The 576,716-nt window shown below is 37.4% G+C and overlaps 3 protein-coding genes, 1 long non-coding RNA gene and 3 pseudogenes across 30 annotated transcripts; 3 read left to right on the top strand and 4 right to left on the bottom strand.

Annotated features, from left to right (window-relative positions):
- Positions 1 to 1,623: 1,623 nt before the first annotated feature.
- Positions 1,624 to 81,985, top strand: TTK (TTK protein kinase). 17 transcript variants are annotated; one of them, XR_010158076.1, is made up of 25 exons: positions 1,639 to 2,498; positions 3,627 to 3,767; positions 5,594 to 5,816; positions 6,171 to 6,277; positions 8,602 to 8,745; positions 9,223 to 9,337; positions 9,518 to 9,590; positions 9,675 to 9,769; positions 11,069 to 11,156; positions 12,253 to 12,376; positions 20,107 to 20,255; positions 24,164 to 24,297; positions 25,670 to 25,796; positions 29,237 to 29,329; positions 32,753 to 32,910; positions 33,034 to 33,185; positions 34,243 to 34,367; positions 35,726 to 35,806; positions 37,459 to 37,635; positions 37,959 to 38,043; positions 38,369 to 38,466; positions 44,504 to 45,266; positions 62,818 to 62,978; positions 79,002 to 79,086; positions 79,209 to 81,985. XR_010158076.1 is itself a non-coding variant. In XM_518603.8 (22 exons), exons 2-22 carry the CDS (start codon positions 3,629 to 3,631, stop codon positions 39,957 to 39,959), a joined length of 2,574 nt encoding a protein of 857 aa, XP_518603.2. In that variant the 5' UTR covers positions 1,624 to 2,498; positions 3,627 to 3,628; the 3' UTR covers positions 39,960 to 40,288. The 17 variants fall into 17 exon arrangements, 11 of the variants coding, with proteins under 11 accessions (XP_518603.2, XP_054542048.1, XP_016811397.1 ...); XR_010158075.1 differs by having other exon boundaries at positions 24,161 to 24,297; positions 79,175 to 81,981; XM_518603.8 differs by lacking the exons at positions 44,504 to 45,266; positions 62,818 to 62,978; positions 79,002 to 79,086; positions 79,209 to 81,985 and adding an exon at positions 39,876 to 40,288 and having other exon boundaries at positions 1,624 to 2,498; positions 24,161 to 24,297.
- LOC739951 (rho GTPase-activating protein 21-like) lies at positions 76,213 to 81,923 on the bottom strand. The gene is given in 2 exon segments (XM_063813220.1): positions 76,213 to 77,405; positions 77,407 to 81,923. Coding segments are annotated over 2 exon segments (5,676 nt in total). The 3' UTR covers positions 76,213 to 76,246.
- A 339-nt stretch (positions 81,986 to 82,324) lies between the features above and the next one.
- LOC100610548 (adenylate kinase 4, mitochondrial-like) lies at positions 82,325 to 90,262 on the bottom strand (annotated as a pseudogene).
- Positions 90,263 to 120,407: 30,145 nt separating this feature from the next.
- Positions 120,408 to 480,637, top strand: BCKDHB (branched chain keto acid dehydrogenase E1 subunit beta). 11 transcript variants are annotated; one of them, XR_010158080.1, is made up of 15 exons: positions 120,438 to 120,712; positions 141,448 to 141,525; positions 143,045 to 143,113; positions 181,607 to 181,740; positions 182,879 to 183,034; positions 185,285 to 185,393; positions 214,969 to 215,066; positions 217,449 to 217,559; positions 287,237 to 287,323; positions 295,586 to 295,653; positions 457,391 to 457,499; positions 467,123 to 467,227; positions 468,079 to 468,196; positions 476,830 to 477,030; positions 479,704 to 480,637. XR_010158080.1 is itself a non-coding variant. In XM_024357306.3 (11 exons), the coding sequence occupies exons 1-10, from the start codon at positions 120,517 to 120,519 to the stop codon at positions 357,905 to 357,907; spliced, it is 1,179 nt and encodes a 392-aa protein (XP_024213074.1). In that variant the 5' UTR covers positions 120,408 to 120,516; the 3' UTR covers positions 357,908 to 357,915; positions 360,063 to 360,359. The 11 variants fall into 11 exon arrangements, 7 of the variants coding, with proteins under 7 accessions (XP_024213074.1, XP_024213079.1, XP_054542053.1 ...); XR_010158079.1 differs by lacking the exons at positions 295,586 to 295,653; positions 479,704 to 480,637 and adding an exon at positions 432,312 to 432,365 and having other exon boundaries at positions 476,830 to 477,021; XR_010158078.1 differs by lacking the exons at positions 295,586 to 295,653; positions 457,391 to 457,499; positions 467,123 to 467,227; ... (1 more) ...; positions 476,830 to 477,030; positions 479,704 to 480,637 and adding exons at positions 333,291 to 333,419; positions 357,767 to 357,915; positions 360,063 to 360,359.
- Positions 274,692 to 276,951, top strand: LOC134810323 (uncharacterized). The gene is made up of 3 exons (XR_010158081.1): positions 274,692 to 274,864; positions 276,103 to 276,170; positions 276,843 to 276,951. It is a non-coding gene; the product is annotated as an uncharacterized LOC134810323 (long non-coding RNA).
- Positions 388,128 to 388,686, bottom strand: LOC740129 (large ribosomal subunit protein uL22-like; annotated as a pseudogene).
- Positions 480,638 to 569,685: 89,048 nt separating the features above from the next.
- On the bottom strand, positions 569,686 to 570,455 carry LOC100610807 (citrate synthase, mitochondrial-like; annotated as a pseudogene).
- Between the last annotated feature and the right edge of the window lie 6,261 nt (positions 570,456 to 576,716).

Consider the following 576,716-nt stretch of genomic DNA (forward strand, 5'->3'; position numbering starts at 1 on the left):
GCATTTTTCAAAACCAAGAAACCAACATTAGTGCATTTTCATTAACTAAACCTCAGACTTCATTTGAATTTTACTAATTTTTCCATTAATGTCATCCTCCTGTTTCAGGATCCAGTTTATGATATCACAGTGCATTTAGTTGTCATGTCTTCTTAGTCTCCTCTGTGATGGGGTGGTATTAATTTTAATAATATATTTTATTTAACTCAATATAGCAAAAATATCATTTTAACCTGTAATTGATATTTTTAAAATTATCAATGTTTATTACTTTTTCTTATTCAGTCTTCAAAATCCAGACTGTATTTTATACTTAACAGTACATCACATTTCATACTCAGACACTTTCATTGGAAATACTTCATCTGCATTTGGTTCTCACAAAATTTACAGTTGAAAAAGTAGGTTCATATACTTACGTTGTTCCAAGTATACTTAAAAGTCTTCCAATAAATTCATGACTAATGCAAGTTTAGAAAAAAGAGAGCAAAAAAATTACTTTAAATAGTTTAACAATAATCCCATTAGATATCAGTTTTCAAATTTAAATATAAATTTAATTAATCAATTAAGGTTAATTGATTTAAAAATTCAGTTCCCAGTTGCACTAGACATACGCAAGTGCTCAATAGTCACAGACCATCATAAGGACTTTTGATTTTATTCTGAGGTAGAAAGGGAGCACTGAAGGGTTTTGAGCAAAGTAGTGACATAATCTGATTTAAGATGACTTTGCTATGTCAGAGAATAAATTGAGGTGAGGCAAGGGCAGAAGCAGGGAGACCAGCCAGGAGGCTACTGCAGGTAACATCAGGTAAGTGATGCAGGTGCCTTGGACTGAAGTGGTGGCAGTGGAGGTGGGGAGAACTGGTAGGAGTCCAGGAATCTCTTGTGCCAGCCCTGACTCAATCTGCTTATGAGTTAGATAAGGGATCAGGGATGACACAAAGGTTTTGGGGCTAAAAAATTTAAGACAATGAATTTGTCTTTTATAGATTTTGTAAAAAAAACAGGTTTGGGTAGGAAGATCAGGGGCTTGGTTTTGGACATTTTGAGTTCAAGATGCATATGAGACATGTAAGTGAAGATGTTAATAAGTAGGCAGTGGATATCTCAGTATGGAGTTGAGAAGAGCTCAGCTAATGATACACATTTGGGAGCCATCAACATATAGATGGTATTTAAAGATAGAAGACTGAAGGAGACCACCAAACGAGAGTACAGAAAGAAGTGTTAGGGTGAGGTCATCCAGCAACAGTATTTTCAGGAAAATGCAAGCTTTGTGATCAGGCCGCAAACAGATCAACGAGAATTGGAGGAATAATAAACTCTTTCCAGGCAGAAGCATTAGATGCAATGGTGCAAAGGTAAGTGATTAGCCAACCATGGTATAGCAAGTCATTTTGCTCTGCTGAAGCAGAAATACTAGCTAGCTGACACAGAAAGATGCATTAAGTGATTGAGAAGGGCTCTCACGCTAGCTGGGTGGCTATCCAGAGCTGGGAATGTGAGGGTTCTAAGGATAGCTTTGGAGTTAACAAGTGACAGCTGCAGTTAGTTTACTATACATACACAAAACCAACCCGTCCTACCACAGAATATATGTCATAATGCTGGCACAACAGACACATCCCTTTTAGTTTTGCAGACGAGGAGTAACCGTTGCCCTGGACCACAAAGCCACTTAGCGGCAGAGCCTTGCACCCGCGAAGATTATTACTAGGGAGATGTTTTTACCCCTGAGGACACCTGAGCCCTTAAGTGGGGCAGGCTTCGAGGGAGGGGGGCCGATAAGGCGACTTCAGACAGGGCAATCACGATGGGCGCTTGACTTCTGCGCAGAATTTTGACAAGGGGGAGGGTCTTGGCTTGAAGACAGAGCGTGGAGTCATTTAAGGATAATGGAAGGGCATAAGCGGAAGCTCAAGGATAAAAAGCACTGAAATTCTTGAGCTGGCGGCAGGGCTGAACGTAGCTCAGTGAAAGATCCTTTCTTGCCACATCCTCTCTAAGCCAGGCTGTGAGAACCGCGGGAAACGAAGGAGAAGGGTGGCGGTGGGGTCAGTAAAGGGCCGGCCCAGGGTGCATCTTTTAGGTCCTGATGCTAGGAGCAGCCGTCCCCGCCCCTATATTCCTCTCACTGGGTAGGTTTGCTCGGGAGTGGCTATCTCCCAGGCAAAAATTCGGCCTGGTTAAACTGGAAAGACCAGGAAAGCCCGCCCACCGGCGTCCGGGGAACGCCTGCAAAGTGCCAGCACCCTACCAACCCAGGCGCCGCACGGGTGGGGTCGCGGCCGCAGGCTCTTCCGGGGCGGGCCTAGCCTGACGCAGGAGGAGGGGCGGTCCCCGTCGCACACGAACCAATCACGACTGTCGCTTCTACGTGGCTAGCATTGACCAATAGGAGACCGTAGTGATAGCGACGGGGAAATTCAAACGTGTTTGCGGAAAGGAGTTTGGGTTCCATCTTTTCATTTCCCCAGCGCAGCTTTCTGTAGGTAAGTTCTGTCTTACAGGTGCACCGGCGCACTGAGGAACAGCCGCAGCCGGTGTAGGGGCTCATTGTTAGCGCTGGTCGGTGAGGGGTGGGGCGAGGTGGGGGCAGCTCGGAGCCAGGTATGCGACGCGGCTAAACGAGCTGGAGGGGGAGGGGATGTCTCACTGCCTCAGCGGGTCTGGCCGGTGGGGTAATGCAGGAGGTTTTGTTGAGGAAGTAAGAAGTGGGTGTGGCCCACGCTGGAAAGAAGGGGTGGTGGGGTACCTGCGCACAAGATCGTTTTCCAAAGGACAGTCTCTCTTGTTTTGGGGGTTAGAACTGGGAAAGAAGCGGGTGGCCGTGATCTGACAGTTACCTTTCAAACCTGACTTAAGAGGTGGAGTGATACCTTGCTGCAACTTTATGACTTTTTTTCATTGTTAAACCTGAAGACGGGGCAGCATTGTTATCAGTGACACTGAGTTGGTGTTTGAGAGTCACAAAGATACGATTAACAATAAGACTGCAGACACTATATTGAACAAACACCACCACCATGCAGATAAGCAAGTGCTCAGTACCAGTACAATAGTTTCTTAGTGTTAGATTAAGGTAGCAAATCGTGATTCTGCTAGATATGCACAAGAATAAATCTGCGGATTTCCTAATTATCAGTAAAGCCCCATCATGTTTATATTCTGCTTTGAAAGCACGTGCACTGGAAGATTTACTCAAGTAAATCAGGCGAATAAAGGAATTGTTATTCCCATTGCCAAACGAATTCTTTATGTCTATGTCACTACCAGAATCCAAGCAATCTTTATGTGTATGTCGCTACCAAAATCCAAGCTAACACTCCATCATATTTTTTTTAAGTGACACTAAATTTGCAGATTTCTACAGTGTGACGTCATTGATGTTATATTGGGGGAAAAAGTGTACTTGGCCTATGAAACCTTGGTGAATAAATTACAAAGATGTGTACCTTGTTGTTGTGCACTTACCTCCATTAATACTAGCCTAATAATAGCTGCATTTAGATGTGTTCACAAAACGAATGCTTTAGTCGTCTGGGTTCTAAAAAGCTAGTGCATTTTTTTCTTTGATGCTAGTTAAAGTAGGAGTTATGACTGTTCAGTTTTTTTCTTAGAAATGGAGTCCGAGGATTTAAGTGGCAGAGAATTGACAATTGATTCCATAATGAACAAAGTGAGAGACATTAAAAATAAGTTTAAAAATGAAGACCTTACTGATGAACTAAGCTTGAATAAAATTTCTGCTGATACTACAGGTGAGTTTTTCTTTTCTTTTAAGTTAGTAGCTGTTTGTTGGGTATCCTCTAAGGTAAAGAAATAGTACTAATCACTTTATTTATAATTTACTCATGTGTTTATTGTCTTTCTCCTCCATTAGAATGCAGGCTACATGAGGGCAGGGTTTTTGTCTGTTATATCCACAGAACTTTGAATGGTGTCTGGCACATGGTAGGTAGGCACTTAAACATTTATTGAACAATGATTAATGGGTGAAAATGCCCAGAGTTTAATACTCTAGCTCTTCTAAAAGTATTAGCTCAGAAGCCTGATTCTTTACTGTATTTCAAATGGTTGGTCATTTGAATGGTGACCTTTGGATAATTTTGTTACATCTATACTAACCTTTAAATAGATGAGGAATTGAAAATAAATGGAAGAACCTGTGATCTAATCATGGTGGCTGACTGTTCACTTTGAAAAAACCTAGAAAATGATAGTTTTAGTGTTAAGCAAAATCTTAATGGAGTATAATTGTGCTTAATTATGTCACTAACAAAGGTTGTACATCAAGGCAATTGAGTATTTTAAGTACTGAGGAAGATTCAAAGATGCTTAAAACCATAGTTTCTTTCTAGACGAGAATTTATATATTCACTATGCTACATTGTAATGCATGCTGGGCATCATAGGAATACTAGCATGATAAAACACAAATGTTTTATTTGTTGATTAGAGGAAGAATAGGGTACTCAGGCATGAGGAATGCATCTGCAAAGCCACAGACGGCAATGTGTGTTTTTTAGACATTTCACAGACTAATTTCTTAGGAAAGCAATAGGAGGTAAAAATAGAAAATTAAGGTCAGACCAAATTAAATTTAAAACGACAAAGCAAAGTTATGCATGCACTATATTTTAGTAGAAAGTAGAAACAAATTTTATTTATAAAAGTAAAGATGTAGGCTTTGTTGAAAATGACTGAAGTTAATAGAAGGAATAATAGCTTCTCTGGAAATCTGAATTTAATATTGCTTAGTAATAACCAAAATATCCTGAACAGAAGACTGACATTCAAGTTATCTTTTTAAAAAACTAACACTGAAGAAAGTAAAAAGTACATTTCAGTGTGAACATTTTGTCTGAAGGTTATTCTTGCTGTTTCTGTTGGTTGGGGTTCCACAGAGAGAAACCTGACAGTCACGAGAGGTCCTATAAATTCCAAAGGTCTAGACCATGGTAACTATGAGTTTGTTGGACCAAGAAATTATCAGGGCCTCTAGCAGAAATTTAGGTTACTTGGAGAGAAGAAAATGATTATATCATTTGTTTATTTTTTGTAAAGCTGGTTTGGTTTTACAAGTAAGTATGAGGTATACAGAGATAATGTTGAATGGTTAAGGTTGTAAAGAAGGTTATGTTAGGACTGGAGCAGTAGGTTTAATGAATAAATCATTGATGGGGGAATTTTCTAAGTTAATTAGTACAAGTGGCAGTGGGAGAGATTTAGTTTTCTATGGATAGGTAGGATGCTAAAATTATAGTTATCCTGCAACAGCATAAAATTTTCTTAAACTACATACAATTTTTAAAGGCTACTTACAAAAAAACTCACTTATTTTCAAATTTTTTCTTTCCTTCAAAATATATAGCTTTTGGATAAAGTATACCTTCATAAAAGATAAATATACGATAAATAAGTTACTTGTATTTATATGAACTTTTACAATTTTAAAAAGTATTATAAGGACTTTATGTACATTGATACTGACAGTACAAATGTTTGACTATATTTTGAAGGAAAAATGCAATTTGGCATTTGTTTTATGTCTTTTCTTGTGATATATTTTGTTCCCCTTATTTAGATAACTCGGGAACTGTTAACCAAATTATGATGATGGCAAACAACCCAGAGGACTGGTTGAATTTGTTGCTCAAACTAGAGAAAAACAGTGTTCCGCTAAGTGATGCTCTTTTAAATAAATTGATTGGTCGTTACAGTCAAGCAATTGAAGCGCTTCCCCCAGATAAATATGGCCAAAATGAGAGTTTTGCTAGAATTCAAGTGAGATTTGCTGAATTAAAAGCGTAAGTATTAGCATTTTAACTATGTTCAACTATGTTACATAATATGTAACTACACTGCAAAGAGAGAAAATAAAAAACATGGCAGTATTGTGAGAAAATATTAATTTTTTTACCAAATACTTTTGCTTATAGTTAACAAGAGACTAATGTAAACTCTTTTCTATGCACGTTTCCACAACAGTTTACTTACTTTAAACTGCCTAAAAAGATTTTTTTTAAATAACTTATTAGTATTTAATTTTATCCACAGAAAAAAGCAATATCCCATGTTTTTTGGAAAATTGAATGAAGCATTATCAAATTTAAGTAGCTATGTTCTTTTTCTTAAATTTTGACTCAAATCTTTTATTACAGTATTCAAGAGCCAGATGATGCACGTGACTACTTTCAAATGGCCAGAGCAAACTGCAAGAAATTTGCTTTTGTTCATATATCTTTTGCACAATTTGAACTGTCACAAGGTAATCTGAAAATGTCAAATTCAAATTTTAAGTAAAGGATAACTTATTACAACTTACTTCCTAATATTAAATCATATATATGAAGTGGAAATTTGAGGCAAAAGACATTAAAGTTGATCAGATGAGAATATGGGGGAAAATGCCACCTAAACGTAAATTCAGAGAATATCTGTTATACTAGCTTTTCCATGTATAAAGAGTAATCCAGGGAAATGAGCATGAACATTGTGTATGTGCTACTAGTTAGATTCAGGAAACATCTAAAGGAAAGTAGCTGCTTCACTGAGTATTTGTAGGAAGAAGGATATCAGATATTTAAGCTAGAGCTTAAATATCTAGAGCTTACATAAACTTTTCTTATGCTATGGTTTCATAGCACCAAAATGTACATTAAAGTGTAGCTATGTAACTTGGTGGTCAAGTAAACTATATATCTGTGTGTGTGTGTGTGTGTGTGTGTGTGTGTGTGTGTGTGTGTAGCGTTAATTGGTAGTTCTTTAAAATAAAAAAAGTAAACTGCTGTAGAAACTATTTCTTGCTCACTTGGTTCTTCATAGTCTGGATTTTTTTGGGTAGGACCAAGACAATCTCTTCCTAAGACATTTTTAACCTGGCCATTCCTTAGTCTTTTCTCATTTTCCAGGGCCTTTGGATACACCCTCAGTCTGCCCTCTGGCCAGGTGTTTCCATTCTCCCACTGCCTTGTTTCTGCTACAACTGTGATCCAATTTACTGCCAGTGATAAACATATTAACACTATTGGAAGAATCCCCATGATGGTTTCCATAGCAGGTATTGGTCACTGGAGAGTATTCCCCAGGATTGAGCCTGGAGAAAATAATTATATGACTCAGAAATAATTTGAGAACCCTGAATTGTTACCCATTCAGACGATTTCTGAGTCCTAGTAATTGTCTTCTCCAATATGTCCTTTGCTCTATCAGGTTACTTTTTAGAACTATTATCCCTTTCTTCTCTAGAAAAATGGATTCCTCCTTGCTTGTTAGAGAAAATTTGGCAAGGCTTCTTTCTCTCCATTCTGCTTGAAAATTTCTTGAGGTATTGTGGCCTCTCAATAACAACCATAAATTTTACATGTTTAGAACACATAAATATTGAAACTCTTAAATTGAGTTATCTGTAAAAAAGACGAACTTTATCTGTACCACTTTATCTGCAATGTGGTAGTAATGCACAGTGATGCAATGTGGTCAAATGCATTGCACAGTAATGCAGTGTGGTCAAATTATGATTATTTTGAGCACAGTTGATGGCTTGGCTGTCAGGAAATAATGCAGCATCCCTGAAATCCTATGCAGAGTCTGGTGTGTGAGTATTTTTATAGGGATGGAGGACATCTCAGTTTTTACCAGATTCTTAAAGAAATCTCTGATCTCAATACTAAGCTATCTGATTAATTAAGCTTCTTAAGCCTTTCTCTCTTTTCTTGTGCTAAAATACACAATACATGAAATTCTACCACTACTTAGTAAATGTAGATATAACCACTATCAAAGATATTTTTAAAAATTTATAAACTACCAGAAGCTAGAGATCATCTCTTAAGCATTTTTATACCCTAAGTACCAAGTGCATAGCATAGCTCAATGGCTCCCATAAATGTTGATAATATTCTGTAAGATATGTGATGTATACATTTAATATTTATAAGTCAAATGCTAGGGGTAAGTTTACCAATTTTTTTGGTAATCTGTCCATACTCAGAAAGGTAATTATGATAGTTCCTCAGTTATTCTGCATTCTTTTTCAGGCTGGTATAGCTGAGTGTGACAGCTAAAGATTAATCTGTATTTATTATGTTTTTCCCCGAAAATCCTTTTGATGGAAGATGCTCTTTAACAAAAGATGTCATCCTTTCCTTAACTAAATGTCATTATGACTGACACTTATTATAGCATGTTGTAAGAGACTGATGCTCTTGGCACTTTTGTAACATCTAGAATGCCCTCCTGTTTCTAACTGTTGTGATTGGCCTTTGCTGTCCCCTGTTGATAACTGCTTTGGTACACTTCTGTTACTTCTGAAAGTGGACAGTGGTGATAAACTAATGCAAAATTACATCAGCTACATATTGCAAGGAAACTATTTGGTATGCATTGTTATCAGAAGAGAGTTGGTTATCTGCATAAAAAGTGAGATTGCTTACTTGCCTATGAAATAAAATACATGAGCCTTGGAATAAATATTTTTGCTTAAGTCTTTTTGATTTTTTTTTCTAGGTCCTGATGAATACGTATCTGGGTGGTCTGGGTGGTGGGTAAAGATTACTGCCTAAAAATGACAATTATCTTTTGCTTTGTTAGGTAATGTCAAAAAAAGTAAACAACTTCTTCAAAAAGCTGTAGAACGTGGAGCAGTACCACTAGAAATGCTGGAAATTGCCCTGCGGAATTTAAACCTCCAAAAAAAGCAGCTGCTTTCAGAGGAGGAAAAGAAGAATTTATCAGGTAACTATTAAGGTATACTAATACTTTCTGTGGTAGGTAGTACTTCAAATAAAGATTCGGGATAATATTTTATAGAAAAATATTATTTATGTAGAATGGTTAAAATCTAAGATTAAATTGTAAAGGAGGTAAGACTGAGAAGTAAAAAAGTCTCTACAACCCCATGCAAATTTGTCTTTTTTGCTAACTAAACTTTCGTTAACACATGAAAAACAACTCTAAGCAAGAGAATTTTTTTTTTTTTTGCTTTTGGAAATAGAGAATGTGCTTTTACCCTGGGGAAATAGTTATATAATTTAAAAGAATTTGAAGAAGTAGTTAGATAATTATCTTGGTATCATCTTCATGTCTGCATATCTTACTTGGGGACAAGTATTTCCTATGAATTGACTTTTAAAATATTCTTATTTGTAAGATCACTTTTTTGTACTTGTCTTATTTCTTATAAATTTAATCATAGTTTCAAAATTTTTACAGCATCTACGGTATTAACTGCCCAAGAATCATTTTCCGGTTCACTTGGGCATTTACAGAATAGGAACAACAGTTGTGATTCCAGAGGACAGACTACTAAAGCCAGGTTTTTATATGGGTAAGGAAACGGAAACAGTTTTTAAATGTTCATCTTCTATGTAAGTACATCTGTGTTTTTTAATGTAATTACATGTATCTGCATATATGTTTTCATGTGTGTGATAATGTTTAGCAGTAGAGTAGAAATACATATTAATATTGTTCTTTGAAAAATTGAGGATATTTTCTTTCTGTTTAGAGAGAACCTGCCACCACAAGATGCAGAAATAGGTTATCGGAATTCATTGAGACAAACTAACAAAACTAAACAGGTAAGTTACTTTCAATCTGCTTGATTAAGGTGGTGATAGTCTTTATTTCCTAGTTGGTTATTTAATCTTTCAAAATATTTTTAGTCATGCCCATTTGGAAGAGTCCCAGTTAACCTTCTAAATAGCCCAGATTGTGATGTGAAGACAGATGATTCAGTTGTACCTTGTTTTATGAAAAGGTATGTTGAGTTTTAATTTTTAAAATTTGTTGTCCATATGTGAAGATTAATGGCAGAATGGTCTTAAAGTCTTTTACTGAGTAATAGTAATTATGATTAAATTTTTATTCAGTTTTAGAAGATAGTCTCTAAATGTTGTCAGGAACAAAGGAATGAGTGGAGAAAATAACTTTGTTTTGCTTTTTCACTCATTAAAAATATTCATTAAAGGAGCTTTAAAAGGAAAAAATATTAAGTCAACATTAAGCTTAAAAGACTGATATTTGAGGATTTCTCACTTACGAGTAGGCTGTCTGCTAAGAATCTCTTCCTGTTTTGTTTGAGAGTCTCCATAACGGGTAGAAAGAGGTCTGGGAACAAATATTTGCTCCAGATAGTTCAAGGGGAGAATCGCTGTCAGTGGGATAGATGATTATTCTTTTGCTTGAGTCTAGTGCTTCAAGAAGTGGGACAGGTTAGGTACAGATGAATTACTGTTCATCACATCCAGTGTGTTCTCCTTCCCTCAATTTGCGTGTTTATTCCCTGTTAAGAAATGGGAATGTAGCCTCTAGCTCAGCTAAAGGAGAGTTATTTTGGCCTATTCTTAATTCTGACCAACATTTATAATATTTATATTGGAAAAGGCTCCTTACAGTCCAGAGAATCATTTTGCAAATAAACTTTAGAAATACGATTGTTTTTCATTAGTATCTTTTATAATTACATTTCTATTATATTTAGACTTGACTAAATATTGACATTAAAAGAACATTTTGATTGTCAAGGTTAAGCTTTAAAGTCTTATCACTATGATTTCATCTTGTTCATCTCTATTTCAAATACCTAGCTCAAGAATAAAGGAGATTTTCTTCCGCTCCAAAAAATTAAAAACAAAAACAGAAAAACTGCAGCCATTTTCTTGGTTCCTGTTATCGATAGACAATGCTAGGTACTGTGGAGGTCCACAGAAGTGCTATACCCTGGTTCTTATCCTTTAGCTATTTGTAATTGGAAATGTAGTTTCATCTGTATACTTTGCCTTTCCCACACTCTAACCCTAACTCCAATTGTTACTGATTAGATAATGAAGAAGTAGGTGATCACCTGTGTCACTTTTGTCATTGCCCAGCACGTAATTTTGTTAGCTAAGTCACTTTTGTATTGGAATTATGTCACTTTAAAAAATGTCTTTTTAAGAGATTTTTTTCAATAAAAAGTATGTATATTATTAAAAATCCAACTTGAGATGAAAAAATACATTGAAATTTTTTTTTTTTCAAATTTAATGTTAAAATTATTTTGTTTCATGGGTAAAAGACAAACCTCTAGATCAGAATGCCGAGATTTGGTTGTGCCCGGATCTAAACCAAGTGGAAATGATTCCTGTGAATTAAGAAATTTAAAGGTATTTTAATTCTATATCATTATATAAAGCAAGGGTTCCTGATCTGGGAGGATCAGGATTCATGGAGCTTTTTCTGGGGAAAGGGTTTATAAATAGTTCATGTATCTCCAACAGCGTTCCACATACCCCAAGAGCTGTGGGACTACGAGTGGGAAGTTGGTGCAGAAGTCCTAGACTATGTTTCTCCAAGATTAAGATGGTAGAGCAAGGATCAACAATCTCTTAAGAGAATCATGAAGTAATATTTATTATGCACGTGTTTAAGCACATAGTTGGCCTGGGTTTGGGAATACGTGACTGGGGGAACTGTTGCCCCCAAGTTTTGTTTTTTGTTATGTTTAATCATATGATTTTGGTAAGACATCTTAAAAAAAAATGAGAGAGTAAATTGAGTTAGGGCAGAGGTGAGGACATAAATAATACTGACCTCCTGACATGGCAGAGCAACTTTGTGTGGACTTAAAGGAAATAATTTTAGTTCCTGGTACACTGTGATTTTTAGTGGTTATACTATTATTATAATTGAGTTAAACCCCTGGCATCATGATGTGGGTCTTTTCAATTTTATGTTCTTTGTAATGCCTCCCTCTTTCATGACCTATGCTTTAAGTATTAATTTTTCCTAATCCTGGCTGTCCTAGAGAACAGTGCATAATTGTGTCAAAAAGATTGTTCTCTGGATTTAGAGTAACTACTGTCCTAACTTATGCAGTTATTAGTTTTGACTTATTTTTGGTGATAAAATAGCCATCACAGTAACAAAATACTTAAATCTTTTTTCTTGTCATGAGGAATACTCTATGTTGAATTCAAACTTTCTAACCCTTTCCATCTTTAAGTGAAATATATTTTAGCAATTGATTGATACATCCACTGAAAGCAAATTGGCCAGATTTATGGTTATGACCCTTCCCATTTCTCTAATTAATAATTCAGGCAGTTAACCTTTGCTGGGGGTTTGTGAGTCTACATGTAATTATAATAGAAAATTTTATGAGCAATCCATGTATAGATAAGACTTTAGTATATTGAACAGTAAGACAGATTAGTAGTACTACTATTTATGGGACTTTATTTGATTTTCTTTTTCATGTAGTCTGTTCAAAATAGTCATTTCAAGGAACCTCTGGTGTCAGATGAAAAGAGTTCTGAACTTATTATTACTGATTCAATAACCCTGAAGAATAAAACGGAATCAAGTCTTCTAGCTAAATTAGAAGGTAAGAGTGACAAAATCAGTAGACTTGTATGTTTAGTTAAGAAAACCACTTGATAGCTTAAGAAAGCAGACTAGCCACCTAAGAATTATGATGTGAAACTGTGTCTATGTTCTTTTATCTTGAATTTCAGTTCAGTTATATAGGGTATATGAAAATTATTGAATGCACAGCAAAGGAAATTTATTTACCTAAAAGGTGCATAAAAGAAAGTGGAGGGAAAATGCAATGGAACTGAGTTATTTTTCTCAGTTGGCTTGACAAATACTTTCTGGAAGGGATACAAAAGCTGTTTGTATATGACAGCTCTCATCTTTTATCAAGTGTTTGGTTTTCTACTGCATGGGTACTGTGATACATGTTCTAGGGATATATAAGTGGATAAATCAGTGTCCCAAGGAGGTTGCAGTTCAGTGTGGAAGATACACAGAGATATATAAATGCAATGCTGAATAGAATGTGGAGATTGTCATGAGAGCCACATAAATGAAATGCTATGAGAATTCAGAAGAGGGAGAAATTAAGGAACTAATTTGGTTCAGGAGAAATAAGGAAATATTTTGTGATGATGGTGAAGTTTGAAGAAACAAATTAGGATTTAAATGGGGGGAAATAATAGAGTATTTCAGATGAAGAGGATAACACAGACAACGAATAAAATGTTTCAGCAACAAGAGACTGTCTAGTTATGCTGCAGACTGTAACATGGGTAGTGTGCAAATAGGAAATAAGACTAGGCGGACTTTGAATGCCATTAGATTTTGTATTTATTTTTAGAATGCAGGGTACCATTAAAGATATTTAAACAGATCATTAATAGGGTGATCATTGTCCAGATAGAGGTTGCCAGATTGGATGTATTAATTTTTAATTTGTTTTAATAGGACTGAGGAGGGACTTTGGGACAAAGTGAGGCTTGCCTTTGCCAGGGACTTTGCTGAAAGTCCAATATCCCAAGAATGCCTCAGTCCCAGGCAAACAGGGAAACACACAAAAAAACATTATTTTGGTTGGGAACAGATTCTTATTCCTAGCGTTTGGTGGAAAGTGTTTACATTTCATATTTTCTTGGCATCTATTGTAACTGGTATGATTGAGAAAATCATCTTTATCAAATATGCTTGTTAATAGTACTCTCAATACCTAATTTAATGTTTTAAATGAATGCTTGTTGTCTACACTATACCAGTAATACTTTATTAATATAATAAAGCATATAGTCAGAAAACTGCCCAAATCACAAGAGTGCTGCACAATGAAATAACACAAGTGACTGCATACTTGTAACCAATAGCCAGATCAAAAAATAGAACATTACTAACACCTCAATAACCTCCTTGATCCTCCTCCTAAATACCTCTCTCCTTCCAGATGTAATCATTATTCTGATTTCTAACACCACAGAATGAAATAATACAGTGTGTATTCTTGTATTTGCTTACTCACTATTGTTTATGGAACTCATCCATGTTTTTATGATATATAGTCTGTTGATTTTTATTGCCATATACTATTTAGTGTAAATATAGTATAATTTGTTTATTCACATGTACATGGATAACAGTTTTTTGTCTAATGAATAATGCTGCTATGAATATTTTGGTGTCTTTTGATTCACATATGTACAAATTTCTATTGAGTGTATTCCAAGAGTGGGATTGTTGGGTTACAGGATATGCATGTGTTCAGCTTTGGAAGATGGTGCCAAACAGTCTGAAAAGTGGTTGTGCTAACCTTAGACCAGCAATTATGTTGTTCCTGCTCCTGTTCTTTGCAATCATTGTATTGGCTTTTAATTTTAGGCATTCTGATGCTATCTAGTGGTATCTATCTCATTGTGGTTTTAATTTGCATTTGGCATTTCCTTAATGTCTACTTTTGAACATCATTTCATATATTTATTGGCCATGTGGATACTCTCTTGTAACATACTGCAACTCTGTCACCCAGGTTGCAGTCTTGCTAATATTTCTGTTGGTTTTTCTTTCTTTTTCTCATTGATTTTTAAGAGGTATTTATATGATCTAGATATAAATCATTTGTTGGAATATGTGTTTGTAAGGGAAAACGCATAATTATTTTTCTTTCCCTTTTTAGTTTCTTAGTTGAGACACTCTCCTGAAAATGCAAGAACGATTAACAATAGAAAAACAAGCAGAAGTTTGTTAACATGTGCTCTACCCATCACCTGGGCGGGTTCAGTTCAGAAGTATTTCTTTCTCTCCAAGCAGTGGATTTGCTTAAATGGTATTTTAACAAAGAGCCATAAATCTTAAATATTGGCAAGACAAAGGAGAGAACAGTTCCAATCTTTAAAAGCAGGAAAATGTGGAAAACTAGTAAAATCTATTTCCAGATTCCTCTGGTGCCTGCTAGTGCTTTCTGGGCCCAAAAGCAAGTGTTGTCTCCAGTAAGGAAAGATTTATATCCTGCCATCAGGCAAGATATTTCCATATTTTTTAGATTTATCATTTTATTTTTCACCTTCTGATTTATATCTTTCCTGAGTTTAATGTTTACATATGTGTAAGATCAAGTGTCAGGGTTCATTATTTTTCCCCATAATGGATATCCAGGTGACCTGGCACCATTTATTGAAAAGATCCTCCTTTACCTCACTGACCTGTTGTAAATTAGGTGATTCTATGTAGTATGGTGTCTGGCTTTGGATTCTTTTCTGTTCTATATTCATTTTTGTCTTTTTCTTTTTTTGAGACAGGGTCTTGCTCTGTCACCCAGATTGCAGTGCAGTGGTGCAATCACAGCTCATTGCAACCTCCGCCTCCTGGGCACAAGTGATCCTTCTACCTCAGCCTCCTAAGTAGCTGGGACTTCTAGGCATGTGCCACCATGCCCGGCTAATTTTTAGTTTTTTTGTAGAGATGGGGTCTTGCTATGTTGCCCAGGCTGGTCTCAAACTCCTGAGCTCAAGCAATCTGCCCACCTCAGCTTCCCAAAGTGCTGGGATTACAAGCGTGAGCTATCACACCAGGCCTAATGCTCTCTTAGTAGCTGCACTAAGTCTTGATATCTGTCAGTGTAAATTTTTCAACTTTGTTCTTCACGACTATTTTGGCTATTCCTGGCCTTTGGATTTCCATATAAACACTAGAATCTATCTTTTGGTTACCACTTTTAAAACATGGGATTGTGATTGATATTTAACTGAACCTATAAAGAAATTTGGGAGAAATTGACATCTTTACAATTAAGTTTTACAGCTCAATAACCTAGCATATCTTTTCATTCATTTAAAGTAATGAGATAATTATTTTCTGTGTAGAGATCTAGTGTATCTTTTGCTAGGTTTTTTCTTGAATATTTTTTTAATGCTGATCAGATATTCTTGATATTTTTTGATGCTGTGATAATGAATGGTATCTTTTTAAAAACCTTTTCTAGCCTGAGCAACAAAGGGAAACCTTGTCTACAGAAAAGTTAGCTGGGTGTGGTGGTATGTACCTGTGGTCCCAGCTACGCAGGAGGCTGAGGTGAAAGGATCACTTGAGCCCAGGAGGTCGAGACTGCAATGAGCCATGATCACATGATCATGCCACTGCACTCCAGCCTGGGTGACAGAAGAAGACCTTGTCTCAAAAAAAAAAAAAAACTTTGTTGTTAGTTTATAAAAAATATAATTGATTTTTACTTATTCATGCATTGCTAAATTTACTGAGTAATTCTAATAGTTTTCCATGCATTTTTTGGATTTTTACAGGTACACAGTTATGTTTGAAAATAGTATAGCTGGCTGGGCACGGTGGCTCACACCTGTAATCCCAGCACTTTGGGAGGCTGAGGCAGGCAGATTGCCTGAGGTCAGGAGTTCGAAACTAGCCTGGCCAGTGTGGTGAAACCCCATCTCTGCTAAAAATACAAAAAAAAAAATTAGCCGGGTGTGGTGGCAGGTGCCTGTAATCCCAGCTAATCAGGAAGCTGAGGCAGGAGAATCGCTTGAACCTGGGAGGCGGAAGTTGCAGTGAGCTGAGATCCTGCCATTACACTCCAGCAGCCTGGGCAATAGAGCGAGACTCCGTCTCAAAAAAAAAAAAAAAGTATAGCTTTTTTCCTTTTGAATCCTTTTAACTTTCTTTTCTATGCCTTGTTATAATTGCTATGACCTCCAGTATAACAGTGAATAGAAAGGGATGATAGGTGCCATTCTTGTCTCATTCCTTATTTTAAGGGAAAGCTGTAAATATTTCATCCTTAGTATGATCATTACTGTAGAGTTTTGTCCCTACTTTTTGTCAGATTGAGTAAGTTCTGTTTTATACTGAGGCTACTAATAATAGTTTTTTTTGTGTGACTGGGTGTTGAATTTTATCAGATGTTTTTTCTGCATCTATTTACTTAATTATATATTTTCCGTCTCTATTCTGTTATTATGGCAAATTACATTGACTTTCAAATGTTAATCAAACTTTGCATTTAGGAATAAGCCCAATTTGGATATAATTTTTTATCTCCTTTGTCTATCAATTGCTAATATTTTGTTTAGGACTTTTGTATCCATTATAATGAAAGGAGTGGAACTGTGTATTTGTAGAATGTTAAATATATTGTTGAGGCGTTTTTGTTTATAGACCCTTTGAGAGAATAAATTACAAACTAGCATAAGGTGAAATTTTTATGTTAAAGTAGAGGTCTTGTAACTGACTTAAGTCCGGCTGCTTGCTACTCAGAGGCAAAAAAGACAAGAAATGAGGTGTGATGAAAGGAAAGCAATTTTATTAACCAAATGCTAGCAGTTGGAGAATGCCCAGGCTCTTACTTTCAAAAGACTATTCTGTAATTTCTGAAACATGCTTTCCCATAAGATAATTTTTTCTTAATTGGAAATGACCCAGACATCTCATAAGCATCAATTATTTAATTCAAAATAATTTGAAAGTCCACCACAGGCATTTATCTCATTTACATGCCCTGAGCTTTTTCCATTTTTAAGTTTTTCTGGATTACTTCTGAAAACTGAAATGTTATACAAAGCTAGTCATTATTTGAAGTTGTTTCCCTGTTAACCATTTTTAAAGTCTGAGTAACAGGTAAACAACCTAAGTAAGAACCTTAGAGTTAAATATATTTTGCCGATAACTCAGAAGATTGAGCTGTTTTCATTGAACCACCAATCTAAATTAAATTAGTCTTACTTGTCAAAAAAAATCACACAAAGATTAGTCTGTTTTTGACTGTGTTTATAGTCTTATAACCTTTATGTCAAACCCTGACATCTTAATATATAGACATAGACAAATATAAAACCATTTGGTCAATAAACTCAGACAAAAATGTATGCTGATAATTCTAAAGACATTTTATTTTTATTAATAATTTTAAAATCACTTTTATTTACCAAAGATTCATATGAACTTGAAAAGCATTAGGACTTACTTAATTTATGAGTACTCATTTACTTATAAGCCAATTTGGTAGCATGCTAGATTCAACATATACATGTATGTACATATAAACATGTCTAAACATGTATACATACAGGCACAAAGATCCAATAGCTTTTACCTCAGAATCTAGCCATAAGATAACAATACAAACTTACCACTTTATAAAAGACAGCTGATCCTAATTATTTTTCTGATGAAATTGGAACCTGTTCACATGGCTAAACCTCGTTTGCCCTGATAGGTAATCTAAGGAAAGCTGTCAACCAAAATTTGGGTAAAAAAGTCTCTATGGCAATTTTGTTTTAAAAACCTCTTTTATCCTTTTTTTCCCCTTTTTTCTTCAGTTTCAAATGAGTTACTAATGATTCTGTTATAATCATAACTGGCTGACCTGTATAAGAAAAATAAAAAAACAAAATCTCCAAGTGATGTTTAAACAGTGAGTTTTATCTCAACTCAACTAGCTTAATAACAGCACATTCAAAGCAGGCAGAAAAGAAAAGAGAATATAGAGAGCTAGCTTTAGAAGACTGTTTAATTTTGTAGTTAAAGGTTAACCATTTGAGCTCTGAATTTTTCTTACTGGAATTTGCCCATAGTTTTAAAATGTGCAGAAAAACGGGCCATAATGTGTAACCAGCTGGAGTCCCAGATAGTCCAGGAAAGAGCTCACATGCTTTCTCCCCTAACAAAGCTTGACGCAGATACAAGAAATATTCTGGAGTCCAAAAGAGGATGACAAAAATCAGAGGCCAGGTTGTTGGAAACCATTTCTTCCCTAGCGGGGAGAGGAGCAGCCTATCTTGCTGCTTTCTAGTCTTGCTGGGCAGGACGGAGACAGTTTCAAAGCACCCTTGGAGAGAGGGATAACGCTAAACAGAGACACAAATACAGGCGGATCCAATGCAGATGGAGCATTCCAAACCCATCCCCAAGAAGGGGAGACTGGAGAAAAGTCCTGAGATCTTGTCTCAAATCCAGACAGCACTGCAGAGTGACCTGCATTGGGTCCAGATGGCAAAGAGACCCAAATGGCACCACAGATGACCTATACTAGGTCCAGATAACTAGAAAGCGCAGATGGCTAAGATGGAGGATTTCCCAGTACACTCTGGTTAATTTATCCAACCCTTGAATTCTGTTGACCTCCAAGATGCCACTTCCCTTTCACTAACTGAGTGTTACAGCAGCTGATGCCACAAAGGGAAGGGAAGGAAAAATCCTTCAGACAAGGGTGGTCTCCCTAGCTGCTGGGAATTCCTTAAGGTCCCAGCTGCAGGGTCAGCTAGCCATGAGCAGCTGGCGTTTGCAAGTGGCCCCTGCGTTGGCCTGGTAGCCTGAGTGGGTGAGCCTTGGCCTGCTCCCACAGCCAATTGCTCCACTTGTTGGAAACCAGGCGTACAGGCTGAGCCCCTCAAAACACACAGTTCCTCACACAGGGCACCACATTTGTAACTGACTCAAGTCCGGCTGTTCACAACACAGAGGCCAAAAACATGAGAAGTGAGGTGTGGTGGAAGGAAAACAGTTTTATTAATCAAATGCTAGCAGCTGGGGACTGGCCAGGCTCATGCCCTCAAAAGACCATTTCAACTTTTTGGGCTGAGTGAAGGGGTTTAAAAAGGAAAAGGTGTGGAAGAGATGCAGGAGTGGTGCAGGTCTGAATGTCTTGTTGTGATAGTTATATTGAGTAATTGCCCATCTGGAGGTATGGTTTGTGTCATCTTGACTTCAGCTGGGTAATGCTAGGCTAACTGTTCGAAACTCCCCCCATGCAAGAGGAGTCTGCAACTCCATCTCTGCTTGGTTTGTTTCAAAACTGGCCCCTGAAATTTCTAAGCAAGTATGTAATTAGATAAGTGAACACTGTTCATGGACATGCCTGGTGGGAAAGGGAGAAACTAAGAGTTTCAAAGTATGCTTCCAGGCTGAAAGCAAAAAGGAAAAAAAAATGTTCTAAATTGCATTTTGAGGGTTGGATACTCGGTCTATGAAAAGTGATGAATTAGCTTTTCTATTAGTAAGACTTTATAACATCTATATGTTTTTAAATTTTTACTTATTTATTGGTAAAGAAGCATTTAAATGTGGCAAGGTCTCTGACAAAGTTCTTAGTAACAATGTAGGAAGATGACTATAGTGCAACTTTGTGAAATTGACTTGCTAAAAGCAAATTGTTAAGTAGCTGGCTTAAAGCTTTTAGTTTCTCTCCCTCCTTGATTGTTTTTAAGAACTAAATACTCATATAGTTTGTAATATGTTCTGTTGTTTAGGCTTAGTTTATTATGATCAAATATTCTTGCTTTTTAATGACAACAAATACAATTTCAGAAACTAAAGAGTATCAAGAACCAGAGGTTCCAGAGAGTAACCAGAAACAGTGGCAATCTAAGAGAAAGTCAGAGTGTATTAACCAGAATCCTGCTGCATCTTCAAATCACTGGCAGATTCCGGAGTTAGCCCGAAAAGTTAATACAGAGGTAACTTTTCCACTAAAGTACAACATTGCTTTTTTGTTCATAATGCATTTCCAAAGGTTGATGATCATATTAAATGTTTTCTTTTATTAAATGTGTATGATATTTAGTAGAATAGTTTATTTAAAGGTTTTTTAAATCATTTATAAAGTGGTGATCAGTAGCAGTCATACGTTCAGTAAGTCAGGCTAAATTATTTTCTATCTTCGATAGTGTTTCTAGATTGCCGATAGACTGGTGCTATGGGCCAAATCTAGTTCTTAGCCTGCTTGTGTAAATAAAGACTTACTGGAACACTGACACACTCATTCATTTAATGTCTATGGCTGCTTTTGCATTACAAGAGCAGAGTTGATTAGTTGTATTAGAGACCACTTGGCCTGCAAAGTTTAAAATGTTTACTATCTGGTCCTTTACAGAAAACTGTATGCTGATCTCTGAACTAGCGCAGTGCTGTCCCAAGCACTTAACAGTTTCCTGTGGTCATACTCATTGATAAAAATAGAAAAATATAGCCTAGACAATGTACATGAATTTGTAACTACTGAGTCATCATTCCTGGTGGCTTTTCGGAAGGAATGATCAAGTAGGATACTAAAGAGCTATAGCTGCAGTTCATGGCCATAGTTTCCTTACCATTTCTTTTCAGTGACTTGTAGTAAATATAGTAAAGGCTTTATTAATTCAGTGGTTCTCAAACATTTGGTCTTTTATACTCTTAATTATCAGTGCCCCTAAAGAGCTTTTGTTTATGTTGATTATATCTATCTCTATTTACTATATTAGGAAGTAAAGCCAAGAAACTTTAAAAATGTTTATTAATTTATTAAAAATAACTGAGGGCTGGGCACGGTGGCTCACGCCTGTAATCCCAGCACTTTGGGAGGCCAAGGCGGGCAGATCACGAGGTCAGGAGATCGAGACCATCTTGGCTAACATGGTGAAACCCTGTCTCTACTAAAAATACAAAAAATTAGCCGGGTGTGGTGGTGGGCGCCTGTAGTCCCAGCTACTTGGGAGGCTGAGGCAGGAGAATGGTGTGAACCCAGGAGGCGGAGCTTGCAGTGAGCAGATATCATGCCACTGCACTCCGGCCTGGGTGACAGAGCGAGACTCTGTCTCAAAAAAAATAAAATGAAATAAAATAACTGATAAACTCATGTGAATATAAATGTCCTTTTATGAAAAATATGTATTTTATGAAACAAAATAACTACAGTGGGAAGAGTAGCACTGTGTTAGAGTTTTTACAAATCTAACGGTTGGCTTAACAGAAGACTAGATTCTTATGTCTGCTTTTGCATTCAATGTATTTTATTATTACATGTCATACAGTCTCTGGAAAACTCCTTATATACTCATGAGAAAATAAAAGTGAGAAAGGTAAATATTGTCATAGTAAGATCTCTTAAGTAGTAGATGTAGATAACAAATGCTAGATGATAAGGATCCTGATAGGTTGAGTCATAGATTGTATCAAACCAGCATCTCCTCTTTTTTTTCTATTTGAAAATTGTACACTAATAGGATTGTAAGGGAACTGAAAACCATATGGATCATTAAAGAAATGCAAAGCAAAACCATAATTAGATACTACTTCACACCCACTAGGACGGCTGTAATTCAAGAGACAATAACAAGTGTTGGCGAGGATGTGGAGAATTTTAGAACCTTCATATGCTGCTAGTGGGAATGTAAAATGGTGCAGTCACTTTGGATAACAGTCTGGGAGTTCTTCAAAAGGTTAAACGTAGCTTTATATGATCCAATAATTCCACTCCTAGGTTTGTAGTTAAGAGAATTGAAAACATACATCCACACAAATATTTGTACATAAATATTCATAGCAGCATTTTCATAATTGCCAAAAAGTGGAAATAACAAAATATCCAACCGATGAATGGATAAAGAAAATGTGGTACATCCATACAATGGAATGTTAATCAACAATAAACAGTAATGAAGTACTAGTACATGTTACAACATAAGTGAACATTTACAACGTGCTAAGTGAAAGAAGCTCACCACGAAAGCCCATATATTTTATGATCCCATTTAGATAAAATGGTCAGAATAGGCAAATCCATAGAGGTGGAAAGTAGATTAGTGGTTGCCAGGGGCTGGGAGCAGTGGGGAGTGGGGAGTGATTGCTAATGGGTGTGAGTTTTCTTTTTAGAAGACGAAAATATTCTAAAATTGGATAGTGGTGATGGTTGCACAGCTGTGAACCACTGAGCAACTAAAAACCATTGAATAGTACACGTAGAAAGAAAAAGTATAGAATCTAGGCAGTTTCTTGTGGATACTGCTTGTCCAGCAGTCCCTTCAAGGGAGGATTGTTTTTGTCTCACATCTCACTTACCATATGGCTGTGTGCTCTCTGTTCTGTGTCCAGACCGTTTCTTCCTCTTTCTTGCAAAAGGCCTGTTCTTTTGATACTTCTGACTTACTCTCATCTCTGAATGTCCTGGTAACTCCCCATCATTCCTTGAAGATATAAGGCTCTGGATCAACCAGATCCCAACAACTGTCATTATTTTTGTTGGCTTCTACACCCCTGTGTATTACCAGTCCTACAGCTGGCCTTCATTTTTCTAACTTCTTCGTATCTCATGACCATTTCCTTAATTTTACTTTAGCCACCTACTCCTTATATCCTCAATTCTGACCTCCAAAATCGCAAATGCTAACATTCCACTCTATGATCGTGATCTTTTTCATTTTCCTTGTTCATTAATTTTATTACAGCAGTTCCTCAGTAACATCTTTACCACTAATCTTGAAATATGTGCGTGCTTGCACGTGAGCACAGACACACGAAGTCTTAAATGAGAGGGAAAATTTATCCTGGAAAAAAAATTTCTTGGCCAAGACTGAAATGTAGAAAGTAGGATAGATTTAGTCATTGTAATTCTCAAGTGCGTAATGAGGACCAGCGTGTTGAAATTATAATAGATAAACCAATATAATCCAAATTATCTGCAAATATTTTCTAATAACTGAAGCTGTCTTGAAATTGAAGTGAACCTCTGTAGACTAGTGAGTGCTTAGTTACTAAAAGTATTCAAGCAAAACTTGGTTCTCTATTTAATTGAGATGTGCTACAGCAGGGGTTAGCAAACTTTATATAAAGGGTTAGCAGGCTTTCCAGGCTAGATGGGCTCTGTTGTAGCTTTTCACCTCTGCCATTAGAGCATGAAAATAAAAGCCATAGACAATATGTAAACAAATTGGCATAGCCATATTCTAATAAAACTTTGTTTACAAAAATAGGCAGGCAGCAGGCCACATTCAGCCTGAGCCTGTAGGCTGTAATTTGCTAATTTCTGCTGCAGCGGATGTTCCTTCATCCTTGTTTGGGGTTTGTATAGGATGAATCCTATAGGTTCTTTTTTTTTTTTTTTTCCCCAACAATGCTTTTGGAAAAAGAATTTCTACAGGTTCTGTCTCTTCTTATGGAGGACACAAGATAGGCATTTGTCATTCCACATTTTGCTAAGTAATTAGTATTTGTCTACATTTGAGGAGAAGGGAATAGAGTTTTATTGATTAAAGAAAGGCTGATTTTCAGAAACACAGGATACTATTTTAGATGATAAGAATTTAATACTTGTTACAATAGCTCTGATGGAAGAGAATGTTAAATTCTGTTTTAAGTAATTTTGTGTGCCTTCCCTGTACTTGCCATCAGTTTGAGCAGAATGCACTAGGCTTAAGAATTTGGAGTAAAATAACTACACTAAAAAAATTATCGAAAGTCTAAAATGTATATATATGCCTATCTCTTTTAGTATGCCTTTGTATATCATATGTTATTATTTTATTTTAAAAGTTATAATATTTGTAAAAACTAGTGAACAGGCAACTAATTTAAAAACTAAATCATGGTGTTCTTTATTTTGTTTTAGCAGAAACATACCACTTTTGAGCAACCTGTCTTTTCAGTTTCAAAACAGTCACCACCAATATCAACATCTAAATGGTTTGACCCAAAATCTTTTTGTAAGACACCAAGCAGCAATACCTTGGATGATTACATGAGCTGGTAATTACTTTGGCCCCTTGCTTGATTGGCAGGGTGGTATGATAGAATTAACATGGGCTTCTGGGCCAAATAAATCTGGGATTAAATCCTGCTCTTTTACTTTAAAGACTTTCCATCTTCATATTATTTTTTCAGCATCAGTGTTTTCATCTATAAAATGGAAAGGGGGAAGTGGTTGCAATAATGCATATTTTTAAGGATTGTTGTGCATGTAGTTTCTGTCATATCGTAATCTGTACCTACAACCTATAAATATTCTAAGGATGTAAAACGTCTTGATAATCATGTATTGCCATACAGATATCTCTCTATTAAGAGAGAGATTTTAAAGGTTAGCATTCTTAGAGCAGATAAAGAGTAGATGAATTTTTTCACATAAGTGGTGTTAATTGGAAAGTGATAGCTTCTGGAAGAGATTGGTTTTTACAGTTCATGTAGTTCTGGAGGTATTCAAAGGTGTAGTATTTGAGTGAATAGGAATGATGGATAAGTGACGAAGTTCGATGATGAGTGTGCTGATAAGGGAACACAAGGGATACTACAAAAGAAAATGAATGACATTTCAGAGAAAGGAAATAAAGGGATGCGATACATTATAACCATCAGCCAGTGGCTATATCTTTAATGTCTTAGGGGATAGCTTAAATCCATGTTGTCTTTTGCGTTTCATTTTCATAATGTAATCCTTGATCTTAATTAGAACTGGTCTTAAAGATTTTATAACCCAGTCTCTTACCTACTTAATACAGTTTTACTATATATTGCCTCATTTTATTATATGTAGAATATTTTAAAGAATGATTGCTAACTAAAATAGCGATAATAGATATTTCTTGTGATACTAGGTTAATTATTGTTAACAAATATTTGTGGAGCTCTTTTGTGCCAAGCATTGTTCTAGGTGTTGAGGATATATTAATAGCAAAAAGGCAAACAAAGCACAAATGTATACTGGACAGATTGAAGCTCAAAGGCCAAACTCCTGTGATGTAACTGGCTTTCTGATATTTCTAGCAAGCCATTATAGAACATTATTGTTTAAAAAAACACTCAAAATCTATGGCCGGCCACAAGCTGATGTTTGCTAAATTCATATAAAATAACCCTAACCACTTTGTATTTTAAATGCCATCTTTTCAAACAAAGATTCTTGTCTGCGTACAAATATTTACTTTCAGAAAGAATTCCCCAAAATTAAATATCCGGTGGTGGCATATCTGGAATAAGTGTCAGCTATATCATGAAAACTAACTTGGGTTCTGTTTGATGTAACACTTTTAAGTTTATATCAGCCTAAAATACATGAAACTGAATCAGACTTATTTGTTAAATTGTAATGTTTTAAATAAAAATATATATATATATTTCCTAGTTTTAGAACTCCAGTTGTAAAGAATGACTTTCCACCTGCTTGTCAGTTGTCAACACCTTATGGCCAACCTGCCTGTTTCCAGCAGCAACAGCAGCAAATACTTGCCACTCCACTTCAAAATTTACAGGTTCGATAAGCTTTATATATGATGGTATATGTTAAGATACAGTCCGTTTTACAGCTTTTATTTTTATAGCATCTAGTTATCAAGAAAGGTCTTAAGAACTTGGCCATTCTTATTTCCACTAGACAAAACTTTTCTGATATTCTAATAAGAGTGTGCCTTGTGGCTTTGAGAGGTTGGTTATTGAAGAAGCTTATGAAGCTACTCTTAATAACTAGGCCAAAGGATCCAGTTTGAATAGCTGGACAAAATTTCTCTTATGAATCAAGGTTACCTTTTATTTTTTATTTTTATTTATTTATTTATTTATTTATTTATTTATTTATTTTTTGAGACAGAGTCTCGCTCTATTGCCCAAGCTGGAGTGCAGTGGCGCGATCTCGGGTCACTACAACCTCTGCTTCCCAGGTTCAAGCGATTCTCGTGCCTTAGCCTCCCGAGTAGCTGAGATTACAGGCACGCACCACAACACCTGGCTAATTTTTGTATTTTTACTAGAGACAGGGTTTCACCATGTTGCTCAGGCTGGTCTCAAACTCCTGGCCTCAAGCCATCCGCCCGCCTCAGCCCGCCAAAGTTCTGGGATTACAGGCATGAGCCACTGCGCCTGGCCAGCGTTACTTTTTGTTGTGTTTTGTCAGCTGCTAGTGAGCAGCTTCATTTTGTTTGTTAGTATACAATTCATTTGGAAATGTAAATTTTCAAAAATATCAGAATAGCAATATGAGGTACTGCTAGAATGTATTATACTAATAACTAAACTAAGAGGGAAGATTTTTTGCTGATGAGGCAAAAGTTGGTTTTTAGTAACTGTCCTAGAGGCAGCTTAATACTGGTAGACAACATGGGCCTTGGAGACACTGGGCATGAATCTTGGCCTCACTACTTACAGTCTGTGTGATCTTTTGCAAGTTACCTAAATTTTCAGTGCCCATTTCATCATCTATAAAATTAGTAAAGCTAACTACCTCCTAGGATGGTTGTGAAGATTAAATTAGTTAATATATACGTAACTCCTAATACAGAGCATGACACTTAGTAAATCAGAAATGTTAGCAGCAATTGTTATTTAAATAAAACAATAAAAAACCCATGAGTAATTAACTATAAAAATCAACTGATAAAAAAATTAGCTGACAGAATAAGAACAGTGGTTGTCAGGGAAGGGAGGAAGAATGGGGAGTTACTGTTTAATGGGTATAGAGTTTCAGTGGTATTTGCACCACCATCCATCACCAGAACTTTTTCATCATCACATACTGAATGTACTTAATGCCACTGAATTGTACCTAAAAATGGTTAAAGTGGTAAATTTTATTTGAAAGAATAATGGACAAAACAATGAGCTGACAGTAGATACTAACTGGAAAGAGGTGATAGTGTTTTGAGGATTGAAACAATATAATAAATTACAAAGGAAAAAGAAAAATGATCAAGTTTGTTCATGCATTGATTCAAAACACATTTATTTAGCTATTACTAGTGTCAGGCCCTGTTTGAGTTGCAATCCAGAAGACGAGTCACAGATGACAAGTGAAGGGGCTTGGTGGAGCCTTCTAGAAGAGGCCAGTGTCAGAAGAGAACTGAAACGAGGCCACAGTGTGGCTAGAGGTCAGGAAGGGGAAGGAGTGAGGCCCAAGGTTTGCTGGGCCCTTAAGTTTTACCCTAAGAGGGTGGGAAGCTTTGGAAGAGGTTGAAGCAGGGAAGTGAAATGATCCAATTTGCATTTTGGAAACTCTAACCACAGTGAGTAGGGCATACTAAGGGGGATGCGGGAAGTCCTGTGGAGGAAACCAGAGTTCACATTAGTGTTGAGTCAGAAATAAGAATTACTTTATTCTAAAAACTGTCAGCAGCCGTGGAGAAAGGACATTGAACTGCTTTCTTCCCTTGGCAATGTTCACAGTTTTAAATATGAAAGGAAGAAGACAGAGAAGGCACAAAAGGAAGGAGTAGGGAAACCTTGATGAAATTACAACACATACATGTTTAGAAGCCCAATACTTTGTTACAGGAAATATATATAGACAATGTATCTCAATCCTAGAGGTGAAAAAATTAGAATACTTATCTTTTTATTTAAATAGGAGATTACATGAGAGATTCTACCATTTGGAACCTAAAGCAGGCCTTAGTTAAATTGAGGTTTATTCAGACCTTGTTTAACTTGGTTAATCAGCTAATCAGGAGCTCTTTTTGTTTCACCTTCTTTATCAGCTCAGAATAAGTCCTCTCAGCACTCCATCTGTTCAAAGCATTTATGGGTACACAGAGAGATCCTCCAATATAAGGGAAGGAATGATGGGGCTGGTTGTATAGTACATCAACTGAAAGTTTGCTGGGGAAGACGCTGAGGTTCTGAAAAATTAAGTAACTTGTTGAACATCACTCAGGACAAAGTTGGGGGCTGTATTAATGAGTTCTTACACTGCTATAAAGAAAAGAGGTTTAATTGGCTAATGGTTCCACAGGCTGTACAGTAGGCATGATGCTGGCAATCTGGTTGGCTTCTGGGGAGGCCTCAGGAAACTTTCAATCATGGCAGAAGGTGAAAGGGAGCAAATGTCACATGGCTGGAGTGGGAGGGAGAGAGAGAGTTGGGGGCAGATGCCACATACTTTTAAATGACCAGATCTCTTGAGAACTCTCAGAGAAGCACTGAGGAGGAAATCTACCCCCATGATTCAGTCACCTCTCACCAGGCCCCGCCTCCAACACTGGGAATTACAATTTGACATGAAGTTTGACAGATCCAAACCATATCAGGGACATTGCTGAAATTTGCATTTGTCTCATTGACTTTGGAGCTCTTAGCACCTTAGCACATTGCTTCCTTTATAATATAACGCTAAATGAGAAAGAAGAATACAGATATAGCCGGATGGTAGTGGCATGCCTGTAATCCCAGCTACCTGGGAGGCTGAGGAGAAGAATCGCTTGAGCCTGGGAGGCAGAGGGTGCAGTGAGCTGAGATCATGCCACTGCAGTCCAGTCTGGGAGGCAGAGTGAGATGCTGTCTCAAAAAAAAAAAAAAAAAAGAAAAGAATGCAGCTATAATTATGTGTGTGTATATGTACATATGTAAGTAAAGAGGTATAAGGAAAAAATAGAAAAGAAAAATGAAAAATGTAATTTTATATTTTATTTTTATATATATTTTTAAGCTTATAAGTTTTCAGATTGCATATTAAGTGGTTTTTTTCTCCTTAAATTTTCTTTTTAAGTCAAAACTAGTTAAAGGGGGAGACCTTGGAAGTTTGTCTACATTATTTTTTAAGGTTTTTTTTCTTTGATTAAGTAGAGCAAGTCCTTTTAAAAATATTGTAACATTTCTAATTAAGATTTAAGATAATTTCAAAATGGGGAGCAGTTGACTGTACCAAATGTAAGCTAGTTTCTTAGGCATATTGATTAACTTTTATTTATATATTTTACTTATTTAGGTTTTAGCATCTTCTTCAGCAAACGAATGCATTTCGGTTAAAGGAAGAATTTATTCCATATTAAAGCAGATAGGAAGTGGAGGTTCAAGCAAGGTAAGTATCTTAAAATATTTAAGAAATAAATAAAAATATTTTAAACTTTCTATTTTTTTGTCTTTTTACCTGTGAGGGCTGCTTTTCCTTAACTCCTAGGGGCGATGCTGCCCTTGAGCCAAAAAGCCATCTTAACACCTGTCTTTCTCTTCCCACTGCCCCTCACATGTGACATATCCTCTTTAGATCTCTTATTCCCAGTCTTCTGCCTTTCCTTTCAATGTCCTGTGCTTCTAAACTTCTTCTTTAATAACAAAAACATTGACATGGGGTAGCGAATGACCACTATGTATTATCACAAAAGAATCAGAAATTTCTGAGTCAGAATGTGATGTAAATTGCTAATATGTTTAGAATCATTCAGCAAGGATTTTTACTAATGGATTTTGTTTTCTTTTGAGTTATTCATTTCAGAAACAGAATTCAGTAACAAATGAATTTCTGGAATTAGATTATTTTCTAAATTTACCTGAGTTCTAAATTTATATCGTTTTACATCTCTGGATAGAAGGCATCTTAAGCATTATCTAAATTTACCATCATTAATTGTCATTCAATTAAATCTACTTCCATTAGATTTTTGCCTTCATCACTCACCAGAATAACTGTAATCAAGAACACTAATGACCTCCATTTTTTTGCCAAATCTAATTCTTAGCTTAGATTTTGGATTACTTAGCATTTGGGACAACTGATTTTTTTTTTCTCAATGAAGCTTTTTTCCACACTTGGTTTGTGTTTTTCTCTTCTCAAACTGTCCATACCTATTGTCTTCTTCGTGTTACTGATCTCAGTGAAGCACTGCTCCGGGCTTAGTCCTCAACCCTCTTTCATCTTTTTCTTAAACTCATTCGTTGGTGTTCTCTTTCAATCTTGTGGTTTCAAATACCTTGTTTATGCTGACAATTCCCAAACTTGTATTTCCAGCTCATACCTCTCCTTTGAATTCCAGACTTGTATATTCAACGTCGCTTCTTAGTGTCTACCAGGCATTTAAAACAATATGTCCAAACACAACTCTTGCCCATAGCTTTTCCCATTTGAGTAAATGGCAGCTTCATTCTTCCAGTTGATTGACCAAAAAATTGGTGCCTCTTACTCTCATACACACATCTAGCCAATCAGCAAATCTTGTTAGTTCTACTTCAAAGTATCTCTAGAATCTATTTCTCACATCTCCAGCATTATTATTTTGGTCAAGGCAAATTTTGTATTTTCACCTAAATTACTTTAATAGCCTCCTAAAGGAATTCATTTACTCAGTCCTTGCCCTCCTGGTCTATTTTTTTAAATTGTATATTGACAAATTATAGTTGTATATTTTTATGGGGTACAAAGTGGTATTAGCTTTTTTAATACAATATGAAATGATTAAGCTAACTAACATCTATTACCTCAATTATTTGTGTGTAATGAGAACATTAGCAATTGACTCTCTGCAATATTGAAATGTATAATATCCAATTATTATTTTCAGCCTGCTATGCTAATCATCTAAAAAAAAATCAAACTTGTTTCTCCTATTTGAGGCTTTGTATCCCTTCACCAACATCTCCCCATTTCTCTCAACCTCCAGCCTTTGGTAACCACCATTGTCAAAGGTGGTATGAGCTCTGCTCTATGAGTTTAATTTTTAGATTTCGCATATAAGTGAGAACATGAGGTATTTGTTTTTCTGTATTTAGCCTATTTCAATTCCTCCTGGCTTATTTTAACATGACATCCTATTTTCCTCTAGATATCCTCATGTGTCTTCTCAGTTAGGCCTTCCTTGCCCACACTGTAAAACTTCAACTCCCACCTTTCAATCACCAGTGTTCTCCATTCCCCCCCGGTTTGTTTTTCTCTGTATCTTACCTTCTAACATGTTCTGTAATTTACTTATTTGGTTTGTTGTTTGTGTCCCCCTGCACTTGAATGTGAGCTCCATGAAGATAGGGATGTTTTTCTGATTTGCTCAGTGATATTAGCCCCTGCATCCAGAACAGTACCTAGAACAGATAGGGATTGAATTTATTAGTTGAATTGAGTAAACTGTCTGTCCTCAGCTCTTTTGCTATTGTAAGTTGTTAAGGATGACACATTAAACAGACATTGTTGGACTCATTTTAAGTTTTACTGTAATTTCCTAATCCCACTAACAATAATTAGACTTGCATAAGGCTGTCTTATTAACTTACCAAAAATAAGGTATGTGCATTACCATGTGTATCAACTCTTCAATAAATATTGGTTTCATTATACATTTCCTTTTATCAATCTATTTGAATTACCTAATTTAATTGCTTTCGTAGAAATTACTTGGTTAATATTTATTATTTATTTGTTTTTTGGCTATATTTTAGTAGTATCAAGGTATTGAGACTTAATAGAGGTATTTATTTACTTGTATGTTTTCAGAGAATGTAGAGTAGTCTTAATGGCATTTTAACATTTTTTTCCTTGGAGTATAATGAAGGTGTAAGCTTACTTAAGTCAAGGGCCAAGTGATAAAGCAATGGCTGGCCCATATTTTCTGAATTCAATTAAATTATCATTTAAGTTAATTATGATAGAGTTGAAAAAAATCAAATGCCTCAAAGAAAGTAACATGCTTTATGAAACTAATACCATTTATGCTTTGCCTGTTTCAGAGTTTAGGCAGTGACCAACTTTTAAGGAGGCTATTGAGAGTATCTAGAACAGTCATGGGGTAATGAGAATGGTCAAGACACTGGTAACTTCCCATAAAACTAACAAATCACAACTCTGACACTATCTCTATGAAATTGAAATAAGGCTTACCTAAACCAGATTGCAAGAGTTTTGCCAGAACAGAGACCGTGGGGGCAATAATAAACTCATTCATGCAAAAATTGCTAAATCTAGGCACAATAGAGAAAACAACATCTGTGAATTGAATTGACTCTATCATAGCCTTTAGTCATCCTTAACTTTTTTATTTTTCCTTGAGACCGTGTCTCACTATTTTGCCGAGGCTGGACTCAAACTCCTGGGCTCACGCAATTGTCCCACCTCAGCCTTCTGAGTAGTTGGGATTAAAGGAGCAAACTACTGCACCAGGCTTGTCCTTAACATTTTGGAAGGTCTTTTTCTTTATGCTGTTTCCCTGTTTAGGGCATCCAACAGATTGTTATATATATCTGAAGTTTAAACTTTTCTTACATGTTGATATAGAAACTTTAGATTTATACCTTTAAATTATTGAATGCCCATCATCATAGGTCATTGGGAATGGACTGTTACTCTGCTATCAGAATTATTTTTCTTCCTTCTACACTCAAAATAGGCCCAGAAACTTTTAATGTTCATGTCAGTATTTCCTTTAGAATTTTCTCAACCTAAAATCCTAATAAATTTAGAATCATTGTGTGATAGTGTATAAATAGTATATTCTAAACTTCTCTTTGTTCTACTCTGTAGGTATTTCAGGTGTTGAATGAAAAGAAACAGATATATGCCATAAAATATGTGAACTTAGAAGAAGCAGATAACCAAACTCTTGATAGTTACCGGAACGAAATAGCTTATTTGAATAAACTACAACAACACAGTGATAAGATCATCCGACTTTATGATTAGTAAGAATTCTTTTTAAATTTAAAAAGAAAACTTTTTGCCATAATTCTTCAGGTAAATATTTAGTAAACTTTAATATAACCTAGCCATTTATTGTTTTGTTGCTTTTATTTGTTTAATTGCAGTGAAATCACGGACCAGCACATCTACATGGTAATGGAGTGTGGAAATATTGATCTTAATAGTTGGCTTAAAAAGAAAAAATCCATTGATCCATGGGAACGCAAGAGTTACTGGAAAAATATGTTAGAGGCAGTTCACACAATCCATCAACATGGTATTTAACAGTTTTTTTATATTTGTAAGGTTAAAATCTTTGTTAATAGTGTCATCTTAGAGAAATATACCTATAATTTTAAGGCATTGGTTATTGGTGTCTTTAACGAGATCAACTAAATAATTAGAAGTTTATTTAAAGATAAAGGAACAAAACCATTTCTTAAAACACTGTTAACCCAAAGGATATAGGACATCAACTCAAGTTCCCACATCTGTAATACAAAATGTATTTTTCTCAGTATTAACGTAGTCTGTCATCCTTATCTCCAAATACTTGGATTATAGCAGGTCTAAGACTTTGGGGTTCAGGCATCCTGAAAATATGAGATGTTTACTTTACTCATTCTCCTAATCATTTTGTATTGTATGCCCTGTGTGAGAAGTTGGTTTTTTTGTTTGTTTTTTACTGTTAGGCCTACCTTCTGGGTTGGTTTTTACTTGTCCTTGGTTCTTTTTAGGGTTTTTCTCTGCCTTTACCTTATCCTATATATTTTTTTGTTCTTAATAACTGTTATCCTAGTTAATTGTAATTTATCTCCTCCTCATCTCTCTCTCTTAAATTATCTTAAAAGATAATTCACCAGTGATCAAGATCAGGGCTATAGGGGTGGAGATGTCAGGAGCATTAGGGTCTTACTGTCTGGCAGTATAATTTGTGATGCTCTCTAGTGGGCAGTGAATCACAGTGGTTAAGAGGATAGATTCTGAAGCCAGACTGTCTGGCTTCAATTCTAACTGTCACTTAGGCTGTGTGACCTTGTACAAGTTGCTTAAACTCTCATTGCCTTAGCTTCCTTGCCTTATAGTGGGGATGATGATAATACTTCAGCATTGATGTGAAGATTAAATGATGCAATACTGTATAAACAATGAACTTAGAACAGTGCCTGGCACATAACAAGTGCTATGTAAATATTTGCAGAATATATAAAAAAATTATTGAATTGGATTCACTAATTGAAGGAATAAATACAGCTTGACCTGTAGACTGTGAATTTTTTGGTCCTTAGAATGCTTTGCATTGTTTAATATTACAGTGGATTTTTATTTTAAAGGCATTGTTCACAGTGATCTTAAACCAGCTAACTTTCTGATAGTTGATGGAATGCTAAAGCTAATTGATTTTGGGATTGCAAACCAAATGCAACCAGATACAACAAGTATTGTTAAAGATTCTCAGGTAAGACTTAATGTTGGTTCTCTCACAGTAGAGTTCAATTCTTTTTTTACCTGTGAAGTATTATATTGCAAATGAGTGTTATATTTTTAATCACCTCATTCTTCAAAGGATTTGAAGTCTTTTAATAAGAATAGATTTAAAAATATAAACCATGATCATTATAATTTAGAATAGAAAGTCAAGATCAAATAGTAATATCTCCAGCAATTGTGAATGGTTTTCCTATAGCTGAAGTAGAGAAACAGTAATACCTTCCTTGGAAATCACTTGGTCATGATCAAAAATTGACCTGAAAATTTGGCTCAGAGTTTCCCTGTAGCAAAGAGGGAGTTGCAGTTATATGTTTTTCATTGTCTATGAGGTAAGATCATTTTTATTCTTCTAGAGAAGCCGACCTTTTCCTATCACTGAAATTGGAAAAAAAATTCTTAAGTGGGCCTTCATATTGTAAATACCATAAGTATTATAAGCAACATTTTTATAATAGATATTGCAACAGCAAACTAAAAGGCGTTGTTCTATAAAAACTAAAGCAATGGCACCAAAGTATATCTAAAAGATATTCTTGCTTGGAGCCAAGATGATATGTTCCATGTTTACAGATTTTTGATGTGAGTCCACCTTAATCCCAGGAGTAAAATAGACTTTGTTAGGAGGAATGATGGATGACATGCCCTATTTGACAGTCATGTCTCTTTGTATCAAAAGTATGGCAGATCAATGAGTTGTAAATCAGCTTGACAATATCTTCCATGTCAAGGCCCTAAAGTAGATATATTCTGTGTTTAAAGCAAACCATTTATTTTAGAAGAAAATGAGCTCATTGTAAGGTTGGCATATCCTACTGTAGAAACTCAGAGGACTACTGTGAGACAAAGCTAGATGGTATTTTTGTTTGTATATTGGTTGGCTTATTTAAAAAATATATTTTTTTAAAGTTGAGTATGTTACAACAGGAAACGAATGGTAAGTCCCTCAATGGCCTCAAAGTTTATGGCCATTAATAGGATTTTAGCCTGGAGAGTTTTTAGGGCAGACTTTACTAGTTGCCCAGTATAATCATAGAAAAAGCACAGCATTCTGAAAGGAGTCACTTTGCTGATTATGAACCCAACTCGTTTTGCTGCAGTTGTGAAGAAATTTGATATATATATCTTAACGTTGTCAGCAGTTATTTGAAATTTGCAAGGATATCATTGAAATTTATAATTACCCAAGTTTCCAAGGATCTGGCATTTGTATTTTTAAGAATCTAAAACTTAAAGTATAATAATAATAATAATAAAAATCTCAAAAAAAAATCTAAAGCAGAATGAAATATTTTCATTGATTTGTGTTTTCTCTGACTTGGCATATAGGTTGGCACAGTTAATTATATGCCACCAGAAGCAATCAAAGATATGTCTTCCTCCAGAGAGAACGGGAAATCTAAGTCAAAGGTACTGAAAAGATTATTTACATCACAATTATCTGGCAACAGTAGGGAATGCACTATTTTCTGAATAAACTTACCAGATAACAATTTCTTTAAGTTCTAAAACTTTTTAGGCCATTACAGAGACATTGCTGGTTTTTTTCGTTTCCAATTCTTATTATTTTTCACCACTTATTCGTTTGTGAATTCTACATTTCCAAGTACAGCTGGAGAATGTAATTGTTTTCTGGCCTGCCACTGGCTACTTTTCCACTGACTTTATCTCGCTACCTCGATGAGTTTGCGTTAGCCTCATGGGTGCCCTTTGTCCGGGGCTCCTTTTGCCTACCTTGATGCCTTGGGCTCCCAGGCTAACCCTTCTTTCTCTACATCAGTGTAACCAAGTGGGTGCAAGCACACATTGTCCCAGGGACCTGCATTCATTCAAGTCATAGATCTGCCTCTTCATTAACAACTGTCTTTGACCAAGTGACTTGCCTAGTTTCCCTGTCTCTAAATTGTGCCTATAGACAGTGTCTATTGTAAAATAAATTGAGGATTAAATGGGAAAGAATATATAAAGTACTTAGTACATTTATCCAGCTCAGAATCATTGCTTGATAAATGTGTTTTTATTTACTAAATTATATTTTCCTCCTTAGAAAATCTGGCTTTTAAGTGTTTTTCAAATAACTGGCATACAATTTTGCCAAATGTTTTCATAAAATTCTTTTTATATTTGTTTAGCCTCCACTCTTCTAAAACTTAAATTTCTTGTGTTTTTATTAGACTTTCTGTGGTTTTGTTCTTCTTAAATAAGCAGTTCCTGACTTCATTTATCAATTCTATTTTCATTTGCTTTACAACTTGAGTACTTACGATAACCAGAAGCTTTTCTCTATGATTAACCATATTTATGGTTTATCATTTAATGCCCATGACAATGTACTTTTATAATTTCTATATCAGAGTTGAGAAAACAGACACATAGCATTACCAGTTAGTAACACATCTTCAAGATATGTTAAAGGTAATATTAATTTCATATAACTAATTATTTACTTGAAATAGCTGAAATGATTGGAATTGTGTAATTGGCTTAGATATAACTATTCTATTTAAAAGAATTGCTAACTGAATTAGTTTTTTACTTTGAAGATGTTTTAAAGCTTGTAAATACTTGAGGATTTTGGACACAAGCTCCGCATAGTTCTATAGTATATGTGCTTGGGTTTAAAGTTGTATTGCTTATTTATTATTTCCAATGGTCTTGTCTGAAGGGTTGCATAATTTAAGCAACCTTTGAAACTGTATACATACTTTGTACTTATATAAAAATTTATTATAATCCAGTAATTCTGGGGAAAACAAGTAAACTTAAAACTTACATTTTTTAGTTTTATATTTTCACAAGTTGGGAAGAATTTAATATTTTGTCTTAATTGCAATATTTTAATTATGAGGTTATAGAAAGATTTAAAGTAAAGCTCATATCTTCTGATGGAATAACCAACTGAAATGAAAACTAGAAAAAGATGTTTTGTCATGTTAACATAATGTAGTACACATTCATTGAGATTTAATTATGATTTTAAATATGTATATTTAGGATATATGTTTTTTCATTTTATATGAAAATAACAGCAACTTTTTTGTGTTTGTTTGTTTTTTTCTTAGATAAGCCCCAAAAGTGATGTTTGGTCCTTAGGATGTATTTTGTACTATATGACTTACGGGAAGACACCATTTCAGCAGATAATTAATCAGATTTCTAAATTGCATGCCATAATTGATCCTAATCATGAAATTGAATTTCCTGATATTCCAGAGAAAGATCTTCAAGATGTGTTAAAGGTAATATTAATTTCATGTAACTAATTATTTACTTAAAAGAAATAGTTGAAATAATTGGAATTATGTAACTGGCTTAGATATAACTGTTCTATTCAAAAGAATTGCTAACTGAATTAGTTTTTTTACTTTGAAGATGTTTTAAAGCTTGTAAATACTTGGCGATTTTGCAAAAGTGCCTTGGGAGAAATAATCTTGTCATAATACTTTAGTGGGATATCTAAAAAGTAACTTTTATAATATAATGTAATCTGGAAAAATACTTTATCAATATCATATATGAAAACCTGCTTTGTTTTTCTTTTAAAATATCTTTGTTTTAATAGTGTTGTTTAAAAAGGGACCCAAAACAGAGGATATCCATTCCTGAGCTCCTGGCTCATCCATATGTTCAAATTCAAACTCATCCAGGTACTACTTCTTTAAAAATTAGTTTATTACTAGATTGGTAGTATAAACAGTCTGTTACCTATTAATATAACAAAGACAGAATCTAAATTGGCTACCCTTTGTCAGCCTGCCTTTTTCCTTAAGGAAGTTCCATTATTATAAATAGTAAAGTAAATAAACTTTTTTTTCTTTACTTCTGGTATTTATTTTTACTTATTCCAGATAACGGGTTATAATCAGTGATAAATTATAAGAATATCACTTTGTGCTGTTAAACAAAATGTGTATTTACAATGGACTTATATTTTTCTTATTGGTACTAGTGTATTATTGATTTATTTTATAGGTAACCAAATGGCCAAGGGAACCACTGAAGAAATGAAATATGTTCTGGGCCAACTTGTTGGTCTGAATTCTCCTAACTCCATTTTGAAAGCTGCTAAAGTAAGTATATCTATTCTTTACATTAATTTTTACTGTTTTATATAGTGAATTCGACACTTAAGGAAACAGGTAGTCTGAAGAAAAGTTGGTCCAATCATCAGATCAGTTATGAAACATGTTTCTACATTTAGATACTTAACATGTGCATTTTGACAAATATCGATTTACTTGATTTATATTCTTCTGCATACAGTACAGTTCAAAGTAGATCATCACATAAGGTGCATTCAAAAGGTTGCTGTCACGTCTCAACTGGAGTACATTTAATATAGGAATATAGTGTGTCTTTTAATTCAGCACCATTATTAACACAGCTTTTGAATTCATTCCTTTTAGCCAGTTTTTTCCTTAGAGACATTACATGTAATGGCTTTTTTGAAGCTGTACGCAGCAATCAACACAATTCTCAAAGCACAAGTCTCAAGCTTTTTAGCTTCCCAATGTCCATTTATATCTATACCATGATTTTTCAAACACCTAGTTATTTCTAGAACGCTGTGAATGCTTATTGACCAACTGATTTAGCCAACAAGCAGTTACTAATTATGTATTTCAGTTACAACATTATCATAAAATTATGGGAACCTAAACTATCAATACCCGTAGCTCTCTGGATACATATAAAATCCATCTAAGTTGCCAAGAACTTGAATACATTTTTTGAAGGAATTTACTATATATTCACTATATTTGCATTTATATGATATGAGGTACCTGTTTTCTTAAATTTTCTCAAATGCTAATGGCTAAATCAATGGATTTAGTAATTAAAAGTGGACCAAATTTGTTTTGTAATTGCTCTGTATTTTGTATCTCCATGTTTTAAGTTTATACTAATATATTATTCAAAGCCTCTTATAGCTATAGTTGAGGTGGATTATTTTTATAACTGAAGTATGTTCCTTGAGAGCAAAGATGTCTGCCATCTTCATAAGTTAGATGTTAGCTGAGTCTTAAATCATTTTTAAATACATGGATTTTAATATATATCTAATTATGATATTTATATAATTTGTAATGTCTTCTATTTATTAGCTTATTATCATCTGAGAATATAAAGTTTCCTAATAAATATATTTTGTATAGGAATTTACCTAAGACTGGCTTTATTTAAGAAAAAGTGAAGAGATAAAGAAGGCCTTGAAGGCTCATATGTATGTTTATTAGTAGCTCTGTTATATTTCTCTCATAGAAAGATTGAGTTATATCTCATGATAGGTAATGCTTAAGGCCAAGCTTCGTGTTTAAAATTCTTTATTATCTCTAATAGTTTATAAAATAATTTCCCAACTGTAAGAACTAGAGAGAAATAAATGTATTATATTTAGAATACATCAAAATACATCTACTGATGTGACAGTACATTTAACTAAAAAATTGCAAAACAGATTTGTGTTTTTTAATTTCAGACTTTATATGAACACTATAGTGGTGGTGAAAGTCATAATTCTTCATCATCCAAGACTTTTGAAAAAAAAAGGGGAAAAAAATGATTTGCAGTTATTCGTAATGTCAGATACCACCTATAAAATATATTGGACTGTTATACTCTTGAATCCCTGTGGAAATCTACATTTGAAGACAACATCACTCTGAAGTGTTATCAGCAAAAAAAATTCAGTAGATTATCTTTAAAAGAAAATGTAAAAATAGCAACCACTTATGGCACTGTATATATTGTAGACTTGTTTTCTCTGTTTTATGCTCTTGTGTAATCTACTTGACATCATTTTACTCTTGGAATAGTGGGTGGATAGCAAGTATATTCTAAAAAACTTTGTAAATAAAGTTTTGTGGCATAAAATGACACTAACATTTCAAAGTTGTAAGGTTGTTTTCTTTAAACAAATGTATTGTTGGCATGGCAGCAAAATTCTTAATTAGTAAAAAGTAGATTAGGGAAGATGTGAGACTAGACCTTAGTAAATGAACTTTGAAAAACAAATCCTGAAGGGTTTGAATTCCAAAATAGACTTCCTAATTATTTCTGGCACCGATAACAAGTCTATAATTTTAGGACTGAACTTGGCTCTTTCAGATATTCATAACGTCTGTTGTTTTTGGTATTTAGAATATCATGCTGGATTCTGTGTTGTAAGCTGTATAGGGCATGCCCTCACTGTATGACTTGCTAGGTAATGGATAATTGTAAATGTGGCCCCAGAGTCTCTTGACTGAATCTGATAGCTTAAAGTATCCTCACGTAGCATCCTTTTCTCAATTTTTAAAAAATTTTAAGAGATTTTATTTTTTATAGCAGTTTTAAGTTCACAGCAAAATTGACCAGAATGTACAGAGTTCCCATGTATCCTTTCCCCACCCCACCCCCACACATGTATAACTTCCCTTGCTATCAGCATCCACCATATCAACATTCCACACCACAATGGTACATTTATCACAGTCCGTAAACCTACCTTAACATATTATCACCCAAAGTCCATAGTTTATATTGGGGTTCACTGTTGGTATTATATATTCTTTAGGTTTTGACAAATATTTAATGACATTTATCTACCATTGTAACATGATACAGAATAGTTTCACTGTCTTGAAAGTCCTCTGTTCTTTGTCCCTTCATCCTTCCCTCTACCCTAATGCCTGGGAACCACTGATCTTTTTACTATCTCTGTAGTTTTACTTTTCCAGAATGTGACCGTCATGTAAGTGGAATCATACAGTCTATAGCCTCTTCAGATTGGCTTCTTTCACTTAGCAACATGTCTTTTTATGGCTTGCTAGCTTATTTCTTTTTAGCACTAGTTAATATTCTATTGTCTGGATGTTCCACAGTTTATCTCTTTATCTGCTGAAAGATACCGTGGTTGCTTCCAAATTTAGGGAATTGTGAATAAACTTGCTATGTGCATGTTTTTGTCTGGACCTAATTTTGTTTAGCTCTTTTGGCTAAATACTCCTTTGGGACCAAGGAGTTTAACTGCTAAAATCTATGTAAGAGTGTTTAGTTGTGTAAGAAAGCACCAAACTGTCTTCCAAAGTGGTTGTACTGTTTTGCGCTTTCACCAGCAATGTTTCAGAGTTCCTGTGGCTCCATATCCTTTCCGGCATTTGATGTCTGTGTTTTGGATATGGGGCATTCTAATAGGTTGGTAGGGGTATCTCATTTTAATTTGCATTTCCCTAATGACATGATTTTGAGCATCTCATTTTTATATGCTCATTTGCATCTGTATATCTTCTTTTACCCATTTTTAAATTGGTTCATTTTCTTATTAAGGTTTAAGAGTTTTGTGTATTTTAAATAACAGCCCTTTATCAGATGTCTTTTGCACATATTTTCTCCCACTTGGGGCATTTCTTCTCATTCTCTTCATTCCCAAATTTGTAACTATGGTTATTAGTTTTCAGAATGATTGGTTTTAAGTTAATGTAGTGTAATAGGTAAGTAGTAAGCTTAAACAGGAATTCTGCAAACCACACTCATAGAGAAAACATGGTAAAAATTCAACCTGGAAGTCAGGCATTTGTCTACATGTGTTCATTGAGAATACTGTTGATTTTTTTCTTTTTAAAATTATCTTGAAATTTAATGTGCATATAAACAATTTTTTTTAATACTTGTTTAGAGTTAGAAATTCTCTTATGGGGAAAAGCATCGTTTTGTCAATTGCTTCAATGGGTTCTTGATGAAAGTGTCTTGTTTGTTTTACAATTACTAACCTATAGTCAGAATCAGTTAATGTTTTGAAAATACATTTTTAGGAAAGCATTGGCTACTTTTTGCCCTTGGAGTTTTCATATCAATTTTATCAGTTCATTAAATTCCACACACAAAATAATCATGTTGTGATTATTTTGTGTGTGGAATATTATCTTTGTCTTTGTACTAGTCATGGTACTTGGGGGAAAAAAAGCAAGCATATGAGGTTTCCTATAATGGCGTCTTCCAAAGATGGATTTCCAAATGCAGAGAAGATTTTTGCTTGCTTATACCAGATCCCAGAGGCTTACCTAGGGCTAGAATATTCCAAGTTCAAAGCTTGAGGTTCTCAGAACCAGGTGATGCAAAATCAGGTTAAAATCCACTTGGTTTATTTCTAGAGGACACTTGTCCAGGGAGGTCAGCCCTTCTGGTTCCAGCTTAAAGCAAATGTCAGGTGTGTCTTTCCTCCTTAGGAAGTTCCTGGATTTTGAGTCATTTATCATACTCTACCAGGTTGCCAAACCTATACCTCAGTTTCACAGATGTTTCTTCTAAAGACAAATGCTCTGTTGTGCTTACCTCTCTGGGTTCTCATCTTCATTAATGTTTGGATTCCATAATTTCCCACTAATTTGAAAAACTAAAATTCATGCCAATTTATATTCCCACTATCAGTATTAAGAACTCATTGGTCTACATACAACATCTTTTATACTTATATTGTCAGAATTTAAAGGTTTTTGCTGTCTCATAGGTATAAAATTGTATTTTTGCAGTGTCTTTAATTTTTTGTTTAGCAATGAGGGTAGGCATTTTGCCATATGTTTATTGACCATTCTTTTTTGTTTTTTTTTTTTTTTCTTTCTATCACTGAAAAGCCAGGTTCTTACTCTCTGGTATTCATATGTTTCATGTCATATTTATTTTTGTATTACCTTTTTTTATTTCTTTATAAGTGTTCTTTGTATTACAATTACCTATAGTCAGAATCAGTTAATGTGTTGAATATACTTTTAGGAGAGTATTGGCTATTTTTGGCCCCTTGAGCATTCATATCAATTTTATCAGTTCATTAAATTCCATACACAAAATAATCATGTTGAGGCCAGGCATGGTGGTGGCTCATGCTAGTAATCCCAACAATTTGAGAGGCTGAGGCAGGGAGATTCCTTGAGGCCAGGAGTTTGAGACCAACATGGGCTACATAATCAGATCCATTAGTTGCAAAAAATGAAAATAAAAAACAATTAGCTGGGTGTGGTGGTGCAGCATATCTGTAGTCCTACCTTTTTGGGAGTCTGAGGCAGGAGGATCAATTGAGTCCAGGAGTTTGAGGCTGCAGTGAGCTACGATTATGCCACAGCACTCCAGCCTGGGTGACAGAGTGAGCTCCTGCCTCCAGGAGGTAAATACAAAAAATACAATACATAAAATAATTTTAAAAATCATATCGAGATTGTATTTATAGTTTCATAGAACATTTAGGTCATTTAGAGATAATTGCCATTTTATGATATGAGTCTTCCTATCAATGAACATGATATAGTTCTCAATTTATTTAGGTCTTATCATTCAATAAACTTTATACTTTTTTTCATACAGGTCTTTACATCTTTTGTTGGCTTTATTACAAAAGCTCTGTTGCTGTTGTAAATAGTATCTTTTAAAAATTACCTTTCTTAATTTTCTGTTCTTTTATACCACCATAATTGGTTTTATAATTTAATTTTATTTTTGCAATTAACTTCATCAGGGAGCGTAATTGGTTTTTGCGTATTGAACTTAACAGCTAGCCACCTTGCTAAGATTTTTATTTTCCTAATTAACCTAAAGCTTCCAGGGTTTTCTATATAAATAGTCATCACATGTAGGATCATCACATCAGACATAGGGGTGCTCTATTTGTTTATTACTAAATCATGTTCCTTTTTCTTCTTTCTTTTTTTGAGTGCACTAATATATTTTAATATTGAATGAAAATAGTGATAGTGCTAGTTGTTGATTTTAAAGGAGATGATTTTAGTGTTTCACTATTCAATTGGTTCTTCCTTGAGGTTTTTGGAATACACCCTTATTCATGTTAAGAAAGTGTCTTTCTATTTTACTGAAAGGTTTTTTCTAAGTAATAGAAGGTTATTATTTTTATCACTTAGTTTAATTCATCTATTGGGATAATATATTCTTCCCTCTTTTAAATTGTTAAGGTAGTGAATGGCATAGATTGTTCTAATGTCAACTCTCTTGTGAATTCTGGAGTAAGTCCAACTTTTGTATTATCTTTTTAATAGGCTGATGTACCAGCTTGCTCTTACTATGTAAAGAACCACTTCAAAACTTAGTATTTTAAAACAACAGGTATTTGTTATTTTTCAGGATTATCTGAGTTGGTTGTTTTTTATGTTGGAGCTGGCGCAGCTGGTCTGCTGATCCAGGATGGCCTCACTCACGAGTGGAACTTCAGCAGGAATAACTGAGATGACTGGGATCATCAGGGTCTTGGTATAGATAGGGTTCTCTGGAAGCAGATTCTGGGATGGAATTTGAGGTGCAAGATGTTTATTAGGAACCAATACCTGTGAAAGAAAAGGAGAAAAAGGATTGTTGCAGAGGGAGAAGTTGAACTGTGATGCAGGCTTCACGAAGACTTGGCACACTTTGTAGGGAGCTCTGGAGTGAACATTGCCCATGTGTGGTGTCCATTGTCAGGCTGAAATGGCCAGTCTTTATACACACACCTCATTCACAAGGGTGTGACCTCTGCTGCTGAGGTGGACCCTGAGGAACTGACAGCTGAAGACTGCTGACCACATTTCCTACAGCTGGACAACCAGACCTTCTTCGAAGGGAAATTGGGCAACAAATCTCCATGTCTACCACAGCCCTCTCTCCAGGAGGTTAACCCTGACTCGTTGTTCCTATGGTGGCAGAAGGGTTTGTAGCATAAAGATAGGGCAAGCATAATGTGCAAGTACATTCCAAACATCTACTAACCTTTTATTTGCTAATGTCTCATTGGCCAAAGCAAGTCAGATAGTCAATATCAGATTCAAAGCTTGGACAGACAGACTTCACCTCTTAATGGGAGAAGTGACAGTCATATTGTAAAGGAGTGTGCCTACATGGACAGGAAGAATTTGTAAGTATATTTTTGTAATTGCTAAACTCCTGGATTCATTTTTCTAATATATTGTTCGGAATTTTTGCATCTCTGTGAATGACACTGGCCTGTAATTTTTCTTTTACATATTGATTTTCAGACTAGTTTTATAGAATGATTTGAGTAATATTTCTACAAAAAGTATCCTCTAAGAGAGTTTTGTAAAATTAGAATCATCTCTTCTTTGCAAGGTTGGTAAGATTTACCTGTAGAACTATTTAGGCTTAATTTTTGTCTTTTGGAAATATTTTTACTGATATTATGGATTCAATTTCTTTAATAGCTATATAAAAACCAAGCTTTTGATTTCATTTTGAGATGTTTTTGCTGTTTTATAGAAATTTCTCCATTTTGTCAAAATTTTTAAGTTATGTGGGGCAAAAGTTATGCACATGTTCTCAAATTAACTTTTTTTTTTTTTTTAGTGGGAGAAGGAGGGTATTTATTTGCAGGCACCAAGCAGGGGGGCCCCGACGGCGCACACTTAGGTCCTGACCTCCCCGATGGCTGGCAGGTCAGGGTTTTGGTTTTTTTTTTTTTTCATTTTTATTACTATTTTTTAATATTATACTTTAAGTTCTATGGTACATGTGCACAACGTGCAGGTTTGATACATAGGTATACATGTGCCATGTTGGTTTGCACATCCATCAGCTCGTCATTTACATCAGGTATTTCTCCTAATGCTGTCCCTCCCCCAGCCCCCCAATCCCTGACACGCCCCAGTGCGTGATGATCTCCACCCTGTGTCCAAGTGATCAGTTCTCACCTATGAGTGAGAAAATGTGGTGTTTGGTTTTCTGTCCTTGTGATAGTTTGCTCAAAGTGATGGTTTCCAGCTTCATCCATGTCCCTGCAAAGGACATGAACTCACCCTTTTTATGGCTGCATAATACTCCATGGTGTATATGTGCCACATTTTCTTAATGCAGTCTATCATTGATGGACATTTGGGTTGGTTCCAAGTCTTTGCTATTGTGAATAGTGCCACAGTAAACATACATGTGTATGCGTCTTTATAGTAGCATGATTTATAATCTTTTGGGTATATACCCAGTAATGGGATTGCTGGATCAAATGGTATTTCTAGTTCTAGATCCTTGAGGAATCGCCAGATGGTCTTCCACAGTGGTTGAACTAATTTACACTCCCACCAACAGTGTAAAAGCGTTCCTATTTCTCCACATCCTCTCCAGTATCTGTTGTTTTCTGACTTTTTAATGATCGCCATTCTAACTGGTGTGAGATGGTATCTCATTGTGGTTTTGATTTGCATTTCGATGACCAGTGATGATGAGCATTTTGTCATGTGTCTGTTGGCTGCATAAATGTCTTCTTTTGAGAAGTGTCTGTTCATATCCTTTGCCCACTTTTTGATGGAGTTGTTTGTTTTTTTCTTGTAAATTTGTTTGAGTTCTTTGTAGATTCTGGATATTAGCCCTTTGTCAGATGGGTAGATTGCAAAAATTTTCTCGCATTCTGTAGATTGCCCGTTTACGCTGATGGTAGTTTCTTTTGCCGTGCAGAAGCTCTTTAGTTTAATTAGATCCCATTTTTCTATTTTGGCTTTTGTTGCCATTGCTTTTGGGGTTTTAGTCACGAAGTCCTTGCCCATGCCTATGTCCTGAATGGTATTGCCTAGGTTTTCTTCTAGGGTTTTTATGGTTTTAAGTCTAACATTTAAGGCTTAAATCCATCTTGAATTAATCTTTGTATAAGGTGTAAGGAAGGGATCTAGTTTCAGCTTTCTACATATGGCTAGCCAGTTTTCCCAGCACCATTTATTAAATAGGGAATCCTTTCCCCATTTCTTGTTCTTGTCAGGTTTGTTAAAGATCAAATGGATGTAGATGTGTGGTGTTATTTCTGAGGCCTCTGTTCTGTTCCATTAGTCTATATGTCTGTTTTGGTACCAGTACCATGCAGTTTTGGTTACTGTAGCCTTGTAGTATAGTTTGAAGTCAGGTAGCATGATGCCTCCAGTTTTGTTCTTTTTGCTTAGGATTGTCTTGGGAATGTGGGCTCTTTTTTGGTTCCATATGAACTTTAAAGTAGTTTTTTCCAATTCTGTGAAGAAAGTCATTGGTAGCTTGATGGGGATGGCATTGAATCTATAAATTACCTTGGGCAGTATAGCCGTTTTCATGATATTGATTGTTCCTATCCATGAGCATGGAATGTTCTTCCATTTGTTTGTATCCTCCTTTATTTCACTGAGCAGTGGTTTGTAGTTCTCCTTGAAGAGGTCCTTCACATCCCTTGTAAGTTGGATTCCTAGGTATTTTATTCTCTTTGAAGCAATTGTGAATGGGAGTTCACTCATGATTTGGTGCTGTTTGTCTGTTAATGGTGTATAGGAATGCTTGTGGTTTTTCCACATTGATTTTGTATCCTGAGACTTTGCTGAAGTTGCTTATCAGCTTAAGGAGATTTTGGGCTGAGATGATGGGGTTTTCTAAATATACAGTCATGTCATCTGCAAACAGGGACAAGTTGACTTCCTCATTTCCTAATTGAATACCCTTTATTTCTTTCTCCTGCCTGATTGCCCTGGCCAGAACTTCCAACACTATGTTGAATGAAAGAGGGCATCCATGACTTGTGCCGGTTTTCAAAGGGAATGCTTCCAGTTTTAACCCATTCAGTATGATATTGGCTGTGGGTTTGACATGAATGAATAGCTCTTATTATTTTGAGATACGTTCCATCAATACCGAGTTTATTGAGAGTTTTTAGCATGCAGGGCTGTTAAATTTTGTCAAAGGTCTTTTCTGCATCTATTGAGATAATCATGTGGTTTTTGTCATTGGTTCTGTTTATGTGATGGATTATGTTTATTGATTTGCATATGTTGAACCAGCCTTGCATCCCAGGGATGAAGCTGACTTGATCGTGGTGGATAAGCTTTTTGAGGTGCTGCTGGATTTAGATTGCCAGTATTTTATTGAGGATTTTCGCATCAGCATTCATCAGGGATATTGGTCTAAAATTCTCTTTTTTTGTTGTGTCTCTGCCAGGCTTTGGTATCAGGATGATGTTAGCCTCATAAAATTAGTTAGGGAGGATTCCTTGTTTTTCTATTGATTGGAATAGTTTCTGAAGGAATGGTACCAGCTCCTCTTTGTACCTCTGGCAGAATTCGGCTGTGAATCCGTCTGATCCTAGACTTTTTTTGGTGGGTAGGCTATTAATTATTGCCTCAATTTCAGAGCCTATTATTGGTCTATTCAGAGATTCAACTTCTTCCTGGTTTAGTCTTGGGAGGGTGTATGTGTCCAGGAATTTATCCATTTCTTCTAGATTTTCTAGTTTATTTGCGTAGAGGTGTTTATAGTATTCTCTGATGGTAGTTTGTATTTCTGTGGGATCAGTGGTGATATCCCCTTTATCATTTTTTATTGCATCTATTTGATTCTTCTCTCTTTCTTCTTTATTAGTCTTGCTAGTGGTCTGTCAACTTTGTTGATCTTTTCAAAAAACCAGCTCCTGGATTCATTGATTTTTTGAAGGGTTTTTTTTTTTTTTTAATTTTTTTTAGAGTCGGAGTCTCGCTTGGTTGCCCAGATTGGAGTGCAGTGGTGCAATCTCGGCTTACTGCAAGCTCTGCCTCCTGGGTTTACGCCATTCTCCTGCCTCAGCCTCCCGAGTAGCTGGGACTACAGGTGCCCGCCACCACGCCTGGCATATTTTTGTATTTTAATAGAGGCAGGGTTTCATGTATTAGCCAGGATGGTCTCGATCTCCTGACCCCGTGATCAGCCTGCCTCAGCCTCCCAAAGTTCTGGGATTACAGGCATGAGCCACTGAGCCCGGCCTTTGAAGGGTTTTTTGTGTCTCTATCTTCAGTTCTGCTCTGATCTTAGTTATTTCTTGCCTTCTGCTAGCTTTTGAATTTGTTTGCTCTTGCTTCTCTAATTCTTTTAATTATGATGTTAGGGTGTTGATTTTAGTTCTTTCATGCTTTCTCTTGTGGGCATTTAGTGCTATAAATTTCACTGTACACACTGCTTTCAATGTGTTCCAGAGATTCTGGTACATTGTATCTTTGTTCTCATTGGTTTATTTGTACCTTCATTTCGTTACATACCTAGTAGTCATTCAGGAGCAGGTTGTTCAGTTTCCATGTAGTTGAGCGGTTTTGAGTGAGTTTCTTAATCCTGAATTCTAGTTTGATTGCACTGTGGTGTGAGAGACAGTTTGTTATGATTTCTGTTCTTTTACATTTGCTGAGGAGTGCTTTACTTCCAACTATGTGGTCAGTTTTGGAGTAAGTGTGATGTGGTGCTGAGAAGAATGTATATTCTGTTGATTTGGGGTGGAGAGTTCTGTCAATGTCTATTAGGTCCGCTTGGTGCAGAGCTGAGTTCAATTCCTGGATATCCTTGTTAACTTTATCTCTTGTGGATCTGTGTAATGTTAACAGTGGGGTGTTAAAGTTTCCCATTATTATTGTGTGGGAGTCTTAAGTCTCTTTTTAGGTTTCTAAGGACTTGCTTTATGAATCTAGGTGTTCCTGTTTTGGGTGCATATATATTTATGATAGTTAGCTCTTCTTGTGGAATTGATCCCTTTACCATTATGTAATGGCCTTCTTTGTCTCTTTTGATCTTTGTTGGTTTAAAGTCTGTTTCATCAGAAACTAGGATTGCAACCCCGGCTTTTTTTTTGCTTTCCATTTGCTTGGTAGATCTTCCTCCATCTCTTTATTTTGAGCCTCTGTGTGTCTCTGCACATAAGATGGGTCTCCTGAATACAGCACATTGATGACTCTATCCAATTTGCCAGTCTGTGTCTTTTAACTGGGGCATTTAGCCAATTTACATTTAAGGTTAATATTGTTATGTGTGAATTTGATCCTGTCATTATGATGTTACCTGGTTATTTTGCCCATTAATTGATTCAGTTTCTTCATAGCATCAATGGTCTTTACAATCTGGCATGTTTTTGCCATGGCTGGTACCGGTTGTTTCTTTCCATGTTTAGTGCTTGCTTCAGGAGCTCTTGTAAGGCAGGCCTCGTGGTGACAGAATCTCTCAGCATTTGCTTGTCTGTAAAGGATTTTATTTCTCCTTCACTTATGAAGCTTAGTTTGGCTGGATATGAAATTCTGGGTTGAAAATTATTTTCTTCAAGAATGCTGAATATTGGCCCCCACTCTCTTCTGGCTTGTAAGGTTTCTGCCGAGAGATCTGCTGTTAGTCTGATGGGCTTCCCTTTGTGGGTAACCCGACCTTTCTCTCTGGCTCCCCTTAACATTTTTTCCTTCATTTCAACCTTGGTGAATCTGACAATTATATGTCTTAGGGTTGCTCTTCTCGAGGAGTATCTTTGTGGTGTTCCCTGTATTTCCCGAATTTGAATGTTGGCCTGGGCTTGCTAGGTTGGGGAAGTTCTCCTGGATAATATCATGAAGAGTGTTTTCCAGCTTGGTTCCGTTCTCCCTGTCACTTTCAGGTACACCAATCAAATGTAGATTTGGTCTTTTCACGTAGTCCCATATTTCTTGGAGGCTTTGTTCATTTCTTTTCACTCTGTTTTCTCTAAACTTGTGTTCTTGCTTTATTTCATTAATTTGATTTTCAATCACTGATATCCTTTCTTCTACTTGATTGAATCAGCTATTGAAGCTTGTTCATGTGTCACGAAGTTCTCATGCCATGGTTTTCAGCTCCATCAGGTCATTTAAGGTCTTCTCTACACTGTTTATTCTAGTTAGCCATTTATCTAACCTTTTTTCAAGGTTTTTAGCTTCCTTGCATTGGGTTAGAACATGCTCCTTTAGCTCGGAGAAGTTTGTTATTACTGACCTTCTGAAGCCTACTTTCTGTCAACTCATCAGAGTCATTCTCCATCCAGCTTTGTTCTGTTGCTGGCAAGGAGCTGCAATCATTTGAGGGAGAAGAGGCACTCTGGTTTTTACAATTTTCAGCTTTTCTGCTCTGGTTTCTCCCCATCTTTGTGGTTTTATCTACCTTTGGTCTTTGATGTTGGTAACCTACTGATGGGGTTTTGGTGTGGATGTCCTTTTTATTGATGTTGATGCTATTCCTTTCTGTTTGTTAGTTTTCCTTCTAACAGTCAGGTCCCTCAGCTGTAGGTCTGTTGGAGTTTGCTGGACTCCAGACCCTGTTTGCCTGAGTTTCACCAGCAGAGGCTGCAGAACAGCAAATATTGCTGCCTGGTCCTTCCTCTGGAAGCTTCGGCCCAGAGGGGCACCCACCTGTATTAGGTGTCTGTCAGCCCCTGCTGGGAGGTGTCTCCCAGTTAGCTACACAGGGGTCAGGGACCCTCTTGAGGAGGCAGTCTGTCAGTTCTTAGAGCTTAATTGCCATGCTGGGAGAACCACTGCTCTCTTCGGAGCTGTCAGACAGGGAAGTTTAAGTCTGCAGAAGTTTCTGCTGCCTTTTGTTCAGCTATGCCCTCCCCACAGAGGTCAAATCTATAGAGGCAGTAGGCCTATTTGAGCTGCAGTGGGCTCCACCTAGTTCGAGCTTCCTGGCCACTTTATTTACCTACTGAAGCCTCAGGAATGGTGGACGCCCCTCCCCCTGCCAAGCTTCAGCCTTGCTGGTCCATCTCAGACTGCTGCGCTAGCAGTGAACAAGTCTTTGTGGGCATGGGACCCAGCGAGTTAGGCATGGGAGAGAATCACCTGGTCTGCCAGTTGCTAAGACCATGGGAAAATCACAGTATTTGGGCAAGAGTGTCCTGTTTTTCCAAGTACACAGTCTGTCATGGCTTCCTTTGGCTAGGAAAGGGAAATCCCCCAACGCTTTACACTTTCTGGGCGAGGTGACGCCCCACCCTGCTTCAGCTCATTCTCCATGGGCTACACCCACTGTCCAACCAGTCCGAATGAGACCAACCAGGTACCTCAGTTGGAAATGCCAAAATCAACCGTCTTCTGCGTCGATCACACTGGGAGCTGCAGACCAGAGCCGTTCCTGTTTGGCCATCTTGGAATAGAAACTCAAATTAACTTTTTAACCTCTCTGCTATATATAGTTATTTCCCCTCTTTCTTTTTCTTTCCTTTTCCTTTTCCTTTCCCTTCCTTCCTTTCTTCCTTCCTTTTTTCCTTCCTTTCTTCCTTCCTTTCTTCCTTCCCCTCCCCTCCCCTCCCCTCCCCCTCCCCTCCCCTCCCCCTCCCCTCCCCTCCCCTTCCCTTCCCCTCCCCTCCCCTTCCCTTCCCCTCCCCTCCCCTCCCCTTCCCCTCCCCTCCCCTCCCCTCCCCTCCCCTCTCCCCCCTCTCCTCCCTTCCCCTGCCCTCCCTCTCCCCTCCCCTCCCTCTCCCCTTCCTTCCTTCCTTCCTTCTGGATTATTTTCTTCCTTCCTTTGGGATTATTTTGTTATTTTTCCTAGCCTCTTAATTTGGATGCTTAGCTAATTAATTTTCAGCCTTTTTTCCTTTCTCAAATAAGCTGTCAAAATTATACATTTGTCTTTAAATACAATTTTCTCTGCAACACATATAAATAATACTTGTCTTGCTATAAATTTGTTTCTCCCCTCATATATTTTATTCCTACTAATCTACTTTTCTCTTTCCTTGTTCTTTGCTTGCCTTTTGTTTTTGTTTGTTTAGTCTTTTGTTTGTTTTCCTATTCCATATTTTCACCTCTACTGGTTTGGAAGGTTCAGAGGCTATTTGTTTTTAGTGATTAATCTTAAAACTTACCATGCTTATAACCTAACAAAGACCTAAACAGCTCTCTTAGCCTCCCTACCAAACAATACAAAGACTTTGATTAATGTATATCTTAACTGCATTAGCGCAACTTGCATGATATTAGTGTTTTAGTTTTATCTTATTGTAATCCCACAGATTATTATCATTTTGTACATACAATATTTATTTAATTCACATAAACATTTCCATTTTATATACTCGTTGTATCTCAGTCTATTTTTTTGGGACAATTTCCTCTCTTTTTAAGTACTCTCTTTAGAAATTTCTTTAGCAATAATCTGTTGATAGTAAATTACCCATTTTTGTTTAAATTCATCCTTGTTTTTAGAAAGATTCTTTTCTTCAGGTTCTCAGTATCGGACTGACAGTTATTTTCTCTTTGCACTTCAAGGATATTATTGCAGTGACTTCTTGTTTCCATTATTGCTATTAAGATGTCATCTGTTCATCTGGTTATTATTCCCATGTAGGTTATCTTTTTTTCCTCTGGCTACTTTTTGAAAAGACTGCATTTTTTTAGAGCAGTTTGGGTTCACAGAAAATTTGACAGGAAGTTGTGGCAATAACTCATATATTCCCTACCTGCACACATATAGCCTCTCCCTTTATCAACATCCCTCACCAGAGTGGTATATTTGTTGTTGCAATTGATGAAGCCATATTGACACGTCATAATCCCCCAGTTTATAGTTGACATTAGAGTTGTTGGTATTGTCTATTCTATGGGTTTGGACAAATGTATAATGATATGTATCCACCATTATAGTATCACACAAAGTAGTTTCACTGCCCTAAAAATTCCCTCTGCTCTGCCTATTCATCCCTCTCTCTAACTCGTGGCAACCACTGATTCTTTTACTGTCTCTCCATAGTTTTGTCTTTTTTGGAATGTCATATAGTTGGAACCATACAGTGTGTAGCCTTTTCAGGTTGGCTTCTTTCAGTTAGTATTACACATTTACATTTCTTCCATGTCTTTTTATGGCTCATTTCTTTTTAGCACTGAATAATATTCCATTGTCTGGATAGTTAATTAATCCATTCACCTGCCGAAGTATATCTTAGTTACTTCCAAGTTTTGGCAATTCTGGATAAGCTGCTATAAAAGTACATGTGAAGATGTTTATGTAGACATAAGCTTTTAGCTCCCTTTTCTTGAAAAAGGAGCATGATCGCTGGATCGTATGGTTAGAGTATGTTTAGTTTTCTGAGCAACCACCTGACTGATTTTTAGATCTTCTATTTATCTTCTGTGATCTGAAGTTTCACTGCAATATGGCTAATCACTGATTTTCAAATTTTTAATCCTATTTGTAAGATATTTTGTTTTCAAGACTATGGAGTCACATATCTTCCTGATTCTGAAAAATTCTCAGCCATTTTCTCTTTGAACTTTTTTATTTTTAGAAATTCCATTTGATTCTTTTTAAAACCTGTCTGTTCTTCCTTTATGGTTTCTTGCTTTTTTCTCTAATGTGTGATTCCATCATTTATTTCTTTCACAATTTCCTACTGAACAATTTAAAAATTCTATATCTGACAATTCCAGTATTTTTAAAGTTTTTGAGTTGAAATCTGTTATTTTCTTTTTTCTTGTAACTCTGGCTCATAGTTTCTTATCACTGTAGGTTTGATGATTTACTAGAATACACAGGATTCAAAATATAGTTATGATTTATTATAGTGAAAGGATGCAAAGCAAAATTAGCAAAGGGAAAGGGTGCATGGGGCAAAGTCTGCAGGAAACGAGGCACAAACTTCAGAGTCCTCTCCCAGTTCGTATAGGATGTGCTTAATTCCCCCAACAATAAGTTGTGACAATAACTGTGAAATGTTGTCTACAAGGGAAGCTCATTAGAGACTTAGCATTCTGGATTTGTTTATTGGGAACTAATCGTGCAGGTACCATTTGCCTAGCATGTACCAAAATTCCAGACTTCCAGAAGGGACACAGGCATTTAGCATAAATCATATTGTTTAGGCACAGTGGGCCACTCAGCATTCAGATAAATGCGGGAAGCCTCTTGAAATTGTAAGTTCCCAGACACAAGCCAAGGGCCAACCTGCAAGCAGGTCTTTTTCAGGATGGCAGTCTCAGGCCTACTGTGTTAACTCTTTTCTACACACTTACTTTCTAGAGAATTTGTTGATCTTTGTGATCTCCTATTTGCTTGCTCTCAATTATTGGAAATCCCCGAGGGAACTAGGATTTGCTATTAACTGAAACCAGTATCAGTATCAATCCAGTTTATTTAGGTTTTGCCATGGTAACCAAAAATCTCAAAAATTATTAGTAGCTTTAGACTATTTCTCCTTAATGTCTACAGAAGAGGTGAACACTGCTATACTGCCATCACTCTTGTGCTAGGCTTCTATTACCCCACTGCCGGTTGGTATGGCAGACAGAAAGAGAAGGCACAACAAATCAAGCAGTGCCTTTTCAAATTATCACTTGAAAGTGACACCCTGAATGTCTGCCCATGATTCACTGGCCAAAGTGATTACATGGCTTCATGCAATGATCATTTGTCTAGAAAGAGAACAGCTAAAAATATTTGATGAAGAGCACAAATTAATATTCATAAATAGTCTTTCTTACTATGCTTCAATCAGGGGTTCCTAACCTATGATTTGTTGTCTCCTGGGGCTGTTAGATATTAAGATATGGACAATAAAAATATTCTATTTTTCTTGCCATATCATTTTGGGGGATTTTTATTTGATGCTACTTTCCCAAAGTAGTTACAAATAACTTCGTTGCTCTCTGTGATTCTTCCACCATCCTCTTCTTTTTTTCCTCTCTTTTCTTTCCTCCACTTTCAACCCCAGAAAGTGTATTTTATTGCAACAGGAAAATGTATTACTAATTACATTAATTGTTATTAAATATTTAAAATAAGTAAAATTTATTATGTTAAAATGTTGTAAGATTGCATGAAACATATTTGTATGCCATGATATTAGAAATATCCTAAATTAGCACATTTGAGAGAATAAGGTCAGAAAGGTCCCTGTACACACAGGTGAGGAAGGAAGAGGTGACTGGACAGCTGCTTAAATTTTTGTTACAAGACTGATTGTCAATGACACAGTTGGCATTCGAGCAAGTGGAGCAGTGGATTAGCTCAAACTCTACTGGCCCCAGTTACAAAGTCTCCACTTAGTTTAAGGATATAATAAAGAAAAAAGGCATATGCAAGTGATGAATAATCCAGAGCAACAAGAGGACTAGCTAGCTATCTCTATTCTGGAGAAAAATCTGATGGGAATTTGGTGGTGGAAGTGAGGATGGTGGAGGTGGAGATGGTGGTGGTGGAGGTGGAGATGATGGTAGTACTGGTGGTGAGGAGGGGGTGTTGACGGTGGAGGTGGAGATGGTGGTGGTACAGGTGGTAGTGGAGGAGGGAGGGTGTTGGTGGTGGAGATGGAGATGGTGGTGGTGGTGGAGGAGGTGTGTTGGTGGTGGTGGAGATAGTGGTTGTGGAGGTGATAGTGGTGGAGGTAGAGATGGTGGTAGTAGAGGTGGTGGTGGAGATGGAGATGGTGGTGGTGGTGGAGGAGGTGTGTTGGTGGTGGTGGAGATAGTGGTTGTGGAGGTGATAGTGGTGGAGGTAGAGATGGTGGTAGTAGAGGTGGTGGTGGAGATGGAGATGGTGGTGGTGGTGGAGGAGGTGTGTTGGTGGTGGTGGAGATAGTGGTTGTGGAGGTGATGGTGGAGGTAGAGATGGTGGAGGTAGAGATGGTGGTAGTAGAGGTGGTGGTGGAGGAGGGAGTGGTGATGGAGGTGGAGATGGTGGTGGTGGAAGAGGGGTGGGGTTGTTGAAAAGAGATTTTAAAAAGTAAGTATTTGTAGAAGGGCTACAGTTGTATATCAAATAGACACACTGTGACTGCATATTGGGAAAATCTTGAGCATGCTGCCTGTTTCTCTTCCCTTTGGTAGGACTCTAACCAGCCCAGATAAACCTCGTGAATTGCCTCCTCCATCTTGGATAAATGGAAAGTAACCATAGGTGGAGGCTTTGGTTTTGAATCTCTTGTTAATGGATTTTTTAAAGTGCTGGTATAAAAGGAAACAGTTTATTTTACTCTACTGGAAAAGTATAGTAGAAATAAGCATTAATAACTTTTAATCCCATAATTGTGAGTTAATAGCTTAACATTTGGCATATTTATACAATTGAAATAATGTATTTACAATTTTATATTCTTATTTTCCACCTAACTTTCTCATACGTATTTTCCTTCATAAATATCATTTTGAAAGCTATGAAATATTCTATCATAAGAATGTGCCAGAATATTTCTGTTTTTCATTTTTGTGTAAAATAATTTAGAATAAGTTTCCACTTTTAAAAGCTGTTACCTTTTTCCATTTTTGGAGAATGGAAGTTAATGTTTATCCTAAAACATAAGTAATAACATAAATCCACAAATAAAAACCATGACACCATAATGGATTTTTTGCATTTGCCTAATGGATTTACTGCATTTTGATATTAGCTTTGGAAACTGAGATTTGGTTTTACTTTAAGTCGTCCCTTGAAGCCATTCCTTGTGTGTGGTGGCCAGCTCAATACCATTGTCAGTAAATGTAATTAAATGATATTTTAAAGATGAGAAAAAGGCTATCCAACTAGAAAATCCTGTTGCTTTCATTTTCAAGTGATATCCAGAATTCTAACAGTTCTCACCACTTCCACCCCTATCAGTTCGAATCATTGCAGTAACTTCTTAACTTGTTCTTCTGGGCAATTCTTCCCAGGGCACCCAGAGGGAATTGTTGAAACCTGAGTCAGATCATGTTGCTCCTTTGCTCAATACGCTCCAACTGAATGTCCTCTGATATAGAGTAAGCGCCCAAGTTTGTATAGGATATGTCTCCCCTGCTCTAAGAAGCTGTATGAACGTGTCAGGCACATTCCTACCTTACGTGCCTTTGGCTTGCTGTTCCCTCTTCCTAAAATTCCTTTTTCCTAATAGTCTGCAGGCCTATTCCCTCACCTCCTTGTGTGTATCAAATGTCATTTTCTTAGTGAGGCCTTCTTTAAATAGCACACGTAATACAATTTCCCTACTCCCTATACTTCATAACCCCCTTCCTTGCATTACGACTTTTTATAATATCCTTCTAACATTCTCTATACATGAATTATTTAATTTACTTTTTTGTCTTCCCTCATTGTAATGCCAGTTCCCCAATGCCAGTTCCCAGAATGCACAACTTATTTATTTATTTATTGTACAGAGGGGGGTCTTTCTATGTTGCCCAAACTGATCTTGAACTCCTGGCCTCAAGTGTTCCTCCCACTTCGGCCTCCTAAAGTGCTTGAGAGTATTGCAGGCATGAGCCACAGCACCCAGCTTGCAAATTTTATATTGGTTTTGTTCAGTTCTATATTCCCAGTGACTAATGCAATGCCTGGTCCAGAGTTGACACTTATACATATTGTTTAAATATGTGAATAAAAACTATTTCTTTTTGGAAGGAAAGAACAAATTATAATGTTTTAAGAATGGAGAAGCATTATTAGCCTTATTAGCAAATCATGGGTAGCTCAACAGACTGATGTATCCTGTAAAGTGTTAGACAAGAAGAGACAGCCTTTATGGGTACCACCCTTTCTGAGTGACCTAGTTTGTAACACTGGGATATTAGGAATGAAGGATATTCCCAGGGGCAGACCTTTTCTCTAGAAATGCCCTTGGCTGACAGGGTGGATAACATACAGCATTAGAGGTCTGGCTTTCTACAGAGGCATCACACGAACCATGGTTCTAACTGAAGTATTTCCATGTTCAAATGAATTAAGTAAACTGAAATCCCTGCCCTCCCTCCCTCCCTTCCTTCCTTTCATTCTTTCTTTTTTCTTGACATGGAGTCTCCCTCTGTCACCCAGGCTGAAGTGTAGTGGCATGATCTCGGCTCACTGCAACCTCTGCCTCCCAGGTTCAAGCAATTCTCCTGCCTCAACCTCCCAAGTAGCTGGGACTACAGGTGCCCGCCACCACACCTGGCTAATTTTTTGTATTTTTAGTAGAGATGGTTTTTCACCATATTGGCCAGGCTGGTCTCGAACTCCAGACCTCAGGTGATCCGCCCGCCTTGGCCTCCCAAAGTGCTGGGATTACAGGCATGAGCCAGTGCGCCCGGCCCCACATGCTTATTTCTGTGTTTCTCCTCTTCCTGTGTTATGAAGGGAAGCAACTTTGTTTGTTTGCGGCTATAGTCCAGATGTCCTGGCATTGACTCTCTGGTCTTGCTCATACCATAATAGAGCACATTCGTGGAAATGTTAACAAGACACCACGGGGCAAATAGGGTACTGATGTGTGCTCACAGCTCTGGGAAGCCGCTGAGGGTGGGATGCAAGCAGTGCTGTCCTCCCTCTCCACCCTATTGCCATCTCTGAGGAAAATCCCTGGCTCCTCTCTCTGGTGGGGACTTGCCAAGGGCTCTTTGTAATAACCAGATATTCTCTCCACAACCTTAGGCTTGTTCCAATTCTTCATAGGGATGGAAAAAGCCCCCTTGTTGTAAGGGCCAGAGGTACTGAGAGTGCTACCCATCACAGAAGTCTGGAATCCCATCCAGTGGCCTAGGGAGTCAGAGTTCACAGCTTCCAGCCCCCATGATGGGTGTGGAGTGGCAGTGACAACAGCTGTGGTTTAGATCCTAAGCAGGAATTTCTGGTTTGGGTTGAGTCTGTGTAAATGACTGATTTGAAACCATGCTGCAAGGCTCAGACTATGACAGGCATGCTAAGTGGGTCAGGTCAGTATGGAGGACACTGTCAATCACAAGTTGCCCAATCTACCCTGTGAGTGCCCAGAACACACTCTTTGCAATCTTGCCAATCTGTCCTATTGTTTTGTCCTCACTAACTGTTCCTTGTTGCTTAATTTTCTGTGACCAGGAGCAATGTATAACAAGGTAGAAAGGATGTAATTCAAGCAGCAATTCATTAGGATAAAGATAGAATTTTTTTCATCTTCCTTTTATAATTAAGATGGCTCTGCATCCAGTCTCCTTTTTTTCTTGCCATTTTAATCCACAGATTTGGATTCTAAAACTGTTGTCTTCTTCTTTCCGTACTTCTACACCCATTCCAACTGCCCACTAGTTTCTTTCAATGATTCCTTCCTATTCCTTCACTTCCATTTTTCAAACCACCATCCTTGTCCTGGCACACAGCCATCCCACCTCACTCTTTGTAGTAGTCTTCAATCCATCATGTACAACTCTAGCTCTCACGATGTGATCCCTGGGCCAGCAGCATCAGCATCACTTGGGACCTTGCTAGAAATGCAGACTCTCAGCCGTCTTCCCAGACCTCCTGAATCCAAGCAATGTGTATTTTTTTTATTATACTTTAAGTTTCAGGGTACATGTACACAACGTGCAGGTTTGTTACATATGTATACATGTGCCATGCTGGTGTGCTGCACCCATTAACTCATCATTTAGCATTAGGTATATCTCCTAATGCTATCCCTCCCCTCTTCCCCCACCCCACAACAGTCCCCAGTGTGTGATGTTCCCCTTCCTGTGTCCATGTGTTCTCATTGTTCAATTCCCACCTATGAGTGAGAACATGCGGTGTTTGGTATTTTGTCCTTGTGATAGTTTGCTGAGAATGATGGTTTCCAGATTCATCCATGTCCCTACAAAAGGCATGAACTCATCACTTTTTATGGCTGCATAGCATTCCATGGTGTATGTGTGCCACATTTTCTTAATCCAGTCTATCATTGTTGGACATTTGGGTTGGTTCCAAGTCTTTGCTATTGTGAATAGTGCCACTATAAACATACGTGTGCATGTGTCTTTATAGCAGCATGATTTATAATCCTTTGGGTATATACCCAGCAATGGGATGGCTGGGTCAAATGGTATTTCTAGTTCTAGATCCCTGAAGAATTGCCACACTGACTTCCACAATGGTTGAACTAGTTTACAGTCCCAGCAACAGTGTAAAAGTGTTCCTATTTCTCCACATCCTCTCCAGCACCTGTTGTTTCCTGACTTTTTAATGATTGCCATTCTAACTGCTGTGAGATGGTATCTCATTGTGGTTTTGATTTGCATTTCTCTGATGGCCAGTGATGATGAGCATTTTTTCATGTGTTTTTTGGCTGCATAAATGTCTTCTTTTGAGAAGTGTATGTTCATATCTTTCACCCACTTTTTGATGGGGTTTTTTGTTTTTTTCTTGTAAATTTGTTTGAGTTCTTTGTAGATTCTGGATATTAGCCCTTTGTCAGATGAGTAGGTTGCAGAAATTTTCTCCCATTCTGTAGAGTGCCTGTTCACTCTGATGGTGGTTTCTTTTGCTGTGCAGAAGCTCTTTAGTTTAATTAGATCCCATTTGTCAGTTTTGGCTTTTGTTGCCATTGCTTTTGGTGTTTTAGACATGAAGTCCTTGCCCATGCCTGTGTCGTGAATGGGATTGCCTAGGTTTTCTTCTAGGGTTTTTAATGGTTTTAGGTCTAACGTTTAAGTCTTTAATGCATCTTGAATTAATTTTTGTATAAGGTGTAAGGAAGGGATCCAGTTTCAGCTTTCTGCATATGGCTAGCCAGTTTTCCCAGCACCATTTATTAAATAGGGAATCCTTTCCCCATTTCTTGTTTTTGTCAGGTTTGTCAAAGATCAGATAGTTGTAGATATGCGGCATTATTTCTGAGGGCTCTGTTCTGTTCCATTGGTCTATATCTCTGTTTTGGTAGCAGTACCATGCTGTTTTGGTTACTGTAGCCTTGTAGTATAGTTTGAAGTCAGGTAGCGTGATGCCTCCAGCTTTGTTCTTTTGGCTTAGGATTGACTTGGCAATGCGGGCTCTTTTTTGGTTCCTTATGAACTTTAAAGTAGTTTTTTCCAATTCTGTGAAGAAAGTCATTGGTAGCTTGATGGGGATGGCATTGAATCTATAAATTACCTTGGGCAGTATGGCCACTTTCACAATATTGATTCTTCCTACCCATGAGCATGGAATGTTCTTCCATTTGTTTGTATCCTCCTTTATTTCATTGAGCAGTGGTTTGTAGTTCTCCTTGAAGAGGTCCTTCACATCCCTTGTAAGTTGGATTCCTAGGTATTTTATTCTCTTTGAAGCAATTGTGAATGGGAGTTCACTCATGATTTGGCTCTCTGTTTGCCTGCTATTGGTGTATAAGAATGCTTGTGATTTTTGCACATTGATTTTGTATCCTGAGACTTTGCTGAAGTTGCTTATCAGCTTAAGGAGATTTTGGGCTGAGACGATGGGGTTTTCTAAATATACAATCATGTAATCTGCAAACAGGGACAATTTGACTTCCTCTTTTCCTAAGTGAATGCCCTTTATTTCCTTCTCCTGCCTCATTGCCCTGGCCAGAATTTCCAACACTATGTTGAATAGGAGTGGTGAGAGAGGGCATCCCTGTCTTGTGCCAGTTTTCAAAGGGAATGCTTCCAGTTTTTGTCCATTCAGTATGATATTGGCTGTGGGTTTGTCATAGATAGCTCTTATTATTTTGAGATACGTCCCATCAATACCTAATTTATTGAGAGTTTTTAGCATGAAGCGTTGTTGAATTTTGTCAGAGGCCTTTTCTGCATCTATTGAGATAATCATGTAGTTTTTGTCTTTGGTTCTGTTTATATGCTGGATTACGTTTATGGATTTTCGTACGTTGAGCCAGCCTTGCATCCCAGGGATGAAGCCGACTTGATCATGGTGGATAAGCTTTTTGATGTGCTGCTGGATTCGGTTTGCCAGTATTTTATTGAGGATTTTTGCAGCAATGTTCATCAAGGATATTGGTCTAAAATTCTCTTTTTTTGTTGTGTCTCTGCCAGGCTTTGGTATCAGGATGATGCTGGCCTCATAAAATGAGTTACAAAGGATTCCCTCTTTTTCTATTGATTGGAATAGTTTCAGAAGGAATGGTACCAGCTCCTCCTTGTACCTCTGGTAGAATTTGGCTGTGAATCCATCTGGTCCTGGACTTTTTTTGTTGGTAAGCTATTAATTATTGCCTCAATTTCAGAGCCTATTATTGGTCTATTCTGAGATTCAACTTCTTCCTGGTTTAGTCTTGGGAGATTGTATGTGTGGAGGAATTTATCCATTTCTTCTTGATTTTCTAGTTTATTTGCGTAGAGGTGTTTATAGTATTCTCTGATGGTAGTCTGTATTTCTGTGGGATTGGTGGTGATATCCCCTTTATCATTTTTTTATTGCATCTATTCGATTCTTCTCTCTTTTCTGCTTTATTAGTCTTGCTAGTGGTCTGTCCACTTTGTTGATCTTTTCAAAAAACCAGCTCCTGGATTCATTGATTTTTTGAAGGGTTTTTTGTGTCTCTATTTCCGTCAGTTCTGCTCTGATCTTAGTTATTTCTTGCCTTCTGCTAGCTTTTGAATGTGTTTGCTCTTGCTTCTCTAGTTCTTTTAATTGTGACGTTAGGGTGTCAATTTTAGATCTTTCCTGCTTTCTCTTGTGGCCATTTAGTGCTATAAATTTCCCTCTACACACTGCTTTCAATGTGTTCCAGAGATTCTGGTACATTGTATCTTTGTTCTCATTGGTTTATTTCTACCTTCATTTCATTACGTACCTAGTAGTCATTCAGGAGCAGGTTGTTCAGTTTCCATATAGTTGAGTGGCTTTGAGTGAGTTTCTTAATCCTGAGTTCTAGTTTGATTGCACTGTGGTGTGAGAGACAGTTTGTTATGATTTCTGTTCTTTTACATTTGCTGAGGAATGCTTTACTTCCAATTATGTGGTCAGTTTTGGAGTAAGTGTGATGTGGTGCTGTGAAGAATGTGTATTCTGTTGATTTGGGGTGGAGAGTTCTGTCGATGTCTACTAGGTCGGCTTGGTGCAGACCTGAGTTCAATTCCTGGATATCCTTGTTAACTTTCTGTCTCGTTGATCTGTCTAATGTTGACAGTGGGGTGTTAAAGTCTCCCATTATTATTGTGTGGGAGTCTAAGTCTCTTTGTGGGTCACTAAGGACTTGCTTTATGAATCTGGGTGCTCCTGTTTTGGGTGCATATATATTTAGGATAGCTAGTTCTTCTTGTTGAATTGATCCCTTTACCATTATGTAATGGCCTTCTTTGTCTCTTTTGATCTTTGTTGGTTTAAAGTCTGTTTTATCCAAGAGTAGGATTGCAACCCCTGCCTTTTTTTGTTTTCCATTTGCTTGGTAGATCTTCCTCCATCTCTTTATTTTGAGCCTATGTGTGTCTCTGCACGTGAGATGGGTTTCCTGAATACAGCACACTGATGGGTCTTGACTCTTTATCCAGTTTGCCAGTCTGTGCGTTTTAATTGGAGCATTTAGCCCATTTACATTTAAGGTTAGTATTGTTATGTGTGAATTTGATCCTGTCACTATGATGTTAGCTGGTTATTTTGCTCATCAGTTGATGCAGTTTCTTCCTAGCCTTGATGGTCTTTACAATTTGGCTTGTTTTTGCAGTGGCTGGTACCAGTTTTTCCTTTCCATGTTTAGTGCTTCCTTCAAGAACTCTTTTAGGGCAGGCCTGGTGGTGACAAAATCTCTCAGCATTTGCTTGTCTGTAAAGGATTTTATTTCTCCTTCACTTATGAAGCTTAGTTTGGCTGGATATGAAATTCTGGGTTGAAAATTCTTTTCTTTAAGAATGTTGAATATTGGCCCCCACTCTCTTCTGGCTTGTAGAGTTTCTGCTGAGAGATCAGCTGATGGGCTTCCCTTTGTGGGTAACCTGACCTTTCTCTCTGGCTCCCCTTAACATTTTTTCCTTCATTTCAACTTTGGTGAATCTGACAATTATGTGTCTTGGAGTTGCTCTTCTTGAGGAGTATCTTTGTGGCGTTCTCTGTATTTTCTGAATTTTAATGTTGGCCTGCCTTGCTAGATTGGGGAAGTTCTCCTGGATAATATCCTGCAGAGTGTTTTCCAACTTGGTTCCATTCTCCCTATCACTTTCAGGTACACCAATCTGATGTAGATTTGATCTTTTCACATAGTCGCATATTTCTTGGAGGCTTTGTTCATTTCTTTTTATTCTTTTTTCTCTAAACTTCTCTTCGTGCTTCATTTCATTCATTTTGCCTTCCATCACTAATACCCTTTCTTCCAGTTGATCTCATCTGTTACTGAGGCTTGTGCATTCATCACATAGTTCTTGTGCTGTGGTTTTCAGCTCCATCAGGTCCTTTAAGGACTTCTCTGCATTGTTTATTCTAGTTATCTATTTGTCTAATTTTTTTTCAAAGTTTTTAACTTCTTTGCCATTGGTTCGAACTTCCTCCTTTAGCTTGGAGTAGTTTGATCTTCTGAAGCCTTCCTCTCGCAACTCGTCAAAATCATTCTCCATCCAACTTTGTTCTGTTGCTGGTGAGGAGCTGCGTTCCTTTGGAGGAGGAGAAGCACTCTGATTTTTAGAGTTTCCAGTTTTTCTGCTGTTTTTTCCCCATCTTTGTGGTTTTATCTACCTTTGGTCTTTGATCATGGTGATGTACAGATGGATTTTTGGTGTGGATGTCCTTTCTGTTTGTTAGTTTTCCTTCTAACAGTCAGGACCCTCAGCTGCAGGTCTGTTGGAGTTTACTGGAGGTCCACTCCAGACCCTGTTTGCCTGGGTATCAGCAGCGGTGGCTGCAGAACAGCAGATATTGGTGAACCACAAATGCTGCTGCCTTATCGTTCCTCTGGAAGTTTTGTCTCAGAGGAGTACCTGGCCGTGTGAGGTGTCAGTCCACCCCTACTGGGGGGCGCCTCCCAGTTGGGCTACTCGGGGCTCAGGGACCGACTTGAGGGGGCAGTCTGCCCATTCTCAGATCTCAAGCTGTGTGCTGGGAGAACCACTACTCTCTTCAAAGCTGTCAGACAGGGACATGTAAGTCTGCAGTGGTTATTGCTGTCTTTTTTTTGTCTGTGCCCTGTCCCCAGAGGTGGAGCCTACGGGCCTCCTTGAACTGTGGTGGGCTCCACCCAGTTTGAGCTTCCCGGCCACTTTGTTTACCTACTCAAGCCTGAGCAATGGCGGGCGCCCCTCCCCCAGCCTCGCTGCCACTTTGCAGTTTGATCTCAGACTGCTGTGCTAGCAATGAGCGAGGCTCCGTGGGCATAGGACCCTCCAAGCCATGTGCGGGATATAATCTCCTGGTGTGTCATTTATTAAGCCCATTGGAAAAGCGCAGTATTAGGGTGGCAGCGACCCAATTTTGCAGGTGCTGTCTGTCACCCCTTTCTTTGACTAGGAAAGGGAATTCCCTGACCCCTTGTGCTTCCCAGGTGAGGCAATGCCTCGCCCTGCTTTGGCTCATGCACGGTGTGCTGCACCCACTGTCCTGCACCCACTATCCGGCACTCCCCAGTGAGATGAACCCGGTACCTCAGTTGGAAATGCAGAAATCACCCATCTTCTGTGTTGCTCACGCTGGGAGCTGTAGACTGGAGCTGTTCCTATTCGGCCATCTTGGCTCCACCTAGCAATTTGTATTTTAACAAGCCCTCTGAGGAGAAGCCTCTTAACCACTGAGGAATATTATAAGCGGATTCATCTGCTAAATATATATATATATATATAAATTTTTTTTTGAGACAGGGTCTCCCTCTGTCACTCAGGCTAGAGTGGCATGATCATTGCTCACTGTAGCCTGAGACTCTTGGGCTCAAGTGATCTTCCCGCCTCCCTCCTGAATAGCTGGGACTACAAGTGCACGCCACCATGCCTGACTAATTTTTAAATTTTTTTTTAGATACAAGGGTTCACTTTGTTGCCCAGGCTGGTATTGAACTGCTGGGTTCAAGCAATCCTCCTGCCTCACTTCCCAAAGTGCTGGAATTACAGGCATGAGCCACTACACCTGGCTCGGAAATCTTGAAGGGCTCCCCATTCTCTACAGGATTAAGTTCAAACATAATCCTGGACCTGCTGGAATTTTCAAGGCCCCCCAGAACTGTATTAGCTTTTGTTCTTCTGCATTTCCTTTGCACCAGTCGGATTCCTTGTTCTCTAATGTTCCTGCCCTCCCAGGACACCTCCTTCCATGCTCTTCATACTTACTCATATACTATACATCTGCAGCAGCATAAGCCAAGCCTTACTTCCAAGCCCAGCCCAGAGTTTTCTTCTTCTTCTGAACTTATTATTGTCTTATGCATTTATATGGTCTAATGCATCATTTAGCACCTATTCACTTTACCTTGCAATGAAAATCATTATTTTATGTCTGTGGATCTAGATTCCCCATAGGAATAGGGTGTCTAACAGATATTCTTTCCCTTTTGTTTGTTTCTTTTAATCAAAATGTCACCATTTTTAAAAAATCAACATGTTTGAGCATTTACTGTTTACAAAGATGTTTCCCAAACATGCCTGGTGATAGGAATACTTGGGTACTTGACCAAACCATGGATTCTCAGAGCCCTCCACTGATGATTCCAAATTTAGAAGGCCTATGGTAGGGCTTTGGGAATCTATATCTTCCACAAATGCACCAGGTATTCTTATTATCAGGCCAGTTTTGGAAACACTGATATAGGGTATAAGGAAGTAATCGGGTATTGTGAGTGTAATACAAAGAGATTTAATGTTATAAAACATCAAGAAGCATATAATCTTTATGGGGAATCTAGAATGAAAATCTTTTTTATCCTGTCTGACTCTGTGAGCTGAGAGGTTTTGACATTCATGAATCACTAAGAGCCAGGGAATTTTCTCCCTGAATCCTTCATTGCAGAATTCCCTAAGAGGGCAATCTTGTTTTTAAAATGGTGTCATTCAGACCAACCGGTGTCATTTTGTAGATAAAGAAACTGAGCCCAGAAAGTTTAACAATTTGACCAAGAATAGATTGCTGTTTATTGTCAGAGATGAGTATAAATCTGACTCAACATTCTATGCCTCTTAAAATATATATATATTTTATTATATATATTATAAATATTATATATATATATATAGGCTGGGAGCGTTGGCTCACGCCTATAATCCCAGCACTTTGGGAGGCCAAGGCAGGCAGATCATGAAGTCAGGAGATTGAGATCATCCTGGCTAACATGGTGAAACCCTGTCTCTACTAAAAATACAAAAAAGTAGCTGGGCATGGTGGCACACGCCTGTAGTCCCAGCTACTCAGGAAGCTGAGGCAGGAGAATCGCCTGAACCCGGGAGGTCGAGGTTGCAGTGAGCCGAGATCGCACCATCGCACTCCAGGCTGGGCAACAGAGCGAGACTCCGTCCCAAATAAAAAAAAATGTATATATGTGTATGTGTATATAAATTTTATATATATATATATAAAATATATAGCTTTTAAAAACAAATATATTTTTAAAAAGTCATGTCTTATGAATATTTTATGTAAAGACAAGAATAATACATAACTTGATCCCAAACTTTAAGAAGTGGTATCTAATTTTTTTAAAAAAGTGTTAATAACTGAGATAAATGGAAATAATGATGTAAAAGCAACTATCACAGTGACTGGAGTATACTTGGCATTAATATCTGTCTATTCTCCTGGTCTTTGAATTATGAATTCAGACCCTAACCTGAAAGTTCATTCATTTTCATTGTTTTAATAATTAAGCACATTCATTGGCTTTAGAATTATTCAGATTAGAGTTTGAATCCTGGTCCTGTTACACACTGTGTAATTTTGTTCATAATTATTTAATATCTAATATTAATACTTAATAAATATGTTCATAGTTATGTATTTATCTCTTTAAGCCTAGGTTTCCTTACCTCAAAGTGGTAATAATAATGCCTTGCATGATTGCCCTGAAGATTAAACGTAGTTTAGTGATGCTTGGAAAATGCTAAGCGCAACGTCAGACATTTAGTACGTACTCAATTAATGAATTACTGTATTATTGATTTTCAGCAACACTTTAGTCTGATGAGTACCTTCTTATAAAGAGGAAATAATGGAAAGAGTGATACCTGAGCCAGCTACCTGACTGAATCCTAGAACCACCACTTAATACTTGTGGGATCCTGGAAATGTTATTTAACTGCTCCATGCCTCAGTTATTACCTCTATTTTACAGATGAAGACCTTGTACCTAACTCATGGGGTCATTGTGGAAAGTGAATAAGTTAGTATATAAAAAGTGCTTAGCTCAGTGCCTGACACAACATAAATATTCAATAATATTTGTTATCGTTAATTATCTCTTTCTATGCACTTACTGGCCTTCATATTTTCTAACTCTGAAGAGATTATCTCTTTCTGTTGGCAAGACTGAACTGAGAACACTCTTTTCTTTTTGTCTGTCTATTTCTAGGACACTTTTAAGTTTGTCATTCATCTCTGCATTTCTGCCTCTTAAGGTTGTAGGACCCTTTGCTCAATGGTCAGAAAATAAACAATTAGGCATAAGAGAAATGGCCAACAGGAAGGGAACAGGAAGAACACTGTCAATATATTAGTTTAGAGCAATTTTGAAAATTAAAAAAAAAAACTAGAGAAAATAGTAGAAACTACCAAAAAAAGAGTTAATAATGATCTAGAAGACTAGAAACTATGCTAAAATCCCTTGAAACTAGTCCCCTTTTCCTAACATGAGAAGAAAGTAATGTAGCATCTTTCTACTAGCCCAGAGATAAATTCTTTTATCCTTCCTTTCTTCCTTCTGGATTTTCCATAGTTAGCTCTAGAAATTCTCATTCTGGTCTACTTACCTATTGATACAATCCTGTCCTCACTAGTCCTTTAGGTGAAGCTCTTGCTGCAATCATCTTTCCAGAGCATTGCACGTACTGCTTCCCATTTTTGTGTGCACTGCAGCAGACACTAACTGCCTTCCCAGTAGCCTTTCCCCATCTGTCCAGGGGCAGAGATCTGCTTCTGCAGGAGTATCCATCACTTCCCTGTGGGATTCAGACAAGGCTGGCTCTATTCCCAGTTCAAGCGGTCAGTCCTGATTGGCTTAAATGCATCGTGGTGGCCTCATTGTCCTGCCAGTGATTGGTTTAGGCACGGGCATATATCTTAATTCTAGCCAATGAAAGATGAAGAATAATATGCCAGGGGACTATAGGAAATAGATCTTTATTCTTAAAAATAAATTCATGGGAAGTAGTCCCTACTCGATGTAGTTATGCCTGCATTTGATATCATGAACTGCGGTAGCTTTCCTGCAACTATGAGGACAACTAAGAGTAGGAGGGCAAAGCAAAAGGATGCAAAAAAAAAAAAAAAAATATATATATATATATATATATGGATCCCTGGTGATGTAAAGCATGAAGTGATCCAATCCTGAAGCCATCTTACCTTGAGAGTTCTTGTTAGATAGGATAATAAATTTTCCTTATTATTTATGCCAAGTTGAATTGTATGTTATCTGTTATTTGTAGTTACAAGTACCCTAAATACATACAAACCCTTGTTCTGCACTGACGAAGGCATTTCTTCTCTAGGTCTCTAGAACTGCAAGTTCTACCATGTTTGTGAAGCAACCCAGAAAAGTCCCAGTTCAGAATAATTTTCCTCTCCGCTGAACTCCTTTATTGACTCAGTTTGGCATTTCCTTCCCTCCCTCTCTTTCTCTCTCTCCACTGTCACCACCTCTCTTTTTCATCCTGTAAATGTTAAGACCCTAGATTAGATCTTTTTGGTATTTGCAATTTATAAGCATACCACCCAAAAAGCAGAAACACTTGAACATATCTTCTATAGTACTAAAGTTGGAAGGAGAACAATTTTGGTCTTTCTAGTCTGCACATCGGTTTGTACTTATTTGTGTGATTGGCAATATATTTTAATGTAAAGAGTGTAGATTTGGGAGTTTATAAACCAGAGTTTGAATCCAGGCTTCTCATTTACTAACTGTAGGTTTCATGTAAATTGCTTAACCTTTATAGATGATTTCTCATATATAAAATATGGTTAATAATACATTGCAGCATTAAATAAGGATTAAATGGGGCAACACAAGTAAAATGCCTAGGATATAATGGACACTCAGTAACATCATATGTAATAACTACCCATGTGTATCTATATACACAAATTTTTCTTTATTTATGATTGCTGAAGAAGAAAATATATGCAAAGAGGACAGTGAGCAGTGGGCAGTGGAAGAAGTAGAGGGTCTGATCAGATCTGGAAGACATTTAGACACCATTTCCTTAATATTCTCATTGTACGGATGAGGAAACAGAGTCTCAGAAGTTTTCTAAGATTTGTCCAAAGTCCTATTTCTCCTTGCTCTATTGTTATGTATACAGATTAGCTTCTTTTCCCAGAACATGTGATTCTGATGATTAAGATATATCTACTTCGAAACTTTGTTTCTTCTACCAACATTAGAACTTGGGTCAGTTGGCAAAGAGAGAAGTGTCAATAGAAACACTTTCAAGACCAGGCCAAGTAGAATTAGGTTAAGAGAGTACTTGTCAGGGAGATTTGAAAAAAATCACATCATTCTTCCCAAGAGATACAGCGTGAAACTTGGGAATGTGAACTATTAACCAATGCAAAGAATAAGGAGTGATGGAGATAATCTCCATTCTAATTTTGATATTATCATAGATGTTATAATCTCAGAAATTCATTTAGTGTTGTGTTCTTCATCCATACATGGCTTTGTTATCTAAGTGATATTTTCTCCGTTATTTGAAAAGTCACAATAAATGAAAGAAGAAGAGTAGAAACAAGGAAAAGAAGAATGTTCAAAGCTTTGGTCACCATTAAATTTAAGTCAAACACCCCACAGGACCTTGACTTGCTCCAACTCATGACACTATTGAAATTTACTCAAAAGAATACTCAGTCTTTTTTTGTGTATGTGATCCAGGATTAGTAGGATTTGTAGATAAAACAGTGATTAGACTTTGTGTTCATTTGCCTGTGTATTCAGTACAGCAGGTGTGCCTGTGTTAGGAGACAGAATATATTCCTAAACTCAGAAGGCATGACATAAACATTATGTCCTGAGACCAATCACTGCTAAGGTAGAGAAGGGAAAGAAGCCCAAGTAGGTCTTGGGTCCCCAGAAGAGAAGTACAGGAGTCTTGGCAGCTGACATACCTAGTCACGGGGTGGCTGTTGCGAGAGTAAATCACAGTACGTGATTATGTAGGTGAGCCAAATACATGAGGGCAGGAGACAATATTCATGCTTAAGTTACAAAATCACCTCCAGGAGTCAGCCAGGAATCTTGCCAATCTTCATCTTCCTTCCTTCCCACTATGCACATCCCAGAAAGACTAAAAATCAAGAGAATTGGGCGTTCCTGTAATTCAGCCTCTTGTCTCCATACTCTTTCCTGTCTTGTACTCTCCAGACTCACGTATATACTGAACGTTCTTCTATTATCTTCCTTACTTGAAATACATATTTTTTCTTTTTAAACTCAACCATTTAAATTCTTTTACTTAAATTTTTTCTTTGCTTCCTTCTTCCTGTCTTACATTAGATTATAGAGGTCATATTTCAACTATTTTATTACAGTGAAATATTTTTGTTTAAATTGTTTTTCAATAATGGTAAGTAGAATTGTTAAGGTTGGCTTATGTGAGACTAAACAAATATTCACAGAGAAATGATCATCCAGTTTCATGAAGGGACACATTCAAGAATATTTATGACAACACATTTATAGGCTAGGACTTGGAGGTAATCTTTGTATCTGTCATGGTGGAAATGGGAAAGTAATGTGGGAAATGCTATCAACAATGGTCTAGATGTTCATGTGCGGCCATGCATAGATCTTAAAGATAGTGCTAAGGAAGTAAGAAACAGAACTCTATAGCACAATAAGACTTAAGTAAATTAAAATAAATGCACACAAGAAAATATGTGTTTTTCAGAGACATGCAAATAAAATGATATATGTCAAAAATTAAAATGCATGTATATTTAAGGGGAAGACAATGGTAGTGGAGACAGGAATAAATTGATGTCAAAATAAAGAGAAGGCATTTGCATGTGTCAGCAATAATGCTCCATTAATGTGATAATAATGTGATGAGTATGGATGAACTCAACTCTCTGTACTTGAGGTTTCAAATAAAAATATGAATACCTTTATTAAGGGGAATTATCTAAATGGGGTAGTTGAGAGATGTTTCTGACTAGGCTGGTTTGAATCAGAAATGCTGTTTCCATAAAGGGGCAGACTTGATGCATCCCAAGAATTGTCTTATCTAAAGTCAGATAAGTAACATCTCCTACAGCCAGTAACAACCTTCTTATCTGGCAAATAGATGTAAATATCAACATGATTGTCATCCTGGCAGGTATTGCTGAGGGCCATGCAGTTTGCATCATTGTACATAGATATCAAATGCTTGTCCAAAGTAATTTTTTCAGCATTCTATGGGGAGTAACACCTTACATTTGTACACTTTATATTATTCAAAGCACTTTATTTACAATCCCCTTTGATTCTCCTAAAGTTGACTGAGTCAGATATTATTATACACTTCACAGATAAAGACTGTGAAACACAGCATAGCTCAGTGATTGTCCCAATGTCACACAAGTTAGTAGATCTGGTCTAAAACCCATGTCTCTGGAGGAACTGGTATGTTTCTTTTCTCTCTCCTCATGAGAATATACAGCTAACTGGGTCATGTCTCTTTTTGCTCTATTTCCAGAAAGTTCAGAGCCAGATTTGAAGCTCTTGTGAAAGAATTACAACTTCTTACCATCTGCATATTTGTGTCCTTTTTGCATTGGTCTTAAACTTTTACTTTTTTCTGTTTTTCCTGGTCATAATTATTTATTTCTACTTATATTTCTACTCTTATATTATTCTAGAGCCACTATAGACTACACTGGACAATTTGTAGAAGAGACGGGAGTATAGATAAATGCATGAATGTAAAGAAAAGGAAAAAAAATCCTCACAACACTAAAATAAAGCATTGCTTCTTGGGAAGAAGATCAGATAATTAGCTGTAATGAGCCTGGCTACATTTAGAAAATCTCTGTGTTTGGATTATGTATGATTTAATTAGTATTTGGACAACTATGATTAATGAGAGGACAAATCTCTAGAACACTATTGAGTAAAAAGGATGATTTTAGATTTTAAAACTTAGCAAATCAAAATGACCCTAGTTCAGTATGCCTTATTGTGTTACAGGTAAAGAACAGCCATCCAGTGAAATCAACTACTCTGGAGTGGCCTGGTTTTTGAGCATGAAATTAAGACACTGAGTTTGTGACTTCTGTCCTCCATTTGTTATATGGATTGTCCTTCATATTGGATCATGTGTCCTCGACCCACCTGTCCAGCTTCATCCCTCTCCTGCCACTTCCCATCTGGCATCTGACATTCCACAGATTCACAAACTTCCTAGCTAATACCCACACTGAGTCCTCTGATTCCCTTTCACTACTTCCCCTTACATGCCTTCATGTCATCTCTCTTAAGAAACTTTCTTTGATTTCGGCTCTTTATTGATCAGATTACTCAATCAGAAGCCGTCTTCTCTATGCTTCATAAGATTTTGAAAATGCCACCATTATTATTGGCTTATTTGTCTCCCCTGATAGATTGTGAACTCCTTAAGTTTTTGGCTATTACTTGGTCATCTAGGCCCTGATGTGGCCTATTATAGTGCTTGGCTCATATGAGATACCCAGTTTATCTTTCACAATGAGCGAACACAGCTGGTTGAAAAGATGTCCAATGAGTTGCCACATGCACAGGTCAACAAGACATTTCACCAGGTCACAGTCACATGCTGTTCAGGAATGCTTTCTTTTGGTTTGATCTCTACTCCCTGGGTTCCCAATTATAACAACTTACTGCCTGTTGTTTTTGGCCTCACTTTGGTCCCTTTTTTAATTTTTTAATTTTTATTTTTTGAGACAGAGTCTGGCTCTGTCACCTAGGTTAGGGTGCAGTGGCGTGATCTTGGCTCACTGCAACCTCCACTTCCTGGGTTCAAGCGATTCTTCTGCCTCAGCCTCCTGAGTAGCTGAGACTACAGGTGCTCTTCATTGCTATGCTAATTTTTGTATTTTTCATAGAGACAGGGTTTCACCATGTTGGCCAGGATGGTCTCAAACTTGTAACCTCAAGTGATGCTCCCACCTCAGCCTCCCACCTTTATTTTTTATTTTCCTAATGATTAAGGTTATTTTTAATCTCGAAGCCTAGCTGCTTGCTTTAAGAGTTATTTTTTGATTGCCACTATTTAATAAAAGCATCTCATATTTTATCTGGCAAAAGATGCAGAGGTCAACCTGATAATCATGTTAAAGGATATATAGGTTTTTAGGATATATAAACATCTATATTATATGAAATATGTCTGAAAGTACATATGGTTGGCCTTCTATATTTATGGGTTCCACATCATGGATTCAACCAACCACATATTGAAAAAACTTGAAAAAATAAACTTATAAAAAATCACAATACAATAAAAATACGAAATTTTAAATACGATATAGTAATGACTTACATAGTCCTTACATTGTATTAGGTATTTTTTTTTCACCAAAACAATTTTTATTTCCAGTGTTTAATTGGGTATGCACACAGGCATGACACAGGTTTGGATTCATTAAGTCCTCATGTAGAATTATATTCTTCTCGATAAAGAAGCCAGTTCCATCCAGGATCCACTATCTACACACCTATGTTACAACATTTATATCAAATCTGGTATCTGAAGAAAAGATACACATTTAATATGTTCATTTAAGTTACGTATTTTACAGAAAGATTAAAAATTCAAGTCACACAAAACTCAAAAACTGTATTAAAAGTTTGAATATAAAACTCAGATCCACCTGGAATGACTAAAGAATGGAAGTTCTGTATCTACCTGTGTTAAAACTGGTAAATGTAATGAAATTTGTTACCAATAAAACGCATTCATTTATTCAATGTAAGTTATCTAATTTTAACAATATGGCACCCTAAAAACCAACTGTATTTTTATGCTGAGGCACTTTCGTTAGTGATGAAACCAAAAGAACAAATTTGCTGCACACTGATGCCAGCGATTTTCTTCAGTGATTTTGGGTATATGCTATGTAGTAAGTTGCAACAAATACCTTGCTCATTTGTATACAACTATCCGATATATTTTTAAATATATATATATATATATATATATATATATATATATATATATATGTACTTCTGGCTGTAGTAATGCACTGTAAAGCTATTTCACAGTGCAAAATGATGAAACCAGCCCAAATGAAGGCTGCATAATAACAATTCTGATACAAGAAAATATTGACAGAGTTACTGGAACGTGTGACAGTAGTTTTTTTACTTGCTAGAGTGGACATACCCCCAGTTTAAAGACAGGGATGAAACTCTGCTTTATTGCCTGGGGTTTCAGATAGTTTATGAGGTTGGGCATTCGCTGCAGAACTAGCATTTTTGCTCACGTTCTGGAAGCTTTCTCCATGTATTTGGTCAGGTGACTGTGGTGGTATGGAAAGAAGGGGCCTGTTTGTTGAAGTCAAGGTGCTGGAAGAACTGCCTGTGTCGCAATGAAGAGACAAAGGTGTGTCGGTCGTGGCTATTTCTCGTGTGCTTGGGTTCTCTGTCTGGGGATCTCCGATTTCTCCTCTGCTAAGGTCAGAGGTACTGGTGCGTAGGCGTTCCCTGGCCAGCCAGTCTGAGATGGAAAGGTCCTGGGCTGAGCATTTTGGTTTTAATTGGTTTACAGCTGAAAGTTCAGATTCTCTCTCCCCGCTCTGCTCATACACTTTCCAAAAATTCAAAACGCTGATTTCAGTAGCATCTCTGTGCCCTCCTAGTGTATGTCTGCGCCGGATGCTTTTCCTTTTAGCAGTCTCGGCATTCACTTTGTGATTCCCTACTCCAAACATGTCATCCGCAGGGGCTCTGGGTCTCAGTTTTAACCGATCTGCTGTTTTCGTTTTCCATGTGGGTTCCTGTTTTTCGGATTCGCCTCTGGTGGGTGTCAGTAAACTCCCAGTTGACTTTCCTTTTTTCATAACATCAAACACTTTAGTTAATGAAGGTGCTTCTTTCTCATTCTTGGCATCTCCTAGACTTCCACTATTTGACTTGAATCTAGCTGATTTTTTCCTGGAAAGAGTATCACATTCGATGAGTTTATGGGAACTGAAGAGCTGTCTCCGGCTATCTAAACTTGATGTTAAACTTCCCTCGGTGCAACTTAATTCACTTCCTTCAGAATTTCTCCGGCTGCTCTTAGTCACTTCTTGCAGTTTTCCTCGGAAAAGCCTCTCTGAAGTCAAGGCTGTGGGGAACACGGGAAACTCGCTCTCGCTGTCGGTTTCCACAGGCCGCCCTTTGCTGATGAGTTCGCTTCTCTCGTCATCTGCCTCGTCCCCCTTGCTCTCTGCCGCGGATTGCACCTCAGGGCTCAGTCGACTGGAGTCCAGGCTAGTCAAGTATGTAGCAGACGATGTGGTGGAATAATCTGAGGTGATGGTGCTGACGTTGGCCAAAAACTCGCTGTTTCGTTTCTGGACTGGTTGATTTCTTCATGGAAAACCTTGCCAGGGAGGCCTGGGAAGACGTGCTGAGCAAAGTGCCAGAGTCAGAGCCTGTCTCTTCAAGGTGGGAGGACTTCTGTGCCAGAAGTGACCTGGGGCTCTCTTTCAGGATGGCAAAGCGACAGCTGAGAGTTGGTGACTTGTTGTGTTTTGAGTTGTGTGGTGGTGAGGGTTCTTCGGAAGGCGTGCTCTCTTTTCCTAGTGATATCTTTTCATCTTTTGTCCTGCTGGGGTCTTTCCTAGTGCTGTTTTCTTTGGCAATGATGATCTTCTGTTTTCTGCCCAGTGTCTCACTTTCTTTTTTGGACTCCTCTTTAGTATCACTGTGACACTGTTCCACATTTTCTTTCTTAAAAAATACATTGTCCAGTTCATCTTCTGAGCTGCTAGGCTGTGCTTTTTCTTTTGGCTTCTTCCTCTTGTGACTAGCAGCTGCAAAGATGGAGGACACAAGCAGTTCCCTGCTATACTGACCCTTTCCAGATCCCCAAGAACCCTTAGATTTTGTTGAGTCACTAGTAGCTGAATCTGATACATCTCCTGGGGAGACTCCTGTCCTTCCAATGTTGGTGAGTAAATGATCTATGTTTGGCACTGGCTGAGAGTCTACTGTGCTTTCCTCCTGCACTGTTGTAAGAGGCTCTTCAGCACCTTCTTCTGTGAAAAACCAGTCATGGTGCTAGATGAACGTTTCTACGATCTTGTACTGGTCAGGCATGTGGGTGACCATGTGGGTGATGTTGTCTTCTGATGTTCGAACAAGGGTGGGACCAAACACTATTGCTAGGTTTCTTGGTTCCATCTTATTTTTTTCTGAATTTTCTGCCACTGTCTTCAGATGAGCTGAAAGGAACTTAAGTGTTTCATAATGATGTTCAGGCAAATCGTGAATTAGTCTTTTTAATGTTTTCAGACGATCTAGAGGATCTTCTTTACGATTGGCTTCAATAAAATCAGCATATTTATCATTTGTGAAGAGAGGCTCAGGGAGTTTTCTGAAGAAGGATTTTAGTAAACTGCTTATCACATTCAAATCTCACCATTTATCATCTTGTATATCAATATCAGCCATTCCCTTGTTGAGTTCTTCTTGCATACTTGAGATGGCTGCATTATTTCCAGGAGCTCTGTAAATACCTGTATATTCAAGACCTCTTTCTTCAACTAATTTGCAACATATGTCAACTATTAATGGAATATACCGATTAGTATGAGCTGGTGGGCAGTCATCTAGTCGGATGCCGAAAGTTCCTGTAGCAGTTGGCTTTTTCTCAAATGTCTTTCTCATGATACTTGGAATGCCTTTTCTCCATGTGCCTTTGTCTTTTGGGGGACTGGTATCATCTTTACTGAGAAGTTTCCTTTCCAATTCTTCCTTCGGAGAGTGTGGGCTTTGAGTCTTTGGCTCTGATTTAGCACCAAGCGAAGTTTGCCTGATGCTGAGACTCTGGCGAGGTGTTTTTGGCAACTGTTCTGCTTTGCTCATCAGATTGTTGTATTCTTTTATTGCTCGACTAATTAGATCCCTGTTAGTGACTCCAGTGTCCTCTTCGTTTAGGTTGCTGCTCTCCCGGATCGTCTTGATCCAAGCTAACATATCATCTATGTCTTCAGCCTGAAACAGGCATTCACAGTCAGACATGGTGAGTCGAAACACATTTTTCCTCTTGGTCTCACTGTAAAAGATGTCTATCAAGCAAGCATTAACACTGATGGGCTGCTCTTCCTCAGACGGAGTCGTCTGCTCTCTTTTATCTTTGTACAGGTAAAGTGAATGACCCCGAAGGACAACATACATCTGTTTCCATGGCTGAATACTTCCACCAACTCGCTTGCCCTTATCGGTGACAAGGGGTCGGAAATGGAGCCACCCTTCCTTGGCAGCATCACTGAAGACCTCTGAGGAAGAATCTTTTCTGGACCCAGAGTCTTCTGATGACTTTTGGCTGTCTGCGATCTTGATTCCCTTCAGACTAGATACGTGCTTAAAGGACAATTTTGCATCTTCTCTGTAATCATCCAGACCCTCATCATATGATTTTGATCTTTCTGTCTTTGAGTTGGGCTGAGCATCCAGGCTAGGAGGGCCAACAGATTCGTGGTCATGTGAGAGCTGACGGCGAATTAATGGAGCTGAAGTTGTGAGGCTAGGAGGAACTGTTGCTATGGAGGGGACCTGAAAGTTAGAGGCTGATAGAACAGCAGAAGCAAGGATATGTGCAATATCATGATCAATGCTAGGGCTAGTTGGTTCATCTATAAATGGTATGGAAGTCAAAGAATCGCCAGGCGGACTGGTACTCGAGGCTTTTCTTTCCTCCATTCTTTTTATGTGGACCTCTCGACGTGCATCATTGGGCAGCCAGCAGGTAGTGTCTGACCAGGTCTCCTGGTCGTTTACTGCCAAGATGTAAGACTGATGCCTTAAAGGCTGCGGTGTCTGGCGTCCAGATGGAGGTTTTTCCCTTAGGATGACAGCTTCTTTATTATCTAAAGTATCTGATTGCTCAATTTCAGCCTCTTGTAAACTTAAGTCTTGATTCCTTTGACTGACAGGTAGTTCTAAATCTGAAGTACCAGCGTTTTCACTCGACTGAGGGGCAGGTTTGGCAGAGGCTCCAGATAAAGAGGGGGATTTCCCAGTCTCCACTTGCTGATTGGGGGCACTGTCAGTCCTTACCCATGTCTGCTGATTCAACAGACTGTTCTGATGCAAGTGATTTACTGGTCTTTGGTCTTTGATAGAAACAAATGATTTCTGGCTAAATGATGGTTTTGTGACATGCGTGGAAGGAGCTTTCAGAGAATTACTTCGGACTTTCACAAGAGGTGACCTGTCTTGTGAAATACACTGAGGCAGTGACATTCCACAAGTAGTCTGAAAATTTCTGTTTGACTGCAGTGTTTTTAGATCTGGTGGAATTTTTTTAAACTGCGACACAGATCCCACTCCTCTACCACTCATTCGCCTGTTATCAGAATTAACAAAGCTTGGAGCCACAGCAAAATTGGAACCTCGAAAAGATTTATGAATTTCTTGCTGCCTAGGTCTTTCATAAATACCTCGTCTATCATCCTGTTCAGTAAACCCACTCCACTTGTAAGTCTGTTTTATCTCTCCATTGGAATCAGGTATTGGAGTTCCAGAATTGACATTTTCTAAGGTTTCATCCTGTTCCTCAATATAATCCCATGAACGAGTTCTATGATTACTAAAACTAACAGATGGAGACATCAGTGCTCCTTGAGATGCACTTCTTGGACAATACTTCATTAGCACAGAATCTTCCAGTCTTTCTTGGGACACACTGCGTTGCCGTATCTGGACAGACTGGGGCACTCGATCATGAGAGGTGCTTCGATGTTGTCCCTGCAAAGTAGTGCGGTTGGGGACGACCTGGTTATAATCCATCGTGCTTTGAGATGCTGCTCTTAAACTATCTAATCTTTCTTGTATTGTCTGACAACCTATGTGCAATCATCTGTTATCAATATACTCTTTGTAAGTTTTATAGTTTTTCCAGTCTATGTGCTGATGGGAATTTGGCGAATAGTGATTAACAGATACAGAGGAAGCCTCCACAGCTTGAGATCTGCTGCTTGAGATTCCATCAGAATGTCCACTGTAATTTCCAGATTTAAGTAAAATTCCAGAAGGTTCCAATGATCTGGAGCCTGCAGGCTGATGAATTAGATGAGTGGTGGGAATTGATAATGGTGGTGATGTGGTTCTGGACACTGTTTTTAAAGAGGTCTGCTCATTCACGCCATACCTCACTTCTTCAGTTCTATGTGAAGGACGTGTATGGTTGTTTCTATTGGATAACAAATCTACAACCTTCTCAGAAGGCACAATGACAGTCCTTACACTTTCATTGCAAACACACACTGCTGTGTTTGATTTTGCAACATCTGTTGGTGATGGAGGCACTTGTATTTCCATTCTATAGACCCTACCAGGTTGTGTCAGTACTGGTGTACTGGTTTGCTGTTTGCTCAATGATGAGTCAGGAGGAGATATTTCAACTGGCTGTGCCATGGCTGATGGGGCAGATGACAGCCAGGGATAGCAGATTGGTGGAGGTTCAGGTATATTGCGGGCATTGCCACTATAAGCTTCGTTGCCTTTCAGGTAGGCATCTTGAGAATATGCCACTTGGAGAATGTCTTCATATTTTGGCATAACACTAAGCTCAAATGTTGTATCACTGTTTTGAATTAAAGCAATTACTTGGGAATAGGTTTTGCCAATAACACTTTCTCCATTGACTTTTATAATTTGGTCACCTGTACATAATCCAGCTTCAAAAGCAGGTCCTCCTTCTTTAACTTGCTTAACAAAATGGTATCCATTGGGTCCAAGTGGTTTCTTTGTTTTCCTTGAGGCGTTTCCTGTTTCCAAAGTAATGGCTGAGAGACTGACCAGCTGCACAGAGCTTCCATCAATCTCAAAAGGCTCCTCTGTTTCCATTTTCTTCATCCTTATATGAAAATTGAATTGCAGACTCTGGGGGATAAAAAATAAAATGTCTTAATGTAAAACCAAAGTCTTGAGATGTTCTTTTCAACATAACTGTTTTGGGACCTGGCCAGGAGAATGTTTCATCTTTGGACAGTGATACAGTTTCACTTTGTTCTTTTCCATCTTTATTTTTTTAGACCTCGCAGGCCTTGAACTTGTCACCATCTCCCTCAGGCAGACCAGTCCAAGGCGTGGCCATCATTTTATTTCAAATGACAAAGAAGGGACAAATCCTTTGGAGTCCACATTGGAGGTGGGGGGGAATGCCACCACACACCCGAAGGGGAAGAATTCCACAAGCAGGCTCCGAGGAGGGGCAGGGCTGGTGAAACAGACAACGTACCAGGGAATAAATGTTTTCAGGAAGCGCCTTCAAATGCCTCGCTGATTTCTCGTGACTTCAACTGACTTCGCCTTCTTCTTCCATTTCTGGAGACTTCAAAACAAAGGCGACAGGTCTTCTTGGCAGCCAGTGTCGAGGCCAATTGCAGAAAGCGGTCCCCTTCTTCCCAGTGCCACTCCTGAGTCCTGGAAAAATCCGAATGGGTCGTGAAGGTTCGAGTGTCAGCTCCTAGAGAGATCCCTTCCCACCCGCTCGGGCCTGGCGGCCAAAGTGCAGTGGCGAGCTGAAGCAGGGACGCTGGCCGGGTGCCGGGCCCGGCCGGGACGCTCTAGGCCGCAGTGTATTAGGTATTAAAAGTAATCTAGACATGATTTAAAGTATGTGGGAGGATATGCATAGGTTATATGCAAATACGATGCCATTTTATATAAGGGACTTTAGCATCTTCAGATTCTATTTGTTAAAGTCCTGGAACCAATCTCCCATGGATACCAAGGAATGATTATACATATATATGTACTATATATGTGTGTATATGTACATATATGTATTATATATAATATATAATACATATATGTACATATACACATGTATATTATATGTATATGTACATATATGTATACATATATAATATATAATACATATATGTATATATGTTCACACAGTATACTGATATAGATGTATATGTATATATGTGTATTTTTATTATACAATATGATTTCTATGATAAGCTCTTAAGTGTCAAAATTGAGCTTTAGCTGAACCTTTAAGTTTCACTCTCTTAATATGAAATAAATTTGAATCCTTTACAGAAAACCTAGAGATAAATACCAGTTTTTAAAAAGTCATGCTTGTTATTATGCATGTGTGCATCCCTTCATTATACAAACATTTATTGACTCCAGAAGTAGAATAAATGCTGTGATACAAAAATAAGACAGACAATATCTGTGTCCAGAAAGATAACGGGAACACAGCAGGAGCTGATGGTAGAGTTGGGTGTAGAGTCCAGACATGAAGGACTGTGTATATCATGCTAAGGAGATGGTTCTTTTCCTGTCACCAATGGGGAATTTTTAAAGCCTTTGAAGCAGGATAGACACAAGATCTTGTCTCTATTTGTACTTTAAAATGTTCTAATTCTTTGAGAAAAATGGAATAGTGGAGATATAAACCAGTAGATTATTGCGAAAGGCCAGGAGGGAGGTAGTGAGAGCTTAAACTATGGCAGTGGATAAGGGATGGAGAGGAAAGGATAGATTAAGTAAATAAGTAAAATAAACAGAATGGTCACTGTAAGTGAAGAAGATGGAAAAGGGAAATGCCTAGGGCAGTTACTGGTTTCTAGCTGGGCATTGTGGGGGTGACATTTATGGGAAAAGGGAACACAGAAGACCAAAATGAAATAAGAATTCATATGTAAAAATAACTACCTCACATAAGTAGTTATGTGTGAAAGTAGAAATACTGTCACTTATCATCATTATTTAAAAGTCAAGGTCCTGAAAATAATACTTTAAACTACACTTAATTTGACTGTAAGAGAGTGTATAATGTTTCTTTAGTCAGGCTATGTGTTTTGCCTTTATATTCTTGGACACAAATATATTGTTGAAGTCAGAAGTTGAGGCTGAAAAATGGCTTGAGTCCAACTCTTCTGAATTTCAGCGTGCTATGCTGGTGTCTATGCTGGTTACTATCAATATGGTGATCACTGGGTCTGGTAATGCACCAAACTACTGAAAGTGCAACTGGTTAGTTAGAAGTAATAGAATTCCTCACTGCCCCCCGCTCCACCCACCCACACACAAACTTAATGATTTAAAGCTTTGCCAGTCAACCATTTTGCAAATGTAGGTTATACAAAAAATCCAAGTTGAATAAGTGTGTGAATGGCCAATACAAAAAAAGATAGTAATGGCTAAAATGTATTGAGCCCCTACTATATGCCAGGTGCTATTCTAAATATTCTCAATTAACCTTCACAAGTCATGGAGTTAATGACTACTATACTACTCATTTTGAAGATGGGGAAACTGAATCACAAGCTTACCCAAGGCCATCTGCAAGTAGGTTCAAGCTAGTATAATATAATACCAGATCCTGAACTCTTAACCATTATACTAAAATGTAGTGAATAATGACCTCCTAATAAAGAGTAAAAAGGGGTTGAAGTCCCCAGCTGTTATTGTTTTGGGGTCTATCTCTCTCTTTAGATCTGATAATATTTGCTTTATGTATCTAGGTGCTCTGATGTTGGGTGCATATATATTTACAATTGTTATATTCTCTTGCTGAATTTATCCCTTTATCATCTTTTAAACTTCATTGTCTCTTTTTAGAGTTTTTGACTTAAAATTATTTTATCTGAAATAAGTATAGCTACTCCTGCTTGTTTTTGGTTTCTGTTTGCATAGGCTATCCTTTTCCATCTCTTTCACGTTCGGTTTATATGTGTCTTTCCAGATGAAGTGAATTTCTTGTAGGCAGCACACAGTTGAGTCATTTTATATCTTTAAGGTGGGGAATGTAATTAATTTACATTCAAGGTCGTTATTGATAGGTGAAGATTCATGTCACTATATTAGTTGTTTTCCAGTTGTCTTGCATATCCTTTGTTCCTTTCTTCCTTGTTTATCATTGTGGTTTAGTGGTTTTCTGTAGTGATAGGGTTTCATTATTTTCTCTTTCTCTTTGTATATCTGCTCTACCACTGAGTTTTATACTTTTGCGTGGTTTCATGATAGCCATCTTTTCACTTTAAGATGTAGGACTCGCTTAAGGATTTTTGCAAGACTAGGATAGTGGTGATAAATTCCCTCAGTTTTCGCTTGTCTGGAAAAGGCTTTATTTCTCTCATGTCTGAAAGGTAGCTTTGCTGAGTATAGTGTTCTTGACTGGCAGGTTTTTCTCCTTTCAGCACTTCAAATAATTCATCAAATAATTCATTTTCTTCTAGTCTGTAAGGGTACTGCAAAGAAATATGCGTTAGTCTAATGGGGATTCCTTTATGTGTGACTCAATGCTTTTATCTTGATGTTTTTAGAATTCTCTTTGTCTTTGACTTTTGATAGTTTGACTATAAAGTGCCACAGGGAGTAGATTTTTAGACTGAATCTTTTTGGAGACGTTTGAACTCCTAGATCTGGATATCCATATCTCTCCCCAGCTTGGAACAATTTTAGCTATTATTTTATTAAATAGGTTTTTCTACACCATTTTCCTTCTCTTTTCCATCTGGAACTCCCATAAATGAGAACATTTGTTCACTTAATGGGGGGTCCTATAAGTCTTGTAGCCTTTCTTTACTCTCTTTCATTCTTATTTCCTTTATTTTTTCTGGCTGGGTAATTTCAGATAACCTATCTTCAAGTTCAGAGATCTTTTTTTTTTTTTTTTTTTTTTGAGACGGAATCTTGCTCTGTTGCCCAGGCTGGAGTGCAGTGGCACGATCTCGGCTCACTGCAACCTCTGCCTCCTGAGTTCAAGCGATTCTCCTGCCTCAGCCCCCTGAGCAGTTGGGACTACAGGCACATGCCACATGCCCACCTGATTTTTGTATTTTTAGTAGAGACAGGGTTTCACTATATTGGCCAGGATGGTCTTGAACTCCTGACCTTGTGATCCATCCACCTCAGCCTCCCAAAGTGCTGGGGTTACAGGCATAAGCCACTGCTCCAGGCCTAAGTTCAGAGATTCTTTTATTGGCTTGATCAAGGCTGCTGTTGAAGCTCTCTATTATTTCTTCGATTCATAGAAATCATTAGCTGCAGTATTTCTCTTGGCTTTTTCAATGATTTTTATCTCTTTGTTGAATTTATCATTTGTGTCATAATTTTTTTTCTGATTTTGTTGAATTGCCTGTCTGTATTTTCTTGTATCTCATTGAGTTTTCTTAAGATCACTATTTTGAATTTCTTTTCCAGCAGTTTGTTGATTTCACTTTCATTGGGTCTGTAACCAGATAGTTATTATATTTCTTTGGTGGTATCAGATTTTTCTTGCTTTTTAATGTTGTGTGTGTGTGCTCCTATGTTGATGTCTGTGCATCTGGTGGAAAAATCACCTCTTCCAAAACTTCTAGAGTGGATCTTGTAGAGAAAAACTTTCATCTGCAGTTGGGTTTTGGTGTGCCAGTTTGGAAGGATGTAGTGATTCTATTTTCAGACAGGTACAGTGCAGTCAAGAACACTATACCCAGCAAAGCTGCCCTTCAATAGCTTCTGCAGCTGTTCAAAGTCAACAGTAACTGTGAGCACCTCAGTAGCATAAGCTGTAGAAGTTTGTGGGATGGCGGTGGCAGTGTAGGTTGTTAATAGCTCCTCAGTGTCAAGGGCTTTTGAAGTCCTCCTTGTTTTCCCTACAATGAAGAGACTTAGAGGAGGGAATCCTTCTTGATATCAAGTGTGACATGGCTTACTATTAATAGCAGCTGCAGTGGCATTGGATTCCAGGTGCAGGTGCTTGAGGCAGCTGTGGGGTCAGGATCCTAGGTTCAGAGTCTCACAAACCTATAGTGATACCTGGGTCTTGGGGTGCAGATTCATTCTCTGTAGCAGGGTTGGAAGACCAGGTAGCCTACAGGACCAGAATCTGTGACTCTGAGGCACAACCTAGCACTGCTCACGGAACTGGATTGTAGCTACAATTCCTATCTTTTGGGGGCAGGGCACAGCACTGGCCCAACTCCAGGGAAGAAGGGGTGCTGTGGATGTTTGGGCCTTTGGAGCAGGGTATGGCTGCAATTTGGGTGTCTGTCCCAATAAGGCTCAGTGTGTCAACTTGGGTCCCAGGGGATGAGGCACCATATAGTGACTCTAGACTCTGGAATGGTGGGGCTCAGCAGTATCCTGACTCTATGAGGCTACATGCAGTGGCAGCAGGTACCCTAAAATGGGGGAGCACAGCTATCATTTGGGCCCTGGGGTATAGGGAAGAAATAGCACAGCAATGATTCTTCTTTCCAAGGAGAACAGTGTTTCAGCAGCTCAGACACTAGAGAACTAATTATGCTCCAGGGAAGCAGGGTCCTAGAGTTTGGGCAAGGTTTCTGAGTTCACTCATTGCTCTGTTTCCCTGGCATGTGGTGTGTGCTATGTCATCTCAGCCCTGAGATGTGCAGCTGCTAACAGCTTGGCAAGGCACCACTTCCCCAGGGGGCAACGTGCTGTTTCAGATCAGGCCCAGGTGGTGTGACTGTTTTGGGCAGCCCAAGCACCACTTCCCTGAGATGCATGGCACTGCTTTAGCTTAGATACTGGAGTGTGTGACTGCTCTGGGTGGCCAAGACACTGTTTCTTGGGATGCAAGGAGCTGCAACAACTTAGGCACTGGGGAGGTGGGGCTCCTTTGAGTGGCCAAGGTACTGCTTTCCCAGGAGAAGGAGTTCCGCTTTGGCTACAGCTCAAGGAGGAGGAAGGAGCAGGTGGAGCAGCTTCACATCTGCTTGGTCTCACAGGAAAAAGTGTAACAGCTGCTCACAGCTTGACATGGGGATGTCAGGCCACCGGCCTAGGGTGGTTCGGTGGTAGCTTAGTCTCAGGGGTGAGAAGAAGCCATGGCTATTTGTCTTTGGAGAAAGACACACTTCTGTAGTAGTTCCAGTTCCAAGATGGCACAACACAGGAGCCACTGGCCACAGGGGGCAGGGACAGGGTTAGCTCCTTCTCTGGAGACAGCGTAGGTATATAGACCCCAGGAAGCTCCCTCAGCTGGACTTAGTGCCGGTGAGGACTGTAGGGGACCAAGGTCTGTAGGTGTCCAAGGTGTTGATGGGTGTTCCTGGGATCATCTTCATCTCTAACTAATGAAGATGAGTCAAGTCCTGGTGAAATACTATGAAGTATTTGTCTGTAACCTTTGTGTTACGTTTAGTCCTCTTCACTGTCAAACTCTCCCTTTTCCCTCAGCTTCCTTAACTCTTCCTCATTTTCTAAGGCTCTCTCTCAATTCAATCAAAGATCTGAGATCATCATTTACATTTTAAAACTCATTTATATTAGCATATTAATTCTCCTAGATTTAATCCCTTTTTATATTTCAACAAACGATTTATTAATGTTACGTTACAATGAGTGACAAAATATTTGTATCTAATTCTAGACATTGAGAGTTAGATTCTAGAATGAATCGTTGGAATAGAAGAAAAATAACGATTTTGTTTTCTCATAATTGTAAAACTGTCGTGTTAGTCTAGGCACAGCTAGTGCAACATTTTCTTCAATCTCACAGGCTCCATTCCCTTTACTACTTGTAATACACTTGGGTCACTCACAGGAGAAAGACACTGTCAACATCAGTAGTTAGCATTTTCAAAATGCATTTTGTTGTCTTAAAAGTTATGCTGTTATTTCAGTAATCTCATACAGTCTTATTTACTTCTGTGCATAAGATATGAGTTCTCAACATTCATGTAGGTGAATATTTCCCATGTTTTTTGAGGATTCCCAAAAGACTTCAGGAAGTTCCCAAAATAATTTCAAGTGTTTAATTTTTTCACAATAAAAGAAAGGAGCAATGTCAATCCGTGAGAGTCAGACCAGCAGCTTAAGTAAGACCCTCTTCATAGCGCAGTTTCTGGTGCATGAAGAGACTAAATTAGCCTTCTTGCTCTCAGTTCTTAGAAGAATTTGAGAGGAATAAGAGCAATAACTACCTGTATCATTTCATAGCCTAAGAACAGAGAAAATAGATGTCAAAAAGATAGATGTTAAAAAAACCGAAGCCAATTCCTTTCATCCTAGGATGTCTGAAAAGGAGAGATTCTATGGAGCATGGGTGCAGAAAAGAAGGAGTTATGCCTATGAGAAAAAATGAACTCTGGACACAATCACTCAAGGCCAGAGAAACAACCACTAAGAGCAATTAGCATCAGTTTCATTGTCACCAGGAGGGCACATACCTGAGAACCTAGGACAAAGCCTGGGATAGAGCCTTTAGCATTCTTAGGCTTACTGGTGCTGTGGTTCAACAGTCTTTGACGGAATGGAGAGAACCAGAGACCACCACCATCATGTGTAAAAAGGATACTATTGCAACAACAAGGCTGCAAAAATCAGCTACAGTTTAGGTTGTACACCATTTGAAATCCACCCTGTACCCATTTGAATCCACTTGCTTTCTTGTGAAGGGCTTGAGAAGTGCAGAGACACCTTAAACATGTGAAGGTGACTCTTTTGAAAGGCAGAAGAGGAACTCTTCATGAACTCTTTCTACTCATTAGTTTTCCTATCACTTCACCATTAAAACTAGAAAAGAAGCTGCAAGCTATCTCAGCTAGCTTCTTATTTGGACACAATACCAATACTATAGACACAATTGAATGAATGACCAAATCTTCCTGATTCTTCCATTGCACAGGGTCAATATGTGTCTTCGACTAAATAGCTGTGATCTTGTTCAAAAAAAGCATGTAAACACAGGGCTTGATTTTGTTAGCCTCTATCCCAGAAAATTTGTCGATCACTCCTTGGCTTTTGTATAATTCAGTGACTGGCTTTGCCACATCTTTGTACTGTCTTAGCCTTGCAGCAACTGCTTTGGGTTTATCATCCTCATGCTGGGCTAATGGTTCACCAGCGATGTCATCAATTCCACATATACGACGTGGATTAAATTCCAGGTTATATACCCTTCCGCTAGGAGAGGATCTTTAAGTGTTTCAAATGGAATGTTTAACATGATCACTAGATTCACTTCACAGATTTTGTCCAGGACATCAGCTTGCCCTGATGTCCTAGGAAAGCCATCTAGGAGGCAGTGCTGCCACATCTATTCTCCAACTCCAACATCATTAGGCATGTGATCACAGGTCTAGAACCAAAAGACCTTTCTCTATGTACTGCTTGGCCATGTCACCAACTCCGGTGTTGGCCTTGATGTTCTCCCGCAAGCAGTGGCTACTAGAGAAATGTTGGAGGCCTAAGTTCTGGGCAGTCCTCTCGCACAAGGTGCCCTTGCCCTAGGCAAGCAGCAAGAGGATGACTGCACAGGAGTCTGGAAGCCATTGCCTTTGCTAGGAGGGGGTGGCCAAATGCACAGCCCAGATAGCAGTCCCAGAGGGAGCCCCGGAGAGTTTTGTTTCTTGGCTTCTACCTCTGGCACCTTTTGCTCACACTGGGACTTGCCAGCCTTCCGCCATTTGGCAGGAGGCAGAACTCCAGGAGGCCACCAACAGACCCTGCAGGGTGACCTTTTATTTTCAATTCTTAAAGAGATTTCAGAAAATTAGGGCAGGTATGGTAGGTAATTTTGTAAGAGTAGACATGCCTTTTTCTCAGGCATAAAATCACACTGTAGGAGCACCTGATACTCCAAGGATTCAAACCAAATCCTCTTTCTGCTCACAATAATGTAAGCAACAAGGCAAAATTAAATAGGCAGAGATTAATTTACTCTTGAAGGAGAAGAATAAAAGAGTCTCTTGCCTGATCCAGGCATATGTATACATACACACACACACACACACACACACACACACATATATGTTTCTATTGCTGAGTGCCTTTAAAACCTTAGTTATCGCCAACCCTCCGATTCTCAGAACTAGTAGTACGCAGGAGAAGGCAAGAACTGAGGACAAATGTCCCAAAATCCCAAAAAGAGTATGACCAAAGAGACTGACAAGATAGAAATGCAGAAATAAATTCAGGGGAGCCTGAACTAAGAAGAAGGTGGGGAAAGTGTCAAAAGCTTGTGAATCCTAGCTACTGGAGTACAGGCTGTTTGGCATTTAAAATAGGTGTTTGTGATGGATAATGATAAATATGGGGTATTAGAAAAACATTATTGATGTTTATTTGAGATATTGAAAATTAGTAAAATTAAATGAGCAAGATTGTAAATAAGGTTGAGCATATAAAGGAATTCTAATTACCTTTAGGGTTAGTCTATTTACCCTAACCTTAACCCTAACTGTTTTTGCGAGCTGCTTACAAAATCAGAAAATCATTTATGTGAGCTGCTTACAAAATTATTTATGTAAGCTGCTTACAGTTTTAGAAATAATGGTATATGGCTATACGGCATAATAATGCTTGCATGTATCAAGTTAACCTGTGTTTTTTGTGTGTGATTTCAACAGGAAATCCTATTTGTGCATGCTCTATGTAATTTATTACTCATGTAACATGGCTCTTTACTCACCAAATGAAGAAGCATAGCAGAAATTCCTGAGAACTTATTTAAACACAGAAGTAATATATCTGTAATGCTGGGCATTGTTCTGAACATTATATAAGTATTAGCTGATTTAGTCCTTACAACAACAATCTTCTGTTGTACTATTAATCCCATTTTATACCTAAGAAAATGAGGCATAAAGAGGTTAAATTACATAGACAAAGCAAAACAATGAGTTAATGGTGGTGAAAAGAGTATTTGAACCCAGGCAGCTTATCTTTGGTATCTTTGCACTGCTGTAAGGTTGAAGTGTCTCTGGATTGAACGAAGTATCTGGTTCCTTTGTCCTCAATGAGGTAGAATCAGCAATTGGAGGTAGGAAATGGGTTGCTCTAGAACTGAACATCAGCTGAACATCAGGGTGGCTCAACAGAAAGAAAGGAGACAAAAGTAATGTAATAAAAGCCAACAGATTTCAAAACAATCAAAGTATTCTAGAATCAATTTTTGTACATTTCTCTTCTGTAGAAAGAGTTAATTACTACTGGGAAATTTTGGGTGTTATTTAATAGTTACAAAGCTGTTTCTAAGAGAAAAGGCTTGAAATCCCATTAGGTAAGTCAATCCAAGTTATTCTTTAGCTGTCTTTAGTCCAAAAACACTTTATCACAAAATAAAACAGTAATAACCATGCATACTAATGACCCTGAGTCAACAAGAACCTTCCCCAACACACATATAAACAAACACACACACGAATATGTACACATTTATACAAGTTAAGACATGAAAGATGTATGTGATCCACTTTAAACTATTTCCGTTAATATCAAGTCAAAGAAATTGATGTTTTGATGTATCTTTGGGTAAACATAATGAATGTGAAATTCCTGATTCTTTCTATGTGACCCTCTGAACTGAATGTTTATAAAGCATAATATAAAATATTTTAGTCTAATAAATTCACCTGCACCAATCTATTCAACTTCAAAAACTATTGTCTACTATTCTTTCATCATCTGTACCTCTGTCCCCACTCTACCCCTCCTTGATTATTATTATTTATAGTTTTTCTTATATACATTGTATATATACATTCAATGAAATACATACATACACACACACACACACTGATAGAAATGTGCAAATCTTAGCAGCACAGTTTTGACTAATGCATATACACACGAAACCCACATACTTTTTTTTTTTTTTTGAAACAGGGTCTCACTCTGTCGTCCAGGCTGGAGTGCAGTGGCGTGATCTCGGCTCACTGCAGCCTCTGCCTCCTGGGTTCAAGGGATTCTCATGCCTCAGCCTTCTAAGTAGCTGGGACTACGGGCATGCACCACCACACCCGGCTAAGTTTTGTTTTTTTAGTAGAGACAGGGTTTCACCATGTTGCCCAGGCTGGTTTTGAACTCCTGACCTCAAGTGTTCTGCCTGCCTAGGCCTCCCAAAGTGCTGGGATTACAGGCCTGAGCCACCATGCCCAGCCCCACATACTTATTATAATATAGAAGATTTCACCAGAAAGTTCCTTTGTGTTATTTCCTCCATCTCTTGTGGTAGTCAGCCTCTAAGATGGCCTGCAATGATTACCACCTGTTAATATTATGGCCCTGTGTAATGTCTTTCCACATTAAATAATGTTGACCAGGGTAACAATAAGATACTGTGGAAATGATGGACTTTCTCTTTTGTGATTGGTTTATAAAGACATTGCAGATTTCTGGGTTGTTTTTTTTTTTTCTCCGTTGCCCAGGCTGGGGTGCAGTGGCATGATCTTGGCTCACTGCAACCTCCGACTCCCAGGTTCAAGCTATTCTCCTGCCTCAGCCTATGGAGTAGCTGGGATTACAGGCATGTGCAACCACACCCGGCTAATTTTTGTATTTGTGGTAGAGACGGGGTTTCGCCATGTTGACCGGGCTGGTCTCGAACTCCTTACCTCAGGTGATCCGCCTGCCTCAGCCTCCCAAAGTGCTGGGATTACAGGCACAAGCCACTGTGCCTGGCCACCATTGCAAATTTCTCTAGGGGAAGCCAGCTGCCAAATTGTGAGGGCACTCAAGTAGCTTTATGGAAAGACCCATGTGGCAAGAAACTGAGGCCTGCTGTCAACACTTAGCAGGGAACCAAGACCTTTTGCCAACAGCCATCTTGGAAGTGAATAAACCAGCCCAAATCAAGTCAAACCTTGAGATGAGTACAGCCCTGGCCAATATACTGACCTTAGTCTTCTGAGAGATCCTGAACCAGAACCACTGGGCTATACCAGTCTGAAATTTCTAACCCACAGAAATTATTTGATAATAAATTCTTGTTATTTCAAGCTGTTAAATTTGGGGTGTTTGTTATGTAACAACGGATACTACTAAATCCCTGCTATCTCTGCTCTGATATTTTCCTTATGATTAAATTTGCCTACTTTTGAATGTCATATAAATAGAATCATACTATGTTTTATTAAAAATAAAATTATGTAATTTAATTCTATTCTTAATAGTTTGAGCTTTTCCCTGAAATTTTTCTAATGAAATTTTTTGCTCACTGAATTGCAAAAGAGCAGCAACCAATGGAAAAGCACCTCTTAATTGCCCAGCAATTTCTTGTATCAGTGTGCATATATGTACACTCAAATGTGTATGTGTTTAATTATTTAGACTTTTAAACATATTTTCTCTTTCTTTAAGAGAAAAAATTTATTTAAATCTGTAGGAATGACTCTTTTGAGATGTCTCACATAACCTGGTTTCCATGAGGACCTATCTCAGGGCCTTGAACCTAGCAGGTGTTCAGTAAATATACAGTAAATAAATACGTAACTAAATCAATCAGTTATTGCCATCAATTCTGATTGCCTGAGTGAAAGAGGTTCAGACTGTGTGATCCTTCCTACTTGATCTGCATTTTGTCACTCACACTTCCTAAACTTTCACCTATGTTACAAATCCTACAGGTAGGTGTTCAACAGGGCCAGCCTGAGCCTTCTGTAGCAATGAAAAGCAGCTAGGACCGTGTCTTGCATCATTGTGGACTTAAAGCACATACCCTACTTAACACCTGCAGGCTTTGGCTGGTAATTCTGTCCCCAGGAATGTCAAGACTAAGTCACAAAGATGTACAGAAGACTGCCTCTTTTCTGAATACAATCTCTCTTTTACCACCCTCTCTGAATAATACTGTTACTCGTTTAGGAAAGAATATGTGATGTGTAATTCCAAACATAGAAAAATGTAGATGCATTTTATCTACAGCCAGTATACTGTGTGAAAACTATTCTATAATGAAAATTTTGAAAGAAGACTCTAGTCTGTTGCTTAGACGGTATGGAATTATAGAATCTGGCATTAGCAATGATAACTTCTTGGTAGTCCTTGGGCCATCTTTTCTCACACATTTGGGAGACTAGGTCAAATAGAAATGTTTATATTCGGTTACAGATGAATCATGAATTCAAAACATTGGGAAGATGGGCTTCCATAGTCATTCTTAGAAAGCCAAGTTCACCTTGTTCTCTTGTGCTGATTTTAAAAAATCTTTTTTTTTAAATGGTGTGTGTGTGTGTGTGTGTGTGTGTGTGTGTAGAGAGAGAGAGACAATGTTTTGCTATGTTGCCCAGGCTAATCTTGAACTCCAGGCCTCAAGTGATCCTTTCAGCCTCTAAAGTGCTTGGATTACAGGTATGAGCCACCACACCCAGCCCTATACCTTTTCAAAAATATGTTTATCTTTCTTTTATTAACAAAAATTTAGGCTTGTAATCTCAGCACTTTTGCAGGCCGAGGCCAGAGGATTGCTTGAGTTCGAGAACAGCCTGGGTGACATGGCGAAACCCGGTCTCTACCACAAATACAAAAAGTAGCCAGGCGCAGTGGTGCATGCCTGTAATCCCAGCTACTGGGCAGGCTGAGACATGAGAATTGCTTGAACCCAGAAGGCGGAGATTACAGTGGGCCAAGATTGTTCCACAGCACTCCAGCCTGGGCAGCAAAGTGAGACTGTCTCAGAAAAAAAAAAATTATATAGCTAAAAGTGGTTCATACTCACTGAAGCCGTTGCTAGGAGAGTGGAATGCCGAAAGCAGATAACCAAGATGTAAATTCTTAAGACTCCAAATATGATGGGACATGCCAAAAAGACAAAAGAGCCAACTTGAAGGGGCTCCCATTGACTAAATCTGGGACAATTGGAACAAAAAAAAATAATGATGATAGTTATAATCCATGAATAAAATAAGAATCCATGCTGATATAAATAAATCGTTGAACAAATACATAAATGAAAGATTATGAAAAGCCATGTTTTAAAGTAGAATTCTTAGTAACATGCACAGATTGATGGAAATAGAGAAATCATTATTTGGCAAACACCACAGTAATAATTGTTTTAAGATCAAGATTCATCAATGCGTGATAAAATTAGTTCCTGAAAGTATTTACATAGTGTCGAAGAATCTTCCTGCAAGACAATTAGTTACAAGGAGAAAAATAGTAACTTTACAGTAGAGAAACCAGGCAGATACCACTTTAACCAAATGATCAGTTAGTCTCAAAGCTGAAGAAACACATTGATACCATGTGTCTTCTAATAAGCCCCAAGGAAGAGGACACAAAATCATTTCTGTTGTATTCTTGCTAAAAAATGCATAACCTGAATTTAATCGTAAGCAAACATCAACAAGCCCAAGTGAGGGATATCCTACAAAACAACAGGCCTGTACTCCTCACAAATGTCAAGGTCTTGAAAAGCAAAGGTAGACACAGAAATTATCTGGATCAGTGCTTTAGAACTTTAGTATTATATCATAAACACCTGGGACAGCTTGTTAAAAACACAGATTGCTGGCTGGGCATGATGGCTCACACCTATAATCCTGGCACTTTGAGAGGCTGAGGTGGGAGGACTGCTTGAGTCCAGGAGTTCTAGACCAGCCTGGGTAACACAACATAGTGAGACCCCATCTCTAAAAAAAATTTTTTTTTTTTAGTTAGCAGGGTGTGGGGATGTGAGCATATAGTCCTAGCTACTCAGGAAGCTGAAGGTGGAGGATCCTTGAGCCCAGCAGTTTGAGACTGCAGTGAGCTAAGATCCCATTACTGCATTCCAGACTGGACAACAGTGCCAAACCCTGTCTCAAAAGACAAAACAAACAAAACACAGATTGCGAACCCCCCAATCCCCACTCAGAGTTTCTAATTAGTAGGTCTGAAAATCTGCATGTCTAACAAGTTCCTAGGTGACAACACATGCTGGTGAGCTGGGGATCCCCCTCTTTGAGAACCAGTGTTCTAGAATGTGCAAGCTATGGCCCATCAGCTACGTTCAACCTGTCAGTTGTTTTTCTAAATAGAATTGTACTGGAACATAGCTACGCCCGTTTATGTATACTCTATGGCTACTTTTAGCCAAGTTGAGTAGTTCTCGTAGAGACTGTCTGCCCTAAAGAACACACAAAAATATTTACTATCTGGCCCTTTATAGAACAAGTGTGCTGAACTGTGTTCTATAATCTAGATTAACTAAGCAACATGACAATGTATGTGTGATCCTGTCTTGAATTAGAACCTATATAAGAAAAAAGGATATTTAATGAGACAATTGTCAAAATTTGAATAAGGTCTGTAGACTAAATAATAAATTTTATCAATATTACTTTTCTGGTTTTGGTCATCATACTATGATTATATAAGAAATTAACATTTCGGCCGGGCGCGGTGGCTCACGCCGGTAATCCCAGCACTTTGGAAGGCCGAGGCGGGCGGATCACGAGGTCAGGAGATCGAGACCATCCTGGCTAACACGGTGAAACCCCATCTCTACTAAAAATACAAAGAATTAGCCGGGCGTGGTCGCGGGCGCCTGTAGTCCCAGCTACTACTCGGGAGGCTGAGGCAGGAGAATGGCCTGAACCCGGGAGGCGGAGCTTGCAGTGAGCCGAGATCGTGCCGCTGCACTACAGCCTGGGCGACAGCGAGACTCCGTCTCAAAAACAAAAAAAGAAAAAAGAAAAAAAAGAAATTAACATTTTTAGAACCTGGATGAAGAGTATATGGGAATTGTTTGTACAATTTTTATAATTTTGTGTAAGTATAAACTTATTCTGAAATGAACGTTTAGAAAAAAAACCTAAAACAGAAAAAAAAACACAATTTTTGTCCCTTATAAGATTATATTACATAGGTAATTGGGCTGAAACTGTGTTAACAAAGTGTACTTGAGCTATGAATGATTAGTTACCTCAATCTGAATTGCTCCCTGAATAGTGAGGAAAATTACACTAATCCCTCAGTTACAGAACAAGCTTCAACCTATGGCTAAGTAATTGATTTTGACTTTTACCCAGATGTAGGAGACATTCTGTCTGCATTTCAAAAAAAAGAAGCCGTTGACACCCAATTGACCTCTCAACCACAGCTCTTGGTCAGGAGATATTGCTTATCAGGAGCAATATATATATATATATATATATATTATATATATATATATTATATATATATATACACACACACACACACACACATATATATGCACTATATATATACACACACACATACATATATGTGTATATGTGTATATATGTGGTATGTGTGTGTATCACATATATATGTATACACACAGACATACATATATGCAGGAGGATAGAAAAGAAGTGGGTAGAATTCACATCTATTCTAAAATTAGCTCACAGAAATATGCAGAAATATGCAGGAGCAGAACTGTACCTGACTGGCTCATAGTAAACATTTTCTATTATCAATTGCTCTCATTGATACTATTATTGTGCTTGATTTTGTTGTAGTGAAACTCCCAGATTGTCAGCTAGTGTCTTTGTAAGGACCAAAGAGGTACTGTTTGGGACACATATCAAGGTGTGCCTACTTCAGGCAACTGAGCAACATGGAGATTCTGGAGTGGGGAAGAATTTCAGCTTCAAGTACACCTTGTTATCCACAGACTTCTCTGTAATCCATTCTTGTGTTCCTTTCCCACCTCCTCTAGCAGACAGATAGCAAAGAGGAATTCATTCTAATTTTCTTTTTTCCTCTAGCCCAGACCTTTTAAACTTGGTGCAGATTCTTTCTGGGAACCAAACAGATCTGTGATTTGTCTGGATTAAGTAAATAGCTTCAACAATTTCTAATCTCACATAATTTAAAAATAACAAATTTCTTTTAAAAGAAGCAGGGCAATGTGCAATTTTTCCCCTTTTACATGACTTTTTGCTTTTAGTTTGCACTAGCAATTTCTTCACTGAGGTCTCAGGCCTTGTACTTAGGCCTGCCATAGGCACTGAGCTCAAGGAAAAGCTCTTTTGAGGAATAATGGAGCTCCCACTGCTCCTGCACATGCTCCCTCCTCAGGAAACTCAGAGTTCTCTTTCCTCCTGATGAGGCTTGGTGGGTGACCTGGTGCTGAGTTTCTGCCCTCTTGAAATTTTATGACCAGTGATAGAAAAGAAGTGGGTAGAATTCACATCTATTCTAAAATTAGCTCACAGAAATAAGTTGGGGAAAGCTGGTGAAGTCTCTAGACGCATATTCCACCCGCTACAACCTTATTTCTCTTAGATGGATTCCTACTAATTCCCCTTTTGCACATTTTCTTTAGTCCTTACAATATTAATACTAATGTCAGGTAGGCATCAGTATCCTCATTTTCTAGGTAAGGAAATGAAAGCTTAGGGATAAATAATTTGCCTTGGAATATATAGCTTGTAATTCTCAGCTTGTTCATATCTAGCTTATTTTTGCTTCATTTATTTATCAAAGATTGCAGGTAATATAACAGGAGCACTCTTATGCTTACTGAACAAGGTCTATAAGGAAAGCCTTTCTAATCATCCAACTCTGTTTTCAAATTCCCTTTTCCACACGGATCAAAACTTATAACAATACACACACACACACACACACACACACACACACACACACACACCTCTTATGCAATAAATGATGCCAATACCAGCTCCTCCACACCCCAAAGATTTAGGGAAAGTCTAACTTTGAGCCTCAACAGCCCCTTCTTCCAAATTCACACTTTCTCCCATGACAGTCTCACTCATCTAAGCTTTTCTTTGGAAGAAAAAGCATCCTGCCATGTGGCTAAGGGCAGGGGCTGTGTTTTGGTAGAGAGGAGCAGAGATAACCTTTTATCCCAAGAGTGGGTGCTTTTGTTTGGTGGGAGAGTTGGCTGGCTGACTGCTCCATGTCCACTTTGACCTGATATGGAACTTGCAAGCCTTGGAAGCTGTCAAGGGTGCCAAACAGTTGCAACTTCTTTGTTGGATCAAGGGTATATCCACATTTCACAAGGGAGTACTATATTGCATTTCAAAATAATTTTCTCAACAAACTTACTTTTTTGTCTATTAATTTTAATTTTTAAAAGTAAATGTAGGGATTGAGGATGTTGTGGTGTGATAATGGCAGTGTGGTTATTTAAGAAAATATAAGTTTTGAAAGAGATGTATACTGAAATGTGTATGGATGAAATGTTGTATTAGCTTTAGCATACTCTAGCAACAATAACAATGAAAAAACCAGACAAAGCAAGTAGGAAAAAATCTTGATAATCACTGACTCTGGTTGTTGGATAAATTGGGGTTAATTTTACTGTTGGTTCTACTTCTGTCTATATTTTTGACATTTTTCATAATAATAATTTAAAAGAAAATGTGAAAGTGTGAGCCTGTAAGAAGATGTGTAGAGAAGGCAACAGTGTCATTTCCAACTTCTACTTTTTTGAGTATGTTTATTTTATTCTTTATAATAGAAATGTGAACTTACTCTCTGAGTCTCAGTTTTATTCATCACTTGTTTTACAGTCACCTATATTTTTAGGAAGTGGTAAATGGGTCGTGAAATCCAACAAACAATGAGAAGGAGTGTAATTTCTAAAAGATTGAAACCCTTTATTTGGGTCTCTGTCCTGTTGCTTAGAGCAGAAGTTAAAGTAGTTGTTTAAGCATTAAATAAAAAGCAGATGTTTACGTAAAAAAGAACAACTAAAAACAGGTATAAGAAACACTTTCGTGTTTATTATAAGTGATATAATAATAAATAATGACATGATACATAAGAGTATACAACATTAACAAAAATTATTTTAACAGAATATTATAAATATTGATGATAATCCTGTAGGTTATTATAATTTTCAATATAAAACATATAATAAATATTGATATCCCACCGTCATGTTGATAGCTCTGTGGACAATTAAGGAAGCAGAAGTAAGCCTTGTGATCCCCAGCCTTCTTTCAGGTGATGTATTAAGTCAGATTAAGCTGGGTTATGCTGTGGTAACAAATCTCGCTTGCTTACCCAAGATCTGTGTCTTTCATGTTACAAGAGCTTGTGAAATAGACATCAAAGCAAGTATGTTTCAGGTTGCCACTGCAGAGGAGGAGAGAACTGGAGGGTCATTTGTCCCGAAGTAGGATGTATTCCTTTTACGTATTTGCCCACGGCTATTCAGTGAGCAGTAAATGTCTCTGCCACAGGTGGGTATATGGCAAATGTAGCCCCACCCTAGATCTGAATCTGCTATCACTTCTGGCTGGGAAAATCCAAAAAGGCTTTGGAAAGAAGTATTGTTTTTGTTTTTTTGTTTTTGTTTTTTTTTGAAACGGAGTCTTGATCTGCCACCCAGGCTGGAGTACAGCAGCATGATCTTGGCTCTGTGCAACCTCCACCTCCCGGGTTCAAGTGATTCTCTTATCTCAGCCTTCCGAGTAGTTGGGATTATAGGCGCCCGCCACCACACCTGACTAATTTTTGTATTTTTAATAGAGACGGGGTTTCACCATGTTGGTCAGGCTGGTCTCGAACTCCTGACCTCAAGTGATCTGCCCTCCTTGGCCTCCCAAAGTGCTGGGATTACAGGCGTGAGCCACCTCGCCCAGACTGGGAAAGAAGAATTGTTTCTGTGGGATCTAGATTGAACAGTCCCTAGAGAAGCAGTGCTGGGAGTGACGAGTCACACTGCAGATAAAGGAAGAGCACAGAAATAATAAAGGACTAAATGTTTTAGAGATTTATTTTGCTAAAAAGGACAGGCTCTTTAGGAAGTTCTGTGAATAAAGACTGAAAATCTTTGTTAGTCAGTTTGTAGAGAGTCACACATACCATGCTAAGGGGTTTATACTATGGACAAACTTACTGAAAGTGTTTGAAACTTGAACTGATACTATGGAATAGGAAGGGATAGTCTAACCATGCCATGCTATGGATAAGGGTTCCCCAATCCTAGGAAAGTAAAGAGACTTGCCCACAGCCATATAGCTAATTAGTAAAAGAACCAAGTTTAACATCCATTCTCTGATTCTAAATTCAGATTTGTCCAGCTACCCTATGATTTGGGAAGATTAATGTGGAAGTGGTGCACAGCATGGATACCATGGTGGGGAGGCCAGAAATGAGGGGCCCAATTTAGAGGATATCCTTTTTTCTAAATGAAGGAGGAAGGACTCTGAATTAGATCAGTTATTAAGAGAAACAGATAATTATGTGATTGGTGTTAGAGGGTCCTTTCTCATTCCTTCATAATTCCATATACAAGGAATTCAGCTAAATTATACTCCTACCTCTGATGAGATTGGGAGGAAAAAATGAACATGTGTAGCTTCACATCACATTATCTCTCCTTATTTTCCTCCTCTGCTGTGCAGTGAGGAGGGACTGTGGTGGTCAAACTTAGCTTTGACTGCGTGGATGAGTTTGATTCTGTGTCAGGGAGGAGAGTGTTAGTTAGCATGCTCATGTGGCCATAAAACGAGCCACATTTTTAAACTCACTATTATCAGTAAGAAAGCTATTACCTAGTTACCATGTCTGTCTTTCATGAGTCTTATTTCTCAATTGGCTCTGAACTCAGGAGAAGAAAGACTGGTTATTTATTATCCCCTTCAAATAGTACTGAAAGAAGTAGAGGCTGTAAAAAGAGAATTATAGAATTTTAAAATGAAAAAAACAAAACAAAACAAAACTTCAGAAATCATCCAGGTCAACACCTTCTATTTAAACAAAGATGAACTGAGTTCCAGAAAGTTTGACATTCCTGCATTTAACTGTTGAATCGACCTCAGAGATCTTTCTCCTACTAGATTATGGATTAGATGGTAGTGGGAAAAGAACAAACTACAAATAGAAATAAGAAACTAGCAGCATGAGCAGCAGGAAAATGGAAATGTCAGCCCGGAGCTATTAAATTGTTTAAGAGATTTAGTTTTCTTCAGGAAATTTTTCTGTTTTGGTAACCAAATGTCTCGCTAATTCCTTTATGCTTTCCACCTTTAATGGTGTGTATTGAAAGTCCTTCCCCTCCTCCATGTCACATAAACATGTACTGAGAAAATACAAGTAAATACAGAGAATGCAAGTAAACTTACATGGCATGCATAGAGAATATAGATAAATACTTATGGCTTAATTTTTTAATAAAGATTTTAATCTAACTGGAATTTTGGTATATGGTTTGAATTAGGTGTTTAAATATTCATATCAAAATATTATTTACTGGAAAATCCATCCTTTTCTTATGATTTAAAGTGCCAGCTGTATCATATACCACCTCATATATGCCTGGGACTATTTCTGAACTGCCCTTTTTGTCCATCGATTTGTCTGGCTGCATCTTTGACAGTTCCACTCTATTGTAGGCAGTATTGGACTTCACATGAAAATCATCATAGTCAGCATGGGAAAAGGTAAGGCGTTGGATTCCAACCTACGTGGGTTTGAATCCTGGCTATATCACTTATAGAGGTATGTCCATAACTAAGTGAATGGACCCTCTTTGAGCCTCAGTTTATTCATCTGAAGAGTAATAAGAATTACTCCTAACTGTCAGAATTGCTCTGAAGACCAGAGAAAATACATATAAAGTGCTTGCTACTCTTTCCTGCACAAAGAGAAGAGCTACCATTATCATTGGCTTCTGAATGATGGGGAAAGAGATGAGGTTTATGAGGGACAGAGAGAAGAGGAAGCCCAAGAACAGTGCTTTGAAGGATACTTTATTTAGAAGAGAAGAGGGAGGCAGAGGAATCTGAAAGAAATAATGGAATGTTAGAAGAGGGGAAAAAGAAGTGTCAGGCTAAAGAAGGGGGAAAAAAAAGATTAGTCAATAGTGTCAAATGTCTTGCATCAGTCCAGAGAGATGAATGCTGAGAAGAGGCTAATGTTTAGAGTGTCACCTTTAACTTCCTTTAAGATGACATTTTCAGGGTTATGCCTGGGCTGAAGCCAGGAAAGTGTCATCATGGTTAACTCCATTTTCTTGTTCTTATTGGCCTGTTTATTTTAACTGACCTTATGTGTATCTGTATGTTATGACTGTTTGTGAGAAACCAAAGTCAATTCAACATCAGCCATCACCAACTTGAGAGTCTTCAGGACCACTGCTACAACTCATCCCCCAACCCAATAAAGCAAAGCCCAGGTTTCCTAAGATGACATTTATAACCCTCATGATCTGAGCCTAAGGACTGTCTCAACTTCATTCCCTGTCACTGTTTGTTATGTATCTTTTGCCCCATTCCAAAGGAACCTGTTCTTACACACTGCCCTGCCTTTTCTCAAGCTACTGTTTACCTATGTGGAATGTTAGCTCCCTATATTCAAGGCCCTGGTCCAATGCCACTGTTTTCACATGGCCCTTCTTTTCTTGGCTAAAAGAAATACTCAATGTTTCATTTTCAGTCTTTCGAGACCAGCCTGGCCAATGTGGTGAAACCCCATCTCTACTAAAAATACAAAAAAAAAAAAAAAAAAAAAAAACACACACACAAAAAATTATCCAGGAATCATGGCGCATGCCTGTAGTCCCAGCTACTCAGGAGGCTGAGACATGGAACCTGGGAGTCAGAGGTTGCAGTGAGCCGAGATCTAGCTACTGCACTCTAGCCTGGGCAACAGAGCAAGACTCCGTCTCAAAAAAAAGAAAAAAAAATGTAATGGGAATTCTCAGGCCCTATCCCTCCAGTGGTCTAGAGTAGAGTCTAGGACTTTGTATTTTGACCTGCATTCTAGCTGATAATGATGCAGTAGTAAGGGACTGCACTGAGAAACATTTTTGTATTTAATTTTTTTTTTTTTTTTTTTTTTTTAGAAACGGGTCTCACTCTCTTACCCAGGCTGGCTGGAGTGCACTGGCGTGATCATAGTTCACTGCAGCCTTGAACTCCCGGGCTCAAGATATTTCTCCTGCTGCAGGCTTCTGAGTAGGTAAGACTACACGCACATGCCACCACACCCATCTAAGTTATTTTATTTTTATTTTGTAGAGATGGAGTTTGCTATATTGCACAGACTGGTTTTGAACTCCTGGTCTTCAAGTTATCTTCTTGCCTTGGCCTCCCAAAGTGCTGGGATTACAACCCTGAGTAACCATGCCTGACCCATTTTTGTATTCTTTAAGGGAGTTATTTCTTTCTACTTTGTATTACACACTACATGTTTTGCAGAATGGTCTCTGGAACAACTTGTCTGTATCTGTCCTAGCTTACACATGTTTCCGATGAATTGACATTTCTGTGCACCAAGGGTTTTAAAGTTGGAAAGGGGCTCTATGTTGGTTGGTGAACCACATCCAAAGAGGGAAGCAGCATTAATTATCCATCTTCCTCTCCTCCCAGCTATGGCTCCAGGGCAGGATCTTAACAGGTGCAAGAATGCCTCTTGCTCAGCATGACAGACATTGGTGATGACTTGAGTCACAAAGATGGTCACATAATCATCTGAACAGGAAGGAAAATCCTGCTATAGTGTCAGTGGAATTGTGTAAGTGTAATTGTGTCAGTGGAATTGAGTTTGGGTGAGCCAGTCCAGAAACTATTCTACATAACTTTTTTACCTTGGAGATGAAGACTTTTGAGGGCAGGATTTGTGTCCGGTTTGTATTAGTCTTCACATAGTATTCAACACATTTCTGTTGAATGAAAAAGAGAGTAAATATATGCTACTTTGATCTGGGAAAACAAGCACATTAGTACTCTGAAGCCAATTCCAAGATGGGTTTGGAGGGAGTGACTTTGATTAAATGACTTATCCCCACATGTGCTCTGTTCTTTTTTTGTAAATGGAAACTTGTGATGCCTGTCTACTATATATTTTACTTTTAAAAAAAAACCATAAGGTATTTTAAGCCTCTTGGCTATGTGTATTTCATAAACATTTTGCATTATTAATAAGCTTTTACTTACAATTCAGTTATGTCTGCTAAATTCAGTACTGTAAATCCACATCCAAGTTTATAAAGAATAATAAATTTGATGATTGCTTCTTGCATTTTGCTTGAAAAGGGTTATTCTAGCTATTTCCTTAATCATACTTCTTTAGAGAAATTAAGGACCATGGGAGACCAGGTAACATAATTTTCAAAGAAATTTCTGTCAAGTCTTGTTTCGAACCCCATTTTCTGCCCTGAGCTTCAGCTTTCTTATCTGTAAACTGGAGTTAATACCTGCCTCTTAGGAGAGTGAAGATAAAATAAAATAATGTATGCAATGTATGGGGCTTGGCCTGTTATTATTTGGCAGATGCAAAGGCAGATACACTGAAAGGCTGAAATGGAATTGCTATTGGAAAGTGAACTAATCAAAAGGCACCTTGAAATCTGTACATTGATTTAGAAAATTTAAATTGCAACTTTTCTTAAATATGTAGTATGCAAATCATTGTACAATTGTATTCTGAAGAATAGTATCAAGTGGTAATAATTTTTATTATCTCATGCCACCTGGTGTCTTGACCAAGTTACTACAATCCGTAATTGTGACTTTTTTGGGCGGGTGGTGGGGTTTCTTTTCTTCTGTTTTCCAGAGAGGTAAGGCATCTTCCATAATTATGAATTCTTAATAAAAACAATCCTAGTTAATATTACTACACTTTTCTTCTGGAACTGGCACATATACATCTTTTACATGTGTTTACACATGTAAATTAATTCAACAAATACTTATTGAGCGATTGGTATGTACAAGTAACTTGTATGTATCATGTGATTTTGTCATCATGACATCCTTCTAGGTAGTTTTAATGTTCTCTCCATGAGACTTGACGGGTTAAATGATACACTCAAGGTCATTCAGCTAGAAACAGAGCTGGTATCTAAACCAATTACTTATCTCACTGTGTCTATTATAGCATATAACAGTTAATTTACACTAACTTATTTGTACAGCCAGTTTTCTTTTACAAGATGATCCTTTGAATATAGCAACCCTATCAAGAATCTTTAATAGAGTTGCTTTCTTTGGGGCTGAATGTTTATTCCATTTTAATTTCTCTTTTAAGTTTTATCTTTTTGTTATATCTTTTGGTTATATCTCTTTGAAAGACTTTTTAGTGGTTGCTGTAGGAATTGTAAGGGATTATTGCTCTAGGGGTCTCATTCTTAACATATCACTTCTACTTAGATTTAATATCATATTACTTCATGCAAACTGTAAGAACCTTGGAGAGTATAATTCCATTTATACTCCATCCTTTATCCTATTATTGTCTTATATTTTACATGTAAATACATTACAAACCCCACAACACAGTGTTATAATTTTTACTTCATTTATTTTATTTTTTATTTTTTTTAAAGATGGGGTCTTGCTGTGTTGCCCAGGCTGGTCTCGAACTCCTGGGCTTAAGCAATCCTTCCACCTCAGTCTCCCAAAGCACTAGGATCATAAGAGTGAACCACCACACCCACCTATAGTTTTTACTTTAAATACTCATTTGTCTTTTAATGGAATTAAGACATGAAAAAATATGATACCTTTTATATTTCCTCACCTACTTATGGCTTTTGATCCTTTTCACTCCTTTCATCTAAAAATCATTTCCTTTCTTTCATTTCTGGTCTGGTAATTTGATTCTTCTCTTTTTCTCTTGGTCAATCTAGCTTAAAGTTTGTTGATTTTTTTTGATGTTTTCAAAAAACCTAGCTTTTGTTTCCTTCCTTCTGATTGCTTTAGACTTAGTTTATTCTTTTTTCCCCCCAGTGTCTTAGGCCAGGAATTTGGGTTATTGGTTTGAGATCTTACTTCTTTTTAAATCAGGCATTTACAGCTGTAAATTTTCCTCTAAGCACTACTTTAGTTACATATGTTTTAATATGTTGTATCTTCATTTTTATCCATCTGTAAGTATTTTCTAATTTCTTGTATCAGTCTGTTGTCACACTCTTATGAAGAAATACCTGAGACTGGGTAATTCATAAAGAAAAGAGGTTTAATTGGCTCACAGTTCTGCGGGCTGTACAGGAAGCATGGCCGGGGAGGCCTCAAGAAACTTGCAATCATGGCAGAAGGTGAAGGGAAGCCAGCACATCTTATGTGGCTAGAGCAGGAGGAAGAGAGATGGGGGGAGGTGCTACACACTTTTTAAACAACCAGATCTTGTGATAACTCACTGTCGTGAAAGAACAGCACCATGGGGGGAAATCTGCCCCCACGATCCAATCACCTCCCACCAGGCCCCACCTCCAATATTTGGGATTACAATTTGGCAAGAGACTTGGGCTGGGACACAGACCCAAACCATATCATTTCCCTTTGATTTATTTTTTGACCCATTTGATTTTTAATTTAATTCTTTATTCCATTGTGGTCAGAGGACATACTTTGCATTATTTCTATTCTCTTTTTCCTTTTTATTTTAGAGATGGGGTCTCACAGTATTGCACAGGCTGGAGTGCAGTGGCTATTTACAGGTGTAATCATAGTGTACTACAGCCTGAAATCCTGGGCTCAAGTGATTCTCCTGTCTCAGCCTCTTGAGTAGCTAAGGCTATAGGTGGACACCACCATGCCCAACTCTTTCTATTATTTTAAATGTATTGAGGTTTACTTTATGGCCTAACACATACTGTATCTTGGAGAAGGTTCTACATACACCTGAGAAAAACATATAGTCTGGTGTTTTTAGGTGGAGTGTTCTATAAATACCTGTTAGGTCTAGTTGGTTTACAGTGTGTTTAAGTCTTCCATTTCCTTGCTGATTTTCTGCCTCGTTGTTCTACCCACTATTAAAGTGAGTTATTGTAGTTCCAACCATTGTTGTAGAATTGTCCATTTCTCCCATCATTTCTGTCAGTTTTTGCTCCGTGTATGTTGGTACTCTGTTGTTAGGTGCATATATGTTTAAAATTGCTTATATTTTCCTGATGAATTGACCCTTTTGTCTTCATAAAAATATCCTTCTTTATCTGTAGAAACCGTATTTTTGTTTTAAAGTCTATTTTTTTCTAATATTAGTATAGCCTCTCTACCTTTCTCATGGCTGGTGCTTGCAAGATATATCTTTCTATTCTTTTACGTTTAAGTATTTGAATCTAAAGTGTGTCTTCTGTAGACAGAATTTATTTGGATCTTGATTTTTCATCCAGTTTAACAATCTCTGCTTTTTATTGTCTATGTTCTTTTTTTACCTCTGTTAAAATGATTACTTTTTCCATTTACCTCTGTTAAAATGATTACTTTTTCCTTTTTCAGTCTGTTGATATGGTGAATTGCATTGCTTGATTTTCAAATGTTAAATCAACCTTACATTCCTATGAATTCTTATGTCCATTTGGCCTTGTTATACTGTTATTTTTATATATTGCTTTATTATATTTGCTTTTTTAAAGATTTTTGCATCTATCCTCATGAGGAATATTTATAGTTTTCTTATAGTGTCTTTATCTGATTTTAATATTAGGTTAATATTATCATAAAATGAGTTGGAAAATATTACCCTCTCTTCTATATATTGGAAGATTTTTTATATAATTGGCATTATTTCTTACTTAAATGTTTGGTAGAATTCACCAACGAAGCAATCTGGGCTTGAAGTTTTGTTTGTTGGGACATTTTAAGGTATAAATTTAGCTTCTTTTGTAGATTTAGGACTATTCGGATGATCTTTCTGCTCCAAATAAAGCTTTCTCTAGACTCCCTCTACCTGTGTGAGCCAAATGTTGTCTGTTTATTTTTCATTTTCCCATAAATTTTTAGTTTGTAGATGTCTCTGTCCTAACTATGCTGTATATGTAAAATGTGTGTGTTTAATTTGCTCCCCTTTACTCTTTCTTTTTAAAAGAGAGGATATAAGAATATTCAACTTTACCACCATTTTCTACAGAAATTCCTAAGTATATTTAGGTAGTCTTCTAGTGGCAATTTTCCAGTCTATGTTGAAGAATTCAGAGGAAGTACTTTCATAGTGGGTTTTTTTCTTTTCTTTTTTTTAATGACTAGAGGGACCACACGGGTACTTCCTGGGCAGGATAACTATATAGTCATTCGGTCTTTTTTTGGCTTCCAAGCATCAATTCTCCCTTTGGTTGGTAGCAGTCCCTTGAGTTATGTCTGGGAAATCTTTTTTACTTTGTATATAGTCTTGGTCAGTAGGATACCCTACTGTTCCTTAGTCAAGGGATAGTAATGAGCTAATCTAAGCTAGTCAGATTCTCTCTCCTAAAAACTGAATCTTGAGCAGAATCACATAAAGACATTGGAGCCAATTCATCCTATGAGTTTTAATATTCTCACACATTTCTAAATTAACTCCTGTTACCTGAATCTCTGGGGCCATCCTGGTTTCTGTTCTTTCTGAGGCTGTTTTTTTCTTCAATTTTTGTGGGCCATCCTGTATTTTGAAAAGTAATCATAATTCTGTGTAAGTTAGCAAGAAGTGATTTCAGTAGTTGTGACCTAATAACCCTACTTAATAAAAGAGTGAGTGGGGAAAGGTGGTAGCTGTTCTTTTCTGGACAGAGAACACAGTGTATATAAAGGCTGTTTGTTGTTTATAGGGTTTGTTTGTGTGATATGTGGACTATTTGTATCAAAGACACTGGATGGGGGAAAGCTTATTAGAAATGCAGATAGTCTACCCTAGGCCTACTGAATAAGAATTTCTCAGCGTGGGGCCTAGAGAATCTAAAATTTGAACAAGTTTCTCAGGGATTACCCTGAGAAATAAATTTGAGAAACACAGCATAAGGCCACACATTTTGAAATATGAAAAATGCAGACTGGAAAACTTTAAACTGCTTAAACTCAGCTTAGTCAGTTTAATCTCTTTGATCCTGTTTTCTCATCTGTAAAGTGACTGTAGCAAGACCTTGTCATCAAGTTGTTTTAAGAGATTAAAATGTGCATAGAAAATATTTTGGTGTTTCTTCAGCAGAGGAGAGTTGCATCAGTTTTAAGTGTTTAGTTTCCAAAACCTAAGTGCAAGATAAAACTTGTGACTAGCTAAAATTACAGTTGACAACAGTTTAAATCCACAATAATAATGTGTAGCTACATTTATGCATCATGTTGTAGAAAAATGCACTTTTAGTAACTATATTACTGAGAATGTTTCCTGAAGAGTTAGGATATGTTAGAATAGCTGAACACCATGTAAAGTAGGTTTGTGATTAGAAGCCATGTTCTATTTTTAAAAGATAAAAATATACACTGTTAAATTGTTTCTCAGTCATGCTCCAGGTGAAACAAGTATGGAAGAAGGACAGGTGATTCTCCATGTAGTGTCATTCCAGTAACAGCTTATGGATGCTCTAGTTTCTGAAATGTTACTACCTGATGAGGCACAGGAAGAGAACTAGAGAAATGGCTACCAGGTGCTAAATTCTTCCACCCAAGAATGCCCGTCTATACTTGTGGTCAAATTCATTGACTGGCAAATCAAGACACATTGCTATGCCTGATTTCAGGTGGCTAGGGAAGTTCAATCTACCTGAGTTCCTAAAAGCAGAGGGAATAGAAACATTTCTATCAACACTGTTTTCCACATGGGGTCTGGATATTAGTATGTTTGAAAGCTCCCTAGGTGATCCTAACGTGAAGTCAAGGCGGAGCACCACTGGTCCAGGGCTTACACTGTTTGAAAAAAAAAGGAAAGAATCAATTGCTCTACTTAAAGTCTCATGTGAATTTGGGTAGGTTAAATGTGTGCATCGTGTGACATAGGCTGACTTCTATTTTACCTGTGTTTAGGAGTGGCTTTACATGGTGAGGAAATCAAATTGTCAAGGGTCTTTTGTGGTGACCACTGCCTGTCTGCCCCTGTGCTCTTCTCTCTTTTTCCACACTGGTCACCACCTGGTGTTCCCAATAAAGTTTGTGATGGAGGTAAGGTAAGATATGGGTCTCAAATTTCTTTTGTCCCAATATTCAGAATTATGTAAGCCATAGTTTTAATTAAGCTTTGAGAAACCTAGCAATACTCATAAATTACCTGGGGAAGTTTTAAAAAATCACTACTGCAGGGCTGGTATGTATTTTTACAGATGAGTAGCTCTCTCTAAAACACTGTTATACATACAGGCAGATATTAACATTTGTAGCCGTTTTCTGAGCCATTGATTGTATCTAAATCCTTCCCCTGGGCTGAGCCCAAACTTCCAATAATGTCACTTTTTGATATCCTTTCTTCAGTGACTGGCTTACATGGCTTCTGTCTACATAGCATGGTTCAAAGTGCTTGAAAGACTGATCACAGCTTTGTTCCTTTGGCTTAGGATTGACTTGGCGATGCGGGCTCTTTTTTGGTTCCATGTGAACTTTAAAGTAGTTTTTTCCAATTCTGTGAAGAAAGTCATTGGTAGCTTGATGGCGATGGCATTGAATCTGTAAATTACCTTGGGCAGTATGGCCATTTTCACGATATTGATTCTTCCTACCCATGAGCATGGAATGTTCTTCCATTTGTTTGTATCCTCTTTTATTTCCTTGAGCAGTGGTTTGTAGTTCTCCTTGAAGAGGTCCGTCACATCCCTTGTAAGTTGGATTCCTAGGTATTTTATTCTCTTTGAAGCAATTGTGAATGGGAGTTCACTCATGATTTGGCTCTCTGTTTGTCTGTTGTTGGTGTATAAGAATGCTTGTGATTTTTGTACATTGATTTTGTATCCTGAGACTTTGCTGAAGTTGCTTATCAGCTTAAGGAGATTTTGGGCTGAGACAATGGGGTTTTCTAGATATACAATCATGTCGTCTGCAAACAGGGACAATTTGACTTCCTCTTTTCCTAATTGAATACCCTTTATTTCCTTCTCCTACCTAATTGCCCTGGCCAGAACTTCCAACACTATGTTGAATAGGAGTGGTGAGAGAGGGCATCCCTGTCTTGTGCCAGTTTTCAAAGGGAATGCTTCCAGTTTTTGCCCATTCAGTATGATATTGGCTGTGGGTTTGTCATAGATAGCTCTTATAAGCCAAAAGAACAAAGCTAGAGGCATCACCCTACCTGACTTCAAACTATACTACAAGGCTACAGTAACCAAAACAGCATGGTACTGCTACCAAAACAGAGATATAGATCAATGGAACAGAACAGAGCCCTCAGAAATAATGCCGCATATCTACAACTATCTGATCTTTGACAAACCTGAGAAAAACAAGCAATGGGGAAAGGATTCCCTATTTAATAAATGGTGCTGGGAAAACTGGCTAGCCATATGTAGAAAGCTGAAACTGGATCCCTTCCTTACACCTTATACAAAAATCAATTCAAGATGGATTAAAGACTTAAACGTTAGACCTAAAACCATAAAAACCCTAGAAGAAAACCTAGGCATTACCATTCAGGGCATAGGCATGGGCAAGGACTTCATGTCTAAAACACCAAAAGCAATGGCAACAAAAGCCAAAATTGACAAATGGGATCTAATTAAACTAAAGAGCTTCTGCACAGCAAAAGAAACTACCATCAGAGTGAACAGGCAACCTACAAAATGGGAGAAAATTTTCACAACATACTCATCTGACAAAGGGCTAATATCCAGAATCTACAATGAACTCAAACAAATTTACAAGAAAAAAACAAACAACCCCATCAAAAAGTGGGCGAAGGGCATGAACAGACACTTCTCAAAAGAAGACATTTATGCAGCCAAAAAACACATGAAAAAATGCCCATCATCACTGGCCATCAGAGAAATGCAAATCAAAACCACAATGAGATACCATCTCACACCAGTTAGAATGGCAATCATTAAAAAGTCAGGAAACAACAGGTGCTGGAGAGGATGTGGAGAAATAGGAACACTTTTACACTGTTGGTGGGACTATAAACTAGTTCAACCATTGTGGAAGTCAGTGTGGTGATTCCTCAGGGATCTAGAACTGGAAATACCATTTGACCCAGCCATCCCATTACTGGGTATATACCCAAAGGACTATAAATCATGCTGCTATAAAGACACATGCACCCGTATGTTTATTGCGGCATTATTCACAATAGCAAAGACTTGGAACCAACCCAAATGTCCAACAAGGATAGACTGGATTAAGAAAATGTGGCACATATACACCATGGAATACTATGCAGCCATAAAAAATGATGAGTTCATGTCCTTTGTAGGGACATGGATGAAATTGGAAATCATCATTCTCAGTAAACTATCACCAGGACAAAAAACCAAACACCGCACATTCTCACTCATAGGTGGGAACTGAACAATGAGATCACATGGACACAGGAAGGGGAATATCACACTCTGGGGACTGTTGTGGGGTGGTGGGAGGGGGGAGGGATAGCATTGGGAGATATACCTAATGCTAGATGATGAGTTAGTGGGTGCAGCACACCAGCATGGCACATGTATACCTATGTAACTAACCTGCACAATGTGTACATGTACCCTAAAACTTAAAAGTATAATAAAAAAAAAGAAAGAAAAAAAAAAAGAGTGATCACAGTGCATCTCAAGCCCCTGCAGGAGATAAGAAGCCAGAGAGAAGTTGCCAAGATGCCGAGGAAGGGGAAGAAGGAATAACTCACATGCTGGATGGGACAGCTGGCTTAGACCAGGGGTTGGCTTAAAATAATGTTGATTAAAACACTGTCTCTGGCACATGCAAGGCTCTCAGTACACACTAGTGAATAGTAGAATCAGAATTCTTAAAATTAGAAGTACTCTAAACCACCTGTAAATGAAGCATAAATCCTCCCAAGAGGCTCCCTCAATAGTGTTCATCCATTTTGTGCTTGACTATTTCAGTGATAGAGAATTCATTACTTCCCATGACAGTCTACTTAATAAGAAGCTCTTTATATTACACTAGAATTTGCTTCTTCCTGTTTCTTATCCTTCCCTCTGGAGCTAAATAGTAAATTTAACCCCTCTACAAGGGAGCCCATCAAACTTTGAGGGAGAGTTAATACATCACTTTTAAAATCTTATCTAGACCAAATATCTCTAGATTTTTAATCCTTCTCCAAATGACTTTAGGTCATATTTGAAGAAATCCACAAAACACTTTATAAAAACTCTTTAACCATGTAAACATCCTCCTAATAGTTTATCAAAAGCATCCATAGTTTATCAAAAGCATTCAACCAGTTAGCTTCTGTTCTTGCAACCAAGTCTCTGACTGTTATGCCCCTGTCCCCCAAAAGATATGTTGAGCTTGACACTCCCCTACCCCCAAACCCAGTACCTAACCCCTGGCCCTCAGAATTTAAGCTTATTTGGAAATAGGGTCATGGCAGATGTAATTGATTAAGTTAAGATGAGGTTAGATTGGAGCAGTTTGGGCTTCTAATCCAATATGACTGGTGTCCTTATAAAACGATACCTATGCAAAGATGTGGAGACGCCATGTGGTAACAAAGGCACATACTGGATTTATGCAACTGCAAGCCAAGGGATGACAAAGAATTCCAGAGAACCAACAAAAGGGAAAGGAAGAATTTCCCTACAGGTTTCAGATGGCACATGGTCCCACTGACACCTTGATCTTGGACTTGATCAGAATCGCAGACAATACGTTTCTGCAACCAGTTTGTGCTGCTTTGTGACAGCATCCCTAGGAAACAAATACACTGGCTTTGAGTATATTCTGGACTTTCTTTTGATTCCAACAGGATCATTCCACTTAGTAATTCAGTGAAGTAAGGAAAATCAGGGAGCCTTTCCATTATCCCAAGTCCTTAGTTGAAACCGATTTCATATAAACAGAGTCTGTGAACTAATACACTGGATGTTAAACATGCTGTAGGGGGAATGAATCTCTTAATCAAGATATTTAGATGGGCAAATATAACTTTATTTTTCTGTAATTTAATTTTTAAATAGTGCTACTGATATATAATTTACATATCATGAAATTCATCCTTTTAATGTACAATTCACTGGTTTTTAGCATATGAGCAAAGTTGTGCAACCATCAACATTACTTAATTTTAGAACATTTTCATCACTCAAAAAATAAACTTTATATCCATTAGCAGTCATTCCCCACCTCCTGTCTCTGTTGATTTGTCTATTCTGGACTTTTTATAAATGGAATTGTATAATATATAGTATTTTAAACTGGCTTCTTTCACTTAGCATAATGTTTTCAAAGTTCATCCATGTAACACTACTTAATTACTCTTTATTGACAGATAATATTCTATTTACAGATATATCAGTTTTGTTTAACCATTCATCATTTCATGGGTATTTTGATTGTTTCCACTTTTTTGCTATTATGAATAGTGCTGCTACGAATATTTGTGTACTAGCTTTGGTGTATACACCTTTTCATTTTTCTTTGTTATATACTTAGGAGTGGAATTGCTGGGTCATAAGATAACTATGTCTAAAAAAACAAAAAAGGAAGAGAAATAGAAGAACAAAATTAAAAAGATAACTGTGTTTAACATTTTGAGGAACTGTTTTCCATAGCAGCTGCATCATTTTACAGTCCCACCAGCGATGCACAATGGTTCCAGTTGCTATACAGCCTCACCAACACATGTTATAGATTTCTTTTTATTTTAATCATCCTAGTGGATATGAAGTGGTATCTCATTGTGGTTTTGATTTGTATTTCTTTAATGACTATTGATGTTGAGAATCTTTTCTTATGTTCATTGGCCACTTGCATATCTTCTTTGGAGAAATGTCATTCAAATCCTTTGTCCATTTCTTTAAATAGGCTATGTTTTTTAGAGCAGTGTTAGGTTCACAAAAAATTTGAGAGGAGGGTACAGAGAATGTCCATATGCTTTCCCCCAAATACAGAGCTTCCTTAATCATCAACATTTGCACTGCAGTGGCACATTTGTCACCATCAAGGAACCTACATTAACACACAGTTGTCAACCAAAGCCCATAGTTTACATTAGGGTTCACTCTTGGTGGTGTACATTCTATGCATTTGGATGAATGTATAATGACATATTTATATGTCCACCATTATAATATCATACAGAATATTTTTCCTACCCTAAGAATCCTCTGTGATTTTCCATTTATCCCTTCCTGCTCCCAACCCTTGCAACCCCTCATCTCTTTTATTCTCTCCATAATTTTGCCTTTTCCAGAATGTCATATAGATGGATTCATATAGTATGTAGCCTTTTTAGATTGGCTTCTTTCACTTAGTCATATAAATGTAAACTTCTTCCATGTCTTCTGATGGTTAAATATTTTTTTTTCTTTTTTTTCTTTTTTTTGAGACAGAGTCTCACTCTGTTGCCCAGGCTGGAGCGCAGTTGTGTGATCTGGGCCCACTGCAACCTCCGCCTTCTGGGTTCAAGCAATTCTTCTGCCTCAGCCTCCTGAATAGCTGGGACTACAGGTGCACACCACCACGCCCAGCTAATTTTTGTATTTTTAGTAGAGACGGGGTTTCACCATGTTGACCAGGCTAGTCTCAAATTCCTGACCTCAGGTGATCCGCCCGCCTCGGCCTCCCAAAGTGCTGGGGTTACAGGCATGAGCCACCACACCCAGCTTAATATTTCTTTTTAGTGCTGAATAATATTCCATTAAGTTTATTTGGTTGCTTCCAAGTTTGGGCAATTATGAATAAAGCTGCTATAAATATTCTGCACAGGTTTTAATGTGGACATTTTCAGCTTATTTGAGCAAATACCAAGCAGCACTACTGCTGGATTACATGGTGAGAATATGTTAGTTTTATAAAAAACTAAACTGTGTTGCAAAGCGGCTATACCATTTTGCATTGCCACCATCAATGAATGAGAATTCTTTGCCCATTTTCTAATTGGGTAATTTTTCTTTTCTATTGTTGCGTTTAAGACTTTTAATAAGTATATTCTAGACATAAGTCCCTTATCATTCTGATTGCTGGGTCTCCTCAAGTTCCCTGGATCTTGTTGCCATAGCTGCATCTCTCTTGGCCACATGGGAGAAGCATCCTGCTGTTTCAAATGCCATGACATGCTGGGTAGCCTGAGGATTTAGTGATACTTTTCTAGGTTCATCTACAAAGAAGGATACCTACAGGTCTTTGTAATCTATAGCTGTACCTCCATGGAAGGTGAGACAAACCATCTCTTATACTGGTATGTGATTTACAATCTTTTCTTTTAGCCCTAAGCTTCGTTTCCTAACTCATTCAGGTTTTTGAGGTTTAATACTCAGAAACCAGTCTGTAGAATTCAAACTTTTCTCTCAAATTATTGTCTCTGCTATCAAGTTTAAAATCTATTTTAAAATTCAAAAGCAATAATTTGATTTCTTTTTTTTCTGCCTCCATGTTACCTCTGTTTGAGTTTGAAAGGAGGCAGATGCCAGGATATAATACTGCAAAACTATCATCTTGCTATATAAAATGGTCGTCTAAAAGCAAGCTGAGACTAAACAGGTACAAGTTGCACAGGTAGTGAAGCTCAGTGAGAGCAAGTGATGCAAGAGTCATTCTGAAGGGTGAAGAGCAACTTTGCTTTGTATTCCAACTCCATAGTCATGGGTTCTGCAATTGGAAGTAGCTTAAGCAAAGAGGGGGATACATTTTAAGGATACGGTGATGTCTCATAGAACCCCAGGACCAGAAAGCAGTTAGGCCTTGGGAATAAATGGAATCAGGAACTCAAATATAATCACACTCTTCACCTTTTCTGGTTCACGAAATTACTGAAAACTCCCATTTTTTGCAGTTCCTAGTGGCATTTAAAGATAATCTGATCTTTCTTTCTAAACTACACTTCCAAAATTCCCAGAAAAGGACAGTTTCCCAAATTGAGTAAATGTGGCCAGGGCAAGGGGAATGGAGGAAAGTCCCACTGATTACATAGACATTTTCATGGTTACCAGGCAAATGGTGTGGTAGAGATGGGGAAAATTTAAAAAATCAGTTTGCAAAACAGGTGAATCTGGCAGGTGCTCTCTTTGTTTTTCCTGGCTGCATGTAGTTGAAAGTTCAAACCTCTTAGACCTTCAAAATCTCCCTTTAATCTGTTTTTCCTACTTTTTCTGTTAACCCTGTATCATTCCCTACACCCTGAATCTAGACGCACCAAGCTACTTTCTCTTCCTGGAATGCACTGTGCTCTTCACGCCTATCAGCCTTTATACAGGTTTCTTCTTAGTTTGGAATGCCATTTTCTCCCTAGTCTGCCTGGTAACTTCTAGTCATCTTTTAGGTCTAGCTCAGAGTTGTATCTGGAAACACTTGACTTTCAAATAAGAGTTTATTGCTCTTTTTGTGTTTCACTTTGTTTGCACTATTCTAGGACCCCTATCACATTGGATTGTAGTTGCCTAATCTGTCTCTTTTCTCTACCACCTTGGACATTTTAGAAGTAAAACTATGCCTTGATCTTATTTGTCTCAATGGTGGCTTGTCATTGGGTTGTACGTAGCAGAGGTTCAATAAAATTCTCATCAGTTGTTATTTTTCTCTTTTTCTCCCCTACCTAAATAATCTCAGTACCCCCAGCTCCCTAAACTATCAACAAATAGAAAAAAAGCTCTATTCATTTTTATCCTTGTTCTTTACTCTCCTTAGTTTAAACCCAAATTTGACTATGTAAATGTAATTTCATTTTGTTACCCCTTCCTTCATTAAAACAAAAATACCCTTCATGCACATGCAAAACACTCTACCCCACACTATTAAAACAGCAGAAATGAACACTAACAAAAGCCAAGGTAAAAAATTTCCCCAATGTTGAATTTTTGGACTTAGTGTGGGGGTAGGAAAAATGGAGACATCATTCTGGTTCTCCCTTTGGCAGTTTTCAATTGCTGTTTCTTAATCTCAGTCAGAAAACACATTTCTCTGCCTCTCCTTTTGCCCCATTTCTACCCTCTCCTCCCTTGCCCCTGTGCAAAACCAAAGATGGGTTGAGAGGCAAGGCATAATGGAAGAGGAATGTTCTTTTCCTCCACTCCCACTTTCTTCTTCAAATTCTGTTTTGGGACCATCCTTCCCCACCCTCCCATTTTCATCTGATGGACACACTGTCTCTGTTGTCTCTTGTCATATTTGATTTTATGATATTTCATGTTTTATGTGCTTTTTTTTTTTTAGTAAATTCATGGACAGAGAATGTATCCTGGTAAACACTTAGATTAAAACAAATTTACATAGTTGATTACTATAAATGAAAATTAGTGACTCAAATTCTCCAGGTTTCTAAGCTACTTAGACTAAGCCAATCAGGTAATTTTTGCTACTTCTGGGCAAAATGTATCTGAATTCCTATTCAGTGGATTTGCAGGATGAAATCTAAGTTTACCTCTTTCATCTCTCATTTAAATGTGGAAAAACGAAATCAATAAAAATCTCTATATGCTTATTAAGCATTTTAAGGAGGGTGTGAATAAGGAGTGAAAGCTTTGAGCAGTGACTACAGCAGTTTTTCGAAAGTCAAAACAATAACCAATGCCAATCAGTAGCTCTCTTCACCTCTCACACAATAATAGAGACAGGACAGGATAAAAAAGGGTTACATTTAAAAAAAAGTATGGATGTTAAAATGAAAAAAAAAAACCATTGGAAATGGCACTGTAAATGACACCGGAAAAGATCGCCTCCAGGCACTGTGTGGAACTTTGCAAACTCGGGTCCTCACCCGAGGCCCGCATGGCCGACCTCGGGGAGGCTCCACCCCAGAAACTATTTCATTGGCGCCACCTCTAGCCCACACTTCCCCTCTTCCGCATGCGCACAAGGAGCAGAAGCCGACCAGCTCGTCACGTCGCCTTCCCCGCCCCTAAATTTCCAGTTCCGATTGGTCCGTTTCATGGGACCGCCCCTCTGGCCCGACCAATGTGGAAGCCTCCTCGGGTGTTCCGCCCTCCCCGCAGGCGGCGTGCGGCTGCATAGCCTGAGAATCCCGGTGGTGAGCGGGGATGGCGGTTGTAGCGGCGGCTGCCGGCTGGCTACTCAGGCTCAGGGCGGCAGGGGCTGAGGGGCACTGGCGTCGGCTCCCTGGCGCGGGGCTGGCGCGGGGCTTTCTGCACCCCGCCGCGACTGTCGAGGATGCGGCCCAGAGGCGGCAGGTGGCTCATTTTACTTTCCAGCCAGATCCGGAGCCCCGGGAGTACGGTGAGCCCAGGGACTGCCCACTCGGTCCCGCTGCAGCCCGGACTCCCAGGCTCGCAGGCGCCCGCGAGGGGCAGGGGCCGGCAGGCTGCAATCCTTGCATCCCAGCTTATTAACTTCCTGACTCTCTGGAACCTACTTGCCCCAGGGTCTAACTGTGGTTCACTTCTTGCTCTATTTTTGTGACTGTTCGGCCCTCGAGACGCAGTCCCCCCTCCCCCGCAACTTTGAGATGGGTGAGAGGGCATACTGCCACCTGGAAGAGCCTGAGGGTGGAGGGGTGGTGCCCAGGGAACGCCTCCCTTTTCTCTGTCCTCCGTCCTTGCTTTCTCAACCCAGGCCTTAGGTGTTGTTCCAGCCTGCCCAGGACTGGGCCACTAGCTTAGGTAGAGGCATTTAAAAGATATATATATATCTTTATATATATATATATTTTAAATGTATATTATATATTATATATAAAAAATATATATGTATATTATATATATTATATATAAAATATATATGTATATTATATATATTATATATAAAATTTATATATGTATATTATATATATTATATATAAAATATATATGTATATAAAATCAATTCAGTTACTCAGTCCCTTGGTTTCTTCTTACATACAGAAATATGTGTGTGTATGTGTGTGTGTGTGTATATATCCACACACATATATATATGTGTGGATATAGTTATGCGCATATATATGCATATATATGCGCATATATATGCATATATATATATGCGCATATATATATATGTCCCTTGGTTTCTTCTTACCTACAGAATTCTGAGTAATTGAATTGATTTTCCCAAGGTCACAGAACAGGTCCTTCCTAGAGATGTGAAAGAATTCAGACTTTCTACTTGAGCTTAGTACTGAGCTTGTCCTGGGCTATGCTGCCACTTAGCCAAGGAGGTGAAGGTGATGGGAGGAGGAAGCCATAGGAAGGGCATATAGCAAACTCCTCATAGTATGACTGTTGCATGATTTTTACCATTTCTGCAAGTTTCATGTAATGTCTCTCATCAGAATATCAGATCCAGTGTCTCTCTTCAGAATATCAGGAAACTGTAGGGAAACATGTATTGCTTCCTTGTCTAATAACTTCTCATGTGCATGCTAGAGCTGACATTTTTGGAAGTGTGTCTTGTGGATAAGAATGAACAGTTATTGAGTTCTTACCAGGGTCAGGCGCTGTGTGTATGTTTCATCATCTCATTTGAGGGTTAGGACAACCTTAAAAGGTTAGTAAAGATTTTATTCCCATTTTGCAGTTAGGTTAATGGAGTCTTGAGACAGTTTGACCAAGATTACACAGGTAAGTTAGTGGTAGCTCCAAAGCTCCAGCTTTGGAATCTAATTGATCAGATTCCAGAGCTTCCATTCTAAACAATGTACTAAGATGCGTGTAGATATAATTTACTTGGAGGGCGTCCCAGTATTGTGAAACAGTAGGTACCATAAAGGTTAATAGTAGGTGTTTTTTTTTTTTTTTCCACCACCAAGATGAGCCCTCAATTCTGTCTTCAAAGCAAATTCTGTCTTCAAAGCAAAGAAATTTTGGTCTAATACTTGAGAAATAGTCCAACTTTCCATAGTTGTAAACTTACTAAAATCCAAGTAAAATGCTATCATGTTATCATGATATATATCATGATATATATAAACTTGTTCTTATTTTAAAAATAATACAAACATATTAACAGATAATTTGGATAATGGATAAAAAGTAAAAAAAAAAAAAAAAATCTGCTGGGCGCAGTGGCTCACGTCTGTAATCCCAGCACTTTGGGAGGCGGAGGCAGGTGGATCACCAGGTCAAGAGATCGAGACCATCCTGGCCAACATGGTGAAACCCGGTCTCTACCAAAAATACAAAAATTAGCTGGGCGTGGCAGCGCATGCCTGTAGTCCCAGCTACTCGGGAGGCTGAGGGAGGAGAATCGCTTGAACCTGGGAGGCAGAGGTTGCAGTGAGCTGATATCGTGCCACTGCACTCCAGCCTGGTGACAGAGCAAGACTCTGTCTCAAAAAAAACCCAAAAAAACCAAAAAACAAAAATCACCACCCACTGCAGTAAATATTGCTAACATTTTGGGTGTATCCTTACAGGTATTTCCTTTTAGTTTCGTGTTTTCCATACTTTTAGTTTTAATACAAATACAACTTATTTAGTCGGAAGAATTATCCTACAATTCACTGGAGTTTTTATAACCTTCTTGAGAATTTAGAAGAAATGTTCCATGGAGTAGAGATGCTACAAGTCTTTTACAAGTTAAATTCTTGACCCCGGAATCAGATTGTCCTAAGTTTGATCTTGCCTTGGCTGTCTATAACTTTGGAGTTACTACTTATCCTCTGTAAGCCTCAGTTTCTTTATATGTAAGGGGTTAATAATAATACCTACTTCAGAAGGTTGTTGTGAGGGCTACATAAAACAATGTCTATAATATACTTAACACTGTTTGACAACTGAGAATCAAGCATTCAGTCAATAAGTGGAACCTTTAAATAATTACCATTATGTTTTTGTTGTTAAAATTTTGCAATTTTGTAAATAATGCAGATACAAGCATTTCATGCATATGGGTTTTATGTATCTGAGATTATTTCTTTAGGATAGAGTCCTGAATACTTTAATGGATTTTAAGTGCATAGTTCAAATTTATACCCGTTTATACCCCATGATATGTATAATAGTGTGAGTATTGGATATTAATGCTAAAATTAGGTGTGTTCATGTACACTCTTGGATATTTTGTGCTAACTGTACTTTGTTTTAATTTTTGTTTCATTTCCGTTGAGGAATATTTTCTCATGTTTTTGTTAAATTGATTTATTTTTACTTAAGAATTGAATATTAGATGTATTTACATATTTTTAAAAGTATACTCAGTATTTTTCCTATCAATACTATCTACCATTATTGCATAGCTGCTCTTTTCCAGGTGTTGTGTTAGACATCAGTTTATAATCCTCACAGTAACCTTGTGAACTAGACAATATTATGCTCATTTTAAAGATGAGAAAATTGAGGCTCAGAAATGTTAGTACTTACCCAAGTCTGGTAAGTAGCAGAGCCAGAGTTTGAATCCTGATGTGTCTTACTCCAAAGCCTCCCACACTACTTATATACTAAGATTTTGTCTGTTAAAAAATATTGAAGAACATACTAACTTTCCGCTTTTCACATGTCCTGCAAATACTTTTCACTCTTTTATTTTGGTTGTTTTGACATATAAAAGGTACTGCTTAAAAGGAGGTAGTCAGATTAGACTCTGAGTTGGTGACACTTAGGCTGCTTTATGCTGGCATGTTTGCTCCCTTTATTACACTGTGTTGTTCTCTGAGAACAGTTCATCCTGGCTTCTCCATGCCCCTGATTCTTGGGCATTGTATGGATGTGAGTTTGTTTATTCAGTCATTCTCTGCATTTTTATTTTCTCCTGGATGCCATACTCTCTGCTAGCTGCTAAGGATGTGATCATGGACCTGTCGGAGGGTAATCTGAACCTTCGTTTTGGACACTTGGTATCCCCTATCTGCCAGGAAATTCAAACTTTTTGTAGTTTTTTCATCCAGGATTGGGCTATACACAAGGAGGTCATCCATATACTGGAGTATACTCCCATTTCTTAATTAATTGCAGACCCCTCAGATCCCTCTCTAAGGCCCAGGCAAAGCAATGGGGGCTATCCTGAAAACCCTGAGGGAGAACTGTCCAAGTGTATTGTTGTTTTTCTCTGGTATTAGGATTTTCCCATTCAAAGGCAAAAAGGTATTGGGATTCTGGGGCCAGAGGAATGGAAAAGGAAGCATCTTCTAGGTCTAGGACTGAGAACCATTTAGCATCCCTTGGCACCTGAGCCAGGAGGGTATATGGATCTGCCACCAATGGGTGGACCTACCAGTGGGTCTTAAGAGCCCATGGGTAAGTAATACCTTAGCTGTGGATGCTTGGCCTTTCCTTGCTTCCAGCTTAATTGGGTATTGTTTTTGATTGGGAAAATAAATAGCTAGGGGTCTTTAAGCTGTATTTTGGCTGGCACTGCTGTTTTAGCCTTCCTTGGTTTTCCAGTATACAATGCCAGTGTGTTAACCTGTTTATTAATGTGGTCTGGGACAGTGTCTGTATTTTTGACTATTAGCAATTTCACCAGATGATGCTTAAATTGTAGTAGTGCCCCTATTTTAACCATAATATCTCTTTTTAACAGGGGGCCTGGGCAGCTTGATACTACTAGAAATTACTGTTGGAAGATTTGTTTCTCAATTTGACAAATCAAAGGAGGAATAAAGGATCTTACTTGTGGCTTTCCTTCCATTCCCATAATGGTCGTGGACTGGGAGGAAAGTTTTCCTACATAAGTAGTAAGGAAAGAAACTGAATTTGTATTGAAAAGAAACTGAATTTGGGTGCCCATGACATCCAGAGTTACCTGGGGGCTCCTCAGTAGTAATTACGATGTTCCTGAACAGGGGCAGTGAGGAAGACCCTGGGTTGCTTCAGTCTTCATCTAATTTCTCTTTTGCACTGCTAGAGTTTTGCCTTATTGAACCCCTTGGTGGGAGCAGGGCCAGTCAATCTTCCAGTGCCAGGGGTTGTAACTGATGCTCTCGCATTTTTGGCAGGGGACTGGCAGGGGCTTAATATAGTCCTTTATCCAATTCTCGTTTTTCTTGCATTTGAAGCAAGAGTCTTTGCTGTGCAGATTATCAGAGGCAAGCCAAATCAACCAAATTCCAAGTGGCTGGTGGGCTCCATCAATTCCTGCAGGCCTGAAATAGGTAGCCTAGGAATTCCAAATAAATAGAACACATGATGACTTGCTGGAAATTCGCAGGAAACAAAATAACTATTCTCAGAACCAAATAAAAGCCTTCCACTAGAAACTAAAAAATGTCTATGGTTTTATATATATGCATACACAAGTAAAACCTAAAGGAGAACAAATAGCAAACAAATGAAAATTAGAAGCAAAAACAAATAGACAGGAAACCATCTCTAAATTTTTCCTACTTAGTCTACCCGGGGGGCTACAGTGTTACCCAGAGCCCCCCAGAAAACCACATAATGAATATTTTATTCCTGATACACAACTCAATATCCTTAATTCCACCAGTATCGCCATACATACTGTGCAATGAAGAAATTCACTCTAGGCACATGACCAGTAAGTACTCCAGTGCCAGCTTGTTTAGTAAAGTTATACTTAAGTCATGTGAACTTGAAAATTGCTTAGACTTATTTACTTAATTTATGAGTGCTCCTTTAATTATAAGCCAATCTGGTAGACACAACATATAACAGTAAGTGTACATACAAATAAACACATCTAGACATGTATACACAAACACAAATGAAGATCCAATAGCTTTTTACCTTGGAACTCTAGCCATGAGATAGCAATATAAGCCCACTGGTTTTACTGTTTGACCCAATGGGTAATCCAGTGAAGGCTGTGAACCAAAATTTCAGGTCAAGCAGTTTCCATGGTAGTTTGATTTTTAAAGGCCAAACCTCCCCAGACTCCAAACACTGGGGCCGAACAGCACCAAAGGAGAACACCACATGCTAACCAGGCCAACCCTAGTTAGAACAGCAGCACAAAAGCCTGGATACATGCACCTCCATCCCACCTTCCCATTCAACAGCAAACTCCAGAATTCCAAGCAATACTGGGCCAAACAGTATTGCAAAAGAATATCAAGTTTACTGAATCCTTATTTCCCATTACTATATCAAACACACACAAACAACGACTGCAGCACAGTCCAGCTGCTGCAGCAACAAACAAGCCCCAAGAGTGTCCAGACTGTCCCATTGTCACCTGTGAGAGAAAATTCCAAGGAGGCCTTTGTGCTAGACCTCAGAACCTCTGCCGAGGGCATCCCCTTTGGAGAGGTTCAGGTCTGGAGTTGGATCCCCCGGGGTGTTCCCGTTTGGGATCCAATCTTAGAGTGTCAGACGTCTCTGACCTTAGTTGGGCATGGGTGCTGCTTTGTATGTTTTCCCTCCAGAGGTGATGGCCTACTTTGAAATTTGTTTTGTCCCTGGATGAAAGCCTCAACTTCTAGCATACTTATGATTTGATAAGACCATGCTTTCCCTTGCTTCCCGTTCCACTAGAGTGTTAGCCATGAACTTTAATGTTAGGAACCGGAGGTGGGTGCATTTCTTTTGTCCTTAGCAAGTCAGATAGAATAGGAGAAAGGTCAAAACTCCTAAGAGACATTATTGTTTGCCATTACTGGTTAACCTATAGGATAATTTGGCATAAGAACCCTGTAGGAGAATTTAACATAAGAAAACAAAGTTTAAGTCACCTGAAACGTGTGAATTCACCCTGGATGAGCTGCCATGGCCAACTGCAACACACGTAAGGATCATGGACTATAGCTGGAAAAGATAGAAAAGAGTCCTCTCCTTCCCCCTCCTGGTATGGGCAGCTATCCCCCTTGGCCTTCAGGTAACACTGGAAAGTGGCCCCGGCCAGTTGCCCACAATTATCAGGGAGCTACTAGGAAATGGCCACTGAAAGACTGAAAAAGAAAAAAAGGAAAGGACTCAGGCCTCTCACCCAAACTGGGCGGTGGTGGTCAGGTGCTTCCACATAGAAAACTCTTGGTTTCACTGGAGTGTGGCCCCGGCCAGAAACCTGCAGTTGCCTCTGTGCTTAGGCATTGTGCGCTGAAGGGCCCAAGTTGGAAAGGGAAAAGAGAAAAAAGCATTCCCCTGTATGGAGCAGAGAGGAAAAGGAGAAGAAAAATAAATCTCCAATTTTGGGCTTACCTCCTGGCTGGCTTTCCAAAATACGTTACTGGTGGAGGATGTCCAGGTTCTTGGCATTTTGAACAAAGAATTGGACAAAAGGCACAAAGAAAGCAAGGAAGAAATGAAGCAACAAAAGCCGAGATTTATTGAAAATGAAAAATGCACTCCACAGAGTGGGAGCCGGCTGGAGCAAGTGGCTGAAGATTGCAGGTTACAGAATTTTCTGGGGTTGGTCACTTTCCGCAACCAATCAGAAGCTGAAGTTACAAATTTACACCCTATGCAAATGTCTGATTGGTCACAGAAAGCAACCATTCAGAGGCTGAAGTGAAGTTACAAAGTTATACTCCTATGCAAATGAAGACTTGGCCCATGACTAGCCTTATTGGTTGTGGGAGGGGATCAATCAAAGGTACTTCAAATTTTTCATCTGCCACGCAGAAAAGGGGCAGGAGGGTTGCAAAGGGAGTGGCTTCTGGTCCTTTTGTTACTTGGGCATGGGAAGTTGGGGTTGGGGTTTTCCTTTTGATTTAGTTCTAGGAAGTCAGCATGAGTTGGCCTTAGGTTCCCTGCCTCCAGACCCTATTCTGCCTCAAAGGAAAGAAATGGCAAGCTCTGGAATAGAATGTAGTAGTGCTAGATTTTTTTTTTTTTTTTAAATTAAATACAGGGTCTCACTCTCTTGTCTAGGCTGGAGTGCAGTGGCTCAATCATGGCTCACTGCAGTCTCTACTTCCCAGGCTCAGGTGATCCTCATACTCAGCCTCCAGGGTAGCTGGGACTACAGGCATGCACCACCATGCCTGGCTAATTTTTTGTAGTTTTTGTAGAGACAGGGTTTCACCATGTTGCCCAGGCTGGTTTTGAACTCCTGGGCTCAAGCAGTCCTCTTGCTTTGGCCCCCCAAAGTGCTGGGATAAAAGGCATGAGCCACCACGCCTGGCTAGTGCTGCTAGATTTAAGCTATATTTTGGAAGTAGGATTTGATAGGTTGGATGTGAAGGATGAAAAAAAGGAAGACATTGAAGATACCTCACTGGTTTGTGGCACGGGAACCTGGGTGGAGGGTAGTGCTGTTTGCTAAGATGGAAAAGATTAGTTTTGGGAGCCGACACAAGAATTCAGTTTGTGCTTGTTGAAAAGCTCAAGAAACTCAAGTGGAGAACTGATGACTGTTGGATATAAAAGTCAGGAGTTCAGAGGAGAGGCCTGGCTGGGTTGGAGATAACCATTTGGGAGTCACCAACATATAAAGGGGGTTTTAAAACCACTTAGAGATTGAGTAGAGGAACCAGCTTAAAGGAAGGGAAGCACCATTGTTTCTTGACAGAAGTTACCAGGTGCCCTGAGATGGGGCAACCCAGGGACTCTAGACCCAGTCTCTTCAACTTTACAGTTTTGTTCCTCTCACTTTTGTTGTCTTTAGTTGACCCTTCCTCATCCTCTGCCAATATCATTTACTTCCTTTCTTATCATGGATATGTGATACACACTGGTACCTTACAAAGGCAATTGCCTTTATGGATCTTTCATTTCATTTTTTTTAAGAGAAGGGGTCTTGCTATGTTGCCCAGGCTGAAGTGCAGTGGCTATTCACAGCCACAATCATCATGTAGTACAACCCTGAACTCTCCTGGGCTCAAGTGATCCTCCTGCCTCAGCCTCTTGAGTAGTTGGGACTATCGTCACGTACTACTGTGCCTGGCCCATTTACATTTTAATACAAAATGTTCTGTCCCTGACATTTTGGGTTCTCCCTCAGTCTTATTTTATGAAGTAGCTGCTGGCTAACTCTTAGTAGAGTTTAGAATAAGATAGAGGTACATACCTGGTCAATAGAAAGGGATTCCTGGAGAATAGGGTATCTGGATGGAGGGTAGAGGTTTTGTTGGGGAAAACAGGTAGTTTCTTAGTATCCTGTTATTTCATGATGTGAATTAGTGCCAGATTGTTTCATTGACATCATTCATCATACTTCACCAGGCATATACTGATTGTCACTTGTGTGTTACGCACTGTAATAAATGCTGGGGTTTCTTTTTTTTTTTTTTGAGACAGAGTCTCGCTCTGTCACCCAGGCTGGAGTGCAGTGGCGCGATCTTGGCCCACTGCAGGCTCTGCCTCCCAGATTCTCACCATTCTCCTGCCTCAGCCTCCCAAGTAGCTGGAACTACAGGCGCCTGCCACCATGCCTGGCTAATTTTTTGTATTTTTAGTAGAGACGGAGTTTTACCGTGTTAGCAAGGATGGTCTCAATCTCCTGACCTCATGATCCACCCCCTTCGGCCTCCCAATGCTGGAGTTTCTAAGAGGAATATGATGAGGATGTGCTGTAACACACAGGTCTATATCAATAACTAGGCAGTACAGAGGAAAGCCAGTGCCGAACGTATTGGCACAACCTTCACTTTCTGCAAGTAGTCCCTAATTTTCTGTATCATAGCTGTATATTTTTATGTGTTTGGGTCTAAGCTATAAATCCACTCACTGACCATGTGCTCTGCTCTTGGCCTTATTTATTTCTGGAGATTGCTGACATTTGCCCTTTTCCTCAGATGCTCTATCCCTGTGGGAGGCTTCTCTTTCCCTTTAACACTGCTGCATACTGCATAGTTATTAAAGACCTACCCCATCAGACTGTTGATGCAATAACACCTCTCATTTGCCCCCTTCCTGCAGTTTGTCTTTGAATGTGACATTGGTAGGTCTTTTTTCTTACACATTTCTTTCTCTTTAAGTTGTTGGTTAATATTTTTCTTTTAGTTTCCTTAAACCTTTATTGAAATAGTGTTTGCATGTGTTCATTCATTCATTCAACAAATATTTATTTAGCACCTATTACATGTCAGGCCCTGTTGTGAGCACTGAAGACACAGCTCTGATCAAAAGCATTTAAGGATACCAGTCCTCTTGGAACTTATGTTCCATTATGGTCTTTACATTCTGCCTATATGTCACCTCATTTTTTCAGCAGTGCTGATGACCTGCATATTCATGATTCTTTACTTAGTACAATTTCAATTAAACAACTCAATGCCAGCCACAGAGCCCTGTTTTAACAATAGGCAACCATTAACTTGCATCCTTGATATAGGAGAAAGTGTGCTGCTGTATTTTGTTGTTGTTTGTTTTGCTATACCTTTTTATCTTGAAAAAGAATTACCAGTCTGGTTTTAAAATGTAGCAGTCATTTATTAGTACTGTGTGATTGCATAATTAGGTAACTGTGCTTAATAAATTTTTAGTGATGTATATAGATTATTTTTTAACAGTCTTACCAGCAGTACAGCTTTGGTTAGCACATGCTATAAGTAGGTTTATCTTACTATGGCAGACATAAGCATAGTCTATGAATAGTCTTTGATGTAACCTCTAGGAGAATAAATAACTCTAAGGAAAATAAAAATTAAAAAAAATTACCTGTGAATAACTTGTGATTTCTTCTTGCCTTGTCCACAAATCATGCTGTAACTTTAAAAAAGAAATGAAAAGTAAATGCTGCTCCATTAAAATTTGTAATTTAAAACTTAGAAAAGTATCTGGTAGAATAGCAATTAATCCAAAACCCTAAAATTTTGAATCTGTTTGAAAAACTATTCAGGAGTGAAAGTTTAGGTATTCACATGGAAATAATTACCTTTAAATACCCTTACTGGTAAATTATTTTATACAAGACGAATAGATTCTTTGTGGTTATCAGACAATAATTGAAATGTTTACTTTGTATGATTTTTATTATTAAAGTCTTTGCTTCCTCCCTACTAATAACTTGCCGAGCATCAGTGCAATAAGATATCATGTCATTCAGTATTAATCTGAATGTTCAGCCGACTTGAAATAAATAGCAACTTAGATATTTAGACATTTTGTTGGGAATAGGCCCCCAAATCTGGCCATAAACTGGCCCCAAAACTGGCCATAAAGAGAATCTCTGCAGCACTGTGACATGTTCTTGATGACCATGATGCCCACGCTGCAGAGTTGTGGGTTTACGGGGATGAGGGCAAGGAACACCTGGCCCACCCAGGGCGGAAAACCGCTTAAAGACATTCTTAGACCACAAACAATAGCATGAGCGATCTGTGCCTAGGGACATGCTCCTGCTGCAGATAACTAGCCCAACCCATCCCTTTGTTTCCTGTAAGGAATACTTTTAGTTAATCTATAATCTATAGAAACAATGCTTATCACTGGCTTGCTGTCAATAAATATGTGGGTAAATCTCTGTTCGAGGCTCTCAGCTCTGAAGGCTGTGAGACCCCTGATTTCCCACTCCACAACTCTATATTTCTGTATGTGTGTGTCTTTAATTCCTCTAGCACCACTGGGTTAGTGTCTCCCCAACCAAGCTGGTCTCAGTACATTTTTATTCTGGCTAGGTTCTTAGCTATGGAAATCCTCATAGACAAGTCAAGATCTTACTTTATGAAATGTATACAATAGGAGAGTCAGTGGGATGTCACTGTGATTGGGAAAAATGTTTACCCAAGACTATTATCTTCTGAAGCTGGGCACCAATATACACTTGAAGAATATTTATAAAATCGAGAAGGATTTAAGGAAAGTACAGGCCTACCTCGGACATATTGTGGGTTTGGCTCCGGACCACTACAATAAAATGAATATTGCAATATAGTGAATATTACAATAAAGTGAGTCACACAAATGTATTGGTTTCCCAGTGCATATTAACATGTTTACATTGTACTGTAGTCTAGTAAGTGTGCAATAGCATTATATCTAAAAGATCAATGTACATACTTTAATTAAGAGATACTTTATCGATAAAAATTGCCAACAATCATCTGAAACTTTGGCAAGTCATAATCTTTTTGCTGGTGGAGGGTCTTGCCTTGATGTTGATAGCTACTGACTGATCAGGGTAGTGGTTGCTGAAGGTTGTGGTGGCTGTGGCAACTTCATTAAAAAAAAAAAGACAACAATGAAGTTTGCTGCATTGATAGAATCTTCCTTTCATGACAGATTTCTCTGTAGCATGAGATGCTGTTTGATAGCATTTTACCACAGTAGAACTTTTTTCAGAATTGAAATCAATTCTCCCAAACCCTGCCACTTCTTTATCAGCTAAGTTTGTGTAATATTGTAAGTCCTTTGTTGTCATTTCAAAGTGTTCATGGCATCTTCATCAGCAATGGATTTCATCTCAAGGATCCACTTTTTTTTTGAATTCATAGAAAGTAATAGATTCCATCTCAAGACTCCACTTTCTTTGAGTTCTTCAGGTTGCATCCGTAAAGAGCAACTCCTCATCCATTGAAGTTTTATCATGAGATTGTAGCAATTCAGTCACATCTTCAGGCTGCACTTCTAGTTCTCTTGCTATTTCTACCACGTCTGCAGTTACGTTCTTCTCTGAAGTTTTGAATCCCTCAAAGTCATCCATGAGGCTGGGCATGGTGGCTCATGCGTGTAATCCTACCACTTTGGGAGGCCAAGGCTGGCGGATCATCGGAGCTAAGGAGTTTGAGACCAGCCTGGGCAGCATGTGAGACCTGGGCTCTACTAAAAATACAAAAAAATTAGCAGGCATGCTAGCGCATGCCTGTAATCCCTGGGGTGGCTGTGGTGTGAGAATTGGTTGATCCTGGGAGGTGGAGGTTGCAAAAAAAATAAAATGAACGAATGAATGAATGAATAAATGAAGTCATCCATGAGGGTTGAAATCAATTTATTTCAAACTCCTATAAATGTTGACTTCTTTTTTACTGTTTTTTGAGACAGAGTCTCACTCTGTCACCCAGGCTGGAGTGCAGTGGCATAATCTTGGCTCGCTGCAACCTCCACCTCCTGGGTTCAAGTGATTCTTGTGCCTCAGCCTCCTGAGTAGCTGGGATTACAGGTGTGCACCACCATACTGGGCTAATTTTTTGTATTTTTGGTAGAGGATGGGGTTTCACCATGTTAGCCAGGCTGGTCTCGAACTCCTGGCCTCAAGTGATCCGCACCCCCCTTGGCCTCACAAAGTGCTGGGATTTCAAGTGTGAGCCATCACGCCTGGCCAATGTTGACATTTTGAAATTTCATGAACCATGAACATTCTAAATGGCATCTAGAATAGTCCTTCCCAGAATATTTTCAATTTACTTTGCCCAGATCCATCAGAGTAATCATTTATGGCAGATATAGCTTTACAAAATGTATTTCTTAAATAATAAGACTTGAAAGTAGAAATTATTCCTTGATCTGTGAGCCACAGAATTGATGTATTAGCAGGCATGAAAACAATGTTAATCTTTTTTTTCCTTTTTTTTTTCATTATACTTTAAGTTCTAGGGTACATGTACACAACGTGCAGGTTTGATACATAGGTATGTGCCATGTTGTTTTGCTGCACCCATCGACTCATCATTTACATTAGGTATTTCTTCTAATGCTATCCCTCCCCCAGCTTCCCAATCCCCGACAGGCCCTGGTGTGTGATGTTCCCCGCCCTGTGTCCAAGTGATCTCATTGTTCATTTCCCACTTATGAGTGAGAACATGTGGTGTTTGGTTTTCTGTCCTTGTGATAGTTTGCTGAGAATGATGGTTTCCAGCTTCATCCAAGTCCCTGCAAAGGACATGAACTCATCATTTTGTATGGCTGCATAGTATTCCATGGTGTATATGTGCCACATTTTCTTAATCTACTCTATCATTGATAGACATTTGGGTTGGTTCCAAGTCTTTGCTATTGTGAATAGTGCCACCATAAACATACATGTGCATGTGTCTTTATAGTAGCATGATTTATAATCCTTTAGATATATACCCAGTAATGGGATTGTTGGGTCTAATGGTAATTCTAGTTCTAGATCCTTGAGGAATTTCCACACTGTTTTCCACAATGGTTGAACCAATTTACACTCCCACCAAGAGTGTAAAAGTGTTCCTATTTCTCCACATCCTCTCCAGCATCTGTTGTTTCTTGACTTTTTAATGATTGCCATTCTAAATGGTGTGAGATGGTATCTCATTGTGATTTTGATTTGCATTTCTCTGATGACCGGTGATGATAAGCATTTTCTCATGTGTCTGTTGGCTGCGTAGATGTCTTCTTTTGAGCAGTATCTGTTCATATTCTTTGCCCACTTTTTGATGGGTTTGTTTGTCTTTTTCTTGTAAATTTGTTTGAGTTCTTTGTAGATTCTGGATATTAGCCCTTTGTCAGATGGGTAGATTGCGAAAATTTTCTCCCATTCTGTAGGTTGCCTGTTCACTCTGATGATAGTTTATTTTGCCGTGCAGAAGCTCTTTAGTTTAATTAGATCCCCTTTGTCTATTTTGTCTTTTGTTGCCATTGCTTTTGATGTTTTAGTCATGAAGTCCTTGCCTATACCTATGTCCTGAATGGTAATGCCTAGGTTTTCTTCTAGGGATTTTATGGTTTTAGGTCTAACATTTAAGTCTTTAATCCATCTTGAGTTAATTTTTGTATAAGGTGTAAGGAAGGGATCCAGTTTCAGCTTTCTACATATGGCTAGCCAGTTTTCCCAGCACCATTTATTAAATAGGGAATCCTTTCCCCATTTCTTATTTTTGTCAGGTTTATTAAAGATCAGATGGTTGTAGATTTGTGGCATTATTTCTGAGGCCTCTGTTCTGTTCCATTGATCTATATCTCTGTTTTGGTACCAGTACCATGCTGTTTTGGTTACTGTAGCCTTGTAGTATAGTTTGAAGTCAGGTAGTGTGATACCTTTAGCTTTGTTCTTTTTGTTTAGGATTATCTTGGCTATGTGTGCTCTTTTTTGGTTCCATATGAACTTTAAAGTAGTTTTTTCCAATTCTGTGAAGAAAGTCATTGGTAGCTTGATGGGGATGGCACTGAATCTATAAGTTACTTTGGACATTATGGCCATTTTCACAAACAGATTCTTCTTATCCATGAGCATGGAATATTCTTCCATTTGTTTGTGTCCTCTTTTATTTTGTTGAGCAGTGGTTTGTAGTTCTCCTTGAAGAGGTCCTTCACATTCCTTGTAAATTGGATTCCTAGGTATTTTATTTTGTTTGTAGCAATTGTGAATGGGAGTTCACTCATGATTTGGCTCTCTGTCTGTTAATGGTGTATAGGAATGCTTGTGATTTTTGCACATTGATTTTGTATCTTGAAACTTTGCAGAATTTGCTTATCAGCTTAAGGAGATTTTGGGCTGAGACGATGGGGTTTTCTAAATATACAATCATGTCATCTGCAAACAGGGACAATTTTACTTCCTCTTTTCCTAATTGAAAACCCTTTATTTCTTTCTCTTGCCTGATTGCGGCTAGAACTTCCAACACTATGTTGAATAGGAGTGGTGAGAGAGGGCATCCTTGTCTCGTGCCAGTTTTCAAAGGGAATGCTTCCAGTTTTTGCCCATTTAGTATGATATTGGCTGTGGGTTTGTCATAAATAGCTCTTATTATTTTGAGATATGTTCCATCAATACTTAGTTTATTGAGAGTTTTTATCATGAAGGGCTGTTGAATTTTGTCGAAGGCCTTTTCTGCATCTATTGAGATAATCATGTGGTTTTTGTCATTGGTTGTGTTTATGTGATGGATTATGTTTATTGATTTGCATATGTTGAACCAGCCTTGCATCCCAGGGATGAAGCTGACTTGATTGTGGTGGATAAGCTTTTTGATGTGCTGCTGGATTTGGTTTGCCAGTATTTTACTGAGAATTTTTGCATTGATGTTCATCAGGGATATTAGTCTAAAATTCTCTTTTTTTGTTGTGTCTGTCAGGCTTTGGTATCAGGATGATGTTAGCCTCATAAAATGAGTTAGGGAGGATTCCTTCTTTTTCTATTGATTGGAATATTTCCAGAAGGTTTCGGGGGAACCCGCCCCCAGTATTTTAACGTAGGTTCTTTCTATTTTCCATAAGTGTCGTCTGGCTGAGAAATAAAGAGAAAGAGTACAAAGTGAGGAATTTTACAGCTGGGCCGCCGGGGGTGACATCCCATATTGGTAGGACCATGATGCCCACCTGAGGCTCAAACCAACAAGTTTTTTATTAAGGGTTTCAAAATTGGAGGGGGTTTAAAACAGGGAGTAGGTACAAAGATCACATGCTTCAAAGGGCAAAAAGCAGAGCAAAGATCACATGCTTCTGACCTAACAGGACAAAAGGCAAAACAGAACTACTGATAAGGGTCTATCTTCAGCTTTGCACATATTGTCTTGATAAACATCTTAAACAACAGAAAACAGGGTTTGAGAGCAGAGAACCAGTCTGACCACAAATTTACCAGCTTGGAGTTTTTCCCCACCCTAATAAGCCTGAGGGTACTGCAGGAGACCAGGGCGTATCTCAGTCCTTATCTCAACCACATAAGACAGACACTCCCAGAGCGGATGTTTATAGGCCTTCCCCCCCTCCCCCCCCCCCCCAGGAATGCATTCCTTTCCCTGGGTATTAATATTAATATTCCTTGCTAGGAAAAGAATTTAGCAATATCTCTCCTACTTGCATGTCCGTTTATAGGCTCTCTGCAAGAAGAAAAATATGGCTCTTTTTGCCTGACCCCACAGGCAGGCAGACCTTATGGTTGTCTTCCCTTGTTCCCTAAAAATTGCTGTTATTCTGTTGTTTTTCAAGGTGCACTGATTTCATATTGTTCAAACACACATGTTTTACAATCAATTTGTACAGTTAACACAATTATCACAGTGGTCCTGAGGTGATGTACATCCTCAGCTTACGAAGATAACAGAATTAAGAGATTAAAGTAAAACAGGTGTAAGAAATTATAAAAGTATTGTTTGGGAACTGTTAAATGTCCATGAAATTTTCACAATTTATGTTCCTCTGTCATGGCTCCAGCCAGTCCCTCCATTTGGGATCCCTGACTTCCTGCAAGAAGAAGGAATGGTACCAGCTCCTGTTTGTATCTCTGGTAGAATTCAGCTGTGAATCCGTCTGGTCCTGGACTTTTTTTGGTTGGTAGGCTATTAATTATTGCCTCAATTTCAGAGCCTGTTATTGTTCTATTCAGAGATTCAACTTCTTCCTGGTTTAGTCTTGGGAGGGTGTATGTGTCCAGGAATTTATCCATTTCTTCTAGATTTTCTAGTTTATTTGCATAGAGGTGTTTATAGTATTCTCTGATGGTAGTTTGTATTTCTGTGGGATTGGTGGTGATATCTCCTTTATCATTTTTTATTGCATCTATTTGATTCTTCTCTGTTTTCTTCTTTATTAATCTTTCTAGTGGTCTATCAATTTTGTTGATCTTTTCAAAAAACCAGTTCCTGGATTCATTGATTTTTTTGAAGGGTTTTTTGTCTCTATCTCTTTCAGTTCTGCTCTGATCTTAGTTATTTCTTGCCTTCTGCTAGCTTTTGAATGTGTTTGCTCTTGCTTCTCTAGTTCTTTTAATTGTGATGTTAGGGTGTCAATTTTAGATCTTTCCTGTTTTCTCTTGTGGGCATTTAGAGCTATAAATTTCCCTCTCCACACTGCTTTAAATGTGTCCCAGAGATTCTAGTACGTTGTGTCTTTGCTCTCATTGATTTCAAAGAACTTCTTTATTTCTGCCTTCTTTTCCTTATTTACCCAGTAGTCATTCAGGAGCAGGTTGTTCAGTTTCCGTGTAGTTGTGCGGTTTTGAGTGAGTTTCTTAATCCTGAGTTCTAATTTGATTGCACTGTGGTTTGAGAGACAGTTTGTTGTTATTTCTGTTCTTTTACATTTGCTGAAAAGTGCTTTACTTCCAGTTATGTGGTCAATTTTAGAATAAGTGTGATGTAGTGCTGAGAAGAATGTGTATTCTGTTGATTTGGGGTGGAGAGTTCTGTAGATGTCTATTAGGTCCACTTGGTGCAGAGCTGAGTTCAGGTCCTGGATATCCTTGTTAACCTTGTTTCTCGTTGATCTGTCTAATATTGACATTGGGGTGTTAAAGTCTCCCATTATTATTGTATGGGAGTCTCTTTGTAGGTCTCTAAGGACTTGCTTTATGAATCTGGGTGCTCCTGTATTGGGTGCATATATTTAGGATAGTTTGCTCTTCTTTTTGAATTGATCCCTTTACCATTATGTAATGGCCTTCTTTGTCTCTTTTGATCTGTGGAAAACAATGTTAATCTTATACATCTCCGTCGGAGCACTTGGGTGACCAAGGCGCATTGTCAGTGAGCAGTAATATTTTGAAAGGAATCTTTTTTTTTCCTGAGCAGTAGGTTTCAACAGTGGGCTTAAAATATTCAGGAAACCCTGATATAAATAGATGTGCTATCATTCAGGGTTTGTTGTTTCATTGAAAGAGAACAGGCAGAGTGGATTTAGCATAATTCTCAAGGGTGCTAGGACTTTCAGAATGGTGAATGAACATTGGCTTCAACTTCAAATCACCAGCTACATTAGCCCCTTACAAAAGAGTCCACCTGTCCTTTGAAGCCAGGCATTGACTTCTCTTTAGCTATGAAAATCCAAGATAGCATCTTCCAATAGAAGCTGTTTTGTCTCCACTGAAAATCTTTTGTTTAGTATAGCCACCTTCATCAATGATCTTAGTGAGATCTTCTGGATAATTTACTGCAGCTTCTCCATCAGCACTTTATGCTTCACTTTGCCGTTTTATGTACTGAGATGGCTTCTCTTCTTAAACCTCATGAACCAAGCTCTGCTGTCTTCAGATTTTTCTTCGGCAGCTTCCTCACCTCTGTCAGCTTTCATAGAATTGAAAAGAGTTAGGGACTTGCCCTGGATTAGGCTTTGACTTAAGGGAATGTCGTGTGTGATTTGGTTTTCTATTCAGACCACTAAAATTTTCTTCATATCAGCAATAAGGCTATTTTGCTTTCTTATCATTTGTGTGCTTACTGGAATAACAGTTTACATTTTTCTTCAAGAACTTTTCCTTTGCATTCACAACTAGGCTATTTGGTGCAAGAAGCCTAGCTTTCAGACTCTCTGGACTTTCAGCATGCCTTCTGTACTTAGCTTAGTCATTTCTAACTTACGATTTAAAGTGAGAGATATGCAGCTCCTCCTTTCACTTGAAAACTTAGAGGTCACTGTAGGATTATTAATTGGTCTAATTTTCATATTATTATGTCTCAAGGAATAGGGAAGCCTGAAGAAAGGGAGAGATAAAGGAGAATGACTGGTCAGTGGATCAGTGAGAACACACACAACATTTATTGAGGTTACTAATGTAATTGTCTTGGGGTGCCATGGCAGAATGTCAGAAGGCTGTGGCACCCCAAGACACTAGTAACCTCAAAGATCATTGATCAGAGATCATGATAACAGATGTAATAGTAATGAAAAAGTTTGAAATATTGTGAGAATTATGAAAATGTGATTCTGATGCTGATAGACTTGCTAGATACAGGGTTGCTACAAAGTTTCCATTTGTAAAAATTGCAATATCTGTAGGGCAAAATAAAGTGAAGCACAGTAAGACAAAGTATGCCTGTATCTATTAAGCGATATAGCCCTAGCCTGAAGAAAAATAAATTTTTAAGTAATCATGGACATGTGGTATGATTGTATATCTTTTGCCATAAGTGATATAAAATAATATTTGAGTAAATTCCTATTATCTCCACCAAATATAAGAGTAGAAACAGGCTATGATTGTGGGCACAGAGGGCAGAGGACGTATCTGACTGGGGATTGCCAAGACCTGAACCCTGGGCATTCAGTACTGTTGAAAGGATCAGAGAGACATTAGATGCCAGAGTAGGCAGAATGTCAGAAGTCTGGAGTATCGGTGGATAATGGAAGGAGGAAAGATGTCATATGTCAGAACCTGCTGTGGAGCAATGCCAGGCTAGGGAAGAAAATGGGTCTCCAGGAAAAGGACAAGTGACCAATGTCCCATGGTCAGACAGTTGAAGGCAACAGCAGTAGCTGTTGTGACCCACACTGGGAATTAGATCTTGACTGTTGGGACACACTAGGCTAATGAATAGCATGGAGGTTAGGTGGGCAGTGATCAGGGTAAGCAACAGGTATCGAAAAGATTTGTTATCAGCATGCTGTGGGTTAAGGCGACTACCAGCGTGTAGATCAGGCACTAGGATAAAGAGTGGGCCTCTCGATCAGGGGAGATTTAGGCTGAAGCCGTTCTGTGCTCTGAATTGTAATTTTGCAGAGGAGTTGACTTAAAGTTTTGGGATGACTGTGGGCATTGGGCAGCACCTAAGCTTGAATCGAAGCTCTAATGTCATGATGTTTCTGAATTCTAACATTTAGAACTTTATCAAATGAAGCTTTCCTATACCATTCAGAAGAGTACTAAGGTGAAGATAGAAGGACATGGACAGAGTCCAGAATCTAACAATGAATAGCTAATATTTATTCAGCACTCACTGTGTCAGGTACTGTTCTGAGTGTATTACATGTACTGCTTCATTTATTCCTCCTAAAAAATCCATTTAGGGAATGGACACTGGCTCACAGATATTCTATTTAAGTAATAAGACAATAAGAAGGACTAAATATGATGTGGTTAGGCATAAGATTATGGTATGTTCCAAACTCCAGCAGTTCCGGGTACCAAAGTTTATCTTTACCCTTCCTTATTGTTTTATGGTCCATGACCATTTGCTGTTGACGTGTTTAACACATGCCACTGGTCATGCACATTCCTTATGGCTTAGGTTCCTAACACCTGTCTGTGCTTCTTCCCAGACCACTCACTTTGACGGGTCTCCCTTTCTGACTTTCCATAGGTCTTATTGTCTACACGCATTTAGTCACTTGGTTATATTCCTTCTTCCTGTTTTATACTTTTACAAAAAATTGTTTAATATGGGTAAATTTTGCCCCATTAACAAGCTTCTCCAGGTCTGTATTGCTTTTGTATCTTATAGTATTATTGTAAATAATTCAGCAATTTGCATAATACCTTTCTTTGTACCTTGATTTTAGTCAAGTTGTAATTAACTGTTAAGAAACTGGTTGTTTTTATGTATTTTACAACACACGAAATGATTTTTTTTTTGATTTTCACAGGGCAAACTCAGAAAATGAATCTTTTCCAGTCAGTAACAAGTGCCTTGGATAACTCATTGGCCAAAGATCCTACTGCAGGTAACCCTGATATGTGCCTGAATTGTGGTAGCTGTGTTAATTCCAGAATTGAAGATTTGCTTAAAATATTTATGTGGAGCTCAATGGTTAACATTGTATCTACCTGACATTTTCAAAGGTATGATTGGGGCTAAATAATCAAATTGCAATATTAGTCCACTTATTACCAGTTAGTTCTCATGTATATTTAACATCAAGTCAGCTTTCTCTTACAGTGTGTGTGGTCCTGATATTGTATTAATAACTTCTGGATTAAAACCTGCTGTGTACTCCTGTTTCTTTGGCACATAGAAACAAACAAAATATCTTTTCATTCAGCTATTTATTTATAAAATGAAGACTTGATTTTATGCTTCCCTTTGGAATACATTGTCATTCAACTTGTAATATGTTTTGGAAATAATTGTAATATTTATATATAATTTTATAAGTATCTTAATCTTCATCTTATTAAATCATTGATACAAAACCAATTGTTCTTCCACTGTATGTTTTCAAATTTGATTGGCTTTACTTCATATATGTATATACATATATATTTAACATATATCTATATATACAGTTTATATATGTGTGTGTGCATATATGTTTACTATACATTGGGCTTCCACCTGATAATCTGTAGTTTTAAGGTTAAATGAAAAACAGGTTATTTTTTAGGGAGAAGTGGGAGCTGGACTAAAGGATGATTAGATCTTGATTTGTTTTGAATGCTACTTGCGGATGATTGAACTAGAGAAGTAAATTCAAACATAGAGAAGGGTGAGTTTTTTCTTGGGGTCGATAAAAACTGGTTAGGTACATTTATGAGACTAGCATTCAGCTCTATGAATACCCCCTATTTTAAAGCTCCTGCCAATTTCCACCTACACCATTCTTTGCCTTGCTTACTGTGTCCTTCATGCTTGCCTCCTTTCTGCTTCACACAGTCTAAATCCCTTTCCTATTTGTGACTGTTCCCTTAGCTTGGAATGCTCTTCTGATGGCTTGCTTACTGTATACTGTGTCTCAGGAAAAACCACAGGCCTGGAAGTCTGGAGCATGAGTCATAGTTCTGCCTCTAGCTTTCTGACTTGGCCAGTCAATTTACTACTTCTCTGGTCTCGTTTTCTTCATGGATAAAACAAATGAGATTCTAGATCAGTGGTTCTTTCTCAACTGGGGATGATCTTAGTCTCCACTCCCACGACTCTGTTTACATTTAACAATGTAAGTGAAGACACTTTTTGTTGTCTCAACTGTGTGTGTGTGTGTGTGTGTGTGTGTGGTAACTGTCATCCAGTGGGTAGAGACCAGGGATGCTGCTATGCATCTACAGTGCACAGGACAGACCCTCACAACAAAAGAATCATCTAGTCTAAAATGTCAATAATGTAGAAGTTGAGAAACCTTGATAGAGATCTATGGTCCATTTATCTTTTGTGATTTAAAATGTAAACATTTAAATTACTTATTTCTCATTGTTAGTATTATTTAGGGATTATTAAATAAAATGTATTATTTAAATACTGTTTTTCAGTAATATTTGGTGAAGATGTTGCCTTTGGTGGAGTCTTTAGATGCACTGTTGGCTTGCGAGACAAATATGGTAAGTAAATACCTATATGAATAGTATTCTGATAGAACTTTTACTAAAAGATCTTAAAAATACAAAATATGCCTACTAAATTTTTTGTCATATCCCCATTGTATGGATGAATTCCTTTTCATTTCCAATGCCACCTGCAGAATCCTTTGGCCTATATTTTCTCAAATGTCTTCTAGTATCCCTCTGATCTAGTTCATATTACACATACAGTGTAAATGATTCCAAAATAATTGTCATTAAATGTATATTATTTCTTGTGTCATTCTTCTGTCCAAGAACCTTTGGTGTTTTATTGCTAGCTGCCTTAGCCAATTTCAATTCCATTGCCTCCAGTTGGAGATTCTGCCTGTTGGGTCTTTATTAGCAAATTTTATCTTTTCGGGAAGAGAGAGAGAGAGAGAGGGAGAGGGGTTTAGTTTTTAAGGAACTGGCTCATGTGATTGTGGGGCTGGCAAGTCCATAGGGCAAACTGGTTGACTTGAAACTCAGGCAGGGCTTCTGTTTTAGCCTTGAGGCTGAATTTCCTTTTGCTTGGGAATCTGCAGTCTTTTCTCTTAAGGCCTTAAATTGATTGTGTGAAGCCTACCCACATTATAAAAGGTAATCTGCTTTATTCAAAATCTACTGATTTAAACGCTAATCACATCTAAAAAATACCTTCACAACAACTTCTACACCTGTGTTTGACCAAATATTAATAATTGGGTGCCATAGCCTGGTCAAGTTGACATATAATGAACCATCACATTATCCTTCTTACATGTTTTATCCCAGCTGATGTCTTTAATTGGCATGTGATTGATTTCTGCCCATTGCTTTTATTAATTTCATTTGACTCAGTTAAAATAATCAGAATGCATTTTGGTCCATCTTTGAATTCCCACTCTTCTGACTTGCAGTGTAAGGAATGTGTTTTGACCTCCTATTGTTAGGGATACCTTTGAAATGCTTTTGACATTTTATTTTTTGTCTTAGTCTTACCTGATTTAGAATTCAGCAAAGCAGTTCACGTGAGGGCTGGCAGGAGCTTATATCTTCCTCTCTTCTTTCCTTTGGCATTGCTCTATATTGCTTGTGTGTTCATACGGGGCAAGAGGAGTGAGGGTCTTTAAAATTTTTTTTAAAATTGTTGTCTCTTCTTCTGTTCCACTCTTTCTGAGGTTATGTTATACTTAAATCCAAGAACCCATACATGTTCCATCTCACTTATTGGGAACTTCCAGCTTAGTCTTTTCTTTTCCATTTATAGCAGGTTGAGTTTCTGGATCCAGTCCCTCTGCTTTCTCCTACTTCTAATACCTGCTTAGAGCTTGAGGTAGTTGGGCAAAAGATTATTTTTCCTGATCATTTAGACTCCTGCTACAAACTTTTAGATCTTTAATAAACAGTTAAAAATCTTTACACATTTGATTTCAAAAGTAATGCATATATATTGTAGAAAATTTGGAAAATATAGAAAAGCATAAAGAAAATAAAAATTGCTCATGTTTTCAGAGATAACTTGGAGATAACCACTGTACACGTCTTGGTATATATACTTCTAGACTGTATTTGAATATGTTTGTATATATTAACTAATATTTCAAACACAGAATTATACTTCTGTAACTGAGTCTTCTCTGTATCCGGTATAACTATGCTGTGGAGCAGTGTCTAGACCTCACGATTCCATCTTGCCTGACTCAGTGTAGTAGCATGCCATGTGCTTTCTGAATAGCTAATATTTATTCAGCACTCACTGCGTCAGGTACTGTTCTGAGTGTATTACATGTACTGCTTCATTTATTCCTCCCAAAAAATCTAGGGGTTTGTGTAGGCTGTTGAGTCCTCTGCTGCCTGTCTGCCCAGGTTCTCATCCATAACACTCTGCTTACCCCTTCTGTCTGGGGCATTTTATCGATGCCATCTGCTGCTCATACACTGGCGACTCCTGAATTTCTGTCTCTAGTTCAGACGTCTGTTCTGAGCTTCAGATCTGTGTATTCAGTTTCTACTGCACATCTTCACCTCAGTGTTCCACAGTCACTTCAAACTCAGCATTTCCACACCTAAGGTTGCTACATGCACCCAGCAAATGTATGCCTCCTAGTGCATTTCCTATTTTGGTGAATATATCACCATCCATTTAGTTACCTAAGCCAGACACTGGGGAAGTTCTCAGTGTCTTCCTTCTTTCTAGTTCCCCACATCCAGTGAAGTTGTATAATTATATCTAATCTGGCCCCTCCTTTCCATTCTTACTGCCCTGATACTTAAGATCTTTCATTTTTCTCTGCCTGCAGAGTTTTATTTCTTTTCTTAGCAGTCACCACTCCTTTAGTCTTACCCTCCCTCCAATCCATTCCCTATCTTGTTGCCAGTGTGATGATTTTAACATGCATATTTCTTAGCAGGACATACAAAATACTTTTTTTTTTTTTGAGATGGAGTCTCGCTCTATCGCCCAGGCTGGAGTGCAGTGGTGCGATCTTGGCTCACTGCAGCCTCGGCTTCCTGGGTTCAAGTGATTCTCCTGCCTCAGCCTCCTGAGTAGCTGGGAGTACAGCCGCATACCACCATGCCCTGCTAATTTTTGTATTTTTAGTAGAGATGGAATTTCACTGTGTTGGTCAGGCTGGTCTCAAACTCCTGACCTTGTGATCCACCTGCCTCGGCCTCCCTAAGTGCTGGGATTACAGGCATGAGCCACTGCGCCTGGCTACCAAAGACTTTGAGAACTACCTAGGTAGCTACCTGACCTCATCTGCTTTTATTTTTATTTTATTTATTTTATCTATTTTTTAGTTTTTACTCTACAGACCTAGGAACTTGAGCTTTTTAAAATTTTTATTAAAACTAATGTTGAGTTACTGGTTGTTTCTCTTAAGCCCCCTGTTGTTTTTTCTTCTCTCTTCCTTTGCACTTGCCATCTGGGTCTCTCTACCCTGTCTGATTACCTGGTAGACTCCTGTTTCTTCTTCAGAAGATTCCCCTGTGAAACTCTTCCGGACCCTCCAAGCAGACTCAGGCAGTTCTTTATCACTATTCACGCTGCACCGTTTAAATCTTGAAAGTTGTACTGTAATCCATAACTCCCACCAGAAAGTTGTCAAAGGCAGCAGATCTTTAAGCTGTTACACAGAATGGATCCCTAGGACCTAATATTGTATCAGGCAGTATTTATGAAGTGCATGCTGTTGAGTGAATTTACCCTTTGCTCTCACTTAGACAGTGTCCTACTGTCTCAGGAAGGGGATTTCCCTCTCTCACATTAATTATTTAGGTTGGTCTGATTTTATTTTCCTTAAAAAATAGGTTAAAATGGGGAGAAACTAACTCTTAACTTGAAAAAGTCCAGTGCTCTTAGAGGGCACCTGCAAATTTATGTTTCCTGTCATGGCAGGAGGCTGAGCTAACTAATGGCTAAGTAACTCTTTTAGCTTTATTGTCAGCAGCTGCTGTGAATTTTTACAATAGTTTTAGGGCAGTGAAGTTACACTTTATTAATTTCAGGTTGAGGATGTTGATCAAGATGAAAAATTAAATCGCTGATACTTTCTAATGAGAGTGAGTGAGCTTCTGTTTTCAGAAGTGAAGAATAAAGGAAAGGGTGAAGAGAAATATATTAAAATACATTTTTCTTGCATATTTAAAAAGTAACACATACTTAAAAAATTATCTGCCCTTTTGAATATAGGGCAGGAATTTTTAGCTATACAGAAGCATAACTGTCTGCTTAGGATTTTTAAAGGATAATTTGTATTTAAAATAACTAAAAGATTATGTTGATATAGTTCAATATAACAATCAAGTCACACTGCATTAAATGACATAGCAAAGAAAACCCTTGTGCCAGATCAGTTCGCTTTCTGGGGAGAGCTGAATGTTGAGTGGGAAAGGATCAAGTCAGCAGGTGGCAGCCTACCCTTTGAAATGAGAACATCCCTGTTGGCATTGTGCCAGCACTTGAACTGCTGCAAAGCATTTTATATTCCATCAGAAGGCGGAATTTGAAGGATTGTGGGTTACTGACATACGTTGTAAAGCTGAATACTACTTGATATGACAAAGAAGGAATTGCATAATTAGAGGCAATGCTATAAGAAAAGGAAGAGAGGCATAGAGCATTTTGTATTCCAGACGATCCAGATGAGTGTGGATTTAGTACCACTAAACTGCTTCTCTTCCTTGTCCTTTGATAGAACAAAATAGTATGAGTGCTTTGAAAATTAGAAGAAAGAAAATAGTATGTCCTCATCAACATTGCATTCCAAATGGCAGCTTTAACCACTGTACGTAATGAGATGTATTGATGAGGAGCAACAGCTGGACCTCTGGGGAAGCAGGGAGTGGGAGAGGGCAGTTAAAGGTAGTTGATTTGTAGGGTATGTGTGATTTTATGTTGAATGCCACACATGCTTTCTTTCTTTCTTTTTTTTTTTTAAGACAGAGTCTTGCTCTGTCACCCAGGCTGGAGTGCAGTAATGCGATCACGGCTCACTGTAACCTCTCTCTCCCAGGTTCAAGCAATTCTCCTGCCTCAGCCTCCCAAGTAGCTGGGACTACAGGTGCCCACCACCACACCTGGCTAATTTTTGTATTTTTAGTAGAGACGGGGTTTCATCATGTTGGCTAGGCTGGTCTCGAACTCCTGACCTCAGGTGATCTGCCTCCCTTGGCCTCCCAAAGTGCTGGGATTACAGGCGTGAGCCACTGTTCCTGGTGTCACACATGCTTTCATTCATATAAGTAATGAGACAGATTCCTCATGGCATATACAAAATCCATTCGTATTGTCATTCTCTGAGAGAGAGAGAGAGAAAGAGAAAGAGTGTATGTGTGTGTGTGTGTTATTAAAATAAGATTTTGGTGTGTCAGGTTTAAGGTATGTTTGTAACATTATTCTATACTGATATAACTTGCCTGGTTGTGGTTCTTAGTGTATATTTGGCCCACTTATTGGAGGAAATTTAGGTGAGGAAAGGAATAGCTGAGGACCTCCTGAATTAGTCTACAGGCCTAAACATGTGCCTTTTCATGGGACTTGATGTTTTTCCATTACTGTATCCATTCCTTTACACCACAAGTGTGGCCTGTCATAGCAGCTTGGGAAAACTAATATAACCACTTACTTGTTTTCTTATGTAAACATCACTGAAATTGTATAACCAGATACTTTAATACACTGAAGTCAGGTTGGAAAACTAGGACAGGCATGCGGTGAAGGCAAGTTTTTGTCTATAATATACCAATATTTGGGAGTTGACTTTGGGCCTCAGTATCCTCATCAGTAAATTGAAGGGAAAGGACTAGGTGGTCCTCTGGGATTCTTCCAGAGCATACATTTAGGTAAGCTTTATGGTTTTATTTGTTTTTAAAAAGAGGAACACAGTTTTTTCATGCTTTGATTCCCTTTACATTTAGAGGTTTTTTTGAATATAGTTGTTATAGCATTTTGGAACCATGGGGTACCTTAGGCATTTAATTTAATTTTTTCTTAAGATGTCCCTTTTCCAGCATTTTGTTTTATTTTATTTATTTATTTATTTATTTGAGTTGGAGTCTCACTCTGTCACCCAGGCTGGAGTGCAGTGGCGAGATCTCAGCTCACTGCAACTTCCATTCCCCAGGTTCAAGTGATTCTCGTGCCTCAGCCTCTGAGTAGCTGGGATAATAGGCATACACCACTATGCCTGGCTGATTTTTGTATTTTTAGTAGAGATGGGGTTTCATCATGTTGGCCAGGCTGGTCTCGACCTCCTGACCTCAAGTGATCCGCCAGCCTTGGCCTCCCAAAGTGCTGGGATTATAGGTGTGAGCCACCACACTTGGCTGCTTTTCCAGCATACGTTTTAAATTTAGGGGTGTTAGCAAAATCTTTGCTCTCTTATATATTTTTTGTGAATTATGAAATTAATGTCTTTAACAGAGAAAGTGATCTTCCATTTTATGTTCTTCTTGCAAAGAATGGGTTATTTGGGTGATACTCATACTCTTGGATTTAGTGTCAGGGTTCCATTGTAGAATGGCAATCTGTGAGATGGGGGTTTGGTCTCTGGGTTGTTGAAACTAATTTTACGGAAGAAAAAAACAGGATAAAATTCAGGAAAATTCCTTAGGGAAATTGAATATGTAGAGGATTTATTTCCCCTATTGAAGTATACATATTTATGACATACAAGCAGATTGAATACCAGATATAGATTGTGAGATGTCTAACAGGAATTTGGAGTGAAAACAGGTATTAATAAGTTGGTGTAAATCTGGTTTTCTAATACATTTATTAAAAATATTTTTAAAGGATTGTTAGTAGCTTTAAATTGCTCTTGATATTACAAGAGCACATGTTGCTCTCGTATACAAGTGCACATGTTGGCAGAACTAGATGAACATGTTTAATATGCCTTTTTTCCCCCACAGTGCTTTTTTCACAAACATTAATTTATTTCTAAAAATTATGGTAAAATATATATAACATTTACTGTTTTAACCATTTTTACAGTTCAGTGTTATTAAGTACATTCACGTTGTGGTGCAATTATTACCACCATCCATCACCAGAACTTTTTTCATCTTACAAAACTGAAACACTATAACCATCTAACAATAACTCCCCATTTTCTCTCCAACAGTCCCTGGCAAGAACCCATTCTACTTTCTATCTCTATGAATTTGACTATTCCTTATGTGAGTGGAATCATATAGTATTTGTCCTTTTGTGACTGCCTTATTCATTTATAATAATGTCCTCAAGGTTTATTGATGTTTCAGCCTGTGTCAAAGTTTCCTCCCTTTTTAAGGCTGCATAATATTGTGTTGTATGCATATACCACATTTTGTTTATCCATTCATTTGTTGATGGATGTTTGGGTTGCTTCTGCCTTTTGCCTATTGTGTCCTAAGACTGCTATAAATACTGATGTGCAAATATTTGGTAGTGTCACTGCTTTTTTAATTCAGAAGAACAAAGTTGGAGGACTCACAGTTCCTTTTTTCAAAACTTACTGCAAAGCTGTAGTTATCAAAACGGTGTGACAATGGCAAAAAGACAAACATTGATGAATGGAATAGAATAGAGAACCCAGAAATAAACCCTTGAATATCTAGTCATTAATTTTTGACAATGATGCCAATACCATTCAACAGGGGAAAGGACAGTCTTTTCAACAAATGATGCTGGGAAAACTGGATATTCACATGCAAAAGAATGAATTTGGACCTTTATTTAACACCATATACAAAAATGAACTCAAAATAGATCAAAGACTTAAATGTAAAACTATAAAACTCTTAGAAGAAAATGTAGGGGAAAAGCTTCGTGAAATTGGATTTGATAATGACTTTTTAAATATGGCTCTAAAGGTATAGGCAACAATAAAAATAGATAAATTGGACTGCATCAAAATTAAAAACATGTACTTTGAAGGACACTATTAACAGGGAAAAAAGGCAGTTCACAGAATGGGAGAAAATACTTGCAAATCATGTATCAGATAAGAGATTAATATCCAGAATATATGGAGAACTTCTAAAACTCTACAAAAAAACCCCCAATCAATTAAAAAAATAAGCAAAGGACTTGCATAGACATTTCTCCCAAATTGATAATTTATATATAAATTACCAGTATATAAATTACCAGTGAAAAGATGCTCAACATCATCAATTATTAGGAAATTCAAGTCAGTATCACAGTGGAATACCACTTCATACTCATTAGGATGGCTGTTATCAAGAAAACAGGAAATAACAAGTGTTGCTGAGGATGAAATTGGAATCATTGTGCATTGTTGGTGGGAATGTAAAGTGACACAGCCACAGTGGAAAACAGTACGGTAGTTCCTCAAAAAATTAGAATTTCCATATGATGCAGCAATATGCCTTTCTTTTTATCTCATTTAAAAAATCCAGCTGAATGAGTTAGCATAGAAAATGGAACGGAAATATTGATGCATGCTTCATTTACTTTAGTTTTTCTTATTTATTACTTTGATGACCTTTTGTGATTTTTCCAAATAAAGATTTTAGACACTACTAAAATTAGAATGGGTACAAACGGTCACTGTATTTTACTTTCTCTAATTTATAACACTGACCTCTCAGAACTTTAGTTCTATATGACGTGGATATAGACTAGATAAGAATTTCTCAGCCTGTCAGCACTATTTATTTATTTCTCTGTTTATTTGTTTAAGAGTCAGGGTCTTGCTCTATTTCCTATACTGGAGTGTGGTGGTACAATCACACTTCACTGCAGCCTTGAACTCTTGGGCACAAGCAATCCTTCCGCCTCTCACAGTATTCTCACTGTTGGCTTGTTGACCAGTGGCTTAACAAATACCATTTAAGAAAATAAGATATTTAATATATTTTGTAGGATATCAGAGCTGGGGAGAAATGGAGGGTATATCTAGTCTAGTGGTTTTCAACTGCTGGTGATTTTGGCAATGTCTAGAGATATTTTTGGTTGTCATACCTTGGGGGGTACCACTAGAATCTGGTGGATGGAGACCTAGAATGCTGCTAAACATGCACAGGGCAACCCCACCAAATAACTGTCCGTACCAAAATGTCAATACTGTTGAAGCTGGCTGGGCATGATGGCTTACAGTTGTAATCCTAGTGCTTTGGGAGGCCAAGGTGGGAGGATTGCTTGAGGCCAAGAGTTTGAGACCAGCCTGGGCAACATAGCAAGATGACCCCACCCCTACAAAAAATTATAAAAAAAAATAGCTGAGCAGGGTGGCACACAGCTGCAGTCCACCTGCTTTGGAGGAAATATTGATGAAGCAGGAGAGCCCAGGAGTTTGAGGCTGCAGTGAGCTGTGATCATACCACTGCAGTCTAGCCTGGGTGATAGAAGGAGACCCAGACTCTAAAAAAAATAGTGCAGCGAGGCTGAGCGACTCTGATCTATTTCCATGTAATGTGGACACTGAAATTCTGAGAGGTGGAGTTGCTCAGTGGCAAGTGGTCTAGGGCTCACGCTTCCTAAAACCCAGTTCTAGGCTTTTTGTACTATATATTTTTCCCTCATTTATAAATGAGCAGCTAATTTATGTAAAAACATAAAAATAAGGAATTCTTTTTTTTTTATTATTATTATACTTTAAGTTTTAGGGTACATGTGCACAATGTGCAGGTTAGTTACATATGTATACATGTGCAATGCTGGTGCACTGCACCCACTAACTCGTCATCTAGCATTAGGTATATCTCCCAATGCTATCCCTCCCCCGTCCCCCAACCCCACAACAGTCCCCAGAGTGTGATGTTCCCCGTCCTGTGTCCATGTGTTCTCATTGTTCAGTTCCCACCTATGAGTGAGAATATGCGGTGTTTGGTTTTTTGTTCTTGCGATAGTTTACTGAGAATGATGATTTCCAATTTCATCCATGTCCCTACAAAGGACATGAACTCATCATTTTTTATGGCTGCATAGTATTCCATGGTGTATATGTGCCACATTTTCTTAATCCAGTCTATCATTGTTGGACATTTGGGTTGGTTCCAAGTCTTTGCTATTGTGAATAGTGCTGCATGTGTGTGAATAAACATACGTGTGCATGTGTCTTTATAGCAGCATGATTTGTAATCCTTTGGGTATATACCCAGTAATGGGATGGCTGGGTCAAATGGTATTTCTAGTTCTAGATCCCTGAGGAATCGCCACACTGACTTCCACAATGGTTGAACTAGTTTATAGTCCCAGCAACAGTGTAAAAGTGTTCCTATTTCTCCACATCCTCTCCAGCACCTGTTGTTTCCTGACTTTTTAATGATTGCCATTCTAACTGGTGTGAGATGATACCTCATTGTGGTTTTGATTTGCATTTCTCTGATGGCCAGTGATGGTGAGCATTTTTTCATGTGTTTTTTGGCTGCATAAATGTCTACTTTTGAGAAGTGTCTGTTCATGTCCTTAGCCCACTTTTTGATGGGGTTGTTTGTCTTTTTCTTGTAAATTTGTTTGAGTTCATTGTAGATTCTGGATATTAGCCCTTTGTCAGATGAGTAAGTTGTGAAAATTTTCTCCCATTTTGTAGGTTGCCTGTTCACTCTGATGGTAGTTTCTTTTGCTGTGCAGAAGCTCTTTAGTTTAATTAGATCCCATTTGTCAATTTTGGCTTTTGTTGCCATTGATTTTGGTGTTTTAGACATGAAGTCCTTGCCCATGCCTATGTCCTGAATGGTAATGCCTAGGTTTTCTTCTAGGGTTTTTATGGTTTTAGGTCTAACGTTTAAGTCTTTAATCCATCTTGAATTGATTTTTGTATAAGGTGTAAGGAAGGGATCCAGTTTCAGCTTTCTGCATATGGCTAGCCAATTTTCCCAGCACCATTTGTTAAATAGGGAATCCTTTCCCCATTGCTTGTTTTTCTCAGGTTTGTCAAAGATCAGATAGTTGTAGATATGCGGCATTATTTCTGAGGGCTCTGTTCTGTTCCATTGATCTATGTCTCTGTTTTGGTACCAGTACCATGCTGTTTTGGTTACTGTAGCCTTGTAGTATAGTTTGAAGTCAGGTAGGGTGATGCCTCCAGCTTTGTTCTTTTGGCTTAGGATTGACTTGGCAATGCGGGCTCTTTTTTGGTTCCACATGAACTTTAAAGTTGTTTTTTCCAATTCTGTGAAGAAAGTCATTGGTAGCTTGATGGGGATGGCATTGAATCTATAAATTACCTTGGGCAGTATGGCCATTTTCACGATATTGATTCTTCCTATCCATGAGCATGAAATGTTCTTCCATTTGTTTGTATCCTCTTTTATTTCATTGAGCAGTGGTTTGTAGTTCTCCTTGAAGAGGTCCCTCACTTCCCTTGTAAGTTGGATTCCTAGGTATTTTATTCTCTTTGAAGCAATTGTGAATGGGAGTTCACTCATGATTTGGCTCTCTGTTTGTCTTTTATTGGTGTATAAGAATGCTTGTGATTTTTGTACATTGATTTTGTATCCTGAGACTTTGCTGAAGTTGCTTATCAGCTTAAGGAGATTTTGGGCTGAGACAATGGGGTTTTCTAGATATACAATCATGTAATCTGCAAACAGGGACAATTTGACTTCCTCTTTTCCTAATTGAATACCCTTTATTTCCTTCTCCTGCCTAATTGCCCTGGCCAGAACTTCCAACACTATGTTGAATAGGAGTGGTGAGAGAGGACATCCCTGTCTTGTGCCAGTTTTCAAAGGGAATGCTTCCAGTTTTTGTCCATTCAGTATGATATTGGCTGTGGGTTTGTCATCGATAGCTCTTATTATTTTGAGATACGTCCCATGAATACCGAATTTATTGTGAGTTTTTAGCATGAAGGGTTGTTGAATTTTGTCAAAGGCCTTTTCTGCATCTATTGAGATAATCATGTGGTTTTTGTCTTTGGTTCTGTTTATATACTGGATTACATTTATTGATTTGCATATATTGAACCAGCCTTGCATCCCAGGGATGAAGCCCACTTGATCATGGTGGATAAGCTTTTTGATGTGCTGCTGGATTTGGTTTGTCAGTATTTTTTTGAGGATTTTCGCATCAATGTTCATCAAGGATATTGGTCTAAAATTCTCTTTTTTATTTGTGTCTCTGCCTGGCTTTGGTATCAGGATGATGCTGGCCTCATAAAATGAGTTAGAGAGGATTCCCTCTTTTTCTATTGATTGGAATAGTTTCAGAAGGAATGATACCAGTTCCTCCTTGTACCTCTGGTAGAATTCGGCTGTGAATCCATCTGGTCCTGGACTCTTTTTGGTTGATAAGCTATTGATTATTGCCACAATTTCAGCTCCTGTTATTGGTCTATTCAGAGATTCAACTTCTTCCTGGTTTAGTCTTGAGAGAGTGTACGTGTCGAGGAATTTATCCATTTCTTCTAGATTTTCTAGTTTATTTGCGTAGAGGTGTTAGTAGTAATCTCTGACGGTAGTTTGTATTTCTGTGGGATCGGTGGTGATATCCCCTTTATCATTTTTAATGCGTCTATTCGATTCTTCTCTCTTTTCTTCTTTATTAGTTTTGCTAGCGGTCTATCAATTTTGTTGATCCTTTCAAAAAACAAGCTCCTGGATTCATTAATTAAAAACCCTTCAAAAATAAGGAATTCTAATGAAACAAAGGTCATGGGTTTTGATTAGTCATGAAATAAGAGGCTAGCGATCAGAAACCTATATTAAAAAGTTTGAAAAAAATCTATTTCTGTGATTCTCTTGTGAACGAGATTTTCTGAGTGCATTAGGTTGTTCTGGGGTTGGAGCTACTGCTGTAACCATTGTTTTCAACTTAATTGATTACACAATAAATGTTAGAGCTGCCAACAGGTGTTCTCTTTGACATTTTAAGTATCAGTCAGAATGTAATGACCTTAAGCCAGTTTTTCTCAATCTTATTTGAGAATGGCATGCTTTTAAAAATGTTCAAATGTGAGCACCAATAGGGGCTTGGAAGGTAGGCTTGGATTAAAGTGAACAAGGAAAAATGGGATTATAGGTAATTATTGTCAGAAAGTATAAAATTGATTCATGTATCTTTTAAGCGTCACAAGAATTAGAAAATGAGACCATGTGTATTTTATTAAGAACAATATGTATTAGAAAAGTAAAAGATCTTTGTTTGATATTTTCATTATCAAATATGTCATCCACATCCTCAAGCCACACATCCACGTAATATGAAAGACATTGCTAAATTAGTTTCCCAAACCTGATTCTTAGTCTTCTGAAAATTCTCTTCTAGACTGGTGCCTTTAACAGGGGGAGGAACCCAGACATTTTTTTCCCTTCAGTATTTAGAATTTCTTGAATGAGTACACCCTAGATATTTTAATTGTTTTATTTTTGACAGCTCAGTTTCTAATTTTGGCACATCAAAACCAGTGAATTTTCTTTTCTTATGTATTTGGAATTGCTTATTTTTTGATTCAGATATAATTTTTGGATTACAAGCCTGTTCTTTTGCTTTAAACTTCCCATTTCAACCATAGATCTTGAGGAAATCTATGTACGTAGTTGAAATTTATTTTATTGAGTAATAAGTGTTAGATTATAAAATCAAATAAAATACAAATATATATTGAAATTTTAAGAGAGTTTAACATATAATGTTATCCACTAAAAAGATGAATTATGTTAATCCTAATATGAGTTATAAATACTGTCTATCTATTATTGCTCAGGTTGAATGTCAGGTAATGTGTGACTTGCTGCCATTCCTAGGTGTATAGCTGACCCATATGTAAAGGTAGAGTAGAACATAGAACTATTAAGTACTATAGCTATATATTTAGCACTTTTCTTTCAGATCTAATAATACCTTTTAGAAGGCCATAGGAGTCCCTTTGGGACACAGGAATGGGAATAAAAACATATAAAAATAATACAAAGTTGGGGATTTTTACACATTTGAAAAATACAGTAGTGCTTACTCTGACTCTCTCTATTCATGCTTTTGATTACCATGCTGCAATATTGGCTGTGTTGGGGGAGGAGGAGTATTGAAAAACATTTTGCTTTTGTGTTTCTTTAACCTAACTTTAAGACTATTAAGTTTATTTATCTTTTGTCAGAGTCATTTTTCTTTTTTAAAGAAAAACCACATGCAGTGAAGGAATTAAAAATGGGCCTGCTGCCACTGCTATTTTGGAGATTCTTAAATTAGCTTAGATCAGTCCAGTTATGAAAAAAATTTTTTCTCTTTCAAACATTGCCGCATATTCCTTGATTTCAATTTCTCAGAAGTCTGGGAGATTATCAGTGTAACATTTCTACCAAATTTCTCAAAGTTAAAAAGAAATCCAGTGAAGAGTATCAATAAATACAGACAATTTAGATTCCTAAAATTATCAGGGCTGAAAAAGGATCAGTATAACAATTTTATGGAGCAGTTTAGATTGGTCAATATCTGGGGTTGCTTGGATTTTCCCATCCTGTTTTGTTCATCTTAAAACAGATCACAAAGTCCGTTAAATTTCAACTGCTCCTCTTTCTAGGAGTTGCATGTGTGATAGCCATAGCAGCTGTATGGCAACTTCACGTTGACACTGTGCCCAGACATTGAGTTGATATTGTCACTTACCTGAAGTCACTTAACTGTCTCAGGAAGTTTGAATCTAAATGTGTAGATTATTACACAGCAATACATTCTGTGCCTCTAATTCTGTCTTGGAAATCCACTGTTATCACCTTTAATGCAGTTATAAAGTCACATAATCATAAAGTTCACTAGGAAAAATTATTTTCCAGTCAGACTAGGAGGAGCCAATAAAAACAGCTCTACGTGGAGGACAGTATTAATGTCATTTGCCAGATATTTGTTGAGTGAGACTGCCTATACAAAAGTCATAGAGAATTAGAGCACAGTGCTTTGTTTTCTGTTCCCATTTAACATAGATGAGATTTCTCAGTTGCTTTGATTGGCAGAGTTGATGAAGGATCAGTTAGGTAAAGGTTGGCAAATGTCATGTGCTAAGAAATCACTTGTGAAGCTTGTTGGACAAAAAGTTTTCAGTTTCCTGGTGAGCAGCTACACCCAAAGGCGGCTTTAGCAGTGAAATGCTTGACCTTCTCTTGTGGCATCCTGCCATCCTTCCCCTCTAGATCCTCTGGCCGCCAGCCAGAAGTGGTGGCATCTAGCCAATCATAAATTAGTCAGAGGATTCTTATTCTGTAATACTGGCTCTTGGAAACTCTAGTATCTTTAGTAATAAGGAATTTCTTCTCAGTTTCTGGGCACGCTGTTCATTTAACCCATCTTTTCTGTTTTCTGGTCTTTGCCAGCTTGGAGTCTAGCAGAAACAAAGAAACTTGTTTCTAAGCCAAAAGGAAACACACAAACCTAGTAGTATATCCTTAATCAATATCCTATAGACAATGAATTTGAGCATTTCTTTCTTTAAAAAAGTGGAGGTTCCTCAAAACTCCAAAGGAAACTCAAAATCACTTCAGGAACATCTTAATTCTGTATTCAAAGGCAGAAATACAGCATATTAAATGGCATAAGCCCACTGGATTTATTCAGATCTAAATTAAGCATTGATAGGATGGACCTGAAAAGGAAAACTTATCGTGTTCTTAACAAATTCATAAGTCCAGTAAGGCAACTTAGTTATTTGCATGAAGAAGGCACTTTTTCTTTTGTCAAATAAAGATTCTGCAAAGTTTCTGTCCAGGAACTTTTTAGCTTTTATAGTATACAATATGTCAGAGAAGGTTACAGCTCTGATTACAATGCATAACTCTTTACATGAAAAGAGAAAGTTTGATATCTTGACATACATTTAATGCACTAGTTGTGTTCTCTGTAATGACTGAATTCATCCTGCAGTTTGCTGAAGGTGAATCGGGAGGGGAACCTGGATCTTGGGAACTTCCAACCTACACAGCCTCTTCTGATTTCTCTTAGAACTTGTAAGCAGAATTTGAGCCAAATAGTCTCAATGAAGCATTCCCTTCATTCATTTCTGGCCAGATTAACTTAATTCGCGCTCATTTCTAGCTCACCCTCTTTCTTTCTTAAAGCATGAAGTAGAAGGTAGTTCATGGCTCAGCTTAAACTCCCATTACATTGAAAGATTTCAGTAAAGTAAAATTTCAGTAAAATTTGTTCCCAATTTTACCAGTCTGAGTGATCCCAAGCTGCACAGTTTTCATTTTACTAAGGGAGCAACAGCCAAGTTACTGCACAGTCTTTCACTGTTTAAATTGTCTTGTAGCAGTATAGTGCCACTGCTGTTGTTTTTTCCATCCCACCTTTCATTTTCCCTAGAATATCTCCATGTTCCAGGGAAGTACAGGATCACAGAATAGGCAGCGTTCTTTCTGAGAGTTGTACGTAGTTACATAACGTATCAGGATTTTCTTGTTCAGTTTTATCTTTGTAGATCCCCTTCTGCTATTGTTTGTGTCTGTTTTGGTTTCTAATTTCTGCCAAACTGCTAAGGGATTTGATCCAACTGTTAGCATTTGATGTGTTTTTTCCCTTCGAGACCACATGGACTCTATCTTTCTGTTGTGAATCTCTCTTGTGGAGGCTTTAGCAGTTAGTTGGGCAGGGTCTTGCCTTGCCTGTCCTCTTCTTTATTGTGCACAGCCATGAGTGGACTGTTGTCCATCCTCTGGAGCATACACACAAAAGCCTGTGTTGATGGTGCAGTAACAACATATGGATCAGTGGTCCTTGCCTTTGCTAACATTGTGGTATCAGGAGTGCTTGAGGGGACTTTCCCCCAAACCACCTCATCCATACATCAAATCTAAGTAAAAACAATGGGCTTGCTGTGAACATGTAAGTTTAACACAAGCCCACTGGCTTTTGTTTCCAACTAGAATGGTTCTTTAAGCTGCTCTTATAGATATTTTGGAGCTTCTGCTGCCTGGCAACTCAACTCTGTCAGTTTCATTTAGTTGGGTCAGTTTTATAGTTTCTGCAGAACTGGAAGCTGGCCATTTAAAATAGCCTTGGTTCCACTGACACATGTGATGTGATTGCTGGACCAACTGTTCACAAGTTGTGAAGAGATTACAAGACAGCAGTGGGCTGAAATATGCTCAGTAGAGAAAGGCTGGTGTTGACTGATACCATTACTACATTGACCAGTGGGTACAGGAAGTAGGTAGTTACTGTTGAAGTGTAATAAACACCACCAGGCTTTATCTAGGCTAAGGCACTTCTTTAGTATGCCCTGGGATCACTTGGGTTATTTTCCTGGTTACAGAGACCAATTTATTAGCTCTAAGAGCTTGTTGGAGATGCCATCCTAGGAAGGTAGATGCCTTCCAGTTGTGTGTATGTGTGTATATATGTGGAATAAATATTTGAAATGGGTTTCAGACAGCTACAACACTGTTTGCTTCACAGCACTGCTTCCCTACCTTGCCCATATGCTGCAATACTGACATGCCAGTCTCACCCCAGAGATTAGGAGTTACTGGTATGGAATGTGGCCAGGGTGTTGGAGTTTTAAAAGGTCCCCAAGTGATTCAAATGTGCAGCCAAGTTTGAGAACTACTGCTCTGGAAGGTACTAAAATTTTAAAGATGTGGTCCCTGCCTTTAAGGAAATCATAGTATACATAGGCCAAAGCAAAATTACATGGAAGTAAAATAACAGTGTAAGAATGAAATAACAATATAAAATGATAAAAATAATGCCTAGTAACTTCGTTTCTTTTATTTAGGCTAGAATTTAAATGACAGAATTAAATTGTGCATTGAGAGTTTTGATAGAAAATGGCAACTGAGACTTCTGGAAAAAGAAGCAATTGAACATAGGCATCTACTTTTGTTCCTCCCAAAACCCCACTAAAATATCAAGGGATCTTCTTTTGTCAAGGCCTAAATCCGCAGGGATGGGGAGAATGGGACTGGAGACAACCTGAAGAAAATGTTGGAAGCTGGAAGGTAAAGGACTTAGGAGGCTTGGAAAAACAGAATCTGGAGTGAGCAGTGGGGCAGCCAAGAACCAGCCTGGTTTACATTAAAGAATTGCCCAAAGGCTTAGGAATTGGCAACATCAAGTACTTCTGGGAATAGGGATGAATGGAGTGGGGCTTTAGAATAGGGAGAATTGGTTGAAAATCTTTTTAAGAGCCCCTCAGATCTCTAGCTTCCCTCTACCACCTGGAAGAATCTGGAGGTTAATTCTCCAAGGAGAATGTATTAATAAAATACATCTAGAGGGAAGGAAGGCTGGGAAATGTAGTCTTTGTTCTGTGTGGACATGTGCTCAGCTAAAGGTCTGGGGTTCTGTTACCACGGGAGAAGGGGAGAATAAATATTGAGGGACAATTAGCAGTTGGCACTATGCTTACATACACACATACTTGCTACATTAATATAATAATATTGATAATGATATTGATGGTGATAATAGTAGCAGCAAAGTCTTAGAGTGCTTTTTACATGCCCAGCACTGTTCTTAGAACTTTACATATATTAACTCACTTAATTCTCAACAATCCTGTAAAGTTAGTTCTATTCTTATCCCACTTTGCAGATACAGAAACTAATGTACAAAGAGGTAAAATAACTTCCCCAAGTTTCACAACTGAAACCAGGCCTGAGACCTCATCTTTCTGTGATTAAACCTGACATTGTGATTAAGTTTGAAGAAACTGATTGCTAATTAATGTTGTTCATTGTATTGGTTTTGTGTTCTCTTTGAAGAAAATAGTAGTGATATATGTGCTCAATAAATATAAGGAGTTATTGCTATTTTTATAAAATTATGTTTGTACAAATTCAAGTTGCATTAGATTACAAATAATTTAACCTTTGATGTCTATTAACTTTTTATGTTTAAAAAAGGTTCATACATTTTGAAGACAATCAGAGAAGGTGGTAAGTTGAGTGATTAAATTGTAATTTAAAACATAACTCTGGTCACAGTGTAGAGAAGCTGAGACTAAAAGCAGGGAGATGGGGGTGAGGTGATGCCTGAGTCCAGGGGTTGTGACCTTCGGTGTGCGTCAGAGGCCCCTGGAATGCTTCTTAGATCATAGAATGCTGGATTTCACCCTCAAGATTTCTGATTTAGTAGGTTTGAGATGGGGCCCAACAATCTTTACTGCTAAGAAGTTTCCAGAAGCAGCAGCTGCTGCAGGTCTGAGAACCACAGCACCTATCTGAGAGGTAATGAGAGTCTAAATTGTGGTAGTGGAGGGGAGGGATAGGTGATGAGGCATCAGTCAGGGAGAATTGACAGGATTGTGATTCTTTGAAGTTGAGGTGAATGGAGAGGCAAGGATCCAGAGCAGTGGTGAGGGGTTACACATTGAATGAAATTCCTGTTGGATGTTACAATTAGGAGGCCATTGGTACTTGCTGACCTTAATAAAAGCAATTTTCATGGAAAAGTAGGGTCAGACATAGATTAGAAAACTGAGATTTTGAGGAGATAGGTTAAATCCTGTAATATATTGTAGAATACATTTAGATTTCTTTAGTTCTGAAATGCTTGATTATACTCTGTATCCCAGCTTATTTTAGCAGGCCATCTGATACTGACCAAACTAATGCTTCCATTGTCTTCATGATACTTTCTGGCTTTCCACTCACTTTTTGCTTAAAAATGGTCCTGACATTTTTAAGAAGTGCCCATATCTACTTTATTTCAAGTGAAAGTATCCTTCTGCATATATGCTTATTAGTTTCAGATCAGTGTAGAAACCTTTCTGCTTGCATTTTCTTCTGTATGGTGACTTTTGAGCTCTTTCTCTTAGATCCTGCTTTTGGGTCCTCAAAACAGCTCAGATTTAAGACGTCAGAGCTGTCAAGCTCTGCTGGTTTTACTTTGGGGTTTCTTTCACTATTGTTCCCATTGCCACTATCATAGTTCATGCTCTCAGTACTTTTGATCTGAATGATTATAGCAATTATCATGAGTCTTTGTTCTCGCTCTCCTTCCTAGTCTTATTTAATTTAAAAATATCTGTGAGATTGATTTTCCAAAATAAAGCTCTGATCATAACACTTCTTTGCTTAAAATCTTCTCAATGTTTAATAGTAAAGTCCAAATAAGCAATGGGGAAACAATTCCCTATTTAATAAATGGTGCTGGGAAAACTGGCTAGCCATATGTAGAAAGCTGAAACTGGATCCCTTCCTTACATCTTATACAAAAATTAATTCAAGATGGATTAAAGACTTAAACGTTAGACCTAAAACCATAAAAACCCTAGAAGAAAACCTAGGCATTACCATTCAGTACATAGGCATGGGCAAGGACTTCATGTCTAAAACACCAAAATCAATGGCAACAAAAGCCAAAATTGACAAATGGGATCTAATTAGACTAAAGAGCTTCTGCACAGCAAAAGAAACTACCATCAGAGTGAACAGGCAACCTACAAAATGGGAGAAAATTTTTGCAACCTACTCATCTGACAAAGGGCTTATATCCAGAATCTACAAAGAACTCAAACAAATTTACAAGAGAAAAACAAATAACCCCATCAAACGTGGGCGAAGGACATGAACAGACACTTCTCAAAAGAAGACATTTATGCAGCCAAAAAACACATGAAAGAATGCTCACCATCACTGGCCATCAGAGGAATGCAAATCAAAACCACAATGAGATGCCATCTCACACCAGTTAGAATGGCAATCATTAAAAAGTCAGGAAACAACAGGTGCTGGAGAGGATGTGGAGAAATAGGAACACTTTTATACTGTTGCTGGGACCGTAAACTGGTTCAACCATTGTGGAAGACAGTGTGGCAATTCCTCAGGGATCTAGAACTAGAAATACCATTTGACCCAGCCATCCCATCGCTGGGTATATACCCAAAGGACTATAAATCATGCTGCTATAAAGACACATGCACACGTATGTTTATTCACACACATGCAGCACTATTCACAATAGCAAAGACTTGGAACCAACCCAAATGTCCAACAATGATAGACTGGATTAAGAAAATGTGGCACATATACACCATGGAATACCATGCAGCCATAAAAAATGATGAGTTCATGTCCTTTGTAGGGACATGGATGAAATTGGAAATCATCATTCTCAGTAAACTATCGCAAGAACAAAAAACCAAACACCGCATATTCTCACTCATAGGTGGGAATTGAACAATGAGAACACATGGACACAGGAAGGGGAACATTACATTCTGGGGACGGTTATGGGGTGGGGGGAGGGGGGAGGGATAGCATTAGGAGATATACCTAATGCTAAATGACGAGTTAATGGGTGCAGCATACCAGCATGGCACATATATACATATGTAACTAACCTGCACATTGTGCACATGTACCCTAAAACTTAAAGCATAATAATAATAAAAAAAATAGTAAAGTCCAGTTTTCATAGCTTAGTATAAGACTTTTGTTTCTAGCTTCAAGTTTTTTCCCCCATATTCTTGGCTGCACCCACACTACCCACCAGTTGTCCCCAGTCTTCTCTGCCTGTCTGCCTTCCTTATGCTGCTCTGTCCCTCAGAAGGCCCTCTCTTTCCACTTCATATCCAACCTCTATTCTGGACCCTGCTCATCTTCTTATAGCCCTTGCTATCTGGAATTCCTTTTAACTATTGTCTATTTCCATCTAGTACTGTACCTGTACCTCAGTATACTTATTTTCAACCATGTATTTACTTATATATAATATTCACCTTCTTGTCTCCCACGATGCTCATAATAGTGCCAAACACAAAGATTGGTTGAATGAATGAAGAATGGGAAACCAGTTAGGATATAGTGCAAATAAAGGAAATAAAATGATGATTCATTTAACTGATACAGTAAATATATTGCATATCAGTGAATGATGTCTAATGGAATTTTCTAAAGCTAATATGAGTGACAGTAGGAACCTCTTTTAAGTATAGTCAATCAAGTTTGTCATTTTTTTTTTTTTTTTTTTTTTTTTTTTTTTTTTTTTTGTGAGATGGAGCCTTGCTCTGTCACCCAGGCTGGAGTGCAGTGGTGCGATCTTGGCTCACTACAACCTCTGCTTTCCGGGTTCAAGTGATTCTCCTGCCTCAGCCTCCCAAGTAGCTGGGATTACAGGCATGCACCACCACACACAGCTAATTGTTGTATTTTTAGTAGAGATGGAGTTTCACCATGTTGGCCACACTGGTCTTGAACTCCTGACCTCAGGTGACCAGCCTGCCTTGGCCTCCCAAAGTGCTAGGATTACAGGCGTGAGCCACCACACCCAGCCTCATCTTTTTTGATTGTTCAGAAATCTTTTTTATTTAACTTCTTAGCTTTTAATTGAGTCCTAGATATTTCAGTGAGCTGAATACTGTCCTTAATATATGTGAAATGTCACTGTTATATTATGCCATTTTTAATAAGCTTGTTAAGCATCACTTGGATGATACATGTGCATATATGTGTACTTATTCACACATGAATTCACATGTATTTTACCTAAGATTAATATGGGCCAACTGTGTTTTCTATACAATGGAATATTATTAGATGGACTAATGGATTCACTAGCCTGATTAATGATCTGTACCAGTTAATTTCTGCTTTTTGATACATCTTATTGATGTGTTTTCTGATTCTATTTTTATTTACTCATTGGAGTGTGAACTAGAAAAATGCTGTACACAAGTAATTAGATTGTAGAAGTGATGTGTAAGATTTGTTTGTTATAATTGATTTTAGATGAAGAAACATTTAGAGCTAGCATAAGAAATGATGTTGTAAGTTATGAAAATTAGAAAACATTTCAGATTTAGAATATAATGATATTATTTAATTTTTAAAACTAACTTTTTTTTTGTTTTTTTTGTTTTTGGCCAAACATTAATCATTTGGGGCTTTTAAATTGTATTGCATTTGGGACCGCCTGTATGTGGGCCTTGAGTTAGTTCCAGTAGCAGTGAGACTCAGATATTTTGAAAGAACAATATCAGATATAGTTAGTGAATATTGCTTATTTTCTGGTTAAAACTGATTCTTCATTCTCTTGAGCTTTATTTTATTAATAGGTCCTCAGTTTGGACTTAGAATTCATTTAATGTCAACCTTCTCTTGTTTACAAAGGGGAAAGCTCATTTATTTTTCATGCTTTGTCATATTGTTCCCTTTGTTTCTGAGAAAAGGGCACCAGCCTATTTAGATAGAGCAGTTTAGGCTATTTATAAAGCTAGGCAGGTTAATTGAAATTGACAGCTTGGTAATGTCCTCCTTGGTGAATGACGCACAAGGGTTTTAGATGATGTTGGCATGCTGTTTTCACTTATAGTCAGGAATCAGCTGGAGGAATTTGTGTGCTTTGAGCTCTGGTGCTGACGTAGGTACTGGGTACAGATATGTTTTAGGAAACATCTCATTTCCATATAAATGAAGGAAGATTAAAAAGAAAAATTTCGATGGCTTGCCCTTAAATTGAAGCTGGTATCACAAGGATGATGAAAATACTTCTTTTGATTTTCTGGAAAAACAGCTTTGGTTGTATTCAAGCACTGTGGAGTTGTTACAGGTTTATTCAGAAATATTTTTGTATTTTTTTTTTTTGAATCTGTTTATTCAGCATCAGCTATGTGTATATTAATTTGAAAAACTGCATTTTTATTGTGTATTCCTCCAAACTCCAACTTTAATCTCTTAGCTTTTAGATTGCTCCATTTAAGAAATTTGTACAGGTACATAAATAAACTTGATTTTAATAAAAGATAGAAGACTGAAATAGTTTTTCTTTCTTACATGACAAGACTGTTATTCTTTCTTTTTTAAGGACATAGTAAATATCAGTTTGCCTGAAATGAGTTTTTGTGTTTTTCTCTTCGAGTGTCACTTAAAGGAGAGGCTAACAAGCTTAAATAGTCACTTAAAGGAGAGGCTAACAAGCTTAAAGAGTCACTTAAAGGAGAGTCTAATTTAAGCTTAACTAGTTATGTAGTCATATTCCCTGACATCCAAACATTCAGGTCATAATCATTTGTTTCATTCATGACAGGGTGATTTCCAAAGTACAGACATTTTATCTCTTAGAATCACATTGAGCATGCACAGAAGCAAATTTCAGCTTACATAAAGTTAAGAAACACTAGTAATTGATTTATTATTAGTTGTAATATATCTTCTATGGGCCCATAGCCTTATCAAAACTAGCACTGACAATTCCTGAAGATATCTGGGGCTCTTGGCATGCTGAGTTGGTCCTGTACTTCCAGGTTCATGCTGGTACCTTAGTGGATCATCATGTCTGTCATATGGACCTTACTCAAATGTTATGGCAAACAGCACACAGCATATAGCTCAGGGACCCTTGAGGGGGCTAGTGTAGAGTGAGGGCTTTTAAGTGGAGGCTTACTTGAAAAGAACTGTGATCTCTTAGGATCAGGTGCCCCTCATTTCCAAGCAGTGCTTGAAGGGTTTGGGCCCCCTTGGTTGGGCTCAATCCTTGACCTGTGTAGTCTGTAAGTTGCTGTAGATACACAGCTGCAGCAGTAACATTGTTCTTTAATCCAGGAGTTGCCTTTGATCTTCAGCCCTTCATTCTCACTCTTGGGGTCTCTTTTTTGCAGAAGGTGAGCTGTGGCCAGGCTTCCTGTTTATAGCCTCCCTCTGTTCAGTGGTAAACCTCAGGATTTTTGGATGAAGATCTTTGGATGTGTGCCTCCTTGGTGCCCATTCATGGTCTTGCTAATGGAACAGGATTTGGGTTCATAGTTTTGAATTGCCTGTCACAGCCCCGCTGTCATGGCTGAACTTCCTTCCCCACCCCACCCTTCATCCCAGATAGAGAGATAATGCTTATTGTTGAGTGATTCAAGGTACTGTAGACATCTTCCAGCTGGAGTGGATAGAGTTTGAGGATAGTGGATAGAGTTTGAGGATGAGCGCAGTACATGCCTAGTGAGATCTTCCAGCTGATGGTCTGGGATCCTTAAAGACCATGCAACGTCCTCAGTACTTCTCAGTGCCAATTGTCAGGGGATTTTCGGCTGCCACGTGCCTCTCAACTAACAACTATTAAGTCCTGTTGGTTCTATAGTGTTTCTCAAATTCTTTCTCCTTCTTATTTTCCTCAACACTATCCTGATAATAGCATTATACATCTTATACAATGCTTTATGGTTTGCAGAGCACTTGAATGTGCTTTATCTTATTTGATCCTCAGATCAGCTCTGATTGATAGACAGGTTAGTTATTTTTATCCTGATTTTGTGGATGAGGAAACTGAAGCACAATCCAAGACCACACAACTGGTAAATGGTGGAACCAGATTTAAACCCATGTATCGTGATGCCAGAGCCCATGCTTTTAAGCACTGTAGTAACTTGCTTATATACACCAAACTTTCTATCTTTATCTCCCACTACTGTTTTTAATCCTCTTATACTTCAGCCTTCTTGGTTTGCTTCCCAACTCAGAGTTTGCCCTTATTTCCTGCCTTTGGTCACACTTTTCCTTCTACCTGTGCCTGTCGAAATTCTGCCCATTCTTCAGTGCCTAATTCAGTGTCTTCTTTTTCATAAAACTTTGTATGAGTCCTCCAAGCCCAAAAGAATTCCCGTCTCCTCTAATAGCATTTTATTTGTATGTCATTTTCTTACATCATAATTATATTTGACTTATCGCATTGTAAGTTGTGTGAGGACAGGATGGTGTTTTATTTATCCCTTTATCATTTGTAGCAACTAACTACAGTGCTTTGTACATGGTCAAGTACGTATAGAACAAATTATATCAAGTGATATTTTTTACTGGGTCAGAATCAGAGCCTCTGATGGTGGCAAGAGGTGATTTGAGAGAGCTTGATACTATCTCTTACAACATCTATCTAATAAGATTAGGAAGGTATATTTGAGAGACTATATCTTCGGTTTGCTCCCTCTCCTAGGACACAACTAATTCATTAAAGATCTTATCTAAGTTGTGACAAACAGCACTTTGTTCATCTTAAGATAATTTCATTCCAGTGTTCCATATTTTTAGTAGTCTCTAATCTAGTAATTGATAATAGTAATTGAATTTCTTGGCAAACAAAAGAAGACCTAAATTTTAGGTATCAAAATTATTTTTATTTTATACTTTAAGATTTCTTTTATAATGTATTAAAAAGTAAAAGTACTTTTAAAAATTTGTGCCCAACTTCAAGAGCATTTTAATTTTTTTGATAACTATGATAATTCAGATAATTTGTTGAATTATAAGATTGATATAGTAAGTTTGAAATTTCACTTGAATCTGAACTGATTCGAGGGCTTCTATCTATTTAATTGTTTCCTTTCCCCATACCCATTTCTTTAATAAGTGGATTATGTAAAAACAGCTTGACACCTTGTTACCAGTAACATCTTAGTTTTATCCACAAGTTTGGAGATTTTACACTCCCTTTTTGAGATAGAAACAGGTATAAATTTCCACAGAGTAATAGTGGAACAGTGTTAACAGTGCTATCTTGATATGCAATTTATTATTAAATCAAAGTTTGAAGTAGCCCTTTTTAAAAGGCCTTTAAAAACGTATTCCTGATTAAGGAAGTTTTCCTGGTCATTTTTATTCCTGTTTTCTTAACATGCTTTTTATTTTATTTCATTGTTGGTAGCTAGGTCATGCACTGTGACAGTTTTATAGTAGCTATCTTATTTGCATAGGTTTTTGGAGAACATATGATGGAATTTTAGGACATTGTCCTCAAAGACTTATTACATTCAGATTAGCTATTTAAAACTATTTTGTATTTGTGGCTGTGGTGCCAGATAACAAGGTCTAATTTAATATATTTTAGCATTTGTGACTTGAGTAGTTTGCAAGAGACAATGTAGGGAAGAAATTTCTCTAGCAGAAAGAAAGGGAAGCAATTGTTGATTCGGGTGTCAAGCTGCCAGTTACTGGCTATTGACTTGGGGCTAACCACTTAAGTAACAATTCGATTTCCTTATTTGAAGACTATGGGGTTAGTGGGAAGGTTTTCAATAGCATTAGGATTTTGTCATTTTGTAATTAGTTTTTCTATGTGCTCTTTTCATACCCAACCATAGTTTTTACAGATCATTGAATTATCACATTGATTCTATCACATTAATTCTTTTGTTCTTAATTTACTTAAAGAACACATTTTTACCCCTTGTGGGATTACTGGTAAATATAACCTTGAATTTCTTTTTTTCCCCAATAGATACAATATAGGAATGTACTTATATTCTCCTTAATTTAGAAATTCATTTTAAAATAAAAGATTAATTTACCCCATAATAATGCAAAGTTTTTTTTTGTTTGTTTGTTTTTTTTTTAGGTTTTCTTTTTTTGAGTGCTTGGTTGTTTGGAGCTTAGTTGTTTTTTTGGTGGGATGCGTGAGAGATTTCTAAAATAGTGCTTTTAAACATTTGCCACAGCTCCATGGATAGTTTGTTTTAAAAAATACTTTTTCCCCCCCAACTTAGTCTTAAGTAGAATTTTTCCTCTAAAATTGAACAGTGGAGTCAATTATTTTATTTGTCCACCTTCTCCCTGCCTGGGGTACTGTTTCTTTAACTGGTGTTAACCAACCCTCTGTGTCCATGAATGTATTCTGAGAGTTCTTACATTTTCTGAGATTTAGAATTTGGGATTTTACTGTCAACGATAATCTTGAGAAGGTAATATAAGCTTTTTCTGGGTCATCTGAATCATTTGCCATGTAACTAGATACTACCACATGGTAAAATTAGTGTTGGTGTTTATTATTGTGTTCATGGTAATGTGAAGGCCAGCTACTTCATATTATCTGAAGTGTATGAGGCTTTCACTGAGATTCAAATAACAAACAGTGCTAGGAGCATCCCTGCTTGCCACACCCAAAAGAACCTGCATTATAGAGATAACATTCAAGTTGTAGGCAGATGACAGATTCCATTTTTTAATAGAGCAACTTGTAACAATCATTAGAAGTAAGTGTATCAGTAAATACAAAAAGAATTTTCTATACCTGCTTCTAGTGATAATTGAATAAGGCACACATATAATGCAGAATTCAATATGGTTGTGATACCAACCATATCTTTAAGTGACTTCCTTAAATTAGTGTTCAAGGACTGCTTGTTAGTGGTTTTGTTTGGAACGAGGTCTGATTATCCTTAACTGGTTAAGGAAGCCATGAGGTTATCAGTACTATTGTGTACAGTGCATTTAGGTGAATAGGTATTCTTTTCATTAGAATGATTAAAGTAAAAACAAAAACAGAAAGAGATTAAATATATTATCAAACTCAAAGCTTTGTTGGTGTTGACATTTCAGCAGAAAACCCGTTGTTCATTATGCCATATTTTTTACTGTTAATTTGAATTTAATTGGTTAGGTAGTTATTTTTGTATTTAATTTATAAATTTGTTTTGGCTTTGTCTTTTTATCAGGGTAATAAATGCTAAGTTTTGTTTTGTATGTATTAAAATAACATATTAAAAGTGGTTTAAGTTGGCATTAGGAGTGTAAGAACACATTTTTCCCTTAAAAGTTGTATATCTAGTACTTGGTTTGAGAAACCTCAGTCTATGATACTGAACATTATTGTATCATAATCATGATAGCTAACCTTCAACTAGATGTTTTCTATTTCATTTTCTATGGGTTGCTTAAAATTGTGACTTTTCTCCTTTTCTGTCATTAAAAAAATTAATTTCTCTAATACATGGCTACCTAAAATCATGACATAATCCACTGATCTGTGTGTGGGTAGTTGCATATTCAAAATATTGTTATCTGGCCTGATTTTTAGTTTCTGTGATTTTTGACTGTCATTTCTATTTTAATATTACTATTTTGGGTTCATTTTTCATTCATTCATACATTGAGCAAATGTTTTTAAAATTCCACTATGTACAAGGGATTGTTCTAGGCACTGGAGGTTATTGGGTGAGAATTTTTTTTTTTTTTTTTTTTGAGATGGAATTTTGCTCTTATTGCCCAGGCTGGAATGCAATGGCACGATCTTAGCTCACCGCAACCTCCGCCTCCCAGGTTCAAGCAATTCTCGTGCCTCAGCCTCCCAAGTAGCTGGGATTACAGACCTGTGCCACCACGCCTGGCTAATTTTTTCTGAATTTTTTTTTTTTTTTTTTTTTTTTAAATAGAGACAGGGTTTCTCCATGTTGGTCAGGCTGGTCTTGAACTCCTGACCTCAGGTGATCCGCCCACCTTGGCCTCCCAAAGTGCTGGGATTACAGGTGTGAGCCACTGCGCCCGGCTGAGAATCTTTATATTTGGGTGGGCCTATAGTCTCTGTTCACTGTCAGATTTTCTAATTGTTTAAATGAAAAATTTCATGTTTATATTACATAGTACATATCTATTTCAACTAAACTGAATCTGTCTTGCTGACATATCTAGACATCTTAGTACTTGGTGTTACCACGTCATGATTGCCATAGACATAAATGTCTCTTTAGTCCAAAATGATGGGTCTTTTAAGCTTGTTCATTCAAACGATATTACTGAAAGACTGGTAAATTCAAGAGGTTGTAGTAGGCACTATTGGACTACTGATGAAATGAATGAGACAGTCTGTGTTCTTAGCAGAGGAGCTTAGAAATTTTAATCCAGTCACTGAATCCTTGAAACTAATTTGGGCTTTGCTGTGTGTTGACATTGTTGTATCTATACCCAGAATTGCAGACTCATTGATTACAGAAGGGCTTTTGCATTTAATAAACATTCATTCAGTAAGCATTTACTAAGCACATACATTTGTTTCTGGTTGATTTTTGTCTTCTTTAATTTGTCTCTTAGCCATTACGATGACCCAGATATCTTGCCTTGGAGTGTTCAGAATAATAGGGTAGAATCTGTAGGACAAGGTTCACAAACAGCTATTTCTAAACAATGCTTCTTGGAGGTAACAATTTGAAGAATATTGTTGTAGGATAATTATAATTATAGGTAAACTTCTAAATCTGGAAACCTTGGAACCTGTCATATTCTAGAACCATAAAAATAGTGCTGCTTTAAAGCAAAAGCAGAATTAGATAGAGGGAGATGTCCAGAAGAGATGCAAGACCAGTGACAGCCTTTGCCAACCCTGTGGGATCTGTGCAATCAGAATGACTCTTTTGCCATCTAGTTGTCCCTAGTTGGGCTGAAATGACCAGGCCTTTGTACTCTCACACTGATCAATCAGTGGATGGGAGATGCCAAGCATGACCTCAGTCTAGGAAGTTCACTGCAGATAAAACAGACCCTAAAGGGTGTGATAGCTGAAGTGCTGATATCTGTCAGCCAACAGAATTCTTAGTAACCAAGGCAACATGTTGGGTGATCTTCACAAATGGGTGATCTGGGCTTCATGCATCATAGTGTTCACCCTAGGCAGTAAACTGTGACGATTACCTTGATGACAGGATTGCTTATTCAGTGTTCTTTTTCATTTTCTACCTCTGGATCATGAGTAGCCTAATTTACGATGCTAATATGTGGTGGATTAGGTATGAGTAAGGGGAACACCATTTTCCCCTTACTACTTTCAACTTAGGTGTTAATATTTGGTAACTCTAATAATAAGGTGACTATAACCCTTGGTTTACCCAGGTTAGTCCTGTTTGCCTAGAAATACCCAGTTTAAGCCTGTTGAAAATCAGTTAGCTTAGGAGAAATACCTAATGTAAATGATGAGTTAATGGGTGCAGCACACCAGCATGGCACATGAATACATATGTAACAAACTTGCACATTGTGCACATGTACCCTAGAACTTAAAGTATAAAAAAACCCAAAAAACAACAAAAAAACTATCTTCTCAACTAGTACAGAGACTAGATTAAAAAAAAATCAGTTAGCATCTAACATCTGTTAATTATTTTTAGTAACTCCTCACAGTCTCAGAAGTATCCCAGTTTGTATCCCAATACAAGATAAACTGTATTGTCATTCTACTTAGTAATTTTTTAAATTTGCGTGCATATTCATTCTTTAAGCATTTTTCTGGCCTGTCTAATGAATAGAATGTTCTGTTTTCCATTTTTTAAGAGGCAGAAATGGTCTTCTGGATTAGCTTTGTATTTTTGCTTTAGTTGACCCTAAAACAAATGCGTTTTATCTTTATCAAATTTTTCATCATCAAGCTTTAATATATTGTGAAATCACAACATATTCTATCAAGTATACTATGACTGAAATTACTGGATGTATTATTTATTTCTGTCTCCCACTGTTACAATTGTGTCTATAATGACTTTTATTTCCCTGGTTTATTTTGTAGCTTAGTCACAAATATTTATGTTCTTATTTATCTTTCTGCTCAGAGACTGGGACCTGAGCTGTTTCCCTGATGGAGTCGATCATTTTCCAGAAGGATATTCCGACCTATTCAAATCTAGGTCCTGAGGAAACACAACTTGCTTAGAAACAGACAGTTTTAAATCTGCTTTTACAGAAATCTTTTACAGAAATCCATAATGGAAAGAAGAAATTTAATTTTATCCCAGATAGATTTAATAACTTGCAGATCTACTTTGTTCACAGATAAACTCTAAAACTAATTAAAGCTTCTGAAAATTGTCTAGGGACACAAGAAACAGATTCTTAGTGATACCTTTAACCTACCAGGAGGTAATAGGCTGTCACCTTAAGTCATGCTTTTTCGTTTTCTTTTTTTTTTCTCATTCTGTCTCCCAGGCTGGAATGCAGTGGTGTGATCTCGGCTCACTGCAGCCTCTGCCTCCTGGGTTCAAGCGATTCTCCTGCCTCAGCCTCCCAAGTAGCTGGGTTTACAGGCATGCACCACCACACCTGGCAAATTTTTTGTATTTTTAGTAGAGATGGGGTTTTGCCATGTTGGCCAGGCTGGTTTCGAACTCCTGTCCTCAAGTGATCCGCCCACCTCAGCCTCTCGAAGTGCTGGGATTACAGGCCTGAACCATCACACCGGCTTCTTTTTCTTAATTGTTTCTCTGCCCTCTTTTCCCTATTTTTCTGGTCTATAGTTGTGGCTGAATGTTAGATAGGGAATAGGGTTCACTGGTGGACTCAATTTTACCCATTTCTAATTGCTTAGCAAGAGGAGTCACCTGCTGATTTTAATATGAAGTTTAGTATTATGTAATGGACAATATCTTTAACAGATGGTGTACTGCCAGTGATGTAGAACTTCTTAATCATGCTCCCTTTACAAAAGAAGGACACTATTAGAAAGCGATGGTATGATTTTATGCTTGATCTTCAACAAGTGAGAAATTGATAAGTCAAATATACAGTCAGCCATCTGGCATTCCACACATGTTTTCATTGACTTGGGAGATCATGGAGTTATACAAAGCAGGAGTAGCACAATATAAGAAAATGGCATGTTATAGAAATATTTATTTCTTTTATTTTAGTTATCTATACTATTGATCAGCAACAAGTTTATCAGAAATTTTCATTTTATTCAGCTATCTGAGTTTAGAAAGAAGTAATTCAGATGGTATTTACTTTTTTTTGCCCAATCAAAGCTGCTAGGCATTGAGGAACTGTTTCAGAGTAGGCATAGTTTTTTCCTTCACATGAGGTCAAAGCCACTAATCAGTGAATTAAACATTTGCTGAGTTTGGTTTGCAGCACTTTGATTGATATAGATTCCTTCTTGCAACTTCTTTGAGCCTCCGAAACTTACTGTGTCATTATAGACCCCAACTGCCTTTAAAAGATAGGAATTTCAACATCCTACAATTTAGTCATCATTTGGATGAATGACTTAAATTATTATATATTTTAGGAATATTAATTTTTTATGCTACCTGAGCTAAGCTGTGTGAAATTATCTTACGACATACACACTATTTAATATATTGAATTTGAGAAAGTTGGTTCCAAATATCAAATAGCTGAGTAGAAAGTAGAAAAAGACAATCCAGTTGCTGAGAATGGGGCAGAAAAAAAAATGTGATTTCTAAATCCAAAGAAACTAGCTCCACTTATCTAATTTATCCTTTCAAACTAAAAATATGTTAAATACTGTCAGTGTGCTGGGTAAGTAAGTGCTAAGCACTGACACTCCCCCTCCTTGTCCTTATGGACCTCAGGCTGATCCTCTTTGTTCCCAGCCTGGCTCACTGTCACTCTCTCCAGCATTCCTGTCAGTGTCCACATGGATGGTCTTTTCAATATTCTGGCTTCTCAGCTTCTTATCCTTTTCTTCTCTGGTGATCTTATCCTCCATCCTACATTAGCTTTTCATTCTTACAGCCATACTCTTGTCATTAGCAATAACAGTGGTCTCTCCATAATCTCAGTTTGAAGCATCCTCAACTCTGATTAGCATTTTGAATCTCACTGTAGCTCACTGCTTCTAGTACCTCCATTCCAACAGTCTTTTGACCTTATTGATTCTTAAAAGCCACGGATTTTACCACCTTGTTGCTGTCTTTCATTTCCCTGATTACCTTTCTTTCTTTTACATCCAGTTTAAATTTCATGTCAATATTTGCTTGGCAAAATCTAATTCTAGTTAAATCCATCTCTCTGTGTGAATCCTGAGCTGAATGTCACTGGAGCAAAACGTAATGATGCAACTGGTCTTTAAGTTCAAGGCTGGGAAGTTCCGGGGCACTCATGTTGCCTGCCATCATGCCGCATGTTCCGGGTCCATTTGGTCTTCCATTCTCCCAGATGACTATTTCATACTTTTTCCCCCCTCCTCAAAACAGCTTCTCCCATCCTTATTCTTAGGTAATAATTTAGTTTTGCATTTTACTGAAAGGATAGATGTGACTAATAAGAACTTGGATAAGCTCTTATCACTGCATATATCCATGTACCACCATCAATGCCCATATGCCTTCTTTCCTCCCGCACTCTGAAAGAATGTAAGGTTCCTATCAACCCCTCCACAGTAGATCCCTTCTTCTCTTGTCACCTTTTCAAAGACATGGTTCCAGTTATTATTCCTTCTCTCCATTTTATTAATTTTCTCAAAATAATCAATGTTCTCTTCTCTACTGATCATTCCCATCAGCCTGCAAATATGCTGTTATTTTTTTCCATCTTAAAAACCTGTCTTGCTGGGTGCAGTGGCTCACGCCTGTAATCCCAGCACTTTGGGAGGCTGGGGCGGGTGGATCACCTGAGGTCAGGAGTTTGAGACAAGCCTGGCCAACATGGTGAAACCCCATCTCTACTAAAAATACAAAAATTAGCTGGGCGTGGTCTTGGGTGCCTGTAATCCCAGCTACTCGGGAGGCTGAGGAAGGAGAATCACTTGAACCCAGGAGGTAGAGGTTGCAGTGAGTGGAGATTGTGCCACTGCATTCCAGCCGGGTGACAGAGCGAGACTCCATCTCAAAACAAAAAAACCCAAAACTCTCTTGACCCCATATTCCCCTCTAGTGACTGCTCCCTTTCTCTTCTCTTCTCTCTCTCTTTTTTTAAGACAGAATTTCACTCTGTTGCCCAGGGTGGAGTGCAGTGGTGCCATCTCAGCTCACTGCAGCCTTGACCTCCTGGGTTCAAATGATCCTCCCACCTTAGCCTCCTGAGTAGCTGGGACTACAGGCACGTGCCACCACACCCGGCTAATGTTTTTATTGTATTTTTTGTAGAGATGGGGTTTTGCCGTAAGGTCTTGAACTCCTGGGCTCAAGTGATTCTCCGAAAGTGGTGGGATTACAGGTGTGATCCATAGCGCCTGGCTTCTTCTCTCCTTTATAGCACCGTTTCTCCATATAATTGTCACTACTCATTGTCTTCAATTTCTCTGCTTCTATTCTCTATTCTCACTTGAAGTCAGTGCAATTAAGCTTTTTTTTTTCTCTCCTCTCCTACTTTGCAGAAACGGTCATGTTAAGGTCACCAGTGATAAAATCCTCAGTCCTCATCTCACTTTTTAATAGCAGTATAGACACAAGTTAATCACTCTTTTCTTGGAAACACTTCCTTTTGGGACAGCACATTCTCCTCCTGGTTTTCCTCCAAACTCTGGCTTGTTTTCCTTCTCAACTTGGCTGATTTATGTCTCACCTGTTTGTCTTGTTAACATTGGAGTATCCAGGCTACAATCTTAGATCTCTTCTTTTCTCTCCATTTAAATTTACTAGGTAATCTTATCCCATCCCTTGTTATTAAATGCTGTCTTTATGCTGAAGATTTCCAACTTATATCCAACAGTCTAATTGATAGCTCTACCTGAATATCTGAGGGCATCTCAAAGTAAACATCTCCAAACCTGAGCTGCTGATCTCTCACCCAACATGCTTCTTCACAGTTTTCCCTTTCTCAGTTACTGGGAACTCTGTCCTTCAGGTTACCCAGGCCAAAAGACTTTGAATCATCCTTAGTATTGCTGTGACTCATACTGCACATCCATTTCATCAGCAAATCCTTTTAGCTCTGTCTTTAGAATATATCCAGAGTCTCACACCATTTCTCCACCTTCTCTGCTATTATGCATTGTTATCTCTTACTGGGATTATTGCAGTATCAGATAATCAATCTTGCTGTGTCCACCCTTGCTATTGACAGGCTATTCACCAAATACCAGTCAGAGGGATCCTGTTGAAATGCAGCTCAGAGAATGGCATGACCTTACTCAAGAACTTCCTGTTTTTCTCACTCACCTGCTCTCTGACTCGCTCTCACAGTAAAAGAGGGTTTACAATGTCCTCCAGGGCCCTGCTTGATCATCTACCCATTCCATCCCGTAACTCCTTGACTTTATCTCCTACTACTCTTTCTTTTACTCTAGACCAGGCAATCTGGACTCCTTGCCCTTCCTCTGATATATTAAACATTTTCTTACCCCATGGTTTTTGTACTTGATGGTTGCTCTGCCCAGAATATTTATTCTCTCAGATACATGCATGGTACACATCCTCATTTATTTAAACCCTTTGCTTAACTGTCACCTCTCAGTGGGGTCTTCCCAATGTCCTTAAAAATCATAGTAGTTTCCCTCCCTCCATCACCTACTCCCCTGGTTCATCATCTAACAAACTAAATATTTCCTTCATTTATTTTGTTTTTATTGCATTTCTTGTGACTAGAATGTAAACATTCATGAGGAATGTTTTCGTTTTGTTTGCTGCTGTTAGGGAAGTGTCTGTATAATATTAAGTAGTTTAAAAACATTCGTTGAATAAATGTATGAATTATTATAGTCTTTTCAGTGTTATAATTTTTCTGTTACACATAAGAAATGGAGCCTTAGAGTGTTTAGTGATCCGTGGAGGTAACACTTAAATCCAGGTCTGTCTTGGCTCATAGCGCAGTCACTCATGTATTTTTTCATCTATCAGGACACTTACAGGGTACTACAGGAACTTTACATTGGATGAATTGCATTATAAGATAGAGGAAGTCATCAATATTGTGTGTCTTATTTGTGCTCTTCTCCTCAATCAGTATCTGGGAGAAAATAGAAACCGATTTTTAACAGTTCATGTTGAAGCACTTTTTGCTACATCGTAGAAACTTGTCAGAGAGACTTGTTAAACTATTTCCTCAAACCGAACATGTTTTGGGGTAAGAGAGTTTTGAGAAACTCATTTTTTTCTGCTTTCTATTGGCAACAAGGCTATATTTCTTACCGAGATGAAAAATATCTAAATCCCATGAACTAGCAAGGAATCAATAAGAATGCTGCTAGTTTGGTTAAGGTGGTTCAGATATTCCAGGGCTGTGAATTCCGTGGGAGACAGCTGGAATTTACGTTCATTTTCTACCACTGAGTTGATGGTTCACTGGAATCATAGATTTTCAAAGATTATCAAGCTACTCACAGTCAAATAGGGAATTGATGGGGAATAGAGGTCACAATTTCAGAAGATAGTCACAGATCATGATAAGTATGAATCATGCTTTCAGTTTTTGCAGCTGCTTATAGCCTGGCAAACTACAGGATGTGTCTGGTCGGCATTTCCCAACACCTGCCCCATGTTTCGTTCATATTCAAAGGAAATGATTAAGCTAAAAGTGAATTCTATATATGAAAAAGAACTGGTATCCTTGGATTATGGAAGTGAAATATGAATACCAGGTTTCTCCCAAAACATTTGGTTACATGGCCAGACTGTGGCTATTGTCTTTGTCCACCCAGAATCCTGAAATTATAATTTCTAATGAAATTCTGGCATGAGCTGAGAGGTGGTGAAACGTCAAGTGAGAATTGAATTATACGCTAATAAAATTGTACCTAGTGGTTCGAATGGATCGTCTAAAGGGTTTATCAAACTTCTCTAATTTGAAGAGTCTCAAACTCCAAAATCTGCCTCCTTGTTGGTGAGGCACAGCTCTTTTAACTGGGAGAGATTATTTGCTGCTGGGCTTTTGGAGTGTCCTGTGGGCACAGGTGTTGGCAAGGATTTGATCAGTTTTTGCACAGATTTTGGGGCTCCTCCATGCTGTGCCCTTCTTTTAGGGATTTAGTCTCTCAATTTTCAACCACCAGTAGCCACAGACTATTTTCTGACACCTCAGATCAACCAGACTGAGTCTATTTGTTTGAATTTTAGCTGTCCCGACTCATAGACTGGGGAGTCCTTTTGCAGGACAAGCCTTATGAACGCCATGGTCATCCACTGGGCTTAATTTCTTTCAAGAGTCAAGACTCCAGTTTATGCCTACTTTTGGCCCTTCAATGCCTTTAAATAGTTGTTTGTTTTATTTTGCCCAGAGTTTATAATCATTAAATATGGAAAGGATAGTCTGAAAAACGCAACTCTGACATTACGTTCAGAACCTCAATAAGATATTTTGTATAGTTTTTTCATTATTATTCAATTTAAAATACCACTTTCTAATTTTCATTATAGTTTCTTCTTTGAGCTGTGAGTTATTTAGCTATATATTAAAAAAAGTTTCTAGCCAGGCCCGGTAGCTCACGCCTGTAATCCCAGCACTGTGGGAGGCCGAGGCGGGTGGATCACCTGAGGTCAGGAGTTCGAGACCAGCCTGGCCAACATGGTGAAACCCCGTCTTTCCTAAAAATACAAAAATTAGCTGGGTGTAGTGGTGGGCGCCTATAATCCCAGCTACTCGGGTGGCTGAGGCAGGAGAATGGCTTGAACTCAGGAGTCAGAGGTTGCAGTGAGCTGAGATTGCGCCATTGCACTCTAGCCTGGGTGACAAGAGCAAAACTCCATCTCAAAAAAAAAAAAAAAATTCTAACATAATTTTTTGAATGATCTTTTTATTTCTAACTTAATTACACTATGGTCAGAGAATATATGTGATTTTCATCTTTTAAAATTTGTCGAGATTGGATTTGTAGTCCAGTATATGGTCAATTGATGTCAGTGTTTTCTGTTTACTTGAAAAGGGTTTGTATTCTTTGCTTTGGGGTGCAGTGTCCTTTGTATGTCAGTTAGGCCATGTTTGTTGAACATGTTTAAATCATCTCTATTTTTTACACTCCCTCCTTTTTTTTTGGTATGCCTTTTTTGTCAGTTATTAAGACTAGTACATTAAAAAATCATCTCCCACTATGTGGTGATTTTGTCCATTTGTCCTTTTAGTTGTCTTGCTTTTTTCCATTTATTTGGAGCCCATTGTTAGATAAGTATAGATTTAGAATTATTTATTTCTTGTGAATTGAACCCTTTAACAGTATGCGTTTTCCCTCTTTATCTCTGGTACGTTTTTTTCCTGAAAGTCTAGTTTGCCTGCTGTTAATATAGTGACATCAACTTTCTTTTGGTTAGGTTTTTTATTGTCTATTTTTTCCTTCTTTTTTCTTTTTTTTAACAACCTTTCTCTGTCTTCAGAGTTTGTGTTTCCTTTCAAATAGTTGGGTTTTCCTTTCTTTTAAATTAGTGTGACAGTTTTTATTTTCACTGAAACATTAGATTACTTACAATTAATACAATTATTAATTGGATTTAAGTAATTCACCTTATTATTATTATTTTTTTAATAGAGACAGGTTTTCACTATGTTGGCCATGTTGGTGTTGAACTCCTGGTCTCAAGTAATCCTCTTGCCTTGGCCTCCCAAACTGCTAGGATTACAGGTGTGAGCCACCGTGGCTAGCCATACTCTTTATTTTCTGTTTCCTCTACCTGTTCTATACTTCTCCATCCCATTATTAGTTTACTGAATTTTTAAATGTATTATGCATGACATTACTCTCATTTGCCACATTAACCTTTTTTTCTTTTCTATTTTAAGGAAAAGATAGAGTTTTTAATACCCCATTGTGTGAACAAGGAATTGTTGGATTTGGAATCGGAATTGCGGTCACTGGAGCTACTGCCATTGCGGAAATTCAGTTCGCAGATTATATTTTCCCTGCATTTGATCAGGTAAGTGAATGAATATTTCTAGGGTTGTTCAGTCATTGAAATATTCAAGTATTGCCGTTACCCTTCCACCCACCCTTACCTGCATTCTAACATTTTATTATCCTTTTACTAATGTATTACAATTATAATTTTGTTATGAGCATATATTTAAAGATCTAATAGAATAGTTTAAGCAGATAGATTGGGGTTGGGTGAAGTGGCTCACATCTGCAATCCCAGCACTTTGGGAGGCCAGGGTGGGAGGATCACTTGAGGCCAAGAGTTCAACACCATCCTGGGCAACATAATGATAATGAGAACCCATATCCACAAAAGCTACAAAAATTAGCCCACTGTGGTGGCACATACCTGTCATCCCAGTTACTCTGGAGGCTGAGGCAGGAGGATAACTTCAACCAGGAGTCTGAGGCTACATTGAACTGTGATCGCAGCACTGCACTCTCTGGATGACAGAATGAGACCCTGTCTCATAAAGAAAGGAAGAGAGAAAGAAAGAAAGAGTGAGACAGAGGGGAGAGGGGAGAGGGAAGAAGGGAGAGGGGAGAGAGGAGAGAAAAGAGGAAGGGAAAGACAAGACCCTGTCTCAAAAAGAAAGAAGGGAAGGAAGGAAGGAGAGAAGGAGGGAGGGAGGGAGGGAAGGAAGAAAAGGAAGGAAGGAAGGAAGGGAGGGAGGGAGGGAAGGAGGGAGGGAGGGAGTGACGGGATCCTGTCTCAAGAAAGAAAGGAAAGGAGGGAGGGAAAAGCTCATTGTGCTATGGGAAAGGAAGGCAGGAAGGAAGGGAGGGAGGGAGGGAGGAAGGGAAAGACTCATTGTGCCATGGGAAAGGAAGGAAGAAAGGAAGGAGGGAGGGAGGGAGGGAAGGAGAGAAGGAAGGGAGGGAGGGAGGGAGGGACGAGACCCTGTCTTAAGAAAGGAAGGAAGGGAGGGAAAGACTTATTGTGCTATGGGAAAGAAAGGCAGGCAGGCAGGCGGGAAGGAAGGAAGGAAGAGGGGGAGGGAGGCAGGGAGGGAGGGAAAGACTCATTGTGCCTTGGGAAGGGAAGGAAGGAAGGAAGGGAGGGAGGGAGGGAGGAAGAAAGGAAGGAGATTGGAAGGGAAGGACTCATTGTGCCATGCCCCTTTCTTTCTGCCCCTCAGATTGTTAATGAAGCTGCCAAGTATCGCTATCGCTCTGGGGATCTTTTTAACTGTGGAAGCCTCACTATCCGGTCCCCTTGGGGCTGTGTTGGTCATGGGGCTCTCTATCATTCTCAGAGTCCTGAAGCATTTTTTGCCCATTGCCCAGGAATCAAGGTATGTTCATTTATGTACTTTATTTGATTTCTATTTGATGTTTCCATTTTGATTCATTCTATTTAATATCTATGCTTATCTAGAGGAAAGAAAACAAACAGGATTCTTGGAATTTATGTGAACTTAACTGTATTTAAGAAGGGGAGTTTAGCAGTTCTTTTAAGTATGCTATCCAATGCCCAGTTTTACAGAAAGTTCTTTTTGAAGGAGGACTGGTTTTATAAACTCTGGCATTGATTAATTTTATAGACTTCAAAGAATAAGACCAAGAACATAGTTGGTTTACCTCCCCTCTCTTTCAAAGCTTTATATTTCTTTCCAACTTAAGTCTTTCTCACTTAACTGATGATGGGGTGATTTTAATAAATCTTTTGTTTAGTCTGTATTTACCTCAAAGTCACAGGGATAAGACTTTTGCTTTTAATCTATTTCTTACTTGTTAAAAAGACTGAGAGAAGACTGTTACCTAGATTTTTTTTTCTGTTTAAAGTTAGGTAATACTTGCTCAACCAATTAATTTTGAAGCATCTCCTTTTTATAACCTGTCTTTCACAAAAGCTTAGGTCTTTTGATGGTAAAAATATTTTGAGTATTTTATGTCTTAATTTTTTGTATTATCTTTTCTGTTTCTGTTTACTGAATAAGCTTTTCAGGGGATCATTGTAGAAACCCATAGATGTGTGAATCCAGAGATGTATATTTGTTTTTTGACCACATGAATTGATTGTGAGCGTGTGTCTATGTTTTATTCTTTTTTTCTTATTTGTTTTTTCTACCAGATCAAAGTTATAAGCTTATCTTAGTTGAGTAGATGTTGCCTGATTTTTGAATGTGAGCTAGAAGTTGTAGACTGGGAAAGAAGCCATGTGCGAGGCAAGTTATTTTTGTGCTTGAGCTAAACATTAATTCACATTTAATATTTATAACGTTATATTGTTTTTAAGAACAGATCTTTTCTGTCTGTCCCCTGCCTTCTCTTTTCCTCCTTCATTTTCTTTCTTCCTCTTCCTTTTTCCTTTTTTTTCAGCTGAAATGAAAATATACTTAAAGTACAAAAGGCTAATATGAAGAAAGCAGATGAAGGGAAATTAAAAAGTAGGAACATAAGATAAAGACATTGTGTGATATGGTTATTAATGTGTTGAGAGGTCCAGAACAGAAAATAAAATTTTTTATACAGAAAATAGTGACATTTTTGCTGCTCTTTTATTTTTAAAATAAAACCCTTCAATAAAAATGGCATAAAAATGGCTTTGAAAGCCAAATATAGTTTGCCTCAGGGAATCTTAAGTCTTTGCGATAAGTTCAGTTTTATTTTAATAACTCTTCCTATATAATATTTGTCTTTAAACAATTATTTTATAATCATTTAAAATTAGACAAAGTTTGTGATTTAAGTCAACATGAGATAGAAGTTAAGAGCTTGAGCTTTGGTATCAGTGGGAATTGGGTGAGATTCTTTGATCAAGCAAGTCGTGTGACCTTAGGCAAGCTACTTGTTCTCTCTAAACCTCAGTGTCTATTTCTAAAATGAGGAAAATTATAATAGCTACCTAGTGGGGTTGCTATGAACAGATGAGTTAATTCACAGAGTGCTTGGCCAAGTTTACACATGTACTTCCTACTGTCATTATCATCTTCCTTATCATCACCCTCATTCTTGAGAAGGTCCTGGAGCCCTTTCCTGTGAGTGGAAGTGTGGACTATCCACACTTTTGTTTTTGCTTTGCTATATAACTGGACACTGTGGTGCCTGGACCATAAAACTCAGTGGACTAATTTTTCACTTATGAAATGAAGACCATATTTATTTCATGGGAAAAGAAGATTTTGACATGTTAAAACTGGAGAAGAGAGTTGCATGTACTTTGAAAGTAGAAACAGATTATTAGTAGAAGAGATTTCTTCATAGATAAACACAGGTAGATATTAACAATATTACAGTTTTTTGCTTTGATGAATGATCTTTGCATATTCTTTTTTTTTTTATATAGGCAAGTTTAGCTTCTTAAGAGTAGTATCTTAGTTAACAGAACATGGTAGGCGTCTGATAAATATCTGTTGAATAAGAGGCATTTTTATTTTTATATAATATGTAAACTTAATAAGTGATCATTAGGCTTAAAATAAATAGCCAATATCTATTTTTAATTAGTAACAATTGATTATTTAAATATCAGCCCTTCTTAGAAGCGAGTTTACTGGGATATATTTTTACTAAAATTGTCTTAAAAAAATCTGTTTTTGCAGGTGGTTATACCCAGAAGCCCTTTCCAGGCCAAAGGACTTCTTTTGTCATGCATAGAGGATAAAAATCCTTGTATATTTTTTGAACCTAAAATACTTTACAGGGCAGCAGGTAAAGTTTTTCTTTATTTTATATTTGTGAATATCTTTATATACTTTGTTTTTTTATAGCTCTAAAAGTTATATCTTTTTTTTCCATATGGTTGATTTATATTTTCCTCGTAGAAAGAATCTTGATTTTTTTGGTATTTAGTTTGTCCTCAGGTGTAAATTTTATGTTTGGGAAAAATTCATCTAGCCATTTTATATTTTGATTGTGGAAACAAAGAGGAAATCTGAAGTGGTAGCAACAATAAAGGGACTATGTTTAACCACATAGTAGGTGCTTTGTAAATATGGATTGAACAGAAAAGTAAATGAGCTCATTTTACTAAATAGTATATGTTTCCTTTTAACTAAAGTGACCATAAAGGTCTTCCTTCATTTAAATCAGGATACCTTTGATTGTGAAGGAGGTGCTGTTAACAATTATGCTGTGCTGTCAGGTCTATGCTGGGATGACTGTGTAAAGCAAACTGAGGTGTTTGGTCATCCTCTTTTTAGCTCAAAATCCTGATTTTATAAACATACATCTGTGACTGCTAATTTCTTCACTGTAATGGAAATTTTAAATAGCAAATGATTTTTTTCTGTCTAAAGCATTTTAATCACTCCTGGAAGCTTCTTCCTCACTCTTCACAATGGATCCATTCTCCCTATGCCAAAAACAGCCACTTTCTGATTGCCATCAGATTAGGTGTACATGTGTTTGGGCTTCATATAAATCCATGCACACTGCATATGTTCTTTTGTGTTTGCTTTCTTTTACTCAACCTAATGCTTTTGAGATTCATTCATGTTGTTGCTTGTATCAGTAGTTTATTCACTTTTCTTTGCTGAGTAGTAGTCCATTGTATGAATATCTGTTGTTCATTTCTATTACAATAATATTACAATTTTGTACACTATTAGAACATTTCTACTTAGTAAGGAACATGGTCATTATATTGGATGAATATTCAGTGATCATTTCTATTACAATAATATCTTACAACTGTACAATATTAGAACATTACTACTAAATAATGAACATTGTCATTACATCATATGAATATTCATTGTTCATTGATAGTATTATTACTACTAAGTAATAATAATTTTTCTTGTTATTCTTATTTTTCTAAGTATTCTAGTTACTAAGGAAAGTAGCATGGCCCTCTTCATCAAGCTAATTTTTTTTGAATAGCATTAGCATATTACAACTATGTTTCTGGAGCCAGCCTGCCAATAAATGCTTCGTGGCTGTGGGGAAAAGAACACCCAAAAATCTGAGGCGTGTACAGTATTGTTTAATAAGTAGCATTTCATTGTATGAATAGATCACAGTTAATTCATGGCCCATGCAACTGGGCTTCTGTTTCAATGTATCCATTCCTCTGTGATGAGTTTTTCAAAGTGGATGTGTCATTTTACACTTTCATTGGAGATTTTTCAGAGTTCCTGTTGCTCTTAAGTTTAAAAACAGATTTTAAATTGACTCTAGATTTATATGGACTCTATTATAGTCTGTATCCCATTATGTAATAAAAATGAATGTAAGAATTTAAAATTTTGAAGTGAATAGGAAAATATCAATGATATATTGTGAATAGCTTTCTGATGAAAAGGATTTCTAATACTTTGGATATCCTGTGGCTATTATAATTGTAATGCCAGCCAGCTGTTATAGCCAATCAGTAAAGAAATTTTGCAGTATTTAATAAATGGCCACTGAGTAAGAAAGATTTGAAAAAGTAATATTTACTTTGCTGCAAATTTTGAAACCAGAATTGGTCAGGCAAATACATTTACAGGATTCTAGCTAAGAGAATGCACTTGAAAAATTTGTCCTAGGCTTGGCCCTGGGAGAGATTATGAAAGACCCTGATGAAGTTCAGTATTCAAAAGGTTTCCAGAAATTTCCCCATGCTTGATCATGTATCATTTCAAGGATTCTAACTCTGAATCCCTTCTTGACTCCTAGGGGCTCAATAGAGGTCACAGTGATATTGGCTCTTTCATAGCTAGAAAGCTTCTCTGCAGAAGAAATTAGGATAGGAAAAAAGGGCTAACCACCAAAGTCTTCATATTAGTCTTCTCTAGATGGTTGTCTAAGTTGTTCTCTGGGCCAGCAGAATAATCATCACTGCTAGCTTATTAGAAATGAAAATTGTCAGTTTTTATCCAAGACTTGCAGCATTAGAACCTCTGGGAGCAGAGCCCAGCTCGCTTTGTGTTAGTAGCCCTATAGATTATTCTGATCCATGCTCAAGTTTGCGAAACACTGCCTGAGGTCAGTTCTGAAACAATAACTGATGTTGCCTCTGTCCATTTATCTTATTTTATTCTTAGTTCTTATATAGAGAGGATGCTTTTGACCTATGGTTTTCTTAGACTTGACCTCTGGTTCAATATCACTATGACTATATTTTGGTTTCTACTTTTCCTTTTTTTTTTTTTTTTTGGATCTTCTGACCCTGATTCTGTAATTTAGCCCACCCTTTTCTAGCCCTGTGTCTCAGATGTACTTTACACTGGTGGTGTAGACTCCAAACATACAGTTGTTTGGAATGATATAAAAGGAATGGTGCATTGTGATTCAGCATTTGATTGAGGAGGCCTCTGGAAGACATTCTGTATTGAAGGAATCAAAGAGACAGTTAAAAGAAGGTGCTTTACATTCATTTCAAAGACCAGAGCAGCCTGACAATTTCTAAGTGGTAGTATACTTACAGTATCCATAAGTAAAAATTTAATAGATTGATTTTTTCCCCTACATCCCTTCTTTTTAAATTTCTTATGTACATTTGGGAATAGTTAAAATTGAGTGGATGAAAACACAAAATTTTACATTTAAAGTTTTTTAGAAGAGTTCATATTGGGACTCATAATGGTTCATGGATGGACTAATAAATACGGATGTAGAATTATTATAAATACTGGCTGACATTTATATAAAAATAATTGGGAGTTAATTGGGAGCTACATTTTTACATAATGGTCCATTAGGTTAATTATGCAGTACTATCGTTCCTCAGTATACTCAGGGGATTTGTTCCAGCCCCTCTACCCCAATACCAAAATCCAGAGCATACTCAAGTCCCATGGCTGGCCTGTGGAACGTGCATGTACAAAAAGTTGGCCCTCCATATATGTGCCTTTCATAGGCCATGAATGGTATATTTTCCACCCACATTTAGTTGAAAAAAATTTGCGTATAAGTGGACCCCTCCAGTTCAAACTGTGTTGTTCAAAGATCAACTGTAATCTTAACCAAATGGAACATAGTCAAGTATAAGTAAGGATACAAAAAGAGGTAAGTGAATGCCAAAGCTGGGCTTTTTCCCTAAAGTTATCTTCCAGGTCCTGGACACATTGATCTTCTGCTTTGATGATTCTATAGGGCACTGAGGATGGGAGATAAAGTACAGAGCTCACTTTAGGTAGAGACTTTGCTAGGAGCCCTTGATTAAAGCCTGTGGGACCACATCTGCAGTGTGAGGTGCAAACTTTGGAATAGTCTAAGGTAATATTTACAAAATCTATGCATTTAAGACCTTGTATTTTATTTATGGAATGGTATCTTAAACACATAAATACATTTATGAATTATGTAATTCCATAAAGTTAGATATGTTAAGTTATGCTAATATAAGGCCTCAAGTAATATGGAAATTTATTTCTCTCTAATATAAATGTCTAAGTTGGCAGTCCAGGGCTAGTGTGATAGTTCCTCAGTCATCAAGGTACCGGGCCTCTTCTCTCTGGTTGCTGTGCTGTCTTCAACATGTAGTTTTCAGTTCCTGGTCCTAGGTAGCTGCACCAGCTCCCAATATCACATATGTATTTCAGCTACCAGGAAGGGAGGAGGAGGAAAGGAAAAGGTATTCTCCTTCTCTTTAAAGAATAACTTGAAGATTGCACGCATTAAATTTCACTTCCCACGGGTCACATCTAATCATATGGCCATGACCACACCTAACCACAGAAGAGGCTGAGCTAGTCTTTGGCTTAAGTGCCTAACTAAAAATTTTATTATTACACAATGACAGGAAATGGATATTAAGGGACAACTACCAGTCTCTACCACAATTACTTGCATGGTTTCCAAAAGAAGCTATACATTTTAAGGAGGGAAGAGATCTGTTTGAAATAATTCAGCTGTTTACTCTTTGACTCATAGTCCTTCTAGGAATCCATTTTGGAGATACATTGGCAAAAATTTGAAGAAAATGTTACTGGTCATTGCAGTGCCCTTTAAACGAACAAGAACTGGAAACAACACATTTGCCCATCACTAGAGGATTTTAGGTTAGTTGAATAAGCTAAGCTCCATCCATCTGATGGGTTACACTGCATTGTTTAAAGGAAGGAGACAGATCTCTTTATATTGTGGTAATAGTCAGGGTTTGATTGGAGACCAAAACTAGAAGAAGCAAAACTGAAAGATATAAGAAATATATTCTAAGCATCTGACCATTTGCAGCTGTAAAAACTGGTTAAACAGTCTAAGAAAGATTGTTGCTTCTGTGTTTGATGCTATAACCTGAAGTCCACGGGGAAAACTGTGAGGAAGGGAAGATGGAAATAAAGTAGGGGGGAACAAGAACAAAATAGAACTTGCTACAGTGGATTGGAACTTAGGTCTATCTCTCACCACCTCCAAGGCTTAGTGTAGGAAAAACGTTGGCTGCTAGGAGACCGGGTAGGCGGCTGTTTGAATAGCCTGTTTATGTGATATCATGGAGAAGGCCTGGATTAGCAGAAGGAAATGGGTTAGAAATTTTTTTAGATTATATGAAATATTTGGTGCCTAAATGAATTTAAGGAGGGGAAAGGAGAAGGAGGTGTTAAGAGTAAGTGTAGCATAAGATTTTCTTTTCTGGTATTAATGGAGGAATAGTAGATTAGATCCCCTGAAATAAATGGTGTGTGATTGTGTGTGTGCTGATTTTAAATATATACTGAGCTGGCATGAAAATTAGAATGCTGCAGAGTTCAAAAGCAAAATGGAGCTCAGAATTCTGGGAGGTAAGTGAATGCCAAAGCTGGCTTTTTCTTTATAGTCATCTTCCAGGTCCTGGACACATTTAACTTTTCTTTGATGATTCCATGGGGGCACTGAGGACAGGAGATAAAGTACAGAGCTCACTTTAGGTAGAGACTTTGCTAGGAGCCCTTGATTAAAGCCTGTGGGACCCATTCACAGTGTGAGGTGCAAAGGTGGCAGGATGGAAACTTACCTGTCTTGCTCTATCCTCCTGGAGAAGAAAAGAAAAATCTCTTCTGAGAGTTTTTATCACAAGATGAACCTTACACAGGATTACAATTTGAGTATGTGCTAGTAGTGCGGTCTGAAAGCACTTAAGCAGATAATTAAAAGTGATTCTGTGTGGATGGTGTCCATGAAAACTGTTGGAAGGAAACAAAATCCTCTCTGGAGTCACTTCAACTTAGGTTAGCAACAACCCAGATACTCCCACAGATAAAGCTCCAAGTAAAACATAGAATCCCTTTGAGCAGAAACAAGAAAAGGCAGCTATAAACCCATGTAGACTTTAAATATTAAAACTATTTTATAAGAAATGCAAAATGAAGGCCACGTGTGGTAGCTCATGCCTGTGATCCTAGCACTTTGGGAGGCTGAGGTGGGAGGATCGCTTGAGCCCAGGAGTTTGAGACCAGCCTGAGCAATATGGTAAAACCCTGTCTCTACACAAAAAATGCAAAATGTAGCCAGGTGTCATGGCATGCGCCTGTGGTCCTAGCTACTTGGGAAGCTGAGGTGGGAGGATCACCTGTGCCTGGGGAGGCTGAGGCTGCAGTGAGCCATGGTGGCACCACTGCATTCCAGCCTGGATGACAGTGAGACCTTGTCTCAAAAAAAAAAAAAAAAAAAAAAAAAAAGGCAAAACATGGGTTTCATATTAAAAAAAAGGAGACACTTGAGAATACAAGAAGGTGACAAGCAAAGTTGAAGAAAAACAACAGAAGGTTTAAAAAGAAAAATATAATAAAAATCTCCAATGGTTTAAGCCCAGAAATTTATAAACAGATAACGGGGGAATTGATAAACTGGAAGATAAAACCAAAGCAATAACCAGAATATAATCTAGAGAGATAAAGAGAAAGGAAAGAGAGGTTGAATGTAGAGGGATACTGAGAAGGTCTAAATACATCTAAGGAAACACACATGAGTGTTTTTCCTAATAATATTTATCAGCAAAATTTTGCTGACAAAAAAGTGATTCCCTGGCATATTTTTGCCATTTTGCCTCATCAGAACTAAACCAGTGCAGTAGGAAATATTTCAGGGAAGCATCAACTACTGCCTGCTTTTCCCTCCTGTAGTACTATCAAGGTAGAGATGTTATTTTCTCAAGTCTGGAGTAGTAGTCCATATATAATCTCTAAAATAAAGTAGGTAAAGGATACTAGGTAAAGGGTTCCTTAGGCATCAACAAGTTAACTTGTCAACTTTAAAAATAATTTACCTGTAGTGTATAATTTTAATCTGTATCCATATCATTTATATTACTAAATCCTGTTTAAGAATGATTCACTTACAGAGGTAAATGCAAGGCTTTTGCTTATGGTTGCTGTGCAGAGCTCTCACTGGTTAACCTGGGCACCTCTGGGTTTCTTCTTTTCCTTGTAGAACATACTCTTTCCATGCTTACTGCCCTTATCTTACCCAATGTGGTTCTGAAGGGGCTGACAGTCATCTCATCTGACCTCCATGATCTCAGGACATGGCCATGTGCCTCTATCTCAGCCATTCTGATTTCTTTTCTGGGATTTTCTATCTGGAGTCAGAGTTTAACTTTCTATGGGTGGTTTGCCTGGGATGATGGGAGACTGGGGCTCCAAATTACTCTCACTCCTTTAATCTTCCTTTGATTAGTAAGCTTCTTTCACATCTCTCCATTTAATCTCATTTTAAGTTTAACATACTTTGAGTTACAGTCTCCTGTAGATGTTACTAATAGGTAATTTTGACGAATACATAATCTTGGTTAGAGAAGAGATGCCTCTTTTAAGATGAAAATATCCTTCGTTAATAGCACAATAAACTGCAGCTGTCATGATTTAACACAGATACTTCTTTTGTCTTAATAGGTGAAGTAGGAACCCCCTCTATTTACTCATAATCATATTTCATAAGGTTGCTGAGAGGATTTAAGTGAGATTATCCATGTGTGTACCTGCCTAGTCTTTAAGTACCATTAGAACACTTATGTGCTAGACGCTGGGCTATCTTGTGTAGACATGGGGACTATGTCATTTAATTCTCACAACCAGCATATCAGGTAAATTCTGTCATTATCGCCATTTTATAGATGAGGAACGTAAGGATTAGGGAAATTAGACAACTTGTCCAAAGTCACACAACCAGGATTGGGCATGTTTGGCACAGATGGTGACTTTAAGAAACTTGCTCAAGCTCACAGAAATAATGAGCGATGGATTTAAGTTTTAAACCAAGACATTTTGACACCAGAGTCTGCCGTCTTTCTAATAGTACCCTATTTTGCATCCCACCTAATTATTATTGAATGGAGGACATAAATGAAATATAACTTCTTCCAGTGTCCTAGTTTCATGTCAGGAAATAGCTGTCTAGTTTTTAAAAGTTTCCCACATAATTAAAATGATCTTATTTTTTATTTTTTCGAGACAGGGTCTCCCTCTGTTACCCAGGATGGAGTGCAGTGGTGTGATCACAGCTCATGGCATCCTCAACCTCCTGGGCTCAGGTGATTCTCCCATCTCAGCCTTTGAAGCAGCTGGGACCACAGGCATGTGCCACCATGCCTTGCTAATTTTCGTATTTCTCAATTTTTTTGAGTTTTTGAGAAACTCAATTTTTGAGTTTCTCCATGTTGCCCAGGCTGATAAAATGATCTACTTTTTAACTGAATGGAAATATATACAGTTGGCGCTTTTTATCTGTGGGTTCCAGAGCCATAAGTTTAACCAACCATAGATTGAAAATATTTGAAAAAATAATTACACTGAACATGTACAGGCCTTGTTTCTTGTCATTCTCTAAACAATACAGTATAGCAGCCATTTACATAGAATTTACATTGTATTAGGCATTATAAGTAATCTAGATATGATTTTAAGGATAAGGGAGGTTGTGCATAGGTTCTATGCAAATCCTGTGCCATTTAGATCAGGGTTCTGAGCAGCTACGGATTTTTGTATCTTCACGAAGTCCTGAACCAAACCCCCATGCATACCAAGGGATGACTGCACTATTCATAGCCATGACTTAAGGTAGTACATCCCTATGTAGTATATAGTCCAAGGTTTGAATATATATATTGCATTAATTTCTCCATTGGCATAGGATTAATTTGTTTCTTTGAAAGTTATAAAAACTACATGTCACAGTCTGGTCTGGTTACAGGTAGGGGGTTTGGGAACCTTTGCACCTTGTAATCATTAGTCATTAAGGGACCTAGTCATATGTCCCCAGATAGAGGCAAAGGCAGCTGGGAAATGTAGTCTTCCTGCATTTGGGCGAGAAGAGATGAGGTCGTTTGGCCCCTGTGCAGCATTGTGCCAGTCACAGCTCCTGTTGATCTCTCTGACTCCATCATTTCTGGGCCTGATCTCTCTGACTCCATCATTTCTGGGCCTGTGCTCATAAACTGCTCTCTGCGCAAACCTCTGGGCTGTGGTGACTCTCCCACATGTCCAGCCTTTAGAAATGATTTCTTTCAATTCAACCATTAACTTTATAAATCGTACAGATGAAAATAAGTCATATATTCTTTATGCAGCAATTTTCTTGAATTTTATTTCTCCTTATTTTGAATATGCAATCAATATATATAAAAATGTAGGTTTCCTGAACATAGAAGGAGAAAGCAACCTAATAATATTTTTGATTTCCTGATTATTTATTGTAATTATGACATTTGAGTGCAATGAATCTTTTTAGAAATGGAAGAAGGACGTTTAGAAAAGGTAGATAAGGCAGAAAAATCCAGCTGGTGTAAAAAATGTACAAAATAGTGATGATTCAAAAAGAGAGTGAGTCAGTGTGACATTATCACATATAGGCATCTTGTGAAGAAGATATTCTTTAATGTCTTTTGGTTTTACTTAATTGAATGACACATGACATCAGTGATATTGAATTAAATATGATTTTCATCTGCGATTCTTCTAGTGGGAAATCAAGACAGACTAAAAGACTAAAATCCTTGTATTGTTTGTCTTGTTTCTAGGATTTCTGGATAATCCAAAAATACGTAAAAATAGGACATAATGATATTGAGGAACTTTTTTAGCAGATGTACTAATTGTGTATGAATTCATATATTTTGAAGAGACGAACATTATTTAAAGTAGCTTTTTAATGGTAGAAGACTTAAAATATTTTTTGCCAAGTATCAGTGTACGTAAAGAGAGAAATTAATATTTTCTATTTTACATTAAGCAGATTAATTTGTGCGGGTTAGTATATTTAATACTAGGTACACTCACAAGAGTAAGTTGGATCCATTAGTGGGAGAAATTGAATTCATTTGTCAGATTTTTAAATTAGTTTCTAAATTGAAATAATACTTACACATAATTTAAAAAGTCAAATGATAGCTTCTAATAAAAAATAGCAGTTCCTTACCTTACCCTTCACCAAATCCAAGCATCTTTCCCCACAGGCAACAACTTTCAACTCTTTTAGTTGAAAGAGTTGAACTCCAGACTTTAAGAAATGCATTTTATTTATAAATCATCCAGTCTTAGGTATTCTGTCCTAGCAAAATGAAGTGGACTAAGACAATTAGGTTTGCTAAATGTCAGCTGGATCCTTAACTACAGTGAGGTAGTTCTGATACCCTCTTGAGTTTATTTAATTTCTTCTTTTTAAATTAAAAATGTATACAACTGCTGAAAATCAGATAATTTTATTTTGTTGTACACAATGTTATAATTAAGGCATTGGTTTACAATGGCTTACCTTATTTTCTTAAAAATATTTATTTTTCTCATTATAAAGGTAACACATACTCTGTCTGTCAGCCATCGCTGCTTAACAGGCCACTCCTGAAACTTAGTGGCTAAGTCAACAATGTTCTTTATATAGCTCATCTGCAGGTCAGCATTTAGGCCAGTCACAGCTCAGCAATTCTGGTCTTGTCTAGGCTTCCTCATAGGTCTATAGTCAGTTGCAGGTCAGGTGTGGGTTGGATTTGCTGATTTTAGTTGGGCTATTTCACCAGTTATGGCTGGTAGGCTTTGGTCTATCTGTCCCTTTATCACCCTGCGGGCTGGCTCAAGCTTGTTCACCTGATGGAAGCAGAGGTTGTAAGGCCCTTGAAGCATAGGCTTGGAGTTGACATACTGTCACTTCTGCTATAGTATGTTGGCCAAAATAAGTCACAAAGTCAGCCCAAGTTGAAGAGGAAGACAAATAGACACCATCTCTTCATGGGAAAAGATGCCTACTCATATTGCAGAAGGGTGTGAATACAGGGAGATTTGGATTGTGTCTATTGTTTAATCTTTTATATATGTTTGTACTGAAAAGTACAAACAAAGATAAAAGGAACTCATAAGTCCATCCTCTAACTACTGTTGACTTTTTGTTGTATATACTGTAAGACTGTTTTATCTATACTTTTAAACGTATATTATTAATTTATTTCAGTTTCCATTTGATTACAAGTCATGTTTGTTTATTTCATATTTATTCTTTTATGAAGTGGTCAAGTAGATTTCTATTTCGTTCTTAAAATTGCATGGTAGCATTTATTGTAAATCTACAGTTCCAGATATCTAAAGCAAGCAGGACTTCAGCTAATAGGCAATTATTCTATTTTGTGATGAGAAGGCCCTGACTTAGTATTGAGTAGCAAGAAGAATCAAAAGGTGTTCAGTCAACTAACAGTGCAATTGCCTTTGAATTTGTATATCTTCTGTGACTGAGTTAATAAACTGAACTATTCATGGAATAGGACCCAGTGGGATTTTCTTATGCTATGGTATATTTTTAATATTATTCACTTTTCAGGCTAAGTTTGACCATAAGCAGGTATCTATTTTTGATCATTAACTTTAAGGTATTTACATTCTCAATGACTAAGCTTAAGCTATGTGGTAGAGTGATTTATTTTTGTTCCTGAATAAAATTTTAATACCATGAGTCATGTGTTTTCTTTGTAAAAAGTTCCAGCATCACAGAACTATATGGCATAATATAGTGAAAGTTCCCTTTTCCTACTGGCTCACTTTGAACTCCTTTCCTTAAGCCTTTTTCTGTGCTTTTATATTTACATACATATGTGAATATATAGAATACATTTACTTCCATGTAAACAGATTTTGTCTGTGTAACATAAAAATATTATATTATAAACATTGTTTTGTAACTTGCTTTGCAAATTATTTTCTATCCATTTAGTCAAGTATGTGAGTGTATAAAATGTACACACACAAATAATACAAATAAGAGCATGTTACAAATATTGTATAACTTGCTTTTCTTACAAATATATTTTTGATATATTTCTGTATCTATTCACACAGGCTTAGCTGGTTTTTATATTCATAAAACCGTATTCATTTTATAGTCATAAAATTTCTTCACATGTACCTTCACATGTATCCTTTCCCTATTATGGAACAACGAATTGTTTCTAAATTCTGGTGATTTTAAACATTGTTGAAGAAAACATCTCTGCTTGTATATATATGTGTATGTAGAAGAAGAAAATTACGCCTGTGTTCTTTATTGTAAAAATTCTACAACCTGTATCTCTTAATCCCTTTCTTGCTTTCTCTAAGCCCCATATATTCAATTTAGCCCTGAGTAATGCATGATTGACGAAGCCAGATGCTGTGTGTCTAAACAGCAGTTAATGAAAAACTTTGGAAGGATAGGGAATCATTGCCACAGGTACTGTGGGGAGGCAAGACTCAATAAAGTAACTGTTACTAAAATCTAAAAATGAAAACAGGAAATATTTGTCAGACATTTAACTTGGCAATTGTGAGAGTGAAAACCTTGTGTTTTTATTCACTTGTGTATCAGAATTTGCCGTTTTTTAATTAAGAGTTTTTTTTAAGAGCAGTTTTAGATTCACAGCAAAATTGAGAGATAGACATGGAGATTTTCCACATACCCACTGACCTCAAACAAGCATAGCCTTCCCCATTGTCAACATCCCCATCAGAGTTGTACATTTTTTACAATTGATGACCTATGTTAACACATTGGCACCACTCAAAGTCCATGGTTTACATCAGTGTTCACTCTTAGTGTTGTACCTTCTGTGGGTTGTATGATGACATGTATCTACCACTGTAATATCTTGCAGAGTATTTCCACTGTCCTAGAAATTTTCTGTGCTTCATCTGTTTGTCTCCCCTCACTTCAACCCCTGGCAACCACTGATAGCTTTATTGTATCCATAGTTTTATCTTTTCCAGAATGTCATATAATTGGAATCATGCAGTATGAAACCTTTTCAGATTGGCTTCCTTCACTTAGTAATATGTATTTAAGATTCCTCCATGTCTTTTCATGGCTTGATAACTCATTTCTATTTAATGCTGAATAATACTCCATTGTTTGGAAGTAACACAGTTTATTTATTCATTCACCTGCAGAAAGGTATCTTGGTTGCTTCTAAGTTTTGACAGTTATGAATAAAGTTACTATAAACATCCATGTGCAGGTTTTGGTGTGCAAATAAGTTTCATCTTATTCATCTGGTAGTAATTGTTTTATAAATTTGGGAGCTCCAGTGTTAGGTGCATATTATTTAGGATTGTGATATTTTCCTGTTGGAGTAGTCCTTTTATCATTATGTAATATCCCTCTTTGACTTTTTAAATTGTTGTTGCTTTAAAGTCTGTTTTGTCTGAGAATACCTACTCCTGCTAGCTTTGGTTTCCATTTGCATGAAATATCTTTCTCCATCCCTTTACCTTAAGTTTACGTGAGTCCTTATGTGTTAAGTGAGTCTCATGAAGACAGACAGTAGATACTTGGTTGGTAGATTTTTATTTATTCTGTATCTCTTAAGTGGAGCATTTAAGCCATATACATTTAACATTAGCATTGAGATGTGAGGTACTGTTTTATTCATCATGTTGTTGCCTGAATACCTTTTTTTTTAAGTTGTCTTTTTTTAATAGGCCTTGTGAGATTTATAATTTATAGGGAGGTTCTATTTTGGTATATTTCAAGGTTTTGTTTCAAGATTTAGAACTCCTTTTAGAAGTTCTTGTAGTGCTAGCTTGGTAGTGGAGAATTCTTTCAGCATTTGTTTATCTGAAAAAGACTTTATCTCTCCTCTATTTATGAAGGTTAGTTTTGCGGCATACAAAATTCTTGGCTGATAATTATTTTGTTTAAGGAGGCTAAAGATAGGACCCCAGTCCCTCTTGGCTTGTAGGGTTTCTGCTGATAAATCTGCTGTTAATCTGAGAGGTTTTCCTTTATAGGTTACCTGATGCTTTTGCCTCACAACTCTGAAGATTCTTGCCTTTGTCTTGACTTTAGATAACTTGATGACCATGTGCCTAGGAGATGATCTTTTTGCAATAAATTTCCCAGGTGTTCTTTGAGCTTTTTGTATTTGAATGTCTAGATCTCTAGCAAGGACAGGGAAGTTTTTCTCTATTATCCCCTCTAATAAGTTTTCTGAACTTTCAGATTTTTCTTCTTCCTCAGGAACACCAATTATTCTTAGGTTTGGTCGTTTAACATAATCCCAAATTTCTTGGAGGCTTTGTTCATTTTTCTTTGTCTTTCGGTTAATTTGTAAGCCTTGTCTTTGAGCTCTGAAGTTCTTTCTTCTACTTGTTCTAGTCTATTGTTGAAACTTTGCAGTGTATTTTTTATTTCCCTAAGTGTGTCTTTCATTTCCAGAACTTGTGACTGTTTTTTTCTTTATGATATTTATTTCTCTGTATACCTTTTCATCCATATCCTGCACTGTTTTTTTTAAAATTTTCTTTAAGTTGTTTTTCTACCTTTTCTGGTTCCTCCTTGAGTACCTTAATAATCAACCTTCTGAATTCCTTATCTGGCAATCAGGGATTTTTTTCTTCGTTTGGATCTATTGTTGGAGAGCGAGTGTGATCTTTTGGGGGTGTTACAGAACCTTGTATTGCCATATTACCATAATTACTTTTCTGGTTCCTTCTCATTTTGGTAGTGTTTCAGTGGAAAGATCTGGAACTCAAGGGCTGCTGTTCAAATTCTTTTGTCCTGTGGGCTGATCCCTTGATGTGATGTTCTCCCCTTCACCTGGAGATGGGACTTCCTGAGAGAGCTGGACTGCAGTTCTTGTTATTGTCTTTCTTGCTTTAGCCACTCAGCGGGGCTGCTGGGCTCTGGGCTGATGCTGGGGAATGTCTGCAAAGAGTCCTGTGAGGTGATATGTCTTCATATCTCCTAGCTGTGGATGCCAGCACCTCTCCAGTATAGGTGGCAAGGGAGTTAAGTGTACTCTATGACAGTCCTTGGTTGTCGTTTTGTTTAGTGTGCTGGTTTTTTTGAATGCTGATTATGCCAGCAGTGAAGTTGTTATGTGGACAAACTTAGAATCTCTGGTTAGTCAGGATGTTGTAGATGGTAGAATTAGCTGTTTTCTCCTTTTTTAGAGCAGGGTTATTCTGTTATGTCTTGAGTTGGTTGGCCTCTAGCCAGGAGGTGGTGCTTTTAAAAGAGTGCCAGCTGTGGTAGTATAAGGGGGATACAAGTTTGTTCTTTGTTGGCCAGGATGAGTACTTGGGTTCTTCAGGCAATGGATGGGGCCCTAGAGTTCTCAAGGGTTTATGTATTTTGGCTCGGGCTACCAGGGTGGTAGTGAAAAACCATGAGGTGGGGGCAGGCCTAGGCAAGTCTGAGCTCAGACTCTCCTTGAGCAGGGCTTGCCGAGGCCACTGTGGGTGATGGGGTGTGGTTCTCAGGCCAATAGATTTATGTTCCGGGGCATTACGGCTGCCTCTGCTGTGTCATACTGGTCGCCAGGGAAGGGGGGAAAGCCGGCAGTGACAGGCCTCACCTAGCTTCCACGCAGCCAGCAAGGCCAATCTCACTCCTGCCATGCCCCACCAACAGCACACGTTTATATTCAGGCAGCTGGGGAGAGTGGATAGATCTTGCCCCAGACTACAAGCCTTCCTGCTAAGAAAACAAGCAGGGCTCTCAGGCCTTGCCCTTTTCTGTCTGCCTGCAGCATCAGCTGTGGCTTCTATGCTTGTATCTGCAAGTTATATGTGCACTTCCCATTTGCCCCCTGGACTCTGCTCAGGAAAATTTGTACTCAGTTGAAAGTATTATGAAGTTCAGCTAGAAGCTTCTTTCATCCTATGGCCCCTCCCTAATTCCACTGGCTGCCTTCCCCAAGGACCCCTGTGAGATAAGTCAGGGATGGCTTTCTCTGGTTTGAGCTGGGGACTGGGAGTGCCTACAGGGCGCCTATTTCACTTGGCTGCCTAAATCCATTTTAACTTCAGATGAGATTAAATTCTTCTCCTGTGATCTGGATTTTTAGGTTCCCCAGTGGGGATGTCTGTTCAGAGGCAGACTTTTCCCGCACTCACACTTTGGGAACTTACAGTTTTTCAGCTGTCTCATGGAGTTTGCAGTGTCAAGCTACTTCTTTCAAAGTAAGTAGCCTGTGAATTCTTTTGGTTTTCCTGGTAGGTTCCTGTGGTGGTTCTTGGAGGAAAAGTTTACAGTGTGAGTCTCCACACACTGTTCTGTCTGTCCAAATGGGAGCTACATGTTAGTCCTGTCTTATATCTACCATTTTCTCCATGTTGGTAATTTAGATCTTTGTATTTCCTCCAGCTTTTAAAATTTTAGTAGTATAAAATTTTCTTTGCAGTATCGTTTGATTAAATGTGTTAATACATGTATTTAGAATCATGCCTGACACATAGTAAATGCTTAATAAATTTTAATGGTGTTATTAAAAGTTGTTGCTATTATTATCATATAAAAATCTCATGATTTATTTTAATATTAACGCTTAAACCTAAGCTTTTATTTAGAATGTTGGGGGCATGAGAACTAATTAGAAGAAGTATTCTAACTCAGTACAGAGGGTAGGGGTAAGGGTCTGTGAAACATTAGCAAGTGGGGTCGGCTGATACTTAGCCAGTTTCAGAGTTAGTCTAAAACTACCAACAGAGTAAACAGGCAACCCATAGAAGGGGAGAAAATATTTGCAAACTATGCATCTAACAAAGGTCTAATATACAGAATCTGAGGAACTTGAACAAACTTACAACCCAAAAACAACCCCAAGCAAAAAAGTGGGCAAAGGACATGAACAGACACTTTTCAGAAGAAAGACAATCATGTAGCCAACAAGCATACGAGAAAATGCTCAACATCACCCATCATTAGAGAAATGCAAATCAAAACCACAGTGAGATACCATCTCACACCAGTCAGAATAGCTATTATTAAAAAGTCAGAAATTAAGAGATGCTGGCGAAGTTGTGGAGAAAAGGGAACATTTATACACTGCTGGTGGAAATGTCAACTGGTTTAGCCATTGTGGAAAGCAGTTTTGTGTTTTCTCAAAGAACTTAAAAAAGAATTACCATTCAACCCAGCAATCCCATTATTGAATATATGCCCAAAGGAATATGAGTCATTCTACCATAAAGACACATGCACGTTTATGTTCACTGCAGCACTATTCACAATAGCAAAGACATAAAATCAACCTAAATGCCCATCAATGATAGACTGGGTAAAGAAAATGTAGTATATATACACCATGGAAAACTCTACAGGCATAAAAAAGAATGAGATATGTCCTTTGCAGGACATATCTGGAGGCCATTATCCATAGCAAAACATTATCCACCATAGCTGGAGGCCATTATCCTTAGCAAACTAATGCATGAACACAAAACCAAATACCACATGTTCTCACTTATAAGTGGAAGGTAAACATTGAGTACACACAGAAAAGAGAACAACAGACACTGGGGATCTACTTGAGGGTGGAGGGTGGAAGGAGGGTGAGGATCAGAATAATACCTATCACTGAGGTTGGTGGATCGCTTGAGCCAAGGGTTTGAGACCAGCCTGGGCAACATGGTGAGACCCCCGTCCCTACAAAAAAAATAAAAAATTAGCCAGGTGTGGTGGTGTACTCCCGTAGTGCCAGATTCTTGCGAGGTTGAGATGGGAAGATCACTCGAGCCTGGGAGGTGGAGGTTGCAAGTGAGCCGAGATTGCGCCACTGCACTCCAGCCTGGGCGATAGGGTGACACCCTGTCTTAAAAAACCCTCCAAAACCCCAAAACCCAAAAAACAAACTACCAATTGCTTACTATGCTTATTACCTGGGTGATGAAATAATTTGTATACCAAGCCCCCCTGACATGCAGTTTACCTATATGGCAAACCTGCACATGTACCCTTGAACATAAAATAAAAATAAAAATAAAAAAAGGTTTTCTGAAAAGAGAGGAATTGTTTTTGCAGTTTAGTAGCCATTGATGGGGTGGTTCAGATTTAGCAAGAGAGGTGGATAGAAACAGTTGCTGGGTCTATGGTCATATGAGGGCCACTGTGGTACATTTTTAGTCTTTCTGAGACTCTTACAGATTATTTAGAATTATTTACAACATATTCTAACATATTTGGGAGTGTATTTTATCATTTTAAATCAAGCCATAATCTTCCACTTTTTGACTACAGGCCATTCCTAATGTGTTTCTCAGAATGTGTGCAAAGTCAAATATCTGGAAGTCAAATATTTACTTACATTTAATAAATAGATTTCTTTACCAAGAGAGCTAAAATAAAATTCTATTTAAACTTCACCTTTTATACACGGTTGTCAGTAATATAGTTTCCAACATTTTATATATACCTTTAATTTTTTTCTTTTTGAATTGATCAGTTCAAGTGACTTAAATGCACTGAGCATCCAGCTGAGGTTAAAAATTTACTGTGTGCAACATAGCAAATAATTTCTCACTTGACCCTTACTTATTCTCTTTGGTGATAAGAGTGTTTTCACTTTTCTGTTTTTTACTTATAAAGTATTAAGGGCAAATAAGAATTCTAATAGTATAGAAACATTGCTATACAGGCAGTGGCATTAACAGTGCCCAAACTGAACACTTGACTAGCAGAAAGGGTGTTGAGCTTCCATTCTTACAGCTAGCTTATCTTCAGAATTTCAAATTTAGAATAAAAGGCATATAATAAGCCCTTTAGGAGTTTTCATCTACGCTATATATATAACTGTGTGTTGAGCATAAGTTGAAAATATGAAAATTTAGGTCTGCCCATACTTAGAGGCAGATAGGTAGAAAACACTAAACTCTTAAGGCCATTAGGTATTTAGTAATTTTCATGTACAGTTACTTTGTAAAGCTAGAAATAAAGTTGTAGGCTTATAAAAATTACAGTTGAGAAAATTTTCTCAGTAATATATATTTTAGAACATTTATTAATTTTATTAATACCCTTTCAAGCATCTCTCAGTGTTGAACTTGAATTTATGAATTCTAGCTAATTTATATATCTCTAGCACTGAATATAGCTAGGGTGTGAAGTGATTAATATTGGACTACAAATAATAGTTTCTGGCTATGTAAATAAACTTGGAGTTCTTCATTTTTTGTAGTATTAATGCATGATTTAATATGAAGGAATTTATGTTCAAGAAAACTACAGATTTCTAATGGAGGAGTGATATATAGTAATGCACTGAGGCAGATGGTGGATGATAAGTATGTATAGATCACACCTGCTTTATGGAATGTAAAGCTTGATTCGTGTGTAAAAAATTAATTTGAGAAAATGGTAGGGAATGGCTGGGAGTCTGTGAGAGAATTCTAGATTTAACACTTTGATTAGTCTCAGGAAAAACAGCCATTATATAATCTTAGGTTATATTTTCTATTTTTAAACAAATATGGCAAGCATAACACCTCCCTTTTTAAAATACACAGTTTTTGCAATTTTTCAAGACTTAGGGAAAGGGTCAAGCTTGATATATGTTTATATTTAATACTTCTGAAACCCATTTTGGGCAGATTTCTATCTACTATAACAGTGGTTATGAGCTTGGACCGCTGAGTGGCCACACTATCTATAACCGAGTTCTTTAATATGTCTTTGCCTGTTTTCTCATCTGTAGCATTGGGATAAATCTAGTATCAGTCACATTGAGTTGTAAGGATAAAAGGTGATACTTTAAAGGTGCTTAAACGTGCCTAATATGTTGAAAGGGCTCACTAAATATTAGCTTTTCTCATTATTGTTAATATATTGGAGTTTTCTTTATTTCATAAAAGGTGACCTTTTCATCTAAGTGCTGTTTATAATTTAAATCTCTGTTAGGTCTTTGTTAGTTGTCTGTCATCCTCACACTTGCCCTTCTGTGTTTTCTTCTGTAATTCATGGGTTGGAAACAAGTAAACTGTATTTTCCTCACCCCTTTGCTAGCTGAGTTTCATTAGAGGGTGGGAGGAAGGTAGAAAGGACGCCACTGAGGTTTTTGAGGCACCTTTGGTAGTGGCAGTTGAGGAGACTTCGCTGTGTTGCAGTGACCGTTGTTCCACAGTGTAGATGGCAGCAATGTTGGTGGCAGGGCATTTAATAGGGATGGGTCTGCTCAGCAGCAGCCAATGGTGGTTCCAGCACTGACAGTGGCTCCTGTGGGCTGTTGGGTCCAGCTCAGAGATGGTAGCAGCTTCCTGATCCCTGGTTTGCATTGTTTAACCATTTGTTACTCTAGCCCTTCCAAAGTCTTTGTAACAGATTCCCTGAATTAAATTAAATTTTTCTGGAGAGGTTGCCCTCGAGAAGAGGGTGTTCATCAATAAAATCAACAGTTGTCATTTAATGTTAGATATGCAATAAGGAATTTTGCAGTCTAATAAATATAGCATGTATTCCCCGTATATCTTTCTTACCTGAAAATAATTGTGTTTTTCAGTGTGTCCCAGTGACTTTTTCTGTCTCCTCTGCATTTAGGAAGTCAGTGGACACAGCTAGTGCTTGGTGTCTAGGGGGAATTGTTGCTCCTCATGGGTAATATTGGATTTATGAAAACTGAGGGACTTACATTACCAAAAGCATGATGTGAAAAATTCATTACATATATACTAATATTTCAATGATTTAAAGTCATCTACCCAATAGAAGCCACTATATTTCATTGATTCTAAGCTACCCCTTCCCCCCCTCATGTTTTAATATCTCTGGTATTGGATTGTGACTTAAAAACAGTAGCATGTTGCAGTCATCTCATCCAGTGGCCAGTAGTTGCTGTTATCTGCTTATGTGCCAATATAAAAATCATAATACAGCTTAGAATAAAATTCCAGAGACACCAGAGAAGGTGTCTCTTTTGACAAGTTGAAGACTCTTTTGACAAGGAGATGCTAAATGGTTGTGGTGAGGTAGAAGGGTGGGGAAGTGGGAAATCACAGTAGTTTAACAACCCTTGGAAGCAGGAGTCTAAAGTAGGCTGTGCCTAATTACTGAGCTAGCTTGAGAGCTTAGCATCAATCTTTCAATTTTTTAATGAATTCATTTAAAAAAGTGCTGCATCACTGATGTGCTTGGTGACACAGAAAATGAGATTCTCTGGAGAAATGTGGACACTGATATATGTCAAAGAGTGAGGGAGAAGAATTACATTTGGATTTCTTCATGAATTTTAGGAATTGATTAAACCAACTTTTTTTGCTTATGTTTTGTTTTTATGTCTGTGTCAGTGTGATAGATAATAAAAACCCATATCTAATTAAGTCTACACTTTTTTCTTTCAATAAGAATAAAATAAAAGTTCTAAAAAGTGTATCAGTTTAATTAGCAGTTGTTTTTCTAATGGTTCATACAATAATGATGCCCTTTATTGAAATATTTTTTTCTATCTCTGTATAATTCTTTTTGTTAGGTAATATTTTTCCCCTTTTAAACTCTATGTGCTGATGTAGAATGGCTTTAAAATATCGCCCTTTTATTCAGTGTTCAGTTTTTTTTTTTGCGCCAGTTTTCCAATTTACCTTGTAAAATTGACACCCTATGAACAAAGTTTATTCTATATGTGTAGCTCCTTGCTATAGAAAATGCATTGGAAAATATTTACCAAAGGAATTCAAATACATTAAACATGAAAGACAAACAATTGCCAGTAAAACTGGTGATAGGAGAACTTTTGCTACACTATTAAATGCTGCATACCAGAGAGTACAGTATACAAACAAACAAAAAACCGTAAGGGTAATTGCAAAGATTGAACAAGTTGTGTTATAAATGTGGCCAAATTTTAATGTGTTGTGTGTTAAATATACTGATGCATATTATGGAATATCAGTCTCATCAAAGCTTCTTTTTTTGTTTACATTAAATGAGACAGGGAAATGTAATGAAGTTAATTTGGAAATTTTATAAGAAATATGAAGGTGCCTTATCATATCATTACTTTTGTGATTTATATTTGCCACCTTTTTTTTTTTTTGAAATGGAGTCTTGTTCTGTTGCCCAGGCTGGAGTGCAGTGGTGTGATCTCAGCTCACTGCAACCTCCATCTCCCAGGTTCAAGCGATTCTTATGCCTCAGTCTCCCGAGTAGCTGGGATTACAGGCACGTGCCACCATGCCCGGCTAATTTTTTTCTATTTTTAGTAGATATTGGATTTCACCATATTGCCCAGGCTGGTCTCGAACTCCTGACCCCAAGGTGATCTGCCCATCTCGGTCTCCAAAAGTGCTGGGATTACAGACATGACCCACTGCACCCAGCAAATATTTGGCAACTATTTTGAAAAGATTCCTAATTTATCTCATTATGCAAAAGAACTGGAAATGTGAGACTTACCAGTTAATTAATTATTGAAGAAAAAAATTAGACTGCATTTGAGTTTAAGTGGGTCCAAGACTTTCTGTTTCAAGTTAATATTGCTGTTCATTTAAAAATAACAGGTGATTTTTTTTTTTATTTTCAGTGTTACTCAGTGATAATAAGAAAACATTACCCTCTGAAACAATAACAGTATAAAACATTTACGACCTTAAAATCATGTTTTATATGTACAAGTATCTCAGTTTAAGAAGTCTCCTGGCCAGGCGTGATGGCTCACGCCTGTAATCCCAGCACTTTGGGAGGCCGAGGCTGACGAATCACCTGAGGTCAGGAGTTCAAGGCCAGCCTGGCCAACATGGCAAAACCCTGTATCTACTAAAAAATAAAAAAACTAGCTGGGTGTGGTGGCGGGCACCTGTAATCCCAGCTACTCAGGAGGCTGAGACAGGAGAATTGCATGAACCCAGGAGGTGGAGATTGCAGTGAGCCGGGACTGTGCCACTGCACTCTAGCCTGGTCAACAGAGCGAGACTCTGTCTCAAAAAAAAAAAAAAAAAAGTCTCCTGGTTACATGCAAGATATTAGCTGATTATGACTTGATATAATTATATTTAGACTGTTGATTGGTCATTGGTTTTCATTTAGTGGTCAAGAGTGTCTAGCAAAATGCTGACTGGCATATGCAGACACTGAATTTACATCTTCACATACTCATGTCTCTTAATATTCAGAACTCAGTTAAATTTATCCAGGAAGATAAGGAGGTCATAAATAGAATACCAAATATGGTTTTGCTTCTTTTACAGTTAGAGAGCTTTGTTAATATCCTCATTTTCTTCATTTGTACTAGCATTTCCAAACAGAATTTGTTTCACAAGGAAGTATCAATGTATAGTGTCTCTGTCAGGCCTTGCATTAAGCCCAGTTTCTCATAGTCGGTTTTCAATGACATTTCTAATTTGGTATACTTTCTGTTATATCACAACTTATTTTCCCAGCCATCTAAGGGAGACTTGTTAAGGTGGGTCAACCTCATTTTTGTTTTTGATTTTAATATTAAAAATTTTGTTAAAATTTTTATTTCGAAATAGTTCAAACAAAAAGATTGCAAAAATAGTATGAAGAATTCATATGTACCTTTCACTCAGCATTCCCCCATGTTAACCTCATACATAACCACGGTAATATTGATCAATACCAGGACATTAGCATGGATACAATACTATTAACTGCTCTATTCACTTAATTCCAATTTTGTTAATTGCCCCACTAATGTCCTTTCTTTGGACTGAGATTCTATCCAGAGTCTATTTATCGTTCTTTCTCCTTAGTCTCCTTTATTCTGGGGAAGACAGTTCCTTTGTCTTTTTTGTCTGTCATGGTCGCCACATTTGGTCAGCTCTTTTGTAGACTGCTCCTCAAGTTGGATTTGTCTGATGTTTCCTCATGATTAAACTCAAGTTATGTCTTTTTGGCAAGAATATTATAGAAGTGATACAAGTGACAGAGTGTCCATTTCAGTGCATCATATGAGATGATGTTTACTTGTTTTTACTTTTCTGTTATGAATATGTACCCCACTGCTAAGAATGCCAGCTTTTAGCCTTTGTGCAGCTAATTATATTTATTTTTCAAGATTTGCCTTTTTAAAATGGTTTTCTTTATTTGCTGCACTTCATTTGATCTCTCACTTCTTTGCCTTCCTTTTGCCATAATACTCAGTAAAACCTTGTCATGCTTATGGCTTGAAAGTCTATATTATGTTGTGGGAGCCTCACCCACTGTTGCTCCCAGGAGTCCTCTCTGGTTTATTCCCTTGGGACACTGAGACTTATTATACCAATTTATTTTGTCCAGTCATGCTCTCAATAATCACTGTGGGTTAAGTACTACCAAAGGTTGGCACTTAATTATTATTTTATTTATTGAAAGTTAATTTTATCTTCTAATTAGATGGTATCTTCTTGCCAGCATGGACAATTCTACAGATTTTTTTTTTGATTACTTGGAGACAGAAACAAATATTTTTAATAGTATCTTGATTTAGTCTTTCTAATATAGACTGTTAATCTTTAGATTTTTCGATAATTTAAGGTGAAGGGGGAGGAAAAGATTGGGTACAACTGTGTTTAGGGAATAATTTAAAAGTGATTACTAGAAGAAAGTGCACTTAGTTTTCTTGTTCATATATTCTTTCTTATCTCTAGCATCAGTGCTAAAAGTAACAGTTGGTATAGAAGTGAAAATTGTCAAAAAAAAGACTGATTAATAACCTCAAAGCTGAAAGGAGATTACTAATTCAGAAAATGACAGTTGTAATATAGAAATCCAATATTAGTTTATAGTTGATTATCAGTTTTATACAGAAAATAATAGTGAAAAGAATAACTCTTTTTTTAGCCTTAATGACTCTGTCATTGAATTACTTCAAATTGTGATGATATTTTCTTCCTAAGAGCTGATTAATTTAATGTGTTCACACTTTGTTCCAATAATGGTCCTAAGATTACAGGTGGAATACTGGGACACAAAAATAACACAATATTTTGTCAGAGATGACCAAACTCATTAGATACAGAGACAAAGCCAGAATTGGGTTTCTGGTTGGGTAGATTTACCCCCCTCCTACCTTTCCCCATTAGACTGAATTTTAACAAACCAGACAGGCTTTCTCAGGTATGGAGACTTCAAATATGCTGCTGTAATCAGACAGCATGAGCTAACATATTTTAGGAATATACTTGACTTCATTTTAAATAGAGAACATTTATGTTTTCTCACTATTTCATGTGTAATGCAATATGAATAAAGCCCTATCTGAGTTTCATGTTTGTGGGGGAAATTAGCATTACTGCAGATTAGTGACAGGGCAGAGAAATGACCTTATTATCTCTGTAATGGTAATAGTGTGCTTCACAGGGAAACTTGTGTTGTTAAGAGTGAGTTGTTATTTTGTTGCAGATGCTTTCTGCACAAGTTATTAATATATTGAATCAGAAGGATTGGAAAGTGCTATCTAGGGACTTAGGAATATAATTTATAAGTTTCAGTATTCACCTTTACTTGAAATATGTAAATCTGATTTCGTAGATGTATACACAGGCATAAACATGGTTTCACGCTTGTGTATACCTTTTCTTTCTTAATGGAATATCCTCTCTATTTTTCTTGTGTCAAGTACCTCTGTCTCTAAGACCCACAGCAGTTGTATCCTCTGTGATGAAACCTATCCCTGTAACCGAGTTGTTGCTTCCCTTTAGATTCCCAGAGCAATTTGTTCCCATTGCTATATTATGATTTTATTTGTTGGCTTATAAATCTATTTCCATCTTTGTAACTCACAGTTGAGCGTGTGCTTCTCAATGGCAATTCAGTTTTTCAATTCATATTCCAGCGTCTTGCATGATGCCTGCATATATTGAGTATGCAGCAACTATTCAATGAAAAATGTATATTAAACTTGGTATATATATATATATTATTTACACACCTCACCTCTTCCAAAAATGTGTTTAAGATGGATTATAAGCTATATAGCAAATTAGAAGAAAACTGGGAGAAAAAAGGAGGAGGATGGGAAATAGAATGGGGCCAAGGATGAGCAAATTCACAGCATGAATCTCTAAGTGAATGTGTAGTATGAATGAGTGCGTTTGCATGTACACGGAAGTGTATATGTGGAAACTTACAATATACATTAAAAAAATCTATCCTGTTTGATATTTGCATTTTTACAATTTTGACCTTGAAAATATTTCTTATTTTTCTGAGTTGTTCATTTTGTCACTATTTATCTGATGCTGAAGTGTTTCTCTGAGGAATGCTTATTAGTCCTAAGATTCTAATGTAATCAGCGTGTGGTGAAATGGAGCGGTGTCAGTTAGTCCCACTTCTGTGAAAATAGGAATCTGTAATATGACTGTGTGTGGTGCTCTTTAGCTTCTGAAGATTCGTGCTCTAACTCCTGTCACCTGCTCTCTTTTAGAAAGCACATAGCCGTGGGGTAGGAATGCAACAAAGCTAACTTGGAATAATAACCTTTTCCTGGAATAAATATGTTTTAAATTAAATTTAACTAAGAAGTATCTATGAATTCTAGCTTCTCTCAGGTGACTTGTTTGCCAAATTTAAATAAATGGACATATTAAAATTAATTCTTATTCTCCTGTTCTCAGGATAATGTTTAAGCAAATCTAAGAGGAGGTTTTTTTTTTTCTTATTGTAAGTATGGTGTTTTTAAAATAGAGAATAAAACTTCCTTTGCTTTGTTATTCCTTAGTTAATTGTTAAAATAATGAGGCCTTATTATTTCGGGTAATTTATTTAAGACAATAGAGCAATTAATTGCTCATTGGCAACCCGACAAAGGAAATGGGCCAAGATGCCAACCCATTTCTTGTGGTCTGCCAGCCCTTAGAATTGTGTGTTCCAGGGATTTGCTAATCACCAGCTGGTAACTGATTTACAAGGCGGGAAAGACAGGAGGACTCTTGAATCATGGCCACTTACAAGTAAGATGGAATGTGTACTGGCTTTAAGCCTTGTCTACTGGCATTCAGATGTTGCTGCCAGGGGAAAGACTTGATGATGGCAAAGAGCCTGTGTGCTATCTTTGGTGCGTTTTTCCGATGTCATCAGCATTGTTCTTGACCCTCACTTTGGTTTAACAATTAAGACCTGCTAAGTAGAATATACTACTTCAGTGATATGTGTGTGCCTCCCTGTCTATTTGTCCACCCGCCTGTCCATTGATCTATCCATCTGTCCATCCATCCATCCATCCATCCATCCATCCATCCATCCATCCATCCATCCGTCTATCCATCTATCCATGCAATGAATACTGGGGTTAAGCCATCAATGAATGGGCTAGAATTAACCTCTGAAAGCATTGTTTACAATTGGGACTGGCAATCTTTTTCTGTAAACGAACAGATGGTAAATATTTTAGGTTTGCAGACCGTACTGTCTTTGTTGGAACTAGTCAGTTCTGCTGTTGTAGGGTAGAAACAGCCGTAGACACTGTGTAAATCAATGGCATGGTTGTGAGCCAACGAAATGCTGTTTACAAAAAAATCAACTTGCAGCTATAGTTAGCCCACCCCTCATTTAGACAGTGGAAGTATCCGACTCAACATAGTTTGGGAGTTACACAAAAACTTTTAAAGAAGTGTATGAATGCTTATAAGTTTTCTAACACTGCTTTATGTTCCAGGTTTGTTAGCTTAATTATTGTCTATTTTGGGATTTATCTAAAAAAGTAGTTTTATAGATTTTACTGTTTTCTTTTTTATTTAAACATGTTAATCATTTAAATGATATTCAGCTCTCACTGACACTGATTATATAAATGTCATTGGATTGGAAATCTACAAAAAAACAAGGAATAAAATTCACCACTCTATCACCCATAAAGCACCCATTACATTTAATAGTTTTTACTTATAAACATGATTTTAAAAACTACTTTGACATGGAAATATGGTCAAGTATATTGATGAGTGAAAAAAATGCAGATTGTAGAAGAGTTCTGAACAGTGTGTACAATGTGATTCTATTTGTGAAAAGAAAAAATATTATATATGCATACACTAACATACGGTAAATATCTGAATAGATATGGAATCAGTTCTTAGTTTTCAAGCAAATGAAATCAACTCTCCAATATAAGCAGAAGAAATTTATTGAAGGATAATAAATAACTCACAGATTTCTGGAGTCCTTGAGAATCAGGTTTAGAGGCCATATATCTAGAAGCAATACCCCAAATAACTGGTTCTGCAAAGAGGCCCTGGCAACTGTCAGTCTGAATCCTTGATACTACTAAGCCTAGATGCCGGATTTGCCTCCACTGTTAGCAGTATTCCAGAATGAATTCTAGACAGTTTCTGCTCTTCTGTGTCATCAGCTTCCAATTCATAGTCTGCTGTGGGTGCATTGGATTGCCAGAGCCCAAGTTTTGTGCCCTGGCTGCAGAGGAACCTTAGCGGGGAAGCATGTGGAACTCACTTCTGTAGTGGACAAAGGGCCCTGCCTCCTAAGGTAGGGGATTTACCAAATGTAGGAAGAGGATTCAGAATCTTGGATGCCAGAAAGAGTGAGAGCTGTCCACAGCAGACTCCTGGGAAATTGTTAACATTGGTTACTTCTGCACGGTGGAGTTGGAAGGGCTAACTGGGAGCCTTCCAGAGGGAGGCTTTTACTTTAATTTTATTCTTCTGTCCTTTTTGAATATACATATATAATAAAAAAAGTCCATGGGGAAAATGAACAAAAGGGAACAATAGTTTTTTCCAGCATTTCCACTGATAGTATTTTCACATAAGAACTCAAGAATGGCTAGGCGCGATGGCTCACGCCTGTAATCCCAGCACTTTGGGAGCCTCGGGGGGCAGATCACCTGAGGTCAGGAGTTCGAGATCAGCCTGGACAACATGTTGAAACCCTGTTTCTACTAAAAATACAAAAATTAGCAGAGTGTGGTGGTGCGTGCCTGTAATCCCAGCTACTTGAGAGTCTGAAAATCACTTGAACCCAGGAGGCAGAGGTTGCAGTGAGCTATAAGATTGTGCCACTCCACTTCAGCCTGGGCGACAGAGTGAGACTCTGTCTCAAAAAAAAAAAAAAAAAAAAAAAGGCCGGGCACATGCCTGTAATCCCAGCATTTTGGGAGGCCAAGGTGGGTGGATCATTTGAGGTCAGGAGTTCAAGACCAGCCTGGCCAACATGGTGAAACCCCATCTCTACTAAAAATACAAAATTTAGCCTGGCAGTAGTGGTGTGCACCTGTAATCCCAGCTACTTGGGAGGCTGAGGCAGGAGAATCACTTGAGCCTGGGAGGCAGAGGTTGCAGATCACACCACTGCACTCCAGCCTGGGTGACAGAGTGAGACCCTGTCTCAAAAAAAAACAAAAACAAAAAACAAAAAACAAAAAACTAAAGAAGGCTTCTCAGCATAACTGGGCAGTTTTATCAACTTCGTACTCAATTTTATTTTGAAATTCAGTTTATAATTTTCTCCCAGATTCAGTCATTTCTATATAACTTGGTTGGGCAGAGAAGTTCATAAAATGGTTTTCTCTCAGATACCAGTGGCTTCCTTTTGGCTTGGTAGAGCTGATTTAGTTTATCTTTTTGAGGTCTACAGTATTCAGCTTTGAAAATTAAGGTGTTGTCAGTGACTCTGATTGATGAAGTGTTCATAGATCTAAGGTGAAAAAATACAATCTACTTTAAAATTTTTGGCCCTACTATTTTTTCCAAACCCCCATAAATTTGCTACTTTCTAGAAAATTGATCTGAGAACTTAATTCAGTTTAATAAAGTTTTATCACATGTAATAACAATTTTTAAGAACAATTTTAGATTTACAGAAAAAGTATGAACATAGTACAAAGTTCTTAGATACCACACACAGGGTTTGCCTTATTATTAACATCTTACATACATGTAGGATACAATTATTATAGTTAATAAACCAATATTGATACATTCTTATTGACTAATGTTCCTTCTTTATTACGATTTCTTTAGTTTCTAAAGTTTATTTTTTTGTTCCAAGATAGCTGATATATTTTATACATTTATATTGCATTTATTCATCTGTGCAGTAATGTCATGGAGCCATATCATAAATACTATTTCTGTTTTAAGTAATACAGAATTTAGAGAAACAAAAAATAAAATAAAGCTTTGCTACAATGAGCTTCTTAAATTATTTTATGCACAAGTGTCACCTCAGAAAAAATGTCCTTTTTTTTTTTTTCCTGTTCTGTATTTAGCGGAAGAAGTCCCTATAGAACCATACAACATCCCACTGTCCCAGGCCGAAGTCATACAGGAAGGGAGTGATGTTACTCTAGTTGCCTGGGGCACTCAGGTGAGTAGCATTGATCCCAACTGTTAAAACCTACGTTGTGCTTGGAAGCTCTCATTTTAAATCCTGATACATGAAAAATTGAAAACGATGTTTTCTTTATATCTCAGATTAAGTCTGGTGCTACTGATGCTAATTTCTTTTTTCCCTCAACTTTATTGGTGTGTAATTGACAAATGAAATTATATATCTTCAAGGTATATATGTGATGATTTGATATATGCATACATTGTGAAATGATTACCATAATCAAATTAATTAATGGATCCATCACCACACATAGTTACTATTTTGTGTGTGGGGGTGGGGGCGAGGACACTTCAGATCTATTATTTTCCCTAGTCACTGCTGTATATTAGATCCTGAGAACTTCCTCATCTTATAACTGAAAGTCTGTGGTACGGATTTCTGAGTGAAGGTGAGGTGTCTATATATATTAAAATGTATATGTATGTGGTGGCCATAAATATATTACAACAATGTATTAATTAGAAACACATATCTTTTGGAATACATGTGTACCCATGTTACTTTCACTGCAAATGGCTATAATCTTTTTCATCACATTTCCTGCCGTCTCTCATCATTACTTTGCTGCTCATGTGGACCCATCCACTGGTCCAGCCTCAAAATTCCATATCTTTCTTTTTTTCCAGTGACCCTCTCTGCTGATCCACTTCATTTTCCCCCCGACTTGCTGTCACTTTGCTCTACCTCCCAACTTTTTCTCTGGCCACGAACTCCTATCTCTTCTACTTTTCTCTCTCCTTCTTTTACAGATATGGTCAGTTTTTATTTTTCTGTATAAAGGAAATCCTTATTTTAGGAAATTTAGGGCAATGCAATATAAAGAAGATAACAAAAATAGTTTTCAATATCACAAGCTCCTACTCTCCTTTCCTTTTGATTTTTGGCATGGAGAGCTAGAGTCCTTATGGTTTCTCACCTTCAGTGGGGTAACTCTGCTGCTTGGGGAGTTGTATCCCATTGATATTGTCCTTGGTGGGTGTGGCAAACCTTTTTGCTATCCTTCTGTCCACTTTTTGATCCACATCTCTGTGGTCAGCTCATGACCTTACTTCTCTTTTTAATAGGGAAGTTAGAGTGTATTAGGTATTAATTCAGATAACTTGCTCTTCCTCTTGCTTCTAATTCTTTCCTTCTTCCCTTTGTCTTTGAAGAAGAGGTGTCTGGTTTACTTAGCAACCTCTGCAAATCAGTTTCAGACTGCGTTCCATTTTACCTTCTCCAGGACTGTAGTCTATTAGCTAGTCCCTCTCTCTCCTGCATCTTCAGTTTTCCATTTCTTGTTGCTCTTATTTAAAAAGTATGTTTCTCTTCACTATTTAAAGAATTCCTTTCTCCTTAAGTACGATTACGTCTCCCTTCTTTTAACACTGAACTTGAACAACTGTTTTCTAGTGTCTGTATTTAATTTCTTAAATTCATTATATTTTTGTAGCTGTGAGTTCTATTCCCGCTAATTTACTGTTTTTGTCAACATTACTGATCTTCTAGTTGTTTAAATTCAGCTGTTATTCCTGCTATGGTATGTGATACTGGCTGCTATCCCTATGAAATCTTTTCCTCTTAAGTTTCTGCAATACACTGTCTCCTGGTTTTCTTTCTAGCTCTTTAACTGTTCTTTTTATCTCCTTTTTTTCTTTCCTTCCCTCCATTTTTCCCTCCCTCCCTCCCTCCCTCTCTTTCTTCCTTCCTCTCATCTTGGTCCATTTTTTCCTTAAATGTTGGTGATTTTTACCCTTTACTTCTCCCTCTACATGCTTTCTACCTATTTGTGTGACTTCATTTACCTTCTACATGCCATCTTTGTAATCAGTATCTGTGGTACTGACTTCTCTCTCTAAGCACCTCTTTCCATCTGTTTTCTAGACATCTATACTTGTTATTTTCGCAGAATATGGGATTCAACATATTTAAAACAAATTTATAAATTCTCCATGCAGATCAGTTCCTGAGACCTTTTTTTTTTTTTTTGAGACGGAGTCTCGCTCTGTCGCCCAGGCTGGAGTGCAGTGGCGCGATCTCGGCTCACTGCAAGCTCCGCCTCCCGGGTTCACGCCATTCTCCTGCCTCAGCCTCCCGAGTAGCTGGGACTACAGGCGCCCGCTACCACGCCCGGCTAATTTTTTGTATTTTTAGTAGAGACGGGGTTTCACCGTGTTAGCCAGGATGGTCTCGATCTCCTGACCTCGTGATCCGCCCGCCTCGGCCTCCCAAAGTGCTGGGATTACAGGCGTGAGCCACCGCGCCCGGCCTCCTGAGACTTTAAATACTGTCTCTAATAGTGATGTCAGCATTCAACTAGTTTTTGAGGCTAGAACCTTTGTAGTCATTCTCTGCATATTTTTCTCTTTATTTCAGGTTCATGTGATCCGAGAGGTAGCTTCCATGGCAAAAGAAAAGCTTGGAGTGTCTTGTGAAGTCATTGATCTGAGGACTATAATACCTTGGGATGTGGACACAATTTGTAAGGTATGAATATAATGGTGATAGAATGTCGTTTCCCTGAAACCTTTGGCCAAATATGTTGTATATTTGCAAATAATTCTTTTGAAATTGTGAGCTACGTGAGCATTTTCAATTGATTTAAAACTTTTAAATTTGCAGCATGAAAGAAAGTTGTATAAACAGCTTCATGCTCAAGGAAACAAATCACTATAGAATTTATTTTTCCTCCTGTAGTTTCCTTTGTTTAAAATATTACAAAACGGGGTCCTTTATGCAGTCACCTTGGGTTGAATTGTGTGAGTCATAGAGCATATCAAGGATGCCGAAGGCACCTGTGTTTTTGACTTCTTATTAGTTATGGTTCAGTAAGCTAGGTTTAATTTAGTCAGGTAAATTAAGTGATTTGGCTGAATTTTCATTTATCTTCTCTCCGAAAGTAATGGGGATGGATTTTTTAAAAACATAACTCTGTATATAGTCTTAATACTGTGGATTACAGTCTGAGGGTTATGTGGAGATTCTGGCTGCTCTAATTTACAGTTTCTATCTAAGTAGCCTCATGACCTTTGGCCTGATTACATTGGTCTTGTTTTTACTATTAAGATTTACATAGCCAGTTCCCTCTTAAGAATATAGTTTAGCTCTCATTTACCTCTTTATATCCAGTATCTTTCACACCAATGCCAAGATAATTTAAGAAGCATCTATTTTCATATTGATACAAAGAAGGTTAAGCACTCTGTTTGTAATAGTCTTATCGATTAAGTCTAGCTACATGTATTGTAAATTATATGTACCTAGTCTTAATAGATAAGTACAATAGATATATGTACGATTAATAGATAGATGTACGATTACATGTAAAATTGTAGGAAACAATGACATGTATTATTTTTTCTTGATATACTGCTATAGTATAGGGCATTTTATATTTACCACTTTTAAGAGCTTTGGCATTCTCATAGCTTTTACAGGCTCTTTCTTGGGTTAGTTACATGAAAATAACCTGCAGATACTACTGTAAAAGTATAGCCTAGGATGTTTTTAGGTGAAGAGTGTTTTATAATTTAGTAGAAGATGTAAGATTTGTTATAGTAAATGTTTGTGAAGACTCACTTGACACCATCTAAACACTTGACATGCTTACAAGTGATCCCGAGCCATTCTATTTGTAGTTGCTGTAATTAAGAGCAATATTTCAGATTGAGTTATTCATAGCTTCATGAAAATAACGCCTTTTGCAGGCATTTTCAAATCAAGTCAGACACCGGGTTTTCTTTCAAATAGCCAAACGTTCCAAATTATAGTTAAACTAGAGTTGTCTTCTTGTTTGCAACACGTATCCACCACTTATCCTGGGGTTTGTATTTTTAATGTAGATGGTGCTTTTGTATGGGGATATGATGTTTTATGATGGCGCAGTGCGGAGGGCATTCACATATGGTCAGGGCAAGCACTTTTAGAACTTTATTTACGTATCTATCTATATATATATAAATAATACCTTAAACATTCAAAAAGCATTTGTAGCAGCTTATTGTAAAGCACAAGTATACTAATACTTCATTTTGGCAACCGTGGAAGCAAAGAGAGTAGAGTTAGGGGCAGAAAGAAGGGTGAAGTCGTTTATATTTACATCGATAGCAGTTTGCTTTTGCATCACTGTGTTAAATCTGTTGGTCGCATCTTTGTCTGATCCTAGAATGCAGATCCATTTTCCTTAGGGCTCTATCCTACTGGGAAAGATGAAAGAGGAGACAAGCGATCTCTACTGAATGAGAAAGTGATGCATCAGACCTCTTGACTTATTAGCGTCATTATTTTGTTTTGTTTTGTGATGCTTTCATCCGGTTGTGACAGTGAAAGCCAGCTTCTTGATTGCTTTGGGTCTATTTGAGACTCTCTTCATTGCTGATGATGGTACCTCTCCTGTTTTCTTTTGATGTATCAAAAGAGGTAAAATTTTGATACTTAGCTTTTTCCTGCTAGGATTTAGAGATGATTTTAAAGAAGAGGGCCCTATAACCAAATATTTATATGGAAAACGAGGGTTTTTTTCCCCCAGAGTGAGGCTTTTTTAATTCATCTTGATGAATTGTATAGTAACCAAAATTTATATTATAATCTCTTTTAATTAGCTGTGTTTTATCAGTTGTTTTTGTCTTATGACTCATTAGATCGCTGAGTTTTATTCATTATGTGTCAACTAAACCCCAATATATATCTTTTGGAATGCCTGATCAAGAAAAGAAAGCATATTAAAGGCAAAAACGATTCGTTGAACACACATTATCATACTCTACACACTAAAATGCCTCTGGGACACTTGAGGAATTCATACTTCTGGCTTAATCCTTGATACATGGTTTGGAAGTTATAAACCAAAATAAATATTTGCTCGGGGATAGAGAAAGGAGCAGAGTCTTTGACTGTTGCTCAAGGGAGTTAAAAAATTAGAGACTTAAATGGTCCTAGAAACCACAGCTAGTTTTTCTACTCAATTCTGAACTTGATATTAAAAAGCTAAGCTGGAGACTTCTGAAAAGCACAGTAGAAAATTCTTGAGTTTTGAAGTGCTTAAGAGACAGAGACCTACCCTGTGCCATGGGAGTGTGTGTGTGTGTGTGTGTGTGTGTGTGTGTCTGTGTGTCTGTGTGTGTGGAGGTGGATTGGCTTAAGAGAATCAGCTGTGTGAGTTCAAAGCCCTGAAATGAGTGGCATGTTGACACTGATGACCTATAGCTGCTTTTTAGTTGGCTACACTTGCTATTTGGTCTCAACCAGGTGTGTAGAATCCAGGTATATAGAACTCATATTTTGTGGGGCTGTAGTGACAAAATTGAAATTTTGAGGGGATTTAAACACATACTTGACCTTTTATTTGCCGAATTCTAAAGGTGTGAATGGTGAAAGGTAAGTAGAAAATATCTGGAAATTGAAGCTATCACTTGATAATGAAGTGACAAAGACCAATCATACTCTCAATTGAAAGCCATGGAGAGTTAGGTCTTACAATTAGAGGCAAACCAGATGTAGACCAGGTCATCTCAAACCCACAATACAGCCTCTACCCCTTTGAATTTTTTATTGAATTATGTACTTTTACTCTATCTGCACAGCAGAGCAAGGAGTCAATCTTCTCATTATCTGGAACTTCTATAAACCAGCATTCAATAAAAAACTAAGTAGATGAAGAGACAGGAGTATTTGATCAATAACAAAGGGGAAAGAAACAATAAAAAGCAGAAGCACAGCTGATCCAGATATTGGAGTTAGCAGACAAGAACATATTGATTGTTATGCTTAGGAACATAGAGAAAATAAGGAACAAAAGAGGTAAGAGGGTGGAGAATTACCCTAGAAAGTTTGTGTGTGTGTGTGTGTGTGTGTGTGTGTGTGTACACATGTATGTATATGGATCAAGTAAACTTTGTGGAGCCATCAAAAAAATATATATCTGACAATAAGAACTCAATGAATAGGCTTATAACATATCGGACTCAGTAGATGATAGCAATAATGAACTGGAAGGCTAGTTAATAGAAAATGTCCAAATTGAAGCACAAGTCAGAAAAGAGGATAAAACACATTTGGGATCTGGTCAAAAGATCTGTCTTATATACAATTTGAATTCCAGAAAAAGAAGAGAGAGAAAATCTCTAACAATATCTAAAAAAAAATTCTCATGAAGATTTCAGAACATCATTACACAAGCTTTGTTAACTTTTAAGATTATATTCAAAGAAAACCACACCTGTATGCACAATGGCATAAAATCTTAAATTGCTGACTGTGCTAGCCTACAATTCTATATTCAGTGAAAATATCTTTTTAAAATTAAGATGAAATAAAAATAGTTTAGGCAAACAGATATTGAGAGAATTTATCACTAGCAGGCTCTCACTAAAAGAAGGTGCTGCAAGGGAGCTCCCTTTGGCAGAAGGAAAATGATTCTAAAAGAAAATATGGAGGAGAGCATACACTATAGCTTAGTATTGATTATCCGAAACAGTAGTCATAATTTTCTGTGAAAGTTTAAGTTTAGTGAAGTTTAAGTTAAATATATGGAATTGAAATGTAAGACAATAAAAACACAAAAGCTAGGGGGTCTTACATGGAGTTAAAATATTCTGTTGTTCTAGGATTATTATGAAGTGTAATATTCTGATTAGGTTATAATCAAGGATACAAGTTATAATCTCCAGTGTAACAACTGAAATAACAGGGAAAGAATGCATATCTAGCAAGTTAATAAGAGAACTATAAATTAATAAAAATATTTGGTTAATCCAAAATAAATAAGTATGAAAAATGGATGGGTCAATAGATAACAGATGATAAGATGATATAAACCCAAATATAGAAGTAATTAAATTAAATACAAAAAGATTAAATAAACCTAGTAAAAGTCTAAGATCCTCAGACTTCATGAAAAACAACTACCACCACCACGTGTAGCTTAAAAAATGCATACTTTAAATATAAGGACATCAAAATGTTGAAAGGATGGAAAAAGAAAGCTGGTGTAGATACAGTAATTTCAAATAAAGCATTAAGGCAAAAAGGACTACTAGAAGTGAAAAGGAGCATTTCATAATGCCAAAGGGACCAGTCCACCTTAAATATATCATAATCCTAAGTCTATTTCATCCTTAATAACATAGTTTGAAAATAAATAAAGCCATAAACTAAACAAAGAAAACACAGAACTCAGAAGAGGTATGAACATATTCACAGTTACAGCAGGAGACTTTAAGACATCCCTCTTAAATCTTGCTTAATGAAGAAGACAAAATCTCATGAAGTGTATAGAAGATCTGAACAAAGCAATTTGTAAAGTTGTCCTAATTGTGCACCAAACTATCAATAGAATATGTAGCATTTGTCAAAATTGGCCAAATGCTGGGGCATAAATATAACCTTAAAAAATTCCAAAAGCTTGGAATCATTGAGATTATGTTCTCTAACAATAGTGGAATTCAGTTAGAAATCAAGTGAAAGAAAAGGACAACTAGAAAAGCCTCGACTTCCTACAAATTAAGTACCTTACTCTAAATAACCGTGGATTACAGAAGAAACTCAAAAATTAGAAAAGAAACTGGACTGAATGTTAATGAAGATAGAATATATCAAAAGTTTCAAGAACCAGCTTAAGCCATGCTCAGAGGAAACTTTATAGCTGTACATATATAAATTTAGGAAATAGGAATAAGAATTAAAAAAGTTAATGATCTGAATTTCCATCTCCAGAAAGAAAATCAAACCTAGAGAAAGTAGAAGAAATGAAGTAATTAAGAGCAGAAATTACTGAAATTGAATCTGTAGAGTAGAGAAATTTAATAAAGTAAAATTTAGATCTTTGAAGAGATTAATGTAATTGATAAACTTTTAACTAATGGAAAAAATAGGGTAGAAACAAAGGACAAATATTTGTTTGATGAAGAGCCCACAGACAATGGTAAGACAAAGAGGATGTTATGAATAATTTTACAAATAAGTTTTGAGTAAAGTTGACAATTTCCTGGAAAAATATAAGTCATTCAACATTGATACAAGAGGAATTAGAAAATCTGAATAGTCATGATCTATTAAAAAATTAAATTTAATGTTATTAACTCTCATACAGAGAAAACCCCAGGCCTAAATGGCTTTATTGGTGAATTCTCTAAAATATAGTCCTTATGCAAACCCTTACGGAGAGTGGAATCAAAGAGAAAACTTTCAAATTCTTTTTATAAGGCCAGCATAATCTTAATATCAAACGTATTTAGGACAGTATAAGAAAGGAAAATTATAGACGGCTTTTAAAATAAATGTAGAGCACATAATGTTCATAAATATTCACAAAGCAGATGATACAATTCCTCATGTTAACAGAAAACAGGAAAAAAAACCTGACTACCTTGGTAGTGCAAGAGAAGTATTTATTAAAATTCAATATTTATTCATGATTAAAATTTCATAGCAACCTAGAAATGGAAGGTAATTATCTTACTCTGGTGAAGATTAGTTGCAAAATGCCTGCAGCAAAAATTATAATTCCTAGTGAAATTTTGACAGCTTTCCTCTTGATATTAGGACTGTCTAGGGAAAAATTTCGTGATACATATGTCAGAACTTTACCCAGAAAATCACAGAATATTATTTAGGAAAATTAAAGGCCCATAAACTGAAGCATATAGCATGTTAGTGGATTGTAAGGCCAAGAAGAGCCAGAGCAATCTTGAAGAAGAACAAAACTGGAAGACTTAATTATCAAATGTTGAGATGTGTTATTAGTGCTGTAGTAATTATAACATTATATAGGTATAAAAATACACAAATAGACCAATGGAATAAAATAAGAGTTTAGAAACAGACCTGCTGGTTATCTGATTCAGGACAAAGGTGACTTTGCAATTTTGAGAGGAAGAGGTAGTTTTCTCAATAGAGGATGTTGATTCATTTGGGTACTATGAAAAATAATTATATTAACTCTTACCACACAAGCATCAGTTACAGCTGAGTTGCAGATCTAATTGTGAAAGGAAAAAATAATGCTCTTGGGAGAAAGCATAGGTGAATATGTTCATGTGATCTTGTGCACTAATAAAACACTAACGTTAAAAAAGGGCTGATAACATTGTGCTTCATTACATTTAAGAAAATTTGTTCATCAAAAGGGTGCCAATAAGAGAGTAAATAGGTAATCTACAGATTTGGAGAAACTCAAGGAAACTTATATCTGGAAATATAAAGTACTTATACAATCAAAAAGAAAAGACCAATATCCAATAGAAATATGGGTAACAGTATGAAAAGGTACACCAAGTGTTGGCAAGAATGTGGAGCAATTCAACTCTCATAGACTATTGTTGGTAACATAAATTTGTACAACCATTTTGGAAAATTGTTTGGCAGTATCTACCTGAACCCTATAACCTAGCAATTCCAATCCTGTATGTGTATATATGAAGAAATATACAAAAAAAAAAACCAGAAGCATTCATAGGAACATTACTTCTAGTAGCCCCACACTGTAAACTGCCAAAGTACTCATCAACTAGAGAATGGATCAATAATAAGTAAGTATAATATTGTTCAGCGATGAGAATAAATGAACTAAAAATGTAATGGAATAATGTGTATTCATCTCATAAACACAAAGAAGCCGGACTCAAGTAAGTACATACTGAATGATTTATTTTATATAGAGGTAAAAAATAGACAAAACTAATTGATGATGTTAGAAGTCAGGCTAGTGATTATCATGAGAGTGGTTAATAATTGGAAGAGTGTGTAAGGGCTATGAGTTGCTGGTAACAGTTTCTTGTTCTGAGTGCTGATTATTCAGGTTAAATTTTTGAAAACTGAGCAGAACACTCATTTGGTGCACCTTTTTTGTATATATGTTAAACTTGAACAAAAATTTTTAAAAAAGAAATAAAAAGAAGCACTATCTTCTGTTTAATTCATTTCCTTTACTTCACATTGTAGTGATGATCCCTTTTATGGACTCAGGGAGAGCCTTGGTGTCCTTAGCCAGGAAGAGTTTCCTTTTATCATGCAGCTCTGTCCACACCCTTCGTTCAGTTTCTCCCTGCAACTCAGCTCAGCTGTCATGCTGATGTGAAACAGGAGCTCATAAGTAGGGCTGTTCTCTCTCAAGCCTTCCCAGGAGTAAGAACAGTGGTTAAGGTTATGGACTTTAATGGACTTTCCTGCTGACATGCAGACCACATTCAAAATGAGTTAAAAAGTGAGCTGCAGTGTTAACAAAGCAGTGGCCAGGCCGAATAGCTGTTGAGGTGCTGTCAAGCTTGAAAGGAAGATTTTTCTTAAATAAGGAGAAATTCAGAGAAGCTGCCTTCAAAAATAAGAACTTGATTTTGGCAGGAGAATAAACAAAAGGCTTTGAAAGAAACTCAGATTCTCAAGCATCGTTGTCATTTAACCTAGAATCAACTACATAACAACACTGCAAAAAAAGAACTGAAGCACAATCATTTACAAGGTCTAGGTGATTTTCACATATCTATAGAGAAGAAAAAACTGACACTTATAATTCTGACATGTTTAAACTTTACCTGAAGATTAAATTATGCTAATTATTAAAATGTATAAGAATTTGCCTTTATACCGTACAGTCTTTTTAATTTATCTTTTTCTGGTGTGTCCTGCCTCCCAGATTAAATTCCAAAGCATATCCTGCTGGCTTTGCCTACATAATATGTCCAAAATCTGACCACTGCTTGATCCTGCTCTAGACTACTAGCATTTCTCTCCTGGGTTTTGGCCATAGCCACCTAACAACTGTCTTGCGCTTCTGACCTTTCCTTGCCATAGGCAGAGTTGATACTTTTAATCTGAGTCATATCATGTTCCTTCTAGTTTCAAAAGGCCTCAGTGATTTCCCATTGAGAGAGAAGTCAAATTCCTTACCATGGCCTACAAGAATTTACCTGATTTCATCGCTTTCCACCTCCTACCACCCATCCACCCTTTAGAAAATGTTCTTTCTCCAGCAAGCCCCTTCATTCACTCTGTTATTCTATCAGGGGAACCTGCCCCCAATATTTCAACATAGATTCTTTCTATTTTCCATAAATGTTGGCCGGCTGAGAAATGAAGAGAAAGAGTACAAAGAGAGGACTTTTACAGCTGGGCAGCCGGGGGTGAGATCACATATCAGTAGGACTGTGATGCCCACCTGAGCCTCAAATCAGCAAGTTTTTTATTTATTAAGGGTTTCAAAAGGGGAAGGGGTGTAAAACAGGGAGTAGATACAAAGATCACATGCTTCAAAAGGCAAAAAGCAGAACTACTAATAAGGGTCTAACAAAGAGCACATGCTTCTGAGGGAACAGGACAAAGGGAAAAAGCAGAACCACTGACAAGGGTCCAACAAAGATCACAAGGCAAAGGGCAAAAGCAGAACTACTGATAAGGGTCCAACAAAGATCACAAGGCAAAGGGCAAAAGCAGAACTACTGATAAGGGTCTATGTTCAGCAGTGCACCTGTTGTCTTGATAAGCATCTTAAACAACAGAAAACAGGGTTCAAGAGCAGAGAACCGGTCTGACCACAAATTTACCAGGGCGGAGTTTTTCCCCACCCTGATAAGCCTGAGGGTACTGCAGGAGACCAGGGCGTATCTCAGTCCTTATCTCAACTGCATAAGACAGACATTCCCAGAGTGGCTGTTTTAGACCTTCCCCCAGGAATGCATTCCTTTCCCAGGGTATTAATATTAATATTCCTTAAAAGAATTTAGCGATATCTCTCCTACTTGCATGTCCATTTATAGGCTCTCTGCAAGAAGAAAAATGTGACTCTTTTTGCCCGACCCCGCAGGTGGTCAGACCTTATGGTTGTCTTCCCTTGTTCCCTAAAAATTGCTGTTATTCTGTTCCTTTTCTGGTGCCCTGATTTCATATTGTTCAAACACACATGTTTTACAATCAATTTATACAGTTAACACAATTATCAGAGTGGTCCTGAGGTGACATATATCCTCAGTTTACGAAGATAACAGGATTAAGAGATTAAAGTAAAGACACGCGTAAGAAATTATAAAAGTATTATTTGGGAACTGATAAATGTCCATGAAATCTTCACAATTTATGTTCCTGTGCCACAGCTCCAGCTGGCCCCTCCATTCGGGGTCCCTGACTTCCTGCAACATCATTCTGTTAGGCACTACTCAAATACCATTAAGGCCTTCCTTGACCAGCTTATTTGATACTGAATCCTATCAAGACTTCCTTTCACCTTTTCCTTCTTTCCTCTTCTCTGTAGTGATTAGCATGAGCTAAAATGTTACGTACTCTTGTTATTTACATTGTTGATCTTTCTTCCAAGTACTGTGACAGCAGAAATTTTTGTCTTTTGGTTCAAAAATTCCCAGTACCTGCAACAATGACTGTGATAGGATTGGTGCTCAATAAATACTTGCTGAAAAGTAATAAATGTTAGCAAGAGAGAGTTTAACAATGCTATGAAAACTGTTGTAATATTAAAATGTTTTCAATTTGGTGCTTCTTCTTGGTGCTCATAAAAAAGTTTAAAAAGTAACTTTAGAACAGTATTCTATGAATAAATACATTAGTTTATTCTAAATTGAAATATTTATTTAAAAGTTTTAAGTTTTGCTTTGACCTTGCATTTGACTTTTCTTAATGGTTGTCTATGTTTCATAATGGCATATAGAAATTATTTATTTGAATTCTTATTAGAATAGGAACAATTTATCTACTTTGAAAGGCAAAGTGAAATTGACTGTACAGTAAACTTCAGTTATTCTTAATTTCTAAGAAATGAGTTTTATGGATAATTACATTTTCTGAATAGATGGGAGTTACTATTTGTATAGCAGCTTTTAAAACTGGGTCTGTCCTGAATTTTGTAGCCATCACAGCCACTGTGCACTGCTTTAGATGAGGGTTCTTCTCTGTTCAAATACACCCTGTTACAAGATACTGTCTCCCAGTCTTCCCTCCCCCTCACTCTCTGCCCAAAGCAATCTCCTACCTTTTTGAAGTTCTTGGGAAGTGTTTTTGTTTTTTTAATTTTAACAAAATTAGAAAATGATAGAGAAAATATCTTCATTTCTGTTCCCTCCATTTTTCTCTCCAGCTCTTTTTCCTGCTTTCCCTTTCTTTTCTCTTTTAAACATAGGTTATGTAGTAGAAGATGAAGACATACTCATAGAAATGAATAGTTGTTCTTTGGGTACATATTGGGCATCTCTAGTCTCAAGATATTTTAGGGGTAGTCTATCATAGGAGCAGGACAAGGCCTTAGGGGAAAGGAGCTAGAAGTAATTCAGCTGTGGCATGAGGGAGTGACAGTAGCTGGGAGGGAGGGCTCAGTGTTCTTAGATTTAGCATTCTTTCCTCCCATCCTTTCACCCCAATTATTTCCATTCTTGCTATAGAAGACTTCATTGGGGGAACTGGATAATAGCAGGACAGGCACTAAGGCTGGCAGAGTTAGTGGGAATGGAGACAATCAGGGAGCAGAGGTCTTCAGCAAAAAAGGAAAGGGAAATTGTAGAGCTGGAATGGGGAAGGAGTCAAACCTTAGTAATTGGATGAAGGACCAAGTTTGTTTACTCTTTGCATTTGCACCTGGGTATTAATCACCAAGTATTTGTGAATGGTGCAGAAGATGTTCTGAAGACCCATAGATTAAATTGGAAATTTAATTCTGATTTGTTAGACTGAATAGCTTTAAACTGGTTTTATGGAGAAGTTGAAGAATTTGTCTATAGAGAATCTCTAATATTTAAGTATTGCCAGTTAAAATATACATTTTAAAAATTGGTTACTTGAACTTAAGTGAATAATTCTGTGACTGAATACTAGCTATTTTGTTTGAGGCTATGTCTGTTTGAGGGGAGCAGAGGGGGACAGAGAGTGAGCTAATGAAATCAAGAACATTCTCAAACAGTTGAGGGGTTGGGATGGAAAGGGAGGTAGTAACTACCTTTAACCACTAGAGGCCTCTCTTAGGCCAAGTTTCATGGTTAATACCACTAGGTTTCCACAGCGGGGCCTGGCTCTGCCATTGTAAATTAAACGTATGTTATAATTCTGAATAAATAGTATGACAGTAGTTTTATTCTAGGGCATTATTATAATGTAACCTAAATGGTCTAGCTTACATATCAGAATAACTGATGATCTCGTGAATTGAAAACAACAAATCAGAATTATTTTCTCTCTTCTTTTTCTCTAAACCTTTAGTTAAAAATGTAATCAAAGACTATTGCTAGGTAAAATTATATGTCTTCTTGACCGTACAAGGATATATGGGTTTAAAATTATTCTTGTTACATGTTGTGTTTAATTGTTGAGAGTAGTTTATATTTCTGATAGTAGACTATAATAAAGTCATTTTAAGTCATATGTTAAAAATTATGTGTATTTCTTTCATGCTTATAATAAGCCTCTAATATAAAAAAAAAACTAAGAAATGATTCAAAGATCTGTTAGACTTAAATGCTTTTCCTTAGGCATAGGGAAAAATGGTCTCATTTTGTGTGAGTTTGGAATTATTTTGGATATGGTTTGACCTTGCAGAGAAAACAGGTAGGGCGGTGCCCTCCTCTCAGATGAGAATAGTTTGTTTTTCTGTTCCAAAACAGGATGGCTGACAATTTGAAAGTTGGTCCCTCCTGCCAAGTCATTCTTCCTGTAGGATTTTCTTTGTCATGATCACAACTAGTTAGTAGTTGTACTAATTGGAACAAGTTCTAGGCTGTTGGATGCTATATTGGGATGTGGCTACTACATTGATTGTCCTGCCTGACAGCCCTTGGCCACTTCCTTTAAGTCCCATGAGGGCAGGGAATTTTGTGTATTATGTTCATTGCTATATCTGCAAGAGTCTTGAAGAGTTTAGAATATAGTAGATGCTCAGTAAATATTTGTTGAACCATCTGAAAAATAACGTGGCATTTGGTTTTTCAGTGAAAGAAATTAAAGAACTGGTAAATTCTCTAGGAAGAAAATACACTGAGATTATCAGTTATGCCATGGGGTCTATTTTTATTATGATTTACATTTTAGGTACATTTTAAAGAAGATTAAAATAATAACTATGGGTTCTGACCTAATGTTATATATATATACTTTTTGTTTTTTTGAGATGGAGTCTCGCTCTGCCACCAGTCTGGAGTGCAGTGGCACGATCTCGACACTGCAATCTCCGCCTCTGGGGTTCAAGCCATTCTCCTGCCTCAGCCTCCTGAGTAGCTGGAACTACAGGCGTGCACCACCATGCCCGTGTAATTTTTTGTATTTTAGTACAGACAGAGTTTCACCATGTTGGCCAGGATGGTCTTGATCTCCTGACCTCGTGATCCGCCTGCCTCGGCCTCCCAAAGTGCTGGGATTACAGACGTGAGCCACCGCGCCCGGCCAATGTATCTTACATAATAGGACTTAGTTCCTGGTAAATGGTAAATTAAAAAAGTTAAAACTACATATGTTATGCATGTTTCCTTTTGTATTCAAGCAGTTCTTCTAATTAGACATCAGTGTCATTATTTTATAGGGAAGAAAACTGAGGTTTGGGGAAGGTGGAGCAGCTTACAGCCAGTGGGGGACAGCACTGGCTTCAACCCAGGTTGCTGGATAATAAAAATTGTCACTTGAGAGTTTTGCTGACCAAATGCTTCTAAATGTCAGCTTATAACATATTTTATCATATGTCAGGAATTTTCTTTCACATTTGCCCACCTTTATAATATAAAGATATGTGTTTTACAGGTGGGCAAATGTGACCTGTATACACCTTGTAAATCACACTACCATATTTTCTTTCATTTAGCATTTTTTTTCCTTCCACATGGAACTGGAGAAAGCAAGATTAAATTATATAATTATATTGTTCCATTTCACATCCCACCTGATGTGTTTTTGGTGTCCTCTTATACACTTAAATTATTTGAGTTTGACTCAAGTTTTCATTTTGTTTAAACTGTTTGCTTTCACTGTTACGAATAGCAGTGAAAAGAAAGAAATCCATTACCTCATTTCATAATGAAAAAAGATTATAGGTACATTATGTTCTTAGTTTAACATTTTAGGTGTAATATAAGAAATCTAAATGTGTTGACTTTCTGTTCTTTTCTTTGATGGCGTTTAACTCTCTCCCATTAAACTGGTGCTTTTTTTACGAAATTGTGTTTATTCTGTAATCGTTAAGAATTTCTTATCTTTTCTATTATAACACCCTGACTTTGCAGTGCTGAGCAGTGATAATTTAACTTAAAAATTTATTGAAACTGTGATGTACAAAGGTTTAACAAAAGGATATTACTTTTCTAGTTTATTCCAAAACTGGGGCCAGCTATGGTGGCTCACTCCTGTAATCCCAGCACTGAGCCTGAGGCGGGTGGATCACTTGAGGTCAGGAGTTTGAGACCAGCCTGACCAACATGGTGAAACCCCACCTCTACTAAAAATACAAAAATTGCTGGGCATGGTGGCTGGCACCTATAATCCCAGCTACTCGGGAGGCTGGGGCAGAGAAACTCTTGAACCCGGGAGGCAGAGGTTGCAGTGAGCCGAGACTGTGCCATTGTACTCCAGCCTGGGCAGCAAGAGTGAAACTCCATCTCAAAAAAAAAAAAGAAAAAGAAAAAAGAAAAAAACAAAACAAAACTGGGGCTACTCTTACCAGCCATGAATAGTCAATCTTTCCAAACACATATACTTTCTGTGCTTTCATTTTTTTCTTCTAGGAACTTGGTTTGTTTCTTTACGTGTTTATGTTTTCTTTTATGTGTTTAATTAAGGTATATAGTTTCTTACATAACTATTTCACATCTCAAGTTTATTTTTTAATATTCTATATTTGGCGTTGTGATCATATCATTACAGTTTTTTCTGTATTTCCCTTTCCTTTTTCTTTTTTGAATGTGGCAGAGGAGATTTAAAAATTCAAGCAATCCATTAACATAGCACTAAAACACACAGTACAATGGAGCTTATAATGCGAAGTATCATCTTCCCTCCCTGTCCCTACCCCCTAAACACAGCCACTTTTAACCATTTCTGTATTTTATTCTTCTGAAGGCCACTTCCATATCTCTAGCAATACATTGCACAGATATTTCTGCTATAATGGAGTATATACATTTCTGCAGAGTAAATTGGATTCTCCATGCATGCTCACTAAAAATAACAGGGTTTATGGAAAGAAAAAGTGCGTGTAGCAAACCACTTAAAACAGCTTGGTAACTAGAGCGAAGAAGGGTTTTTAACCAGAGTCAGGAAGGATTGAGCCTGTTGAGTTATGGAGTTCAGGGCAAATGCATCAAAGTTGGGGAGAAAGATGTAATAAACACTTCTAAATCAGAGCAGATGGGCCAGCCTGAGCCAAGAGACATAGTGCATGGTACTATATTTCTCTGAGGCTTGAGTCAGCGCTGTGGCTCTGCTTTGCGTTTTGCTTTGTTCCTAAGTGGCATAAAACAATGTGCTGGGGCAGATTGTACATATGCCAACACGACTAGGTTGGTTGCCGCCACTTCACACTGGAAACACATTTCATACTTGTGCCAGGAAAATGGACTTTTCCTTGCTCAGTCCATTCCCTCATGTGTTTCACTGCTGAGTTAGGTTTTGTCGGTGGAGCCTGGGTCACATCTTTATCTTGGCTATAATGGAGGCTGGAAAACATAGTTTTTTTATATTCTACCTTGGGAAAGTGGAATTCATAATTAGGAGAACTATCAAAATGTGGAGAATATGTTAAAAAGTTTTAGATTTTTCAGGAATCAGAAGCCTACCACACACACATGCACTCATGCACACACATGCATATAGGTGTATACACGCACACATATGTGTGTGTTTCAATGTCTGTAACTTTTGATTTATAAATTTTAACATAATTTATTCACCACTATGACACATAACAGTTTAGTGGGCTTGCATTCCCTGCTGTCTTCATCTCATATTTCCTCAGTTTTGAGTTATGATATTACCTGTATTTTATTTTTTCTACTGATTACCTCTTTATTGTAATTTATTTTAATTTCTATATCTTACTCCATTAACTTTGCTTAGAATCTTTTGACCTCTCACTATGTAAGAAGATGATGTTAATGCCCTCTACTCCTATATCCACTACTCTTTCCTCCCAATTCCCATTTTCTGTCAGCTGATTATTTTTACATTGCCAAGACTGAGAACATTACATTGTTTTATAACCGAAATGAAATAATTAAACCCTTGATTTTAAAAGTTGAAAAGCAGTACACACTGTTAATATTATTATGATAACAAATATTTTTCACCACTGTTGGGGGTAAGATTTTATTTTATTTTTCACTTGAGGTCCAGTGCTTGGTCTTTGGGACCCTAAAAGGAGATTCTCTTGGCATCTAGATCAAATGGTTTGCCTTTTAAATTAGTGCATTAACTGTTCAATGTCTTGCCACATTCTGAATGTTTCATATTTGGGCCGTGGCATTCTTTTAGATCCTTTTGGATTTTTTAGTTTTAATTACCTTTCATTTTCTCTTTGAAAAATCAAGACAAGCCTTTAAAATATCTTGAAGATCACTCATATTCTTTTTTGGAATTTACTCTTTTTTTTTTTTTTTTTTCTTTTTTTGGAGACAGGGTCTTGCTCTTGTCATGCAGGCTGGAGTGCATGGTGTGATCTCAGCTCACTACAACCTCTGCCTCCTGGATTCAAGCTATTCTCCTGCCTCAGACTCCCAAGTAGCTGCGATTGCAGGCATGCACCACGATGCACCACCAATTTTGTATTTTTTAGTAGAGACGGGATTTCACCATGTTGGTCAGTCTGGTCTCAAACTCCTGACTTCGGGTGATCCACACACCTCGGCCTCCCAAAGTGCTGGGATTACAGGCATAAGCCACCGCACCCAGGGTACTCTTAGTTCTCTAATTTCCTTTTCCAGTCTTGACTACCCTTCTCTATACCTGCTGCACAACAATCACCAGGGATGTTTCTCCACTTCACTCTTAAATGCACCATTTCCTGGGTCCTGCGATTTGCTCTTTCATGGTTATCTTTCTCATTTTGTTGGAGTACATTCATAATTAACTTTTTAAAGCAAAGGGCATATTGGGTGCAGGAGGTTTTCTGACACTTGTGTTAGGTAAAATGTTTTTATTTGGACTCAACATTTGCTTGATATTTGGCTGCGTATAGTATTCTAGGTTCACAGTAACTTTTACTTAGGACTTTGAAGATAATGCTTCATTATATACTAGTGTCACATTGGGGTAGAAAATTTTGATGCCACCCTGATTCTTATTCTTTTATACATGATCTCTTTGTGTGTTTGTTTTTCTGGAAGCTTTTGTGATTTTTTGATACATTTTATACTGAAATATTACAGGTGTGAATCTAAATGTGAGTCTGTTTGACTCATCTTGTTTTGCCTCTCATGACTTTCCTCTGGGAATGGCCTACATATTTAAGGATAATTATATTCTTTCTTTTTTGTATATTTTCTTTTCAAAAAACTCTTAGCAGTTGTATGATAGACCTGCTAGGTTGATTCTGTTTCTCATTTCTTCTCTCCTAGTTTTTGTCCTGTTGTGTTTTTACAGTGTTTTGCATATTTCCTTTATTGTATCATTTAATTTTTTTTGAATATTTCAATCTCATCAATCAAAATTTCCCCCTTGTACTCAGTTATTTTTGTATCATGCTATTTGTTTTTTTTTTTTTTTTGTCATGTATTTTCCTTCAATTGTTACGGGTATATACATTTTTTTCAAGTTATGTTCTATAGATTATCTCTGTTTCTTTAGTAGTGTTTTTTTTTTTTTTTTTTGGTCATAGTTCTTTTCTTCATTTGTGATTGTTGATTATTCTGGATACCTGACTGGTGCAGCTTTCCTTTATGTCTCTTTCTTCTCTAGGCTTTTCCACTATGGAAAAAGTTGCATAGATCTGTGCACATGGATGAGACATTGCTTTAGGGTAAATGAATGAGAAGTTCATCCTTAGGCAGAAGGGGTTGCCACTAGGTTAGCAAATGGGATACTCTTGATTCTTGGACATCAGTGCTCATAGGATAAGCCTGTCTTTGTAGGCAATTTGAATGATTTTTATCAGAGACTAGCTCTTTTTCTTTTCTTTTTTTTTTTTTTTGAGATGGAGTTTTGCTCTTGTCACTCAGGCTGGAGTGCAGTGGCACAATCTCCACTCACTGCAATCTCCTCCTCTTGGGTTCAAGCAATTCTCCTGCCTCAGCCTCCCAAGTAGCTGGGATTACAGGTGCCCACGACCATGCCTGGCTACTTTTTGTATTTTTAGTAGAGACAGGGTTTCACCATGTTGGTCAGGATGGTCTCGAACTCCTCACCTTGTGATCCACCCGCCTTGGCCTCCCAAAGTGCTGGGATTACAGGTGTGAGCCACCGCACCTGGCTATTTGCCTGATTATCTCTGGCATCATGCTTTTTATTTGGGTTTTATTTGGGGGAAGTGGAGCAATTGATACAACTGTGTTATTTAATTCTGTTGTTTTTATTCTCAATTCTTATACTCACCTCTCTACCTGCTCATGAGCTCATCTTCTCTCTGGGAGATTAGCTGTTTCTTCCACTGTACCTCCATTTATCTCCGCATTGGCTTCCTCTACTCTTTGTTTATATTTTCATCACACACCCACAAAAGACTTGTTCAGTCTCTCTTGTCTAATAATCACTACCCCTTCCCGACTTTGTTGTTTTTGCTGTTACAGGTTTTTCCTTTTGTATTCATGTCCTCTCTTGAGAGAAAAGGGACATGAAAGCATATACTCAGTCTGTCATCTTGAACTGGAAAGTTTTCTCTATTACGTTTTCTTATTTTTTAATAGGCAGCATAATTTGTGTATCTTAGTCTGTGTACTGTCATTTCACCAGAATCTTATTTATTCTAATAGTTTCTTTATTGGTTTTCTGAGATTTTCTAGGTGGGTAATCATATTCTGTAAGTAAAACCTATTTTCATCTCTTCTTTTCTAATCTATATTCTTATTTTTTCTCATTTGTCTAGAACGACTGAATGATGATGAATGAAAAAAATGATAGCAGACATTAAATGTGATATTTATAAGGCCCAATTTGAACTTATTGAATTATTAAGTAGAAAATTGAAAGTATCAACTTCATTGTATAGATTTCTGGCTTACTGAGAAACGTATCAGAAATTTTCTGCATAATTAGTGTTTTTGAGTAAAAGAATTCGGCACTTACAGCCAAATACCGAGTATCTTATATGTTTCTTTTTCCAATAGCCACAATTCAGAATTGGGCTTCCTAAAACAGTGTATCCTTCCAATGGCGTTTCCTAATTTTATTATTATTTTTTAAAATGTTTTATTTTATTTTAGATTCAGGGGGTACACATGCATGTTTGTTACCTGGGTACATTGTGTACTGTTGGGGATTGGGCTTCTAGTGTATGTACCCATTACCCAAATACTGAACATTGTACCCAGCGGGTAATTTTTTAACCCTTTCCCCACTCTCAGGTTCCCTCCTTTCGGAGTCCCCAGTGTCTATTATTTCCATCTTTGTGTCTGTGTGTACCTATTGTTTAGCTCCTACTTATAAGTCAGAACATCCAGTATTTGATTTTCTGTTACTGAGTTAGTTCACTTAAAAGTTTACCTAATTTTATATGACAAAGCTGGCAAATCACTGTTGGGCAACATGATTAATGTTATTGCAATAAGTCAGTTAAAAACAAGTCATTTAATTGGCAGCTATGAATCTTCAACTCTAAAGCCAATAAAGATCCAGTGAAACAACGATTACTAGAAAGATACCTGCATTTGAAAAATATGCCCCTCCTGATTGACAGCTAAAGAAAGACTCATTGCAAAAACAGACTCATTGCTTTTTCCTCTGTCCCTTCTTTCCCTGGATGGATCTAAGATCTGATAAGTCTTTCAACACTGAGTTTACAGGTTTTTTTCTTCATGGAGCTGTTCCTGATCTTTTTTTCCCATTGTCTTTTAAGTCTGCCTTGGAGTTGTCTTCTTAGTGTTCCCGTGGCATTTTCCATCCATCTGTTTCAGAGTAGATATCCCTTAGTGTTGTAATTTTTAATATCCTTGTCTATTTCTCTCTAAGAGATTGGGTTTCTTGGAATCTCAGTTTTTTAGGATGTGGCTAAGAATCTTGAAGTAGGTAGAAGAAGACTTCTAAGCAGCTTGAGGTGCTACCATAAACCCATGTATAAAAGCACATACATTTAGTCTATAAGAGTGGCTACTAGGCCCTTAATCATATCCCATCAACTGTTACTTTACATAGAATTCTAACAAACTTTTTACTTAGTTTCGTAGCCCACATTAGATTGGAAGCAACACATTAGAAGATGGGGAAAAGTTATGTTGATGAAGGTAGGGATGTTGGCAAGATCTAAAGATGATATATTGATAGCCTGAAAATAAGATAACTGATGGGAAAAGAAAAATCTGTTAAAAGTACAAAAGAATATAGTTTTAAAAATCACAGCCATTCATATTCATTTAATATAGAAACAAGGTAAACATCTACCTTGATAGCATAGTATTATAATTGATGTTCCAAATTATATCTATCATTGTGAAGAGATTAATTTCTGTTCTATATGCTGTGTTTGAAATACAATATTATTGCTTAAGGTATGAGTGGGGTGAACTCTCAAATGTGTTGAATAACTCAGCCCCCTACAGTGCTAGATAAATGAGTTCTTGTTGGTTTCTTTCTAAAAGCTGCAGGGTACTGGTGCTTTGCTTCTAATCATTAATTTTCCTTTGGTTACATTCACATTACTAATAATGTCATTAAGTCATCTTCTGTTAGGGCATTTTTCTATAAATTTCTAATTTCTTATGTCAGTTTTGGAAAATAATAAAATGACCCCTTTCTCTTGGCTCTTACTATTTTTTCTTTAATTATTTTAATCATGGAACTACTTATGAATTTTTCTGGTAGAAGCCTTAGTATACCATTAATTCTGATACTATTTTGCATTAACTCTTTGTGATATTTTCTAGACATTGCTTTAGCTGGATTGGTGGACAGGAAAAAAGGAGGCGATTAATCCTCCATTTCTGTAGATTGAGGTTTTGAGGTGTGACAGATACGATATGTAGTAACAGTACTGCAAATCCCTGTGCTGGGGCTTGAAACTATTAATCTTGGTGTGAATCATTTGAGACATGTTTCGTATGTCTCTCCGTGTGGTTAAACTCTTCCAGGGGAGCTTGGGCTGGTGGTGCCAAAGGGTGGAGGGGGATTGACTAATCTGTTAAATAGCCTTTTATCTGTGAGTCTAGTTTCTCATTAGTATTTCTGACCAGAAGAATAGATGGTTGGAAATGTGGACTTTTGTTTTTAATTAGTCCCTCTAGGGATGAGAGGCTTATTTTGAAGAATGGAATTTTAAGGAAGCCTGACAACCTCAGTTTCCATGTGATTGAAAATGTTTGGCAGCTGAAAAACGTTTCACAATTATGAGTTAGAGCCAGATTTTCCAGTGGCTAAGCTGTTCTTTGGGAGTTAGATACAGGGTAACTCATATTTCCACTTTCAGGTCTCAGTGGCTCCGTTTAGGGTGCTGTTCATGGGACTCTAATGCTCCTTCCTTCCCAATGGCCCAGAAGGCTCCCATGAGGTTTATTCTTCTATCATGTATAATAACCTGATGAAATAACCATATTTCATCTCATATTTATGCATTTTAATCAGGTTGGTTGATGTTTACCACAGACATATGTCTACAAGCATTTCATTATCTATAAAAGAGAGATTTTTTTCTTTCCTTTTTTTTTTAAAACAAGGTCTCACTGTGTTGCACAGGCCGCAGTACAATGGCACAATCTCAGCTCACTGCAACCTCTGCCTCCCAGGCTCAAGTGATCCCCCCACTTCAGCCTTCTGAGTAGCTGGTACTATAGGTGCACACCACCACACCCAGCTAATTTTGTATTTTTCTTTTGTAGAGATGGGCTTTCGCCATGTTGCCTAGGCTGGTCTTGAACTCCTGAGCTCAAGCAATCTGCCCACCTCAGCCTCCCAAGTTAAGTGCTGGGATTACAGGAGTGAGCCACTGTGCCTGACCCCCAAAAAGATATTTTCTTCCTCTTTTATACTACCATAAAATTATAATGCTACTGTATTGCCACAGTTTTACAACTGAGTCAGTTTTGCCCGAGATCCTTTGATCTAGCCAAAGTTTTGAAGTAGCCAAAAGTGCACAGACTTTGGAAGCCACGCAGTTCATCTCCCTGTGCACTTCAAGGTGACACCCTGACAGTTGGTTGCTGAGCACCCACTGGATTTTTCCCATAAAGTGAGGCAACCAGTTCTTTTGTTGTGCGGTTCTAGTTGTTACAGTTTTCCATTGTTGAACTGAAATTTGCCTTTCTCTAACTTCCACCTATTGATTCTTATTCTTCCCTCTTGTATGTAACTTGCCTTTGAATATTCGAAGGCAGCCTCCTCATAGTCCTCTTATATCTAGGTTAAGTATTCTATCCATTCCTTTCAGGTGTTATTTAAATCTCCTGGTTTGCAGATTCACCACTATTCTGACTACCATTTTTTGGACATAGTCTTTATCTCTCATGGCCTTTAACTTAAAATGGCATTAAAATGGTCCTTTAGATATGGCTTGAGTAGCTGAATGCCTAGTAGAGCTGTTTTCCTAGAAGGAGATATATACTTTCTATACTTCTGTTTTGGAATACCTGAAAAGATAGTTTCTTGGCATTGGATATGTTAAGCAGATGCACATATGTTAGGGATGTTGTAGACAAAAAGTGAATAAAAAGTATGTTGGGAGGGTGGTGTCCTTACAAGAATAAATTTAAATGGCTGTTAATTTTTAACAGCACTATTATGAAATATCAACTATAAAATATAGGGCATATTACAGTATATAATGTTGGTAATAATGTCTGAGTGAATATTCTTTTCTTAGAAGGTCACTTAGGTGCTTTTGTTTTTTGAACAATTCCTGAATAAACTTGTTAGAGTACTTTGTATCTGTGAAAGATTGCATCCTTTGTCAAAAACTTTCAATTTCACAAAAATTCCATCAACATTTTCCCTTCACAGCAACATGATAGTGCTTTAATTTTCTCAATGTTTGGCCACATTGTTTACTTATTTTTTTCCCCACTTTTCTTCATTCTGCTCCTTCCTTTGAGGCAGTGTTTACTTGTTCTTTATAGAGTTAACATTTGGTGCAATACAACTAGATTGTTAGAAACTTTTAAAAACCCTTACTCAGTATTGTTATTAGCATTGTTTTGTCCATTACCAACCATTCACCTGTTTCCTTTCCTAGGATAATGTTAACTGTGCTTTATTAGATGCTCTCAGATATTTACCAATGACATTTTTGTAAATGGAGTATTGTTTACTCTTAATCCTAAAGTTTACTCTTAATCCTTAATCCTTTGGAATGTCTGTTGACCTTACTGTAAATTTAAGGCTGTATAACTGATAGATTTCACCAAATTATGGCAGTGAGAGTTTTGATGGTATCTATTTTATGTCAAGTAATTCTTCAGTGACTATGTTAACATTTCACTGCATTGTGTAGAGTCTTATTTTGTTTTTCCATGAGGTAATTTTTAAAACTACAGGGCTATTGAGAGATATTTAGTCCAGTAATACATTCCATATAGGGGCATTCAACGAGAAGATTCTTGTGTTACAAGGAAAGGATGTTAAAAAACCAGAATCTCTCAGTAAATTGTGGTCTGTAACAATTCCATCCCTGGGGAAGGGCGGCGCATTGAAACTTCCATGACTATTAATCTTGAGAGAGAGCATACATTGTCTTGTTGGACTGAAGCCTCTAGCCATCTTATCAAGCCAGAGCTACAAAAGTAGGATAACTTTGCATCCCTTTTTGGCCCACTGGTGAAAATGAAAATGGTAGGAGTGGATGGACAATAGATTAGGTTCTTTGACAAGTAAGTGTTGAGTGACAGTCATGAATATTTCCCATTTCTTGATTTTACCAATTGTGTCTCTAAATTCACTCACCAGAAATATACAATAAGAAGCTGAATTTTCTTGGATTACTTAACTTGTTTTAGTGAATGGGTGAGAAAGGTTTCCAGCTGTAGCTGTCAGGTTTTTTTCTGCAGCAGGCGCCTGCCTTCAGCGTTTTTGAGGATAACGATACGCTCTTTCTTCTTTTGCTACCATTAAGCATATTATGCTGCCTTTTGTAGGCAGGCCACCAGGCTATAAGGCGGACTCCGTAGTCTGGTTATGAGCTCTGAGGCATGGAGAGGGATCTCTGGCCCTGGCTTTTCTACTGGTTGCTGGATGACCTTGGGCAAGTGAGTCAAATCAACCTCTTCTTTATCTTCTTTCCACTTTGTAAAACTGAGACTTTCTTTTTTTCTCTAGTCTTAAAAAAAAGTTTGCAACCATTAAACATAAAGGGTAAACAAGAGTTTCTTGAGTAAGTTAACACCTCTCTGGATACTTTAGTTAATATAGATAGGATTACTTCTTGGATTACTACAGTAAATTAAACAAAATACTCTATTTTGTTTAAATAGATTATTTTACATGCGTATTAAATGCGTATTAAACAAAATATGCATTTAACATGTATTACAGATTGTCTATATTAAATAAAAGATGTAAGTCGTGTCTAATTTGTAGAAGTTATTTCAGTTTCTTTTGGAGGAAAGCAATGTAGTTATTTATGTTGTCCCTGTAAGTTGTATTACAGCATTAGAGAACTTCTGGGGACACTGAAGAATTGTTTAGTCACTTAAACCCTTAAACTCCCTTTAGGGAGTCCAGTGGATTCATGTGGACCCTCCAAATTATCTCGTTTCCCAAATTTTAGAATTGCATTGGGATTATTTCATCTCTTTAGGGCTTTTTTACTTTTCAATTTAATTTTGCTATGTTTTAAAAAAACTAGTGGATGAATTATGCTCACTCTGAAAAGTATTTGGGTTCCAGTTTACATAAATTTAATTCCAGTTTTGTGTCCCAGAAGTATGCTATGTCTTTAAAATTCAGTTAGCTCATTAACACTCCAGTTCTCATATTTGAGTGCCCTATAAATCTGTATACTTGAGTAACCTGAGCTGCAATCTGAAGTTAATAATACAATCTGTTCTTAGGTATGTGACCATAAAACTCCTTAAAGGGAGTCCTGTGTTTATGAATCTGAAAGTGTTGAGCTTGAGGTAACAGTGGGGCTAACATCTTATGTGAGGGTTTAAAAATTATAATAATCTACTAATGGTAGAGATGTTTTCTAATAAGAGTAATTCTGTGACTCATTTTAGTTCCCTTGCTTTTTATTCCTGTGAGCCATAGAAAGAACCCACTGTAGGGGGTTAGAAATATTTTTTCTTATGATTGTGGGATGAAAGAGTGGTTGCTTTTTCCAACCACCATATGTGGTGATTAGGCTTTTCGGAATGACATTGGGGTACACACTGAGCATACAGCAACAGTCTTCCAAATAACTTATAATAAATAAAGTATGTAAGACGTTTCCCCCAGCCAGATGTAATCTTCAATAGTAGAGGAATAAATTTAAAGTGACTTCCCACAGGAAAATTTGGGAAATGCCTGGATGGACCAAGAAGGCAGTCATGCTGTTAGAAATAAGCAAACTCCTTTCCTCCTTTCAGGTGAGAATATATGATGGTTCATTTAAATTTTGTTTTTGTGATTTCTGGGATTTCTTAGAAAATGCATGGATAAAACCAAAAAACTCCAGTAAACTAAAAGTCTATTTGAACTGTTTGAACCTTGCTTTGCATTTTTGCTTCCAATATTCAAAAACATTTAAGCAGATGGTACTCAGATAAGTGTGGGGACATCTCCCTGAGTGTGTAGTAACAGATCTAATTTTTGTAAATTGAATTGTACTTTACATCTAATAGAGACAGCACCAGTTCCTGGGGTTTCTTGAAAGGTGGCAATCTAAATCACCTTTATTTTCTGAGCTTCCTCTCAGGTGCCTAAAACAGCAGCTTCAGAATTTCTGTGAGGATGAATGTGGGTGTTGAAGTGGGAGATAGCTAGAGAACTTGTCTTGAAATGGCATTTTGTTTTTCACAGACAGTGCTTTGAGATGGGTTTTATGTTTATTTAGGTGGGCTTGGGGTGGGGGGTTTTGTGATAGCCAGCCTGTGGTGCTTGTACTACTCTCAAACCATACCTGAGCCACATGTACAGGCATGTGTGTAGAGACTTGAGGTGTACTGACCCAACTTGTCACCAGCCTGGGCTCTCAGAAGGTTTCAGAAGTTTGTTCTTCTCTCTGCTCGATGGGAGTTAAAAAGTATAGCAGTGGAGAGATCCAGTGTGAGGGCCTGGACTTCCAACCTTCCAGGGAGAGCTGGGCTTGGGAGACTAAGAACTCCTCAGGTATGCCTGAACATGCCCAGTATTCTATAGCAAGGACTGGCCATTGAAACACAACAGAAGACATCCTGCCAAACTAGCATCTCCTGAAGGCATTCTCGTTAAAACTGTGTATTCCTTCCATTGTTTTTTTCATTTAACAGATACTCAGTGAGCACCTTCTAGGACCATGTGTTCTAGAAATGGAGAACAAAGTAAACAGAGTAGAAAATATTTTGCCCTCTTGGAGCTTAGATACTATTGCAGGAGGCAATCAGTAAACACATATACTAATACATATTTAAGTCAGATCCCACTAAATTTTATGAAGAAAAATGAAGCAGCTTACAGAAATAGCAGAGTGAAGGGAAGGGCTATGATAGATGGTTAGATGATAGTTGTCACTGACCACTGCTCTCAGGTGGTGCCTTTTGAGCAGACACTTGGTATCTGAGAAGAAGAGTTGGCAGCATGATAGCATGTGCAAAAGGCCTGAGGCAGGAATATGTTTGTCCTGTTGGAGGAACAGCAATAAGCTTGGTGTGGTTGTAGTCAGGTAAGCAAAGATTGTAAGAGATGAAGTCATGGAAGTAACCAGTGGAACAAAATAGGGATGTCCGTTCTTATCATTAGTAATCAACATTATGCTGGAGAGTCTAAATAATTAGACTAGAAAATTGAAGAGTTGTTATTAAAAAAAAAAGAAAAAGTAAAATTATTTGTATTTTAGTGAACATGAGTTTATGCTTTTGAAATCTAGACTTTCACTAAATAATTTAGAATCAATGAAATAATTGAGAGAAGAAGCTTGAAATACAATGACTGTTTATAAAATCTATAGGTTTTCCTCATATTATTAGTAAGAAATAGCCAGAAATGGAAAATGACAAAGATATCCTATTTATAATTGAAACTATAAAATACTTTAGAATAAATTTTACAAGAAAGACAGTGGATACATAAAGAAAAGAATAAAATCTTAGGAAGGGTGTTAAAATCAGACTAAAATATACTGTGTTCTTAGGTATTCTTAAACAGTAGCACATAACACCATTTAATACAACCCCAATTTGAATTCCAAAGGAGTTTTTAGGTTTTTTTTAAACTACCTAAAAATATTTAAAACTATATATAAAAAATACATGCCCCAAATAGCCAAGAAAAAAACAGTGAAGAAGATTTTCTATTGCCTGAAATTAAAATTTACTGCAGTGCCATGTAAACAAGCTATGACTGGGATTTGACATATGGAACAGGGGGTTAGCAATTTTTTTTCTATAAAGGGCCAGATAGTAAATATTTTCAACTTTGTGGGCTATATGGTCTGTCTTAATTATTCAACTCTGCCCTTAAAGCAGTGTTTTAGTCCATTTTGTGTTGCTGTAGCAGAATGCCACAGACTGGGTAGTTTACAAAGCATGAGATTTATTTCTTACGGTTCTGGAGGCTAGGATGTCTAAGGTTGAGGGGCCTGCATCTGGCAAGGACCTTCTTGCTGTGCCATGATGAAGGAAAAGAGAGCATGTGCAAGAGAGAGAAGGAAGGGGGCCAAATTCCTCCTTTTTCAAGAACCCACTCGTGATAAAGTCATTCTGTAGTGACATGAGGACTCTGTCATGAGAGCTTCATTCATGAGGGCTTTGTCTAATAACCTCTTAGTCCCACCAAACACTATTGCACTGAGAATTAAGTTTCCAACACATGTACTCCAGAGGACACATTCAAACCATTGCAAGCGCAAAAGCAGTTGTAAATAATAAATAAATCAGTGGATGTGACTGGATCTCTTCATTGCCAGTGGTTGGCCAATTCATGATGTAGATCTTAAAACAAAATAGTGCTCAGAAATAGATAATATATGGCAAGAGTGCTATTTCAAGTCACTTGGGAAGGATAGTTTACTGAATAAATGGTGCTGACAGTTTATGTAAATTCTACTTAATTATACATACTTAATGTGTGATGCTTTGAATATAAAAACCAAATAGTAAAACAATAGAAAAAAATTTAAGAGAATATTGTTATAACCTAGTGTTGAAGCAAAGTTTTTAAACAAAGCAGAAAATATAGAAGCTATAAAGAAAGGATAGATATTTGGCTACATAAAAAAGGAATGTTATTATGTATTATAAACATTTATAAACAAAAATAAACAAAAATAAAAATGGTATTCTGTGAAAAATATTTGCAACACATATAACAGAAAAAGGGCTATTTTCTTTAACATCCAGTGTGCCTCTAGAAATGACCTAGTAAAAACAGGGCAAAGAACAGTTTCTGAAAAGAAAAGCCAAGTGGGCAATGACTGTAGGAAAAGATGCTCAGTATCATAGAAGCTGTAACCTTTTGTAAAACGGGATAGTAATAGTACCCACCTCTTAGTGCTGTTGGAAGGATTAAATCAAATCATACAAATAAAGTATAAGAAAGTGGTTGGGGCCAGGCGCAGTGGCTTATCCCTGTAATCCCAACACTTTGGGAGGCCGAAGCAGGCGGATCATGAGGTCAGGAGTTTGAGACCAGCCTAACCAACATGGTGAAACCCCGTCTCTACTAAAGTTACAAAAATTAGCCGGGCCTGGTGGCACGCACCTGTAGTCCCAGCTACTTGGGAGGCTGAGGCAGGAGAATTGCTTGAACCCAGCGGGCAGAGGTTGCAATGAGCCGAGATTGCGCCACTGCACTCCAGCCAGGGTCACAGGGCGAGAGTCTGTCTCAAACAACAACAGCAACAAAATCACTGTACTGCTGCAAACTTTCTAAAAACAGAGTACATGTAGTTCACTGCCTTTTCCAATAAACCTTTTAAAATTTATTCTGTTTTTTCAACTTAGCGTCATTACAGCATAATCTTTTGGTGTAGGTTATAATACCAAAATGCTTTCAGAGAATTAAAATATAGGGATATTTCCTACAGCATCCCTGGATTTTGGATATATCCTACCTGCTTATTATAGTGGCTCTTTTCTCCTTTACTGGTAGACTGTCACCTGTCACTTCCCTGTGCTGGCTGTTTAGTCTAATGCACTATAGCACTTTCTTTAACCCTTTTTTTTTTTTTAATCTCTACTTCTGATTGGGAAACCAGAGAGCTAAAATCGATCAAGATCAACCATAGAACTGTTAACAGAGAGAGGGAAGTAGGCATTCCTTACAATTAATAAACTAATTATGATTTTGTAGTAGATCTATTTTATAAATCTAAATATGTATCAGTATTTTTCCAAACATCTCGTCTTTTTTCAGAGAAATTTACTGTGGGGCTCCTTTGAATAGTAGAATCCCCCTTTTCAGTTATATACATACATGTTTATATTCTCTCTATAGCACATATACATTTGTATATGTATGTGTATATATATACTGTATATATACTACATGTATTAAATTCTCCTTATGATATGGTTACTATGTAAATCACCTGTAAATAAAATTATTTTATAAATATAAATATTTATAAATGTAAATATTTAATATATTTAATATTATATTAAAGAGATATGTATTTTCTATATAGAGATATGATATATGTTATAGATATAACATATCTATATCTGTGTTATATATGTATGAGAGTGTGTGTATGTGTGTTTGTGTGTTCTCTTTCTTTATGGCAAGCATATTAAAAAAATAACAGAAATCCAAGACAAAAATTGCTTGAGTCTTTTAATCAAGCCATTATCTTCATTTTCATTCATGTCACTATGTGAATGCATAATTTGCATAGTAATATATAGGAATATCATGAGTAGATTTTAATACTTTATATTTTCATTTAATGCTTTTCTGCTGTCTTTTGTTTTTAAAGTTGTTTCTTCCTTTCTCTCAGTAGTACTCCCTGTGCACAATTGACATGTCCAATACTCATGCTTAATATGCTTGTTTTTATATTTTCAGGTATGAAAGACTTTTTTGGACTTAATCATTGTTTCCATTTTGGCACCATTTTTGTCCTTATCTCATTAGCATAGTAAGCCTAAAATGTCCTAATTCCAGGAACAGATAAAAATTCCATTCCATTTTATATTCAAAGGTTTGGATTTCTACCTTAATCCATTTCTTAAAGTGGCTAATGATTTTTATTACCCTAGTTGTCTCTAGGGCAGTAGCCTTTCTCAAATCATTTTAGTATAACTTTACAAAATGAATGCTGTAAATATACTATGAAACCTTCTTGAGATCATTCCCAACTAAGAATCAAAATTAGTGACTTATCTAAACATTCACATTCTTTTATATGTTGGGAAAGTTCACATCATTGCTCTTATCTGCCTCTAAATTCTTTCTCTCTGGATCGATAGTTTCCTGCTGGTTTTCAGAATCAAGTGCTTCTTATTTTTCTGAACCTTATTAATCTTAATTAGGCCTCCCTGGCTCTGGGGATTATTTAGAATTTCTTCAGGTAAAGGTCACACCTATTTGTAGTTCTTAATCTTTGCATTTTATCTACTTTGCATGTCAAATGTTCAATGAAATGGAGCTCTACTGTAGGGACTCAATTTGTTAGACTGAGTACTCTTTCACGATCATCTATATACATCAGGTTTTATTCAGAGACTTCTAAAAGGAGCTATGATTTTTAGTTTCTGAAATTCCAAACCCCAATAAGCCAAACAGAACATAAATAAAAATAGTCGTATAGAGCAGCACTTCCCAACCTTTTTGGCACCAGGGACTGGTTTCATAGAAGACAATTTTTCCACAGACTGGAGGGGTGGGAAATGGTTTTGGGATGAAACTGGTCTACCTCAGATCACCAGGCATTAGATTCTCATAAGGAGCGTGCAACCTAGATCCCTCGCATGCACAGTTCACAATAGTGTTTGCACTTCTCTGAGAATCGAATGCCACTGCTGCTGCTCTGACAGGAGGCAGAGCTCAGGCAGTAATGCCCCCTTGCCTGCTGCTCACCTCCTGCTGAGTGGCCAGGTTCCTAACAGGGCAGGGACCATACTGGTCCATGGCCTGGGGGTTGGGGACCCCTGGTATAATGGACGTAGTATCAGTCACCACAGTCTCCTGCCTTACTATTCCATGAAGAAACCAAGAAAATAGTTTTAAAAGAAGATTGCGACTATTTAGTTTAGAACAATGTGCTAGGTAGAGACTTAACTTTTTCTTGGCTATTATCACAGATAGAATAGGAATGTTTATGTGCTCAGCTGGAGGGGTGGCAGTTTATATTTGTACATAAATATAGATTGGGATAAAGGTTTTGAACTTAACAATAAATGGTGTCTTAAGCTTATATGTTTTAGTTTTCAGAGCAGATTATACTAACAGCAGTAACAATAGCTATGCTGAGAAGAATGCTGAGAAAGAGGAATGCTGATACATTGTTGATGGGAACATAAATTAGTACAGCTATTATGGAAGCAGTATGGAGACTCCCAGAAAACTAAAAATAGAACTGCCATGCGACCCAGCAATCCCACTGCTGGCTGTGTATACTAAAAAAAAGAAATCAACTTATGGAAGAGATATCTCCACTCCCATGTGTGTTGCAGCACAATTCATAATAGCCAAGATATGGAATCAACCTAAGGGCTCATCAGTGGATGAATGAATGAATGAAGACAATATTTTATATATATATATATATATATATATATATATATATAAAATAGACTATTATTCAGCCATAGAAAAGAATGAAATCCTGTCATTTGCAGTAACATGGCCGGAAAGTCAGGCCGAGGAAGACAAATACATGTTCTCATTCATATGTGAGAGCTGGAAAAATGATCTTATGGAGGTAGTGAGCAGAATAATGGTAACCAGAGTCAGCAAATAGTAGGGGGAGTGGAGAATGAAGAGAGGTTGGTTAATGGGTATCAAAATACAGTTAGAAGAAATAAGTTCTAGTGTCCAGTAACACAGTAGGGTGACTCTAGTTAACAAGAATTTATTGTATATTTCAAAATAGCTAGAAGATCTACAATGTTCCTAACACAAGGAAATGATCAGTGTTTGAGATGATAGATGTCCCAGTTACCCTGATTTGATCAGTATGCACTGTATGCATGTATCCAGATAGCATATGTGCCCCATAAATAGGTACAACTGTTATGTATCAATAAAAAACAAACAAAAATAGCTATTTCTTCTAATATCAGGCATTGGTCAAACAAATATACTTGCTCCTTTTTATAATCTCATAACCTAAAGGGATAGTTGCTGTTAATCATTTCCATTTTACTTTTGAGGAAACATGTATTTAGACAAGTTAAGTAACTAACCTTTGGATAATCACTGAAAACATAGAAGCCAGCTCCCAGAATAATATCTTCTACAAAGTAGAAGAGATTATTTTTGAATTAGTGTCTGAGCTGGGACTAAAAATCTAGGTTAATCTGATATTAAACCCATGTTCTTGATCTTTGAGGTACATTTCTTCTCACTTGATTGCCACATTAATTATGTCCAAAGGCCAGTGGCACTTAGGTTCTATAGAAATATTTGTGTGGAATAAAAATTGTGTTCCACCAATTCTCCTTGCAGTTGCTTGTGTAGTGGATAGGATAATTTAAAATCATGGCCTGGTTCTTGAACAATCTTATTTTGTCATCTTTGAGTTTTATGAACAGCAGATGGCAACAGGACAATGGTCAGTCAGCCTGACTGAGCAGTGAAACTTTGTTCAGTGAGCACCGGCACTGGGAACAACCGGTCAGTCATATCATTCAGATGGGAATGGCTCTCATTAGCTTTGAAACTCAGATATTAGTGACTAATTGCCAGTAAGATCAGGCAATGCTGGTCAACCAGGCAACTTAACCTGTGCTCCATGTGGAAAGGCTGCTTTTACAGCCTTTTAAGTTTGGTTGTAAAATGTAAAATTAATTTTTCAATCTCAAGTTTATTCAGAATTCTATTAAAAACAATTGTTCTTTAGCCATTTTGGTATGCTGTTATTCTTTAATAAAATATCAGACTGTGAATTATTGCCTCTTCTCTTTAACTTTGTGTTGCTGTGTTCCCAAAGTACTTTATCCATATAATGAATGCATTACATATATTATGGTTATTTGATTACATGCATATTCCCAGCTTAACCAAGGACTGTTTGAAGGCAGGGCTGTTTTATACAATTTTGTATTTAACAGGTAATAGACTTTTAGGTCATCAGTCAATGTTGAACTGATTTGAACTGTAAAATGAAAGTCCACTGTTTGGCTCTGTTGTTCATAATGTAAATATTCATTTTCTTAAATTTAACTCAACCTATAGTTTAGCTGGAAAAGTGAAAATTTTATCTAAGAAAATAAATGTAAGTTTAGGTTTCTGAGGCTGTCTATTGTTTACTGGGTAAAAAGCTAAAGCCCTCACTGTACAGCTATTTCAAATGTTTTACTTATATTTACTCATTTATTCCTTACATTAGCAGAGGTAGTTACATTGAAAATACTGAGTCATTGAGAGGTTGAGTAACTGGCCCCAAGACACATACTAACAAGGGTTGAGCTGGGATTTGAACCCAGGCAGTCCAATTCCAGAGTCTGTGCTCTTAACCAATATTCTTTGCAGCCTCATTTATCTGTTATGTGTATGTATGTAAGTCAATATGTACAGAGAGATTGAAAGAGACTTTATCTTATATTTTATAGTGAATGTTATTATCACTTCTTGGAAAAATACAGAATTTTGCAGAGGAATGTATAGTTTTCTAAGGTCAACTTTCAACATCAAGTAAAATAATTAAAAAAAAGTTTCATGTAGATATACTTTGAGAGACATTTAGATGCAGTGGAATGGGTTTGGAAAAGGACCAACAGAAGAATAAGGACATATAAATCATGCTATTGTAGAAGACATTGTAAACATTTCATTCTGAGAGCATTTTATAAGGGAATTGTAAGTGTTTTTCAGATATTTGAAGGTAGAAATTGAGAGAGTTTGGCTTTGTTCTTTATAGTTTTGGTGGACAAAATTAAAGTCTTTGGTAGATGCTTTAGAGCAATAGGATTTTACACCATTTAAGGAGGAAATTTTTGCATGGAAGGTGGCCTTAGGAAATAATGAGCATTTTTCTATCAGGATGCTTAGATAGAGGCTGAAAACAAGGATGTCACTGAGGATAATCAAGCATTCGGCTGATTGAGTAACTGAACTAGGTGATCACATTTAAGTTACCTTCTAAACCTGCAACTTAAAGATTCTAATAACTTAGAAGGGATTCTGTTTTATTAATTTACTATGTAGGTGATTTCTAGTGAAACTTATGATCATTAATACCAGTGGTTGTGAAAAAATAATGCCTGTTACAGAATTATTCATAAGCTCATGGAAATTCACTCATCATACTTAGTGTTTATTATGTGTCAGATACCTTGTTAAGCACTTTATCATTTATTACCTTTTTACTCTTCACAGTAAACTTCTGGAGTGAGAACTATTATTGTCTTCTAGATGAGAGGTTCAGAAATGCCCATGTTCACATTGACCAATAAGTTGGCATGGCCAGAGCTTGAACCCGAGGCTTTCTGACTCCAAAACCTATATGCCTAACTACTGCACAACCTTTCAACTTTCTAGTTCAGATCAGAAATTGAAAATCAAGGTAATTAACATGGCAAGGTTCTCAGAATATGATACTTTTGTTATTTACATAAGTAGAAAAGGTTCAGGCCATCCCTATCAGCTGGAGCAGACTGCTATAAAAAAAAGGAAGAATGAAATAGAAGAATGAGGGAAAGGAAAGAGAGCAAGGATGTTGTGTAGGAACTATTTCATGTCTAGTTGAAATGTGTTATAAAACTTAAATATGTGTTTTAAAGTTCTGTTTTGGGTGGCATAAATTTATAAAGCAAAATTCCTTCCTCCGTCCTTCGCTTCCTTCCTTCCAAAGAGTATTGAGGAGATTTTAATCTTTTTTAAATTTTTATTTTATTTTTTGAGAGTCTCGCTCTGTCACCCAGGCTGGAGCTCAGTGGCGCGATCTTGGCTTACAGCAACCTCCGCCTCCTGGGTTCAAGCAATTCTCCTGCCTCAGCCTCCTGAGTAGCTGGGGCTACAGGCGCATGCCACCACACCCGGCTAGTTTTTGTATTTTTTAGTATAGACTGGGTTTTGCCATGTTGGCCAGGCTTGTCTTGAACTCCTGACCTCAGGTCATCTGCTGGCCTTGGCCTCCCAAAGTGCTGGGATTACAGGCGTGAGCCATCGTGCCCAGCCTTATCTTTAAATTATTCAGTAAACAACAGTCAAAAGAAAAATCTTAGCCACATTAAGTTAATAGAGTTCAATTGAGCAAATAACAACTCGTGAATCTGGCAGCCTCGGAAACCAGAGTAGGCTCAGAGACTCCAGCGCAGCCAAGTGGTGGAAGATTTTGTTTTTTCACTCTTTTAATTTTATTTTTATTTATTTATATATTTTTTATTTTTTATTATACTTTAAGTTCTACGGTACATGTGCACAACATGCAAGTTTGTTACATATGTATACATGTACCATGTTGGTGTGCTGCACCCATTAACTCGTCATTTACATTAGGTGTATCTCCTAATGCTATCCCTCCCCCCTCCCCCCATCCCATGACAGGCCCCAGTGTGTGATGTTCCCCACCCTGTGTCCAAGTATTCTCATTGTTCAACTCCCACCTATGAGTGAGAACATGTGGTGTTTAGTTTTCTGTCCTTGTGATAGTTTGCTCAGAATGATGGTTTCCAGCTTCATCCATGGCCCCGCAAAGGACATGAACTCATCCTTTTTTATGGCTGCATAGTATTCCATAGTGTATATGTGCCACATTTTCTTAATCCATTCTATCATTGATAGACATTTGGGTTGGTTCCAAGTCTTTGCTATTGTGAATAATGCTGCAATGGACATACGTGTGCATGCGTCTTTATAGTAGAATGATTTTTAATCCTTTGGATATATACCCAGTAATGAGATCGCTAGGTCAAATGGTATTTCTAGTTCTAGATCTTTGAGAAATCACCACACTGTCTTCTACAGTGGTTGAACTAGTTTACACTCCCCCCAACAGTGTAAAAGTGTTCCTGTTTCTCCACATCCTCTCCAGCACCTGTTGTTTCCTGACTTTTTAATGATCACCATTCTAACTGGTGTGAGATGATATCTCAATGTGGTTTTGATTTGCATTTCTCTGATGGCCAGTGATGATGAGCATTTTTTCATGTGTCTGTTGACTGCATAAATGTCTTCTTTTGAGAAGTGTCTGTTCATATCCTTCGCCCACTTTTTGATGGGGTTGTTTGATTTTTTCTTGTAGATTTTTTTAAGTTCTTTGTAGATTCTGGATATTAGCCCTTTGTCAGATGAGTAGATTGCAAAATTTTTATCCCATTCTGTAGGTTGCCTATTCACTCTGATGGTAGTCTCCTTTGCTGTGCAGAAGCTCTTTAGTTTAATTAGATCCCATTTGACAATTTTGGCTTTTGTTACCATTGCTTTTGGTGTTTTAGACATGAAGTCCTTGCCCATGCCTATGTCCTGAATAGTATTGCCTAGGTTTTCTTCTAGGGTTTTTATGGTTTTAGGTTTAACATTTAAGTCTTTAATTCATCTTGAATTAATTTTTGTGTAAGGTGTAAGGAAGGGATCCAGTTTCAGCTTTCTACATATGGCTAGCCAGTGTTCCCAGCACCATTTATTAAATAGGGAATCCTTTCCCCATTTCTTGTTTTTGTCAGGTTTGTCAAAGATCAGATGGTTGTAGATGTGTGGTATTATTTCTGAGGGCTCTGTTCTGTTCCATTGGTCTATATCTGTTTTGGTACCAGTACCATGCTGTTTTGGTTACTGTAGCCTTGTAGTATAGTTTGAAATCAGGTAACATGATGCCTCCAGCTTTGTTCTTTTTGCTTAGAATTGTCTTGGGAATGTGGACTCTTTTTTGGTTCCATATGAAGTTTAAAGTAGATTTTTTCCAATGCTGTGAAGAAAGTCATTGTCAGCTTGATGGGGATGGCATTGAATCTATAAATTACCTTGGGCAGTATGGCCATTTTCATGATATTGATTCTTCCTATCCATGAGCATGGAATGTTCTTCCATTTGTTTGTGTACTCTTTTATTTTGTTGAGCAGTGGTTTGTAGTTCTCCTTGAAGAGTTCTCCTGTTCAAGGAGAATACAACTCACATGCCTTGTAAGTTGGATTCCTAGGTATTTTATTCTCTTTGAAGCAATTGTGAATGGGAGTTCACTCATGATTTGGCTCTCTGTTTGTCTGTTATTGTTGTATAGGAATGCTTGTGATTTTTGCACATTGATTTTTGTATCGGACTTTACTGAAGTTGCTTATCAGCTTAAGGAGATTTTGGGCTGAGACGATGGGGTTTTCTAAATATACAATCATGTCATCTGCAAACAGGGACAATTTGACTTCCTCATTTCCTAATTGAATACCCTTTATTTCTTTCTCTTGCCTGATTGCCCTGGCCAGAACTTCCAACCCTGTGTTGAATAGGAGTGGTGAGAGAGGGCATCCCTGTCTTGTGCCAGTTTTTAAAGGGAATGCTTCCAGTTTTCGCCCATTTAGTATGATATTGGCCTGTCTTGCTAGGTTGGGGAAGTTCTCCTGGATAATATCCTGAAGAGTGTTTTCCAGCTTGGTTCTTTTCTCCCTGTCACTTTCAGGTACACCAATCAGACATAGATTTGGTCTTTTCACATAGTCCCATATTTCTTAGAGGCTTTTTTCGTTTCTTTTTACTCTTTTTTCTCTAAACTTCTCTTCTCACTTCACTTCATTCATCTGATCTTCAATCACTGATACCCTTCTTCCACTTGATCAAATCGGCCACTGAAGTTTGTGCATGTGTCACGTTGTTCTCATGTCATGGTTTTCAGCTCCATCAGGTCATTTAAGGTCTTCTCTATGCTGTTTATTTTAGTTAGCCATTTGTCTAATCTTTTTTCAAGGTTTTAGCTTCCTTGCGATGGATTCGAACATCCTCCTTTAGCTCGGAGAAGTTTGTTATTACCGATCTTCTGAAGCCTACTTCTGTCAACTCGTCAAAGTCATTCTCCATCCAGCTTTGTTCCGTTGCTGGTGAGGAGCTGCGATCCTTTGAAGGAGAAGAAGCACTCTGATTTTTAGAATTTTCAGCCTTCTGCTCTGGTTTCTCCCCATCTTTGTGGTTTTATCTACCTTTCATCTTTGATGATGGTGACCTACAGATGGAGTTTTGGTATGAGTTGTCCTTTTTGTTGATGTTGCTGCTATTCCTTTGTGCTTGTTGGTTTTCCTTCTAACAGTCAGGACCCTCAGCTGCAGGTCTGTTGGAGTTTGCTGGAGGTCCACTCCAGACCCTGTTTGCCTGGATATCACCAGTGGAGGGTGCAGAGCAGCAAATATTGCAGAACAGCAATTTTTTATACATATTTCTTTATGTATATAGGCAATATTTCTGGTAAATTCCTGGGAATGAAACTTCTCATTCCTACATTATCAGCATTTTGAACTTTAGTAGGTATTGTCAATGATTTTGCAGTAGTTGTACCATTTACATGCTCACCAGCAGTATGTGAGATGTCCTGTTGTGATCAATCTGATTGTGTGAAATGGTATCCTACTGGGTTTAAATTTGCCTTTCTATAATTGCTAATGAGGTTGAACATCTTATCTGTAAATTTGCTTCCACTTTTCTATTGGGGGAAAATTTTTCTTACTGATTTGTGGATTTCTTTTTATTATTTGGCTAAGAAACCTTTATGAGTTATATATATATTGCAAGTATCCTTTCTCAGTCTGTTGCTTGTGTTTTCACTCTTTTAATGTTGTCTTTTGATGCACAGAAGTTTTAAATTTTTCTGTGGTCAAATTTATTCATCTTTTCATTTATGGATTCTACTTTCTCCGTCTCACTTAAATCCTTCCTTATCACAAGATCATGAAGATATTTTAAAATATTTTGAATAGTTTTAAAGTTTTACCTTTCAAACTTAGGTCTCTAGTCACCTTTAATCATACTTGATATATTTAGGGTGATTTAAGGTAAGAGCTCTGTTTTATTTTTGACCCTACACTGTGCATCTTTTAACAGTATCCACCGTTCATGTACACGTGGATTTGTTCATGGGCTGTCCATTTTATGTTTCTTTGTGTCTTTTTAGAGCCTTACAGTACCTCTCTATCTTAACAATATAGCTTTATAATAAATTTGAATATCTGATAGGGCAAATCTCCCGAACTTGCTCTTCTTCAGTTTTTTTTGGTGGGGTGGGAGCAGGGAGGAGAGGTGATATTTTTAGTCCTTTTATTTTCTTTAGGAATTTGAAGATTAATTGTTAAGTGACACACACACATACACATACACATGTACACACACACACACAGAGTTCAAATTTTTATGGGAATTGCATTTAATTTATAGATAATTTGAGGAATGTGACATCATGGCAATATTGATTATTTCTTTCCGTGAATATTGGATTGTCTTTATTTATTCAAGCCTTCCTGTATTCTTAATTAATCTTTGCATCATGGGGAGGAGTGTGGTGCTGGCTGTTAACCAGGGTGGGGACTATTGACTAACATCTTTGCTACATCTGGGGTATAATAGTCCACTGGTACTGGGGCATCAGGCTAAATAGATGAGAACAGATAAAGTATAAAAATTGGGTAGGTTTCCAGAGACCCAAATCTGTTTGGGTTAAAGGCAAATCTGTAGTTTGAGTGTTCAGATTGCCGTCAGTAGGCTGGTTTGGCAGGCAGAGAAGGTTGACATCTCTCGATCGGGCAAAGGATTCTATCTCTCAATTGGGGTTAATGGGGAAACGACTCAGGCATAGAGCATCAGGACTCTATAGTCATATCTCAGCCACAGACTAACTGGACAGTATGGCCAGAATCTAGTCACTGAAAGACTGGACAATAGGATAAAACAAGGTACAGAGAGACAAAGTAAAAGGGAGTACCACCTGGTACTGAGACTAGAAGTACAGGGATATCAAGAGAATGCTACTGAGCCAGCTCATTCCCAGGCAAAGGCTTATTATGTTTCATTCTTCAGCACCAGCACAAAGGCTGGAATATCAGTGGAGATAAACCCAAAGGTAGGAGAGTCCCAATCAGGGAGAAGAGGGAAGGAATGGGGAGCCCTGTGGTTCCTGACATGCTTTGCTCCCTGATGAGGTAATAGAAAGCTGAAGCAGTATATAGCTGATAGAAGAAGATTCAATGTAGATAGAAAGAATATCTTAAACTAATGTCTGGATAAAACTATATTAAATTAAGTATTGTTTGACAACAGCTAAGAATTAATGAGAAAAGTCCTTAAATATCTCTCTCTATATATTTTTTGAGTGAGGGTATCACTCTGTCATCCAGGCTGGAGTGCAGTGGTGTGATCTCAGTGCACTGAGGCCTTGACCTCCGGAGCTCAAGCAGTCTTCCCACCTCAGCCTCCCGAGTAACTGGGACCACAGGTGTGCACTTCTGTGCCCAGCTAATTTTTGTTTACCTTTTTGTAGGGATGGTGTCTCATGGTGTTGCCCAAACTGGTCTTGAACTCCTGAGCTCAAGTGATTTTCCTTCTTCAGCCTCCCAAAGTGCTGGGATTGTAGATATGAGCCACTGTGCCTGGCCAAGTATCTACATTTAAAGAAATCTCACTTTAAACGTGTTTCTATGTAAGTGTAGAGCTTAGAATTGTGAAGGCTATATTTATATTTGTCTATTTCAATAAATAACTTATCTAAAGATGAATCAACAGCTCACTTACCTTTTTATTTCAGTAAACTGAAAATAAGAAGTCGCAAGCTCTCAAAGTACCTAAGACAAAATACACTATTTCTTGAGGGCTGATCTATAATCCTGAGTCTATAAAATCACAGAAGAAGCCACTGGGTTTTTATGTTAGGAAACTGATTGGGAAACATGTTAAGTATTGATGTGTAGGAAAGACTGAGGTGTTTGATGACGGATGAAAGTGAAGAAAGGCTGGTGAAGCAGGAGATGGAAGGGCACAGTCTGGGGACTGTGTGTGTGTGTGTGCATGTATGTGTGTACACACGTGCGCATGTAGGTGGATGTCTTAAACCACAGCACAACCTGACTAGAAGTGTATGTGGTTGTAGAAGTAATAACTAGGCAATGAATGGTTTCAAAAACATGTTAGAAAATTAAGTTTCCTTTTGAGGTAATATTCCATAGAGATTCTAAAAGAGGTTGCTCATAAATCAAATTGTGAGGAGCTCCAACTTAATTATAAGAAAAAAATAACACAGTTAAAATTACCCTTAAAATAATTAGCATAATTTTTTTGTTTTGTTGTTATTTAAATAAAGAACAGAACTGTTGTTGCCCTGAGGGAAAAATGGATAACAGGCATTTTGCTCATGTGGCTTGTACTTTATGTATGTGTGCATCTATTATAATAGTAACAGATAATGTCTTCTAATAGCTCATGGAAGAAATTAGTTTCTTTTCGAGCAAAATGCTAGCCTTGTGGAAGCTGACAAAAGTCATATCATAATGATTTTTGGCTCAATAAAGTAATGATAGCTTGGAAAAAGTAAAGGAGTATGGCAGCAGAAGAAAGATGACTGTAACAAAACAAATTATTTGAACAAAAGATAACTGTTTCTTTAATTGGATTCTCATGGAATATTGGTTTAAAATATGCTGACCAAAGGCAGTATCTGAAAGACAGGAACTTAGGATTTCTGAATCATAGTTCTCCTAGCTTGGATTCATTTCAATTCAACAAACTTTTGTTGAGCATCTACTCTGGAGCCAGATGGCCTGAGTGTGGTTCTTGATTCTACTATTCTACCTCTCTATCAGTTTCCTCATCTATAAAACAGAGATGATAATAGTAGTCTTTATCTTCTGTGATTTTTTTTTTTTAGGATAAACAGAATTTTAATGTATGTAAAGTACTTAGAACACTGTTTGCCACTTTTTCACACACAGAAAGTCAACTGAATTAGAGACTGGAAACTGAAAGATGCTTATACTGTCTTAGTGGGAGAGACAGATAAGAAACCCAACAATTTCAGTAGTATTTTCTGATAATACCAATAACATGTTTATCAAAAGATTGCTATGGGAACCCAGAGATTGAAGAAAAAACGACCTTAGGGGGATAGTTTTCTGGAATAAAATTCAAAAAAGGCTTTCAACAGGAAAAAAAAAATCCCCCAAAAGCTCAGGAAACAAAAAGTAGACAAAGTGAGAGGCTGGAACACATTCATTTGTAGCTTTTTGAGCTTCCTTCCTTGCTGGACCTAACACTGCATCTGGTCACCTTTTAGATACTTGGTAAAAACACGATAGAGATCATTTTAAGTTCTGATACTATTTTCATGTGTACTCTCAGTCACAGCATCTAGTTGAGACTAATGGAATTAGAATAACCAGAATAGCAAACTGCTATTCCAAAGTGTAGTGCTCTGTGCTGTTAGACAAAATATTGACTTCTGGGTTGAGTTAGAACACCACGAAGGAGCAGCACTTTTATGTCATGGCCCTCCTTTTCTACTCTCTGTCAATTTGAATGAAGCAGAAGAGAGGCGAGTATTATCCAGTTAGAAATAAAAGAGAGGGCCGGGCACGGTGGTTCATATCTGCAATCCCAGCATGTTGGGAGGCCGAGGCAGGTGGATCACTTAAGCTTAGGCATGCAAGACCAGCCTGGGCAACATGATGAAACACCATCACTACAAAAAAATACAAAAATTAGCCAAACATGGTGGTATGTGCCTGTGGTCCAGCTACTCGGGAGGCTGCTGTGGGAGGATCACTTGAGCCTGGAAGGGGGAAGTTGCAGTAATCTGAGATGACTCCCCTGCACTCCAACGTGTGTGACAGAGTGAGACCCTATCTCACTAAATAAATAAATGAATGAATGAGAGAAAGACATTTTAAACCAATATGTTAAGAATCACACTTTAGGATAACCTTGATATTGTAATAATTTATGATTCTCTAACCTGTGAAAATTGTAAATTGTTAAGCAATAAAGAGAAAATACACTTGTGGATATGCAGAAATGTGAGTTTCTCAGTGCATGGGAAGCATTGAGAGAAGGAAGGTGTCCATCCAGTCTGTGGTCCCCTGGTCCTCCCTCGCCTCCCCTATGTATCTCGTCTTGCTTAGGTTTTGACCTTTGTCTTCATGTTATCCTGCATTGCTATACAACAATTGGGGCATCTTGTGGTTGATGTTTTAAGGTAAAATAAAACCATGGTTACTCCTTGCTGTTTCATTGGCTGGCCCTGCAGTTCTTCATGCTTACTAGCCCCCTTCCTGCCGTTGCTACTACAAAAGCCCTCCAGACCTCCTTTGGTGGGAGGAGACATGAGAATGTTTTTTGATCTCACTGACATCCTAGTGAAATCAGGGAAAGACAGGGCAGTGCAAAGCTTTCAGCTCATTCTAACCTGGCAGACTTCTTCACCATTGCAGCTGTATGCTGTCTACCCAACACTGGCTTACAGAATCCAAAATGGCTCTCCCAGAGGGCTTCAGAAGCTGGGCAGAAGCTCCTAATGTTGGTGGAGACACCCCCTTAGTCTTTCTGAATGTTTTACCATCTTACCACCCCATCTTCTGTCCAGCCCCATGCTGACACACGCTTGTACACACTTGCACACATACATACACACATACATAGACAAACTCACACATTCCCCCACCCCTCTCCCCTCACATACAGACACACCTTCAAGGGCCCAGACAATGTTTAATCTCTAGTTAGACACTTTGGTCCTTATCTCATCCTAGAAGGCAATCAAACTTATATTTCTTTTCTTTGAGCCAGGGAAACTGCTTTAATATTCTGCTTTTGCCATATCTATGAGTAACTTTCATATAAGCTCTCAATTCTACAGTTCTGCATGGTCCAAGCAAAGTCCTTTTGGACCATCAAAACACAACTGTTTCTCTCTCAAGCTCTTAGAGAATGTGGGTTGCAAAACAATTGCTTCTGCAAAGCTAATTTTTAAATTGCTATTTGGAAAATTATAACTGAACAATAATGCCTTTGTCCTTGGCTGTATCTGTCTGTCTCTCAAAGCCAAAGCTTTCAGCTTTGCTGGGTAAAGCAACAAGATTAGTAAGAATAAAAATAAATCACATAATATTTCAAAAATATTATCCTGTTAAATCTTATTACCTAGACCTGAGTTATTTCACACAAGAAGAATACTCAATCAGCTACATCCTTAAGGTTGTCATAACAAATCAGGCTGATTTCCACACATATTTATAACCAGAATTATTAGTTTTTCAAAGATATGTTACAGGTGAGCTAACGTTAGATGTAGAAGGGAAACTTTTGATCAAAGTTTAAATTCTGATTCCTCTGGTTCACTTGGATGTCTTTACAGTTCATTTAAACTTTCCAAAATCTTATTTCTAAAACAGGCATAACAATTCACTATGACAATGCAGCATATTGTCTGTACTTTTGGATGCTTTCTGGAAGGATGTCAGCAGCCAACTAAATTCATTATTAGAGACTTACAGTGAAGGGAAATGGTTCTTGAGGTGACCCCTGTTCAGTCCAGAAATAGCAGCTCTTTATTTAGGTAATTACCATTGTGAATTGCTGCTAATGGCCACGTTAGTGGAAGTCTATGTTGTGATGAGGACCACTTTAACATTGGGGTGGTTTTGATTCTTTCTGCTACTTAACATTCAGAATGATCCATAGCTGAAGCTTAGTTACTATTAAAAATCTACAGTGTTTTGCCAGTGGGAATTCCAATTATTATTGCCTGGTAATTAAAAGACCTGCTTGCCTCAGAGTTTTTGAAAGAACAAAATAATACATGTGATTGTTGCAAACTTCAACTCTATTTGAATGTTAGGTGGTTGTTATTAATTTTTACTAACTCTCTTACTGTACTCTTTTTCTCCCTTATCTAGTTTTCCTGCTCTCTTTTCAATGCTTTGGGAAATTCATCTTCATAAAGCTTGATTTTAAAATGAAGCAAATTTTTCTCAGAGTCAGCACCCCAGTGTCCAAGGTCATCTGTTGTCTTAGCATCTTTTCCACTGTTTAATCTGTGTCTTAAGGCTTCTTTGGTTCTTTTTGGATCTGTGATTGTTTCTGTTTTCTGAACATGGGATATAGTTCCAGATACACTGCTTTTTTATACTGAACTACATTCTGCGTTGCTTGGTTTTGTTTTACTTTGCTTTTCTCTAGTATTTTTTGAGCTTAGGGTTTATTTTTATCATTTATAAATTGGTTTGAAAAAAGATTAATTCACTCAGTGTTCAACATTTGAATCAAGTGACAATTATGTGCAAAATACAGTGGTATTGCTGGGATATGGTATGAGCCCAGAATGCCCAGGCTTCTGGCTTGACTACAGGATCAGTGGTGCTGTCATTCACCAGGGCTGGGACTGCTGGAGGTAGAACTGAAGTGGAAGGGAGAGTTGGGGCAGAATGAGTGGATGATGGACAATTGCTGTTAGCTTTGCATGTGGGAAAGTTTAAGGTATCCAGTGGCTGGTGTGGTACCTTAGAGAGGCTCTCACTCCAAGTTGCAGATCTAGGTATCATTAGTATAAATACAGTAATTGAAGCCAAGGGAGTGAATGAAAGAGAATGGAGATGAATTCTCTGTTGAATGATCACCAGACTTGCCATGTTTTTCTATAGATAGATACCCTGGTTGGAAGTTTGTGTGTGTGTGTGTGTATGTGTGTGTGTGTGTGTGTGTATGTGTATTGTGTGTGTGCATCCCAGAATAGCCATAGTGGTGTGGAGGTGTGTATGTCTTCAGTGTATTTGGTAGGCTTCCTGGAAACTACAGTTTTAAAAATGATTGACAACCATAGGCTAGAACTTCTTAACCATGTTAACATGAATTTATAGTTTGTTTATTGTGGGGCTGTTCTGTGCATTGTAGGATGTTTAGCAGCATTCCTGATTTCTACCTACTAGATGCTAATAAGTTCCTCCCACCCAATCCTCATCCCCAGTTGTGGCGACCAAAAATGTCTTTAAGCATTGCTAAATATTCCTTGGGCTAGATAATGCCACCTGAATAAGTTCTTCTCTGAATTTATTTACAGCATTTTGGGAGGAGCCACATTAACTTTTATGTTCCAGAATGCTTGAAAAACACATTCATGTCTGCAGTTATCCTGACTGATATTTAGGAAGCAGTTTACTCCTCCATCCTGGAGGATCAATTGAGTAATTTTACCATTAAAAAAAAAATCATTTGCTGCACATAAAAGTACAGATAGCTGCTAGATGCAAATTAAATTTTGTTTTACTTTATATGTATATGATATATAAATGAAAAGGGGTGACCAGGACGTGTTGTACTCCAAATAGTGAAATAGCCTGTAGTTATGACTCAGTCATTTCAAAGGAATTGCTGTCACTTCTTTATGTGTCAAATACATTTTAAGGCAGACCATCCCAAAGAGTACTCTTGGGGTGGAGGTAAGAGGGTGGAGTCCAAGTGCGGTGAACATGAATTTTGTAATAGTGATTTGAATGTAAAAAGTTTTAAAAGAGCTAGTGCTTAATATTTTTAAACTTCATTTATAAATTCCTTAAAGCAAAAGAATATAAAAGTAACTTAATTACCTGCCATGGAAGCTAAATTAACTTACACCTTGAAAACCTCCTCTTAAAATAACTCAGATTTTAAAGAGTCATTTGTAAGGTAAGTTGTGGCATTGTTGTAAGCACCTGCCTGTATGTGTGTTGCTCTGAAATAATGCTATTATTTATTCTATTATAGAATGTAGATTCTGTGAGGGGAAGGGTTTTGCCCATTTTCTTCACTTTTCTTTCTCCACCTCCCACACTTCCTTCATGTTACAGTACACAGAGGTGTAGAGTATGGGCTGGGTTGCAGCCTCAGAGAGTAGTTAGTATCCTGTTTTAGTTGGCTCTCCTTCTTCTCTGACCTCTGCCAGCCTCCCCAACAACCACTGCCACTACCTCACAGCCAATATTCTTGATATTCTGGTTGAGGAGATAACTGAAGCCTAGGAGTTTAGATCAGGGTGGTATCACTTCTCACAGATGAATCTTTACTTCTGGCATTTACTCCTAACTCTCAAAAAATTGTGGTATTAAATATTTTATATGACTCCTAGAATTGTGGCTGTAAAGTCCCAGCCTCTGTCTCAATCTTCTGTCAAATGAAGGAAGAAAAAAAAGATGAATTCTAGCTTTTGCAACATGTATTCAGTCCACGCTCAGAGGCCAATTCCTACCTTCCCAAACCGTGATCACAGCCCTTGATTGACAGAAATGGGAGGGAAAAGGGAGAGGGAGAGAAGAGAAGAGGTTTTTCATCTTGAAGACAGGAAGAGTCATATCTGGAGAGCTGAGGAAGGTGGGAGGCCTCCTCTGTGTACTTCTGTTGTCACTTGATTGGAATGACTAAGGACATTTTGAAACCAGAAACTGCATTTTATCACTGAATGCAGAATTGGGTTTAGGATCATCCAGGCTTATACAACATAGGGGGAAGATGGAGTGACTATCCTGTGGTAAGAATGAATCCATCTCATGAGAGTCCATGGTACAGTGGATATACAGCATGCTTATCTAAGCTTAATTACTGGTTCCATGTATGTACTTCGGCAAGTCACTTAACCTCTCTAGTCCTAACCCCTCATCTGTGAAGTCCACTTAGGGTTATGAAGATTTAATGTAATTATGATATAAAGTGCTTAGTAGTTATAGAAGCAATTGCTATGGTTTAAATGGTGAATAAACAGATTGTTTATTGGCTCAGGAATTATGTGATAACTATTTAAGAATTGTACTTCTGGTTGTCCCGGGAGATTAGGATTCTTGTTTGGCTTCACTACTGACTAGATAGTATTAATAGTTAAGTCATTTAACTTTGTAGACCCTGGTTTCCTTTTATTCACAACTGTTGAAGTTGAGGATCTTTCATTTGGTAAGCTTGGGAATTCTATTTTGTTTTGCTGTTTAAAAACCTAGGCCTCTTGTTGTTAACAATACCTCTATTAACTAATTTGAGTTCTGACTCATCTGCTAGATCTAAATAGCCGTGGGAATGTGAAGCTTTTCACAAATAATGCTATGATTTTTCAGATAAGTTTTTGCTCTCCATGCAAATGGAGCAAATTACTTAATTGACATTTTACAATTAGGTATTAAAGCATCCTGTTCAAGGTTGGAGGACAGTATAAACTTATTTAAAATGTCTAGTGAACACAGTCTGTCACAGGGATATGGGAAAAAGGCAAAATTGTATTAAGATATTATTTGTAAGCAAGTGCTCTTCATTTCCGAGCAGTCTGTCCCTGAAGGGGGTGTAAATCATGTGTCTGTTCTGTGCTTAGAATTCATCCCTTCTGCCATATGTTTATTGTATAAACCAAGAAGATCATGTATTATCAAGAGACAACTTCTACTCCCGGCCTAAACTTTCAAATATTATTCATACTCTGTTCTCATAAAAAATTATTCTTAGGGTCTGAAAGACCATCATTTTCTTTTAGGTATTTCTGTTTGTATATGGTATTTGCAGCAACCAACATCAACAGCTGGTTTGTTCTCTCATTTTTCAAGGTAATGGTAGGGATTCAAGTTATTAAGAATCAAATCTAACACGCAAAAATACTTTGAACATGAGCTGTGTACAAATTTTTTATTGAGTTATTAACCTATTGGACATTGCTGCTGCTGTGGGGACTTTATCACATAAATTTAAAAACTAATATAAACAAATGGAGAATATGAGTTGACACAGAAGAAAGGCTCAATTTTATGCCAAAGTAATAGCTAGCACTATAGCATGCTTACTGTAGGCATTACGTTAAGAGCTTTGTGTGCATTATTTCATTTAAGCATCCCAACTTTACTACTTGGTTGGGTGTTATTACTTCATCATTTTTATAGGCGAAGAAGCTGTCTCAGACAGGTTAAGTAAGTTGCCCATGTTCACACAACTAGTGAGCAGAAGTGCTAGGGGTTGAATCCAAGCCACCTGATTGCAAAGTCTATGCTGAAGTTGCATTTTAAAGTAACAGAAATTTCCTTCATACAACACTGGACTTATTTTTTTTCTATCAAATGATGTGGCAAATTGAGAGATTTCTGGAGAAATTCAGGCCCAAACAATGTTATCGCTCAGATCATTCAGATCATTTTCAACATTAGCATTTAATGAATAAGACTGTGTCTTGAACCGAACATATTTATAAAAGAATTAGAGGAAGGTAACTTAATTCTCCATTCACTGGTGTCTTAGTTGTAAAACCACATTTTGACAAGGTTATTGGTCATAAGTTATTTTAATAGCTTTTCCAAACTTAATTTTCTGAAGTTAATAAAATGCTGAGAAAAACTTAGATTATGTTTAAAAGCATTGAGTGAACTAAAACCTAAGTAAAGCTATTTACTTCGCATACATATGGCCACCATCTAAGATGGTTACTTATCCTTGAAAGGATAATGTTTAAAATAATATTTAAAATAATCTAAACCTAATTTCTTAACATTGAAATTTTTACAAAGTATAGTTATGTATAAATCTGATACTATCTTACTACAAGAGATACTAAATGAGTAACACAAATATTAAGCATAAAAGATTTAATTGGGCTGTTACAACCTACTCTCACACAGTTTAAACAAAAGTCAGTTAAATAGGTTGTTTGTAAAGTTCTGTATAGTCTAGATTTCTTTCTTCTTCCTTCTCTTTCTTCACCCCCTCCTCCTCTCAGCATCATAATGATTATCATCATCCCCATCACCACTGTCATCATAATCATCATGGCTATCTTTTACATTGTTTTCCTCACAACATCTGCATCAGTAATTTAATTGTAAGCAACAGAAATTAAGGAGCAGTTTATTTAGAAAGATATCTTGTAGTTTTTAGTTTGAGGACAACCTGAAGAATGAGGCCTTGTAGAGCTGTGCCAAGACAGGCTGCTAGGCTTAAGATGGGGAACAGATGTCAGCAGATATTCATCACTTAGGGCTAAGGTCAGTTGGTTGAGCTTTGGGGCAGAGAGACCAGTCTAGTCCTGTAACACCAGTGTGCCATGCAGAGGTAAATTTTTGTGTGTGCTAAGACCTACAAACATCTGGGAAGTACCTTAGAAGAGGAGGAAACAGCAGATCTAGAGAGGAAGGTTGCAGGAAGCAGTAGATGGTCTTTTCAGGTTTCACCATTTAGGCAAATGAGTTTTTGGACCTTGTGCACACATGCTGTTTAATCATGCGTCGGGCTTTCTGGAGAGAGTTTTATTTATAATTCTTGGGCTATGTATCCATTCCTTGGTCAAGGGAATGTGGTACTCTTTGATTGACTCTTTGATTGATAAGATAACATTTTATCTTATTAGGAAAGCATAAACTTCCAAAGGAAAAATTACGTAAAGGAGAAGACATGGATGATAGGGAAAAAAGCAACATATCATGTCATATCACTTTACCATGCATAGAAATCATAAATAAAAATATTTTTCCTTTGATATAGTAGTCACAGGAGATCTTTTGCCCCTCAAAGTCATAGCTATATTTATAGTGTTTTTCTGAATATTGTATAGTTTTTTTAATGAATCTTGGTAAAAGAAGATTTTTTAACCATAACTTGTTTTTAATCCTATAGGAGAGGATAATAAGTTTTAGCTTTTATAGGCCACTAATTTTTTTCATGGCTTTTGTATTTTAAATAAGTTATTATTAAAATAGAAATTAAAAAAATCTACAGAACTTGAATTAAGTTAATTAATTAAGCAACATTTCATAATAAATTCTGTGCTGAAATAATTATGATCATTACTTTATTACAAAATAACTATCTAGAATGTTGTATCAGTATTAGTGTTTATGTTTTATTGAGGCATGTGCAATGTGCCTCAGGTGTCATCAAGGATGGGCATCGAATCACCGTTTCCCTTTTCATAATCAACTCCCAAAAGGTGAAAATTTCCCCTCTGGCTTCCTAGTATCCTAATATATTATTAATTTATTTACTTTATTATTTTATTATTATTTACTTTATTTCTATTTTATCCTGATTGTATCTCTTAAGGTACATATTCTTCTTTTTTCACATGTTATAGTTTTTTAATAAGATTGTTTTTGAGAATTTAAATGTTTTCCCTCTAAATTCTATATTATGAAGTGTGATTGTAATGTGAGTGATTTTTAAAGTTGTCTGTACACTAATTTTTAAAGATAATTCCAGCAGCCTGGGTGCGATGGCTCATGCCTGTAATCCTAGCACTTTGAGAGGCCGAAGCAGGAGGATTGCTTGAGCCCTGGGGTTCAAGACCAGCCCAGGCAACATAGTGAGACCCCATCTCTACAAAAATAAAAATAAAAAAATTAACGAGGTTGATGAAGTCCACCTTTGGTCCCATCTACTCTGTAGGTTGAGGCTGGAAAATTACTTGAGCCCAGGAGTTCGAGGTTACAATGAGCTGTGTTCACACCACTGCACTCCAGGCAGACTGACAGAGTAAAATCCTGTCTCTTAAAAAAACACAACACAATAAAACGAAACAAAAAACTACAAGACAAAGAAGGCTAAGGAATGCCAGAAATCCCCAGAAACTGAGAGAGTCATAGATGATTTCCCTCTCAGAGTCTCTGATAAGGAAACAACTCTGTTGACAGCTTGATTTTGGACTTTTGGCCTCCTGAACTGCGAGAGAACACATTTCTGTTATCTTCAGCCAGATAGACAGACAGACAGACAGACAGATAAAATTATCTCTCTGTTTGTAACAAAAAGATCATTCCCCCTCAAATTTCCCAAAGTGTGTGAAACAACAGCTTCATTGTTAGAACAATGCTTTCTTTGGGTGTTTTGAAGAGGAGTGTTCATTGTTTAAAATGAGTCTGATTACATTGTCACCACATGTTATATCTGCTTTTTCTATATACTTTAGAAAATATCTTCTGGATTGTATACTCCTTGAAGACAGAGCTGAAGTCTTAGTTGTATTGGTTTTATACCTTATTGTACTTTTGCTAACAGTGCATTGCACCTCCATAAACTGTAATATGGAAAAGAGATAAGTACCATAATTATTTATGAGGACTGTAATATACAGATTGCTGTTAATATTTTCAAAACCTATTAGATGTAAGAATGTTTCTACTGTTTTTCAAAAATGAGTCATCCATGAAAGACTTTTCATAATTCATTCCTTTGTTTCTATTGATAGTGGCTTCTATTTTTCTCTGTTTAAGACCATTTTGATATTAAATTCTCAAATACTTCCATTTACAAAAAATAAAAGGACAAAAATTCATCAACACCTGTGAAAAGAAGGGAAAAAAAAGAAAAAAATTCAGATCACCACTAACAGCTGATTACTAAGGAACCTGCTCTTACCGAACAGCATGCAGTGGGAGAAACTAATGTGGAGAAAATAATCAGTTTTCCTTGTTATAGGGATCATACAACCAGAAGGATTTTACCACTGTCTTACAACATACAGGGATGCAAGCCATGGATTTGGGTCCATGTGTTTAGAGAACAATGGAAATTTAGTTTCCCAAATTGGAATTTCCTCTGGACTATATCTTAGCCTCCTGAGCATAAAGAATATACCTAATATAAAATGTGTTTAATGTTTCTTATTTTGTTATTAGAGAAAATGTGAAGGACATAAAGATGTCAGATGTACTATCCTAGTCACTAAAGTTCTTTTTGAACAACTGATAAGACAAAAAGCCAGCAGTAGAAATTTGACTACTGGTTCCTGGTGGCCTGACTGTACCATTAGCGAAGTGATTTGTGCCCTGAGGCTATTTACCTTTGGTTATTTCCCCCCAAAGGCTGAAAGTTCTACAATATGCTTGTCTCTGAATTGAGAAACTGTTCATTTCTCTTTGGATCGTCAAAGTAGCTGCAAATAATAAACTTAAGTCAATAAAATGCAGAGTTAGAAAGAAAATGATCCATGTTATTTAACTTCCTCTCTTAATGTCACATTTATATGTATTGGCGTGTTTCTTTGTATATACACAGTAATGCATCACTTAACGACAGGAGTACATTCTGAGAAACATGTTGTTAGGCAATTTTGTTGTGCAAATATTACAGAGTGTACTTACATGAATCTAGAACCTAGATAGCCTACTATACACCTAGGCTATATGGTATAGCCTACTGCTCCTAGACTATAAACCTGTGCGGCATGTTGCTGTACTGAATATTGTAGGCAGTTGTAACACAATGGTAAGTATTTGTGTATCAAAACATATCTAAACATAGAAAAGGTACAGTCAAAATACGGTTTATAATCTTATGAGGCTACTATGGTACATGTGGTCCACTGTTGACCAAAATTTAGTTATGGGCATGACTGTATATACACACACATATATAAAGTTGTTTGACTAAGGAAAATATCCAAATTCATAAAATCATCCATTTTTATAAAGCTTTTTTATACTTTCATTTTTTATTTGGAAAGTTAACAGTCTCAGGTAGCTCTTCTTTGGTTCAGTTGCATAGCACTTCTCTCTGTGCCGGTGAAATCTAGTAACTCCTTATTAGGCTAAGCTAAATATACTCTGGTTGACATCTTATGTTGGCTTAGCTGTTTAGTCAGGAGGTATAATTGTTAATAATATTTAGCCATAATAAATGAAGTTGTCTCACAGTATGTATTTTAAAAAATGGCAACATATGGTTCAAAACAGAGACTCCTAATTAGACAATTATTGAGCAACAGGAAAGGATGTTTTCAAATTTGTATACTTATGGTTGTACTCTAAAATCTAGTAGTTTCCTGATGCAGTTTTATAGTTTTCTATCATTAGTTACACATACCATATCCACATTATTAAGAATAAATTTGCTCACTGGAGTTACAGCTTCTTTAATATTATTTATGTGACTTCTTTAAAAAGGGAAGAAATAATAATGTTTAGCCTTTCAACAAGTTAGTCTATTGAGTGGCTGCTATGCACTGATGCCCTGAAGCACAGCAGTGAAAAAACAGTCTGTCCTGTCATAGGGCTTCTAGTCTGATATTGGGCTGATTCACCACTTTTGGTTTAAAATCCTAGTTTCTCTTGTCTTTAATGTCTGTCTGTCTCTCTTCATCTTTCTTTTTCTGTGAATACACACACGCTATGTGTGTATATGTATCTATATACACACACACACTTATGTTGTGTATGTGTATATATACATATATTTTTAATTAAAGATATATAATTCATATATATTCCTTAAAGATACATATATATATGAATATATATTCTAATAAATAATGTAACAGTATAAGTATCTTGTTTGGGATAATACATATTATGTGTTAGGCTTCTTCAGAGAGACAGAATCAAAAGGAGATAGATAGATGAGAGGGGATTTATTAAGGGGTTCGTTTTATGTGCTTATCGAGGCTGAGAAGTCCTGCAACAGGCTGTCTGTAAGCTAGAGATTCTGGGATGCTGGTAGACTAAGTCTAAAGGCCTCAGAACCAGAGAAGACAATAGTGTTACTCTGAGAACCCAGGGTGAGGGAGTAGGGAGGCGGTTCTGGTGTAAGTCCCGGAGTCCAAAGGGCTGGAGCCTAGAGTTGTTGCCCAAGGATTGGAGAGGAAGGATATATCCCAGCCCAGCAAATAGACGGGCACATTTACCTTTTCTCCTTTTTTCCTTCGGACTCCCAGCAGATTGGATGGTGCCTGACTGCAATAAGGACAGATCTTCAAGTTAACACCTCAACTTAACTATTTGACACCTCAAATTAACCATCACAACATATATATATATATATATTTATTATAAAATCTATAAATCAGGACATGAATTGTTTATATATAAGAATAATAGTTTAAGAATTTTAATTCTGCCTTTAAATACGCTGTACTATGTATCCTCAGTTTCCCACTTAATGTTCTGGTTCTGTATTATGTCTGCCATATTAATTTTTATCATAGAATTTTGCTTCTGTGTTGTTTAAAACAAAACAAAACACAGTGATTGACAAGGCACTGTTTCTGCTGAAAAGTTCAGAAGCATTCAAAGATCACTGACAGGTTCTGTTTTCACCTGTTCCTCATCAGCTTTTCATGGTTCAGGTGCCTGAGGAGAAACGGTCATCAAGCTGAGTCAGAGATTCACATTTTCAGGGGTTTGAAGGGGCAATGGGTTGAGACACTCCCCTTTCTGTTTAGAAGGTACCAGAGGAAATATTCAACAAAGTTTTGTTATTCTTCCTTAAAAAGCATCAACCTTATAAACATCTTTTCATCACTGGCCTGTAGTTCTGTTGAATAAAATGTTCTAAAGCAGCAAACACTGGGTCTGATGCATTGGGATTAAAGGTAAGGATCAGGGGAGCAGCCCAAGGGGGCAGGATGCCCAGATGGCTCTGAGGCTCCCCCAGGCACCGGGAGAGTGAGTACCTGCCTTTTCCCAGCCCCAGGTTGCTGATGTGGGGGCTAGTATGTAAGCAGTGATCCTGATGAGGGGAGTAGACAATGCAAGGTGTGTACATGTATTCCTTGATGTATTATTTGATGAGAGTTAGTAAAAAAAAAAAAAAAAAAGCATCCATTTTAGCAGCACTCATGCATTCTATCACTGATGCTCAAGTTAACAACATGAAGACATAAATTATAGTTTTCACCTTTACACTATAACTCTTGGGGTTATAATTTTCTTCCAGACTCCTCCCCAGTTCTTTCTTTCAAGCTGTAGTTAGAATGTAGGTCTTATGCTTCAAGTTACTGTTTGCTACTTTATTTGCAAATGTTTTTTCCTCAATATGAGGCCATTGCTGTAAGATGTCCTGGCATGGGGAGTGGTATCATATTGTTGTTTCTAAAAGTGGTCCTGAAACAGTTCAGTATTGAAGGCAGTGTAGATATACTTAATATTAATCTCCCCACTTGATTTTGTTAAAAAACCTGACCTTTGACATTTTCTAGATTAGATATTGGACTCTTTGATGGTTGCAGCTTATTGAGAATTTGGAGATTTGTCTTGAATGCCTTTCTTCAGCCATTCCTCCCTCCCCACTGTCTTGCTCACTGATCAGCAGCTTGCTGCTGCTCCAGGCCAGCTGCAATATTATGGTTTCAGTGTCACTGATGCAGTCAGTTGTGTTCCGATTTCAGAATTACGGTTGGCAGTCCCAGGGTAAAGTGATATGCTTTGGCATCATAAAGTTGTAGGACCGGGGAGCAATAACATTGAAAGCTATGTCAAGATTCCACCCTCATGGAGGTTTCCTGGTTACATTTGAGGCTATGGTTTAAAATACATGAACTTCACATAGTATAGGTAAAATGTTTGAAAAGGGTGCATTTATAAATACAACCACACATATTTATAGGTCATACAATTTTATAGTAGATGTGAGAAATGGTCATTTTTCTTTGAGACAGATTTATAAATGATTTCTTAAGTTATTTGGGACTCCAGGTAGCCAAAAGAATAATGATACCCTAACATGTTTCTTTTAATTTATTGGAAATAACGATGACATTAATCATCATCAGAACTAAAGGAATACTGTAAAGTAGATTCAAAAACACCAATTTATATGCTTAATAGAAATTAATTTATGATGAGTAAAGCCAAAAACCCAATACTGAATTTTATTTTTGAATGTAGTTAAGATGCACCAAGTGAAGGTGGAGATGTAGGTAACCTCAGGGACCATGACAGTAGTGATGATGAGGAGATAAATATCCACAACTCCAACCCCACACCATGACTCTATGAAAAGAACTTCCTATCTTATCCTCATCATTCAGGTCTTTGGATTTTCCAGCCCCTATTTTGTATTGGTCCTGAATTAAACCTGGTTACTTTCATGGTATCATCTTTATTTTCTTCTTTTGCTTTAAAACATTGGTTGTGGCTTTTTTACTTCCTCTTCATACCTATTGATATACTGGTTCTAGACACCACTCTCACCGCTAGTTGCCTGGCCCAGCTGCCAATACTGATGGCCAAAATAAGCAATTTAGTAAAAACTGGTGGTAATGGTGGGTGTGTGTGTGTGTGTGGTAATAAAATACAATCTTACCATTTATCTTTTATGTAATGTTTTGAGAAAACTGTATTTTGGGTAACTTACTAAAACTTCTTTTAGTCAGTAAAACTGCATCTCATCCATTGCGGATGTTCTTGGTACAAGATTTCTCCTATGAGGGACTACAAATTATTGGGTCTCTTGAAACTGGAAACGGACTCTCACTCTTCCAGTAGTATGTAAACACACTGGAGCGCTCCTGGTAAGGGCCCTAGGAGTGCTTCAGAAGTACGGTACATCACCAAGTACAATATGGGGAAGAGCTTCAGAGCCATAGAATCCTTTTTCCTGCATATTTAAAATTCCAAATGCCATAATTACCCATTTATGATGTCATTTTGGAACATATAGCAAGACTACTGAATGCTTAAATTTACACATTATCTTGACTAGTTCATTGTTTTTCTGGGTTTTAGAAACACGTGGTGAAGATATGGCTCAAATTTCTTTTGAACCACTGGGTCTGCTTTGCTAAATGTAACTTTACAACAAAATGGATGTTTATACTGGTAAATATCCACAAAATATTTGGGAAGGCCGGAATGGAAGTCTGCCTGATTCGGTATATAATTTTGTGGGCAAAGATAACATAACAGAAAGTACATCTTGATATTTGGAAAAAAAAGATCATTTTGCCAAAGATGTTTCCTTAAAGTATAGGTTGCAAACTCTTGGACAGAATCTGGCCTGGGGAGACATGTTTTGCTTGGCTTTCATAGTATTCAAAAAGAATAAAAAGGAAATGAGTTTGGCCCCCTAAGTCAGAGACTGTGTTCTCTGGTTGTCCACACCACCTTCCACTGCTTATTACCTTAGTTATTCCCATTACTTCTTGAGGTCATGAGATATTTGTTTCATGACTCTTGCTAAATGAAAGCTGTTTGCAGTCTGATTTGTGTACCTCATCCTTTAAGTTGTTGTCACACTGGGAAGATGAACCTCCTTTTCTTCCTTTTTCTTGTTACTCTTGGCTTCTTTTCCAATTCGGGCAATAGCAGGCCTCAAGTGGACTTTGGGAAAGGACAAATGGAAGGATAGGAGGAAAGCACATCCATGCTCTCTAGCAGTGGTCCTTGGCTGTCAGAAGGGATGGAGACAACCAGGGGAAAGCATCCTCACTGCCAGTCTGTGGCCAGGGGAGGAGGGGGAAAGAAAACTTGTTACTCAACTTGCCTTCCTGTCTGCTTGCTTCTTGTCCCTGTATTTTTCAGACATTTGCAGCTGAGGCCAATTTATCCCTACTCATTCACTCAGCAAATAGTTTTGAGGTCTGCTGAATGTGGAGCATCATACCCTGAGAGTGGTAGGCAGTAGGGGAAGATACCACGAGAATACACGAATCCACCACTATCATGGGTCTTCATTTCACGAGTGTGGTTTTAGCTTACTTATGAGACTTTCACGTTTCATCTGTATCCTTTCTTACCCAGCCTTATTATCTCCCTAGAATTATTATTCTTATTTCTTAAAGGTTAGCTCTTCAGTTGAGAGTACACAGTGGTTGCTTAACACTTTCTTCTGGATGTTAAGTAGATTATTCTTAGAGACCTGCTTTTCTTTTGAGTGATCAGGATAATTTTCAGCATTTTTTTTCAGTAGGCTCTGTTAGCTTTAGTCTATGTTTTGCTTCCTTTACTAATCTTTGAATAGGGCAGTATCAGTTTGTACAGGCTCATTTGCCCATAACCAGAGGGTGGGGTTCGCTTTGATTCTGCTCTCAATTTGTTTGCTGTGGGAATCTCCTCAGGTTTCCACCCAAAGGGTAGAGCGTGCAGTTCCCAGCTTGATCTCTGGTGTAGAAGCTCTGCTGTACAGGTAAGGTCTTCTCCTGTGCTGCCAGCTTTCCACTTGTTTTTCTGCCACTGAGCTAGGGTCACACACTGAAGGGCCTGCAGAGATTAGACAGATGAAACAAAATTAGTGAAGCAGTATGCAACCTATGGTAGCTGTGGAAGGGATTTAAAGGCAGTATTTCTAAAGTGCTTTGTCCTTTTAAGTGGAATTTGCCCATGACCAAATATGGTATTTGGGTATTTAGTATGATGCCCTGGCTCTAAAACAGTGTTTCTTAAATTTTTCTGAATTTTTTTGACCGTGGTAACACACAAACACACACGCACACACGTATGACTATTTTAAACCAGAAGTCCAGTATTTTACATCTTTTGGAGTCCTCTGAGAATCAACTCTCAGAACTGAGATTCCTTATTTCAGGGATTTGAACATTTAGTAGCTTTTGGCAAATATATTCCCAAAATATTTCTCAAAAGACTTAATGGCAGTTTACATTGCCTTTGGCAATGTAAGGAAGATTTTAACTATATTCCTTTGTCAGAATTTAAATTTAAATTACTTTGTGACATTAATGGGTGAAATGCCACTTTATCCTTACTTTTAAACTTATTTTTAAAAATTAATGGAGCAATAGAACATTTTCTTTGTTTAGCAGTGGTATTTTCTCTTTTATAATAACTATTTTATTCATAGACAATATAGCAAAGTGATCAACTTTTTATGATGAGGTGAGCCAAGCACAAAATCTTCTTGGATCACTCCTTAAAAAAATGAAATACTGTCATTCACAACCTAAGCTATTGTAAGTATATCTCACTTCTTCTGGTATAATAGACAGAAACATGTTACTGTTATAGTCCTTGTCAATGAAAGCATTGCAGAATAAAGAATTGTAAATCAAATAGGAATGGATTGTTGATATTTTTGTGCATTATGAGGAAAGAAAATTACTCAGCTCTTTCCCTGAACAAAAGGATTTAAACCTAGATAAAAATTGATTTTTAAATATTAAATTGTTATTTCTGGAGAACTATTATTATTGTATCTTCTCACTAATATCCTATTAGCAATAATGTAATTGTTGACCTTAAGATTTTTGTGCCTCTGTTGTGCCACTACTCTCCATTGGGAGTGACAGAGCGAGACCTTGTCTCAAAACAAACAAATGAATAAAACACAATAAATTTCTCCTCTGTATTCCTACCTTCTCTATTAAATAATCAATGAATATGTTACGGAAAAATAATACTATTTCTGCTAAAGAATTCTTTTCCTGAATCCATTTGTCACATTAATAACTTAAATACATAATTAAAACCCTCTTATCTTGGTTTTAATGAAAGCACGTAAGTTATATATTTTGTTTTTCTCTGTGCCATCTTAGTTATGTACACTAAAAAAGATATGTGTAATTTTTGCTGAAATATCCTTTGAGTTTTACTCCAGCACTTTTTTGAGTCATACCCAAAAACCCAAAAGATTTTAAGCCTTGCCCATGTATTATGAACTACACATAATTTTTGCTTCATAATGGGCCAAAAATTCATTTATTCCAGCAGAATTGGACCAGGTTTTAGAAAATAGGACCATTTATCCATGGTGATACAGAAGTGTAGCAGTGTTTATACTTTTGATCATTCCTTAGGGAAGCATGACCTTGGTAGACAACCAGCTGGCTTCAGGGAAAATTGTACCCTTGATACGTGCTTAAAACAGCAGTGTAAAATGTAACTGGCTGACAATCTTGGTTTTGGTTAGGGTCACTTTCTTCTTATTCACGGTATGCTGGGAGTACAAGGGATGATGTCAGTTTCTACCCTTTAGAACTCTTATGATGGCCAGACATAGTATTTCCCTCTGTTGTCAACACTTGAGAAAAGTTTGCCAAGTGGGGACTTACGAATTGAAAAGCAGAGGATATTAGTAATTGTTGTTTTAAGAAGAGAAAAATTCATTTTTCAATATTTTTTTAGAAAAGAACAAAGGAGTTGAAATTTAAAATTCTAGAAAAACTTGTTTCTAACAAAAATAAATTGATTTTTAATACCAGTATCATGCCTTTCCTTGTTACTTATCACTTAAAATAATCTTTAAATTAATTTCTTTCTTTCTTGGGTATGCTTTGCCCTAGGGCATTGTGGCAACATATATAGTACAACCCTTTAGGGACCTGAGTTAACTCGTCTTTGCTTCCCCAGTATTAGCACATGTGGTTCAAGAAATTGTTTTAATATGAACTGATGACCTTTGGAATTTATACAACATTAAAAGTTAATTGAGAGATTGTATGTAATAAATAAGATGATGAAAGTGATTTCCTGGTTTGTACTAATATAATGTTCAAATTTTCTTATTTGGCATTATTTATCTCCTAATTACTGGCACAATATGGAGCAAAGCTATGAGGCTCAGAGGTTTTCTAGTGTGTAACTTGTCTCTTTTGTTTCTGTAGCAGTGAATTATAGGTGCTGTTACCATGTATAAGTTTTCTCTAAGATTCTGATTAGCTGATTTACCATTGAAGATTTTTCAGGAGAGGAGTGCTGTCATGGATAAGCAGTCTGGCAGAGGATGTGTGACATTGATGATGTCAGGAAAATTTTTCCCTGTGTCTCTTTCAGAATGGAGGATGGTGAGGAAACCAGAACGTGATGCTTTTTAAGGAAAGAGGACATGGTAAACAATTGAGATTTGATTATATATTTTTCCATATGGAATATCATATTCTGAAAAGATTTTCTTTCCAATCCTCAAAGGGACCAGTTTAAGAAATTAGATGTATTAAGCACCTTTGAAACACTATATCAACAACAAAACATAAAACAAGAGGATTTAAAAATGGAGAAAGGACTCAAATAGACATTTGTCCAAGAAAGATATGCCAGTGGCCATTAAGCACCTGGAAATTGCTCAACACCACTAATTATTAGGGAAATACAAATCACAATCACAATGAGATACCACCTCGTTCCCATTGGGATGGCTACTGTCAAAACTACAGAAAATAAGTGTTGGTACAGATGTGGAGAAATTGCATCTCTTGTGCACTGTTGGTGGGAATGTAAAATGGTGTAGCCTCTGTGGAAATTACTATGACTGTTTCTGAAAATATTAAACAATTATGGCATGACCCAGCAATTCCACTTCTGGGTATATATACAAAAGAAGTGAAAGCAGGGACTCAAACAGATATTTGTACACCTATGCTCATTGCAGCAGTACTCACAGTAGCCAGAAGGTAAAAGGAACTTAAGCATCCATTGATAGATAAATGTATAAACAAAATGTGATATATACATACAGTGGGATATTACTGTTTCAAAGGAGGGAAATTTTGGCACATGATACAGCATAGATGAACCTTGAAAACATTATGTAATGTGAAATAAGGCAGTCACAAAATGACAAATATTGTATGAACCCATTTATATAAGGTTCCTAAACCAGTCAGATTCATAGAGAAAGTAGAATGACACCAAGGGCTTGGAAGAAGAGGGAATGAGGAGTTATTGTTTAATGGCTACAGAGTTTTGCTAGGGAAGATAGATAAGGACTAGAGACAGATGGTCGTGATGGTTGTGTAATAATGTGAATGTACTTAATGCCACAGAACTGTACAATTAAAAATGATTAAAAGGGGAAAACAAAACTATCTTTATGGAATTTTTCAGTCAGCTTGTAATTATCACCTGAATGCTAAACTTGGAACAATATAATACGTATTAACACCATGGTAACAACACTTGAATGAAGGTAAACTGCTGGAATTAATAAAGGATAAATATAGTGGAATGATAATGACAATGGTCTTTATGGTTGGTTCAGGTTCTAAATTTGCCAAATACTGTGCAGTAGCTCTTGAACTCTCACTTTTTTATTTATTAGAAGAGCATAAGCATATTTACAGTAAGGCTTTAGTTATGTGGTACTTCTAAATGCCTCCTGCCATTGCCAACTCCAAAGAAAAAGCCTGGAAGAGCCAGGAAGAGTCTTCTAAGGATAGAAGGTGTGGAAGATGCAGCACCCTGATTGTGTTTCAAAAGTACAACTTGGCTTTGTAGTAGACCTTTTCAACAGTTTTCTAAAATTCTATGACATGGAAGTCAACAGTATTAATAGCCAAATCACATGTTACAATTTCTTTTCTTCATAGAAACAGATTGAGTTGAGATGGAGATTAGGAATAAGTTTATGAAAATGTTTTTAAAAACTGATAGAAAAGAGTGAAGATACAAAAACAACCTGACAAGCAGCTAATTCAATCTTTGAAATATTGTTTTGGCAGAAATAATTATGTTGCTACCTACAGGTGGTTATGCTTTGTTTGATGTTTGAGCTGACAGGGAAATGGGGCAAAAAACTTTTGAAAGCATTTATTTACTATTTATCCATGTCTAACTACATCTCTAATAAATGTCCTCTAGTCCAGTACAATACCTTTGCCACCATTGTGACCTTTTTTCAATAGGAACAGGAAACTTGTGTTCAGTACTAACTCAGTGTTTGTGTATTTGTTACCATCATGCATGTTTAAAAAGGTACACAGAAGCATGTATTGTACTGCGAACTCGTTATTCTAAAACAAGTCTGGAGTAGGAAAAAAATAGGTGGAGAGAGTTGGCCCAGGGCAGTCCTCTATTACAATTAGAATGATTAGAGCTTAGGTTTTAGGACTTCTCTTTCAGCATCCTAATAACATTACTAGTCCCCTCTAAGATATGAAAGGCATCAGAAACTTCCAGTCTTGAAGAGTTATTCATGTAAATTACTGTGTCTGTGTGCTTTTTGGGGGGATCAATATAAGCAACATTTATTGAGCGGCCACATATACAATGTATTAGGTATTCTAGTTAGGTACAGAATATTTGTTAGTTCTGAATTCCATGCTCTTGAATGATTTGGAGTGCTGAAGCAGATAGTATAGAGACCACCACCACCCCCCGCCCATGAAAAAAAATTCCTCAAAACAAAGAAACAAAGATACTTACGTCCTTTTCTAAGCTGTTTATCTTTTACTAATATACAAAGGGCATAATTTGCTCAATGTAATATCTATTTGCCATGTGCTGTGTTCTTCAGTAGGCATTATAAGTAAGAGTTTCTGTCTTCAAACTTGTAATTTAGAGTGAGGTTGGAGGATTAGACATATCTATACAGTGCTGTGCTATGAGGTAAATTGTGTGTCTTCCTAAGAGAGAGAGTTGAAGCAGTGTGTGCTGCCTTCACCTTATTACTGTACTTGATTCTTGCCCTTGTAACCTGGTTTTAGGTTTCATATAATATTATGCATTGTCAGCTCCCTGAAATTCTACTGGGAAATGGTTACTAGTACATAGGCAATCTGACAAGAAAAAGGAGGAAAGGTACCATGGGGTTTAATATAAGGGAAAGCCCAGCTGGTTGCGGGGACCAGGGAGAAAGAGTTGTATGAGATGGGTCTTGAGGGAGGGATAGAATGTCTGCCAGTGTGGGGAAGGAAGTCTGAGGCGGAAAACCATCAATCACATTCAGAGTTGTGAGGGGACTGACATGCCTGGAGCATAGAGGGACTATTAGAAAGCAAGTTGGAAAGGTAAGGTCGATTAACTGACAGGAACATGTTTATCTGAAATATTTTGAAGTAGCTTTCAGAAAGATGTCCACTTTTAATTTTGCAAAAGCAGTTTTCTTAGGTTCTTCAGTATTTCAGTTCTGATTATACAAATCATTGAGGAAAAAATGAACCAGTGAGGATGTACAAAAATTTCCCAAATGTTTTATTTCTTTGTCAACATTATTTGCTTATTTTTCAGCTCTTCATGTAATTGTCTTTGTGCTCTGCTTGTTCCCTTTTGTACTTTTTCCACACGGGTGATAAAGCCCTGACAATTTAGTTTTTCTTGGTTTACACTTTCCTACAATACTAAAATATGTGTAACCCCCTCACTAACATCTTTGCCAAAATAGAGTTTTCAAAACTTTCTCTGAAGCTCAGGACTGTTTTTTTGTTGTTGTTTAGCATTGGCATTTCTCCAGCGGAATACTAGCCAGTGGTCCAGTCATGTGTGGAGGAGGTCATGCTGATTAACAAATTACTAGGCATATATTAATATGTTTGCTAACCTGTGATTAATTGTGAGGTTTTTCTGGCTAACTTGTTACATGCACTTGGCTACAAAACAAGAAAACATCTCAAAAAATGTATCTAATTCAGTTGCGTTGATATTTGAAGTTCATCAAAATTCTATCCTTAATGATTCTAAATTGTATAAATAATATGTTCTTGATTAATGAAGTATACGTGCTATGATTTTACCATTAGTTGTACTTATATGTATGCATTACATATATGAGGTTCTCTTGATTTCAGAAGGAACTGATACAGACCAGCTTTGGTGTTTCTTTTGCTTTTTATTAGCTTTATATTCGGATAGAAAATATTAAAAGGGCTATAAATTGCCTATCCAAAATATTGCTTTTTTTTTAACCTTATCAGCAGGCAGAATAGTTGCTGTACTTGGTGTAGGTAAGGTTCAGTTGTCTGTAAGAAAACAATCTTGCTATAGATTTTGAGGAATAAATAAAATAAAAAATATAGATAGATGATAAATATTTTGCTTTTCAAATGTCGATGTTGTACTTTCAGGAATATGGAAGCTTTATGGTTTGCCTATCTGTATCAGTTCTCCTAGAATGACAACTTAACAGTTTTCCTGGTTGGATTGTGTTAAAATCTTTAAAGGCTATATTCACTAAAACATATGTCTAATGTTTGGGCAGCCAAAGTCTGTGCAATCATTTTAACAGAGTATAACTTAGCAGCTCTCTTATTACCACAAATATCTTATTGTTAAAACTACATTAAAATACCATCAATTTGGAGCATGCTACTTCATAATTAAATCATTCTGGGATGTGATCAAGTATATACTTCTGAACTACCTTAAAAATGGATTGTGCTAAGAATGCAATAGCATAAATAAATTAAAAGAGAACATGCATAATAAAGTTAAACGGTTTGTTTTAATGGAGTTTTTATCTAGTTAACTTTTCTTGAGTGTCTACGATGTTCAGAGCACTGTGCTAGACATTCTGCATTGGTTAATTTATGGTCATTCATAAAGACATTTGGGTAGAAAGAAAATGGGTAATGGGGAAAAGTCATGGAGTGGCCAAACAAGAAACAAGTTTAGGGTTCCAGCAGAACAGGGATGCCTTGATATATCTGCCTTTGGCAATGCCGTGTGTACAGAGTTGGGATTCTGATTGCTCCTATTGTGATAGTATGCCACTAATGCTCTGTTGGACGGAATGACTAACTGAAGTGGTGAGAAAACTGCGAGCCTTTCAGGACTGTTTTTAATGCTTTTTTGACAAATCTTTTAGAACAAATCTTTTGTTCCTTTGCAGGGAACAAAGTCCTTTTGTTTTATGGTAGAGGAGTTATTCAGGGTCCTGATCTTCAATTGGCTTAGCTCTCCCTGATGCCATTTGTCACCCATAACTCATTGGTGCTCCATCTGCCATAGGCGGGAATCCAGGAACAGTACTCAGTGGTAAAAAGTTGGAGAAGTAGATATTTGCAAATCCAGCCTTACGTGATCTTTCCTGGCTTTGATAGGTTCAGCTTTCATCCTGAAAAGTTGTTTAAACACTTTTAATTTGTTTCAAGTGATGAAATGAATTTATCTCAGAAGAAAATTTAAAAACTTTAAAATTTATTTTCTTTGGAAGAAAATATTTTTTAAATGATTATTAGCATTGTATCTACAATTATTTATCTTAAAAAGGTTAATGGCCATCTCCATTGAAACATACTGCATTAATTTTTACTAAGGACATCAAAATGCTAAATATGGTTAGGGGAATTTCTTGACAGTTACATATTATTTTGCCTAGATATGTGAACATTAAAAGCCTATTAAAGGGGACAAAAATATGTACTTTAATCAGAATATCTAATTAAAATAGACAGAATAGAAAGAAGTAACATTCTCTTGTTTTGTAGATTTATAATGATCTCATTTTCACTATACTAACATTGTTAATAATTTCCAAAGTAGTATAGAAAAGCAGTCTTCAGGAATTTTATCAAGTTAAAATTGTGAATGATAAAAAGCATATAACAAATTTCTACTATACCTCACAAAATGATTGAACTGTTTTCAGACAGTTCAGTATATGCTAATTGAGTGTGACTGAAAGTATCAGTCTTCTAAATTTTTGCATTTTCAGAATTTTGACATAATACATTTTAATACTTTTAGACATTGGCAATGATTTTTAAGAAGCAGAAATGAATCATAAGTGCTTTCCAAATTAAGTGAAGTAATTGAATGTAAAATACTCAGCTCAGAGCCTAGCACATAGCAATTTTTGTGACAATCATTGTTTATGATTGTGATTGTTACTTCTGACTCCTCTCTTCTTGCTGCACTATTTTTGTTCCATTTGTTTGTAGACAAGTGGCAATTTCCACAAACTCAAAGTGTGATTACTTTTATTGTATTTTTCCTCTAGTTCTTGGTGTTTTAGAAATTTCTGGAATTATTTCCATATCTGTCAGCCTAACTCCTCATCTGAGAACACACAATTTTTGTAATGCACATACAGAGGTGTTGAAGAACTTGAACTTGTCTGATGCCAATAGTTTATTGCTCATTTTGTCAAGTATCTAACGGCTTTGAGAGCCAAGTGATGAGCTGGATATGGTCCTGACCTGGAGCAGATCACACAGAGTGGGATGGGAAGACTGGCTCCCTGCGTTGTTAGTGTGCCTGTTTGCCGCTGGAGTTTGGATCTCAGGATTCCCTTGTTTCTGAAGCTAGTCCTAAGATATCACAAAAACATTATTATGTTTTTTGAGAAGATTATAACTACAAAATAACATGTATTTTTAAATCTTTGGCACTAATTCAAGGGCTTTCCCTTTATTTTTATTTATTTTAGACTTACTAGAATACTTTCAGTGATCTAAACATACATAAAACAAAAAGTAAAAGTCTCTTTCCTACACTTCCTTCACTGCATTGCTTGGGAGAAACTATTTTTGATATTTTGGAATGAAAGTTTCTGGACTGTTTATACATGTTGGCTCGATGTACATGTTGAAAAGATACGTTGCTTGGTGTGCTCACTGCTGTGGTGGTTGTTTTTTTACAAAATATAAGATTATATCATCCTGCAACTTGCTCATTTTACCAGTTAATTTGTCGTGGCTGTCTTTACGTGTCCTCAGTCTTTTTCATGGCTGCATAATACTCTACTATGTTGATGCATATTGGTCTATTTAGTCATTCCTCTGCTGAGGAGTGCTCAGAAGGGCTCCAAATTTTATCTGCTTACAAATCATGTTGAATCAGCCTCAAATGTTGGAAGCTTTTGTCTTTGGTCATCTGTGCTTGATTTCGCCATCCACTCTGTGGCCATCTGCCTAGGCTATAGCATACATAGGCCACCTGCCCTGGTTGCTTGTTTGCTTTCAGGGATTATTCTAAAGGTTGTCATTTGATTTTGGATAGGCCTGAGCTCATACAAAAAGGACCAATTTGGTTGTGTAGGGTTTTAGGGTACCAGCATTTTTATAGAAGTTTCTTATTTCTACCTGCTCAAAATTTAAGATGCACCAGATAGCTTGGATGGATTTTGGCTGTCATCCTTAGATACTTTTATGTTGGCCAAGTTCTGAGTTTCAGAGCTATAAGAATGGTCTGATTCGGAGGTTGCAGTGAGCCGACATGGTGCCACTGCACTCCAGCCTGAGCAACAGAGTGAGACTCCATCTCAAAAAAAACAAAAAAAGAATGATCTGATTGTCAAATCTTTTTTTTTTTTCATTGTTTATTCTTAAAGTCAGGACATCTTTTAGAAAACACTTTGAAAATACATATGTTGTTTTGTGATTGTGGAATATTTTTGTCTTTTTATATTTTTGTACAGGTACATTGAAATTTAATTTGTGACTCTTACAAATGGCATAATTAATCACAGTCATAGAAAGCCAAATACAAATATCCTAAGGTTAGCGTTTCACTGGGGTTTGAGTGGTATTCATTAAGGTGTTCATAAAATTTTATGTTCTAAAGTCACTATTTACCTAGTAGATATGGTAACTTATTTTTATCATGGCTACTGGCCATATCTGGGAGTTTAACATATGCTAGCTGAAACTGCTGCATACTTTTTAAATTCTGAACTATAATTGCCTAGAATGAATGAAATCTTTTATTTCAATAGATATTTTTGCTTGAAAGATTTCATTTTATATTTATGAAATAGTAACAGATTTTATTAAAGGTGATGTTAAATTGTTAGAAATCTAAAGACAAAACTGCCATTTCTCTTTGGTACTATGATAATTTTTCAACGTATTTTAAGCAATAACCTGCTGTTGATTTTAATAGTTTTACCTGCCAACACAGCTGGCATCCTGCTATGATATCATTGCTATACTTTTTTATGTAATATTTTACAGAGTGTATCACGCACAGTGTGGACAACCACATTGAACAACCATTGAGAATACGTACTCATTGTTTGTGACATTTTACCCTTAAAATAGAGTGTGGTCATCAACCAGATTTTAGAGCACATTAACGAAGGAGGTTTACTTTTGCAGGGATTTCTTACTGCCAAATTTTTCCTTTGCTATAGCTTTCACATACTGTTTTTGTGTTTTCCTTTTCCATAAAACAGTATTTCTTAAAGCTATTGTTATTTATGTGCAAACAAATGAATAAAAAAAACTTTCGCTCTTTAACATGAAGAAAAATATTAACATTGAAATATGAAATACAGCAATTCAGTTTATAACACAAACGTATCTTACAATAATGGGTATGCATTTTTAATTGCATATATGGAATTACAAATCTTATTTTTCTTTTCTACTGGGATTATAAACCATATTGAAAAAAATTTTACAGTTCAAAAATCAGATGACTGACCTGTCGAAAGCGAATTGTAACTTATTGGCATACAATTGAATTACTGATTTTTACACTATTTATTGAATGTATATAATTAACTTTTATTACTGATTTAAAACTACCATCATATACATAAAATAGATATTCTTTTTAACATCAGGTTTTTCTTTTCTCTTTCAGTCTGTGATCAAAACAGGGCGACTGCTAATCAGTCACGAGGCTCCCTTGACAGGCGGCTTTGCATCGGAAATCAGCTCTACAGTTCAGGTAGAGTAATTTTTGGAACTGATTTCAATGCTTGTGCAATTCCACATGCCAATTCCAGAAGAAAATAAATTACTTATCACAATATGTGAAAGCATACACTTTGTGGAAATGTAGTGCATGCTTTCATATACTGTGATAAGTAATTTTTTTTTCATTTTTTATTCTGACTACACTTTCTGTTTGTTAGTTAATGGTCTAATTAATTTTCTAGAACAGATATCTTAAAATAGTAAAAGCTGAAAAATTTTTTATGGGAAGAAAGTTTGGAATGAGTCTACTAAATTAACTTTGCTTGTATTTGCTACGTTAACAGAAAGAAAAATCTTTTTAATTTGAATCTGTTCCCATTCCCTGTTTATATGACTTGAGGTTATGGAATTGGTTGATTGTGGAATTGATCTTAGATTTTCACAGCCTTCACGTTCTAAAAATGAATCTCTCAAAAGTCAATAATTTAAATTTAATAAGTAATTTTGAAAATTATTTATTTTAGTTATTCAAATTATGCTATGGTATTGGAAATGCTTTAGAATTGTTTAAAAACTTATGTTTTTTTTTAAAAAAATGCTCATTAAGATGCCACATATCAGGAAAAAATTTTATACACCTCTTTCTGGCAAGTTTTACCTAAAACCTGTATTCAAATTTATATCATAGACATATATAAGATAATTTAAGGTAGTTTCATTCTTCCTAATTTTTAAATTGAAAATTAAGTAGCCATATTTTAAATGGAAGGTGCATGTCTTTTAAATTCAGAATATCTTCGCAGTTTGCAAACACTTTACTTCTCTTTACTGGTGTGAAGATGCTTTAATTATTAAAATATATGAATAGGGAATTCCTTTAAGAGTATATGGCTTACTACATCGTTATAGAATTATGATATATGGATAATGGTAAGTTTTTATTTTTAGATGTTTAATCAGTAAACAATGATTTTTACCAATGAAATATCTTAAGTGCTAATTGCAAAATTAAAGTATTTGTAAATTAGATGAACCCAATTTAAACATAAATGTTTTAAAAACTAGATCAAAGTAATCCATAATTATAGTCAAAAACGAAATTATTTTTACAATTTATATGTAGTCACTGATAGTAAGAAAAGCAAATATTTGAGTTTTGTAGATTTATTGTTTTCCTAGTTACTGTATCAATTAAAATTTAAAATGTACTGATTATTATTATATAACATGAGTACCTAGTATTTATTATGTATTTTATACATTGAGTAGCATAATACAAAGATTAGGGCAGTCATTTCAAGCCAGAGGCAAAACTGGAAAAAGAAACTGGATTTTCTGACTTACAGTTAATATATAGTCTACTAAACCATTTGAAAGGATAGTGGCTGTTGCTAATTGAAACTTTGACAGCCTTGTTGTGTTTTGTTCACTGCTTATTGATATCTCAAAAGTTTCAATTGCATATAATTAAAAAAGGAAAACAAGTAGAACATAGTTGGAATTAGATACTATAACTCCTCTTGTGAAGTTTGCTTTCTCTAAGTGTGCTTTTAAAGTTTGATCTCTGTAAGTTATTGGTAGACTGCAATTGAATACAACATTTTTTTAGATTGGAATGGAATTAGAAAGATAATCTAATCCAGTGTCTCTTGGTCTTAAATAATATGTGGTCTTATGTTAATGGAAAAATGTCTCTCAGGCCCCAAGAATACATTAGTGAATCCTAGTTTGAGAAGTAGTATATTAAGAATTAAACATAGTCACTATAACTAACATAAAATATCATAAACATAATATCAAAATAAGATCCTGAAATTATGTGATAATTGTCAGTTGCAAAAATTGTCAATGAGAGTATCAGAATATAATCGTATTTATATAATAATATGAAGACACCAAAACAAAGCATCTTGTAGCACTCTCAGACTCCCAGGAATGTGTTCATAGGTCCTCAGGTGTCCCTAGTCTATATTTTGAGAAATATTGATCTAAACCAACTGCATTCTTTTTACAGATGAGTGTCATCCAGAGTGTTTGTGACTTACCCATTTTATAAAGACAGTGGAATATCTGGGATTAGACAGGAGTCTTGAATAAATGTTAAGTGTGTGCACATGCACTCTTTATTCAAAATCCCCTGCCTTCCACGAGGAAGATAATAGAAGTTTTGGACCCATTATAGAATGTTCTGTTGTTCATGGCAAAATTATTCACCAGCTAACCACAGAATGACTTGAGACAATAGTGTAATATTTGATGGAGGAATTATATTTAATATTTTGGATAATTTGAGTTTGGATTTATTAATATGAGAAATTTGAAAGGTACACAGTGTTTTTGCTTAATTCAGATTTTATTTGCACAAATAGAAAGTATAGAAAATGAATTTTAGTAAAATTTAGTGAGCATGATATCCATAAATGTTTGCCTGTTATGGCTTTTATCTACTGATAAAGAAGATTAGAAAAAAAACTAGACACTTGAAAAATTTTTTTCATTGATAATTTTCCCATATAATTTTGAGTAATCTGAGTAATAAAATATACCTTTCAGTAACTCTTTCATGCAGATATTCAACTATGCAATATGCTGTATTGAGCTTCCTCTCTATGGAAAGCCTTGTTCCATATTATAAGTGAAACCTGTATCAAATTACCAGTGCCTTGGGTTGTTTAAACTGAAAGAAATCACCTAAGTTTGAGGTACAACTGCTTTCACCACTTAGCATGATTCATATTTCTCTATTTCTTTTTTGGGGTATATTTTGTAAGGTTAAAAAAGATAAAACAGGGTTAAGATATTGAAAGCCAACTTTCTGGGACAGCAGAGAAAATGTACACGGACAACTCTTTCATTGTTATCTTGGAAAAGATGTTTTAAATCGTGGATGAGAATGATGTATAAATTTGAGTACTTTTGATTAAAATATGAAGTTATTGTTGTTTCAACAAATGCAAGTTTTATGTCAAAGGAAATGAAAAAAACGTTTGCTCCACAGGCGATTTTTGATAGAAGATATCTGGTAGCTTTTTAAAAGCTCACGGTTAATCCTACAAAATTGCTTTTAAAATATTTTAAGAGAATGAGTATTAATAGTAAAATTATTGTTTTTAAATACATTAAAATCTGAAAACACCTGAAAATATGAACTATGCTGTTTTATTCAAAAGTTTAAGTTACTACCTATATTAAAATAAAAAATATTGAAGAGAATACAGCACTATGGAGAGTATTCTTTTAAGTTTATAATTGGTATTTTTAGATAGAAAAATTATGCTATATAAAATTAAATATCAAATAAAGGAACATTTTTATAAGAAGTGGTATTGGCATTACTATTTAAAGCTTATTTTAGTATACAGATCAAATATGAAAGAAATGAATATACGATGGAGTCATAATTTATTTACAAAACTCTAGTTTATAGCAGATGGCTCTTTCATCGTGCAAGGAATTCAGTGCCCACATCTTAGGTTTGTTTCATTCCTGCTACTTTTTTTTTTTGTAAGCCTATTTATTTTACCATTTTACAGAAATTTATTGTTAACAGTCTTGGTTTGAAATAATGGTAAACTCACAAAAGTGATTAGAAGACTATTTTATATTGATTAGACATAATTTTTAAACTTATTTATTTAAAGTTTCTTCATAAAACATATATATAGAGAGAAATAAATGATTACAAAAATAAAAAACAGTGCATCTAATTTACGAAGTGCTTTATGTTTCTATTGGATTTAATTTGGAAATTAACTGGAAGGCAGAGCAAGCTGAGGTCTGGTATATTTGGCCCCACTCTGGGGAAGATTTCTTGGTCAGTCATCTAAAGCTTCACTCTCTCTTCTTATCTTACATTCCCATCTGTTCTCACTTTAGGGTATGGGAACTTTTTCATTCTTTTCTTTTACTTGACACATACTATAACTTAAAATGCTTCTTTTAGGGAGTCATGAATTGTGCACTGTAATTTGTGGAAAAGTGCAATGACTATAGAGTTTAGATAATTCATTGTTCTTTTTATTGTGTATTTTAAGCAAAGATTTTATTGTTTCAGAAAATTATATGAATGAATTTTATTTGATGCTTGTATTCTTCAGCTTTATGTAACCCCAGGTTTTTTTTAAGAAAGCCTTTAGTGTGCAAAAGTGTTAACCTCATCTATTTTAATATCCCCCAAATTAATGTACATATTCTAGAATGTAATGTTCAACATAGCTATTATTTATTTAAATATTAAGAACAAATAGTTTATGGTATTTTGGCTGGTTTAAATAGAGTAAATTTTTTTAAGGATTGTAAATCAGCCTTTATTATTAATTTCCAACACACCTGCATAATGAAAAAACAAATCCTGAGTCTGATAAGAGTTGTGTGATAATTTTTTTTAAAGTTATTGTTTTTTTCTCCTGCTTTGGATTCAGTGCTTAAAAAGAGTGCCAGAAATTTTAGGGATGTGGTTGGCTTAAGATTTGAATTTTTTTTTTTTTTAAATCACATGGAAGCAATAAGTCTGCAATAAAGAGTCCAATTGGAGAGGATGGTAAGTTTCCATACCATTGTTACATCCTTTCTGTGCGGTCTCTTTTCTTAGCATAATAACTCAGAAACTGTGGATACCAACATATATTTTTTAAGATTATCAGATTCTAATAGTTCAAAGGATTTTTATAGGGCCTATACAAGTCATTATGTAAAAGAAAACTTTTAATAACTTTCAAGTTAAAGGAATTTTTGCTTTTTTCAGTGTTTCATGTTAGAATAGTTTATGGAGAAGGATTTTTTCTTATAAACTTATTACTACTAAATTTCCAAGCACTTTGTTTAAAGATATCAATCTGAAAAGAGGGGAAAAGGTCCTATAGGGTCTTGAATTTTTACCATTCTGGAAAACATGTTTAATTAAAATTGCCATGCTGGTAAATTGTCATCAGAGAAAACTATCAGATTAGTAATTTGATGAGTAGTTTACTGCAATTTTATAATCTCAGTTAACAAAAAATTTACCAGTGATGCAAAACCTTTCCTAATAGCAACAGATAAAACAATCAGGAGAAGTATACTTCTGTACTAAAAGATGGAGCCAGAGCATCAGAAAAACAGTTTAATGTGGAGTGTTTGGATATAGGATGGCATTTTAAAACTTCCTGAAGTTTCTTCCTGAAGCCTGTTTAGTATTCTGTAAACAGCTTCTGTGACCACAGATAGGAACCAAAGTCTAAATCACTCTGGGGATATATTGTGGATTGGGCTGCTTCATTACTGTTTGTAGTTAAATCCATGTTATACTCTGTTGGTTCTTCTCCTTGCCCTAACCACACCTGGTCTGCTTCCATGTCATCTTCTCCTTTGCTTGTTTAGTTTCCACCTCCAACCCTTTCCCCATTCTTTTTTTTGAGAGGGAGTCTCGCTCTGTCGCCCAGGCTGGAGTGCAGTGGCGCAATCTCGGCTCACTGCAACCTCCGCCTGCCGGGTTCAAGCAATTCCCTGCCTCAGCCTCCTGAGTAGCTGGGATTACAGGCACCTGCCACCCTGCCCAGCTAATGTTTGTATTTTTAGTAGGCACGAGGTTTCACCATCTTGGCCAGGCTGGTCTTGAACTCCTGACCTTGTGATCCACCCACCTCGGCCTCCCAAAGTGCCTTTCCCCATTCTTTCCTGGGACGTCTCAACCATTTGCATGGTTACTCTTGAAACCTTCAAATTTGAAACTTTCAAGGTTTGACCTGTTGAGCTTTAGACCCAAAATTCCAACATTATGCTTATTTTGGTAGAGATAAAACATTTGTGTAATAGAATGATTATCTGGAAAAATTTGAATGTGAAACAATGAGAAAAGGTAGGCATATGCACATGGTTATTTGCTAGTTTATGGAAATCAGCTAATATAAAAATGAACTCTATTTCTCTTCAACTTTTTCTGGACCTTTTAAACTGTCTCCTTTTTGTTTGTTTGTTTGTTTGTTTTTTGTTTTGTTTTGTTTTTTTGAGACAGAGTCTTGCTCTGGCTCCATCACCCAGGCTGGAGTGCAGTGGTGCGATCTCGGCTCACTGCAACCTCTGCCTCCCGGGTTCAAGTGATTCTCCTGCCTCAGCCTCCCAAGTAGCTGTAATTACAGGTACCTGCTGCCACGCCCATCTAATTTTTTGTATTTCTAGTAGAGACAGGGGTTTCACCATGTTGGTCAGGCTGGTCTCGAACTCCTGACCTCAAGTGATCCTCCTGCCTCTTCCTCCCAAAGTGCTGGGATTACAGGCGTGAGCCGCCAGACCCATCCTAAACTGTCTCCTTATCTTTGTCTCCAGCTGTTCACCTCTCGTCTAATTACTATTTATTATTTTCTTAAAACACACATCAAATTTCGTCCATTGTCTGTTTGAAAGCATCCAATGGATCCTCATTGGGTCTAGCAAAAAAATCTTTATGTCGGCATTCAAGATCCTGATCTACTCAAACCAGTCTTCCAGTGTTATTTCTCACATCCCTTTTTGACTCCAGTATGCAGATCACACTGGCCTACTGGCTATTTCCTGAATGATAACTATTTCTTATAACCATCCTTTATTAAGTATTCTGGGGATAGCCTTAATATGGGCATTTCATCCAAGAATTGGTGTCCTTGTTTTAGAGACACTTAGAGTTTATTAGAAGAAGTCGATGATAAACAGGTAGTTATAGTACATGTTAGAATGGAATATTCAGAGAACTATAGGATTATAAAATACTTGCTCATTTAACCCATATGTGGCAGCTAAGTTGACTCATGAAGGATAAGTATTAACTTGGGAGTGAAGGTAGGTGGGTATTTCAGGCAGAATGAACTATATGAATAAGGAATTAGGCAAAGGATTTGCTATTGAAGGAATTAAAGTGGTTTTGTGTGTTTAAAGACTAGCATGTGAGGCTGTAGCGTAAGGTAAACGTTGACAAGTAGGTAAGAATTAGATCCTAAAGAATCTTAAATATTAAGGAATTTGTTTTTATGTGGAGGAAATAGATATGACAGAGTAAAGCCAGCTCACTTAGATGTAACTTCCAGTTTTCTCGTGTAATATATATAAAATATACTTTATGGAGTTCTTGGCAAATAGAAAGTAGTAGGAGCTGAAAATATTACTATAATTATTTAAGGCAAAAGAATATAAGTGAAGAATTTTAAGCAGGAGATTAATATAGATTTAAAAGTTAGAAAAACTCCTAGGTAGTTGCGTAGAGGATACACTGGGGAGGAGTGAGAGAGGAAGTGATGGAGAATTGCTAAAAAGCTAGTCACAGACTGCAAAACAACATTTTGGTCAACAATGGACCACATAGAAGATGTTGGTCCCATGAGATCATAGTGGAGCATAAATAGAAACCTAATAATATGGTGCTTGATGTGGGCATTGCAGATCAAGTATGGGAAATGATTGATATTTAATGCTGGTTCTGGGATATTTGGTTTTCCATGTGAAAAAATATGTATATAAATAAAAAATATATATCATCTAGGTTTGTGAAAGTATAGTCTGTGATGTTTGCACAACCACAAAATTGCTTAATGCATTTCTCAAAATGTATTCCTGTCCTTGTGACTCATTACTGTATGTGATTAAACTAGGTGAGATTTGACGGTCTTCTAAACCAAGGACATGGGAGTAGGTTAGAGAAAGGTGAATTTTTCAGATAGTAGGAGAGAGAATCTGAATGAAAGACTTGCTGACTCACAGGAGTGGGGTGGGGATTGAAGTGGATGAGGGAGAGGCAGACAGAAGTCAAGAATAAAGCATAGCTTGGTTTCTAGGTTGGATGATTTTTGAATAGAGGTGCAGTTTCACTGAGATGGAGAATATCATTGAAGAACAGGTGTATGCGTGTGTGTGTGTGTGTGTGTGTAAGATAATGAGTGCATTTTAGATTTGTATCTGAAATGGGGATGAAAATGTGTTTCTGGAGCTCAGGAGAGAATCTAAGGTGTAGGAAATGGGTAAGGATTCATTCTCTTATACTGATATACTGGTGGCTGAGTTCATGGGTATAGATAGGGTCACACAGGAAGAGATAATCTTAAGAAGGGAAAGTTTCTGAAGAAGAAGCTGCCTGGGTTGAAGAAGAAGCCACACCAACATTTAAGAGAAAGAAAGGAAGTTATGAAGCAGAGTGAGAGGGAGTGGCTTCAGAAAAGGAAGGGAGTAGGAGAGAGCCATTACATGAGACAAGTGCAGAAGAGTTTGACAATAGCATATATGGCCAAGAATATTAAATGCTTCCAGAATTTAAGACAGCTAAAGACTAATGGTCCTACCTTGCATGTAGCAACTGGAAGACACTGGTGACTGATGAAAACAGAAGGGTGGCCAGGAAGCCAGACAACATTTAGACTGGTGAGTGAGTAAGTAGTGAAGACTTGAACCGATGAATATAGACTACCATTTCAAGAAACTTGACTTTCAAGGAAAGGAGAGGAATGAAGTAGTTAGAGCTAGGTTTGATCTCTTAATGCTATTCACTTGGCATAGAATGCCATTTATTTCCTCAATTTGCAGTCCTCCCTGGCAGCCTGCCTGTCTTCTCCCTCTCCTCCCTGCGCCTCTCCCTGTCCTCATTCTCTCCCTTCCCCTCCAAACCATCTAGCAGTCGGTTTTTAAACATCTATCAAACCTGACCTCTTTTTTCCATTTTCCTAATAAACTCTAAATGAACTTAGAAAAAAAAAAGAAAACCACTAAATCTAAAAGGAAAAGGTAGAAAATAGCTTATATTGGGATGGGCAAGACATTTTTAGTCAGAAAATTAAAAGGCAGCAGACTCAATCATACTGTTACAGAGAAATATATTTGCATAAAATGGAAATTTTTGTATGGCAAAAACAAGCATGATTTTAAAAACAATGACAAATGAGAATATGTTGTAACACATGACAGAGAACTAACGTGTACTCTATTAAGCATTCTTAAATGTCAATACAGAAATTAATAGGGCCTTTATTTAAAGGGTCAGAAACAGATTAGTTTTATAACTATAGCCAGCAAACATGAAAAAATATGCCACTTACTATTGATAAAATGCTAATTTTAAAAATGTAATATCATTTGTTACTTATAAGAGTGGGACTGCTTAAAAATGAATTTTATTTTCTGCTGAGATGATGTAGAATGTGAATGTATTAATAGAAATTGATTCACGTTTCCAGGATATCAGATTGAGAATGTGTATCGAGACTCTTCAAAGTGTAGATTTCCTTTGATTAAAGAATTCTAGGAATCCTCACTTAGGAGTTAAACACAAAAATATGTATTCTTCTCAGTGTTGTTCGTTCGATAGGGGAATATCAGACACATTATTAATGACAACAACAGGAATATATTTTAATAAGTTATGATTTGTCCACTTGATGAATGTTATGGATTTATCAAAATCATTAAAAGAGTAGTTGATAACATTGTAATATTTGCATGAATAAAATAGTAAATGAAAACTCACCTCTATGCAAACCTACAGGTACTTTACTTGCTCAATGTTGTGAAAAGAAAAAAGAAAAAAACTTTATATATACATACATCTAGGCATAGGGAAAGAAACTTGCACTATAAGTCTTTTATTGATTTGTATTTTCTAATTGTTTCTTCATTTTTATGTACATACATGTCACTTTTTTAATAATTAAAAGCTTTATTATATGTAGATGTTTCTCTCACATGACATGGTTATTCTTTTAAATCTTCCTAGTTGTTTTAAATTAAAAAACCCATTTTGCTTATAAAGTTGTTTTGCAAAGATTTCATATTACTTATTTTGACATAATTCCTTTATCATGTACATTTGAGTTTTGGCATTTACCATTCATAGTGATGGTGGTTACTTACTCAGAATTGTCATGTGGGATGATTTTAAAACCAATGCCACCTCACCGCATAAGATTTGGTTTTTCCGCAGGTTAGTGTCTGTCTTCTACAGGTATGGCATATTTTGATTCATTGCTCTTATTACAGAAGTGAAAGCAGCATTGTATTGGGGTATTCAGATTATTTAATTTTTCTGTATTAATCAGTAATGATACTGAAACTGACATTACTAGAATGTAATTGATACTAACATTGGGTTCACTGCTTATTTTCCATCCCTCTTTTTGGTATTGAATTTATCATGAATTGTCATCATTCTTTTTGAAGTCTTTCTGGATTTAAGCCAGTCAGAAAAAAGATCATATTTCATCTCCCTGAGTAATAAGTGCCCCAGTTTCTCTCATGCAATTCTTGGTATTTCTGTAGTCATAAGTAGTCCCCCTTGAATTCAAAGGTGCATTCATACCAAGCTCCTCTACTCTTTCTCTGTTGTCACCCCAGTAAGCTAAGGAAGACATTTATATTTACATATTTACCAATGAAGTTTTGTAGACTGAATGGACTATTAATTAGTAAAATAGATTCTCTGAAGGAAAGCATTACTTTATTTAAAAAGTTAATGGTGATTTCTATGACTTGGTCCCTTTTCGTTGTTTTTTAATACCTTAAAAGTTGTAGTTTCCATTCATTGCATTGATCCTTGAAAATATGGCTGTATCTTCAAAGAAAATTATAGTGGATTTAAAATATTTTATTTTCTTATTTGGTATGAAATGATTGTATTTCAGTACGTATATTTTAAAATGTACAGCCTTATCTTCAAAATTTTCTAACTACAATAAGGTTATTTAAAATTTTATACATGAAAGACAGCAGATAATGTATCCATAACCTGGCTGATTCTCTTGGCCACCCTGTACAACATTTTAGGCAAAAATGAAGACACATATTCAATTTGCCAAGAAATGTTAGCCATGTTTTGTCAGCATTGCATTCACAATCAGTAACAGGATGGGTCTGCCTCCTGGAGACAGAACTAAATTTCTCATTTTGTCATGCCCTTTGTAGGCAATAATGTTGGTGATGTTGATAGCTCATTTTGGTTTGGTAATTTAGGGTAATTAAACTTACAGATCAACTCAGTTTGTGTTTTGTTATGAGGACCATTATCTATTTTCATGAATGAGTTCACAGCTCACTAAAATATAGTCGAGTTTAAAATAGACATTAAAATAGAGATTCACTACTGCTGATGCATTTTCTCCTCATTTTGAAGTTAAACACTTGTGAAAATTAAGACAAGTTAAAATCAGCACTTGCTGCAAAAACAAGAATTTGAAAATGAAGGTTAAAAGCAGAAATCATCTAGTTGATAATTGTTTTGATTTTTCAAATCTATCAATATTAATGTGAGTCTTTAAGATATCTGAAAATTTCCATTTGATTGGAAAATCTTGGATGTTTGATCATTTTCTTTCAAGTTAACTTAAAGAAGTGACTTTATTTTTGCTTCTTGATTCATTTGAAGAGACATAACTTTTTTGTTTTAATCCTTTAGAGGATCAGATAATGACATTTGCTGTTTAAGACAGTTTAGATTTCAGATGGCACAAAGAGTCTATTTGTCTTTATCAAAATTATTAGCTGAAAAGGATATAATTCATGACTGTTCTTTAAAGGGGATCTAAATATTTATGTTTTTAAAAATGCCTTAAGGTGACTAACATTTCTAAACCTATATTTGTATCATCCACATTTGTAATTGTGCCATTGCTTAAAACAAGTCCTCATTATTTCCTGTCTTTTGACAGGATTAGTTTGCTCTCTTAATTGTAACACATTTTCATTTCTTTTCTGGATTGATTTAAATTCTGGGCTTCAAAAAGCAATAGCATAAAATAGTCACCATGCCTGTATTATTAGGTGGTTTCAGAACCACTCAGACAATGTTTTCTCTGAGATGGCTTGTATTTTTAAGTGTTGCATTTTTCTTCTTGTTCTGCTAGTCTTTTTTCTAATAGCAATGGTTAACTCTAATTTATATTAGCAGTTAAAAAAATTGAAACTTAATCTTGCCTTTTCAGCTCATTACTGAAGAATCTCCTGCCTCTGCACTCTGACACAAAATTTATGCTTTATTTTTTAACCATGAACTTTTCTGGGCATAGAGTTCTACCTAAGTGTACATAGCTGAACAACTTGAGTGTATTTTGTGAGTAATATTCCAACATCGCACAATTCTAAATTTTATTAAAACCAGCTTTTCTGTGGCAGTCCCAATACACAGTTCAAGTACATTAAAATAATGAAGTACTGCATAAATGTTGATAAAATAGTCTTCTAATATGATGGAATGCCTAATTATGTATTCTGTTATCAATTTACCTAATAAATTAAATGCAGTTTCAATTTTAATAAAACCCATGTACTTTATAAAAATAGGACCTTTACTAACCTATATCTATACTGAGTCATGGGAGCCACAGTAGCATGGGTGAATCCTTCTGGTAGTAAGCATGGATACTCTTATATCTGTTCAGAGAACTACAGTATCTTTTCTCCTTTCTGCCTGCCCTCTTGCTGCTCTTTCTGCTTTAAAAAACAAACAAACAAACAAACAACTTTCCGGGCAGTGTCCTCCATGCCAGTCTTGTGAACATGTGGACCTTTGCAGCAAAACTATAATATTTTTTGTCACCATGGGTAAACTAAGCATTATTTTGGGTAATTTGTGCTTATGAAGGCTTTCTCCATCCTAGTAGACTAAAATAGAAGTATCCTGTAATATTAGATGAAAGTAAGGGAATGAGGTTTGATGCAGGCAAATCTTTTTTTCCCCCCTTGGGGTTGATCAAAGATGATACTCATTAAAAATACTATGAAATTGCTTAATACCATTCGAAAAGCATTTGTAAAGTGGATCTTCTGTCAGTATAAGGGATAAGTGTGTCTCTGTGTGTGTGTGTATATGTGTGTGTGTAGTAAGGGATGTTGATTCTCCCTACATTAACTTTTCAACCTGAAGAATATATGAATTAACTTTTTAAATTGATACTTTTTAAAACAGTGTAATTAAATGAGGTGTGATATATGAATTTTCTGCTTATGCTGTTAATTTTCTCCAAGGATATCATAGCTAACTGTAGCTTTACTGTTGCTACTAGAAGATATTTGGGCGATCAGCACAATACATAATTAAGAAAGAGATTCTTCAAATATAAACTAAGGAAAAAAACAAGTGGGAATTAGGAAAAACATTTAAAAACAATTTCTCCTTAGAGTAAACCCAATTTTAATTTTTCTTTTTAGAACAAATGTCTTATTTTGAAATGCTGGTTAGGCTATTTGAAGAGATTTGCTAAGTACTTAAACATTCATTTGTATGACTTTTCTTACTACTTGCCTTGTTACTCAAAATTGGGACAAAATATTTTGTTTATTGATGAAGACACATTTAGTTAATAATATAAAGCAGCATTATCTTTAACATCAACTTCACATTATATGTTAAAAGATTTCTTTAGAACCAGAGGCTTGGCTCACTGACTACCAGCTATTGAATTATTTTCCTTAGGGACAAACTCTTAGCCTTAAGTTAATGTCTTCTGAGAGGGTAGAATTCCTTATTATACACATATGGATAATTGCTTTGAGTTAATGGGGAGGATAGATGGGCTTCTCAGGTACTGGTTCATTGAAAGTTTTTTGCCTTTCAACTATGAAACCAGCAGTACAGCATTTTTAAATTGATAAGTGTTTCATAGACAGAGTCTGAAGCCCTTTGTTATTAATGAAGGTTTTCATTAGTAAAAGTTTATTTTTTGGTGTCACAGAAGTAGAGTATGATTACTTATATTTATCTTTTTATGACATATACAAGGCAAGCATTTAAGGGTGATTTTATTACATTTGCATTGGTGTTCATCAGTCTTTGGTCATCTGTCTATCAAGTAGAGCTGGCATCTATATTACAATAATTTTCTTTCAAGAAGAAGTGTTCAGAAATATACAGTAAGTGACCATAGTTTCAGCTTCTATGTCAGGCCAAAGGGAGGTGAACTGGTGGGGAGTGAGTAGATTAGACCCACTTGTTGTTGATCCAACTGTTAAAAACATTGTTCTCTTTCCCACCAAGCTCCTAAATTCTTATTTACTTGCCTAAACAGGAAGCTTGCATAGAGTCAGAGAGATCCCAAGCTGGTAATGGAATAATGATGACCATATACTTTGTCTTCTGTAGTGGGACAACAGACATAAAGTGAGGTTGTTTGATGTAAACCAGGGTGTTCACTTACATAGTTTTCATGCTACTTAATGGGAATATGTCAGCCACCATAGTATGCAATTAAAATTTAAGAGATTAGTGATAATGGAGTTAGGACTGTATAGCAATTTTTCTTAATCAAATTTAGGCCTCTTAATGTCTGAGAACTTTAAAAAAGATCAAGAACATAAATGCTATTCCTTGGTTCAGTGATTTTTTTTTTAAATGTAATGTTGATACAGGATTTTTGCTCTTTTAGCTCAGCTAGGTCCAGGTTCTTGTCTCCCAACCAGGAAAAATTAGGCGTGCAGACACCAGAGAGTGAGTGGAACAGAATTTATTAAGCAAAAGGAAAGTTCTCAGCAAAGAGACAGGTCCTGTAAAGCAGGTTCCTGGTTGTTCCCTTCCAGTTTTGAATACAAGGGCTTTTATATAAAAGCTTGATGGAGCTGGATTCCCTGTTTGTATAAGGTGGGAATTCCTGGTGGCTCCACCCCATTCCCCCTGGACGCATGTGGGCACTTAGTCTGCTGAGGGCATGTTTAGACAAGCCCCCTGTGCACGTTCCCTTATCTGCACAAAACATGGGTCAGAGGTTTGCCTGGGACCCTTCCCTTACTTTCTGCCTAAAGCAAGCTGGTTAACTCCTTTCAATGTCAAAGAAAAATTTGAGGTTTCTTCGCCAGTAGCTACTGCTTCTTGTTCACTTCTATAATTTATTCTTAGTGACAAACTACTCGAGAATCATTGAATGACTTACAATTTTTTGTGTTGGAAATTAAATATTCCTCAGTAGTTCGATAATATCAATGATTCCTAAATAACTTAAAAGCTTTTTTTTTTTCCAAATTGGGTGTTAGTAGTTAGTGTTACGCAAAAAATGAAGATAAAATATAATTATATGATTTAATATGCCTTTTACTTTTTAGCTGCTCGAGTAAGTGAAAAAATGATCCTTTCTATTAATAACAACTTTTAAAGTTTTACAAGCATGGTGTTTTCAAATAATTGCTAAAGGGGCAAATTACACTGTTATTTAATAGTGAATTAAGGATCTAGGGAGAATTGTTAAGCATTTCATTTTATTATTTCAGTAAACTTCACTTTCATTAAATCATATTGTTAAAGGCCTGAAATTCTATAAAAATTTGTTTAATGGCATACTGACATGTTGTTATTCATCAACCTTAGGGTCTACGTTTTTGAAAAATATGATGAGAAAAGCCCATTTGGCAAGATCAGGATCTCATAGAAAACAGGGATTTAGAAGCAAATAAATATGACAGTAAATATACTTAAAATATATATTTAAAATAAGGACATGACTTCCTAAAGAAACTGGAATAATGAGTATTTGCCAACTGTGTAGATACCCCTGCCCTGAGTGATCTTCTGTTCATAAAATAATGCTGCAATATGTGATTGCCTAAGCCGACTGTACTTTGTCTTAAGGTTTTTAAACTAACTTGTAATATAATAAAAGTTAGTCATATATGTATATATAAATATATACCATATATATGTGTATTTTTTTTTCTTAAATACTGTGAAAATGCCCAGCCTTTTCAGATATTACTCTGAGAGTTAAGGGTTGATTTTCATTGCCTGGTCTTTGTTCATGTGTGGAATGGCTGAGTAAGTAACACATAGTATTGGGAAGCTTAGGGGCAGGGATAGAGGGGTAGGAAGCATTAATGGTTAAGTGAGCATTTTGTTTAAGGGGACAGAACATATCTGTTTGTATATAAATAGATGTCACATTTTAAAATTCTAGTAAACACAGAGCTGTTTTCTGAAAACATAGATTTGCTAAGCCCTCATTGAGGGATTATTGAACGGCCAATTCATGTATATCTAGAACTTACTCATATATTTCCTTGCTTTTTGTGAGGAAAGAGTAGTTCTTCTAATTGTTCTTTTTATGGTTCTGGTAAGGCATTTTAGACAGTATGGTTGCATATAAAATTTCATTGCAGAATCTAAAATTCGAGCTAAAAATAGCCATTTTAAAATTGATTCCATGAGTACTTTACGGGTTATACATAGTACATTGTTGAACTTCTCCCTTCTTTGAAATAGTGAGACTGCCAAGTATATCAGGAGATGAAGTGATTATCAAACTGCACTGATTAATAGCAAAAATATCAAAGGAGACATAAGGTTAAGATGGCTGACTAGATGCAGCCAGGAAGTGCAGCTCCCACTGAGAGAGACCAAATTTTAGAGTAAACCACTGTAATCTGGGCAGATCTTCGGAGAGAAAATGCTCAGATTGGGTTGAGAGGCAATGTTAAAATGAAGGGTGAAGAGTAAGGAAGCTGGCAGCCCTGTGCTGGGTACCTGAATACCAGGGCTAGTTCCCAGCCCCGAATGGCTCTTGGGAAAGGGGTGAATGAGGAACTGAGGGAAGGCTCACTCTCACCGCCAGCCTCTGGGATCCTAGATCCTAGTTAGAGAACTCTGTGTCTCCCATGGATGTGTGAGCTGGCAGGGGCATCTCCCTGGGGAGCAGGCAGAGACAGGCCGTTGGACAGCATGGAGCCCAAGAGTTTTCGTGCACTGGGGAGCTCCAGCAGAGAGCAGCTCTGCTGCTCTGTGGGGAGGGCTCTTCATCCCTTTCTGGGAGGTGTGGACCCCAGCTGACCTTCAAGCTAGGAAAGAGTGAAACCAGCTTCCCTGTGGGACTAGAGCACATCTATTCTGCAAGCCTTCCTGCCCGCTGGCCCCACCCAGGGTCACGCTTAGCCACCCTGTAGGAGTGAGTGCACAGCACAGCCCCTGCGGCACAGCCTGAGTATGTTGCTCTACCTGAGTACTTTCCTAGTGACTTGGAAGCACATTGGATCCTCCCAGTACAGCTGGAATGCCAACCTAATCCACAGGCTGTCCCAGTGCCCCCAGGGCTGCTTCATGCAGCATTTTGGGAGTAGGTAGCCAAGATCTGTGGCCAGCACTCAAGTCAGGTAGAAGGGGGCAAGATCTTCAGGTTACTGGGCTGGGGTGGGAGGGGAGCAGGGTATGCCTACCTCCACAGAGTTGATCCAGAGATAGTGAGGCATATCTTCCTCCTGCAGCCCCTGATCAAGAAGGCCCCAGAACCTGAAACACCTAACAAAAGAAACATGGGCACAGCATCAGTGACTGGAAGGAGGCTCCCCCAAGGCCCAGGAGCAGACCTGGTGAGGGGGCCATGTCTCTCCCCCGCCCACTGCGGAGCATGCCTGGGAACATGAGGAAGAACAAAAGAGCCTCATGGTGGGGTATTAACTTACCTAATTAATGGCCATTGCTCCTAAGCACCATCTAATGGATTGCATTGAGACTACAGCACCAAAAATTTATCCCACTACTATATGCTCCTTTGAAATCCAGCACAAGAATTTGTTACCAGAAAGTGGTCCCAATTCAGACCCCAAGAGAGGGTTTTTGGATCTCTTGCAAGAAAGAATTCAAGATGAGTCCATAAATTGAAAAAGCAAGTTTATTAAGAAAGTAAAGGAATAAAAGAATGGCTACTCCATAGACAGAGCAGCCCCAAGGGCTGGTAGTTGCCCATTTTTATAGTTATTTCTTGATTATATGCTAAACAAGGGATGGATTATTTATGCCTCCCCTTTTTAGAACACATAGGGGTAACTTGTTGACATTGTATGGCACTTGTAAACTGTCATGGTGCTGGTGAGAGTGTAGCAGTCAGGATGACCTGAGGTCACTCTTATTGCCATCTTGGTTTTGGTGGGTCTTAGCCAGCTTCTTTACTGCAGCCTGTATAATCAGCAAGGTCTTTATAACCTGTACCTTGTGCCAACCTCCTTTCTCATCCTGTGAATTGGAATGCCTAACCATCTGGGAATGCAGTCCAGTAGGTCTCAGCCTTATTTTACCCAGCCTTTATTCAAGATGGAGTTGCTGTGGTTCAAACGCCTTTGACATTTCCCCCCTCCCTTAAAAGAACCCTTAATCTTAAGGGTTACAGAGGGATGAAGATCAATCTTCTGTAACTTCTTGATGCTGAAAAGAAGCGATGACATTCCTCCCTAATTGTCAGGGTGTCTTGCATTCAGGGTAGAGAGGAGCTCAGTCAGAAATCATTGGTATGTCAAGGGCCATTTATAATTCTTGAGTTCTGACAGAATGTGATATCTGGAATATTAATAAGTATTTAAGAAAACATTCAGTAAGACTATTCTGCATTCCTGCACAAAGAGTACAACAGCAATATATTTCACAATGGTAAAGCAAGATCAGCAAAATTATCCCAAGTAAACTAAATAAGAAGGTTTTCCATGAACTCGGCAACTGCTGGAACCAAGCTGATATGGGGTTACTAGCTGATTCCACTATGTGTCCAGAATTAGAATATTGATCTAATTTCTACATTATCCATCCCTTTTGTTTTTTTTTCTGAGTAGCAGCCAGAGATCACTGGTTGGTTCATAGGAGTAAGCAGGGTTAGTCTAAATTGTAGGAAAAACCTCAAAAACAACTGATGAGACTAGAATTTAATAACAAGTGTACCACAGTTCTTGAAACATAATTTTTTTCGTCTCTTCAGTTTTATATTTTTACTAAAGACATAGTGGTAAGACCAAGTTGTTTTATTATACTTGGCCTATTTGTATAAAGTGCAGCAAGAATAATTATTTTTCACATAAGCTGTTTTTAAATTGGCTTTGATGGAACTCTGTTCCATGAAAGGAATCTTAGATAAGACTTCTTAAAAGCTGAGCCCTGCCATGGGTTTGTACCCTCAAGGACCTAGGAGTTGGGTAAATTCCTCTCCTTTTATGGTCTGAAGATAACTTGGGGCTCCTGGGCCTGTCATACAGTGACATTTTGTTACTTACCACAGGTCAGGAACCCTGTACAGGAACTGTGTAGACAAGGTATGAGGCCAGTTTTCCCAAGGGTCTCTTATTGGCTCTATAAGTTAAGTTTGATTCCTCAAAGGAAAGCACACCATTTCAGTTAAAGCCTTGGTGTATTAGTCTATTCTCACACTGCTGATAAAGACATACCTGATATTGAGTAATTTATAAAGGAAAGGGGTTTAGTTGACTCACAGTTCCACATGGCTGGAGAGACCTCACAATCATGGTGGAAGAGCAGGGGAGGTCTTACAAGGCAGCAAGCAAAAGAGAACATGTGTAGGGGAACTCCTCTTTATAAAACCATCAGATCGCGTGAGACTTATTCACTGTCACATGAACAGCCTGGGGAAGACCCACCCCCATGATTCAGTTACCTCCCACCAGGTCCCTCCCATGATGTGGGAATTATGGAACCTACAATTCAAGATGAGATTTGAGTGGGGGCACAGCCAAACCATATCATTCCACCCCAGCCCCTCCCAAATACCATGTCCTCACATTTCAAAACCAATCATCCCTTCCCAGCAGCCCCCCAAAGTCTTAACTCATTTCAGCATTAACTAAAAAGTCCACAGTCCAAAGTCTCATCCAAGACAAGGCAAGTCCCTTACACCTGTGAGCCTGTAAAATCAAAAGCAAGTTAGTTACTTCCTAGATACAGTGGAGCTACAGGCATTGAGTAAATACACTCGTTCCAAACAGAAGAAATTGGCCAAAACAGAAGGGCTACAATGCCCATACAAGACTGAAATCTAGCGAGGCAGTCAAATCTTAAAGCTCCAAAATGATCTTCTTTGACTCCATGTCTCACATCCAGGTCAGGCTAATGCAAGAGGTGGGTTCCCATTGTCTTGGGCAGAGCTGCCCCTGTGGCTTTGCAGGGTACAGCCCTGCTCCTGGCCACTTTCTCAGGCTGGCATTGAGTGTCTGTGGCTTTTCCAGGTACACAGTGGAAGCTGTCAGTATATGTACCATTTTGGGGTCGAGAGGACGGTGGCCCTCTTCGCATGCTCCACTAGGGAGCACCCCAGTGGGGACTCTGTATGGGGACTCCCATGTTACATTTTCCTTCCACACTGACCTAGCACAGTTTCTCCAGGAGGGTTCTACCTCTGCAGCACACCTCTGCCTGGACATCCAGATATTTCCACACATCCTCTGAAATCTAAGCCTAGGTTCCCAAACTGCAATTCTTGATGTTTCTGCACCTGCAGGCTTAACACTATGTGGAAGCTGCCATGGCTTGAGGCTTGCACCCTCTAAAGCCACAGCCCAAGCTGTGCCTTGGTCCCTTTTAGCCATGGCTGGAGTGGCTAGAATGCAGGGCATCAGGTCCCTAGACTGCACACAGCAGGGGCTGGCCTGGCCCAGGAAACCTTTTTTGCTCCTAGGCCTCTAGGCCTGTGGTGGAAGGGGCCACCATGAAGGTCTCTGACATGCCCTGGAGACATTTTCCCATTGTCTTGGTGATTAACATCAGGCTCCTTATTATTCAAATTTCTGCAGCTGGCTTGAATTTCTCCCCAGGAAATGGGTTTTTTTTTTTCTGTTGCATTGTCAGTCTGCAAATTTTCCAAACTTTTATGCTCTGTTTCCCTTTTAAAACTGAATGCTTTTAACAGCACCCAAGTCACCTCTTGAATGCTTTGCTGCTTAGAAATTTCTTCCACCAGATACCCTAAATCATCTCCCTCATGTTCAAAATTCCACAAATCTCTAGGGCAGGAGCAAAATACCGCCAGTCTCCTTGTATAACAAGAGTAACGTTTACTCCATTTCCCAACAAGTTCTTCATCTCTATCTGAGACCACCTCAGCCTGGACCTTATTGTCCATATCACTATCCGCATTTTGGTCAAAGCCATTCAACAAGTCTCTAGGAAGTTTCAAACTTTCCCACATTTTCCTGTCTTCTGAGCCCTCCAAACTGTTCCAACCTCTGCCTATTACCCAATTCCAAAGTCAGTTCCACATTTTCACATAGCATCTCACTTTACTGGTGTTACAGGAAGTCAGGGACCCTGAACACCAGTAGGGAGGGACCGGCTGGAGCTGCGGCAGAGGAACATAAATTGTGAAGATTTCATGGACATTTATCGGTTCTCAAATAATACTTTTATAATTTCTTATGCCTATCTTTAATCTCTTAATCCTGTTATCTTCATAAGCTGAGGATATACTTCACCTCAGGACCATGGTGATAATTGTGTTAACTGTACAAATTGATTGTAAAACGTGTGTTTGAACAATATGAAATCAGTGCACCTTGAAAAAGAACAGAATAACAGTGACTTTTAGGGAACAAGGGAAGACAACCATTAGGTCTGACCGCCTGTGGGGTTGGTCAAAAAGAGCCATATTTTTTTCTTGCAGAGAGCCTATAAACGGATGTGCAAGTAGGAGACATATCGCTAAATCATTTTCCTAGCAAGGAATATTTATATCAATGCCCTGGGAAAGGAATGCATTCCTGGGGGGAGGTCTATAAACGGCCACTCTGGGAGTGTCTGTCTTACGTGCTTGAGATAAGGACTGAGATACGCCCTGGTCTCCTGCAGTACCCTCAGACTTATTAGGGTGGGGAAGAACTCCACTCTGGTAAATTTGTGGTCAGACCGGTTCTCTGCTCTCAAACCCTGTTTTCTGTTGTTTAAGATGTTTATCAAGACAATACATGCATCGCTGAACATAGACCCTTATCAGTAGTTCTCCTTTTGCCCTTTGGCTTGTGACCTTTATTGGACCCGTATCAGTGGTTCTGCTTTTTCCTTTTGTCCTGTTCCCTCAGAAGCATGTGATCTTTATTCTGCTTTTTGCCTTTTAAAGCCTGTGATCTTTGTACCTACTCCCAGTTTTACACCCCCTCCCCTTTTGAAACCCTTAATAAAACACTTGCTGGTTTGAGGCTCAGGTGGGCATCACAGTCCTACCGATATGTGATGTCACCCCCAGCAGCCCAGCTGTAAAATTCCTCTCTTTATACTGTCTCTCTTTATTTCTCAGCTGGCCAGAACTTAGGGAAAATAGAAAGAACTACATTGATATATTGGGGGTGGGTTCCCTCGATATACTGGTACCAATTTACTGTATTAGTGTGTTCTCATACTTCCGATAAAGACATACCTGAAACTGGGTAATTTATAAGGATAAAGGATTTAATGGACTTACACTTCCACATGGCTGGGGAGGCCTCATAATCATGGCAGAAGACAAAGGAGGAGCAAAGTCACATCTCGTGTGGTGGCAGACAAGAGAGAGTGTGTGCAGGGGATCTCCCCTTTATAAAACCGTCAGATCTCATGATACTTATTCACTATCACAGAACAGCATGGAAAAGACATGCCCCCATGATTCACTTACCTCCCACCGGGTCTCTCCCATGACATATGGGAATTACGGGAGCTACAGTTCAAGATGAGATTCGAGTGGTGACACAGCCAAATCGTATTACTTGGTAAAATAACCAGTTTCTCCAATTGTGTCCTGTTACCAGAAACAAACAAACAAAAAGATTCTTATTGCACTTACACTAATAAGTATATTGTCATAAGTTAAGAATACTCACAACTAGTTTGCAAATTTGGAGAAAGTAGGTAGAAACAAATACGCTCCAAATTTTGTTCAGGGGAACTCCTCTTTATAAAACTATCAGATCTTGTGAGACTTATTCACTATCATGTGAATGGTCCGGGGAAGACCCACCCCCATGATTCAGTTACCTCCCACCGGGTCCCTCCTATGACACATGGGAATTATGGAACCTACTGTTCAAGATGAGATTTGAGTGGGGGCACAGCCAAACCAGTAATGTAAAATACAGGAGTATACTTTACTCAATTGTTAAAAGCTATTAATACCTCAAAAGTTTCCTTGACGCTGCAAAACAAAACAAAGGATCAGCAATGTTTGAAGCAAAGTCAACAAGATTACTTTAGTGTTCTATTAGTTCAGTTCATGCAGTTAACTCCTGTTCTGCTTGATATTTATGAACATTTCACCTGTCTATGAGAGTCCTGAAAGTTTTTTACCTCTATTCTAATGTTACAATCACCATAGTTATCAGAAACCTGCATTTAAGTGCACCTGTCAAAGTCTTATAGCTGATTATAAACCACCTTTTGAAGAGGATTAAAACAAGGCAACAATTGTCTGTGAATGATAAAATGTCTTAGGAAAAAACCACAGTCAAAAACACAATTGACAAGGAAATTTGGTTACCTCTGTGGCATACAGTGATTTTATGTAGCCATTATAATTATTAATAACATACAGTTATTCATATTGGAATTGTAGGAGTTTCCCATAAGTTTGGAACACATATGAAACATATTTATACAAATACAGTCCAAAGACAACATCACTCCTGTATGATTTTAATGTATCAAATAAGCCAAATTTTACCTTTACATTAGTGTGCTATTATTGATAAACCAAATTTTTAATAAAACCTTATAAACAAATCTGTTTAACCTTAATTAATTTGACCATAAGGTAATAGTCTCATAAACCTTTTATAACCCTTTACATTTTTTTTTAATGAGCAGATCAGTGCTATGAAAAACCTGTTGTGCTTTTATTCCAATGTTTAATTTATGGAAAAACTGAATGATGCCCTTTTAACTTTAGCCAATATGTTCACACACAGAATCTCTTTTACAATTAATTTTTCACAAACCTTCCACAACTGGCTTAAACCTTCAGCTTTATTTTATCTAACTTAAAACAATTATTTAACCTTTTAATCTTAGGGAAAAAGATCCTTATTCCCCTGCCTTCTTATAATCTTTTACCAAAAAACACATTTCACTTTCTTTACACAGCTTGCATGTAAAACTGTTTTTAGTAGTCTCAATTATGTGTTATAGCGTTAACTCTTAGTGACTTTTACTTTTGATGAAAACCTTGGTAAGAGATTTTAATTAGGTACTAGGTGTGGAGTCTAGGACAATGGACAGAAGTGCAGATAAGGGCGACTGTTTCCAGCATAGCAAGGGGGCATGGCTTTCCACATGTCCCAGGTCTTATGTAATATACAATGATCCAATGTAGGTAAATTGAACAGTTTTCCAAAGTCAAAGAAGCAGTTTATGACCCTAAACTACTTAGAAAACCTAATATCTGACCTGCCTAATTTGGACCAAATGTTTAAATTTTGAAGATATCTTTATTTTGTCAATAATTTTGAAAACTGCCTTCATTTCCAAAAGATTACTAAAGTCATATGAAGTAAATGACATTACACATTTTACTTTTCTGACAAACTATTTGATTTAAGCACTTACTATTTTTAAACTAATCAAAGTTTTTTCATATATAAACATCGCACACACACACACCACGTACAAATACATAGAGAGACAGAAGGTCCAGTAGTTGTAAGATTTTTCATTTCCAGTTTTTAAGTTTCTCTTTAAAGCATGCGTTTTCCAGGGTCTAATAAGCAGACACAGCTGGAAAGCAAAACTGATTTCCAAAAATTAAGGGTCCCATTTTTATTACCAGATCCTGGATCTCAAAAAGATGGAATTAACCAGCCTCCCATGGGAATCTTACCTCTCAGTGGAGAGTGAGGACATTTCCATAACTTGTAGGTGGCCAAGACCATGTTTCTCTGTTCCATACTTGCAGAGATGAGTATCTCCCATAACTGCCATTAGCTAGCCCCAAAAGTATATTTCCTACCTAGTTATTACATACCAAAGCTCTCTCATAATGTGAAGTAATTTCTGATACCCCCAGTGTCAAAAATGTCACACAATGCAGTGCAAAACAGAACAGAGCCTTAAATTTTGAGAGGGATTTATCCACTTCCAATTCCTGGGCTTTTATGAGAAAAACAGAGGATTTTTTTTCCCCCCAAAATAGGGTCTGTGCTGCCTCCTCTGTTTTTTTCAAGGAGTCCCAGGCTGTTAGAGCTTGAATATATGCTTTTAATTAAGCTGATGTTTAACTATAGCACTCTTTAAAAAATGCCCTTTTAAATTTCTTTCTTTTTTTTTCCTAGACAGAGTCTCACTCTGTCACCCTGGCTGGAGTGCAGTGACACAATCTCTGCTCACTGCAACCTCTGCCTCCTGTGTTCAAGTGATTCTCATACCTCAACCTCTCAAGTAGCTGGGATTACATGCATGTACCACCATGCCTGGCTAACTTTAGTATTTGTGGTAGAGACAGGGTTTTGCCATGTTGGTCAGGCTGGTCACACCTGGCCTCAAGTGATCCACTTGCCTCGGCCTCCCAAAATGCTGGGATTACAGGCATTAGCCACCATGCCTGCCCCTTTTAAATTTCTTATTACCTGATTTTAGCCATACCAAGTGGCCAATATGTCTGGCTTTTGGGCTTTACCAAATGTAACCTCCAAGTGCTCAGAGAATGGAAAAATTCAAGTTTTGTGGAGGAGAGGAGAATTAACAAATGGTAAAGGTAGAACAGATATCAAATCAGAAAGGACTCATTCCCTAAGCCAGGCCACCATTGTGATGATGGAGACCAAAAGAAAGTACCGCCACATGGTTACAGGTTCATGTTCCCAAGGACATTTCTCAATGTGTGGTCTCTGGGCAAGATGGTCACCCTAAGTAACAGAGAAGATTGGAAAAGGAAAGGAGAGAGAGGAAAGCGTTGCCTGTGGCAGGGTGGGAAGATGAAGAGTTCAGTGAGGCCAAAGAAAGACCCACTCATTGCAGCCAACGCTGAATCAGAAGTTCAGTCTGCTGTTTGTCGGTCATGAAAGGATCTTTTCTGGCAGTCCCATCAGCTCTTAAGTTTCCCCCTTTAGGGAGAGAAAAAGCGCCACATGTCCTATGGTCCCGTATATGCCTAATTCTGTCACCCATAGCCGTCAACAAAGATTGCAAGGCAGATTAATCCAAAGAGAATACCAGTTAACATCCCATAGTGCCAAACCCATTCTTAACTGAGAGGTACTTTACTGAAAGGGTCTTCTAACTCCCTAAATTTTAGGAAGGACTCTAACCTTCCTAAGTTGAGCCTCAAACCAAGTTTGCTCAAGCATCCTTGCCTTTTATTAAGAGGGGCCTTTAACCCACTCTGTCTTAGGAGAGACTCTTAATTCCCCTAAATTGGGTCTTTAACCCAATCCTATTCTTTACCCAGGCAAATGCACCCCACTTACCCAAAAGTCAGCCAGTTGGTGTGTGTGTGCAGATGATTTTCCTTTGGGTCGGAGGGTCTCCTCAATATGGTCCCTTCTGTGTTTGGCCAGAAAGATGTTACCAGACGCCACCACTTACCTCAAGTTAGCCTTTGGGTCAGGGGTTTCCTCAGTATTTTTCCATCTGGGTCACCAGAAAGATGTTAATGGAAGGGGGTCCCAATCTAGACCCCAAGAGAGGGGTTCTTGGATCTCGTGCAAGAAAGAATTTGAGGTGAGTCCATAAAGTGAAAGTAAGTTTATTAAGAAAGTAAACTTTATAGAAAAGAAATTCCAACCAAGAATTTCATATCCTGCCAAACTAAGCTTTATAAGTGAAGGAGAAACAAAATCTTCCTCAGACAAGCAATTGTTGAGGGAATACATTTCATCTAGACCAGTCTTAAAGACATCCTTAAGGAGTGCTAAACACGGAATCAAAAGAACAAAACCTGCTACAATGAAAACATATAAGTATATAACCCACAGCCACTATAAATCAACTACACAATCAATTTTACATAACAGATAGCTAACAACATGGGGAAAAGGTTAAAATAATACATACCAACCTTGAATGTAAATGGGCTAAATTCCACACTTAAAAGAGACACAGTGGCAGGCTTGATATAAAGACAAGACCAAAGCATCTGTTGTCTTCAGTAGACCCATATCACATGTAATGACATAGACAGACTCAAAGAAAAGGATGGAGAAAGACCTATCATGCAAACGGAAAACAAAAGAGGAACAAGAGCCACTAGTCTTTTTTTTTTTTTTTAAAGACAGAACCATATTCCCACTGCCCAGATTGGAGCATAGTGCCATGATCTCAGCCCACTGCATCCTTGACTTCCAGAGCCCAGGTGATCCTCCCACCTCAGCCTCCCAAATAGCTGGGACCACAGGCCATGCCACCATGCCCAGTTAATTTTAGTTGTTTTTAGTAGAGTCAGGGCTTCACCATGTTGCCCAGGCTTGTCTCCAAATCCTGGGCTCAAGCGATCCACACATCTCAGCCTCTCAAAGTGCTGGGATTACAGATGTGAACCACCATACCTGGGCAGGAGCCACTATTCTTATATCAGTAAAACAGACTTTAAGTCATTAAAAGGAAGGACAAGGAAGGGCATTACATAATGATAAAGGGTATAATCCAATAAAAAGCCGTAACTGACCTAAATGTATACATACCCAACATTGAAGCAGCCAGTTTCATAAAACAGTTTCTTCTTGGCCTATGAAAAGACTTCGACAACCACACAGTAATAGTAGGAGACTTCAACAACCCACTGACAGTGTTAGAAATATCATTGAGGCAGAAAACTAATAAACTCTGGATGTTAACTCAACATGTGACCAACTGGACCAAATGGACATCTACAGAACACTCCATCCAACTACTGCAGAATATATATTATTTTCATGTGCATGTGGGACATAGATTCTAAGAGCAACCACATGCTCAGTCATAAGGCAAATCTTAATAAATTTAAAAACAAATGAAATCATACCAAGCATATTCTCAGACCACAGTGCAATAAAAATATAAATCAATATCAAGAGCTCTCAAAGCTACACAAATACAATTAAACAATTTGCTCCTGAATAACTACACAAAATAAATTAAACAATTTGCTCCTGAATAACTCCTGGGTGAACATAGAAATTGTCAGAAATAAAAAAAAAATTAGAAATTAATGAAAATAGGGACACAATTTACCAAAATCTCTAGGATGCAGCCAAAGCAGCGTTAAGAGAAAAGTTTATAGCCCTAAAAGGCTTTCATTAAGAAGTTAGAAAGGTTTCGAATTAACAATCTAACTTTTCACCTAAAGGAACTAGGAAGAAAAAAAAAGAACAACCCTAAAGCTAGCAGAAGAAAATAAATAACAAAAATTAGAGAACTTAATGAGATTGAGATGCAAAAATCCATACGAAAGATCAATGAAACCAAGAGGTCGTTCTTCAAAAAAACAATAAGATTGACAGAACACTAGCTAGATTAACAAAGAATAAAATCAGAGAAGATCCAAATAAGTACAATTCGAGTTTACAAAGATGACATAACAGCTGATCCCACAGAGATCCTCATAGAATACTGTGGACAACTCTGTGCACACAAACTAGAAAATCTACAGGAAATTGTCAAATCCCTGGAAACATACAACCTCCAAAGATTGAACCAAGAAGAGAGTGAACACTTGGAACAGACCAATAACAAGTTAGGAAATTGAATCATTAAGCGCCCTGAACCAGATAGATTCACAGTCGAATTCTACCAGACATACAAAGAACTGGTACCAATCCTACTGAAACTCTGCTTAAAAATCAAGGAGAAGGGGCTCCTCCCTAACTAATTCTACAAAGACAGCATCAGCCTGATACCAAAATCTCGCAGAGACACAACAACAAAAGAACACTTCAAGCCAATGAACATAGATGCAAAAATCCTCAACAAAATACTAGCAAACCGAATTCAGTAGCACATCAAAAAGTTAATACACTATGATCAAATAGGCTTTATTCCTGGGATACAAGGCTGGTTCAATATAAGCAAATCAATAAATGTCATTCACCACACAAACATAACTAAAAGAATTACTGGGATAATCTACTGATTACCTCAGTAGATGCAAAAAAAACTTTTGATAAAATTCATATCTCTTTATGATAACCCTCAATAGGCTAGGCATTGAAGGAACATACCTCAAAACAATAAAAGCCATCTATGACAAACCCACAGCTAACATCATACTGAATGAGCAAAAGCTGGAACCATTCCACTTGAGAACCGGAACAAGACAAGGATACCCACTCTCACCAATCCTATTCAAGATAGTACTGGAAGTCCTGGCCAGAGCAATCAGGCAAGAGAAAGAAATAAAAGGCATTCAAATAAGAAATGAAGAAATCAAACTGGCTCTCTTCATTAAAAATATGATTTTATACTTAGAAAACCCTACAGACTCTGCCAAAAGGCTACTAGAACTGATAAACAATTTTAGCAGGGTTTCAGGATACAAAATCAATGTACAAAAATCAGTAGCATTTCTATATACAGTAATGTCTAATTGAAATATATACTAAATTATTTTTAAAACAACTTTTAGATTTTTTCTTACAAATTTTTGCAATGATCTTATGAGGATGCTTTCCTTTTGCAAAAGGCTTATTATATACCTTTTCCTTTTGCAAAATGTTTAGTTCTGTAATCATGACATAATCAACATGAGACATGTTAGAGGATTGGATGTTCAAAATGCTGACTTTCCTGGCAAAACCTATGTTGTCAAGTAGGTGATAAAAGTGTTTTCTAATAAAACAAGCACAGTGCTTATTTGTTATATGTCAGTGCAAACCAAATGAGCTTGAGTTTTCTAGCTGGTCAAATTTTAAACACAACAACCAGTTATTTCTATCATTGATTACACTTATCCATTTGTTTAGCTTTAAACCATATTCTGGATTTGTTGTTTTGTCCCATTACACTGTTAAAGGAAAAAGAGAAAATATTCCATGAAGTTTTGCTGAAACAAAATTTTGGAATAAAATGAAATATGAGCTATGCTGTAAAACAAACATTGCAATATGAACATATGGAATGAAGCAGCTTTATTGGAAAACTCAGATCTGTGGAGGTGGCAGCACTCATGTTTGACATTCACAAATGTTAGTGTTAGCTTAAGTGGGATAATGATGCTTTAAAAAAGAGCAGAATTTCCAGTGTGCACAGAGAAAAATATTGATAAGACTTGATTTATTAAAAGTAGGAAGTAAAGTCAAGTCATATACAGAAAAGTCCTCACCTATTACCTGAACTCAAAGGGTAATTCTTTTGTATTGTATGGCTTCAGTTAGTTGGATTTACATAATCTTTTATTTTTTAATTTAGCATTAAATGCTTTATATATATATATATTTATTATGCCTTAAGTTCTAGGAAGCGGATTTGCATAATCTTATGTCAGTATCCACTGGCATCGAGGTGGAGCCACTCTAATAAATCCTGCAGGCTAGATGGAGAAAGAAAGTTTTTTTATTTATTTAACAAGTTAAGTTCACTTACATATTGTAACTGAATAAGTCTGGCAAAAATAGATGACAGACAAAAGAAACTAAAATTAGGGCACAGAATATAAAATTTAAAATAAATAGAACCTTAGAGAACATCCAACACAGTTTCCCATCTCATCTGCTTTGATCTCTCCTGATCTCCTTGCAACTTCTTCAAATGCCTGGGAACATGCCCACACCAACCTAAACATGGATGGACACAAGCTTCTGCATAAGAGCCAGAAAGGATACTGACACAATTGAAATTGAGCATTTGGTGTTCATCTATGTCAAGCAGAAATAGATTATGAATCCGTGTGAAATTAAAAATAGATAAGTACATAAAATCCGTGCGTGTGTGTGTGTGTGTGATCTGCTTCAGCAACTCATCATTTCTTCCTTTAAACTTCTGAAAAGAGAGGTAGGGCACAGCAAATAGACCTAAGGAACTTGAGTTAAAAATTTACAAAGCATCACTTTATAACACCTCTAATTAACTCCCTCTCCTTTGAAAGAATGGAGACCACTAGAGAGGTGGTCTGTTACCTTAAATGAGTCATTTCAATTCTGAGTGAGGCATGAATTTACTTAATGTCATAGCTTTAGGAAATTTGATCACCATATTCCTTTAAGTTATTAGTAATTTAATAGGGAAAAAGTAAGACATGGAATGAAATGAAAGATTATTTTATGTGAATTTTTGTGAACAGAGGAATATTAGAAAGAAATAGGGTTTAGGAAATAGTCTATAATTTGCTGAAGATAAGTCTATGGTAGTAAGTGATTAATTCAGAAGTAGTTACATCCTGATAAAATCAAATACTTTATGCTTGTGAAAATTTGAACACAGTATAAGAAAGTAGACATGTGAGCAATACTGTGGTATTTTTGTACATTCTTCAGTTGGAAGATTCTTCACTTGTAGTAGGCTTTTGGCAGATCTGGGTCATTGTTATCCTAGGCAGAGTTGGGGTGGGGTAGAGTTTGGTTAATACCTTTTGCCATTGCTACATTTTGGATTTTGAATTTCTGAATCTGGTTAAGTTTGCAATACATTTTTATTCTCTAATGTTTCCTAAAAATTCTGACTTTCCTAACAAAGTGAAAACTGTTAAAGGTGACTCAAGAAGAAAAAGAAAACTCAAATCTTCCTATAGCATGAGAGAAACTGAACCATTAGCTTATTTTTCCTTAATGATAGCACTAGGCTCAATTGATTTTATTGGTAAGTTTTACTGGAGCTCAATGTTTTATACACAGTGTTCTAGAAGATTGATGAGAAAACCTAGCCCATCTCATTTTATAAATTTTGTGTAACTTCAAAACCAGACAAGGATAATTAAAGAACACAAAACTGTAAATCAATCTCACTCAGAAACATAGGTGCAAAGTTTTTATAGCAAACTGAATCCAGAAGTTTTCCAGACCAAGTTGGGTTTATTCCAGGAATGGCAGATAGACCTAACATTAGACATTGTATTAATATAATTTATTACATTAATTGACTAAAAAGAAAACTACATCATTTCAGTGCATGCAGAAAGAGCATTTAGTAACATTAAGTACCAGCTTATCATTAAAAGAAGAAATTAGAAACTTCCTTTACCTGATAAAGGTTATCTACCAAAAACCTGTAACAACCACTATATTTAATGGTAAAATATTGGAAGCATTAGCTTTAATATCAGAAACCAGGAAACCCACTGAAACTAATTATATTTATTGTTGTACTCGATGTCCTAGGACAGGAGGTAAAAGAAATAAAAATGCCGTTCATTGACAGAATATGATTTTCTACATAGAAAATCTAATTTAGGCCATATATACTGCTTATTAGAATTAATTGGAGTTTAACAATGTTGCTATAGATAAACATCAATACAAATTGAAAATAAAAACTTTAAAAAACATCAGTATCTATGGTAGTGACTATAGGTATCTGGGGATAATCTTTAAAAAATCATTTGAGACCTTTATGGAAAAATTATGACTTAAAATAATTAACATTTTTTAAAAGACTTTTTTTAAAAAAAAGACTTCACAGATAGATTCATTGCAATATAAGTTGTTGCTTAATGGATCTCTAGAGTCAGTCCAATTTCTAAGAAAACCAAGTGGGTTTTTTTTTTTGAAAAATTATGACTTAAAATAATTAAAAAACAATTTAAAAATGTTTTTTAAAAGACTGTATTCATAGCTAGAGACATTTATTGCAATTTAAGTTGTTATTTAATGGCTCTCTAGGGTCTGTGCAAGTTATAACAAAATCAAGCTCTCTTTTTTTCTTGAAATGTGACAAATTGATTCTAAAATGTTGTAGATGAGTAAGAGCCCAAAATAACCAAGATACTCCAAAGAAGAACTGAGTGAGGGCTGATTTCTGCTACATGTTGAAGCAAAGGAGCCACCCACATGTAGATGATGTGGACATCACTTGTCTCTGTCCCTTAAGAGACCCCAAGACACACAGCACTGATGACACCTGTTCTGCCTCTCACCTACCATGGGACCAGATGAGGTTGATTTAACTTGACTTGTCCTCCTAGGATGTTCCTCCTATCTTACTGAACTGCTCTTGGGGATTAAATGACAAGGAATATAATAATGTCTAATACAGGGAGGACTTTGACAGTGATTCAGCAGTGACTCTAGAGCCAGCCTGCCTGAATTCAAATCTCAGCTCTACTTCTTATTTGCTGGGTGGTTAATCTTTCTCTGCTTCAGTTTTCTCATCTGGAAAATGGAAAAAATAGCAGTACTTCTTCCATATGGCTATCGTGGAGATTAAGTGAATTAATGCATGTAAAACTGGAACATCACCTGGCACATAGTGCTCAGCAAGTATTAGCTCTTGTTTTCATTTTCTTTACACCTTTATTCTTTTCATCAAAATGCTTTCATCCTTGTGTTACTCTTTGACAATACTTTGCATTAAGTTTAATTTAATTTTAAATTGTATTCAAATAGTACATACCTTAAGTGATAAAGACAATAACATATTTATTTAACATGTGAATAGTGAACACCTGGTATAGGCTGAGGTTTAAAGTGTCTAGGAGGTCAAATAACTATCAGTTTATTAGGGAGATATTTTTCAATGAACAGCATGATTACTGAGATCCACTACAATGGGGATGTAAATAGTACAGTCTAAACATAAAAAAAGGGTGCCTGAGTGAACCTAAGTAAATCAGTCCAGAAGACTTCGTAAAGAATATAGGATTTTCTCTGAGATTGATGAATGAGTAAGTGTCCTGGACACATAAACATATAAGCCAGCCATTCACAGAAATCAGTTAATTAAAAACCTTTGCAAGGTGTGGCAAGTGTGTGTTGATAGACACCAACAAATCAGATCAATAATTTCATTTCCTTAATGGCAAATGATACAGAAAATTATGGAAACAGATAAATCAGATGATGACACAGCATACTGTCACATGGAGATATATCTTTTCATTTTTTCATGGAGTCTTACAGCTGTGGATTCATAGCAGGCTTGAGTACTCTCATTTCCTTTATCCTGATCCCAGCTTCCTTGTGGAAGTTGGCTTAATGCCTCCTGGAGGCTCTTCTTCTGGAGACTTGATATGAGGCTACCTGGTAACTGAAAGCAAGTGACTGGTACATGTAAAGAACAATACAGTCCTAGATGGTGGTTACAGTGAGGTCAGAGTCAGTTTCCAGAAGTATTCATTGGACCAACCTCCAGCATATCCCAGATATGTTCCTCATATTGAGCCAGGGTCCTCAAGTCTCTCTCATCATTTAAGTTACATAACTAGTAGCTAAGTCTGAGACTCGCTCCCTAGTCCTTCAACTTGTCTTCACCACCAACTTTTCTTTCCCAAGAGGCATAATGGCCTTGGAGAAACAGCTTTATTTAATCATACAGACTGCAGTTAGAACCTACTACTTATTAATAGCTGTGTTTTCTTAAGAAACTTATTTTCATGTATAAATATAAATCTCAATTCCTTATTTGTAAACTGAGGATGATCATAGCTAACATATAGGGTTCCATGAGCTAACATATACAAAGTGGCTTGTGCATTGACAGATATTTAATAGGAATGTAATAAATTGTTTATATTCTTTTTTCCATATTCTAAAATTGAACTGTATCCAATATTAAATCCACCTACCCCCTCTGTCAATATTCTGTGCTTCACAGTGCTAATGATTTTCTATTACATTTTTTTCAGATATACCCCCATGAAAGAACCTCTGTTAAATTTTCAGTAAATTAAAACTTAAACGTCTCCAGATGGGTCCATGAATGACTAAAAAAAATCTTCTAGTGAAAAATAACAAGATCGTCACAGAAAAAGTGACAAACATAAAGTATATCTAGCCATTAAAGAAAATGTAAAAAAATTTATTTGTATTCACATTAGGCCTATTTTAACACAGAACACTGTGTAAATGTCCAAATTGACTTTTGTTAGACCATATTGTCAGATTTATTTTAGTAGAAGATGAAGCACACACTTCATAATGGAGTATAAAATTTACCAAAGTTGTAGATAATCCATTCAAATGGAATGTGGCTATATGTGTTTTGGACTACTTAACACTGCAAATGCAACTTCAAATAATTAAATTAAAAACATAAAAATTATTCCCAAAAGTAATATCATGGGCTACTTTACATTTTATTCAATTTAATCTAGCAAAAAATTTTGAATGCCAGATACTGCAAATAATTCTACAATCACAACTAAGGGGATGGTCACTGACCTTGGAAGAGCTGATAGTCTAGTGAGAAATAAAACAAATATATGAATTAATTATAATATAAAATAAAATAAGATGAACAAAATTGGAAGACTAAGCTATAAGGTCCACTGAGCAGTGGCTATTTTTTTTCATTTCCCCCCTATGTACACAAGTGTTTATTTGTATTATTTTTACAATTTGGGGATTGTGCTGTGTGTTTTGATTCCAGCTTATTTTCATTTTTCATTGTATCATGGACGTTGTTTCATATTAACTTGTTCAAAAGTCGTGTTTAATGGCCATAAGGTATTCCATCATATGATAGTACTTTAAATATTCTTCTATTGTTGACCATTTAGATTGCTTACTCACTGCTACAAGCCTCAGAAGAAATAAAAGAGCAAAAATATCCCTAAACATTTATTATTAATGTAAAGTGTGTTCAAACATGTTTTCTACTACATACGTTAAGCAAAGTTACTATCAGATCTTATTGTATATAATTTTGTAGATATAATTAAACAGTACTACTCAGATTAAATGGGGAAAAAAAACCAACACAGGTAGATTTTCTTCTTCTTCTTCTTCTTCTTTTTTTTTTTTTTTTGAGACGGAGTCTCGCTCTGTCGCCCAGGCTGGAATGCAGTGGCGTGATCCCGGCTCACTGCAAGCTCCACCTCCCAGGTTCACGCCATTCTCCTGCCTCAGCCTCCTGAGTAGCTGGGACTACAGGCACCCGCCACTACGCCCGGCTAATTTTTTTGTATTTTCAGTAGAGACGGAGTTTCACCGTGGTCTCGATCTCCTGACCTCGTCATCTGCCCGCCTTGGCCTCCCAAAGAGCTGGGATTACAGGTGTCAGCCACCGCGCCCGGCCGTAGATTTTCTTCTTAACTTGGCTTGCCATTCACATGTATATACCTACCACACATAGATGGTCATAATTGTACCCAAATGCTATAGTTTATTGTGTACTTGCTATTATTTGCTATAAAGTATTTCTTTATAATAAACCTATTGTGTTTTGGGGCGGTCTACTATTGAAAGTATAGTTTTTTTTGTTTTTTGGTTTTTTTTTAGATGGAGTCTCACTTTTGTCACCCACGCTGGAGTGCAGTGGCACGATCTCGGCTCACTGCAACCTCCGCCTCCCAGGTTCAAGTGATTCTCCTGCCTCAGCCTCCCGAATAGCTGGGATTACAGGCACTTGCCACCACACCTGGCTAATTTTTGTATTTTTAGTAGAGACAGGGGTTTCACCATGTTGGCCAGGCTGGTCTCGGACTCCTGACCTCAGGTGATCTGCCCACCTTGGCCTCCCAAAGTATTGGGATTACAGGAGTGAGCCACCATGCCCAGCCAAAAGTATAGATTATCAACAGTAAATTTTAATATTGGGAGCTATTCAAAGTGCATTCTGTGTACTTTTTCTGTCTCATACTTTCTATAGTCTCATCATTAATTTTATAAAAATATTTATCTTTGAAATATTTACTTGTGTAATAATGACTTTGTTATTTTAACAAAAGAGTAAGTATTCATGTATTTTGGCCTGTAGTTTTTGTTTTGTTTTGTTTTTTTTACTGAATAGCTTGTGGCTTGTCATCTTTATTTAACCATCTGGTGAAATGTTTCTCTTCCATACTAAAATGGCTTTATTCTTTACCATTTTACTTGTTAAAACTTTTATTTTAGGATCGGGGTACATGTGCAGGTTTGTTATATAGGTTGTGTGTCACAGGGATTTGGTGTACAGATTATTGGCCACACAGGTAATAAGCATAGTAACTGATAGGTAGCTTTTCCATCTTCACCCTCCTGCCAACCTTAGCCCTCAAGTAGGCCTCAGTGGTTTGCTGCCTTCTTTGTGTTCATGTGTACTCAATGTTTAACTCCCATTTATAAGTGAGAACATGTGGTATTCAGTTTTCTGTTCCTGAAATAATTAGCTTAGGCTAATGGCCTCCAGCTCCATCCATGTTGATGCAAGGACATGATCTCATTCCTTTTTATGACTACATGATATTGCATGGTGTATATATACAACATTTTCTTTTTTTTTAAATTTCCAACTTTTAAGTTCAGGGTACGTGTGCAGAATGTGCAGGTTTGTTACATAGGTAAACATCTGTCCTGGTGGTTTGCTACACAGATCATCCCATCACCCAAGTATTAAGCCCAGCATCTATTAGCTATTCTTCTTGATGCTCTTCCTCCTCCAACCCAAAGCCCTGCATCAGGCTGGTGTGTGTCATTGTCCCCAGTGTGTCCATGTGTTCTCATCATTTAGCTCCCACTTATAAGTGAGAACATGTGGTATTTAGTTTTCTGTTCCTGCATTAGTTTGCTAAGGATAATCGCTTCCAGCTCCATCCATGTCCCTGCAAAGGACATGATCTTGTTCTGTTTTATGACTGCATAGTATTCCATGGTTTATATGTACCACATTTTATTTGTCCAGTCTATCATTGACAGGCATTTAGGTTGATTCCATGTGTTTGCTATTGTGAATAGTACTGCATTGAATATATGTGTGCATGTATCTTTATAACAGAACCATTTATATTCCTTTGGGTATGTAATCAGTAATGGGATCGCTGGGTCAAATGGTATTTGTGTGTCTAGGTCTTTAAGGAATTGCCACATCATCTTCCACAGTGGTTGAATTTACACTCCCACCAACAATGTAAAAGTGTTCCCTTTTCTCCACAACCTCACCAGCATCTGTTGTTTTTTGACGTTTTAGCAGTAGCCATTCTGACTGGTGTCAGATGGTATTTCATTGGGGTTTTGATTTGCATTTCTCTAATGATAACAGTAATGTTGCACTTTTTTCATGTTTGATGGCCACATGTATGTCTTCTTTTGAGATGTGTCCTTCTCTTCATGTCCTTTGCCCACTTTTTAATGAGGTTCTTTTTTTTCTTGTAAATTTGTTTAAGTTCCTTATAAATGCTGGATATTAGACTTTTTTCAGATGGTGATATGGTTTGACTGTGACACCACCCAATCTCACGTTGTGGGTGGGACCCAGTGAGAGGTAATTGAATCATGGGGGCAGATATTTCCCGTGCTGTTCTCATGATAGTGAATAAGTCTCATGAGATCTGATGGTTTTAAAAAGGGGAGTTTCCCTACACAAGCTCTCTCTTTTTGTCTGCCATCATCTGTGTAAGATGACTTGCTCCTCCTTGCCTTCCCCCATGATTGTGAGCCCTCTCCAACCACGTGGAACTGCAAGTCCATTAAACCTCTTTGTTTTGTAAATTGCCCAGTCTCGGGTATGCCTTTATGAGCAATGGGAAAACGGACTAATACAGATGGATAGATCGCAAAAATTTTCTCCCATTCTATAGGTTGCCTGTTTACTCTGTTGATGGTTTCTTTTGCTGTGAAGAAGCTCTTGAGTTTAATTAGATTCATTTGTCAATTTTTGCTTTTGTTGCAATTGCTTTTGGCATCTTCGTCAAGAAATCTTTGCCTGTGCTTATGTCCTATTGCCTAGGTTTTCTTCTAGGGTTTTTATAGTTTTGGGTTTTACATGTAACTCTTTAATCCATCTTGAGTTGATTTTTGTATATTGTGTAAAGAAGGGGTCCAGCTTCAGTTTTCTGTATACGATTAGCCAGTTCTCCCAGCACCATATAAAACAGGGAATTTTTTCTCCATTGCTTGTTTTTGTCAGGTTCATCAAAGATCAAATGGTTATAGGTGTGTGGTTCTATTTCTGGGTTCTCTATTGTGTTTCATTGTTCTGTGTGTCTGTTCTTCTACCAGTAGCATGCTGTGTTGTTTACTGTAGCCTTGTAGTATAGTTTGAAGTCGAGTAATATTGATGCCTCCAGCTTTGTTCTTTTTGTTTAGGATTGTCTTGGCTATTTGGGCTCTTTTCAGGTTTCATATGAATTTCAAAATAGTATTTTCTAATTCTGTGAAGATCATCAATAGTAAGTTATTGGGAATAGCATTGAATCTATAAATTGCTTTGGGCAGAATGGCCATTTTAATGATATCAGTTCTTCCTATTAATGAGTCTGGAATGTTTTCCATGTCTTTGTGTCATCTCTGGATTTCTTTGAGCAGTGGTTTGTAGTTCTCCTTGAAGAGGTCCTTCACTTCCCTTATTAGCTATATTCCTAAGTGTTTTATTCTTTTTATGGCAATTGTGAATGGGAGTTCACATTCATAATTTGGCTCTTGGCTTGCCTGTTGTTAATGTATAGGAATGCTAGTAATTTTTGCGCATTGATTCTGTATCCTGAGACTTTGATGAAGCTGCTTATCAGCTTAAGAATCTTTGGGGCCAAGATGATGGATTTTCTAAATATAAGATTATGTCATCTTCAAACAGAGCTAGTTTGACTTCCTCTCTCTTTATTTGAATATGCTTTATTTCTTTGTCTTGCCTGATTGCGCTAGCCAGAACTTCCAGGACTATGTTGAATCGGAGTGGTGAGAGAGGGCAAACTTGTCTTGTGCTAGTTTTCAAGGGGAAGGCTTCCAGCTTTTGCCCATTCAGTATGATATTGGCTGTGGGTCTGTCATATATGGCTGTTAGTAGCTAGAGGTATGTTCCTTCAGTACCTTGTTTATTGAGCATTTTTAACATGAAGGGATGTTGAATTTTATTGAAGGCTTTTTCTGAATCTATTGAGATAATCATGTGGTTTTTGTTGTTAGTTCTGTTTTTGCGCTGAATCACATATATTGATTTGCATATGTTGAACCAACCTTGCATCCCACGGGTGAAGCCAGCTTGATTATGATCGATAAGCTTTGTGATGTGCTGCTGGACTTGGTTTGCCAGTATTTTATTGAGGATGTTTGCACTGATGTTCATTAAGGATATTGGCCTGAAGTTTTTTGTTGTTGTATCTCTTCCAGGTTTTGGTATCAGGATGATGCTGGCCTCATAGAATGAGTTAGAGAGGAGTCCATCCTTTTTGATTTTTTGGAATAGTTTCAGTAGGAATGGCACCAAGCTCTTCTTTGTAGCACTGGTAGAAATCAGCTGTGAATCCATCTGGTCATGGGCTTTTTTTGTGGTTAGGCTATTTATTACTGCCTCAATTTCAGAACTCGTTATTAGTCTATTCAGGGATTCAGTTTCTTCCTGGTTCAGTCTTGGGAGGGTGTATGTGTCCAGAAATTTATCCATTTCTTCTGTGTTTTCTAGTTAATGTGCATAGAAGTGTTCATAGTATTCTGTAATGGTTGTTTGTATTTCTGGCATCAGTGGTAATATCCTGATTATTTAATATCCCAGTATTTCTGATTGTGTTTATTTGAATCTTCTTTTTTTCTTTATTAGTGTAGCTAGTGGTTTTGTTTTGTTTTTTTTTTTCTTTGAGATGGAGTCTCGCTTTGTCACCCAGGCTGGAGTGTAGTGGCGCGATCTCAGCTCACTGCAACCTCTGCCTCCTGGGTTCAAGCGATTCTCCTGCCTCAGCCTCCCGAGTAGCTGGGATTACAGGCATCCGCCACCATGCCTGGCTAATTTTTGTATTTTTAGTAGAGACGTGGTTTCACCTTGTTGGCCAGGCTGGTCTCAAACTCCTGACCTCAGGTGATCTGCCCACCTCAGCCTCCCAAAGTGCTGGAATTACAGGTGTGAGCCACCACACCTGGCCTGAGCCACCGCGCCTGACCTATTTTATTAATTTTTTCAAAAAACCAGATCCTAGATTTGTTGATGTTTTGAAGGGTTTTTTGTGTTGCTGCGTTTTTCAGTTCATCTCTGATCTTGGTTATTTTTTGTCTTCTCCTAGCTTTGGGGTTTGTTTTATCTTGGTTTTCTGGTTCTTTTGATGTTCTAGTTCTTGTGATGTTAGCTTGTTAACTTGAGATCTTTCCTAGCTTTTTTACGTGGGCATTTAGTGCTATAAATTTCCTCCTCAACACTGCTTTAGCTGCATCCCAGAGATTGTGGTGCTTTGTATCTTTGTTCTCATTAGTTTCAAAGAACTTCTTGATTTCTGCCTTAATTTCATTATTTACCCAAAAGTCATTCAGAGCAGGTTGTTCAATTTCCATTTAGTTGTATGGTTTTGAGTGATTTTCTTAATCTTGAGTTCTAATTTGATTGCACTGTTTATTATGATTTCAGTACTTTTGCATTTACTGAGGACTGTTTTACTTCTGATTATGTGATCCATTTTAGAGTATGTGTTGTGTGACAATGAGAAGAATGTATATTCTCTTCTATTTGGGTAGAGAGTTCTGTAGATACCTATCAGGTCTGCTTGATCTGTCACTCAGTCAGGAGAACTGGGATCAGGGTCCCACTTAAAGGAGTAATCTGGCTGCGTTTTGGTGGAGCAGCTGTACTTTATTGAGGACCCCTTTAGTCCCTGATCCATTTGGGCTGTCCAAGTTCCACAGGCTGGACCAGCTGAGAAACCCAAACAGCAAAGGTGGTGGCCTGCTCCACCCACCATGCACGCTGTCTTAGAGAGAAATTAGAACTCTTGTCAGCTGTAGTACACAGAGAGAGGTGGCTGGAGACCCCAAGTGGGAGGACCCACCCTCGAGGGGGATTTGTAACTCGGGGTCTCATTTAAAGAAGCAGTCTGGCAATGCCTCAACAAAACAGCTGTGCCATGCTGTGGAACCACTTTTGCCCTGGTCAGCTTGGACTCTTCAAAGCCCGCAGGCTGGAACCGCTGAGTCGTCAAAACAACCAAGGTGGTGGCCTGCCCCTCCCCCAAGGCACTCTGTCCGAGGGAGAGACCAGACCTCTGTCCATAGAATATGGGCTGGTAGGGGGAGCTCAGGCCTCTGGTGGGAGGTCCCGCTTAGCGAGAAGGAATAGATCGGGGTCCTGCTTAAGGAAGCAGTCTGGCCACATTCTGGCAAAGCAGCTGTGCTGTGCCGCGGGACTCGCTCCTCATCCAGACCGTTTGTACTCTGCAAAGCCTATGGACTGGAATGGCTGAGTTGTTTAAACAGCAGAGATGGCGGCCCGCCTCTCCCCACTGGGGTTCCATCCCCTCTCAGGCAGCCTCCACACTGTTTCCAGCTGCCTGGAATTCCAAGCCACTGGGCCTTATCTTGTGAGGTGCCATGGAAATGGGGCCTGTAGAACTGACACTGCTCAGCTCCCTAGATTTAGCCGCCTTCCTAGGGGTATGTATGAACCTCCTGCCATGCTGGGGATCCCGGGGCCAGAGCATGTAAAGCTCTGGGTCTCTGTGCGTGCCTGAGCAACCGCTCTGTTGAGACTCCACAGAGTTCTGTGTGTTGGACCCAAGGCCCTGGTGGCATGGGCTCATGAGGGGATCTCCAGATCTGAGGGTTGCAAAGATCCGTGGTTTCTTAGGGTTGTACATTCGTTCACCGCTTCCCTTAACTGGGGGTGGGGGTTCCCTTGACTACATGTCACTCCCAGTTGGGCCATCGCCTCACCATGCTTTTCTTCATTCTCCCTGGGTTGAGTTGTTTTCCTGATCAGTCCCAGTGCAAGTACCTGGATATTTCAGTAGAAGGTGCTGTATTTACTCACCCACCTTTTGTTGCTCTCTGTGAGTGCCACACACTACAGCTGCTTCTGTTCCACCGTCTTGGCCCCCGATCCCTTGTTTTTTTTTTTTAAGTTATTTATTTTTATTTATTTTTAGAGACAGGATCTTGCCATGTCTCCCAGGTTTGAATGCAGTGGCACAATCATAGTTCACTGTATCTTCGAACTCCTGGGCTCAAGGAATCCTTCCACGTCGGCCTCCCAAAGTGATGGGACTACATGCATGAGCCACCGCAACTGGCCTGTTTCCTTCGTCTAGAAAATGAGGCTCTTAGTAGTTCACTGGCATAGTGTAAGGAGTAAATTATGGAAAATATGTAAAGAACCTACCACAATATCTGGCATATAGTAAGCACAGAATAAATAGCCAATTCCTTCTCTTTTCTTCCTGTTTACACCGCAATTTAGAGTATTAACTGGCCTGTAAAAGATTCTGTAAAGAAAAATGCTGTATCAGTTAGAGCCTTTTAAAAAGTGAAAATATCTTTCGGGGATCTTCCTCCCATCAGGCAAGTTGTTGGACTAGGGTCACTTCTAAGGTTTCATTCCTATGCTGTGATTTTAGGATTCCGAAACAGTGAAAATAACTGGTATGCTTCATTAGGCAGTACAGTGTCAAGTTTAGGATAATTTACTTTGACAGATCATAAAACAGATGTTAAAACATTTATAAACCTCAATGAGTTATTTTTTAATTCACAGTCCAATTATCTTAAGATTTTAAGCCATGCTTGTTTTAGATTTCCTTGAATCATAATGATTTTGTTTGCGTATGAAAAGTAATTCCAATTCTGTATCATTATGAGACAAAATATTCAGTGAAACTCAAACTGCTTTTTTATTTTTCAAAGCCTTTTTTTTCCTTTTGCATCGACTTTATTTCAGTTCTTCATAAGAATATAAAATATACTCCTTTTCATCAGAACTTTTCTTCCACAGCCACTAAGTTCATATCATATGACTATTTGGTGGGTAACAATATTAGCAAATATGTTTATGATATCCATTCTTTATTTAACCTTACTCTTAATAAATGGAGAAAATTATGAAATCAAGGTACTTCCCACAAGGAATTCTTAAAGGGCTTTATACCGATAACTTTTGTCTTGTGACTTCTGTTTTCTTTGCCTAGAAGCAGTGGAAGAAATGAGAGGAAACTGATCTCATTTGTTTTACTCTCTCAGTGGCTAGCTATTATTTCCCTGCAGCCTGAACATGGGTTTTGTTACAGAGCTTTGTGGACTGCCTTCTTGTTTCATGCATAGACTATGCCAACCTTGGATGGCAGTGGAGGGCAGAAGCTATTTAGAAGCACCCAACAGTGTGGCTTTTATTCTGATTGTTTTCAAATGTGCTTAGTTGGCTCAAACCAGGCTTCCCAGAACAGAATCTTAGGGTGGGGTTTAGAATTAGAGCAGCATTTCTCCAGAAAGATTTACGCTGTCAACCTTTTATAAATTAGGACTCTCACTGGGCTTGCTCTAATTCTTTAAAACATTTGTATTCCAATTGCTTTCATCTTTGGTTGAGCTGTCTGGATCAGATGTGGCCTTTCTCTGTGATTTTGCTTCTGATACACACTTAGGGCCTGTGCAGTTTCTCTCCTTTACCCTTAAGGGGCAGACTTGACTAAAATTCAAAGATATCTGTGTTTTCTATTGCTGCCAAAATACCCAAATACCGTTCCAAAATACCCAAAACTTAAAGGGTACACCCCCAACTTAAAGCAACACAGATTTAATGTCTTACAGTTCTGTAGGTTTAGAGTCCAACACACATATCAGTGGTCTAAAATCAAGGTGTCAACAGAGCCGCATTCCTTTCTGGAGAATTCTCTAGGGGACTATCTGTTTCCTAGCCCCATCTAACTTCTAGAGGCCTCTCACATTTTTTGGTTCATGGCTCTTCTTCTGTCTTCAAAGCCACAGAAATTGCATCTCGCGCATCTCGCTGACCCTTCTTCTATAGTCACAGCATCTGCTCAATGACCACAGCTAGGGGAAGTTCACCAATTTTAAGGGCATGTGATTAGGTTGGGCCCATCTGGGTAATCCAGGCTACTATTCCCATCTCAAGGTTTTTAATTACACCTGCAAAGTCCCTTTTGCCATGTAAGGTAACATATTCGTAGTTCGAAGGATTAGGACATGGACATTTTGGGGACAATTATTCTGCCTATCACAATCCCTTTCTCTTTTCCTTAGTAGACCACACTAGTCTGGTGACTTGAAGGAACCTAGCCATTTCTCTTCCACCTCACCACAGTGGGCCCAGGATATAGTCATTTTAAAAACATAAAACCCAGTGTATCAGGCTCCAGGCCAGGGCTTCTCAGCTGACTGTTTCTATTGGTGTAACAGACTGGATTTTGGCTGTCTCTCCCTCTACTTTCCTCCAGCAGTCTTTGGTCTTGTTTTGAGATGTTTTCCCTCCTGTGGTCCTCAGTCTGCCAGTGTTCTTCCTATAACTTTATCTCTGCGTGTCAGGATATACACTGTACTCTATAGAAATGGCAGTGGAACCCCAATAATTGTGGGTGTTTGGGTAATAATCCACAACCTTATCACTGCCAACACCCTTCCCATTGTAGCTTTCCTCTATAAAGAGAAGTTTGGAGCTCCTAAAACCAGATCTGAAATTTATTTATTCAATTAATCCTTCAAATGTGCAAGATGTGGGAAGAATTGGATATAGAGATATGGCTCCTGCCCTCAAGAAATTAATAGTCAAACAGGGAGAAGGACATGAAATACAAGCATTGCTGTATGTGGGATGGATGTCTGTATATACAGTTGGTCCTCTGTATGTATCCCTGTGTTCTTCATCTGTGGGTTCAACAAACCACAGATCAAAAAAATTGGGGGCTAGGCGTGGTGGCTCATGTCTGTAATCCCAGCACTTTGGGATGCCAAGGCAAGTGGATCACCTGAGGTCAGGAGTTCGAGACCAGTCTGACCAATATGGTGAAACCCCATCTACTAAAAATATAAAAATTAGCCGGGCATGGCGGCATGCGCCTGTAGTCCCAGCTACTCAGGAGACTGAGGCAGGAGAATTGCTTGAACCCGGGAGGTGGAGGTTGCAGTGAGCCAAGATTGTGCCACTGCACTCCAGCCTGGGTGACAGAGCGAGACTCTCTCTCTAAAAAAAAAAAAAAAAAAAAGGAAATTGGAAAAAAAAAATTGTACTGAACATGTACAGACTTTAAAATTGTCATTGTTTCCTAGGCAACACAGTGTAACAATCATTTCCATCATATTATGTACTGTAAATAATCTAGAGATGACTTAAAGTATACGGGAGGATATACATAGATTATATGCAAATATTACACTATTTTATAAAAGGGACTTGAGCATCTTCAGATTTTGGTATCTATGGAAGGTTCTCAAGCCAATCCTTTATGGATACCAAGGGTTGACATATGTGTATATTTATATATGTGTGTTAGTATCTGTTATAATGGGAGCACAGGAAAGATAAGCCCTTAAGTCTCCCTCAGGGATTCAGGGAAAGTTGTCCAGAGGCTGCTAGGGTTGAGCAGCAGATGTCATGACACTACTAACCAGATAACTCTTCCCCTTTCACTCAGGCCTTACGGAATAAGCTATGCTTGTGGAATTTTTTATGTGGAAAAGAATTACATGAAACAATCTGCATTGCTCTTCTCACTGTTTTTAGAGGGAATCAGTAGGAATCAGAATACTGGCTGACTCTTTAGGTATGTGGGCTTATATAAATTTTTTAGCTCTTTAATCCTTAGTTTTTCCATTAGTAGTACCCAACTTGCTGAATTGTGAGGTTTGACTGAATTATTAAGGTTAAGCTTTTAGAATGGGACCTACTACCCAGAAAATATTTAACAATATTATTGTAATGTATCACCATCACCATTTATTACTACAATCTCTCTTGAATTACTCATCACTTTTCTGACATCATCATATGAAACAAGTTTTTTAATTCATGCCAGCTTCTCCCCCTTACTTACGGTTTAGGAGTTGCCTCTAATGCCTAAGGAAACGTGTAGCCCTCTGGTCGTACTGCAAAAGTGGTTGCATTTTGAAGGCAGGCGTATACAACTTCCAGAGTAAGAATATGTGTATTCAGGTGTAGGCGTTGTCAGTTTCCAATAAGATAATTTATAATGCTTAATTTATATTAGGAAGATCTCACATTGTTCTCTTCTGTAAATTATGCATGTATTTGTAAATCTAAAAGAAACTTTGATTTTTCTCTCTGATTAAGGTGTATAATTATAATCTTAAATAAAAGTGAAGTTCAAAGTAGCTTCATTTAAAATATTAATAGACAAAACATAAGATCAGTTCTTTTCGGGATTGGTTTGTCAGCCACATGTTAGATCTGCTTAGAAATCTTCAGTGAAATAGGAAACATTGTATAAATGTTACCTAATGTAAATACTGCTAAATTTAAGATGCCCATAACTAAAATTTGAGTATTTTCCCTCTAGTCTCAAATAAGCAAAAGGAAATCTGAGTTATATGAAAATGAAAGTATGTATTCAGCTTTTATAAAACCATTATAAATAAGTTATTTTTCTTACCAAGTTAAATAGGATATGTTTACATGTTTTAAATTTTAGTTTTATTAGTTACAGTATCATATTGTGAATAGTAGCAAATATGTCCTTATATAGTTCTGGGTTCTTGCTTTATAATGTACATAGACAGATATCTTTTTAAAAAATTTTTTGTGTTCCACAGACGCAACAGGTTTTGATAATTTCTTATTTCACCTGTTGGTTACAGTCACAATAATATGTTCTTTCTTCTACCTTATGATTGACCATTTCTGACATAAAAGTTAAGAATTTGTATCATCTAAACAGCCTTTTGTGTCCTTTCTCTTTTTTCATACATCTTGATAATTGTAGTGTTTTTCATGTTTGCTTCTATTTTCTATCTTTCCAAGTTTGCAAAACATTATTAAAACTTCATTTCTAGTTCTTCACTAATAGGACCCAAATCTAAGTCTCTCAACTTCAGGCTCTACTTAAGTATCCAGAGTTCACAATTCAGCGACCGTTTTCCAGGGTAGAGGCCTGTAGAAGAATCAGGCCTATTTTTACAAAAACAGAGAAATTTGTGCTCCTAATATTTGCATAGTCATAAAATTGCAAAAGTTATATTGGTTTTACAATTTTAAATTGATAGGCAATTATGATATGATTTTTGTAAATGACATTCTAATAAAAATTATCAACATTTGGTTATGGTAGCGATGGTGAAGAAACACAGTGAAAGCAAATATTTTCTTATGTCACTTATACACGTACAACAATGGCCATATTTCTCAAATGTAAATGAAAGTATAATGCCTTCTTCGATTTTTATTTTGACCACTGAGTAAATTAAACCTTCAATAATCTCATAAAAATGAGATATTTTCTTGCTATACCTCTGATATCCCCTGTCCCCTGAAAAAATATGAAATTAGTACAGAGCCAGTAAAAAATACCAAGAACACCCAGGATAGATTCTATCCTGACCTAAACAAGCTTATATTATGAAAGTGGTGTTATTTTTTAACAGATCATAAATTAGACAATATAGTTCATCTAGGGCCGATAACTTCTCCCCATGCAGCTGTTTTCACTCTTGGGAGGTGCTTCCTAGAATGTGTGCTGAGAAGGATGCTATAATTAGTGATGTATGCCTTGGGTGCAGAATATCAGTAGTGGTTAGGAGCAGTACACATTTTCCATCCTTAAGTATCTGGATGGGAAGAGATCTAGAGAACAGAATATCTTATGTCTCCTGACTCATAACTTGGGATCTTTCCTCAATTCTACTGAATAACCTGTAGTGGAAAACCATGTTTCTATAGTCCTATCTCTTGTCCAGGTGGATTATCTGAACAGGACTCCTGTGGAATGGTTGTGGTAATGTAATTCACGTGGACATTGACAAATTGCCATCATGTGGTCATGAGGATGGTGTTGGATTCCTTATGTGTGAGGCTGATAAGGGCCCTATGTTCAATTCTTAGTGGTCCTTTTAAACCTACACCTGTTTATATTTTTTATTAACATGCCCATAACTTATTTTTCGTGAATCCACTGAAACTTCCAGAGACTTGAACTTTGCCTAAAGTTTAAAACAGGAATTTTTTAAATCCCTTAAATGAAAAATAGTTTTAAGTGTATCCCAACTAATATGAAACAGGAAACTAATGTCTAATATCCTTGGGAACTATAAAATATTCAATAGTAATCAAAACATAAAATGATTCTCTTCTGTCTTTCCGTTATTCTCTACTTCCAGTTACATTTTGTAAAATGTAAACAATTGCACCTGCAATTGATGGAAAAAATACCATCATGAAATCAAATGTGTTTTCTGACTTCATATATGTATTGTAGTATTTAATATTAAGTAAGCTCAGAAGATACTTACATGGAATCTACTGCCTTTTCTGAGCACAAGAGAAGCAATGATTAATAGAATGTGGTACTTGCTCCAAGGAGCATTCATTTAAGAGGAGGGATGCTCCTATTTGGGTCTTCACTGTATAAAGCATTTATATGTATATTACTTAACAACTAAAAGATATGTACTTATGCAGAATACTGCCATCATTGCTCTTTTCTTTACTGTACTGGTACCATTCATCAGGTCCATGGAAGCCAGCTTCTCACACATTCTCTCTTAGACATATGCGTTTTCTTTCTTTTTTTTTTTTTTGTGACGGAGTCTCGCTCTGTTGCCCAGGCTGGAGTGCAATGGCACAATCTCGGCTCACTGCAACCTCTACCTCCCAGGTTCAAGCGATTCTCCTGCCTCAGCCTCCCGAGTAGCTGGGAATACAGGCGTGCACCACTACGCCTGGCTAATTTTTGTATTTTTAGTAGAGACAGGGTTTCACCATGTTGGTCAGGCTGGTCTCGAACTCCTGACCTCGTGATCCACCCGCCTCGGCCTCCCAAAGTGCTGGGATTACAGGCATGAGCCCCCACACCCGGCAGACGTGTGTTTTCTAAAGTGGATTTATTAGAAATTGGGATTCCTTTAGCCATCTTTACTTAGAGGAGACTTTGGCTTAGTGACCTACAGTTGTGTGTAAATGAAAAGCAAAATTAATGGGAAGTATACTTACAAAAGTAGGACTTTAAAGTTGCAAAAATAGCGTGCATCAAGAATAGTATAAAATTTTAATTCCTCCATCGTCACCAATAAACATTTATGGAGAATCCCCAGAGTGACTGACTCTGGATTTTACATCTTATGTTAAACTTACTTTTGCATTCTGTTCTTGCTGTTTTATAATTACCCCAAATGTTCTCTGTTACTTCTCCTAATGATTCTTCTTTTTTTTTCTTTTTTCTTTTTCTTTTTTTTTTTGAATACAGCAGAGAATGCCTGTGGGTTTAAAAATTTTTAACTAATCTTGATGAATCAATTATAATTTATAAAAGTGGAGCATAACAGTTAAGAGCTCATGCTATGGAATTGGACAGAGCTGATTTAAAATACTGTTCTGCCACATGCAAAGTGCATAACTGGACTAGTCACTTACCTTTCTGAACCTCAGTTTCCTCATCTCTGAAGGGGATGATGAAGGTTCAGCCCTCTCATAGGGCTCATGACAATTAATGAGATAATGTCACATGCTTAATACCAGCATCTTGTATGCTCCATAGGTGTTAGCTGTCTGTTTGTAATAATATTTTTGTGTTTGGTTACACAAACCCACTTTCTTCATTTGTTTTCTGCTATTAATGCCTTTTGAAGTACTGTGTTGTTTGTGAACACATAGTACAAATTGACATGTTTTTTTAATTATCAATTTTGTTTCTGTAACTGCACAGAAAAGTGATAAATTGTGAGCTTATATTTTCTTTTAATACATAGATATCACCTCCCAACATACATGAATTTTAAGACACTAAAAACCCCTTAAAGATCTTTTCTTAATCAGTGTTTAGTAAATGGGCTTACATTCTAGCGTATAGACCAATTCAAACTGTTCTACAGTAGAGAGGAATTTGTATGTTGGCCAGTTTTTCATACAGTGATTTCTAACTCTTTCCCCTTCAGTATTTCCCTAACATACACTTTCTCATCCAGTATTTCTTTTAGAATTCTCACACTTTTGCCCTCATAACTCACTTTCATATTCCTAGAGCTCTTTTCTTCACACTGATTGTGCTGCTCCTTTTCAATTTTTCCAACCTTATGGAATTATTAGTGAGAAAAAGCAAAATTATTATTATTTGAGACGGAATCTCTCTCTGTCGCCCAGGCTGGAGTGCAGTGGCACGATCTTGGCTCACTGCAAGTTCCGCCCCCCGGGTTCACGCCATTCTCCCGTCTCAGCCTCCGGAGTAGCTGGGACTACAGGCGCCTGCCACTACGGCCGGCTAGTTTTTTGTATTTTTAGTAGAGACGGGGTTTCACCGTGTTAGCCAGGGTGGTCTCGATCTCCTGACCTCGTGATCCACCTGCCTCGGCCTCCCAAAGTGCTGGGGTTACAGGCGTGAGCCACCGTGCCCGGCCCAAAATTATTTTTTATATATGGTGACTTTCCCCCACCCTTTCATCTTACAGTAGAGGCAGCTCAGAAAAAAATCACTGAATTAAGTCATTCAGAGGTCGTTTATAATAGCTATTCAGCAGTGAGCTGGTTCTCAGTCCTGGTTATCCATTACAATTTCCCAGCATTTAAAATTCTGATACCGTGACCATACCCAAGAATAATTAAATAAGACTTTCTGTAGGTGGGACCTAGGCATCTGTTTTTAAAGCCCTTCAGGTGATCTTAATAGGCAGCTAAGTATGAGAGCTACTATAGGACAGTGTTGTATGGCCTGATTAGGTAGGAATGAGAAGGAGAGGAAGAAATCAGGACAGGAAATGTAGACTTATTTTGATAAGTTTTGGTAGTGAAAGGCAGAAAAGAGATGGGACTGTAACTTAAGGAATTAGCAGGAAACACAACATACCTGAGAAAGAACATTCTAGCATATATATATTAGCATATATAGGAGTGAGTCTCAGCTACTCCCCTAGGGCAGTGTACCAGCAATTTAGGAACCAGGGATGAACATGCATTTGGCAAAACTTCCTAATTTTGATACACCTTTCCCTTTCTCACTACCCCCCCTTCTCTCTTCTCTCCCCAGCCTCTGTCTACAATACTGCTATCCTGCTCCCTCTGCTGGTGGTTACCTCGTCCTTTTCTTTCTTAAACTGGGTGACAGAGCATCTCAAAGTTGACTTCCCTCATGGTGGCCATATGGCTCCAGCAGTTCTCAGCAAGAGTTCTGAATTCACCCTGATTAGACCATTAAGTTCGTATTTCAACTAGTAACTGAGGCTGGGGGAATGGAATATGCTCATTTGTGAAGTCAATCAAGAAAGTACATAGGAAGATGGGAAAGGATGCTGGTAGACAGCCAATACTACCCACTATATATGTAAAAGTCGCAGTGATTCAATGCAATCAGTTATTTTACATGTGCAAATTATGAGTGGTCTTGTATGGGAACAGTTTTGGATAACATATAGAAAGTACTATATAGTACTGATATTTTTCTGAGCATCAAATATTTAGAGAAAAAAAAATCTGGTATTTTAGAATATAATAAACATCAAATAATTTACTAGATCAAACATGGTTTATTAACTTAAACACTGTAGCATATAGCAGTCTGTAGCACATCTTACCCTTTTTTGAAAAAATCATTACTTCACATTGTTGATGTTGTGGCAGAATCTAGGACTTCTATAATTACATTTCTGGAGATTATCAGGCAAATGTGTGGCTTTACCTTTTCTGGTTACTATTTTATAGAAAAATGTAATTGCTAGATATGTCATTTAAGACCCTGCAATCTATTTGTCTGAAAAATGGAACAAATGCTAGTAAGAGTTTTAAGTGACTCTCAAAGCCTCCTGCAAAATGACATTAGCAGTTGAAATAAAATAGTTAACAGTCTAAAAACTGTTTAAGATAAAGCCCATAACTATTAATTTTAGGACTGTTTTGTGTACAATGTAAATGACACATGTTTGAGTTAAGCCATTTGATGGTGGTGATCACATTCTTAAGAAATGATTTGGTATCTCAAAGCAGTTCCTCAGCTAGACAATGAGCAGAAAACCTTTTGCTAGTTTTGGAAGTTTAAATTGTCAAACTTCAGTTACTTCTGTTCAATTTGGGATTAAAGTTTGGGATTAAAAACACATGAGCAAAAATCTCATAACCCCAGTTCAGTCATGAGAGAAACACCAGACAAATTTCAATTGAGGGATATTCTACAGAATATATGTCCAGTACTCCTCAAAACTGTCCAAGTCATCAAAAAACAACAAAAGTCTGAGAAACTGTCGCAGCCAAGGGATACTAAGGAAACAAGAGGACTGAATGTAATTTGGATTCTGGATGGGATCCCAGAGTGGAAAAAGGATATTAGGGCAAAACTGAGGAAATCTGAATACAGGTTGGGCTTTAGTTAATGTGTCAATACTGGTTCATTAATTGCGACAAATACACTATATTAGTGTAGGATGTTAATAATATTAACAATGGTGGAAACCGGTTGTGGGATATATGGGAAAACTGTGTACTGTTTTCATAGTTTTTATCTAAATTTTAAAATACCTGAAAATAAAACGTTATTTTTAAAGATGTGGGGATACATTTTTCAGGAAAGAGTCTCTGCCATAAGCTTACTATAGCAGAGCCTGAATGCTACTGTTTGATGAATGAAAGAAGTCCGGTATTCTTGGAGATCTTCTCTGTAATCCTCCAGGCTGAGGCATCACTTAGATTTGGCATTTGAGACCTTTATTGTTGACCTACGAAATTCTGTTTTATGTCTGTCTCTCACTTTGTTTCACCATAGTATAGTATAGGTTATAGGAGCAAGAAAACTGATTTTTCTTTCAAGATCCACCGTATGCCAAACATGTACTGGATTTCACTAAAATTAACACATCCAATTTTTAGAAACTTGTAGGATAGGACTACCCTTTCTACAAAAGAGGAAAACAGACTAAGAAGAGTAAGTTACTTGGCCAGGCACAGTGGCTCACACCTGTAGTCCCAGCACTTTGGGAGGCCGAGGTAGGTAGATCACTTGAGGTCAGTAGTTCGAGACCAGCCTGGGCAATATGGTGAAACTCCATCTCTACTAAAAATACAAAAGTTAGCAGGGCATTGTGGCTTGTGTCTGTAATCCCAGAGAATCGCTTGAACCCAGGAGGCAGAGGTTGCCGTGAGCTGAGATCGCACCACTGGACTCCAGCTTGGGCAACAGAGCGAGACTCAGTCTCAAAAGAAAAGAAAAAAAAAGAGAAGAGTAAGTAACTTGCCCAGAGTCACACAGATGTTTACTGACAGACTACATGAGAGCCTTGTTTATTACTTGACTCCAATTTCCAGCCTTTCTACCTTCTCATATATATGCCTTCTTTGTTATGGTAAGATTCAGATTAGCAAGATACTCTTTTTAACCTGTGCCTATGTTTTAAAAAAAATTTTTTTAAAGTTTGACATAAGTATAAGCCAGCAGGAAGTGGCAAAAACAGTACAGATGCTCCCCAACTTATGATGGGGTTACCTTCCAGTAGACACATTATTGAAAGTATCGTAGGTCAAAAATACATTTAATACACCTAACCTGTAACTTAGCCTTGTATGCTTTAAATGTGGTCATTAGCCTACAGTTGGGCAAAATCATCTAACACAAAGCCTATTTTATAATGAAGTGTTGAATATTTCATGTAATTTATTGAATACTGGAAGTGAAAAACAGAATGGTTGTATGAGTAAAGTACAGTTTCTACTGAATACATTTTGCTTTTGCACCATTGTAAAATCAAAAAATTTTTAAGTTGAACATTTCTTAAGTTGGGGACTGTATTAGTTCATTCTCACAATGTTATAACAACATACCTGAGACTGGGTAATTTATAAAGGAAAGAGGTTTAATTGACTCACAATCCCACAAGGCTGGGAAGGTCTCAGGAAACTTGCAGTCTTTTGCATTTCACCATGAAAGAGTTCGTCCAACTTTTTAGGTTTTTATTACAAAATAAATAGTGTTTTCTCTACCCTCTCTGCACCTCGTATTTGAGGAATTCTCATACTTCTCTTTCAGGATGTCTTTCCCCACCCATTTTGTTTATGGTGGTAATATTATACCAATATGGCCAGCTTTTATGTACTTTGTGATCTCGCTACTATGAAGTTAGCCCCCTTCAGCATTTATTCAGAATAATGCCTCTTAAAAAAGTGTTTAATGATTTCATAAGGTCCTTGGTGTTTCTTAATGTCTTCCTTTCTCTTTTTTCCCTCCCCTTTTCCCCTCCCCTCTTCTCCCCTCCCTTCTCCCCTCCCCTCCTTCCCTTCCTTCCTTCCTTTCATTTTTTCTCTGTGACCATCTGTATGTTCTTTTCTTTTTGTCTGCCTTTTAGTGTTAAAATGGTCACCTGACGACCATCTGAGTTGAGCTTTGTCAAGAACTAAGGGCTGAAGTTCTTTTTGTTCAGACTATGTTTCTGTTACCAGTATTGAGGGACTAAGGACTTTCAAGCCCTTCTCATTCTCCCAGCCTGAGAGATATTAAGATAAGGGAAAACTAGATTTTGCAGGTAAACTTTGATTTGTTGAATGCCTGCTTTGTGCCAGACATTGTGTGCTACGATATATTCTATTAAAAGGATTCAGGAAGGGCATTTACTCTTTTAGCTACTGGAGTTTGATTTTCTTTATTATCATGCTGATCAGTGTACACTGGCAGTGTGGCTGATTGAGTGGAAAAGGGAGAGCCACACTGTCTTGTCACTCACCTAGTTGATAACAGATTCAGGACAAGGACTCTTGTCTCCTTTCTAATACAATATTAGCCCTAAACCCAAAGAAGTTGAGATGTTTTGTCATTCTTTAGTTTTTCCCAAAGGGAACATTTTTCACAACATAAAAAGTTAGCTGATTAGAATTAACTTATACTTTATAAGAGATCAGTGCATATCTAGAGGCGACATAGTAGAATTTTCAAACAATCAGAAATCTCATAAATCGGAATCTAAGGGAAAACAAATATACCCTCCTGAACGTTGTATAATTGGGTATCCAGAAAACTTTCTAATTTTATTTTGCCTTCATTTTTAGACTAACTTGCAATTACTCCAAGTTGCTAGGTAGCAAAATTATTATGGTACTAGCTCAGAATTTGCTGTATTTTAATCAGCCTTGGTGACTGAAAACACAGAGAGAATGTCAATGAGGGAGAAAGGTTTTCCTTTACTGCCCCTAGATAAAGCAGATGAAAATCTGTTTTTCTCCACGGTAGATTCCTACTCCTTGCCAAAGATACAATAGACAACATTTATAAAAATACAATCTTTGTGCATGTTGCTAGATTACTCAATTTTGAGCCTTTTTCTTTACAATACATAATCATTTAAAAAATACTGAAAGAGGTAAGAAATAGGGAGTGGAAACCAGTAGTGTGAGTAAATGGGAAATTGATATCTTTAAGGCACTAGATATGGTAATAAATATATTAGATTACTAGAAGAGAAAAAATACTTGAATAGTAGCCAAGAAAGGATTCCAATTACTTACAAACTACAGTGACTAACTACTTTCAATTCTAAAATCCCCTATTTTAATTTTTCTAAGTTTCTGAGAAATGGGCATTTTAGTATTGCTCCTTAAAAACTTTTTTACTGAATAAAATAATTTTCATGAAATTACAAAAACATAGGATCTGCTCATATTGATAGTGTGTTTGACTTACCACTCACTGTATTGTGTCTCACTTAGATTACCAGCAAAAATATTACTCACATCTAATGATATTTCTGGGTATCCTATAAATGAACCCTGAGAGGTTACCTGGAGAGTCTTGTAATGCTCCCTAGCTACTCCTGTATATATTCTATAAAATATAGCCATGTAAAGTATGAAGACAATCTGTTACTGTCTTCCTGCCAGGGCTGGTCAACTGGCCATCAGACACTGTGGTTGCATCTGGTTGTCCCCTTCTTCCTACTGCTCCATTGTCCCCCTTTGGGTGTCTCCCCCTCCTCCCTGGGCTGGTGCTGCCCTTTCATAGGCCTTCTCTCAATAACTGGGTCTCACCAGGCTCCTTTCTGCATTCCTAGCTTTGTACTTGTTGTGTGACCTGGCAGGAGTGCTTCTCCTGGGTTCTTTGCAGATCTGGTTTCTCCTTCTCAAATGACACCACCTTAGAAAGCCCTTTCCTGAGCATACTGTGCAACTCAGAGCTCCCTGTTAGTCTCTATCACAGACCCCGTACTTACTTCCTTTTTAGCACTCCTCAAACACCTTCCCCCCACTAAAACATAAAACTCTATGAGGATAGGGACATTGTGGACACTCACATATTAATAAGTGATTGAAACATGAATGCATTTTAAAAAAGATCAGTACCAACATCCTAAAGGCTCCTGGAGAAGGGCATTTGAGCTGACTTTGAAAAGTAGAATGTGAAGATAGCCGGGTGTAGGAAAACAAGAGTTTGAGAAGAGAGAGGCTTGTGTCAAGGTGATTTTATAAAAAAAAAAAAAGCTTTGGTATGAAGGCAGGCATGTGCATGTCTTTACTGGGCTTTGTGGAGAAAATAGAGATAAAGAATAAACTTTGGGGAACCAGGAAAACCTTTTATCTAGGAAAGGGACATGATCAAAATGGCACCAGTGTGGCATCTAGTGGATGAGTTGAAGGTTCAGGAATTGCTAAGAAGTAAAAGCATCCACACCCTACTTCCTGTCTTTGCTGACATATATATATATTTGGCCTCATCAGTAACAAAGCTCATTAATACTCCAGGATGAAACAGAATAGAAATACAAACTGGAATTGTTTGTTTAATCTATATTTATGCATTCACAAATATTTACTGATGCCTGCTCCATGTCAGTCATTGTACCTCTGATCCATTTGGGCTTGTAAATCTGTGTATGTGATACTTGGCGATGTTTTTGCATACCTAAAATGAGACACCATTTAAGAGATTTAGCTGTTGATACTCGAACCAGTGAAGACAAAGCTGGCAAATATCTCCCTAAATAGGAAGGATATGTATTTAATTTGGAAAATGTCAATTTATTTGTTACCCTACACAGTAAGAATTAGATATCTAGAAACAACTACAGGTATGAAATATAACTGTTGAAATGTGTGCTTCTTTTAAGAAACTCCAAGAGCAACATGGAAGCATGTGTTGTTTTCTTGTCAGTTTTCCTTCTCATATGCCATTTGCTCCTGAAATACCCAATTTTTTTTCTGCCCAGACCTACACACCCAACCCACTTTAGCTGTACCATCCTTAGATTACTATGTCACAAATTTTACCTTGTTTTGAAACTGAAGTACAATGGCTGATTTTGCTATTTTTGCATTTATTTGCAAAGCTGAATTCTAGTAATTACCAGCAAAGATAATCGTTTTGCACAAAAAGAGGTATATTTCTATCTTGAAACTAGGTTATATTGTTAATGCCACAGAAAAGGAAATGGCTTTTTCAGAATATTAGCGTTTGTAGCTCTTGCTTATTGATAGGGAAAAGTTAGTTGCCATAGTGATCTAACAGCCTCTGGAGGGAATGCAGTCATGGCCTTAAGCATCCGGCAACCCACCCGGTTGAGAGAGCCCCTCTGAAAAGGATTTCCTTCCATGGAAATTGAGTTTCCAAAATAAAAAGAGTTTATTTTAGCTTAGATTTGCTTATAGGTTTGTTTTGCACTTTTACCTACTGGAATTAAAGGAAAAACATTTATAATAAAGACAGCATATATTTCTTCAGGGATGACATTAAATAATAGATTTTTGTGTTAACCATTCCATAAATGTGTTCTCAGACACACAAAATGACCTTTATACTTTTATTCTTGTGAGCTATGGAGCTTAAAAGCAAACCACTTCAACCAGATGTTGATCCAATAAATTTATCAATATTTGGGGTTTTTAGAGTTTCAGTATATATTCTTAGGTGGAGGGAACTTTCATGGCCCGTCAAAATCTGCTCAAGCTGTGCTGGGTGAAACAGCACTCATCTATAATACTCATGTAACATGAGCCAATCTGCAGTCGGTTGTTCTGAATTCTACATCACTCACAGCACAGGTTGATGTGTGAACACTGTATTTACAGGACCAAAACTCAACATTTGCTCTGCAGCTGTGTTTAACCGTTATCAGTTTGGCACACAGCATGACTGCTTTGGAGGGAGAATAGACACTTCTCATCCCTTTTGGCATTTATGAAGTAACCAAAGTACCTACTGCTGAAGTGATTCACTTGAGCTTAATTAGATTTGCTACATAATTAGCATTTGAAGAAACCTAAAGAAAATCCTTGGGGGTTGGTTATTTGTTATGTCAATTGTAAGCATGCTCATTTGGGGGGGACTAGGAATTGAAAATGATGAAATTTAATGCACCGTAAACCCAGATGTATTATATGCATATGTAATTTTTTAAAGAGTTTTTAAAAGCTATGCTTCGCAGGGATGACTGAAATGCTTGTCTCAGACAACTGAGACCTGTGCAAGGGGACTGATCCATCTGCATGTGCCCATGTCTGCTTGATGGCGCTTATGTGTGTACAACTAGCTTTACACCTCTCATGAGAGCCCACAGCTCTTTAATAAACACCCCAGTGCCAGCCGTGAGGGCTGTGCCAATAACCACCACTTGAAGCTGGAGAGTGCAGTCTGAGACAGTGAGATCCTATACTGCACTTGTATTTACATTTTAAGGTTAATTTAATTGCAATGGCTTGTTCTGGTATGTGTTGCTTTAATTGCAAAGAAAAAAATGAATTTAATTTTATACTCGAGACATTTCTTTAAATACTCCTGAAGTTTGTTCTTTAGTATTAGAGTTCTACAAAGTGAATTAACTGTGGAGAATAGCTGTAAAATACTGAGAGGAGAGGTTAAATTTTATATTCCAGTTTAAGTTAAGGCTAGGATAAAACTTGTAAACTATGTTTATGTAAAATATTTTCTAATCTGTCAAAAAGTTGTCACATTTTAATCAAATTACTTAGTTACCTAAATTTGTCTAGCCATAAATAAGGAAATAAATGAGAGGGAACAAGTTTAATTTATTGATGAAGCACTCTGATGATTTTTTTTACCCTTATAGTGAAAAAAAAAAAAAAAAACCTTCAAACTTACATCCTACCATAGGTTCACCATCAAATCTCAAGTCAGAATCAGGTTCAAATCAGAATTCAAAACCAGTTTTAGAACTCAAGTGGCAGCTCATGCCCTGCATGCAGGCAAACGGCTAGGAATTAATCAGAAAGTTCCACCCGTGTCCATCCTTCCTCTTATTTGCTCATCTTCCCAGCAAGCACTAAAAAGAAAAAAAAAAAAAATTACAAATTCGTACAGAACCTACTGTAACTCTGATTAAAGAGATCCTGTATTCCCCAATGACCGACCCCCTGGCTCCCCCAAAAAGGAATTAAACGGCTAAGCTTTTTATAAATGTTTTTAAAATCCTTATTGGACTTGACATAAACATGCAGATAATTCTACTAGTTTCTTTTTCATAGGTACAATAATAGCACTAAGTACAGAATTCCCCTTGTATCCAAGCAAGACTTTTACGAAAACTTAAATCTGAAGTCTTATGCAGTGCACCTAAAATTAACCAGGAGACTTGGTGCATATACCAACAAATGTTGTACACCTGTGTGATAGTGGTCACCTCACTTAACCTCTCCCAGCTTCAGTTTCTTGTCTTTACTACTACATAAAGTTGTTGAAAGGATTAAAGGAGACTATATAAATAGCTATTTTTATTTATAATTAAATAATATCTGTGTGGTTACTATTTAGTCTGGGTAACTAAATAGCTGGGTTTTTTTGTTCTTTGTACACATGCACATATTCCTTTTTTAAAACAGGCATATGAGCAAATACATTTTTTTCTATATGCCTCCATGTTGTTTCTCTGGATTTCCGCCAGGATGGGATGTGCCAATTATGCACGGAATTGTTTGCGTGTCCATGGGTGCTTATATAAGTCATTATCTTTGGTGTATGACAAATACACAAACTCCTGTATCTCTAGTAGCCTGTAATTCCTAATTGAGGGACATGATTGAATTTATGTAGTTTAGCCCCAAGTAAGTAGATAAAAATTATTAAGTAAATGCCCTGGTTCATCTAAACAAAATATGTGACTAATAGCTTTTTATATGAACTATATACATTTAGTTTACCTGTTTATTAATAAATAGTATCTCTGAGCATTTTTAATTTTATATTTTATACTTAACTATGAAAGTATCCAGAACCAGATTCCAGTCACTAACTACCTCTTCATTAATGGATCAATGGTTTTATCAGATTTATTAGAAATTTGTCTATACTGAGCATGTAATATGTACTTTGTGAAAATAGGTATAAAACTGGGCTCATCTTATCAGCATACCATTTACCCAATTATGGGAGTAAAAAAGGAGGCATGTGTATTTTTCCCCTAATTCTGAAATGTCTCCCAGTTCTTGAAATTTGAATGTGAAAATGTGTGCATGCAAATTAAGACATTCAGTCTGAAAAGCTTCTTTGTATAAAATACTAACCAAATTTAAAGTTGAACCATAGGGTAAATATAGTAGAAAAGTATATTTTGAATTCTGAATTTGATTTCCATTGGATACAAACAATAATTACAATTGCTAGATGTGTTTTAATGAATAGTTTGAACTCATCATGCTAGCAAAAATCATCTGCATATAAATAATAGAGCAATTTCAAGCAATTTTTTCTTACTTAGGTCAGATATTCCTGCCAGAAACTTGTTTGCTTTGTTAATTTGTTCAATTATTAAACTTTGAGAGTACAAAGATAAATTTACTAATGGGGTTCAATTAACAAATTTCTGATTACATTTCCCTAATGATGATAGTATAGAACATTTATTTCTGCTGTGCTTTATTAGTAAAATTGCAGTGATCTGGTGACTGGAATTAAACTGCTGAAAAATGACTTGGTCTGATTTATTCACTGAGCAAAACCAAGCTTTAAAGGCTGTGTTGCTATGGCACCCAAGATTAACTGTTAAAAAAAAAAAAGTTTAATTTTAGTAAAAACATTGGTACATCTCTTTTGGCATTGTGTTGATAAAAATAGATTCCCCCCTCCCCCTTTTCTTGTCTTTTTTATGTTTAGCAAGTCCTTTGCATTCTTTTAAACATACACTAAAATAAATTTAGCATATTTAAAGAGAAGGGAAAAAGCAGTAAAATAAAACTGTTTTATCAAAAGATTACAATTTGTAAAATAGCAAATATTTCAGTCATCATTTTTTATATGTATATATAATACTTTTTATTTTGTCTAATTTAATCCTTTCAAAAACTGTCTGGCTTCTCATACTTTTTAGAAAGATGGTGCCAGAGAGGGAGAAATCACTCTATTCTAGTAGTTTCGTTTTGTAATTAGTCTTCAAACTTAAAAACAGGTTGCAAAATTGGGACAGTGACAAGTTTTAGGAGAAATCTTAATGTAGCTCTAATATTTCAAATTCTAAAAGAATATGTTTTCTGTTTTGTGAGACAAAGAATTGTCTGGTTGCTTTAGCCAGGATTGATTTCTGTCTTCAGAACACCATTTGGTGGTGTTAGACTGCTAGATGAAGAATTTTGTGGGGGAAAAAAAAAAAAAAAAGAAGAAGAAAAATTGAATGCTTTGTATGATCATCAAAAGCCACTTTTCAGGAGTATTTTACATTTCTTGGTGCCAAGCAAATCAGAAATCCTACCTTACAGAGAGCGATTTGTTCATGAGATGACCCAGTGCTGCAAGTCGCTTATGTTTATCATTATGCCTCCACATTCTAAGGAAATTCCACTTTCAAACGTTGCCGTCAGTGCTTTCTTCTATAGGAAGAATTTGAACTATAAAATTTGAGAAGCTTCAGCGTCTGTGGAAATTTGAGAGCATTGCCTTTTTTCCTCTTTATTGAACGTAAAGTATTTTAACAAAAGCATGGTAGCCCAGTACATTTTAAATGTCAAAACTTGCACATAGTGTATCTCATAAAGAATTTAAATTTTAGACTTTGAACTTTTAAAGCCTCAAACATCTTTAGAGGCTGACTACAGCAAATAAACAGAATGTTTTGCAGAGAGATTTAGTGAAGAAATTTTTTTTTTGCCGTTGTTTCTCACAGTGCTCTGCAGGTGAAAATGGTGAGGAAACTTTGATAGTTCAAGACTATGCAGGGGAGAATTTGAAAGCAGAAACAAGCTTTTACAGATTTTACCTGGAAAAACAAAGTGGTTTATATGAGATGCTAGTTCTTATTACCTTTATGATTGCTAATTTAGATTTTATAAAAATTGAAATGAGTTAATATTTTAAAATATTTAAGTATGGTCTCTGGACCACAATAAGCACAGTGTACTTTTTTAAAAAGTGACTTTATGTAAGATTATAAATTACAGAAATGAGTTGTCACTTCCTTGTTGTTACTTATTTCTGATTTTAAAATAGCAAAATTTATAAAGCTATAGTTTTGAGAAAATAGTAATTCATATTCTAATTGTTATAATCTCTAAATTAATACATAAATTATTGATTTAATGTTAAATTTTGATTTTAAAATTTATTTCAGTTTCTATAGGTAATATATTGAGGTTCTGACAATTTTATATTAATGTATGATTTTATTCTGACACAGCTGTTGAATTTGAACCACTAATTATTTCTAAGAATTTGTTAATACCATTCTCCAACTTTGTTTTAGGTAGCTAGATTGTATCCAGGGAAACCCATTTAGATCAGAAATAACATTTCTTTCTAACTTCAAAAAATAAGCATCCACTTTAAAAATGGAATCTGAATTTAAATAAAAATCCTAATTTAGGATTCAGTTCCATTCTTTAACTAGCAGAAAGAAATCTTAGCAAAAAACACAAAAAAATAAAAAAAACCAAATTTACCAAATTGCCAGTAATTTGCATTAAGGAGGAAGAGATGGATTTTTTTTTAAGTCAGCAGACATTGAAGAAGTTAAGTAATAGAGATCTCAGATTTTAATTTAGTCAAGATTATGATTTTACATAGAAGCACTGTTGAAATAGGCTTGATAATAATGTTTTAAGTGTTATACAAATCTGGATGAAATTATATTATTTACTGTCTTACTCATTGGTTCAACTGTGTTTTAAAAGTGAGAGATCTTATATCAATGAGTGTTTGTTCTGTGCATCTCATGTGCATGGTGTTAACAAAATAAAATAAGCATACTTCTAACATTTGGGGGAGCATCCTATTAGTTTGGGGGTAGGTTAGGGACTCTGCTTTCCAAATAATTGATAGATCCATGCTCTTGAAAAATTGGGTACATACTATTTTTAAACTTTATTTTTCAAACATGATATGTATTGTTTAAAGCATTAGCTTAAATGAAAAATAATATTTTACATTCGTAAAGTTCTGTTTATTTAATTCAGTAATGAAATTAATTTGGAGTTGTTGGCATACTGCCTTCACAGGTTTCTGTGACTCATTTGCTGAGAAAGTGTGATTCAAGAGACCAGAATCATTTTTTTCTCATTTGCTGAAGCTCATGTTTTGACTATGGGCAAATGTTCATGGCAGATTTAAAACAAATTTAAAGTAAATATTCTGTGATAATATTTGGAAGCTGAGTGATGTCTAGCCTTACATAACTAGGACAAATATAAATCTGTGAGTTCACGGACTTTAAAAGTATCAACTATACATCATTTTAGAATACTGGTTTTGTTTTTCTCATATTCTTAGAGTTTAACTCTTATACTACTAATTATGACCTCTAGAAGGTAATTTTATTTAGAAGCAAAATATCTGCTGTTTTATTAATTTAATAATTAAGGACTAAATGGTGTTCCAATTTAGGTTTAAAAGTAAGCACATTCACACAGCATTTAAAACTATTTCTTAATGTTTTTTTCCTAGAGAAGAAGTGATAGCTCCATGATCGCTATATGTTCTGTTCAATACTCATTATATTTATAATTTATATTACATGTATATTTATCCATTATATTTATAATTTAGTCCTGTCCAAATAAAATATATTCTCATAGTTAAGTGTGTTGTGGTAGTATAATGATTACATGAAATAACCTGGACCTTGCTGTTTGCAAAGTAATTTAAATGTTCATTTTCTGAGTTGCTACTTGGAAATTAAGTTGTGGAGTGATGTTTCTCATTGGTTCAAGGAGCAACGTAAAATCCTGATTTATCAGATAATCCTACAGGAAACGTATGCCTGTTTTGACTTATGATATGTTTCTTAGTACAATGTCCTGCTTTTCTGGCTTTCCATTAAATGTTTAGAAAAATTAGTTAATAGTTTTGCAGGAAAAGAAAGGAAATTTATCAGTCTATACCAGCTATATAAGAAGTAGGAACATATATAAAAGACCTATAATTTTCCGATCTCACTTTGAACTTTTCTTCACAGTTTTCCAACTCAAGATGGTATATAGTCTTGCACAATGGGCTGTAGCCAACTTTCCGTCAGAAGAACTGAGTAAAAATTATTCCAAAATTGTTCTTAGAAATAAATCTGAGCCTGGAATTGTCTTGCATTAAAAAACAAAAAGCAAATGATTGCTTTAAAAGCACACCAAATGATATTGGATGGTCTTTATTCTTGACTCTGTTTTTTAAAGTGTGTATACGTTCATTACATCCAGTTGTCTATTGGGCTTTTTTACTCTAACTTTTCGGAAGTTGACTGACAGGCCACTTTTCTATAGTGGGAAATAGGCGCCTTGTGTGCGCGGAGGGATTTCCAGCCCCGCACTGCGGTACTAGCAATTAGCGTTTGGGCGTCCTGCACCCCACCAGGGGGCAGCACCGGACACTGCCTTTCCTAGAGGCCTGAGTGCATTTAAGGCTTTCTGGCAGTGCTCTCCACCCCTCTTCCTCATACAGCCCTTACGTATTTTTGGTATTTTCTTACACATTTTAGGCTTAGTAACTGTTTAATAAATGTTAGCTGTTTAGGCATTGTGCTATACGGATGCTACTTTTCAGGTTTGACCGTTCTGTGTACCTGAATTTTGTCTTTAATGATAATTTGTTCTATTATTTAAAATACCTTGTGTTTATTATAAATATGGGATTCCTTTAACTTGTAAAATCTAGCAATTATTGAGCACTATGACATGTCAGGCATGAAACCAGGTACTTTTTATATGCTACTGCAGAATCTAAGTAGACATAGAGGCAAGATAACAATAGAGTCATAAAACAATATGAAACTGCAATAATGGGGAATTGTAATACTTCTATTTTGATGTTGAATAAACGGTATAAACCTCGGGGAGGTTAAATCACAATGGAACAAAGATCCCTTCAGATAGAATTCCAAATTCCGTGCTGTATCAATTATATTATGAAACCGTGTCATAAAAATTGTTGAGGGTGAGTGAAGCCACGATGTGTAATGCCTGAGACAGAGGTTTCAGTGATGTAACTCCAGTGACACTGTGACAAGGAGAATTAGGGATTGACATACTTAAAACTTGAATGGAGAAATAGGGTTAGATATTGAGAGATCCCAAGGAAACCTGTGAAAACCTTAATGTATGTGTTTTTATGTACACGTAATATGTAACATATTACATTCATCAAAACATGGGAATAAATTGACGTACTCTTAATTTTTAAAAGCCCCATAAATATATTTTACTTAAAACCATAATGGGTCTTATTCTTTTAATTTGTGCTTGTCCTCTCTTACCTGCTAGAAAATTTAAAGGTTGTCTGTCCTTCCTAATTTTAACAAGATACTTCGTTTTCCAAAAATGAAACAAGACAAAAAGGTAAATTTGTTTTGTTTTGTTACAGAAAATAGTCAAATGAAGATATTTTGCCTGTGTCTGTGATTTTAATGATTTGGAATTGTTATTTCACATTGTTTGCTTTCTTTTCTGGCTATAATGTGCATAGCAATCCAGATGGCTAATATATAAACAATTGGAGTTATGCTTATTAGAATCATTTAGTGTGGCTTAGGAGGTTCCCACTACCCAGGACCATCTGTTCATTGCTCTGTGTATTACCTTCATGATCAAGTTTGTGTTTTCAGCTCCTTCACATATCTTAGCCTACACCTTTCTTTATATGTGAAAGAGGCTTCTAAGACTGAACTTAACTCACATGGCCCTCAAGGCTATATTGTCAAACCTTGATAATCCAAGCCTGCCTTCCACATTACCATTCTTCTTTATTCCTAATTCATTTTTTTCCCTTATCATTGCTATTCTCAATAGTAGGGTCTTAAAATTTGCAGAAGAGTGACTAAGACAATGGGCTTTGTAGTCAGGTTTGAATCTTACTTGGCTGTGTATGTAGCGATTTGATCTTGGGCAACCTCCTTTATCTTGGTTTCCTCACCTGTGAAATGGAGTATAATACTGACTTCACGGATTTGTTAAAATGGTTAAATGAGATAAAATATAACTCATTTAGCCCATGCCTGGTTTATTATTAACATAATTTAGAATGAAAATTCTCCTGTTGCAAAAAGGCATATTCAGAAGTAAATTCAAATACTATATTCTAAAATTTCACATGCGTCTTTTGGAAGAAATAGCTACTTTTCTTTAAGCACCTGTCATATGTGCTTTCACATTGCCAACAGAATATATGTAGGCGGTACTAAATTGTTGTTTTGGGGTTCATTTTCAGTCCTTCTTACTGGATCCTGGGTGCAACTTTAGACCCCAAGTAGCTAGAGAAAAGTTTCTCTAGGTGTCTGTCGCCTCTGGTTGCATGTTACACTATAATCTGCTTTGGAGCCTCACAGCCACATATGTTATTGTTCCACGTGAACTGAGCCAGCTTACATACACAGCTCTGTGGGGAGAAAGACCATAAACGAACACTCCCCGTTTCTAGCCCATATTCTGCATAATACATGTAAGTCTCTCAACAGCCCTGTAGGCTATGCCATTACTTAATTCCCAATTTATGTGGCTTACTTTTTCTGAATGAAAAGTCATCAAATATGGTTTTTAAGTTATGGAACAGAAGAATATGATTAATCTGAATTGTCATGAAAATTCAGGGCACATGGTTGCTATGGTTATGGCGTCATGTATTTATAATGGAGAGATACTTTGTCTTCGTTAATCTACAAACTTGCCAATGGGATTCGGTATTTTTTTTCTGTGTGTGTGTGTGTGTTTGTGTGTGTGTGTACATACGTACGTACGTACATGTATACAGCTTCTGCATGAAAACACTGAGGCTGAACAAGGTGTTCTGTTTTGGTGGTAGTGCAGAGAAACATACTCACACATAAATTATTTATATGTGAACCAATTCAGTGAGAAGTAAGTACAGCTGCTTAATTGACCTAAGGGTCTTATTTCCAACTGCTTAAAAATAAGTGTAAAGTGAAGTTCATGGAAGAAATAACTTAAGGCTCTTTAATATACTTTTGTTGGTGAAGAGAATTTCAAGCTGTTTCAGTCAGTTAGCATATATTCTTTAAAAAACTGATATCCTATTCATAGTCTTCTCTTATATATCCTTGAATTATCTTCCATGATTTTTATATTTTATATACTTATAATAGCGTATTATAACAACTTAATGCTACATAATTTACAGTAATCATTTCCAAATTAAGGAAGCCCTATGTGTAAAATCACAAATTTATGTAACATAACACAGGAACTTTTATTCATATAAGAAAATCATTATTCACTTTACTGTTTTCCTTTATTTCAGCATCATTTATTACAAAATTAATACTGTTTTCGAAAAACCAAAACAATATATTATAAAGCACAACGTGGAGTCTTCTCTCACCTCCTTGTCATTCCCAGCCTCAAAGGGTAACCACTGTTTACAGTTCAAGTGTGTCTTCACAGCAGATGTTTTTCTATGCTCATGCAGACATATAGATGTATTCCTGGAAAGAGTGATGCTTGCATTCTCGAGAAGTTAGGAGCATTGCTATTTGAAAAAATAAAAATCCAGTTTGATGATGTTAGTCATTATGCTGAAAGGAGTGATTTTAACAAATACCAACAGATCTTCTTGTGGTAGGCCAGCTTTCCAAGTTACTGGTTCAAGAGAACAGTCATTTTATAACAGGTATAAAATCAAAGATGTTTAGTAAAATATTTTGCCCTTAATTTTCCATGGATAGCTTGTTTATGAAGAGTTCAGTATTCAGGGAAGATGGAAAAACAGCCCTGTGTCAGCTAAAGTAATAAAACCGACTTAATCCCAAATTGACAATTTAAAGCCCTTTAAAATTACTTGTTGCAAACAAGAAACAATCCACCCAGTCTGTCATCTCTTTTCAGCTTATTAGTAGTGGAATCTCTTAGGTGGCTCTTTAAACCGTGTGTATTAAAAGTCCTAAAGTTGTTCATGGAGATTTCCAGTTGCTAGAGAATACCAACACTTATTTGGTGTTTGATATTGTAAATCATGATAGTTATTGGGGCCAAAGGGAGGTCTGTAAATGTCCAGTAGGTTCTCTTTGGAGCTAATTTGTGCTGTTTGCATTTTCTTTCTGCCCCAATACACTTGTCACTGGAAGAAATCACACAGGGGGTAGGGATAAAGCATGAGGTATCATGATTCCTTCATGTAAAAATTTTGCTCAAATTAAAATGTGAACATATTATAATATGTAAAAAAAACTGGACCTCCTTAAATCCTTTATAAAGCAAGGCAATGTGTAAACATATGAATAAATACCAAGGTTTTATTTTAAGTAATAGCTGTGAATGTTAAAAGTAATATTATTTTCCTTAGAATAGTTTAATCACATATCCCTTTTACATTTTTTAAGCCTTTAAACATTTTATTTTCAGTCTGGGCTTGGGGGCTCACACCTGTAATCCTAGTAGTTTGGGAGGCTGAGGCTGGGGGATCACTTGAGCCCAGGAGTTTGAGACCAGCCTGGGCAACATAAGAAGACCTCATTTCTGAAAAAAAAAAGAAAGGGAAGAAAGGGGAAGGAAGGGAAGGAAAGGGAAGAAAAAAAACAAAAAGAAAAGGAACAAAGGAAGGCGTCGGTGATATGCACAAGTGGTCACAGCTACTTGGTAGTCTGAGGTGGGATTGCTTGAGTCTGGAAGATCGAGGTTGCAGTGAGCCGTGTTTGCACCACTGCACTTCAGCCTGGGCGAGAGAGTGAGACCCTATTTCAAAATAAATTCAAATTTGAATATTTTACTTGAGTAACATTTTTTTTCTCCTGAAAATAATTTTCTACAGTGTTCTACTGTGGTTGAGGTTTTCATGTTTAAACCAGATCTCTAGCTTCATGGGACCCATAGTCTCTCATGGAAGACAGATAATTGGGCAACTACAATGGATTATGCCGAGTTCAGTGCTTTGGGAGCTCAGAGCACAAGCCCCTTCCTCATCTGCCCTGTAGGGCTGGGGAGGTGCTGTCAAGGAAGGCTTCCCAGCGGGAGTGATTCCTCGGGTAATAACCTGAGATTTGTACACACATCAGTCAGGCAAAGAGCTGTGGACTTGGGGTGTGAGTGGCCAGAGACCCAGCATTATCTGCAAAAGCCAGACTATGAGAGAGATGAGAACATAGTTAAGTAACTGATAGAAGTTCAGTCTGGCTGGGGCATGGAGGAATTACAAACATTTATTATGAAAATAATACATGTTCATTGTATAAAATGTGAGAAAAACAGAAAATGAGAAGGTATATATTATTGCCAGTTTCATGCTGCAGAGTTAACTACTGTGAACATTTGTTGCATTTTTATAATTCTTTCCATTTATATTCATAGAACAGCGTATTTGATATTATCCCAGTTTGGCTTAGACAATAGATATATATACAGGTATAAAATGCATATGCATACATGAAAACACATAATAAAACTGGGATCATGCTAACATGCGGTTACCTGCTTTTTTCATATTACAGTATACTTAAATATTTTTAATGTCCTTAGATGCAATTGTATTTTTAGTAAGTGAAATATTTTAAGTTGCACTATTTCATTTCTGTGAGTAAAAAAAATTCTTGAAGTTAAGCATCCTGACTCTGTCTGCAGGAGGAATGTTTCTTGAACCTAGAGGCTCCTATATCAAGAGTATGTGGTTATGACACACCATTTCCTCACATTTTTGAACCATTCTACATCCCAGACAAATGGAAGTGTTATGATGCCCTTCGAAAAATGATCAACTATTGACCATATAGGTAGGTATGCATCTTGAGAAAGCTACTATGTGCCCCTGACATTAACGTACTGTTAACCAAGACACAGCAATCATCAGTGTTTTGTATTTTGGTAAAAGGCAACTTTCAGAAGAAAATAATGTGCTTTAGAAAAAAAATTCAAATTTATAGTAGTATATTTACATTTTTGTTGTTGTTGTTGTTCTGAGATGGAGTCTCACTCTGTCGCCCAGGCTAGACTGCAGTGGTGCAATCTCAGCTCACTGCAACCTCCCCCCTACCCCCGAGTTCAAGCGATTCTCCTGCCTCAGCCTGCTGAGTAGTTGGGATTACAGGCGCCCACCACCATGCCCAGCTAATTTTTGTGTTTTTATTGGAGGTGGGGTTTCACTATGTTGGCTCAGCTGATTTCAAATTCCTGACCTCAAGTGATCCACCTGCCTTAGCCTCCCAAAGTGCTGAGATTACAGGCATGAGCCTCTGCACCTGGCTATATTTACATTTAATAGAAACATATCTAGCATATGTATATGTGAATTTTTTTTTTTTTTTTTTTTTGAGACCGAGTCTCACTCTGTCACCAGGCTGGAGTGCAGTGGTGCGATCTTGGCTCATGGCAACCTCCGCTTCCCAGGTTCAAGCGATTGTCCTGCCTCAGTCTCCTGAGTAGCTGGGACTACAGGTGTGCACCAACATGCCCAGCTAATTTTTTATATTTTTAGTAGAGGCGGGGTTTCACCATGTTGGCCAGGATGGTCTCGATCTCTTGACCTTGTGTTCCACCCGCCTTGGCCTCCCAAAGTGCTGGAATTACAGGCATGAGCCACCGCGCCTGGCCTGTATATGTGATTTCTAAAAAATAGATGCATGCATATGTTAACATTGAATAGTCAATCACTAGATGAAGATGCTCTCTACCATGGTTTAGATTGCAAGTATACTTTATACCATTGTTTCAACTTCAACCTTTATTTTTGTATATATTTTTTCAACTACTTAAACTGTTCATGAATAGGCATACTTTCTGTATTTAAAAATGGCCCCTCAAGCACCGTTAATTTACATTCCAGTTATTTACATGATAATTCATGACATTCTGAAACTTGCCTGTATATTATCTGAAAAATGGATTTCTTGAGCAAAAGATCTGTTTATTGTATGTAAGGAAAAATTTTACCTGAAAACAAACAAACAAACCCCAAAACCCAGCACCACTACCATTTCCAGAAGCTTTTCTAGCAAGTGAATATTTTTTACATAATGGATAATAAATGGTATTTATTCATTATGATTTTCTAAGTAATGCTTATCAGCCCCTTCAGTGGTGTTATTCTAACAAAATGAATACATTACAAATTATTAAGTTAGCTTTTCAGAGTTTTAATATAGAAGTTACTATCACTGACACACTGATTTTGAAATGTTTCAAAATGAGTAGATATGATTAGATCCTTTACCTTTTAATATCTAGTTTTTCCAAAAATGATAGTAATATCTTTTGAAGAACCATGCTTTTTCAAAAGCAAAATCAACTCTGTATAATAGCACATTCTCTACTTTTTAAAGATCAGAAATGCTAGAATTCTTGACTTTTGTGTATGGGTAGTAAATCTAGCTCACCGAAAATCAGAGTGAAACGCCTTTACATTTGTGCGGATAGAGAAGTTAACTCTCCCTCATATGTCACTGTGCTACCATAATCCCTACATTTTCTGTCTGTTCTAGTCTAAGAATATTGTTATAGATGGAAGTTAGGACCATTAGCCCACAGATGCGTGTATTCTCTCAGACATACCGGTGTAGATGCTATATTTCTGATGTCTTCTTAACGTCTGTGAAAGCAACTGGCATCTACAATAAATCACACTTAGAATTGGTTAGAGGACTCCCTCACTTTTGTTGTCCATGTGGTTCCCTTCCATGGACCAGCCGTAATAAAGAGCCAAGGTAATGATGGTGGCCACGTGCCTCGTTGCTATTTTTAAAGTAATATTCAGATGTGGTTTTAAATTTAGATTATGTATTCCTTTTGAAACATAAGAAAAACATTTAAACCTATGCTGAAAATACGATAAAAGAAAAACAACTCCAATATGCTAAAAGTTAAATATGGTATTTAAGAAAATAGTCATGTATGCAATTGAGAATGTCTATAATTTATTTTACAGAAAAGCTGGAAGATTTTGACTAGATATGGAAATATTTTTTTCTGAATTTTTTTTTATATTTCCTCCGACTTACCTCTTTTTGAAAAGAGAGTTTTTATTAAGTGAACCATCATGATATTGGCTGAAAAGTTCTACATTCTATTATTATATTGTAACACACATGTATTGATGATTTTCATTAAGAGTTTCAGATTAACTTTGAAAAATATTCCACATGGTAATCTTATAAATTCTGTTTAATTACATCCGTAAATATTATGTGTGTGATAGTATTCAATAAAGTAAAATCAAATTGTCTTTGGGTTGTATGTGTTCTTTTTTTTTCCTTTAGTAAAAAGTTTTTGTTTCAGAGTAATAGCTTGTGAATTGGTTAATTAAATCTGAATTAAAGTACAGTATTCACTATAGAAATGGTGACTTCTCAACTTTATTGTATTTGGTTCAGTTCTTTATGACCAGGATGGTTATATGTTGACAGAACTTCTAGAATGTTTTCCCTCATTCTTCCCTCTTGCCTGAACAAGGTGTCGTAATGAATGTACTCACCTCCCCAGTGTGTGGTGGGTGGTGGGGCAGAATTTTTCCTACTGCCTCTCTTCCGTGAGATGGACAGCCTAAGCCTGTCCATTACAAAACTGCCAAGTTTTAGCTGTAGCTGTAGTGTTTGTCATGATGTTGCAAAGCAATTTTTGCCCATGTTCTTTATATTATTACTTAGATAAAAAGAAAAAACAACAGTAGCAACAACAGATGACTCTGACAGGAGGAAACCTCCTTATTGGGGACATTGTCCAGTCCTCTTGTTTCTTACTCTGCCTCTTCTGCCCTTCACCACATTTTAGACAAGCCTTAGCCTTTCTAAATAACGAATCCTCCAGCAGAACCCCTCATCCCTGACACATCTCCCCTCCCATAGTTCCAGAAGATTTCCTCTCATGGGTTCCAGGAAAAAGGTCTCTACCCCCATAAAGCAAAGAATGAGGGTTGTCATGTTTTCCTTTCTCTAGAAACACTGGAAAAAAGCAAAAAAAAAAAAAAAAAGAACACTTTTCTATAACTACAATTGTATGTGTCCCTTTAAAACTGTAATTTAACAAGTTGTGTCCTATCTATTTTTACCAGCAATTTGAAGGAGGATACAGAAGGTCACTTCTGTAGATTACCAGAAACTTGGAGGCAAAGTAAAGGCACTTGATCACAGAGTCTGAATAGCTATGATCTGAAATAATGAACCCAATCATTTGTAAAAATAAAACCCTGTCCTTGGATTAAAAATAGAAAAACTTGTACAGCATAGGAAGGGAAAAGATGTAGTTTGTCAGCAACAAGTTTGGAAAAGATTTAGGGAGTTCAGTTGGCTTACCATACAGAACATTCTGAGTTTAAGATGCCAAAACTCAGTATGGACTTTGGCTTTGGTCTTTATTCTCCACTAATGGCTCAAAGCATCCTACAGGGAACTCTGCACTGACACCGTCAGTCCAGCAGAACAGGACATGTACGGTGGTCTGCCACCTTGGCCTACAGTGGGTTGTAGTTAAACATATTGATTTTAGTGGAATTAATTTGTTATGGCTGTTGTATCTTTCTAATGCTATATTTTCTATTCATTTGGTATTTTAAGGATTTACTCTTAGCTATTTTAATTTTACTTTCTTTAACTCTATTTTTGAAATAGCAAGTGTGAGAATAACTATGAGGATGATCTATGTACTAAATGCCTGTATTTGAAAGCCTCTTTTCACCTCTAGTTAGCCCTGCAGTCCCCACAAGTAAACACTCCCTTTTCTTCCAATAAACCTTTACAGTTAACACTAAACTCAATCTATGGCATAAGACATACATACACATTTAATTTATTGCCAAAATACATTTTTGCATGAAAGAAAGAGTCCATATTATGAAAATAAGAAAATAGTGGCAAGAAGGCACTTGAGAGATTTTAAATGAATGCCAGGTCCAAAATCCTCCACTGCTCCCGGCCTCACATAATAATGTCAGCTTCTTGTGACAACATGGATCTATAAACTAATTTAATTTCTGTGGTTTAATGTGTCTAATTCTTTCAGGAAAAAATATAATAACTGCATTCTATGCAACTAATAGAATAGCTAACTAAAAGACCTGTGTACATTTAAAAAAAAAATAAGATTCAGAACTTCTAGAATGTTTTCCCTCATTCTTCCCTCTTGCCTGAACAAGGTGTTATATAGCTAACTAAAAGTTCTGTGTATATTTAAAAAAAAAATGAGGTATAAGATTCAGAAAATTATCTCAATTCCTTAGGTTTAAATCTCATAATCTAAAAACTCTTGGTCAAAATGTTTAGAAGACCCACTTAGAAGGTCCACATTTGGTTTCATGTAATCCCTTTCTCATCAGCTTGCCTAGAGTGGATACATGTGGTTTCTGGCTGCCTAGCATCCCGGCCTCCAACTTCTAGAAACAGCACTGCTGTTTGTTTAGAGAACTCCCTCTCCCCACCACATGTGGTTCTGGAGAGGCTGCCAATCCCAACACTGTGCAGTGTTAGCCACAGAGATGGCCCTGACCCAGACCCAGCCAGGTACCTCAGAATAGAAAGTGAGGATACCCATGCAGAAACAAAAAGTATTAGACTCAGCCTTGTCGATGACACTGCAGTCTAAAAGACTGTGTCTCAAATTTTCACCTGCTCCAAGTACACCTGAATCTACAACTGATAGCTGCTAACCAGCTAGGCACACAGACTATGTTACTTTTAGCAGAAATCTTTGGCCTGATGGATGAGGAACATGACCCCAAAAAAGTCACATTGGAACCTCCAGGGCAACATGAGATTTAGAGATCCTGATATACTTTAAACTTGGGCCATCGGGTTTGGAAAGCAATAGAAAATATTCATATATGGTTAAAGATTTAGAAACCCTGGCACCTCTCTGAATATACTAATTAGAGATATTTACCAGAAAAGTTGGAAATAAAACAGTAACAAGAATGAAGGTGTCATAACTGGAAGGACTGGAACTGAAAATAGAAACAAGTAAAAAGGTGTATATCTAAATAATTGTCTTAAATACACTTTTATGTGAAGTGATGGCTCCATATTGCAAAAATAAGAAAATAGTGATGATCATAAATATGACTTAATTTGACAAAGACTGGAGTAGTAGATTTGCCAAAAGGAGTTCAAAACTTCTAAACTCTTCATCTTTAGGAAAGAAGAGTGTAACTGCATTATTCTGCTGTTAACCTTGAAAGTTTGATAATGGCTTTTAAATGCTTCAAAAACTTAACCACGAATAGAACTAAAAGCAGCATATGTGTCTTCCACATCATTGCACAAATGGTCTATACTAAATGTATTATTTCATTTCACAAACATTTAGTGAGTGCCTGTTATGGGCCGGGCACCGGGCTAGATTCTTAGGTACAAAGTTAACTAAGAAATGGCCCCTGCAACACAAATGAGGGGTGGGTAGTGGGGGGACAGCAAGGAAAGAAAAATAGGATAAAGCAAAGTCAAACACAAGACATCAATGTAATCAGGTGAATTCCCTAATTAATAAGAAAGAACTTAGGTTGGGTTAAAAAACAAAATCCAATTAAAAGCTGTTCACCAGGAAGTCTTGAAATAAATTGACCTAGAAAGGTGAAAATTTGAAAATGGAAAAATATGTTAGGCAAAAATGAAAATGAAAACAAATATGGCATAATTTATATCAGACAAAATAGAAGAAAATATGCATTCGAAATTGACAAAAGGAATACATCATAGTGAAGGAAAGTATGACAGTTAAATCCTTTATGTTACAAATGTGTAGTATTAAAATACAAGTGAAAACTTTACAGTTACAAAAGATATGGAGAGAACAGTTGTAGAAGATGACTTTATCACTTTACTTGCAATTTGATAGATGAAGTAGACTAGAGTAAAAGAATATAGGCTATTTTGGTTATATACATAGTAGAATAGAATCAATAGAAATATGTTTTAAACTTTTTTATTTCCACAAACAAACTATATCACCTTTTAAAGTATACATAAGTAGTTAAAACTACTGATCATGAATAAAGAAAAATAACAGTAAATTTCCCAAGGAAAAGAATATTATAAAAGCACCATGTTTTCTGACCACATCCTAGATCAATAGTAAATATTCCAACTACATGGAAATAAAAAAGTACCCCACTTAGAAACTGTGGAGCCAAGAAGGAAATGTAAAAGTAATGACAAAATATTTAGAATATGAGATCACTGATGTGCTTCAGCTAAGATTCTACTCAGAGGTAAATTCATAGACATTAAATATTTTAAAGAAGAAAACTGAAGATATAAGAATGCGAGAACAAAGAAGGAAAAGTGCAAGAAAAACGAAAAATAAAAGTAGTAAGTTCCACATGAGGAAAAACTAAAATTGAAGTTTTTTTAAATAAAAATAGTGGGTTTTTTTTTTCCATTTTACTGTATATGTCTGTATCCTATGAAGGTTAAGCTATGTTTTTATGTAATCATGGTATCTGCAAATACAGACCATGTATGGTTGTGTTTGCATTGGTTAATACTGCAAAGCTCCTTTCTTTGAGGGAGAAGAAATAATTTTGCAAAACCTAATAGTTGGCCCACAGTGTTGATAAACAAAAGTCTTCATTATTAGGATATTTTATTCCACCATTTATATAAAATAATTATCAGGGTCTTGATTTGCTAAAAGTCCTTTTGTTTCTTGCTGAGCCCTATTTGGCTGTTGTAAGTATTTTATTTACTATGAACCCTCATAAGATTCAGTGGGTATAAAGAATTAGAATAATTATTTCAAGAATGTTTTCTTGATCATTTGGAACATTTATCTACTTATTTATCATGGGTTTTTGTTGTTGTTGTTTACTTATTTATTTTTGCCTTCCATCCTCAATGTTTTATTGGTTCCAGGAAAAGGACCATTAGTCCATTTTGTTTACAACAAATTCCACAGAACCTAGAGTAACGCTTGGTCTACAGAAGGCTCTCAATATGTTGCTGAATGGACAGAAGAAAGGAAGCGAAGGCTTATCCCTGAGTTATACTTTGTACCTGAGAAACACTTTGTTAGAGGCCTGTTTGGTTAATGTGCACATTTAAAATGATATTATGTACATTTAACCTTGTATACTAGTTCTTATTTATTACATCAGACTCATGGGGTTGTACTTCATTTCTTAAAGAATTCCAGAAACAGAAAGAGTCCTTCATATAGGGCTAAATTCCAAGGATCCCCAATAGATAAGCTTTGTTTCTGTATTTTTAGGCCTATAGTCTTCAGATAGATTTCAAAACCATCTCTTTGTTAAGTAGCTCTAGGACAATATTGTGCATTAAGGTGTCTATGTGTGTGTGTATATATATAGACAAAGTAGAATACTCATTCAAAACTCAATTTAAGGGTGATGAGGGCAACTTTTCTTCATTTCTTTCATCTTTTCTGTTCTTGTAGTTAGAAATGGAGAGTTGGCCTGGGTCCAAGTTAATTCTTCCCATGGCCCTGTCTGTATTGTCCCCTTTTTTCAGTGGTTAAAGTCTGCAGACTTCAGACTGGGCAGTCGTAGGACACCATCTCCTTGGCCACTGTGACTGGTGAAGGAATAGGTGACCAAAATTGGGCCTATCAGAGCCCTTCTTAAAGATTTTTCATATCAATAGATCTGGAATTTTTTTTTTTTTTTTGAGACGGGGTGTCACTCTGTCACCCAGGCTGGAGTGCAGTGGTATGATCTCGGCTCACTTCAGCCTCGACCTCATGGGCTCAAGCAATTCTCCCACCTCAGCCTCCTGAGTAACTGGGACTACAAACGTGTGCTACCACACCCAGCTAATTTTTTCTTTCTTTCTTTCTTTTTTTTTTTTTTGAGACGGAGTTTTGCTCTTGTTGCCCAGGCTGGAGTGCAATGGTGCGATCTCAGCTCACTGCAACCTCTGCCTTCCGGGTTCAAGCGATTCTCCTGCCTCCACCTCCCAAGTCGCTGGGATTACAGGCATGTGCCACCACGCCCGACTAATTTTGTATTTTTAGTAGAGACGGGGTTTCTCCATGTTAATCAGGCTGGTCTCGAACTCCCGACCTCAGGTGATCTGCCCGCCTCGGCCTCCCAAAGTGGTGTTGGGATTACAGGCGTTAGCCACTGCGCCCGGCTTTTTGTTTTCTTTTTTCTTTTTTCTTTTTTTTTTTTTTGGAGATAGGGTTTGGCCATGTTGCCCAGGCTGGTCTTAAACTCCTGGGCTCAAGCCATCTGCCTGTCTCTGCCTCCAAAATGCTGGGACTACAGGTGTGAGCCACCACACTCAGCTGAAAGTTGTTATTTTGGAGGGATTTATGGCCACCTTCTCTATAAGAGGTGGCCATCTTTAACTGAAAAAGGGTGAAACCACTATATTGAGGAATGCTGCAATGCAATATGGAGTCAATCTTGCCAGGTCCTTGCCTCTAGAGAGTCAGTCAATCAACCCCCAGGCTAGCTCCATTTCTGCCACATGCAGCCTGAAGTGTTCCATTCTTTCTCTCATTCTGTAAGGAATCAGCCCAAGGTCCTTCCAATGAACCACCATTTTCTGTAATCAAGTTAGGTTTCTATTGCTTGCAACCAAAAGCATTCTAATTCAACCATTCTAATAGTTTGCAGTATATTATATTTGAAAGAGGAAAATCTACATGTTTTAATAAAGTATACTTTGGGAAAACCCTCCACCTTGGGATTAGTTTATATATTGTGCTCAATTTTTTAAAATATATGACATATATTTCATATATATGACATTAGCCACAGACTCTATGTTAATGTCAAGTGTTCTAACCACAAAATAAGTGAATGCAGACTCTCAGCCTGAAAGTTGAATGCTGGCAGCCTTCCCTTAGGCCAGAAAAATGAGCAGTTCCACAGCAGCTGTCCTTTAGAAACCATACTCCATGGAAGTTTATTTTGTTTTTAATTTTTATAAATTTATGGGGTACAAGTATAATTTTGTTACATGCATAGCTTGCATAGTCTTCAAGTCAAGACTTTAGAGTCTCCATCACCCAGATAACATACATTGTACCCATTAAGTGATTTCTCATCATTCACTGCCTTCCAACTCCCTCTCCTCTCTGAGTCTCCATTCTCTATTATTCCCCTCTCTATGTCCATGTGTACACATTTTTTATCACCTACTTATGAGTGAGAGCATGTGATATTTGACTTTCCGTGTCTGGCTTGTTTTACTTAAGATAATGACCTCCAGTTCCATCTATGTTCCTGAAAAAAATCTGATTTTACTCTTTTTAATCACTAAATAATATTTCATTGTGTATATAATCACCATCTGTTCTTTATCCAATCATTCGTTGGTTGACTCTATATAGTGCTATGATAAACACATGAGTGCAGGTATCTTTTTGATACACTGATTTCTTTTCATTTGCATAGATATCCAGTAGTGTGATGACTGGATGGAATGATAGTTGTATTTTTAATTCTTTGAGAAATTTCCATGTTTTCCTTAGAGACTGTACTAATTTATATTCCCATCAACGTGTATAGGATTCTTTTTTCTCTTCATTCTCACTAAAATGTGTTTTTTTTTTGTCTTTTAATAATAGCTATTCTGTGGCCAGGCACAGTGGCTCACGCCTGTAATCCCAGTACTTTGGGAGGCTGAGGTGGGTGGATCACAAGGTCAAGAGATCAAGACCATCCTGGCCAACATGGTGAAACCCCATCTCTACTAAAAATACAAAAATTAGCTGGGTGTGGTGACACGTGCCTGTAGTCCCAGCAACTTGGGAGGCTGAGGCAGGAGAATCGCTTGAACCCGGGAGGCAGAGGTTGCAGTGAGCTGAGATCACGCCACTGCGCTCCAGCCTGGGCGACAGAGTGAGACTCCATCTCAAAAAAAAATAAAAAGTAAAATAATAGTAGCCATTCTGACTAAGGTATGATGATGTCTCATTTTAATTTGCATTTCTATGATGAATAGTGATGTTGAGAATTTTCATACACCTGTAGGAAATTTGTATGTCTTCTTTTGAGAAATGTATATTCATATTTTTTGCCCATTTTTAATGAGATTATTTTTTGTATTTGTTGAATTAGTTTCTTGTAGACTCTGGATATTAGTCTCCTGTTGGATGAATAGTTTGCAAAAATGTTTTCTCATTATGCAGGTTTTCTATTCACCCTATTGATCATCTGTTATACTGTACAGAAGTTTTTTAGTTTAGTTTAATTATATCCCATTTGTCTTTATTTATTTATTTATTTATTTATACAGAGTCTCACTCTGTCACCCAGGCTGGAGTGCAATGGGGTGATCTCGGCTCACTACAACCTCTGCCTCACGGGTTCAAACAATTCTCCTGCCTCAGCCTCCCAAGTAACTGGGATTACAGGCACATGCCATCATGCCCAGCTAATTTTTTTGTATTTTAGTAGAGACGGGGTTTCACTGTGTTGCCCAGGCTGGTCTTGAACTCCTGAGCTCAGGCAGTCCACCCGCCTTGGCCTCCCAAAGTGCTAGGATTACAGGTGTGAGCCTCCATGCTTGGCCCTATTTTTTTGTTGTTATTGCTTACACTTTTGAGGTCTTAGTCATAAATAATTTGCCTAGACCAATGTGCAGAAGAGTTTTCCCTGGGTTTTCTTCTGGTGTTTTTATAGTTTCAGGTTTTACTTTTATGTTTTTAATTCATCTTGAGTTGATTTTTGTATACAGTGATAGGAGTTCAGTTCCATTCTTTTGCATATAGTGAATCTATTTTCTCAGCACCATTTATGGAAAGGGGTGTCCTTTGTGTATGTTTTTATTGGCTTTGTCAAAGATCAGTTAGCTGTAAATATGTGATCTTATGTCTGTGTTATCTATTCTGTTCCATTAATCTATGTGTCTGGTTTTATACCATTACTGTGCTGTTTTGATTACTATAGCCTTATAGTATAATTTGAAATCAAGCAATGTGATGCCTCCAGCTTTGTTCTTTTGCTTAGGACTGCTTTGGTTATTTGGACTCTTTTTTGTTCCATATGAGTTTTAGAATTGTTTTTTCTAATTCCGTGAAAAATGATGTTGGTATCTTGATAGGGATTTCATTGAATCTGTAGATTGTTTTGAGCAGTATGGTTATGTTAATGATATTAGTTATTCCAATTCATGGGATGTTTTTCCATTTGTTTGTGTCATCTACAATTAGGTAGGCAGATCACCTGAGGTCGGGAGTTCGAGACTAGCCTGGCCAACATGGTGAAACCCCATCTGTACTAAAAACACAAAAATTAACTGGGCATGGTGGTACACGCCTGTAATCCCAGCTACTTGTGAAGCTGAGGTGGGAGAATCTCTTGAACCCGGGAGGCAGAGGTTGCAGTGAGCCGAGATCGTGCCACTGCACTCCAGCCTGGGCAACAGAGTGAGACTCTGTCTCAAAAAAAAAAAAAAAAAAAAAAGGAAGAAAATACTTTGTGTAAATTTGCCATATTTACACTCCTTCTATTAAAGCATGTTTACTTGCACCGTGATTTTATCTTTTAAGTGAAATATTTTGGAGAACAGTATAGTAAATGTCTAGGTACCCTCCCTCCTAGCATAAAAATTATAAAGTTCAATTCATTTTTTCCTAGTCTTCCCTAACCCAGAGGGCAATTTAGACCCTATGTTAACAGTAACAAATAGTATTTTTTAAAAAAAATCTATCCCAAAGGCTAGACAACCCACAAGGGTTTCCCTAATTATTTTGGGGAATTGCATGAGGGTTGCTTTCAAACACAAGGAATTTGCACAACCACATGGAGTACATGGTTCTCTCTGGCTCTGGCTCCGTCTCCCAGCAGAAATATCTGCTGCCGGTAGCTATGGAAGGCACCTAAGGGCTGCTACTGCCACAGGTGCCGCCTGCAGCTGACACTCACTATTGAAGCTATACTTCTTTGGGTTGTTGGAGTGGTGACAGTGCTCTTATTCTCTCTGGAGGTAGAAAAATCCTTCTCCTCTTGTTGAGATACAGGGATCCCAAATTAATGTGACTGGTGATCACAACATCTCATCAATATTTGGTGAAACAGGCCTCACAGCTGTTCATCAGACAAGTGAATTAACTGACCGATTGTTGTACTTAGAACCTTTGTCCCTCTCCAGGACTCAAGCACTATCTGAGTCCCAAGCTCACTTTTCCCAGAGAATGGGCTTCTTGAAGGGGCTGCTTTGTTTCTCAGTACACATACACCATTGGCCAACTTGCCTGTCAATCCTACAGGCCACTCTAGATTCTAGAGCAAACACACTTTAAGTCCCAGCTTGGCTTACTCTTCTAAGGGAAGAATTCATGTCCATCAGATTTATTTGATGTTATTTTCTGAACAATGAAAGTGTTCAAATAGATTATAGGAACATTGCCTAGGATAATATGGTATAGCTGTGGTTTGTGATTTATGGTATATCCATATGATCAGGTACAATGTACAGTTTTCAAATGATGATTATGAAAATTATGTAGCAAGATAGTAACATGGTCATTACATACTTTTAAGTAGAAAAATCAGGATTCAAAATTATATGTGTATTGTGATTAAAACTAGTATTACTTGTGATTACAACTATTACTTATGATTTTACTTACAAAGGAGTAATTAGAGAACATAGCCATGTTAGGGTGAGGATCATAAGTTATATCATAATGAAAGAATTTATTTTTCAGAATGTTTATTACACAAAGTAATAAAATATTTACTATGTGCTAAAAATTGTTACCAAATATTAAGTATTGCATAATCTTTCTGTTTTGTAAAACACTGTCCAAGCACCAGTATTAAAGGATCTTTTATCTGTCTGATTACTGCAAGAACCTGGAATCAATAAAATATGGTATTTTTTTCTTCATCTCAAACTTTCTCTGTCTCTCTGTCACCCCCGACTCCTTCTGCCTCTGCCTCTTCCTGTCCTTTTCCCTCTCTCTCTCTCTCCCCCGCCCCCCCCCACACGATTTGTTAAACTCAAAAGGGAAGATTAAAAACAAATAATTCACCTACAATAATATACTAGTGCCCTTTTAAAGTTTGACTTTTTAAATTAAGCTTTAAAAAGTTTATTATTTAGGGTCATAGCAGAAAAAAAGATGTCATATTCAAAGGTTTGTCATTGAATACAGTTTAATAATGGGACTCTTTGCAAAGGTATGGGCGGATTAAGGGAACTGGGAAGGAAGGGTGAGGCACCCAGGAACTAGCAACTGTGGGAAGTCATTACCATTCCCTTGCCTGAAGGAGCAAGGAGGAGGGAATTGTCCTGGAACCTAGTGAGAGCTACAGCCATGGAAGAGGAGCTGCCAGATAAGAGATGCAGCCATAAAGGAAAAAGCACAGCTGTTGAAACAGAATGGAGAGGGGAGTATATCCTAGTCTCTCCTCCTGCCTTCTGATTGCCTGCCAGTGCTTCCCACTGGCTAAACCCAATTGCAAGATGGAGGCCAAGGGAGCCTGCTGATGCAGTCCCTAGGAGTCAGCCTCTCTTGACATAGAGAAGGCAAAGAAGGGTGGAGAATGAATTTGGAGGGGCAAATGGAGAATAAGCAGTACACAGCACCCAGCTTCTCCATATCATAGGAGACAGGTAAATATCTGTTTAACTACATACAAAACTTCGACCTTGAAGCTGCTGAAAAGTGCAGATAATTTTTAATTGTGCTATGTTTTCCTGGGCAGGCCTGGAGTTTGGATGGCTGTGTACTCTGCTGATGGAAATTTATGGCTGTGTCCATACGCTGTACTTTATTTGCAACAATGCTCTGAAAGTCTTCAGTTTTCTGCGCAATCCTGGACTGGTCATGTCTCAGCCTGTGACCCAGCTGTTGTTGAGCTGGAGCTCTTTCATCCTGTTTGCCAACTTACATCTCCTGTGTCCTGTATCCATGCTTTTTTCTTCTTGCACTTTGTTGGAGCACACAAATAGATTCCTTAGAAAGTATTCATGAGAAGCTAATTTTCTGAGACCATTCATGTCAGAAAATGTCCTTACTCTAACCCTTGACTAATAGTTTGGCTGAGTGTAGAATTTTAGACTAAGAAACATTTGTTTTTCAAAATAGGCCATTGCTTAATTTTCTTCTCACAATTGTATATGTCATTTTTTTTTCTCTCAAAATTTCTCTTGATCAGACTTTTTGGGATATTTCCTTATCTTCCTAACCTTCTATGTATTATTTTTATGTTGGCCAACTATTTCTTTTTAACCTTTGTTTTTCTCACAGCATCCTCTTATTATTTTAAGGATGCCATATAGCTGTAGATATGTGTATACAGTAAATATACACATATATACACAAATAGATACACATATGGGTGTGCATTTTTTAATCTTTCAGGATATGAGTTGTTACTTTTTTAAAAGTTTTACTGTGTTCTCTGATTTATATTGTTTTCTCCAGTTTTCATTTTTCTGTTTATTTTGGTTTCTCTCTTTTGCCTTATGTATGGTGATTGTCGATTGTTTTTATTCAACTGAGGCATCAAAAGCCGATCTGGATTGTAGTGTATTCACACAGTGGAATATTATTCTATCATAAAAATGAATGAAGTACTGATACATGTGGTAACGTGGATAAACCTCCAAAACATTACGCCAATTGAGAGAAGTCAATGCAAAAGGTCACATATTGTATGATTCCTTTCATATGAAATATCTAGAATAGATACATTCATGAAAACAGAATGGAGATTGGTGATTTCCAGGGATCATGGGAAGGGGAGAATGGAGAGAAAGTGCTTAATAAGAACAGAGTTTTACTTTGTAGCGATGGGGACTAAATAGAGGTGGTGGCTGCAAAACATTACAAGTTTACTAAATGTCACTGAATCCTTCACTTTAAAATAGTAAATTTTATGTGACTATCATAAAATAAATTGATTTTTTAAAAGAGCTGCCTAGGAGACCTGTGGATGTGTGGCATGACAAGCAGTGGCCTTCATTTCTGAATAATGAGGCAGCAAATCAATCACTCTGAGAGGGCCCCAACATTGTTAGTGTGTACATGAGAGGATTTACTCTGGGGCTTTTTCACACAAAAATAGTTCGAATCTCTCCCCTAATGGGCAGCAGCCCAGTTCACCAAGTTCTTCGTGGGTCTGAGGCCTGCACGTGACATTAGTTCCCATGTTTTGTTCCTTGCGCATCATTCTGCTCTTGCTCTGAACCTGGTTTCCTGCTCCCAAAGCCTCTCCCTCTCAGCCTCTCCGGAGGCAGAGCACTGGTCCCTCACTGAGCAGGTAGAGACCTTGTTCTCCTCGTAGGAGGGCAGGAAGGGAATCTTCGTGCTCTCTTCTCTTGCCTCCACCTACTGTGTGCCACGCCAAAAACCTCTAAAGGCCTTGGCACAGCCAGTCAACTCTCCCCATTGGCTGGCCCTCCCCTGCACCACCCTTCCCGTGGTGAACTGGGACTTTCTTCCTTGGAAACTCATTTCTATCATTCTTCTGATGTTGTGTTTGTGTCCTCCTGTTTTCTTTGTCACTAGGGTTTATACTTTTAAAAAAGCTTTTATTATCATTTTAATGCCACCTCAGGAGGGAGAAGAGATAAGCCAGTTTGTGGCTTAATACGCTTGTTTTTTATTGTTGTTTGTTTTTTGAGATAGAATCTCCCTCTGTCGCCAAGGCTGGAGTGCAGTGGCGCTATCTGGGCTCACTGCAACCTCTGCCTCCATGGTTCAAGCGATTCTCCTGCCTCAGCCTCCTGAGTAGCTGGGATTACAGGCGCATGCCACCACGCCTGGCTAATTTTTGTATTTTTAGTAGAGAGGGTTTCACCATGTTGGTCAGGCTGGTCTCAAACTCCTGACCTTGTGATCTGCCCACCTTGGCCTCCGAAGTGCTGGGATTACAGGTGTGAGCCACTGCGCCTGGCCAACACACGTGTTTAAATAGAAGACTGTATATTTCTTCTGACATCTTGCTGGGAAATTTTACCTCAGAGTGAAAAGAATGTTGTTCAGTTGTCAGCTCTAAATTAAGTTGTGTTCTCAGGCAAGTTGACAAATTGCCTAATCTTTTCTTATGCCTGATTTTTAACTGTTAAAATGGTGATTGGAGGTGGTTAGGGATGACAAGACATTGGGGAGGAGGCTCATATCTATTAAATGCCAATTATGTGCCAAGTGAACAATACTTTATTTCCTCAGGCTTCAAGTACAAATTACTGAAACTAAACTAATGGTTACCTGTCTTGTGTGACTGTTTTTGCCAAGTGTAGATTCTTGTAACTGTCTTTGAAGTAGGTGAAAAATCAAATAAGGTATTGTCTCCAAAGCCCTAGAACATCAGCCTATGCCTCTATGACAGACTTTTCACACATCATTGTCATTATTCGTTGACATCATTGATTCCCAGCCCCCAACAGGAAGGAATCCTGACTTATTCATCACCATGCACAGAAGTAGCTCAATGAATAATGGAATTTGTGGTACTCCTGTTATAAGTATAATAATTTAGATGGAAGAAAATAAGTGATAAGTATAAAGTGATCTCCAAATGTAATCTCTTTAATGTCAGCTATGACTAAAACTAAGACCCTTATGTTCACAGATTGCTACTTAGTGATGCCATTTTTTTATTAGAAGAAATCGACTGGTACATGTATATTTCATTGTGAGGACCCCAAATCTACTCGTTGGTTTAAGCAAGTTGAAATTTATTTAAGGAATCTAATTTCAGCAAGAACTCTAGGACTTATAAGAATTATTGGCCAGGTACAGTGGCTCAAGCCTGTAATCCCAGCACTTTGGGAGGCTGCGGTGGGCGACTCACTTGAGGTCAGGAGTTCGAGACCAGCCTGGCCAATATGGTGAAACCCGTCTCTACTAAAAATACAAAAATTTGCCAAGTGTGGTGGTACATGCCTGTAATCCCAGCTACTCAGGAGGCTGAGGCAGGAGAATCGCTTTAACCAGGGAGGCGGAGGTTGCAGTGAGCTGAGATCCACCACTGCACTCCAGCCTGGGTGACAGAGCAAGACTCCATCTCAAAAAAAAAAAAAAGAAAAAAAAGAAAAAAAATTAGAAAGTTATATAGCTTTTCATTTTATTTCCCCACCTTTATTTCTCCCTTCATGTCTTCCAGGGGCCTCCCGGTATCTCTCTATGCTGCATGCCAGCTTCATTCTTTTCTCTCTGCTGACTGCTGCTTAATTTACTCATCACCTTGTGCTGGGCTGCTTTAAAATGGTAGCCTCTTCCTGCTGGCTTTCCAGCTTGGCGTCACATGATTAACAAACTCAATACTTGTTCATTCTAATTCGAAGTTCCCAGGAGGGAGAATAATTGGCCCAGCTTGGGTCAGGTGTCTACTCCTGCTCTTCCATTGGGACAGAGTGTGCAGGTGCACTGCATGTGGAGGGCTGGGAAAAGATGGCATCTCTAGTAGAGTACATTTGACAGGTCCCTCTCTCTAAAGGAGTTATGACTGTTGTTATTATTTATTCATAAGTAAGGTATTTTATCCAGAACTTAGTAGAGGAAGGTTAAGGTGAAATGTGGATGGATGTGTTCTCCTTTAGTGTAGCAGGAAAGCCCCCTGGGGCCGGGAATGGTGAGTCCTTTTTAGACTGTCCTGTCTGATGCTGCTCTTACTATGATCAAATAGGAGCACTCACCCCCTCTAGAACTAGTGCTTTTCCTCTGCTTCAGCAAAATTCTTCAAGTGGTCATGTTGACACTGGTAGCTAACAAAGCAGTTGCAAGCAGAGTTTGGAAAAATGGAGCCTCTGTTACACCAAGGCTTGGAAGCCGCACATGAAAGAGGGATTGTCATGTTTCCATCTTTGTGATCTCTAAATGCTGTTTTGCACACAGAGGACACATTTTGTGGCTTGAAATGAGAATAGGAGAGGAGGCAGATTCTGAGAGAAAGAACATGCATGGGAGAGAGCTAGAGAGTTGCTCCAGAGAGTAAAGTCCACATTTTATATAGAAAGAGTGGTCCTGGGAGTTGTATAATTAAAGAATTATATTTATTTATTGTATTATTATTTAGATATGCCATCTGTGTATACCAACTCAGAGGCTTTCTCTGAGTTGCTTCAAAATGAGATTCTGACCTGAGCTTTAGAGAAAGGAAGAAGTAATGATTACTTGTAAGGACAAACATGGACTAGAACTGAAAGCCTGTCTGGGCTCTGAGGCAGCCCTGGGAAAGCGGCTGCTTATTTCTTCTCTGTGATCGTCAACTTGATCTTATTTTCATGGTATCTTTGGTTTTCTCTTCTCTGATCACATTTTGACTCAAAGCGACACTGTTGAGCCCCAAGTTCCTGGTTCAATGAATACCCTATAGCCAGGATAGTAGAACTTGTTTTACAGAGTGTACGCCAATGCTTTCTTCAGAAAGGGACTGTAGGAGCCAGGGGAAATAATGGGCATAATGATGCTTAATGAGCTGCTCAGTGTAGTCAGAAGTTGATAGCACTGATTTTTCAGTCCTCCGGCTAACCAGACAGCAAGCCACCCAGAGTGTCTTTTCTTGTGGGAATAGTGCTGGGTCACTCTTGTGGCTTCTCTGGGGTGACTCACAGATAAGGGCAACCAAGAATGGTCATAGGATCCGCAAAGGCCATGTATAGAGGGACACCATTTCTTAAAATGCTGCCTGGCTGGAAGAGAAAGTCTTGAGTAGACTCACTCTGTTACCTAAAATGAGATTTATTCTCTGCAAAAGAGCAGAAAAAAATTCATAGGTAGGGGCACATGAGAGATTTGATGTGAACAAAGGGGATCAAGTGGACCTCACAGTTTTAAATAATATTTTTTCTCAGAAAAGTGGCCCTATAACTTTCAAAATTGCAAGCATTACAATCTGCTTGAATTTTAAATTTAATAAATGTTCTGTCAACTCCTGGACTTGAAATGAAAGTTGCATTAACCAAAGACGTGCCTTTAGATGTAAGTTTAAATAAAGCACCTCTAAAGAAGACTAAAATTCTATGTAATTTTACATAATTAAATGTAGCTATTTTGTCATACTACAATTTTCCACTCTTCTCCTTATGTCTACAATTTTGATGTTCATCATGGATTTGGATGGTTTATTTCAGTGCAAGCTTACCCACATTTGTAGGGTGCAAATGGTAATTATTCCCTACCTAAAGTCAGACAAGATGCCCCAAGTTCTCAGTTTAATGACACTTGGAAGATTTTTAGCAAAACAAATAGTGAATACTCTTCAAATCTGAACACAAACAATGAAAGCAAAAGTAATTTCCAAAAGGTCACTTTTATTTCTGCTGCTATTCTACCTTTTCAACGTCCCTATTCTTTTCATTGATGAGAATTTGATTGAGCATATTGGCACTGGATTTCTGAAACGACCGAGATTACCATACAATTCCAAGGGTTAATATGTTTTTGGTTACAAGAAACTGTTTTTTCAAGAGCTTATCTTTAGAAAATATTATTTTCTTGTCTTTTCAAATAAAAGATCATCAGAATGTCAAAGTCTGAAATCCTGTGAGTCTTTGGGTGCAACTTTTTTCTCGTTCCTTTTCTATCACACAAGAAAATTAACATTTTGAATTTTCTATGATTTTGTATAGAAAATTATTCATGTACTAAGCTCATTGAAGTTAGAAAAGATGATCTCAATCTATGAACACTGTCATACATACTTTATTGTCATAATATATGAGCATAGCACAGGGCTGTGGGCCAAGGAGATTACAAAAGAAATGTCCATGCTACCCAGAATATGCAATCCAGTGAAGCACAAGGAGTACAGCAGTGTTTTACAGTTTTCTTTTAAAATAGACTTAACTCACTAAAAGTCTGAGGAGGTCTACATAAAAATATTGAGATTATGAGTACAAAGAATATGTTAATATGGCAAAAATTACGTAGGTGGCTTGTAGATGACTGACATTTGTATAACACCATGCTTACTTATAGTCTTAATGGCATTGCAGTGAACCCCGGGCTACTTCTAAGGAGAACCAAATCACTGTTATTTACTCCATTGATTTGCAGATATGCAAGGCAGTGGGGTAAAAGTTGCTAACAATTCACAAATACTTCCAACAAACACACAACACTTTCTTCTTTATAAAGTTTGAAATAACTAACAATACTCCTACAGTGATATCCTGCCTGTTTTTCTTCTTTTTAAATTCATGTGTGTATGAATCATGTGCAATAAGATTTACAGTGTGTATCACTTACATATTTTTATTTTTACTGTGAACTCAAACATGCAATTACCCCAAACCAGAAATGAATAGAACCAACTGAGGAAGAGAACAGCTAGTGAGCATCCTCAAGACACACCACAAATGACCAAGACTCTGAAGTGAGTTACTGGCAGCCAAGAGGCCTGCAGGGAGGCACAAATCATTCAATCAGGCATTGCTATTGACTCTGAAGAGGGCATTTGGCCGGGAGGGAGAGGGAGGAGATCCAGGTCTATTTGTGTCTTGATGCAGGCAGGGAGGTCATGAGCCATAAAGTACTGGTGAGAGGACAGCCCTACTTTCTGATGTTTCGAAGTAATTTTGAGACAAGTATTACTCCATAAGTAAAACGTATTCATTAGTCTATTTCAGAGATAAGTAGACTCTCACTTTTTTCTTCAAGACTCTTTGTTGTAGACACTGACACCAAAGAGTAAAACTACTCATTTATCAGGAGCCTTAAACTCAGTGGCTTTCAGTTGAGATTAAAATAAAAACTTGTTCAGACTGTAAAAACAGACTCATGATAACAGGAACAAATGTTGGCAATTCATAGAAACACAGATTTGCTCCTACTTTGGCTTTCCCCATACAATCAGTGAACCTGTTGAAAGCAAAGTTGGGTACTGGGGGAACCCACCCCCAATATTTCAATGGAGGTTCTTTATATTTTCCATAAGTGTTGGCCAGCTGAGAAATAGAGAGTATAAAGAGAAGAATTTTACAGCTGGGCTACTGGGGGTGACATCACATATCAGTACACCCGTGATGCCCGCCTGAGCCTCAAAACCAGTAAGTTTTTATTAAAGGTTTCAAAAGGGGAGGGGGTATAAGAACAGGGAGTAGGTATGAAGATCACATGCTTCAAAGGGCAAAAAGCAGAACTACTAATAAGGGTCTAACAAAGATCACATGCTTCTGAGGGAACAGGACAAAAGGCAAAAGCAGAACTACTGATAAGGGTCCAACAAAGATCACAAGGCAAAGGGCAAGAGCAGAACTACTGATAAGGGTCTATGTTCAGTGGTGCATGTATTGTCTTGATAAACATCTTAAACAACAGAAAACAGGGTTTGAGAGCAGAGAACCCGTCTGACCACAAATTTACCAGGGCAGAGTTTTTCCCCACCCTAGTAAGCCTGAGGGTACTGCAGGAGACCAGGGTGTAGCTCAGTCCTTATCTCAACTGCATAAGACAGACATTCCCAGAGGATCTCCCCCCAGGAATGCATTCCTTTCCCAGGGTATTAATATTAATATTCCTTGCTAGGAAAGAATTTAGTGATATCTCTCCTACTTGCATGTCCGTTTATAGGCTCTCTGCAAGAAGAAAAATATGGCTCTTTTTGCCCGACCCCTCAGGCAGTCAGACCTAATGGTTGTCTTCCCTTGTTCCCTAAAAATTGCTGTTATTCTATTCTTTTTCAAAGTGCACTGATTTCATAGTGTTCAAATACATGTTTTACAATCAATTTGTACAGTTAACACAATTATCACAGTGGTCCTGAGGTGACGTACATCCTCAGCTTATGAAGATAACAGGATTAAGAGATTAAAGTAAAGACAGACGTAAGAAATTATAAAAGTATTATTTGGGAACTGATAAATGTCCATGAATCTTCACAATTTATGTTCCTCTGCTGTGGCTCCAGCCGGTCCCTCCATTTGGGGTCCCTGACTTCCTGCAACAGTTGGGCCCAGGAATTAGTCCTGAATAGGAGGCTATAATATAACACATTTGGAAATAGTTGGAAAGCAAATGATCTCAGTACAACTGATATTAGTCTTTCAGGTATAATCACTCAAAGATGTCTTACAGTATATGCAGTTTGTGTTTTTATTAGTGTGGCATGTGTTGCAATTTTCTGCAGGCCAATTTTACTCTTTAGACCAATGCCATAGCCTTGAACCTGGAATAATAAAAGGAGGAATTTTCCTGTTGTTTGGCACTGAGCTCTACTCATTAGCTGCTAATGAAGCAGAAGTTGTAGAGTCGAGTTCCATGTGGGCCAGTTGGCTTCATGTTGAGAGGAATATCTTTCAAAGACGCAGATTGAATTTCCATCTCTCAGCAACATCAGCCAGATGCGTATCATGGGACACAATTTGATCTTGGGGAAAGAGTTTGAATGTTTAGTATACTGTATGCCACAACTATAACTGGAAAAAAAAAACACACCAAATATGGCTTACTGTCTAGTGCAACCCTAGCACATGCTCATAGACATAGTCAGCAACATCTCTCTTTAACGGTGAGAGAAAAAAATCCAAAAGGAAAAGAAGGATTAAAGAATCCAATTTAAACTTATAACCCAAGTGTGCTGTTGACCCTACAAGTGATAATGTGTTATGCATAAAGTGATTTACATAATATTTTCAGTGTTGTTCTCACTTTTATTATGCCATAAAAATCTCCCATTTTCTCATTTCATAGTGTAGTGCCCAACATACAGAGAGTAGAAAACAAGGTACACAAGCCAGTTCCTCTATCCATCCATTCATCCATCTAGACTTCCAACACACTTTCTGAGAGTGTAATTTATCCTTGCTGCATTAATATTCTTTTTTCACTCCTTACTCCTTTGGAATCTAGCCTACAGTCTAGCTACTTTCCCCACACTACTCTCTCAAAGGTTATCAGAAACCACTTAACCTTCATGCTTAGTGTCTATTCTCAACAGACATCTGGCAGAATTAGGAGGTGAGCCATGTTCCTGGAGCCCTGGCTCTATGCCAGCTGGGAAGGCAGCCATGAAAAGTCTTGCTGCTAACCCCCAGCCCAGCAACAGGACTGCATTTAAACAAATAACCAAAAATACTCTCTCTTAAACACTTATCCTGTGACTTTCATGACTCATATTATCCTGGTTCCGCTTCCATTTATTGATCCTCTCAGGCTTGGCTCCATAATTTGTGGGGCCCAAAGCAAAATGAAAATTTGAGTTCCCTTGTTCGAAAAGCAAGAAAAATTACTGTTAAAGTTACTCAGTATAATTCTGTTTCTTTTGCACTTTCTCTCTTGATTTGTCATGGAATTTTTTTATTTGCTATTTAACATAATTATAAGTAAAGAAAAAATAAAATTTTTAATTATTAGAATAAATTTTACCACTTTTCTTCATATTGTACAATGCCAATTTTAAATGCAAATTTAAAAGCATTTAACTTATACGTGTACTCACCAAAATTATACAGCTATTATTTTTATAGCTCATACATATATATGTATTTCATTCTTACCTGAACAGTGGAATCACTGCCAAAACAAACTCTACTATTTTTTTATTTCACTTACTGATATGCACACATTCTATCAACACTCTCTATGGTCAGTTTACTTGTATGTCATCATTTTCAGTATAAGTGCTTGACTAATTAACACAAGTAAGAAATTAACACAAGTAAGAAAATATGTGATGGGGTTTATTTGAACATCGTTGATTTCTTTCACACCAACAAGTTCTGGTTTGAACAGAAAGCATGGCCTCTCAAGGCTTATCAGCCTTCCCCTGCCCATGCTTACTCTAAGATGAAACATGTACCTGGTACTCATATTGAGTCTTGCTGAACTCCCATGCATTGTGAGTCCACTGGAATTCTGTGATCATGAGACATCATATGTGAGTGGGAAGGCCAGGAATGGTGGGCATGCACATTGCACATAGTGCTTCTCCTCATGCATGTGCTCCATTGCCCCATCCAACTTTGCTTACAAAACACAGTTCAAAGATACATTTTTTAAAAAATTATAAGACTGTGGCAATAGCATTACACTGAGCTTGGAGCCCTTCTGAGAGTGATGCTGTGTGAGATTGCATAGGCCACACACCCATGTCACTGGCCCTGGACTCTCACTGGTTTCTGTGTCATCCAGTCCATCTAATAAGTGTCATGTGTAGTTCTGTCATCATCTTCTCTTTGTACATTTCATTCACCTTTATAAATTCAATTAACACCTCCCTGTCTTGCTCCCAGTTTTTCCCAGGCTCTGAATATCCAACTGCCTGCTGAATACATCTCAACACATACCACATCTAAAATAAAATCCACCATTTTTCCCCTTAAAGCTGTTCTTCCTGGTTCAGTTAGCCAAAAATCTCAGTCATTTCGTCCGCAGTCTGTACAAAGCTGATCACATGGTAGTTGCTCAATATACACTGCTGGTTTATTGACCAAATTGAATATCTGCCTCCAGTTACAATTTGTAAGAGTCAGCCTAGATCATTCAGAGATAGTTGTTCTGGTTGTAGATTTCCCATATCCTTATTTCTTTTTAAAATTATTCTTATAATACAGCTTCAAGACATTGGACAGAGGCAGCAAATAAAAATAAAGTTTAGCCATCCACTTCTACCTAACATTAATTAAAAACTTTTAACAGGAACCGTGATGATATTAATAGTTAAATTGGATACCAAGATTTAGAGTAGATTTCATCTACATATGCTCACAACTTTGCTTTTCAGTTATTCCCAAATAAGCAGTTTCATTTCTTTTCCATTTCCAGATTTCTATATACATGAACTTAAAAAAAAAAATCCAGCCCTGGGCATGGTGGCTCACACCTGTAATCCCAGCATTTTGGGAGGCCGAGGCGGGCGGATCACTGGAGTTGAGGAGTTTGAGACTAGCCTGGGCCAATATGGCAAAACCTTTGTCTTTACTAAAATTACAAAAATTAGCCAGGTGTGGTGGCTCGTGCCTATAGTCCCAGCTACTTGGGAGGCTGAGGCAGGAGAATCGTTTGAACCCGGAAGGCAGAGGTTGCAGTGAGCCAAGATTGTGCCACTGCACTCCAGCTTGGGTGACAGAGTGAGACTCCATCTCAAAAAAAAAAAAAAAAAAAAAAAAAGAAAAGAAAAAAAATTCCATCGGTGGGCATTAGACTTAGTCCCTGTCAAAGTCACACTGGCTACTGTCTTATTATTTGTATTCTTTGTTACAGAAATTGTAATTTGATGAACTTTAATTATGGTGTCTTGATATTTCCAGTGCTTCCCACTCTGGGTAGGCCATGAAAATAATGGTAACATTTGTGTTGTTATTCGTTATTTGTATTCTTTGTTACAGAAATTGTAATTTGATGAACTTTAATTATAGTGTCTTGATATTTCCAGTGTTTCCCACTCTGGGTAGGCCATGAAAATAATGGCAGTATTTGTGTTGTTATTCTGGCATTTCCAGTTTAGATTGTAACCCAGAAGAGTTTGAAGGGTATTAAAAACAACAGCAATAACAAAAAAGAAAAACAGAACTAATAAAGAAAGATGGGGGTTTAGATTATTTCAAACCTCATGATGATGTTTGGTTTATATTTAAGTGAGGTTCAAGTTAGTTCCTGTTTTTATGAGACTCTCTAGGTCCATTTCTAGCCACCTTTGCTTTAGGTTTGGCATGTGGAAAGACTAAAACTGCCTTCTTGCCTGACTAGGGTTCATCTAGTCACTAACTGCCTGCAACGCCAAGGTAGAACTTCTTATTTCAGGCAGCCCAGACACTGGAAATAATGTGCTGCTTGTATTATAAATCCAAAGAAATGCCAAAATAACCTGTGGCTTTCAGGAGTGGTACAGTTAGCTTTTATGACCAAGGAATGGAAAGCCAACTTAGAACCCAGTATCAACCTTTCCATTCAAACCTGCATTCTGGTGGACATTAAAGTTCTAGTTATTTGTGAAGTTTAAAAATAATATTTTAAATGAGACTTGCTTCTAGGCTGTTGTAAGGTATATTTTATTTACGATATGTTATAGTAATCCTCTAATTTTGAGTTACTCTCTTTCTTACTATTGTTTTAAACATCATTTACAGTTCTGTGACATTTCTTATGCAATATCAAAGCCAATAAAGTAATATATTAGTCAAGGAAGACATTGAATTTTTGATGCACACAGCACTGTGGGTCATAAAATAGAAGTAAATGAGTAATTCCTACCTTCAGAAAATGAATCTTTTTGAGGCAATAATAATATAGGCCTATGAATAATTAGAGGACAATATAACATAGTACATAGTCCAGTTAAAAAAAGAGGTTAGAAGAGGAAAAAGACCAGATCTCTATGTGGAGGAGAAAATGATGCTTAAACTGTCTTTCTCTTTGGAAAATTAATGAGGACAAGAGAGGGCATCCATCTATTCAGAAGACTTGTGAAAATAAACTATCTAAAGGCCTTTACATATTGGTAGATGCTGCATGCTGTTTTTTGCTTATTTTATTTTATGTTTGTTTCAATAGGGTTTTGGGGAACAGGTGGTCTTTTGTTACATGAATAAGTTCTCTAGTGGTGATTTATGAGATTTTGGTGCACACATCACCAGAGCACCATACACTGTACCCAATGTGTAGTCTTTTATCCCTCACCTCTGCCATCCTTTCCCCTGAGTCCTCAAAGTCCATTATATCATTCTTATTCCTTTGCATCCTCATAGCTTAGCTCCCATTTATGAGTGAAAACATACAATGTTTGGCTTTCCATTCCTGAGTTACTTCACTTAGAATAATGGTCTCCAATTCATTCTGGGTTGCTGTGAAGTCATTATTTCGTTCCTTATTATGGCTGAGTAGTGTTCCATGGGGTGTGTATATATAGCATGTGTGTGTGTGTATATATATATATATGTGTGTGTGTGTGTGTGTATGTTTGTGGGTGTGTCTATATAGCGTGTGTGTGTATATATGTGTGTGTGTCTGTGTGTGTATGTTTGTGTGTGTATATATATATAGATCATATTTTCTTTATCCACTCATTGATTGATGGGGATTTGGGCTGGTTCCATATTTTTGCAATTGCAAATTGTGCTGCTATAAACATGCATGCTCAAATATCTTTTTCATATAATGACTTCTTTTCCTCTGGGTAGATACCCAGGAGTGGGATTGCTGGATCAAATGGTATATCTGCTTTTAGTTCTTTAAGGAATCCCCACACTATTTTCCATAGTGGTTGTACTAGTTTACATTCCCACCAACAATGTAAAAGTGTTCCCTTTTCACCACATCCATGCCAACTTCTATTATTTTTTGATTTTTTGATTATGGCCATTCTTGCAGGAGTAAGGTGGTATCACATTGTCATTTTGATATGCATTTACCTGATCATTAGTGAGGTTGAGCATATTTTCATGTTTGTTGGTCATGTGTATATCTTTTTTTGAGAACTGTCTATTCATGTCCTTAGCCCATTTTTTGATGGAATTGTTTGTTTTTTTCTTGCTGATTTGTTTGAGTTCCTTGTAGAGTCAGGATATTAATCTTTTGTCAGACATACAGATTGTGAAGATTTTCTCCCACTCTGTGGGTGGTCTGTTTACTCTGTTGATTGTTCCTTTTGCTGTGCAGAAGCATTTTAGTTTAATCAAGTCCCATCTATGTATCTTTGTTTTTGTTACATGTGCTTTTGGGTTCTTGATCAGGAAGTCTTTGTCTCAAAGTCTAGAAGGGTTTTTCCAATGTTAGCTTCTAGAATTTTTATGGCTTCAGGTCTTAGATTTAAGTATTTAATCCATCTTAAGTTGATTTTTGTATAAGATGAGAGATATGGATCCAGTTTCATTCTTCTACATGTGGCTTGTCAATTATCCCAGCACCAATTGTTAAATAGGGTATCTTTTCCCCCTTTATGTTTTTGTTTGCTTTGTTGAAGATAAGTTAACTGTAAGTATTTGGGTGGATTTCTAATTCTTTATTCTGTTCCATTGGTCTATATACCTATTTTTATACCAGTACCATGCTGTTTTGGTGACTGTGACCTTATAGTGTAGTTTGAAGTCAGGTAATGTGATGCCTCCAAATTTGTTATTTTTGCTTCATCTTGCTTTGGCTATGTGGGCTCTTTTTTTGGTTCCATATGAATTTTGGATTGTTTTTCCTAGATGTGTGAAGACTGATGATGGTATTTTGATGGGAATTGCATTGAATTTGTATATTTCTTTTGGCAGTATGGTCATTTTCACCATAATGATTCTACCCACCCATAAGTATGGCATGTGTTTCCATTTGTTTGTGTTGTCTATGATTTTTTTAAGCAGTGTTTTGTAGTTTTTTTTTGTAGAGGTCCTTGTTTAGGTATATTCCTAAGTATTTTTTAGCTATTGTAAAAGGTGTTGAGTTCTTGATTTGATTCTCAGCTTGGTCACTGTTGGTGTATAGCAGAGCTATTGATTTATGTACATTAATTTTGTATCCTGAAACTGCTGAATTTATTTGCCAGTTCTAGGAGCTTTTTGGATGAGTCTTTATATGATCATATCAGCAGCAAACAGCAACAGTTTGACCTTGTCTTTACCAATTTGGATGCCCTTTATTTCTTGTTCTTATCTGATTGCTCTGGCTAGGACTTTCAGTACTATGTTGAATAGAAGTGGTGAAAGCGGGCATCCTTATCTTGTTCTAGTTCTCAGGGGGAATGCTTTCAACTTTTCTCTTTTCTGTATAATGTTGGCTGTGGGTTTGTCATAGATGGCTTTTATTACCTCAATGTGTGTCCCTTCTATACCGATTTTGCTGAGGGTTTTAATCATAAAGGGATGCTGGATTTTGTCAAATGCTTTTTCTACCTCTATTGAGATGATCATGTGATTTTTGTTCTTGATTCTGTTTATGTTTATGTGGTGCATCACATTTATTGACTTGAGTATGTTAAACAATCCCTGCATCTCTGGAATGAAACAAACTTGATCATAGTGGATTCTCTTTTTGATTTGATGTTGGATTCAGTTAGCTAGTATTTTGTTGAGGATTTTTGTATCTATGTTCATCAGGGATCTTGGTCTGTATTTTTCTTTTTCTGTTATGTTCTTTCCTGGTTTTGGTATTAAGGTGATACTGGCTTCATAGAATGATTTAGGGAGGATTCCTTCTTTCTCTATCTGTGGAATAGTGTCAATAGGATTGGTACCAATTCTTCTTTGAATGTCTGATAAAATTCATCTGTGAATCCATCTGGTCCTGGAATTTTTTTGTTTGGTAACTCAAATCACCATTTCAATCTTACTGCTTGTTATTTGTCTGTTAAGAGTCTCTCTTTATTTCTGGTCTAATCTAGGGGGGTTATATGTTTCCAGGAATTTATCCATCTCCTCTAGGTGTTCTAGTTTGTGCACATAAAGGTGTTCATAGTAACCTTTAATTATCTTTTGTACTTCTGTGGTTTCGGTTGACATATCTCCTGTTTCATTTCTAATTGAGCTATTTGGATCTCTCTTCTTTTCTTGGTTAATCTCGCTAATGGTCTATCAGTTTTGTTTATCTTTTCAAAGAACCAGTTTTTGTTTTATTTACCTTCTGTATTGTCTTTTTTGTTGTTGTTGTTTAAATTTCATTTAGTTCTTCTAGGCTCTTTGTTATTTCTTTACTTTTGCTGGGTTTGGTTTGTTCTTGTTTCTCTGGTTCCTTGAGGTATGAGCTTAGATTGTCTTTTTGTGCTCTTTCAGACTTTTTGATGTAGGCATTTAACGCTATGTCAGTGGATAAAAGTCCCCCAATAGTATTGCATTGCTGTCTATCTCATCTCTTAGGTCTAATAATAATTGTTTTTATAAATTTGGGAGCTTCAGTATTGGATGCATATATATTTGGGATTGTGATACTTTCCTGTTGGACTAGGCCTTTTATCATTATATAATGTGCCTCTTTGTCTTTTTTAACTGCTGTTGCTTTTAAGTTTGTTTTGTCTGATACAAGAATAGCTACTCCTGCTTGCTTTTGGTGTCCATTTGCATGGAATATATTTTTCTACCCCTTTACCTTAAGTTTATGTGAATCCTTATGTGTTAGGTGAGTCTCTTGGAAACAGCAGATATTTGTTTGCTGAATTCTCAAACATTCTGCCATTCTGTGTCTTTTCTTTTTCCTTTTAATTGCATTTATTTTAATGCTGAATTTACTCCCATGCCGTATGTTTTTGTTTCATCAGTTTCTTCTGGGATATCTTTTTCTTCTGGGCAACTTCTTCTTCTGGTTTAGGAACAATCTGTTGCTTTTCAGTAAGGCTCATCTCAATGTGGCAGGGAGAGCTCATGTATGGGTTAATCCGACTGACTATGAGCTCTGTAGGTCTGGCAGCACATCTTAGATGCTTTATTCACTTGGATATGCTCAATGGCCAGAGAGTCTACATCTAAACCCTTAAGTTCACCATTACTGTCTGCATTTTTAAGCATGTGCAGCAAAAATTCAGCAGTCTTTTTGGGCCACCAACCTTGTGTCTAGCCTCACTGCTTGGCGTGGGCACACCTGCCAACTCCACCATTGTAACGTCGGAATGGTACGCACCGTTTCTGTAAAGTGACATCTTTCAGATATTTTGTGGCTTTTCATATATGCATACCCTTGATGGCCTGGGCAGTTTCACGAGTGTTCTTAAGGTGAATACAAAGATTGGAACCTCTTGATTTGCATGATTTTGTGGGGTTCTCCCGGTCAAGTGTATAGGGAACCATTTTCACAGATTACCTCAGGCTACTTAAGGAAAGAGCCATTCTGTATCTTTTAAGTGGAGCATTTAGGCCATTTACATTCAATGTTATTATTGAGATTTGAGGTACTATTCTATTCACCATGCTGTTTGTCACCTGAATATCTAGGTTTTTTCATTGTGTTATTGTTTCATAGATCCTGTGAGATGTACGCTTTAAGATTTTATTTTGTGTATTTCAAAGATTAGTTTTGAGATTTAGAACTTTTTTTTAGCAGTACTTGTAGTACTAGCTTGGTAATGGTGAATTCTCCCAGCATTTGTTTGTCTGGAAAAGACTGTATCTTTCCTTCATTTATGAAGCTTAGTTTCACTGGATTCAAAATTCTTGGCTGATAATTGTTTTGTTTAAGGAGGCTAAAGATAGAACCCGAATCCCTTCTAGCTTGTAGGGTTTCTGCTGAGAAATCTGCTGTTAATCTGATAGATTTCCCTTTATAAGTTACCTGATGCTTTTGCCTTATAGTTCTTAAAAGTCCTTTCCTTCATCTTTACTTTAGATAACCTGATGACTATGTGTCTAGGTGATGATCTTTTTGTGATGAATTTCCCAGGTGCTCTTTGAGCTTCTTGGATTTGGATGTTTAGATCTCCAGCAAGCCCAGGGAAGTTTTCTTGATTATTCCCTTCAATATGTTTTCCAAAATTTTAGATTTCTCTTCTTCCTTGGGAACACCAATTATTCTTAGGTTTGGTTGTTTAACATAATCCCAAACTTCTTGGAGGCTTTGTTCATTTTTAAAATTCTTTTTTTCTTTGTCTTTGTCAGATCGGGTTAATTTGAAAGCCTTGTCTTTGAGCTCTTAAAATCTTTCTTCTACTTGTTCAATTCTATTGCTGATACTTTCCAGTTCATTTTGCATTTCTCTAAATGTGTCCTTCATTTCCAGAAGTTATGATTGCCTTTTATTTATGCTATGTATTTCACTGAAGATTTTTTCATTTATATCCTGTATCATTTTTTTTTTCATTAAGTTGGACTTACCTTTTCTCTGGTGCCTCCTTGATTAGCTTAACAGTCAACCTTCTGAATTCTCTTTCTGGCAATTCAGGGATTTATTCTTGATTTGGATCTATTGCTGGTGAGCTAGTATGATCTCTTGGGTGTGTTAAAGAACTTGTTTTATCATATTGCCTGAATTATTTTTCTGGTTCCTTCTCATTTGGATAGACTATGACAGAGGGAAGATCTGGGACTCATGGGCTACTGTTCAGATTCTTTTTTCCCATGGGGAGCTTGCTTGATGTGGTGCTCTCCTTCTTCCCCTAAAGAAGGGGCTTCCTGAGAATTGGTTGTATTTTTATTACGTGTGTTGGTTTTGTGTTGGTTGGCCTCTAGCCAAGAGGTGGCACTTCCAAGAATGCAACAGCTGTGGTAATGTAGGGAGAATACAACCTTGCCCTAGGATTACCTTTGGATAAGTATTCAGATTTCTCAGGTGGTAGGCAGGGCCATAGAGCTCCAAAGAGATTATGTCCTTTGTCTTCAGCTACCAAGGTGGGAAGAGAAAGACCATCAGGATGGGGCAAGGCTAGGTGTGTCTGAGCTCAGACTCTCTGGGTGGGGCTTGCTGCGGCTGTTATGGGGGATGGGGTGTGGTTCCCAGGCCAATGGAGTTAAGTTCCTGGCAGGATCATGGTTGCCTCTACTTCATCGCACAGGTTGCCAGGGAAGTGGGGGAAAGCCGGCAGACACAGGCCTCACCCAGCTCCCATACAGCCCATACCCCAAAAGGCTGGTCTCGCTCCCGCTGTGCTCCCCCAGCAGCACCAAGTTTATTTCCAGGCAACTAGTAAGCAGGGCTGAGAACTTGGCCCAGGCTACATACAAGCCTCCCAGCAGAGAAAGCAAGCGGACTCACAGTTCCTCAGCTGTCCCATGGAACCTGCAATGGCCATCCACCTCCTTCAAAGGGTCTGTGAATTCTCTTGGCTTTTCTGGTATGTTCTTGTGGTAGTTCTTAGAGCAAAAGTTCACAATGTGAATTTCTACATACTGCTCTGTCTGAGTGGGAGTTGCAAGTTAGTCCTGTCTCCTGTCTGGCATTTTTCCCAAACTCCATTTTCTATTTTTCACTTGTTTAGCTGTAAAGAACATAGCATTTACAAAGACTAGGCTGTGTTCAATAATGAAGAGTTGGAGTATGGGCAGATTATAAGAAAACTTAAGAACTTGAAAGAGCAACTTGTCTTGATAGAGGAAGAAATGATTTCTTAAAGGGAGTGAAGTGGCAGAGGAATATGAGAAATATATATTCAGATCTTTTGTCTATTTTTAATTGTGTTATTTGTCTTTTCAATATTGAGTTGTAGTTCTTTGTATATTCTAGATACAAGTCCCTTATCAGATATATGATCTGAAAGTATTTTCTTATTCTGTGGATTGTCTTTTCACTTTTTTAATAGTGTCCTTTGAATTATAAAAGCTTTTAATTTTTTTTTTTTTTTGATGAAGTCTCACTCTGTCATGCCCAGGCTAGAGTTTAGTGGTACAATCTTGGCTCACTGCAACCTCTGTCTCCCAGGTTCAAGTGATTCTCCCACCTCAGTCTTTCAAGTAGCTGGGATTACAGGTGCCCACCACCATGCCTAGCTAATTTTTTGTATTTTTAGTAGAGACGAGGTTTCACCATATTGGCCAGGCTGGTCTCGAACTCCCAAATTCAAGTGATCTGCCCTCCTCGGCCTCCCAAAGTGCTGGGATTACAGGCATGAGCCACCACACCTGGCTTAATTTTTATGAAGTCCAATTTATCTAATTTTTTTGGTTGGTCATCCTTTTAGTGTCATATGTAAGTTTTTTTGCCAAAGCCGAGTTCATGCAAATGTTATCCCTATGTTTTCTTCTAAGAGTTTTACAGTTTTAGCTCTTAAATTTAGGTCTTTGACCCATTTTAAGTTAATTTCTTTATATGGTATGAAGTAAGGGTCTCATTTCATTCTTTTGCATGCAAATATCCAGTTATTTCACCACCATTTCTTTCCCTCAATGAATGGCCTGACACCCTTGTTGGAAATGAGTTGACCATAGATGTATGGATTTAATTCTGAATTGTCAAAGTTATTCCGTTAGTCTATATTTCTATTCTTATGCCAGTAATATAATGTTTTGATATTGTTGTTTTGCAGTAAATTTTGAAATACAGCAGTGTAATTTCTCCTACTATATTTTTCTGTATCAGGATTGCAACTAAAACAACATAAAAGTCCTTTGTAATAAGTGTGACTTTTAGAATCATCTTGTGAATTTCTGCAAAGAAGTCAGCTGCAATTCTGAGAGGGATTATAGATCAATTTGGAAAGTACTCCCATCATTACAATGTTAAGTCTTTAGATCTGTGAACACGGGATATTTTTCCATTTGTTTAGGTTTTCTTTAATTTCTTTCAACAATGTTTTATAGTTTTCAGAGTATAAGTCTTCTCCTTTGATAAATTTACTACAAAATTTTTTCTTTTTGATACTGTTGTAAATAAAACTGTTTTTTACATTTTTATTTTAGATTCAGAGGATACATGTGCTTGTTTGTTACATGGGTACTATGTGCATAATGGTTGAGATTGGGCTTCTAGTGTACTCATCGTCAAAATATTGAACATTTTTCAACACTCACCCTTCTCCCATGCTCCCTTCTTTTGTAGTCCCCAGTGTCTATTATCTCCACCTTTATGTCCATGTGCACTCATTGTTTAGCTCCCTCTTCTAAATGAGAACACGTGATACTTGATTTTCCACTTTTGAGTTAGTTTACTTAGGATAATGGCCTCCAGCTCCATCTAGGTTGCTGCAAAGACATGATTTTATTCTTTTTTATGGCTGAACAGTATTCCACTGTGTGTGTGTATGTGTGTGTGTGTATATATATCATATAAAGAAAACGTGGTAGGTATGTGTATAGAGAAAATGTGATGTGTCCACCAACCCTTGGTGAACACTTAGGTTGGTTCCATGACTTTGCTATTGTGAATAGTGCTGCGATGAACATATGAGTGCAGGTTATTTTGTATATAATGGATTATTTTTCTTTAGGTAGATACCCAGTAGTGGGATTGCTGAATCAAATGGTAGTTCTATTTTTACTTCTTTGGGATATCGCCATACTGTTTTCCATAGAGGTTGAACTAATTTACATTCCAACAGTGTATAAGCCTTCTCTTTACTCTGTATCCACAGTAACATATGTTGTTTTTTAACTTTGTAATAATAGCCACCCTGACTGATATAATATCTCATTGTGGTTTTAATTTGCATTTCTCTGATGATTAGTGATGTTCAGGATTTATTTTATATGTTTATTGGAATACTTGGTAATGAAATCAAATCAGTAATAAAAAATCTCCCAACAACAACAAAAAAGACCAGGACCAGACAGACACACAGCCAAATTTTACCAGACATGCAAAGAGCTACTACCAATCTTGCTGAAACTATTCCAAAAAATTAAGGAGTAGGGATGTCTCCCTAACTCATTCTATAAATCCAGTGTCAGCCTGATATGAAAAATCAGATAAGGACACAAGAAAAGAAACTACAAGCCAATATTCCTGACAAATGCAAAAGCAAATATCCTCAACAAAATATTATCAAACTGAATCCAACAGAACACACAAAAAAAAATCCATCAAAATCACGTGGGCTTTATTCCAGGGAGGCAAGGATGATTCAACATACGCAAATTAATAAACATGATTCCCCATATAAACAGAACAAAGAACAAAAACTTTCTGATCATCTCAGTAGATGTAAAATAAGTATTTGATTAAATGCAACATAACATCGCTTCATGATTTTAACAAACCCTCAACAAACTAGGCATAAATAGAACATATCTCAAAATAATAAGAGCCATATATGACAACCCCATAGTCAACATCATACTGAATGAGGAAAAGTTGAAAGCATTTCACTTCAGGTCTAGAACAAGATAAGGTTGTCCACTCTCATCACTCTTATTCAACATAGTACTGGTAGCCCAAGCCAGAACAATGAGGCAAGAAAAGAAATAAAAGACATTCAAATTAGAAAAGAGGATGTCCAATTATCTCTGTTTGCTGATGACACAACAATATACTTAGAAAACCCTAAAGGCTCCTCCAGAAGACTCCTAGAGTTAATAAGCAACTTCTGTAAAGTCTCCGGATACAAAATCAATTTACAAAAATTAGTAGCATTTATATACACCAATAATGTTCAAAGTGAGAACCAAATTAAGAACTCAATCTATTTACAGTAGTCACACAAAAAAGTTAAACGCTTAGGCATACATTTAACAAAGATCTCTACAATAGAAACTACAAAACACTGATGAAATAAATTGTAGCTGGCCCAATAAAATAGAAAAATACCCCATGCTCATGGATTAGAAGAATCAATATTATTAAAATGGCAATATTGCCCAAAGCAATCTACAGATTCAATGCAGTTCCTATCAAATGACCAATATGTTTTTTCACAGAATTAGAAAAACAATCCTAAAATTCATATGGAACAACAACAAAGAGCCCAAATAGCCAAAGCACTCCTAAGCAGAAAGAACAAATCTGGAGGCATCACATTGCCTAACTTCAAATTATATTACAAGGCCATACTAATAAAAACTGCATGGTACTGGCACAAAAATGGTACATGGATCAGTGAAGTGAAACAGAGAACCGAAAAATAAAGTCATATACCTATAACCAATGGATCTTTGATAAAGTTTACAAAAATAAACAATGGGGAAAGGACATCTTTTTCAATAAATGATGCTGGGAAAACTGGCTAGCTCTCTGTGGAAGGATAAAGCTGGATCCCTCTCTCTTACTATATAAAAAAATTAACTCAAGATGGATTGAAGACCTAAACATAAGACTAGAAACTATAAAAATTCTAGAAGAAAATCTAGAAAAAACTCTTCTGGATATTGTTCTAAGGAAAGAATTTATGATGAAACCCAAAAGCACAAACAACAAAAGCAAAAATAGACAGACAGACTTAATTAAACTAAAATGCTCCTGCACAGCAAGAGACATAATCAACAGAATAATCAGACAACCCACAGAGTGGGAGAAGATATTTGCAAATTATTCCTCTGACAAAGAACTTATATCCAGAATCTACAAGTAGCTCAAACAAGTAAACAAGAAAAAACAAACAACCCCACTAAAAACTGGGCAAAGGAGATGAACAGATGTTTCTCAAAAAAAGAAATACAAACAGCCAAGAACTGTTTTCTTAATTTCATGTTCAGATTTTTTGTTGCAAGAATATAGAAACACAATTTTTAAATATTAATCTTGTATCCTGCAAACTTGCTGAAGACATTTATTAGTTCTAATAATTTTTTAGTGGATTCCTTAGGATTGTCTATAGAAGATCATGTCATCTGTGAAGAGAGGGGATTTTAATTATTTCTTTCATATCTGTATCAGGGAAACAGTATTCATATCTTATGTCTGGAAGGTAGGTATATAATTCAGACATATAAAATGATCTGGTATTATTTTGCTGCCTTTCTTAGATGCTTTCTAATCTCCTTTTACCTTATTTGTATGGCCTGTTTAGAGATGCCTGCATTTGTGATATTCACTGTTATTCTCACTTTTTTTTTTTTGAACAAACGTATACTCTCCTATACCAGATAGGCCTCATTCCATCAAGCTCAATGACACCTCCGAGAATAGAACTGCCAAAAGTTCTATATGCTAACATGTTTTGAAACTTCTGACCCAGAATGTGGATCATGCCAGGTCTCAATATATTTAGTTCCTTCCTCCTTGTGTGGAGATTAAATATATTTTACCTTTTGTACACAATTGATAAAGCCATAAACAAGAAAATTTTACACCTTGCATTATTTCTCACTTTCTGTTATTTAACAGTGACACAGTTTTTGTTTTTCATTATTCTTCAAGTCCATCACATTTTAATATTAAAGTCAGGTGATGAGGTCAGCAGGTTTTCTAACAAAAATGTTTTCCTTTATCTGCATTGAGATGTTGTGTGTCATTTTTCAGTAGCATATTTGTTACTTTTGAAAGATATTTTATTAAATTATGCTTCTTGTGGTTATGTTTTATAACAAAATATTTTAAAATAAATTCTGCATTACTTTTCTGTGAAGGACATTTCTAACTACCAGCCACAGTGTTTCTTCTTTATTTCACAGGGATGCAAACTGGTGAGCTGTTAATTCCTATAGCATCTATTTTATTAACAACCCTAAAATATAATAGCTCTGTTCTTAAAAAGGGTGTTTGATGTTCTGAATATTCAGTGTAATCCTCTGAGGCATGAAGAAATTCCTAAAACCCGATTAAACTAGGTAAACTTGTTATATGAAAGTTTTCTACATGTCATTTGTTATATTTTTATTAAATACAATGTAATTTCTGGTAAATTGGAACCGAGGTAGTAAAGAGTCTATTTAATAGCCAATACATTGATTTTGATGATAATGATGACATATTCTGGGAAGAGGAAGCAGATGTTGAAAAATGTTTACCATCATTCTTGATGCATCCATCTTTGACAATTATGGACTCCAGATTGAACAATATCTCTTTTTCATTCCTCTCAACCATCAAATCAGTTTAATAAGATGTGGAAGACCTAGTATTAGTTTGTAATACTCATGGTTTTGGAAACTGCGAGACAAAAATTTTGGTTTATAAATTTTGGTCCTGATAGAGTTGTGTAAGAAAGTTACTAAAAGAGCATTGAAATAACAAATGACATTTGAAGCCCCTTCTCATTCAGAGAGCCTATGATTCTAATTGTATGGAGCCAAAGGTTATCTTCACTAGATTCTAGATATACTTTCTTGTCATTATTAACATCTAATTTATGCATAAATTTTACTGAAAACCCCTGTGTAAAACATGTTATGTGACATCAGTTAGATGTTCATTCCTTGGGTTTGCATTGGACCTCCATATATGCGTCAGTTCAGCATTCAACCTTTGTGCCCTAACCTGCACCTCCTATAACTACCCTAATGTTTATTGCACTCTGCAGGGGATTGATTATATTATTCCCAATTCTCTCTTGTCTCCCACACTTCCCTGGACGTCTTCCCTGTCTTGAAATATATATATATATATATTCATTTCCATTTGAAATAGTCCTTCACTTGAAATCCAAAGAACCAATGTGCCAATAAATGAAATATAATCAAATAATTCTTACTAATAAAATTGCATTATTACATTTTCTTTGTTCATGAGTTTATATTGCCTGTTTTTATTTGTAGCAGTTAGCAAATTCTTTTCTTCAATATTATAACTCATTTCAGTCATTTGTTATCTTTGCATTTATGGTTACTGCATTAGTAAGCTTTTGCTAAGTCATACTGTGAATATATATAACCACTGAAATCACAGTGGCCGGTAATAACCAGCCTTTATTTCTCTCTCATGTACATGTTGGCTGAAGACCAGCTTTGGCTCTGTTCCACGTGTTCTGCATTTTGGGGTCAGGCTGAAGGAAAAGCTCCTATTTTGGTCTTGTGGCAGGGGGAAAAGAGCAATGTAAAGGCAAGTTTTAGCCAACTTGACATACTAAAAATGTCATCTTTTTTACTTAGGGTTGCATATCTTCGATTTAATATGTGGTCAACTATTTCCCATATGTTCTGTTTTCTTTTTTCTGTAGTAAATTGTTTTTTTCTTGTTCTTTACCATATTATCTAAAGAATGTTAAATATTTATTTTACTGATTTATGAGTTCCTGACATATAAGAATAGTAGCACTGTTCTATAATTTTTAAAAACATTTTTCTAGTCTTTTTTGCCATTCAATTTATAATTTTTTAAATGCATAGAAAACAATTTTTAATGTAGACAATTACATATATAAAATTTTAAGACTTTTTCAAATGACTATAACTATATAGTTTAAATGATCCTGTGCATAACCAAATCAGTTAGCTTACCAATAATTTTCTAATATTTCCTAGCTTCAAATTTTACATTTAAATATTCAGTTTATTTAAAATGCGTCTTTATAGTGTGAGATAAAAATCCAAGTTCTTTTTTTTCAAAATATCCAATCTCTTGTCTCTTTAGAAAAATAATGTTTTTTTAATCGGTAGTACATTCATATGGTTCAAAATACAAAAAGCATAAAATTGCAGTATCTTTCCTACTGTGTCCCACATCACATAGCAATAAAAGGAGCTAGTCTTGTGGCATATTCTCTTCCCCATTCCCAGTTTTTCTAAATACAATATGGGTTTAACATACAGTTAATTGTGTTTTTTATATACATTCTATCTTATAATTATTTTTCTATATTTAGATGAATAAGAAAATAGATATTAAACAATTATTGAGAAAATGATATTTTATCTGCCAGTACTTTTAAACCACCATTACTCATGAGCTCTTAATTTTACTCTCAAATTAGTTAGAATAAATTTTCACACAGTTTTTTTCCCCCAAGAAGTTAACATAGAAGGAGTGATGGTTAATACTGAGTGTCAACTTGATCGTATTGAAGGATACAAACGATTGATCCTGGGTGTATCTGTGAGGGTGTTGTCAAAGGAGATTAACATTTGAGTCAGTGGGCTGGGAAAGGCAGACTCAACCTTAATTGGGTGGGTACCATCTAATCAGCTGCCAGCGAATATAAAGCAGGAAAAAACATGAAAAGGAGAGACTGGCCTAGCCTCCCAGCCCACGGGTTTCTCCCATGCTGGACGCTTTCTGCCCTTGAACATTGGACTCCCGATCTTCTTCTTCTTCTTTTTTTTTTTTTTTTTGTTGTTGTTGTTTTCTGAGATGGAGTCTCGCTCTGTCACCCAGGCTGGAGTGCAATGGCGCGATCTTGGCACAGTCCAACCTCTACCTCCCAGGTTCAAGCAATTCTCCTGACTCAGCCTCATGAGTAGGTGGGACTACAGGCCCCTGCCACAATGCCTGGCTAACTTTTGTATTTTTAATAGAGATGGAGTTTCACCATGTTGGCCAGGCTGGTCTTGAACTCCTGATCTTGTGATCTGCCTGCCTTGGCCTCCCAAAGTGCTGGGATTACAGGTATGAGCCACCGTGCCTGGCCCAGTTCTTCAGTTTTGAGACTTGGACTGGCTCTCCTTGCTCCTCAAGCTTGCAGACAGCCTATTGTGGGACCTTGTGATCATGTAAGTCAATACTCAATAAATTCCTCTTTATATATATCTTATTAGTTCTGTCCCTCTGGAGAACCCTGACTAATACAGATTTTGCTACCAGGAGTGGTTCTAGAGGAACAAAATATTAAGGACGGACTTCTTTTGTTGGTTTTGGGATTTCTGGAGTTGGCTACTTAATATGATTAGACTCCAAATTCTTAGGACTATATGTCTAATAGTATGGAGAACACTGATAGTCCTTGCTGTGAACAAGGAACTGATAGGCCTTGTTTAGAGAGTTACGTAAAATAAATGCATTTGACACTGCTGGTTCACTGCTCATGAGGGGCAAGGAGTTTAGTGATTTTATACATAATATCTTTGACCATATGAGGAGAACCAAGGACATAATGAAGCTGGTTGGTTGCTCCTAAGTTCAATGGACGAAGTGATGAAAGAAAGTGATGAACTCAGGGATTCTGTCCCCCAGCTTCAGAAGCAGATACTGAACATCAAATCTGCTAAGATTGCCCTGAGTGAGAGTCTTATCTCCCATGGAGAAAGAGCTGAAATTGTGAAAAAACAGACACAAGCTCTTATCATGTGAGTGGCTGACCTGCAACTAAAGGTGCTTGCACAGCCTCACCAGGTGTCTACTGTTAAAGTGAGAGCACTGATTGGAAAATAATGGGACCCTGCAACTTGGAATGCGGATGTGTGGGAGGACCCTGTTGAAGCTGGGGACACTGAGTTTGTAAACTTTAATGAACCTTTTTTGCCAGAAGAAACATCTTCCCCATTCCCAGTAGTGGCAACATCCCCTCCCCAGCCCATGATTCCATCAGCCTTTCCACCTTTGTCTGAGGAGATAAACCCTGCACTGCCTGAGGCAACAGTGATGGCCTCTCCTGAGGCAGTTGCCAGGCAAAATAATGTTGATTCTCCTCAGGAGCCACCCTCTACACCTCTATTTGCTTCTAGACCTATAATTAGACTAAAGTCCTGGTGGGACTCTAGAAGTGAGGTTGATAGTGTGACCCATGAGGAGGTGCACAACACTGGAAAAGAATTGTTTGAGTTTTCAAATTTATATAAACAGGAATCTGGAGAACAGGCATGGGAATGGATATTAAGGGTATGGGATAATGGTGGAAGCAACATAGAGTTGGATCAGGCTGAATTTATTGATTGGGGCCCACTAAGTAGGGAATCTGCATTTAATGTTGCAGCTTGGGGAGTTAAAAAAGTTCTAACAGTTTATTTGCTTGGTTAGCTGAAATGTGGATTAAAAGATGGCCCACTGTGAGTGAGCTAGAAATGCCTGATCTCCCTTGGTTTAATGTAGAGGAAGGGATCCAAAGGTTTAAGGGGATTGGGATGGTGGAGTGGATTAGTCACTTTAGACAGACTCATCCCAGCTGGAAGGGACCAATGCCTTGTGCAATAGATTTGTGAGAGCAGCACCTGCACCTTTGAAAAGCCCTGTAATTGCTTTTCTCTAGACGTCAGATCTAATGGTGGGAACTGCAGTCACTTAAATACAAAATTTAAATCCATGCCTATATTTGTTGCAGCACTATTTACAATAGCAAGGTATGAAATCAACCTAAGTGCCCATCAATGGTAGACTGGATAAAGAAAATGTAGTACATATATATCTTGGAATACTCTACAGGTATAAAAAGAATGAGATCATGTTCTTTGCAGCAATATAGATGGGGCTGGATGCCTTTATCCTTAGCCAACCGATGCCTTGCAAAATAGATTTGTGAGGGCAGCACCTGCACCTTTGAAGAGCCCTGTAATTGCTCTTCTCTGGATGTCAGATCTAATGGTGGGAACTGTAGTCACTCAACTACAAAATTTAAATGCAATGGGAATAATTGAATCCTGATGTGGCAGGAGCCAAGTGGTGGCACTCAACCATCAAAGGCAATGTGGGCATAGCTACTGTGATTGACAGCAGAGGTAAAGTGGCAATCAGAATAGTAGGACTTGTGTAGAGCTCTGGCAGGCTAATTAATCATGGTGTTCCTAGAAGTGAAATTGATAGGAAGCCTATTGCATTCCTACTTAATTTATAGAAGCAGAAAACTTCTAGGTTGAATGGACAAAAGACTAATTTGAATTATAAAAACAGAAAATCACAGCCCCTTAATCAATTTCCAGACTTGAGACAGTTTACAGACCCAGAACCCCTTGAATGAATGGGAGGAGGGGTCCACTAAAGGACCCCACTATGTTACCGACAATTTATGCAGTGAATCTTTCTCCCATCCCCCCCCGCAAGGAGACCTCCCGCCTTTTACCAGGGTAACTGTGCATTGGGTAAAGGGAAATGATTAGACATTTCAGGGACCACTGGACATGCTCTGAGCTGACATTGATTCCAGGGGACCCAAAACCTCATTGTGGTCCTCCAGTTAAAGTAGAAGCTTATGGAGGTCAGGTAATTAATGGGGTTTTAGCTCAGCTCTGACTTACAGTGGGTCCAGTGGGTTCCTGGACTCATCCTGTGGTCGTTTCCCCAGTGTCAGAATGCATAAATGGCATAGACATACTTAACAGCTGGCAGAACCTCCACATTGGCTCCCTGACTGGCAGAGTAAGGGTTATTGTGGTGGGAAAGGCTAAATAGAAGCCATTAGAGTTGCCTCTACCTAGAAAAAATAGTAAATCAAAAACAATATCACATCCCTGGAGGGATTGCAGAGATTAGTGCCACCATCAAGGACTTGAAAGATGCAGGGGTGGTGATTCCCACCACATCCCTGTTCTACTCTCCTATTTGGCCTGTGCAGAAGACAGATGGATTTTGGAGAATGACAGTGGATTATCATAAGCTTAACCAAGTGGTGACTGCAATTGCAGCTGCTGTACCAGATGTGGTTTCATTGCTTGAGCAAATTAACATATCCCCTGTTACCTGGTATGCAGCCATTGACTTGGCAAATGCCTTTTTCTCCACTCCTGTCCATTAGGCCCACCAGAAGCAATTTGCCTTTAGCTGGCAAGGCCAGCAATATACCGTTACTGTCCTACCTCAAGGGTATATCAACTCTCTGACTTTGTGTCATAATCTTATTTGGAGAGACCTTGGTCGCTTTTCACTTCTGCAAGATATCACACTGGTCCATTACATTGATGACATTGTGCTGATTGGATCCAGTGAGCAAGAAGTAGCAAACACACTGGACTTATTGGTGAGACATTTGCATGCCAGAGGATGGGAAATAAATCCAAGTAAAATTCAGGGACCTTCTACCTCAGTAAAATTTCTAAGGGGTCCAGTGGTGTGGGGTTTGTCAAGATATTCCTTCTAAGGTGAAGCATAAGTTGCTGCATTAGGCCCCTCTTACAACCAAGAGAGAGGCACAATGCCTAGTGGGCCTATTTGGATTTGGGAGGCAACACATTTCTCATTTGAGTGTGTTACTCTGGCCCATTTATTGAGTGACCTGAAAGGCTGCCAGTTTTGAGTGGGGTCCAGAACTGGAGGAGGCTCTGAAACAGGTCCAGGCTGCTGTGAAAGCTTCTCTGCCACTTGGGCCATATGATCCAGTGGATCGAATGATGTTTGAGGTGTCAGTGGCAGATAGGGATGCTGTTTGGGGCCTTTGGCAGGCCTCCATAGGTCACAGAGGAGACCTCTAGGATTGTGGACCTAGACCCTGCCATTATCTGCAGATAACTACTCTCCTTTTGAGAGACAGCTCCTGGCCTGTTACTGAGCTTTGGTAGAAATGAGAAACTGAACATTTGACTATGGGTCATCAAGTCTCCATGTGACCTGAACTGCCTATCATGAACTGGGTGCTTTCTGACCCTTCTAGCCATAAAGTGGGGTATGCACAGCAGGATTTCATTATCAAATGCAAGTAGTATATACGTGACTGGGATCAAGCAGCTCCTGAAGGCACAAGTAAGTTACATGAGGAAGTGGCTCAAATGCCCATGATCTCTTCTCCTGCCACCCTGCCTTCTCTCTCTCAGCCTGCACCAGTGACCTCATGGGGAGTTCCCTATAAGTTGACAGAGGAATAGAATACTAGGTCCTGGTTCACAGATGATTCTGCACGATATGCAGGCACCAGCTGAAAGTGGACAGCTGCAGCACTACAGCCCCTTTTTAGGACATCCCTGAAGGACAGCAGTGAAGAGAAATCTTCCCAGTGGGCAGAACTTCGAGCAGTGAACCCAGTGGTAGACTTTGCATGGAAGGAGAAATGGCCAGATGTGTGATTATATACTGATTCATGGGCTGTAGCCAATGGTTTCACTGGCTGGTCAGGGACTTGGAAGAAGCATGATTGGAAAATTGGTGACAAAGAAATTTGGGGAAGAGATATGTGGATGGAAACCTCTCTGAGTGGCCAAAAACTGTGAAGATATTTGTATCCCATGTGAGTGCTCACCAATAAGTGACCTCAGCAGAGGAAGATTTTAATAATCAAGTAGATAGGATGACCCATTCTGTGGACACCACTCAGCTCTTTCCCCAGCCACCCCTGTTATCACCTAATGGGCCCACGAACAAAATGCCCATGGTGGCAGGGATGGAGGTTACACATGGGCTCAGCAACATTGACTTCCACTCACCAAGGCTGACCTGGCTATGGCCACTGCTGAGTGCCCAATTTGCCAGCAGCAGAGACCAACACTGAGCCCTTGATATGGCACCATTCCTCAGGGTGATCAGTCAGCTACCTGGTGGCAAGTTGATTGTTTTGGACCTTGTCCGTCATGGAAAGGGCAGAGGTTTGTCCTCCCTGGAATAGACACTTACTTCAGATATGGGTTTGCCTATTCTGCATACAGTGCTTCTGCCAAGACTACCGTCTATGGACTCATGAAATGCTTTATCCACCATCATGGTGTTCCATACAGCATTGCCTTTGACCAAGGCACTCACTTTATGGCTAAAGAAGTGCAGCAGTGGGCTTATGCTTATGAAATTCACTGGTTTTACCATGTCCCCATTATCCAAAAGTAGCTGGATTTATAGAATGGTAGAATGGCCTTTTGAAGTCACAATTACAATGCCAACTAGGTGACAATACTATGCAGGGCTGGAGCAGAGTTCTCCAGAAGGTCGTGTATGCTCTGAATCAGCAACCAATATATAGTAGTTTCTCCTATAACCAGGATTTATGGGTCCAGGAATCAAGGGGTGGAAGTAGCACCACTCACCATCACCCCTAGTGATCCAGTAGCAAAATTTTTGCTTCCTGTTCCCATGACATTGTGTTCTGCTGGCCTAGAGGTCTTAGTTCCAGAGGGAGGAATGCTACCACCAGGAGACACAACAATCCCATTAAAATGGAAGTTAAGATTGCAACCTGGACACTTTGGGGTCCTCTTACTTTTAAGTCAACAGACTAACAAAGGAGTTACAGTGTTGGCTGGGGTGATTGACCCAGACTAACAAGATGAAATCAGTCTATTACTCCACAACAGAGGTAAGGAAGAGTATGCGTGGAATACAGGAGATCCATTAGGGCATCTCTTACTATTACCATGCCCTGTGATTAAAGTCAATGGGAAGCTACAACAGCCCAATCCAGGCAGGACTACAAATGGCCCAGATCCTTTAGGAATGAAGGTTTGGGTCACTCCGCCAGGAAAAAAAACTCGACCTACTGAGGTGCTTGCTGAAGGCAAAGGGAATACAGAATGGGTAGTAGAAAAAGGTAGTCATCAATACCAGCTATGACCATGTGACCAGTTGCAGAAACAGGAACTGTAATTGTCATGAGTATTTCCTCCTTCTTTTGTTAAAAACATGTTTGTGCATGTATACACTTGTGCTAAGAAAATATCTTCATTTTACTTCCTTTTTCCTTTATCATGTGACATAAGATTTATTGACTTCATTTCAGCATTTGAGTATTAACTTTATGTAATAGCATTTGGGTTGGGGATTGGTGCATGTCCGGTTGTACGGAGGATAGTGGTATTATGTTAGGCACAATTATGACCTTACTATTGTCTTTCTTTGAAGATTATGTTATGATCTCAGGAGATGTGTATAGGTTCAAGTTGAAAAGGGGTGGACTTATGATGGTTAATACTAAGTGTCAATGTGATTGGATTAAAGGATACAAAGTATTAATCCTGGGTGTGTCTATGAGGGTGTTGCCAAAGGAGATTAACATTTGAGTCAGTGGACTGGGAAAGGTAGACCCACCCTTAATCGGGTGGGCGCCAACCAATCAGCTGGCAGCAAATATAAAGCAGGCAGAAAAACGTGAAAAGGAGAGAGTGGCCTAGCCTCCCAGCCCACAGATTTCTCCCATGCTGGATGCTTCCTGCCCTTGAACATCGGACTCCAAGTTCTTCAATTTTGAGACTCAGACTGACTTCTTGCTCAAGTTTGCCAACAGCCAAGCAGCCTCAAGCTTGCAGGCAGCATTCCTCCCTCTGGAACCTTGTGATTGTGTAAGTTAACACTTAATAAATGCATATATATATGTGTGTGTATGTGTGTGTCTCCTATTAGTTCTGTTCCTCTAGAGAACCCTGACTAATACAGATGGTGTAGTGGGTTGAATGGTGTCTCCAAAGATATGCCCACGTCATAATCCCCAGAACCTGTCACTCTCACCTTATATGACAAAAGATGTGATTCAGTTGAGGATCTTGAGAGGTGAAGCAAATACTGGATTTTCCAGACAAACCCTAAATGCAGTCATGCAAGAGAGAGGCAGAGGGAATTTGGGCACAGCCATGAAGAGAAGCTGGTGATGGGAAGAGAGCATCAGAGATTGGAGTGATGCAACTATAAACCAAGGAGCACCGAGGATTGCCAATAGTCACCAGAAACTAGGAAGAGGCAACGAATAGATTATTCCCTAGAGCCTCTAGAGGAAATGCAGCCAAGCTGACACCTTAATTTTGGACTTATGGTCCCTTTAACTATAAGAGAACAAATTTCTTTTGTTGTAAGCCTCCAAAGTTATGGTAATTTGTTACAGCGTTCCTAGATACCTAGTACAGGTGGTGCTTAATGAACCTGGCAGGAAAGAATAAGAATGCTTTTCTCCGCCTTAATATACAAACTACAAATTGGCAAGGCATAAAATTTCGGGTTTACAATTTTATTCCTTAAATATTCTCTGCACATTGCTGTATTGATTATTACTTGCAACTGTTCCCTTTTTAAGGGAACATACATTTTCTTCGTGATAGCAGGATCCTTTTTTTTCTTTGTCCTTTTTAAAAAACCATTTCAAAGATTTACCCCTCTTTATTGATCACTTTCTGGAATACAGTTAGCCTTTTATTTTTATTATTATTGTTATTATTGAGATGGAGTCCCACTCTGTTGCCCAGGCTGGAGTGCAGTGGCATGATCTCAGCTCACTGCAACCTCCACCTCCCAGGTTCAAGCAATTATCCTGCCTCAGCCTCCTGGGTAGCTGGGACCACAGGTGTATGCCACCACATCCAGCTAATTTTTGTAATTTTTGGTAGAGGCAGGGCTTCACTATGTTGTCCAGGCTGGTCTCTAACTCCTGACTTCAAGTGATCCACCCACCTCGGCCTCCCAAAGTGCTGGGAGTATAGGAGTGAGTCACTGCGCCTGGGCAAGCATTTTTAAATAACATACAGAGATTGTTTTCTTCAGCTCAGAATATTTTGTTCTATTAGGGCTGTATTTTTTTTATTTATTTTGAATTTTCCTTTATTAACACCGCATGTATATATGGTCCTCTTCTCTGACATCAATTTTTATTATTTTTTCTCTTATTATTTTCATCCCATTGTCCCTTTCCTAGTTTATTATGGTTTAAATTTGTCCTCAATCATATTGTTTCTATTTTCTGCAAGAGTTTGTATGCTCCTTATTGTTCTTAATGTTTATTTTTATTTTTCTATTATGTTGTTAGCTGTTTCAGTCCATTTTAATTTCATGTTGCCTTTTATAAATTGATTTTCTTGTAATTTTTTTGATGCTATAGCAAATCATTTTCAGAGATATACTTTTTCTGTCACCAAAACTGTATTTTCTTATATAATTACATTTTTAAATTAAATTATATTTAATAGTCTAGTTAAAGTGGCAGCCTATAACAAAGAATAGGAGTCCTCTGCTTCATCATAGCTTAACCTGGGTCATTCTAATTCCCACTCTCCAAAGGCAAACCCTTTTAACATTTTTTTTTTTTTTTTTTGGCTAATTACCTACTTAGTCTAAATAACATACTTATGCTGGCTTAAATAACATGCAATTTCTTGATTTTATAATTTTGATTTATTATTATGCTTTGGAATATGAAGATTTTCTCTCTAATATTGACTCTCTAATACATGTCTCCCCCAATACCCTGAAAGAGTTTTTTCATAATTTTTTCATCAATCGGTATTTAATATTTACATTATTATAACTAGCTAGAGTTCCCTCATGAGCTATGTAGTCTTTCAGAAACAGAACTCTTTTGCTTTCTCTGTAGCCTTGAATTGCCTATTTATTATTTGATTTATTTTGATATAACTATCACTAATTCATACCCAAATTCTCCCACGGAAGATTAATTCTCCTCAATATATTAGTTTCACTTTTCTTTGGTGACCTCTACTATGATATGAATGTGTCCCTCCAAAATTCATATCTTTAAATATAATCCTCACTGTGTTATTACAGTGTTAGGAAGTGGGGCCTTTAGGAGATGACTAGTTCAGGAGGGTAGAGCCCTGGGAATGATTAGCACCCTTGTAAAAGAGGTCTGAGAGAGCATGTGTGCCCTTTCCACATGTGAGCATACAGCAAGAAGATACCATTTATGAAGCAGAGAGAGATGTTTCACCAGACACTCAATCTGCTGGAGCCTTGATCTTGGACTGCTCAGCCTCCAGAACCATGAGCAACAAATCTTACAGTTGTTTATAAGTTATCCAGTCTAACTTATTTTGTTATAGCAGCCCAAATGGGCTATGACAACACCCCATCAGCAAGCCTTCAACCACATACTCTGATCAGGACTGATTCCTTATTGGACCTGCAGCACAGCTATCGTCTTGGATTTTGATTCACTAATATGCTTGACTTCGTTTTGTCAATATCCTGAGATTTCATTTATTTCCTACGTTGAACCACTTCTTTCCTGGACCTCATGTATTCCTCTTTCTTGGTTTGTTTTAGTAGAGCTTATTTTCCAGGCGCTTCCTGAGAAAAGGTGTAAGTGAAGTAAAATTTTGAAAACTTGAGTTTCTAAAACATATTTTTTAAAATTCCACCTTCACACATGTTTGTTCTTTGAAGGACATAGAATTATAGCTTACAATATTTTTCTTTTATAATTTGACATCCTTACTCCATTTACTTATAGAATCCAGTGTTATTTTTGAGAAATCCTCTATTCATTTACTTTGTCTGTAAATTGATTCTGTTCCTCCAAGTTGGGAAACTTTTTAGAATATTTATCTCTAAGATTCTTGCATGTCACTAACAAGTAACTTGGAAAGTGTCTGTTCATTATCATCCTTATTTGTATTTCTAATTTTCTTATGTTTTCTCTACTGTTTCAATCTCTTTATTTGTTCTACTTTCTGGCAGATTTTCTCAAGTTTCTCTTTCATCATTTTGACTGAGTTTTAAATTTATTTTATCAAATCTTTAATATCCAAAAGCTCCTTTATATTCTGAATATGTCTATTAAAATAGAGTTCTATTCTTGTTCTTTTGGATGCAATATTTATCTCACCATTTTTGACAATCTGAGTTATTGTTTTTTTTTTTTGTTTCAAGTTTACTTCTGCTCCCTGTGCTGTCTCTGCATCTCCTGTGCTCCATTGTTTCTGTTTGTATGCTTTGGTCTCTTTTATGTTTAGGATTCTCATCAACCTCTCATGATCCTAGGCCACTTAAGACTGATTGGGAACTCTGTGTGTGGTGTGGGAGAGGTTTGTCAAGTAACAGCATTAACTAAAGTTTAATTGGACAGAAACCAAGCCATTTTTACTAGGAGGATTTCCAGCTGTCAGTAGCTACAGGTCTGCTTTTGGGCCAGTGTATTTCCTCAGTAAGGGGGTAGTCTAATCCCTGCCTGATATGGTTTGGCTGTATTCACACCAAAATCTCATCTTGTATTGTAGTTCCCATAATCCCCATGTGTCATGAGAGGGACCCAGTGGGAGGTAATTGAATTATGGCGTTGGTTACCCTATGCTGCTGTTCTTGTGATAGTGAGTTCTCAGGTGATCTGATGGTTTTATAAGGAGCTTTTCCCTGTTTGTTTGGCATATCTCTCCTGCTGCCTTGTGAAGGAGGACATGTTTGTTTCCACTTTTGCCATGATTGTAAGTTTTCTGAGGCCCTCCCAGCCATGTGGAACTGTGAATCAATTAAACCACTTTTCATCATAAATTACCCAGTCTTAAATATTTCTTCATAGCAGGGTGAGAATGGCCTAATACAGTAAATTGGCACCAGGTGTGGGGTGCTGCTGTAAAGATACCCAAAAATGTGGAAGCAAGTTTGGAACTGGATAACAGAGCTTGGAACAGCTTGGAGGGCTCAGAAGAAGACAAGAAAATGTAGGAAAGTTTGGAACTTCCTAAAGACTTGGAGGGCTCAGAAGACAGGAAGATGTGGGAAAGTTTGGAACTTGCTAGAGACTTCTTGAATGGCTTTGACTGAAATGCTGATAGTAAGATGGACAATGAAGTCCAGGCTGAGGTGATGTCAGATGGAGAAGGGAACTTGTTGGGAACTGGAGTAAAGATGAGTCTTGCTATGCAAAAAGACTGGCATTTTGCCCCTACCAGAGAGATGTGTGGAACTTTGAATTTGAGAAAGATGATTTAGGGTGTCTGGTGGAATAAATTTCTAAGTGGCAAAGCATTCAAGAGGAAGCAAAGCATAAAAGTTTGGAAAATTTGTAGCCTGAAGATTTGATAGGAAAGAAAACCCCATTTCTGGGGAGAAATTCAAGGTCTTCTGCAGAAATTTGCATAAGTAACAAGGAGCTGAATGTTAATTACCAAGGCCATGGGGAAAATATCTCCTGGGCATATCAGAGAACCTCAATGCAGCCCCTCTCATCACATGCCTAGAGGCCAAGGAGGGAAAAATGGTTTCATGGGCCAGGCTCAGGACCCTCCTGCTGTGTGCAGCCTTAGAACGTGGTGCCCTGCATTCCAGCTGCTTCAGCTCCAGCTCTGGATAAAAGGGGCCAGCATACAGCTCAGGCCATTGCTTCAGAGAGTACAAACCTCAAGCCTTGGTGGTTTACACGTGGGTGCAAAGAAGTCAAAAACTGAGGTTTGAGAACCTCCTCCTAGATTTCAGAGGATGTATGGAAATGCCTGGATGTCCAGGCAGAAGTTTGCTGTAGAGGCAGAGCCCTTATGGAGAACCACTACCAGGGCAGTGCAGATGGGAAATGTGTGGTTGGAGCTCCCACACAGAGTGCCCACTGGGGTATTGACTAGTGGAGCTGTGAGAAGAGGGCCATCATCCCTAGAATGGTAGATCCACTGACAGCTTGCACTTTGTGCCTGGAAAAGCCACAGACACTCAATGCCAGCCCAAGAAAGCAGCCAGGAAGGGTGCTGTTCCCTGCAAAGCCACAGGGCTGGCCACTTTCTCCCATTTAAAATGGATGTATTTACCCAATACCTCTATCCTCATTATATCTGGAAAGTAACTAACTTGCTTTTGATTTTACAGGCTCATAGACAGAAGAGACTTCTTGCCTTGTCCCAGATGACACTTTGGACTTGGACTTTTGGGTTAATGTGGGAATGAGTTAAGACTTTGCAGGACTGTTGGGAAGGCATGATTGTGCTTTGAAATGTGAGAAAATGAGATTTGGGAGGGATTGGGGTTGAATAATATGGTTTGGCAGTGTCCCCATCCAAATCTCATCTTGAATTTTAGTTTCCATAATTCCCACATTTCTGAGGGACCTCATGGGAGATAATTGAATCACGGGGGCAGTTATGCCCATGCAGCTGTTCTTGTGATAGTCAGTGAATTCTCAAGAGATCTGATTGTTTTATAAGGGGTTTTTCCCTCTTTGCTTGGCATTTCTTTCTCCTGCTGCCTTGTGAAGAAGGTTGTGTTTACTTCCCCTTTTGTCATGATTGTAAGTTTCCTGAGGCATTCCAAGCCATGTGGAACTGTAAATCAATTAAACCTCTTTTCATTTTAAATCACCCTGTCTTGGGTATGTCTTCATAACATTGTGAGAAAAGATTAATACACTGCCTATGATTGCTCATATTTCAGAGCCAAGTTAGAAGAAAAGGGGGCCCAAGTCTCACAGTTGTGTATGTTGTATCCTCTAGTTTAATCTTCCCAATTCTTACACTTCAGAACTGCACCCCCCGCTTACCTGTGCCCAGGCAAGTCCTGATTCTAGAATTTTTTGATTTAGCCAATTTAAATATTATAATTTACCTGAGTTTTTTGTTAGTTAGGGGTGGGTATTTGCCAGCCTTCAGAATTCAGTGGGAAATATACTGGTCTATCTGCTTCCTTTATAAACACTTAGCAGAATTTCTGCTCTTCATTTTAACTTTTTAAGGGTATTTGGAGGCTTTTATAGTTTCTCTTGTGACAATCACTTATATACCCACCAGCTCTGTTTTTTAGTTTTGGAAATTTTGTTGATATCTTTTGTCTACTCATATTGCTACTCTTGTTTCCTTTGAACCCTTGAATTTAAGTTAAAGGCAATTGTGTGTGTGTATGTGTGTGTGTGTTTCAAATCCTTCAAATTATTTAACAGAGATATCAAGAGAAAGCAGAGGTAATATCTTTTCAATCCACCATAAAGTCATAAATGTGTCTATTCATTTCTGTCACACTTTTTCATAAGCTATTTGCTGTTACTTTCTGCTTTTTAAAAAAATTAACTTCAAGAATAAAAAGCTTACTCAAGGCTGAGTGTGGAGGTTCACACCTGTAATACCAGCACTTTGGGAGGCCAAGACAGGCAGATCACTTAGGTCAGGAGTTTGAGACCAGCTTGTCCAACATGGTGTAACCCCATCTCTACTAAAAATACAAAAATTGGCCAGGCATGGTGGCGTGTGCCTAGTCCCAGTTACTCAGGAGGCTGAGGCAGGAGAATCCTTGAACCTGGAAGGCAGAGTTTGCAGTGAGCTGAGATCACACCACTGCACTCCAACCTGGAGACAGAGCAAGACTCTGTCTCAAAAACAAACCAACAAACCAACAAACAACAAACAAACAAAATAAACCTTACTGAAAACCATGCAAGTACATGGAAGTTAAACAAGTTGCTTCTGGATTACTTGTGGGTAAATATTAGAATTAATGCAGAAATCAAGAAGTTATTTGATACTACTGAGAACAAAGAATCATCATATCAGTAGCTCTGGGACACAGTTAAGAGAGTGCTAAGAGAAAACTTTATAGCACTAAATGCCTGCATCAGAAAGTTAGAAACATCTTAAATTAACAATCTAACATCACAACTAAAAAAAATTAGGGAAGCCAGAGCAAACAAATCCCAAATATAACAGAAGACAGGAAATATCAAAACCAGAGCTAAACTGAAGGAGATTGAGAAACAAAAAATCACACAAAAGTACAATGAATCCTAGATTGGTTTATTAAAAAAAAAATAAGAGAGATAGACTGCTAGCTAGACTACTAAAGAAGAAAAGAGAGAAGATTCAAGTAAATACAATTAGAAACTACAAAGTGAATGTTACCACTGACCACACAGAAATACAAATAACCATCAGAGAATACTATGAGCACCTGTGTGCAGACAAACTAGAAAACAAGAAGATATGGATAAATTGCTGGACATATACAACCTCCCAAGACGGAACCAGGAAGATACTAATTCCATGAACAGACCAACAGCGAGCTCCAAAAATGAATCAGCAATAAAATCAGCAATAAATAGCCTACAAACAAAAGACAGCTCAGGAAAAGACAGATTCACAGTCAAATTCTACCAGATGTACAACAAAGAGCTGGTACTATTCCTACTAAAACTTTTGAAAAAAAAAAATAGGGAGGGATGACTCCTACCCAACTCATTCTATGAGGCCAGAATTATCTTGATACCAAAACCTGGCGGAGATACAAAAACAACAACAAAAAAACTTCAGGCAAATATTCTTGATAAACATTGATGCAAAAATCTTGAGCAAAATACTTCCAAAATGAATCCAGTAGCACATCCAAAGGCTTATCCACCACGATCAAGTAGGCTTTATCCCTGGGATGGATGCATGGTTGGTTCAACATCCACAAACCAATAAATCAATAAATGTAATTCATCACATAAACAGAACTAGAGGCAAAACCATATGATTATTTCAATAGGGCAGAAAAGGCTTTTGATAAAATTCAACACCTCATCCTGTTAAAAACTCTAAATAAACTAGATATTGAAGGAACATACCTGAAAATAATAAAGGCCATCTATGAAAACCCACAGCCAACATCATACTCAATGGACAAAAGCTAGAAGCATTCCCTTGAAAACTGGCAAAAGAAAATGATGCTTTCTTTCACTACTATTATTAACATAGTATTAGAAGTCCTGACCAGAGCAATCAGGCAAGAGAAAGAAAGAAAGAGCATCCAGATGGAAAGAGAGGAAGTCAAACTGTCCGTTTGCAAACAACATAATTCTTATCTAGAAAACCCCATAGTCTTGGCCCCAAAGCACCTTTAGCTGATAAAAAACTTCAGCAGTTTCAGGATACAAAAGCAATGTGCAAAAATAACTAACATTTCTAAACAAACACAAGAATCAAGCTGGAAGCCAAATCAGAAATGCAATCCTATTCACAATTGCCATAAAAAATAAACTACCTAAGAGCACAACTACTGATGGTGGTGAAAGATCTCTACAAGGAGAACTACAAAACATTGCTCAAAGAAATCACAGAAGACACAACAAAGTATAAAACATTCCATGCTCATGAACAGGAAGAATCATTATCATTATAATGGCAATACTGTCCAAAACAATTTACATATTTAACACTATTCCTATAAAATTACCAATGACAGTCTTCACAGAACCAGAAAAAACTATTTTAAAATTCATAGGGAACCAAAAATTAGCCTCAATAGCGAAGGCAATCCTAGCAAAAAGAACAAAGCTGGAGGCATCATGCAACTATTCTACAGGGCTACAGTAACCAAAACAACATGGTATTGGTACAAAACCAGACATATTGACTAATGGAATAGAATAGAGAGCCTATAAATAAAGCCATATACCTACAACTATTTGATCCTTGGCAAGCCTGACAAAAACAAGCAATGGGAAAGATTCCTTATTCAATAAATGGTGCTGGGATAACTGGCTAGCCACATGCAGAAGATTGAAACTGTACTCCTTCCTTATACCATAAATAAAAATAAACTCAAGATAGATTAAAGACTTAAAAATAAAACCTAAAACAATAAAAACCCTGGAAGACAACATAAGCAATAAGATTCTGAACACAGGAATGGGCAAAAATTTCATTATGAAGATGTGAAAAGCAATTGCGACAAAACCCAAAATTCACAAATGGGATCTTATCAAACTGAAGAGCTTCTACCAGCAAAAGAAGCGTAAACAGACAACCTACAGAATGGGAGAAAATTTTTGCGTACTATGCATCTGACAAAGGTCTAATAGCCAGCATCTATGAAAAACTTAAATTTACAAAAAACACCGAAAAAACCACCCCATTACAAAGTGGGCAACAGATATGAAGAGACACTTTTTAAGATAAGACATACATACCACCAAAAAATCATATAAAAATGCTCAACATCACTGATCATTAGAAAAATGCAAATCAAAACCACAATGAGAATCCATATCACTCTAGTCAGAATGGCTATTAGTAAAAAGTCAAAAAATAATAGATGCTGGTGAGGTTGTGCAGAAAAGGGAACACATATACTGTTGGTGGGAGTTTAAACTAGTTCAACCATTGTGGAAAGCAGTTTGGCAATTCCTCAAAGAGCTAAAAACAGTACTTCAACCCAGCAATCCTATAACTGGGTACATATCCCCAAGGAATATAAACTTTTCTACCGTAAAGACACATGCATGCATATGTTGATTGCAGCGCTATTCACAATGGCAAACATATGGAATCAACCTAAGTGCCCATCAGTGGTAGGCTGGATAAAGAAAATGTAGTACATATACACCACAGAATACTATGAAGCCATAAGAAAGAATGAGATCATGTTCCTGGCAGCAACATGGATGGAGCTGGAGGTCATTATCCTTAGCAAACTAATGCAGGAACACAAATCCACATACCATATGTTCTCATTTATAAGTGGAGTTAAATTAGGAGAACATATAGACACAAAAAGGGAACAACAGACAGTGGGGCCTATTGAAGGGTGAAGGGTGAGAAGAGGGAGAAGATAAGAAAAAATAGTCAATGGATACTAGAATTAGTATCTTGATGACAAAATACCCCGTACAACAAACCCCTGTAACATGAGTTTACCTATATAGCAAACCTGCAAATGTACACCTGAAACTAATATAAAAGATTTTTAAAAATTAAAAATAAATTAACTTTATTGGGGTATGATTAACATATAAATAGCAGTTCATACTTAATATATGCCTCTCAATGAGTCCACATCTGTGAAATTTTCACCACCATCAAAGCCAGGTACATATTAATCACCTTCTGTAGATCCCCCCGACCCCTTTTTAAATTATTTTTTTCTTTGTGTTTAGAACATTTAACATAAGATATACCCTCTTAGCAAATGTTAAGTTATATGGTTTCGCTCTGTGTCCTCACTGAAATCTCATGTCAAATTGTAATCCTCAATGTTGGAGAAGGGTCCTGGTGGGGTGTGATCTAATTAAACCTCCTTTTTTATGTATATAAAGTACTCAGTCTCAGGTAGTTCTTTATAGCAATGTGAAAATGGACTAATGCATTAAGTATACAACATGGTATTCTTAGCTATAGGCACTAAGCTTTATATTATTAGAGCTACAGAATTTATCTTATATAACTAAAATTTTGTACCCTTTAACTGTCATCTCCCAATTGCCCCCTTCCCCAAATCTTTGGCAACCACCATTTTATGCTCTACTTCTGTGAGTTTGAATATTTTAGATTTCACATATAAATTATATTATACAGTAATTGTTTTTCTATGTCTGGCTTATTTCACTTAACATCATGTTCTCTAGATCTATTCATATTTTTACAAATGTCACAAAAGTCAGGATTTCCTTTTTCTTTTTAAAAGCTAAATAATATTCTATTGCATATTGTGTCTACATATTGTATATTGTGTGTTCTACAGTGTCTTTATCTATTTATCCACTGATCGATATTTAAGCTGTTTCCATATCTTGATTATTGTGAATAATGCTGCAATAAGCATGGGGGAGCAGATTTCTCTTCAAGATAGTAATTTTATTTTTATTTTTGGGTAAGTACCTGAAAGTAAGATTACTGAATCATATAGTAGTTCTACTTTTAATTTTTTAAGGAACTCCATACTTTTTTGCATGACGCTTATACCAATTTACATTCCTGCCAACAGTGTACAAGGGTTCCCTTTTTCCACATCCTCGTCAATACTTTTTATCTTTTGTCTTTTTATAATAACCAATCTAATAGCCATGAGATGATATCTTATTGTGGTTTTGATTGCATCTTTCTGATGATTAGTGATGTCGAGCAACTAGTGATGTTGATCTTTTGCATGTCTTCTTTAGATAAGTTTCTATTCAGATTCTTTGTTCATTTTAAAATCAGGTTATTTGGTATGTTTGCTATTGGGTTGTATGACTTCCATATATATTTTTAATATTAACTCATCAGATGTGTGGTTTGTGAACACTTTATCCCATTCTGTAGGTTGTCTCTTCACTCTGTTGATTCCTTTGCTGTGAAGAAGCTTTTTAGATGGATGTAATCACATTTGTTTATTTTTTGCTTTTATTGCCTGTACTTTTGGTGTTGAATCCAGAAAATCATTTGCTAGGAATGTCAAGGAGTGTTTTTTCTATGTATTCTTCTAGAAGTTTATGATTTTATGTCTTACAATTAAGTCTTTAATCCATTTTGAGTTGACTTTTGTGTATGGTGTAAAATATGAATTCAATTTTATTTTTTTGCATGCACATAACCAGGTTTCTCAGCACCATTTACTGAAGAGATTATCCTTGCTCCATTGCATATTCTTAGTGCCCTTGTCAAAGATTAGTTGATCAGATATGTGAAGGTTTATGTCTGGGCTCTCTATTCTGTTTCATTCATCTATGTCCATGTTTTTATAACAGTATCACACTGTTTTCATTATCATAGCTTTGTAACATAATTTGGAATCAGAAAGTGAGGTGCCTATAGCTTCGTTTTTTCTCGATAATACTGCTTTTGCTATTCTGTATCTTTTGTGATTCCATATGAAGGTTAACATTATTTTTACTATTTCTGTGAAAAAGGCCATTGTAATTTTGATAGGAATTGCATTGACTCTCTAGATCACTTTGTGTGGCCATTTTAACAATATCAATTCTTCCAATCTATGAACATGGGATATCTTTCCATGTATTTTTGTTTAATTTCTTTCATCAGTGCTTTATAGTTTTTCAGCATACAGATCTTACACTTCTTTGGTTAAATTTATACCTAAGTAGTTTATTTTTATACCATTGTAAAAAATTGTTTTCTTAATTTCTTTTTCAGATAGTTCATTAGCATATAGAATCATAACTGATTTTTGTATGTTGATTTTGTATTCTGCAAGTTTACTAAATTCACTCATTTTAAATATTTTTTGGTGGAGTCTTTAGGGTTTTCTTTATATAAGATCATGTCATCTACAAACAGAGGGAGTTTCACTTCTTCTATTCTAATGTTGGTGGCTTTTGTTTCCTTTTTTGGGATACTTGCTCTGACTAAAACTTCCAGTACCATGTTGAATAGAAGTGGTGAGATTGGGCATCATTATCTTATTCTTGAACTTAGAGGAAAGCTTTCAAATTTTCACCATTGGGTATAATGTTAGCTGTGGATTTCCCATACATTAACTTTATTATATTGAGGCACATTCTTTCTATATCTAATTGGTTGAGAGTTTTTGTCATGAAAGTTGTTGAATTTTGTTGCATGCCTTTTCTGCATATATTAAGATAATCATATGTTTCTTATCCTTCATTCTGTTGTTGCAGTCTATGACATTTATTAATTTGTGTATGTTGAATAATCTTTGCATCTGGGGGATAAATGCCACCTGATCATGGTGTATGATCCTTTTAATGTGCTACTGAATTTGGTTTGTCAGTGGTTAGTTGAGAATTTTTGCATCTATGCTCATCAGGGGTATTGGCTTGTAGTTTTCTTTTCTTGTAATGTGCTTATCTGGGTTTGGTATCAGGGCAATGCTGGCCTTGTGTTATCAGTTTCAAAGTCTTCTCACTTCTAATTTTTTTTAAGAGTTTGAGCAGCATTGACACTAAGTCTTTAAATGTTGTTAGAACTCAACTGTGAAGCCAACACATCCTAGTTTTTCTTTTCAAAGGGAATTTTTTTTTAAATGACTGATTTAGTCTCCTTACTTGTTATTGGTCCATTCAGGTTTTCTATTTCTTCATAGTTCAGTCTTAGGAACTTGGATGTTTCTAAGAATTATCCATCTCTTCTAGATTGTGTACCTTTTTGATGTATAATTATAATCTCTCATATTCCTTTGTGTTTCTATGGCATCGGTTGTAATACCTCCTCTCTTATTTATAATTTTATTTATTTGAGTCTTCTGTTTTTTCCCTTAGTTTAGCTAAGAATTTGTCTATTTTGCTCACCTTTTCAAAAAACAAAGTATTAGTTTCATTGATCATTTCTGTTTTTCTAGCCTCTATCTCGTTTCTTTCTGCTTTTAACTTTATTATTTCCTTCTTTTTGCTAATTGTGAGCTTAGTTTGTTCTTCTTTATCTACCTCCATAAGGTATAACAGGTTGTTTATTTGTTATCATTCTTTTTTCTTAATGTATGTTGTTATTGCTATAAACTTCTTAGAACTGCTTTTGCTGTATCCCATAAGTTTTGGTATATGTGTTGCCATTTTTATTTGTCTCAAGATATTTTTTGATTTTTTCTTTCACTGTTTGTTTAGTAGAGTGTTGCTTAATTTCTACATATTTGTGAAATTTTCCAGTTTGTCTCCTGTTATTGATTTCTAGTTTCATAACACTGTGGTCAGAAAAGATACTTGGTATAATTTTGACCTTAAATTTGTTAGGACTGATTTTGTGGCCTGCCGTATGATCTATTCCAGAGAATATTCCATGTGTTCTTGAGAAGAATGTGTACTCTGCTGTTGGATGGACTGTTCTGTGTATGTTCTTTGGGTCCATTTCCTCTATAGTGCTGCTCATGTTTACTGCTTTCTTATTGATTTTCTGTCTGGATGATCTACCTATTGTTGAAAGTGGGGTATTTAAGTCCCCTACTATTATTGTATTGCTGTCTATCTTTCCCTTCAGTTTGGTTAATATTTACTTTATATATTTAGGTGCTCCAATATTGGCTGCCTATTTATTTACAATTGTTATGCCTTCTTGATAAATTGCTTTATCATTATTTAATGACTTTCTTTGTTCCTTATGACAGTTTTCACTTAAAGTCTATTTTGTCTTATATAAGTATAGTCACCCCTGCTCTCCTTTGGTTTCTATTTGATTTACTATCTTTATTCATCTTTTCACTTTCAGTCTATGCATGTTCTTAAATATAAAGTGAGTCTATTATGGGTTATATATGTTGGATCTTGTTTTTATTCATTCGGTCGCTATGCCTTTTGATTGGAGAATTTAATACACTTACATTTAAATTAATTATTCATAGGTAAGGCCTTACTATTGCCATTTTGTTCTTTTCTGGCTATTTTGTAGTTCCTTTGTTTTATTTCTTCTTTTCTTGCTGTCTTGATGATTTAATAATTTTTTGCAGTGCAGTGGTATGCTTTGATTACTTTCTTTTTATTTTTTGTGTGTCTACTAAAACTTTTTTCTTTGTGACTATTAGGAAGTTTACATAAAACATCTATAGTTACAGCAGCTTATTTTAGGTTGATAACAATTTAATACTGATAGCATATAAAACATAAAACTCTACACTTCCTTGCTCTCCATGTCCACCACATGATACTTTAAGTTCTAGGGTACATGTGGACAACGAGCAGGTTTGTTACACAGGTATACATGTGCCATGTTGGCTTGCTGCGCCCATCAACTTGTCATTTACATTAGGTATTTCTCCTAATGCTATCCCTCCTCCAGGCCCCCGCCCCCACCAGGCCCCAGGGTGTGATGTTCCCTGCCTAGTGTCCATGTGTTCTCATTGTTCAATTCCCACCTATGAATGAGAATGTGCGGTGTTTTGTTTTCTATCCTCTTGTTAGTTTGCTGAGAATGATGGTTTCCAGCTTCATCCATGTCCCTGCAAAGGAAATGAATTCATGCTTTTTTATGGCTGCGTAGTATTCCATGGTGTATATATGCCACATTTTCTTAATCCAGTCTATCATTGATGGACATTTGGGTTTGTTCCAAGTCTTTGCTATTGTGAATAGTGCCGCAATAAACATATGTGTGCATGTGTCTTTATAGTAGCATGATTTATAATCCTTTGGGTATATACCCAGTAATGGGATTGCTGTCTCAAATGGTATTTCTAGTTCTAGATCCTTGAGGAATCACCACACTGTCTTCCACAATGGTTGAGCTAATTTACACTCCCACCAACAGTGTAAAAGCATTCCTATTTCTCCACATCCTCTCCAGCATCTGTTATTTTCTAACTTTTTAGTGATCACCATTCTAACTGGTGTGAGATGGTATCTCACTGTGGTTTTGATTTGCATTTCTCTGATGACCAGTGATGATGAGCATTTTTTCATGTGTCTGTTGGCTGCATAAATGTCTTCTTTTGAGAAATGTCTGTTCATATCCTTTGCCTACTTTTTGATGGGGTTGTTTGATTTTTTCTTGTAAATTTGTTTAAGTTCTTTGTAGATTCTGGATATTAGCTATTTGTCAAATGGGTAGATTGCAAAAATTTTCTCCCATTCTGTAGGTTGCCTGTTCACTCTGATGATGGTTTCTTTTACTGTGCAGAAGCTCTTTAGTTTAATTAGATCCCATTTGTCTATTTTGGCTTTTGTTGCTATTGCTTTTGTGTTTTAGTCATGAAGTCCTTGCCCATGCCTATGTCCTGAATAGTACTGCCTACGTTTTCTTCTAGGGTTTTTATGGTTTTAGGTCTTACATTTAAGTCTTTAATCCATCTTGAGTTAATTTTTGTGTAAGGTGTAAGGAACGGATCTAGTTTTAGCTTTCTACATATGGCTAGCCAGTTTTCCCAGTACCATTTATTAAATAGGGAATCCTTTTCCCATTTTTTGTTTTTGTCAGGTTTGTCAAAGATTAGATGGATATAGATGTGTGGAGTTATTTCTGAGGCCTCTGTTCTGTTTCATTTGTCTATATATCTGCTTAGATAACAATACCATGCTGTTTTGGTTACTGTAGCCTTGTAGCATAGTTTGAAGTCAGGTAGCATGATACCTCCAGGTTTGTTCTTTTAGCTTATGATTGTCCTTGCTATGCAGGCTCTTTTTTGGTTCCATATGAACTTTAGTTTTTTTCCAATTCTGGGAAGAAAGTCATCGGTAGCTTGATGGGGATGGCATTGAATCTACAAGTTACCTTGGGCAGTATGGCCATTTTCACGACATTGATTCTTCCTATCCATGAGCATGAAATGTTCTTCCATTTGTTTGTGTCTTCTTTTATTTCACTGAGCAGTGGTTTGTAGTTCTTGAAGACGTCCTTCACAATTCTTGTAAGTTGGATTCCTGGGTATTTTATTCCCTTTGTAGCAATTGTGAATGGGAGCTCACTCATGCTTTGGCTGTCTGTTTGTCTGTTATTGGTGTATAGGAATGCTTGTGATTTTTGCACATTGATTTTGTATCCTGAGACTTTGCTGAAGTTGTTATCAGCTTAAGGAGATTTTGGGCTGAGATGATGGGGTTTTCTAAATATACAGTCATGTCATCTGCAAACAGGGACAATTTGACTTCCTCTTTTTCTAATTGAATACCCTTTATTTCTTTCTTTTGCCTGATTGCCCTGGCTGGAACTTCCAACACTGTGTTGAATAGGAGTGTTGAGAGAGGGCATCCTTGTCTTGTGCCAGTTTTGAAAGGTAATGCTTCCAGTTTTTCCCATTCAGTATGATATTGGCTGTGGGTTTCTCATAAGTAGCTCTTATTATTTTGAGCTACATTCCATGGATACCTAGTTTATTGAGAGTTTTTAGCATGAAGGGGTGTTGAATTTTGTTGAAGGCCTTTTCTGCATCTGTCGAGATAATCATGTGGTTTTTGTGGTTTGTTCTGTTTGTGTGATGTATTACTTTTATTGATTTGCATATGTTGAACTAGCCTTGCATCCCAGGTATGAAGCTGAGTTGATTGTGGTGGATAAGCTTTTTGATCTGTTGCTGGATTTGGTTTGCCAGTATTTTCTTGAGGATTTTTGTATCAATGTTCATCAGGGATATTGGTCTAAAATTCTCTTTTTTTGTTGTGTGTCTGCCAGGCTTTGGTAGAAGGATGATGCTGGCCTCATAAAATGAGTAAGGGAGGATTCCTTCTTTTTCTTTTGATTGGAATAGCTTCAGAAGAAATGTTACCAGCTCCTTTTTTTTTACCTCTGGTAGAATTCGGCTGTGAATCTATCTGGTCCTGGACTTTTTTTGGTTGTTAGGCTATTAATTATTGCCTCAATTTCAGAAACTGTTATTGGTCTATACAGAGATTCAACTTCTTCCTGGTTTAGTCTTGGGAGGTTGTATGTGTCCCAGAATTTATTCATGTTTCCTAGATTTTCTAGGTTATTTGCGTAGAAGTGTTTATGGTATTCTCTGATGGTAGTTTGTGTTTCTGTGGGATTGGTGGTGATATTCCCCTTATCATTTTTTATTGCATCTATTTGAGTCTTCTCTCTTTTCTTCTTTATTAGTGTTGCTAGCGGTCTATCTATTTTGTTGATCTTTTTTAAAAAAAAAAAAAAACAAACAGCTCCTGGATTCATTGATTTTTTTGAAGGGTTTTTTGTGTCTCTGTCTCCTTCAGTGCTGCTCTGATCTTAGTTATTTCTTGCCTCCTGCTAGCTTTTGAATTTGTTTGCTCTTGCTTCTCCAGTTCTTTTAATTGTGATGTTAAGGTGTCAATTTTAGATCTTTCTTGCTTTCTTTTGCGGGCATTTAGTGCTATAAATTTCCCTCTACACACTGCTTTAAATGTGTCCCAGAGATCCTGGTATGTTGTGTCTTTCTTCTTATTGGTTTCAAAGAACATCTTTATTTCTGCTTTCATTTCATTATTTACCCGTTAGTCATTCAGGAGCAGGTTGTTCAGTTTCCATGTAGTTGTAGTTGTGTGGTTTTGAGTGGGATTCTTAATCCTGAGTTCTAGTTTGATTGCACTGTGGTCTGAGAGAGAGTTTGTTGTGATTTCTGTTCTGTTACATTTGCTGAGGAGTGTTTTACTCTCAATTATGTGGTCAATTTTAGAATAAGTTCGATGAGGTGCTGAGAAGAATGTATATTCTGTTGATTTGGGATGGAGAGTTCTGTAGATGTCTATTAGGTCCACTTGGTGCAGAGCTGAGTTCAAATCTTGGATATCTTTGTTAACCTTCTGTCTCATTGATCTGTCTAATATTGACAGTGGGGTGTTGAAGTCTCCCGTCATTATTTTGTGGGAGTCTAAGTCTCTTTGTAGGTCTCTAAGGACTTGCTTTATAAATCTGGGTGCTCTTGTATTGGGTATATATATATATATTAGTTAGTTCTTCTTGTTGAATTGCTTCCTTTACCATTATGTAATGGCCTTCTTTGTCTCTTTTGACTTTTGTTGGTTTAAAGTCTGTTTTATCAGAGACTAGTATTGCAACCCCTGCTGCTTTTTGCTTTCCATTTACTTCATAGATTTTCCTCTATCCCTTTATTTTGAGCCTATGTGTGTCTCTGCACATGAAATGGGTCTCCTGAATACAGCACTCTGGTGGCTCTTGATTCTTTATCCAATTTGCCAGTCTGTATCTTTTAATTGGGGCATTTAGCCCATTTACATTTAATCCTATGTGTGAATTTGATCCTCTCATTATGATGTTATGTGTGAATTTGATCCTCTCACTATGATGTTAGCTGGTTATTTTGCCCATTAATTGATGCAGTTTCTTCCTAGCATCAATGGTCTTTACAATTTGGCATGTTTTTGCAGTTGCTGGTACTGGTTGTTCTTTTCCATGTTTAGTGCTTCCTTCAGGAGCTCTTGTAAGGCAGGCCTGGTGGTGACAAAATCTCTCAGCAATTGCATGTCTCTAAAGGATTTTATTTCTCTTTCACTTACGAAGCTTTGTTTGGCTGGATATGAGATTCTGGGTTGAAAATTATTTTCTTTAAGAATGTTGAATACTGGCCCCCACATTCTTCTTGCTTATCGGGTTTCTGCTGAGAGATCCACTGTTAGTCTGATGGGCTTCCCTTTGTGGGTAACCCGAACTTTCTCTCTGGCTGCCCTTAACATTGTTTCCTTCATTTCAACCTTGGTGAATCTGACGATTATGTGTGTTCGAGTTGCTCTTCTCAAGGAGTATCTTTGTGGTGTTCTCTATATTTCCTGAATTTGAATGTTGGCCTGCCCTGCTAGTTTGGAGTTCTGCTGTATAATATCCTGAAAAATGTTTTCTAACTTGGTTCCATTCTCCCTGTCACTTTCAGGTACACCAATCAAATGTAGATTTGGTCTTTTCACATAGTCCCATATTTCTTGGAGGCTTTGTTCATTTCTTTCTACTCTTTAATCTTGTCTTCTCACTTTATTTCATTAATTTGATCTTCAATCACTGATATTCTTTCTTCCACTTGATCGAATCAGCTATCGAAGCTTGTGCATGCATCATGAAGTTCTCTTGCTGTGATTTTCAGCTCCATCAGGTCATTTAAGTTCTTCTCTACACTGTTTATTCTAGTTAGCCATTCGTCTAACCTTTTTTCAAGGTTTTTAGCTTCCTTGCAATGGGTTTAGAACATGCCCCTTTAGCTTGGAGAAGTTTGTTATTACTGACCTTCTGAAGCCTACTTCTGTCAACTTGTCACAGTCATTCTCCATCCAGTTTTGTTCCATTGCTGGTGAGGAGTTGTGATCCTTTGCAGGAGAAGAGGTGCTCTGGTTTTTGGAATTTTCTGCTTTTCTGCTATGGTTTCTTCCCATCTTTGTGGTTTTATCTACCTTTGGTCTTTGATGTTGGTGACCTACAGATGGGTTTTTTGTGTGGATGTCCCTTTTGTTGATGTTGATGCTGGTCCTTTCTGTTTGTTAGTTTTCCTTCTAACAGGCCCCTCAGCTGCAGGTCTGTTGGAGTTTGCTGGAGGTCCACTCCAGACCCTGTTTGCCTAGGTATCACCAGCAGAGGCTGCAGAACAGCAAATATTGCAGAAGAGAAAATATTGCTGCCTGATCCTTCCTCTGGAAGCTTCGTCCCAGAGGGGGACCTGCCTGTATGAGGTGTCTATCAGCCCCTACTGGGAGGTGTCTCCCAGTCAGGCTACATGGGGTCAGGGACCCACTTGAGGAGGCATTCTGTCTGTTCTCAGAGCTCAAACGCTGTGCTGGGAGAACCACTACTCTCTTCAGAGCTGTCAGACAGGGACGTTAAAGTCTGCAGAAGTAGTCTGCTGGCTTTTGCTCAGCTATACCCTGCCCACAGAAGTGGAGTCTATAGAGGCAGTAGGCCTTGCTGAGATGTGGTGGGCTCTGCCCAGTTCGATCTTCCTGGCCGCCTTGTTTACCTACTCAAGTCTCAGAAATGGTGGACGCCCCTCCCCCCATCAGGCTGCAGCCTCGCAGGTTGATCTCAGACTGCTGCACTAGCAGTGAGCAAGGCTCTGTGGGCGTGTGACCCACTAAGCCAGGCACGGGAGGGAATCTCCTGGTTTGCCGGTTGCTAAGACCATTGAAAAGCACAGTGTTTAGGCAGAAGTGTACCGGTTTTCCAGGTACAGTCTGTCACAGCTTCCTTGGTTAGGAAAGGGAAATCCCCCAACCCCTTGAACTTCCCGGGTGAGGTGAGGCCCTGCCCTGCTTTGGCTCAGCCTCTGTGGGCTGCACCCACTGTCCAGCCAGTCCCAGTGAGATGAACAAGGTACCTCAGTTGGAAATGCAGAAATCGCCTGTCTTCTGCATCAATCTCACTGGAAGCTGCAGACTGGAGCTCTTCCTATTTGGCCATCTTGGAAGCAACAACCAAGAATCCATGTCCACCACATTTTATACTATTGGTCACAGTTTACATTTTTTTTTTTTTTAGACAGAATCTCACTATCACCCAGGCTGGAGTGCAATGGCACAATCTCAGCTCACTGCAACCTCTGCCTCTTGGGTTCAAGTGATTCTGCTGCCTCAGCCTCTTGAGTAGCTGGGACTACAGTCATGCACCACCACACCTGGCTAATTTTTGTATTTTTTTTAGTAGAGATGGGGCTTCACCATGTTGGCCAGTCTGGTCTTGAACTCCTGACCTCAAATGATCCACCTGTCTCGGCCTCCCAGAGTGCTAGGATTACAGATGTAAGCCATCACACCCAGGCTATAGTTTATATTTTTTACACTATTTATCTATTAACAAATTATTGTAGTTATAATTAGTTTCAACACTTTTGTCTTTTAACTTTTATTCTAGAGTTAAAAGTGATTTACATACTATCATTACAGTATTAGAGTTTTTTGAATTTGACAATATACTTACCTTCATCCATGAGTTGTATACCTTCAAATATTTTTATGTTGCTAATTAATGTTCTTTAGCTTTAACTTGAATAATTCCCTTTAATATTGTTTTGTATGGCAGGCCTGGTGTGACCAACTCCTTCAGCTTTTGTCTGGCAAAGTCTTTATTTCTTCTTAATTTCTGATCAACAGTTTTGCTAGATATAGTTATTTGGGTTGGCAGGTTTTTACTTTCAATTTTTTGAGTATGTAATCTAACTTTCTCCTGACCTGCAGGGTAATCTGCTGACAGTCTTATGAAAGTTCCCTTGAATGTGGCAAATAGCTTTTTACTCACTGCTTTCAAAATTTTCTGTTTTTGATTTTTGACAGTTTGATTATAATGTGACTCAGTGAAGACCTCTTTATTCTCAACCTATTTGGAGTTCTTTGGACTTCATGCATCTGGATGTTCATTTCCCTACCCAGATTTTGGATATTTTCTGTCATTATTTCTTTAAATTAGTTTTCTACCCCATCTTCCTTCTCTGCTCCTCTGCAACTCTTATAATGATATATAATTACTTGATGGTGCCCTATAAATCCCGAGGGCTTTCTTTACTCCTTTTTAAAAAGATAGTATATCAAAGACTTATCAATCTCTCACAAACATTAGCAAAAAAAAGTTAATAAATTTAAGCTCACCGTAAGTATGTATTCCACTCTCAACATCTTTTTTTAAACTATTAAGTTCAGGCATACATGTGCGAGTTTGTTATATAGGTAAACTTACGTCATGGAGGTTTGTTTTACATATTATTTCATCATTCACATATTAAGTCCAGAACCCATTAGTTATTTTTCTTAGTCCTATTCCTTTTCCCACCCTCCACTCTTTGATAGGCTCCAGTGTGTGTTGTTCTCCTCTATGTGTCCATATGTTTTTATCATTTAGCTCTTAATTGTAAGTGAGAATATATGGTATTTGGATTTGTGTACCTGCATTAGTTTGCTAAGGATAATGGCATCCAACTACATTCATGTTTCTGCAAAGAACATGATATCATTCTCGTTATGCCTGCATAGTATTCCATGATGCATATATACTACATTTTCTTTATCCAGTCTACCATTGATGGGCACTTAGATTGATTCCATATCTTTGCTATTGTGAATGGTGCTGCAATAAACATATTCATGCATGTTTCTCTATGGTAGAACAGTTTATATTCCTTGAGAGTATATACCCAGTAATGGGGTTGCTGGGTCATATAGAATTTCTGTTTTTATGTCTTTGAGAAATTGCAACACTGTCTTCCACAATGGTTGAACTAATTTACACTCCTACGAATGGTGCCTAGGCATTCATTTTTCTCCGCAACCTTGTCAGCATCTGTTACTTTTTGATTTTTTAATAACAGCCATTCTGACTGATGTGAGATGGTATCTCGTTGTAGTTTGATTTGCATTTCTTTAATAATCAGTGATGTTGAGTTTTTCTTCATATGATGATTGGCCACATGTATGTCTTTTTTTTAAAAAAGTGTCTGTGTATAATATTTGCCCACTTTTTAATGGGGTTATTTGTTTTTTCTTGTAAATTTGTTTAAGTTTCTCATTGATGTTAGTTATTAGACGATTGTCAGATGCTTTGCAATTTTTTCTCCCATTCTGTAGGTTGTCCCTTCACTCTATTGATAGCTTCCTTTGCTGTGCAGAAGCTCTTTAGTTTAATTAGATCCCATTTGTCAATTTTGGCTTTTTTTGCCATTGCTTTGAAATCTTCAGGAAATATTTTTCAGTTCCTATTTCCAGGATGGTATTTTCTAGGTTGCCTTCCAAGGTTTTCACAGTGTTCAGTTTTACATTGAAGTCCTTAATCTATCTTAATTTTTGTATGTGGTATAAGGAAGAGATCCAGTTTTAATCTTCTGCATATGGGTAGGCTGTTATCCCAGAATCTTTTGCCTATTGCTTGTATTTGTCAAAGATCAGATAGTTGTAAGGGTGCAGCCATACTTCTGGATTCTCTATTCTGTTCTATTGGTCTACATGACTGCTTTTATACCAGCACCACGTTGTTTTATTTACTGTAGCCTTGTACAATTTTAAGTCAGGTAACTTGATTTCCAGCCGTGTTCTTTTTGATTAGGATTGACTTGGCTATTGGGGCTCTTTATGGTTCCATATAAATTTTAAAATAGCTTTTTCCTAGTTCTGTAAAAAATGCCAATTGTAGTTTAATAGGAGTAGCATTGAACCTTTAAATTGCTTTGGGCTGTTTGGACATTACAAGGATATTGAAGCTTCCTATTCAGGAGCATGGAATGTTTTTTCATTGGTTTGTGTCATTCCTGATTTCTTTGAACAATGTTTTGTAGTTCTCCTTGTGGATATCTTTCACCACCATCAGTAGTTGTGTTCTTAGGTATTTCTGTGTGTGTGTGTGTGTGTGGCAATTGTGAATAGAATTGCATTTCTCATTTGGCTCTCAGTTTGATTCTTGTGTTTGTTTAGAAATGTTAGTGACTTTTGCACATTGCTTTTTTATCCTGAAACTTCAGCAAAGTTTATCAGCTGAAGGCGCTTTTGGGCCAAGACTATGGGGTTTTCTAGATATCAGGTCATGTTGTTTGCAAACAGGGATGGTTTGACTTGCTCTTTTACTATTTGGATGACCTTCATTTCTTTCTTTTGCCTGATTGTCCTAGTCAGAACTTCCAATACTATGTTGAATAGGAGTAGTGAGAGGGCGTCCTCATCTTACCTTGAAAGTCCTCCCAGTTTTCAAGGGAAATGCTTCCAGATTTTGCCCATTGAGTATGATGTTGGCTGTGGTTTTGTCATAGATGGTCCTTATTATTTTGAGATGTTTGTTAAATACCTAGTAAATTCAGAGCTTTTAACATGAAGGGGTGTTGAATTTTATCAAAAGCCTTTTCTGAATCTATTGAAATAATTGTGTGGTTTTTGTTTTTAGTTCTATTCATGTGATGAATCACATTTATCAATTTGAGTATGTTGAACCAACCTTGCATCCCAGGGATAAAGCCTACTTGATAAGGCTTGATAAGCTTTTTGGTGTGTTGCTGGATTCGCCATGCCAGTATTTGATTGAGGATTTTTGCATCAATGTTCATTAAGGGTATTGGCCTGAACGTTTCTTTTTTTATTGTGTCTCTGCCAGGTTTTGGTATCCAGATAATTCTGACCTCATAGAATGAGTTGGGTAGGAGTCTTTCTTTCTCAATTTTTTGGTCTAGTTTCCATAGGAATGATACCAGCTCTTCTTTGTAAATGTTGTAGAATTCACCTGTGAATCTATGTGGTCCTGGGCTTTTCTTGGTGGGTAGTATAATTGTTATTGACTAAATTTCAGAGCTTGTTATTGATCTGTTCAGAGATTCAATTTCTTCCTGGTTCTGTTTTGGGAGGGTGTATTTCTTCAGGATTTTTTTTTTTATTTCTTCTAGATTTTACAGTTTATCTGCGTAGAGGTGTTCATGATATTCTCTGAGATGATTTGTATTTCTGTGGGGTCAGTGGGAATATCCCTCTTGTCATTTCTGATGGTGTGTATTTGTCTTCTCTCTTTTCTTCTTAGTCTAGCTAGGGGTCTACCTATTTTATTAGTTCTTCCAGAAAACCAGTCTCTGGATTTATTGATCTTTTGAATAGGTTTTTTTTTTTTTTCTTTGTATGTCAATCTTCTTCAGTTCAGCTCTGATTTTGGTTATTTCTTGTCTCCTGCTAGCTTTGGGACTTATTTGCTCTTGGTTTTTTAGTTCTTTTTATTGTGATGTTAGCTTGATTACTTGAGGTCTTTTTAACATTTTGATGTGGTCATATAGTATTATAAATTTCCCTCTCAACACTACTTTAGCTGCATCCCAGAGATTCTGGTACTTTGTAACTTTGTTCTCATTAGCTTCAAAGAGCTTCTTGATTTCTGCTTTAATTTCATTAATTATCCAAAAGTCATTCCGGAGCAGGTTATTCAACTTCCATGTCATTGTATGGTTTTGAGTAAATTTCTTAGTCTTGATTTCTAATTTGATCGTGCTATTGTCCTAGAAATTGTTTCTTATGATTTCCATTCTTTTGCATTTGCTGAGGAGTATTTTACTTCTGATTATGTGATCAATTTACAGTTGTCCCATGTGGTGGTGAGAATAATGTATATTCTGGGTTTTTTATTTTTATTTTTATTTTTTTTAATTTTATTATTATACTTTAAGTTTTAGGTATTCTGGGTTTTTATTTGCTTTTTTTGTTTGTTTGTTTGGTGGAGAGTTCTGTAAATGCCTATCAGGTCTATTTGATGCTGTACTATGTTCCGGCCCTAAATATTCTGTCTCAATTATCTGTCCAGTATTGTGAGTGGGGTGTTAAAATCTCCCGCTGTCATTGTGTAGGAGTCTAAGTCTCTTTAAAGGTTTCTAAGAACTTGCTTTATGAATCTGGGTGCTCCTGTGTTGGGTGCATATATATTTAAGATACTTAGATGATTTTGTTGAATTGAACTCTTCACCATTATGTAATGCTCTTTTTTGTCTTTTTTGATTGTTGTTGGTGTAAAGACTGTTTTGTCTGAAATTAGGATTGCAACTCCTTTTTTTCTGTTTTCCATTTGCTGGGTAGATTTTTCTCTATCTGTTTATTTTCAGCCTATGTGTGTCACTGCATATGAGATGGGTCTCTCAGAGACATTATATCAGTGGGTCTTGGTTCTTTATCTAGCTTGCCACTCTGTGTCTTTTAATTGGGGAATTTAGCCCATTTACCTCAAGATTAGTATGATATGTGTGGATTTGATTCTGTCACCATGATGTTAGCTGGTTATTTTGCACACTTGTTTATGCGGTTGTTTTATAGTGTCAGTGTGTACCTCAGTGTTTTTGTAGTGGCTTGTAATGGTCCTTCCTTTCCATATTTATTGCTTCCTTCAGGACTTCTTGTAAGGCAAGTCTGGGGGTAACGAATTTCCTCAGCATTTGCTTGTCTGAAAAAGATCTTATTTCTCCTTCACTTATGATGTTTAGTTCGGCCAGATATAAAATTCTGGGTTGAAGTTTCTTTAAGAATGTTGAATATTGTCTCCCAACCTCTTCTGGTTTGTAGGGTTTCTGCTGAGAGGTCTGCTGTTAGTCTGATGATCTTCCTTTTGTAGGTGACCTGGCATTTCTCTCTAGTTGCCTTTAACATTTTTTCTTTATTTCAACTATGGGGAATCTGATAATTATGTCTTGAGGATAATCTTCTTTTGGAGTATCTTACTGAGGTTCCCTGTATTTTCTGAATTTGAATGTTGGCCACTCTAGCTAGGTTGGGAAAGTTCTCCTTGATAATATTCTGAAGTATGTTTTCCATGTTGGTTCCATTCTCCTCATCTCTTTCAGGGACACCAATGAGTCTTATATTCCATCTCTTTACATAATCCCATATATCTTGGAGGTTTTGTTTATTCCTTTTCATTCATTTTTCTTTTTTTGTCTCACTGTCTTGTTTCAGAGAGCTCATCTTCAAGCTCTTAGATTCTTTTCTCCACTTGATGTATTCTGCTATTAATATTTGTGATTGCATTATGAAATTCTTGTATTGTGTTTTTCACCTCTATCAGGTCGTTTGTTTTAACATGATTTTTAGCTTCCTTGGATCTGGTTTCAACATACTTCGGTAGCTCAATGATCTTTGTTCCTATCCATATTCTAAATTCTATTTCTGTCATTTCAGCTATTTCTGCCTGGTTCAGAACCCCTGCTAGAGAGGTGATGCAGTTGTTTGGAGGTAAGAAGGCACTCTGGCTTTTCGAGTTGTCAGGGTTCTTGTGCTGATTCTTTCTCACCTTTGTGGGTTTATCTACCTTCAATCTTTTAGGTTGCTTACCTTAGGATGGATTTTTTTTCTTTTATCCTATTTTTGACCTTGAGGGTTTGATTATGGTAAAAGGTGGATTCGGCCAACTGGCTTTGTTTTTGGAAGAATTTAGGGAGCCAACACTCAGCTTCCAACTGCTGAACTGTGTGCTCTAACTCTGTGTTCTTGTATTGGGCCCTGCCTTTCTTTTCTGGCTCCTTGAGGTTAGGAATCCACTATGCTGGGGAAAGGCCCAAAATGCTTCTGGATCACTAATCACTACACTGTGATAGGTGGTGTTAACCAAAGTGCTTCATAGTGTGGTGACAGCGGAATCCATCCTTGTTTGCATGGGCCAGCTGCAGTGGTAGGGCAGCTGCAGCAGAGTGCTAGTGGGTGCCGGGGTTCCTGCCTCTCTGTGGGTGTTCATCACGGTAGCAGAGGCAATACAGCTTGGGGGCCACTTCTGGTGATTGTGTGCGCAGTTTTGCTGGAGGCGATGTTGGCTCCAGTTGGGTGTGGCACTGGCAGGTGCAGGTCCGAGTGCCTTCTCTGTGCCTCACAAGCAAGAGTGGTCACTCAGGTCAGGGCAGAATCTGCTGTTCTCTGTGCAGAATTAGCATGAGAGCGCGATGCTCATGGCAGCAGGGCTGGCTGGCTCTTTGCCTGCCAAGACTTCATCTGCAATGGAGATCATTTGGGGGAGGTGGGACAGGCTGCACTCTCACGTGCTGACAGGGCAAGGAAAGCAAAACCCACAGGCACAGATACACACCAGCAAAGTGATGTGGGGAGTTGCCATGGGTCTGGGGGAAGCTGCAATATGAAGAAAGAATGTGTGGGCTGTTGCGTGGCTTTAGGGGCCACCATGCTGTAGTTCTCTGCTGGTCAAGCATAATTCACCAGCACAGAAGCTATGGTGTGGGATCCCAGAGCACCTGAGACTGATCTGCAAGCAGGGATGGCCAGGCTGGGGCCCCAGGAGAGACCGGCAGACCAAGAGCTGCTTGTGTCAGACTGACCCTCTCTCATGGGTAAGGCCACCCTGCAGAGTTCAGGTCTGGAAGTTTTCCTATGGCTAAAGTCTTCTATGGGAGCAAGTTGAGCTTAGGGGGATGGTTTTCCCTGGCCATGCTTTATTACAGGCACTCCTATACCAAACCCTCTGGGATCCATATCAATTGGCTTGCTACCCCTGCCATTTGTTTAAGCAGCCTCAACCACCCCATCAACTGATGTGTCTGTGGTGGTTGAGGGGTCTCTTCCTGCTGATTTCCAGAGTCCATGGTGAGATAGGATTGCTCCTTACCAGTTCAACTCACCTCTTCCCCCAGAACCACTGATGGCCAGGAATGAGTTCTGGTGCACTGTAGTCCCATGAACGGTTCCCAGCTTTCCTTTTTCACTCTTTTAATTATTTTTTTTCTTTTTGTTCCTTTGAATGGATAATTTCAAATGATCTATCTTTGAATATGCTAATTCTTTCCTCTACTTGATTAAGTCTTCTATCAAAGCTCTCTAATAAAATTTTTATTTCAGACATTGTATTCTTCTGCTCCAAGATTTCTATTTGGTTCTTTTTTATAGCTTCTATAAGCTTGTTGAATTTCTCATTTTATTCATGTATTATTTTCCTGATGTTGTTTAATTGTCTATTTGTGTTCTCTTGTAGCTCACTGAGCTTCTTTAAGGTGACTACTTTGTATTCTTTGGCAGACAATTTTTGATCTCCAATTTTTTAAGGTCAGCCACTACCCACTGGAACTTTATTTTGTTCCTTTGGTCCTGTCACATTTCCTTGATTCTTCTTGTTCCTTGAAGCTCTGCATTGCCATGTTTGCATTTGAAAAAGTATTCACCTCCTCCAGTCTTTATTGACTGGCTTTGGGAGAAAAAGTCCTTCTACATATTCTGGTAGACACGCAGACTTTTTCTATGGATTTTCCTGCTTCACTCCTTTTGTTCCTTCTCAGAAGGAAAGTTTTAGGATTGTGTGCCTTCTCCAGTTTTATAAAGCCAGGCCTGGTGCTAAGAGCATCCTGTTTAGCTTCCCTAGAGCAGTGCCCTGAAATGTTAAAGTTTGTACCTTCTTTCAAACCAGCAGAATCATGCCAGCTACTAAGATCTGTACCTGCTGTTGAGATCCAAATGCTCTTTGCTGGAACTCATGTGTGTTGTGTGTGGAAACACATGAGGTGCTGTCTACAGAGGAATGCCACATGTCTGTGAGCTGCTTAGCAAGATTCATGGCCAGCTGTTGAGCATTGTGCAGGTTGCTATGTACTTCTGTCCATTCTCCTTGCTTTCAGTGGTCCCAGACTATTCAGCTGTGCTGCCAATGCCCTCAGTGTTCTGGGTGGGATGAGGCCTAAGTGGGCCTTTTGGGCAGTGTCCCATAAGGTTAAGGAGCCAAATGCTCAGTTAATTTTCATTTTCCCCTGTGGAAGCAATTATGAACCAAAGTGATCTCTCTTAGAATAAAGCTAGGCTTCCTTGGGGGATGAGTGACATGTAGAGTGAAACTGTTCTTCTCACCTCTTTCAACAAGTCTGCTCTCGTATTTTTTGTTTTACTGGAATACTGGAACCTCTCAGCTAAACTCTGGGGCTCTGATATGGTTTGGCTCTGTGTCTCCACCCAAATTTCATCTTGAATTGTAATTCCCACAAGTTGAGGGAGGGACCTGGTGGGAGGTGATTGAATCATGGGGTTGGTTTCCCCCATTCTGTTCTCATGATAGAGAGTTCTCATGGATCTGATGGTTTAAAGGTGGCAGTTTCCCTTGTGTGCTCTCTCTCTCCCCTTCTGCCTTGTGAAAAAGGGGCCTACTTCCCCTTTGCCTTCCACTATGATTGTATGTTTCCTGAGGCCTCCCCAGCCATGCAGAACTGTGAATTAATTAAACCTCTTTTGTTTATAAATTACCCAGTCTCTGGTAGTATTTTTATAGGATTGTGGAAACAGACTAATACAGAGAATTAGCACTGGGAGTGGGGCACTGCTATAAAGATAACCTGAAAAGGTGGAAGCAACTTTGAAACTGGGTAATAGGCAGAGGTTGGAACAATCTTGACGGCTCAGAAAAAGACAGAAAGATGAGGGAAAGATTGGAACTTCCTAAAGACTTGTTGAATGGTTTTGATCAAAACCCTGATAATGACATGGATGGCCAATGAAGTCAAGCTTGAGGTGGTCTCAGATGGAACTTATTGGGAAATGGAGCAAATGTTACTCTTACCATGCTTTAGCAAAGAGACTGGTGGCATTTTGCTCCTGCCCTAGAGATCTGGGGAAGTTTGAACTTGAGAGAGATGATTAGGGTATCTGGTGGAAGAAATTTCTAAAGAGCAGAGCATTCAAGAAGTGACCTGGCTGATTCTGAAAGTGTTTGGTCATATGCATTCACAAAGAGAATACCTGAAACTGGAAATTTATTTTAAAGGAAAACAGAACATAAATGTTTAGAAAATCTGCAGCATGACCATGAGGTAGAAAAGAAAAACCCATTTTCTTGGGAGAAATTGAAGGCTGCTGCAGAAATTTGCCTAAGTAATAAGGAGCAATAAGTTAGTAGCCAAGATCATGAGAAAAATGTCTCCAGAGCATGCCAGAGATCTTTGTGGCAGCCCCTCCCATCACAGGTCTAGAAGTCTAGGAGGTAAAAATGGTTTTGGGGCTGGGCCCAGGACCCCACTGCTCTGTTCAGCCTGTGGACCTGGTACCCTGCATCCCAGCTGCTCCATCCCCAGTCCTGGCTAAAAGGGACCAAAGTACCACTGGAGCCATGGCTTCAGAGGGTACAAACCCAAAGCCTTGTTGGCTTCTATGTGGTGTTGGGTCTGCAGTGTGCAGAAGAGTTGAGCTTTGGGAATCTCTGCCTAGATTTTAGAGGATGTATGGAAACACTTAGATGTCCAGGCAGAAGTCTGTTGCAGGAGTGTGGCCCTAATGGAGAACCTCTAGGGCAATGCAGAGGGAAAAGATGGGGTTGGTGCACCCACACAGAGTCCCCAATGGGGCACTGCCTAGTGGAGCTGTGAGAAGGCCACCATCCTCCAGACCCCAAAAAGGTAGATACATTGAAAGCTTGCACTGTACACCTGGAAAAAACACAGACACTCAATGTCAGCCCATGAAAGCATCTGTGGGGTCTGCAGAGACACAGTAGTGTAGCTGCCCAAGGCCTTAGGAGTGCACTTCTTGCATCAGTGTGCCATGGATGTGAGACATGGAGTCAAAGGAGGTTATTTTAAAATGTTAAGATTTAATGAGTGCCCTGCCAGGTTTTGAACTTGCATAGGGATGGTGGCCTCTTTGTTTTGGCCAATTTCTCCAATTTGGAATGGGAACATTTACCCAATGCCTCTACCCCAGTTGTATCTAGGAAGTAAAAAACTTGTCTTTGATTTTACAGGCTCATAGGTGGAAGGGACTTTGCTTGTCTCAGATGAGACTTTGGACTTCAACATTTGAGTTACTGCTGAAATGAGTTAAGACTTTGGGGGACTGTTGGGAAGGCATGATTGACTTTGAAATGTGAAAGGGACATGAAATTTTTGAGGGGTTAGGTGTGGAATAATATGATTTGGCTCTGTGTCCCCACCCAAAATTATAATCCAATTGTAATCCCCACATGTCGAGGGAGAGACCTGGTGGGTGATGATTGTATCATGGGCGTGGCTTCTGCCATGCTATTCTTATGATAGCAAGGAGTTCTCACAAGATCTACTGGTTTAAAAGTGGTAGTGTTCCCTATGCTCTCTCTCTCTATCCTGCCACCTTGCGAAGAAAGTGCCTTGCTTTCCCTTAACCTTACACCATGATTGTAAGTTTCCTGAGGCCTCCTCAGCCATGTGAAACTGTGAGTCAATTAAACCTGTTTTGTTCATAAATTACCCAGTCTCAGGTAGTATTTTTATAGCAGTGTGAAAACAGACTAATACAGGCTCTAACAAAGATATTCTAGTCTGTGATTGGTTGAGAAATTTGGTGTTTCTCTTGAAGGCGATATGGGTTGGAACCTCTTATTCCACCGTCTTGCTAACATCCTATGTTGCTTTCTTCTTAGTCTTCCCCCTTCCCCACCCATTGTGTAACTTGGTGGAACCATTTGGGTTACATAGTTATCCCACTGTATTCTCACCACTGTTCAAATCTATAGCTTTAAGCCATATTTAATCTCCACATCTCTTGAATTAGTCACCAATTACTATATAGGTTGATTTTGTAGAATATATCTCTGCTCTATTCTTGCTGAGTCTTTTTCTTTATCCTTTCACCTACTAATTAGTTTCTTGTTCATCTGAACTTATAACAGTGTCTGACAAATTATATTATAGTGATGCATTGCACCTCCATTCTTTCTTACCCAAGCTCTTTATGTATGGGTACTGCTTGCCTCAGAAGATGTGCTGCATTCAGAAATTTTCTTTGATTTCATGCCTGATTGTTTTCCAGGAGTTTTCAGTATCTGGAGTTGGGCAAAGTATACTCTGGTTTAGAAAGCATCTTTAAATGGTAGGGAGAGATACTTGCAGTGTCCCAGTTGCTATCAGTTCTGGAATGCTGAGATGTGAATGTATGGTGATAGAGGCATGAAACATCTATCTATTAATTTTTAGAAATTTTGTTGCATAAAGTGAGAGTGTGTCAGAAACTATAGTTCTACCAACTGTCTTTTAGCTAATACTAAATCCTCCCAGATTCTGACTGTCTTTCAGCCTTTGTTTTCAGTGTTATCAAGAATTTTTATTTATTTTTGTTTTCAGAAGCTATTTAGTGAGAAGTTGAGAGGATGATTTTGGAATTACTACCCAGAGTCCTCTTGAGCCAGAATTCTTATTGCATTTGAAACTGTTCTTGTGATGCCTTTAAACTTTAAAGCACGCTTTTAAGTTAAAGATCTCTAAAGTTCTTTCTGATGTCAAGACTGAAAGGAGTGTTTTAAAGAATACTGCATATTTTTATTCTTTCCCTAACCCATTTCTCATTCTTATAATTGCTTCCTAGTTTTTGGTAATATAACCCAGACTAATGCAACTACATCATTTGATATTATATAATTTCATTACATAATTAATTTGGCTATTTGCATCCAATTTTATAAACATTCAAAATTTTAAAAATCTAAGTTTATGTTTCATGTGTTAATGTTTATTTTTAATACTATTTTTAACCATAAGACCCCCATTCTTGAAATATTTAATTTGATTTATTCACATTAGTGATACATTGACACCTCATATAGAATTCTTTCATTGAGTTTCCTTCTTTCAGCCTCAAAAGATATTGCAACATGGTCTCCTGGCATGTCAAATTGTGTATTGGACTACAGAAAGCAATTAGAATTTTTTAGCAAAGGGTACTTTTGGGTAATTTCTCAGGTTGACAGGAGGACTTTTCCTTTCAGGAGTTAATGGTGCCATTGCTAGGTTCCTAGCATGGAAAGCCATGGGATCTGGAATAGAGAGTGGAAAAGAGTCCAAGGAAAGCTTGTCATAGTCTTTCTGGCTTTGAAGCTGCTTAGTGTGGATGTACCCCTCTGTGGTGTTTCATGACTTATTGAATTGTACTAATGCAAAGAAAAGGAATGGCCAAAATTATAGATGACTGTCTGAAAAAGACTTTTCCCAGACTGAAGAAGTGGAACAGCTCACTGATAGAGAATTTAATGAATTACAGCTTGGAAGAAACCAAACAAAGATGACTTTACACTAATTTGCCACACACAAAACATTCTCCAAATATACAGGGGATAATGACTAAGCCCTGTGTAAGGGACTTAACTAGGTTGTATGTATACCACAGTTTTGGAAAAAAAGACAACTAACATTCCTTAGGCCACACTGGAATTCAAGACTAAAATACTTAATTTATCCAATGGTTAAGTATGAATTGTGCAACCACTGAGCTGCCAAATTTTCCTTTGGTTATGAACTGTTACAGATGCAACCACCACACATCACTGAGAAATTGTAACAGCTTGGTTTTTTCAACTGAAGAAATATAGATTCAATGAATTTGCTCTTTACAGCATTTTTCAGAGTAAACTATGTGTGGTCAGGAAAGGAATTACATCTGGAGTATCTGATAATAAGTCATTTCACAAGCAGTATTTAATGGAAAGATCTAAAATAGCATGTGTGAAAAAAGGTTATTTTGTTCTAGAGGAGGACCAACAGTTTTGAACACTTAGTCACCACAGCAGCTGATGACAATGAAACCTAAGACATCTGATCACTTTACCATGATCAACTGCAAGGTTCTTACAACTACAACATCAGTTGTTCTCATGATAGTATACTTTTCTTAATGTTTATCATGCTGTGTTTTGTATTTGGAAAGGGGGATAATGTTGTGAAATGAAAACTTTCTCTCAGTTTTAAAAAATAAATGAGACAAATGTAACATCTCTCTAAGTTGTTTTCAAAGCAAGAAGCTTTCTTTGCACAGAGGCTGAGGGTAATATTTTTTTCAACTTTGTGTCTAAGATAAAAAACCAAAACTGACTTTTATGTTTCATTTCAAATTTTACTGGCAAAGACTTATTGCTGACATGGGTCTGGTGCAGACCGAGCTTTTCCTCTCAACTCATACTTAGCAGAGTAGTGTTCTAAATACAGCTTCATTTGCCTAATCACCACACTTTGCTGTCAGGCTAGGTAGAGAGAGTCTCCTTATATCTGCCAGGTTTTCTGTAAACAGGAAGAAAAATGTTTTCTAGTAAGAATGTTGTCTCCCTATGACCGAGGATGTTTTTGTAATTAATAATAATGCTCGTATGAAGATGATTTGATACTGCACTCTATAGGATGTTGAATTCATTTGGCTATCTTGGGCTGGGAATAGTTGTTTCTAAAAACTGGGACTTAGCTTCATTTATTTTATTGTTTTTCTGTTTTCCTTTGCTCTTACCTTTATTATTGTCTTCTTCTCTTTTATTTGGGTTTAACTTGCATTCTCCTTCTAGCATATTAAGGTGGAAGCTTAGATCATTGATTCAGAACTTCTTTTCTAATATAATCATACAATGCTATAAATTTTCCTGTAAGCACTGCTTTAGCTGCCTCCCATAAATGTTAATATTATGTATCTTCATTTCCATTAAGTTAAAAATGCTTGTAAAATTTCCATGTGATGTCTTCTTTGACCCATGGGTTATTTGGAAGCAGCTTTTTAAATTTCTAAAGATGTGGGGATTAAAAAATATCTTTCTGTTATTAATTTCCAGTTTAATTATCTTGTGGTCAGAGAACACACTTTATACAAATTTAATCTTTAAAAAATGTACTGAGACATGTTTATGGCCCAGAATATAGTTTATTTTGTAAATGCTAAGTGTTTACCTGAAAAATTGTGTATTCTACTGTTGTGTGAGAAAGTATACTATAAATATCTGTTAGATTAAGTTAGTTGATAGTGTTGTCCACATCTTGTATAACCTATTGATTTTCTGTATGATCATTCTACCATCAGTTGCTGAGAGAAAACTTCTAAAATCTTTAAACTATAATTTTGGATTTTTATATTTCTTTTCTCAGTTCCATTAATATTTGCTTCATATACTTTAGAATTCTAATGTATTTGTATATTTATTAGATATGCAAACATTTAGGATTACATTCTCTAGATGAATAAATACCTTTATGATTATAAAATGTCCATCTTTATTCCCGGTAACATTTTTCATTCATTCTAAAAATCACCTTCATCTGAAATTAATATAGCTATTTTAGCTTTCTTCTGCTTAGGCCTAAATGGTATATTTTACTTTGTTCTTTCACTTTTAAGGTTTATTAGTGCTAATTCTTGGATTTGTTTTTTGTTTTTTAATGGCTGTTTTAAGGTTTGGAGTACCCATATTCAACTTACTCTAGTCTATCTTCCAACAATAATACTATAACACTTCATATATAGTGTAAGAATATTATAGTAGTGTATTTTCATTTTCCCCATTCCAACCTTTTTGCTATTATAGTCATACATTTTACTTGTACGTGTTATAAACCCCAAGATACATTGCTATTATTTTTGCTTGAACAATTATATTTTAAAGAAATTGGCAAATGAGAAAAATAATTTTAAAAGACTTTACATTTATCCACATGTTTACTCTTTGCAGCATTTTTCATTCTTTCCTATAGATTTTAGTTTCTAATTTTCATTCTGCCTGAATATTTCCTTTAATATTTCTTTTTGTGCCTGACTGATGACAATAAATTCTTTTCAGCTTTTAATTTTTGTTCTTTTGGTCTGAAAATATCTTTATTAAATCTTCATTTGCTAAGATAATTTTACATACTATAGAATTCTAGGCTTACAATTTTCTTCAAATCTTTGAAGATGTTATACCACTGTGTTCTGCTTGCCTACTTCTTGACAAAAAGTCTGCAGTTGTTCATATCTTTTTCCCTTTGTACATAATGTGTTTTCCCCTTCCTCTGGCTGATTTATTTTTATTTTTTATTATACTTTAAGTTCTGGGATACACGTGCAGAATGTGCAGTTTTTGTTAGATAGGTATACACGTGCCAGGGTGGTTTGCTGCACCATCACCTACATTAGGTATTTCTCCTAACGCTATCCCTCCCCTAACCCCCCACCCCCTCACAGGCCTTGGTGTGTGATGTTCCCCTCCCTGTGTCCATGTGTTCTCATTGTTCAACTCCCACTTATGAGTGAGAACATGCGGTGTTTGGTTTTCTGTTCTTGTATTAGTTTGCTGAGAATGATGGTTACCAGCTTTAACCATGTCCCTGCAAAGGACATGAATTCATCCTTTTCTATGGCTGCATAGTATTCCTTGGTGTATATGTACCACATTTTCTTAATCCAGTCTATCACTGATGGACATTTGGGTTGGTTCCAAGACTTGCTATTCTGAATAGTGTTGCAGTAAACATACGTGTGCATGTGTCCTTATAGTAGCATGATTTATAATCCTTGGGGTATATATCTAGTAATGGGATCGCTGGGTCAAATGGTATTTCTAGTTCTTGATCCTTGAGGAGTTGCCATGCTGTCTTCCACAATGGTTGAACTAATTTACACTCCCACCAACAGTGTGAAAGTGTTCCTATTTCTCCACATCCTCTCCAGCATCTGTTGTTTCCTGACTTTTTAATGAACACCATTCTAAGTGGTGTGAAATGGTATCTCATTGTGATTTTGATTAGCATTTCTCTAATGACCAGTGATGATGAGCATTTTTTCATGTTTGTTGGCTGCATAAATGTCTTCTTTTGAGAAGGGTCTATTCATATCTTCTGCCCACTTTTTGATGGGGTTGTTTGTTTTTTTTTCTTGTAAATTTGTTTAAGTTCTTTGTAGATTCTGGATATTAGCCCTTTGTCAGATGGACAGATTGCGCAAATTTTCTCCCATGCTGTGGGTTGCCTGTTCACTCTGATGATAGTTTCTTTTGCTGTGCAGAAGCTCATTAGTTCAATTAGATCCCATTTGTCAATTTTGGCTTTTGTTGCCATTGGTTTTGGTGTTTTAGACATGAAGTCTTTGCCCATGCCTATGTCCTGAATGGTATTGCCTATGTTTTCTTCTAGGGTTTTTATGGTTTTACATCTTACATTTAAGTAGTTAATCCATCTTGAGATAATTTTTGTATAAGGTGTAAGGGAGGGGTCCAGTTTCAGTTTTCTGTATATGGCTAGCCAGTTTACCCAACACCACTTATTAAGTAGGGAATCCTTTCCCCGTTGCTTGTTTGTGTCAGGTTTGTCAAAGATCAGATGGTTGTAGATGTGTGGTGTTATTTCTGAGGCTTCTGTTCAGTTCTGTTGGTCTATATATCTGTTTTGGTACCAATACCATGCTGTTTTTGTTACTGTAGACTTGTAGTATAGTTTGAATTCAGGTAGCATGATGCCTCCAGCTTTGTTCTTTTTGCTTAAGATTGTCTTGGCTATGCGAGCTGTTTTTTTGGTTCCATATGAAATTTATAATAGTTTTTTCCAATTCTGTGAAGAAAGTCAATGGTAGCTTGATTGGAATAGCATTGAATCTATAAACTACTTTGGGCAGTATGGCCATTTTCACAATATTGATTCTTCCTATCCATGAGCATGGAATGCTTTTCCATTTGTTTGTGTCCTCTCTTATTTCCTTAAGCAGTGGTTTGTAGTTCTCCTTGAAGAGGTCCTTCACATCCCTTGTAAGTTGGATTCCTAGGTATTTTATTCTCTTAGCGGCAATTGTGAATGGGAGCTCACTCATGACTTGGCTCTCTGTTTGTCTGTTATTGGTGTATAGGAATGCTTGTGATTTTTGCACATTGATTTTGTATCCTGAAACGTTGCTGAAGTTGCTTATCAGCTTAAGGAGATTTTGGGCTGAGTGGTGGGGAAATATATGATCATGTCATCTACAAACAGAGACAATTTGACTTCCTCTTTTCCTATTTGAATACCCTTTATTTCTTTCTCTTACCTGATTGCCCTGGCCAGAACTTCCAGTACTATGTTGAATAGGATTGTTGAGAGAGGGCATCCTTGTCTCGTGCCGGTTTTCAAAGGGAATGCTTCCAGTTTTTACCCATTCGGTATGCTATTGGCTGTGGGTTTGTCATAAATAGCTCTTACTATTTTGAGATACGTTCCAACGATACCTAGTTTATTGAGAGTTTTTAGCATGAAGGGCTGTTGAATTTTGTCAAAGGCCTTTTCTGCATCTGTTGAGATAATCATGTGGTTTTTGTCATTTGTTTTGTTTACACGATAGATTACGGTTATTGATTTGCATATGTTGAACCAGCCTTGCGTCCCAGGTATGAAGCTGACTTGATCATGGTGGATAAGCTTTTTGATCTGCTGCGGGGTTCAGTTTCCCAGTATTTTATTGAGGATTTCTGCGTTGATGTTCATTAGGGATATTGGCCTAAAATTTTCTTTTTTGTTGTGTGTCTGCCAGGCTTGGTATCAGGATGATGCTGGCTTCAGAAAATGAGTTATGGAGGATTTGCTTTTTTTATGTTGTTTGGAATAGTTTCAGAAGGAATGGTACCAACTCCTCTTTGTACCTCTGGTAGAATTCAGCTGTGAATCCTTCTGGTCCTGGACTTTTTTTGGTTGGTATGCTATTAATTACTGCCTCAATTTCAGGACTTGTTATTGGTCTATTCAGGGATTCAATTTTCCATTTCTTCTAGATTTTCTAGTTTATTTGTGTAGAGGTGTTTATTGTATTCTGTGATGGTAGTTTGTATTGCTGTGGGATCAGCAGTGATATCCCCTTTATCATTTTTTATTGCATCATTTGATTCTTCTCCCTTTTCTTCTTTATGAGTCTTGCTAGCAGTCTATCTATTTTGTTGATCTTTTCCAAAAACCATCTCCTAGATTCATTTATTATTTGAAGGGTTTTTCGTGTCTCTATCTCCTTCAATTCTGCTCTGATCTTAGTTATTTCTTGTCTTCTGCTAGCTTTAGAATTTGTTTGCTCTTGCTCTGCTAGTTCTTTCAATTTTGGTGTTAGGGTGTAGATTTTATATCTTTCCTGTCTTCTCTTGTGGGCTTCTAGTGCTATAAATTTCCCTATACACTCTGCTTTAAATGTGGCCCAGAGATTCTGGTCCGTTGTGTCTTTGTTCTCATTAGTTTCAAATAACATCTTTATTTCTGCCTTCATTTCATTATTTACCCAGTAGTCATTCAGGAGCAGGTTGTTCAGTTTCCATATAGTTGTGTGGTTTTGAGGGAGTTTCTTAATCCTGAGTTCTAATTTGATTGCACTGTGGACTGAGAGACTGTTTATTATTATTTCAGTTCTTTTGCATTTGCTGAGGAGTGTTTTACTTCCAATTATGTGGTCAATTTTAGAATAAGTGCAATAAGTTGCTGAGAAGAATGTATATTCTGTTGATTTGGGGTGGAGAGTTCTGTAGATGTCTATTAGGCCTGCTTGGTCCAGAGCTGAGTCCAAGTCCTGAATATCCTTGTTAATTTTCTGTCTCATTGATCTGTCTAATATTGCCAGAGGGGTGTTAAAGTCTCCAACCATTATTGTGTGGGAGTCTAAGTCTCTTTGTAGGTCTCTAAGAACTTGCTTTATGAATCTGGCTGCTCCTGTATTGGGTGCATGTATATTTAGGAAAGTTACCTCTTCTTGTTAAATTGCTCCCTTTACCATTATGTAATGCCCTTCTTTGTCTCTCTTGATGTTTGTTGGTTTAAAGTCTGTTTCATCAGAGATTAGGATTGCAATTCCTGCTTTTTTTCTGCTTTCCATTTGCTTGGTAAATATTACTCCATCCCTTTATTTTGAGCCTATGTGCATCTTTGCAGGTGAGATGTGTCTCTTGAATACAGCACACTGATGGGTCTTGACTCTATCCAATTTGCCAGTCTGTGTCTTTTAATTGGGACATTTTGTCCATTTACATTTAAGATTAATCTATTGTCCTATCCATGTTTAGTGCTTCCTTCAGGAGCTCTTGTAAGGCAGGACTGATGGTGACAAAATCTCTCAGCATTTGCTTGTCTGTAAAGGATTTTATTTCTCCTTCACTTATGAAGCTTAGTTTGGCTTGATATGAAATTCTGGGTTGAAAATTCTATTCTTTAAGAATGTTGAATATTGGCCCCCATGCTCTTCTGGCTTGCAGGGTTTCTGCAGAGAGATCCACTGTTAGTCTGATGGGCTTCCCTTTGTGGGTAACCTGACCTTTCTCTCTGGCTGCCCTTAATATTTTTTCCTTCATTTCAATCCTGGTGAATCTGATGATTATGTGTCTTGGGGTTGCTCTTCTTGAGGAGTATCTTTGTGGTGTTCTCTGTATTTCCTGAATTTGAATGTTGGCCTGCCTTGCTAGGTTGGGGAAGTTCTCCTGGATAATATCCTGAAGAATGTTTTCCAACTTGGTTACATTCTGCCCATCAATTTCAGGTACACCAACCAAATGTAGATTTGGTCTTTTCACATAGTCCCATATTTCTTGGAGGCTTTGCTCATTCCTTTTTATTCTTTTTTCTCTAATCTTGTCTTCTTGCTTTATTTCATTAAGTTGGTCTTCAATCACTGATATCCTTTCTTCTGCTTGTTCGATTTGGCTACTGATACTTGCGTATGCTTCACGAAGTTCTCATGCTGTGTTTTTCAGCTCCATCAGGTCATTTATGTTCTCTAAACTGGTTATTCTAGTTAGCAATTGGTCTAACCTTTTTTCAAGGTTCTTCTTTTCTTTGCATTGGGTTAGAACATGCTCCTTTAGCTTGGAGGAGTTTGTTATTACCCACCTTCTGAAGCCTACTTCTGTCAATTCATCCAACTCATTCTCAGTCCAGTTTTGTTTCCTTGCTGGTGAGGAGTTGTGATCCTTTGGAGGAGAAGAGGCGTTCTGGTTTTTGGAATTTTTAGCCGTTTTGCTCTGGTTTCTTCCCATCTTTGTGGATTTATCTACCTTTCATCTTCGATGTTAGTGACCTATGGATGGGGACTCTGAGTGGATGTGCTCTTCCTTTCTGTTTGTTAGTTTTCTTTCTAACAGTTAGCCCCTCTGCTGTAGGTCTGCTGGAGTTTGCTGGAGGTCCACTCCAGACCCTGTTTGCCTGGGTATCACCAGTGGAGGCTGCAGAACAGCAAAGACTGCTTCCTGTTCTTTCCTCTGGAATCTTCGTCTCAGAGGGGCACCTGCCAGATGCCAGCCAGAGCTCTCCTGTATGAGGTGTCTGTTGGCCCATACTGGGAGATTCCTCCCAGTCAGGATACAAGGGGGTCAGGGACCTACTTGAGGAGGCAGTCTGAACCTTAGCAGAGGTTGAACGCTGTGCTAGGAGGTCCTCTGCTCTTTTCAGAGCTGTCAGGCAGGGACGTATAAGTCTGCTGAATCTGTGTCCACAGCCACCCCTTCCCCCAGGTGCTCTGTCCCACGGAGATGGGGGTTTTATTTTTAAGTCCCCAACTGGGGCTGCTGCCTTTTTTTCAGAGATGCCCTGCCCAGAGAGGAGAAATCTGGCAGTCTGGCCTCAGAGGCCTTGCTGAGCTGCCGTTGGCTCCACCCAGTTCAAACTTCCCAAGGGGCTTTGTTTATACTGTAAGGGGAAAACCGCCTACTTGAGCCTCAGCAATGGCAGACACCCCTCCCCGCGCCAAGCTCAAGTGTCCCAGGTTGATCTCAGACTGCTGCTGTGCTGGCAGTGAGAATTTCAAGCCAGTGGATCTTAGTTTGCTGTGCTCTGTGGGGGTGGGACCCATTGAACCAGACTACTCGGTTCCCTGGCTTCAGCCCCCTTTCCAGGGGAGTGAAGGGTTCTGTCTCATTGGCATTCGAGGAGTCACTGGTGTATGGAAAAAAAAAAGAACTCCTGAAGCTAGTTCGATGTCTGTCCTCTGGCTGATTTTAAGATTTTTTTAAAAACACTGATTTTCAGTACTTTGTGTGTGATGCATGGTTGTGCAATTTTCTTTCTGTTTGTTTTGATTTGGAATCATTATGTTTTTTGAATCTTTGGGTTTGTAGGCTTTATCATATTTGGAAATTTTTTTGGCCATTATTTCTTTAAATATTTTGTGTCTTTCTCTTAACTTTTCACTTCTGTGACTCCAGTTGGACAAATGCTTGACCACTTAATATTGTTTCACAGGTCACTGATACTCTGCTGTTTATTTGGGAGGCATCTTTTTAGTTAGTTAATTGTTCTACTCTTTTGAGCTCACTTTGGATAGTTTATATATGTATATATGTCAACTGTTTTGGGTTAACAATTTTTTTTTCTGCCATTATATTCTGCCATTATATTCATACATAATCACACTTGATATATTTTATTAAATTTCAAATATTGCTTTTCTTCATCTCGTTTGAGCCATTTTGATTTTTTATATCTTCCATTTCTCTCTATATCATTTAATATTTTTCTGCTTCTTAAAAACATACAACAGATTATGAGTATTATTTTAATAATAGTTTTCAGTCTACAAAGTAGACTGAAATAATACTCTACAAAGTAGAGTATTATTTTAATAATACTCATAATACTGTTTTAATGTACCTGTCTGCTAATTTTATCACCTCTGTCCTATGTAGGTCTATTTCTTTTTATTGATTTTTCTGTTTATTAATTAAATATTTTCCTGGGTTTTGCATGATGGTAATTTTTCATAGGATGTTAGATATTGTGAATTTTTTTATTAAATACTGTTTTTTATTTCATTAAAGGTTGTTAAATTTTGTTTTGATGTCTAATTAATTTACTTGAAACCAGTTTAATCCCTTTGTAGAATTCTTTTTCAGCTTTCTTAGGGCTTTGTTTTCAACAGAAGCTGCTTGTCTTGAGCTAATTTCATTCTGCTACTAAGGCAGTACCTTCGGGAACTCTACCCAATTTCCTATATATTATGAAATCTCTCTACTCTGGCTGGTGGAAATATGTTCATGCCCAGCTCTATTTGAGCTCCATGACTTGTTCAGCCTACTGCTTTTCAGGGATTATTTCCCTGGCTTTGGGCAGTTTCCTTTTATGCAGTCATAGATCTGTGATCAGCCAGAAACTCAATGGTATTTTTCCATAGATCTTTGGAGTTTTTTTCTTTGTGCAGCTTCTCTTCTTCAGCACTCTTTTCTGCAAATTCTTGCTATCTTGGCTTTCTTTAATTCTAATCTCGAACTTAGGAAGACTGCCAGGCTCTGTTTGGATTTCTCCAATTAGCTTTGTAGACTGAAAACTATTTCTAGGCAGCAAACTGGAGCAATTGTAGAGTTTATCTCATTTATTTATCTATCCCTATCCTAGGGATCATGGTCCTGTGCTGTCTGTTAGCCAATGTCTTAAAACAATTACGTCACATGAACCTCTATCATGGGCAGCAACAGGAGTCTACAGCTGGGCACAATTTGATTTTACTGAAATTTGTCATGTTATTTGTTAACTCTTATTTGTTGTTTAAATTTATATTTAGGAGCCAATGTAAAGTAATGGGAAAGAATCAGGACATGGAGACAGACAATCCAGGACCAAATCATAGCTCTATCTATATATGTACTAATTAAATCATTCAATTCATTCATAACTTTATTATTTTATTTTATAATGTTTATTGAATGTCTACTTTGTTCTAGTCACTGTGCAACATTCTAGTCTTAGTTTGTCATGTATAAAATAGGGAGAAATAACACTACTTCATTGTGGTAGATTGTGAAAATTACCACAAATTATTCCACTTTTTTTCAAGATCTTGCAATGCAAACTTGCAGCCTCTTCCATTAAGACATAAAGTTCATTTCTTCACTCATTAAATCTGGGCTGACACTGTGACTCATTTTGGTATATATACTGCAGCTGAAGTGAAACGTGTGTGAGTTCTGAACCTAGGTCATAAGAGACTTTTCAGCCAGGCACAGTGGCTCATGCCTGTAATCCCAGCACTTTGGAAGGCCGAGGTGGGTGGATCACGAGGTCCAGAGTTCGAGACCAGCCTGACCAACGTGGTAAAAACCCGTCTCTACTAAAAATACAAAAGATTAGCTGGCTGTAGTGGCACATGCCTGTAATCCCAGCTGCTCAGGAGGCTGAGGTGGGAGAATCGCTTGAAGCCAGGAGGCGGAGGTTGACATTGTGAGAAAAAACTACAACATCTCTCAGGCCCAGCGCTTGATGTTAAATGAAAATTAAAAGAAGTTATAGTTTTTATTCTCTCAAATCTATTGTCTGTTGGCAAGATCCTATTTTATATGCCCAAAACCTTTGTTTGTTATATGCCCAAAAACTTTGTTTGTATTCTTTCTGAAAAATTCTTTTTTTTTTTTTTTTTTGGCGAAGTCTCGCTCTGCCGCCCAGGCTGGAGTGGAGTGCAGTGGCGCGATCTTGGCTCACTGCAAGCTCTGCCCCCCGGGTTCACGCCATTCTCCCGTCTCAGCCTCCGGAGTAGCTGGGACTACAGGCGCCCGCCACCACACCTGGCTAATTTTGCTTTTGTATTTTTAGTAGAGATGGGGTTTCACCGTGTTAGCCAGGATGGTCTCCATCTCCTGACCTCGTGATCCACCCGCCTTGGCCTCCCACTTGGCCCGGCCAAAATTCTTATTTTCAAAATATTATCCTGTTATAATCTCATGTTTTTACCCTATGGCATTTACCCATGTATTTAAGCATGTTAGATGCATGTACTGTTGTTTTTACTTCACCTGTCCCTTTCCATGTTTAGAAATCATCCTAGACATTCCTAAAAACGGTTTAAGTGTCACCTCCTCTGTGAAACCACTGCGAACTTAGAGGAATTTTTAAGCCTTTTCTTTGTGATTCCAAGGCATTTTGATAGTATTACTTATAGTGCTTTTCATATTATAAATATTTGATTAATACTCTTTCCCTTTTGAAGAAGATCTACAGTTTATTTCACTTCTTTCCGTAAATCCATGTAGAGATCCATGATTATATGTTGAATATATGCCTGACAGCATGATTGCTTTTTCTAAGAATATGTTTTCCTTTTAAGTACTGGTACATTCCAAACTACAGGTTGATTGTCACTACTCAACTGAATGCTTTGGGAGAACAGAATCATTCACGCCAAGCACTGATATTTTCCAAATTAGTCTGTGGAATAATCACTAGGTATAAGCTTTATTTTAGTTTTTTAGAATTGTTTTAATATACTCACCCATAATATTATTAGATGAGAAAAAGAAGATTTAGGCATTATTTTAATTAACTTAGTGTTTAAGACTATTTAAAATAGTATTTAATTTAATATAACTGATTATGAATTTCCAAACTTTTGAATTCTGCTCTCAGAAGTGTTCATCTTATAGACTTCCCAGAATAAAATCTTTAAAACCACCACAAAGTTCAGTAAAGAAAAAAAAATTCTTACATGGTTAAAACAATAGTTTAAGATATAATTACACTTTAACTTTTATTTCTGGAAAACAATCTTCAGAGCATTATCATTCATCTTAAGATTACTCATATATGCATTCTTTGAAAATCTAACATCTTAACATGTATCCGCTGCCTTTTTTTTGCAAAGAGCCTCATTTTTCAAAAGTCACAATTAGAGGGCTTGCCAGCTTTTTAACCTTGTGTTGGCTTCAATTCTCTTTGGAACAATAATCTCCCAGCCATAGTTACTACTTTCATCCTAGAAGCTCTCACTCATCCCATGAGGCTTTCTTCGTTATTCCCAAGTTTACCAACAGGGAAGCTGCAGTGTTCTCACAAAAAAAGTCCAAAAGTTGCTTAAAGAGTATAAGTAATATTTTCTATTTTTATTTAAATTTCTTTCTGATCCAGAGCCTTCCTTTTAGATTAAGACTAATTTCTTTGATGCTCATGGTTTTCAGATGATAAATCCGACAGCAACATTAGCATCTGACACTCTTAAAAAGCTCCTATGGTGCATAAATTTTCCTCAAACACTCTAAATATTTTGTGGTTCTTAATGTTATGCTATATTTGAGTCAAGGAGTCATGGGATATATTTAAAAATCCAAATGACAGAGAAGTATATTGAATTGAAAAGTGATAGTTCTGCTGTACGTTCCAATCTATGCTGCAAATCCCCTTTTCCTTGCCAGAGATAACCTTGGTGCACTGTCTTCCTATGCCTGTCCTGTGTATCTCACAGATGTATTTATTCATGTGGATGTCGCTTATTACACACTGGATAATAGAAAGGATGAAACTCTTTATATCTGGGTCAACATCTGGCTTCCATTATATGTTGGATACTGAAGAAAATGAAGGAATACAAAGGCAAATTGCACTATTATCTCAGCCTCGGTTTCTTTCTCAGATCACATACACACTAGGAAACACAGTGCATACACACAGGCAGTTGTACTTAAATGATGTCATAATTTGCACACTGTTCTGCAACGTATTTTTGTTCTTACTACATCCTAGTTATTTTCTCATATCAGAACATTCCTCATCTTTCTTAACAAGGATCTCATAGCATAGATTTTTCATAATTTATGTATCCATCACTGTATTGATAGGTGTTTACATTGCTTCTATTTTTTCTATTACAAAAATGTATTTGAAATTCATGTATTTTTACATGCATGTTTTTACATGTGTACAAATATTTCTGTAAGACAGATTTCACTAAGTAGAACCAAAAAGTGATACAATTTTTTGTTTTCAAAAGATACCACTAAATAACTCCAAAAAGACCACAACAATTACATTTCACACTATGAAATTCCAAGATTCCTCATACCCTCATCAGCACTTGATAGTAAATGAGAAATATTTATATTACATATAAATGAAAAAAATTAAAATATACACTCGTGTTTCTAGCTCCAATTAGAGAAGTAACATTTTCAAAGCCTATTTGCTACTGAAAATTTAAAAGCACACATGAACTTTAACATAACAAACACATATCATTTTCTGATTAAATGGGGTTACAACTGTGTTTGTTGTATTTGAGGATGAGCTCCTGTAACAAAAAGGATCCAAAATACAGTGGCTTAACAAATGCAGAAATGAGTGTCTTTCTTGTGTAACAGAGTGGAAGTAAATAGCTCAGATGGGTGGGACAGATCAGCTATATGCAGTCATTCAGAGATAGATTCCTGCAACCTAATTGCTCCCTCATCCTCTGGGATACAAATGAAGCTGGACCCCTGCCACATACAGAAAACGTCTTAATGAGTTTTGCTGAATGTTTTAATTTCCAGACCCAGACACATCACTTCTGCTCACATTCTATTAACCAGAACTTGTCCATCTAACTGCTAGAGAGGCTGAGAAATACAACCTAGTTCAGAGGTTTCGACTCAATCACAATTTTATTTTCATGGCAAAAGGGAAGAACAGATTTTGGTGGAACTCAGTCTCATTTACTACTGCCCCCAATGTCATAGTAATATTCAAATAACTGAACTAAATAAAAAAGATGGCATTTCATAAAGGCAAATCCAGGAGGAGATAGAAATTGACATATTCAAAAGGCAATGTTTATATATATGAGCTTTAAATTACATAGAAATTTTCTTCCAATAATATTTTTTAAAGTGTTTACAACTATTTCGTCCATCCTAGGTCATCTGAAGTAACTAAGCATTTCTTCTTATCTGTGGAAATATTCTATAAATATTGCAATGACTTAAAACGAAGTTCCCAAGATACCTCAAATTGTCATATCTCCTTCAGTTTGTATTAGTTTCATCTCATTACTTTAATCCTGGGCTACTTTTTAAAGGGCTAAACAAAAACAAATTTGTAACTACTTAACATTTTGAAAGTATACACAAGTAAGCCTAAGAAGAATTTAATGTCTAGAAATAAAATTCACCAAATGTATGCTCTATAGCAGGGGAAATCAATTCTAAAACTGGGCCTGGGATAGAGAATAGAGGAGGCCAAAACTCTCTCTAGTTAGACTTAAGTCTGTACTAGAAGACATGCCTAACTCCTGTCTTGCTGGCACAATGAACACATTTAACTAAAGGCATACAACAAAGCCATTATTGTTTTCTGGAAGATGATAAGACCAACAGAATAGTATAATGCCTTTTTTGGCACTGAGAGATGAAGTCAGAGAACTTTGGCAACTCAAAAGGAGCAATAAAATGGCCATGTGAAAAGGACACTTTAGAAACACAGTAATGACAGAAATATAAGATGCATAAATGTGATCAAGATTTACTGGTAGAGATGTGCTTCTGAGGTGCCGTCACTCTCTGCCACACCTGGCAGCAGGATGTTAGATGAGATGGGAGCCCACAATTAAATACCAATAAAGGTAACTTCAGGACTTCAGCCTGTGGCCTGCTTCATTCTGACCTCATAAAGAAGGTAGTCTGTGAAATGTATGCATGAGCCAAGGACTGTGTAAAAGGTAATACAATGACTAAGTACTCAACAAAAAAACAGAGAGGAGCAGGTAGTTTATGACTAACTTTACCAGATGGCTTCCTTAAGCACAGTCATAAATAATAAGTGAATGTCACATAAAAAGAATCACAGGAAGAGAGTGGCTGGACAGCTTCTTTACCATATGCCTTTTGCAAGATCCCTGATGGATTTAAATTCTATTGGTTTTTTAGAGAAGTTGTTCATACCTCAATCCTGTGCCGTTCTTAGATTACACTGATCAGTCTCTTCTCTGCTCATAAACACCCCACACGCCCATGTTTGCTAACTAAAGATGTAATTTACTTCTGTTTTTAGCTTGGTACATTTTTTTTTTTTTTTCTGAACGTGTGTCTCTACAACTCCCTTTCACTTATCATTGTTCTGTTTTCAGTTGAGTCACTCAGTCATCGCTAAGGACTCATTAGCTGGTTAATGAGAAGCACTGTATAGAGAGAAAACTGTGCGCCTGCCAACTGCCTGCCGAAGGACCTGGGCTTTAATTTTCTTGCCATTTCAATCCCAATCTTTCTTTAGGAGACTGATGATAAGGTTCAGAGTGGACTGTTTGTTTGATGGCTTTCTAATATGGAGGCAGTTCCAAGAGAGCCAGGATTAAATTGGCCAACTTCATGCACATGTGTGACCCAACCCAAATTACAGTCCAGGTGGCTGGTGGTGAAAGCCAAATCATTAACCTACAGTGACACCTGTTCATCTGACACACCTTTCCTGAACTCAAAAGGTCTATTTCTTTTGAAATATTTATGGCTCTGAAACTAAAGGTCATTCCATTCTTGTCTTTAACTTCACATGATGGTTAAAACAGACACTTAAAATAATAAAATCACCTTTAAAGGCAGAGAAGAAACATACAAAGAAGTGTCCTTTCTGTCAGGACAGAAAGAAAATAAAATGTGCATATAGCATCCTGAAAGAAAAATCTTAACCCAATTTTAAGTGGGAGTTTTATTCAAATATCCAAATGACAGTTTCTATGGCACATCTTCAATTTGTTCATAGTAACCAAATTGAACATATTAACTTATTCTGTTATGTGTATGTATGTCCTTTTAGCTGCCAAACTCTGGAGAGCTCAAAACAAGTGTGCAAGCAAAACTGAAAGAGGTTAATATCACAAGAGAATCTGCCACTTATAAAGGTCTTCTCTGTGTTGATTCTCAGAGATGTGTTAATGGTCAATTTAATAAAAATAATTTAGTAATTTTTTGCCTGATACTTTAGATTTAATTTTTTAATTAAAATAACATATAATAAACAGACAAAGATTTTGTCATTTTAGATAAAGTTAGTAACTTTGGCTTTGGTTTTCCTTCTGGTTCCTCAGTGCTTTTTTGCAGTGTTTACCTATCTGTGGTCTCATGTCTTTCCCATTACTTCATTGAAATTGCTATCATCATGTTTGTTATTAAATTCAAGTGACATTTCTCATTTCTTAACCTATTTGACCTCTTATTTATCCAGCCAAAAAATATATACCAAATAGCTACTAAGTGCCAGGCACTGCATTTAGATGATAGGAATAAATGCTGAAGTAGACATATAAAGTCCCTACAGTTGTGGCATTTACAGTGGAATAGGAGAGCTTAATATTAAACAGTTACATAAACAATTATTCAATTACAATATGATTAATGATACAAAGAACAAATATAGCGTGCAATAAGAGCATATAAATGAAAAATATAATTTAGTTGGATATGTCAGGGAAATGTCCCTGAGAAAAAGACAGCTAACCTTAATATTAAAACTTATTTACTAAAAAATAAGTGTGCAAAACTGTATAGTTAACTTATCTTCAATTCGGTCAATCTAAAACATCAACTAAATAATGTATTCACAGATATACCACACAATGACAGTTAGTGTTCGTAATGATAATCTTGGATGAGAAAAGAGCCTACAGGGTCTTTTAGATCATCACAGTTAAATTATACTTGGCTAATATAGTTTGAATATTTAGTACAATTTCATGTTCAAAACTTCTGAAACACTTTTATTCACATGTAGACCATATAATACTTATATTATAGTAGACCATCCTATTTCACAATCAAATTATACAACAGTATACTCAATTATCGTATCAGTTTTTTGTTTCTTTAATAGTTGCTAATATATGTGTATAGTTGTGAACATACCTGTATATATGTATGTGATATGTATATATATCAACTGTATAGTTAAAACACCATATGTATAGAAGAGACCATCTGACTAGTATTTAAGCTTAGCCATGAGAATGGAATTTGGAAGATGAAGAATGTGACCTGGAGGAAAGAAGAAAATGATTACAGAGGGGCATTTGAGAGTGAGAGGATAGAGAAGAGAGAAAGAGGTTGAGGAAAGAAGATATCAGAGTCCCCTCACTGCCCTCCCCATTAACACACTCAAGGCTAAGCTAGTGAGGGGAGAGTATCTTTGGGATACTGGACAAAATATGGAATTCCAAGAACCAGGAAGCTTTTGTCTTATTCTAAAAGGACATAACTTGCAGGCTGTCTCCAGATCAATTGAGTGGTAGATCCATATTACAAATAAACATGATAGCAGAGTGTGATTAGGCAGAAGAAGGTGCATCTCAGCACCTCCTTCTGTGTAATGTGGAAATGAGCAGCTATTGTAGTGGGAATGAGCAACTCCACAGTAAAGGCATTAGGCTGTGCCATCTGGGCAGTGGATGACACAGATATCAGTGTGTGGCTGGGGTCTGAAGCCTGTTCAGTGTCAAGATGAGCCTAAGTCATCCAGAAAGGCTGATGAAGTCAGCAAAAGTCAGCCAGACAAAGGGCACTGTCAAGGCCATCATATGGATCTAAGCATCCCTTTTCCCACCTCCTCAAGAGCACCAAGAAAGACACAAACATCCATTGCCAATTTCCTTCTCCTTGCCAGTAGGGAGGCTGAAAAAAAAAACACATACTCTCTTTCTATTAATATATCTTCCTTATAGAGTAGGATGGATATTTGGCTAAGTATTGATCAATAAGATAAAGTGGAATTTGCTGGGTGGCAGGCGGGGGTCCTTTGTGTAATAATTTTGTGTCTTGATAAGGTAGGAATATGGCTGGGACCATCCCTGACTCTCTTTTTTCCTTGAATGTGAACACATGAGTGAAGCATACATCCATTGTCCATGGAGCAAGAAACATGAGGATGAAAAGCCAATATGTTAAGGACATGAAGTGAAAAGTGGGAAGAGCTTCTTATTCATGTTATCACTGAGCAGGTAAGTTAACAGTAACAGCTGCTTATATTTGGATTTTTTTGGTAATGCAAAACAAACTCTTATTTGTTTAGGTCACTAAGCAAGTTTTCTATATTTTAGCCTTTTACTTTTTCACCACAAATTTCATTTATTTATTTATATATTTTTTAACTGTAGGGATGGGGTCTCATCATGTTGCCCAGGCTAGTTTCAAACTCCCGGCTTAAGGAATCCTCCTGCTGCATCCTCCCAAAATGCTGGGATTACAGGCTATTCACCACAAACTGCATTGAGTGTCCATGTGATAGTTAATGTGAGTTTATTGAGGGTCCATCTAACAGATAGTTGTATAAGATCCCATATGTTCAGATATCTGAAAGATGAACGTGTCTACTGGAGTCATCTAAGCCAAGACTTAGTTACATAAGACTGATTGAACCAAGTTTAAAATTTAAAACTTATTTTTCCCCTCTATCTAGTATTAGAAGTCAAAGTAAAGAAATTACATATTTCACTACTCTCTAGATTATGATATGGGTAAATTGGTGACCTAATTACAAAATCTTTAAAAGCTACAATTTTTAGTTAGCTAGAAAATAGTGTTTTTGTGGGGAGAGGAGTTGAAATGGAGGAAAATGATTTCAGGAAGGTTAAGTGGCAGCCAGATTGTGAAGAAACTTGTATGCCAGGATTTAAAAACGGACTTTGACTTGTAGATGTTTGGAAGTCACGGAAGAGTTTAAAATAGGAGATTAATATAAAATTAATATTTAAGAAAATTGCTTTGGAATCTATGGGGAAGGAAGAATGGAAGAGAAATAGAAAGATAAAAATGAAACTTTTAAGAGGCTAATGTAAACATGTTATGCCATGCCAGGAATATAATTCTTGATACTTATTAAAAGAATTTAACCTGTAGTTCTGGTTTGCCTAACATTATCAACATAATAATAGCAGACACAGATGACAAAAAATAAAGATTTAAGTCTATTTAAAATGATTTTAATATAGTCAAAGTATTTTCTAATAACTCATCTCTTATATTAGTCAAAAGCACGCAACTGTTAAATTCGTGTGAAATTGCATATAGTGTCTTCATCCCAGTAGGTGCACAATAACTGCTTACTGACTGATGAGCTGAATTGAATTCAACAACGTATTACTAAATGCCTACTGCATATGTGCATTTACAAACAATTTTTAAAATGTCTTGCATATAGATATGGCCACCATAATACCTAGTTTTTCTGAGAGTAAATAATATCTTCAAATTTTGTGTTTTATTATTTACATAAACACAGTTATACTTGTCAAATCATGTCTCAATTTTTGTTTCAGAAATGTTAGTGCATATTCTTATGTTGGAATATAACCTAACAAATATGAACAATTATTAACACTACGTACATTTTTCTTTCCTTCCTGATACAGAATTTTTTAAGAGAATGAGATGGACTCAAATTCTCAAGGTTGTGGCTGTCTATAGAAATGAATTGCCTAAAACAATCTTTTGAGTCTTCTAAACTGTAAGGTACATTTGAAAGTATTATCCATCCTTAGTATGAGGCAAACACTTCCCTGCCTCTTGTGTATATCTACCTTGGCACTAAAAATGATTCTTATCCTGTTTGGCTCTATCTTTCTGACTGGGCTACAGTGTTCACCCCTTTGCCTGGCATATCCCATTGACTTTGCAGTTAGTAGGACAAGGAACTCTTGTGCTTTCAGTATACAGGACTGAAGAAATTTTGTACTCATTTTTTATCCTCTATGTGCCAAGGTTAAATATTTAACTACCTGTACATCATCAAAAAATATATCAAACCATTGCTTCAGATAGATCTGGGTTTGTTTTTGCTATCAGTTTTCTTTTCTAAAGGAAAAGACCCACAAGGATTCACTTACAAGCCAGGGTAAGACTGTTGGTGAGTGCTGGTTCCCACAGCTGAGTGAGACTCAATTGAAAGAAGCCAGGAAGAATGACTTACAAGGCAGAGGTCAGGAGAACTAATCACAACTGTAAATATATCTGTATCTATAATTATTTTAAGGATATTTCAACACTCCATAGTATGCATAACCTGGTGTGGCTGATTTTAAGGAGAATATACCTAAAGTATCATAAGATGCAGAGACTTGTAGCAGACACATCTTAATAGCAGAGACTATAGAATGAGCCTTGAACCTACCCCTACCTGCTCCTGGCAACATTTAGAGATGTCGAGAGGAGGTCCACAAAATGAAACATATTAATATTTCATTTTCCTTTGACAAAATATACTCTTTAAAATTTTATACACATTCATTTTATTATTCCCCCAGCAAACCTGCCATGTTAAACTGTTATGTTTAACTGTTAGGACCTAGTAGGTGCACATAAGTGAATAAATAAATACCATAGGTCATCTCTGTGCTGGATTATTCAAGGGAGCAAAGGTCTGGAAAATCAAATGCTCAGGAGAATGTTCAGGAAACAGGGAGCAGTACAACACAGCTGATGTGTAAGGTATACAGAGAGCCAAGGAATGAGATTTGTTTGGAAAAATGGATTATGTAAAATTTCATTGGCTATAGGCCTTATTGGCTGTAATTACAACAAAAAGCTAAGGTGCTCTAGGAGTGAAAATAATTTCCGGAATTAGTGGCATGATAAGTGATTGTCAAATCCAGTGTAAGTTAAAGGATCACTATCCATAGAGATTAAAGCAGTTTAGATGGATCATTAGTTATACAACTGCCAGAGAAGTTGACTTAACTGCTCAGCTTTGAAACTGTGTATGCATGAGAGTGGTTAGTTCTACAGCCAGGCACGTGGGCATTGTCTGATGTAGTGGGATAATTGGACTGCTACAGCACATCCCTTCTTCAGAAGGTTCAGAACACATTTTACATGGTTTCACATGTTTATAAAGCTGCATGTTGGCACAAAGACAGCAGACCTGCTCCACTTAGGAGAACTGCTCAGTCCAATAGTCAGGACTCAGCTGGGCCCTTGGAGCATGGAGCATGAACTCGGTAATGAGGGGCAGCCCGCCCAGTCTCAGAAGGCCCATCACCTCCTACTCCAGGAATAAGCAGGTACAGAGTGGGAGGAAGGGGCAAGTGTAAGAGTTAAAGAAAGAGGAAAGAAACACGAAAAGTGGTTCAACAGTCAAAGACAGGTTTATTTTGGAGAATAAACCTCAGAGGGGCTTCTGGACAATTTTTTTTTTTTTTTTTTTTTTTTTTTGGTCAGGAGCATTCTCTCTTACAGGCTAAGAGTATTTAGGGGATCTGGGTGGGAAAATTTATCACAGGCTTGGAATGTTTCTGTGTGGAAGTGAAGTTTATTGCATGGTTGGAATGTCTGTGGTCGAGGAGGGGTTTATCTTATGGTTGGAATGTTTCTGGTTGGAGATGTCATTTGTGCTTTATAGTCAAGCTGACCTTAGACATTAGGCTGATGCCCTCTGGATTTAGGCAGTTTTTAGGCAGTTTTTAATCAAGGTGAACTTTAAAATGGCAGTGCTTGTCCAAGATGGCAATGCTCCTGCTCTATCAGCAAGAGTGATGAAGCTTGGGACCTTGGGCGAGGATAATTTTAAGTGCTAAATAATAAAAACTAGTTTTTTTCTCGGTGTGATGAACTGTGTAGTACAGTTGAAAGTCCAATCCAGAATCATCTTCCTGGCCTTTTTGTGCCACCATTTTCTTATCTGCCAAATGAGGGCAATAATTCCTGCCCTATTATATACTGTTACTGTGAGGATCAGATGCATGATGTATGTGAAAGAAGTGGATACTATTTATTTTATTTTTTGCTACCTTTTTTTGTATTTTGCCTTTTTAAAAACAGCTTTGAGTATACAAGCATGCAATAAATGCAATAATGCATGATAAGCATGCAATAAACTGTACATGTTAGAGGTGTACAATTTGAAATTCTTGACAAATATATACAGTTATATATATACAGTTTATATATACTATTTATATATATATATAACCACAATGTAGATATATACACATTATAGTTAACAAAGCATCACCACAATTAAGATAATGAGCATATTCATCATGTCCCTAAATTTCTTATGCCTAGCTCTCCTACCTAACCCTTTCGTCCCAAGGAATCCATGGATTACTTTCTGTCACATTGGATTATCTTACATTTTCTAGAATTTGTGTAAATAGAATTATACACTATGTATTCTTTTTTGGGAGTGGGGGATGTCTGACTTCTTTTGCTCAGCCATAAATAGATGCCATTTATTAAACATCTTCAGTGTAACAAGAACTGGACTAGGCACTCTCTGTTCAATACCTCATTTAACCCTCTCAGGCAAGTATTGTCATGCCATTTTATAGACATGGAAACAAGTTTGGTGAGTTAAAATAACTTGTTCATTTATTTATTCATTTAACACATTTGTTTTGAACCCTTACTATGTGCCAAACATGGTAATAGATGGATAGTAAAAATAAATAAACATAGAAGTAAAATTAATAAAAATAAGACAAAAATAGATCATATCATGGTAGGTACTATGCAGAGAGTTAAATGGAGGTGCTGGGATTATGTGACTGGGTGGTATATCTGAAGAGATACCTTTAAGTAGATGACTGAGTGGTACAGACACACCAGCATCAAGCCAGGAAGGAAGGATGATAGCAAAGTCCCTGCGACTGGAAGACTTTGGTATGTTGGAGAAATGCAATTTAGGCTAGTGTAGCTGGAATGATGTGGACACAGGAAAAGTGGTGGAAGATGAAGTAAGGCAGGGACCAGATCTTATAAACCAGAGATAGGTTTTAGGTTTTTTATACTGAGTGAAGCCTTTGAAAGATTTTTAAGAAGGAAGTGACATTGTCTGATTAAGTTTTTGGTTGCTATGTGAAGAATATATTTTAGGGAAGAGGAGAGAAAGCAAGGGGACCAATCAGGAGGTTGCTCAGTACATCAGGAGAGAGCTAACGGTGGTTGGGGCCAGGATGGCAATGACAGAGATAGAGCAAATTGGAAGGATCCAAGACTCAGGTAGGAGGTGAGGGTCAACAGAATCACTTGTGGGACAAGGGGGAAAAAAGGATAATTCACAGATAATTTTTTATTGTATTAATAAATTTATATCCTGTAAAAATTTCAACACACACAAAAGTGGAAGAAATAAAATGAATCCCAAATATCTTTCATCATATTGAATAATTATCAACATGTTTCTGTATTTGCTTCACCTATCACATCTGTCTGTGCTGAAGTATTTTAAAGAGATATCCTTGATGCCATGAAATTTCACACCAAAATACACAGGGCTGAAAAACTACCTATTGGGTACTATGCTCGTTACCTGCATGATGGGATCATTTGTACCCCAAACCTCAATGTCATGCAAAATACCCATGTAACAAACCTGCACATGTACCCCCTGAATTTAAAATAAAAGTGGAAACTAGGAAACAAAATGTGAGAACATTTTCTTTCATACTTGCAACCTGATTATTATTCCTAACAAATCAGTAGTAATTTCTTGTATCAATTAGTACCTAATCCTCAGATTTCCCCAGTTATCACAGAAAAATGCCTTTCTAATGTTTGCTTGAATCAGGATCCCATAATCAATACTTTGCATTTGACTGTTAAGTTGCTTCAGATTCTTTTAATCTAGAACAGATTCCTCCTCTCTTTCTTTTTCCCATGCTATGTGCTGGTTGAAGAAACGAAATTGATTTTACTATAGAATGCCCTAAATTTTGAAGACAGATGATTACTTCCTAACTTGTAAACAAGTTTGGTGAGGTTAAAATAACTTGTTATTCATTTGTTCATTTAATACATTTGTGTTGAAAACCTAGTATGTTCCAAACGTGATAATAGACTGGGAGAAAGGAGTGTTGGCTAATCAGTACAAGGCCTTGTGCTGTTGGAGCTTATATTCCACAGAGAACATGGATAATAAAAATAAATTCTCAAGTAAGTAAAAATAAATAAGAATAGTAATTAATACATAAAAATGAGGCAAGGTTATGTCGAGGAGACATTAACTTGTTCTCTATTCTCCATATTTCCTATAAATTTAAAGTTAGATCTAAAGACTTGATTAGACTCAAGTTAATCTTTTCTGACAAAAATCCTTTATAGATGTTGTGTGAACTTCAAATTACATCATATCGAGGGTCATCATGTCTGGTTGTCCCACTCTTAGAGATGGTGATGTGGACAGCCTGATCTTCCAGTGTCAAGATGTATTTCCCCTTTTATAACTAGCCATTAATCCATATGATCATATGACAATAATGTTCTGTCATCAACAAGTTCTATTTGTTTTTTACTAAAAAACAGTTCATAGAGTTCATATTGAAATATTTAAGCATTTAGCTTTTTTTTCTTCTTTTTTTTTTAACGTTAGTTTCCAATAGGAAGTAGCTGCCAGAGCAATCTCAATGGTGACTAATGAGTTTATTTTTGGATTTCCTTTTTGTGGAATATTATAATGAACTCATGGACTTTCATAGGATATTATATTCAAATAATTGCAGTCAATAGTCTTCTTGGTCCCAAGTTGGTTAACAGGGTTCTGAGTGGAGTATGAAGAAAAAATGGCCTCTGATAGAGCTGCAGAGGAAAAAGTGCTATTGGGAGGGTGTTTTATGTTTGTCAAGATGAAGCAGCTCATAAAGAGACAGGTCTACTTGATGCCAAAGCTCATGCTTCCATTACTCCCAGCCCTTCCTAAAATGAAGTGTAAAAGTAGAAGTACTTTCAAAAATAAGAATATTGCTTTTTAGTGATATCCTGCTTTGAGTGTATTAATCAGCTTTTCTTTTCTTTACTTTTTTTCTTAGAAAGAAACATTTAATGGGGGCTTATGAACAGAAGCTATGTCTGTGTCTTGGCCAGTAGTGAGACAAGATCGTGGATCCTAGCGCCATTACCCACCAGACCCCAGATTATATACTTTAGGGGAGGGGCGCTTGTGCTTCAGAGGAAGGGGATAGGAATTTGCATTTAAGGGCAAGAGTTTTGGTATATAGGTGCTCTTACACAAAGGACAATAGATGAACTAGAAATCTCAGAGGCACTCCCGTAATTTGGGTTAATCAGAAGCCAATATGGCGGATTAGCACCCAAGTTGAAATTTTTTTGGTCTTCACACTTCACCCTTCTAATCCAGCTGTTACAATCTCATGCACCTTCCTCTTCCATGATGGTCCCTGAGCTTTTAGGAACGGTGTTTAATATGTTGTAGCTTTAGCAGCAACACACTGGCAATGAAAAACAACAGGCCCAGTGGGATTCCAAACGGGGTAGATTCACAAGCTTTTGAATCATCTCTAGTCTTCAGAATACAATGACTTCCATTTTCTCAGAAAAAGTAAAACAATGAGATACATAACATTAATAATTTAAATAGTAGAAATATAATGCACACAAATATTACAGTCAAAAGAGAATTTGTATGCCACAACAATAATAAAAATAATCTATTCCATAAGAAGTCAACTAAAGGCGTCATGAGGAAAAATAAAACCTGGTTATTTTTTAGAGACTTCTTGTAGCCAGGAAATAATTCAGGATTAGCCCAAATTGTAGGCAAATAACAAAAATTCAAAACAATGCTCAGGGCTAGAAACTAAAGTTTTCTTTCCCCAGTTTCCTCATTTCTACCAAGAATAAATCATAGTAGGACCAATTTATTTGCAAAATAAATTTTGGTCTCATTATATTTGGCCTGGTTATTTGCATAAAGCGTATAAAAAGTGGTGATCAGCGTTATAGGCTCTTTTTAAATTGGTTTTACTGGAACTTTTATAAGGAATTTCTAATTCAACTTTTTAAAAGCTTTGAGGCCAGAAGCCAAGCCAAGCATTCACCATTAGACTGTGCTTGTAATATCTATACAAATTTTGCTCTTCTTGAGGTCCCAAAATATCTTGAGGTTTCTGGGCCCACTAGAAAGTGGCATTCTTGGCTGGGCAAAGAGGCTGTAACCCCAGCACTTTGGGAGGCCTAGGCGGGTGGACCACTTGAGGCCGAGAGTTCGAAACCAGCCTGGCCAACATGGCAAAACCCATTTCTACTAAAAAATACAAAAATTAGTTGGGCATGGTGGCAGGTGCCTGTAATCCCAGCTACTGAGGCATGAGAATCGCTTCAACCTGGGAAGTGGAGGTTGCAATGAGCGGAGATCACACCACTATACTCCAGCCTGGGTGACAGAGTGAGACTCTGTCTCAAAAAAAAAAAAAAAAAAAAAAAAAGTGACATTATTTATCACAGTATCACAGGTCAGAAACCTTGTAAGGAAACCATTTAGACGAGGTCCTGGGCCAGTCTTTTCAAGGGGCTTTTCATTGGCTCTATACAGTCAATCTCAACCCCTCAATCTGGTCATATCTGAAAATATGCCATTCCAGTCAAAGCCTTGGTAAAATAACCAATATCTGTGATGTCAAATAATCCCCAAATCTCAGTGAATTGAAACAAACATCTATTCCTTTCTTATATTACAGTCTTTAGCTATGAATTGGCTATGACTGCTGGCTCCTTTTCAGTTCTGCTCCATGTGTCTTCTTCTGAACCCCAGGTTGCTGGAGTGGTCACAATATGGTACAGTCTGGTGGCAGAGGGGAGAGAGCAAGAGAGAGGTGGAATATGATGATGTCACTTAGATCTTGTATACATGGTTTACATCACATCTGCCCATGTTCCATTGGCTATAGTGTGTCATAGGACCAAGCCCGATTTCAGTGGGGTAGAGATGTATATTCCAATAGGAGGCCCTGCAAATCACATGGCAAAGGCAGGGAATCAATGTTTTCTTACAGGGAAGGGAAGAACAAATACTTGAGAAAAATTATGCAAGCTATCACGATTGCCATTATCTAGTAACCTTCATAATAGAAATGGAGACATGAGTATAGCATTATGCAAACATAATATCTAAACAGTCAACGTAGATGCAGGGGATATAAGAATAAAAAATGATCACTATCAAGTCCCACAGAACTTAAAGGAGAAAAAAAATCACTAATGTAAAAATGCATAATATTCCAGAAAGGATTATGAAATGTTTATTTTATTATTATTTTTAAGAGTCTGTGTGTGTGACAGTTTAACTTTTGTACTCACAGAGGCATTCTTTAGTTCTTCATTCAAAATTTAATTGCTCTTAATTTACTCACAATTCTAAGAGGCAGATTAGAAGCAGAATGTTGTAGGTTGTGGTGGGCATGGAGCACACTGGAGGCAAACAGTAACAAAATGAAGGAAGAAGAGTCAACAGCAAAAGAAGTCTTAAGAATAACTAAATCAAGGATAAATAAAATCTCAGGAAACAGAGCTATCTGGGAGGATTTAGGAACAAATGACTTTGTACAACCTAATACTTCTTAGCATGCAACAAACTATCTTTTCTTCTACAGTTAGTGCCCTGTCTTCTTGTCTGCCACAAATTACATTCCTTCCCACAAGAGAAACATGCATAGATAAAAATCACATGCATTTAGTTGCTGTTTTCAGAAAATCACTATTATAATGCATATGAATATATATCAGTATGGACAGGCCAAGTTATCCTGTAGGAACAAATAACTCCCCAAATTTTGGTGGATGAAAATAATAAAGGTTTATTTCTTTTTCATGCTTCATTTCCAACGTGGTTAAGCGGGAACTGGGGGCTCTGCTCATTATAGTTGCCCACGGCCTCCAGTCAATGAAATTTCCGGCCAATGAAATGCTCTACTGTGACTGAAGCAGCAAAGGGAAGATGGTAAGTTATCCACAGGCACTTAAAGCCCCTGCCTGGAAGTGCTACATGTCACTTCTCACATTTCATAGTCAAAGCAAATCACAAAGCCACTTCAAGGGGCAGGGAAAAACACAGGACCTTTCAAGGAGAGGGAAATGCAATTTCCCTTCTGCCCAAGGGGAAAAATTAGAGATATTTAGGGCATGGCATTAATGACCAGACATATAGGACCACAATGTGAAAAACAGTTCATACACATACCACAGTGTGGTCCTATGTGTCTGGGCCTCCTGAAAATATAGAACAATTTTGTTGGATAGCCTGCCTGACTCTGAGCAAGGAGATATTCTTATGTCCCCTATATCTATTTTGACTGTTTATGATATTATATTTGCATAAAGCCCTGAGGAAATGAGACACTGTGTTGGTGAGGTTTGATGGGGCATGATAGATAAAAAGGAGTAGTGTGGGGTGTGCGATGGGGGAATCCTGTGAACATCCTCAGCTCTGGGGAGGTTGTAAGTTCCCAAAGTGCTGAGGATTGTAGTGCATTATTTTCCTGATCTCTTCCTGTTCTTCCTGCTTTATTTAGAGAGTTAGGTATTCGGCAAGTTTCTTGTATTTCCTTCTCCCCTCCATTTTCATTCTCTTCTTCTAATACTGCCTAGAATAAGTGGTTCTTCACTCTGCTTCACACTGCTGCCTTGTTTTTCCACAAGCAGAACCCTGAGAAAGGCTCTGCTTATATTTCTTCTTCTTTTAATGTTGCGCCCTGTGACATGAGCATTTGGGTTCACATGCTATGGTATGGATTCTTAAAGGAATATGCTCATACACTCTACCTGACCCAATTTCACTTTAACTTTTTGAAGGGTGGCTTTGAAATCAGAATTGGATGCAGAGGGAGTCCCAGAGGCCAACACTGTGAACATAAGAAGGGAAAGACCAGTTCTGCAAGCACAGATGAAATTTTGAGAAGCAGAGCTACAGGTAATTAGCACATGGTCCCTAGAAAAATAGGCACAATGAGTCGACTAGAAATACACACTGTCTCTTGAGAGCAAAACTTCACAATCAGCACTGGTTCTTCCACAAAGGGTGTTTCTGGGTCATTGTTCTTTCCAACCACAATTAGTCACACTTGTTTTTTACTTGGTGGCTTGACAGAAGATTGGCCACACACTACTGAGGTATGTGAACTTGCTGAGCTGGAAAGTGCTGCTGCTCATATGCATGACCCACTACACTCTTGAGGATCTACACTTTCTGAGTAATGAAGCTGTGGGATTCTCAGGCATGAAATATTGTGGAGGTAATGAGCTGAGTCTTGATACATCTCTTAAATAGTCAGAGCTGCAGACCTCATGGCCTCTGATCTTCCATAGAGATCTGGATAGAGCTGAGTATTGTTTGCAAGGCATTAGATGCTATAACTATCTTTCCAGATGGGTCCCAAGGAGATGAAGGCCCAGAAGATCTGAAAAATATGTGTATGAATTTGTAGGCAAGACCACACAGAATCAGGAGCCCCTCCCTACACTGTCAGACTAGGTCCTCCAAAGTTGACTTTTACGTTCTGCAGTCTAGCCCTGGCTTGTCCTTTCTTATGCCCAACTTGTCCTTCTTAATGACTCTCCATTGTGGTTTGAACTTTCCTGCCCATACATTTGCCTATCAATTTCAACACACTATTCTGATTCTATTTATTCTTTAGAATTGAGCTTTGACCTCATGTTGTCTATGAATCCTGTCTAATCACTTCTGCTGGAAAATGTCTTGCCTCATATTTCCTATTTTACACAGAGACCATTCCGGCCTCCCCTCCCATTTATTTCCTGCATATAGAAGCATCCTGCATTTAACATTGTGAATGTATCTCATGCTCCCATGAGTAATATCCTTAAAGACCAAGACATATGTGTGGGAAGTGAGAGAGGAAGTGTAGAGATGTAAAGATATTTTACATTCTTTTGTGTATTTAAGTTGTCAGCCTAGGTTACCACACCTACTGAAACATAAATAAAATCTCACATCTTCTGGGAAATTCGGGGCCTCCCTCCAAGATTTCTACAAATTCTGGAAGGTTTACAGTCTCCTTTTCATAGCTACCCTCATTACCATTTCCTGTTGGTCCTGAATCTCACACATGTCTCATCTCCTCAAGACTTTACCTTATCTCAGCTTTGAACCTACCTGACTTGGAAACTACTACTGTTCTTGGATTTCCCTGATAATATGGCTCATGTAAGGCATTCATAGTAGCAGACTATGCTGAAATCTTGTAGGGCTTAGACTCCTTTATACCACGCAGTAAAAATAGCATACTAGATATTTCTTTTCTTCACTGTTATTTCAGTACCCGTCAACGGAGAAATTTCTCACTAGCTAACTCCACAAGACATGCACCTATGCAATGGGATATGCCCTACAGGACCGGATCCCTTCCCTGTCTGCATGTTTTCAATCCCACATAAATCTCCCCTTCTGCAATTCTTAAAATCCTTAATTTTTAACAAACGTTTAGCTATCTCTTATCACATTTCCAACGACATTTTAGGTGTCTTGTCTTTCACACCCCAAACAAAGTAGCAGGTCAAGAAGGCAAGCTAAAAAGAAGACCATTGACATTGGAGAGCAGGCATGCTGAGTACTACCTCAGGGGCAGCTGGGACTCAGTAACTGTTCTTTTAAATAACAAACCTTCGCTGGGCGCGGTGGCTCATGCCTGTAATCCCAGCACTTTGGGAGGCTGAGGTGGGTGGATCAGGAGTTTGAGACCAGCCTAGCCAATATGGTGAAACCCCATCTCCACTAAAAATACAAAAATTAGCCTGGGGTGGTGATGGGTGCCTGTAGTCCCAGCTACTCGGGAGGCTGAGGTGGAAGAATCTCTTGAACCCTGGAGGCGGAGGTTGCAGTGAGCCGAGATTGCACCACTGCACTCCAGCCAGGGCAACAAGAGCGAAACTCCATCTCAAAAAAAGAAAAAAAAAAAAACCACCACCAACAAAAACCCTAAAACAACAACACATAGTGCTTTTCACAAAGTAGATATTGGATGTCTATATGTTGAATAAAACAATTGCAACAATAAAATCCAAGGTACTTCCCTGCTCAGGTAAGAGGCTGTGGCTCTGACAAAGCTTTGGGGGTGTCTCTCACCTGCCCCATAATTCCCACTTCCTTTCCTAGCTCCCAGATTTCTGTCTATTGTTGTTAGCTGGTTGCCACTTAATCCCCAGTAAAAGTTTATCTTACAAAGGTGTAAAGCATGTGTAGCACTCCTTTCCGCTTCTCCATCACCTACCAGAAACAAAATAGCCTTCAAGATTCAAAGTAAAGCAGCTAAGCATTTAAGTATGAAGATAATATTTAGCCTGAAGGTCCTGCCAGTTGTCCCTTAAATGCCACTTGCTAAGTGGCTTAATGTACTGTAAGACAGCATCACTTTGGGTACTTGTTAAAAGTGCAGAATCTTACTAGATCACAATCTATGAGGATTCTTACTGCATTCTTAATAAGCTCCTTGAGGGATTCTTATGCTTAAAAGCGTGAAAGCTATAGTGTAAATGCATTCTCATACATGTGTTTCAGAGAAAAAAAGGATTCTTCCCTTCTTAGGACTAGTACATCTTCCGTCTTGATCCTTCTGCCTTCTCATGAAGGAAAATATGAGTTCATTATGCTGTATTGACAGCCAAACACATTTCTGTTTTGTTTTCATGTTGGCCACAATAAACTGTTTTTTTAAATAATAAATCAATTAGACTTATTCATCATAAACAGATTTCTGAACACAACCACTTATATTGTAAACTTATGTGACACACCCCTTTTTCCGATAAGTAGCTAGAGAGTAAACAAGAAGCATACAGATAAATTTGGTGGCATTTTAAATTACATAAGAAAATGAAATAGGAAGTAACCTCAGCTGGAATGTGACTTGCAACTAGAACTACTGAACATGGCATACCTGGTGCGAGCTTGGGACACGTGAGTAGGACTTTCAATGGTCAGCCACCTCTGCTGCCTTTCAGACTTATGCTTTCTTTAGAGGCAAGTCCCTGGACCCTTGAAGTATGGGAATTTAATGCTGACACCAGCAGAAAAATGCCACCCTTCTAGTCCCCTGCAGCTATTGCTTGACTTTCTTGGATTGCAGCAGAACTCACCTCCTCTGCAAATCCTGACCCTGCTGAGTGTGTGAGCTCTGGCAGTGTGTCCAGGCTAAATTGGCACACACTCCCTCCTGTCTGTTTGGGTGAGTCACTGAGTGTTCAGAGCACATTTTCCCTTCATTGGCTGCCAGCTATAGCTATTGGCTCACTCATTCTCTTTGGAACAGCTCAGCACTCCTGTGCTAATGCAATTGCTTGAACTGATGTACAATTGTGTAGAGTCCTGCAGGAAAGCATAAAACTGCTGAAGGCTGAGACCTGTCTCATCTACCGGGAAGTCAGACAAAGATGCTTACCTTGGTTTACTTGTTGCTAACATACTCATCCTATTTGTGGCCCTCTTATGGCTTCCCAGTGTATAGAAACCTCACAAATTGCAAAGACTCAAAAGTGCCAGTGGCCAGGAAATCAAAGACAAATGTTTCCCCTTTCGTCTGTGTCTTAAGATGAGAAACAAAGGGTTTGTATATCTGGAAATATGGGCAATTTTTCTCCTTTTTCTGCTATTCTCAGCACTTGTGTATTTTGGAGTGCATTAGCTGAAGCTTGTATATAGACATAGATTTCACGTAAGTTAACTGTCTTCCTATATAAGCTACTACCTTCATTAAAAGCAGGGAACTATTCTCTTTTGTGTCTATCACAGAACCCAGTTATAGGTTGAGTTCAATGAAGCCTTAGAAAGGCTTGTTGAAAAACTGAATGGGGCAAACTCTCGTAGAAAAGCCAGGAGTGTTGAAGGAAGGACTATTTTGCCAGTCATCTTATTTTTTTCCGCACAATTTCTGCAGATCAAAGGAAGGCTTCACTTATTCTTGGAGAGAAGAAATGCATAATAAATCAGTCTGCAGTAACCTAATTTCACCTCCTGGGTCAAACAAATAGCCAGAATCAAGTTTTAAAGAAAAAGTGTTTGTGGGAATCTGGGCACATGACAGAGGATGGGCATTTTATGTGAATTTGTCCACGTGTATGAATGTCTTAATTTTTCCAGTTATTGTTTAGTGGATGGAAGAAGCAGCAGGAGCTCTGTGAAGGCAGACAGTGTGTATGGTGGTTTAGATCTTGGACTCTGAAGTCAGAGATTCGAAATGGATTCCTGTCTAGGCCACATAAAAACTGAGTGAATACGTGTGACACCACTTAACCTCTTTAAGCCTCAGGTGCTTCATGTATCAAGCATGTGTAATAGAAATCCCTCATGGAGTTGTGGTTAGAGTTAAATGAGATAATTAATGTCAAGTGCTTAGCCAGGTAACTATAGTAATCAATAAATGATAGTTATTATTACTAATAGTGTTTGATTACATGTGGACATTGAGGGATGGGGTGACTGAGACTTATATTCATATATTAATTTGTTTCTAATGTTGACCTGAATTTCTATGTAGTTCACTGTGAGAAAAAAAGAAAAAAAATCACCTGTCATGAACAAAACTAAGCTAAATTTCAATGTCACTAATCATCAGGAAAATGCAAATTATAATTATAATGAGATATTAGTCACACTTGTCAGGATGACTATTATTTAAAAAAACCCACAAAATATAATAAGTGTTGTTGAGGATGTGGAGAAATTGGAACCGTTGTGCAATGTTGATGGGAATGCAAAGTGGTGCAGCCACTATAGAAAACAGTATGGAGGATTCTCAAAAAATAAAAAATAGAACTACCATAGGAGCCAGTGATCTTACTTCTGGGTATTTATCCAAAAGAATTGAAATTAGGATTTCAAAGAGATATTAGCACTCCTGTGTTCACTGCAGCACCATTCACAGTAGCCAAGATGTGGAAACTATCCAAAAGTCCATTGACAAATGAGTAGATAAAGAAAATGTGGTATATACACATAATATAATACCATTCAGCCTTTAACAAGAAGGAAATTCTTTAAGATGCAATAATATGCATGAACCTTGAGAACATTTAGCAAAATAAATAAACCAGCCACCGAAATACAAAGACTGCATGATTCCACTCATATGAAGTATCTAAAATAGTCAAATCCATAGAATCAAAGAAAGCAATGGTGGTTACCAAGGACTGGTGGTGGAGGTAAATAGGGAATTACTAATTATCAGGCATAAAGCTTCAGGCAAGCAAGATGAATCTAGAGATCTGCTGTACAACGTCGTACTTATCATCAACAATGTACTGTATGCTTAAAATTGTGTTGAGGGTAGATATTATATTAAATGTTTTTACCACATTAATAATTTTTTAAAACCTTAAATTAAAATTAAATAGAAGTATTTGGTACACTCTCATTGGCCTATTGTTAATGCTTCACCTTGTGGAAAGTTGGCAACCTGAGAATTTTATGGAAATAGAATTGTTCCATCACTTTTATTTCCAAATATGTAACTGAGGTTCTTACTGACTCTTCCAAAGGTTGAATGTCAAGCTTATGTAACTGCATGGAATTACTCGATGATCTGAGTTATTCCAATTCATTATGACATCTTGGATCCATAAGCCATTTCCAAAGCCATCCCAAATAGATAAAGATCATCTACTGTCAATGGAACTGGAATTTCAGTAAAAAAGGTTGGCAGAAGATACTTTCTTCATGTACTTCCATAGTTTTTGAGGATTGTTCCATATTGAGCTATGAGAGTATTGATTTTACCCCAATGGCTTCCATATTAGAAAAGATGTAAGAAATATCCTTACTAAATATACATTTTTAAGTCTTCAAGATATATCTAAATCATGAAGCAATATTTAACAGCAAGAACCTTTGAACTTTCTGGAAAAAACAAATTTTATTTTTCCAATTGAGATATCACAAGTAATACTGAGCATGTCTTGCACAACTCCAAATCAAAGATAATGTATTTAAGACAATAATAAAATTGTCCATGATATCCTTTAGGAGTAAACGTGGAGAAAACTTTTCTTAATTATAAATGGATATTGCTGAACAAAACAAATACTAATGCAGAGGCACTTGCTTTACATTTCTCAGTGAACTCTATTTGACCTTCACTTTAAGGACACACAGCAGGAAAGCTGTCTGGAATACCCCACCCTAAACAGTGAATAAATTTATTACATCTCTGAGTAAAGAATGCCCAAGCATTGGCTCACAACTTGATAAAGGAAGCAAAACAAAAATAGCCCAAGCCGTTTTTGTTCAGGAAAAGTTCAGTTTTTAGGTTTATCCTCAAAACATTGAAGTTGAAGAGACTTGGAGCTCCCTGACTTAGTGGTATATTTCAGTTATGAATAATAAGAGACATGAAGCATTTGTTACTATTGTAAAAACCTGATGAGTTCTATCCCACAGTGACTCAAAACTCTGCTGAGTTAATACTTTTGGAATAAGACTGATCTTGGCTTGAAATTACACTGAGTTAAGTGGACACTTTTTAGACCTTATCTTTCTCGACTGCTCTGCAAACTTTGACATTGTTGACTGAACTCTTCTCTGTGAAAGTCTTCCTTCTCTGTGAAACTCTTCAGCAGAGCTGAACTCTTCCTTGGCATCTGAGATTCCTCACTCTCAAAGAGATTCTCCACTCTACCTTATGATGGCTCTTGACCAATCTCTTAATAGTTGGTCTTGCTGAGATTTTGTTGTGATCTTGTTAGAATTAAACACTAAACGCATAGTCCCTTGGTGACGTAGTCTATTTATGAGATCAACTGCTACATATGGGATAAAGAATTTAAAAATCAATTATATTCTGAGATCAAAATCTCTATTTCCAACACCTCACTAGATTTTTTTACTTGGATGTTCTTCTGGTATCCCACATTTAATGTGTCCAAACTGAACCCATTATGTTCTGCCCTGCTTCTCCTATTCTTCCTGTTTCCATAAATGCTACCACCTAGTTGCCTCATTCAAAAACCATTCTTGAGTCCACCTTCATTTTTTCCCACAAATAATCAATATCCAAGACTGTGTCTATATTCTAATCCTCTCTCATCTTATCCATATCTGGTCATATTCATTGTCAGTGTCTCAGTTCAGGCTCCCATTGTCTGTTTCTTGATCACTGCCTTAGACTCCTAACTGGTTTTCCCTGACTCTTTTCTCTATGCTTCAGAGTTTTACAAAGTGTTACAAAATAGACATCTGATCATTTCTTTCACCTGATGAAAACTCTCCCCAAATTTGCTATCATCCTAATCATAAAGTCAAACTTGTAAGCAAGTAAAGAAGTCCTGGATGCTCTGATTTCTTTTTATTTTTTAATCTCTCTAGCTTTAGTGTTTTCCATCTTTCCTCTTGTACTCTACCCTATGGCCATATTAAAATACTTGAAGTTGTTCAATGAGCCATTTTCTGTTTTTCCTCTGGGTCTTTGCCTATGCCCTTCCTTCTTCCTGGAATAATCTCTTTGTTGGTCTCATTGTTTGTCTGGCTTCTAATACACAAACAGTTGTCCTTATGATGTAAATGTGGAGAAAACCAACAGATGACAGCAAAATTTACCTGAAAATGAAGCAAAGAAATGAGGAGTTTAAAAGACAGAGAAGAACTGCCTTTAATCAAATGCTTGGAGATTTTGAACTTCTTATATTTTGATTACCAATGTACTTTTTTTTTTTCAAATTTATAAAGGTACTGGATTTTCCTAGCCCTTTCTGTTTATTTCATGTTCCTATCCATAAAAAATAAAAAGTGGTTTGACTATTTTCAAGGCATAAAAGAAAAACAACTATTACCTTTAAGCATATACTATAGCATTAAACACATATTGTCTCTTTTCAATTCTAGGCCTAAGTTAGGAGTTCTTTCTTGTTACTTCTATGAGATCTGATGCATTTATATTTCATGATACTTATGAAAAAATAGTTTCAATGCCTATTTACTTATCTTTCTCCTTCAAGAGTTATTTGAGGGCATGAGCTATATCTTTTCAACATCGTATCCCTAATGTCTTTCTCAATAGTTGGTACATGGTAGGCACTCAACAGATATGTTTTAGAATTAACTAATTAATTGTGGAATTATAACCCAAGAAGAAGAAGATGCTTCAAATATCGTGCATTATTTCAGAGTCACTAAGCATCAGATGAGGATTTCTAGGCAACTTTTCTTAGCTGATGTACCTTCAGCTCATATCCAGACATGGGAATGATAGAGAGATAATAGACAATTAATTTTAGGTTACAGTAGCCACAAACTGGGCCCTGAAAGCACATAGCCAGTGTTTCAGGAGTCTTCTCCGTGCCCTTCTAAGTGAGTATGAGAGAGAACTTTTATGGTTCTTGAAGGCATTATGGCCCCCATAATCTCTGAAGCCAGGGAAATACTTAACTCCACATTCATGGCTTTTGGGAATTCAAGTAGAATCCAGAATGTTGGACCTGATGCTCCATGAATTTGTGGGAATCAAATCAAGGTTGTCAGTGGTTACAGAGTGCCAAGAGGACTTGATATTTCCATAGATTTTCTTCTTCCAAATGAAGCTTGAAATTATTTGTCTATAGTTCTGCCGGAGGCCTCTCCAGATTGTGATGCACTGGGAGCAAGCCACCGTGAACATATCCTCAGGTCTCCAGTCTTCTGCCATCGCATGAAAAATGGAGCTTGTCAAACACGGAGCAGAGCTGAACTTTCTGAATTCCACGGGACAGTTCAGAGTGCTTGGAATGACACCCACCCGCAATTAAAACAAAAAAGAAGGATGAGTAAGTGAGGAACTAAAAATTGCATGTTTCCCTAAATTAGATTTATTTGTAAGCTTTAAGTAAGTGCAAACATATTTCGAATTATCTGTTATGAATTGTGGTTTTGTTATTAAACAGACATTTTGTTTAATTCTTATGTGCAAAGTGAAAAGAGACTTGTTTTGCTGGATTTTTCTTTTTGGTAAGTATTGAATTTTGAAGGGGTACTAGTTTTTCTAGCCAAATTGAAAAATTTCTCAGAATTTAAAGGATACTCCATGTGAGTTCAAGCTGTGTTAGGGTTTGGCTACATATTTTTCTTTGGCAATGAAAAGTATGTTTGATTCTTATGACTTGGTAGACTTCAAACAGGCTCACACACAAACTGTTGTCCTTATAAGGTAGATGTGGAGGAAACCAACAGATGAGAGTGAAATTCATCTCAAAGCAAAGAAGTGAGGAGTTTAAAAGATAGAGAAATGCCTTTGATTAGATTCTCTGAGGTTTTGAGCTTCTAATATTTTGATTTTCAATATACTTTTTTTTTTCCAAAATTTGAAAGGTTCTGGGATTTCTTAGCCCTTGTTGTTTGTTTAAAGTTCCTATCCATAACTAACAGAAAGAAAGTGGTTTGGCTATGTTCAAGGCTTAAAAGAAAAACAGCTACCACCCATAAGCATCTATTATATGCCATAACATTGAACACATATTGTCTCATTTAATTTTCATGGCCTCGTCACACTATAGTATTATCTTCCTCACTTTACATATGGGAATAATGAAACTCAGACAGGTAAAGTGATGTACACAAAGGCATGCAGTTAGTAAGTTTTGGGCCTTGTCCATCTGCTGTTCCCTATGTCTGAAATATTGTGTCCAGCATTCCCTTGGGCTCATTCCTCCTACCTTCCCTACTTTCTTTGAATAACTCCTATATCCTTCAAAGCACAGTCTCTGGTTTTCCACCACCACTCCAGTCTTAGTTAGGTGCCCTCCCACTTTCTACCAGACCGAGTCTGCCTGCATCAAACACAGATTACAAGTACATTGAGTCTCTCTCATCTTTAAATCTTTATTATTCTTCTTCTTCTTTTGAAGTGGAGTCTCACTCTGTCACCCAGGCTGGAGTGCAGTGGCGCGATCTTGGCTCACTGCAACCTCTGCCTCCTGGGTTCAAGTGATTCTCCTGCCTCAGCCTCCTGAGTACTGGGACCACAGGCACGTGTCACCACGCCCAGCTAATTTTTTTGTATTTTTAGTAGAGATGGGGTTTCACCATATTGGTCGGGCTGGTGTTGAACTCCTTAGCTCATGATCCACCCACCTCGGCCTCCCAAAGTGCTGGGATTGCAGGTGTGAGCCACTGCACCCAGCCTCATCTTTAAATCTTTAGTGATTCACTTAGCTCTATTAATTATTATTTGTGAAATAAAATTTTAAATTAGTAACTTCCTTAGAATTTCTATGAATAATTGCTCCATTGCCTTATCTGAAAAGAAAACCTTAATATCTAATAAAAATTCCTCTCCTCAGTCTTGCCCAATGGAGGCCATTCACTGAACAGTTGAAAGGAGACTGCTTGCCCTTTATTCCTCACACTTCTTTCATACTATTCTTCCAACATAACCATTAAATTTCACCTCAGAAGAAAGGCCACAATATTCATTATACTACTCTTCCACATTTGCAGTACATCTTAGTTTCTGTATTCTAGGATAGTGAAGATAGAGCCTCAGGTAAGAATTAAGGGCTAGTGCTTTATTGGGAGTTAAATCCCAGGAGAGTGAGAACAAGAGAAAAGGTAAGTCGTGCAGCCAAGAAAGGTGAAGCATTACCCCTCCGTTGGCTTCTTCACAAAGCAGGGCAAAGAGCACCTACTGTTATTTGGTAGGTGCCTACACTCAGTCATACAGGACTTCTTTATGCAGGCTGATTGGAGAAAGTAAGACAGAGGAAATTGAGCTGCCCAGTTTTTTTCCCTGCCTCTCTTTGGCCAAGATAGCACCAGAGAGTGTTAACTACCTTGCATTCCAGTTTGGGTCATTCAGCTCCTTTAGCAGCCTCCTGGGAAGCCAGATGCACTCCCTGTGGTGGCATTTCCCCAAATCTAGAAGAGATGAGAGGAGTCAGAGGCTGTGGGCTTAAAGTGGTTAGTTTTAAAAGGCTGACTGCATAGCCCTGCATTGGTAGTGGAAGTGAAGTAAGCTGCTGAAAATTGAAACAGGTAAACCTGAGAAACTCAGAAGGGGCATATGAATCCATACAGACATACTTCCACCTCGTACATCTGATTTATTTCTCTTTTTACACCATTTTCTGTCACAAATCTCACAGCTTTCCAAACTATAGTACAACTGGTCAAAATGTCTGAATGTTGTATACCAGGAAAATATGCTGGCAACTCAACCACAGCACAAGTCTAAAATCAAATTTTCTAATACTGTTCTGTCAAAACATTTTCCTTCTCTGATTTTTGTCATTTCTCTTCATGGAGACATGAATGCTTGTATTAACTTAGGTTGAAACATCAGAACTTCAGAGTTATCTCTGATTCCATCCCTCCTTCCACCCATAGGCAAAGCCCATCATGTAAACATATTAGCAATCTCTCAGTAGTGATGAGGATACTCTCTGGCACAAATTGCACATTTAGCAAGAGTTTGAATAAAATAAATAAATCTGTTTGCTTTTCAGTTTGCTGCTACATTTGTGTGGGAAGTGCTGCTTGCCGATAGGGAAGTAGGAGAGGAAATAAGGAAAACAATAAACCAAGTACAGTTTTGCAAATACCCAGACACATTGGATGGACACAGAAGCTTTCACTGGGAGATTATGAAGGGTAGATGCTTTGTGTCTCCATTGCCTCCTGTGATGTGACCTCACATTACAAGCCACTGTGGTTGGAACTGCTGGCAAAATGGAACGAACCAGGAAGAACATCAAAGGAGAGTTTTAAAAGGATATGAAATGTATTAATTTGTCATAATTATCTACTTTTGATAGAAGAATCTCAGAGGTACTTAAGTTGATGTCTTGGACCTTCAGTCCAGTGCTGACATCTTGTAAAATGTCTTAAGTTCCTACCAGGTAATTTCTGCTTTCTGTCACAAAGCAGGAGAGAAGTTCCAGGAGGAAGTCATGTATTTTTCTCATCTTTAGGTATATTATATGTATACCCCATATTTCCCTATATTATACTTACACATATATTTATGTTACACTTTCTATTTCTCTTATTTACGTACATTATTAACAAAAAATTTTTGGAAGATTGTAGAAATAAGACATGTAGGCATTTGAAATTTTATGAGAAAGAGCATGTCAGATTTGGGAGTTAGGGATTTTTAGACATTGCCATAAGAGGTAAGTAAATGCTGACACCTTGCCTATAGTTAATAAAAATATATTATACATTTGAAGTTTTCTAAGAGAATAGATTTAAAATTTTCTCACTATACACACATACAATATATATATAACTATGTTAGGTGATTAACGTTAATTAGCTTGATTATGGTAATCATTTCACAACATAGACATATATCAAAACATCACATTGTATGCTTTGAATACATACGATTTTTATTTGTCAACCATTCCCCAATAAAGCCGGAAAAAACAAGACTTCATTCCAACTGTCAAAATCTACTTCTCAGGGACCTACTCCAAGGGAGTCGCCATTCCTTCATTTTATTATTAAATTGCTTCTTCATAGAAAACCTATCTTTGGTGAAAAAATTAGACTCCAGAAATGATATTTTGCCAGAAACATCTCTAAAAGCCTTTTTATCTCCCTGATGAACTCAATGTAGCTATGGAAATTCGAATTCCCTATCTGGGGTCAGTTTCAGAAATGTGTTTATTTATGTGCTTCGAATTGACTTATCAACTAATGAACCAAGAAACAATTTTTCTTTTGGCTGTGTTTTAAAAGGGTCTTGCTCAAATTTTAAAGGTTAGGGCATTTTAGAGTCAGATTTGTTTCATAATTTTTCTATGTAACATATTCACTTCCCATTAAAATGTAATTTTCCCTACCAATAAGGTGTTAGGCTTCTGATCCCTCAGGGGAACTGTGGTTGACATGAGCATTACCTCATCCAAATGTATGTTCCCAGTGAACCTGTCATCGAGTGGACTTGATGCCTTAATTTTTTCCTTTTGTAGCAAGATGCCTAACTGGTTACTTATGCAAGCATTGTTAGTGAAATTAGGGGGAGTAAGGGTAATAAAAAATGTATGGAAATTATGAGTGTTAGAACTGAGCACAATCATTGCAGCATCTGATGCAGACATTTCAGGGTAAGCCAAGTAGTCTCTTCAGAATAAAAATGAGGGTAATTAGACTCAATTCATTTATTCAACACTTGGGTCAAGTCCATGAACTCTACAAAGATAACTGTGCCATGGATTTTGCTCTCTAGAGTGGTAAGACACGTATATGGTTTGTCTACTCATTCAACAAACACTTTCTGAGCGTGTTTTGTCTCCTGAGATCAGCTCTGGAGATACAATGGTACATGGCACAAATCTTTGCAAGTGCTAAATATAATACCTGATATTAATAGGCTGTGAGTGAAGAGCACAAAATGTGTAGTGGGTGTTCCTGGGATACAGTAGCTCTGTGCATGTAGAAGGGATTAGTAAGGGCCTCGTGAAGGAGACAGCATTTGTTCTGGGACTTGAAGGAAAGACAGGATTGGAAATGTAGAGATGCTAAGGAAGGTTGTCCTCAATAGAGAAAATGCCATAGCTGAAGGCCCCTCATATGCTATTCTTATCTAACTATGTGATTCTAAGCTCAGGTGATCCAAAGAGGCTCCTCAGAGTTGTGGCAAACTGAAGCCAGTGGTGTAGGTTGAAAGGAATATGAGAGAAGATCAACACCCAGGAGAATCTAAGGTGCCATTGTGGGTGAATCATTTTGGGCCATGTTTCAGAACAAAATTTCCACAGACTCACTACCAAATACTCATGGACTTATATTTTTGGTTCAGAGGTTTGATGAAAAACTCTGGAAGCCTATTGCAGAGAACTGAATAAGGTAAAAATCTACCTTTTACTGGACACATCGTTTAGGAAGCAAATTAGTCTCCGTTATCAGAAAGTTCCAAGGGAGTATCTAAAATGTGATACTTTGCTCAGCAGCTGACAGTATTTTTGCTACATTTTCAACTTGCCTTCAATTCTGTTTATTTCGCTTGTCTAATTTACTATCTAGGTAATTTAAACAATGAGAATACAGTGACCTGCAATTTTCCTAATTTAAAGGTATCTCTTCTGCAATATTAAATTTGCATCTACATTGCCTGCCTAACAAGACTGTCACCTCCTTGAGGTCAATGTGATGTTATCTAATTTTTTAGATAACATCTATGTCTCTAATAGATCTATCTGTGCAATAGAACCATACAGTCCTTCGTAGATAGGGGAAGCACAAATGTTGGTTAATATTTAACAGAGTATCAGACCTACAGCCTTCTCTCTAAGAGCTCAAACTTCAGAGAGTAGATTCAGAGAGTAAATGTTTTCCCAGGCTCAGGCAAGAGGGGTGGTTTGTATGTTATTTCTTTCTTATTTTCCAGTTAGACTTTTGGAAATCTGCCAGATGCAATTGAAAAACCCTGCTCAGCTTTGTCCAATGTCTCATTTGAGGATCAGCATGAGTTTGTTTACTTGAGATTAATAGGAGTCAAGGATATACAAATTCAGCAATGTATGGATAACTTTCCCCTTTTTAATGCTGGCCTCGCACAAAACTACCACCATATTGTTGAATTTTGGAAGTTTATTATGCTTTATTTTTTCCTATTAAAAAAAAGTCATCACATTGTAATAGTTTTATAACCTGTTTTATCGTATTTTAAAATACATCTTGAATATTCTTTCATATAATTAATCTTCTACAGCATAATTTTAATATCTCTGAAGATTCCATTATGTGCTTGTATTATACATTTTTACTCTGAATACATTATTGTTGTAAACAATGCTTACAATTATGAAAATAAATATATATGGCTCATTTACACATTATTCTAAATCTCATTGTACTCTCCGGTTAGTCATCATTAATGTCTTGAAGTTCACTGGTTTGGCATTTTATGTATATTTATATCTGTATGCATTAACAAAGTTTATTTATTATTATTACTATTATTATTAGTATTATTATTATTATTTTGGAGACAGAGTCTTGCTCTGTCACCCAGACTGGAGTGCAGTGGCATAATCTTGGCTCACTGCCACCTCCGCCTCCTGGGTTCAAGTGATATTCCTGCCTCAGCCTCCTGAGTAGCTGGGATTACAGGCATGCGCCACCACGCCTGACTAATTATTTTTATCTTTAGTAGAGAGACAGGATTTCACCATGTTGGTCAAGTTGGTCTTCAACTCCTGACCTCATGATCCACCTGCTTCAGCCTCCCAAAGTGTTGGGATTTCAGGCGTGAGCCACCGCACCCAGCCAACAAAGTTAATTTTTTAAAAATAAAAAATAAACAATTAATATTTGTTGGAGATAGATAGGTATATTTCTAAATATATATATGTGTATAGTATAAAACAATAATCTCATTAAATCCTATACAAATAATAATCCTGCTTCTGAAGCCTGTAGACCCAACCAGCTAGCTTCAGAAATAGAACATTACTGGTAACTTAAAAACCAGTTTCTAGTCGTTCCCCACTGCCTTCTCCTCTCTAGGCCCCAATGATTACCACTATCTGGAATTTTCTGTATGTTATCTTTAAGCTTTACTTTATAATTTTAAAACATACACTTACAACCCTGAGAAAGTATTTTTAAATTTTATATGGTTTCATTACTATAGAGGTGGAAACATGTTTTCTAAATGTTGTCAATTAGAATATTGCCTTTCACACTTCAATCTTTAATCTGCCTGGAATTTATTTTTGTGTGTATGAAGCAGAGATTAAATTTTATTTCTGCTAACTGCATATCAAATTAGCATCATTGATTGAAAAGTTATCTCATTAACCAGAAGATGTATCTCCAGGAAAGCTGCCTGGATCTGGTTGGTGAAGGTTCCAGAAGTGAAGCATCCAGCAATTGGAGTGGCTCCAGTGGCAGCAGCCCGCTTCAGCACAGCTGCTGGCTGATATTCTTGGAAGATTTGACACTGACATCAGCTGGGTTTTCAATGGCATGAGCCACCAGCAGAACTCTTCCCAGGTCCTCTTCAGAGTTATAATTTAAATGCCATCACTTTTCCTCTTGCAGAGGTACTGTTCCATTTGCAAGTCAAGGCTGATACCACCTAAGTAAGTTCCTGATGTAAGGAATTTGAGAACATTCTCCTCCTTCATCTACAGAGCATCAAGCGCTTCACACATTGTGAAAGTTTCCCTTTGTGTTATGACAGGAACCCAAGATAAGTTGGTATGAGTTGCTCTCTGGTTAGCACAAACAGGCTATACCTTTTTTGTGTCTTTCCTTTCTTCATCAGTCATGTTAGAAACTTACTGGTCTTATTAGTCTTTTTGAAGTGCCAACTTTTGGCTTTGTTAAATCTTTACATGGTACATATATTTGTTAATGTATTAATTTCTATACTTTATGCTTTCCTTCACTTTTTGGAAATTTCTGTCCTTTTTCTAATATATAATGCTTAATGCTTCGCTGGTTCATTTTCAAATTCTTTTTTTTTTTTTACTATAAGTATTTAAGATTACAAATTTATTTCTAGAAACATTATTGTGTGTATTGTACTAATATTTGGTTGCTGTTTCATTCTAAATATTTTTATTTCCATTAGCGTTATTTTAACTTATAGGTTATTTACATTTCTTAGTTTCAAAAGCTTGGAGTGTTTTAGTTGTGTTTTTGTTATTAATTCTAATTTATTTAAATTGAAGTCTTAATGTATAATCTATATGATACTGTGTTTTGGAATTTTTTGAGTTACTTTATGGTCAAGTATGAGATCAAATCTCCTAAATGCTTTATGTGTCCTTGAAAGAATGCGTGTTCTCTACCTTGATGAAATGTTCTGTGTTTTTCCATTACATCAAACTTATCAATTGTGTTTGTAGCAAAGACTGGTTAAAGGTTCAACAATCCTATCTCTTTTTCTTGGATGCAAAGGAAGACTGCAGTTCTAAGTCTTCCTTCAGTTGAGTTAGGATTCTATGACAGCATTCTGTCCATGAGAATAACGGGCAGAAGTAACATAAGGCACTTTTGTCTTTGTCTTTACAATGTCATGAAAGTTCTTCCTTCTTTCTCATTTCTTTTTGGCCAGTTTAATGCAGAGGACCTAGTAGGCTCAATAGAATTCCAATGGGGCCTAGAAGATGACAGTGCCATAAAATGGAAGAAATCACAATTTCTTAATTCTTGATGACTAATATGAGGAGAAACAAACTTCTATTGTTAAGTCACTGAGGCTTCAAGATTTACCTGTTTCTGCACTGTTTCTACACTGTAACCTATCATAGCCTGATTAATACAGTGTTGTTCAAGTGTTTTATGTCCTCAGTGACATTTTATCTGTTAAATCTAGAAATTACTAAAAAAATGCTAAATATTCCACTCTGTTAGTAAATTTTCCAAATTTCTCCTTGTATTTCTGGTGCTTACAAATATTTTCAATTCCTATTTTTTATATTTTTAGGTGCATATAAGTTTAGAATGATTCTATTTCCCTGGTAAATCTAGTCTCCTCTCATTGTATAGTGACTTTATATTTCAAATAATGTCTTTGCCTTATAGTTTATTTTGTTTGATTGAAATATAATTATTCCCACTTTATTTTGGCTAGTATTGAAATATATCTTTTTCTGTGCTTTAACTTTCATCCACTCTATCTTTTAGGTGTATACCTTCAGCATATAGATATATTTTAAAAATCTGTCAACTATTTGTGTCTAAATGGTGTTAAATTTATTTATATTTACTGTGGTTTAGATAAATTTGGATTTATTTATGTCATCTTAGTTTTTCTTTTCATGTATTTCTCTTTTTCTTAGTTTCTAAAATCCTCTACTACCCTTAAAAATAGATAAATCAAAAGTTTTCTTTTATTTATATTCTTTTAATTTCTATGAGTTTGGAAGAAATAGCATCTTTTTTCTGCCTATAACACATTCTTTAGAATTTTCTTTAATGAAGTTCTCTTAGATTAAATGCTCTCAGGCTTTGCTTGTTTATAACTTTCTTATTCTTATTATTGTTTTAAAAGTATATTCTTGTTAGGTATCAAATTATATATTGAAGTCTCTATTTCTAGGAATTATGGATTGGGTTGTATAAACCCAATCTTCCCTCTGAGAGTAACTAAAAAAGCTGGGTAAAATATAAAACATGTGTTTGAAGGCATTAAAGAGGTACTGAAGCAGCCAAAATGTGAGTGGTCAAGATCCAGAAGAGAAGGGAATTGAATTGAGGTGAGCCAAACGTTACTCACTACTGTTCTCAAAGCATTTGATGAACCAAAGCTGAGAAGTTGAGCAAAGCTTTTGTTAGTCTCACAGTTCAGGGCTATGAAAATCATATACTTTAGAGTATTCATTAAAAGAATAGTAAATAAATGTGCCACAAAAAACAATAGAGGAAAGAAAGTGGAAAAATTTTTTTAACACAAAGAAGGCAAGAAAGAAGTAAAACAGGAAGACAGAACAAGAGGAATAAATAAAAATAAACAGTAATATGATAGATTTAAAATAAAATGTCAGTGTTTGTATTAAATGTTAAGTGGACTAAATATTCTAATAAATGAGTAATATGCTGTAGAGAAAAACAGAATTCAATTATTGGCTGTTTTTAAAAAGATATGCCTTAAATATGAATACACAAAAAGGTTGAAGATGAAAGAATTTAAAACAGATGTAACACATAAACACTAATGATTCTAGTTTGACATTAATTTTTTATTAACATAGTGAAGTTATTTTATTTTCTTCTAACTTCCACTGCTGCTGTTGAGGAATCAGTTGTCATAATTGTTGTTCATTTGAAGATGATCTGTATTTCTTCTCTGGCTGGTCATAAGATTTTTTTATGGCATGCCTAGACGTGCTTTTCATTTCATTTATCTTACTTGATATCCATTACCCTTTCTGTAACTATTAACCAATTTTTAGTTTTGTAATTATTTTCCCCATGATCCCTTTAAATGTTTCTTCCATTTAATTTTCTGTCTCTTTTTTCTACAAATATTTAAGTGGATATTGAACTTTCCTACTTTATTTTCCATGTCTATTAGCTCTTTATCATATTTTCTATTTGTATATTTAGATGTGCTACATCATGGAAAATTTAAGATAATTATTTGGTTAATTTTATTTTTAGCTATAGCAATTGCGTTGTGCATTGAGTATTTTACATGTTGTTATAGTTGTTATTTTTAAAGTTTTATGTTTTTCATTGTATGTTCTCATAAGTCGGAGCTAACCTGTGAGGACTGAAAGGCATAGTAATTATACAATGGACTTTGGGAACTTCAGGTAAAGGATAGGATGAGGATGAGGGATAAAAGACTATGCACTGGGTATGGTGTACACTGTTCAGGTGATGGGTGCACCGAAATGTTAGAAATCACCACTAAAGAACTTATTTGTGTAACCAAACACCACCTGTTCTCTAAAAACCTATTGAAATAAAAAATATAAGGCTGGGCGCGGCGGCTCATGGCTGTAATCCTAGCACTTTGGGAGTCTGAGGCGGGTGGATCATGAGGTCAGAAGTTCGAGACCAGCCTGGCCAATATGGTGAAACCCATCTCTACTAAAAATACAAAAAGTAGCTGTGCGTGGTGGCGCACACCTGTAGTCCCAGCTGCTCAGAAGGCTGAAGGAAGAGAATCGCTTTAACCTGGGAGGTGAAGGTTTCAGTGAGCTGAGATCGTGCCACTGCACTCCAGCCAGGGCAACAGAGTGAGACTTTGTCTCAAAAAATAAATAAATAAATAAATAAAATTAAAAATTAAAAAGTTTTATGTTTTTATTTTCAAGACTTGTTTTTAATAATCTCTTTTTCTCTAGTCCATATGTTAAATTTCAGATTTTGTTTCTTTAAACATATAAACCGTGTTTAGGTGATTCTGTTACCTGAGTACTAAGGTAACAGAATTATCAGTTCTGAGTCTCAGTAACCTTGCATTGAAATGACAAATTTCCACCATTCCCACAACATTCATGTGCTTCCTGGAACCTCAGAATATAATCTTTTTGGCAATAAGGTGTTTGCAGATGTAATTAATTAACTCAAAATGAGGTCCTACTGAAGTAGAGTGGGCCATAAATACAAAGTGATTGTTATCTTTATAAGAAGACAAGAGAAACACACACAGAGAAGAAGTTGTGGAGACAAACACGTGAGGAGAATGCTGAGTAAAAATGGAGGCAGAGATTGTATTCTTCTACAAGCCAAGGAATGCCAAGCCTTGCTGGCAACTACCAGAAGCTAGGAGAGATCCTCCCCAATAATCTTCAGAGAGACATGACCCTGCTGATACTTTGATTTCAGACTTGTGGCCTCCAGAACCACAAAAACAAATTTCTGTTATTTTAAGGCAAGTTTGTGGTACTTCATTATAGCAGCCCATGGAAACTAATGCAAACCTCATTTGTAAAATGATTAATACCAATTCATTCAAAAGAGCTAATATGAGGATTAAATGAAATAATATATTACATATAAAGTACTCTGTCTTGTCTGTCCAGAAAAAGTGCTCAATAAATGTTAATTTTTTTAAAATTTGATTTTCAAACACCTCATCCCTGTGACGGTCTTGGATCTTTTTCGTTTCTTTTCTTTTCCTTGTCTTTCCTTTTTGTTTTTGTTTTTGTTTTTTGTTTTTTGTTTTGAGATGGCGTCTCGCTCTGTTGCCCAGGCTGGAGTGCAGTGGCATAATCTTGGCTCACTGCAACCTCCGCCTCCCAGGTTCAAGCCATTCTTCTCCTGCCTCAGCCTCCTGAGTAGCTGGGATTACAGGTGTGCACCACCCCATCTGGCTAATTTTTGTATTTTTAGTACAGACGGAGTTTCACCATGTTGGTCAGGCTGGTCTGGAACTCCTGACCTCAGGTGATCTGCCCGCCTCAGCCTCCCAAAGTACTGGGATTACAGGCATGAGCCACTGCGCCCAGTCGCATCATTTTCTTTATAGTGCAAAAACATACACAAATGCACAACACACACACGTCTAAATATCTGCATATATACATCATACATATTCACATGCAACTTACTCTAATTGCCCTTCATTCATACCTTGCTCGATCCTCTCCACATGATCTCAGCATCTCAGCTATGCACCCATTGAAGCTTTCCATATTTTTTGAAACTATATATCTGAGAGTTTCTCAATTTCAAATCAGTTTTCATGAAATGGAATATTGATATTTTTCCTTCAAATAAAAGAAAAAATACTTTTTGTAATAAAGCTACAGAAATAATAAGTTCTGGTGGAGGAAAAAGGTTTCATATATAGTTAGTGCCCTCTTGGCTATTTTTATTACTCAGAGAAATCTTGTCACAGATATTTTTTTTCAGAATTAAAAAAAAAAAAAAAAACCTTGAAGCAAGGAGCGGAGTATTATGAGAAAAGTTAATTTTAATTTTCTAAGTCCCAACATATTGAAGTTCCTGTAAATCTAAAATAAAAGTGTGCTTTGAAATAAATTGTAACATGAATAAAGAAAATGAATGGACATTTGGATTGAATTATGTTATTTTTAGAAAGTGGCTTTTTTCTTCCTTCCTGTTATTTCACTGTGGATTTTAGTGGGCAAAGCATGAAGAAAACCCTGTGTGCTGTCATGGAGCATAAGTACTTCTTCACATCCCACCTCTTCAAAGATATTTTGATACTTTGAAGATAATTCTAGGTTTAGTATATAAAATGAAGAGTAAAGTCCTAAGCTGGGCAATAGCATCTTAGTTTGAAGACAGATTAACTCTAGACTGAAATCAAATAGGAAAAGAACCAGAAAAATTGTCATTTTAGTTATGTATTTTCTATCAAGAGCATATTTTTTTTTCTTTTCTTTAAGGGCTCAATATCATCATGTAATTACATAGTATAGTCATGTAGTATAGCTCAATCTACAGAGTAATATTGCTTTAATGACACCAATCTAGAAAAAATGACTCCGTTTAAATAATCAGATCAACTAATATTCACAAAGAATCTTTAGAAGAATGGTAGAATCAAATACTCTTTACTTGTAAACATATGACTCTTAGAAATTAATTAATTAATTAACTCATGTATTTATCAAAAACATATTTGTTGCATGCTCACAAAAGAAACTGTACTAGGTGCAGGAATATAGGTGGGGAGAAAGACAATATATAAAAGAAGTAAGTAAAATATAAAATGTGTTAGATGGTGATCAGTGATTTGGAGGAAAATAAATGTGAGAAGGCGGGTGGGGATTCTAGGAGTATGTTGCAATTTTTGAAAGGAGGGTCAGAGAAGGTTTTACTGAGAGATGTCCATTGAGTTACCATCTGAAAGAGGGGAGGACATTTTCACATGAAGTTGTTGATGAGGAATTTGAATTTCTAAATGTGAGTTACAGAAGAGAAGCCTGAATTGGAGATAATGCACATACATATATTTAGACAAACTTATTAGAGTGCCCTCTGTTGTTAAGCATTTTGTATTTATTTGCAGAAGATACTGAAACTCTAGACCAGCAATATAATTCCAGTTTATTCTGAAGGTTTTTCTTTACCAACCTATAGTTGTTCAAGAACTGGTTATAATAATTTAACCAAAGGCTTCAATCACAAGCCATTTAGATATATTAGGGTAAGTATGCCCTCAGATAGCAAGTATATAGTTGTGTTGTGGCTTCAGGTGTAGTCTACGCTTCATAGTCCTGGAAACTTTGTGACGTGTCCTGGTTCACTCAAAATGACAGGAACCTTAAGCAAGGCACTGTATTACCATTGCTACTGAGGGACTCCATCTGCAACATAAAAGGATTAGACTAAATGTTTTTTACAAAGTCACTTTTGGTTCTAATATCCCATGAATATATGATATTTGCTTTAATTCCTTTGTGAAGTGTTTTAAATTGTTAGCACATTGCCTAATTCAGCAGATTTCTCATGAAGAATTTTCTTTGCTCTTGTTAGTAATGGATCTTCTTTATATACTTTGGTTACAGGGCTTCTCTTATTGAAAGAATAGTTACTTACAAATTTAAGTCTGGACTCAGCAAAAAATAATGCTATATTGGACGACCTCAGAATATTTTATAGAGTGCTTATGAGATTTTCTGTCTTGTTCTGTCTTGTTTAAACCAGAATTAATGCAGACCTAACCCATTTTTAGATCGTAGACGTTCATTAAATTTAGAAAGATTTGAGGCTTTTAGGGCCTTGAAGATAAGTATTATTTTCTGGTTCATTCTAGTTGTTATCATTGTTAAAGTAGTCTCCACTTTGTCAACTTCTTAAATTCCATAAGGCAGACTATAATCTTTCTGCTTTGTTTGTTTCTACTTCTCATCACCACTTTGCAAGTGTATTTCTGTCATTTGAAAGTAAAGACACGTACACTTGCTGAGCTTTAGAAGTACAGGATTTTTTTTTTAGTTATCTCTGGTTATTGCTTTTCTTCGATGTGCTATCAACAATTCAACTGAATGGTGATATTCTTCTCTAACAAGTGATACATATCACTGGTTGAATCAGGAGAAGCTACGTTTAGGAAAACATGTGTCCCAAGTAGTATTGTGGTGGCCAGTCACATGCTTTAAATCCTCCCAGGAAGTTTACATTCCAGGAATTATTGAGAACAAGAAAACCATGTCTCTTAAAACATTAATGAAGTCAGGAAGCTCCTTTAACAGGTTGGCAAATGGTAAGTGCTTAATAAATACTAGCTGAATTTATTATTGAATGAAATAAATAGCATACTTTGTATACTTTTATCCACTGTTAATAAACGTGTCAGGGCAAACTCTTTTTTACATTAGATGTATTCCTTGTCACTCTATTGAATACATTTTGGTAGAATGGGTGACTTTAATTTGCTTGAAACTTTGTATTCACATAGCAATTGTGGTGGTGGCCACAGAATATTTTTCATCCAGAATGAATTCCTGAGATGTCGAATAAATCAAGTGACCTTCCATTTTACTCAAAGCCTGGAAAACTGAGATGGAGAGGTGTAGACACTTCAGGCTTAAAGGCTACAAACCTATCTTCTTGGACTTTGCAACCAAAATAGACTTGAAACAGAATAAAAATTGAAACAGTATAGAATCACTGTGTTGTATTATAAACTCAAGCAGAAATGGGAGGAGAAAACCTTACAGAGAGAATACACTGACATGTGAAGATACGATGACATAACAATAATGATGATTACAATAATCAGCAGTAGTATTTGCTGTTTATTAACTGCCTGGCACTATATTAAGCATTTTCAGAGATTATTTCACTTAATCCTCACAACAAACTTTTTAGGGAGGTACTATTGTTATCCTCTTCAAAGAAGGTTTAGAGAAAACTTGTATCATCTCTAACAACTTTTCCTATGGTTACATAGCTAGGAAGTAGTAAAGCTGAATTCAGAAACCTATGCAGTTATCCACTATAGATTTGTGACTTAAGGAAGAGTTCTAAAAAACTAGAAATCAAGAATAGAATTAATTATATGAATGAACACATTTATTGGAAGAAACAACAGAATTGATAGTGTTAAAAAATTTGAATCACTGATGTGGAGGACCCCTTGAAACTATTACTATAAAACAAAAAGGTAAAATATGAAGGGACATGCTGATGCAGAGGTCAGTTAATGGAGATCCAGCCTAAGAATTACATATACTTCTGAAGAAGTCACAATTGAGACAGAGGATAAAGAAAGATATTTGAGGTGGAATGTTTTAAGGGTAAAAAGACCTAGAAATACAAATCAAAAGGACCAGTTAAATTCCAAAAAAAAAAAAAAAAAAATTAATGAAAATACACCTTATCTCATCCTGTAACATTTTGGATTTACAGAGTTTATTTTATTTTATATTTTACAAAAGGCTTTTACAAGCATCTTTGTATAAAACTCAGGCTGACATCAAACTTCACCACCCTGACACTAAATATCAGAAAACTATGAAGTAATCTCTATAGAGTCATCTATGAATGAAGACAAGAGAGAAACATCATTTTCCCATAGGTTCAAAAAACTGTATAAACTATATACCCTCTTTAAAAATTACTTGAAGCTGTACACTAACTCATCAATACAGAATTTTAAGATGAATGAACTCAATGAGCATTTTCTCCCCTCTATACATCTATTTGAATAAAACAAATCACAATGCTGGAAATAATATATGTGAAAATATGCTCACCATCGTATTATATGTTACAGTCAAAAATTGAAAATAACCAAATATTTCCTATTAAAATAACGAGATATCATTCAGTCATTAGACAATGTCAGAAAATACTTTTTCAGTTTTCATAGTGTGTGATCTCAATTATGCATGGACAAATGCATTGAGCAATAATTGAAATAGTTAATATTAATTATATCTGGGGTGGAGAATATTTGTCTGGTTTTTAACTTTTTTTATTTTTCACATATAAGACAATACATAACAATGAAAAAATAGAAGAAAGGAGTAGGGATTGGTACTCTCAAAATTAGTTTGGGATTTATTTAATAAAAAGAAAACCCAGACATCTATATACTGACCAGGATTGACATTGCACTGAAACTTTTTCAAACAACCTGCAAAAGTGTAAGTAATATAAATCTTTCACAGGCCACAGGTCACATGTCTCAGAGATCTCTGGAGCAAAGTTAGCTTTGGCTACCAAGCTTGGAAGAAAATGTTCTTCTTTTGAAATATTTGCTATATTCTTTCCTCTACGCTTCATTGTTTTTCCTTCTAACTGAATTGGAACTTTCACTGTAGTTTCCTTCAACCTTGCAATTTCTTCAAACCGTTTGGAGGCTAACATCTCAAATAACAGTGAGATTCCCAATAGTTAACTTCATAGTAACTTTCTCAAAGGTAAAATGTGCTTTCATCCAAAGTCATCGGGATTGCTCCACTTTCAGCAGAAATCTTTCCTTTCAGTGATATTTATATAACATAAAAATTTGCTGTTTTATGCAGAAATATTTTTCAAATGGACCAGTTTATATTCCTTTTTCTAAACTACTTATGCAAAAAATGTATCATTTGAATGAAGTATGCCAAAGTATCTGCTCTTCCCAGAAATATTGCAAAGGATTTGTTGAAATGATGCACTGTCATTCCAATCCTACTTCACATCCCACACATTCATAAAAGGTAACGACTGGGTGGAGGTCAGAGGCAGAGGAAACCAGACAATGCTTAGCCTTTATGTTGATCTATAGGGCCTTAAAGACATATGTGACTAAACAGAACGAATTCTGCAACAACAACAACAACAACAACAAAAAACCTCAGTATTTTCTGAGTATCTTTAAAAAATTTCTCAGTTTCTGTTATTTCAGTGAACTGTTTATATTTCTTCCCTAATAATATTTTTTGCCATGAATAGGTTTTTCTCCTTTTTATATCTTAAGTGTCTGGTTTTGTACTTTGCTGGTAAATGTCACATTTCACTTCTGTTGTATTCCTCTCAGTTTCACATCTTCTTTCTTTTCCTCTCTAACCTAGCAATCCTATATACTAGCAGCTAACAAAAACACTGAAATAGTGACTTGATGCTCTTAATAAACTCTGCCAAACTATCCCAAGGCAATGAATTTATGGTACTATGTAATTTCTTTACACTTATGCCATGTTAAAAACAAAAAGCAAAACTGAAGCCACATGTGAAGGTCTTTTTGAAGGACTAGAGGCATTTATTTTTAAATACTTGCTTTATTGTCCATGAAAGTAATAAATTGATATCTGTTTTCTTTGGAGTCTTCAGACGAAAATATCAATATTGCTACCAGTTGTAAAAGTCCTATGATTTGTATAACACTAAGACTTGAAGTTGATATTGAAGTAATTTGCTTTTTTAAGGCAGAATAGTATAGGGGCTAGATTCATCGACTCAGGACCCAAATTACTTAGATTTCAATCTGTCTCCCTTTCACTGCTTTCTAGGCATGTAAACTTCATACAGTTATTTACCATTCTGTGCCTGTTTGCTTGGTTATACAATGAAGATAACAATAGTTTCCACATGATGGTTAATTAATATAAGGCACTTAGAAGGTTGCCTGGTACATGGTAAGTTACATGTGTCCAATACAAAATTATTATTAAAATTAGGATTTTCTTAGAATGCTCTAGGAATTAAAAGTGAATTAATTAATTAAATGAAATTAATAAAATCTATAGAAGAGTTGTTGCTATTTTTTTTCTTTTTTGAGACAGAGTCTCACTCTATGGCCCAGGCTGGAGCACAGTGGTGTGGTCTCAGCTCAGTGTAACCTCTGCCTCCTGGTTTCAAGTGATTCTTGTGCCTCAGCCTCCTAAGTAGCTGGAATTACAGGTGCGTGTCACTATACCCAGCTAATTTTTGTATTTTTAGTAAAGATAGGGTTTCGCCATATTGACCAGGCTGGTCTTGAACTCCTGACCTCAAGTGATCCACCTGCCTTGGCCTGCCAAAGTGCTGGGATTACATGTGTGAGCCCCCTACAGAAGAGTTGTTGAGAGTAATACTACTCAAACTTTACGTTGAGAATTATGTAAAATGTAATACTACAATCATAACAGCTTACACTTTATTGTGTACTACTTATGACTTTAAAAAAATTTTCTTCTTTACAAAAGTGTTTTGATTTTTTTACATTGCACTGATTGATGCACCCCCTTCAAATACACAATTTCTAACAGTCAGAATTAAAGGAGGCAGTGTCATGAACAATGGTTTAATAATATGCAGGCACTGTACTCGTGTATCTAACTATACTGAAATTTGCTGACACTGCAAGTCAGCTATACTTAGGGCAATTCTGGGGGCATCTAGATAGTCTCTATCCTGATGAGAACAACTGGTTGTTCTAGAGCAAGTTTGTCCAACCCATGGCCCACCAGCCACATGAGGCCGACGACTGCTTTGAATGCAGCCCAATGCAAATTCCTAAACTTTTTAAAAACATTATGAGATTTTGTTGAAAAAATTTTTTTTAAGTTCATCAGCTATTGTTAGTGTTAGTGTATTCTATGTGTGGCCCAAGACAATTCTTCTTCCAATGTGGCCGAGGGAAGCCAAAAGACTGGACATCCCTCTTCTAGAGTATAGATAGGATGTTTAGGTTATCCCTTTGGTCAGCTGAATGGTGCAAGAAAAGAGTATACATAGCCTGTATCTAACTACAGTAGGTATTCAAGCTTATTATCCTGTCACAAGTCCATAAAGATGAAGAATGGATCATTTGAGAGTCATAGGGTCAAAATGGCCAGAATGCAACTGTGATGTTGCACTGTGTAAAATCAGGTCAACTGTCCTGCAGGTCCTTGGGTGTCTATAAAATGAGACAATTCTTTTTTTTTTTTTTTTTTTTTTTTGTGAGCAACATGGCTGTTTATTTCACCTGGATGCAGGTGGGCTGAGTCTGAAAAGAGAGTCAGCGAAGGGAGATGGGGTGGGGCCGTTTTATAGGATTTGGGAAAGTAATGGAAAATTAGTCAAAGGGGGTTGTTCTCTGGTGGGCAGGGGCAGGGGTCACAAGGTGCTCAGTGGGGGAGCTTCTGAGCCAGGAGAAGGAAATTCATGGGTTAATCACTCAGTTAAGGTCGGGCAGGAACAAATCACAATGGTGGAATGTCATCAGTTAAGGCAGGGCAGGGCCTTTTCACTTCTTTTGTGATTCTTCAGTTACTTCAGGCCATCTGGGCGTATACGTGCAAGTCACAGGGGATGCGATGGCTTGGCTTGGGCTCAGAGGCCTGACATTCCTGCCTTCTTATATTAATAAGAAAAATAAAACAAAATAGTGTTGAAGTGTTAGGCGGCAAAAATTTTAAGGGGTGGTATGGAGAGAGAATGGGCAATGTTTCTCAGGGCTGCTTCAAGCGGGATTAGGGGCGGTGTGGGAACCTAGAGTGGGACAGATTAAGCTGAAGGGAGATCTTGTGGTAAGGGGTGATATTGTGGGGTGGTTAGAAGAAACAGTTGTCACGTAGAATGATTAGTGATGGCCTGGATACGGTTTGTATGAATTGAAAAACTAAATGGAATAAGAGAAGGAGAAAAACAGGTATAAAAGGACTAAGAATTGGGAGGACCTAGGACATCTAATTAGAGAGTGCCTACAGAGGTTCAGCATAGTCCTGCCAGCAAAGATTATTTATTTACTTCAAGAGTTAAGAGTGGCAGTTTGAGGATAGCATGAGGAGATATCAGCTGTGATGGCTTGGAGAAACAGTGTAAACCGGCAGTATAAACAAGAGCAGGGCATATATGAGTAGTTGAGAACAGTGAATAGGAGTATGACTAGACAGAAGATAGTAGGGATGACAAGTTATTTGGGGGCACAGTCGAAGTTGGTCTGGTGTCTGGAATGAGACTGGGGCCTAATAAAAAGGAGCGTCTATACAGGAGCTCAAATGGGCTGTACCTTGTAGCATTCTGAGGACAGGTCTGACTTCTGAGAAGGGAAAGTGGTAAAAGTATTGTCCAGTCGTTTTTAAGTTGGTGGCTGAGCTTGGTGAGGTGTGTCTTTAATAGACCATTAGTCTGTCACTGAATACTAAGAGCCTGAAAAAATGCTTGGCTGATTTGACTAATAAAGGCTGGTCTGTTATCAGACTGTATAGAGGTGGGAAGGCTAAACTGAGGAATTATGTCTGACAGAAGGGAATAAATGACTGCGGTGGCCTTCTCAGACCTTGTAGGAAAGGCCTCTAAAAGTATTAAAGCAGCGGCAGCCGCTGCATGCAGACATGAGGGCTAGGCTAAAACAGTAAGGTCAAGTTGTTTGGACAGAAAGGCTACAGGGTGTGGTCCTGGCTCTTGTGTAAGAATTCTGACTGCACTAACCATGCCTAGGAAGGAAAAGAGTTGTTGTTTTGTAAGGGATTGAGGTTTGGGAGATCAGCTGGACACGATCAGCAGGGACAGCACGTGTGTTTTTACGAGAATTATGTTGAGATAGGTAACAGATGAGGATGAAATTTGGGCTTGACTGAAGTAATGGGGGTTGTCTGTGAAGCCTTGCAGCAGTGCAGCCCAGGTAATTTGCTGAGCCTGATGGGTGTCAGGGTCAGTGCAAGTGAAAGCGAAGAGAGGCTGGGATGACAGGTGCAAAGGAATAGTAAAGAAAGCACGTTTGAGATCCAGAACAGAATAATGGATTGTGGAGGGAGGTATTGAGGATAGGAGAGTATATGGGTTTGGCACCATGGGGTGGATAGGCAAAACCATTTGGTTGATAAGGCATAGATCCTGAACTAACTTGTAAGGCTTGTCTGGTTTTAAGACAGGTAAAATGGGGGAATTGTAAGGAGAGTTTATAGGCTTTAAAAGGCCATGCTTTAGCAGGCGAGTGATAACAGGCTTTAATCCTTTCAAGGCATGCTGTGGGATGGGATATTGGCATTCAGCGGGGTAAGGGTGATTAGGTTTTAATGAGATGGTAAGGGTGCATGATCAGTCGCCAAGGAGGGAGTAGAGGTATCTTATACTTGTGGGTTAAGGTGGGAGAATACAAGAGGAGGACGCAAAGGAGGCTTTGGATTGGGAAGAAGGGCATCAATGAGATGCGGCTATAGTCCAGGAATAGTCAGGTAAGCAGATAATTTGGTTAAAATATCTTGGTCTAATAAGGGAACTGGGCAGGTGGAGATAACTAAAAAAGAGTGCATAAAAGAGTGTTGTCTAAGTTGGCACCAGAGTTGGGGAGTTTTAAGAGGTTTAGAAGCCTGGCTGTCAATACCCACAACTGTTATGGAGGCAAGGGAAACAGGCCCTTGAAAAGAAGGTAATGTGGAGTGAGTAGCCTCCGTATTCATTAAGAAGGGGACGGACTTACCTTCCACTGTGAGAGTTACCCAAAGCTCGGCGTCCGTGGTGGTCTACGGGGCTTCCGAGGTGATCGGGCAGTGTCAGTCTTCAGCCGCTAAGCCCAGAAGGAGTCAGTCAGAGAGCCTTGGGCCAGAGTTCCAGGAGCTCTGGGAGTGGCTGCCAGGTGAGTCGAACAGTCCGATTTCCAGTGGGGTCCCGCACAGATGGGACACGGCTTAGGAGGAATCCTGGGCTGCAGGCATTCCTTGGCCTGGTGGTCAGATTTCTGGCACTTGTAGCAAACTCCTGGGGGAGGAGGTTCTAGAGGAACGCCTGGCCACTGCGGTTCAGGCGTTTGGAAGTTCTTGTGTGCTGGAGATGTGGCTGGGGTTTGTCTCACAGTGGAGGCAAGGAATTGCAACTTTTTTCTATTATTGTACACCTTGAAGGCGAGGTTAATTAAATACTGTTGTGGGGTTTGAGGGCCGGAATTTAATTTTTGGAGTTTTATTTAATGTTGGGAGCAGATTGGGTAATGAAATGTATATTGAGAAAAAGATGGCCTTTTGACCTTTTAGGGTCTAGGGCTGTAAAGTGTCTCAGGGTTGCTGCTGAACGAGCCATGAACTGGGCTGGGTTTTTATATTTGATGAAAAAGAGCCTAAATGCTATCTGATTTGGGATAAAGAAAAAGGAGCATTAACCCTGACTATGCCTTTGGCTCCAGCCACCTTTTTAAGAGTAAATTGCTGGGCAGTTGGGGGAGGGCTAGTCAGAGAATGAAACTGTAAGCCAGACCAGGTGTGAGGAGGGGGGCGATAAAAAGATTACAGGGTGGAGGAGCGGAGGCTGAGGAAGAATTGGGACCTAGCTCGGCCTGGCGAGGAGGGGAGAGGTCAGATGGGTCTGCAGAAAAGGAAGATTAGAAAGACTCAGCGACGCTTGGGGTTGGGACTGAGGGGACAGGCGGGAGGGAAAGAAGGAAGATTTGGGACGAGTTGCACTGGGCACAGAGACTAGGAAGGGACTGATGTGTAAAAGAATGCCTGGACGTCAGGCACCTCAGATCATTTGCCCATTTTATGACAAGAATTATTTAGATCTTGTAGGATGGAAAAATTGAAAGTGCCATTTTCCGGCTATTTGGAACTACTGTCGAGTTTGTATTGGGGTCAAGCGGCATTGAAGAAAATAAGGCATTTAGGTTTTAGGTCAGGTGTGAGTTGAAGAGGTTTTAAGTTTTTGAGAACACAGGCTAAGGGAGAAGAAGGAGGAATGGAAGGTGGAATCTTACCCATAGTGAAGGAGGCAAGCCCAGAGAAAAGAGTAGAGACACGGAGAAGGAGTTGGGGGTTCTTGCCCTCCAGAAAAGCAGAGAAGGGGTTGGGGCATGGAAATAAGGGATTGGGGCACAGAGATAAGAGGTCAGGGTGTGGAAATAAGGGATTGGGGTGCAGAGATAAGAGGTTGGGGTGTGGAAATAAGCGATTGGGGGGTTCTTGCCCCCTAGGGAAGTGGGACTTGCCGCTAAGGGTGAAGGAGAAGGGGTTGAGGGGTACTTGCCCCTGCCCCAGGAAAGGCAGAGAAGGGGTAGAGACAAGGAGAGAAGGGGTTGGGGTGCTTGCCTCTTCCCCAGAAAAGCAGGACTTGCCGCTAAGGGTGAAGGACAAAGGCAGGCGTCCCTGTGTGGTCTGACACCCTTGAAATGTGGATGTATAATCACAGAGGCGTCCCTGCAATGATTAAACACCAAGGGAAGGCTGCTTTCCCAGTCCGTGACTGGCGCCAGAGTTTTAGGTCCACGGATAAAACGTGTCTCTTTTGTCTCTACCAGAAAATGAAAGGAATTGAAATTAAGAGAAGGGAGAGACTGAAGTGTAGCGCCAAGATTGAAAGGAGAAAGAGGTTGAGGGATAGTGAGGGAAGTTGGAGAAGAGAGTAAAAAGAGGCCGCTTACCGGATTTGAAATTGGTGAGATGTTTCTTGGGCTGGTCGGTCTGAGGACCTGAGGTCGTAGGCGGATCTTTCTCACGGAGCAAAGAGCAGGAGGATGGGGGATTGATCTCCCAAGGGAGGTCCCCCGATCCGAGTCACGACACCAAACTTCATGCGCGTCTGTATGAAGAGACCACCAAACAGGCTTTGTGTGAGCAACATGGCTGTTTATTTCACCTGGGTGCAGGCGGGCTCAGTCTGAAAAGAGAGTCAGCCAAAATGAGACAATTCTAATAACAATTCTATAGATTTAGTTCATCTTATAATTATTTATCCTCATTTCATATACAGATATATAGAATGCCTTACCTAGTGGATTACTCTCGATAAAAATGGGATTAAAATTTTAAGTCTTCTACTCTTGAATTGTATTTATGTAATATTTTTTACACTTTTTGATGTCTTTCCTTTAATGATCACACTGCACCTTAGTTGGAAGTACCTGGAAACTCTTAGTAAATATGTGTGTTTTGTTACTGAAGCCTTTTTTGGAAAGATTAGATATTACAATTATTTTGTCTCCTTTGGAATAGAGTCTATTTCACCTGCAAGATCTAGCAAAGGAGGAAGAGAATAGAGAGAAAAAGAGAAAATTAGAGGGGAATGGAGGTGGATCTTAAAGAAAATATAGCAGGAAATTTCTCTTGTCTGTGGTTCCTTCTTTGTTCATTCAACCAACATTAAAAAAAAAAAAAAAGACCTGTTCAAGAAATGAGTTGTAAACCCTATGGACTGTCCCCAAGGGGGCTGTCATGCATTGAATAACTTGTGATAAACGTTACCATGGCATCTAACACTTTGTCAGAAATCAGTCTTGTTGGCTGGGTGCGGTGGCTCATGCCTGTAATCCCAGCACTTTAGGAGGCTAAGGTGGGTGGATCACCTGAGGTCAAGAGTTCCAGACCAGCCTGACTAACATGGTGAAACCCCTGTCTCTACTAAAAATACAAAACATTAGCTAGTGTGGTGGCAGATGCTTGTAATCCCAGCTACTCAGGAGGCTGAGGCAGGAGAATTACTTGAACCCAGGAGGCAGAGGTGGCAGTGAGTGGAGATCATGCCACTGCACTCCAGCCTGGGTGACAGAGCAAGACTCTGTCTCAAAAAAAAAAAAAAAAAGAGAAAAGAAAAAGAAATCAGTCTTGTTAAATGTAAAGATAGAATTATTGATTTAGTCCAGAGAGGAATTTTTCAGACTTGAACTTTATGAAATCCACAGAAGAGGTTGTTGGGAGTGATGATATCCAAACTTTACATTGAGAATTATATAAAATTTAATACTGTAATCATAATAGACAATACTTTATTGTGTGCTACTTGCCCCTGATTGTGTGCTAACAATTCTATAAGTTTATTTCATCTTATAGTTACTTAAATAGAAACACAGGAAAGAGAGGAGCTTACCTGGTGTCAGGTAGCCAGTCAGTGGAGTCAGGGAGGTAGGTCTTCCTAACCATGATATCTAAAGCATGTCTCAACAGGAACCCTCCCTCTCTGGAACTTGGCCTTGTTCTATATCCTTAATTTAAAACTCATTTATTGATTTATTTACGTATTTACTTTTGTCTCCATGATACTATTTTGTAAGTCACACAAGAGCAGAACAGTGCTTAGTATCTAATAGGTTCTCAGTAAAATTTTATTAAGTGAAAGAGCATTTAATAGTTCTTTATATGATCCTTAAAGTATTATATAATACACATGGGTTATATCCATTGTGATTGTCAATTAATGTGTCAACTTGACTGGACTAAGAGATGCCCAGATAGCCAGTTAAACATTATTTCTGGGTGTGTCTGTGAGGGTATATCTGGAAGAGATTAGCATTTGAGTTAGTAGACTGGGTAAAGAAGATGCCCTCACCTAAACAGCTGGACATCATCCAATCCATTGAGGACCTAAAAAGAATGAAAAGCAGAGCAAGGGCAAATTGTCCCTTTTTTCAAGATAGGATATTCATCTTCTCCTGCCTTTGGACATTGGACCTCTTGGTTCTTGGGCCTTCTGACTTCAGAACTTACACCAGTGTTGCTATCTCTCCCTTTCTGGCTTAACTGATCGGATAATTTCTTGGCTTCCATAATCTGTAAGCCAATTCTCCTATTGTTTCTCAAGAACCCTGACTAATACACTCATGATTTTAGTATTATTCTTTCAAATAGGGAAAAAGAAACGGATGAGAGTAAAGAAGAGACCCAAGGACCTAGTATAAACTTTGAATTCAAAGCTAGATTTATTTTTCCTGAAAGCCCATTCACTTCCCTCCATTTATGCCAATAATCTCTCCCAGGAAACATCCTTGGAGCTATGCTAGTAAAATATAGTAATAACAATTGAGGAAGATGAAACCAAAAGTTTAATCATCAATTAAAACATGTAAATAACTGGAAGGAACTGATATATTTTTGAAAAGTGTCATTTTTGTCTGGGTATTAGATCAGTCTTGTTCCTTTGGACTGCCAAACCAGTGATTGACACCATCCTGTGATTTATGCCTCTCAGCTGTGCTTCTGAGACACCAATCATACAAAAACCACAAAACCCACATTTCTCATGCACACAGGTTGTGACCAGTTATTTGAATCAAATGACAGATTTATATTTAGTGGATTGCTCCTTATGCATTTCATACAGTTTGCCTGATATAGAATAAAAGGTGAAAAGTGTTGTATATTTTTTTATTACCTTTTCTTTAAACTTTAACTTCTTGACCTTTATTTTCTAGGAGAAGAAATAATTATTTACTATAATAAAGTGGCAATTTTCTCCCAGCCCCGCCACAAAAATAGGACATTTGGCAGTGTCTGGAGACATTTTTGGTTGTCAAAACTAAAGGAAATGCTACTGGCATCTAGTGGGTAGAGGCCAGGGATGCTGCTAAGCATCCTACAACGCACAGGACAGCCCATCTAACAAAGAATTATCTGTCTCAAATGTCAGTAGTGCCGAGATTGAGAAATCTTGATATATTACAGTGATTCTGAATCCATCTTCTATTTTGTCACCTTCTCAACTTTCATATATAGAAATTTGGAAGTTATTTTTATTAGTACATTAGAAAATAAAGCATAAAATGATTCTGGATTCTGATTTTTCTCCTGCTGTTTATTTTCTTCCTGTTTCTTAACTGATTTTGGACATAGAATTCAATTCTATGTAACTTCAATTTCTGTATTTAGAACCCAGATTATTATTTTTCAAGTTTGTGCTATGATTGCTGAATTATATTTTAAAAAACCCTTACAATCATTTATATCTTGTTGAGAAAGAATGATACAAAGTGGATGGAAAGGGTTATTATATGGTAATACCTATTCAGCATTCAATGAATAACTCTTTGATTAGTGAAAACTTAGTTTGAGAAATTTATAGCATTGAGGAAGTATAGATGTTATTTATTTTTACCTGAAGATTTTTGAAGTAATATTCAAGCTGTATTAAAATATGGAACATTTAGTGTGATTCTATAGTCTCGTTTAAATGGCATTCAAAGAGGGATTAAAAATAAAACCATGAATAAACAACCTAATTAAAAAATGGGCAAAAGATTGGAATAAACACCTCACCAAAGAATATATAGGGATGTCAAACAATCATTTGCAAAGATACTCAACATCATATGCCCAAAGGGATTGCAAGTGAAAACAATAAGATACAACTACACACTTATTAGAATGGCCAAAATTCAAAACACCAACAACATCAAATGCTGGTGAGGACGTAGAACAGGAACCCTCATTCATTACTGGTGGAAATGCAAAATGGTGTGATCACTTTGGAAGACGGTGCAGCAGTTTCTTATAAAACAAAACATACCCTTATCATATGATCCAGCAATAATGCTCCATGATATTTATCCAAATAAGTCAAACATTTACATGTATGTATTAACTAGTACATGAATGTTTATAGCAGCCTTATTCATAATTACCAAAACTTGGAAGCATCCAACATGTCCTTTGGTAAATGAATGGATGAATAAACTATGGTACATTCAGACAATAGAAAACTATACAGAGCTAATAAGAAATGAGCTATCAGGCTAGAGAAAAACATGAAGGCATCTTAAATGTGTATTACTAAGTGAAAGAAGCCAATATGAGAAGGCTGTATGCTATATGTCTACCTATATGACATTCAGGAATAGGCAAATCAATGAAGACAGTAAAAAGATCAGTGTTTTTCAGAGGTTAGGGAGAGGGAGGAATGAACAGGTAGAGCACAGAAGATTGTTTGGGCAGTGAGCTGCCATGTAGAATATTATAATGGCAGATATGTGTTATTATGCAGTTAACCCTTGAACAACATGGGTTTGAAATGCACAGATCCACTTACATAGGAACTATTTTTTCAATAAATATATTGAAAACATTTTGGAGTTTTGTGACAATGTGAAAAAAACTCACAGGGGAACTGTGTAGCCTAAAATAAAACAATTAAGAAAACATTATTTTATGAATGTTTAAAATATATATGTAGATACCACTCTGTTTTATCATTTACAATCATTAAATATACACAAACATATTATAAAAAGTTAAAATTTATCAAAACGTATGGATACAAACACTTATAGACCATACATGGTGCCATTCTAAGAGATAACAGAAGTAAAGATGCAGTATTAAATTATAACTGCATAAAATTAACTGTAATAATTTTATTTTATTTTATTTTATTTTTTTATTAATATACTTTAAGTTTTAGGGTACATGTGCACATTGTGCAGGTTAGTTACATATGTATACATGTGCCATGCTGGTGCGCTGCACCCACTAACTCGTCATCCAGCATTAGGTATATCTCCCAATGCTATTCCTCCCCCCTCCCCGCACCCCAAAACAGTCCCCAGAGTGCGATGTTCCCCTTCCTGTGTCCATGTGTTCTCATTGTTCAATTCCCACCTATGAGTGAGAATATGCAGTGTTTGGTTTTCTGTTCTTGCGATAGTTTACTGAGAATGATGATTTCCAATTTCATCCATGTCCCTACAAAGGACATGAACTCATCATTTTTTATGGCTGCATAGTATTCCATGGTGTATATGTGCCACATTTTCTTAATCCAGTCTACCCTTGTTGGACATTTGGGTTGGCTCAAAGTCTTTGCTATTGTGAATAATGCTGCAATAAACATACGTGTGCATGTGTCTTTATAGCGGCATGATTTATAGTCTTTGGGTATATACCCAGTAATGGGATGGCTGGGTCAAATGGTATTTCTAGTTCTAGATCCCTGAGGAATCGCCACACTGACTTCCACAATGGTTGAACTAGTTTACAGTCCCACCAACAGTGTAAAAGTGTTCCTATTTCTCCACATCCTCTCCAGCACCTGTTGTTTCCTGACTTTTTAATGATTGCCATTCTAACTGGTGTGAGATGGTATCTCATTGTGGTTTTGATTTGCATTTCTCTGATGGCCAGTGATGGTGAGCATTTTTTCATGTGTTTTTTGGCTGCATAAATGTCTTCTTTTGAGAAGTGTCTGTTCATGTCCTTCGCCCACTTTTTGATGGGGTTGTTTGTTTCTTTCTTGTAAATTTGTTTGAGTTCATTGTAGATTCTGGATATTAGCCCTTGGTCAGATGGGTAGGTTTCAAAAATTTTCTCCCATTTTGTAGGTTGCCTGTTCACTCTGATGGTAGTTTCTTTTGCTGTGCAGAAGCTCTTTAGTTTAATTAGATCCCATTTGTCAATTTTGTCTTTTGTTGCCATTGCTTTTGGTGTTTTAGACATGAAGTCCTTGCCTGTGCCTATGTCCTGAATGGTAATGCCTAGGTTTTCTTCTAGGGTTTTTATGGTTTTAGGTCTAACGTTTAAGTCTTCAATCCATCTTGAATTGATTTTTGTATAAGGTGTAAGGAAGGGATCCAGTTTCAGCTTTCTACATATGGCTAGCCAGTTTTCCCAGTACCATTGATTAAATAGGGAATCCTTTCCCCATGGCTTGTTTTTCTCAGGTTTGTCAAAGATCAGATAGTTGTAGATATGCGGCGTTATTTCTGAGGGCTCTGTTCTGTTCCATTGATCTATATTTCTGCTTTGGTACCAGTACCATGCTGTTTTGGTTACTGTAGCCTTGTAGTATAGTTTGAAGTCAGGTAGCGTGATGCCTCCAGCTTTGTTCTTTTGGCTTAGGATTCACTTGGCGATGTGGGCTCTTTTTGGTTCCATATGAACTTTAAAGTAGTTTTTTCCAATTCTGTGAAGAAAGTCATTGGTAGCTTGATGGGGATGGCATTGAATCTGTAAATTACCTTGGGCAGTATGGCCATTTTCACGATATTGATTCTTCCTATCCATGAGCATGGAAAGTTCTTCCATTTGTTTGTATCCTCTTTTATTTCATTGAGCAGTGGTTTGTAGTTCTCCTTGAAGAGGTCCCTCATGTCCCTTGTAAGTTGGATTCCTAGGTATTTTATTCTCTTTGAAGCAATTGTGAATGGGAGTTCACTCATGATTTGGCTCTCTGTTTGTCTGTTGTTGGTGTATAAGAATGCTTGTGATTTTTGTACATTGATTTTGTATCCTGAGACTTTGCTGAAGTTGCTTATCAGCTTAAGGAGATTTTGGGCTGAGACAATGGGGTTTTCTAGATATACAATCACGTCATCTGCAAACAGGGACAATTTGACTTCCTCTTTTCCTAATTGAACACCCTTTATTTCCTTCTCCTGCCTAATTGCCCTGGCCAGAACTTCCAACACTATGTTGAATAGGAGTGGTGAGAGAGGGCATCCCTGTCTTGTGCCAGTTTTCAAAGGGAATGCTTCCAGTTTTTGCCCATTCAGTATGATATTGGCTGTGAGTTTGTCATAGATAGCTCTTATTATTTTGAAATACATCCCATCAATACCTAATTTATTGAGAGTTTTTAGCATGAAGGGTTGTTGAATTTTGTCGAAGGCCTTTTCTGCATCTATTGAGATAATCATGTGGTTTTTGTCTTTGGTTCTGTTTTTATGCTGGATTACATTTATTGATTTGCGTATATTGAACCAGCCTTGCATCCCAGGGATGAAGCCCACTTGATCATGATGGATAAGCTTTGTGATGTGCTGCTGGATTTGGTTTGCCAGTATTTTATTGAGGATTTTTTCATCAATGTTCATCAAGGATATTGGTCTAAAATTCTCTTTTTTGGTTGTGTCTCTGCCCGGCTTTGGTATCAGGATGATGCTGGCCTCATAAAATGAGTTAGGGAGGATTCCCTCTTTTTCTATTGATTGGAATAGTTTCAGAAGGAATGATACCATTTCCTCCTTGTACCTCTGGTAGAATTCGGCTGTGAATCCATCTGGTCCTGGACTCCTTTTGGTTGGTAAGCTATTGATTATTGCCACAATTTCAGCTCCTGTTATTGTTCTATTCAGAGATTCAACTTGTTCCTGGTTTAGTCTTGGGAGAGTGTATGTGTCGAGGAATTTATCCATTTCTTCTAGATTTTCTAGTTTATTTGCGTAGAGGTGTTTGTAGTATTCTCTGACCATAGTTTGTATTTCTGTGGGATCAGTGGTGATATCCCCTTTATCATTTTTTATTGCATCTATTTGTTTCTTCTCTCTTTTTTTCTTTATTAGTCTTGCTAGTGGTCTATCAATTTTGTTGATCCTTTCAAAAAACCAGCTCCTGGATTCATTAATTTTTTGAAGGGTTTTTTGTGTCTCTATTTCCTTCAGTTCTGCTCTGATTTTAGTTATTTCTTGCCTTCTGCTAGCTTTTGAATGTGTTTGCTCTTGCTTTTCTAGTTCTTTTAATTGTGATGTTAGGGTGTCAATTTTGGATCTTTCCTGCTTTCTCTTGTGGGCATTTAGTGCTATAAATTTCCCTCTACACACTGCTTTGAAGGCATCCCAGAGATTCTGGTATGTTGTGTCTTTGTTCTCAAAGAACATCCTTATTTCTGCCTTCATTTCGTTATGTACCCAGTAGTCCTTCAGGAGCAGGTTGTTCAGTTGCCATGTAGTTGAGCGGTTTTGAGTGAGATTCTGAATCCTGAGTTCTAGTTTGATTGCACTGTGGTCTGAGAGATAGCTTGTTATAATTTCTGTTCTTTTACGTTTGCTGAGGAGAGCTTTACTTGCAAGTATGTGGTCAATTTTGGAATAGGTGTGGTGTGGTGCTGAAAAAAATGTATATTCTGTTGATTTGGGGTGGAGAGTTCTGTAGATGTCTATTAGGTCTGCTTGGTGCAGAGCTGAGTTCAATTCCTGGGTATCCTTGTTGACTTTCTGTCTCATTGATCTGTCTAATGTTGATAGTGGGGTGTTAAAGTCTCCCATTATTAATGTGTGGGAGTCTAAGTCTCTTTGTAGGTCACTCAGGACTTGCTTTATGAACCTGGGTGCTCCTGTATTGGGTGCATATATATTTAGGATAGTTAGCTCTTCTTGTTGAATTGATCCCTTTACCATTAAGTAATGGCCTTCTTTGTCTCTTTTGATCTTTGTTGGTTTAAAGTCTGTTTTATCAGAGACTAGTATTGCAACCCCTGCCTTTTTTTGTTTTCCATTTGCTTGGTAGATCTTCCTCCATCCTTTTATTTTGAGCCTATGTGTGTCTCTTAATGTGAGATGGGTTTCCTGAATACAGCACACTGATGGGTCTTGACTCTTTATCCAATTTGCCAGTCTGTGTCTTTTAATTGGAGCATTTAGTCCATTTACATTTAAAGTTAATATTTTTATATGTGAATTTGATCCTGTCATTATGATGTTAGCTGGTTATTTTGCGCATTAGTTGATGCAGTTTCTTCCTAGTCCCAATGGTCTTTACATTTTGGCATGATTTTGCAGTGGCTGATACTGATTGTTCCTTTCCATGTTTAGCGCTTCCTTCAGGAGCTCTTTTAGGGCAGGCCTGGTGGTGACAATATCTCTCAGCATTTGCTTGTGTGTAAAGTATTTTATTTCTCCTTCACTTATGAAGCTTAGTTTGGGTGGATATGAAATTCTGGGTTGAAAATTCTTTTCTTTAAGAATGTTGAATATTGGCCCCCACTCTCTTGTGGCTTGTAGAATTTCTGCCGTGAGATCCGCTGTTAGTCTGATGGCTTACCTTTGAGGATAACCCGACCTTTCTCTCTGGCTGCCCTTAACATTTTTTCCTTCATTTCAACTTTGGTGAATCTGACAATTATGTGTCTTGGAGTTGCTCTTCTCGAGGAGTATCTTTGTGGCATTCTCTGTATTTCCTGAATCTGAATGTTGGCCTGCCTTGCTAGATTGGGGAAGTTCTCCTGGATAATATCCTGCAGAGTGTTTTCCAACTTGGTTCCATTCTCCCTGTCTCTTTCAGGTACACCGATCAGACGTAGATTTGGTCTTTTCACACAGTCCCATATTTCTTGTAGGCTTTGCTCATTTCTTTTTATTCTTTTTTCTCTAAACTTCCCTTCTCACTTCATTTCATTCATTTCATCTTCCATTGCTGATACCCTTTCTTCCAATTGATTGCATCGGCTCCTGAGGCTTCTGCATTCTTCACGTAGTTCTCGAGCCTTGGTTTTCATCTCCATCAGCTCCTTTAAGAACTTCTCTGTATTGGTTATTCTAGTTATACATTCTTCTAAATTTTTTTCAAAGTTTTCAACTTCTTTGCCTTTGGTTTGAATGTCCTCCCATAGCTCGGAGTAATTTGATCGTCTGAAGCCTTCTTCTCTCAGCTCGTCAAAGTCATTCTCCATCCAGCTTTGTTTCATTGCTGGTGAGGAACTGCGTTCCTTTGGAGGAGGAGAGGTGCTCTGCTTTTTAGAGTTTCCAGTTTTTCTGCTCTGTTTTTTCCCCATCTTTGTGGTTTTATCTACTTTTGGTCTTTGATGGTGGTGATGTACAGATGGGTTTTTGGTGTGGATGTCCTTTCTGTTTGTTAGTTTTCCTTCTAACAGAGAGGACCCTCAGCTGCAGGTCTGTTGGAGTACCTGGTCGTGTGAGGTGTCATTCTGCCCCTGCTGGGGGGTGCCTCCCAGTTAGGCTGCTCGGGGGTCAGGGGTCAGGGACCCACTTGAGGAGGCAGTCTGCCCGTTCTCAGATCTCCAGCTGCGTGCTGGGAGAACGACTGCTCTCTTCAAAGCAGTCAGACAGGGACATTTAAGTCTGCAGAGGTTACTGCTGTCTTTTTGTTTGTCTGTGCCCTGCCCCCAGAGGTGGAGCCTACAGAGGCAGGCAGGCCTCCTTGAGCTGTGGTGGGCTCCACCCAGTTCGAGCTTCCCCGTTGCTTTGTTTACCTAAGTAAGCCTGGGCAATGGTGGGTGACCCTCCCCCAGCCTCGCTGCTGCCGCTTTGCAGTTTGATCTCAGATTGCTGTGCTAGCAATCAGCGGGACTCGATGGGTGTAGGACCCTCAGAGCCAGGTGTGGGATATAATCTCGTGGTGGGCCGTTTTTTAAGCCCATCGGAAAAGCGCAGTATTTGGTTGGGAGTGACCTGATTTTCCAGGTGCCGTCTGTCACCCCCTTTCTTTGACTAGGAAAGGGAACTCCCTGACCCCTTGTGCTTCCCTAGTGAGGCAATGCCTCGCCCTGCTTCGGTTCGTGCATGGTGCGCGCACCCACTGACCTGTGCCCACTGTCTGGCCCTCCCTAGTGAGATGAACCCGGTACCTCAGATGGAAATGCAGAAATCTCCCATCTTCTGCGTCTCTCATGCTGGGAGCTGTAGACTGAAGCTGTTCCTATTCTGCCATCTTGGCTCCTCCCAACTGTAATAATTTTATACTTGCTACATTCATCTTGTGTGGCCTCCATGATCTCCTCATTTTCCGTAGTGTTCAGCAGCTCCTCAGGCAGCACCATATTAATGAGGCATAGGATTTTGTTGGGTGGCTGCCTATCTGCACCTGGGAGCACATCTGGCATGGCACTTAAAAAAAATGTTTAATGAGCAAATTCATCTAAAAAAATATGAAACTGCCACAGACAGTAAGAGAGCGATGGGGCCATGAGGCTGGAAATGGGTCAGGGGAAGACTACAGAAGAAAGAATCAACTACATGAAGTAAACATGGAGAAGATCAGAGAGGTCCAGGGGCAAGAGAAATGGAACCATGATCCTGGTAAGGATAAGGATAAGGCACTGAGGGCCGGACAACGAAATTCAAAATAGTTTGGCCGTAAAATATAAACACACTATGTTTCTAGTGTGCAGAAGGAGAGAAGAAAGGGGATATAAGGGAGAAGGAGAGGCTGTTTTAGAAGATATGGGGGTCCTATTCTGTCCTTCTGTGCACCCTATCCTTATCCCAACCCTTTCCTTCTGTGCCTGTGTGGGTGCATGTGTCTGTGTGTTCCTGTGTGTACACTTCCCCAGTTCCCTCCCTTCCCTAACCCTCCCCAAATCCCTTCCTTTCACTTTTTTTTTTTTTTTCTGAGACAGTTTTGATCTGTCACCCAGTCTGGAGTACAGTGGCACAATCTCTGCTCACTGCAACCTCCGCCTCCTGGGTTCAAGCGATTCTCCTGCTTCAGCCTCCCAAGTAGTTGGGACTACAGGTGCACACCACCACATCCCCACCAACTTTTAATTGTTTTTATTTTTTTCTGTTAAAGAAATGCTTTATTAACACAAACACACACACGACAAACTATAAAGAACTAAAATATTTAAATATCTGTGTCATAGTAAACAGGTGCTAATTCAACATCCAGGGTTGGTGAAATGCTTGAAAGAGACTACAGTGGATTGGACTCTCATGGTGGAGACAGCATCTTCACAGGTGAAGGGCAACCCAGCTACAACAGCTTTTAAATTCCCTCTCCTCTTCAAGGATCATAAGAGGCATTCCATTCAAAGGAATGTGCAATCTGGTGCTCTTCAACAAGGTGAAAACTCTCAAAATCCAATTATTCCTGTTCTCTGATGATATGATCTTATAACTAGAAAAATCTAAAGACTCCACCACAAAACTCTTAGATTTGATAAATGAATTCAGTCAATATCAGAATATAAAATCAATGTACAAAAATCATTAGAATTTCTGTACACTAATAATGATCTAGCTGACAACCAAATGAAGAAACTAATCCCATTTAGAATAGCTACAAAAAATTAAAATACCTATAAATATATTTAACCAAGGAGGTGAATCTCTACAAGGAAAACTGCACAACACTGATGAGAGAAATTGTAGTTGACAGAGAAAAATGAAGAAACATTCCATGCTCAGGGATTAGAAGAATAAAAATCATAAAAATGACCATGCCTCCCAAAGTAATCTATGGATTCAATGCAATTCCTAGCAAAATATCAATGTCATTTTTCACAGAATTAGAAAAAACTATTCTAAAATTCATACGGAATCAGAAATAAAAAAGCTGGAGACCTCACACTGCCTAAGTTCAAATTATACTATAAGGCTATAGTAATCAAAACAGCATGATACTATAACAACAGACTCATAGATCAATGTAATAGAATAGAGAATCCAGCAATAAAGCCACACATTTACAGCCAACTGATCTTTCACAAAGCCAACAAAAACATACACTGGGGAAAGGACACGTTTTTCAATAAAGTGCTGGGAAAGAAAAATTGAATCACCATATGCAAAAGAATGAAACTAGACCCACATTTGTCACCATATATACAAGAATCCACTCAAGGTGGATTACATATTTAATTGTAAGACATGGAACTATGAAAATACTAGGACACTAAGAATAAACTCTTGTAAACGTTAGTCTAAGCAAATAATTTATTACTAAGACCTCAAAAGCACAGGCAAAAGAACAAAAATGGACAAATGGGAGTTAATTAAATGACAAAGCATCTGCACAACAAAAGAAATAATCAACAGAGTAAACAGAGAATCTGCGAAAAAAATAAAATATTTGCAAACTATGCATCTGACAAGGGACTAATATCCAGACTTTAAAAGGAACTCAAGAACAGCAACAAAAACCAAATAATCCCATTAAAAATGGAGAAATGACATGAATAGACATTTTTAAAAAGAAGACAAAGAAATAGCCAACAGGCATACTCAGAAAACTAATCATCAGAGAAATGCAAATTGAAACCACAATGAGGCCTCAACTTATATCAGTGAGAATGGTTATCAATAAAAAGACAAAAAGTAAAAGATGTTGGCAAGGATGTGGAGAATAGGAAACTCATATGTCATTGTTGGGAATGTAAACTGATACAACCTCTATGGAAAAATCTACAAAGATTTCTCAAAGAACTAAAAATAGAACTACCATAGCCAGCATAGATAGCCAGCAATCTTACTACTGGCTATATCCCCAAAGGAAAATAAATCCTTATATCAAAAAGACATCCTAATCTGTATGTTTATTATAGTGCTATTCACAATTGCAAAGATATGGATTCAACCTAAGTGTCTATCAACATATGATTAGATTAAGAAAATGTTATATATACATATATATACATATATACATATACATATGTATATGTATACATGTATAGATCATGAATATGCATGTGATTTATATGTATATATACATATAGATACACATCTATATACATATATACACAGATATATATATATATCATATATTCTCACTCATAAGTGAGATTAAATAATGTGTACACATGGATGTAGAGTGTGGAGTGACAGATAATAGAGACTCCGAAGGATGAGGGAGAGGAGAGAGAGTGGATAATGAGTAATTACTAAATGGGCATAATGTACATTAATCAAGTGATGGATATACTAAAAACCCTGACTTCACCACTACACAATGTATGCATGTAACAAAATTACACTTGTATCCCCAAGTTTATACTAAATAAATAAATAAAAATTTGGGGCCAGTCACAATAACTTACACCTGTAATCCCGACACTTTAGGAGGCTGAGGCAGGTGGATCGCTGGAGCACAGGAGTTTGAGACCAGCTTGGGCAACACGGTGAAATCCTGTGTCTACTAAAAATACAAAAAATTAGCTGGACATGATGGTACGCATGCAGTCCTAGCTATTCGAGAGGCTGAAGTGGGAAAATCACCTGAGCCTAGGAAGTTAATGCTGCAGAGAACTGTGATCACTCCACTACACTCCAGCCTGGTCAACGGGAGTGAGACCCAGTGTAAAAAAAAAAAAAAAAAAATTACCTACCGACTATTGCTATTTTGGTGAGCTCAAGTGTTGAGAGAATCCACTTAAAAAAAATGTTTGTCACTAATCGTCTTTGCTTGGGCAGTTCGTGTCTCCAGTAAATTGTGTATTGTAGTAAAAAGTACCTTCTAGTCATTCTCATGTATTTTTCATCATGTTTAGTGCAATACTGTAAACTTTGACCAGCACCATGGGACCCATAGAAAGTGCCAGTAGTAATGCTGGAAGTGCTCTCAAGAAGCAAAGCCATGACATTACAATAAACAGTTGAATTGCTTGATACATACTGTAGATTGAGGTCTGTGACTGCGTTTGCCCACCATTTCAAGATAAATGAGTCCAGCTTAAGGGCCACTGTAAAAAAAAAGAAAAGAAAATTTGCTGCACTGTGCCATAGGCATAAAAACCTTGCACTTTTTGCAAAATACCTTTTTATTTCATATTCAAAATGCAGCTATTATGTGGGTGCAGGAAAGAAAGGCATACCTGGAGACCCTAATATAATATGAAAAATGAAGTCATTGTATGGCAACTTAAAGCAAAAGAAAGGTGAAGGATCTAAAGTTGGAGAATTGAATGCCAGTGAAGGATGGTTTCATAATTTTAGAAAAAGGCAGCTTTAAAAGTGTTAAGACAAAAGAAGCAGCAGCTTCTTCTGACCAAGAGGCAGCAGAGTTTTCAGACACCATTAAGAAAATCATGGAGGAGAAAGGATATCTGCCTGAACAGGTTTTTAATAAAAACAACATTGCCCTATTCTGCAAAAATAAATGCCAAGAAGGACATTTATTACTAAGGAAGGGAAGTGAACACCAGGATTTAAGACAGTCTGGGATAGGCTAAGTCTACTCTTTTAAGCAAATGCATTTGTGTTTATAATCAGGACTACTCTTATCTATAAAGCTACTACATCATGAGCCTCAGAGGGAAAAGATAAACACCATCCTCCAGTCCTTTGGTTGTACCTTGAAAAGGCCTGGACAATGAGAACCCTTTTTATGGATTGATTCTCTCCCAGAAGTCAGAAAATACCTTGCCAGTAAGAGGCTGCTTGTTAAAGTTCTTTTGATATTGGACAATGCCCCTGACCATTAAGAACCACATGAGCTTAATGCCGAAGTCATCGAAGTGGTCTACTTGCTCCCAAATGTGTCTAATTTAGCCTCTAGATCAGGGAGTCATAAGGATCTCTGAAGCTCATTACACATGGTCCTCTATGGAAAGGATTGCCACTGCTATAGAGGAGAACCCCGAGAGAGAGAATATAATGAAAGTTTGAAAGGATACACCTTTGAAGTTGCCATTGTTGTTGTAGAAAAATCCATAAAAGCCATCAAGCCCCAAACAATAAACTCCTGCTGGGAAAAACTGTGTCCAGATGTTGTGCATGACTTAACAGGATTTATAACAGAGCCAATAAAGGAAATTGTGAAAGAGATTGTGGAGACAGCAAAAGAGGTTGGGGGACGGGGTGAAGAGTTTCAAGATATGAATCTTGGAGAAAATCAAGAGTGAACAGACATCACACCAGAAAAATAAACAGATGATGCCCTGATAGAGATGAATACTTCCAAACCAGTGCAGATGATGTGAAAGAAGATGTAAAAAAAAGAAGCAGCACTATAAAACAAATTGACATTAGACAATCTAGCAGAAGGGTTCTGATTATTCAAAACTGCCTTTGACGTCTTTTACAGCACAGACCCTTCTATGACACTGGCACTAAATCTAAAGCAAATGGTAAAAGGATTGGTGCCATACAGAAACATTTTTAGAAAAATGTCAGAGAGAAATTATATGTTTTCATAAAGTGACACCATGTACCTGCCTCTACTGCCTCCCCTTTCACCTCCTCCACATCTTCTACCCCTGCACCTCCTTTGTCCTCTGCCTTCTCCTCAGCCTACTCAATGTGGAGGCAATGAGGATGAAGATCTTTATGATGATCCACTTTCACTAAATGAATAGTAACTGTATTTTCTCTTTCTTATAACTTTCCTCAATAATATTTTATTTTCCCTAGCTTACTTTATTGTAAGAATACAGCATATAATACATACAGTATTCAAAATATAGGTTGACTGTTCATGTTATTGGTAAGGTTTTGGGTCAACAGTAGACTATTAGTAGTTAGGTTTTTGAGGAGTCAAAAGTTACACGTGGATTCTTCACTGTGCAGGGGCCCCGTACCCCTAATGCATTGTTGTTCAAGGGTCAACTGTATATTTGGCAAACTCATGGAATGTACAGCACTATGGACTTTGGGTGCTGATGGGCTAATGTAGGGTTATTGGTGATAACAAATATACCACTCTGGTGCAGGATGTTGATAGCAGGTGAAGCTGTGCATGTGTGGGAGTATAGGATATGGGGGAACTCTGTACTTCCTACTTGATTTTTCTGTAAACCTAAAACTGCTCTAAAAAATAAAATCTATTTTATTAAAAAAGAGTAAAACATAGAGATCATTAAGGTCAAGAGAAAATCATATTAATTGAAAGAAATTGAGACTGTTGAAAGAGGAGGGAATCTAGAATTTGGAAACTCTAGCACAACAAAATGCCAGCTAGGCAGGTCTTCATCTTTCAGGTGATATATAAGCACTAAGTGACCATAGTGCCCAGCAGGCTCTGACACTGGCTAAAGGGCTTTCAACCTGATCCTTTGAAGAATTTTCTACTGTTTAATAGGTCTGTATCTCCAAATTTATAAGTGAAATCAATGAGTAAATTCTACATGTGTGTAATATAATTTTAAAATTGATTTTAAAAATTGTATAAAATCAGATAAATTCAATGTATTAGTTCTTACATTTATTAAATGATAAAAATCCACACATATTTTATGTTTTTATAATTGAACTATTATTATTTCCTCACATATGGTTTCACCATGATAAAAATGACAAGATATATATTTTTGGAAAAGCAATGGTTCTTACACATGGAGGGCTATTTCAAACAGATTGCTGGGCCCCATCCCCACAGTTTCTGATTCAGTAGGTCTAAGGGTGGGACCTAAGAAGTTGCATTTCTAATAACATGTTGCTGAAACTACTGGTGCAAGATCTCACTTCAAACACTACTGACATGTAATTTTAGTGTTGAATAAAGTGATTTCTCATTCATGAGTTATTTAGTCTTTGTCACAACCCTGATCAATGCACATTATTATTCTCATTTTATACAAGTAGACTCTGAGCCTCAGAGGATTAAACAGATTTCCCAAGATCACTCAAATGATGTGTCAAAAAGAACAAGAGGGAAGTCTTTCTTGTACCTACAGTTTTCTGGTATCCTTCCTTTGATATCTAGGATTATCTCTAATATGGCATTTGATTGTGCTTTATTTCAGAAGGCGGAGTTTTGGTTTACATATTGTTTCCTCCATTATTTACAGCAAGTGCTATATTTATGCCTGAGTCGGCATTTTTACTACTTTTTCACTCATGTGTAAAACATTGTCTATGAATGGAATAAAAGCCTTTATGATAATAGAATATAAATTTCAGAGAGGGTGTGGGTAAAATTTTTATTACTTGTTTTAGACACAGCGGCACTTGGCCCTGTGTCACATGTTCAATTATTACTAAGCTCTCTTTATAACTATGAACTTGAATGTCAGAGGTTGAAGCAAAAGAAATTTGGAGAATGAAAGTGAATTAACATTTATTCAGGACCTACCTGAGCTAGATACTTTATTAAGCCTATTCTCTCACTTTTAATAAGGATGGAGGGAAATTAGAATAGAGGAAGATATGAATATGCAGGTAAAATTAAAGTATTATTTGTGACAAACTAAACAAATTTTAAGTTTCAATATATAAAATATTGTCTATGAATGGAATAAAAGCCTTTACAAAAATAGACAGATCCAAATTTCTAATATACTATAATTCTGATTCAAATTAAATACTGATGGATCCACACTTTCTGCAATATCACTTTGCAAAGCAAAATTATGCCAGTTGACTCCTGTCTTCAGAGTTTGAGAGTTCTATTTCTTCAAGTCTATAGTTTTAAATTTTTAAAATTATATGTATATTCATATTTATTTCCAGGCACTCTGCCTACTTTTGTTCTGGTCTTTCCATGTTTTCTTCTTTTTCTTTTTCCCTTCTTCACTGCTTGAGTCCAACACAAACGATTCCTTTTCAACGCACGGTTCTGCTCATTATTTAAGATGGAAATATGGCTAAAAAGGCATTTTTCTCATGCTATTTCTAGGATACCTCAAATTCAGCCTTGCTTCTAGTCCAATTCTTATGGAAAACCCAACCAACAGCTTCTGGAAAACCTAACCAGCATCTCCAGCAAAACAAGTTTATATTCCGTGGCCCATTTACCATCTACTCCAGTGAAAAACAAATTGGTTGGACTGTATTGCCATTATAAGACTATTGTAGCAGCAAATTTTATGGAATAACTCAACCATAATTACAAAGAAAAACCAACATAGCAATAAAGCAATTTTAAAGAGTATTTCTTATTTAGCCCAAATTTTCTATTCTCGGAAAATGGTCATCCTAAACCCAAGAAGGGTCAGCACTGGCAGGAGACAAGCAACAGACTGCTGATGTGTTTCTTAAAAAGTCACTGTCTTCACAGGAAGACTTGACTCTAGGCTGTAAAAATGTATTCTCAAATTTTACAAGAAAAAATGTCTCTCCATAGTGGTGAGAATGTAGAATATGTTCTCACAAGATGGATCTTCCAGGAGTATAAATGGGTGATTGCCCTTTATATGCAAGGTTGCCACTTGCCTTAGGCAGGCTTGTAGTTTACATATAGACACTGGAAGCACAGAGCTCACTATTAAAACAAGAACTTTAGTCTACAAATAGCATAACTTCACCCCCATTTGGTCTGGTGGGGCAGTGAGTGTGTTGGCACCTTTTTCTTTCATCATTGGCTCATCTGAAGTTCATGACTAATTGCTTAAAAAAATGCAATCACATTTTTAATGTATTTAACTAATTTTCTTCTTTATTATTCTGATAACCTTTTATTAAATGCCTTTTTTGTGTACAGTTGACATTATAAAAAATTTTTTCATCATGATACCATTGAAGCTTATGGTTGAAATTTCCTGGTCTATGTTAGCTTTAAAATAAACTCACACTGCCTTCTCAATGAAATAGCTTTTTTTTGGTTTTGACTTGGCATTCATCATATATTCACGGTTTTCATATCCATTTTTTAAAATTTTTGCCTTTTAAAAAGTTTTAGCACAGAATTAACTATGCTGAGATGTAAGGATGTGTTTGTTCTAGCAGTATGAAAAATACAACTAGACCTGTCTTTTAAAAGGAATACCAGTCTCAGATATTTCTTTATAGCAATGCAAAAACAAACTGTTATGAGTCAGTCGTGGAATTGCTGGATTGTCTGGCTTTGAATTCCTAGTTAGCCTCAGTTGCTTATTTTTTAAAAAATGGGATTATATAAATTGCTATTCAAAGCATCATTTTGAATATTAAATGTGAAAATATTTGTTTTGAGCAAGACCTCAACAAAGAATAACTCCGTCGTATACAAGTTACTTGGTTCAGTGGTGGTATTGTTTTAATTTATATTTTAAAATTCTATGGCAATCAGAACCACTCTAGTATTGCCCTATTTTTCTCTTTATTTCTTTATTTCTCCAGACTTCTGATGTATTTCTGTCATGATGCAATTTGACAAGTAATTAATTTGTTGATGCCTAGGGAGGAAGGCAGTTTCCGAGCCCTCCCAGGACACATGGGTCTTCAGCAGAATTGGTCCCCACTTTGCTTTAAAGGGACAATAAAGGGAAATCTGGGTCTTCACAATCAGGTATGAAAATGTTAGGAGATGGATTAGTTTTGGTTCATGAATGTTAGTATGTAAGTGACATTGCCTATCCTCTCAGGGCACAGGATCCACCTATATAGAAATAATTGAGCAGTCCACCCAGTTTGTTGACCTAGCTAGACTTTGAGAACAGGACTGAATTTTGTCCAATTTAGGGGACAATGAGATTGCAGGCCATGAGAAAATTTCAGGGTACAAAAATGTTAAGGGAACTTTGCCATTATTCTGAGTCAATGTCCCATAAATGTATGGGCAATGTATTAGGAGGACAAAAGGGCAGTGTGGTGATTGGAAAAGTGGAAAGAAGATGTGTCTCTGTTTTTTTCCTCAGACCTCTTTGACTCTGCTGGCCCATCTCCTGTAGAGTCCTGTTCCTCTCCCAGAACATTAAACATGGGGATTTCCAGGATTCCTTTCTTACACCACTGCTCTTCTCACTAAACACACTCTGGAATGATCTCATTTACTCTCAGAATCTTCATTACCACCTATATCTCCCTTTCAGATATTTCCCCTGACAAACACATTCTTCATTCCAACTGCTGGTTGTATTATTTCTGTCAATGAGTTTCATGGGCTGTTCAGTCTCAGTGCATGTCACATTAAAATCTTCATGGTACCAACTCAGCAAACTCCCATCTCTGTAGATTCTGTGTTATCACTGTGCATCTATTCCTCAACTTAGAATTATCTGTGGCTCCCTCCTCCCCTTCAGCTTCCACATCCATTAGGACCTGACAATTTTACTTTTTATTTCTTGAATCTGTGCCTTCTAGTATATGTCCAACTTCCATGCATTATCCTTTTTTTTTTTTTCCAGTAGCCTTCTAACTAGATCCATTCTCCACACAGCCACCAGAATGGTGGATCTGAAATGTAAATCTTATTATGTTTCTCTCAGCCATAAGGTAAAGTTCAAATCCTTAGGGTGACACAAAAAGCCTTCCATGATCTGCTACTGACTGAACACTCATGGTCCATCCTGGGTGCTCCAGTTTTATGCAGCAGCTTCTGGGCCTCTGCACATAGCAAACTACTTTTCTGTATTGTTTTTTGTTGTTGTTATCTCCTTGGACTTTTGTGCCTTTTCTTACCTTTCCACCTACCTAAATCCTACAGCTTTTAAAAATCTTAGTTGAGATGATCACTTCCCCCGGGAGCCTTCATTGTATTGATTTGCCATTTAAGTTCTGTTATTATTTGTCAATAATTTGGGTTCTTCAGAAGCAATCTATCAGAGGAGAATTCATGGAAAAGTGTTAAGAAGCATTCCCTGGAAAAACCAACTGAGAAATGAGGAAGCTGGACTAATAGGGAAAAGGAAGCAGACAGATAAAATTGTGTTATCGAGCAAAATTCTACAGACGGTAACTTTGGCTCAGTCTCACAGGGAAGCTCTGAAAAGAAAAAAGTGTAGGTCACACCTCAGAGTTGTCTTGATTGGCATGAAGGAGATGAAGTAGTTATAGTTCTGCTTCCTGCAGTTATTGTTAAGGGCTACCCTCCAGTACAATGTAAATTCTCAGCCATTTGTGTAAACAGGCAAATGTGTACTGGCTTGTGTGAGTGAAAGCACATTTCACAAGAGTTGCACAATAATGGTAAAGAGGTCAAGGGAGTAAGACTGGAGCATCTGTTCCTGGATTCAATTCTTGATGGTTCCATAATATTGCCATATCAAAAAAGTGAGGCTTATTTGACTTGTCACAGCCTGGGAACACATACTGCAAAAGGGACTGTGGGGTATTTCAATAAGAGAGGATGGGAAGGGGCTTTTTATAGGGTTCAGGCTTGTGCTGAATGAGTCTCAGGAGGGCTTAGGGAAGTGGTCATCAGGTTTCTATTGATGCTGTTGAGGAGCAACAGCAGTTCAGCAATTGGATACCTCAATGATCTTTGTTTGAGAGGCAAAAGAATGCAGTAGGGCTGAGATGTCATTGGTGGGAAAGCAACAGTTGACTCAGAAGATGTAGGTATAAAATGACTAACATTTGTGGACTTGGAGCTATAATGAAAAGATTGTGTTCTATTGACCTTGCTCAGGTATAATTGAAAACATTCTATTAGGAGAAGCACAGTTTAATTATCAGCAATGTTTATTTTCACTTTCTTATCAATCATCACCATCATGAGTTAGTCCATAAATCCTACTATACAGGGAAGATTAAACAACTAACATACTACTTAACTTCGGGGGTTTATGGTTTAAAGTAATTTCCTCTCAAACAGAAATTCAGACAAGCTTGTAATATGTCACAATTGCTTTACCGGGTGCTAAAACACTCCAGTTTATATTAGGTGGTTACTTTCATGCGCGTCCATGTGAAGAGACCACCAAACAGGATTTGTGTGAGCAACGAGGCTGTTTATTTCACCTGGGTGCAGGCGGGCTGAGTCTGAAAAGAGTCAGGGAAGGGAGATAGGGGTGGGGCCGTTTTATAGGATTTGGGTAGGTAAAGGAAAATTACAGTCAAAGGGGGTTGTTCTCTGGTTGGTAGGTGTGGGGGTCACAAGGTGCTCAGTAAGGGAGTTTTTGAGCCAGAATGAGCCAGGAGAAGGAATTTCACAAGATAATGTCATCAGTTAAGGTAGGAACAGGCCATTTTTACTTCTTTTGTGGTGGAATGTCATCAGTTAAGGCAGGAACTGGCCATCTGGATGTGTACATGCAGGTCACAGGGGATATGATGGCTTAGCTCGAGCTCAGAGGCCTGACATTCTTGTCTTCTTATATTAATAAGAAAAATAAAACAAAATAGTGGTAAAGTGTTGGGGCAGCGAAAATTTTTGGGGGTGGTATGGAGAGATAATGGGCGATGTTTCTCAGGGCTGCTTCGAGTGGGATTAGGGGTGGCGTGGGAACCTAGAGTGGGAGAGATTAAGCTGAAGGAAGATTTTGTGGTAAGGGTTGATATTGTGGGGTTGTTAGAAGAAACATTTGTCTTGTAGAATTATTGGTGATGGCCTGGATACGGTTTTGTATGAATTGAAAAACTAAACGGAATAAGAGAAGGAGAAAAACAAGTATTAAAGGTCTAAGAATTGGGAGGACCCAGGACATCTAATTAGAGAGTGCCCAAGGAGATTCAGCATAGTTCTGCCAGCAAAGATTATTTATTTACTTTAAGAGTTAAGAGTGGCAGTTTGGGGATAGCACCAGGAGATATCAGCTGTGATGGCTTGGAGAAACAGCGTAAACAGGCAGGGTAAACAAGAGCAGGGCATGTATGAGTAGTTGAGAATGGTGAATAGGAGTATGACTAGACAGAAGATAGGAGTTTTTTGAGGCACAGTCCAAGTTGGTCTGGTGTCTGGAATGAGACTGGGCCCTAATAAAAAGGAGCGTCTATACAGGAGCTCAAATGGGCTGTACCTTGTAGCATTCTGAGGACAGGCCTGTATTCTGAGAAGGGAAAGTGGTAAAAGTATTGTCTAGTCCTTTTTAAGTTGGTGGCTGAGCTTGGTGAGGTGTGTTTTTAAAAGACCATTAGTCCATTCTACCTTTCCTGAACACTGAGGACGGTAAGGGATATAAAGGTTTCACTGAATACCAAGAGCCTGAAAAACTGCTTGGGTGATTTGACTAATAAAGGCCGGTCTGCTATCAGACTGTATAGAGGTGGGAAGGCCAAACTGAGGAATTATGTCTGACGGAAGGGAAGAAATGACCACGGTGGCCTTCTTAGACCTTGTAGGAAAGGCCTCTACTTATCCAGTGAAAGTCTCTACCTAGACTAAGAGGTATTTTAGTTTTCTGACTCAGGGCATGTAAGTAAAGTCAATTTGCCAGTCCTGGGCAGAGGCAAATCTCCGAGCTTGATGTGTAGGAATGGGAGGAGGCCTGAACAATCCTTGAGGGGTAGTAGAATAGCAGATGGAACACTGAGAATTGATTTCCTTGAGGATAGATTTCTATGATGGAAAGGAAATGAGAGGTTCTAAGAGATGGGCTAGCGGCTTGTAAGCTACATGGAAGAGGTTATGAAATGATGACACAATAGAATGGGCCTGTGAGGCTGGAAGGAGATATTTTCCTTGGTCTAAGAACCATTTGCCTTGTGTGGGAAGAGATTGATATGTGGAAGTTTCAGTGGGGGAGTAGGTGGGAGTGACCGATGTAAAGGAGAGAAACTGGCTGTGAGGGACAGAAGTTGGAAAGCTAGCTGCTTGTCTAGCCACCTTATCAGCATAAGCATTGCCTAGAGCAATGGGATCTGATGCCTTTTGATGGCCTTTGCAGTGAATGACTTCAGCTTCCTTTGGAAGTAAAGTGGCCTTAAGCAGAGTTTTTAATTAAAGAGGCATTAATGATGGAGGACCTTTGCGTAGTGAGGAAACCTCTTTCAGCCTATATAACAGCATGGTGGTCCAGAATATGAAAGGCATACTTAGAGTCAGTATAAATATTAATGCATAGTCCTTTTGCAAGAGTGAGGGCTTGAGTTAAGGCAACTGGTTCAGCTTGATGAGAAGTAGTGGAGGGAGGCAGAGAGGTAGCCTCAATGATACATGTGAAAGACACTATAGCATAGCCTGCCTTTGCTGGTGAGTGGCGATTAGGCCTGGTGGAACTGCCATCAATAAACTAAATGTGATCAGGCTGAGGAACAGGAAATAAGGAAATATGGGGAAATGGGGTGAATGTCAGGTGGATCAGAGAGATAGAGTCATGAGGGTCAGGTGTGGTAACTAGAATAATGTGGGAGGCCAGATTGAAGTCCGTGGCAGGAACAATGGTAATTGTGGGAGACTCAACAAAGAGTGAGTATAGCTGAAGGAGCCAGGAAGCAGAAAGTATATGCGTCAGGTATGAGGAAGAAAATAGATTTTGGAAGTTATGAGAACTATAGAGAGTGAGTTGAGCATAGTTTGTGATTTTGAGGGCCTCTAAAAGTATTAAGGCAGCGGCAGCTGCTGCACGCAGACATGAGGGCTAGGCTAAAACAGTAAGGTCAAATTGTTTGGACAGAAAGGCTACAGGGTGGGGTCCAGGCTCTTGTGTAAGAATTCTGACTGCACTAACCATGCCTAGGAAGGAAAGGAGTTGTTGTTTCGTAGAAGGGATTGAGGTTTGGGAGATTAGTCGGACACGATCAGCAGGGAGAGCATGTATGGTTTATGAGAATTATGCCGAGACAGGTAACAGATGAGGATGAAATTTGGGCTTGACTGAAGTAATGGGGGCTATCTGTGAAGCCTTGTGGCAGTACAGCCTACATAATTTGCTGAGCCTGATGGGTGTCAGGGTCAGTCCAAGTGAAAGCGAAGAGTGGCTGCAAAGGAATAGTAAAGAAAGCATGTTTGAGATCCAGAACAGAATAATGGATTGTGGAGGGAGGTATTGAGGATAGGAGAGTATATGGGTTTGGCACCATGGGGAGGATAGGCAAAACAATTTGGTTGATAAGGCGCAGATCCTGAACTAATTTGTAAGGCTTATCTGGTTTTAGGACAGGTAAAATAGGGGAATTGTAAGGAGAGTTTATAGGCTTTAAAAGGCCATGCTGTAGCAGGCGAGTGACAACAGGCTTTAATCTTTTTAAAGCACGCTGCAGGATGGGATATTGGCATTGATCAGGGGAAGGGTGATTAGGTTTTAATGAGATGGTAAGGGGTGCATGATCAGTCGCCAAGGAGGGAGTAGAGGTGTCCTATACTTATGGGTTAAGGTGGGGGGATAGAAGGGGAAGACGCAAAGGAGGCTTTGGATTGGGAAGAAGGGTGGCAATGAGATGTGGCTGTAGCCCAGGAATAGTCAGGGAAGCAGATAATTTAGTTAAAGTGTCTCAGCCTAATAAGGGAACTGGGCAGTGGGGATAACTAAAAAAGAGGGCTTTAAAAAGTGTTGTCTAAGTTGGCACCAGAGTTGGGGAGTTTTAAGAGGTTTAGAAGCCTGGCCATCAATACCTACAATAGTTATGGAGGCAAGGGAAACAGGCCCTTGAAAAGAAGGTAATGGGGAGTGGGTAGCCTCCATATTGATTAAGAAGGGGACGGACTTACTTTCCACTGTGAGAGTTACCTGAAGCTCGGCATCTGTGATGGTCTAGGGGGCTTCTGAGGCGATTAGGCAGTGTCAGTCTTCAGCTGCTAAGCCAAGAAGATCTAGGAAGGAGTCAGTCAGAGAGCCTTGGGCCAGAGTTCCAGGGGCTCTGGGAGTGGCTGCCAGGTGAGTTGAACAGTCCGATTTTCAGTGGGGGTCTGCACAGATGGGACGCGGCTTAGGAGGAATCCTGGGCTGCGGGCATTCCTTGGCCCAGTGGCCAGATTTCTGGCACTTGTAGCAAGCTCCTGGGGGAGGCGGGCCTGGAGGAATGCCTGGCCACTGCGGTTTAGGCGTTTGGAAGTTCTTGTGTGCTGGAAATATGGCTGGGGTTTGTCTCACAGTGGAGGCAAGGAATTGCAACTTGGAAATACGTTGCTACTTGGCTGCCTCTACTCTATTATTGTACACTTTGAAGGTGAGGTTAATTAAGTCCTGTTGTGGGGTTTGAGGGCCGGAATTTAATTTTTGGAGTTTTATTTAATGTCAGGAGCAGATTGGGTAATAAAATGTATATTGAGAATAAGACAGCCTTTTGACCTTTTAGGGTCTAGGACTGTAAAGCATCTCAGGGTTGCTGCCAAATGAGCCATGAACCAGGCTGGGTTGTTATATTTGATGAAAAAGAGCCTAAACACTGTCTGGTTTGGGATAAAGAAAAAGGAGCATTAACCTTGACTATGCCTTTAGCTCCAGCCAACTTTTTAAGAGGAAATTGCTGGGCAGGTGGGGTAGGGCTAGTTGAGGAACGAAACTGTAAGCTGGACTGGGTGTGAGGAGGGAGGTGATTAAAACATTATAGGATAGAGGAGTGGAGGCTGAGGAAGAATTTGGACCTAGCTCGGCCTGGCGAGGAGCAGCCTTGGGAGGAGGGGAGAAGTCAGATGGGTCTGTAGAAAAGGAAGATTAGAAAGACTCAGCGACTCTTGGGGTTGGGACTGAGGGGACAGGCAGACAGGAAAGAAGGAAGATTTGGGAAGAGTTGCACCGGGCACAGAGACTAGGAAGGGACTGATGTGTAAAAGAATGCCTGGACGTCAGGCACCTCAGACTGTTTGCTTATTTTACGACAAGAATTATTTAGATCTTGTAGGATGGAAAAATTGAAAGTGCCATTTTCTGGCTATTTGGAACTACTGTCGAGTTTGTATTGGGGTCAAGGGGTGTTGCAGAAGAAAATAAGACACTTAGATTTTAGGTCAGGCAAGGGTTGAAGAGGTTTTAAGTTCTTAAGAACACAGGCTAAGGGAGAAGAAGGAGGAATGGAGGGTGGAAGTTTGCCCATAGTGAAGGGGGCAAGTTTAAAGAGAAGGGTAGAGACACGGAGAAGGGGATGGGGAGCAGCCCTGGGCTGCAACATGGGTGAGCAGCCAAAGCAGGCGTCCCTGCAATTGACTTGCCACCAAGGGAACATGGGTGAATGATCAAGGCAGGCATCCCCGCAGAGATCAGATACCAATGAAACATGGGTGAATAATCAGAGAGGTGTCCCCGCAATGATTAAACACCAAGGGAAGGCTGCCTTCCCGAGTCCGTGACTGGCGCCTGAGTTTTGGGTCCACGGATAAAATGTGTCTCCTTTGTCTCTACCAGAAAATGAAAGGAATTGAAATTAAGAGAAGGGAGAGATTGAAGTGTGGCACCAAGATTGAAAGGAGAAAGAGGTTGAGGGATAGTGAGGGAGGTTGGAGAAGAGAGTAAAAAGAGGCTGCTTACCGAATTTGAAATTGGTGAGATGTTCCTTGGGCTGGTTGTTCTGAGGACCTGAGGTCGTAGGTGGATCTTTCTCATGGAGCAAAGAGCAGGAGGACAGGGGATTGATCTCCCAAGGGAGGTCCCCCGATCCGAGTCACAGCACCAAATTTCATGCGCGTCCATGTGAAGAGACCACCAAACAGGCTTTGTGTGAGCAACAAGGCTGTTTATTTCACGTGGGTGCAGATGGGCTGAGTCCGAAAAGAGAGTCAGGGAAGGGAGATAGGGGTGGGGCCATTTTATAGGATTTGGGTAGGTAAAGGAAAATTACAGTTAAAGGGGGTTATTCTCTGGTGGGCAGGTGTGGGGGTCACAAGGTGCTCAGTAGGGGAGCTTTTGAGCCAGGATGAGCCAGGAGAAGGAATTTCACAAGATAATGTCATCAGTTAAGGCAGGAATAGGCCATTTTCACTTCTTTTGTGGTGGAATGTCATCAGTTAAGGCAGGAACTGGCCATCTGGATGTGTACATGCAGGTCACGGGGGATATGATGGCTTAGCTTGGGCTCAGAGGCCTGACAGTTACTATCAGGAGACTTTAGGCAGAAGGTTGGGGCTGACAATCAGGTTGATGTGGCAGTCTGGTGCTCACTTAATACTCCACTACTCTGCGTGCTTGGAGGTGGAAAGAAAGCAAACAAAACATTTCTTTTTTCCAGATGGGCCACATTTCCAAAGTTATTTTCACTGGCTTATTGGAGATAAATTATCATTAAGTTCCCTGCACAAAACAGTTACACTCAAATTGAGTAATTGGAAGGAAGTATAATAAAGGAGTCAGTTGAAAAGATGTGGGCAAGGAAAACCATATGGGAAGTCAGGAACCCAGAACTAGTGGAGACTGTTATTCCTAGGCCCAAAGGAGTAAGGGAAGGAAGTGGTGATAGAATCTAGAGACAGAGCAGAATGTCTGGAAAAGCCAGGCTAACAGAAAAATGACCTTCATTCATGGGATAGAGCAAGCTGAGGTGATCCTCCCTCCAAGAAGCCAGGTGAAAAAATGCTCAGCTTTCTCTATCCCATGAATGAAGATCATTTTTCTGTTAGGCTGCCTTCTATGAAGAGCTGCCTCCTATGTTTTACTGGTGCTCTCCACTGGCCAATACAACAGGAAGCCAGAAGGCAAGGGGACTCTTTGAAAAGGTCCCTTCAAATCAGCCTCCTGGAACACAGAGCAGGATGGATCAGGGTGGAAGTGGATCTGAAATGGTAGATGGAAGAAATCTGGCACAGCCCATCTAGAGTGATGATAGAATTTTCTCGGCTGTTATGGATCAGAGGTCTTTGAATCTGCCTTCATCTGAATTGTCATATTTATGTCCACAAAGAAGAATATGAACCAAGTTGGCCCATGGAAAGTTTGGCAGTGAATAACAAAGTTCTGGGATCTGTTGCCTTTGACTATAAACTGTTCTGAAGATTGTTGGAATAGCTTAAAGCTTACCAGATTGCTATATCTCTAATTATAGGTAAAATAGTAGACTTGCAAAAAAAAAAAAAAAAAAAAAAGAAACTTAGATTGTACTCATCTGTGAATATGATGACAACAAATGTACCTATGCATTGCATCTAGTTATTTCAGCAATATTTGTATTTGGGCCATTTACAGTTGTTTATTAATATGCCAAGGGATTGCTCTGCAGGTAATTCAATTATGTCATGGCATGTGAATTTGCCTAAAGTTTTTCAACAAACCTTGACATATCTAAGTAATGTCAAGATCTCTACAAAAAAGACATTTGTGCCCCACACAAAATTTAGAGAATGCTGTTTTGAGTTGAGAGCTACATGAATGAAAAACACACAAAGAAAAAGCACTTAGCAGTTTTCTCATAGGCAAATTTCATTGTTGAAGTCTCAGAAGCAGTTGAGAATAACAAGAGGATGGTTGTTGGGGGGAGGGTAGGGTGCCATTGTGAACAGCTATTCTGGAGATCAGCGGTAGGTAAATTAGGCAAAAGGATCTGGGAGAACACATCTACCTGGAGCAATGTTGTCTGCATCAATATCAACATCACCGGTTTCTCTACCTATAGAGCAAAGGAGCAAAGACTATGCACATGAAAGAATGCTGATAAGCACAAAATGACTCAGGTGAAAGTCTCCTCAGTAATGGAGGGAATTTTTTTGAAGTCTCAGGACAAATACAGTTGCCAAATTTCTATAAAATGAATAAAATTCAATTTCAAGGAAAGATTGAAATAATTCAGTTTAGAGAGGTCAAGAATAAGGAGGAAAAATAAGTGTGACCAAAGCAAGCGATAATATGGAAACTGGAAAATAAATATTACTAAGAATTCAACAGTGTATCAGGCTTCTTTTTAGAAATATGTGGTGCATGAAATATATTATGGAGGCATGACCAAAGGATAGAAAAGGTTTCAACAATGTTAATCCATGTTAGCCTTTGAATGTCATGTGACCCAGGGCAACTCTTTGCATCTATTTGGTGCCAGTTTTCTTATCTGTGAAGGCCAGAGTTGGAATTGTTAACCTTGAGAGATTTTTTTTAATTCTTATTTTCATTTTTTACCGTGTAGTCCATATGGTCAGTAAAGATTTTTCCAATGTTAAATGTATATTATACTAAATAACCCTGTTTCCTGCTGAAGACTCTAATCTTTATTGATTTACTTAATTAGGTATAACTCACAAAGAGGAAGTTTGTAAGTGCACAAATCTCAAGTGGAGAGGTTAGTGAATTTTTACTTGCATCTCTCTAATCACCACCCGAATCAAGACGGAATATTTCTAGCACCTCAGAAGGTTTTCCTGTGCCCCTTCCCAGTCAATACCCTCTTGTCTAGTAGTCACCTAGTCTGACTTCTATTTTATTTTATTTATTTATTTTTGAGACAGAGTTTTGCTCTGTTGCCCAGGCTGGAGTGCAGTGGTGATCTCAACTCACTGCAACATCTGCTTCCCAGATTCGAGCGATTCTCCTGCCTCAGCCTCCTGAGTAGCTGGGACTACAGGCATGTACCACCATGCATGGCTAATTTTTGTATTTTTAGTAGAGACAGGGTTTCACCATATTGGCCAGCCTGGTCTCAAACTCCTGACCCTCAAGTGATATGCCAGCCTGGGCCTCTCAAAGTGCTGGGCTTACAGGTGTGAGCCACCCTGCCTGGCCTGACTTCTATTTTAGTAGTTGATTAATTATTTGCCTGTTCTTGAATTTTATATTCATAAATCACAAAGTATTCAAACACACTATTCTTTAACTTAGTTGTTAGTGTTATTCAAAGTAGATAACCTTTAGATGTAATTGGTATTAATAATCTTATCATGATGCTGTGTAACTTTATGGGCTCTTTACATTTTATACAACTAAGGTGATCCTCTCTAACTTTTATTTATTGTACAGCTAATTGTGTGGTTTTCTTTCAGATGAGAATAGTATCCATTCTCAAATACGACTGTCCAATTATCACTCAAATGTCAAAATCCATTTCAAGTCTACTGCCTCTGGAAAATCTTCTTCTAACTATTTCAGTCCACATCACTGCCCCATTTTCTTATCTCTATGTTGTTCTTAGTCTATACTATTTACCATGGATATTAATTATATAGTACTTTATATTTTATTTATCTGTTCCACATATTTGTGGTATCTTCTGTCAAAAAAATTGCATGTGCCAATGAAAAGGCAGTTTCTTCTGTTATTTTTTTAAAATCCTGGAATAATAAAAATACCACAGAATAGAAATGGTTGACAGTGTGTGTGTGTGTGTGTGTGTGTGTGTGTGTGTGTGTGTGTGTGTGTTTCTCTCCATTGTATAGCCACAGTATGAAAATGTGAGCACTGGAGTCAAACGGCCTGAGTTTTGATTGAAGCTACCATTTATAAGCAGTGGATTTATGGGTAAGTTACCTAACTCTTCTAAGCTTTGATTTACCATCTGTAAAGTGGAGGTCATGGCAAAATTTAACAAACAGGTAAAGTGCTCAGGACTTTTTGTCTTAATGAGGCATTTAGTCTTATCATACTCTATTCCAAAATCACCTTTTATATGTGGTTCTGTCACATTTTCATGAACATCGCTCTGGTCTTAGAACTGAGCTAGTGAACTGTGTTTAAGTGCTTGTCTCTCAAAAAATTGTTTTAGAGTGACACATTTCAGATGATCAGTTAAAGAAATAACTCTTTTTCCTACTTTTAGGCCTGTATCAATTGGTTTTAATATAAGCTACTAGCAGGAATTGCCACTACCTTCTGATGTAACATTTACTAACCTCCTGTTAGGTTCCAGATTGGCGTGTGTGCATATGTGTGTGTTTTGGGGAACGGCATTAGGTTTTTAGTAGATGAAATATGTAATGTGTAACTAGTTAATGGAAATGACATGAAATATTACTACTTGAATTTCTAGAATAGCTTTTTCTAAAAGGATTCTTCAGTGAAATCTTTGAAACAAAATTAGAAGTAAAATATTATTAAAATAGTGTAAAATATGTCTTTTTTTAAGTGACTTTTAGGCATAGACTCAAGGAAATGAGATATTTATTTGTATTCAAAACTGTAGTGCGACTATAATTTGGTTAAAGAACTCCTAGAGGAGTATTAGTCCAACATATGTTAGAAAATAAGGGAAAGCCATTCTTTTGAGGACTGTGATTCAAATGATTTACAGTCTTGTCTTCATGTATTCTATGTAAGTATTGACCATTTAAAGTTAAGCCTTGAAATGCAGGGAGGATGGAGCACACGCCATCACATACTGTTGTGGTTACAGTAGTGGGTAACAAGCCTGTGCCATAGATCTTCTCCTGCATCAGCCTTCTGTTCAAGTCAACATATCATTAAAAAGAAGATCCCCCAAAACAGCAAAAAATTTTTCATGGACTCCAAGATGAATGTAGCTTTCTTACCATATTAGAACTAATTGAATTCTAACATAATACCCTGTTTCTCTCATCTGTTCCAATTCTTGGGTATTCACATAGCAATTTTGGTCATATTTTGGTAATGATGTAGATTTATGGAGGCTCATAATAGATGACTCATACAAAATCTTTTTTTTTCATTTCTGGAATCCTCTTGGCATGACTGCCAAAACTCAGCCACTAATAGAACATAAATATAGAGTGGCTATGTTTCTATTTCTAGAAAAAAGTGTAGTAAACTATAGTACTTAAGACATGGGGGTGGTTGGATTTGAGTATTTCCAAATCAGCAAAACATACTCATTTGCAACTTTTTAGGGTCATTTTCATTCTGAGTTTATCTTGGTGTTTTGTAATAACATGGCTGGCTTTGGCAATTCCATTTATATACACATTCTATATTTTTTCTTTAATTTTTTTCCTACTTATTCTTGGAGAAACTCAATTGGGTTCTAAGAACATTTTGAGAAATTTGGAAGTGTAGAGCAAATATATAAAACTTTAAAATATCCTTTTTGTTAAAAGGATTTATTTATTTACCCTGCTGACAAAATTTTAATAGCTCTTTCTCCAAAACATTTAGCACTTGCTGTTTAGTATGTTTGCTAGGCAATATGATATTAAAATTGGAATTAGGTCTCATTTTGATATCTTGCAATGAAAATAAATCTTTTGTTTTAAGTAAAAGGCGGATCTGTTTCAATCTGTGAAATAATACAGAAAGCAAGGAACGTATTAACCTAAATATGTAAGTTCAAATTTGCCATTAAAATGTTTATTCTTAACTTTTTATCTAAACCTGAAAACAACCATGAACCAGATTCCTTCATTTTTGGAAATGGAAGAAAACTTGCTTTTTTAAAAACTGAGATTTATAATCCCTTCATTATTCACCAAATGCTTAAAACTGAGAGCCCGCTATGTGCCATACGCTGTAAGACCCACGGATGCAGTGGTAAGCAAAACAGATGCAGACGCTGCCCCGGCCTCCTGGAGCTTACAAAAGAGTCACACATTTTCTTCATGTCTTTTTTTATCTTGCAATGCAATGTATACATTAATTACATGTAATCGACTATTTGATACAATACTATGTAATGCATTCTTAATCATATCACGTACATGATGATGATTCAAGTATACAGTTAATGAAAATATTATGCTTAGTCCTTATCAAATGCTATTTACAGAAAAAAATCTGTATAGAAACTCCCAGTGTTCTTGAATGCTTACATTTTATTGCTATCAAATAAAGATACAAATAATTGCTAAAAATGACATCTATAAATATTTATAAGTGAGACATTATGTTTGTGTATCCTAATTGTATTTTAAGCATACACAGTTTAATCAAAAGCAGACTCTAAAATGATAATTAATATAACTGACATTGCACTAATGCAAGACATTTATAGAAGGTACATTTATCAAGTTAAGCACATTTATAACACATGTGGATGCTGGATAATTAAAATAACCTCTGCATGGAAATTTACTTTAGAAACCAACACAGGAAATCTTTTAATTTTCATGTTTTGAATAATTGTATTGGAATATTCTTTTCTTCCCAGAAGTGGTTATTTCATTTATTTTTCATGGGAATTTAATGGGTTTAAATTTCTTCTTTTTCCAGATATGTTAAGGAAATAACAGGTACTGTAACTCTGATCAAGTGCTTTATTCCCAGCTCCAAAATGTTTAATAATTTTTGAATAATATTGATTGTGTTTAGTTTTTGTGTTATATTCCCTAATTTCTATGACTTTTATTAAAAAGATGAGTGTTAGATTTTATACATATATACTATGGTGGACTAGTGACATACCACCCCAATCTGTCTTCTGGATTACAGGAATTATTCTTTTAGCTGCTGATAGTGCTGCTGGAAGAAGGTCATCAGCTATCAATCCTCTTTGGGGATGGTATCACATCCCCTGTCTGAAGCAGCCCACATTCAAACATTGATCACTGTAGAGTAGGAAGACCTAGCCAGTCTCTGAAGGGCTTTTTAGCTTCAGAGCAACCTGTGGGGTCTGCTGAGGCTGTTGCTGTTGTTGGTATTTCAGGGCCACTGTTAAACTCTGCTCCTTACCTCTGCTTTCCACAGGTATTGATACTAAGAGCCCTCTCAAATAAACACTCCATTTCAGAGTGCGCTGTCTGAAGAACTCAAGCTTGGAATGTGCCCACTGACTCAGAAGTCAAATGTCATTGTGTATTGACAGTAAATTCAAGCAGCTATTATTGCATTGAAATGTATTCTGGTCAGTTAATCGATGTAAATATTAATGAAGATATAGAATTTTTATTTTACTAATATTTTTTGATTTTTAAAAACAATCAGCTTCTTCACTTAATCATGGTTAGCTAATGATTAATTAAAAGCAGATGAACAATATGGCAAATAATTGATCTCAACAGAAAAATAAAACAAATCCATAGAAGTCACGTTTTTCTTTTGTGAAAGCCTTTGTACTATTTTGACCTGCTGATTTAGCAGGCTGCAGTCTGATTTTAAACAAAGGAAAAAAAGATGAAACAGACGCTTGTTAATCATGCCGGAACTTCTAAAACAGCTGTTGCTATGGGAGATATTGTCCCAGTATTTCTTTTGAATTTTACATGAGGACATTTACTCCGTTTTCCTCATTGCAAATTACAGGAGTGATTTAGGTAGTTCTAAGACACACAACCCCCTTATCCTCTTTGAATGTACAACATTGCTATTTGGCATCCATTTGAAGGTAATGCCTTTTCAGCAAAGCAAGGAAAAGTCTATGAACTATAATTGTTCACTGCAAACGTGCTTTATTATTAACACAATTTCTCAAGAAAGCTGTAAAGAATGGAGACTGTGCTAAGGGAGTTAATAGAGAAATACCACTATTTCCCTAGCCAGTTTTTCCAGGTGCTGCCCCTGTCAAACAAAATCTATAGTTTCAGAATAGCATAACCCCTACACATGTATCAGTGGTCAAAACCAGAGCGGTGAAGCTCATCCAAGAGAAACAAGATTAAAAATTCAGCAAGAGACAGAAATCTGGACGTATACCAAGCAACTTTTCATCAGCATGTCTGCCTGAGAGGAAACATTTTCCAGTGTCCTCCTTCCTTTTTCTTTGAAAATGAGCTCAACGGCCGTGTTCCCAGGCACTGTAACAAATGAGCTGCTTCAGGCACAGAGAGGCATTAATAAATGATGTTATTTGTTAAAAGTAGCTTAGATGTCCCGCTCCCTCAAGTTGATGTCAAACCCAGTGAAACAACAGCTCTAACAAATTTCTCTGTGGTCCACATTGGGTCTTGGGTGTGTTTTCTTTTATGGCGCAGGAGGGTCAGGTGGACAGGGCAGATGTGGTGGGGTGCAGGAGCTCTATTATTTATGCGGACCTCTGTTAAGGAAATGGCAGAATTTCCGGAACTCTTTAGCTACTTCCTCTTAGTATTTGCCACTTTCTCTCCAGCTGTGGATGCCAAAGCCCTTGAACAAAGGCGCAGAAGGCCCAGAGCCAGGAGAGGGCGCATCCCTGAGCCCGAAGCCGAGGCGGCTTCCACCTGTCTACAGGAAACACAACACCGCTTGCAGTTGGAAGGCTTGTTCTCAACCTACTGTTATATGGCTTGAGCCGTTAATCCGCCCCTATCACGCAGGAACATTCAGAAGTTAGGGACATTAAAAAGACACAGGGCTCAAGTGTTTTGCACTAAGCTTGTTTACAGGAAAAGGAGAGCCTGGTGAGTCATCCTTCTATTTTCAAATGGAAACTACCAAGAATTTGTGAGTGCACTTTGCAACTCTATGCATTTAAATTGATCAAACATTAAATATTAATGTGAATGACGTGGGAGCAGAATGCCGTTTACCAAGTAACTACGATAGAATGATTTTAAAGGTATTATGAGAAGGTGGGGAATTAGAAAGATACTTTGCCTTAGCTGTTTTTATTTTTATCCACCTGGGTATAGGAGGACTATTCAGTATTTGGTAGGGAGCAGGGTAACAGAAAGGTTACCATCATCAGTGATTCTAAATTACAGCAAACCCATTGCAAGTGGCAATTCGCCAACAGACCATGATACAGGCTGTAGCTTAAAACAGGAAAAGGAAGTGGGGCTGAAGGAGGAGAGAGGAAAAGAAGAGCATTAACACTGGTGGAGGATTCAAGAGAAGCCTTGCTGCCCTTCTCTGAACACTCTGTCACTCTCCTTCCAGTGAGGGTGCTACACAGTTATTTTAAAGCTATGCCATTCTACACCTTTGCAGAACCTTGCAGGTTGCTGTCATCAGCTAACTGGGTGAGCTTGTCTTCTGTATATCCATTCAAGTGATGTAAATACTGAACAGAATGGACCTTGTGGTATGTGTCTAGGAACCTTCCTCTAAGGTGACACTGTTTAATTAATCAGTATTGCTTAACATAATTTGCTTAATAAAATATAAACCCTGCTAATTTGCTTTAATTCAATCCACACATCTTCTGTTGTCTTCAAGATCAAGACTTGCCAAGTGGCTTGCTGAATAAAGACACTTTGCCATTTTCAAGTCAAGAGAGTAGAGAGCTAAAGCACAGACTTCCAAGCTAGCCTGCCTCAGTTTTAATCTTGGCTTAACTATGTACAGTTACTGTATGTCTTTGAGCAAGTTACTTTTCTGTGCCTTAGTTTTCTTATCGGTAAAGTGGGGATAATAATAGTTTACACTTCGGAGGGTTTCTGTGTGGATGAGATGAGTTAGTGACAACTGTATATGCTTAGAAAGCACGGAGTCCATAGTCAGTACTGCCCAAGTGTTTGTTCTTATTGTCATTGTCATAATCATCATCGAGTGATCCTCCCCAAACAGTGATCACATCATGGTCTGTTGGTATTTAACCTATGTTTACACCCAGTGATTACTATTCTATATCTATATGTCCTTGGGTAGATTACCTAATCTCTCTGATCCTCAGGGTTTTTTTTTCTGTATAAAATATAAATGAGAATATGTGCACACAAAATGATGTGTACACAAAATGAAGGTCTAAAAATCATTGTAGAGTTTTCCTGCAAATCTTCCCTTTTGAGGCATCTCTCTTTTAAAAGCATAGAATATATATATGTATATATATGCATAGAATATATATGCATAGAATATATATATGCATAGAATATATATATGCATAGAATATATATATAAAAGCATAGTGTATATACATATAGATAGATAGATATATATGGGCTACAAAATGCTCAGCAAATATAATACATGCAGTGAATATGAGATATCTAAACTATGTGTTCTTCCAAATACAGCATTAATTTGCCGAAAGCTTTTTTCTCCAAGTAGCTAAAGTTGTCAACACTTTGGAAAAAGCAAGTGAATCTGCCACATCGTTATCTACATCTATATGTCCTTGGGTAGATTACTTAATCTCTCTGAGCCTCAGGTTTTTTTTTTTCTTATAAAATAGGAATGAGAATATGAATTTGATATGCACAGCATATCGAGTAATTATGTTTCTTCCACAATCTAAGCACTAGAGATGTTTTATTCAACGTGAATAAAACAAAGTCTTTGCTGTGATGATAAACATATGTAAAAAGTACGTAGTATGTTAAGTGATTTAAAAATGTGCCATACGAATGTAAAGCAGAAAAGAGGCCGAAGAGTGATATGGAGCAGGAGCAGCAGATATGATAGCTTTTCTAATAGTGGATGTTGGCATGTTTGAAAATACTTGGTGTCACAGCTCTAACACTATGAATTTTTTCATCAAAACTGGAAGGTGAAGAAATCTCTTTAAAAACTGTTCACTGGCACATGAGGCTTTTCTCCAAGCAAAAAGCTTCTTTTTGAAGCTACCACAGAATGGCTTCTGACATTCTGGAAACCAGAGCACGGGCTTTTGCAGGACAATTGTTCCAATATGCCCCCATGTAAGGAGCATGACTGGCCGTATCCTCAGGAAAAAGATATTTTCCCATGTGTTCATGGCTTCAGTATCTCTTCAAGACAAAAGAAGATAATTACATTTGTATTTTTTTCAGTAATTAATTGTTTGCTCTGAAATCACTCAAACTTGTTTTGTTTTTTCTTTTTGAGATGGAGTCTCCCTCTGTTGTCCAGGCTGGAGTGCAGTGGCACCATCTTGGCTCACTGAAACCTCTGTCTCCTGGGTTCAAGCGATTCTCCTGCCTCAGCGTCCCAAGTAGCTGGGACTACAGGTGTGTGCCACCATGCCTGGCTAATTTTGTTGTTTTTAGTAGAGAGGGGATTTTGCCATATTGGCTAGGCTGGTCTCGAACTCCTGACCTCAAGTGATCTGCCCTCCTTTGCCTCCCAAAGTGCTGGGATTATAGGGATGAGACACTGAGCCTGGAAAATCACTCAAATTGAACACTAGAATTAGAATTACCAGTATTTTTTATGTAGATACCTTCATTCTCATCTGGAAACTCTTGTAGCTTGAACATCAACAATGCACTGAATTACCTGTATTTCTCCCCTTTAGAACTTTTCCCAGAGAAGTCTAAATGTCCTTGGACCTTTTCAGTTATCATAGCTTAGAAAAAAGTACAGTCCTTAAGAGACTGGTAACTGAAAATTATTTCTGGGCTATCAGATATGCTTAATAAAAGCTTCAGTAAAGTCAACGACTTCTTTACAGCACATGTGATCTTAATGTGGAAGACATTTTACATTTTTCATCTGGCAAACCCTATGCAACACAGTTGGAATTATTCTTCAAGAAGTGTCAGCAAGTTGCTGAAATGAATTAGGGCTAAGCTTTGGTCACAACTTGTCCATTTTTAGGTTCTCTGGGAACCAAGTTATCTATGACTGTATAGAAGAGCCATGAGTGACTCTTCCCTCAGTATTCTTGCTATTTCACCTTTTGCTCCGTCCTTACTCTTTTCCAGTTGAAGAGCTTTCCATGTATAAATCAAAAGTGGAGGTTGGTCCCAGAGATTGGACCGGAATTGAAATCTGTTTTCTATATTTTCCTTGTCAAATGGGATTGTCTGAATTTCAAATCATGTTAGTTTGCTTACTCTGGCTAAATTTCTTATTTCTTTTGTTGATTAATTTTTGATATTCGATCATAGTTGTACAAATATTTTCAATTATTTCCAAATATTTGATTTAGTTTTTGGGCAATACACTGGGTTTCCCCTCCAAATTTATGAGCCTTGTCAATATTATCCAGAACTTTGATGTCTGAACAGGCCTCCCATGAAGAATGTTCTCCTTGGCTTTACTTTTGAATGCACTCTATGAAATAGCATGCTGCGTTTTTAGATTTGTCACTCATACTAAACTCCACATCCACATACTAGTTAAGCATATATTTGGACAGTTGAATTATATACAATAATTGTTGTGAGCCTTATCAAGGTTAAAGTTCACTTGTGTAGAGGAAACATTTTAAAACACTCTAAGGTCTTCTTAAGTTTGAGCAACACGTGAATAAGTCATTACCACCAATAGCCTATCTATTCAGGTTCAGTGCTGTTTTTATAAGTACTTTCTATTTGGGCTTTCAAAAACGTAAGTAGGATGAGAGAGAGTAAACAGTCGTTGTTTGTTCTCTTCCAGGATCAGATTACATGATAGTTGCTTAGTTACTGCTCTACACAGTGTACGTACCTTTATGTGTAAATACAGATTTCAAAATCTCTACAGATGTACCCTGGGTCAGAGAGGTTTTTAGCAGATCCAGAAAATGCGTGGTCTTGGTTTCTCACAAAAAGGTACCGCCAAACATGTTTGGTAATAGGAATGTAAATAGTGAAACAAATCTACCGAGAGTAATCAGAAAAGAAAAGAACTTACTTGATTCCTAGAACCCAACGTACAAAAAGGCAAAGCTAACTGGAAAATGCCTCAGGTGGTGCATCATGTCTACCAGGTGCATTGTGTGACACTGTTTGCTTCTCTTTAGTACTTTTTCCATTAACTCCATGAAATATTTATAAACAACCGTCTCCCTTTTCAGTACTGCCAATTCATTCCGTTCAAAACTAAGTCATTTGGTGCTAAGTACCCAATTCTTGCCATGGTGCTCCAGGGGCCAAGAATGACTGAGTTTGGTCTCAATAATGCCTCTCTTAGTATTCCATTCCTACCAGTGATGTTGAGAGCTAGAGAATTGGGAGACAGAGCTTGCAGGGGATTTCCTTTCTGTTCTTGTTCCAGAGTGGCTACAATGAAGATAAGATAAACAAGCAACTTCTGTGCAAGGCACTGCCCACTAGTGTCTTGGTGAAAAGTGCTTCTGAAAGTCAGGGACAAGGGGGAGAACTGATGACTACATGTGTTCCTGGTTAATTTCCCTTAATTACCACCAGATCAGCCTTGTACCCTGTCCCTTGTTTGCACTCAGAAAAAAGTTTCTTTTACAAATGTTTAACCTGAAAACTTTTCAGGTATAAAAAATACCTACAGCACACCACAAAGGCTCAACTCTGCCAGCACCCACCGCCCAAGGGCTTTAGGGACTGCTTATAGATGTTTATTTTAAAAGTTTAACCAAATGGCTGAGAAACAACTATTTTGAACCTCACCTATTCTTAAACAGATTGTAACTAGATTACAAGTAAAAACCCCAAGAAGCTGTCTTTAAATTAGTTAAAACTTGTATAATATCCAAGAAATTTATAGAAGTTAATTCTCCATTTCTCTCTCAAATTCATTCATTTAATTTATTTTCATAATTGGAGAAATCAGCAATTTTCCTATTCTGTTAGAATGTCTATGAGATAATGATAAAGAGAAAAAAGTTAATCAAGTGGAAGAATTTGCAGAGGGATATTAGGTTCAGAAATAAATTATTTCAACCTGTGAGGTTTTTACTGGGCTGCCAAAGAAAATCTATGGAGTAGGTCACAAGAATAGAAGCAGTAGCTAGTAGGCTTAAGTTTCTTGGTTTAGAAAAAGTTAAGATGGGTGTTCAGATATTACATTTTCTAAGAAGTTGGGTGGTTTGGAGAAGAATATGTACTTACAAGTTTAATTTCAAGAAACAGATTTTGGAAAACTTGATTAGAAGTAAATTTAACAATTACTAATCTTTGTCATTAATAATGGCTCACATTATCTTTCACTATATTTTATTCCAATATTTTAAATTATAAGTACTGGGTTAGAAGGAAGAAAATTGGGTTATAGTTCGATTTTTGACACTAACAAACAATGCAACTTTGGGAAAATTCATTTAACTTTTAGAGGACTCAGTTTTCACTAAATGTGAACATTGCAATGTCTAATTTATGTACTTTCTGGCCTTCCAGCTCTAAAATTTACTCAAAGAAAAGTGAAGATATTTTCACCATCACTTCAGGTGTGTCCTCTAATTATATTTGGTTAGAAATTGTACCAACTTCTCTGAATGCTCTGTAGTTATTGCAAATTTGTGCTATTCAGATAGTAAACTTTCGCTCCTTAAACAAAAGTTTGAGGGCCACTGGTTCTATGAACAAGATGCATGAATTTGCATGCTTCAAACTCGAGTGATTTCTCAAGGATAGCAAGGTTTTACAGCAAAATTTACATTTATTTCTTCTGTAGCCAGGAAATCCTTTCTGCAAGAGTCTGATTTAAGTGATATTTTTGTTGTTGTATATTTTCTAAAATTAAGTTTTGAAAATACAATAGGCTTAGAGGACAACTAGTAAAACAAAATGAAAAACTTCAGTACATTCGTCCTGGAAATCAAGTACCAAAAAAGAAGGCACTAAAACCTTGGGGATAAATAATAAGTAGTAGTTTTTAATTATTTTTAAACTAATGAACTTAGAGACTAAGAAAAGCTTTTGAAATGTTGTATAGGCTCACCTACCGACAGGCATTTGCACACACATATTTACATACAATCTGAAGAGGTCCAAAAGGGAAAAGAACTCTATTAGGGTATCAGAAAACCAAATAGGCCATCTCTAAATTTCAGTTTTTGAAGTAATTTTTGTTATCTGCATTCGACATTAGAGAGAAAAAACAAAGCAAAACAATGACAACTCTTAATTGTCCAAATAAGGGAAGAGTTTACCGGCATAGATAAATACAATCAATGGATAATTCTCAAATCATTTTTCTTTGATTTTGTAAAACTCATTTTAGCTTCTTTTGCCTTATGCTGATGTTGAAATCTGGGCGTCTTGAGAACACACCAGTTGTTGGTTAGCCATATCTGTGGTAAGTTGCTGGAGCAAAGCCAGCCTGAATATTCTGTGAATGGTCTACAAAGTGTGAGCAATATATGTGGATAATTACGAGCTTTCAACAGGTTTTTATGTATTAATAAACATTTACTCCGAGGAGAAATCTGAGCACATTAATAAAGGCTGCAGTCAGTCCCACAGAGATACATATATTTTACCACAGCATGTGAATAGACTTTGAAAGGTGGCTGCCATTTCTCCTTCCAGATTTTACAGATGAGAATAATCTACAGTTAGAGGCATAGTATTCTGCTCTGAAATGGCACAGGATAGAACACAAGAAAATGTCTGGCCTTTCTCTCTCTCACTCACCTTTTACTTTTCTCTCCATTTTGATGTGGTCACTTTCTCATCTCCGATTCTGAAAACAATTTTAGTGTGGGTCTTACTCAGTGTGTTGTTCTGGAGAAATCACGGGGGCACTAAAATGTAATGCTGAGTCTGATTCTTGTTAGGCTCATAGTCAAGCATAGTTTTTAAATAGATGAAACCATTTTTGAGGGTTTGTTTTGATAATACTTATATCAATAATTTCACCCTTACAACAACACTCCTTAGTAGGTATTATTAACAGTGTTTATGAAGTGCAAATCAGGTCCCCAAGAAGCTAAATTATCTGAGGCCACTAGGATTGTAAGTGACAGAGCCAGTCCCAACTAACTGAAAATTTACATTCCCCATATATATATATTTAGTTTCAGCTTATTTCAGTCTTTGGGATATAGTAGATGCTCAGTTACTATTTAGTGAATGTTGTTTGAAGGATATAGGTAACTTCAAAACTACACTAGCTTCCTGATGTGGCATCTAGCCAAACACATTGCTGTTCATCCTCCTCCATTCCCAATTAGATATTGAGCTTCTGTGCTCTTTGAAGCAGTGTGATGGACTAGACAACTCTAGCTGGAAACTTCATGTCTTAGGATGTATACAATTAAATGACTTCTTCAGTAATAAACATCTTATTCTTTGAAGTTGTAGATACAATGATTTAAGACCTCTACATGTGACTTTTAGATAATAACATGTCTTTTAATCAAACAATGGGAGATAGGTTTAAAATACACCAAAGAGTAGCTGAACCATTTATATCCTGGCATTGCATAATCCTACTTGCTACTGATGTCTTAAATAATTAAGAAATATTAAATGTTGACATTTTATAAGCACATGTAGTTTTTTTTTGTACTAGTAATTATTTTTTAATCCTGGAAAACATTAAAGTAATTGCAACCAGCTTTCACGTATTGAGTTTTCAGTGAAAATTTAAAGCAGCGATCTTATGTCTGAGCTTTACAATGGTATCTATGTTAGAAAGTTCTAGAATGACTTCCTGTTATGTTTTTAGGTAAAAACTTCAATAATGTTATAACTATTTTTAATTTAATAGGCATATTTAACAATGGTCATTTTTACTATTGCTTCAAATCTTTAATCTTCTGAATTTATTGATGTTTATGTAAATAATGGTGTACACTAAGGAAGTTACCAGGCTTGGGGTTCTTGAACATACTGAATCCTTTTTCACATTCTTCTTGCCTTGGTTGTTGGCATTCTGCCTGGATTAAAAGGAAAAAGCAAAACCAGAAACCATAAGTGAGAGACTCTTCATAATTCTATAACTAGTTAAGTGTGTGTGTGTGTGTGTGTGTGTGTGTGTTTGTGTGTTTGGTTTGAATTTCTGCTCCTTAGTGAACTGGGTATAATCTTTGACTGCAGACTGAGTCTATACATTTCAAGCCTTTCTTCTCCCTATATGACTCACATAATTCCTGTGTTGTGTGACATGGGAATGCTTATATCCTATAAGCCTGCACGTTTGTGTCAGAATCATAATTGACTTGGCACAATGGATGAGAGGAGTATTTAGGGGAGCCATTTCTATGCTATGAAGGAGAGCAGTATTCTCAACAATATGTAGAAGTGACTGTGAATCACATAAATATAGCCTAGTAAGCCCAATAAATGCACCCCCAACTTCTTAACTGAACTGAACCACAAATACTCATGGCCACTACCATGAGGAGGGGAAGTTAGCCAGCGGGGAAACTAAGCAGAAAGAGGTAGAAGGCCTACTGATTGAGGTTAAAATATGCCATGTTTGCAAATTTTATTAAAAAATATGACTATGTGAACACACTGTTAATCCCCCCTGCCAGGGCCTTGGAGGGATCCTGTGTGTGTGTGAGGAACCCTGAGGTTTTGGTTTCATTAGCTTCACAGTAAATCCACTTATCTACCCCCAGACCCACCCTTTTCTCTAATGATGTGGTCTTTTTTCTCCATAAAGACTTTCGTAGTATGTTGTTTGCACCTGTCTTACAGAGGAAATTAACTTACACTGCTTTCTTTATAATACTTAAGTGTGTGACTATACATACACACATACATATATACATCAATTAACTATTTATATACCTCTTTTTCTAGTATTGATCTTTTTGAGCATAGCTACTGTGAAATGCTTATTTTTGCATTCTATGCAATAGTAGGCTTTTTGAATAAATCTTTCTTCATACATATAAATTTATCCATCATTGATGGGCAAAGACGTGGACATTTAAAAAGGCCTTTTGATATAAATTTCACTATCATCTTCCAAAAAGATTATTTCTATGTACACTTCTACCAGCGGTATATAAGAATTATTGTTTAATCACATTCTACAAAATGACTGATATTACTTAGGTTCCAAAATAACCCCATTGTATACATTTATTTGGGATAATTTTTATTTTTGCTACATTGAGTTTTGCTATTGGGCATCATACTACATTTTTTATGACTTAAGTAATCTTTACATCTCTCAGGGAAGTTTAATAGTTTTATTTATGTTTTAAACATTCATATTAAAATTTTCTGGCTATTTTATATTTTGTTGCTATTGTGAAAAACATCTTTTTTCTCTTGAATTTTTTATATCATCATTGAGGACATATAAAAAATTATTAATTTTGTGTATTTACTTAGTAGTTACTTATTAGTTATTTTCACTTGTTAATTTTAATAGTTACTCAGTTAAGAGATATTATTCCAGGAAAAGATTATTCTTTTGGTTAAGGGCATTTGGATATTAAGCTTGACCAAAGCTTTTTTACCTTATATAATTGTAATATGATTATTCTTTAAATCTCTTATATGATAAATTATATTAATATATTTATTCATATTGAGTCATTATTACATTTCTTAATAAATCTTTTTTGGCCATAGTTTTTTATTTGTTTAATATTCTGCTGAACTAGCTCCTAAATATAATGTAGGCAGGGATGTAGCTACAAGAATGTTTGTTTATTGCAGAAGTGTATATTAAAGCAAAGATTTATAAACAACTTGAATGTCCCAAACTAGATATTACTTAAATAAATTAAGGCACATATCCCCAATGGAGAATAAGCAGACAAAATGATGTTATAAAGCTATATTTCCTAATATGTTTACATTATTTGGTAAAATAGTAGTAAATATTGAATGAACTCATTAAAAGCACATTTGTATGTGTGTATGTAAGTGTTTGAGGTCTGTGAACACATTTGTGTGTGAATAAGTGGGTCTGTGTGTGTGTGTATGCATGTGTATATGTACACTTGGAAAGATCTGTGCTATAACTACAGCATGAGGTTTCTCCAGATAAATAAAGATTATATTATGTTTTCATATTATTTTTTAGAAAAACTGATGTTATAGATTTTTTGCTAAAAATTGCATATACTCAATATGAGAAGTTCTTCTAATATCTCAACCCAGAAGTGAACATTGCTAACAATAAGTTAACATCATTCCATATATCTCTTCTGTATAGTAAACATATAATTAGAAAGATATATTAGCAGATACTATGGCTATATTGTATATGTCCCTCCAAAATTCATACATTGGAACTTAATCTCCAAGGCTGTATTATTAAGAGGTGAGGCCCTGGGAGGTGATTATGTGGAGCCTCATGGATGGAATTAATGCCCTTATAAAAGAGGCTTGAGGGAGCCACCTATCACCTTCCATCCCTTTTACCATGTGAAGACAAAGCTTTTGGCCCCTTGTTCAAGGTGCTGCCTTGGAAGCAGAGCCTGAACCTTCACCAGATACTGAATTTGCTGGTGGCTTGATCTTGGACTTCCCAGCCTCCACAACTGTGGAGCAATAAATTTGTTTATAAATCACTCAGTCTGAAGTGTTCTGTAATAGTATCAGGAATAGAGTAAGAGAGTAGAAATACCTTTAAAATTTTGATCATATTCTATATGCTATTTAATTTTATTTGTTCTTTGCATTTAAGAAATGATGATAAATTAAGTAAAATTGAATGGATTGCTCAACATCAGACTGTGGTTCTGCATTAGGACTTCCAGGAAAAAATCCATGGACTGGGTGGCTTAAACAACAGAAATTTAATTTACTTTCCCACAGTTCTGGAGGCTGGAAGTCTAAGCTCAAAGTGTTGGCAGTTTTGGTTTCTCCTGAGGCCTCTGTCTTTGGTTTGCAGATGGCTGCCTTCTTGTTGTGTTCTCACGTGGTCATCTGTCTGTGTTGTATGTGCCCTAATCTTCTCCTTTTATAAGGACACCAGTCATACTGTACTGGGGCCTACCCTAATTACTCCATTGTAACTTAATTACTTATTTAAAGACCCTACCATCAAAACAGTCACATTCTGAGATTAGGAGGAGAGGAAGGATACACAATTCAGCCCGTAACAGGTTCTTTACCAAAATATATTATAATCCCTTAACCTTTGAGTTTCTTTCAAGGGTTAAGAAAAAATGATTGTGTAAACATTAGGATGTGGGAATATCTTTCTAAAAATTATATATTAGTCTTGTATGCTTACACTTCTTCCTACCACCTGTTAGTCATGTATATATGTGTATATATATATATATTGCTTTTACACTGTCAATATTTATATTATTTTGCAGTAAGTATAATTCCTATAGTCATTTAAGTTTAGTTCTATATTTGGATTGATTTAGTGCTCACCAACAGTCTTATCATAGTTTCTCCATTTCATGTATTGCCCACTTTCTATCATCAAGTAGAATTTTCAAGGCAGGTCCATAAGTACTGCTATCTTTTGAATTATTTCACATTGGTGGCTATGGGTCTACTGTCTCTCTCCAAAGTTAGACTGACTGGGAACACCATTTTGGGGTCTTATTTTATTTTCCACAGGTGACAAACTGGTTACTTACCAGTTTCTCCAGCCAACAGAGAAATTTTTTCCTCAATAAAATTGAATAATGTTAATTTTGTTGCTGGAATTCAAAAGTTGGGAGAATTAATACAAAAGTTTGGATTTCTGAATTTTCTTGAAAAAATCAATGATGTAGTAATATGACATCCTGTTAACTACATTTTTCATTTACTCAACAGAAAATTGGCTGTGGCTACCTTGTTTTGATAGCACATGTATGCTCTCCACTTCACTGAATCCAATCTGTTTCAATTACTTTTATATCTTGTCTCATCCTTATAGGCATTAGAGTTGGCAACTCCAAGCTTAGAATTTTTTTGACATTGCACTATCATTTCATGGCACTGAGTACTGGACTAGTCATTTTGCTGTGGCTTTTCCAGTCATTTCTTGGTGGGCTTTATTTGTTTGCATTTTTTTTTCCTCAGGAAGTTCTCATGCATAATGTTTCCTAAGTTCTCTTATATTTCAGAATGTCTGAGTGTTGCCCTTATTCCTAAACTAACATGTCTGGCTACAATATATCTTGAAAATTTTTTTTTTCTTCAGGATATTCTGTTAGAAATAGATAATTGGTGCTGTTAAGAAAAGTCAGCAGGGAGACAAAGGATCTCTCAGCAAGGCCATTTTTACTTTCTGCAGAAAGGGTGCTCCTTGCAGATTGAACAATGGCAAGAGCACACTTCAACAAAGGGACCCAAATGTGTAAGGGATACACATTTGGGTCATCCTCACTGCTGTGTCCTGCATCCATTGGCTGGAGCTGGACCTCACAGTCTTAAGCTGATACCCAATTTTCTAATAACCTAAAACTTTCCTAAATAGGTAAGTGCAAGGGAGAACAAGGAAGGAGAGGAAGTTGCTTATGAAAGGTTTAAGGAAGCAATAACATTTCCAAAAAAGGAAGGGACATAAGCTATGAGCCAGGACTTGCCTGGGCCTGTCCAGACATGCCTGAGTGAGGCAAAGCAACTAACTGGGCTAAAGTGTAAGAACTAATACTTGATAGGAGGCTTTAGAGTAAGAAGCTATTATTTCTAGTGTCTATTATTTTATTTTTAAACCAAGACGAGCTTTGAAGAGGAACTTTTCTACTTTCTACATATTCTATATATTTGTTCTACGATTTTCTGGGTTAATTTCTTGCTGTGGGGAGGTCAGCAACCAACCTGGTTTCCTCTTTTTATTTGACTTGTTCTTTCTGTCTGGATGGCTGAAAAAAAATTTCCTTGTCCTTGAATCTTAATAACTTAATCAGATAGTCTGCAGTGTTGATGCTTCTGTATATATTTTTTTCCTAGGTGACAAGGTCTGTCCTCTACTGTGCTTCTCTTTAATTTCAGAGATTTTTCTTTTTAATATTTTTATTTCTTGTTTCATTTTCTTGGGTTACAATGATAAGGACATAAAATATCCTGTTACTTTGCCCTCTATAAGCTTAGTTCTAATTTGTTAATATTATCTCAGGCCTTTCCTCAATCCCATTAATATGACATTCAGCTTGTCTTTTTTCTTGCTATTTCTAATTTATCAAATAGACATGTAATGGTTCTAATGATGTTGTTGGACTCTCAATTTATCTCTGTCATCTTCCTTTGTATCTACTCCTGTTGTTTTATGAGCTTTCATATTTTTGGCTTCCTATTCTAAGTTTTGCACACTGTGAAGCAAGTTCGAGGAGTTTATTCTGCTCTTAAATACAGTTTCTTTCCATCTAGAATTTTGCTGTCTCTTTTGTATGCCATGTCACTTTTCCTCTCTGCATTTTTGTTGCAGTTATGCATAACTGCAATGCCATTTCTTTTAGTCTTGCTCATGCTTACTGGGGGCAGCTCCCAAACTCTCTCTTCGCTCTGTAAGTGTGTCTGAGTGAATTCTCTAGGATACTTTTGCCACTAGGTCTCTCCAGTTTGGCCTCTCTCAGAGCTGTACTCTGACGCCTGAGTATTGCTATTACTCAATTTTTCTCTAGCCTCAAGTCATGAGAGTGGAGAAGGCAGAAAGCTTAGGCTCTGCTTTTTCTTCAAGTTGAGTAAATTTTCTGTATTACAATCAACTCCATCAAACTAGGAATGTGTTCTCTTCCTACTCACTTCAGTTCAATCTTCTGATTTGTGCGTGATGCCCTGAAGCGTATGCTTCCAGCAAGGAGAGTTTGTTTAGGTTATTCATTTTCCTTGTTTTACTTACACATTCTTCCAGCAGCCTTTTGTGTATACACCTTAGTTCCCAGTCAGAACAGGAAAAGATAATGATTCCTATGGGGTTTACCCCCATTACAGTTAATTGGGGTAGAGGTGACATCACCTTCTGTTTAATTTGTCAGCTTTTGGTGCTCACAGGTTTTTTGTTTGTTTGTTCCTATTTATCTACTCTTTTGTTTTCATGTCTGCAACTTACTGCTGGTGTTTTTTAGAACCCTCTCTTTTCCCCTCCCTTGCTAGTAGAGCGTAGAATGACACTCACTGAAATTTTTTCTCTTCCTCTATTGAGTACCTTTGGTAGGGGTGCTTGCATAGCTGTTTTCCTGACTCTTTCTCCAACAGCCTACTTCTTCAGCTTCTCCTCATTTTTAGGAATACCATTAAGACTTTTGAGGTGTTGATTAATCATCTACTTTTCCTATCATTTCTTCTGAAAGATGCAGATAAGTTTAAAAACTTCCTGAACCAAAAAAGCAATTTTTATTCATTCGTTTGGCACTTCTTTTCAAAATTTGTGTTTTGTGTTTCTTGTTCCTTTCATCAAGTGTTGGGCTAGGAACATTCTCTTATCAGGCTTATCTCTACTGTCTCACCTTGGAAATCTAAACTATCTTTCCATTTGTTTTTCTTTTTATCTTTTTTTATGAGACAGGCAGATATGTGTTTATTTGTTTAAAATTTTTTTCTACTGTGGATATATACTGCTTTGGTTAAATTGTTTAAAAATTTAAAACAATCTACCTTGAAATAGTTTTTATATCATTTATTTAGACTTGTGTAACTACTTTAATATTTTATATCATTTAGGTTTATATAAGTATGTTTATAACACATTATATTATAATTTCTATTTGAACTATTTATAACAATTTTGCCACCAGAGTTATGCTAGTTTTATATAAAGATGTGGGAAGTTGAAATAATTTTATGTATTCTGAAAATATTTAAACAGCATGATACTTATTTATTAAATTTTATATTGAATTTACTGGTCTCAGTGGTTATTTCAGAGGTACATTTTGATAACTGTTTCATTATTTTTCATGGTTCTTAGCATATTTTTGCTCCTTGAAATAATTTTGATAATGTCTTAGATAATCTTATATTTAACCTAGATTTTTCCATTTTTCCACTGTAGTAATCTTATTTCCATCACAGTAATTACATATTTCCTTTATAGTAATTTTCTTTTTTATTATTTGATTTCCATAAGTGCATATCAGAATACTTTTCCCCATATTTTTAGCTGGGTAAATGTTGTATTTGATTATATCTTTATAGCCTTTAGAAAACTACATTTTCACCATAGCTTTTTAGCTTTTTGTATTTTAGAGGGGAAATTTGAGGCAAGTATCATTTTTGTGCTTGTGTGTATTACGTATATACATTTTGTACCTAGACTTTTATACATTGCTTTTTTAAAAATAAAAATAGGTATGATATATCATTATTTCTCTTCTTGATGGCCCTTTTTTAAAATTCAGGAAACTTTTCTTTTGTAATATCTTTGATTATTGTTTTTGTCCAATTTATTTACTTTTTCTCTGAGTAACAATTATTTGAATGTTGGTTCCATAGTCTCTGTCTGCCATATCAATTCTCTTTCCTCCATCATTTTCCTCTTTTTTCCTCATATTCTACATATTAAGAGTGCTTCTTAAATGTGTTATTATATTATTATTATATCATTATTTTCAATTTCCAACGTATATATTACTATTTGCCACTATCAATGTGCCTGACAGTTTTCTACTACTTTTAAAGTTTTGTGAACCCTACTGTTTTAAAGTTTTTTGAAACTCTCATATTATATTTATTTTAAATCTCATTCTAAAGTTTTTACAGCTTAACTTTCGCACTTTTGATAGCTTTCTGCTCCTGTGTCAGAGACTACCTTTTTTGTATCTTTTGGGGGATGACAGTCAGAAAAACAATAGTATCACAACAAGAACAAAAACAACAACAGTAGCAACAACAATAAAACTAACACAAAAAACCCCCACAACAACAAAAAACCCAGCAAAGACAGAAAAACAATTTGGTTAATTTTTCAGATATTTTTCTGTGCATTATAGTAAGTAGTTGTCAGAGGTGAACTTTTCTTTCCTGTCTTCAGACTCTGTATTAATAAGGGTTCTCTAGAGTGTCAGAACTAATAGGATAGATGTATATATGAAGGGGAGTTTATTAAGGAGAATTGACCTACACAGTCACGAAGTGAAGTCCCATAATAGGCTGTCTGCAAGTTGAGGAGCAAGGAAGCCAGTCCAAATCCTTAAAACCTCAAAAGCAGGGAAGCCAATGGTGCAGCCTTCAGTATATGGCCAAAGGCCCGAGAGCCCCGGAAAACCACTGGTGTAAGTTCAAGAGTCCAAAAGCTGAAGAATTTGGAGGCTGATGTTCAAGGGCAGGAAGCGTCCAGCACGGGAGAAAGATGAAGTCTGGAAGACTTAGCAAGTCAGCTCCTACCACCTTCTTCTGCCTGCTTTATTCTAGCCACTCTGGCAGCTGATTAGATGGTGCCCACCCAGATTGAGGGTGGGCATGCCTCTCCCAGTCCACTGACACAAATGTTAATCTCCTTTGGACATACCCTCACTGACACACCCAGGAACAATACTTCGCATCCTTCAATCCAATCAAGTTGACACTCAATATTAAGCATCACAGACTCAAAGGTCTATTTCTTTCTTATCTCATGCATTGCTTTATAAGACTATAAGGCTGTTGGACCTGGTACACATCTTAATCTCTAGACTGTAGAAAGCCTTCACCTAACTAGGGTAATTATCTTCTGTAGATTCTATCTTCTCTTATCCTCACAACCTGAATCTTTTTGGAAAAGCTCTATTTTGTAAGATACATACTGCCATCAAGGATCTTTTTCCCTTTGCCTTGGTTTTGCTTGGAGTGGTGTGTTGGTCATTATGCTCACACATAGTTGAGCTCCCAGCAATCAGTCTACATTTGCTCAAACACCATCCCCAGAAAAGAAGAGCGTAATAACACATCATTGTTTTCTGGGGATGGTGTCTGAGCAAATGTACATTGATTGATGGGACCTCAACTATGTCTGATATAAGAAACAGCACAGTGGTGGTAGAGGATTGGATGCCCAGATATCATGTCCATGTAGCTGGCCAGAGAAAGGAAGAATGGCAGAAGGCCATGAAAGAAACACTCCCAGCTGAGTCAGTTCCGAGGGACCTACTTAAAGTCTGACAAATATTTTCACTATATGTCATGAACAGAAATTAGCCCTCTCCCTACACCCAAGTGTAAGAGTGTCTGGATATGTAGCCTTTTGTTTTGGGTGGCAATATACCCAGGGAAAAATAAGGGTACTGAGAAGGATGGGAGAGAACAGGTCTTTCTGTAGGCAACTGGCTATCTTTGTCATAACCTAGGTCTCAGTGAGTTGGGGCTGACAGCAGAAGGGATTAAAAAGTATTTTCTGTTATTAACCATAAACTACAGGAAGGACCAGCATGATCTCAGTCATCATTTTATCTCAGGCTTACTTATTATATTCCTTATATTATGTTCAAATTTCTTCCTCCTCCTCCAGCAATGTTAGGGTGACTGCTATGTTGAAAAGAGACCACAAACTGTTAAAGTCTCAAATTGCATGCCTCACCTTTCCACACCCTCCCTTTTGCAGGCCAAGTTGTTCATTCTCTTCTTTTGGGGCAATACCTAGCAGATTACTCATATGACGATTAGTCAGCCCTTGTTCCCTGATGCCACATCCTCCCCCAACCAACTACCATGTATCAAAGAGTCCTGGGACTCCCGCTTTTGTCTTTTCTGTTACTAGCACACTTAATTTCCCACTCACCATCTTCCTTCTTGCCTCCCACTCTGTTCCTACTAATAGTGTTAATACTATCAACAGCAATGACTAGCATTTTTATTGTTCTTCTTACAAAGTTCCTTCTCATATTTTTATTTTTATCTCATGTGCACCTCACAGCCATCCTGCTATATTTTTTCAATTTTCACTAAGGCTTGTATTTTAGAAGGTTGGCAATTAAACAAATCCATGTGAGTAACGGGTAGAAATGTAAGTCCAACCCAGATCTCCTAACCTCACATCTCATGCTCTTTCTATCACACTATGCTGCAAGTCACACCTCTTGTATATTGTCTCCCAACAGCAGCAGTACAAATGATAAAAAGTCCTGGATTAGTGGTTACATGAGAAGGAAGGTTACAAAGTGCACTAAATGGAAATGGAGGCCATGAGGCCCAAATAGTTGGAGATGATCCTTGCTACAAAGTAGGAATGAGCAGTGACTATTCGTGCTTAAGGACACATGGACTTCAAAATATTCTTTCCTCTTATCAAAATGTTCCTGGAACTGGACAATATTAATAGGACAAACACTGGAGAAGTTCACAAATAATGAACAGCTGCAATAGCAAATCTCTCTTCCTCCAGAGTGTTTTATCAGAGCTCGTGTGCTCCTGGCTTAATGCTTAATGCTTCACCAAGGGAAGCAATTCACGGGTGGAAGCAACCATGCAGATCAGAGAAGATTAGTTTTCTTTCTTTCCAGTGGTTTGGGACCTCATAGAATAGCCTCAGATAAAAGAGGAAGCTGCAGGCAGAAAGCCATGAACTCCTGAGCCTGACTGTAGAAGACAGGCGAATAGGTGGTAGAAATACAGTGATAATTTTTCCCAAGGGAGTTAGACAGCTTTTTAGTGAATGAGAGAAGCACAGCACAAATTAGTTCAGATCAAGTTCTCAGCTTCTAAGCTTGGGTTCCTCAGGCTATTTCTTGACTTTCTTTGAAACCACTGAAATCTGTAATAATACCCTAAGCTTCTGTTTTATTTTAGCCACCACATAGGCTATACTCAGATGTAAACATATTTGTCTAATTTAGCCTCAGTCCAGTACATTCAACATTTTATCAGGAAGTTACAATTTTACTGCTGTGTCCAGGGAGTGGTATGGAGGGTAGAGCAAGTGTATTAGTCAATTCACACACTGCAATAAAGAACTACCTGAGGCTGAGTAATTTATAAAGAAAAGAGGTTTAATTGGCTCACGTTTCCACAGGCTATACAGGAAGCATGGCTGGGAGGCCTCAGGAAACTTACAATCATGGTGGAAGGCAAAGGAGAAGCTGGCATGTGCTACATGGCTGAAACAGGTGGAAGAGAAAGAATAAAGGGGAAGGTGCCACACACTTTTGAACAACCAGATCTCTTGAGAACTCTATTATGAGAACAGCAAGGGGCAAGTCCTCCCCCATGATTCAATCACCTCCCACTAGGTCCCTGACCCAATACTAGGGATTACAATTCGACATGAGATTTGGGTGGGGACACAGAGTCAAACCATATCAGCAAGGAAGAGGGCTGGGCCCTTATGGATATATATATAGACTTGTGAGAGCTTTATATTTGGTCACTGTGCCATTTACTCTTCTATACAATGTGGCATTTAATCATCAGTGTGATTTGCACAGACTAAAGATAGTAGGGCTGGATAATATTTTAAGGTAATAATGTACTTGTTTCTGTTATGTATTCAGTTATTTATTCATTCAGCCATTCAGCAGATATTTACTGAGTGCATCTATAGTGTGCCAAGCACTGTTTTACCTGCTAAGGATACAACAGTGAAGAAGACTAGCAAAACAATTCTTGTCTTCATGAAAATAGAGCATGCACTATACTCAATTCCTGATGAATAGCCAAGAGGAAAGCATAAAACATCTTTGTTTTCCATTAACCTCAACTATGCTCACAAATGTGAAGCCTGCTGTACCATTGACCCAAATAAGTGTGTTGTTTGGCCTCCACAGTTAAAAAATTTTTAATATTAATGCTTTTTGAGGTTCTTTCCCTTCCCAGTGTACAGCACTCTCTATCAGTCTTTATTCTATTACAACTGTCTTGCTTCTCCTATTTATTCTGTTCCTATGTCTCCTGTAAGTGTCAGACTCTTAGGATTTGGGCCTAAATCCTAAAAATTGGAGAACTGTGAAATAAGTAAAAGTGAGAAAAACATTTTTAAGTCCCAGAGAATTACGTGTAGAAGCCGGGGAGTTTGGGCGACCCCAGTCACAAACTGAAATGGGATTCCCCTCCAGCCTGTAGGGGGAGAGGAGCAAATAGTCTGTGAGCGCTCGAGCAGTGGCAACTCTGCTTCCTGGGATGGAGAACCCAGAAGAATCTAGCAGGGAGTTGCTCTGCAGTGCGTTTAGTCAGACTGAGCCATAGATGCTTCATAAGAAAGTCTCATAGTAACAGTGTGAGGAAGCAGCTGATAGGGACAGAGCCCACGGACATACTGAGGATGACTCATGTGGGTTGAGGATTGACACTTGATGAACACAAAACATTGAACTCCACACTGTGCCTGAGACTAGTCTAAGATTTCTGAGCCATATCCCAACCCTGGGGGAGAGCGGAGACTTCTCAAATAACTGAGGTTGCATTTTCCCAGCTGGGATAGCGCTTGGATTCAGCAATAAAGTTAAGTACTGAATAATCGGGAGAATGGTGCTTCCTGTACACTACAGTCAGCGGAATGAAATTCATAGCTGTTTTGCTAGCTTGTAGGGGAAGCTTCTACCACTTTCCATTAGGGTAGAGAATGGGAGGACTGGAAAATGATCATATTTTCAGATGCAGGATGGTTTTTCCTTGTAACCTATATGTCTCAGTTGTTGTCATCTTTTAAAGGGCTTGGTCTGTGACCTATCTTTCCGTTTTAAATTTTTCTGGCACTTTTTTCTTATCCTGTAGGCTCCTTCGTTCTCATATCTCTTGGTTCAATCTGACCGCATGGAGTATTTTCAAGACCATACTCTCCACAGATTAGCTATGGAGGCAGCCCTTTGTTTCTACAGCCTCACAGGCTCAGCACCTTTCCACAGATCTCTCTCCTGGCTCCTGTACTCCTTCTCCCTCATGCTTCCAAGCTTCTCCACGCTGCTCCCTCTTTAAACCAGAGAAGTCCAAAGTGCAGTCCCCAGGCCAGCAGCTCAGTAATCCTGGAGTCTTGTTAGACATGCAATTTCCAGACCCAGCTCCAGACCTACTGAATCAGAAATCTGCAGCTGGAACCCAGCCTGCCAGGGGACTTGGAGGCTTGCTTATATTTGAGAATTTCTGTTCTGAAAGGAAACACTAAGAATGTAGCATCCTGTGACAGGCAGCAAGAAAGGCTCCCCCGGAAGTAAACAAAAGTGTCTTGTGAGGAGTGTTGCTGTCCTTTATAAAAAACAAATACACTGATGTCCATTATTAAGTTTTCAAGCTCTCTTTTATAAATTCCAACCAATTCTCTCCACATCTAAATCAAATTTAAATGTTTTGACATTGTGGGTAACTTTTCAAGAAAATCCTAAAATCTAGAGATTTCACTTTACTTTTAGTCCTCTTTGCAGTGTTGTTTCAATTGATTTTCCATTATGTCATGTGTATTTTCATGGCTATATATGGTGGATATTATTTGATTGTCTTATTGGCCTGAAAAAAAAAGAAGAAGAAGAAGAAAAGAAAGACTTGGCTTTGTAGAAAGCATGTGGAAAGTTAGATGGAAATTCTTATGTGAAGTGTTGCATGATTACTACAGGTTTTCTTCTGGTAATTATGCATGCTCTTTATGAAACTCCTCTTTTAAAAAGTGCAGAAAGTTGAGACTTAAAAAATCTGAAACCTGGACAGATTTAATATTTCCAACAAGAGAGTCAGTGATCAGCAATACTTTTTTTAGCTTCTGTGTTTGCATAACATGTAAGATTTGCTGCCTGCTCATTTACATTTTCACTCAACAGTCTAACATGAATGGAGTGTTTCACTTTTTCTCAGCCAGTAAAGTATTGATTCTGCATCACAAGGGGAAAATATAAATGTAGGTCTTTCAAAGATGACCTCAACCACAATGTTAGAAAATTGCTAAGTGTTAGAAATCTTAAGTATAGTATTGGCAGAGAACAAAGGTTCACAATTTGGGATGCATAGTGTAAAATCTTTAGGTTCTATTTTTAATAGTCAAACCAAATCAAAATGGTGGGGCCAGTTAAATCTCTGTTAAAAAGACAAGACCTTTAAACCTCCAGTGTCATACATTTGAAAAAAAAAAAAAAAAAAGCAGGGTCAACTATCTATATAGATAGTAAAACACAAATCCTGAACATTCCCAAAATTGAAAATAAAATTCCCAGTGGATCAGTTATGGCCTCCGAAACAAATCTGCTTCCTCAATTCCCCAAGAATACTGAATCTTATTGGAAAAAAATGCATTTAGTAGAATACTACCTCTGTAAATGTATTATGCAAAAATCTCACTCCTTTTTTATAGGTTCATTATGAAAAAGTTTCACTCCTATGGTATAGGTAGTTCATTTCTGATTACTATGTCCTTTTATTTTGTAGCAGTAACTACCCACTCAGTAATTTCCATGCTGATGTGAATTGTATTTTAACTTGTGGTGCTGTTTTATATTAGTGTGCACTGGCTCTGTCTTCTCCTTTCATTTCCTTGAGGGAAGTATAGTATTTAGACAGCAAATTATTGTTTTAAAACAAGGGATGGGGTTATTGTTAAGGCATAGTGAGAAGATTTACTTTATTAATCAGACTTGGTTTGTTCTGAAGCAGTGTGTCCAAAAGGAAGCCAAGTAGAAACATCCATGTTTTAATCATAGGAAACCTTGATATTATTTGTGCATGAATAAATACATTAAAGGAAAACGTGGAGTGATCATGTTTGAGTTTTTCCTTATGGTGTTTGCCAACATGAGTAATTATGTATTAGATGTTAAATCAGGTTGAATTTCCAATTTGACATTGTCTCTTTCTTTGTTTTCCCTCATTTCCTTCTTTCTTTCCCACTACCCCCACACCACTTTGTCATCTGATACATTTATTTGAAGGATGTGGGCATCAATAAATTAAAAAATGTGTTACTCACCTACTAGCTGAATAACTGAGCTTGGTATAGAAATATGAAATTGAAGAGGAATGGGTCCCTATGAGTAAACAGAAGTGCAGTGCTCAAGGAGCTAACAATTTAGTGGTGGCACAGACATGGACACAAAGAATCATAACACAGTCAGAATGTGCTATAATAAAACTATAAATATAGTTTTAATGGAGCCATTGCATGAAACAAGAGGGAATGCATATGTTTCTTTATAGAAGAAATAGCTTTGAGCTTGACCTTAAAATCTGAGTAATGTTTGAAAGATGAAGATGGAATAAAATGCTCTATCAGATGAAGGTAACAGAGGTGGGTAAGTGTGCAGATAGAAATGCAGATGTCATGAATTGTGGCTGTGGAAGATGCATTAATATAAAGAAAAAAGTCAGACCATAATGAAGACTCTAATAAAGCGATTTTAACAAGACAAAAGACAAACTAAGTGAGTGACAGAATGCCTCAGTGAGGGAGGTCATGGCTCTGTGATGGTCACTTATACCCTCCTACCCAGCTCCTCCTCCATTCCAATGACAATGGGGCTATTCTGGTTGAGAAATATATTGTCTAACCTAGAGGCCAAGAAGCAGAGATGATAATAAGGTGGTGGGTTCCAGGAACAGTGAGCTGTATAAATCTGTTAATAAAAAACCTGACATGGTTTGGCTGTGTCCTCACCCAAAATCTCATCTTGAATTATAATCCTTATACTCCCCATAATCTTCGTGTGTCAAGGGCAGGATGAGGTATAGGTAATTAGATCATGGGGGTAGTTTCCCCCATGCTGTTCTCGTGATAGTGAGTGAGTCTCATAAGATCTGATGGTTTTATAAGCGTCTGGCATTTCTCTTGCTTGCACTCACTCTGTCCTGCTTCCCTGTGAAGAAGGTGCTTTCTCTTTGCCTTCCGCCATGATTGTAAGTTTTCTGAGGCCTCCCCAGCAATGCAGAACTGTGAGTCAATTAAACTTCTTTCCTTTATAAATTATCCAGTTTTGAGTATTTCTTCATAGCAATGTGAGAACAGACTAATACAACACCAAAGCATCCCAAAATTTCAGGCCACTATTCATTAATCAATTAATCTGTTACTCAGAATGTTTGTTTTATATATTATTTGTCCAAAGCAGTTTACTTCAGGTTTAACATTTCTCAAGCAAAATAGCCAGATTATTGAACTAAATTTTAGAATTAAATTTACTAGATATTTTGGAATCATGTAAAACCAGCCTATATAAAAAGCATCTTCATCAGTGAGTTGGCTGGAGTTATTGTTAAACAAAAGCCATAGCACTCTGTCATGGGGTTGAATTTAGTTTCCTACCACATTCTTTTTCAAGTGAGTCACTAAAGCAACATTCTGACCCCACAATATGTTACCAACAAAAGCACTTCTTTATTTTTCTCTGGTTTCTCTTTGCAGCCAAGCAAATATCATATTCATCAGCAAGAAATCCCCAAATACCAAGCAGCATACCAGCATCTGCTTGGGCCACGGATTCAGGACAGATTTCAAATCCTGGAAGAGAGACTTAATATCCTCTTCTTCTTGGGCATGATCTAGAGCAAAAAATGATTTCACTGACCCATGTCAGTCTTAACACTTTGTTTCTCAGAAACAGACAGGGATCTCCATCAGGTATTATTTGTTGAGGATGTCTGTATATAGAGCATGAAACAGGAAACTGGCCTTTGCTGTATGCAGAAATAAATCTCTGGCCTTGGAATAGCCTTGTCTAAAACTCTGAAAGTGAGCATTTCTGCTGAGGTTTATTCTGAGTGTTTACATGTTAAGATCAGATGAAACCATTTTCCTTTTCCAAGTCAAGACTACTCTTTTAGGGGGCCAGTAAACACTATTTATCTTTAGCAGTGCATATTGCAATGATAAAAAATTTAGTCGCTTACCCTTATCTGACAGTCCAAGTCTCCATATGCATACACATTGATAGAGGAGTAGTTGCCAATTACTGAATCAGTTATCGATTCGCTTTGACGTCAAGTGGCAGCAACATAGTTTCCTTTACGGTGAGCTTCTGAGCAGCAGCTTAGGACAAGGAGGAGACCAATAAGAATTCCAGGAGAGGGTGCGGCTGCACGCACATCCACAGTCAATGCTTAGAAAGCCTGATGCAGCCAGGAGTAACTTGCACAAGAGCAGATGTGGGCTTTTGTCATACTTAAAACAATAGCTTTGCTCCCCTCTAATAACAAAATAAGAAATCCCCTGAGTCTTTAGATGGAAGAACATAAATTATAGTCATATTTTCCATATTTTAATAGTTCACTGTTTAAATCAGGGTAGAATTAAAACTCAACATCTGGAGACAACATCCAAGAATATCCTAGATTATTTTTTTCCTGGCAATATTATGCTTGCTATGTCTTTAAAACTTTCCTCACAGCATAAAGAGATCTATGATTTTCTGGAGAATACAGTTTTCATTATTTTCCCTTTAGAAAGGAGAAATTTTTAGGCAATGTTGACAGTTAAGGGTCCTTGGAAGGCTTTTTGGTTCATCCTCTTCTTAAATGACTGGAAGATCTAGATTTTCAAGTTCCACAAAACTAAGAACGTCCGACTTGCTTTGCTTTCTTATATTTTAGGCTAGAGCTCTGTCATGTAAATGAGATGGGCTGAGGTTCAAACCCAGGTTCTGTCTATCTAGCACAATCGTGTGAGGGCCTAAGTCTGTATGGGTGTGTTTATTGCTGCTCTTGATACATGAAGACAGAGAGATATAAGTTGCAGATATGATCATATTACTCCTTTTCTTAAAATGTGTCTTTGGTTCCCCTTTGCCTACAGAAAAACATCACAATTTCTTGGCCCAGTTTTCAAGCCCTTCTAATCTATGCAGCTTCACCCTCATCACATCTTCTGCTTAAAATTTTACTTAATAATTCTTAAACACTATGTGATTTCCCTTTCTTTCTGTGTCTTTCCCTTCATTTTCCACCCAATGCAACTTCATTAATCCTTTAAGGGTCACTTCAAATTTCTCTCTCCTTGGGAGCCTTCCTTACTTTATCAAGTAGAATTGACTGATGCTTTCTTTGGCCCACACCCTTAGTTAATATCACTATTCTTACCCTTAAAGAATTACTCTGTATTTATTGGGCCATGGTCTATTTAATCTAACTGATTGCTACTTGCTTGAGGGAAAAGATTGTCTTAGTCATTTTCAATGTCTTTGGCATGCACAGTGCCTAGAAAATGGTAGATTTTTTTTTTTAAATCAGTGGTACATAGATTGATGCTGGTCAGGTTTTCTGACATTTAAGCTATTAAATTTGCTTCATTGGCACATGGTATGATCAATGTTTCTCAATGCTGATTGCTCACTGCAATCACATAGATTTGGATTTAGTTAGTCTTCAGTGGAGCCCAGGGGGTCTGTAGTAATAATAGCAAGTACTTATATAGCTCTTACTATATAAGGCATTATTTCTGACACTATTTTAAGCACTTTATTTACATTAATTTATAAGCATTTTTTTGAAATCTATGGTTGAGAATCACTACAGTCTGATTCAATGACAAGAAACTATAATCACTGAGATTGAAGTAGAATTCTGATACACAGTGATAGAACTAAACCAGTTTCTTTTAGCAAAGCCAAATAAAAATATATTCACTTGTTTTTGTTTTTAATTAAAGGAGTAAAGTAGCAGTCTCAATGTGTACAGTGTGATGAGTTGTGATTAAACTAAAAATAATTTTTAGTGACTGAAGGAAGAATTGAGATTGACCAAGGAGATGTTAAATGTTTCCAGCTTAATGTCCAGTTCTCATGAGACAGCATTTTACTAACCAATTTGCCATAAACGTTTGTCTTTGCTCACTGGACGTTTTCACTTTTGAAACAGGGGGCTAATTTAATATGACATCTTTGCAATTACTTAAAGGAAGCATAACATCTGGAGAAAAAGAAACAAACGATTTAAGTGAAGCAACATTAAAAGAGGTTTACTAAAAAATGGTCCTAAGTTAAAATAGTAAGTTTAGGACATTTAAATGGGGATTTTATGTATTATATTTAATTATGAAAAGAGTATTTTCAAACTAAGTACATTAATAAAATAGTTTACATTTGCGTGAAAACGTATTTTTCTAGTTTTCTTAAGGAACGTTACTCATATGATTTAAGCCACCTTCAGTACTGTTCATAACCTGCTCTCTAGTCTTTTTTGTCATGGGTAGTAACTATCTGGGGCAAGTGGTGCAGACAGTAAAGGAATTTACCAAGACCGTTTTAGGTAAAGAAAAGCAGATTTATTAGAGAAAGTATGAAAATACGTGGCAAGATTGCAACAGGCAGGACAGCAGAGAAGAGGCTGCCTGCAAAGACGCAAGGGCTGGAGGGAAGTTTTATAAGGTCCTGCTGGAGGGGGGCTACATGCAAGGTTGTTGTGCCCTCAGAATGAGGTCCTTGTGCCCTCAGGTTATTTGTGGTTAGCCATCTCTCAAAACAATTGTTCATTGTTCTTCCCCACCTGGGGACCTCTGCCACCTGGGTCTCCTTCCTTGTTATTGCTTATTTATCAAGACTTCACATACTTGCTGCTTTTTCTTTCTTCTCATCCATCTTTCCCATGTGCCCAGTCATCTGTCCTCATCTGTGTTTGGAGGGTTAACTTCAGTGAAGTAAGACAGACTTGTCAGTGGGCCTGGAATAAACCCCACCATTATATAATACATAGACTTTTGTGTATGATTGAATTTTCATGATATTCAGAAACTATTATAACATTATTTTTATGAGTTCAGAAGATAAGTTTATAACTTAGATTAAAAAATCCAACGGGTCTAGTCATTGTCTTGTGCTTTTAATATTGAGTATTAGCTGTTACTGAATGATTATGTATAAATGAGAAGGAGTAGATCAGCATTCAAAATTATTCTCTATAAACCAGTGAGTTGAAATCAACCAGGGTTGATTTCAACTCACTCCTCACAACTCACTACTCACTCCTCAGGGACGTCTGACAATATACAGAGACATTTGGTGTTTTCACAAATGGGGGGCAGTGCTAGTGGCATTTAAGTGAGAGACTAAGTGTGGTGATAAAAGTCCTGCAATGCACAGGATAATCCCCCACAACAGACTTATCTGGTCTAAAATGTCAATAGTGCTGAGACTGAGAAACTGGGTATAGTATGTGGCTAATGTTTGGTCTATTGAAAGTAACTGAAATACAGTCATGCACCACATAATGACGTTTTGGTAAACAATGGACCACATAAATAACAGTGGTCCCATAAGATTATAATGGAGCTGAAAAAATTCCTCTCCCCTAGTGATGATGCCATTATGAAGTCATAATACAATGCATTACTTTTTCTATGTTTAGATACACAAATACTTACCATTGTTACAGTTGCCTGCAGTATTCACTAGAGTAACATGCTGTACAGGAGTGTAGCCTAGAAACAATAGGCTCTATCATGTAGCCTGGGTGTGTAGTAGGGTAGGGGTCCCCAACCTCCACACCCCCATTCTGCCAAGACCGGTAGTGGTCTGTGTCCTGTTAGGAGCCAGGCCACAAAGCAGGAAACAGGAGGTCAGTGGGCCAGCGAGCAAGCATTACTGCCTGAGCTCTGCCTCCTGTCAGATCAGCAGAAGCATTAGATTCTCATAGGAGCGCAAACCCTATTGTGAACAGAGCATGTGAGGTATATAGGTTGCTGCTCCTTATGAGAATCAGGGAGGTGGAACAGTTTCATCCCCAAACTATCCCTGTTCCTCCCCTTCCAGGTTTGTGGAAAAATTATCTTCCATGAAACCAGTCCCTGGTGCCCAAAATTTTGGGGACCACAGACAGGTTTGTGTAAGTACACTCCATGATCCCACAACAAAGAATTCTCCTAAATTTCTCAGAATGTATCCTTGTGATTAAGCAACTCATAACTATATATACAAGCTAAGTTCATTGAAAGTATTAGCCACAGAGATATATTAGCTTCCATGAATAGGCTAAAGTTAATCAAAGTTGAAATTACGTAGACAATTAAGATGTAGAATAATCTTTCAGAGATTACTGAGTCTTCTTATTACATAAAAATTTACTGTGTTGACTTTTGCTTAAATAAGTGAGTCCAATTCTGCATAAAATATAGTTTAATAATGCAGAAGCTTTTGTAGTGGTTGTATAAACGTGGTTGTTTTGGATTGGATTCACATGTGGTTAAGCTACATGTTTCTATGGTTTCACTGGATTTCAGGTTTTACTTTATGAAGTAATATTGGTAAATGGAGGGACAGATATAAGGTGATTAGCCTGCTAATCAGATGTAATGTTGGAAATTTTTTCTCCGCTTTTAAAGTTTTGTACAGATTGGACTCCTATACTTTAAATCAAACTACTTATAATCCAAATGATTTACAGAAAAACTCTGCAAGGTGAGGTCAGTATGTGCTTCAGGGCCAGGGCAAAAGACTTTACTCTGCCATTTATTTCCACTGTTTTGTTTGGCCTTGTCCAAAGAACCAGATGGATAAGCAGGACACATATGGTGTCTGAACTGGCTGGAGCTCCCAGCAGGCCTGAGCTGTAGACGCTGTGGCCTGCTGCTCTGCTTTTATGTTTGAGTTCAAAATTCTCCTACTCTTTTGTGCAGGGGTAGAGGCCCGGCCCATTGAAGCTCAGCAGGAAACAGCCACTCTGAAATCCAGAATGCTCATCTAGAAGGAAAAGACCTTCAGCAACAAAAGCCCTCTCGTCTATAATCTGCTTCTCTTTTCCTTTGTGCCCATGATTTCCTCTCTCAGGATCAAAGAGCTCTGTAGGGACACAACTCCTGACTCAACCCTTCGAGCAGTTTCTGTTTTGAATCCAGGTTTGGGTCTCTGGGTTGAATTTCCTTCTGGCTAGACTTGTGACCACTCCTGGAGACAGATAGAGAAACTGCTACAAGGATTTGTAAAGACCAGAAAACAAAGGCCATCTTTCATGTTGACAATAGTAGTTCTGAGCCAGATGGGAGGTTGGGCCTAGGACCATTGTCTTGAGATTAGTGTTGAAAAAATCCTGGTCCTATCTAGGGCTGAGCCACCTCAGTGAGATGGTGTGGGTCAGGTCACTAATATAATTTGTTACCTTTTGCTTGTATTGTTTTTGAGGGTCATGATAACTTTCACATCTTACACAGTGGTCCTGCATTTAGGAGGCTGTAGTGGTTTTATAAGCTTATAATTGGCTATAAGCCAGACTTCAGAATCAGAAAGATTAGTGTTGACTCATGGTATCTATCATATGTTAGCAGAGGAAGCTTGAAAGTTATATAATCCCACTGAGCCTCAATTTTCTCATCTGACAAATGGGTATAATAGTACCTATATAACTAGGTCAAATGAGATGTTATATTTTGTTGTGGTAAGACTATACACTACAGAGTCAGACTGCTTGGGATTGAATGCTGGCTGACCTTGGACATATGCTTCAGTCTTCTGTGCTCTGTGGACATAATAATAGGATAAAGTAAAATGGCTCCTATTAGGATTAAGAGACTACATATGTAGAACACTTACAACAATGTCAGGCATCTTGTAGTGCTTAAGAAAGGCTAGCAAATTATTATTGTGCAGGTGAAAATACTTTTTTTCAGTAGCAGAGAAACCCTTTTGTGAGTATGTATTTATTACATACATGCATAACATTTATAGGTGTATTACATAGAAACTCTTTTTAATGCCCTAAACGATTGCATTATCTGGATAATTTCTCAGTCTTCTACTATAATGGAAAGTTATTTCAGATATATATGGCCACTTGGAAAGCCCGATCAGAGTGTCTGGTATTGTTCTTTTTTTCATTGTTATTAAAAACACTTACTTTGCATTTTATACAGGGCAACCTGAAGTCTGCATCATGACCTGACAGTTACCAGGGGCTTACACTGTGTTCATCTCAACAGCGTAGTTCTGGGGATGGTAGATCTACAGAAACACAGGCAGGAATTTGGAGGGAAGAAAGGGGCACAGAAGGAATGTATCTTAATCCTTTCTTAAAGAAAAGGCAGCAGAGCGTTCTGAGTTTCTGAAAACCTGTGCAAATGGGGCTTCTAAGACAAACACTGTACTGTGAGCACTTGAGGTAGGACAGGAAAACGATGTTGATAAATAAGGGAGCATTTTCTTGAGGCAGAGGATGAAGAGGAAGACTTACTATTTTTAATCCTCTCAACTCCAGGACCCAATAATCAGAGGAGACCATGTCCAATCTTGAATCGTTTTCTTGTTCCAAAAGAGGTGCTAATACTCCTGGGACCAGACCCTGAAGCTATCATGCTATCATTCCTGAGTCCCTGTTTATGCCCCACAGCACCTTAGAAGGGCAGGGGAAGGTCAGAGGGTAGTGGCTTGTGTTCTGTGGAAGTAAAATATTTAGTTCACATTAAGCACTGATAAAAACCCAATGACTGGGACCACATATCAGACAGAACTGTTGAAAGAGGTCTCTGGTGAGGACCAAGATGGGGAGGTCCCAAACATCCTTACCTTGAGGTGCAACAGGTGTAGAAATTCTGAATGGGAGTGAGTATTAAAGTAATGGGAAACAGAACACTCTGAGACCTTAATTTTAATAGGATGGTTTTGAAAAGAGAAATCACATCAAACACTGGGTGCCAGTTATAACAAATGTCATTCCTTTATGCTCACCTGGTAGCATAAAAAATTGCCAAAGCATGTCCAGCTAATCAATAGGTCTTGCTAGGAGGTGTTAGTGTGCAGAGGAGAGGGCTGAGGGACTTGGTACAGCTGATTATCCAACATCATTCCTATGGAAACAGAAAGGGAAGAGTCCTGGCTTGCTGGCTTATTGTGCACTTGGCAGAGTAGAAGAAAAATCTCAGAAGTGACTGCACATTCTCTGCAACCAGCTTTGACCCAGGGAAAGAGGAGCCAGATTCTCACTCTGAGATGGTGAGGGGGCCAAACTTAACCCATTACACATGCATTAGTCGTGGTCATTCTGCAGTTGATGGGCAACTCATACCAGGCAAGTGAAGGGAGTTGGTTAGGTTTTTCATCTTTTAAGCTTTTAATTTACATTTTAACCTCAAATCTATTATCAGTGCCTCAGATACAATTTAATCTTAAGTCTTTAAAGATTTAAAAGTAGACTTAAAACCAAAGTAGACTTTTTTTTTTTAAAGTGTCTTCACTTTCTGGTAGTCACTTTTCCCCCAGTCTCCAGTTTTATCCCACCTTAGAGTCCACAAACTTATCAGACCATCTATGTCTTGGACTTGGGCCTTTCTAGAGGGAATCCTAGTGCATGACTTCAGATGAGCTGTGCCAGTACACCCAATGCCTGAGACACTCTGAACAGAACAGTGTAGTAATTCATTTCCATCATGCCATAGTACTGGAGCAGTACCCCAGGGTGTGTCTACATTGGGCCAAGGATTCTTGGCCTTGCCATTCTCTAAGAGGATATTGAGCACAGTCTTGTGTAGTTGAGCAACCAAGTTAACATGGGGTCATTATGTGGTGTTTCAGAGCAAACTCTCACAGCAGGTACCTCGTGGATCAATCTTCTTTAGCACTACATGGCCATAGTCTGGAATAACTTCATCTTGGGTTGAGTGTGTTCCAGGTGTAGTCTCATAACTTCTCATCTGCCACATCTTTGCCAACTTCCTTCTGTAGTTAAGTTAGCCAGACAAGCACTTCCTGATTTGCTAGTACACGTAGAGGGCCTGTCAATCCATTCATGGCTGTTGCAAAGGACAGATAAGGGCTTGAAGGGGCACTGCCCAACAAGTTGCTGATATAGGCACTTACATTGCTGCCCTCGTGGTCACTGTGGATGGTTTGATACAGATGCATGAGCTCAGTGAACTAAGCATCAGTATAGCCTAACATGTTGGTGAAATTGTGGGGCCAGTGCAGCTTGGAGTCAATGTCCCCAACATTTTTGCCCTTTTAGTAGAGATTTTGGTAGATCTTTGCTGCAACACAGGTAGTTTTGTGATCAGATCCACACAGTCTTCATAAATCAGCTCCCAGTACTTGATACCCTCTGCATATGCTCAGGCAGTATTACTTTCACTGTTGAGGGCTGTAAAGGCTGCACTGAGCTGAGACATGGGATGTATATTGGCGGGAAAGTTGTCCAGCATCATGACCACATGGGAGGGTAGAGCTGTCCTCTTTGCCCACTTTTTTGAAAGCCAAGATGCCTGTTTCCTCTGTTGGGATCTGTTCAGCCACCAGCAGCTGAAATAAACCCTCCAGCAGGGGTTCTTTCTTACCCTTAGGCTTGGGTGGCAGCTTTTGGCACTCAGGGACACTAAAGCCTCAGAAATGGATGCTTTCATTAGGATCAAGAACTGATGTTTCATATACTAATCCCTTCTTGCCTCTCAGGCCACCACACATCATGCCCACAGTGTTTTGGCCCACCACCTTCTTGCCACGTTGCTGTCTGGAGGTCTTAATTCTGGCCTGCTCCTTGGGTATGAGGTAAGCTGATATGTCTTCCAAATTCCTGGAGGAGGTACTGGCATGCCAGGCAGCAAGAACAAGACAAGATACGTCCTTTGTTCCCAAGAACTGGGTGACAGTAGTGAGTAAAGCCATGGTGGGCCAACTCTGGGCTCTGATGGGCAGAGAAGGAAGGAGAGAGCTGTGGCAGGAACAGGAGCCTATGTTGCTGCACCAGAGGCCATGCCAATGGGTAGACAAGGTTCTTGTTCTTTAAAATGAGGCTCATGCCTGTAATCCCAGCACTTTGGGAGGCCAAGTGGGGGGTGGATCACCTGAGGTCAGGAGTTCGAGACCAGTCTGGCCAACACAGTGAAACCCTATCTCTACTACACATACACAAAATTAGCCGGGCGTGGTGGCAGCCATCTGTAATCCCAGCTACTCAGGAGGCTGAGGCAGGAGAATCACTTGAACCCAGGAGGCAGAGGTTGCAGTGAGCCTCTCGTGCCACTGCATTCCAGCCTAGGTGACAGAGTGAGACTCCATCTCAATAAATAAATAAATAAATAAATAAATAAATAAATAAATGTGACTAAAGTTTGAGAAAAGTACAAATACATACAGGCACCTTATGATAGAAGTAGATGGAAATTAAGTTTGATGAATGCAGCAATTGAAGAAAGGCCATCACAACTCAGGACTATTAGAAACCCTTGGCTGTAGGTGTGCCTGGAAATTGAAGGTTTGCCACACGACTGCAAATCATCTGCTATACAATTGGCAACTTACACTGACATTTTCTTCTCTGTTGCCATTGTGTTTGTCTATCCCAGGAGGAAGCCCCGTGTATTGTCCCTCCCAACTCTTTTTCTCCCCTTGACCCAGCCGTTCATTTCTAATTCTTTTCTGGATTACTCTGGCAGAGACACTAAGCACATTTACATAATGCATATTTTAAAAAGCACCAAAAGGAAGATCTGTTTACTCTTACAATAGACCCAATTCTACCATTTGGTTGTTCAGTCCACAGCAGGACATTTTCTGGTTAATATTCTGACAGATTAAACAAAAGGAACAGATTGCTGGCTTGTATTTTTACATGTATCTTACGAAATCTATTTGTTTGAAAAAATGAAAAAACAGAAATGCAAAAATGATTATGAAAACCAATACACTTCATATCTGTATGCTACCAAAGTTTCATTTCAGATAAAAAGGCTACATGTTGTTGAATTGATTAAAAATGATTTACTGAGAAAATATACATATGATGGCTTAATATTCCTTCCTAAGTTTAATTGGGTTTAGGTTATAAACAAATGCTAAAATGAACTGCAAATATTTTAAAGATAATTTGTATAAAAATATATTTAAGGAGTGTAAAACTCAAAAAGATTTCATTTAAAGTTTAGCTGACAGATGTTGCTTTATGTTTCAGTAAGCTAAAGTAAAAAGTGGTTGATATCACAGATATTTTATAGTTCATTTATCAAAATAAATTCATAAAAAGTTTTACCTTGTTCTCATAGAACTGAAATGCTTTAGTTTTTTGTAGGAGTATGTAAATTCTTTCAAATCTAATTGTAGCATCAAAATTAAAGTATGATGAAGACCTGCAGAACTTCAAGACTTCTTTCAAAACAAAAAGCATATTTAAAATTGTTCTGAGTTTTTCAGTTCATTTGGCCTGGGCAGCTTCCTGCATGTCTTGTCATAACTCCCATGTTAAATTTAGTCATATATTCAGAAAATGGAGAAAAGTACTCACCACTGGCAGGTGAAAACAGGAAATAAAAATATTGACTTGGGATGTTCCCACGGCCATTAATGAAAGGATTGTAGTTCCTAAGGCCACCATGAATAGGAAAGTGGGCATAATTACCTCATTGGGCACCCACTTTATTCCAATTCATGGTGCCTATAATTTCTGGTTATGTGAGTAACATGGCAAAATAGATTGTATTGTAGTGAATTTTTTTAAGTGTCTCTTAAAGATCTTCTGTTTTTAGAATCACAAAGAATCTTCACTCTTCCATTTCCTCTCTTTTGGAAACACCTGGGATTTTTTGGAAATGCCTAGTCTTTCATTCTGATGCTTTAGTTCTAAACAAAATGAGCACACACCTAATCACCGATGGTACTGTTTATCTGGAAGACCACGCTGTTTCGGATCTCATAGGACCCTGAACTAGAATTGCTATAAAAATGGATATATTTATATATTTGCTGTTGTTGTTGTTGTTGTTGTTGTTTTGTTGTTGTTCAGGTTCTGATTAGAACACTAAGATAAATTATTTGGAAAAAATTTCTTCAAGAGAAAGGTATTCGTCTAGGAATCATCTATCAGAGAGTTACCATGTATGAAGCACTGTGTGCTAAAAGAGAGAAAAATAGTGTTTACATGTTATCTTGGAAAGTTAAATTGATGGAATTTACTGAGAGGTGACGACTTTTGCTTTTAGAAAGATACAAAGGCAATTCGCCATTTACGTAGCAGTTTTCAAGGCTTATGGCAGTCTGCATCAGGCACTTACACTGAATGCACTTTGATTATGGTATAAATCATTCAAACTGTGTCCATTTTGTTTGAAAGTATTGTTTATTGAATACATTGCCTACAGATGATATCAGGGAAATAACTTTTGTTATAAACCATAACTGATGGATTAGATGGTAAGGCTTAGTTCCAGAGGAGGGGGTTCCAAGATGGAGTTTCAATTAACGCAAGAGGGTAAGACTTGGAAGTTCTTGTGAGCGAGGCATCTTAGGGGAACTATAAAATCCACCCCTACTCTGGCTCCACTCCTACCAGATAAAGAGATGCTTGGAACATGAGATCCTGGAGGATTTGTCTCTTTCCTAGGGCCTGAAAAAATGAGTATGAATACTGCCTGACTACATTGTAAGGCACCACTGTGCCTGAGCACGTTATAAGGCACCAATATATTTGGCTCTCAAAAGGGAAAATAGTTTATTTATAAGCCAGTTGTCCCTGAAGAGTTCTCCCCATTGTGATAAGGGGATGCTAGAAAGTGGGTTGGGCTAGTGGCTGCAGAACAGGTGGACACAGTGTCTGCCTGTGTTACCCCTAGTGGAGGGATGGTCCTGCCTGAGGTCAACCACCAACTTAACACCAGACACCTCCACCCACTTCTCATAACTAGACACCCCAGGGGAGGGAAAAGTCCAATTCAGAACTAACTGAGTTTATGCCTCACTTGACCGAAAAACTTTGAAGTGGCTGAGAAAAAAAAAATACGTGGAATTGACTTAATTAAGTTTCTGCCATCCAGCAACTAAGCTCAATTATAAAGACAAATATTATTTTACATATCTGATTTTTCTCAGCTAAAAATATTGTGCTGACAAAGATTGCTGTAATTTCAGTAAATGTGCTCTATTTCCTATGTGGATGTATAGAATGATTTTGGAGCATTTATTTGATACTAGGATCAGCTTCATAGACAGGATTGTAAACTATTTTATAAAGTCCCTTTAATGGATTAATAAGGAGAAATTAATTACCATATGTTGATATGCTCAGAAATGTTTATGTAACTTATTAGTTGATTGGAAATTTTATAATAATTATGTTTCAAGTAAGAAATCACCAATAGCAGAAGTTCAACAATATCAATTACAAAAACCTTCAGGATTTTGCCTGTCAATTTCTAGAAATGCTCATTTAAGGGAGCAGATTCTATTCTGTGAATGCATTTAGAGTGTTTGGAGCTGATTGTATGACATCCTAACTTTTTTCATAATTGTAAGACCATTGAGAGAACCATTGAATTACATTTTTGAATTAAATACTTTTTTTTTTTTTGCGTTTCTTACTTTTTAAAGCAGTTGAACTTAATCTTTTATTGCTCTAAAAGTATGGCTCAAGTAATTTGTAAGGATTTCCCTTACGGATGTATTTTTTTACGTACCTGGTAATCAACCATTTCTCCAGGGGTTTTGGAGACATCAACGTTCTGAGTATGGCTAAGACTTGGGTGGTTTTACCCAATCACAGAACTCCCTGTGTTCACTATAATGCATATCATAGATCTAGGTTTATGTCTAGACAAATTCTTTACTCTGAGACCTCAGTGATTGAGAAGGTTGTTTTGGATTTATGTAGCCTAAAGTAACTAATGATTGTGCTGCATAATTTTTATTAGGAATCTGTTACATGTCCACTCATTATCTTTCTTACCTTTATCTCTTTTTATCTGAGTTGATTTTCAGATACATTCTTTCTTGGCAGGTATTATATTATGCTCATTGCTGAAATTCCTAAAGATTACTTCCTATTGCTTTTCAATTATCATTAATAAATTTGCATGCAATGTTATAGGAAACCTAGGATGGGTGGTGTTTTTAACAGGTTGTAACCTAAGCCTGAAAAGGCTTGTTGTGGAAAGTTTTAAGAAAAGCTTATGTATTTTTGACATATAATAAACTGCAAACATTTAAAGTGTACAATTTGATATGCTTTGCAATAGATACATACCTGTGAACCCATCACTATGATGAAGATAATGAACATATTCATTATGTCCCAAAGTTTCCTGTGCCATGGTAATACCTCCTTCCTGCCTTTCCCTGTCCCTCTTTTCATCCCCACGCAACCACTGATCTGTTTTCTGTGACTATAGATTACATTTTCTAGAGTTTAATATAAATGGGATTGTACTGTATGTACTGAAGTTTTCATCTTAATTCTTTCATTGAACATAAATATTTTGAGATTTCTTACATGTATTGATAGTTCATTTCTTTTAATTGCTTTTTCCCCATTGTATGGCTATATGACAATGTGTTTATCCACTCATCTGTTGGTGGTTATTGGAATTATTTCCATTTTGTGGCTTTCACTAATAAAGCTGCTATTAAGTCATCATATGGACATATGCTTTTATTTTCCTTTGTAAATACCTAAAAGTGGAATGGCTGGATCTTATAGTAGGTGTAGGTTACACTTCTTAAGAAATGGCCAAACTGTTTTCTAAAGTGGTTGTGGCATTTTACATTCTATAAGCAGTGCATGAGGGTTGTAATTACTCCATATTGTTGACAATCGCTCACTTGGTATGGTAAGTCTTTTTAGTTTTAGCTATGTAGTGGTATCTCATTGCACTTTTAATTTATACTTCCTTAATGTTAAATGACATTGAAACACTTTTCCTGTGCTTCTTTGACATGCAGATATCTTCTTTTATAAAGTATTTGTTGAACTATTTTGCCTATTTTAAAATTTTTACATATATAACTCAGAGATTCCAAGCCCATTCATACATTTGGTTATTCATTAGAAATACTCACAGGACTCAGAAGCAGCCGTAATCCTGATTATATTTTTTTATTGATCAGCAATGGAAAAAGATACGTCAGGTAGTCTGGAGGAATCCCTGCACAGACTTCCAACATTTTCTCTCTCAAGAGGGATCACACAGAAATGCTCCTCCTCCACCAGTGAAATGCCCCAATGTATGCGCAGTGTTTTGGCCCAGGAAACCTTGTTTGAGACTCAGAGTCCAGAGTTTTTATTTGGGGCTAGTTATATAACTACCCTTTGCTGGTGTGGCCAGCCACATGTAGCAAATTTCCAGAAGGGAAGCAAGTATTCACCATCAACCACATTTTCTTATACAATCAGTGTAGGCAAGCTGGTACAACAACACTACAGTAACTCATGTAGACAAAACAGGCTTATTAACATAGAGAATATTCTGAAAGCCAAGTCCTCAGATGCCAGCCAAAGGCCAATTCTGCAAGCAGACCCATCTAAAGATAGTAACCCCCAAAATGCTACGTTCTCTCTCTCTCTCTCTCTACACACACACACACGATTTTATTTTCACCAAAATAATCTTATTATTGTGGGATATCAAGAAGAAGTGAGAATATGGTAAACCAGAAAAAGTCATTATGTTGGAAAAAGTAAATAACATAAGATACAGGGATGCACAACATCTGGGAATGTGGTATTTGCCTTGGTGCCATAGCTGCTGGGATTTGAGTCAGATGTAATTTATAATAATTTGGTAAGGAATCCAGTTTCACCCAAAGATAGAACTTGCTTGATCTGATTGGAAAGTGAGGCTTTATAAAAAGTGAGGATGAGGTTTATAAAAAGATAAAACTTTCTTCCGGATTGTTCTTCAGCATGACCTGAAGCCCAGGGGACGTATTGGAGGCGAGTTAAGGAATGAATTCAGTGGAGGGGGG

This window comes from Pan troglodytes, chromosome 5, assembly GCF_028858775.2.
Source record: "Pan troglodytes isolate AG18354 chromosome 5, NHGRI_mPanTro3-v2.0_pri, whole genome shotgun sequence".
NCBI lineage: Eukaryota > Metazoa > Chordata > Mammalia > Primates > Hominidae > Pan > Pan troglodytes.

Coding starts and splice junctions, on each gene's coding strand:
- TTK (XM_518603.8), top strand. CDS start 3,629: ATGGAGTCCGAGGATTTAAGTGGCAGAGAATTGACAATTGATTCCATA. Junction 12,377..20,106: donor TCTTCTAGCTAAATTAGAAG/GTAAGAGTGACA, acceptor ATACAATTTCAG/AAACTAAAGAGTATCAAGAA. Junction 37,636..37,958: donor ATCTTCAAGATGTGTTAAAG/GTAATATTAATT, acceptor TTGTTTTAATAG/TGTTGTTTAAAAAGGGACCC.
- BCKDHB (XM_024357306.3), top strand. CDS start 120,517: ATGGCGGTTGTAGCGGCGGCTGCCGGCTGGCTACTCAGGCTCAGGGCG. Junction 141,526..143,044: donor GGCCAAAGATCCTACTGCAG/GTAACCCTGATA, acceptor ACTGTTTTTCAG/TAATATTTGGTGAAGATGTT. Junction 185,394..214,968: donor AATACTTTACAGGGCAGCAG/GTAAAGTTTTTC, acceptor TTCTGTATTTAG/CGGAAGAAGTCCCTATAGAA.